This window comes from Crocodylus siamensis, chromosome 1 (assembly GCF_052110815.1).
Source record: "Crocodylus siamensis isolate JL-2025a chromosome 1, ASM5211081v1, whole genome shotgun sequence".
NCBI classification, from domain to species: domain Eukaryota; kingdom Metazoa; phylum Chordata; order Crocodylia; family Crocodylidae; genus Crocodylus; species Crocodylus siamensis.
In genome coordinates this window covers 134,662,809-135,239,524 of record NC_143395.1, presented here as the reverse complement: position 1 = coordinate 135,239,524, position 576,716 = coordinate 134,662,809, and the positions used below count along the sequence as shown (strand labels likewise).

Sequence of the window (576,716 nt, the reverse complement as noted above, 5' to 3'; positions counted from 1 at the left end):
CCCCTGTGAGAGCCTGAGGCACCAGTTGTGGTGTGAGGTAACCCCAGCTCCCCACATCCATGGAGGAGGACCCAGAGAGGGGTCATACATCAAGCCTGCCAGAGCTTTCCCTGACTGGCCCAGGAGGGTCAGAATGGCAAGGAGGCCCACCGAGAGGGGTGCCCAAGAGCCAGGGGCCTGGGGTCCTGATTGGCCTGGAGGTGGGCCAGGGCTAGTGTGAGCTGAAGGTCCCAGTGAGGAGACCACACCCAAAAGGGAACTGGTGGCAGGGAGATGTATGGCCTGGTATGATGGCGGCAGAGTCCACCTGAAGGGAGGAACTCAGCTGGGGGTCCTACAGCAGGATTCTGAGGCCCATCATGGGGACTGGCGCGTATGAGAACATCATGATGTCATCAGCAGGGCTTGGGCTGCAGTGTAGGGGAGGAATGGAGCTGCAGATAGCGCCCCCTAGCAGCGGGGTGGAAAATGGGCAACCTCCTGCCTAATTACATCTATTAATTAATCAATTAAGACCAAGGCCTGATGGGCAAGAAGGTGGGCGGTTTGCCCAAGAACAGGTGGGCGGGCAATGCAGAGATTGGCTCCGGTAGGCCCCCTGTTACACTGATCAACCTAGCATAGCCCAGATCACATGACCAGCTATATTTCAAAACCAGAAAGGTTGGCTGCATAAAGATCAGCCCTCATGTTCACCCAGCCCTATCCTTACCTGATGCTTTCAAATTGGGCCTCCATTTCAGTAGAAGTGTCTTGCAATCACTGTTTAAAGAAAACTCCTTGAATTTGCCCCCAAAACAGGAATTAATCACTAGATAATCACCAGCACTATGATTTCTGTATACGGTTGCTCAAAGAAAAAGTAGTGGTTACTTACCATACATTAACTGTGGTTCTTCAAAATGTGTTGACCCACACTCATTCCCTTCTAAAAAGTACTATAGTCTTGAAATTCTGTACTAGTGAAAAAACAAAGGAATGATTGAACCAATTTTGCTTTTCATGTCATCAGTTGGAGGAGGGTCTGTGGGACACTGCCAGTCAATATAATCTGATCTTCTAGGGTACATGTATCATCTACATGACTTCCACTTCTACTGCACGTCTCAAAGGGCCATAGTTCCTAGAGCATAAGTCACCATTCTATCCTAAATTTCATTTCATGACATAAATTGGGATCATCATGTACTGATCTTTATAAATATGCAGTAAGAATGTGGAAAGCTTCATTGGCAAAGGTAATTTTCCAAGTTACGTCCCATGAGCCTGATTTTTCCATCACGCTACACCTTTGTGTTATTAGGTACTTCTGGGCAAAGCCAGTGCACAATGTACATTTCACACCTACTTTGCACAGTTGTGAATAGTTACACAAGGGACAAAGCTGTGGAAAATCAGGGCTTTCTTTTAGTTGGGAAGTGTTCTGGTGCGTCTGCTTTTTACTTTCTGGACATATGTTTGTATATACATATACACTTATGTGCATGGGGATCTCCCAAATGCACAGCAACCTTCTTACTGATGTCAAGACATGTTAAAAGGCACATTGTTTCTGAGTAAAAAGCTTGTAACAAACATAGCACTCGGTTCAAAAATCTCATTTGTTTTATATCTGGTAAATTTGTCTTTGGGACAATTCCCAATATTATGCAAAGGTTAGAAAGAAAATGGAATTTTTAGTAGTGAAAAAGAGAAGCATTTCAGCTTTGATCAAACTGATGCTTACTCAAAAGTAAGTACATATTTTTCAGGATAGGAATACTTGAAATCCAAGACCAGTTAGCTTCCCATTTTTTCACATACCCACAAATGAATCAATTTGTTTAGGCAGGAAGAGCATCTAAGATAAGCTAAGTCTGACCACATGCCACAATTTTTTTAAAATGATTGTGATTAGGAATACTCTATCTTTACAAGTCACACTAAAAAACCATGCCTGTTTGCCCTAAGTTATGGGTGCAACTAAAATTTTGAAAAGGGGGGATGCAGATGGTGAGGTGCAGCATCATATATAAAACACCACCATATTTTTCTCCAGTTAAAAATAAACTAGAAGCTTTACTAATATGCTGGGGGTCTAGGGTTGTATTATTTTAAGGATGAAGCAGAAACAAATACAAGTTCATTGGAATGAGTTAAAAACAATTTGCAGGGCTGTGAAATGGGAGCTTCATGGCCAGGAGCAGCTAACAGAAAGCAGAATTGCAAAACAAAAGAAAGCTTGATTGGTGGAACATCAAGAACATTAAAAAGAGAAGAGGGTTATTAACACCTATGAAATAAGTTGAGAAGGGATCAGGTAGATTATAATGAGCCATTAAATCAAATGACTCCCTCAGCCCTGTCTGACTAGAAATACTGCTGCAACTGCCAGGCAGTTGGTTTTAAATGCTGGGTTGAGCAGGAATCAGCAGGGGGGTGGGGGAGCGCAAGTGTACCAGTACACCCCTCGCCCCTCCCCCAGACCACCCCTGCTCTAGGGCAATACAAAACCTTGTGGCTAACTTGTAAAAATGGGATGTAGCCAGTTGTCCAAGGCCAAGTGTCCTGGATAAACATTTTCAGGTAAATGTAACTGGTGTTTTCTGAAGTGGGGAACTTTGGTTTGGAAGCATAGCAAATCTTTCCTGTAATTATTGAATGCAGCTCACTCCCCTGTACACAAGGTCACTTATTCTTGCCTGAAGGCATAAAAGAAAGGTTCACTCTTTTGGAAGAGTCTGTCAGATCTGTCTGAGTTAGGATCTTGAGCAGCCCTCCTGTAATCAGAACAGGAAGTGCTTGGACATGAACTACACATGTCTCCAGCCACACATGTGCCTATAAAGCCTAAAAAGTTATGTATGTTTGGGAGTGAGGATTTCAAAATCATTCAACCCTGAATACATTGGTTTAGTTATCCTTTTTTTTTCAGCTTCTTCTACCCAAGCAAAAGAAACAGCTGATTGTATATAAAAAAGATAAATGCTACGTTACTGCACCATGTTTATTAATTCTCTACATTTGTAGGGAATTCCTTGGCATTGTTTGTCTGTGATATAAATATTTTAAGTCTCTGTTGGTAACTGAGACTTGTGTGTGTATATTATATAGTGTACTGTCTTATCCGGTTAGGAGTAGCAACAGATGCCAGTTGTCCAAACAAACATCTTGTTTTTTCCCCCAGCTGGCTTCTTTGTCATCATTACTTCTAGCTCCAGTCTCGTTCTGTAGTTTTTTTATACACATCATGGTTGCAGGTGACGATATGACTCTGAATTTCTACTACTTAGAGATTTTTCCCACATTCAACCAGCAGTTTCATTTAGTCAACAGGAATCCTTTCATTAAAAAAAAGCCCAGCTATGAAAGAAACTACTGTTTAAACGCATCTTATAATAATAAAAAAAAATGATCGCACTTTATATTAAAATTAAGGTTGCCAAGCCGGTCAGCTGGCCAGTTAATTGACTGCATATTTTTTGACTGGTTAAAGATTATAGCAATTTTTTAAAAAAAGCCCCCAAACAAACAAACAAACCAAAACCCAACTTTTTTTGTAGTTTTCTTGAAAGAAATATTTTTTTTTTTAAGATTTTTTTTGACACATTTCCTAAAGGAAAAATTGTGCTTTTCCTGTGTATTATTTGGACTTATTGGCAATTTTTTACAATTTTTGACTGATATTTCAGTGGTCAATAGCCAAACTTTATTTGACTGGTCAAATATCCAACTCAAATTAAAATTACATTTATATTTTACAAAGCATTATTAAACATAACACTAAAGCTACAGACAAAAGTGCAGCTCCCAGTTGTAGCTCAGAATGTGTTTTGCAAATCAAATGATTTTTGCAAAGCATTCTGGGTTACACAGTTACCCCAGACCAAACAAAAGCTCACTGTTGGTTGCGGGGGAGGGAATCTAGCTGTGGACTGGGAGCCTGCAGCCAGGTTCCCTTATCAATGCTCACTGTTTTCAGAATGGGAGGGGGTAAAGGCAGCAGAGGGAACTCATGCTTGGGGATCCCCAGCTGGTGTGAAGGGTGGGGTGGGTAAATTGGAGCCGCCCCTTCCCCCCGCTCCCACCACCACCTTAGAGGGGCTCCAATACACCTGTCCTACCCTCCAGAGGAGCTAAAAAAAAACAAACAACCCAGGCCCCTTCACTTCCTTTCCCCCTCCCATTTTGAGAACAGCAACAGGCTGGGAACTCCGCAAACACAAGTTACAGAAGTCACTACACTTTGAAATATTTTTATCTGATACCTCATGCAATGAGGGGGTAAACTTTCACTTGATCAGCCATTTTTAAGCTGTTTGCAGCTGTGCACTTGTGTTTGGTTACATCTATAAACTGTTTTCTGTGGTCAGATCAGGTGAAAATTGTCACTTCTGCCTGCACCCCAGATGTTTTAAGAATTAATCAGTCCTTTTGGATTGGAAAGTCCAGCCTGTTACCATGTTCCTGAAGACCCTGTCTCACCACTCCCTTGTAATCTTTCATAAATGGAAACCAGCAGCGTAACTGAGAGGGGCAATCAGAGCAGCAGCTCTGGGTGCTCTCTTTGGCAGTGGGAGGTGTGCACAAATAGCTGCAGCTGGTGACTTCATTGGCCCCAATGGCAGGAGGATAGCCTGTGTTGCACCACGCATTGCCATTGCCTAGGCCAAGGAGCTGCTCTGTTATACCTCTGATAGCAATAATAATACTCCATCCTTAAGAATTCAGAACAAAATGAAATGGGAAGCTATGGAAATAATGACTTGGCTTAAATGTTATGATGAAATTGGAACTTTACCTGCAGAAGTCCATCTGCACAACAAGACCATGATGAGTGACTTCATTTATAAAGGTAGGATGAAAAACCAACAATGAAGAAGTAACAATGAGTTCAGCATAAGGGAAAAAAATGACTGTGAACAGTGACTGGTGTGGTCTTCTTAGTAGAACAGCTGTAAGCAGTAGTGTAAAATGGGGCGGCCAAGCAGGGCACCTAACCTGTGCCCTAAGAGGAGGGGCACCAGGAGACGGGCACTCCTCAACGTCCCATCCCCAGCTCAATCTGCATGGAAGGCTCTAGGAAACAGCTAGCACAAACAGTGTGTGTAATAATAGAGGGCAAGGCGTTCTGGGATTTGTAGTTCTGTGGAGCAGCAGTGGAGTTTGGCTGCTATTGTTGGGGGAGAACTGAACCCCATCCTTTGTTGCTGAAATGAGCAGCTTTTTTTGCCCTCTGGACATGGGCTACAATAGCAAAAAAATGAGGAGAAAGTCATTCCCCTTCCCCCACCCACAGCAGTGAACTCTACTGCCACTAAAGAACTACAATTTCCAGACTGCCTTATATTCTATGACACATGATGCCCAGACATGCTCCTGCCTGCTACCCCATGCTGAAGCCAGAAGAAGGGACAGAGGGTGTCAGAGGACTGCTCAGGATATATTCCTTGGATGTTATTCCTCTGCTGTAAGTGATGATGACCTCCATATTCCAGCCACAGATCAACAGGAAGTGGACTTGAAGTCCAAAGGTCTGAACATTAATTTCATTCTGCCAAAGCATCTGATATCTTCATGGATGTCTCTTATCTCTTAGTTTAAGCAAAAAGTGATCATTATCAGGGCTTTGGAAAGGGTTCAGGGGTATTCAGAGGAAAAGATGGAAACGAGTCAAAGAGCAGTGACCGAAATGGAAAAAAATATGTATAATCATAGTTTTATCTGGCTCTGAAAAACAGATTCCAAGCCATCAGCAGAGGAAAAGAACATTTTGCATCAGCCACACCAAAGAAATGGTACTACATTGCAGTTACACAGTAAAAATAGGATTTAATATTTAAGTGCCAAAAATGGCACTTCTGCAGCTATGTACAAGGTCTGTTCAAAAAGTATCGAGATCGAAGGTATATTTGTGGTACAAAGTATTGAGTGGGGGCGTGGCTTTGCTAAACATGTCTGGGCTTGTTGGGACTCCTCTGATCAGGTTTGCAGCTCATGGTGTTTCCCCAGTTTTCTGTGATCAGGTGTTCAAGTAAAATCATTTGTGTCTCACGTCCCCTTTCATTATGTCAGAGTGTCCAAAACAACACATGTGCATTAAATTTTTGCAACAATTAAACAGCAATTAAAGCTTTTGAATTACTTAAAATAGCATTTGGGTGATGACACTATGAGCCATGCAAGAGTTTTTGAATGGTATCATCGGATTAAAGAAGGACAATCATTGGTGAAAAGTGGTGAGCATTCCAGGTGCCCTTCGACATCACAAAATGATGAAAAATGTGGCAGTTTGGTTTGAAAAGATAGGGGAATAACTGTCTGAGAGATAGCAGGAGAAGTTGGAATTTCTGTTGGTTCATGTCATTCAATTCTAACTGGTGATTTGGGAATGAAACAACTAGAAAAACCACAGAAAAGTGGGTGTCCGACTCTTGGATGCTTCACCTTGATAACACGCCTGCCCACTCAGGCAATTTTTAGCCAAATTTTAGCCAGATACCATATCCCACAAGTGCCACGGGCTCCATATTCACCTGATATGGCTCCATGCAACCTTTTTCTCTTCCCTCAGCTAAAGAAAACTTTAAAAGGAAGATTTTGTGATCTGGAAACCATAAAACAAAATGTGACTGAGCAGCTTTTAGCGATTCAAATTGCTTATCAGAGGTGCTTCCAACAATGGCAGAAACATTGTGAGAAGTGTGTGGCTGCAGAAGGAGCATACTTCAAAGGAGATTAAGCCAAAACCCCTGTAAATAAAGAATTTTGTTTCCTACAGCATCAGTCCTGATACTTTTTGAACAGCCTTCATATGTGGCTTCAAACTAGGCTAGTCTACTGTGAATCGCATGTTCTCAGCTCAAGGAGCAAACCAAAATTACCTCCTCAACCTCACCTTCATGAAGTATGAGAAAAAAACAACAGGGTGACATAATCATAATTGAAATTGTTTATGACTGTATTAGAAGTAGTCTTGACGGAGAGAGGATTAAATATTAATAAACAATGGCTAAATCCTCTTATTTACAGATGTTATACTTCTTGTCACAGAGAATACAAGAAGAAAACTTGGTCAGACATATCGCATGTACCTGATGCTCATATGATTGATTCTGGGCGCTGCACTTCAACAAGGATGTGGAAAAACTTGAAGGTCCAGAGAAGAGCCACCCGTATGATCAGGGACTTGTAAGACAAGCCATGTGAGGAGGGGTAGAGGGACTTGGGCCTCTTCAGCCTACAGAAGAGAAGGCTGAGAGGGGACTTGGTAGTGGCCTATAGCTACATCAGGGGAGTACATCAAGAACCCAGTGAAGAGCTGCCTGGGGAAGACCAGGAGCAATGGATACAAACTCCTGGAGGGCTGCTTTAGGCTCAATTCCAGGAAAAACTCCTTCACAATCGGGGTGTCCAGACTGTGGAATAAACTCCCTCCAGAGATGGTGCAGTCACCTACCCTGGAAATCTTCAAAGGAAACTGGACAGTCACCTTGCTGGGGTCACTTGACCTCAGTTGTCTTTTCCTGCCTAGTGCAGGGGGACTGGACCTGATGCTCTACAAGGTCCCTTCCTGCCCCTATGAATCTATGAATAGCCAGATTCCAGGTGATGTAGTTAAGGAAATGGAAGAGAACACCTTTCGGTATCAAATTCATCATAAAGACAGCAACCAAGAAAGTGAAAAAAATATAAGAATTAGCTGGGTTGCACACCATTCAGCATAATAAAGCCATTACAGGGGAAAATGTCTGGGGAAATTACCACAGAGAACAGCTGAAAGTGCTAAGTACAGTGATCTGGTCATGTCAGCTGCTGACAAGGTCAAACTGAGACCTACCTGCATAACTTCTTTGTCAGTTGTAAGGACCAATGGTTAACTCAGGCTATTTGTGCTTGAGAAAAAAGATAGGGCCCCTACAAACAGATGATGAAGTGGTGTTTTAAATTATTTATGTTTCCCACCCATACTTTTTAGGAGCAGGTGAAAAGGGAGCACAAAGGAACATAGGACTAGGAAGGGCCTCTTCACAGGAAACCATTTGTCCAAAGAATCTTAAAAAGTGTCCACTCCAGGCCCTTACAGAGGCCACAGTCACAGAGCACTTCATATAAACAGCATCAAGAACACTTTACAACACACCACAGGTAAAAATCAGAACAGGCACCACTGAGGCCTGTCACTGCAACGGCAGAATGCTCGATAGATGCTAAGATCCAAGTTCCTAAAATCCAAGGAAGAGGACCATGCCCCATGCTACAGAGAAATGTAAAAGCCCTCATAGTCCTTGCTTATCTAACATACACAAAAAATGATGCCTACTCCCAAACACAATCCTGCATGGAAGACTCTGCCTCCCATTTATTGCAATATTTATTGAACATGGAGGGAGGTAAGCTGGAGATACTGGCAGACAGAACGGAGCTCCATGACGGAGGGCAACAAGGAAATTGAATTGTGAGAATTTCTTTCTGAAGGGAGTTGGAGCTGAAGTGGGTGGCCAGCTTTTATCAAGGTGGATAGTTGCACCAGAATTTGTTTTTGTTTTGTCGTACTCCCCTGAACCCTTCATAGTGGTTATGTATATCTTTCAGCAACAGAGTAAGCCATAAAGAGGCTGGTGGGGCTTTATTATATGGATTTGTGAGGAAAAGAAAACTAGTTCTTCACTAGAAAGGGACTGGTGAGTAAAAGCAGCAGGAAGGTTTGGGAATTAAGTGTTCCTTGTTACTTCTTTGTAACAGGAGACCACTCACAGCCTGTTTCAAGGGTTAGACGAGAGTGGAAGAGTACTCACTTGGGGCAGGCTCATTCCACCACTCCTATGCCCAGTGACATCAGATGCCGTCAGGAAGGAGGAGGGGGTACTTCCAAAAGAGCAGCAGCTCACTGCAGGAGCTGATGCTGACTGGTTGACAATCTGGAATACCCTGCTGAAAAACAGCCAGAAGTGAGTATTCCCCAGAGACGGAAGAGAGAAGCAGCTGGTGCTAGCTGCTGTGCATCTGTGTGGAGGCATAGAGAAACAAAAACGAAGCAAGTGAGATGTTGGCTGAGCAAGGGAGACTCGGGCAGACTGAGGTACAGGTACGGCTGTGATAAGTCCCCGGGGGAAGGACAACCCGGGGAGTGACAGGCTAATCCAATATACCAGTGGGACAATGAGTTGCAGTGCAGAAGGACTGTGTAAGAGAAGGCTGAGACAATTGCAGACCAAAGAAGGGAGAAGTCCAGAGGGCCGAGCAGCTTCCCTAAGGACCCTGACTAAGAAGGACCAGGTCTCCTCCTGTGAGACTGTTACAGGTGGGCACGTGCCCCAAAGCATGGACAATTAGACAAAAAGGGGAGACCCTGGTAAGGTTGTTCCATATCACCTGAGAAGGCAGGGAGGAGGAGAAATCCAAGTCAGAGGAACTGAGGATTGTTGCATAGTACAAAAGGAGGGTGTGCCTGTAAATAAGTAAGTAAGGCCAATGACCCTCACATCTGAGGAAGAGGGAGTTGATAAGGGGAATTAACTGCAGCCAGTTGCAGGTCAGGTCCAGACAGGGTGTAGGGGAGGAAGAGCCCTGCGGTGGAGGCCAGAGCACTGGCCTTCTATGGCAGGCTGGGCATCAGGCTCAGTGGCAGCCCAGATTGTTAGCTTGAACCCAAAGGGCTTGAGTTCCCATTGGCGGAGGCAGTTTCTCTTTTTCACCAATCAGGGAATGGCAGCCCTTCCCTGACCCAGGATTGAGGTGAGAAAGAGGACCTGAAAGGGAACTAACCCCTTGAGCTCCCTGCTTGGTCCATTCTCAATCTGGACGCAGAGCCTCCAAAAGGAATAAAAGGCCAGTGTGACCAGCACACGGGTAGCTTCAACAAGGAACAACAAAGAGGGCTGACAAAGGGCTGGTGTAGTTGACCAGCAAGGCGGAGCTGTTGCTCCAGAAGTGCCCAAAAGATGTCTTTACTGTTTCCAGCCCTGCCACAAAGAGAGCCGCAATGACGGTGCACAGGTCAGTGCACAGAGAGTCCAGGCACAGACAGGACTGCAGCAGCTGCATGAGGCGGCTCAGGTCCCCAACTCTACATGGGGCAGGAGCAGAAGCCCTTGGTGCATGGATTGGTGCACAGGACAGGAGAGCCAGTGCACAGGCCAGTGCATACAGCATCCGGGAGTGGACAGGACCCCAGCAGCTGAATGAGGCAGTGTGGGTCCCCAACTCTGCATGGGGCAGGGGCAGAAGCCCTTGGTGCACAGACCAGTGCACATGGCTGGAGAGCCCAGCACACAGAATGGTGCATGGAGGATTCGGGAGCTGACGAGACTGCAGGAGTGCACAAGGCAGTGCGGGTCTCCAACCCTGGACGAGGCAGGACACAGAGCCATCAGTGCATGGGGCAGAGAGCAGAGCGGTGCATGGGACAGAGAGTGGTCTGACAGGTAGGGAGAGCTACACGAGGCAGCTGGGGCCTCCTCACAGAGGGAGGAGATGCCTCACCCTCTTGGCGATGAGTCTAGCCCTGTCAGACCCAGGGAGTCGTGAGTCTTCCCACAGGCAAAGGATCCCCACAGGGGAAGAGGGTTCACCACACCGTGGGTGACAGGGGAATCACCTGATGGGAGGGGGATAATTTGCTCTGGGGCAAAGGTAGGAGTCCAGGGCTCCAGCTTGCCAAGGGGAAATCTCTGGGCTAGGGTCCTGCCAGCTGAGTAGCCTGAGTGGAGTCAAGGGTGCTCTATAGGGTGACAGGGTTCCCTGCCAAGTTGTCATTTCTTTTTTGGGCATAGCTGTATGCCACAGTTGCATTGTGTTCTTTTCCCTTATCTATGTTGTTGGGATCCCTGGCGTAACCCTGTGCTTCTATTACTGTACTAGACAATTGCCCGTCAAGAATGATTGTGGGGGGGTGGGGCTGGGATAGAGTGCCTCCACCTAATGCCCCATGCTGCTGCTGTTCTGCCTCTTGCAGGGAGCAAGGTGGTGGAGCCAAGACCAGTGATGCTGGCTTCGGCTCTCCCACCCTCTGTCTGGTCCTCCACATGGCTTCGGAATCATGGCAGCGTTCCCCCAGACTTGGAGCACTCTGATTGGCTGTTTCCATAAGCCAATCAGAGTGTGAATAAAGATTACAGACAAACAGACAGACAGACTTAGGCTTTTATAATATTAGAATTGGGAGAGTGTTATAAGCTGCTTGGTATTGGTATTTATTATATGAAGTGTTTTATGCAAATATGTTGTATGTGATGTTGTAACCCCTTATGTGAATATTTCACTATTGACCCATTGCTGCCAGTGGTTTTGTTACTGCTCCGTCAACTAACCCCTGTTTTATCCTTGAGTGCCCTCTTCCCTTTGGGCCTGTAGGGCACTGAAGGAGGAGCAGGGCTGCAGTCAAACCCAAGGGCCATGGGGAACCAGGCCTATGCATGGGTTTAGAGTTAATTAGAGTGTGTTTGGGTGAGTTCATAACTGTGTGTGTATATATTTGTAGGTGTTTGTGTGTATATAAGTTGATGATTGTAAGTTGTAAATTCTTTATTCATTTTAAATCTGTACATAGTTAAGATTTGCTGAGTGTCCTGGCTCCCTGCTCTGTAGAAAGAGGAAGGGAGCTGCATACAGCTAAGCAGCCACGTCTCCCACAGCATACATGCACCTGCTAACCATCCCTTCATTTGGAGGGGGGGTACATTTCTTCATACCACCCTGATTATACTTCCATCACTGTACCATCAGCTGTACATCTTTTCTTTGTTATCTTTTTCCTAACAAAACATGGCAGGTGAGTGAGGAGGACAGCACCAAGAATGGAGAGCATCGAGAAGACATCCATTCACGTTCTTCTATCCACTTTTTTGCAAAAGTCACAACAGATTCCCAAAGCCTCAGTAGGTACAATAGTAGCCACTGTCGGTGCTTAAAGTTCTCTGAGTTACAAGGACTCAAAGATTCAGGAAAGGAAACTTCTAAGCAGTAAGAAAGTTTCTTCAGCATGCAAATTGTAGGTACTGCCCAGAAAAACATTTTGATTAGCTGCCTGCCTCAATACCATACTTCTTGGTCTGGATCAAAGTTTCAGCGGGAGAAAGGTTTTGCTTCCCACCACCACCAACACCATCACCTGTCCTCTGAAAATAGGAGAGTGCAGGAAAGAACAGAAAGTGTCTAGGAAGAAAGCAAAGAATAAAGTACATTTGGAGCTCTGACTAGCTTGGAAGGAGGAGATGGGACTCCATTGTACCTTCCCCAAGGCTTGGAAGGAAACGGTTATAGTGTTCACTGGGGTCAGTAATCATAGTCATGTGACTGAAAAGAACTAAACAATTAACTTGATTGTGGAGCAGTAGGCAACCTCTGTAACCCTTGGTCTGTCTCTCACTAAGTAGCTAGCTGCTCTCTGAGGGATCGTTTCCCAAGCCCCAACTCTGTCAGTCTTCTGTTAGGGAGTATCTGTAAATTATAACTTCTGTCAGTATAGAGGTGAAAAACCCTTTTATCTGCAAAAGGAGCAGAGTTGAGTCTGGGGTGGGTTGAGCTGATTGATGTCATCAGCAATCCCTCAATTTGAGGATGAACTCTACCATGGCTCATCGATCTGCTCTGATGTGACATAAGAGTTCAATCCTTGAGCCACAGAACCATCCAGAGAAGTTGCAGGTCTTTTCACAGGGGAGAATAGGCTGCAGGTTGGGATTCTTCTACTTTTCCCTCTTTTACTTTCTCTTCTCTGCTCCAAGGGCAGTTCCTTGCCATCAGCCTTGTAGATTTCAGTAGGTAGGGCATCCAGTCCAGTAGCCTTGTTGTTCTTGGTTTCCTTCATGTTCATCTTATCTATTTCTCTCCCTTATGTGCCCTATGTAGGACAGAGCAGTCTCGGCCTGGGTCAAGCTATATTGAAGCATGGCATAGGGTAAAAAAAAAGTAAAAAGTGGGTAAAAGGATGACAGGAGAATGTTAGTAAAGAAAAAAGGGAGAAAAATTAGGGAAAGCTCTAGATTAGCTAATGGGTCTTGAGGTGTATGATGGAAGGAAATATGTCAGGATATTTCCTGGCATATGTTCTAGCAGCCAGTGATGGAAAGACAAGTCTGAAACAAATAAGGTTTCCTATCCCAAGGCATTTTACATGGAATCTGAAGACAGTTGAACAACTGAAACTGTGGAGCACTGGGTATGTCTATATGGCACAATGCAGTGCTGCCAAGAGTTAGGTCTGGACATGCTAGCCTGGAGATCAGAAGCAGTATTGCCACCTTAACAAAAAAAAACAAAAGCAACTGATGTTTTTATTCAAATCTACATTTTTTGGAAAATGTGTTAATATCAACAACAGTCCATGTGGGGCGCACCCTGGTTTGACATTTTAGGAACAGAAAGCTTTGTTTTTCATTTCAAAATGACTTATTTGAAACAGAAAATATGTTTCTTTTTCTGTAAAAACATTTTTAAAAGTCAAATTAAAACATTTATTTTTTATAGGAAATTTTTTTTTCAGATTTTGTTGCACAGAAAATTTCTAGATTTGTTTTCATACCAGTTTTGGAACGAAACCAATTGAAATTATGGCATGTGCTACAAAGTAAAAAATCTGTTTTCTAATTAACTCTAGATTTGAGAGTCATTAGGGCTACTCAGGAACATATGAGCTCACAGTCAGAGACTGAGGCTTAAAGGGCTAATGTGACTCTTATTGTGATCACAAGTAAACAAGGTGCTACGTGTACTTGGTGTTGTACAGACATATAAGAAAACATATTTCTTGTCTTGAAGAGCATACCATACATGGGTATAGTCCTACAAACTTTGAAACTTGCAAGTAAGCCCTTACTTGCAGGAATAATCCCATTGAAGATAAGGAGAATCTTCTAGGACTGAGAGTCGTGGGATCAGGTGCTGAGACAGGTAGCACACTAGAAAGAGAATGAGGAAGTGACAGACATTGCAAAAGCAAGGGAAGTGTGTGGAGATGAGGGGACAGCCAGGTGGATTGTATAAGGAACAGGGTGGGACAGTATAGAAACCTACATAGAAACTGGAGGGAGGAACAGTTTGCAGGAAGGATGAGTCTAAAGAAGACACCAGAAAGTCAGTCTGTGCGCAAATGGCAGGAATGCTGGCAGGAAGGCCAGCTGTGGCTGCAGCACTTCTCTCAATAAGAAGGTAGTTTAGCATTAGAAATGCAAAGTCCCCTCATGTCGCTATCCAGGTCATGAACCAAACAGTCACACTCCTCCTATTAAAAATGAGTGCTGCCTCAGAAAACACTAGCTACTTCATTTACTTGTTCCTGTTATTCATTTGGTTCCACTGCTCTAGCACTTCAAAACAAGCATCTGCAGCAGTATGACAGCCAAGGGCTGCAGTCTGGGCAGCAGTTGGGCTGGGGCTGGGGCTGGGGCTGGGGCAGTGGCAGTGACAGTGGCCTGGCTGGCTGTGGCAGTTGTGGCAGCTGAGCCGACAGCAGAGAATGGTAGCTCCCATTCTCATGCCTCGCCACATGAATGCCTTGGGCTGTTGCCCCAGTCACCCACCACTTCTTACATTACTGGGCATGCAACGCTCAGAGCTAAAAGTGAATGACAAGTGGATAACTCAGTGGTACAAACTACACAGGGAGTGTACAAACAGGGCATCTGAACCTACCTCCACTGAACAAGAGAGAAGCTTTGGCATTGATTTCACTGGAAGCAGGACTTTGTCCTTTACAAAGCTAGAAGAAAAATACTGTGATCTAAATGTACCTAGCACTAGCTAGAAATCCAGGTGACCTAAGCTGTGTACCCAGCTTCACCCATGATCTGCAGTGTGACCTTGGACAATTCATTTCACCTCTCTGTGCCTCCGTTTCCCTTTCAACCTATGGTGTGTGTTTTTATCTTAAACCCTTGAAGGCAAGGACCAGCTTTCTCTGTGCTTGCACAAGCTAATAGTGGTTCAATCTCCACTGGAACCCTTAGAAATTAATGAATCACTTAAAATGTTTTTAACAGTTGTATATTTTGTACATGGTACATTATTTACTGATCCAGCATTCTTAAATGTAAATTAACATAGACTCTATGAAAAAGTGACAGATTTTAATTTAGCCAGACTAAATCTAACCGCCCCAAAACCATTCTTTATCTGTATCCCCTGGACTCATTAAAAAAATTAAAACTATAATACCAATGTGAAAATGGAAAAGTAAAATTCTTATGGGGAAATACACAAGTATGAAGTTTCCATTGTTAAGATATATAAATTATCTGCTTCAAATGGCCTTATACAAGCTACACAAACAATCAGTATTATTCAGACATGCCTTGTTTTTTTAAGATTATGTCTTTAGAAACAGTTTATGCAATAATCCATCTCACTGTATTCCCTTTCCTGGGATAGGTCTCTTGAATAGTGAGTTTCTGAGGGTTACAACTTGGAAAGGTGCATTTCCTGGACACTCACAGCTTTTGCCTCTTCTTAGGAAGGCTTAATGCCACAGCTATGTGCTCCAGGATGGCAAGTGCTGTACATTTTGCTTGGTGTTTTATAGAAATTATTACTACTGCCATGGGAAGATTTATTAAGAGGCAGCATGTAGGCTTACAAATTTTGCATTCACATACATTGACAAGGGATTGTAACAGATGGGGTTTGTTTAGGTTTGATGTTTTAACAACTATGGGGAAGGGTTCTCAGCTAAACTGCATTAGACTATCCATCAGCTAGGGGGTTCAGTCTAAAGGACTGAAAGAAAAAATACCTCCCATTCATTTACAGCTCTCACCATCCAAGTTAAAGCCCCTCTCACTTGACAGCAGCAAGTGGCAAACTTAAGGAAGCAATGGGTCATGGGAAAGGTCCTATTAGATCAGTGGGAGCACACACTAAACAAATACAGCCACATGGATGCACACATTTAAATACTGCCCAAGGGAATATGTGGACATATGTTCAGTGTGCCTGAGAAAGGCAGGCTTTAGGCCTCAAGAAAGCTATGTTTTAAAAAAAAAAAATCCATCAATCAGTCTCTGGCCCTGTGAAGTATGAAGATGAAAACTGCAAAGGAAACATGTGCTCAGCTCTCTTTACCAGCTGCCCCATTAAGCAACACTGCTCAGCAGCTCTGCCCTGGAGACACTGTGATTTCAATTCCAGGCCAGTGAGGCCACGGTGAGAAAGAACAAAAAAAAAGTAGCATCACTTCACTTTCCTGTGACCCATTCCTCGCCAATGCTAAAGTAGTTTGCTTCACATCAGCCTCATGCCTTTCCAGGGAGCGGGCTATGTATTTCAATGATAATGAAGATGCTACTAATGCTGCAGAGCAAAAGAGAGAGAGAGAGAGAAGAGTCTCAAACATGATAATCTGACTCTGCCAGCCCAGCTGGTGCCAGCACAGTCTTTGTGGTGCCATCTGCAGTGATGCTGTCAGGGGGCTTCCCCACCTAGGAAACTCAGCTAAAATCAAAGTTAAAGAAGTGTGTGTTCATCCCATCTCCGTACCACCCACAGATGTTAAATCAACAGTGTCATGTCCTTCCCCCTCCCTGATCACGCAGCCTTGCAAGCTGCTGTCCTGTGGCTTCCTCTGTATAAAGCAGGGGAGGGAGGTTAGGGGTTTTTTGCTGGTAGAAAGACAGAGGAGTAGTACAAAGGAAGTTTTCCCCCTGCATAGTGTTGAGCTTAACTACATAAAAATGAGATGTGGTAAGAATTGTGAGGAGTGAAATTGGAAGACTCCTTATTTCACAGATCTCTAGTCTTACACGCACCCTTGCATACAAAGCCAGACAAAGGGCCACAGAGGAAACATTATGGCTAGGTCCAGATGTTCAGGGAGGTTAGGTGGAGGTTAGATTGCATTAAAAAGGCAACCCAATCGAAGGTAGTTTGCCTAGGTATGAACCTTACACTAGTTAGAGTGATCTAAGTGCAAATTGTACAGAAGTTCAAGACAGGTCAGTCTAAAAATGGCCAACCCAATCAAAATTAATCCTGCTTCTGAGGTACACCTCACTTAGCTGGGCTTGGCCATTTTTAAACTGATCTAACTATCCTGAACTTCTGTACAGATCCCAGTGCACCTGGCTGCTGGCCCTAGGCCTGGGGCTGCACTTTTTCTACTTTCCCCTGGCACCAGGATATTTTTAGCCCCCCAACCCCTCCCTCCCCACAGATGGACAATCCCCCCTGCAAGGACCAGTCAATTGGACCCAGCCCACCAAACTCCCCAGCCCACAAGTTACTCCCAATGCTAGTTTTACCAACATTTGCCAGTGCCAGGAGCTAAGCAAGTAAGTCTCAACGTGGGGAGGGGCAAGCAGAATGGGGGCTTGGTTCACTGGACAGGGGGGAGTGTTGTTCATCTGGGAGTGGCAGTGTTCAGGGGGCTAAAAATATCTTCTGGTCCTGGCAGAGGAGAGAGCACTCCACCCCACCCCAAGCCCTCCCACAGACTCCATGAGCCCCCCCTGACCCTACCAAACCCTCCTGGACTCCCCGAAAACCCCTTGGAACTGTTGTCTCCCAATCTGCCCAACTACCCCCAATGATCCTGCCTACCCCCTGATCCTCCCATGAGCCTCGACCACCCCCCCATCCTCCCCCCACCCCACCAGAGCCTGCTTGCCCTCCCAATCCCCCAGTCCCCCAAAGCCCCCCCCAGCTAGCCCCCCATCCCAATTTACCTTAGATCAGGTGGCAATTTTTAACTCAATCTGACTTTCCGCTAACCTCCCCAAATGTCTGTATGCACCCTATCAGTCTGTAATAGCATCTATTGCATCCAATGGAATAATTTCTCTTTACCTGACTCAGCTATGCCAATTGGCCCCAAGATTTACCCAATAATGCCATTGCCAGTAAGGAGAACCAAAGGCACAACAGGACTTCAGGACTATTACTGCTAAGTATGTTTTCAGCTAAGGTGATTTACAACATCCAGGTAAAATTCTAACTGAGCCCTGGCCCTGCTGGCCTGTTGCTGGCCTGTTGCTGGCTTACTGCTGGCTCACAGCTGTCTGGCCTCTCCTGGTTTTTCCATGTGCAGTGATTGCCTGGCTAGGGCTGCCACAGCTGCACAGGTGCCACCTGGACCCCATCCGGCTGCCTGGGCCCCAGCAGGGACACCAGCAACAGGCTCCTGGATGCCACTACTAGGGCCACTCTTTCCTACTTGGGCCTCCAGCCCCGCCACCTCTGGGCCCGCCAAGCCAGCCAGGACTGGTAGCTGCACATTGTACAGACCTGGGATGACAAGCAGTGACTGGAAGCATTCTGAATGACCTTGGCCATCTTCTGGGACCTCCTGGAGCAGCTTCAGCCACACCTAGAGCAGCAGGACACTGCCATGCAGCCTCCCCTCCCCACAGACGCCAAGCTGGCCGTCACCCTGCCTACCATCCTCTGCTCCATGGGCCATTTCTTTGGGGTGGGCGAGGCCACTGCTGGGAAGGCCATCCTGGAGGTATGTGGCTCCCTCCAAGACATACTGGGGCACACAGTGCTCCATGTGCGTGACCCCCTGGTGGTGGTGGTGGAGTTCTGTGCCCTGGGATTCTCCCAGTGCATCGTGGCCCTGGATGAAATCCATAACCCCATCACCTGCCTGCCCCACAGTGACCAGCCCTACTACAACTGGAGGGGCTTTCACTCCATGGTGTTCCAGGCTGTCGTGGACCACCAAGGTGCCGTCATGCACACAAGTGCCAGCTGGGCAGGCAGTGCCCATGGTGCCCACATGTTCTGTAACTCTGCCCTGCCAGGCCTGGTGGAAAATGGGCATTTTGTTCCAGGGGTGCCAGACCTGCAGCTGGGCATAGAATCATAGAAGTCAGGTCAGAAGGGACCTTGTAGATCTTTAAGTCCGACCCCCTGCCTGGGCAGGAGAAAAACTGGGCTCAAATGACTCCAGTCAGGTAGGCATCAAGCCTCTTCTTAAAGACCCCCAGGGTAGCAGCCAGCACTACTTTCCTTGCAAGTTGGTTCCAGATCCTAGCTGCCCTAACTGTGAAGTAGTTCTTATGGATGTGTAATCTAAACCTACTCTCCAACAATTTATGGCCATTATTCCTTGTTATGCCAGGGAGTGGTAGGGGAAACAAGGGCACTGTGGTGGTCTCAGATTTCCTCATCGGGAAGCCTGCCTACCCACTCCTGCCCTGGCTCATGCAGCCCTACACCAGCCAACTGGACCCCTGCCAGGCCCACTTTAACTACTGCCTAGGCTTGACCCACACCGTGGTGGAGTGCATCTTCAGCCGTCTGAAGGGCCACTGGTGCACCCTTACCACCAGTCTCAAGTTCATCAAGGACAACCTCCACTAGGTCATCATTGCAGCCTGCAGGCTACATAACATCTGCAAGGCCTGGGGAGAGCTCTTCTACAAGGCCTGGGTGGAGGAGGTGTGGTGGGTGGAGGCCACCTGGCAGTGGGAGCATCACCTGCAGTGGCAGTGACAGCTGTGGGCACTCCCCACCAAGGCCCTGGGGAAGCCACACACGCCTGTGAGGAGGTACAGGACTGGGCAGACTGGGAGTTCTGGGCATAGCTTCTGGCCCTAGAGTGCAAATGGGTGGGGTGGGGGGGTCAGTGGGTGGTGGACCAAGCTGGCTACAGTGGGAAGTGAAGGAAGTAGTTGGCCAGTGCCTCTCATACCCGGTGCCCTGGCCCCTGGTGGCTGGTGTGTGGCTCACCCCCAGCACCATGTTCACTGTAGACATCTCACAAGAAAAAAAATGTATTCTCTGCTCCCTCCCCAAGAAACCAGCCCCTCCATGACCCACCCCACCCACCAACAATAAAATACCTTCTTCCCTGTGCAAGCTATTTACAAAGTGCTTTGTGTGCTGTCCCAGGGTCGGGGGCCATGGGGTGGTAGCAGCCAGGAGGCAGATCCCAGGAATGGGCAGCCATCACCCCAGCCTCTGGCTGTGTGCCCTGCAGATGCAGATGCCACAGCGAGCCTGGCAGGCAGGGGGCTTACCCAGGGCCAATGGTGATCGGTGGTCCCATGGAGCAGGCACCTTCCTCTCCAGCAGCTGGTGTCCAGGGCCAGCATGCAGTCCTGGCCCCGCTGCAGGTAGCTCCATCTCCATGTCCATGTGAAGCCAGGGTGAGTGGTGGGTGTGGTCTAGGTGGGGGGCCTGGGTGATGGGGCATCTGGGACAGGGGTGAGGTCAGGAGCTTCTGGCTCCAGGAGGTGGTGCATGACCTCCTCCCAGTCACATGGGGGGGGCCTGCTGCTGGGCAGCAGGTGGCTGCCAGGGGGACAGTAGGGCTAGGGTCAGCCTGAAGGTGACTGCCAGGGCCAGGACAGTGTCCAGCATGTAACAGTCATTGTCTGTGGCCTGTACTGCCTGGGCCAGGACGGTGTTCTGCTCCCACAGAGCCTCCATCCATTACACTCCAGGGCCAGGAGCTGTGCCCAGAACTCCCAGTCCGCCTGGTTCTGCACCTCCTCACAGGCTATGTTCTCTAGCTGCCAGACTTGTGAGTCTTCCAGCCAGTCCTCCAATGCCACCACCAACTGCTCCAGGAGGACAGTGTGGTCCTAGATCCACCTCTAATGGAGCCAGTGCAAATGCAGGGCTCCAGCTGTGGGTGGTGGAAGCCCTGAAGCCACATCCTGGTGACCAAATGCAGCCTCTCCACTGCGTGCAACTGCAGGACCTGCAGAGCCATGAGAAAGGATCCATTTGTAGGAATTTGCAACTTGTCTCTGTCCCAGGGGCCACGTGCTGCCGAGCCTGAGTTCAGGGGTTGGGTGTGCACAGGTGCCCAGGGACCACGGTAAGTTGGATAGGAAAGCCCGGGCCCAGGCGGCCACCAGCCAAGTCCCCTATTCTTGCTTGCACCCCTGGGGCTGGTGGGCTGCTGGGTGTTAGCCACGGGCAGCTTACCTCCTTTCCCCCTCCCCAGGGCAGCATGGACCAGTGCTCTGGCAGCATGTGCTGCTACAGCTAAGGATCCTGCTTCCCTCCTGCTTGCAGGCCAGCCACTCTCCTGTGCTGCCACCCAGCCCACGGTACCTAGGCTTGGGGGGGAATGGGGCTCCTGGATGACTGAAATGAGATGCTGCCCATGCCTCCACCCTCCCCTGCAGGGACCAACCCCCACCCTGCACTGGTGCTGTGCCTTGGACAGCGTGTGAGGAGCTGTTTTCGCAGCTTGCCCAGGGGGGTACAGGGCCCAGAGTGACCTCAGGCTGTTTGCTGGTGTGCCCCAGGACTCAAAATGCCTGCAGACTTTTAAGGGCCTGAGGCAGGGGCTGCCACAGAGGCAGGCTAACGGGGTAGGAGAGGCTACCCGCCCAGATCCCTGGGACAAGCCTCAGGCCATCCCCCTTGGCAGGGCTACATGTGTGTTAACTGTGCAGTAAATAATCATGAACGTATTTTCTACCTGCATTTTCAGGTAGCAAATTTACTTACAATTAGCCATTTTTACTGTGCACTAGGTGTGCGCACAAGTAGTCATGTGTACTTACTGTGCAGTAAACTAGGCTACTGCACAGCTAAGCGTCTCATGTAGCCATGCTCAGTACCTCCAGAAGCAGCCACTGCAGGAGTGCTCCACTTGGCACAATGCCTTAACACGACAACTGCTGAGGTGCCACACTCTGTGTGTGTTCTGTCAATCATTTGCCACCTGTAGACCAGAGGTGTAACTACTAGGGTCTGCATGGTGGGTGGCAGGGGCAGCAGAATGGGTAGGTCAGCTGAGGCTGGGTGATAGTGATGATACCTACAATTCTGGTGGTGCCCTGTAAGTTGGCACAGCCCCAGTCTCCTGCTTTTCATTACGCTACTGCTATAGGCAACCACTGGCCTGAACCCTTAAAGTGTAGTTTATGGCTACAGAAGTGATGGTGTAAAAATGCACTCTTTTTTCCCCTCAGATCTGCTCCCAGGGGACAGTCATACTGCTAATTTGAATTACTTCAAATATGTTTTTACCACTCTATGACTGCAGAGCAAACACAATTATGGGAGTGCGTGAGTGTTTCTACTGTAAGTCATGTATCAGGAACAAAATTATAAACTAAGTTCTAGCTACAGAAACTTTTCAGCAGCATGGTGGTACAAGACAGAAAAACTCACATTTGGCTTTCTGATCCCAGACTGAGTTTGCAGGGCGGGGGATAGAAAAGTATCCTTCTGTTTGTATTTGGAGCACATGTGATACAGAGCTTTCGAGAGACAGGCCTCGAATGTCAATTTGTGCACACCAAATGCTGTTTTTAGTGTCAGTCTCTGGATGCCTACCATACATTAGTCTCAGCCAAGATGCATGAGCAGAAGGTTGTCCCACAATTGAGCAACATCCTTCAGATCTGATTTCAGACAAGCATGTCAGTACTAGAAATCTGATAAAACCACTCTATTGTGTTTTTTCTCCTAATTCTACAGCCTTCTCTTCTGAATCCAACAACCAACATTCACTTCACCTCTGCTTAGAACATAATGTTCTTTGCCCCTAGCTCTGGTGAAGTGCAATTGCTTACCTATGCTATACAGTCGGACCCTGAGTTACACGGGGGATATGTTCCTGAAAAATACCAGGTTAATTGAAACTGTGTAACTCGAGGCATTAAGTCAATGGAAAAGGGGGATAGGGACCTGGGGCCAAGATTTGATAACATTATTTCATAATAAAAGGATATTTAAAATACAGAATAATGGAATTAATAACCTTATTAAAACCTTTACTCAGGTTTTACTCCTACTAGGCTTGAAAAAGGAGGTGATCCTCTGCTGCTTCGCATACAGAGACAAAGCTTTAGCCCTAATTGCCAGGCCGTTGACAACTGCTCCTTTTGTATTGGCAATGTCACTGAGCCAAAGATTAAGGAGTTTCATCTAAACGAGGAATTCTAGTCACCGACACTCTCAAACTCACAGGGGTTGTTGTTTTCACCCAGTCTCTAATTTTTTGCCCACTTTTTTTAATGGTACGCACAGTCGATTCACTTAAACTGTATTGGCAAGCAATTGATGCAGCACTATTGCCTTCTCTTAATTTACCAAGGATTTCTGTTTTCTGGGCCAGGGTGATAGACTTACATGCTCTTTTGGGCACAACATCAAAGGCCATATTCACAAATATTCTGGGGTTAACATAACCAAAAATGATGGACAATCTTGGAGGAGACAACAAGTGATGCTAACACTATGTAAGCAGCCTCCAAACTGACAACTGCTCTACCGCAAACAGTGTAAACATGAAGCAGGGCATTGCGTGAGTTGAAACATGGTCATGTTGTATAAAGCGTGTATAAGTAAATCAGTGTCACTTGAAACCACGTAACTGGGATGTGACTCTATAAGGTTTCCCTTGATTTATGCGGGTTCTTTACATGCAAATTCGATCTTATGCGATGGGCATATTTAGACCCATAATTTGTTATATGTAAGGTAAATTCACTCTTATGCGATCAGCATAGATGCCCCCACACACCCAAGGAGGTAAGTCTGTAGGGGGTGGGGAAAGGTCTGTAGCCCCACTCACCCTAGCCCCAGTTGCAGTGGCCCCAGAAGCAGCCGACACCAGCTGCCTGCACCAGGGCATGGCACAGCCCAGGAGCAGAGGTGAGTGGGGACAGGCAGCACCCAGGTGTGGGGGGACAGACAGAGCACAGTACAGCCCGGCGGCTCAAGCAGCTGGTGCCTGCTGTTCCTGGGGCTGTTGCAGCTGGGGCTGGGGTGAGTGCCTCTCTGTTCCCTCTCCTTTGCTGCCTTGTGCAGCCCTGGGAGCAGCACCCCTTCTGGCCATGGGACCCTATCCCTATTTGTTACATTGTAAAGTCAGTTCGCTTTATGTGAATTTGATTTATGTGCCATTCTCTGGGAACCCATGTACAGCATAAATTGAGGGAAAACTGTATCTAGACCCTGCAGACATAGGAACATAAGGAAAAAAAAATGTCTGTTACCAGCCAGACATTACCAGTCTGTTTGCTCATCTTACTTTCCATCTTGCATTACTATATTTGTATTAGATAAACCAATTTTATGTCAGGTAGGAAGAGAAAAAAATGACTGATTTAGACAGCCATTAAAAACCTCTCAGAAGTTTAAATAAGCTGCTGCTTTGTTTTTCCCCAAGCTCAGTCCAGTGCACAGAACGCTGATGTGAGAGCTAAGGTTGGATCTGATGCAGTAAAATGTGAGAGGTAACTGAAGTTGTACTAACCCTGAACAGGACTTGAGTTTGCTGAGAAAACATAGGCTGTAATTTGTGATCACTAAATACAAAGGGCAGCTTTGTAGCTCTGCGAGGCAACGGCTTGCAAGGAACTTGGAGGAAAACCAGAAGATTGAAATGGCAAAATAAAAAGAGAGATGATGGAAAACAATGAAAAATTCCTACTAGCATATGTTCTGTGATCTCTTGTGATCACAACACAGCTCTCACAGCTCCCTCCAGTGAATAGAGCTTGAGATAGGTAAGAGGACAAGCAACAATGGGACATTGTTGGGATATGATGAGGAGTTTTGAACTCGGTGTCCCAGTCAACCCTGCCTCTGGTCATGACTTCACCCCAACAAGTTATACACAGTAAAGGAAGACACGTTTTTAAATAAAATCAGGATTTATGCCTCCCTACAATCTGTCTGCTAAAGGACATAAAGGTCTGATTGTAGTTTTTTTTCTGTACATGTTGCAATGTTATGCAAATTTCCTATTCAGTGTTAAATCCCCAAGCAACATTGAAAATGTAGGTATTTGTGCTATTTGTCATTCTCCCACTGGAAGATGAGGATTTTTGAAAAATGGGGAAAGGAATTTTTCAAATTTACAACCTACAATAGTACAGAGATTACATACATATATTTATTTTGACAAAATTTGAATAAAAATATTCTTAAAAAGTGAAAAAACTGAGCTCAGGTAATTATTACCCTCCAATACATACAACACAAGCACTCCTACTACCATCCTACCATCTTTCTCTCTCTCTCACACAAACACACACATGCGCGCGCACACACACGCAGACCACAGCCCTTCAAGCAAAACAAAGAGAGCAGGAAAGAAGCCGGCATGTTATGTCTCTTTTGACCTACAATATGGATTTGTTCCAATCTGCCAGGTAATTGAGTGATGAAGCATCTTTTTAATCCACATTTTATGTTCACAGTCAGGTCTTTGGGGTATTTATATAATTAAATCATGTGATCTCCTGTAATGAAAACCTTAATTAGTGAAACTATAATTAAACTGGGTTTCCTAAAAAAAAAAATGTCACAGTGCTTTCTAGGTGTGATTTTCTTTTAAATACCCACAGCAATTGAATGAAACCTTGTGCTGGTACTTTGTACAATTTGGCATTTACAATGCATTATGTTAATATTAATGTTAATGTTGTAAATGCACAATGTTAAACTTGCAGAAAAGAATCTGAAACAAGTTTTAAATTATGATCTAAGTAAACAACAGTACTTCTGTAATGCAAAATAAAAAAAAAAATCCAGCTTTTCAGCCTTTCTGATACAGAAGAGTTAATGACCAAGTAGAGATCTTTGTCCGGCAAGTTTCACTTCAGTGATTTTTTTACCTTCAAATTACAAACCAGTTTGGGAATTAAAATACTTTTTCTAAGTAATCTCATTAAAGCTGGTGGACAGGAACCCTACCTGGTGCAAGCACAGGGGAGCTTCCTTGATCCTGGTGTTAACACCTGCTACCTTCACAGGATTCTTTAAACTATTTTTTGATTATAACTATCCATCTGCCATTACCCCGTAGCTCTCACAACATCCTTTTCCCTCAACATAGCAGAACACCAAACAGAATTTCCTCCTTTCTCCCTTACTGGCTCCTTTTCTCTAACCTTGTTACCTCAATCTAGCCCCTCCCTACCTGATCTCCCTGCTCCTTCCACCAGCTCGAATCCAGGCCCCACACCTAAAACTTCTGTTTCCTCCTCACCCATTGTGTAAACCGACCCAGCACCCCAACTCCTTCACTCCCCATCCTCTTCAGCTCCCATATCCATTTCTACCACTATCTCTACCCTCCTGGCACCATTATTTCCAACCTCATTCCCTAACCCCAGGTCTCCTCCTCTTCTTGTCTGTGCGATGCCTGCTACATAATTAAACAGATTGCAGTCATCTACAGCCTCCTCCCATGATACCTGTGCTAGTTCCTGGCTCTTACAGACCAGGATCCCTTCTCCTGACATTGCTTCTGCAGCAGCCATCTTTTACAGAGACCCCTCTTTCTACGCATCCTCTTCTGGATTACCAGACAGTGGTGGAGGTATTGGACTTCTCTTCTTAGTCTCTTCTGTTCTTAGTCACTTGTAATTCCTCCCCCTTCTCCTTCCCTTTCTTTTCCTCTTTGATCAGCATTTCCATGTGACTCATTCTTCATCTCCCCCTCCATGTTGTCATCTACCATCTACCCAAATCCTCTTCATCATCCTTCATCTCTGATTTAAACTCCAAGCCTTGTCTGTTCCTCTCATAACCTCTTACGTTCATCCCTGATGACTTCAGCTTCCATGTTGAAAATGCATCTGACACCTCTGAAGCAGGTTTATTCACTCTTGTTTTCATCTAACTAGCAAGTATGGGTTTACTTCTCCCACTACCCAACAGAGGTGTTCACTTGGTCTTCATCATGCAACAGCCTTCTGCTTGGTTACTGAGTAGCTCTTCTCTGTCACCGTCACCCAGCAGATTCACATGCCTGTGCTCTGTAATTCAGCCTTTTCATGACTTCTAGTCCACCAGCCTGGGTGGCTTCCTATCTTCTCTCCGCTCTCGTCTCTCTACTCCGCTTTCACTAAGATGCTTTCTGATTCACTCAATGCTTCAGTTTCCTCTATTGTTACCTCTCTTGCCTTCTCCCTTTCTCCATTACAAGGGCTGTCTCACCAACCTCCAGCCCTGGCTTCCCCCAAACAGTCACCTTGTCTGCTCCTGCTCTTGCTCTGTGGTGCATCTCTGGTAGAAATGCTGTGACCAGCATGACTTTTTTTCTACCACAAATTCATTCTTTCTTCATTCAGTTCTGTCACCTTCTTAACTAAACCACTCTAGATATCCAGCTCAGATGAATTTCATATTCTCAATACCTGTCTTATTTTCACCACCTTTGACTCACTCATCAAATTTCCCCTCTCCCTAATCAGAATTCTGTCTTTCCACATAATCTCCCTTTTCTTCCAATAGAAAGCCATCAAAATACAATATGATTGCCTGCTTCTTTTTGGTATGCTTTCCCTTCCTCCTTCCCCTCCTACAAGCCTCTCCTTAGAAGTTTCTCTTCTTCATGCCTACTCCAATCCCTCCACTTCCCTCAGGAACCCCATCTTTGGATTTCCCTTACACCTAGTCTCATATCTTCCCTTACTCTTGCCTTTACCCTTTCAATCTCCTTGAATTTTCCCCCTTAGTCTCTCTGATCTACAAAACAAAAACATGAGCAAAAACAGCATATTGCATTTTCTTTCTTCTGGGAAGCAGGCTATATTAGCCCACACTCAGTCCATGCACTTTGCTGTTTATTGGTACGTTTATTGACTGTTTATTGGTATGTGAGATAACATGTTTAAAGCTATCTTGGGTAATTCAGCTCTATTTTGCAGTCTGGGGTATAGCACTGCTTTGGATTTGCTGGCAGCTCCTACTGATTATCATCCTCTAATGGCAATTGTATTCAAGCTAATCCATTTCCTCTTCTTTCACTCAACTAACCTGCCAGACATGAAGTATTTCTTTGTCTTTCAGTCCAGGTCACCTTTCCTGTCACTTTCCATATGATGGTCAAGCACCTTCCACTTGGTTGGATTTTTTTCCAGTGAACGCAAAGCATTTGTGGGCAGGGGCATTTCCTTAACCAAACAGACTTATATGTACTGTCCCTGAATTCAGACTTGAGGCAATGGTTAGTACCAGATGCTAAGAGGGTACAAACAGATGTCTCACTTGACCCAGGATTGACTGTCCTGGGGTTTGACCCAGGCCAAAACAGGGGCAGCACATGAATTTACACAAGTCACTCTTCCAAGCTGTACTGCATTCCTTGACCACTAGGTGGCCAGGAAGAGCATACAGCCTGGCCGGCTTGTCCCTGGAAGCAACTACAATGCAGACACAAAACAAAATACCCCAGGGAAAAGTGTCAGCACATTTTATCCAGCATACTTCAGAGGAACACAAAGTGGGACAGTGGAGGTACATCTTTGCAATCCTGGGACAAAAGGCTTTCTCCCGGGACAACTGTGACATCTGTTTACAACTGAGAAGTTAAATACTGGCTAGCTAGGTCGTCTCTTCAGATAAATAGGGCAGATGGGTGGAAGCAGGGGGAAGTATCAGGAACCTAATTAATTACTTTTGTGAAGCCAGCTATGAGCAGCTGAAACTGGGTACGAAAGGGAGGATCTTGGGGTAAAAGATGCTGGAGGAGATCCAGAGCTTTAATAATAAAATTAAATTTGGGCACTTAGAAATGGCATGGATTTCAAACATTAGTGAAATAGCTTTCGTAAGACATCTGTGAGTTAGCTTAGCCCCAGTACTGCTGTTTTCTCATGGAGAAAACAGAAGTTCAAAGAGATCAGTATGTGTCATGCCCAAGGTCACTTGGGGAGTTTAGAGCAGAGTTGGAGAAAGAAAATCTCACTTTCCTGACTCCTAGTCCTATACTTGAACAGCCAGACTCTAAACTCTGCCTCTGAATTCAGTTTTGGGACACATTAAAAGGACAAGGTTCAAATGGTGTTATTTTCTATTAGCATTGGTGTGCCCAGCTGAGCCAATGTGGCCCTTTTACCAAATTTAGCAGCCCTACTACCATGCTAACTCCATCTTACTGCTCACGGAGAAAAGCTTCATTCTTTCTACCCCAGCATCCACATACAAACACTAATCCCCTACCCTTACCTAGGATCTGTAACAGTGATATGGCACCTCAGAGACTACTATACATGTTGAACCCCAGCCAATGTTTCTTCACTTATCCTGAAGAACTATGCCACCACTGTAATAAAAACCCTTCCTGGGCAGCGTAACTATAGAAACTCCTGCACTAATTACAGAGATGGCATAAGGATGCACAAAAATAGAGAGCAAACCACATTTATGGTAGCCTGATAATAAATACCCAGGGAACTAGAGAGAAGGAGGGATATGCCACAAGCACATAGCATGAGGGGATAATCTCCTCCTCCTTGGCAAGTGTGGTATTTGCTGTAAAACCACTGGCAGCTGTAGTTTAGTCTTTGTACCACAGGAGAAAAATCAGTGTGGTTAAACATGCCTCTTACCACACCTCACCCTCTCCTGGGTGTAACAAAAGAGCAGTCTTGTTGACATAAAGGATACTTTTACCAATGTGAATACAGGCAGGTTACATTGACTTTGGTTTACGGTTTTGAAGAGTGAAGCAACACACAGCATGAGACAGCGAGGTCTGGGTGGGAGAGTCAGCGCAACTGTAAGAAAAGCAAGCTTTCCAAGCAGTTTTCCTGAGGCCCAGGCTGCCAGCCCTTACACTTCAGGACATAAGCTACCCCCAGCTGGCACCAGAAAGAAAGAGACATACTTATATCACACTTAATTAAGCTACTATCATATTATGGGCAGTATTGTAATACTGAGCTTTGACCAGTGTTAGAAAGAGATTATTAACTAAATGTCTCTGAAATGGGGTGGTATGAAGTACCTATATTTACAAAATGACCAGCTAATTTTTTATTCTGAAATCTTCAGTGCTGGGGATGTCAACACAAAGCAGGAAGAAAAGAGTTTTACTTGTAGACAGTAGGCAAAGGTCAGCATACAGTTTCAAAGGTAAATCTTGTTTTGCTTTGTAAAATCAAAAAATGAGCCCCCACAATGGTATTTTCAGGGCACATATACACTGCTTCCAACCATGCTAGGGAGCACCACTGGAAACATGTACCACCCACTTGTTCCTCTCTGTGTGCACTAAATGTTAAAAAAAATATAAAATAGCCACTGTTTGGTATGTGCTGAGGGCACCCTTTTCACTGTTTTCAGGCTCTTAATCTTGGGTGTGTTTATTAGCACTCACCTAGAGTTGCTCCAACAGTGGCTACGTTACACTGACATTTGGCATGACAGACATTTGGAGTGGGCAGAGCATGTGTTCCTGGCAACTCTCTCCAGCAGTACAGGCTTTTCTGGGTATAATTTTAATCTTCTCCTGACCTGTGGGGAAAGGTTTAAAAGATGAATCTTTCCCTATGACGACATTCTTCATATACAGTATTGTTATAAAGATGATGAGGATCAACTGGTCTTCATGTCCACCAAGGGTACAGCAAGATTGAACTTGCAGTGAGAGAAATTTAGACTAGACACTGGGGGGGAAAAGTCTAACCATGAGGAAAATTAAGCATTGGGACAGGTTACCTAGAGAGATCATGGAAGCCCCATCTTTAGATTTTTTTAAAGCATAAGCTAGGCAATCATTCATCACAGATTTGCAACGTATACTGGATCCTCCCTCAGAGAAGAGTGGTGAACAAGATTGTTGTCTGAGATCCTGTCTAGTCCTACATTTCTATGGTTCCATGTATGGCAGAATCAGGGGGACATGGTAAGCATTTGAAGGAAAAAAATGTTTTGCTACTGGCTATAAAAGCATCTACCTAGCATGCTAGGGGTACTAATAAGATCAAAAGAAAAAAGTCATTGCATGTAAATGAAGTGCTCCTTTTCATGGGATAGCTGGGACTCTCCCATCAGTGCCTTCACTCACCACTTCTGGTTTTTGTTTGGTTTGGTTTTTGTTTTTTTTAAATAAAAGCATTGCTGTTCCACTGTCATTACATTTTTACTTCTACTTATCTGTGTGGCATTACTCAGCACAAGGTTATTAGAGACCCCAAGGCAGCATGAGAAGTGGTATATACCCAACAAGTACACAGGAAAACACAGGAGAGGATAATGCCAGGTCTTTTCTGGCCTTGTAGGACAGGCCTGTACTGCCCCTGAGCAGGCACAGGAAGATGCACCACCCTAAATTTGCATGCAGTAGCCTCAGTACTGTGCTCCTTAATGTTGCACTGGGATGGTATAGGCATGCTGTTTATTCTTATGGAGAAATAATATTGCACCCATGTACCTAGGTTTTATCCCCTTATTGCATTCTCTGAAATCTGCCCCTTCCTGATGCTTGTCTTGCACCAGTCTCCTATCTGTCTTCTTGTGCAGAGCAAGCAATTCTGGCTAATTGGATGTATTCAGAGCTGTCAGCTCTAATGAGCCAGGCTCAGAAATTCCCTAATCTGTAAAGCTCTTATAAACTACTACTTTTCAAAATCCTGAAGAATATTCAGTATGCTTGACTACTTAGCAGGATTTAAAACCTTTTCCTCCTCCATTCCCTTCATCTTCTGCTCTGGAAAGACTATACTGCTTTACATGATTTTACAGCCTGCAGACCTCTCCAGTTATTACTGTTGGCCACACCTTGGGTTTTGCTGATTAGATGCAACACAGATAACACCAGAGATAAAACAATTGCTGCTTTACTTTGGCTGCAGCACTGATCCTCCTATTGCAGTATCCTCTCCAGTACAAATCCCTTCCAAAGCCAGTTCCTTTTTATGTACACCTGCTCAATTAGCACCTCATTAAGAAACACACCTGCACTGGCTATTCTTCTCCCCACTGTGCTACAGTCATTAACCCTCTATGATGCATTATGTTAATAGCATCCTTTTATCCAAATCTATTGTTTTAATGGTTTTAATTGTAAATGTTAATTTCATATCACCATCAGCATCTGGGGTAAGGACCATTTACACCTGACTTACTTCAGAGATTTAGCTGATATAATTGAGATGAGAAACCGGCACTGTGAGTCATGCTGTGATTCAGATATATTCAGATTGCCCCTATATCCCTTATTGTTAATGGTATGATTCATTCCAAATGAAAAAATAATATAAAAGTCTTTAATGCAGGTCAGGGCATTCTTTTTAAAACATTTTTCCCTTTCATTTTTTTTCTTGAAGAGGAAATGCCCAAGGACAACAGCCATATAATTATCATGACAGGACAAAGAGGGCACATCTACATAAGATGCTTTACTGCACATTAGACTAATATAAAGCCAAGTTAAGTGTCACTGTCTATACAGGTGCAGAAATTACTGCACAGTATATTAGTGTAATGCACCATTTTTCTAGTACCTGCAGATACAGGTACTAGAAAAATGATGCATTAACTAGTGTGCTGTACTGCACATGTAGACACTGACCAGGAGCAAATGGGTGGGGAGAGCTGCCCTGGCTCAAGGGGAGGCTATCTGCTAGCCAAATGGAGTTCAGGACCTGTTCCAGTCTCCACAAGGCTGGGAGAGCTGTCCCCTCCCAGCCATGTGGAGATCAGGACAGGTCTAGATCTTCACATGGCTGGGAGACAGCTGCCCGCACAGCTGAGACAGCTCCCTACCCAGCTCCAGGCCAGCCCAATCTTCCGCCTCTGGGATGGAGCTTTCCACCAAACTGAGACAGCTTTCTCCCTCCCCACACCCCTGGAGCTTGGGCCTAAACCCCTGTACCCGCTGCCAGCCTGGGGCTGGAACCTGAGGGAGCCTGGAGCTTCCCCTGGCTGCTGCAGGGGGAGAGCAGGGCAGGAGCAGCCCTGAACTGGCCTGCTCCTGTTGGGCTCAATTTGCTCCCAACGGGAAGACACATGTAGAAGAGTGCAGGGGAGCACTTTAATGAGCCTGAATTTTCTGTGCAGAAAATTAAGGTGCATTAATTGTACATGCAGATGCGCCCAGAGAGAGAGGTGTGATAAAAGAGGTTCTTTTATTATGAACTGCTGTAAGGCTCAAGTGGCCTCAAATTAAAGATACATTTGGGATCAGCTCTGATTTTTTGCTACCCTTTATGAAGTGATACAAAGAAATTTTTAATAGTGGAGCCTAGAAGTTGCTGTACTATGTCAACCCAAACTTGCTAACTTGCCGCCCCTCCCCCAGCAGTGGCCTGAGCTAAACCCTTTAGACAAAGGCAAACAAGGACCAAAAAAACAAATCTTCTACTGGGACAGATCCTAATGCCTTACTTGCACTAAGTTGTACCTGATTCTTGAATAATTGCAATCAAATCAATGGGACCACTCATAAAGGAATATTGCCTCTCATTGTACGCATATCAGGATTTGACCCACTGAAATTAACAAAAATTCTGATGTCTTTATGGAACAGGATTAAGCTGAATGAGCCCAACAAACTGCAATGTTTTACCTCTCCCCGTCTCTTGAGGCATTTATGGAACACATATCACTGTATCTAAGCTACTAGGGGCAGAGATTCCTTCCTAGCCCCTCTGGCAATCAGTTGATGCCCTGAAGCAAGTGATTTGAATACCTTATCTTATCGTGCAGAGATACAAAAGCTGTCATTTGTCATAAAATTCTTCCAGCTCTTTTTGTTTGGTTGGTTTTTTTAATCTTCTTGGACTCTCTGATCCCCTGCAGCAGCAGGTTTCTCTGGCTGACCATAGCGGGTGCAAAGGGGCACACCTTTATTGATTCTAAATTTGTCCATCTTGAATTTCAGTGAATAAAATTTAAACAAGGTTCTAAATGGTCTGAATGAGGACTAAGCACTATCAATTAGTAATTACTTTGCATTTAGTGTCACTGTTCACATAGTTCTCCATGCTACACCTTAGATTCAGCACTTACCCAGACCTAATGGCACCAAATGAGTAGACAGAGGACCTAAGTTCTGTTCTTTGCTGTGTAACTGATTAGTTGGGTGAATCCAGTCCCACAACAACTTACGCGTGGTTAATTAAAAATATGTGAATGATCCCCTTGAAGTTTCCGATGATGGGACTACTTATACATTTAAAGAAAGTTAAGCATGTGCATAAGTTTTCAGACTCTAAGCTACCATTTCATTCCTTGATGTGGCCTTTACTGGGGCAGGGGAAGGAAATTTGTATATGGCCATGGTTTCCCTATTCTGTAAAAGAACACTTTACTGCCTGAAATTGTCTAGCTAACACGTTCACACGCACATTTTTTAAAAGAAGGAAGGACTGACGGACAGATTGACAGATAAATGGTCATCCTATATTTATCATCTACCAGAATAAATGTTTTTTGCTCAGATTCTTTTATAGATTCATAGATTATAAATCCAGAAGGGGCCATGGTCATTATCTTGTCTGATCTCATACATAACACAGAGTATAAGGACGGTGCTGAACTAATGCCTGTTTTGACTAGAGTATATCTTTACAAAAACATTCACTTTGTACCTTATTTCTAGTCTGAATTTGTGCAGCTTCAGATTCCAGACATTGGATCTTGTTGTATCTGTGCTAAACAGAGGGAGCCTTCTATTATCAAATCTCTGTTCTCCTTGTAGGTACTTACAGATTGTGTTTGAATTACCTTTTAACCTTCCATTTGTTAACAATACAGACTTAGCTCCTGGAGTCTTTCAGTATAAGTCTTTCACTGTTTTCCAGTTCTCTAATCACTCTTGTAGCTCTTTGAACACTAACATTTTTCAGCATCTGTCTTGAATTGTGTACATCAGAACTGGACCTGATATTGCCATTATAGTTAGACATACAGAGAGATTATAGCCTGCCTTCCACTGCCTTACCTGTGGCAGGTTAGGGTATCAGGTCTATGTTGTGTCAGGGATGAGGGTAGTCTTATTTAGAGTTTAAGTTATGGTTGTATGGGATGGTTTAGATAGGGATGACCCTGCCTCAGGCAGGGTACTGGACTAGATGACCTCTGGAGGTCCTTTTCAGCCCTACTTCTCTATGCCTGTGACTTCTACTCAGAACTCCCATGTTTATACATCCAAAGATTTGTCCTCAGCTTTGTACTGGTAGCTCACATTCAGTTGTTTACTCGTGCTCCTTTAGATAGACTCTCCAGTCCTTTATATATGGCCTGCAGTCTTTCTTCCTAAATGTACAACTTTACATTTTGTTTTATTGAAGTGCATACTGTTAGCTTGCTCCCAGCCTAACAAGTGATGCAAATCAGAGACCTGGTCTTATTTTCCACTTTCTTAATCTTTGTGTCATCTGATAACTTTATCAGTAATTATTTTCTGTGTCCATTTAAATACTATAGAGCCAAAAATCAATAGTGCCCCATACATGTCAACTCAGTGATGATTCCCTGCTTACAGCAACATTTGCAGACCCATCACTTAGCCAGGTTTTAATCCATTTAACATGTGCCATGTTGATGTTGTATCATGTTAGTTTCTATAGCAAAATGTCTTGTGAAATTAGGTATATTTCATCCACACTAGGCTTTATCAGCCTAATTTGTAATCTTACTAAAAATAATTCAAGTTAGTTTGGCAAGATCTATTTTCCGGGAAACGTTTTTGATTGACATTCAATATATTACTGTTCTGTCCTTCTTTAGTAATTGAGCCTGGTTATCAGCTGTTGGCTTGTTGTTGTCATAAACAATCTGGAACAATGATAAAGGCAACTAAAGGTGGGATACTGCATTTTTAAACAGAATGGGAAGAATGATGTCTGTTGTTATGAAAGAGAACCCGGATTCTATTTTATATCACTAATACAAAATACTACAGCTTACTCTAATGATACTACAGTGTTGTGCAGCATGACTGGAGAATATTCTGATATTTTAAATTAGCATAAGGCTTTTAAATGATTGCAGGCCAAATAAAAATGCTCCTGTTTCTCTCTGTCCTATGCTTGTGTCTTCTTTTGAATAATCTTTCTCATCAATCATCTGGTATGTAAGGCAAGAGCAGTTTCTTCAGAAAATGAGCAGAAAATAAACCCTGTCCTAAAAATACCCAGCGCTGCTTTTTATTTTAAAAAGGGGAGGAGGCAAGGGCAGAGACAAATGATAAGAATTGTCTTCAAATAGCAGCACTTAAATGCTAAGCACTAACCATGGCAGGTGTTTCCAATCCTTGATGAGCAGGTGCAGTAAACTGGCTATTGGGACTTGCAATGCCCTCCAGCCAGATTAGAGCATTCATTCAGAGAAAGAAAAGGAATGTGCAAAGCCATCGGGGATCTGGCCAAGCGCTGGGTGACTCTCAAGAAGGCCACTGCCTGTAAAGAGCCCAAGGCCAAAATAATCAGAGCCTCCACTTTTGGTCCCTGCTTTGCATCTGTCACACTATCCCTCACAAAGAGTCAGTGTGCTCAAGCAGCATAAAACTATCCCCGCCTGGCTTGGGAATCTCTGCATGCAGTATAAATGCAACTCAGAGAAAGTTACAAGTACAATTCAAGCGATCAGTCCCACAAGTACTAACTCCCAAGCGCAGTGTTGATTGTGCATTGTGGGAAGTTACTGTAGTAGATGGGAAGCTACTGTAATTACTGTAATGTTCTGGAAGTCACAGAAAGTCATTCTTCTCTGTTCAGTGCTGGTGAAGCTTTACCTGGGTTTCTGTGTCTAGGTCTGGGCACTGCACATTAAGAAAGAGGTGGATACACTGAAGAGAGTCCAGAGAACAACAACAATTACTAGAGGTCTAGAAAACATAACAGATGAGGGAAGGTTGGAGGAACTGGGATTACTTTGTTCGGACAAGAGAAAACTGAGAGGGAGGGAGGGGGATTTGATTAAAATGTTTAGTTACAAAAAGCATTGTTATAAAGAGGATGGCAGTCAACCAGTCTCTATGCTAAGGGAGACAGGACAAGAAGTAATGGGCTTAAATTGCAACAAGAGAGATTTAGGTTGGACATTAGGAAAACCCTTCTAACCACAAAAGAAATTAAGTGCTGCCGGGAAAACTTGTGGAATTTGTCAGCAGAATTTTTTAAGTGCAAGTTAGACAAGTATTTGTCTGGGATAGTTTAGACAGTGATGGCCTTGCCTTTGAGCAGGGGGTTGAACTAGAAGAAGACAGACTTCTTTATTTTTTAATGATTTCTATTATTCTAAACACTACTCTCAATAGCAGTATTTCTAGGACTGGATCTAAGGTGGCAATAAATAATCCTCTTCTAGGTACTATAAAGGTATGATTAGACTGATAAAGTCTTGTGACTTCATCAGGAGTTTTGCATATTTGGGCATTTTTCATAAAGCTATGCTCTAATCTGCATTGAGAAACTGACCAGGTGTTGAGCTATCAGCAAGTCCTGAAGCATTTTTGTCTGCTTCTCCCTCCCTTTCCCAACTTGCATCCATGACTAGATCCATGGATCTGGCCCTGGTCATTGACTCAGTGAGCTGGAAGGTCAGTTTATGCATTATAACAGTCATATGGAAAATAGCATCTCGCAGTTATGTGTCTATGTGCAGTATCTGAGGACAAGAGAAGTGTGTTAGTGTGTGCGTTCCCCAAAATGCAGAGAAACTGAGTGTTGATTGAAAATAAAGTCCTGTTTTCAGCTCTCTGCTATACAGAATGTAGGTCCATTGAAGTGAGTGACAGTAAGCATATTTGCACGTGTTCCCTAGAGAGTAAGTTGACTTAGTACACACTCTGCAAATTACCAACTGAAAGCCTATTCATTAATGAACCGATCATTATTTTCCACATTCCCAGGTTACACCTCCTCATTCAGCTCCTTCACAACTGCTGTCTCAGCATCACCTTCCATTTCCTCCCACCTTACAAAGAGCCAGGCCAAGTGAAATGTGTGTGAGGCAGCTCTCCACTCTTGCGTTGCTGCCATTTGACATTAGTATATGTGATTGTGCAAAGAAATAAAATCCTTTGGCAGAAGGACTGGATCCTTCCACTTCCTGCCTGTCAGTTCCTTTGCTACTGTTAGAGGAGACACCTCATTAACAGCTTGTAATGAGTATCAATAAACCATGTGCTGGTAAATAATAAATATATGCAGTTATCGGATATGGGAATTACAAGGACAGCTGACTCTGGCCGGCCTTCGGATATTATCACTGAATAAGATCTGAGATGTAGTCCCATTTCAACGGTAGAACATCGCCTTTTATCCTTCATGGATAAGTCTATGCACAACTCTTTTATTCACCCATATACTTTAGTGTTTGATCTTAACATATGTAATTAATAGCACAATACACACTGAATTCTTTAGCAGGAAATATACCATGGTCTGTAATTTTGATGCTGCCTATATTATTGTTTCTCATCTATAGCTCAACTGGGCAAATGGTGAACACTCTGGCCCCAAGTCAGCAAAACTCTAACCTGCATATTTAATGTCAAGCATGTCCATAGTCCTAGTTCAATGTGTGGCAAAAGTGTGAAGTATGAAGGTCAAATTTCTAGAAGTGACCTGCAAATGCTAGTTAATTAAGCCCCATTATAGAGGCATGTGATAATCTTTCCTTTTCAGATTCTTGAGATAAGATATTTAGCAGAATTCATCGATTCACTGGAAACTGACTCGGCCATGCCACAAGTGCTTCTGTTGTGGCCCTGAACTTACTACTTCTAGGCTGTTAACCATGTGCCTGAGCATCCACACCATCCCAGCAGCCCTGTGTAATAATGATTCTACTAAATTTATAGAGGGGAAAACCCAGGTGGGGTGAAAGGAAGAAATGCCTAAGGGAGGGGCAGTGCTAGAAACTTAGAAGTCCTGTTCCTTATCCCACAGCTGAGGTTATCTATGACCATTCATTCTCTTAAAGAAAAGTTCAAACTGTGCTCTTATAAAACCCACAACAGGCTCAACTGATAATGAGCTTGAGTCTCAACTGTGAGTAGACAAAGCTTTGACATTTGAAGGGTGGTTGTTAAGCTTGTGAGAGTCCTTGTGAAATGCAAGATGTTGTATTGGCACTGTATTACATATGATTAATGTGTTATTCTTGGTCAAATCCAGATTCTGCTCCCAGGCCTATGTAGTTGGGATGATTGCTAAGCAAACACATGGGAGAAGGGGCTGCTCCACACTGGGCACATCTACATGTGCTCCCAGCTGTGCAATAACCACCACTACCGCACAGTCAAGTGGCGCACAGGTTGTTTCGGACCCTACCACACAGTGGCAACAACCTACTGGGCAGTAGCATCAGTGTCATGGTTTGTGCCTGCCAGTGCTACATTGCTGTAGTGACAATCTATGTTGCTGTAGCTCATTGCTACAGTGACGTAGCGTCTCATGTAGATGCGCCCACTGTGTCTGGAATAGGAGTTCTACCACATGGCTACAGGACAGCAGCATTGCTCTGTGAAAGCTGGAGTAGCCACTGCAGCCTTCTTATGTGCTCCCCCAGGAAAGGGCATGAGGCATACTGTAGCAGATCCTTCTGTCCCACTAATTTGCCCTCCAGTCCAGTCCTGCCTTCTCCTTTTCTGCTGCCCGGAGGGTCCCTTACAGCAGTAATGCACAACCTTCAGCTCATGAGGCCATGTCATCCAACCCATCATTTCCCCATGGGTCTGGAAATTTGGTGGCAGAGAAGTGGTGGCAGCATTAATTGCTGCTTCCCTGATGCCAAATTTCCAGACACATGAGGAGCCCCACAGGCCGGACGATGTAGCCTTGCATGCTAGATTGCACAAGCATTTGATAGGGCCAATGCATGGGGTCATTCTGTGGCTGGATCCAGTGCACAGAATCAGGCTGGTGTGCGGCCAGATTCAGCATATGGGATCAGGCCTTGCCTGGGGACAAATTGGCATGTGTGCCTGTTATCCGATGCATGGAACCAGCTCACTAGATTCCACGTACAGATACGGTAACCACCTTTTCAAAAGGGAAAGGTAGGACACATGCTTGCCTTTCTCTCCCCTCCTCCCCCGCTGGCAGCCACACAGCCAGACCAGGGCTGAGTGAAACAGAGCAGAACAGGGGTGGATGCACTCTGCTCGTTGTGGGCTCAGGACTCACTTCTCTGCTGCCTTTCCCTCAAGAGTGCCGTGCCAGCTGAGCACCTGTGTCTGCCTGGCAGCAGCAGGGGATACAATTCCATGCCACCGCTGGCCCCACTGCTGCCAGGTAGGCAGGGGGCACCTTGCCATGGTGGCACAGCCAGAACAGATTTCCCAGGGTCAGGGCAGCAGGCCAGGGAGCCCTGAGCCCACAGCAAGCAGCCTGCATCTGCCCCCGCCCCACACCCAAATCTGGGCAGGCACGTAACACCCCCCATTCCCCCTGGATGAGCCACCCATAGTTCTGTCCCACTCTACACCTTTGCCCCATATACCACCCCAGCTGAGTGACACCCTCAATCCCTGCCCCACTTGTTTCCTCACCATGGGGGCCGCTATTTACCCCCACTCCTACCCTCCTTATACCCACTCCCTCCCATAGACTTACCTGCAAGGAACTGCTCTCCAGGCTACCTGGCTGTGTTCCCAGCCATGTGCATGTATGTGGGCATGCATATGCACATGGTGCTCCCTGCTTCCTGCTCCCAGCAGCCCCTTGCAATCTGGAATGCTGTCAGCCTGCAAAGGAAAGCCTGCCATTTCCCACGGATCCCTGCATGATGTTGCAAATCCAGGAGAAATGCTATCTTGGAGTCACACAGCCCAAGACTGGGACTTGAGGTTCCCATTCTGGGCCTGTCCTACCCAACTGAGGGTGGGGGGGAGGTGTCATCCTAATTTGACCCTAAAAGCCACCATGAGAAAAGCAATTCTTGTAATATGTCTATCATCTTTAGAACTAGCAAGCCTGTTATGGAAATTCCCTAACAATGCCTGAACCCCTAAATTTTGTGAATTTGGCTCATAAAGGAGAAAGAGTTAAAAAATAAATACATTACAGGCAAAGTGAATTGCTCTTGCTCCCTGGCAGAGTCAGGGAATAAAGAAAAATGGTTATGTTTGCAGCTGTCCTATAGAACCAGCCCTGAAGAATGTCACTGAATTGGGGGAAATAGCATTTTAGATGTCATCATAAGGGACAGTAGTGATCCCACTCTGTAATCATAACACGTGTCTGTAGAAAAAATGAACAAGTATCACAGCGGGAATATCTCAGTTTTTCAGCAATATGTCACAGGCATCCCCTTTTTCTTTAACTCTTTGGGTGAGCACATTTACAACAGATACCACACACAGCACTAACAGGGGTGTGCTGAAAGGATGGCATCTGCAGTCAAGGGAAGTTTTGTTAGACATCCTGAGTTCATCAGGGCACTAGTTCATCAGGGCACTAGTAATTTTCAGATTCCCCTGCCACCATGTATCTTCAGCTGGGAAGTAAGTTTGGAGTCATGTGTCCCACAGACCTGTCAAGTCCTATATGTGACAGCTAGCTCTGGGCATGGAACCCTGAGCCAACCAGACATCCAGTCTTTTGTATTGTCTGATGTAGAATATAGTCTTGCACACATAAAATCATAGAAGATTAGGGTTGGAAGGGACCTCAAGAGGTCATCTAGTGCAACACCCTGCTCAAAGCAGGACCAGCTCCAACTAGATCATCCCAGCCAAAGATTTGTTTAGCTGGGCCTTGAAAACCTCCAAGGATGGAGCTTCCACTACCTCTCTAGGTAACCTGTTCCAGTGTTTTACTACCCTTCTAGTGAGAAAACTCTTCCTAATATCCAACCTAAACTTCCCTTGCTGCAACTTGAGACCATTGTTCCTTGTTCTGTCATCTGCCACCACTGAGAACAGTTTGGTTCCATCCTCTTTTGAACCCCTCTTCAGGTAGTTGAAAGCTGGTATTAAATATCCTCTCACTTTACTCTTTTCTAAACTAAATAAGCCAAGGTCCCTCAGCCTGTCTTCCCAAGTCATGTCCCCCAGCCGCCAAACCATTTTTGTTGCCCTCTGCTGGACTCTCTCCAATTTATCCATATACTTTCTGTAGTGGAGAGCCCAAAACTGAACATAATACTCCAGATGTGGCCTCACCAGTGCTGAATAGAGGGCAATAATCATTTCTCTTGACCTCCTAGTAACACACCTACTAATGCCCAGGATGTTGTTAGTCTTCCTGGCAACAAGGGCATGCTGCTGACTCATATTCAGCTGCCCAGTCAGTCAGCCCCCAGCTTGTACCGGTCCATGGAATTGTTCTGTCCTAAGTGCAGGACTTTGCACTTGTCCTTGTTGCACATCCTTCACAATAGTTTTCAAATCAGCCATTCTGTGCGTGCTGAAGTACACTAGTTGCTGAAGCAATATCGAAACCTACCAACTATTGCTTTTGGTCTCCGATCTCTCATATTCTATAAAACATCCTATCTTTGACTATCCAAAAGATTATCTGGATTTTTCCAAGGATCAAACCATTCCCCTACTCCTGAAATGCATACTCAGGCTCATTTCATGGTTCTTTTGAAGAGGTAGGGCAAGATTCTGTAATCCAGCCAATTTGCACTGAGAATTCAGCCCTTGTGGGGCAGGATTTGGGTGGCCCACTTTTCCAAATGACTGATCAGCACTAGTCTGCACAGCCAGGGACCCAGGATATCCCAGCATCTCTTCATCTGACTCATAAGAGGCTGGCCTCAGTGAGCTGAGTTTTCTACTGAAATGGCATGCATGGTTTTTAGGAAAAGGCCTACTTCCAAATTCCTGTGCCTAGAAAGTGGTACAAATGAAAAATAAATAAAGTAATAAATAAAGAGTCATATGGTTAACTTGGTTTCCAGTCGCCTTTGGCTCCCCAGCCTGAATGATCAGGTAGTCAAGTTGGTTCGACAGTGGACAACCTTCATCACCAATCCAGGGCAGCACTCAGATTCCTAAAACCATTAGAAGAAATTTGAAATGTTCTGCCACTACACCCCACCAACAAAACACAGTAGCAAACAAAGCCCAACAGGCTGCCATTTTGTTTTCCCATTTTACAGATATCTCCTATGATTCTTTCAGGAACTGTGATCTAATATTATTGAGGAATGAGTTAATATTTATTTATTTAATAGCACTCAAAAATGTGTGAACCGAACCTGCTGTAAGCATCCTGCTAGCAAGGCACCAGGAAGAGAAACATGCAATTCTGATATACAAGTATTTGTACAGACTGCTTGCATCACCTCTGGGCAGCAGAGCAGGCACAGAGCATGCTGCATGAGCTAACATCAGAAGGTATGCCAGGGTTTTGAATGTTAGCTCTCATTTTCTTTGTCCCGGTGAGTTAAAGGCTTTCATGTTCCTTAAAAGTCAATTTGATTTTTGATGACCCAAATTAGTGTACCTAGTTAGCCACCCATATTTACATTTGATTGCATCTTCTCAGCTGCATGCATTTTTACGGAGGACCCATGAATTATGTCCACTGGGTTATGTGGTCATTCCAAAAGCCTCAGCACTTTTAACAGTTGCTTATTGCCAAGAGCCTATAACTGATGATTTCCTTATCTTACATATTGCCCTCACTCCCTGTCGTTTTGTTGGCAGCTAGCTCCACAGACACAGGACTCATCCAAGTCCTCCTCCCAGCTCTCCCAGTAACCTTTACAGGAAGAAGTGGCCCATTAAATGCGAGGTGTTAACTGCTCTCCTGACTACATATTCCAAGATGTTTCCTGCTCATATTTCAGGAGCAGCCTGTAATGTTGCAACCCCCACTGGGACCATTCTGTCAGTCCAGGCATTTAATTAGCTAATTACAACCTGCTGACATGAATACACAGAATATGGTGTTCGAAGAGCAATTTTTTTTTCAATTCATTTATTATTAACCCCCAGTAAACATCTGATATGCTCTTCCCTGAGGGGACAGAGTGGTAATTGGTCCCTTGAACACTAAGTTCTCTTACTAATCTGCCTGAGCTGGAACCAAGAGTCACCATCTGTCAGTGTTTGCACATAGAGCCTACATGCATTTCATATTCAGGAGGGAAAAAGGAAGAAGAAAAGTCCCAGAGAGAGATTTTGAATTTTGTCGGACCAAACTCTTTTGTACAGCATTCATAATTCAAATATGTGCACCCTGCTCAGGAAAGGAGAGGGAGCAGTCAGTGGAAAAATCTCTTACAGGATGAAAAGCTGGTTGTTTTCCTTTCTTCCTTCCACATTCAATCATATGTCTGTATACCATTTGATGTAAGCATGGAAATTACTCCTTGCTCAAATACTTCAACTGCAGAGTCAGATAACACCAATAGTTTACATGGCATTTTCTGAGGGGAAAATACCAAGCAAAGCACAGAATGGAAACCAAGTGGAAAAAATTCAGGGATCTAATTCTGAATGAAATGCCTTATCGCTAAACATGATCTGCCTGCACAATATTTATCAAACTACACTTGATTTGCCTGTTTTTCAGGTAATTGCTACTGCTAGTGGAAGGTTATTTTATTTGGATTATGCTACCACTTAGAGGCTGTGACTCAGATGGTGGTGATAAGGGCTGTGTAAGAAATGATCACTGCAGAGTTTATAGTCCACTTATACCTGACAGATGAAGAATGGAAGGGAAAAAGAGGCACAGAGAAGGGAAGTGACTCAAATAAGGTCACACAGCTGGATAGTGGCAGAATCAGGAATAAAATGTCTCTCTCCTGCCTACAACTCTAATGCTCAACCTATTGGAGCATGCTGTCTCCCCAGAGATGCAAGTTTTGGAGATTGAAGTCCAATAAAGGCATAGCTGGGTAAATATTGCTGAAGGAAACCTTCCACCCCAATTGCTTCATGTGTTTGAAAGCATTCACTTCAGCTGCATTTGCAGTGCTTTGCTCTTTGCTTTCTAAAAGTATTCTAGCAAACAACTTTTTTGGAAGAAATGTTTGGGTGATACTAAATACTGGAACATATTTACAGAAAGCAAATGTTGAGTTATTAGTTTTGCAAATCACTATATTTCTGGTTAACTCTATGTGAGTTGCCCCATTAAGTTCAACAAGACTAATTTTACAGGTAACATTAAGCATGTACTTAATCTCAAACATGATTTAAAAGAATTAGCCAAGAAGCTCACTGAAGCATTGAAGCTGGTATTTAACAAATCTTGCAATACAAAGACATTTCAGTGAACTGGAAAAGAGCTAAAGTTGTGCCAAAATTTACAAAGGATAAATGAAATGACACAGGAAACTCTAGGCCACGTAGCTGACACTGATCCCAGGAAAATTCATGGAAAAGCTGATATGAAACACAGACAGTAAAGAATTACAGGATGGTAGTATAATTTGTGCTGATCAACATAATTTTATGGAAACCAGTTCTTGCCAAACAAACTCAATACATATCTGTAGAGGATTTGACTTAGTCTTGGGCAACATTCTGCTTAAAAAGGTAGCCCTAAAGAAAAATGAGGTAGCTCATTACATTAAATGGATTGAAAAGTGGCCCACCAATACATCTCAAAAAATATTTTCAATAGGCTGAGAACAGATGTTCAAAACTTTCATGAAGGGACAAAATGCAAGAGTATAGACATCCATTCCTTTTGTTGTGCCACAAATGCCCAAAAATGGTTGCACAACAATATCTATTAACAGTTTGTCATGCTTCATTGTAGGAGACGTCTATATGATTAGGGCACATTTGCTGAATACAACATCGAAGAGTGGTGATGCATCCTGCATCCCTGGCACACATGGATGTCTAAAATCTATGTGCGCTGGGCTTTTGAAGGTCCTGGTGCACCTGACAATCAGCTGATTGTTGGTCCCGGCCTGAGTGTGCCAGGACTTTTAAAAACCATGTATGCAGCCTGGCGGCACACAAAGATTTCATAGAAATCATATAAAATGAGGGTTGGAAGGGACCTCAAGAGGTCATCTCGTCCAATCTCCTGCTCAAAGCAGGACCATCCCCAACTAGATCATCCCAGTCAAAGCTTCATCTAGCCAGGTCTTGAAAACCTCCAAGGATGGAGCTTCCCCCACTTCTTTGGGTAACCTGTTCCAGTGTTTTACTACCCTCCTAGTGAGAAAACTCTTCCTAATATCTAACCTAAACTTCCCTTGCTTCAGCTTGAGACTGTTGCTCCTTGTTCTGTTATTGGCCACCACTGAGAGCAGTCTAGCTCCATCCTCTTTTGAACCCCCCTTCTGGTAGGTGAAGGCTGCTATTAAATCCTATCTCAGTCTTCTCTTCTGTAGACTAAATAAGCCCAGTTCCCTCAGCCTGTCTTCCTAAGTCATGTGGCCCAGCCCCCTAAGCATTTTGTTGGAGATATCAAAAAACCATGTGTGCAGCCAGTGCAGCCAGGGACATGTCACGGCACAACCAGTGTTGTGACAACTGTGACATCTGATTATAGCCATAGGGAATCATCAAGCAAAGAAGGTTTATCTAGTGGCTCATGCAGAGATTTGTTCTTGGCTCAGTGCTGTTCAATATCTTTAGTCATACTCTGGAAGAAAATACAAAACCATTGCTGGGAAAGTTGGCAGACAACAAAGGTTAGTTATACAGAGCAATGAGGATGACTTGATAAGATCAATATACTTTAACAACATCTGCTTTAATATAGTCAAAAGCAAAGTCACACAGAGAAAAAAATGTAGATCACACTTAAATATTTGAAGACTACACATGGAAATCAGTGACTTTTTAAAAGTTTTATTATAGTCCTTTCAGTTGATTAAACTGGATTTATGATCATCTGAGTTTGAGGTCCCAGTATGATGTTGCAGCTAAGAGAACATACATAATCCATGGATGGATGAGCAAAAGAATATTGAGTAGAACAGTGGTTCTCACTCTTTTTAGACTCAAGGCACCCCTAGATCAACTTAAGGAGCCCCTGGAGAGGCTTGCAGCACCACTCAGAAAATGCCAGCTTTTAGTTTTCATTCTTTTTCTGACTACAGGAAAAAAATAGAGCAGTTTTTCTGTTGCAAAGAACTCAGAAAGACCACAACTATGGAATTCTACTTGAAATCTCTGAATTTATTTTATGAATCATTTTGTAAACCTAACGCTCCCATGACATTCTTATTGAGAAGAGCCCTGGAATAGAAGTAGGGCATCAGTAAGACTACTATTGAGTTACTGGGATCATGGAATTCTGGTATCTACACTTTAAAAAAGGTGTTGACAAATTAGAAAGTGTTCAGAAAAGAGCTGTAACAGTGATTCAGAGGCTGGATTGGTTGCCCCCCTGTGTTTTAGCCCCAAGAGCTGGGCAGTTCAAGTTCAAGCCACCAAGAGGAGGTTTGAATTTGCATTTCTCCAGCTGAGCACTCTAACATTAGGCTATAGGTTAAGCATCATAAAATGTCTTTGCCATTTGCGAAACCTCTTTTTGAATCTGGTCCTCTGTATGGGCAACAGAGGGAGATACGTGGGCCAACAGGAAGGGTGCAGGAGAGAGGATGCGTAGTTCAGTGAGATGGCTGCGGCTCTTGAAAGAAGCAGACTCTGTGTTGTACCTTGGGCCTTTGTTCCCAATGAGGCAGAAACTTTCTCCTTACTCTCTGCCCATTTTATCCTATGAATATCAAATACAAGATGCAGTAGCTTAGCTCCAAGGGGAGGGCTGGGGACAGCACCAGATAATTTCTGACCTGTGGCTTGCTTGTTAAGTCACTGAGCTGAGAAGTCAGCAAGCTGGGTGAGTGCCCTGACCATTCAGCTAAAACATAGGTGGGTAACCAGCCGTGGGCTTTTGCAAGGTAGAACGTTGTGACTTACACACACCCAGAGCACACACATCTGTAGCTATGTATTGCCTGTACAGCACATAGTCTAACACCCCTGGTCAGTAGCTGTGCGGATGATTACACATCCCCACTGCATGTACAATAGGATTGCAAACTGTGCATACGTGCATATGAGTTCAGGGCTGCACTTCCGCTCTGCCCCAGGGATCCAAGCTTACAGCCAGCTCCTCCCCTTCCGGTCAGGCAGCAGGTGTGCCCCTCAGCCTCCAGGGTAGCTTACTACAAAGGTTTTGAGGCCTGAGAGGGCCAAACATTGTGGAGGGACTGGGTGGTCCTCCCATCCCTCCTGAAGTGATATCATATACAAGGCTGCAAGGCATGGGCATGGCTGTAGGGGTGGAAAGAGACCCCAAATTGCCCTCATGGTGACCACTGCACTGAGGCATTGATGGGACTATGGGGGGCCCCACTTAGGGCTGGAAGAACAAGCCCAGGGGCAGCTGGGTACAGGAAGGACCCACTGGCCAAATAAGCATGGTCACTCTGGGACCCTGGGGGCAGCCTCCCTTCTACAACAGAAAATAATTCCATCAAGGTATGCCAGGCAAGAGGAGAAGGGAGGGTACCTGTGGAGCCACAGTGGGGCAGGGGCCATGTGGCCCCCCAGGGTACATCACAACTGCCCCTAGAGCCAGTCTTGTCACGGGGGGACCATGTGCCACAAGTGCAGCCCACCTGGGGATGTCAGGGGGGAATCCATGTGCTACCAGTGCTGCCTGCATGGCAGAGATGGGATCCCAGGGACCCACCCCCACAAGTTATGGCTCCTATAATGGACAGCCCAGGGACTACATGCCACAAAGTTGGACATCCCTGTTCTATGCCAATAAAACTTACTTGATTCCTGGCTTCACTGGAGGACAGAAAAAAACAAGGGTAAAACTATATTGGTACAAGTTATAATGGCAAAAGTATTGCATGTGTATCCTGGGGTAGCTGTTTGCCTATGGCAAATGAACTATATTCATATACCAGGGAATAGCTGCCCATTTGTCCGTTCCAGGTCCTGTATTATTTACACCGATGTACAAAACCAATACAAACCTTCCCTGTGTAAATGTCCAGGCCCTCTGAGAAGTATCTGCCCCACTTTCTTACTACAGTATCACTGCACATTTTGTTCAGTACTTGGTGAGATAATATGGAGCCCCAGAACCAGATAGGCACAATACACAAACGTTTAAACCCAGATCCAAAGTTATTCCCGTAATAAGTGTTGGTGTGGGCCATTATTATTAATTAAGTAACAAACTTGCATGGAACTGGCTCCCAGAGCACTAGAAGGTCATTCAGATTTGGTTCCATTTTGGATCAGACCCATCTCAACCAAAAGAGGTAGATTCAGTGTTTATAAGCTATTCTGAACTTGGTAAGATAAAGCAGAGATGCCTGCAGTCCCTTCTCTAGAAAACTCTTTCTGAATCTTTGAAGATTGTTGGCCTGACATGATGAACATTTTGTGTATGCTTTTCTGAGGGGATGGGATCACAGTAAAATTCCTCCTCTCAATGTTTTAGGCAAACTATTCACACCCTCCTGCTTAGCAACACACAATATATGACAAGACTTCCTTAAAATCTAGCTGCAAAGCCTTTCCAGTGAAGGACATCAGTGGCTCTCTTCTATTAGGAAGCTGCCATTTGCAACTTAAATTTAGTTCTGTACCCAATACTCTACCCTTCACTTCAGCATCTCATTATTGTTAGCCAGTATAGCAATGTACTGCATGATTATTTAATATAGGCAAGGAATTTAGGGTGTTGATCCTGCAGCGCAAGTGGCATTCCCTAGCTATAAAGCAGAGAGCTAACTGGACTTTTGTAGCACACAGGGCAGGGATCCATTTCTTAGAGAACAGGAAATATGTGGTTATGGTTCAGGGCTGAATTTAGACAGGCCAGAGTTCTAGAGGTAACTAGGGAGTGGTAAGATGCTCACCTGGGGAATGCCCTCACCCAGCCTTGGTGCTATGGCTTCTCCTCTCGCTCTGGTTGGCAGAAGGCTTCAGAATTAAGATAAGCAGAATCATTCACATTTTTTCAAGCAAGCTGAGATAGGCTCAGGAGATAGGTGTTGCACTTGAATCATATTTTCCAGCTTTCCTTTGCATCTGTGATGGTTAGAAACCTATTTTTGTAAATCAAAACTCATTGTGCGACTTCAGGAGCTGGGGCCCTTCTTAAGGGCTTCTGGTACCTTTCTCCCTGTCACACCCCTGGAGGCTCCTAATACAATGAACTCTAAACAGCTGAGCTGCTCACTGGTTGTTTTCTGTCAGTTGCAACAATGGGACATGATCGTTCTTCTGAATGCTTCTCCATTTTGGGCTCCCCCCACATAATGCGGTGAACAGTCTAATTGAGCCAGTCATGGAAAAACAAAGTAATTTCTTTTTCCTGCTGTTGTCTTTTTTCTTTGGCATTATTCAAACAGGCTAGTTCCTGAAAACTGAGCTCATGATGGCAAAGACAGTTAAAAAAAAATCATGAATTAGTTATTTTCTACCACAGCCGACTGTATCACTTACCAGGCCTTCAATGGGAGAGTTGGCCCAGCTCTTTTACCATGTGCACACTAATAGCTTGCTACTCTATTATCCTCTTTGATCAGACACAGGTGGATGACAGACCTTCTTCTTGTCTGTTGAGAAAGGTGCACCATTGTTGTCAGGGTGATTATATCTAATTACATCCTGGTTAATTATCAGACATGATTAATTATAACAGAGCCACTCTTCTCTGGAGATTGGTGCATCTTCCAGATGTCACACTGCTGTCTGTATGGTGCAGTTTCCCAAGACCTACTTTCAGTGTGTGCTTAAAGAAGAAAGTCAGTGCTGAGAAACACAAGAACAAGAGATATGTGCTGAACAGTTTTGCTTTCTCAGCTTGCCCTCTTGACCTGAGAGCTAATCTGACTCATTCATTTCCTGTGTAACTTACACTGAAAATACAGGTATTTTACATTTCCCTAATTGAGCTACATTCAGTGTGATGATCACCCCCTCTGGATATGCCCCCGTCTTTTTATCTTGCAAATACCAGCTTTCTCTATCTTCCTTGTAGTCTCTCATCCTTGGTTAATCATCCTGTGCAGTAGATAAGAGGACAGAAAGGAGAAAGACACATCTTAAGATACCTAAGGAAAAAGTGATGCCCAAGTAAAGAAACTGTCACAAATGTACACATTTGAAAAAAGCAGGCAACCATTGCAATGGCATCTGGCACCTGCTGGTTACAAATGTCTATGGCAATCTTCTGGGACAATCATAATCATAGATGTGCTTTGATTTGCTATATAGCTGTCTTCTGAGCTGTAGCTCTATCAGTGAGGTACGGAAGATGATCATGACACTGTAAGGTAGCATAGTTGTCTTCTGTGTGTGCCCATATGACCATGCTAATGACATTAATGTCACTGTTTTCAATTAGGGTCAATTACTTGTACTAAAGGAGGCTTCCTTGTCATGCAAGCAGAAGTGCAGATATAGTGGGGGCTGGAAGAGTGATTGCCATGAATATTTTGGCTCCAGAGCCATAGAATGCCCAGTCTCCACCCTAATTTTACATAAGAGGTCCTTTCTGTTATTTTATTCAAGAAAGAGCTCCGTCTGCTGAAAGCCTTTGGAACTTGTCCAATGCTCTCACCACATATGAAATATTTTTCAGAGTCCACTGAGGTAATAGTATTGGCTGTGTGATCAGTATGCAGAGTAAAAGAGTATCACAAATGGCTATATCTCTACTTGCTGGATAATATGTGGCAGATGCACAGAAACTGACTTCACCTGCAAAGCTGAAGCATTGCAGACAGCACAGCCTCACCACTGTCATTACTAGTATGGTGGTATTATTATAGCTACTTCAACAAGCTAGGTGTTTTTCCAGGAAATCATACTGGGAATGTAAAAATACCATATTTAATTGCAAACAAGATGAGGTTTTCCCCCATCAGCATGGGGGGAAAAGCTCCTCACCTTCCTTTACTTTTCCACACAAGAAAACCTCATTAAATACAATATCTATCATTAAGCTGCTGCCAGAAGCAGCATGCCCTCAGTAATGGAAACCAACTTTTTCAAATCATGGTGAGCCACTACATTGCATACATTTTTACTTCCGCTTCACTCCCACAGCTGAGATGCACCTTTCTTTTCCATTTCCAGTGATTCCTGTTTCTTCACCATCCTTAAATGTCTGACAAATATCACTAAACAGAGCCCCAAACAATTCATCCAGAATCCCTGTCACACTTTCTCTCAGCCTGTTGTATATGATTAGTGTAGCCCTGGCTATGTGAGGTGAAGCCAGACCAGGTTGCCCTATACCTCATCTGTATGTTGGGGAGGGCAGGGTGAGGGGGCTCTATGTGTTAGGAGGGGGAGAAGTGGGGTGTGTGTTGTGAGGGGAATAAAGATTTTTTGTTTGAACATGTGCCTGGCATGAGAGTACTGCTGGGGGTGGGCAGAGGGCAGGGGGGGTGTGGGCAGTGGGGCAGGCAGGCTAGAAGTGGGTCTGCCAGAGCCTCCTGAACCTGGTGCCCTGGTCCCCTTGGCAGGTGTGTGGCTCATCTGGGGCCTTGCTGGGGGTACCTACCACTGCCATTGCTACTGCAGCTTGTACTCCCACCACCAGGCTCCCTCTGCCTGACATGCCGCCTCTGCCCAGGTTTCATAGAACAACTCTCCCTGGTCCTCACAGATATTGTGTAGCACTCAAGCTGTGATGATAACCCAGGGGAAGTTGTTCTCAACCACTTTGAGGTGGGTAGCGAGAGAGTGCCAGCAGCCTTTAACTTAGCCAAAGGTGTACTCAGTGAGGGCGTGGGTCCAGCTTAGGCACTGATTAAAGTGGGCCTGGTGGGGGTCCACGTGGCTTGTGTAGTGCCTCATCAGCCAGGGAAGAATCATGTACACTGGGTACCCGATGAGCAGGGATGGGATGATAACAGCACCCAGCTGCAGGTCCTCTGGTCCCAGCATGAAGCATTTGCTCTTCACTAGTGTGGCCAATCCAGAGTTCCTGAACACACGGGCGTTGTGTGCGCTGCCCACCCAGCCAACACTGATGTGCATGAACGTGCCTTAGTGGTCCACAGCTGCCACATGTTGCCTCTGTGTGTGCCAGGCTGCTCCTCTGAGCACAGGAATTGGCTGCTCAGAAAGCACAGAGCAAAGGAGTATTTTAAAGATGGTTGCCAAGTGCTGACAGCTGGGTCTGGCTTCAAACATGGCTGCCAAATGCTGGCAGCTAGGGCCAGAGGCTGGAGATTCTGCAGTGAACACTGGGGCACATGGCAGGGCTGGAGGGACCTGGCACTAAATTTCGTGGTAGGTCCCTGCACATGTAGACACCTACCCAAAATCGCTTACTATGCAGTAGCTTACTGTGCAGTAAATCTAGTTGTGACTAAATGCACGTGTAGACATGCCCACAGTGTCAACCTGTAGGGAATCAAAGCTTTTTCAAATTTTGTAAAAGCTTTATACCATATTTGTTACAAGCAAAAACCATGAAATGGGATTCTACCAGGCACATGCTTGTCTCAGACTTACCGAAGAGATGCCCAAGTCATTATAAGTCCATCCTCAGTATCAAGGACCAAAGTTCTGTACTGCGTAAGGAAAAATGTTGATGCCCACCCTGCTGCCATGGAAAATTTGCTTGCAAATGATTAACTGGATACATACAGTCCCACAGAAATTCATTGCTTGCGACATGGTATGCAATACTTTAAGTTCTGTGTGATGCTTTATTTAGGGTCTCATGTCTGGACAATCACTCAAGCCGTCACAAGTTCAAACTTCAGAGGCAACAAACTTCAAAACATACTTAGCCATAATACTAGTCAATGCAACAGTAAACCTGTTTGAGAGACTGAGGTGTAGCAATGAGTGCTTTTACTGTCTCCTGTAGCAAGCAAAGGTTATCTGTGAAGAATTTTACATTTAGCCAATGACTGAGAAAAAACACCTTTCAAAGAGAATGTTTGGGATCAAAAAGCTTCTCATGAATTGACTTCTGATAGGGAAAAAAAATTAAATTGAAGTGTTTAATGCCATCCTTAATGTCCAATATCCAATATGAAGACAAGATTAATTGATGAAGCAATGGAAATATTGCAAGATTTTGAGTGCTTAATTCCCAAAATCAGAGATTCAGGAGGACCATGTTTATTGACTATACCATCTCAAAATGAAATGGCAAAACTTGAGAAGATTTGTGAATTTCGTTCTTCTACTGTCAGAAGCCTGGGAGATATTAAAGTAAAGTTACGCAATGTAAATGTTGTCCTGAATTTTTGCAAGACTGAAGAAGGTAGCCTATTAATGAATAATATATTGGTTCTTCTCTAGCTCTCATTAACTTTGCCCATTACTTTGACTTGTTTGAAAAGAACGAAAACGTATTTTCATTCAACAGTACAGGAAGAATATTTATCAGATTTGGCAAGCATGCTCATGAACAGAAAATTTGTTTCTAGTTTGTCACTTGAACAGCTGCACAGGCCTTACTTTGAAGTCAAGGCCAGAATTATCAGTAACAATATTGATTGTGCGCTTGTTGCTCAGACATACTGTGAATGTTTCATAATTTGCAAAACTGCATTCAATATGAGAATATAGAGTGGTGCGGGTTGCCTTAAGATATTGCCCCACCTCTAGGAAAACCTATGTTCCTGTATGTAAAAACCAATATGCTGGCCATCATTACCACCATTTCAGATGCTGTACCTCTGGTCTACACTAAGCTAATCCTTACCAGGTCCACTGACACAGGGAGGGCCATCCCTAGTGGGGGATGAATTGGGGCAAACACCCCGGGCCGTGCTTTGGCGGGCCCTGTGGAGCTGGGTGAAGTGGCCACAGCCCCTCCTGCAGGGCCCACCTAGTGCTGGTGATTCCACATGGCTGCCCCGCCACTGGCTTCACATCTGGCTGCTTACCACCCCTCCTCCCCGCCGGTGGTAGTTTCTTTGCACCCAGGCCCCACACAGGCTGATTTGCCCTGGGCCACACCCTGTTAGGGTCATCTCTGGATGCAGGCCCATATCTATTTACATCAGGGATGTCAAATCATCCAGACCCATGGGCCCAAGGAAGGTTGCTGAGCCAGTCTGTGGGGTAGATCAGACAGCACTGGAGCCAGCACATGGGCCAGTCCAGCAGGGTACCACATGCAGCAGGTACCCCATGCCTTCTTTGGCAGAGCAAGCCTAAGAGCAAGGCTAGCATGTGCTGCATGCAATATGTGGGGCTGGACCAGCTGCATGTGCTGAACAGGGCACCGAAGACTGCCACAAGGCACATGCTGCACACAGTGCCCCACTGGACTGGCCTTACACCCTGGCTTCAGCACTGCCTAATCCAGACCAGCTCTGTAGCCAGCATGTAGGGCTGGTCCAGTGCAGGTGTTGCATGCAGAATGCACTCCAAACCAATCCCCTGTGTCACGTGAAGTGCCTGGGGTCCAGCCCGTGCATCAGACCAGCAAGCAGCACATGAGGTCAGTCTGAGATGCCATGAGCCAGATCCAGCATACAGGCTGTATTTGAATAAAGTCATTACTAAGCTAGTTGGTGTGAAGTTAATTAGAAGGCAAGAAAGCAATCAATACTTTAAAAAATGTCACTCTGGACGTGTGTTAGCATATAAGAAATGCCTGGTCGTGTACACATTTGATTAATTCAAGGTAGAGGTAAGTCAGAGTTTATACCTCTACTATTTTGCTGGTTCTGGTGATTCAGCTGGTGGCACTGCTCCCAATCAGTCACTCCTGAATCATTATCCCACTTTACTAGTGTGTTACAAATATACACATGTCAATGGGATGGATAAGTAGATACCAGTCATCCAGACATATTTTTTGGCTTCCAAATCATCTGTATGATCTTGTCTTTTGTCTTTTAAAGCAGCACAAACATCTAGGTTTAGGGTGTTGCATAAGTCCAGCACAGTCTACCTGGGCCTAGAAGGCCCATTAGACTATAATACTGCACCTCCCAGATCCACTATGCCAGGTAACAGGTTTCAGTCCAAAAGCTGTCCTAGGGCCCTCATTTGGACAAGCCTAAAGCAGGAATAGAAGCCTAAGAAGCATTCTACAAAGTCTTGTAAATAAATTCTTTAATGAAACAAGTATTTGAGATAGAAAAGCCAAGCAGTCATAGTCTCTATTTTTGATAAGTTTTAATTTTGTATTTATCCTTTTCCCCACATTGCCTTACTTCTCCTTCAAACTTTTTGCACCTATTTAAGTATCTTTAATGGAATACTTAAATTCATATGATCACTAGCCAGGTAGAAGTCAGAGATTTTTTTACCATGTCTCATCCATGGCTGGAGAGGCATCTGGCTGGGGTCATCTGACCCCAGCACTCTTTTCTGCCCAGGGCAGGGGTGTCAGACTTGATGATCTGTTGAAGTCCCTTCCAACCCTAGCATATATGAATCTATGTATTCTTCTCTCCCAACTCATGATTTCACTCTATTTTGCTCCCTTCTAGGGCTTTCCTCAATTAAACAATAAAGGCTGACCATCCTCCTCTAACCTATTGTATTTACTTACTAACTCCCATATTCGGTCTTGTTGCTCTCTGCTGGAGTCTCTGTATCTCTGTAGTATCCATACTATGAGGGAAGAAATACAGAAATATTTGAATTAATAGAAGAATATAAGCATTGCTATACTTGATCAGACCTGAAGCCCATCTGGTTTAGCATTGTGTCCTTGACAGTGGCTGGAACCAGATGCTGCAGAAGAGGGATATTCTGCCTCCTGCCGCTTAAAATCTTATCCTAATTTCTATCAAGTAGAACCTTGAAGTCTCTGTCCCATCTAAAACTCTCTGGTGGGATTGACTGTTAGAACTCTGGATACTCTTTTTATTTGTATGAACTGCACAGTCTCTTTATAATCTGGCAAGTTTCTTGAACTCAGTGACAGTCAACAGTAGTGAGTCTAATTACATGTTCTGTGAAAAAAATATTTCCTTTAATCAGTCTTGGATTTGCTACCTTTCAATATCATTCATATCATTCATGTGTTAGGAGACAGGATGAACAGAAGTTCCAATGTGCCTTCTATCTACTGTTCATTATGTTCTACATTTTTTCCTGCCACCTTTAATTCATTTCCCCCCAAAGGTAAGCAATCCAAACTATTCAATAGCTCTCCATATGAGAGTTTTCCCAGGCCTTCAATCTTTCTTGTTGCCTTTCTTTGAAACCTCTTCCATTTTACAATATTTTGAAGTAAACTGACTAATACTGCACACAGGCCACATCTACATGAGACATTGACTGCATAGTTGTTACTGCACAGTCATTTAGTACTTGCACATACAAATACTAAATGACTGCGCAGTAACCATAGCTACTGAACAGCTTTTTGGTGATGCTGACTGCACAGTAGCTTGTTAGTACTGCTCAGTGGCTTGTTAATGCTGTACAGTAGCATCATGCCACACTTCATGCCACGCAATGCTACAGCACAATAGTAATGAGCTACTGTGCAGTAGTAATGAGCTACTGCACAGTCAGCATCTCATGTAGACACAGCCACTATGCTCCTGAAGAGGCCATACAATTGATTTATATATTTAATAAATAAGTCATATGTTCTACATTACTCTTCATCCTGTTCCTTGTGCATCCTCATATCTTGTTTACTGTAGATACTGCAGCCGCACATTGAATAAAAATCATTACAGAGCTAGCCACATCCCTTTGCCAAGTCAATATGGTTAATTTAGACCACTGTCAGGTGCCTGAGTAGTTCAATTTTTTCCCTCCAACATGTAATACTTTCTCTTTATCACCACTAAATTTCCCCTGCCATCTGAAGTTCTTCAGACTCTTCTCTGAGCCTCTCTCTTCATCATCAGTAGCAATCCCTCACAGTTGAGGATGACTGTCTTCCATGGTTGCCTTATCTGTGAGTCTGAAGGTGGCTGCCAAAGCCAATCTGAGATCCACAGGTTCTACTGCAACCTGGGCATGTGTTTCCATGCAGTGCTGATGGCTCTGATTTCTTGGTTCAGTGTGCAACATGCTGTTTCTGCTGCTTCTGCTTTTCTGTCTCCTGTTGTGAGGTTTGAAAGAACTGAGATCCTTGCAGTGCACTCTTCCTCCATTTGGGCAGTCCTAGGTGATAGTCTCCCAGGAGTTCATGCTGATGTTATACTTTTTCAAGTTGGCCTTGAGGACATCCTTTAAGTGCTTTCTCTGCCCTCCTCTTGAGCATACACCTTGACTAAGCTGGGAGAATAAAACTTGTTTTGGGAGTTTGCAGTCAGACACCAGATGACATGGCTGGCCTAGCAAAGTTGATGTTGGACGATCATCACCTCGATGCTCATGGTGTTTGCTTGCAAGAGGATGCTAACATTGGTGCATCTGTCTTCCCACTGAATTTGAAGGATCTTCTGCAGGCAGCGTTGATGGTACTTCTCCAGCTGCTTGAGGTGTCTCTTGTATGTTGTCCGCATCTCTGCTCCATATAGGGAAGTAGGGATCACAACTGCTTGATAAACTATGAGGTCGGCTTCAAATCTGATGTTATGATCTTGGAACACCTCAGGTGCATCCAAAGGCTGCATTTGCACATTTGAGGCGTGTAACTATCTTATAGTTTTTAGCAAAGACTTTATATTATTTTCCCTTTTCTGTATAACTGCCGCGCGGCACTCTCACATTTATGTAACCTTGAAGTCGACTGTTAATCAAAATGAACGCTTTGTACTTTTCTCCACTGGCATTAAGCTACACATGTGCATTCCGTAAATTTCATTTCTTATCTAGAAGTGTCATTTCTGCAGAAATTAAACTTATGTAGAAAGTCTGCCTAGCAATAATTATGTAAAAGAAAATTATCCTATCTCTATATATGATAGTTAGTGTCATAGAGGCAGTCCAACAAACATCTATAAAAGAGGCAAAAAAGCAGGAAGCAGCAGAGACGACAACTGGAAAACTCTGTGGGCCTGATCACCCTGCAGACCAGTTCTCAGCCTCCCCACCTGGGCGTATCCCAGCAAAGATAAAGGCCTCAGAAATCCGACAACTGACAACGATTCACCGTGTTACAGTATTGCTTTGTATTTCCCATTCATGAGCTGTTGACCAGTTCTGGGACTACGGAGTCGGCAGCTGCTGGCTCTGGAACCCCGTGAACCAACAGACCCCTTTAGTATCCAGCATACTGTAACTGAAGAAACATCGGAGACTCCGCTTCTCGACTGCCTCTCATCGTAGCTTAGACAGCATACCTACGCTCGCTATACTTGTATTTACTGCAACTTCGTTCCAACCGGCCTCCCCTCTTACTCCTAAGAGGGTGAGGCCAGGTGAGTGAATAAATCTTTTTATTTTACTCTATATCTACTCCATAATAACTTTTATTACTAACATTCCATCTCAATGAGCCGTTGACCAGTTCTGGGACTTAAGGAGTCGGCAGCCGCACCTAGCTTTGGACTAGCTCCACTGTTGGAACGCAAGGGCTGGCTCTGGAACCTCGTGAACCAACGGACACCCTATAGATTAAGAGATACTAACTACTTACTCTAAGTCTTCTACTTGTGCCAACTCGGCGAACCTCGAGGGCGGCTAAGAGCTACCTCAATTCCGCCCCACAAGCCGCGCGCTCGCACAACTCTGCAAAGCCCGCAACTCCCCTAAGCGGTGCCGGAACCGCTAGCCCGGCATTTCACCACAAGGTGATGTTGGATTTCTTCACTGATGTCAGTTTTCTGTGAGAGATGGCTTCAGAGGTACGGGAAAGATTCAGTGTTCTCCACAGTCTTACCATAAATCTGAACTATTGGAGCTGGGGACAGCTTATTAAGAGCTTGTTGATGGAGAACTTTAGTCTTCTGAATGTTAAGTGTCAGTCCCATTTTTTTATATGCGTAGGTAAAGACATCAGTGATTGCCTGAAGTTCGTCTTCTAAGTGAGCGCACACACTACAGCATCATCAATGTACTGAAACTCAGTGATTGAGGTCGGGGTAGGTAGTCTTGGTTTTGGCTCATAGTTGGCTGAGATTAAACAGTTTACCATCCATTCTGTAGTTTAGGTTCACTCTGTGGTGGTCATGGGGGACCTAAACTACCCGGACATCTGCTGGGAGACACAGACAGCAAAGTCCCACCGCTCACGCAGGTTTCTAACCTGTGTACAGGACCTCCACCTGACGCAGGAGGTACATGGTCCCACTAGGGGGAATGCCTTACTGGAGCTGGTATTGGCAACGGGGGATGACATAGTAGGGGACCTACAGATCGGTAGCCATCTGGGGGACAGTGATCACCTAAAAGTACAATTCAACATAAGGCGTCGAGTGGGTAAGGTAACCAGTAGGGTGAACGTGCTGGACTTTAGGAAAGCTGATTTCAGCGAACTCAGGTGATTAGTGAAGGATGCACTGCAGAGTAGTAGTTTTGAAATGATGGGAGCCCAAGAAGGGTGGCTGTGCCTTAAGGAAGCTATCCTTCGAGCGCAAAGCGAGACGATCCCCGTGCGAGGTAAAAGAGGGAAAGGGGCCAGGAGGCTTCCCTGGCTGACCAGAGAAATCCAGGGCAGACTAAGGGCCAAAAGGGGAGCACATAAAAAGTGGAAACAGGGAGAGATCACCAAAGAGGAATATACCTCTTCTGCTCGTGCTTGTAGGGAGGCAGTTAGACAGGCCAAAGCTACCATGGAGCTGAGGATGGCAACCCAAGTAAAAGACAATAAGAAATTGTTTTTTAGATATATAGGGAGTAAAAGGAAGGCCCAGGGAGGAATAGGACCCCTGCTAAATGGGCAGAAACAATTGGTGACGGACAGAGGGGACAAGGCTGAACTCCTCAACGAGTTCTTCGCCTCAGTGTTCCTAAGCGAGAGGCATGACAAGTCTCTCACTGGGAGTGTAGGGAGGCAGCAGCAAGGCACCAGACTTCCATGCGTGGACCCTGAGGTGGTGCAGGGTCACTTGGAGGAACTGGATGCCTTTAAGTCGGCAGGCCCGGATGAGCTCCATCCGAGGGTACTGAAGGCACTGGCCGACATCATTGCAGAGCCACTGGCGGGAATATTTGAATGCTCGTGGCGCACGGGTCAAGTCCCGGAGGACTGGAAAAGGGCCAATGTGGTTCCCATTTTCAAGAAGGGGAGGAAGGAGGACCCGGGTAACTATAGGCCAGTCAGTCTCACCTCCATCCTTGGCAAAATCTTTGAGAAAATCATCAAGGCTCACATTTGTGAGAGCCCGGCAGGACAAATTATGCTGAGGGGAAACCAGCACGGGTTCGTGGCAGGTAGATCGTGCCTGACCAATCTAGTCTCTTTTTATGACCAGGTCACAAAACGCCTCGACGCAGGAGGAGGGGTGGATGTCGTATACTTGGACTTCAGGAAGGCCTTTGATATGGTATCCCACCCCATACTGGTGAACAAGTTAAGGGGCTGTGACTTGGATGACTGCACAGTCCGGTGGGTGGAGAATTGGCTGGAGGGTCGCACCCAGAGAGTTGTGGTGGATGGGTCGGTTTCGACCTGGAAGAGTGTGGGCAGTGGGGTCCCGCAGGGCTCGGTGCTTGGACCGATACTCTTTAATGTCTTCATCAGCGACTTGGACGAGGGGGTGAAATGTACTCTGTCCAAGTTTGCAGATGACACTAAGCTATGGGGCGAAGTGGACACGCCGGAGGGCAGGGAACAGCTGCAAGCAGACCTGGACAGGTTAGACAAGTGGGCAGAAAACAACAGAATGCAGTTCAACAAGGAGAAATGCAAAGTGCTGCATCTAGGGAGGAAAAATGTCCAGCACACCTACAGCCTAGGAAATGACCTGCTGGGTGGCACGGAAGTGGAAAGGGATCTTGGAGTCCTAGTGGACTCCAAGATGAACATGAGTCGGCAGTGTGACGAAACCATCAGAAAAGCCAATGGCACTTTATCGTGCATCAGCAGATGCATGACAAATAGGTCCAAGGAGGTGATACTTCCCCTCTATCAGGCGCTGGTCAGACCGCAGCTGGAGTACTGCGTGCAATTCTGGGCGCCGCACTTCAAGAAGGATGCGGATAACCTGGAGAGGGTCCAGAGAAGGGCCACTCGTATGGTTAAGGGCCTGCAGGCCAAGCCCTACGAGGAGAGATTAGAGACACTCGACCTTTTCAGCCTCCGCAAGAGAAGGTTGAGAGGTGACCTGGTGGCTGCCTATAAGTTCGTCAGGGGGGCACAGAAGGGAATTGGTGAGTATTTATTCACCAAGGCGCCCCCGGGGGTTACAAGAAATAATGGCCACAAGCTAGAGGAGAGCAGATTTAGATTGGATATTAGGAGGAACTTCTTCACAGTTCGAGTGGCCAAGGTCTGGAACGGGCTCCCAAGGGAGGTGGTGCTCTCCCCTACCCTGGGGGTATTCAAGAGAAGGTTGGATGTGTATCTAGCTGGGGTAATGTAGGCCCAGCACTCTTTCCTGCTTATGCAGGGGGTCGGACTCGATGATCTATTGAGGTCCCTTCCGACCCTAGCATCTATGAATCTATGAATCTATGAATCAAGGTACGGAATATCGAGAAGAGTGCTGGAGAGATGATGAAGTCTTGCTTAACTCCAGTCTTAACCTCAAAGGGATCTATGATAGATCTGTTTCTGGGTGTCTACGAGAAGCTAACTGCGCAGTACCCTAATAACACTGTGCAGTAGTGTGTCACAGCATAGACTGCTAATAAGCTACTGTGCAGTATTATTAAGCTACTGCGCAGTAGTGTCACTTTAAAAAGGTGTTCACTGGCACTACTATACAGTAACTCTGCTTACTGAACATTTATTTAGTACTTGATTATATAAGTACTAAGTTAAATGCACAGTAACCACTGTGCATTAATGAACGTGTAGGCTCCCCCACTGAGAACCACTGCTCATATATTGTCATGGAGCAGGTGAAGAATGGTGATGAATTTCAGTGGGCGTTGGTTGACAGAGTCATAGGCTTTTGTGAGGTCAAAGAAGGCCATGTAGAGAGGCTTATGTTGCTTCCAGAATTTTTCCTGCACCTGCTGAGCAGTAAAGGTCATGTTGGTTGTGCCTCTTGATGCCCTAAACCCACACTGAGATTCTAAGAAGAGCTCTTAAGCAGCGTTTTTCAACTCATGGTTTGCGACCCAAAAGATTTCAGAGGGTTGCAAGTTGAGAAATGCTGACCCCGGGAAAGCACGAAGACTGCAGCAGGGCAGAATGGTAGGGGGAAGGGAGTGTGGGAGAGCTGCAAGGTTGGGCTGGACTGGATGCTTGCAGGGGAGGGTGGCTGGGAGATGCTGCTCAGAGGGCAGAAAGGCTGCCTGGCATGGTGCGGCAGCCCCAGCTCAGGATGGGGGCTGCCAGACCTCCCCTACTCCTCCCTCCAGCTCACTCCACTGCCGCCTGCATGAGTTGGAGCCACCACAGCCACTGTGCTCTGGCTAGAGCCGGACGGAGGCAGCTGGGGGCCTCTCCAGCAGGAATATGGAGGGCAGGGAGCTGTGGGTCAGGAGTGAGGGGCACCACCATGGCCAGAGGGGTGGAAGTGGGGACTGTGGGTCATGGTACTAGCAGGGCCAGGGGGTGTGGGTCAGGATAGGTCATGAACCTTTGGAAATGGGTCCCAGTAGGAAACAGGTTGAGAACCACTGCTCTCAAGCACATGGAAAGGAATGATTCAGGAGGGTTCTTGCAATGATCTTTCCTGCAGTAGACAGCAAAGTGATCCTCCTGTAATTTTCAGTCAGACCTGTCTCCTTTCTTGAAGATTGTCACAGTCATGGTGTCCCTGAGGTCATCTGGGATTTCCTCATCATTCCAGATCCTTGAGATGAGGGCATGGAGCTGTGATGTGAGCTCCTCTCGCCCATGCTTGAAGATTTTGGCAGGGATTCCATCTGCACCAGATGCCTTGTCATTCTTCGTCTGCTTCATCTGCTAACTCTGTGTTATTTGCAGTTTGTGGATCAATCTTTCTCCCCAAACCTTCCCAGATTATTAATAAATATTATTGGATGGTGCCAGACAGAACCTTTAGGCACTCCACTCTTTTCCTGGGCAGCATAAGCAGCCATTCTTTCTTTTATTTGTTTCACATGACAACATTTGTTCATATATGTGGGACAGTTAACTGGAAGGTGGGAGTCAAAAATAATTTTGCTGGGCATCTTTAAAATGTTAAAGAAGATTCCATATGGGTGGTCTGACAGGAGGAGGGGCTGTTTTATAAGACCAGTCCAAAGTATTAAGGCTGGCACCCACTTTTAGCTTTTTTTTTTTAGTCAAACCCCATTCTGGGGGCAGAGGTTTCTTCAATTCCACTATATTTAAGCCACAAACATCTTCCTCTCTTACTCTATCTGGTTACATTTGCTGAGGTTCCATCTGCTCTGAGTGTTGATCCTATGTTTACTCCTTTTTATCTTAACGTAGGAATAGCATCTGATGTGGCATTGCCTGACTATCAGACTCGAATATGGCATTGCAGAGAAAAAGAGGAAAAGTGCCAAGCATGAATTAAGTCTGCATTCTGTCAGAACAATACGACATCATACAGACGTGTCCTGGAGCACATAGAGCCATAGTGATAATTTCACAGAATTAATTTTACCCAAATGAAAAAGGCAACAACACAGAAAGGATGAGGCAAATTACCAGCACTAATCAGTCTCCCTCTCTCTCTTCCCCTTCCCCTTGTATGATAATTATGATAATTAACACGCTAACAAGCTCTAGTAAAAACAGTTCCCAAATTTCAATGTATAATTAATATTTACATCCATAACAAGTTACCATTTATAGTGCACACTGATTTTTAAAAAATCAACACTTTATACTCAGGAAAGAAAACTCCTCATAGAATATGAGATAAAAAGGCATCCTAAATTCAGACGGCATTTTATTTATTATGCATTTATTCAGGAAATTTCCTTGCATGCCTAATGCTTTTGTATCTGTGTTTTTACAAAATATAAAAATATACCCATGTACACATTTACATATGTAAATACACTCAAATATACCATACAACCCACTGTACCACACAAAAATAAAGCCCCCAAATCTCTGATGATTCTTAGTCTGAAAACAACTGTATCCCAGTTGCCGTCAGGTTGTCAACCAGATAAATCCAATAAATGCACCTAACATCATTCTTTGGTGACCATTAAACCCAGAGGGAACAAATTATAAAGCTGAGGCCCTTCCACTAAAAACGCTCTGCTGCCCAGGCCAGTGGTCTCTCTAAGGAGGTAATAGTAATTGTGTTGTATCTGTGATGAGATAGTGGGTGAGAGGCAGGTCCTTTAAAAAATACAGCAAATTCTATGGCCTTTATTCAAGCAGGTGCTGCACTCCTGTGCTGTGATGAGGATAGATTGATGGATTAGATGGATTGTTGGAGGGATCAAACAATGATAGGGTATGGCCACTTCTTTAATGTATAAAAAATATCAATCCACAAACAGCTGAGAAAAAATATTCTGAAAGGGAATAGAAGCAATTTAGGCCCTTGCCTTAAAACGGGATATGAAGTACAGGTTGGATGCAAGGAGGTTTGCAGGGGCAAGAGGAGAATCATAGAGAAGTAGGGCTGGAAGGAACCTCCAGAGGTTATCTGGTCCAGCTCCCCTGTCTGTAGCAGGCTCATCTCTATCTAAACCATCTGATACAAATCCATAATCTAAACTAGTAGTGGTTGTCAAACTACTGTCAACCCCAACACAACACCCTAAACTTTCAGAGGTGAAGCAGGGGGACCACAGCAGCTAACATACTGCTTCTATTTTAATATTATAAAAGCCTTAGTCAGTCAGTCTGTCTGTAACGCTTTATTCACACTCTGATTGGCTGACTGAAACAGCCAGAGTGTTCCACAAGCGTTCTACAGGAGACGGTGTGGCGGAGCACTGCCTTGATGGCAAAGTGGCAGCAAGGACCATTTGGAGCATGGGGGAGGCAAGGCCAGCTGGCCTTGACTCCCCCACCCCACTCCCTGCAACCGGCGCCAAGGACAAGAAGTGGGGTTGGGTTTGGCTGTGAGGGTACACGAAGCCACTGGGCCCTGACAAAAGCAGGCAGAGAGGAAGAGAGAGGGAGGGGCATGGTGGCAGTGCCCTGCCACCACCACCATGCCCTGGCAACAGCCTGAAGGAGGGGAGGGAGTGGGCCTGTTCGTCCCCACCCCAACTGGACAAGAAGTGGGGGTAGGGCCATACGTGGGACTCCGTCCCCACATATCATGATGGTGGGGAGCATGCCGCTGCCACCCTGCCACCACCTGGCCCTGACAAGCTGGCAGGGTGGGGGGAAGGAGCATGGTGACAGTGCCCCACTGCCGCTAGGCCCTGCCAACAGCTGGGAAGGAGGGAGGGGGGCAAGGAGCAGGAAGGAGAGGCAGGTGGATGTGGGCTGGGCAGACCCAGAGCGTGGGGGTGGGGGGAAACAGGTCCAGACCCAAAGGGGAGGTAGGGTGGAAACGGGCCCATACTCAGGGGCAGGGGGGCAGGGGAGCAGGGCCACACCTCAAACATGGGGGGGGGGGCAGGGGCCAGACACAGGCCTCTGTCCATGCCCCTGCCCCCCCCCATCATTCTTGCTGGGCAGTTAGCTAGTAAAAACTATACACTCAAGAGATCCCAGGTAGAAGGCAATGCCCCTCACTACAGAAGGCAAAAACCACACAGTTCATGCCAACCTGACCATCGGGTCAAATTCCTTCCTGACCCCAAATATGGTGATTGGTCTGACCCTTAGCAGAGGGGCAAGACCCTGTAGGCACAAACCTCCAGCTTTAAGTCCCAGCAGAAGCACTGGCACACCCCAGTCTTGGCTGCAGCCAACACCCAAATCCTCTGAGGAAGACTTAAAAACACCCTGACACATATAATAGAAAGGGAGGGTGGGGGCAACCAGCAAAGCCCAGAATCATGTGAAATACCAATAGCAGAACATAGGCATAGCTGTGCCTAGATCACCCTCGACTAGTGGTTGTTCAACTTTTTCCTGAAGACCTCCAAAAATGGAGCCCACAACTTCCCTAGGCCTCACTGTTCCAACAGTAAAGGTTTTTCTGATACGCGGTCTAAATCCTGATATCCAATCTAGATCAGTACTGGTCCAGTGGCTTTAGGCACCTTGGTTTCACAGCCTCATTTCGCTGAAGGGATAACAGACAGAGAAGCTGTGACCATAAAGTATGTCTGAAAGCCTAGCTATACCACAGTGACCTCATGCTCTAACCACAACCCAGCTACCTTGAGAAATATCTCATTCCTTTTTGTCCTTGCTTGGGGCTTAGGTCTCCAGTGAACCTGAGAGCAGTCACCTGGGATGGTGAATCTCAGAGCAACCTCACTGGCATACTCCTGCCTTTGAAGTGCTTTAGCAGGTGCTGGTGGTCAGCCCATCCTTGCTTGGTGGGCTGTAGGCAGGATGTGCACTCCTTGTTCCTAGAGGTACATATATACTGTCACAGGGCACTGAAGTGCCTGCTCCTAAAGAAGGACAGGTGTGGGTTCCCGGGGCAACCACAGGGGTCAGCTGACTGGAAGGGGGCAGGGCTTGGCCTATATAAACAGCCTAGGCTGAGGGCAAGCAGGCAGTTCCCTTTTGGCAGCTGAGAAAGAGAGAGCTCTGCTGGGAGTAGGCATAGCGGAGAAACCTGATGGGCCAAGCATCATTCCGCGAGATGGTGTGGGGTGGAGGAAACCCTGGTAGGGAGAGGAATGATGGATAGCCAGTTTGGCATGGGGTTTATGTTGTAGCCCAGGAGTGGGAGCTTTCTGTTTTGTTATTACACCGGAGGACCGGGTGAGGCTGTAGGGGTTGGAGGAGGCCTCATAGGAGCTCCCCAGTAGCATGGGGGTTCCTGGTACTAGAGAGGGCACAGCAGTAAAAGGGGCACCGGCACCGGCCCCAACCCTGACGGGGGGGTTCGGTGGATTGTAGGCCAGGTAAGGCCGAGGCTGCCTGAGCCCAATTGTGGGAGGCCCCGGTGCGGGCTGCAAGAGCCACGGGGAGACAGGCCCTGGTGTGGTCTGCAAGGGTACAGACAGGCAACCAGACAGAGCCCAGATCCATCAAGGCGTCAAAGAGGTTAGAAAGGCAGCCTCCCTTTAACATATTAACATCAAAGATGTGGCAGGTGAGATAAAGAGGGTGCATTTAGACCCAATTTGGCACGGTAGGTAGGGGGCGCTAGGGGAGTTCACGGCACCCCTAGGTCACGCCCTGCCACAATACATATAGTGCATTTTCTACATCTCACTGCCAAAACGTCAGCACAAATCCTCTCTAGTGCTGTACCTCTGGTGCTGTTCTGGCATTGACAATGACAGACTGTCTCCCCCAGAACCATGGGAATGTGGATCAATTTCTCTCTCCTTAATTACTGCCTCATAGTTAGACACTAATCTCTCTTTCATATTTGGTCCTTTAAGACTATAACAAAATAACTCAGTGATATCCTTTAAGTGGGGGTTACACACACAAAGACTTAGTGAGGAAGAAGTGACCTTTGCTTCCTACTAACTAAATGCATTAACAGGTGCTTTAAAAGGTAAGGCCTTTTAAAACTAACCTTTTTATTTCTCTTCTACCACTGCTGACTGGTGATAGAAGGCATCTCTGGGTTGTATGCAAAAGTTTGCATTTCCACTTTTGATTCACCTGGCTTTTGGAAAGGTGATGTTATCAGTATCATGTGTCCCTTAAACCCTGAGATTCATTTTCTACAGGAGATTCTGTTCTATGCTGTTCCTGAGAAGTTCTCCTACTGTGCTCAGCACTGCAGAAGAATCTGAACAGCTTCCAGCAGTGCAGTACGCAACATGATTAACGTCTGTCATGCGTTTCATTCACTCTCTCGTGTCCCTAAAGTTAAGACTATGCACATGCAGGATTTGTTTTGCTAGTGTTTTGGTGTGGTGGATGTTTGTGAATGTATATGCCATTCTGCATTGATAGTAAAGAAGGCAAGACCAAAGGAGTGCACCTTGGACTTGGTGCAGAGGGCGTGAGTACAAGTTTGTCAGAAAATGCCAATTAGTTGGAGCCCCAAACACTTCATTCAAACCATCTCCGATTCAGTTAATGCTTGTCAAATCCAAGGAACCCTGGCTGTATATATACCCTAACAGGTCCTTTGTGCAGTCCTTGTCCTTTTTGGAAGTGGATTAAGTTAAACTGTCACAAGGCGCTCTTGGTACAGAACTCAAACGTACCCAACAGGACCTGGCGCAGAGATGTATTGTGCTTGAAGTTTACTCCTTAAGAACATAAGAGGTGCCATCTTGGGTCAGATCAATGGTCCATCTTACCAGTATCTTGTCTCCAACAATGATAGAAGTGAGAGCACTGCACTGGATATTTCTAGAATGATCTGTCCTCTATTCAATACCCTCCTTGCCATCCACCATTATAAGTTTAGAAATGCCAGAAGATACATCTCCAGCTATTCTGTTCAATAGCCATTAAAAGAACAGAATTTATTCAGTTCTTTTTTGAACCTGGATATGTCATCTGCTTCCTCCACCTCCTGTGACAATGAATCCCACAAGTTAACTATGCATTGTATAAAAAAGTACTTTCCCTTATTGGTTTGAAACCTGTCACCTACTAATTTCAGCAGGTGCCCCCTAGTTCTAGTATTCTGGGACTTGGTGAACAACAGTTCCCTGTCCACATCCTTCATGATTTTATACACCTCCATGGCCTATTGCTCCCTGAACATCCTGTGCAAGTAAGCCCGATTGTCCACAAAAACTTAAGGAATGTAAATCTGAGCTAGAATCCCTGAAATAAGCCAAATTAGTTATCAGCTCAATGAATGGGAACATGAAAAGTTCACAGGTGCCTTTTACCATGTTCTGTTACTAATGCCATTTTTGTGGATGTGTTGGGACCAGGCTTCATGATCTCATCAATGATATGTTATTTGGCTTCTCTTCATCCTCAGCACATCATTTTGCTTTATGATATTCTGTTAAAAAATCTCAGCCTATGGCAGCATTATGCTTCCCTCTGAGGCAAGAGGTAGAAAAGCAGCACAGTAGTACCTGAGAGGCGAGTCTCAGGGCCAATTTACCTGAATGGGACAGGATGGCTTAGAAGTTTCAAAGGAACTATATGCTCTGAAGCACTCACTTCACCCCCTGAAAAGGATTAGTGTAAACACCCAATATTACTTCTGCCAAAGACAGCAAATGACTGAGAGGCCAGACACTTTGACATAACTGCCCTGACACTTAATATGTCCCCTTAGGTCAGTGACCAGGCTTCCTGCCTAACTTTTAAATGACTTGTAGAGTCAGTACTGTGCTCGGTTTCTGCACAAGCACACTAAGAGGAGGCATTCACACAGGGCAGGTTAAAATATTGCCCGTGGTCAGTAGGAACCCGCAGTTAAATTGACAGAAGACCTGTTATTCTTCCCTTTATAAAATGTGCTTTTGTGAATAATAGAAGACCAGTCTCTTCTGTCTATTCATTTTTAGTTAGTTAAATCTGTGAGAAAATCCTCCTGGTAAAGCCAGTTAATAAGATTAGATAAATGTCTTTGAAACCAAAATGGTGATATAAAAATCAAAATAGCAGAGCGCCCAGAGTAGCAGCTGGCTTTCCTTTCACTCATTCAAATGCAACTGAACCTTCACAGTCTGCTAACATTAAAGCTGGGAATGATAATCAATAAGCAGTGAAACAAGAGCAAGATGCTTCTGGAGGCATTTTCCCTTGATGAGAAAGATGGATTAACTTTAATTCTCAAGGCAGCTAAACAAAAACATTTGCCTAAATTCAGTCATAATTTAAATACTGATCCAGAGGAACGTGACAGCCCAAAGTCACTGTGAAATAAGATCCTAAAGCCACCCATTTCATTTAACATTGGGATTAACATTTCTTTTCCTTTAATTAAGGTAACCGTTGTACTGTACAATACAGAGCACGTATTAATGATGTGTAATGATTAAAAGATGTTTATTTAAGGACGCCAGGTGAGGGAATGATATTGCAAGCTATTACAGCTTTATGCACACAGAGGCGCACAGTTCTTGGCAGCTTATCCAGCAGGGTGCTGTGTACACAGCGGGCTAAAGAGAGAAACATTAACTAAATCACAAGGCTTGGGTCATTTATCTTGTTGCATGGGGAAGAGTTTATCTTTCAAGCAGGCACACCTGCTCTCCTGGTAAAACTTTACTCGCGCCATCACTGAGCATGTTATTGTTTCTTGTTCAAACATTCCTGAGAGTGCTGTGTCAGTGCAGGGCAGGGCAGTTACTCAATGAGGGGCATCCACAACTGACTCAAGGGGCACCAGTGCAGATCTGGCACAGACAAGCTCTGTTATCCATTCAAATTACTCATATGGAAGATGTTCAGCTGGAATCAAACACATCTTAAACACTGCCAAAATGCTTTGCTACTTTGCAGGTCTTAGTGAGTGAGATAGGGATAGCACGCTTTGACAAAGCAAGGGCACTAGCAGTGGAGTAACAAGCAAAGTTGCTGCCCAGGGCAAACCCTGCAGGAGAGTACATGTGCCTGGACAGGGGGAAGATATGAGATGGAAGGGAAGAATGGGACCCAAGAGCAGGGGCAGAAAGATGAGATCTGAGATTTGGGGGTGCACACAGGTTCTGTGGACGGCAGCAGTCTAACCCATGCCAGAAACACCAGAGTCCTGGCTGAACTGCTCCTGTCACATGTGCTGCATCTGCCCTAGCTGTTGCTTTTAAAACAGCAGCAGCTGGGGCCTGTTTCAGAGCTCCCAGCATGACAGTGCTTATGGGGCACAGACTCCACTGGGAGAGGGGGTGATTTCAACACTTCTCTTAACTTGGCATCCAGGGCAGAAGCCTCTCACTCTCACCCCTAGTTATGCTATTGGGAGCTAGTGAGGTCAACTGGCCTGAAGAATTCATGGCTTTGAATGTGGAGGAGGCAGAGATCTTTAAGTCAAATGGGCAAAAACTATCTGGAGCTTTTCTATCTCATGCAAAACTATCTTATGCACGAGGAAAAAAAACTTGCAGAAAATAAATCCAGACCTAACCCAATGGATAACCACATCAAAAAGCATAGTTGGAGTAAGCAAAAAGCCTATACAACGTTAAAAAAAGGGATTGAACAGCAAAGGAAGCTGTAACTTAGGGTTTAGGAAGCGTACAAAGACAGAATTCAAACTAGGCTGGATTTTGTCATAGGTATTAAAACAAATATCTGAGGAGAACAAGAAGCAAGGCCAACTGTGCAGTGAGACTGGAAGAGGGATGAAAGATAATCTGTGTAGTCCAAGAACTAACTGAGAACTTTGCCTCAGATTGCACTGAGGAAGATGTTGAGTGCATGGGGAAAGGCAGGAAGGATAATGGGAAGTGGAAATGGCTACATCCAACATGGAAGGCAAACTCATAGAATATAATGCACTCAAGTCAAAGAGGACCATACTGTTCTCATCCCAGAACTCTGAAGGCACTGGCATGTGAAAGTCTCAAGTCCAGTGGCTGCCAGGCTATGGCCCTGAATCTGGGGTCTCAGCCTGTCTGACACAGGCACTCACTCTGGTCTGCCACTTCCTCTGCAGAGCACTGGGACAGACACAGGTGGCCAGAACCCTCTAGCTGGGCCTAGCCACACACCCAATTCCTGCCCACTGAGTGACCAGCAAGGGTCAACTGACCCTTCACCCCTGCCAATATAAACCCCTCACCAAGAAGAGAAAGTGCCTGAGCAACAAGGCACCATGTATCTAAGCTGTTGCACCCTTGGCTTGTGCCTCTCCTGACTCCCAGATCCTCTGGATTCCTGACCTGGCTTGCCTATGGACCCCAAGTTTGGCATGACCCTTTGGCTCCCTAACCCAACTCTGGTTTGATCTCCTGCATACCTGACCTGGCTAGCCTCCTGACCTTGCACTCTGCCTGGCCCGCTGGATCTGTCTCAGTTCCACAAACAGATCTCCCAGCTCCTGGCTTTCCTACACACAGACTCTGCACACGCCTCTTGTATCTTGGCTGCTTCTCCTAACTCTTGGTGACCCCTGAACCTTGGTGCACACAGCCCAATGTAACAGTGGCAAGGATTTTAATAGTGACAAGAGGGCTGGGGAAGTGATACCATCTCACTGGAGTATAACAAATCTTGTGCCTATGGTTCCAGAGAGAAATAAAGAGAAAGACCTTTGCATTCTTATGAACCATAGGTCAAGGTATTTCTAGCAGATGGGGAAGTGTTGATATTATTATACAAAACGCTTGTGAGAACTCATCTAAAATATGTACAATTCTGGTCACCCATGTTCAAGAAAGTTGAACTCAAGACTAGGACAGGTGCAGAGAAGGGCTACCAGGATAATCAAGAGAATGGAGAGCATGAGATTGGGGGGAGGGAGGGAGGGAAAGAAAGTTTGGGTTATTTTTATCAAAATCAATATATCAAAGGGGTAAACGCTAAGTAGGGAGAAGAACTGAGTTAAAAGCCAAGGTCAGCACAAAAACAAATGACAATAAACTAGATAGGAATAGAATGATTTTGGAAATGTAACAAAATCTGAGGGCTTCTTTCTAGCTGCCAGCAGGCTGAGGCTCTAGAACAGCCTTCCAATGAGTGGCTGGAGCAGAAAGCATAACTGGTTTAAACAACATTTTTATAAATATATTAAAGACGTAATATGATGTGGTTGCTTGCAGCGGCATGGGACTGGACATGGTGGCCCAGGAAGTCCCTTCCAACCCCAAGTTCCTAATTTTTTATTTCTTTTATTACATATTAGAGGTAAAATATTACAAGAAATATGTGGATACCAATCCAGATCTTCTAGATTCTGGTTCACAAGCCTGGGTAATTGTATTGTATTTGTATCAGGCAACTCTGGAAGGAACAAGAGGAAACAAAATCTTCCTTGTAATGGTAGCAGTTGCTGCACCATCTGCCAGGAATAGACATGGACTCACTGGTGTTCATGTCCAATGCAAAATGAGCCACTGGTGCTCATGTCACTTCAGATTACTATTTATTATGTCAGTTGGGGTTTCTAGATGTTACTATAATGTAAGCAATAGGTTATAATAATGCTTTCTCAACACTCACTTAGCTATTGGTCTCTCTCCTCACACTGTCAAAGTCTTTTTATTTTTTTGGGTCTAGTAGCTTAGTTCTAAATACAGGTCTGTCAGCTTCCCTATTTCAACCTGCTTTGATGCTGTCTAGCTTTACCTGCTACGTGCATCATTCTCGAAAACGTGCTTTGTGTATATGTAAATGACAAGAGGGAAACTTGAGCCAAAATAAAAAAAAGGAAGATTACAAATCAGGGTAAATAGGCCAGTGTTTCTAAACTCAAAGAATAGATAGTAAATAAATAAATAAATAATGGTGGGTGGCAAAGCTTTAAAGCTCACAATGTGATTCCCCATGTCAAGCAACCGTTGATTAATCTGAATGGAAATTAACAGCAAACTGCAAGATAATTGTGCAGCAGCTCTGTATATCATGCATCCAGAGTGCAGGTGCTGGGTCACATCTGCCATTGCATATAGTATATAGGCCATTATTCTTAGCCAGAAAACACCCTGTCCATTTTTACAGCGCAAGACTCAGGAGGACACAGAATTGCTATCAATTTAATAGCTATCAGTTCTACAATTGTCCCATAGCTGCCTCCCCAGGGAGAAATTTGTTATCAGATTCATTTTTTGAGACAAATAAATATTCCAAACTACAGTGTTAATATACCCATTAAAATGACACCTTCATGCCACACAGAATACCAGTAAATTACAGGCTGAATGTAATGCCCTGGATTGATTATTCCAAGAATTATTATGGTCTTTTCCATCCTGATAAGCCCTTTTACCCTCCAAAGAAAAATATTTTTGAAGGTATATAAGGATTGCCTCATTTTATTGTTCCATGCCTGCTCTATAGCTTTGCAATAAGATCCAAGTCCCTAATTACCAACAAAATCATAAAAGGCAGCAATGCTGTGGGCTCAATGGATGTTATTGAGTTAGAAAGTGATGCTGTTTCAGGAGGCGAGCTGGATGCGTTTTACTTTTCCTCGTTTCTTTTAATTCCCCCTTTTCCCTCACCTCATCTCTTTCTCTTTCTCTCTGTGGTACTATATAAATCAGAGGGCAGGGCATCCAGCTGCTTCCACAACAGAACAATGTTTGGGCAGAGTCCATGTTGACACAAGTGCATTATATCCAGAAGGGTCAGCTGCATCTCTCTCTTTTTTTGACTGCTTTTCTCTCTGCCAAGAGGGCATGAAGTAACCTTCCATCTCTGCCACCCCCTGTTGGTTGCAAATTCATGACCAAATTGTCACTTATTGTACTATCCAGCAGATTTTCAGGTATTATTATTCATCCTTTAAAACCAATTAGTCATCTCTCTGCTTTACTTAGGAGTTATACTTAGAATGTAAACTGAGGACCAGTGAAACATGGTAGTTACCTCCCTTTCCCATTTTGTATTCCGAACAAAAGATACTCGTTCAGACAAAGCTAAAATATAACGATTAAATGTCAAAAACTAGGGTCTTCTAGCTACAGAAGCCAGGGTAGAGATGCACTATTGTAACTACCCTGCTTTGAGTGACTTCAGCCTAACATGGCTAACTACACCTCCTCCTACCTACCGACACCAGTGAGGATGAAGCAAAAGACCAGCAGCATACCCAGAGCAAGCTCTTCCTAGTTACTCCTGCCTTCATCTGTGAATAAACAGCAAGCTGGGAGGAGCATTTGAGCCAAGCTTTAGGTGTAGGTTTTGCCTACACTTACCTGCCTCTGCAGGCAGATGTTCTGGTGGCAAAGAGCAGCTGCTACCTAAACGCACACATATCCCTGCAGGTCTGGCAGCACCTGTGCTACTGGTGTGCAAAGTGCACCCCAGGAAGCCACCACCTGCTGAAGGGGCCTTGGCAGATGGCAGAAGGTGCAGAAGTGTCTTACACACCCTTTCTACTGGCTGCCAGATGGCAGTAAAAGCTTTTCTCTGCTTGGCAGATGTGGTTTAACTTTGCCAGCACAAAGAAGGGTTGTGCCACTACAGAGGGGCTTCGCGTGTGGATGCAAAGTTTTGCCAGTAGAACAGGGGTGTAAAAAGATCACGCCTCCTAGCTAACACAGATATGCTGACAAAGCCTCCTGATGAGGAAGCTAGGCTGACAGAAGATTCTTGTTGCCTGGTTTATCTTACTCTCATTATAGAGGTAGTGTAGCTATGCCAGCAGGAAAACCCCTTCTGTCAGCAGTAGCTGTGTCTGCACTGGGTGGCTTTGCTGAAATAGCTCTGAAAGACTGTTGTGTACACGACCTTTCTGAGCAGCACCATTATACATATTAAGCCACCACATTGCACAGGGACCATAAAGGAGAAGATAGACATTTCCTATGCTGTGTGATTGTAACCCATTCAAAGTAGCTTTACAGGAGCTTTCAAGTGCTGATAGCAATGGAGCCACTTCACCACCATGTTTAGTTGTATGGGCTGCAAAATTCAGCAGGGACCCAAGATAAATATTCAAGCAGTTAGTCTGGACAGTGCTTTGTGCTGCTTCTATCTTAGGTATCTCTTTATAAGAATCTATCACATTTTTATTACGGTAACCACTGTTAACTCACTGAGATTAATGTAGGTGACAGACTGGTGGGTAGCTTAGGGTAACTGCCATTTTCATTCAGCTGCAGTTTGCTCGCTCAAAAAACCAAAATTAAAATGGCTTATCACATTATTAAATAAGGGTAACACTACAGAAATTTTCTCTACCCTTTTGCAGACACCAACTGAGCGCTGGAAAAGTCCTCTGTGAGAAAGTCTAAATCCTCTGTAGCAAACTGATACGCCCAAGAGTTTCCGCCTCCCGAGGCCTGGAAGGCTCCCAGCCTGTACCTGCTTCTCTGAAGCATAGAAATGAGAAAAATCTCCTTAGTGCCAGAAGCTTTCTTAGTACCTGTGGAGGGCTAGAAACCCCAACATTGAGAACAGATGGGAATAACTTGTGGCAATCCCACTCCTGTAGGACCCCATCATGAGTCCTTTAATAGGAATACAAGAACCCATGACTGGATCTGCCCGAAGAGATGGGGAGGGGTGTAATGACCTGAGGAAGGGCACTTTTGATCAAAATCTTGTCTAACATAACTCCCAACTATATTGTTGGCCCAATCAGAGACATCAAAACAAATCTTGCTTTTTGCATATTTCCTAGACCATCACTGCTACAATATTCCAATCCCACCATGACCAGAGTCAACTCCTTCCAATGGTCTCTCAGAAATGTGGGATGGGGGAAAACTACCTATCCAAATTCCTCAAATGTGACTCACATGCTATCCTTTCCATTATCTTTGCTTTGTGGGCAGGCATCCAAGGACTTGGTGTGCCAACCAGGCCACACCAGAGGGGCATCACTACTATTAGGCCCTGCAGTCTAAGCAGTGCTGAAGTTTGCATGATGAATCCCGTATTTGTGAAAGTTACCTGTCCTCTGCTCTGGATAAGGTACATCTTAGCAAATTCGTGAAAGAAGTGGTGACAGAAAAACCCACCCTCTATTGATTTGACTTTATCAAAGCACATTACCAAACTGCTGCTTCTGGAAAGGGGAAATGACCTTAAGATTTTCAACAGAGAAATGTTGGTGCCTGTCTCACCATAAAGCACTGGTAGGCTAGAAGTTGGATGGATGGATGGATGGGTTGCTTACATAAAGGGATACCAAACTTCCTGTTAGTAGAAAATCCATCTACTTACATAAAGGAGAACAAGGTTTTCCACAAAGCTGGGACTATGTTAAAGGGTACCACATGACAGGAACCTTTCAAACAGTTCAAGGTGTGCTACAAAGGCCCCATTTATTTCACGCAATGGTCTAGCTGTTTCTCACACAATACGACTTAAGTAATATTCAAAAGTGCCTTAATGCAATAGAGTACATATCCTTTTGCCTTATTGAGATGTGCTACATTATGTAGGCACCTTTACAATTCTCACCCTTTAAACTGCCCCTGCTTTATATTTTATTAATGGACAGGCATTTTGGTCAAATGCAAAAAACAAACAAAAAAAAAAAAGAACCACACAGAAGAAAGCTTCTTCATACTGACCATTTGACTATGAACTGCCTCAAAATATTAGCAGCTTCTTCAAAAATGCTTTTGTTTACTTTTTGTCTAAGCAAGTTTAGTGCAACTGATTTTATTTAACACTGTGCTCTTGCACCTTTGGGTTTCTAGAGAAACAGTGTAACTGTGCACTCTTATGATCCAACACTCTAGGGAACAGAACAGTTGTATGTTCTTTATAAACCATGTTTACACAGTACATTTTCTTTGTACCTACAGGAAGCAAAGTTAATGAATAATCATTCCAGCATTAATTTCGCAGTGCTGTGGACAGGATCAATGCATGAGAAAGAGGCAGTGTTAATGTTCACCCCTTCTCTAGCACTTGAAAATGTGAGACTGAAAATGAAGCCCTTGTATAGAAAAGAAAACATGGGCAACAAACTGGTATTGGCTAGTTTTATTTGGCTCAGCTGCAGAAAAGCTGGGGTGTATGAACATGGGAAAGAGCGAAACGAGAGATCCATGAAGGATTCCAGAAGTCTTGGTCTTTCATTGACAAACAGTTATAGGCACCTTACCTCTAAACCCCCCCCACAAAAACCACAAAAAACCCCAGCACAATGCAAAACTGGGGGCTAATTATGCAGAGCACTTATTATTAAACACAGTCCAAGCAACCAAAGTTATGAAAGCAGACTGCAGATATTTTCATTCCAGTCCTATCTGGAAGTTTGTATGCCAAGAACAGTTCTGTTTAATAACTCATTGTCTCCATGTATCCTTGAGGTTTTAAAAACAAAGATAGATGTTCTAACTCAGTGCAGTGCCTCTGTCAAAGCCGAAACACTGCAGAAAGGGAAGCTTGCTTGAAAGTAAAAACAAACCATTTAAAAATGACAAGAGTATTAAGAACTACGTGTTTTGTATTGTAACAGTGGAAGCACTACACATTAAGAAACACGGAAGTAAACCACTGGGTTAACTGGGCAGTTCTATTTGCTTGCCTTACCTAAAACACATAATGCCTTCTCTCCCAGTGCTCAAAAAATATGTACGGTCTAAAGGGAAGCACACAAGACCAATCTGATCTACGGGAAAATTAAGTAATTGTGGAGCAAATCCTCAGCTGGAGTAAGTCAATGGAGCTACAAAAAGTTTAGCCCAGTCAAGGATCTGCCTTAGTACCCCCCTGGTTTATAAAAATAGTTAGATCACATACAGGTAACAAGCAGAAAACAAGCTTTTTTGGGAATGGGCCAAGGTTTCTGAAAAGCGTATCACACTGTACAGGATTTGCATGAAGGCATTTCTGTCTTAACTGCAACCTCCCTGCATGCTCTAGAAGTAGCCCTCTGATTGTGGCTTTCAGAGGCCACACAGTGAGCAATGCTTCACCAGGTCTTCTTCACAGGGTGGTATATAGCATAACACATTTTAGTTCTTACTAACAGGTTGAAAAATCATTACACATAGCAATAAGATCCAGACACAAGAACAATTATCACAGTACAAAAATCCCCAGTGGTAAAAACAAAACAACCCCCTCACCCCAAAACCCATTTATTTTTAAACAAAGATGTATTTAGGTTTTTTGAGGCTGAAGAATTAGCTTGGCTCAAGATACAATTCTGAATGATGAAGGAAAAATTATGTGAGTGTCCTCTTTTTTAAATGACCTCATCCAGTGCAATTTTCTGATACCCTTCCAGTTGCCTGAACTGCAAGGTTTAGATGAAAGTAATAAAGTGCTCTCTCTCTGAAATTAATGTTTTCTCTGAAGATGTTAACTTCTGACAGGTTTATAAACTCTAGATCTGAAGTTGTGAGCTCAATATTAGAATACTGTTTATAAAGCATCCTCATAGACAGTTGTCAAATTAATTTAGAAGTATTTTGAATCAAAGAAATAAAAACAATTCATCTGAAGTGGTGAGCACAGCTCAGGACATCGGTTCTTGTAAATGTTAAGGTTAACTAGGTTTGAAGAGAACTCAGTTTCTTTACAAATATTCTAAAGGGGCAGCTGAGAAAGTTCAAGATGTAATATTTAAGTTACCAAATGCTGCCACCAAGTGTTTGCTATAGTGAATAGCAGATTATTTTATAAGTCAGGATAAATATTGAAGGTAAAGTTAAAATTATTTGTTGCTAATTACTGGAGAGAGATTTCTGTGTAATATAATGACTGTGCCAAGTTAAAAGAACTTGCAATCTAACTTCTAAAGCTATCTATTTGTCAGGTTTCCTTCTTCTGGTCTGTGTAACTGGTCAGGTGGCATGGTTCCTGTCCCGTGCTCCTTTTGAGAGTGGCAAGTGAAGTTTGATAAATAATAATGGCCAACAAAGGGAACTGTACTAAACATACTTTATTGTAACACAGCAGTAATGCATACATTTGAAAAAGAAAAAAAAGTCAATTGTGTCTCATTTAGTTGACTCCATCTTTCATTCTTAAAAAAAAAAAGGATTGGTGAAATTCAGTGGATGACTGAAGATTAAATTGATGCATCCCTCTATTCTCTTTTGGAGAGGTAAATAAGGGATTGCTGCTGAAAAATTCTTAAAAGAAGTTATCAAAAAGAATAGAGTATGCAACATGGGAATATAATATTTTTTTTATCAAGATGAATAGGAGACAGCATGTACTCTGATTTGCTGTCGATCACACTACCTTGCTGATAATTTATAGTTTTTCTTCTACTGTATCTGCTACTTTCCCCACGTTAAACTACTATCCAACAATGTGTACACAGTGAGCATATATTTAATATTTTAAAGCTGAGAACACTGAAAGAAAGTGTTGGGTACAGCTGTATTCCAATGTAGAAAATTAATAAATAAATAAAACAGGGACCACAGTTTTCCTGTTTCTATACTAATACAGCACCACAGAACTTTAGGAAGCACTCTCCATCATAAAAGTTTTAACAAGTGTTGAGTTTCTGATTATGTTTTCCAAAGTATGAGAGAGAACAGGTAGTGTTTGGGGTACTTTCAGTGTCCTTATATTTCACTTGCGAATGATATTCTTTTTTTCCACATACAAAGATTTTTCCAAGACTTTCATTCCAATTGTCTTTCCAGTCATTTTCAAGTACAATGTAAAAAATAAATTTAAAAAAAAAGCTTTAAATCACATAATACTCTCAAAAAAAGTCCATCTCAAATCATTTAGGAGAGATTTCAGTCCAATCCTCATTGCTGCCCTTGGCAAAGTGTTCCATTTCCAGAAAAGCGATCACTGAACTCTATTACCAGCAACATTGTTTCTATATTAAAATCCCAAATTCTGTTTTGAAAGGCTTTTGATAAGAGAAACGGGACAAAGGACCAGAATTTGTCCCAAGAATTTTAGCTTCATTAGATTTAGACATATATAACTTTAAAACCCAAGCATTTTCAAGGCATTTTCTTTTGTGTAGCTAATTGCATTAATGTTAGCTTTCTCTCATTGAATGCCTTCATTTTTATCAAGGCTCTGTAGGTAAGCTGCCCAGTTTCATCCCATTTGTTTTTCTCTGGGCTTGTATAAGTCACTAAGTTCTCAGTATACTGCAAGATCGATTTTAAAGACCTACAACAAATTAAAAAAAAAAAATCATAAAGAGACACTTTTTTCTTTTTTTTTTTTTTTAAGCGTGATAGACATTGACAATGCCCAATTTGGAGTTACTACCTTCCTCTCAATTTCCAAAACTCTAAACCACCCAGTGATCACTGCTACATCATTTTTCCTACTCTCTCTGGTAAGCATGGGTGCAAAGAAACAAAAAACAAAAACACAAGAGATCAGGAAGCAATAATTTTCAGAACTGCAGTTAAATCTCATTACCCACAATAATGTAGTACCATGGGAAAGTATTTGGTGGCATTTTTTGCCCTACAACTCCCTCTCTCTGGCAGCCAAAGATTTCATAATGTCTATGACCTCCATTAAATACCGGTGTGGAAATTATGACTTTTTACCCTAGTATCTTACACTGTGTATTAATATGCATTCATTTTGTAAAGGAATGCATGACAATAAGAAGTTTTGAGAATGCAAATACCTAAACTGTTTTAGAAACAGACATCTCTGAGTGAGCACTACCATCCACTCAAATTATGACCACAATCATGGGAGTAAAAGGTTGACCATCTGTTGAACCACATGCTAAATCTTAGCTTCAATAAGGATATAAAAAGGATCAAAGTTATTCAAAGGAGGGTGAAAGGAGTCTATGTCACTCCCTTATTTTAGTACAGAAAGCACCATATACTCACTTTAGATACTGCTGATATTCAAAAGGATTCTCCTGACAAATAGCATGGATGTTGTTTAGTTCCAGAGTAATCAACACTAAAATCAGCCGTAACACAGGAGACAGAAATTTAACACTAGAAATAGGGAACATTTCTTACTGTTAGTATTTTACAAATACAAAATTGTTCTTCAGATACCCCCTTTTTTGCCTTAAAAAATATAAAGGGGAATCTGGGAGAAGGAGAAAAAGTCTGAGAGGTTCATTAGGAAAGAACAGAGCCAAGATCATAGGTATAAACAATCTATAAAATAAAGAAAAATGAGCTAAATGGGTTTCCAGACAAAAAATATACTAAGATGGAGTTGAAGTTGAGAGTACATGATAGTTTGTTAGGTTAACATGTACATTTTTACATACAGGACAACCACTGAACATCCAAGAAACTCAAAGGACAAAAAAATCACCTAGAAAAAGCCAACTATGTTAAAGAATGGAAATGTAAAGTTACGGCACACAAATTACCTGCACTGTGCTCTGTGGCAGCACTGTGAAATAACCATGCATTTAGGCTTAATGTATTTAAGTGCTTTTAGTCCCAAAAGATTAAATGATTTTTCCAAAAATGTGGGGAGGTGGTGAGAGCTTAAGTTTTAATTAGAGGTGCACCAATACATCGGTCCAATATCGGCTTGGCACCGATATAAGGAAAACGTTCTGTATCTGCAATTGGCCTGATGTGGCTGATAATTTGTCTGATAAACGCCTGTTCATGTGTGTAGCCACAGCGCAGCACGTAGGCAGTGAGGAGCAGAGCCGGCAGCATGGAGTGCGGCATGCAGCTGGTAAGTCTGGTGTGGTAGAAGGGGAGGGGGAGTGGGAAAGGAGAGGGGCATGGGGAGGCAGATCAAGGCCCCCACAGTGGGGATGGGGTTGGGGCAGGGGCCAGGCTGGATGTGGGACGGAGGTGCAAGTCCCGCCGCAACACACTGCTCATCCGTTGCTCGTCTGGCAGCTCCTGCTGCTCGTCTGGGAGGGCACCGGGGGGGCAGGGCACATGCTCCTGGATCTGCATGAGGCGGGGAGGGCTGGGCTTCCCAGGGGCAACCTGACCTCCCACGTGCCCTCCTGGATGAATGGTGGGAACCACCAGATGAGCACTGGACAAGCCGTGCGTGAGCCGCCCCCCTCCGACAAGCTGCACCTCTGTCCTGTGCCCACCCCAGGCCAAGCCCACAGCTGCAGCCTGCCCTGCATCATGCACATCCAGGGGCCACACGACCCCCAGACGAGCCCCTTGTGGCTGTTCTGTGCCCTTCCCTGCCCCGGCTGTCAGCACCTTCCCCAGCCCCAGCCCCAGCCCCATTCCCTCCCTCACTGCAGTGGCCTTGATCTGCTGCCCCTCCCCGCCCCCCATGCCCTTCTCTCCCCTTCTACCACACCAGACTTACCAGCTGGATGCAGCTCTTCAAGTTAGAGCTGCACACTGGAAATTGGATTGGTATTGACCGATATGCCTCCTTAAAAATAGGATATTGATATCAGCCCCCAAAATGTCTATTGATGCACCCTAGTTTTAATAGCTTCTCTATATGAAACTCAAATGACAGATTTTGTTTTTAAACAGGGAAAGATCTGCAAAGCCACCAAATATTTAAATGACCTTTTTATCTGTGACTTTATTTTCCAAGGCCAGGCAGCAGACAATGTTAATAACGTCAGTAATCATTCTCACATGAGTTTTGTGTGCTACTCAAATATTAGTATACCATGAATGTTATTGGAAATCGTACACATAATACACAAATCTAACTGAAGATAAACTTTTTATAAAAAAAATAACAAAAGGACACACTGACGCAAAGGTAATATTCACAACTACCTCTCGCCTCCAAAAAAGAAAAAAGTAACCCACCTTTTTAACATTCGTAGATAGTTATGCCTCTGTCGAGAATGCAGCGTTTTGTTTACCCATTGTTTATATCTCATTTCAGTGCAAACAATAACTTGTTCAGACACCTGATGACACTGTGCACCTATCTGACGGAGGACCACCAATATTTCCAGGAGCGACCGTGGGCAGTACAGGGTGCGAATCTGCATGCCACAAAGCTCAGTCAGTAATCTGCAAAATGGAAAGTACTCCTCAGTGTTTCAATTTTTGTGAGCAGAATTTATAAATTAATGGACTTCACATTCATATTACCCAGCAGGAGCTACAGTATTGTAACTCGTACTCTGGAAAACATATTTACTCCACTTCCTAATGATCTGCCAAAACAAAGATTTGTTTAGTAGGAGGAGTGGCTGGCTGTGTTCTCTCTCACATAATGGAAATGAATTTCCATCTCCCAGTGATAGATAGTTCCCATCCCAAGCCAGAGAAATAACACCAACACACACAAACCTGGTTTAGAAGGTGTATTGTCCTCTAGTGAATAAGGGCAAGGCTGCCTCTTAGCCCTTATATTTCAGTTCTTGATAAACTAGGGTTTACCACAGAAAACGCCCCAGATTAAGAAACGGAAACAAGACCCCGGATAGAGTAGCCAAATGAAGACTAGACCTCACTTGCATAAAAATAAAGTCATAACAGTCACTGTTTACAATCCATAGTATGCTAGACTGGCCTTCACTAACACAGTAAAATGATAACTTTAGCATTCATAAAGAGTTCTGCATATTAGTAAGTACTAAATTACTTCATTAATCCAACTAGCTTGTTTTAAGAAAATGCCTTATTGAAACCCCCAAATACTGATATTTGACCATAGACAGTGGCTACAAGTGCCTAATGGAGTGCAGAAAACATTAAAGCTGTTTACAGATGCTTAAAAAAAAGGCATGTTACTGGAAGCAGCAGCATGCTAGTTTGACCTGGCTCTGCTGCATCTGCATAGGTTGGGTACTTCAGCAGGGCTTTTTGATGCTTTTATCTAAACCTTATTCAATCAGTTATTAAATAAAAGCACCAAAAAAGCCCCATGAAAGCACGTGATCTCTACAGATGTTGGGTGAGCCGGGTCCAACTAATGCAACGCCTCTTTTGGGCATGTGCTGGACTCAGCACAGGGGCGTACAGAGTTTAAGTGCCATTTTTTGTTTTGGTTTTTTTAACATCTGTAAGCAGCCTAAGAGTATTAAAGCATCAAGAGTATTAAAGCACTGAAACACTGAAGCTCTTCAAGATGCATCTTAATAGTTGTAGAAAGTGACAGATTGACAGCCAGAAGGCAGAGTGGCATCTTCAAGACCCTATCCTGCCCACATGCAGTAAGCCTGATGTGAATGAGAACAAAGAACAATTTTGTTTTATAGCACTATTCAACCACTTACCCCTTTAGCACCCTTGTTGGCTGCCTCAAATGTCAAATATACTTAGCATTATACCAAATTCAAAAGTTAAATCTTCCACAGACCCAATTAAAGCTGCCAGTTCATTTTAACAAGGCTACTGAAGACCCAGAAAGATACAAATTTTCTTTGTATGTCACTGGCTCAAAACAGGAAAGACATATTACCAACTACAGAGAGTGGGACTTTTAAACATATGAACTGGAATAAATTACATTAGTTATACTTAACAGCTTCAGAAATCTCTACCACAAACAACACAATCGCAGATAACTTTTATATTTAAATCTCATGAAATATAGGCTGGTTGCTCCATAACTGTACTAGCCATTTTCACTGAAGTGCCAACCACAATGATGGGACTAAAACTTCTGGTGCAGGATGTTATACATCAGCCCAACAGATTAAAGGAAATTAAGATAAATCATTGTATAAATGATATTAATACATGATAATACAATGATGTATTAATGATTAATAATTATGTGCATCTGTAACAATTTTACTTTCCCACTTCTAATACCAACAAATTTTCCACATTCCAAAACTACTGTCGTAATCATAGCAGTATTCTTCACCCCTCCCTTTCATTTTGGAGGGGATTCTTAGTGGAATCTCAAAAGACTTTTTGACTGAACTAGTGATAATACCATAAAGCTATGCAAGATACTGCTTACAACAATGATACTATATAGACAATTGAAGGAAGCACTTGTACAGCGAATGCTCATTATTGTCCCACATACCCCTTACTCTCAAAACTAGACTGTTTTCAGGAGTTGGCACAAGAGCAATAGAAACATTAAAACTTACTCCCCAGTTAGGAGATTATTTATTGGATCATCTAAAATGTAGCAACTTGGGGGCAAATGGTGCTGCAACTGAGAGAGAATCTCAGTAATCAGAGAAACTAGTTCTTGCATTTCTGTGCATCGCTCGCACCTTAAAAACAAAGAACAAAATTAGCTGCACAATTTTACATAAGAATAAAATAGTGTGTTCAATGTATGCTGAGTGCGATCGATACACACACACACACACACACACACACACACACACATATATTCAAATGACGAGAGAGAATTCATCTGGGTTCATTCTCCTGTAGAAAAAACTTAGTCTTAGATACCTGAACAGACTTTTAAATACTGAGCCCCTGAAGCGCAGAGCCTGCAGTGTTGCCACGGTGCAGCCAGAGGGCCCCCATGCACACATCTCAGCACGCTCTGTAGACTTTCTCGGTGTGTTTAAGACAATGCCAGCAGTGTACACGGCAGTTTTGACCGCCTGACTGAGACTGCTTAAAATCAGCCTGCATCCCCCTGCAGCACAATGTGAGATTGCGAAGCGGGCATGTTCTGCTCCCTGCTTGGTTGGAGCAGAGTCCAGTGAGTGACACTCTCTTGGTAGATGGGAGAGGAAGGGCAGGAACAAAGCATCAAGGGATGCTGAGGACTATGCCATGGGTTCCCTCAGAAGAGAATGTGTACAATCCTCCCACAGAATGATTTAACCCTAGTTGTTCCCGCGTTGTTTTTTTTTTTCTAGAACAGCCATTTTTGTTGCAGGAGAAAAATCCTGAACATCCTTGGAGTCCTGATTTCTCCTAGGAGAGTTACTGCTCTTCCAGGGAAAAACGAATGTCTGTATGTGGCCTTAGTTTGCGTTTTGTGTGTTAAACTGAATTTCTTGCCAGCACTTTATTCAAAAGCCTACTACCATCCTGCAATTAAATCTTCAGTTCCTTTTCCACAATGTCGTGCGCATTTTGGTGTTTTCTATCTAGAAAAGCAGCCTCCCCAAACTCTATAATAATCAGCTCCTTCTTTTCTTCTCCAGAATCCTAAAACATACCAAACACTGCCACTAAAGAGCCTCAGTTCTGATGTACCATCTTCTTGGATTCCTGTATAACTATTTTTTGTCCCCTCTACTGCACCAAAATGGTCATCTTTGAAATTATTAATGGCCTTTTCATGGTCAAATCACAGTATTTCTCAATCTCTCCATGTAGTGTGGTGGTAAGGTTCCAAATCATTATACATAAGCTTTTCCAACAAGAATGAATCTTTTGTTTTCACAGCTGATAATCTCAGCCCAACACCCTGACTGCATCTCTTCCTCTTTGCTCTCCTGTGGTCCCTTACTTTCCTCACATCTCCTTCTATGTCTGTTTGGAGAGATAATGAAGGGAGCCACTAATTTGATGGCAACCCTCAAACTCTTGTGCTCAGTTTCCTCCTTTGTTTACATAATATTCCATATTACATCAGGTGATCTTATCAAGATGCATAGTTTCAGCTTGCTTTTTTACACCAAATACTTCAGTCTTCCTTCTCCACTCACCAGGCTTGCTCACATGTTCCATACACTGAAACTATTCCTTCAAAATGGAACAGCTTGTTTTGTCTTCTCTCTCTACTACCTCCCATTCTCTGTCAAACTCCTCTCTATTAATGCTGAGTTCTCAAATGCTCAAAATTTTACCTTTTATACTTCTCTGTTCTCTCTCTACCTCAGCACACTGTTAAGTCCCATCATCTCATCAATGTTACCAAAATTAACCTTCAATGACCTATTAAAAATACTTTGTCTAGCACGATTCATCATTTCTCACCCAAAATTAATGTAAAACTCTTTCTAATTTCTTAATTTCTCTGGTTCCTGACATCCCTGTCCCCAAGCACTGTTCTCAAAAAAGCCATTGTTGGTTATTTTCCCAAAATTGTTTAACCAGAGCTGTAATGACTCCTATTTACCTTCCCCCATTTCTAACATGGCTTCTGTTCTGTAGTAGTTTACATAAGTTCTGCAAATATAAAATGCTTTTTCATCACAATACTGTAAGTTTAAGTAGAAGAGTTTATAAGGTCTACAAAAATAGTAAAATTACTACCATTCTCACTCTTTCTGCTACAATATCATCTACCTCTGAAGTGAGGTTACAAAGAATTTTCAAAGGAAAGGAAATTTCGTGCCCAGATCCAGGTCCAGCTATTACAGGAAAGCAGGAGTGAGTGTCTTACCCAAAGAACAAGAATATGGTGAAAAAAAAAATCAGCATTTTAAAAATTAAGCAAACTCAATTATTAAGAGAACCTCCAGTGATTTGTATATGCACCTGCCATTCAAAAAAGGTGTTTCCTAACCTTAATTAGCAACCAATAAATTTGAGATAAACATTAGGTTAGACAGATTCCCAAGAGCCAGGCTACTAACCTGTGGCCACTGAAAAAAACTGGACTATTCCTTTTAAAGTTTTAATTCAATAATTACTCCCATTCTAAACTTAAAAGCTGTTGCTAGAGAATTCCAGGCTAATTCAGGGTATAGGAAGCCTTGCTTCAAAATTTAGTGGGCAGCTGGTATGGGGTACACAAAGGCCCTTACAAAAAATATGGTTTTATACTACTACTACTACTATCTTAAAGTATCAGGTATACCCCGTAATTGCTTGAATTTGATCCTCAGACACTATAGGAAGCTCAGACCAGGAGTTAATGCTTTTCATACACTTCAGCACCTTTAAAAAAAAAACAAACACAAAAATGTAAAATTACATATTAACAAAGGGGCATTTTTTCACAGGATACCTTCATGTAAAATATCTTGAAACATCCATCACATTTTAGAGGGCTTTTTTACAGTAACTTCTCCACTGTCATTCTGGTTAGTCAGCAGTTCAGTTCTCACAATTAAGGCATGAATATTCAAGACAAGAGCGAAAAAAAAAAATTATGCAGAACAAAGGATTTGCTATTTCTTCCTTCTCCCCAGCTGTGTAAATATTAAGTCAGTAACATGAGGCTGCAATTCACATCCTCATTAATTTATAAGGTGCAATGAAGTCAGGAACTACTACTGACCAGATTTAATGAAGTTCTCAGACTTGTTTCCAAACTAATCAGCTAAGAACCCTGAAGAAACTGAGGAGCAGCTTCTGTCACAACGATGAAACATTAGTTGATCTTCATATGGTGATACCTCTTACTAGTCATAACCTAAACTCAAGATGTCTAGGGTTTCCAGAGACTTCAGATCCACTAAACCATCTCAAGACAGAAGTTAACTGCTTCATGCCTTTTATCAGAGGCTACTAACATAACTTACAGTTAATCAACACATTTATCTGAAGGTTTGTTAGTAGGTAGCAAATACCCAAGGGGGTGTCTACACAAGACATTTTCTGCAGAGCTGCTTAATAACTTCTGTAGTAAATGTCTCTGCATCTACACATACAGACCTATTTGATTGCAGTAAACAAATAAACTGCACCACAGGTTAGCACTTGTACATACAAATACTACCCTGCAGTGGAGTTTTTTAATGCACAGCAATGCACAGGCAGACACTGATAGGGCTGGCTGGGGGATGAGGGTGCTTCAGTGTGGGGGCTGACTGCTAACTAGCTCCACACTAGAGCACCCCTGTGCTCTGGCCACGCCCTCTGCAGCATGCTGAACTGGTTGAAGCAGCCCCAGGCTGGAAGGCTGACCCCAAAAGCCCCATACGAGTTGGGGCTGCTCCGACCTGGCATAACATGCTCTGATTACAGGCATACGTCCAAATGTGGTATCTAGGAGGTTTTTTGCTTTGAATTAAATTGCATATGTAGATGCACCTGAAGACCAATTGAAACTCCAAGGTGATCTGGAGAAGATGGGCCTCCCAATCACCAAAAGTAGTGCACTCATAAGCAATCTTAATATATAAAGAACTGTAGACTTAAAGAGATAATTAATCAATTAAATGGATTAAAATTTAATTTGCCTCAGAAGAGTAACAATCAAAAAAAGACAACAATAGTTGGACCAAATTTTAAACACTATAAAACGCACTCTCTTCAGGCAAATGGACAGACCTGTTTCTTAAGTCTGGCAATTGGATGAAAACGAGACGAGTAGCAATTTGCACAGGTGATCAGTGGTTTTATGGCTGCATGCTCCTGGATTACAAAAACAATACACAGCACAAATTTAAAAATACTAGGTCTCAAACCAGCCAAGACTTGTGTGTGCAGCTTAGGCTTGCTGACTTCAGTAGGACTAAGTTGGGTGCATAAAATTAAATGCGTGCAAAATGGGGAAGAGCCACACCATTAGTTAGCAGGGGTGCACTGAAAGAGATTTTGGGGGCCGATACTGACAGCTGATTTTTAAGGAGGCATATCAGCCAATATCAATCCAATTTCCGATACCAGCCCGGCAGCTTGAAGAGCTGCATGCAGGTGGTGAGTCTACTGTGGTGGAAGAGGAGAGGGGGAAGGGAAGGGAAGGGCCCCCACAGTGAGGGAGATGTAGGAATAGGGCTGGGGTAAGCATTGCCCAACCAGGGCAGAGTGGGTGGGGGGTGGAGCAGCGGCTCATCCCGGGGGCAGCTCCTGCCCCCCGTGCACTGCATTTTTTAAAGATCTTTAAAGCACAGTATAGATCAGGGCTGTCCAACTTCTGGGCTGCCAAGGACCATGTGCTTCATGGGCCATGTCCAGGAGCTGCAAACTACATGGGCAGCACCTCCCCATCCCACCCCAGCACCAGGCTCTCCTTCACCAAATGGGCAGCTCAGAACATGCCCCCACCCCATGCAGCATGTACAACCACAACCCCTTTCCACTGTTGCCATGCCTGTAGGGTGGGGACAGGAGGCAGAAGGAACAGGAACTCAAAGAACCCAGCTGCTGTGGCACAAACAATGGTGGAAGTGGGAGGGACCTCAGACAGTGGCAGGGAGACTGCAGGCCACATACAACCCACAGGCCATCAGTAGGACAGCCAGAGTTGACACGAGCAGGGTGCAGGGCCTGGGGCAAATCAGCCCATGAGGAGCCCCGCTCACGCTCCAATCCCACATGCCCCAGACCCAAAGAAGCTGCTGCCACCACTGGCAGCGGTAGCATTGGGGGCTGGCGGGGGGAGATAGTGAGCAGCTGGATGTGAAGCAAGCCATGACAGCACAGAGCTGTCACAGCCACTCCACCCAGCTCCGCAGGGCCTTGCGAAGTGCAGGGTCTGGGGCAGTCGCCCCAATTCACACCCCTCTAGGGCCAGCCCTGCAAACAGGCTCATGTCCACAAAAAGGTGCAGAGTTTAAACACTGTTGTTAAGACAGGTGTAGCCCAAGTGTGTTTTTTAAATCATGTTCGGCATCTAAAACAATTATCACTCACTCACCTGGCACGACATTAGCCCCTACCTTAAGGGTTACAAGCTCCTCTTCTCTTGAAAATCTGCATAAAAGTATAATGGCAAACCCAAGTATTTGGTTGGCTATTTCTCTAGGAAACTCATTTAAATTGATCTCTCCATGGCTTAAATGGTCTCTCACACGCGGACCCTCTTGATGGTTCAAAAAATCCCAAAGAAATTCCTAGGAAAATGCAGGTGAATAGAGCTATGCATACAAGAGCATGATTCTACCAAAGCCGAAACAAACAAGCAATTCCTGAATCATAAAAGACTTTTAGAATTACTTGAAATGGAGGAGAGGGGCAGGAGGAACACCTCAAGCCTTGCTTTAAAAAAAAAAGGCAGTTCTGCTCTCTTTGAAGAAGTCTGATCAGATCCAAAAAATAACTGAAAAGACTTACTGGTACTTTAAATATCATAGTTAACCGAATACAACACTACTCTGGCAGATAACTAAGAGCAATAAGTAAACAGTGAAATGTGTACAGCAGTATGATTAGCATTAGAGAGAAGGACTATAAATACAACAGCCCCTTTCAATAAAAACTACAAATGAAATGCAATCCTAAAGGCAGTCTGAGTCTCTTACAGCCAGGAGGTAGTGCCAGCTCCCTGAAAACAAATGATTCTTGCAAATCCCGATTCCTTTCCTTCCACACTATTTTATGCCATTCAAACCAATTTTACATTAATGTCTATTTTGCCCCTTTTGGATTGAAAAATCATGAACTTTAGATTACCAGCTCTGGGGAGTTGGACTCGCGTCCAAATGACATAGTAACCATTCAGCACCATCATAAATTTGCTAGTGTATAAAAAAAGAGCCATTTTTTTTTAATTGTAGCCAATTTTTTAAAATGAAATCTTCATATTTTCCCAAGCAGGAAGCAACTGTGACCACCTGAAACCTGAGATCCTGCTCCTGCCTTTGTTTCAAGGTAATCTGCATCATCACAGGAGGAGAGAGGCTCCATACCAGCTATGAACTGACTGCCCAGAGGAGTTTTCCATCTATTAACTCCTCTGTGAAATCCTGTGAAATATGAACTTTCATTTCTACCCAGGAGAACTTATACAATCTTTTCTCATGAAGGGTGCTTGTGCTTGAAAGCTTGCAATTAAAGAAATTTTTTCACAAAAAATCTTGTTGGTCTAATAAAAGATATCATCTCTACTAGGAGTCCTGATTGCCTACTGAATAAGAAGCATTTAACAGCAGCAGCAACACAAAGACAAACATACCACTGCTGGTTCTCCAAGAATTAGAGGAAGCTGATTGATCTCTTCATCCGTCAACTGTTTTGCCAACATCTTTAAAAAAACAACAAAATAAAACAAGGTCCTTTGAAACTGAAAAGCTTACTATAAAAGAAAGCTACAGTGAAAAAGCCAATGAAAAAATATGAACCTGCATCAAAGATACTGCCAAATCTCCAGCAGCAAATCCATTGATCATACTTAATGCTGATAGACAATGAGATTCAGTACAAGCCATTAATGACACCCTCAAGTAAAGCTGTCAGATGTTTAAATCATGCAGCTGGCACGAGTCATTTGTCAGATGCCATTGATTTCACCACTGCAGACTATTTAACCATGCAGGCTAATTTGTGGGGGAACAGCTCTCAGAGTTGTCTGCCCCTTATTAAGGCTCTTGACACCCTTGAAACTGAAAGGACCTCAAACAGACTGATGTAACTTCAAAAGGGGAGGGGTTGGCTGTCGCCTCCTAGGAGCTGCACCCTCACGCTTCTCCACAGATAAAGTGAACTAAACTGTAGTAACTTTGGGCACTTTTACCCATGCTCTGAGGGTGGGAGGTGGTGCTTTAATTAGAGCAGCTCTCAGAGCTGCTCTAAATAAAATGCCACAGCATCTCCTGCATCACCATTCCTGCACTTTAAAATGGCAGCAGGGGCGCTTGAACTAAAACTTGCTTGCCAAGCTTTAGTTCAAGCACCCGCGCTGCCATTTTTCAGCACAGGAATGGTGATGCACAAGACGCAGGAGACTGCAGGAGAACAGCAATTGGCATGCTTCAGCAGACTCAATTAAGCAGCTGGCTTTAGCCCCTGGGGCTTCCCTTCTGTGCTGTACCAATGTGGGGGCTGTGTTTGTGTGTGGTGGGGAGCGCTGGAGATGGACTATCTGGCAGAGGCCATGCCCCTGGCCACAATGTCCAGCACTGGACAGAGCTGCGCCCCACTGGGCACCAGCACCTGCACCGAGCACCCCTGCCTTCTGCTGCTGATGCCAACGCTTGCCGGGGCTGTGCGCCATGGGGGAAGCGTCAGGTGTGTCCCCATCCCCCACCCCCGCCACTCTCTCACACCCACAGGCTACCAATCCAAACTCCATGCTGTTGCATTGCTGCACCCCTGGGCACAGGCTCCATGCTGCCACCAGCCTCAACCCCATTCTCCTGCCCAGCTACAGCTTGGCCCCCGCCCCCATCACTTCCCTACCTCCTGCCCAGACCAGCTGGGAAGCAGGGGAAGCACAGCAGGCCCCAGTGGCTGCAGCAGCCCTGCCTGGAAGCTGCCCACTGGCCAGGCCAGGCCCTTCTACCCACGAGGGTGGGAGTGAGGTGCAACAGGCTATGTTGGGGGTGGGGGTTACATGTGGGCACCTCATTTCCACCCTTGTGGGCAGAAGGACTGAGCCTGGGGTACAATTCACTAGTGGGAGCCATGGGCAGGCCAAATCCAATGTGTGGGCTGTATTTTGCCCACCCTGATATAGATGCAAGAATTACAATATTACAGCTTATACCATTAACAGATACAGATACAAGTGTTATGACTGGCTACGCTTTTGTTTCAGGGCTGCAAAAGCACTGCACCAAGAACAACTGAAAGAAACTAACCCCCCCCCCCCAAAAAACAAAAACCAAAACCTAATAACCAACTCCACATATGAAGCCATTTTCTGACTGCCAAACAATCAGGTTATGTGCAGCATACAATGTCATGCACACATTCTGGATATTGGAGAGTTGGATTGAAGAGAAATGAGCAAACTCTCTGTAATTATATTTGCACTCACCTCAAAAATGAGAGCCTATGAGATGTGACAACATGTGTTTCAGCAACAGAGATACAAGTATACAAGATGAAAAGATTTAGGAAAAAAAATCTTGTTTATTCACCAATATACATTGACATAGAGGGTGCATCTACATGGGCACTTTACTTTGGAGCTAATTAGTTCCACACTAAAGCACCACTTTCTACACGTGTGCCCGGACTGGGATGCAGTAAATTAATTAACTCCACTGTAGGATAGTACTGTCCAGGACAAGTACTATCCGACAGCAGAGTAGTTACATGTGCGAAAATGCACGTGTAGACAGTGATGGAGGCTGGCTGGGGCATGAGGATACTACAATGCAGGGGGTGTGTGCTAGCTAGCCTCACACTTTAACACCCTCATGCCCCAGCTAGCCCCTCAACAGCATGTTGAGCCAGGGCAAAGCACCCTTGGGCTGACAAGCTGACCCCTGCTGCCCCCAACCTGGACCCCCTGCCAGCCAGGACTACTCCACTCCAGCTCAACATGCTGCAGTCCCAGGTCCACGTACAGAGATGACCCTAGCAGGGTGCGGAGCCCAGGACAAATCAGACTGTGTGGGGCCCCCTTTCCCATCCCACAACACACTCATGTAGGTAAATGAACATTGTGGCACACTGAACACTGGGGGAGTGTTGGCGGCTGGAATTTATATCTGGCACAGTTAAAGAAACTTCCAACCCATGGGGCGAGTGAATGGGCTACACCTCAAATGCAGCAGACACGCCAAATGTAGAAGGGGCCACAGCCTCTCCGCCTGGGGCTCTGAGGGGCCCCCAAAAGTGCGGGACCTGGGGCAGTTACCCCAATTTGCACCCACCCCAAAACAGCTCTGTCCATGTGTAAATGCTGCGCCCAGGAGCAGTAAACTCCGGCACAAACTGCAACTGAGTTTATTGTTATGTGCTAATTGCACATGTATATGAACCCACATATTGGACCAGTTTTTTTCTGAATACTCTCAAACCAAAATATTAGCATGGCAGGAGGTGTGAGTGGCAGGACTGAGGCATCAAATCCCATTGTGTCTTGAAATGAGTACATCAGGCACCTAACAAACACATTAAAAAACTATTTTCGGTTAAAGCAACTCTTAAGCTTCCAAACAACCTCGCTAACCTTGGATCAAAAAGCTAATGTGCTCTACAGCCTGATCACATCAAAGTGGCTCAGTATGGAATAGGATTTGCCAAAATATGCCCAATCCCATTTGCCCTCCGAGACAAGCAAGTCTCAAAATATTTAGCAAGAAAAATGATACTACAACTGAGGGAAAATCATCTTAATATTGGTCCAACATCATTGCAAAGGACTTAAAAATCAGTGGGAGTAAAAAGTGTGTGCTGTTTTTGGGAGCTAAAGATAAAGATGGAATACTAAAATTTTCATGCAAGTCATAACCAATTAAGCATCATCACTTACTGTTTGGAAATTAAGAAATAATACCCCTTCCTTGTACACTGATTTCAGCCACACTTGGAATACCGTACATAGCTTCAGGTACTTCAACTGGGCTCACAAACTAGATCTGGCTGACAGACCCACCCAGCATCACTTGACTGGCCCATGGAGCCAAAAGGTTGGGCATCACTGACTTAAGGCGACAAGACCTGTGTTTCATTTGTCATGGTCTTGAATTCTAAAGTTAACAATAACTCTGTGGAAAACAAAAAAGTTTGATAGTCCCCCAAAAAATCACAATTAACATACCTCATCAAGGGTGGTGTAAAGAGAAGAAGGCTACAACAGAAGACAACAGTATTATTCCATCTTCGAGAGGGAAAAAAAAGAGATAATGATATTAACTAACCTGACGCACTGAATTTATTCTTACTAAATTATTCGATAAATCAGGGGTTACAAATTGGAATTATCCCTTATAGATGAGGAGCAGATGAAGACCTGAGTAACTCAGGCTCAAAAGCTGCTTTAGTGGAAATGTTATATCAAGTGTTCCTGTAGTTCTGCACTATTGGGCAACTTCTGACAGTGGTTGGTGAATGCTGGCCATGAGAAAAAGTTACTTGGGTAAGCCTAATAATAAACTGTATTTTAAGACATCTTTTTTAAGCTTGTTAATCATAATCAAATGTATGCAAACACAAACCTACCTCAGCAGTGAGCAGTCTACTTGGACATTTATTAACTGTGGTAAAGAGTAATCTAAGGCTGGTTTCCAACTGAGGAAGTAATAAAGTAACACAGTCAGCATACCTGAAAAGTTAGAGGAATTCACATTAATTTATTTCTTCAAACACAAATCCTTATGGATATCAAGGGCATCTCAGAAATACTTAAAAAACAGTATTACAGCTGTATTATAGGCACCCAATCTAGATCACAATCTCATTGTGCTAGCTACTACATAAACATGCAGCAAACAGCTAGAAAAAACTAAAAATCTAAAGACAAAATATGCCAAGTCTGTGTAGCATTCAAAGAGATGGAAGGCTGAAGGAAAACAGAACTACAGTAACATGATTATATTGACCAGCAATATGCCAAGTTGGGAGGTTTAGATTTTTTTTTCTGAGGTTTATTAAAATACTTCTATTTCTTAGTTTCATTCTTTGGGCTTTCCTTCATACTCTTGTTCAGACTTCGAAGTCTAATTTACAGGTCCAGCCAAATGTCTCACACAGCTGTAAAGATACACAGTTCTCTCAGTGCAGTTCCACACACACAAAAGCAGAATAGTTTATTTTAAAATTATGCTGCATTCTAGTGAAAACTGGCCATTAAGCAGAAGGCTATGGGTTTGACTTGCTGGTTTTCCCTAAGTAATTGATGCCTGTGGTTTAAAAAAAAATCCCAAAATTGGTAAAAATGGAAAATGTAATGTAATGGTTCTGTTACCTGTGCTGCCTGAAAGCTGTTAGTGCAGAAATCCAAAAGGGTAACATGATTTTTAACACAAAACTGGATCTCTTTGCTAGTTCCTCAGTTAAAGAAAGCACTTCATAATTAATATCTGAAAATCAGCAAAAATAGACTTTAATGATAATAATGGACTGGCTATATACTGAAATGTAGATCAACCTGATGAAACAGAATTAGTCATAACAAAATTTTATTTTGGGGCAGATAATACATAAAAGTAGACTTCACCGTTATTTCAGTTATTTCAATCTGGTTAACTTCTCTTACCTAAGTGTTTCATAAATACCGTTTTATTAGCCATAGAGACTAAACACAAAACACAATTTAAAAAAATTGGTTACTGTCACATGGCAAGACTCATTTTCTCTCTAAAAAAAAAAACCTAAGAGTTCTGTGGCACTTTCATGGAAATTCTGCATCTGCTTCTGATGAACTTATATCTGTCGTTTTATTATTCACTTAATTCTATGAGTCAGTGCTGTAACCCTTGCAATATTTATTTTTATATTAAATTTAGTTTCATTTTGCTCCTACTTTGTGATTTTATGTCCCTCACAGTATCACCAAGATGTGTCACTAATGCTGTGAATGAAATTCACGTTGTAAAGCATTTCTTTGCCATTACAGAAGCAGAAACATTTCCTTTCTTAAGGAACTCTTCTATTCTGAAGGACAGTTCTCTGGCAAATGCAACAGCAGTAGAATTTCTTAACAAAGGAAGACCAGAATATTATACCTAATTTTGCCCCAGAGGCCCAGTCTCAGTTCCACAAGCAGAGCGGAAAGCAGCTCAAAAGAGTGTTGAGTGCTCACAATCTGAGTTAAGGTGAATGCTAAGGGCATCCTCTTGCTGATGCTCACAAAATAGTAAGACTCGACTGAATAAGATACAGATGGACAATTATTTTGGCTAGAGGACCACTTTAGGAATTTGGGCAAACTGTTGCAGGCCAGAGGGGCAGGGGGGGGAATTGATACTACTGATCCACTGCTGGGGCGTCAGATGGTTCTGGTGGACAGGGTCTCCACGGAGACTTGCTGGGGCCCCCACAGGCAAGGCATGCTCAAGCCGGGTAGATGGGATGGGGCTCTAGGCAAGCTGGGAGCAGCATTCAGGAGCAGGATGGGTGAGCAGAGGCTGCAATAACAGAGTGATGACCGCACAGGACCGGGGCCAGGGCCTGAGGCAGAGACATGATCCACCGTCTGCACATCCACGCCCACGGAACTGGCGCGCATTGCAGGGATATGTGGGAAGTAGATCATACCTCCGTCCCAGGCCTGGCCCTGCATTGTCACCACCCAGTGATCCTGGCCCTGGCCCCTGCCTGCCCATCCTGCTCCCAGATGCCACTCCCTGCCTACCTGTGGTCCCATCTCAACCGCCTGGCTGAGCTTGCTTTGCCCACAAGGGTCCTAGCCGGTTTCCATGGGGACCCTGCCCACCCACTCCATTCAACACCCCAGAAGTGGGTGCGGGGCAGACAGGCTGGGGTTGCCTGGACAGTGGGGCCAGGGCCAGGACCAGGTCTGGTGGCAGTGAAGTCACTAGCAGTGGTGGAGACATTAGAGGCAATAGCTGGAAGGAGCTGCATGCACCAGGATGGGCAGCAGAATTGGCTGCATGCACTATGGCCCAGGCTGCCCCTGCACCTAGGCTGGTTAAAATCCTTTGGCGGGCCAGATCTGGCCTGTGTCTTGCCCACCCCTAAAATAAGCCAAAAAGCTCACGTGAGTTCCCTTAGGCAGCCATCACCAAAATGATTCTGAAGAGTCCAAATGAGAGACAGGAGGGGGAAAAAAAAACCACGGTCTTCTCTGGCCAAAGGACCAGGATAAACTGAGATGGCCCTGCACCCGACCCTGTCTTAGGGTTGAATCCTCATCCAAGCAGACTGCACTGCCACTGGACCATGAAGATACACTGACCCTCAAAAGACAAAGATTTCCAAGAGGTAAACTAGATGATGGTTACAGGGTTCTCACCATCAACATCAGGAGACTAGAGAGTGTTTTATATCTTTTATGAACAGGGGTGCCAAACATCTGGCCCATGTGGCTTATCACTACAACTGTTGTAACTGCTGCGTCAGCCTGGCTCTGGAAGCCAGGGGCTTAACAGTGCTGGTGCTTTCCCCCCACCTTAACTTACCTGCCACTGTATTCAAGGCTTTTGTTGTTGCTGAGAACTTAAGAAAAAAAAAAAAGCATCCAGAGGGAAGGGGTGAGGATACGTGCATGCGCCCACAAATGTGCACACACTGAGCCACCCACACAACTACATTAACCCCCCTGGGTTCCAGAGCTGTGCCAATATTGCAGCTCTAGCAGCCATGGGAATTAAACATCACTTGTATAACATATGGGTCATTAGGCCTGCAAGAAGTCTCATGGTCCAGATCTGGCACACAGGACCAAAAATGTTGATATGCCTGCTTTATAAGAAAGCTTAGATGACAGATTTAAATGCCCATGCTTGATTCTGGAAAAAAATATCCCCCAAATGACAGAACTTACAACTGCATTAAAAATATTCCTGCATCTTTCACAAATTAATTTAACAGCTGCACACAGATATTTTAATTAAGGGACTGATCTTAGAGCTGTGGAAAACTAACTGTTTCCAGTGACAGTTTTGAGCTAACAAAGAACACAGGAGCCAATCTCAAGATGTCACAACTTCATGATTAGATACTTGCCTGGAAATATGTCCAGCTCCTCCAAGTTACTGAAAGTTATGCAAGGTCGGTGTACTAAACTGAATTTGTTTTGCACAAGGTATCTCTTTAGTAACTGCCCCAATCCTGCAGTTAAAAAAAGCAGCATAGAGCAATATCTAGGGAAAAACATCACTGTATATTAGAAGAGTTTATAAAACTGAATGAGTTTAAAAAAAGAGAGAGAGAGAGAAAGGTATTTGTGCACCAGGGGTATTATGAAGACATCTACATGCATGGGGAGTTGAGATTTATTGCTTTCTTCCCCCTTGCAAGTTCATTCCTTCCCCACTCGTAACAATGCAAGCACAAACATTTAACACCTGATCAAGTTCACAAGTAGAGGGAAACCAGGAATTTGGGAAAACCTATTTTCTATTTGGCTCTATTTGCTTTTTCTCTCTATCCCGTGTGTGTCTTTAGTTCTTGCTTATTCTTGCTGCTGCTCAAGTCATCTACTCAGAATAATTCTACTTTCCAACAGACAAGGCACCAAGTTTCCCACAAGAGCACAACTTGCTCACTTCCCAACTGATGCAATAAGATGGATATTAAAATATTTTAACTCAATTAAAAAGAGAGCAAAAGCAGCTACTGAGAGGACCTTCCCAGAAAACCCACCCACTGAGATGTGTCTGGAGGAGGGCTGGGAAAACTAATGGCCACAGTAATGCTATTGTTAAAAATTAAGTGAAATGTTGCCACATTTCTACTGTATTCTGCTCTGCTAACTTTACTAGCTCTTCCCCATGCCCACAAACACAACTCCAGTTAACCAGTTTCATATACAATCAAGATATTCTATAAGGAAAAGACAGGAGTGGACTTAGGAAACCTAGAGGTACCCAAAGGTTTGTAAGAAACAAAATTTCAATTAAAAATAAAATGAAAGCATACTAGAGTTTTTACTTACTTCTCCTCTTGCTCCTAGACCAACTAGTAAAAAAGGCATTTTGAAAAAAGAATTTCCAAATTCACTTGCAACTTACTTTACAGGAATTTCTTGAGGGGAGGCAAATCCATGCCACAAAATGTTACGAAGATTTAGACCACATGGCGATCCAACGAATACTCTTAGTACATTCATCTAATTAGGATAAAGATTACCACATAAGGAAATATATCATTTGCACTCTTGTATGCATTTCACTTTGAGACTATTTCACTTAATATTAGTATCTGCCAGGAGATGTTCCTTTGCAAACTCCTGACCATTTAGTTGATCAGTCACGGTTTATAACATAAGCCACAAAATTAATTTGCTATAATGTATGGCATTCCTTAAAAGGGAGGTTTGTCATCTTGACTGCACACTATCCAGCTTGCATATATAAAACGGGGTATACACTAGGAGCAATTAGTTGATAACAAAAGCTCCAAACTATGTGGATACAGAAAGACAAACAAACGGGGTGAAATTTTGTTCTCATTTGTAATCTAAAACCAGAACAGTTTAATTTAATTTGATAACTGTATTCTAATTTAACAAGGAAAAAAAAAGTGGCTTTCTAATCTGGGGAATCGGGGAAAAAAAATCCCTTCAACCTCTGCCAATTCTCTTTATCTGCAAGCTTGAACTACATGTATTATCAAAACCCTCAAATTAGATCGGGGTGGGCAAAATGTGGCCCACAGGCCACATGTGGCCTGCCAGGCCAGTCTACCTGACTGCAGGGCCCCTAAACAATTTAGAAAATTAATATTTATCTGCCCCTGGCTGCCTGTCATGCAGCCCTCGATGGCTTGCCAAAACTCAGTAAGCAGCCCTCCGTTAGAAATAACTGCCCGCCTCTGAATTAGATTCCTGAAGCAGCATACATTCTGAGGGCATCTACATGTGTGCTTTACTGCAGTTGACTAATTAGCTCTGCAGTAAAGTGTCACCGTCTACACATGCAGCACTATTAGGCCAGAGGAAACTACTTAACTCTGCTGTAGGATACTACTGACTGATACAAAAACTATTCTACCATGCAATTATTTACTCCACTGCAATGGATGTGTAAATAGTCACCCAGTCACATTTTCCCACAAAATTAGGCTCCCAAAATTGGAGTGTGCATCTCAAGTGGGGAAGCTGATTTTTCTGCCCAGAACAGAAACATGGAGATGCTACAAATTGACTGCTGCCTTGTTTCTTTCTCTTCCATTCAGCACCTGCAAGGAGGGAAGGGAAAATCCAGGGCTAGATCCAAAGGGAGTGCAGTGGTTACTTCACATCCTGCTTTTATTTCTTTTTAATTCTGCACTTACGGAGTCAATTGACTTCATGATTCATTATAGATCTACCCGATTCCTGCTTACTGCTCTTCACTCCACAGGTGTTAATGACTCTTCTCTTCTTTCACTAATCAAGTTATCCTTCTGTTGACAACTGTGCTGTCCTTAAGACTGTTTTTAGTTCTTTTAAAAAAATCCTAGCCCTGCCCATAGAGTCCAGTGCTCAGCAGTAGCTATAGTTTCATTGTTTGGCTGAAGGCCTGCCAGGAATTCAGCTATGAAAGTGCTGTAACTGTAGTTTTTGTTTGACCAGGAAAGATGAGTGAACTGTGCAGCCAAAACTCTGGAAAAATCTTTTCTTCTTCATTCTACCTTTTCCAAAAAAGAAGTGTGCACTTTATGTGGGGGGGTGTGGTATGAAAGAAAATACACTATTTACAAATTTGCTCGTTTTAAGTTACACTCAGCCATTTGGTAAAAGGAAAGCCTACCTTACAGGCAATAGGCTCTAACTTGAAAACTATACACTCACCACAGATTGTCCAAAGACTGCAGCAAGCTCTTGAGATGCAAGCAAGTCTCTCAGAAGAAAAGGACAGTCTTTCCCAATTAGCAAAAATACCTTAAAAGTCAAAGTAGGATAAATATGCTCAGAAAGAAATCTCTCAATGCACATTATCTGTAACCTTCAAGTACACAAAAACTTAACTATTTTATGCCAATAACTACAGTCAATAGATCAAACAAAATACATAAATAAAACCTCTACTATGGGCTTTATTGTGAAACAAAGGCAGCCCCATCTATCTTTTTGCCTGTCACCGAATTTCCAAATGTAGTGCTTGCTATTCCTTGGTTTTACAAAAAGACAATTCAGATGATTTAGAAAACAAAAAGCCCTGAATGCAATGCCTCTTGCTCAAGCTCACCTTCTCTTGAAATCAGTGAGGGTCTGTTGCCTCCTCTTCCCAATATTTTCTGTCTTCCTCTACAAGGATTTCCTTTTGTATTTATTCTCCTAACAGCTAGCTCTTATTACCAGAAGATGAACTCATTTTCTCCAAATACTGGCATTATGACAAGGAACCTGGACAGAGCAGTCTGTCTAGGTCTCAGCCAGCTCACTATTTCCACATTTTAAATGGCCAGCCATTAAGATTTAGCAGCCAACTAATGTTTCTAGTCTGAGTGGGACACAACTTCGGAGATGGATGCACACTGACACGGATTCAGAGTTCAACAATTTTTGCTGTATCAACCCTGGCATTAAAAATATATATATATATATATATATATATATATATATACACACAACCAGAATTCATTAACGCATATGTAGGTTTGCCACTTATAGCTGCACATTTATTTTTTTCCTATAAACTAGTATGGGACTCCTTCAATGGCAAGTTCTGAGGAATGGTGTGTTGAAGATATCCAGGGGTCAGCACTAAGCTCAGTGGGCACAGGGTAGTTAGACAATGGATTCCACCCCTCAGGAAAGGGTGATTCGTAGAGGATCTGCACCCCAAGACACTGATGATGCCTTGACTCTATTTCAACTGCAGACTTAGAGCACACGGGGGATCCAGCAGACACATCCTTGACAGCAGTCTGGAAAGTGTCTTAGTGATTCTCAACCAGGGTTCTGCAGCACCCTGGAGTGCCTTAAGATTCTTTCAAGGGTGTTGTAGGTTAGTACTGTTAAGGGTGCAAACATAATTCACAAGATAAACCCGTAGATTTCAAGTAGGAATTCACTGTATTAAAAACATTCTGGCCTTTTGTGGTCTTTCTGAATTCTTTGCAGGACAAAAAGTTCTCTTATTTTTCGTAGTGAAAAAACAGATGAAATCTAAGAGTTGGCATTTTCCAAAGGGTACCTTGAGTCTAATGAGGGGTGTGTGAGTCTAAGCAGGTTGAGAACCACTGGCTTAAGAGGAGTTCCTTAACAGGATTCTGTCACATTCATCATTTATGCAACTTCTCCCAGATGACTCCCAGGAAGAATCCAACACGTCTCCTTATTCATCTGAGGCAAGTCCTGGAAGACCTTTAATTCTTTCAGGTGGGCAGTAAATGGAGGACTGACAGCATCATCTGGGAAGGGGTGAAATGAATGGAGGCTAGTGCCTTTCTAGAAAGTGGTAGTCCTTGCTTATTTTCTCTCCTTCCCTATCTTGGGGTTGAATTAATCGTAGTGGTTTATTCAGTGAGACAGCTAAACTCATCTACAGTTTTCAGACCCAGGTCTGTCTTATGCAGGGGTTCACCCCTAGGGAACCAGTACAAATATGGCTCACATGGGTAGCAAAGAAGGTATGCTGGACACACTCATAGCAGCTAGCTGAGGTATGGTATCGACATTTATGGTCTTCCTACTCCCTGCAGAGATTCTTCAGTGAATTCTTCAAATTCTTGCTGTGCTATCCAATGGTAGTGAAGAGGGATACCTGGAGGAAGAAGTTCTGCTCTACTTCAATGGCAAGAAACTGATTTTTATGTAGAGTCTGATTTGTCCAGTGCTTTGTCTCAGTACTGTTATTATGGGATGTTTGCAATAATCTGTGGTAGCCTCTTAATGAGGAGAGTCTGGAGCCAGTCTTAGAGAAAGCTCTTTTGGTGCTACATACTTAAGTGGCATTGGTAGAATTTGCCATTCTACAGAATGAGACTCTTATGGTCCCAAAGATTTTAGTGCAGATGCATCCACTGCCATAGTATTCCTCACATTCAGTAGAGTTTGTTAGTTTTTGCAAATAATCACTCAAAGAACCTTAAAACTAAGTAACCTTTGTCATCAGAGACCACTTTAACCAAATACCATTCTAAAGCATGGACACTACAAAGAGCTACAAGAGGGAAGGCTGACAGAATAAGATGAAGCATTTCATACAGATATTGACTCTACTTGCAACCCCACATGCTGCAGTAATTTATAAGCAGGGAATTTTGAAACAAATAAGCTTAAAATATCTATAAGATTTTATGCACATATTTCTAAAAAGTTCATAATACAAGGAGACAAACTTGGGGGAGAAGGGTTAAATTACACAATTTTTTGAAGTTGCTCTTATTCTATTATTACCTCAACCTAAGTGGTCAAATGACTTACCTCCTCTAACTTTGCACTACATCAGAAACTGTAGTTAGCAGTTAGCTTCTAGATTTTAATGCACTGCATGGGGCTTGTACATTTAAGTGGCTGCCGTATTTAGTACCATATGCAATGCAATCCTAGTTTCTCAAGTATAGTAAGAGCTCAAAGTCCATTTTTAACCTATTAAACCAAAAATGCAACAAACTTAACAATTTGCACTTACATCACCCAAAGCTCGTTCCAGACAGGATGTTAGTTTCATTAAGCTAAGTACAATTGCTGTAACCTGCATACACTCCAGAACATCAAATACTTCAAGAAACAGCTGTGAAATTAAAAGAAAGAAAGTTGTTTCACACTGCCAGTGCACTGATATTAAAAAGGAGATTAAAATTATCAAAACACAAAGTTTTCTGAACCTGAAATAAGGCTGCAGAAGAAACAAAACTGAATAATCACCACTAGAGATTTGTTTAAACACTGGTCACACAATAGCTAGCCTACAACTTCCAGACCAGGTAATAGCCATAGAAGCACTATTCAGGAAGACCTTTATCCAGGAAGTGGACAAAGAAAAAGAAAGATCCTTGAAAAAAAAGCAAATACAATCCTGCAAGTATTTTGCTGGGACACGCCAAGACATTTTATTCACTTTTATAGTGGTAATACACATACATAAATTGTAATTCTAAGGTCAACACAAGCAGGAAATGAACACACTTCAATATTGTTATGTTGCTCCTACACACAATGTAGATTAATTTCAAATTCTGAAAACTAGAATGTGAAGATCAATGTACTTTGTTGTTTACTTGTGTGATCTGGTTCTAAACCTTCCACAGAGCACTGCATAAGACAAAATAATGATTGCCAATATTCTTCTTCCTACCTCGGTTGCATTTGTCCACTGGAACCACAATGCATACTGAACTTCAAACTGTTCCATGGTCAGGGATCGTAGGTGTAAGTGAACAGATTCGCATACAGGTCCTAGCAGTTGCACACTTTTGACATAGTCAATACTTTGATCTTAAAGTAAAAAACAGAAGTGTGACCACAGCAGCAAAAAGTCCCTCTCTCACAGGCTAGAAGAAATTAAATATTCTACGCATATATTTCATACAAGGAATTTTTTGGCCAACCCAGACTATTTTGCCAGTATTTTACTGGCAGTTTCCTGCTCTATAGGATGCAGATAAAAAATATTAAGGGAAGCTAAAATACAGCACAAAAGAAAATGCCCATCCCATATAAGGAAATTTATATTTAAAAAGGGCATGCAAACAATGGAAATTCAGTAAGTTAGAATTTAGTTTAGGGGCAGACAATTATTTTGGCCAGAAGGAAACTTAACGAGTTTTGGTCAGCTGTCGAGGGCTGGACACAGAAAATCTTTTAGAATATATCATTTTAACAAGCTATAGATAAAAACAAGTCATATCTGATAATATATGTTTGATTTTTAGTATATTTTAATTTTATTTCAAAAAAATATTTTGTCCTAATTTATGTTGTTTGAGTTGTATATATGGAGGCAATGGCAAAATAGCTCAAAATGCAGTCTTATTCTTGTACATTGTGTGTGTGTGTGGGGGGGGGGGGGCACTGCTTGTGCACTAGGTCCCAGGCGCTGCCTAGGGGTGCGGGGATGCGTGCAGCAGAGCTCACTTGGGTGGTACAGGTGAGGTCTGCACCCCCCACCCTGTCCAACCCACAGCTGCCCCCACAGCACTCTGCACGGGGCCAAGCCTACCTGCTCCCACTCAGGGCAGCTTGCCCTGGGCTTGGACAGCACACCGCTTCCCAGTGGAGCTGCTCCTGCTACTTGGGTGCTGCTCTGCTTCCCAAGCCTCCAGAAGCAGCTTCTTTTCCTCCTGCCTCTCTGGGAAGGGGTGGGAGCTACAGCAATGCAGTTCCTGCCCCAGCATGCAGGCTCCAGCTTTAGGCTACCTTCCATGCACTCAGTGCGATATGCAGACACTTGTGGGCAGCCGGGAGCTAAAGCCCTGCACGCTGGGGCAGAAACTGCCTGCCTGTAGCTCCCTCCATCATCCTGGAGGGGCAGGAGCTGCTGGAGGTGTGGGGAGCCAAGCAGCACCCAAAAGGTTGCAGCCCTGCAGGGAAGCTGTATATTAGGGCTGTGCGAAACTTAGGCAGCTGTTTCATTTTGGAGGTGTTTCGGCCTGTTTCAGTGTCTGAAACACTGAAAGTAAAATGAAACGGAAGGCTCTAAAACATCTCTGAAACTAAATGAAACCATCCAAAATGTTTTGGAAAATTTCAGAGTTTTAGAGCCAGGCTTGCAGGGAAACAGAAACTAAGAGGGAGAGGGGGTGAAGGACTGTTCTAATATTGACATCTGTAGCTGGCCAGTGTCTGTGATCTGGCCCTGAGGTCTCTCCTAATCCCTGTGTTCTGGGGGAGGGACAGCAACTTGCTGTCATCCCACGTGCAGATCCAGGAGCAGCTCCACAGCCCTCCCGGAGTGGGGTGGGTCCCCAGATCTGCATGTAGGGTGATAGCATGCTGCTGCTGCTGGCAAGTGGTTATGAGTTCTGATTTGAACTATTTGAGGTGCAGTTTCACAGAAACCCTTGCACCTATCTCCTTGAAACCTGGCAGGCATCATGCCCTCAGAATGGGCTACCATCCTTGCAATTTTCATCCAAATCAGGCAAGAAATAACAAAGTTATAGGTATTTTAGTGATTCCCCATTATAGCTTATGGCTGAATCACCAAAAAAGTGTTGAAACTCCAAAACAGATTCGGCCAAATCTAAACAGAACAGTGATCCAAAACACTGAAACAAATCACTGTCCCTCCAATATGGCCAAATCCAAAACCTAATCAAAACACCCATTGTCACATAGCCCTACTATGTACACTGGCTGGGGCACAGTGTCGACTGGCCAATGCAGAGCTCAGCCCACGTGGAGCCCCATGGGGGCAGCCATGGGCCACATCCAAAACAATTGGTGGGTGCTTGCCCACAGGCCAGATCCAGCTTGTAGGTTGTATTTTGCCCATACCTGGTTTAGTTCCATAGAGTCCAATATAGAAACACTGTTTACACCATCTGAAGATCTTGTCCTTTGTTCTAGTTCTTTTTTTTTTTTATAATATCACTCTTTGGCAAAAAGCAGTAAATCTTAGCGAGGGTGATGGGGTGCCCCACAACATCAATACTGTCAGGTATGCAAACTTGATTCACAATATAAAACCTCAGATTTCACAGAGGAATCCAGAGCATTTCAAACATTATGACCTATGGTGATCAGAGTTCTTTGCAACAGAAAGCTGGTCTATTATTTTTGTCTGCACTCCATTCACAGAAAAAAGTGAGTAAAATGTAAGGTCTGGCATTTTCCTAGGGATGCCTCCGGTCTAACAAGGTTGAAAACTACTGTCAAAGTTTGTAGCCAAGAGAATAGCTTCCAAGTTGATCTAACATTGTAGGCCCTCTTTTGAGGGTTAGGCCACCAAAAGTTAGCCCTGCACCTTCCCCAAGTGCCACTCCAATGCCCTTCTTCTACCTGATCTGCTGCTCTGCTTTCTGATCCCTGCTCAACCTGCTGCTCTGCTTTCTATTTCCTGGCCCATCTATCTGCTACATGCCATGCAGAGGCTGCTCATGGCACAGGCTGGCTACCACTGAACATCAGACCAATGTAGACAGCATCACACCTCTCTTTTCCTGCCTTTGGAAATGAGGGACAGCATTTGCCCTGAAGGAAACTTGTCAAATCAAAATTCACCAGATTTGTCCCGTCATGCCTTCCACAATGGTTGAAATGTTATAACACATTCTATTCTATAGACAAACACTCCACCATTATATAACTGATATTCCATTAATCACTAAATGAGAAACAGCAATGGAAAACAGCACATGTCAAAGCATTTTATCTTCTTGCAACAGGTGGCTAAGAAAGGATGTAAACCAATGGATGGGGAGAGGGAGAAGATGCCAAAAAGAAGGCTTTGTTTTGCTTTAAATATTCTCTCTCTTACAGTCACTTTTTCAAGCCACAATGAAGAATGCAACAAGTACTTAAAAGTATATATTTTGTGTTTTGGTTTTTACCATTTCAGGAAGGGGGTTTTAAGATTTAAAAATTCCTCTTGAAACTGAATTCTACAATATATAATGCAGTAATTGCTGTACCACAATTAAATATCCCAATTAGTCTGGGTTTACTTAAGCTCTGCTGTACTTTTGCTTTGTTTTCAGTCATAGCAAATACTAACCCGATTCAAAGTAACACACACGTTCCGAGATTGTTCTCCAACTTACTTCACCATGTTTAGACACAAAGTTATTAATATCATAGCTTTCTTTTATCTCAAATCCAAGTTTGCAAACCATATAATGCACAGCAGGAGAAAGACAGGTGGTGACCGGTTCAGGTAATGACATCTGGAACGTAAGACAAAAGACATTTACTGCAATGAGAAATGACTATGAAACAACTAATTTTAAGCAGAGACAATAACTGCTGGGGGTGGGGGGAAGGAACCAACCCTGTAACTTGGAGCTTGTCTGAAGTTGCATTCTACATGGTGATTCACTCTGCTTCATCTGACGCCATGCCCAGACTGTAAATTGACTATGCCCAGTGGTAGGACCCTTAAGCACTCTCCATGATTGTACAGTGTAGCTGCCTGAAGGCTAACTTGCAAAGCAAGCTACCTAGCTGGCACCATCAATCAGAATCAATAATCATCTCTCACACATTATGTTGATATACCCATACTGCTTCTAGTCAGGAGGTGAATAGTGTTAGAGGGCCCTGCTGCAAGGCACAAGTCTGTGGTCTAGATACAGCCCAGGGATATTTACAGGCAACAATATGGTGCTCTGCAAGGGTAACTAAACTGGATGGACCACCAGACTAACACTGCTGCACTGCTTCTGGTGGCACATGTATGGGTAGCTCAGGTATCTGCATACAACCCTGAACTGGACAATATAGCTATAACCTAGTCAAGCCAACATAAAGATGCAAGAATAGCAAATAGGGAACTTTGCAAGAAAGACCACCAGACCCACTAATTATTCTGAATTAAAACAAGATTTTTATGGGGTCAAAATGTTTCACATCTATTTAGAATGGATATCCACTTTCTTCCAAGGCATCTGGTATTGGCCATGGTCAATGGAGAGCACTAGCCTAGGCAGATGACAAATCTGATTCAATACAGCAATTCAAGGGCCACCTCTATAAACAGCAACTCATTCTGTTGACAAATTTAAATTAGTAAGTTAAAATTTCTTTTTTGGGGGTAAATGATTTTTCTCAAACCACTCTGAGTATGTATCTAGTTTGAGATCTGATTTATTAACAGTAAACACAAAAGGAAACAAACACTGTGATATAAGTTTATTAGGTTGACTCTATTGCTATTTTTTTCACTAGAGATCCAGAGAGCAAATTACCATGTAGAACTATTAAGTGCAGGCACTTAAACCAGTTAAGAGGCCACCTTAGTCCCAGCTCTGGGCTTTGGTCAGAACTCCAGGTAGTTAAAGTCCAGGGGTTAAAAAAAAATTGGGAAACTTGCCTATTGAATATGGCCAAAGGACACCCTAAATAAATTCCTAGCCAGACATGCCAAGCATCATTAAAAAAACCCAGCAACCCCCAAACCCTGCACGTTTGTCCATATCAGCAGCATTTCTAGCCAGGTAGCCACTAAGGGAGTCACTGACTTCACGGCTTATTAGAATCCACTGGATCTCTTCTAAACTCTTCATTCCACAAGTGCTAACCACCCTCTCTTCTTTTTAATGGTCTTGATGTTCCACCCATGATGCTAGCCTTCCTTCTGCCATGCTGCTGTCCGCTTGCTGCTCCTGGCCACAAAGCTCCCATTTCACAGCCCTGCAGACTGGTTTTTAACCCACAAAATGATACAAAATGAGAGCTGAAAGGGACCTCAGGAGGTCATCTAGTCCAGTGGTTCTCAACCTTTATTGTACCAGGGCACATTTGTAAACAGTGATGGCCAGTTCCAACCCAGTAAATAGTTTAGAAAACAGCCCCCCAGGCCCTCACTCCCAACCCACTGTCCCCCACGCCCATTCCCCCAGAATGTGGAGCAGAACCGGAAGGGGGAGGTGCAGAGCGTGGCCCCAAGCACCCCCTTGCAGGCTGAAACTTTGCCAATTCTGTTTTTCTCCTTTCAAAGAGAATCTATTTTTAAGGTTGGCTCACAACCCTTTCATGCAACCCACAGGTTAAGAAACACTGGACTACTTAAACCCCCTGTTCAAAGCAGATCCATCCCCAACTAGTTCATCCCACCCAGGGCTTTTCCCTTGCTGCAACTTGGGACCACTACTTCTTGTTCTGTCATCTGCCAACACTCAGAACAGTTTAGCTCCATCCTCTTTGGAACCCCGCTTCAAGTAGTTGACTCCTCAGTCTTTTCTTCTGCATCCTAATGAAGGTCTCTCTTTCTTACTTCCATCCGAACCAGAACCACGGCCTGCAAGTGAAACTTCTATTTTCCCTTTACTAGGGTTACCATACATCTGGGTTTTCCCAGACATGTCCTCTTTTTGGGTCCTCCCATCTCTGTCTGGACTGGGGGGGGAGGGAGGGGGGGCATTAAAAATATCAAGAAATGTTTTGGATTTTGCTTTGGTCAGCACTGAAGTTTTTTCTGGCCCTTCCCAGCTTGCCTTAGCAAGGAGCTGCATAAGGCCAGGGGAGTGGGGTGTACAACTATCATTAGAGGCAGGGGCATAATGTGCGTCTGTGCATGCAAACACATGTGGCCAGCATACAGACAGGTAGGGTGGTAGAATCATAGAATCACAGAAAATTAGGGTTGGAAGGGACCTCAGGAGGTCATCTAGTCCAACTCCCTGCTCAAAGCAGGACCAGCTCCAACTAGATCATCCCAGTCAAAGCTTTGCCTAGCCGGGTTTTGAAAGCCTCTAAGGATGGAGCTTCCACCACCACTCTGGGTAACCCATTGCAGTGTTTTACTACCCTCCTAGTGAGAAAGTTCTTCCTAATATCTAATTTAAGCTTCCCTTGCTGCAACTTGAGACAGTTGCTCCTTGTTCTATCATCTGCCACCACTGAGAAGAGCCTAGCTCCATTCTCTTTCAAACCCTCCTTTAGGTAGTTGAAGGCTGCTATTAAGTCCTCTCTCAGTCAACAAAACCAGCCCCAGGACTGACCCCTGGGGCACTACATTAGGTAATAGCTGCCAACTAGACATCAAATCATTGATTACTATCCTCTGAGCCCTGGCTTGCCCTGGTGAATCCATGCCGACTGCTCCTACTAACATTCTTTTCTTCCAGTTGCTTAGAAATTGATTCCGTGAGGATCTGCTCCATACTTTTTCCACGAACTAAGGTGAAGCTGACTAGTCTGTAGTCCCCTGGATCCTATTTTTTCCCTTTCTTAAATATGGGCACTATGTTTGCGCTTTTCCAATCATTTGGAGCATCTCCTGACCACCATGAGTTTTCAAAGATGACCAGTGGCTCTGCAATCGCATCAGCAACTCTCTCAGCATCCACAGGTGCATCCCATCAAGCCCAATGGACTTGTACTTGTCCAGTTTTTCTAAGTTGTCCCTAACCTGTTCTTTAACTAGTTGGCTACTTACCTCTTCCCCAAACAGTGCTGCCTGATGCAGCAGTTTGGAAGCTGACCTTGCCTGTGAAGATTGAGGCAAAAAAGGCATTGAGTACTTCAGCCTTTTCTATAGCCTCAGTCACAAGGTTGCCTCCCCCATTCAGTAAGGGACCCACACATTCCCTGATCCTCCTCTTGCTACCAACATACTTGTAGAAACCCTCCTTGTTACCCTTCATGTCCCTTGCTAGCCACAATTCCAATTGTGCTTTGGTCTTCTTGACTTCAACCCTGCATGCCTGAGCAATGCTCTTATATTCTTCCCTATTTATTTGTCTATGTTTCCACTTCCTATAACCTTTCTTTTTGTGATTGAGTTTGCCGAACAGTTCCCAGCTAAACCAAGCAAGTCTTCTGCCATATTTGCTAGTCTTCCTGTGCATTGGGATGGTTTGTTCCTGCACTCTCAGGACAGGTTCCTTAAAGTACATCGAGCTCTCCTGGACTCCTCTTCCCCTTCAAACTGGCTTCCCAGGGAATTCTGCCCATGACTTCCCTGAGCAAGTCAAAGTCTGCTTTTTTGAAGTCCAGGGTCCTTAGTCTGCTGCTCTCCATCCTTCCTTTCCTCAGGATCCTGAACTCAATCATCTCTGGTCACTGCTGGCAGCTGGATGCAGGTAAGTCTATATGGGGGTGGGGTTGGATGACCAGGGCTTAGAGAGTGTCAGGGTGCATGTGCATCTGTACAGAAAAGGGTGTGCGTGGTGGAGGGCAGGTGCCTGCCGGCACTGGGGAAAGCTGTCCAGGTGCTGGAGCTACAGCCTGTCCTTGCAGCACGGGAAAGGGATGGGGGGGCCTTCAGAGAGTTGCATGGCCCAACCTTGTATGCCCTTGCTTGGAGGGGTGGGGCAGCTGGGAGATGCTGCAGGGCTAGAGAGAGTAAAGCGATAAGGGGGCTGTGAGTCAGGAGTGCGGGGCTCCGGAAGGATAGGGAGGCTATGGTCGGGAGTGAGAGGCACAGCACTGCCCCCTCAATCATATTACCCTAGCCCCAGCTTGTCTTCAGGGATGGGAGGGTGGAACCAGAAGCCCCTCGCCCCCATCTACCTTCTACTTCCGGGTGCCTCTCTTTCCGGCGCACAATCAGTGACGTTTCACCGTCGCTGCTGCAGACGTCACGCCGTGGGCGGGAAAGCCTTGCTTTCGCTGCGCAGGGGAGCGGAGAGGCGAAGTCGGAGTCGGGCACTGGGGCTAGTCAATCCGCACAGCCGTTAGAGGGGAAGAGGGGGTGACGGGCACCCTCAACATCTCGCCGACCACATGGAGAAGCCAGGACAGAAGCTGAAGCAGCCGCCGCTCCCGGGGGGTGGGGCCAAGCGGCGCACCAGCATGTTCGAGAAAGAGAATGTGAGGCATGCGGGCTGCGCATGCGCCCGCACGCCCCACTCTTCCCAATTGTTGAAGGGAGGAGCCCCGTCGTGATTTTCTAGTGCGCATGCGCCCCTGTGGCAGACCCGTTCGGTGACGTGTGCTTTTTGTGCGTATGTGTGAATTGCCTCGTGGGCCCAGTTCGGTGCCTACCCATGGCAGGCGTGGGGCCGAGTGCCCAATCTCACCCTGTTCACCTGAGTTGGTTCCATCTGAAGGGGGCCTCTCTCCACAGCAGTGCTTTGGGCAGATAGTGCCTTTCTCACCCACTGAGGTCAAGAAAGCCATGCCTGTGAGGGGCTAGCTGGGCATAGGGCCTGGTGTTTTTGAGAGAGTTTGAAAAGGGGCCCAGTGGATACAAGGCAGCCGAAGGGAACAAAGGCTGAGAAACAGTCTGTTTGCCAGGCCAGATGCATGGCAGACATGATCAGTTTGTCAGGCCTGCCGCATGCCAGAAGCAACCACATGTCGAGAAAGGCATGACATGAAAGGCCTGCCTTTTCCCACCTAATGGCATCACAAAGGTCCTAGCATTGAACTCCCTGCCATGGTGCCATGACCTCAGGAAGATGAAACTTTGTAAATTGACAACTAGTCCTGCTTAGAGATCTGAGCTTGCATGACCAGAGCACAACTTCATAATGGAAAGTGAGCTGCAGTTCAGCTGGGGCTGGGATTCTCCAGAACCTGAGTGTGGATAGGGCTGGCGCACGCAGGTAGCTGCCCTCGGATGGATTTTCTATTCTTGAGCCTGTAAATTCCAGAGATACGTCCCTTCTCTGCAGGGATTGGAGTGCAAGGGGTTGGTTATAGCCTGGCGGTTTAAGGGCATAGGCAAACAAGGTTCTTTAGGTAAATGTGGCAACCTTTATTAGACCAACTCAGTAGTTGGAAAAATTGTTCTTTGCAAGCTTTCGGGCGCAAATACCCTTCTTCAGGCATAGGAAGAGTCTGCTGGTGTTATATGTTCTCTGTGGTAGAACAGAAGCCAGCATACAAAATGCAGGTCTGTGAAAATGCAAGTGTGGCAGTGAAGGTCAGAGGCCATGGGATACCATAGGTGTGAGACAGGTAGGTGGGGGGAAAGGGGAAATGTTGACCTGGTGTTAAAATGTAGAGAAGTTACCTGTGGTTACTGGATGTTAGGCAGCTTATAATGTGCCATAAATCTAATGTTTATATTTAGTCCATGAGCTTTTGTATCCAGGAGATTTATGAAGTGTAGTTCATAGGCTTGGTTATGAAAGGTATTTTGTAAAATCCTTTTGTGTATTAGAACTGAGAGATTGGAGAGAGAGTGGTTATCTTACCGGCTACATTCTATCACTAAGCCAACATTCCCCCTTCCTCCTCCCCACCTACCTGTCTCATATCTGTTGTCTCCCATCCCCTCTGATCCTCTCTGACAGACCTGCATTTTCACAGACCTGCATTTTGTGTGCTGGCTTTTATTCCACCATGGAGAAAGTATTATACCACCAGACTCCCTATGCTTGAAGAAGGGTGTTTATGCCCGAAAGCTTGCAAAGACCAATTTTTCTAACTTCTGGCAGGCAGCCAGAAGGCTGGAAGCGGCTGCACCAGTGTCCACAGAGCCCCAGCCTGGCTCGTTGCTGGGGACGGGTACATGTGCACCTCAAGGCTGGTGGTGGGAAAGGGGCCATGGCTGCCCTGCCACAAGGGTTGGGCCCCTTGCTGTTCTGCTGCCATCAGTCCCTGGCATGCCAGTGTCTTACAGATCAAAGTTGTGGGTGTTTTTTGTTCTCTGCTGAAAAACTTTGCCAATCCCTGAATTAAAATGCTTCTGTTTTATGTTACATTTCCATTTTTACCTTTCTTCATGCCAGGGTTCTTCCCATTTTAATTGATATAGGTCTGTGGAAGTGTTTGCTGTTGTTGAGAGTTTTTAATGGTTTCTCTTCTAGTACCCAACCCAAAACAGAAATGAACAATTTGCGGTGTAGTCTTTTCAGGTATCTCATAAAAATATCCCACACAAAATCCGCCTTTCTTTCTTTTGGTTCTTAAAAAACTTGATTCTCATATATTGAATTATGATTTCAAGCTTTACTCTTTTTTTTTTTTTTTTAAGTTTGCACAGCTGCTGAAAGAGAGAATCAGAAATTCAAGCCATGATGTTTGTGGTACAGAACCAGTGGAACAGGAGTCTATGGCAGAGTTTGGGAAAACTGAATTATTTGCACTGAAAGCAATGACAAAATTGAGATATGCCAATACGTACAGAATGGAGCCAAACAATAAATTCCAGGCTCATTTAGTAGGAAAGAAGATTCAGCAGATACTAACGGTAGCATAGTATTTTCATTTAAAGTGTCAGTGTATAAAATGCTTAATTTTACTACAAAGTTAAGTGCTAGTCCTGCAAAGACTAGATGGGGCCCTGTAAAGGTACATAACATTAAGCCTGTGCCTAGATCTTTGTAAGATTGGAGATTTAATATAGCAGTAAAGTTTAAACACTGTTATAAATCCATCCTTAACATCACAGTGGGTCCTATCCTGAAAGGCACAATCTCCAAGTTTTTTGCTGAGTGTGGAATGAAGGTGGGAGATGAAGGTTCTGACATTTTTATGTTACTGTATTAAGATGTTTCAGGGGTATAGGCTGTAGCTGTGTTGGTCTAAGGACATAGGCAGACAAGGTTTTTTGGGTGAATCTGATATCTTTTATTAGACCAACTTAAAGATGCTTCAGAGTACTTAAAACTCAATTGTGAATTTAGGAATTTTTTATTCTGGTATGCAATTTAAGAGTAAAGTGAAATACCTCTATAACATTGCCACGTGATTCATTGTCACATATGAAGGTCCCATTGTCAAATATGAAGGATTAAATAAATGAGGGATTTTTCTCCAGAGAATTTATAGAGACAGTCAACAGCTGCCAAATACTAGAAAAATTTCTAATAGTTGCCCTGAAAAATTATAACTAACCCCTGTAACCAGAGGGGTTTTCTGGAAAATTTTGAATGGGAAAATTTTCCAGAAAAATGTCCAATGCCCTAAATAAAGCGTGATCTGATTTAGAATGTTTTATGTTGACTTACATTTAGTAAACAAAACTAAAAAAGTACCTCCATGTTAATGTTATGTCCCAGTAGCCACAAGTATTTGAACTGAAATAATTAATTAGAAAAAAATTAAATACAGCTCACTTAATGTGGTTTAAATCTTATATTCAAACAAATTCAAAGCTTTATGTGGAAAGAAATTATTTTTATTGGGGTACTTGTAAAAATGTAAAGACAATACACAATAGCATGTATTTCCCTTACATTGTTTATTTAAATTTAAAAAAAAAAATGAAGGCACTGAAACCTGCTGACACTAATTTTAGTACACCCAAAGACCTGTGCATGATATACTGTGCTTTGGTTTTGATTTGACCTGCACAGCCAATTAGGTGAGTTCATAACTTGATTTTTGGTTTGGATTATTATGCAAGTGTATTTACCCTTCTGTTTAGAAATCCACGAAACATATATGTACTCTCTCACACAGTTCCTGGGGATAATCACCTGAAAAACATTAATTACAACTTTGAAACTGGCAAGCTTGGGTAATATTGTATTGGTATCCATTCATTTTTACTAATGAATTTATGAAACAATGAATTTTTAGAAATGGAAAATTTCCCATGGAAAAATAAAGCACTGGAAAATGTTCTGCCCCATGTCTGTCTGCCTGTAACACTACAGACATGCTGTAAATATGCAGACTAGCATGTTCATAGGCTCCTTTCCATTAGGCTGAGCCTGAAGAAAAGAGAAAATGCATATGTATTCATTATATAGAGAACTAAAAGGAGAATTGTTAAAAGTAATTAAAGGTCACATTATTATTATTATTATTAATACAATTATTTCACAGTAAAAAGGTTAGCTTATTTGTGTGGTGTGCATCATCTTCTGTGCTAGCACTCAAGCAATTTATATTTGTTTCTTTGTAGCTAAAATTACTGAAAGTTTTAGAGAAAAAACATTATGATGGAGATTTTTTTTAAACTTTTTTTTTTAACTCTTGATAGAATAGACTTCAGGAAGTTAATTATGATGGTGCAACTAGCAACTTCCTGTGTACTTCGATCTCAGAAGAAATAATAGCATCTGTCAAAGCAATGGGTTTTGATCGTTATAAGTATGTAGTAACAGTACTAACTGTGGAAAAGACAGGTCAGGCAATAAATGTGAGTACACGAATTAGTTTCCTCATGGTATTTCAAAGCTAAATTAAAAGTTTGGAATTATATCATGTCTCCTGGTACTCTGAACCACATTTGGGGTGGTTGAGCGCTACAGTGAATTAGTGGAAGGTGTCTCTTGTAATTCAAGCAAAGGTGCCATGTAGCAATAATCTATCAAATGCATATGTCAGCATATGGAGGATGTGGAGTTTTCCCACCTTTTGTTTCAGTAAATGTGGTAACTGAGAGAGAAAACCACTGAATTACAGTCTTTATCTTCCAGGTTTTGGAAGGTAAGATCTCTTAAATGAGATTTTCTTTGAAGGAAAAACATATTTCACTGTAACATAAAAATATGATATAAAAACATATATATAATACAAGTAATATAATGTAATATAAAGAATTTAGTCATGCCTCTTGTAATTTTGCAGTTTTATATCCATTCTTTATTTTTAATACAGTTATATAAACTAGCAGTATGTCTAATGCTGCATGTTCATTTTAAATTTCTAAAGTGAAAAAATATTTCTTTAAGACTTGTGCTATTTAATGAGTTTCTATGTACTTTGTTCTTTTCTCCCATATAGATTGCCAGCAGATGGCTCTGGGATGTTGCAAGGGATGACTGGGTTTCAGCTAAATGTGAAATGGAATCCTTTGTTGTATTGGCTTTGCTAGTTGCTTGTTATTTTGAGTAATTTTTCTAAAAGCTGCAACTATTAATGTATCTCACAGCATTCAGTTGGTCTAATAAAAGGTATCATTTTGGAACCAAGTGTTCTAGTTTTTTTGTATGTCTCACAGCATTGTGAATGTTTGTTCAAAAACTTTCAAAATATTATTATTGAATGCTTTCTTTTAAATTTTAAAATAACTGATTTGTTAAAAATCCACATACTGTACTTTAAAATTAATTTTTTCAAGTTTTATTTAAAAAGAAACTTTGGAAATGTATGTGTGTGTTGTGCATGTTATATGTCTACTACATTTCTGTGTCTAAAAATTAATGATACATTTAAGGACATATCTTGCAAGGTACCAGATGTCACTTCCGGCAGTTCCTAAGCAATGGATTTATTACAAACTGCAATTTAACAGTTTAATTCATTAAAGCAGAATGTTCTGCCTTTGGAGGTGGAATTTGCAACAGAAAAATAACATTGTATTTTCCCCTAGGTCTAGTCATATTCATCAAGCTCCACAGGAAGAGTTTGTACAGACCTAATATAATAAGCCACTGTAATGTAGCGTATATTTAAAAAACTTTGATTAGATTAAATATATTTTCTCTACTTTAGTCAACTGATACTCCTTATCCTTCTTGTTGAACAGGTTGGTATTTTGAAATTTGGAACATCCTGTGTAAATGTGTCTTTACCCAAATCTAAGATTATTCTGAATTTAAAATGACTTCCCAGTAATTAGATTCTGTATATGGAAAATTCATAAATTTGTAATTTTCCATGTACAACATTTAATTATTGGGATAGTGTCTTAAAGTCGTGGTCCCCACCACTTTAGCAGTGAAAGGATTGGTGAGGGGCAGGCAGCAGGGGGAATCGGATAGCCTTACCTCTGTCCCTTGCTCCCCTATACCTTTCCTCCCCACAACTTGCCCCCCTGCTGCCTGCACCCAACAGTGCCTGACTCCCCTTGCCCCTTGCTACTTGTTCCTCCCCATGCCTTCAACCCTTGGCACCTCCCCCCCAGTGCTTTTCCCCTTCCACTTGGTCCCCCCTGCTGCCTTCTCAGGCTTTGTCCCTGGGTCTTTCCCCCCACCTCTGCCATGCTTGGGGCCCCCCACAGCCTTTGTGCCCTTCTGCCACCTATGCTTCCCCCCCCAAGCCACTGCCCCCTACCCCAGCCCCAGTGGCTCTGGCAGGGCACCATCCCTGCTACAGCCCAAGGCAGGGGTCATGTCATTGTGTCAACCTGGTGGGGTAGCAGGCGGCTGCTGGTGAGTTGTCCTGGGCTGGTGCTGGAACAGCTATATGCTCCCTGCCCTAGGCTGGAGTAGGAATGGATCCAGTCTGAGCCAGAGAGTGTGAGGGGTCAGGGCAGGGGGCAGTAGTAGCTTCTGAGGGGATAGGTGAAGGGGTAGAGGCTGCAGGGGAGAGGGTAGGCAGCAGCTGCAGCTACAACCACAACTGTGGGTCAGAGCTGCAGCAATTGCCCCCTGACCCCCCAAACCAGCCACCTTGTAATTGAATCTAAGATGAGGAGCATTCCCTGCCCTATTTAATGGAAAGGGGCACCTCATCTTGGATTTGAGTAAATGCAGTAATTTTTTGTACAACCAAGCCCTTACCTTTAACACAAACAGATCTTCAGATTAGAAATGTCACTTAAGCAGTAATGTAAGTGAGGTGGGATGGTGGGGGCACCGACCTTGGGCTCCAATTTAGAGAGGTGAGGAAACCACTGCCCCATGTGCTGCAGAACTGCCTAGTTACATGTCTGCTTATAAGTGTTCACACATTGGGCCTCAATCCAATAAACACTTAAGCAAATGAAAGCTTTCATATTTGTACATTTAAATACACTTTTATGGTCCCGCTTCTGCAAATTCTTAAATATGCAAAGGCAGAGCAAGATGGCACCTAAGGGCTTCTATACATTTGTGTGGAGCCCCAGTGTGTATAGAAAGGCGTAAGCCGGCAGGGTGCTTCGAAATAAAACATGTTCGATGACCTTTATTTCAAAGTGCCCTGCCGCCATTTTTTCAGCACTGGGACGCTGATACACGTGACACATGGGTGCTTTTAAATAAAGTGCCTGGCTTGCTAACGAAAGTGCCTGGTACTGCATCCCTTAGCACATGTAAAAATGCCCTTAAAGACTTAAGAAAGGCATGAACTTCATAAGCTACAGCCTACTGCATACATTCATAGTATCTGATAAAGTAGGTTGTAGCCACCAAAAGGTTATGCCTTTCTGAGTGAGTTAGTCCATGAATGCTCAAGCCCTGGCCCACAGGCCACACCCAGCTCCCAAGCCCTGTCACAGCCTGTAGGGCTCCCCAGTATGCTGAAAAACCTGGGGCTGGGGGGAGCACTGGTAGCATTAAATGTCACTTGCCCGCTGCTCAGTGTCTGGACCTGTGGAAGCCCCAACACTGGCATAATTGGGAGGAGGATGATAGGGGTAACCACTGTGCCCCAACTTGTGGGGGATGTTGGGGAAATAGTTGCTTCTGGCAGCTGTGTATTCACAATTATTATTTCAACAGCAACCTGAAGTTGCCCTTTTCACTTTGCTGTGGGTGCCTGACTGCATCCCTACATTGCTGGCCTCTCAGGCTGGGCAGCATGGCACAGCACTGAAGCCCGATCCCAGCACACAAGGGTGGTGCAGGACCCAATCCTGCTGGGCATGGGTGGTGTAATTTGCTAGGGCCTGATCTCAGTGCATGAAGCCCAGTCCAGCTTGTGGACCAGGTCCCTGCCACTTATCTGGCCCACGGGGCCAAAAGTTTGAGCATCAGAGTTGTTTTATAACTTGTCTGCCTGACTTCAGACTGGTATGGTTAACTACCTCTCTTTAAATCTGTGTTTCTCAGCCTTTATAGGTTCAAGGGCCTTCTCAGAAAATGTCAGCTCTTAGTTTTCATTAATTTTTTGAGACAAGATTATGTTGGGTAAATCTTGTAAATCATGTTTGCACACCTGAGTGCTAACAATATGTGGTTTCCTACAGCATCTTTGAAAGGATCTCAAGGCACCTGAGGAGCCATATTCCCTTGGTTGAGAATCACTGTTTTAAATATATGAGTAACTGACTTCTCTAAGATCACACATAGTGAATGAAATGGTACTAGTCATGCAGGTAAAGACGCACATACTTAATCGTTCTCAGGATCAGACTCTTAACTTTTCTTTAAGGATATACATCTAATTTGTTCTGTCTTTAAATTACTTTAGTCTTGCTGGGAGACTTATGTGAACATGGGGAAGGAAATCCACACTTCAATGACTGAACAGATGTGAAGTTTGTCTCTCGGTGTTGTATATTTGCCATGGTGCTGCGTGTTTCACGTTCTTTCTATTAAGCACTGTAGAATGTTCGCCACAGACATTGCTCTAAAGAAGTATTCTTTTTCATGGTACATACAATTGTCCAGTATGTTGTGATACACACCTTATTTGGTTGGCTGTTTACTTACGTTTTCCACCTCCCTGGTATTTCCAAAGACTGCATATACTTGACAAAGAAGAATGGATCATTGCCAGTTTCCTTACTGTTTAAATCAAGACTGTTTACATCCAATGCAAGACTTTCTTCCTTAGGGCTCTGATCCCAAGGAGCCAGGCACAGCGACTAAACCCACGCAGCTGTGCTGTTCCTGGCTCCATGTCATCAGAGCCCTGAGGAAGAAGGGAAAGCTTGTCTAACTTGATCCCAACTGGTACCATAAAAGACAGCACCTTAAGAGATCCTTGCCTCTCACATTCATTTCTGGACCATCACGGCTACACCAGTGCTTTTGCACTACGGTAACATTTAAGTGTTACAACACCCCCCAGCTAGGAATGATTTCTTTTGTTACACCAGACATAGTGGAGTTATGTGTAGTAGTCAGAGCATGAACAACTCATGCCCCCAGCAGCTGGGAGGGCACAGTGGCAACTGGGATGCAGTGGTGGTGGTGAGTGCCTGGCGGTGGTGAGCAAGGAGCTTCCACAGACACGGCCAGTGTTGTGTGGTGAGTGCTGACCAAGGGTTGGCGACCACCTGCAGCCAGCAGGGATTGCAGACCGCCCACAGATGTTGCTGGCACCTGGTGGCAAGCAGCGAGCGCCTGCAGGGGTTGACAGTGTTGGCAGTGCCTTTTTGTAGGCGGTGTACCACCATGCTCGGGATGCATGTGCAGCTGCATGCACCCCCTGCACATCTCCCCTGATTCGGAGTATTGTAGATGTTCAGTCCTCTGGGAACAAGGCTGTGTTTCTTGCATAGGCTTAGGAAATATATGTCGCTGTTAAGTGTGGCCTCTTTCTTTTTCATATTGTGAAGTTTCCATTTCAAATAGCAAAATGTAGTATCTTCCATGTCTTCGGGCGTTGCTTACAGCCATGTTGATCTAAGGACATAAATCTCATAGGTTTCAGACATTAGGGCTGGAAGGGGCCTCATGAGATGATTAGGTCCAGCAAGGCCCTGGCACCAGCTCACGCGTGCTGATTTGATCACAATCCCCACTGAGAGACAATGGCTTTTTATTCCCATGTCACAGACCAGGGAGCAAAGTTCAGGGTGGTGTTGTGCCCCGCATAGCCACCACTTAGGCCTGCTGTATGGATAGGAGCAAAAACGCCTTCACTAGGAAGGCAGGCCTCCACATGCAGTCACTGAAATGACCGGGTGGTAAATACAGCACTTTTACACTGACTTGAGCATAAGTTTGATAGAAATGAAATGTACACCCAGTTAGGCTGCCCTCACGCACGTGTAGACACCAGCCTATTCCTGCTTAGCTCGCAGTAAGTGTGGACAGGCCCAGAGTGTTATCACAGTGCTGCGGCACAGACACGCGCTCCATCCTCGGAGGTGTTTCAGATGGGCGATGGGGCGGGTGCCGGTGCCGTGCCCCGTCCTGGGCGAGCGCGGCCCCGGGGGAGGGGGCCCAGGTGCGGGCGGCGCGAGGCGGAGCGAGCACAGGGGGCAGGCCCGCGGGGGTGCGGCGGCGGCGGGCAGGGGGATGCAGGAGGCGGGCGAGCGGCGCGGAGGCCGGACCCGGGGCCGAGGCCGAGGTCGCGGCCGGGGCCGCCCCCTCTCCCCGGCAGGGGCCGCTGCTCGCGCCGCCGCGGGGGCCGGGGGCGGGGCCGTGCGCAGCGCGGCGGCAGCAGCGCCTCCCTCCGCCCAGCCCGAGCCCGCGGCGGCGGCAGGGACGGGGGTGATGGCGGCCGTGCTCTCCCCCAGGGTGTGCGACAGCGACCCGGCCACGCCCGGCGCGCAGTCCCTCAAGGTGAGCGCGGGCCGAGGGGCGCGGGCGAGTCCGGAGCGCCGGCGGCAGCTGCGCAGGCCGGGCCCAGCCCCGCGGCCCAGCCCCTCCCCCACGGCCCCGGGGAGCCACCTCAGGACCAGCACCTTAGCTAGACTCCTGGCAGCCCCGGGTGAACTTGTAGTATCCGGCCACCCCTTTGCAAGAGATGATGATGATAATAATAATAACAATTGCCATTTTGGCCCCCCGCTCTCCCCCCTTTTTTCCAGATCCTGGGCGACCGCCCTTTCTGCCCGTGTCTGTGTCCGGCTCTGTTTGTGAGCCAAGCCCAGGGCTTTAGAACAGGAGTCCGTGGTCAGGGCCAGCCCGTCCTATCCTGCAAAACCTGTGGCCGCAGGGACCCCCTGCATCCGGACACTTGGTACCCCTTATGCCGCCGGCTTTACATCTGGTCGCTTGTTGCCCTCCTGCCGCCGGCTTCACATTGGGCTGTGTGCTATCCCACCCCACCACCACTGGCTTCTTCAGCTGCTCCCCCCTCCTTCTGGTGCTGGCTTCTTTGTGGTGAGGGGCCCCAAAATATTGTTGGTCAGCCCTGTCCATGGTGGTTCAAGCATGGCTGTGGACTTACAGAGCACTTTGATCCCCTCTTTTGTTGGGTCTTTCTCTTTCTCTCCCTCTCTTGGTCCTAGAATGGCTGGTGGGGCATGACAAAAAAGACTGGGCTGCAGGTGAGGTGGATCTGGACAGAGAAGGAAATGCTCTGGATTTCATGGAGGTGTGGAGTCACGTGTTTAGGAGATGAACCGCCCCCCCCCCCCCAAACAAGCCATCCTTTACAAGAAGGCTGGTCAGGCTCAGGTGTCTGTCCTGGAAAGCAAGGATTCCGGCAACAGCTGGGGAGGTTGCAGAGAATAATCAGCTGAGCAGGCCTCCAAGTGAGGTGCTGCAGTTAGGAGGTGACATAGACTTGCTCTAGTATTTTTCTGCAGTACAAAAAAAAAAAATGGAGAGAGAGAGAGAAAACCAAGAGCTGACAGTTTCTAAGGGAGCTTCCAGTCTAAGGAGTGGGGCCTCCAGGGGCCTTCTAAAATGGTAGAGAACCACTGTGCTACGCTGACGGACCCTCTCCTACTCTTTCTGTTTCCCATGCGTGAATTTAGAGGCTGGGATCAAGTTGTTTTTCAATCCTTTAAAAAAATTTTTTTTTTAAATTAAGATATGCAGCCAAACTTATTTTTTTTTCCTCTGGTTAGGAAACCTCTGTTCCATTCCTCTCATTATTCATATGGAGGGTTTGTAAGTCTTCTCCCATTTTTAACCTTCCTCCTTAAATTAAGAACACCAGAACCAGTTGTGGTATTCCAGTGGCAGAGAGGTGGTATAATCACACTGCTTCATGCTATCTCTATAATAAATCCAAGAATCCTGTAGCATCTTGTAGCATCTCGCTTTGAGTTTGTGCTCAACTAATTATTTTCCTGTGACCTTCCCTGCTGTCCTTGGAATTACTGCTTTCCAGGGCGGAGGCCTGAACCTTTCTTGTAAAGGTGGCTTTTTGCTCCTAAATTCATGACTTCAGACCTGGGTGAAATCCAGAACTTTTCATTCTCTATCCAGATCTGTGTCACCTGCAGCCAAATCTTTTTTTATGTTAGACAGGTGATTCTTGGAGTTGGTAAGAGAGTACTGTTAAAATAATTTCGGGATTAAAGATAATGAATTCAAGAGGTGTTCCTCCTTGGCAAGCCCTTGAGGAAAGTGCAGCTGTTTTGGGGGTAACACTACATCGAACTTTAGATTCAATCCAAAAATGGAAACTGTAGGTCTAAGATGATAGTTATTGGTCTTAGCATCTTTCCTGGCATCGTTTCAGGTATTGTTGGAATTGGTATGTTTGCTGATGGAGATGGGATAAAAATACTTCAGCAAAAATCACCAGAGTATTACGTCTGTGCGCTCATTGTATCTGCTTAATATGATATGATATGTGCATAGCCCCGTGGTTCTTTCAGCCTTCACTCTTAAGCGAAAGGCTTTCTCGTCTTCGTGCTTTCCATCTTTGAACTTTTATTTTAGTGTCAAGGCTGAGTGAATATATCGTATTGATACTTGTTTCCATAGTTTTAGGGCAAGGGTAGACAACCCCCAGCATGGTTGCCAGAGCATGGTACGTGTGCCTCAGGGTGGACAACAGGGAAGGAGCTGCCACAACAGGGATCAGGCCCCTAGCAGCTCTCCCACTGCGCACTCCAGTATGCCAACATCTTACAAGTCAGGGTTGCGGTGTTTTTGGCACTCTGCTCATAAATGTTGCCGACCCCTGTTTTAGGGTATCATAATAAAATTATTAAGATGTGGAGTTTCATCCACTTCTTTTCTGCTTCCCTGTTCCCTTTCCCTTTAAAACTTTTTTTCTGTTTTAAAAAGGATGCCATCAACTGAAGATCTGTTAACTTAAAAAAAAATCTATTTTCTCTGCCAGTTGTTGTGCAGAGTGGTCTGCAGTTAAGTTTTGCCAGTGTAACTGGATTGGTGAGGAGTGGGTATGTAGGGAGGACTTATACACCAGAAAGAAAGTAGTGCTGCTGTAAAATACCAGTGTTGCAGCCTTCAGAGTAAGGCAAGTATAGAGCATCTTAAAACCCTATCCTTCACTCCGTTGTGGCCCTGATAAAAACATGCCCTTAGGCAATCAGGAGCAGTTCTTATCTGTCACTTGGTGGCAGAAGCTACAACCATCGAGGTACTGAACGTCTGGACTAGGTCTGGCCTTTGGATTCTGTGTCAGTGGTCTAAAGGGGAGGTGGTGGGTCTTGGGCAGCCTCCACTTCCCTCCATACTCCTGCCCAGGTGTATGCATCAAAGGTCTTGGTGTGATGGTCACAGGACTCCATATAAGCAGATTCATGTGACACCTTATTAGACCTCTTACATGTACACCATGATCCAGAGGATCAATGGTTGCCTGTTACTCCTACTACCAGTCTAGCTGTACTGGTAAACCCTTTAAATGGAGAAAAGCCCTGTCTTTCCCTATGTTATATGTGCTTTTGTTTTCTTTGACTCTGTATGAAAGACCTATACAAATGAAAGGGGGAAATGGGCTGTAGATGAAGATCCATCAAACAAAGTAAACATTAGATTAGATGACATATTTTTGCTATGATTACATGCATTCCATTTTATTTCTACCTTTGAATGTCTGCCCCTGAGATCTCACCACAGCCTATATTCTAAACAACATCTCTTCTTTTGCCATAAGATCTCTTGCAGTCTGACTGGCAAGAAGTGCTATTGATGTTATCATTTGTATTCTGTGATAGCTCTGTTTTGAAAAGCAGGTTCCTACTACCTGTATTTTTCCAGCTGCTTTGCATCAGTTTCTTTCTCTACATTCTCTTCCTGAAAGGCACTTACTCTGTAGTGCTATGTTCAGAGCTTTATATAAATTATTCATGGTTCCTTTTCTACGTCTAAGAAAGTGAATTTTTCTGATACTTTAAGGGTGATTTTATATATATATATATATATATATATATATATATATACACACACACACACCATCATTTTGCTGCTGGTGCTATACCGTGTTCTTTGATTTATATCAGCCCTGAAGAAAGACTGGGCATCTCTGCATTGCCCCCAGGAATCCTGAGAGGGATATTTATATATCTGGGGGAGTTAACCATACTCCCTGTTTTCTCTGTGCTTTTCATAGAGTGCTGTCTCTGCTGATGGAGCTGTGCCATTGAGTGCATGGGAGATGAGCAGAATCAAACCTTTGTCTAGTCCCCACTCTTTTCTCACCTGATTTAAAGGGTTGGTTGAGGACATTAGAGTGGCTTGGCTTTCCTTCTTGTACTTTTACCCATTAGGCAAGTAGCCAGCCAGTGCAGGAGAGCAAAGTGCTGTGCAAACTAGAGCAGTTTGACTTACAGGAGACCGATTTGAAATAGTGTGGTAGTTCTAGGGGGTAAGTTTATTCTGACACAGAATGGCTGACCCCAGAGTTTATTGTATTATTCTTTAAAAGTGGTATTATAATATATTGAGTACTGGCTAGATTTTTCTTAATGCTTGTGCTCCATGTTTATTGCAGGATGACACAGAAGAAAATTCAAATGATGGCAGCCAGCCTTCAAAAAGACGACGTATGGGCTCAGGGGACAGTTCTCGAAGTTGTGAAACTTCCAGTCAAGATCTTGGGTAATATTGTTGTACTGAGGTTTTCAAACAGTGCTTCATTGCATCTTTCTATAATTTTAGCAAAGAATCAGTGTCTCTTTCTTTTCACGTGTTCAGACGTTTCTCTGACTTCAGTGACAGTAAATGAAATGAATTTGGGGCAACTTACATGCTCTTTCAGTAAAGTTTTATTTGGTGCAAGTTTAACTGAAATATCCTGAATGTAATTGTGTCTGATTGTACATCTCAGATCTTAAAATATTTTAAATATATCTCAGTAAGAACTTTTGGAAGTCCATGCCAGCATTTTCTTGTTACCTTGTCACAACTAATACATACCTTGATTTTTGTGTCCCTTAATACTATGAGGAATGCTAGCTTTGTGAAAGAAAGCCTAATGAAGTGGAGTATGCTTCATAGTTTTGAGACAAGGTAGGAGGAGGCTGTTTTCTGAAAGGTAGATCTAACTCGTCATGGTTTTTTATTGACTTAAAAAGAAATGAGATCAAATTGTAGAAATAAGGCGTTCATAATGATTGCTTTGACTTAAGTACATCCATGTATAAAGCAAACAATTATATAACAAGTCTATTGTCTTTTATGCCCAGCTTTAGCTACTTCCCTGCTGAAAATCTGATAGAATACAAATGGCCACCGGATGAAACAGGAGAATATTATATGCTTCAGGAGCAAGTCAGCGAATACTTGGGCGTGACCTCCTTTAAACGAAAGTATCCAGGTATCCATTTTATAAAGTCTGTATAAAAGTATCTACCAGCCTGTCCAGGTTTGAATTGCTATTTTTTTAGAGTACAGTACAATTAAGAGGCAGGCAGGGTTCTTTGAGTAGATGTGGTACCTTGTATAAGACCAACTGAGTAGTTGGAAAAGGTTCTTAGCAAACTTTCTGGCACAATCACCCTTCTTCAGGCATAGGAAGCCTCTGCTGTTCTGAGACTCCCAAGGAATGAGAGACGGTAAAGGTGTGACAGGATGTCAGTGAGAATGTAAATAGTAGGCCTGTGCGAAGTGCCTAATACTCGCTTTGGATTCGGCCGATTCAGGGGACAGTGATTCAATTCAGTAACTTGAATTACTGTCCCAAATCCATTCTGCCAAATTGGCTGAATCTCTGAATCGAACAGACCCCATCCCCTGTGCACTCTTGCTGCCCCACTCGGCCCCAGTGCCTGGGCTCGTAAAAAAAAAAAAAAAAAAAAAAAAAGCTGTGCACTCACCGACTTCTCCTGCAGGTGGGGGGGGTGATCCCCACTGTCCCGCGCCGTGTTGGGGGAGGTCTGCCACAAGCCCCCAGAGGCCCCCAACAGCTGATGCAGCATCCAGTGAGTGCAGGGCTTTTTTTTTAAGAGCTGGGATGCTAGGGCCAGGTGAGGCAGCCATGGGTGGTGGGGCTGGGAGAGTGGGCGGGGAATGAGGGCTGGTGGCAGAGCACCCCATACAGCACAGGGCAGTAGGGGGCAGCGAAGATCACCCCCCCTGCCTGGCAGTACCTGGTGAGTACAGAGCTTTTTTGTTTTGTTTTGTTTTTTTTTAAGCGTCGGGACATTGGGGCTGGGAGAGTGGACGGGGGTCAGGGAGCACTCAGAGGAGCTGGGGGAGCAGGCAGGGGATAGTGCCTGGTGGGGGTCCCCTCATGGTACCCTTTCCCGTTCTCCAGCCCCCCATTTGCCCCCACCCTGCCTCCTGCTTACCAGCATGGAGTCCGGGTCCCTGTGGTGGTGAGTGGGGACTGCCTGAATCTCCTTCGAATCTTTTTCCAAATTGGTTTGGAGGCTTCAGATCATTTTGCACCTTTTTATTGATCTCCCAATTCAATTTGGATTCGGAGATTGGGCCACTGAATCAGGCTGAATCTCTTCGAAATCGAATTGGCGACCAAAACTTCCCATAGTCGTAGTAAAGAGGTAGACATTAGGAAAACGGAAGTTTTGCTCATTCTCACTGATATCCTGTCACGCTTTTAGCTTCTCTCCTTTCTTGGAATCTCAGAACAGCAGAGACTTCCTAAGCCTGACGAAGGGTGATTGGGCCAGAAAGCTTGCTAGGATCTTTTTTCCAACCACTCAGTTGGTATAATAAGATATTACATCTACTCAAAGAACCTTGCCTGCCTATGTCCTTAGACCAACACAGCTACAAATGAAAACCCAACAGCATACAATTAAGAGAACACTAAACCCAGTGTATTTTTTTCTCATTTTTTAGTCCCAGTAGTTTTGTTACCCATCTCATTTTCAGCTAAGGTTTTCATTTTGAAATATTGTAGAGGAGTCTGATTTCCGTTGATGGATGCTTAACTTATTTTGTTAAAGTCATCCCTGATTTTATTTTCTAGAATTGATTATAATTGTTACTTTTGATTTTACTCAGCCTAGGCCATGTGACTGGATTTAGTTTATCATTCTAGGACTCGGACAATAGTGCATTACAGTACATCCACACTAGAAAAACGTTAAAATAATCGGGGCGTGTAGCCTTTACTTAAGTACCAATTGATTTTAATTTGGTTCTCTCTCATCATAAACTGTTCTGGTCCTTGTATTAGAATTGGGGAAGAAAAATCCATGTTAAAATTATTTTTGTCTTTTTTTATTAGTCAGTCACCTTTTTAATTCGAATTCATGGGAAAATTAATTATTAAAGCTGCCACTCTAAATGAACTGTTAACAGATTCATGTGTGCATTTGTGCACACAGGTGTCAGTCAAACTAATACACCCTTAGATTACATCCTTGTATATATTACTGTTTTCAGACTACTTCTGTATAATTGTAGGTACAAAACTTATAATTGTATAATTGGTACACTATTAATTAAAACAGTGTATAAAATCTGAAAGAATCTGTAAAAAACAAAACAAAACAAAAAAACCCCTTATTTGATTTAGCTATAGAATACCTTTTATGATGCATCTGGAAGTGGATAACAATACACTTTGCTTGGTGTTTTGTCTCCTGGAGATTTAGAGAGACGAGATCTATCTCACAAGGAGAAACTCTACCTCAGAGAACTAAATGTCATCACAGAGACTCAGTGCACATTAGGTAAGAAAAAAGGCAGCATGTTTGAGTTGCATATGAAAGCAGACAAAGATAAAATGACTTGGTTGCCTTATGTTATAATTTATTTGTGCTTTAAAAATGGTAGAATCAAGTAGTTCTTGACTCAGCACCTAAGTTCTGAAATTAGAATTGGTTTCAATGATACTTTAAGAACACGTAATCATTTGAGCGTAAGACCTCAAATAGACTACTAGTCTTTGTTTTTGACCCATTCAAATTACTTCATTTATAAAGGAAGAAGTTATTTTGCCAACATCTGCCTTTCTTCTCCACATGGAGAAGAAACTCTCCTTAAGAAGTCCCAGGGCTTTAAATGGAGCTCTGTGCAGGCAAGAAGTTCTGCTGAGACAGATGAGCTTACAGGTTTGAGGTCCTAGAAAAAACAAACTAAAGCACTGAAACACCTTTGTAACAGCATAAAATCCATAACACTGTTTGCATTTGATCTTTTCTTTAAGAGTTTTCTTCTTCCCCTTCTAATGAAATGACACTAGTTTGACTTACTGATTAAAGAGTATATTTCCTAATGGTTGTCTTTGATCCAAATCCACACAACCCTTTTGTTTTGCTTTATACAAAAAGCTGATTATTTTATAAACTTTGAAATTATTTCCCATATGTTTTATTTTTTGGAGGAGGGAGGGTTTAGGCATTTAATTGATATATATAACAGCATCTTAATCAGAATATCAGTAGGTGCTAATTTTGAACAGTGCTGACTTTTGTCTGTATTTTGTCTCTAAAATTGGGGGTTTTAGAGAGAGAACTTCCATTCATGTCAAAGGGAGATTTATAACCACACACATCCCTTAGGCTTAATGATTGAAAATAAAAAGGATTTTGATTTGCATGAGAAACTTTTGAGAGAAGGATTGTTACATAATTGCAAACATCAGAGAGAAATATTCTGTGTATGTTCAGCTGTCAGCTTTATCTGGATACTGTTACAATATGCCAGGGCTGTCTGGCTGGTGGCCTGTAGGCTGTATGCAGCATGCAAGGGTTAACACCTGGCCCTCAGTAGCTGCTACTCTTTCAGTGCTCCAGCTGCTGCTGCCACCAGGGTCTCTGGGCTGCTTCTTCCTCCAGCTTTTTGCCCCCATGCCTGGGAGTAGGGTGTCACACTGCCCACATCATGGGGAGAGGGATCTAGATAGCTCACATGGCATGCAACCCAGAGGGCTGTGACCTCAGTGGGGTGCAGCCCCTGGTCTCAGAAGCTGGACAGACCTGCTATAGGCCAGAATCAAAACAATAAATGGTTCACAGCTAGTTTTGCCAGGTACTGTCATTAGAGTTTTTGTTTTCTTTAGGTTTAACAGCTTTGCGCAGTGATGAAGTAATTGACCTGATGATTAAAGAGTACCCTGGAAAACATGCTGAGTACTCTGTTATACTGCAAGAGAAAGAACGTCAGCGAATAACAGATCATTATAAAGAATACTCTGTAAGTCAGTGCTACTAGTTTAATTCTATAACCCAGCGGTTTTCAACTTTTTTTAAGGAGTGTACCCCTTCTGTGGGTGCCTCTTCTGGACTGTACCCTCTTCTAGCTGGGCAGTGGGAGTTGGGGAGTTGATAACGTCAGCACCCACCCCCCCACCCAGCTGGCTGTGGGAAGATCTGCAGGGGAGGGGAAAGGGCCACCGGGCGTGGGGCAGGGCTGGGACCTGGCAGGGATAGGGAGGGAGCCGAGCCAGACCCAGGATCAGGCCAGGGTCTGCTGTGCTCATCCTTTCCCCTGCACCCGGGGCCATTGCCCGGCGCTGGCACCCCCCGCACCAAAAAATATGTTGCCCCCGGCCCAGCTGCCTCCCCGCCCCAGCGCCGGCCCCTCACCATCTGGGGCCTCCAGCCAGGAGACAAAGTGGGACCAGTCTTGGCTGTGCCACCGGGCTGAAGGGGACAGAGCCCATGGGACCCCCACCTCACCAGACCCTGCACAGCCGGGGCAGGACATGAGACAAATCAGCAGCTTATCCAGGAGGAGATAGTGGGAGCATGTGCCCCTGGATCAGTGTCGGGTAGGATAGGCTTCTGCTGTGGGCTGTGGCTGGGCCAGCACCAGGCTCTTCCTGGGCTGGGGGCGGGGTGTGCTGTGCTCCGGGTGGGTGGCAGGGGTGCCGGGGGTGGTGGTGTCAGGTGGGCTACAGTGAATCTTGGGGTGGCTGCAGCCCCCTGCCAGCACTGCTGCTGCCCTCCGCAGCGTAGTCCTCCCCCGTAACTGGGAAGAGTGGTGCAGCCCTGACCCCAGCCCGCAACAGGAGCCTGCTCTGCCCTGTACAGATCCGAGGGCATGGTTACAAACAGCCAGATGCGAAGCTGGCAGTGTGGGGAGCTCACACGTTGCTGCCCTCATTGATACACTCCATGTTGCTGCCAGATGCTGCCTTCCCGTGCCGCTGGCTTCATGTGCAGCTGGCTGTCAGCACTCCGTGCCCCCTCTGGCATGTGATGGTGGTATGGGGAGCTCAAATGCAGTGGCTGCCCCTATTGCCATCTATACACTCGGAGCCACACATGGGGGGGAGGGTGTGCTGACAGCCAGCTGCCACACGTGATGCTGGTAGCATGGAGAAGTGGGTATACTTGGGCATAAGAAAGCAACATTTGCACCCATCAGCAGCATGAAGTGATGGATGGTGGCAGCCCTGCCCCCCCGTGCTGTTGTTTCCCAAGTACCCTCACTTCTCTGCACTGCCAGCTTCCCATCCAGCTGGCCATCAGCACTCCCTACTTCCCCCTGGCCAGACGCACCACCACTTCCAAAGTACCACTGCTTCTCCATGCTGCCATTGCGTACCCCCCCGGGGCCTTCCCAAGTACCCCCAGGGGTACGCATACCCCCGGTTGGCAACCCCTGCTATAACCCATTAAGCAAGGGACGATGTTTTTTTTTTGGGGGGGGGGTTGCAATTTATAATTTTATAGGTATGTTCTGTGAATTAATAAACTTGTTTTTATTGCAGCAAATGCAGCAGCAGAACACACAGAAAGTAGAAGCCAGTAAAGTTCCAGAATATATTAAGAAAGCTGCCAAGAAAGCTGCAGAGTTTAACAGCAATCTGAACCGGGAACGAATGGAAGAAAGAAGAGCCTATTTTGATTTACAGACACATGTAGGGTGACTTAAATTTATTGTCAATGACAATAGGCAGCTTGTTTGTTTTAGTAAAAATGTCAGTGTTTTTGGTAATGTTCTAATTCTTATCATCCTATTCACTTGTCTTTTTTAGAAAAAATGCCATATTTACCTGAACCGAAGATGATCCTGAATTCAAGCCACTCCGCCCTCCCTCCCCCCCAATAGTTTGATTTTATACATGACAAATGTATATATGTGCTATAAATTTCCATGTATAGAGAGAGTCTCATTTTTGGTGGATTGTCTCAAACTTGTCCCCATCCAGATTGCTTTAAACTGCTGGCCCAGTGGGGAAAGCATGGTAGGAGGGGAAACAGTGTGGGGCATAGGCAGCTTGCTCTTGCCATCTGCCCCCCACATCCCCACATACACACTTCCACCTTTCCCCCTCCCCCACCAATCAAAACATCTCTGAAGAGACATTTTAATGTCAGTGTTATTTGGTTTAGAGATGAGGCATAAGTGACATAATAATAGAATGTAAAATAGCAAATAGAAGGTCAAGTTATTTATTGTTTCTATTACCATTCCTCCAAATACAAAAACTAGGGGACATCTAATGCAGTTAGAAGGCATCGCATTTAAAGCTGATAGATTTGGGGGGTTTTTTTTGACAAAATCGTTACCTTGTATAACTAATGGAGTGACAGTTTCCATGAAGCAATTTTACTTGTTGCTTGGTGAAAATAATGTCTACCAGGGATATTTGTCACAAGGTATTATTTAGATGTATTCTAAGAATGGTCACACATTTATATGAATACAAATATATTCCACATTTCTAGTGGAATGATACAAGTTTATATCAAGCTTGTATCAGAATGCAAGCCATTCTCTACTGTCTGTCACAGCTCAATAGCCTGAATACAGTTAAGCAGACATTTTTTTTCATAGGCAAATTTTTGCATAGTGAACCATTATGGAGATTTTAAGCTTTTCTGACATTGGTCTCTGTCAGAAGCAGAATAGTGGGTCACTGATCTGGTCTTGTTATGACTGTTCCTGTGCTTTTCTATTTGTTTCTCTTATATTAACCTAATGGCTTTGTATACAAGAGCGCTTTTAATGCTAGGTTTTCTTATCATCGTTACCATTCACCACCACACAGGAACAGCAAAATTTTGTTTTAAAGATGTCCCGCATAAAAACTAATTACATACCATTTGAGCTTCTAAGTAAAGTTATTTAAAATTGAATAGGAAGGAGTATTTTTTTTATTCTATCGCATTACACAGTCTTGGTGCTATACATAAGATTAGGGTTTTATATATACATCATACTTACTAGAAATTTATTATTTATATTTGATATAGAATTTCATTTTGTTAGTAAAGCTCTAAAATATTATATTCCATGAAGTGCTAGAAAGCATATGGGAAACTTAACTCGACTCCTGTAATATAATAAAAAGGAAGAGATTGTATGAGATGTGTAGAGAGAGAGAGAGGGATCTTATCCATATTTGAATATGGGAAAAAACACTATTTTAAGAGGAAAAAAAAAGTGTGGAAAATAAAATTGTGTTGTATCAATGCAGATTATCCAGGTGCCTCAAGGAAAATACAAAATCTTACCTACAGAGAGAACAAAGGTTAGTCCCTATCCTGTGGCTCTCATACCAGGCCAGTTCCAGGAGTACTACAAAAGGTACTTTGAAAGTCTAAAAGTATGACAGTATAAAAGCTTGTGTTTTATATTACATTAATCTACTTGCTGTATATTCTACAAAAAAAAGGAATGTTTATTTTAAAATATCTGAACTGATTTTATGCTCATATGTTCTAGTCTGACAGCCCAGGGAACTAAAGCCTCCTGTTGACAAAACTAATAGAGCAGTGGGGACTGAAGTGCAAGCTGCTTCATACTGTGGTATCAGTGTACCTCAGTATTGTCTTGGAAGGACCAACTGAACATGTAAAAGGAGTAATTTACTCTCCATGTCCAATAAGTCCTTAGCATCTATCTGCTAGTCCACAGGCCAGATCCCACAATTGGATCTGGCCCATAGACAATGGAGCTTCAGTGGTGGGTCTGCTTTCCCCCACAGTGCTGCAGCAGGGAGGTAAAATGCTTTCTTAACTGATGATCAAAACTGTTATGTAAGTACAAAGTGATCTCCAAAATGTTGTGTTTTCACCAAAAAGGTCATGGCCATACGTAGGAATATCTATTCTGTATTGTCCAGATTATAAATCGACCCCAGATTTTCAGATTCAGTTTTAGGAAAAACAGCTCTTTACCCATACTTATGGTTTTATATTCAGAGGAGGTCCTTGAACTGTAGCTATCCTTACAAAAATCCCACAGGAGAATCTGAAGACACTGAAAACATCCCACATTGAAAACGCTCCTGATTTAGTAATTTTATTCCTTGCACAAAAATGCTAGCAGTACCCAAGTCAAGATTGCTAGGGGCTTTATTAAGGTTGATTCAACATGTAAGTTGTGCAATTTTTATGTTCTTTTGGACAGAAAAATAAAATGCAACGTATAAATGAAATAATATGGTATATTTCCCATTCGTCCTTTTTAATATACACTAAAATTAACCCTTACTTAAAATAACACAGCTACGGAGGCAGTATCTGAAGGTTCTAATTTTTTTAAAATGTTTGATGCATTGGAATGTACTAATTCTATGCCTGTAAATTTCATGTGCATTTAAAATGAAAGGATCATTTTGCTGAAACAAGTGCACAGCCATTTCTACACGATCTTCCTTCCAAACAAAAATAATTTGAAATATGCATGGAAGTATAGTCAGCCCCTCAGAAACTAGAAACTTCGAAGAAAAAAGATAAAGTAATCCCCCCATGTGCAGATAAATCTTAAATCTTTCTATATGTTTTATAAAAGAATCCAAAATATTTGAAAATTCTCATCCTTAATTGTGGGGGTGGGGAGAGGAGGAGTGCAGCATTTATAGTATTGACAAATAAAAGATGTGTATTACATACCCTTTAAGCTGTCCCAGGTCATAAGCAAACCATGCCAGCAACATACCAAAGTCTATATCAAGTTGAAACCAAACAGATGCTTTAAAAAAAAATCAGATATTCAGGAACCTGGCTATACAGTGGTCTGGTCTTTACTGTTTAAGTTTGGAACTTAATTGAAAAAATTATAAAGAAAATTGTACATGTGTCTGTACAGAGACCAGGTATTTATAAAATAAACTACATAGCCTCTTGGTTATAATAACCCAGCTTGTATTGAACCCTCTAAGAGCTGTTAGTAAACATGTTGGTATGGAATGTCTAAATTTGGCTTTTGGTATGATCCGTTAAGTGAGTTCTTAATTAATTGTCATGATCCTCACCTTCCAGTACAAATATAAGTGTAGTTGGTATATCTGTTTTAATCAAGTTTCTGTTCTATATTAATTTTGATTGGGGTGGGAAAATCATTCTAAGTTTTGTGAGGTGGAACAGAACACTGAATGAAATGCACACTTAATCTGTCTCCAGGAATAGAGCAGACAGTTGCTTCTACTCTTTCTTCTGTACTCATCTAGTCCTTGGTCTGTATCTGATCCCTTTGTCTTCAGTGGGATTCTGCATGGACAAAGGGCTTCAAGGTCTCAGATTCTGATGGAGAGCTGGAGATCTAGAAAGTTATTTCATTCTGTTCCATATGACAAACAGAACACAAAATTGAAACTCTGGTTTCTGAAACTCTGCTTCTATGTTAATCTTTCTCAGATAGTTGGAAAGACCTACCAATAGATTGCTTAGACAGCAAAAACTAAAACTTGATCCAGGTTCACTAAAGACAAATGAAAGACTACCACAGTCTTTAGAGGAATTTGTATTGGACCTTCATTCTTAGTATGTTAGGGAACATGCAGTTCATGGGACTGGTGGTAATTTAAAAAAAAATATAGCAACATGTTATCTGAAATAGGGTGACAGTTATGACAGAAGGATGAGGTGTTTGCAGAACTGTTTGTATTCCTGAGTGTGCATGCAACTTTGGTGATCGTACTATTCTTAAAGGCTTTGAATTTATGCAGATTTAAATTATTTTTTAACTTGCACTTTGCTTCTATTCCCTTTACAACAGTTAATTTAATTATTTTTGGCTTCAGATACTCCCCAGATGAACTTCGTTATTTGCCATTAAACACTGCCCTTTATGAACCACCCTTGGATCCAGAGCTGCCTGCATTGGACAGTGATGGAGATTCAGATGATGCAGAAGATGGTAGAGGTGATGACAAACGGAAAACTAAAGGCAATTCGGTGAGATAAACTGAAAGGTGTTCTTCAGGAAAAAAATACCATTCTCTGTCTTCCACTTTGGTCAGTTTCTGTAGTTGCTTCCCTGACATCTTTAACATCTCTTTCCAGTAGAATTTAGGGTTTGTTTTTTTTGCTTCCAGCTCGCTCTGTTGTATCAAAATAAATCACATTTCATATTCCCACATTCATTTTATTGAATCATTGCTTATTGCCAGTTAAAAGAAATCTACATTACTTTTGGGTGATGTCGTTTTCTCAGTGTTTAAAGCAGGCTTACCACACACAAACTGAAATGTAGTTGAGCTCTCCCATTATTAAAGTGTCCATTTCTCTTGGCAGTCAACTTTCAGAAGCACATTTTTGTAATTCAGTGAGATCCCAGTGTAAAATCTATAATCCATTTAAAAATGGTGTAATTAGACATCTTTATATGTTGAGTAGCCAAAAGGCTGAGTATAGCCAAATACAAGAAAATTTTGTTTAAATATTCATAGTCATTTTTTTTTTATATAACTAAAGGGGAAAAACACTTTTATTTAATTCAGGCTATGTGTTTCCAGTTCCTTTTTTCTGCTCTTGGTTCCTTCCTGCCATTAGGGGTATAGGAAAGGATATGCGACTGGTCAAATGCTCTCTCCCAGGGCACAGTACTGCATGCAGCCTTCAACCAGGAGGTAGTTCTGAAATTAGAAGGAGCAGGGAAAGTTAGAGACAAGGCACTTGTTGGTCTATATGTGCCCTGCTTATGGCTATATTCTTTATTGGGATTAGACTGTGATTAGTAAAATTCTTTCTTTATGAAGACAGGTATATCTTTTGGAGTAGGGTGGAATCTCTATCTTTAGGAAGACCTGGTTGCTCCTCCCATGTTAATCAGGTCCAAGGAGAGAGTTTTGCATGTTTGTGCCCTGCTTCTTTCCCAGGGTTTTGGGGTGCCTATCAGCTTCCCATCTTTAAACCGGCTGACAGTTTCAGGAAACTCTGTCATGGCTTTCATTTCCAAACAGTTTCAACTGAGTTGTCTTATGTTACCTGCCCCTCTGAAAGAACTCAACAGTAGTCTTTAAAAAATGTGAGAGAAGATGCATCTCCTTCCCCTTCACTTTCTGTTCAGTATCTCCTACAAAACGTCCCTCAAAAAAACCCAAAAATAAAAATCACCCACCATGGGACATGTCATTTGCTATCATTATGTAGTTTGCTTTGCTTGTGTGCTGTATTCCTTCTGCCACCTTGTGTCTATCTTGTCTATTCAGATTGGAAGCTTTTCAGGGTATGTACTACCTACAACTGAGGTAAAATGGTGCCTATTACTATGGGGCTCCATTGTTGGTATATTGCAAGCACTTCTGTTATAAAGTATGATTAGGAATATTTCTGTGCTGAAGCATTTGGTAGGCCATGAGCATGTTCCCAAAGAACTTAAAATGACATCCATATTGATCTCTTGGTCTTCTGCCCCCTACCCTAAACATCCTTTAATGGCCGCAGCATAAATTATGGTGCGTAGTTGTGTGTAGATATTCACAATTACAGTGTTGGATGTATTTAATGGCATTTCTCTGCAATCAAAAGTAAATATTCAGATTGCACCTCAAGAGAATATGCAATGAGGGTGGAAGAAAAATCTCATGGATGACACAGTTTGGTACTGCATTTTTTAACAGGTAGACAGCACAATTTTTAGTTTTCTATTTTGTTATCTGCAAAAGACACCATAAAGGTGGAACAGTTAGCAAACTGGTAAAATTGTTTTGCTTTTGCCAAATTTTTAAATGAACATTTTTTTTTATAAAGAATAAATACTGTTGTACTCCCTGCTCTTACATCAGGTTCCTTTGGAGAATACAGGAGCCTTTCTGCTGGGAATACAAGGAGGAAGAACATTCTTTACTTAAATACCCTCCATGCTTTTATAGACAGTCTAGTCTTTTTTTTACCTAGTAGGTTTTATGGCTTAGAAAAGACTTGTGTGTCTATCCAAAAAAAAAAAAAAAAGATATCATGGTATTTTTATTATAGGACAATTCATCTGGCAATGTATCTGAAGGGGATTGCGCCACTGACAACCAGGAGGATACTTTTCAGGGAAGACAAAAAACAAGAGACAAAAGTGCTACTCCAAGAAAAGATGGTTCCAAACGTTCTGTACTGTCCAAATCAGTTCCTGGGTACAAGGTAGAAGAAAAAAGCCCCTGATTCAGCTTCTTTACTGACCAGCCTCTCTCCCTAAAATATTTAACTTCTGCTTTTCAAAAATATGGAACTTCTGCTTGCTGTACTTCACTAGCTGCTCTCCTGTTGTGTGCTCCATCTGTTTGTTTCCTTACTTCCTTTTTGCTTTATTTTATTAGGGGCTCTTCTGTTACCCTGGCTACAGAGTGGTTTCTATTTTTGTGTCTTAGCTGATTTCTGAGCAACTATAGCACCAAAATCCATTGCTGTTGCCAAAAAAAACACCTTTAACATAGGAGTCTGATTTACTTGTCAGTGTAAAACTGGCATTAAGTATTAGCTATTATTCTTACTAGTATGTATTATGGCAGCAGACAGTGAAATCAGTGCTGTAAAGTGCAGCTATGTGGCTTAAATCTGTATTATAATATACTCAAACAGTCTTTCATCCTGAAGACTGACCAAGTGATAACTATGTATAGGTATTATTTCATATAGCAACAAACATTGGCCTTTTTTAGGGTGGAATGCAAAAACTAATTACAGTTTAAGTAACACTACACAACCACTTAGGACAGGATATGGAGAATATCAATTTGTCCAGTTATGTTAAGGGAAGAATTTTGATAGGTAGAATGCTTTATACAAGCTAAAGCTTAGCTAGAACTTGAGGCATGTTAGCACCTACAAAACAATGGCTGTCAAACCCAGGATATAATCCTCAGCATTAAAAATTTAACACTAGGATTTAAACTATATTAGGAGAAATTCAAAATTATATGCATGATTTAAATATGTTATGGACTTGCATATAGACAAATGATTTGAGGTGTAATTTAATATGTTTAAATAACATCTTGCCCATCCCTGTTTGTTTTTAACTGTTAGCAAACTGATTTCCAGGAGAGCAGGTTCAGGCCCCTGGTGACAAAATATGTACCAGCAAGGAGAGGTGTAGATCATCAACTAAGTGTTTACTGGGGGGAAACTTAAGAAGCAAGGTTTTTTTCTGTGATAACAATATTATATAGTCTAGAAAATCTTGAAGCAGCAAAGGTAAGATGCTGGTAGTCTGAATTTTATATCCAGGATTGTTTGCTAACAACACAAATTTATCATTCTTTAATTAAAGTAACTTTACATTGTATTAAGAAGGTAGTCTCCAACACAGTTTGGACAGCTTCAATTAATTGGGAAAGATGTTGATTAAGCTGTTCTGTGATAAAATAAATGCATTTTCTGCATTTATAAAAACAAGCAAACTACAACTTTTTGTTTCCTCCTTTTAAGGATTTTACTAAGAATTATGGAAATTCTGGAGATTATAAGTGTTGTAGTAGACCTATATTTTTATATAAGTCATTTTGCTAGATAGTCATTGCAGATGCAAACTTCTGCCAATATTTGTAAAAACATGAAATCCAAAGATGAAGCCTGAAGAAGTTTTAGCTTTGTTTAATATTACATTAGAGATTGTGTGCTACTGATTGACGGAAGACGGTGCTTCACTTGGGTATGAGGGCCATGACATACTGCCTGTTTGATTAGTTTATTCTATTTAGTGGCCTTGAATGTTTAGAGAGGACTGATAAAACAACTGTTACTAAGGTTCTGAACTCCTAAATGTAGAACTGTACATACAGGTAAGCCAGTACTACAGTTTGAAAATGGACCCTAATGGCTATTACCTGCTAGTTAAAAACTACCAATTATGTTAATAATGGAACAATTAACGCGGCTAGCTTAAAAACTTACAACGCCAAAATATTTTTGTGATACATCGTCACAACTTCAGCATAACTTGTGTTACTGAAAAGTGATGCTTCATACTGATATCTTAGAGATGATAAATGTTGTGCATTGTTTTTTGTTGGGAGCGTTTAAATATTTCAATATACCCTATTTTATGAAGTAGCATAATTGATTTTTGAACATTCTTGTTAAAGAGTTTGTCTGGGAAACCCCCCCCCCCAAACAGGTATTAATATACCAGAATGTGCCTAAATGTAAAGGCACTTAAATTTAAAAGCTATAAACTGCTCTTAAATGCCCCTTTGATGTTTTTGGTAATATTTTGATCTGTATCATTCATTAATTTTGTCCTTATTTCTGATAGTCATTAGGTTACATTTCAAGTAAAAGTGAAGGATAATGGCTGTGAAATCAACATGCAAATACATAGTTATAGTCAATACGGTAGAAGTATTACAGTGGAATTCCCAAGATTACCATTTTAAGCAGGAAAATTCATGTATTTTGTATTAAGCCAACTGTATTAAGCATCATTTTAAACTGAGAATGGTTAGCATGTGGTTCACATTTCATATGTCACAAAGCCTTTGTGGCAGCAGTTAATTGTAGTAGCACGTCCTGCATTGCTCTTACAGGTTTCTGTTCTCAAAGTAGAAATATTTTTGTATAGTAAGCTGCAATGCATTGGGATACTAGGTTCCCCCAAACACTTCTGGTTTGTGTTCACTAAATATAAAAATGGGGAATGCCTTGTGTTGGGGCAGTAATGTTTCATAAAAAAACTCATGCTTATTTGACTTGTTGGAGTACATGACTTGAGACTGAGCTGCAGTGCAGAAATTAACATTACAGCAAAAATGATTTGGAAAGCAAAATGTAGAAAATAGTAACATGGAATATCATGATTTCCTGTTAGGTGTAGACTTTTTTCAGTATTCCCCAAATACCATTTAATTTCTTTAAGATGGTAAACTAACTTAAATTGCTTTGAAATGTGAATAGCTCTGTTTAGTTTTTGTTTGTTTTCACCTTTTATAAGAGAGTGCTTTCATGTGGAGCGCTGTCTGAGTTTTTAATATATTGTGATTTCTTCACTCTTTCTAGTGAACACAAGTTAGTGGAATGGGAATAGAGAGAAGTATTAATAATAAATACACTTATGTCAGCTTTTAATTTTAGGATTATATGTATTGGAGTATTAACTGCACATACACTAACACAGGTACAATAACCCAAAGTTAGTTCACTTTAGTTTTGGTGGAGTGAGAGGGAGTTTGCTGCTGTATATTATGGCAGCAGAATATGAATTCATAACAGAATTAGAATTTGGATTAGAGAAGTGCACTTGCTATTTTAGAGCAGCTTGTTTTTTTTTCTTAGATATGGGTAAAAAATACAACAAAAACCTTACTCTTAGAATGTAGCAGTACACAAGAGGGTAAACACTGCGAAACTGATAAGGTTTAAGCATGTGCTACTGTCCTTTTGTTGGGAAGAGCAGGGTATAAAAGGTATACATGTAGGACATGTAGAATAGTTAACAGTAAAGATTTTATATGTATGTTTTCACTTCCATGATATTTATTATTCTGTAGAGACATTTGTGAATGTTAGACTTCTCTTATCATTTTATTATATTTATGTATAAAACAGGTTGACTATGCTTTTTTAAAATAAATAAGCAAAAAAAGTCTTTATGAATGCCTCTGTCATCTTTTGAAAAGGAAGTTACTCTTTAAACACCTGTTGTGCTTTGTTTTTTGTTTTTAAATCTTCAGGCCAAACAAGTTAAAGGAGGCTCCAGCCACATTTTAAGATCTAAACGAGATTTAATAAATTTAAAAGAGTTCTGGCAAATTAAGATCGGTGAAATATATTGTATTGGCAAGCGTTAGAAAAGTGATGGCTGATAAAGTAAATGTATTCAGAAGATATTGTCCCTTTTTGAATAAGGCCTGTTGAGTGCTTTTCCCTTTTCAATAGTTGTGTTTTCTACTTCCATTGTTATTACTACCATCTTAGCTTGAAAAACACTACCTCTTTCTATTTGGCAACTTTTTCTCTTTATGAAACAAGTCCTGTTAAAAGTCTCTCTTTCCTCAATTCAGAAACACACAGACTTTAAAAATATCCAGCACTTACAGATATAAGACCAACAAGTGATATCAATTCAAACTTATTTCTCACTAATTAAAGTGTGCATTAAACTGCAGCTGGTCATAGTGGACACAACAACTTAGTGCGTCCTTGATAGTTTTGATGACTTATTACTGCTTTTCAACAAGGTTAAAATTAGTGTTTGGTCACAAACTTGTAACACAGTCCTGGTAATCTCCTAGGATTCAACCCCTTAGAATTGCTCTCTGGCTTTCAAATAGATCTGATGGATACAACCAGGCACTTCCTTTCTCACCTCATCTTAAGTGTAAAATTGTAGTTATAGGTACGTATAAGTGTTCTCCATAGCAACTACAACTATAACTTTGCTTATAGGATGTGGAAAAAAGAAACAAAGAGCCTGATTAACACAGCATGCATCTAACTTGTCAAAAACTTCAGAATTTAAAGCTATACAAATTAAGTGTGTGAAGTTCTTTTTGACAATTTAGTGTTAAGCTGCCGTGCACATGGATTAAGTATAAATTTTGCATTTTTAAAGGGTATTTGTTTCTCCGTACATATGGAATCTTATGAATTTGAAGACAGATACTATCTTTCATTCCTTCAACACTTCAATGATTTTTTTCTTAAAATATCATCAATGATCTATTGCATTTATTTACATTCACTATTAAATGAAAAGTTAGCTGATATTTTATAGAAGAAAACTTGCCTACGCTCTTGTTCTGCTTAGTTGCAAAATGATTTTACATATAGCTTATGGCACATCTGCTTTAAAACTAGTGTTATGCCTCTAAGATTTTAAAATAACCACTTTATGTTTTAAGATTTCCTTCAATCACATCAAACAGAAAGCTCATTTATTTGCAAGAGTTAAGAAGATGCATTACATTTCCTGTTAAATCCATTAAAAGTTCTTCTGGCAACAATTTATAGCCCTCTTCTACCCTTCCAGCCAAAGGTCATTCCAAATGCTATATGTGGAATTTGTCTGAAGGGTAAGGAGTCCAACAAGAAAGGAAAGACTGAAGCACTTATTCACTGCTCCCAATGCAACAATAGTGGTAAGTATCTATGTATGCTATAATGGGATATTAAGGGGTTTTACTTGACAAATCTTAGTAGAAATATTTTATATACTGTATTTGCATACAAACAATTGTCACCTTAAGAGTGATTTTCCTTAGTTTCCTTCAAATTATACTTAATACAGCATACTAGCACATATTGCACCTGAGTCTCTTAGGTGAGCTAACTTAATATTATGAAGTAGTGAATACAGCAGATTATACTAATTATTTTAGAATTGTATAAAAATACTAGTAATAATATTGATTTTAATTTAGGCCACCCTTCTTGCCTTGATATGACTCCGGAGCTTGTTGCCATGATTAAGACTTACCCTTGGCAATGTATGGAGTGTAAAACATGCATTATATGTGGACAGCCTCATCACGAAGAAGAAATGATGTTCTGTGATGTATGTGACCGCGGTTATCACACCTTTTGTGTGGGGCTTGGTGCTATTCCTTCAGGTAATGAAGAAAAACTAGTCTCTCTCCTTAAGTGCTGGGGCTTCCCTCTAAGGGTTGGGGGCATAGGGTAGATTAAAATGAGCATTATGTCAATGCCTAGTGTAATAGACATTCACTCCAAAGACATAACAGGTTTTTGTGGGGGGTAAAAGGGTTCTTTTTTATTTTTAAAAATTATTTATATATGTAATCTACATGAAACTTAGAAATTAACCTCAAGAAACAGAGGCAGAAGCATGTTGTTTACCTTAAAAGTATCTTTGCTTGGGCCTAATTTGCATACTTGCAGAACAGCTTTTCACAACTGAACTTTTCCAGCCAGGAGACCCACAACATCCTTTAGCTGTCCTGACCAATATGAAGTTTTGCTTCTACCTGGGAGAAATTTTACAATCGTTGACTTTTCCTTTGCCTAAAGAAAGGTGTTTGAGCCCAAAAGCTTGCAAGTAATAAAAAAAAAAATTGCAACTATCTAGTTGGTTTAAAAAAAGATACCACCTCTTTCTCAAGAGTTTTGGATGCCTTTGCCTCCAGACCAACATGGCTACAACCTATATACTCAAGAAACAGTATTTCTAGTTTCAGAATTTTATAAGAAATAAAACTGCTTCTCTCAGGGCTACACTTTTTTCAGGATATTGAAAATAGCTATTTCTTAAAAGAAAAAAAAGCCCATGTAAACTGTGTTCCTGCATATTGCTGGACCACCTTTAGCACTGTTTCAAAAGCTTAATAGGAACATAAATACTTTATTAAAAAGGAAAAGGAAAAAAAAGTTTGCATGGTCCTTGTAATGCATATGAATACTGTGACTTCCTCCACTCCCCCCAGCTTCTTTTTTTTTTAACATCATGTTATAGAGCTGAGACAGGATGTGTGCCATAAAGTGCATGCAGTAATTCACACCTCCTTTAAATGAGTACAAAAAATAGTGCCATTCCTGTTAGGTATTATTTCACCCATTTTATGCATATGGTGACATAACACAAGGCAGTGGTGAAATCACAGCTAAAGAACTAAACAATTGGAAGTACTCTCAGAATCTAATACTAAATACACAATCTAATTCTAAATAAATGATGCCAAATTTTAGGTTCATTAATAGTTAGCAGCTTTAAGTTCCGCAGTGCTGGCCCTCCCTGTATCTACAGTACTTTGAGTCCTAAAAATGTCTTCTTGCAGTTAATTAATTACCAGCTACTTTCAATGCTGCTGTATACTTCCAGATACCTTATGCGAGTAATTTAACTTCAGACTTGTCCCACAGCAGCGCTGTATGTTACACATACTAAACACAGTGCGTAAGTACCTGATACTGCTCTATAGCTATTAAGACAGTTATGCTGTGATTAAACACCACTTGTACTACTACCCTCTAGTAGTATTGAAGCTTCTACTGGCCTTTACATGAATTAATGTATTAATACTTTGATTGCTTAAGAGACTCTCTTTAAAAGAAAAAGGTTAACTGGTTTTTATTTTGAATGGAACCAGAAGAGTGCAAAAAGTATTCAAGCACCTTGTAACAGTGAATAGGTGTCATAGGAGCCATAAAACATTTTCTACTATAACTAATGACAACTTTGCTTTCTTAGGTCGCTGGATTTGTGACTGTTGTCAAAAAGACACCCCAGTACCCAGGAGAGGAGGAAGAAGGGGGAAAAACAGCAAAGAGGGATAAAAAAAAAAGTCTGCCTTCCAATACTGTTAACTGTATACATTAAAGCAATACATTTGGTGCTATTTAACCAGCCACTCTGTAAAAGGAACAATACCACTTTTTAAAAATGAAATAAAAGTTTAATTTTGACTATATAACAATTCTTTAATAGTAAGGTTATTGGCAATGTTCTGTCATAGCTGTTTAAAAGGAAACCTCACATTTCCATTGAAAATGGAACACTTTCAAGGAAAGTCTGAGTAATTGCATAATCTACTGTATAAACAAGCTTATAGCAACACTTAACAGATTCTGAAGAAGTTCTGAATAGCAGTAACTTCTACCTAAAGAGAATGCTATACAGCACTTAAGCTATTTGTACAGCAATCAATTTTATTCCAATAAAGCAAAACAAGTAAAACTTAAAAGATCAAAAAAGACCATTCAGATAAAAAATACTATTCAGATTACTGTTTGATATTCAATTGTCCTCTAACTAAAAAAAACACCAAAACATGATTTCAAAGTTAAGACTATCTTGAAGTCTTTTAGTGCATTGTAGGAAAAAGCCAGTCTGCTTTAGGAGCATTAAGTCCCAGCTGGAAAAAACAGTTGTTCCAGTTGTTCACTCCCCCAGGAGTCAGTGAATGGTTAAGCCAGAGATGTACAAATGACCATATAGAGTGAGACTATGGAAGTGGCAATACGTTCATGGTTAGTAAACGCTCCTGAAAGGGTTCCTCTCTGTGTAGACCCCTTTCCAAGCTTATGCTACAAATACAGGCTCAATTGTTTTTAGATGACAATGCCATTTACATACAACACAGAAAAACAGTTGAAGTGCTGCTTCCATCGTACTCCTTCACTGGAATATAAAAGTCAAGCTCCCTACACTAGAGGAAGGAAAGGATGAACATGAACTTTATTCAGGTCAGGATTCTCCAGAGCAGTTAATTTTAGGATCCTTAGTTTAAATACTCATTCTGATGCTGATGCTGTGAAGCAGTCTGCTGAAGTGTTAATCAAATCACCTGCCACCTGAAAAAGTCAGACTCTTCAAAAGCTGGTTCAGACTGGGCACCCCAAAAAACTCTAGTCACTTCTGAAAATCTTGATCTGCTACTTCACCTGGTTTGTTACACTCCTTCCAAGTTCCAACTTTTAAAGTGCCATTGCTCAAAGATTTGTTCACAGTGCAGACAGATTGGAAAATTAGTTCTTTATTTTAAATTGGGAGGGGATGTTAGAACTGCAGCTTCTCAAATTTTACAACTTTTCTTCATATAAAATAGTAATTTTAATAGAAAATACATTGAATTATCAAAGTCCATTTTTTTCTTAAGCACCTATTCAAAGTAATGGAGAATTTTTATGACGCTCCCTTTGTACATTCATTGTTCAACCCTGATCTATAAAGAAAACTATGAATACTGTGCTTGCTGTTCATTTTATGTATGGTAGGATTTACGATAGAAAGTTAGATATGGCTTTTCTTTTCCCCTCTCCAGCATAGAAAGGTTAACCCAAATACCTTTTCAGGAAACTTTACAAAAAGAAGTACCAATGCTCACAGCAAATTATTCATGTTCAATTTCACAGGTTGTAAGTGCACTAGTCCAGTGTGTATGTCCAGTTGGTTATTTTAAAAAAGAATTTCAAGTATTAGCTTCAAGATTCCAATAAATATAGTCCAAAAAACAGATTCTTCATCCTGAGTTTCATCCTCTGCTGAATGCGACTGTTTCTGGCTTGCCTCCATCTCCTCTGGGTTGTAGGAAGCCTCACCAAACGGATATTGTACAACTGTTCGATCATAATATACTTTCATTTCAAACTCACTCTCCTGATGAGAGGGGTGACCATAAATTCCTATTCCCACTGGGCGATGGAAGTGTGCTGGTATGTGAACAACATCTTGGCCACAAGTTACAGATTGTAACTCATACTCGTCAAAGCTGGGGTGAAGAGTCATATCAGATACATACAAATCTGCATCACCTTTTAAACTCTGCATCTGAAGCACTATCTTCCCCTCATGATTCAGTCTCAAGTAACTGTAATTTCCAGCTCCAATCTGCCCTTGAACGACATGAAGAAGAATCCATTCTGCAGGAACATCTTCATCCTCAAAACTATTTACCATAAGCAACGCCTGAGCTGCTAGAAGCATCACCAGCATTCTCATCCAATGTGCTGCCATAACTCCAAAGTTTGACATTAAACAAATTTTCACATCGTGTGTAAATATCCTGTTAACACAAAACATAATAATTCAGGTTCAGGATGTTCTAATTGTAGAAAAAGATCAGACCATTTTCCTGAAAAATAACCTCATTTCAAAATATCAGTCCAAGTAAAACTTAAGTGAAGTGTCTCTTACTGATGTTATTCAGAATTATTACCAGTGGAAGGGCATTGTGAAATTTGTATATTGCTATTAAGTTTGTGAAAAGTTAACTGCATGACTTTAAATGAGCATGTTCTCTAACAGATCAGCGACATCATAATGCCCACTTAACTGGGAGGAGGTTAAGTAAGGAGTAGAATACCTGTACATTACTTCAATTCCAAGGCGTTTTTCATAGCATGTGTACGGTAGCTGGATTCTATTACTGCCCTGTAGAGTACTGCACCACAAAATGCATGACTGCAAACAGGCATACATTTCAAGTGTAATTACTCTTGACTAATTTTCTGGTCTGAAAAAGAGCTGATCCTCTCTGCAGTTTCCAATACCCTAGCTACAGACAGACATTTTAATGTGTCAGCCTAGCCGTAATAGCAATGAATTTCTGGTCCGATCTAGAGACTTTTCATCCTGTTCTACAAGTGTGACAAGTTAGTTTCTGAATCCCAGTGCACAGTACACATTGCATTATGGTAACACCCTAAGCCTCCTTGCCACGTATTACACAATTCACTAGGCAATCATGCAATACATTTAGCCCCATGGGCAAAGTAAGATCTGGGGGGGTCACAAAATGAAACTAGGAGGGAAAGTTCAAAACAAACAAAAGGAAGTGTGAAATTAAAGTGTGGTATTCATTACCAGATGTGCTGGAAGCTGACAGTTTAGTCCGATTCAAAAGAGGCCTGGACCAATTATTGGAGGAAAGGGTAGGTAGAGAGTACAGGGATTAGGGACGCACTGAATCAACTTCTGGACCCAAGTGCTAGAGGCTGCAAGCCAGAGAGGGACAGTACAAAAAGATAACCCTGGTCAGATCCATTCACTCATCTTTTCTGCGTCCACTCTCGCCCCTGTGTAGCACAGGCCTATTGGACAAATATAAGGCAAATAGGGCAAAAGTTAACACCCTCCCTCTCCCATTAACAGAGGTGGCTACTGGATATGTGCCAAGTGAACAGAAAGCTGTAAAGGACAAAACAGGGAGGATGGCAGGTTAAGATGACTGCAGGAGTGGGGCACCAAGCACAGCACCTGCAAATCAGTCTGAAGTGTCAGCAGACGCTGCCCAGAGGCCGACAAAGGGCAGGGGCGCAGACCTGCAGTCCCTGGCACCCTCCCGCTCAGGCTTGGCTCAGGCCAGGAGGAGGCTGCATGGGACGTCCTGGGACAAGCCAAGACCAGACGCAGCTGTGGTCTGACCCGGGACATGGCAGCTCTTCGTTTTCAGACGGCTGCACGAGCACAGCAACAAGGACACCACGAAAACGCCCACCCACCTCCCTAGCCCGGGCGCCACGGGGGCGGGGTGGGGGGGCAGGCTGAGGGCGCAGCCCTATGAGGGGGGAGGGGCGCGGCGCCAGGGAGACGCGTGGGCCGTGGAACCCGCCAACCTCACAGAGAGCCCTGAGGTCCCCCCGCGGGGACCGTTGCACAGGCCCCGCCCCCACCGCCGGGAGGAGGGGCGGTGCGGGCTCGGGCCCTCGCTCACCGCCGTGCCGAGCCGCCGTCACCATAGAGCTCCGCGAGGCAGGCAGACAAGCAGGCAGGCAGAAGAGAGCCGCCCGCTTCCTGCTCTCGCGAGAGCGCCAGGCGGCTCCCGCCAGCCAATGGCAGCTCGTCCCGGAGGGAGGGGCTCCGACTGATACTCTGCCTCCCATGGCAACCAGATACGTACAGAGGGCCGCAGTTCCAGGGAGTGGACGCTCCCCTCCACTTGGCGGGCCCCACCCCTGGGCCCCTCTTCAGTGTAGGGTCACGTGATGTCACCTCAAGGCCTGCCCTGTCCTTTGCAGCGCGTAACTGCCCCCCGCATCGTGGGTGTGTCCTGGGTTGCTCTGATTTTGAAAAGTCCCAATTTTCAGTTAAAAAAAAGTAACGCCAAATCTACATTTCTAGGATTAAAATGAAACACCACTAATATATCTATATAGATAATATAATATATCTAACATATTATATATATATATATATATAGTTACAGTAGTGTTTCATTTTAATGCTTAAGCTCTGGGACAGGGATCGGCAATGTTTTTGTTCCAAGCACCCAAATCATGCCCACCTCCCCCACGGTGCTGGGGCAGAGGGCGGTGGAGCTACAAGGGGCCTGATCCTTGTTGCTGGCACGGGTGCCCGCCACCCTGCAGAGCTCTGTAGCAGCACCGCCTGCACACACACCTCTGGGCATATGGCAGGAGGGGCCCGGGTTGCGCTACCCCGGGCCCCTTCCTAGCTGGTATCCCGAGGCATGCTGCCACGTAGACCAATGCAGCTGTTTGCAGCCTCCTGCCCGCGTGCCACAGCTGGCCTGCGCTGTGGGCAGTAGGCAGGCTGCAAACAGCTGCACTTTGTAATGTATGCACTGTATGATGACCCTAATCCCTGGGACGTTCCATTTAAAGTGAGTAAATCCCTCATTGGCTGTAGTGACTGTGTCTGGCACTCCCGGGGGTTGCTACAACCAGGCTCCAAAGGTGCCTATATATCCAGGGAGGCTGTTCTGATGCACTGTAATTACAGCACATTGGTGCAGATTCGATTAATTAAGTGTTTTGGAGTGTGGTAATTACTACATTCCAGCAGACTCCAGCATCTCATGTATCAGTGTCCCCTCGCTGAAAAATGGTGGCAGGGGCACCTTAACTAAAGCTTGTAAACTGCATAGCTAGCTAAAGTAATGTATTAAAAGTTGGTCAGGCTATGGCCCGGGTGGCCCACCCCATTCCACAGCCTATGTTGTAGGGAGCATCACAGTGGTTCCCAGTCGCCTAACCTGTTACAGGGAGTTAGAGGAGTGCAGAGACTTCCCCAATCCCATCCCACAGAGAGGCAGAGAGAAGGGTTCAATCTCCTAGAGAATAACATGCACCTTCCATCACAATTCATTTTTCATATGGCTGGGGGAGAAGAGTGGGGAAGAGCTGTTCAGATACCCTCAAGGACACAGGGACTCCTAGATCCCAGCACAAGCATGAGAGGAGAGAAGATAAAGCTAACAGGTCATTGCCTCTCAACCCCTATTTCCTGTCCCACCCTTCCTCTTTCCTATAATTCCCCTTCCCTGACCTGAGCCTCTCCATTGCCCTAGCATCCATCCCCATTTATTCTTCTCTTCTCTTGCCTCCCTTTACCATAGCCTCCAAACCCTCTCTCCCATTTATTCCCAGTCTACATGGCCCTGTCCCCTCTTCTCTTCCAGCAAATAGTTCATAGATGTAACTTATTTTCAAGAGTCTTCTGAACATTTTGTTGGGCTTTGTTTTACATTTCCCCAGAATAAATGAAAATGTTGGACAAATGCTGTTTTTTCTTTTTTTAACTTAAAGTAATGTAATTGTGGGCCTTTTTTTCTGCCAAGGGTTGTAATCTATCTGACATGGGCTGGGCTGGGCTGGGCATAGATCAGGTTCAATGGTCCCTTGTGCCTTTTTAGTTCATGTGCAATCTGCTTAGCTGGAAACCCTTTGAGCTACACTGTCACTGCATGCACAGTGTAGTACTTTCCCTAGTGAGGGCTAGGCATGCATCTATGGAGCCAAATACTTTTCTTCATACTGTTTTCAGTATTTTCTTCCCTGGATGCAGTGCAGATGTTGTGAACTAGCTAGGGTAAATGTCAAGTGATTTAGACTATGTTGGGCCAAATCAGAGCTCAGATCAATTCCCAGGTGTTCAAAGAACATATTGGTAGAATCTGAAATATTACAAAATGATGCCTTATGTGGGGTAGCTGTATTTTGGGAAAACTTTATATAAAATTGTCCAGATTTGCTTCACTAATCCTAACTTGCACTCCCCACTCTCCCCCTCCCAGCCTTCATAAGGCACACCAGCTGCCAAGTCTAAGGAAACATGGATTTTAGAGCACCTAGATTCAGCCTTTAAAGCAGTGCTTCTCAAGCAGGGGTGTTACAGCACCATGGGTTGCCTTGAGATCCTTTCAAAGTATGTTGCAAAATGCAATGCAAGACTAGCACTGTTAGGCATGCAAACCCAGAGATTTCAAATAGTAATTAACAGTGTCATAAACATTCTGACCTGATGTGGTCTTTGAGTTCTGTGCAGCAGAAGAATTGCCCCATTTATTTTTCTGTCATCAAAATTAGAGTGAAAACTAAAAGCTGGCACTTTCTGAGGGCACCTCGAGTCTAAAAAGGCTGGTAAGAGTTCTCATTTTTAACTATAGCAGAGTTGGCTGTTTGCTACAATAAACCTAATATTACCGCACAAATAAATTTTAAATGCAATAAAACTAAACATTCTGATCCTCATGTCCTGTACTTTGAATACAAACAAACTTGACTCCATTGACTTCAACTGAAATACTCTTGATCTTGATTTACTTCCAACATAACTGTGAAGTATACAAAAACACAAAAATATAATTAAATCATTCATTGATGTTGCCTCATTCTGGCTGAGTAGCAGGCTTTATGTATTTGAAAGCACAAAAATGTGTTTTTGGCAGATCCTAATTCACATACTGTTTTTATTTGGCAGCATAATTTTACTTTTACAGAAATGGTCACATTCTTAGGTTTGAATACTATTTATTTGGTACAAGTGTTTTCAGTTTCAAAATATTTGTCCCTCGTTATTGCAATTTTTGTGTAGCTAATGAAATTTAGAAGATTAAACTAGACATGTAAGAAAATAATGCTTAGAACATGTGGCTGCTTCTTACTAGGTTCTAAGTGATCTGCTGAAAGAATTATTAATTTTGTTAAATAATTTGTACTTTCACAGTTCATCAAAGTGAGAGTCAGCTTGTTTACTCTCATCGTTTTGATGCCTCTTCAAGTTTCTTAAAACACACTATGTACAAAAAGCAGATGATGCCTAATGGAAGGTGTCAGAAAGTTTACTTTTTAGAAGACATTCTTTTAATATTTTCTGTATTTCTCTTCCTTGGTCTTCATTATTGGTGATATTTGCATGGCATATGGTAGTACTGCATATGAGTTTTAAAATGAAGAATAAAGAGCAAATAGAAGTTAAATCAGCATTCTGTAGATTTAAAAAGGCAACAGAAGTATCACTCAAGTATATGTGATAAGGCAGACATCTTTACTAAATAAAATATGTTAACTTTGTAAAGTGTAAATCACTTTCTAAAAATCAATGCTTGTTTAAATAAGGATATGAAGTCTCTCATCTGTGAGGTCTTGTTTGCTTCCAATTCACACTTCCATCTGGTGATATTTTGGTCATCTATGTAACACGAGTCAACGATCTCAGTTTCATTCCCAGTGACTGCTCCCACTTTGTAATAAGATGTCATGCCAAAGAGTGAATGGAAACTGACTGAATGATGCTTTAATACTGACACATGCTCCCTCTAGTTCAGGGCAGGACACACCGGGGGAGAAGCCTGGGGAAGCTTGTGCTGCCTTTTTGCATTGCACTCTTATTCTGGGCTGTTAATCAAGCATTTGCTCAGAATGCTAAACAAATGATGTGTGTTTTAACTGCAAATGCCTTTTCTCATTTGCCAAAATTAAATATATTAGACTGGGTTTTTGTCTTCAACAAATCTAACCATGACTGGTCCTATTAAAGGCAGTAAATATACATCAGCTTACACTAGCTGAAGATCTGGCTCATTATCTCAATACTTAAAATAAGTTCAGAGAATAATTGAATGCAGCGCTGTCCAGCTGGAGGCCTGAGGGCTGCATGCAGCCTGGGAAGGGTTAAGCTGTGGCTCCTGAGCTCTCACCAGCTGTTCTGCCAGCAAGAGTAGCTAGAGTCTCTGGGCTCCCCTTCCCTCTTCTGGCTGCTGCTTCCTACACGTGGGGGTGGTGCAGTATAGGGAGCTGAGAGTGAGTCTGGGCCATGTATGGGGCTGGGGTGAGGGATTGGAGTTGCAGGGGGCAGCCATGGGGGAGATGCACGGGAGGGCATGTAGGGGTGGGGAGGGCACACAGTGTAGTGATGGGAGCGGGTGCTGTTGTGGGCACGCAGAGCAGTGGCAGGGGAAAACGTGCATGACTCACCTGGTAAAGCCCTTGCATTGTGGCCCCTGGGGACCTAGGAGTTAGACAGTTCTGATCTAATTTTACACCACATTACTAGCTGCATTCTTTCTAACGTTTTCCAGTGTTCCTATATAAATTGCAGATCTGGAGAAGCATCACTGCCATAATGGCAGTCCTGTCAGTAGTTTTACACTCCATATTCTATGCAGGAATCAATTTGATGCACACACAATTTGTAGAAGAAACTTCTTTTATGACCAGGCTGTTGAGTCCAGCTCAACTTCTACTATTTTATCAACTCCAGTCACATCTTCTCTTTTTAGTTGCTGTTGATGGTGAGATAGGGAGAATTTAAAAAAAGAGTAGCTTCATCCAAAGTTAACAGTAATCTCTCTTTGCACAGTATCTTGCCTGCAATCACTATGACAATTGTGCTTTACATATGTTCCTGAATCAGGTCTTTACACACACATTCTTGCATAAACAACATATTTTAGATTAATATGGCCATTAGTTTGTAGTTGTTGATGGGCATGCCATAACACATTAATGGATGCAGCCCTTTTGAATGATATTTGGTATTTGTTGTTGATGCTTAAAGTGGTTCGTTTCTCTGGAGGCCACCAAAATCACAGACACACACTCATTAGATGGCACAAAAGGTGTATTTGCAAATAGGGTCAGAGCAGAGTCAAAAACTCAGATTACTCTGAACCCACCAAGGAATTTTGCAGGCTGTATTTATCTTTTCCCTCCTGGGCACGTGTGCAGAAACAGGAACTCTTACAGCTCACTTCCGTTTCATACATGTGGTTACATCACTACATACATCACATGTATAGTATAATTAACTACTTAAGTATGCAGGGCGGAGAGGTAAATATGCATCAGCTAATTAAGCATGCTCAGAGACTACTATAGGTCACCAAGAGTTCAACCCCCCCGCCCTTTCAAGGACACAGTCAGTTGAATTCCAGCTTCTGTAATCTGTATGAGAAAGGCTAGGGAGAAGCTGGGGGAGAGTCTGCGATTTAGTATAAGAAAAGCTGTGGCAAGGCTAGGAAAGGAACAAAGTCCTTGGCAGTGTTTCTTTCTTATCGGGTGCAAGATGCAAGCTGTGCATTTCTAACAATACTCCATTTCTAACAATATTCCATTTCTAACATTGTCATCACAATATTGAAATGAAAGGTTTAATACAGTACTACCAGTTTAAAAATAGAACTGCCTCACAGATGGTATGAGTTAGTTGTCACCTTTTCCTAAGAGAAAGAAGTCAAGGAGGAACAGTTTTTGGTGTAAATAAAAAGGGTATGTGCAGAGCTAGAGTGCACACACTTGCTCTCTAACACTTGAAATGGGCTTGATAGCTTTAAAAAGTGAATACTGTAATGGGTAATGACACAGGCCCTGATATGTAAATAAGTCAAGATAGACACATGGATTCATGAATCCCTAAGGACAGGGTCAAAGCCATAGAGATTGCTTCCATTTATTTAAGCAATAGTTTTCTTTGGAGACATTCAGTCTCAAAATGTAAAATGTTTATCAATTTTATTCTGAGACAGCTTCATCCATACATTTCATAAGCATAGCTAAGTTTAGTCATGTTAAATTTGTGTGTCATGTGTGATATTTTTTAATTTGTGACACATAAGAGTCCTCACCTGGCACTTTCAATTAACTATTTTCAAAACTTTCTGGCACCAGAGTATAATCCCTAGATGGAAAGCTGGTGAAAATGCACACAAAAATGTTATTTATCAATATGTTCATGTTAATAGCAAACCCATTATTGACTTGAAAAAAAGAACAGGTTTGAACTCAGGACCTACCAAGTCAACCATAGTTTTTTTCTATGTATTTCTTCCTCCATCTTTTTCTGTCTTAGGTCACAGTAATCACATAAGATATCATGCTAGGCGTATGTGTTGCATTAGACTAGTGGATTAAGTTTAAAATCCTATGAAGGAAATATGCTTTTTAATGTGTTTTATAGAGCAATGTGACCTAAGGCAATTGCCTAGTAGTTCTGAGGAATAAATCATCCAGATTTTCAGTGTGGAATCTAAAATAGAATTAACAGAAGTAGAGATATATGCAAAAAGATGGCAATCACAGAGAAAGTAAAAGTCTACCTTGATCTGGACTTTTGCCAACTTAAATTACAACAAGATTTTCATTATAACCTGCAGTTTTCACATGCATCTTTGCATATTTTTATCTGTTTGAACAGCATTTTTTCCATACCTGAAGGAGAAATTTTCATTTGGTCTAAAATATTTGACTAAAATTGTATCACGTAAGTGCAAAAACAATATTTTTTCCAAATGTCATAACAATGCTAACCACACTTTTTTGAACAGGAGGATGCATGAGTGTCTGAAGTTTGAAATTTGACATATACCTAATTGAGAACTAAAGCTATTGCCTGTTTCAGAAAGTGAATGGTTTTTAACTTAACAGTGAGTCACTATGATAAGTGCATGCTATTTAGTCATTAGATTTTGGATGTGGAAAAGCAAGGCAGCTATTCTGATAAGGGCATCTGCAGCAAGGGTGAGGAGGCAATTCAGAAGCATGAGAGTAAGAATTTTCCTGGCAACAAAGAGGAAGGCAATGCCTCGGTAGTTCCCGCACACTGACTTGTCCCCTTTCTTGAAGATGGTCACAATGTTGGCATTCTTTAAGTCAGGTGGAGCTTCCTCATTAACCCATATTTTGATGAGAAGTTGGTGAAGTTTTTGCGGCAGCTTTGAGGACCTCTGTGGAATTGCCATCTAGTCCTGGCACCTTATTGTTCTTGGTCATAGTGATGGCACACCAGACTTCTTTGAAGCATAGGGGATCAGCAAGACAGTCTATTACTTAGGGGTGGACCCACAGAAAATTTTGGGGCCGATACTGATAGCTGATTTTTAAGAAGGCATATTGGCCAATACCAATCCAATTTCTGATACAGCTGCGTGCAGCTGGTAAGTCTGTTGTGGCGGAAGGGGAGGGAAGGGGTGTGTGTGGGTTGGGGCAGATCAACACCCCCATGTTGAGGGAGGAGGCAGGGGCAGGTGTTACCCAGCTGGGAAGGGAAGGGATGCGGATCTCGAAAATCCTGAATTCTTGAAAATCCAGCACTACTCTTTTGTTCTAAACATCCCAAACCATAATTTAAGCATTTTCCTCCACAGCTGTAGCAAAGTTGCATAACTGAACTAATTGAAAACAAGATCTGGAAAGGGCTGACCGGTCTGAAGTGCTTCTGGATGGAGTAACTTTTATGGAAAGTGGAAAACCTCTATAGACATTTTGCACATTATACATATATTGTCACATTTGCCTCCAGATGAGAGTTGTAAGTATTTTGATAGATACGCCTGACAGGGAAGGGCAGTATTTTCAGCAGTATATTTAATTTTAGTCTTTCATATAGAGTATAACCTCATAAATCTGGATCTCGAAAATCCAGAATTCTCAAAAATCCAGCACTTTTTAAGCTTCCCTCTCCACTCCCTTGGATGTGGAGGGGGAATCTTGCATGTGGCAACTGCCACCACTGTCCACCATCCCGTGCCGCTGCTCCGCGTGCAGTCACTGCTCCAGGACTGGCTGCTGCTCCCCCCTGACCCAACGGATGAGGAGGGGGAAACTTGCACATGGCAGCTGCTGCTGCCATCCACCACCCCACTCCACGTGTGGCTGCTGCTCTGGGATTGGCTGCCACTACCCTACCCCTGCCCTTTCCTGCTACACCACCAGCCACTGCTTGTTTAAAAAAACTGGAATTTCAAATTTCTGGCAGGTGCTTGGTCCCGAGCATGCCAGATTTATGAGGTTATACTGTAGATGCTAATCTCTTATGCTGTGTTCCTGCAATGCCTTAAACTTTTGCTTATTGTTATGCAAGTGAGTGAGCTATGCTTACACGTGTAGCTACCACATAACCAAGTCTTATCAGGGTCTAAATTTAGACCCCCTGTTTTCTCATCTATTTTTGTTGGAGGATGGGAATGCAAAACAGGAGAACTAGGGAGAACAAGTTCCAATGGCTTCCTTCATCTCTGAAGTGGTGCTAGGCTAGAGCCATGTAAAATTCAAACTGTGCAGCCACGTGGCCAGATGCCACACTGCCAGCAGCTTCCATAATGTAAATTGGTGGGTTACTGGTGGTCGTTGAGTGGAGATACAGTTGCTGTAGGACAATGGAGCAGTTGAAACTTGGGTTAAACTGGCTAAAGTGGGTTCAGGTGGCTGGTAAGCGACCACTTGTGGGGGCGGCTTTGATTAGCTGGGCTGGGTGGTGGTGAAGGGGAGGGCTTGGAGCCTGGTCCTGAGTCCATGACAGAGCCTGAGGGAAGCTATGAAAGGGCCAGGTCTACCCTGGGCAGGTCTCTTCACAAGACCCAGAGGATGCAGCTGATAGAGTGCTGCCCAGGAGAAAGCGGGGTCTTGCAACAGCTCCTGAAGGAAGCAGCCCAGGGCAGCGGGGCAGGCAACAGCAGGCAGTGGGGCTTGTCTGCCCCCACAGCTCTACTGAGCTCTGGAGAAGTGAGTGGTGCGGCTACAAATCTCCCTGCCCAGGCTGGGCCTCATTATGTCCCCTCACAGGTGCCTTGGGTGGGGCTGCTGCATGTGTCGATGTCATTTGTGGACCTGGATAGGAATTCACATGCGTGCACATGCATGCAAGTGTGTCTGTGTGTGTGCACACAGGAACGTGCGTGCATGGGTGACGTGGGGGGGCACAGGGAAGCATGTGCCCCCCCCCCCGAGATTGGCTGCTGCTGAAGCCACTGCCAGCTTCTGTGAGAGGTCGCTGCCCCTGCTTGCTCCCAACTTGTGGATGGCTGGTCACCGTGCCCCCCAGCCTCAGGAGGCATGTGTCACTCATGCACGTGTGCATGCATGTGCGTGTGTACAGATGTGTGCATGTGTGTACAGGCGTGTGTGCATGCATGCACGTGTACAGGTGTGTGTAGAGACGTACACGTGTGCGCGTACAGACGTGTGTGAGCGCGCACAGGTGCGTAGGCAGGACGAAGGTGCTTCAGCGAGCGCGTTCAGGCGTGGGGGAGGCCGCCAGCGGGGCGGGACAGGGCGACGCCTGTTGCCCCCCTTCTGCCCGCGCGCAGCCCCGCCGCTCGCCGGCGGGCGGGGAAGCACAGCGACGTCACCGCGTTCCGAGCTGCCCCCCCCCGCCCAAGGCTGCCAGTCGGTATCTCCGCTGCCATGGCAACCACGCCGTGCGCCGGGGCGGGGCGCCTCTCCCCATTCGGGGGCAGGTGCGGAGGGGGCGGGGCCAGGAGGAGCCTCCAGTCGGGCGGCGGGCTGACTGACTGGAGGTGGGGGACATTCTGCCGGGCGGGGCTTTTCGCCCCTCGCTCTGAGTGGCCGGAGCCGAGGGGAGGCCTGCGGTGGGAGGAGAACCGCTTGCCTTTGCCGGATCGCACCAGAACGAGGTTGAGGGGCGAGGGGTCTGCGGCGGTGCGTTGTGACCACGTAGGCGAGCTCCCCAGGGTAATTGTCTCTGATATGTCCTTCATAGGAGGTCTATATTGAGCAGATTCTTTTTGGTATTGGGTGGTGGAACCGGAGCATGCTCCATCCACTCCATGCATTGACCTGGTATTGCAGTGCTTCCAGGACCGGTGCAAAAAAAACAGAAAAAAAAAAAAAAAAAAAAAGTCTACGGAAAATACGGTACCCCGCCTGGCAGCGGCGCCTCTGGGGCCGTGGCCCGGGCGGGGGCAGGGTCCGGGGGCGCGCGCCCTCCTGCGTCACCGGCGGGGCGGGGCGGGCTCTGCTGTGCTGCTTGTGTTGACGGGGTCGGCCCTTTGGTTTCTGCCCGTTCAGTCTTTTTCTTATTTGATTTGTATAATTTCATCATTTTATCATTTTCTCTTTACTTGTATCATTTCATTACTTTCTCACTTTTTAGTATTTCAGTATTTTATCTTTATCATTTTATAATTTTTTATTCTTGTGCTGTTACTTTTTATTATTTTGATTGTTTTATGACTTTTATCATTTAATTTCAGTTGTTTCATTTTTTATCACTTCAGCAGTTTTATCTTTTATCATTTTATAATCTTTTATTCTTATGTTGTTACTTTTATTTTACTTCAATCCTTTCATTATTTTTGCTCATTATTTTACTCTCATTTTTAGTTTATTTTGATCTCATTTTAGCTCATTTTATCTCTTTATAATTTCATTATTTTAATTCTATTGTTTTTATAATTTCATTGTTTGTTTCATTATTTCTATTTCATATTTTTCTTATTTTGTTACATTTATTATCTTTGTTTTATTTTTATCATTTTATTATTTTGTCAATATATTATTATTTTATAATTTTATTACTTTTGCTGTTTTATTACTTTTTATTTTATTATTGTTTTATTATTGTTTATTTTTTTATGCTTTTAATGATCCGAAGCAAAATTGTTGGATAAAGTACCATAGAATCACAGAGAAGCAGGACTGGAAGGGACCTTAAGAGCACATCCAGTCCAACCCCCTGCCTGAGGCAGGATCAGCCCTATCCAGTCATATACAACCCGTCATCTAAACTCTACATAAGACAGCTGTCAACCCTGACACAACACAGACCAAACACCCTCACCTGGCACAGGCAAAGCAAGGGAACCATGGCAGTTAATGTCCTGCCTCTGTGAGGCTGCTTGCAGACATTAAAAAAACCCCAAACAAGTGGCACATCAGTTTAAACTTGGCGCATTTCCAGGCTGAGCTCCGTGTGTACCCAGAAGTGGCAGCACCTGAGTTGGACCCCACTCACGCAATGAACGTAAAGATCAGGCACTTTAGTGGGGCTTTTTTGGTGCTTTTGTCTAATAGGTGACAGAATCAGCTTTAGCTAAAAGCGCCCAAAAGCCCAGCTGAAGTGCCTGATCTATATAAATGCTGCAGAGCGGGGTTGAAGTAATGTGCTGCTGCTTCTGCTCAAGTGCCTTTTTTTGGTTAGTTTTTTTTTAACATCTGCAAGCAGCCTGAAATGTCAGTATATGCTAAAGGGATCCCAGGTAGAAAGCCATGTTGCCCCACTGCAGAAGAAGACCAAAACTCCCACAGTCCATACCCATCTGACCATGGGGTAATATTTCCTTTCTGTCCTCAAGTAAAGCAGTAGAACTGACTGAGTGGAGGGGCACAACCCTCTAGCCAGGAACCTCTCTGGCTTTGGGCCCAGCAGGTGCATTGGCACACCACAGTCGTAGTCCCCAGCCTTGGCTGTAGCCAGCACCAAATGCTTCTGAGGGAGGCTTAAAAATACCCTGATACATGTAGCAGAAACGGAATGGGTGCAACCAGCAAAGCCCAGAAGTATGGGAAATACCTATAGCAGAGCATAGGCATAGCTATGCATAGATCATCTCCAGTCAGTGGCTGTCCAACCTCTTCTTGAACACCTTCAGTGATGGTGAGTTTACAGCTTTCCTAGTCAGTCTGTTCCACTGCTTCACTAGTCTAACAGTGAAGAAGTTTTTTCTGGATATCTGAGTATGTTGCCTCTTACCTACCTTAGGATGCATGCAGACCATGTCCTGTTTTGCAGGGGAATGCACCTGCTAGAAGGGAATGCCCCAGCATTTAGTTTTGTAAAATGCCTATTGCCTTCTTCATACAAAAATAGGGGTATAGGTTGTAGCTGTGTTGGCTTAAGTACATAAGCAAACACTGTTCTTTTGGTAAATCTGATATCTTTTAGTTGGTCTAATAAAAGATATCAGATTTACCAGAAGAGCCTTGTCTCATAAAAATTAGTGCCTTTACTATCCATTTATTTCATGTGGGTTTCCAGGCGTGTTGGAGTTTCAGCCTTCAGGACAATGTCTAGTAATTGGTCCCTGATGCTAGTCTGTACTGGATAATCTGGAAACAGATCAAATGAAAAACAAGAAAATGAATTTTGTGAGGACACTGTGATGACATTCTCATGCATTGTGTCCCTGACCAGTGGCTGAAATGCTTGTGATTTTTAGTTTATTCATCTTAATTTTTCTTCCATTTCATTTTTTATCTTTTACTTTTATTTATTATTTTAAATTATTTTAATATTTACTATTTATTTCAGCTCTATTATGGAAAGCCCTATGGACCGGTGTTTTGCTGAAGAAGGAAATAGCCAGGACATAGTTCTTGAAAAGCAAGTGTTTAGATCCAAAGTGCTAGAGTCTCATGTTCAGCTTGCATGCAGTTCACAGTACTGTGCTTTTCCTTTGAATGGGAATGAGCTGTGCATCTGCAATATTGGTATTAACCCTGTGCATCAGGTAAAAACAAAATGTTTGTAAACTTTAGCTGTAATATTAAAACAAAACAAATCCACAGACAACTAAAATGGATGAAATAATGGAAGAGTACTGGGTTTGGGTATATCAGCTTTGCAAGTCGAATACTGTTAACAATGTATGGCTTTGTTACTGTGGCAAGCAAGGCAGTAAACTATAATGTATTCCAGTGGATGTATTTTAAACACTAACGAAATCATATGAATAATTAGATAAGCTCAATTGTTCATTTAAGTATTGGCTGTATGTTTTCTCTCATTTTGCCATAATATTTTCATTCTCATTTGAAATGAAGTGTTTAACATTTCCTATATATGTTTGCCAGCCATTACACTTGATAGGACATCATCATTCAATTACTGCAGTATCATTTGGAAGTAAAATGAATCCACTTCTTGTCTGCTCTGCTTCCCATGACTATGTAATAGTGTGGAACTTGGATGAATGCACAAAGAAAGCACTGCAAGGTAGATTTTTATTAGAAAGGGGGTCAGAGTGCCATGCCTTTAATGTGACTACTTAGGGGTGGATTCTACTGTCTTCATGATGCCTTATTTCTTTATCAGTCCCATAGGAATTCCCATGGTGGATAGGACCAGTGGTCTGTCTAGTTCCTGGCCCCAAGTCCACTGTTACTGCACAGCAAATAGGTCTGTCTCCCATAGTGGCTAGAACCAGCAGCTTCTGAGGAAGTTGCAAGAAAATTGTAGTAAGTTTCTTCTTGGCCCTCTGAAGTTAGATGTTTGCTTTTGCTCTGAAGTGTAAGAGCCATCTTTTACCCCTTGTGTCTATTGAATTTGTAAACATTGTGAAGATTTTTCAGTGAATATTTACATTTAAATTGTTTTCACATTATATACCATGTATATAGATTAGGATCAAATGTAACAGAGAGGAGAGAGTGAGGAGACCGGAATCTTATGTATTGACTCAGTTGTCAGAGAAGATTTGAAGAAGGGGCATTGAGGGTTCTGACAGAAGTGACATTTGTTGTGCAGTCAGTGTCTTGAAAGCACTCCACAGCCATGCCCTGACAGAAGTGCATGGCTGCAGAGTGCTTTAAAAGTGCCTGATTGTGTGACAAATTAACCCTCATATAATAAGGCTTCAAATGAAGGCTGCTTCAAAATGAAGCACCTTCGTTAACTTCTGTTTGTCCCTGCATGCGATCGGGGCTGGGCTGATGCAGCCCAATCCTGCCCCCAGAGCTGTCTGCAGGAAGGGAGCTCTGGGTTGGGGTTTGCCCAGCCTAAGCTGGGGTAGGGGGGTGCGGGTGCATGGATTGGAGCCCTCTGCCTTGGGGAGGGGGCTCCCTTCCTCCCTGCTCCAGTTAAGGCTGGGCAGACTCCAGCCCAGAGCTCCCTTCCTTTCCCTTCTTCCCCTTCCTTCCTGTAGACAGCACTGGAGCTGGGAGTTGAAGGGGTGGGGCTAGAGGAGAGAGGCTACGGACAGGCAGCTCTGCCTGGATTGGCTCCAAAGTGGAACTTGATTTCCAACCTCCCTCCCCCACCCAACAGCGAAGTCTGGTGTGGGGCTTGCTCTAACTCATGGCGCTTTCTGTGAAGCGCCATGAGTTAGAGCGGGCAGCTGCACGTCTGTCAGCACCCTAAGTTGTGGGTAGTATGAAAGAAGGTGAGACGTATAATAATAGGTGAATTAGCAGTGTGTGGAGCTGGGGAGCCTGGAAGCATAAGTACTTAAGGAGCAATATTATCTGTAGCCAGTTTTCCTTCTCTCTCTCTCTCTCTCTCCCTCCCTGGTTGTATAACATGCAGGTCTCTCAGTGAACCCCCTATATTATTTCACAGATTACCTTCAGTGCAGTCCTTGCTTATTTCTTCTTACCTATTCAATTACAATATTTGTAGATAATGCTTTACTTTTTAATGCCGTTAATGTGTTTGAAGCTTTGTTTTTATAAAACAGTATTAACAATAATAATTTTAAATTATTTTAGGGATAGCACCTTGTGGAATTGTTATAGGAACTCTTTTGGGAATAGTGCTTTATGTAAGATTTAGTCCAGATGATCAGACAGTAGCAGTGTGTGCTGGAAATCGGATCTATATACTAAATGCAAAGGTGAGATGTCTTTCTTTGAAGATACAATGTTAAAGATTCTATATACATATTCACTTTCAAATAATATTAACTAAAATCAACACATTTTTCTGAAAACGTAATAATTGTTGAGCAGGAATAGTTAGTTGGTTATTGAGAGTATGTATAGCAGTAAATCTTACAGGCATGTTGTAATTATCTCCAGTTTGAATATTGTGGAAATTTAGATATGTCAAAGCAAGAAATGTTGCTTAAGGGACTCAAGTAAACATAACTGTCATCTAGTGAAGCGTGGGCCAATCTTTTTGGCCAGCATGTCACAAATCAGCCTTATACCCTCCCAGAGTGACATTTCTATCCTCTGTTGCTCTACTTTCTGCTTCCTGCTCAAACTACTGATTTGGTTGTTCGACTTAAAATATTTAGTTTTAAAATAATTTTACATCTAGTTAGTGGATTTACTTGTAAATTATCAGCACAAATATATTGTTTTGTACTTTGTAAATGCTCTGTATTTGGCAATGATATGCTGAATTTTCTGTACAAAACAAGGAGGCTGAAATATTTCTGTAAGTACAACATAGAACTCAATATTATAGAGTTAAAGAGCACTTCTCTTGTGACACATAACAACACAGGTAATATGTTGTAAACAGTTATTACATTTGAAAAAGTCTCAGTGGAGACTGTGGCAATGTTTGGGTTCCAGGGACGACCATGATGCCCCCTGGTGACCATGCAGCCCTTGCCCTGCCCTAACTCTAGGGTATACTCCCCTTCTCACATGTCATGTCTTGTAACTATTGAATGTTGGAAAGGGAGGCTGCCTAAGGGTCTTAGAGCAAGTCCTCAGTTCTTCTGACAACCAGCAGGTCCCGGCAGGTCTTAGTCCTACTTTGTGCCTGGTGGGACCACTCAGCCTGCTTGTGCCCCTCAGGGTACTTGTAGCCTTAAGGGCTATTCACAGCCTCCAAACCTCCCTTGCAACCATGCCCTTGCCTCACTGGTGTTACAGTACAATTGCTCTCTTGTTAGGACCTCGGCCTTCTTGGCCTCTGCCCCTTTTCTCTAGTTGGGCCTTCTAACCCAGGTCCACTGTACTGGACCTAGCTTCTGGGCACCAGTTCTTACCCTCTGCCCTGTCTCCACCCTGTTTTGGGCCCTGCGTTTCTGTCTGGGCTCCTGGCTCTGTCTCTGTCTTGTTAGGGGCACTGAGCCTGCTTCTGCTATCTGGGCCCCTGGCTCTATCTGGCTTGAGTGGTGCTCAGTTGCAGTTCTCCCCCAGACTGCCACCCTATAAGGCTCAAGTCTGGTCCGTGTCTTGAGCCCCTAGCTCCTCAGGCACGACTGGAACCTCCATACCACCTCTAGTCCCAGTCCAAAACCACTGGTAATCTATAAGGAATAAGCCCTCTGGCTATAATGCCAACTAACCTGCTCTGAGTCTGAACATAAACTGGCTATGTGTCTGTACAACAGGGCTTCCCTTTATCCTGAGTCACATTCCTCTGCAAGGCAACAGCATTCTGTTTGCCTCTCCCAAGTTAGCTTCGGTGCTAGCTAGGAGCTTTTTTGGCCCTTCCTGCTTTGGAGCTCCTTCCTCTGCAGCCTCTAGGGCTAGACTGCCCATGTAGGTTCATGCCCAGAGCTCATATACTCATTAAGCTCTGCCCTCTTCTAGTCTGGTGACTGCAGCCGTCACAGGTGTGTTCATTCTGACCCTAAGGACCTGCCTACTTGCCCTTGCAGCTGCTTAGCTACTGTTTGCAACTCTTAGGCTCTGGGTAGCCTTGCTTTCTGTCCTTTGTGCCTGCTACTGCTGGCTTTTGTAAGTCGGTTTTGGCTAGTAAGTAATTAGTTTCCTAGCTGCTAGCTTTCCCTGAGCCAGCTCCCTCTGCTGCAGTTTCCTCCAAGTAACAGGGGCCTTCTGGCTCCCTGTTACAGAGGCACAATATTGAGAGGAGGATTAGTACCAAAAATTAAAAAAGGAAAACAAAATATAGTAGTTATAGTCTTCAAGCAGTGGAAGTAAGAGGAAGAGTGAGATAAAGTTTGATTCAGCGGAGATTTATAAGTGCATCTGAAACATTTTTGGTGGTATCACTCTTAAAGGATACTGAAACAAGCTGTTACCACATTTGGATGATACAGTAGTGACACAATGGTAGTAAAACCCTTCTGACCATAACACTGCTTTATGCAGTGGTCAAACTTTGGTTGATTTAGCCAACTTGTGTCACTTCAGGCTCATACAGGTGTAACATTTAGATTGTAACGGTTGCTTTGCATGCCTGAGTAGCAGCTCTTCCTCTACTTTTTAAGTGGCTAAAGTGTATGTTTATCTAGACCTAGGGTGACCATATGTTCTGGATTGTCTGGGGCAATCCTGGATTTTGTAGGCCATCCAGGTGTCCTGGCCATTGATGTAAATTGAAGCAAAAGTCCCAGATTTGGCTGCTGCAGGCAAATGTAGAAGCTCCTGCTTTTTGCAGTGCCTAGCCAGGGTCCTGCTGAGCAGAGGCTGGAGGTAGGGTGGCAGAGTGGGGTTGAACACTTCTTGTCCTGCCTCGGGCAGAGATTGGCCCTGGCAGGGTGGGCCAGAGGAGGGAGCTGGGGCCAGGGCTCCAACACCTGCGTGGGTGAGCCGGGATGGCTGCTCACTACCAGCAGCCTTGTACCCTGGGGTTAGGGGGGCGGTGTATATATGTGTGTGTGTTTAAACATGTGCTGTCCCACTCTGCCCTCTTTCTGCGAGTTGTGGGTTCAGAGGTGTTTGTGTGCATGTGTGTGTCCGTGCATGTGCATGTTGTGCTTTCCCACTTGGGAGCCATGGTGGATGTGCATATGTGCAGCATTCCCTCCCGGCCCTCCCCCCACCCCCATCCCAGATTTCTCTAAAATTATTATGGTCACACAATTATTATTATCTATCCCCCTATCAGGAATCAGAAACTTTTATGAACAACAGACTGCAGCTTGTGACCTGGCTGCCCCCATGGGCTGCTAGTGTTTCGCTGCTGCCTCTGTGCTCCCTGATCTTTTGCCTTCTTGAGTCTTCCTGGAGTCTCTGCTTACCATTGCCACCAAGTTCCACAGATGCCTCTGTCCAGTGGTTATGTTGAGGGGAAGTTCAGCTGTGAGGGGTGAGAGCGGGTTGGGTTAGAGCATCAGCAGGGACTATGCTGGTGAGCAGCAGAAGAATACACTGGGAAAAATGGTGCTCATCACTCAGGCAGAAGGACCCTGAGGTGGTCCCAGTGTGGCATCTGCTGCTGTGGATGGGGTACAAATGCTTTGTGGGCTGAATCCAGCTTGCGTGCTATAGATTGCTAACCTCTGCCCCATGTTTTTAAATTTAGAGAAGATAAACCCAGTAAGCATAGTGATTTAGTCATTGATATGGTAACTATGGATGGACAAGGGTTTGAAGCAAGTATGTTTTTAAGATAGTGAAGTCCAATTTAACATTATTTTAAAGACTCTAGGATTTTTATGATCTGTTTTATTGGAACAGCTGTATATGGTGGGTTGGGCCAGGTTTGGGAGATGCAGTGTTACCAAAGGGTCTGATTGTAGATTATACCTTGCTTTCCACCCTGGCTTTAAGCCACCTCCAAACCTGTCCCAATTCATCATATACTGTTGGTTCAGTAAAAGGCATCACAGAATGTCTTAATGTCTCAGATGTTTCCTGGACTGCCACTACAAAACACTCCAACCCTGCTACATTATTTTTAGTATTGCTTATTAATTACTAGAAAGTTTAACTAATGACTTTTCTTTATAATTTTGATCTATTTTCTTCCTCCACTCAACTAATCTTAGAATGAGGCTGTATTAGCTGAGTTGGAAGGCCACCTGGCTCCAGTGACCGCAGCTGAATTTTGCACCTGGGAGAAAAACATGCTTATATCTGTCTCTGAAGACAGGAGCTTTAAGGTAAGGAAATTACAGGACTTGACGTTTAACAAATGTAATTGACAATATGGACTTTTTTTCCTTTAGAATATTTAAGCAACCTGAGCTAGAAATCTTCTTTGAGATCAGGTGCTGGGTTGAAGCAGACTTGGTTGGGAATTGTCTTTCATAATGATTTTTTGAGGTTAACATGCAGTTTTCACAAAATCAGAATTTGTCTTCAAGAACATTTCAATTTTGATTGAAACGTTTTGATTTTTAACAAGGAAATCAAAGTGAAACATTTTCATTTCGAGACAGGTTATCTTAAGTGAAAGAAACATTTTGCCTCACTAAACTGAACAAGAATGTTTTATTTTGAGTGAGTTGAAATTAAATGGCATGTTCCTGAGTTGTTTCAGTGTCTCTTGAGAATTTTAATTTGGATGCTTCATCCTCACGTTTCTCCTATGGGGCAAAGTTCCTTGGCCTGACTACATCTTCTGTGATACCTCTGTTCTGCTCTCTGATTTGAGCCATGCTGTATATCATGAAAGGTGAAAAATCATGCTTCGGTTTTATTTTTAGTCCTGAAAAGACAAATAGAAGGACTGGTAATTCTTGATGGTGATTCTGCTATTTTGCTCAGTTCTAAGTGCTTAGTTTGTAGGGGTTGGGAGGTGGGGGTGAAATCCAAGTCTTGTGGAACAAACTGTCAAAAAATAAACCTGCAGTAAAAAACCCAAAATGACAAACCAGGGTTTTTTAGGTTTTTTTAAAATAATGAGCAACTTGGTAAATTGAATGAAATGCTAGTGAATCTATTGCTTGATCTAGATAAAAGGTTCAAAATAAAAATGATGCTGAAGGAAAATTAAAATGGCAGTTTAATTAGAAAAGCAATTCAGTTGGCAATGGTTACGTGTTCTATGTGGCTAGCAATAACCACTCTGCCAAGAGTTCTGAATGGCAAAACCACAGTATTTAGTGTTTAGTTTCATTGCTTTAAATGTGTTTTCCTCACTGTAGGTCAAGAAGGGGTGAGAGTATATGTTTTGTGGCTAGGAGGAGCAACGAAGAACATATATAGTAAAAATATATATTCCTGTAGTAAGTGGGTGTGTATCTATCTATATGTGTATATATGTGTATATATACGCACACCCCTCAATACCTCTACCAACCTGTCCTGTGGCTGCTATGGCTTACTTGACAGTACAAAATACATCATTGCAATTACACAGTACACATTTGCTGTCACAATATCCGCACCATGCACCCACTCACCCATGCTCCAGCGTGTCCACACGCCTGTGTGTCTATCATCATGACATTTGCCTGTCACTGTGATGAAATGTTGCTTTTGGGAATCTTGTTATAGGTTAAGGTAGTGGTTCTCAACTTTTTTAGATTCCAGGCACCTCTCATTAGACCCTTGGGAAATGCCAACTCTTAGCTTTCACTCATTTTTGACTGGAAAAATAAAAGAGCAATTTTTCTGTTGCAAGTAACTCAGAAAGACCACAGCTGATCAGAATATGTTTGACACGTTGGGTTTCTACTTGAAAAGTCTTGGTTTATGTTGTGAATTGTATGTAGGTGTTTGTACCCCTAATGGTGCTAATATTGCGTGGTATCCTGTGGCACCCTTAAAAGGATCTCATGGCAACCCAAGGTGCTGTGGTACCCTGATTTAAGAATCAATGGTCTAAGATCATTCAAAGCCACATTTTTGCTTTTCCATTTCTTGGGAGATCTAAAAGGGCTAAATGATGGCAGTCCTTCTCAGCCTTATGAGCATCAGTGCTGCTGGAATTTTTAGAGTATTGTGTATGCCAGCTGTGTCTCAACACACCCTTCCTACTCTGGCCGGTTTCTGGTACTCCCCTTATATCACGCATTGTAAAATGGCTCTCTGAGGGTGTTCCTGCTGGGGTTTGCACAAGTAAACCCCTTTCCCAACCAGACATGGGGATTTTAAAACTCCTTTGTGCTGCTTTAGCCCTTTCACTCAGCAGAAAAGGGGCAGGAATAGAGGTGAAGAAACATTTGGAAACAACATTGTAAAATGCCCATTTTAAAAAAAGGTATGTTCTGGCCAGGAGGACAGAGAACATAACAAACAAGAGCTAACACCCAAAGACTAGCAACCTTGTCTAGTTATCTCCAGGGATCTGGTTCTTCTGTTTGCCATGGAAAAACATGGAAAAACACATTTGCTCCTTTAAAGAGGGGGGGAAAAAACCCACAGATTTCTCCTTTAAATGGAAAAAAAATATAGGTTTCCCCTTGCAGGCTGGCAGAGTTTCAGCCTGCAAGGGGCTGCTTGGGGCTGGGGGAGCTGGATGCAGGGGACACTATGTGTATGTGTATGCACATGTGCACGTGTATGTGGCAGCCAGGCAGCAGTGGAAAGCAGCTCTTGCAGCTCTGTCCAGGTAAGCCTATTGGGGGGGGGGGAGGGGGGGGAGGCACAGGTGTGGGGAGCATGTGTCCCACAGTTTTCTGCCCCCACAGTGGGGCATGCGGTTGCAGCTGAGCTGGACCAGGTCCTGGTAGGAGCTGTCTTCGCAGCCCAGTGGGCAGGATCTGACTTGGAAGGGAGCACTGTGCTGCCATGGCCGCCAAGGTGAGGCTCCCTCTGCCCACCTGGCAGAAGCAAGGGGCACAACTGTGTGCTGCTGTCGTGCCTCACCTTGGCAGCCACGGCGGTGCAGCACTCCCTCCCACACCGAGTCTTGCCTGCGGGGTCACAGAGGTGGCTCCTGGCTGGAGCTGGTTGGGCCTGGCTGCAGCCCCAGGCCTCACTGTGGGTGCAGAAATCTGGGGGGCACATGCCTCCCCCACTCCCCTGCCCCATCACCTGTGCCCCCCTAGCCTCCCCACACATTGCTTGTACCCATACCCCCCTTCCCCACACATCCACCGCCTTCTTCACACTGGGGTGGCTGGGGGGCCTGTGGGTCAAGAATGAGGGGCACCAGCAGGGCTGGGGGGTTGCAGGTTGGGAGTGAGGGGCACTGGCAGGGCCAGGGGATTGAGGGTTGGGAGTGCAGGGCAGTGACATGGGCAGGGCAGTGGCATATCAGGGCTGTTCAGCACCACAAAGCAGCGGGGGGTGGGGGAGTGGACAGTGGCAGCTGGACCTGTGTCCTGATGAGTGAAGGGATGGGGGTGCTCTGATTTTCCATGATAAAATCAAAATCAAACACCAAAATATATTGGTATTTAGAATTTATTTTATTATAATGATTGAGGCACTAGTAGGCTTCCAAATTGCTTTAAGATTGTAAATATATTAATAAAACATTGTGTTCAACTATTTTATTTATATATATATATTTTAGAGCTGTGCAAGGCTTCGGATCTGGGGCCGCTTCGGTGTCTGAAGCAGCATGCCCCGAGCGAAACGTGGGCTTAAGATGTCCGAAGCGATTCGGAGCTTCCAGAGTGCTTCGGAAATGCTTCGGATGCTTCAGACGCTGAAAGTGAAAGTTAGAAGAGGGAGAGGCAGGAGAGGAGGGAGGGAGAGTGGGAGTGGGGGCGGGGGGGGAAGCTGGGGGGAAGACTGACAGGTGTAGGTGGCCAGCGAGAAGGATTTCTCTCTGGCTGCCTTTCCAATGACAGCGTCCGGTGGGGGACCTAGAAACAGCATAAAAGCCTGTGTTTGGTGGTGTGCTGTACCTTTTCCTAGCTTGTTCCCTCTCAGGAACTGCGTGAAAAAGGAACTGTCAGACTCAAGCATTTCAGCTTGTTTTCTTTACTCAGTAGTTGAACTTGCTTGGTCCTTTTTGTTGTTAGAAAGGATTGGGTAGGATTTAGCTTATCTTAGCTTAGCTATTCAGTTACTATTACTGTGCAATTCATTTATTTGAATTTATATTTACTCTTTTTTTTTGCAAACTTTGAAAAAAGAAAGCTGTGTTTTCCCTTCCAGCGTGATCCATCACTGTGCAGGGAGGCACACAAATTGCACACACACACACTCATATAAAGAAGAAAAATCAGATATTCATAGGAGAAGAAGACAGACAAACAGACAGCACACACTTTTTACATAACGCTTAACACTGAAACAAACAATCAGAGAAGGTCAAGTGCAGGCATGCAACACAGGGAAAAAAACACAATACAAAAGGATTGACACACACACACACAGACCTTTTGCAGCACAAGAAAGATCAATAGGAAGCATGCTGGAAATCTAGGTGCCAGGTCTTCTGGCAGGGGAGGGAGAGGGGGTAGGGGGAGAGCTAGAGCTGCAAGCCCCCTGCCCCATGCCAACACAGATGCATTCTCTTTCCAAGCAGCCATGACATCAGTGCCACCAGTGGAAGCAAGAAGGTGGGAGCAGTGTCTGCACCTGATGTCCCTGCACCTGCACCACCTCTGCTCAGTCCAGAAGTGGGCACCAGCAGTGAAATCACTGTCTCTTCCACCCCAATTTCATCTCTCAGCATGAGCCTCCCACTGCCAGAGGAGGAGCTGGAGCTGAGTGCGCTGGCTCAAGCAATTCTGGGGACTGAGGGGGAATCAGAGTTTGTGCTCCACACCCCTCAAATTTCCCCTAGACCCAGGTCTCCTTCAGAAAGCAGCACCTCAGAGGAGGCTGAGGTTGTGGAGGCGAGTGGCTCGGCTGAGGCAGCTCTTCCTGCTGTTGAGCCTCAGCCTGCTGAGGAGGGGGATAAGGCAGGATCCTCACCCTCAGCCCAGAAGCAGAGGAGTAGTGTAGTGTGGGAGCATTTTCAGGTGGCAGATGATCCCAGGTTTGCCATCTGCCAGCACTGCTGAAGGCACATGGGCCATGAAAGAGGATGTGAGACACTTTTCCACCATGACGATGCTGCTGCATCTGAGGAGGCACCACCCTGTTGCCCTTCTTTCTGCTCAGCCTGGCACCAGTGCAAGTGTGCTAAAAGGGAAGTTCCCCACTTGCTCCAAAGCCCCCTTCCTTGCAAAGCAGAGGTAAGCCACCCTGGACCAGTGGGGGAAGGGTGGACAGAAAGCGGGGCGCATTCCTGAGGCAAGTGAGATCGCCCAGAGCATTAGAGAGATGCTTGCTCTGGATAGCCAGCCCTTCTCCCTAGTTGAGCGGCCAGGGTTCAGGCGGTTTGTAGCACTTCTGGCCCCATTTTACAAAGTGCCTGCACGCACCACCTTTAGCAGGGCAGTGGTGCCCTCCCTGTATCAGGCATGTAGGGAGTACTTGAGGGAGGAGCTGTGCAAGGCAGGGCCGCAGGTAGCCTTGCACTTCACCTCCGACATCTGGAGCCGCTGGGGTGGCGATCACACCTCCCTCTCCCTCACAGGGCACTGGTGCGATCAGTTAGGCTGTCGGTGGGCTCTACTGCAAGCCAAGGTGCTGGATGAGTCCCACACGGCAAGGGAGATCATGGGGGCCATGAACCGCATGGTGCAGGGGTGGCTTGGGCTAGCTGAGCTCAGCTGCGGGTTCATAGTCACTGACAACGGGGCCAATATGGTGAAGACTGTCTGTGATGCCAACTTTGTTGGCATCTGCTGTGTGGCACACAGGCTGCACGTAATAGTGAGGGATGCCTTGGAGAGGGACAGGGCTGCCAGTGACAGTGTCGCCACCAGTACTGCTACAAGTCAGCTGATTTTGAAATGCAGGAAGGTGGTGGGCTACTTTCACCACAGCATCAAGGGGGGCAAGATGCTGTGGGAGAAACGGGCAGAGCTGAACATCCCGCAGCACAAAATCACAAAATCATGCAGGATGTGGAGACTCGGTGGAACTCCACATACCTGATGCCCGAAAGGTTGGTGGAGCAACAGAAGGCTATCCATGAGATGGCCTTGCTTGGGGAGATTGGGATCAGTGGCCCCCCTTAACAGGACTGAGTGGGGTACCATTTCCCAGATCTTGGTGGTCCTCAAGCTCTTCCTCAAGGCCACCAAGACCCTTAGTTCTGGTGATGCTCTTCTCAGCCAGGTGATCCCCCTAGTGAGGGAACTGGGGAACCAAATGGAGAAATTCCAGGGGATCAGTGTTCCTGGCTGGGGCAGGCTGCTGTCACCAGACATGCAGGCACTGGTGAGGCGTCTGAAGGAGGGCATCGGGAGACAGCTGGATCCCTTGCAGTCCAGTATGGTCAACATGATGGCAGGCTTGTGCAACCCGAGGGTGAAGGGGAGCATGTGCACTGGCAGCCCCAAAACCCTCGATCACTGCAACCTGCTGGACATCTGACACACCAGGCACCTCTGCACTTTTACCTGCGGTGCTACATCCCCCTTTCTCCCCTACCCCACACCCCAGCCTGTCCCTCCCCACCTGACGCCTCCATTTCCATTTTCACTGACTGGCTTTATTGCCTGCAGTGTAGGCCAGGCCAGCCTCTGGCTTCTTTACTATTCCTTCCATCCAGGACCAACTACAGGTACTTCCTCAGCCTGACAAAGGGGTTTTCAACCCTAAAGCTTCCAAAGATACATTTTTTTGAGTACTCCTTTTTTTAAGCCATCACACACCATGAGTAATATCATATGCACAACACAACACAACACCTTTACTTCTTGCTGTCAATTCCTTTATAAAACGACAGGCTCTGTGTCAGTTCCGTGTGGGTACCTGTGATGCTGCTGCTGATGCTACTGGTGTTGAGCCAGCTAAGTTATTGTACCTGTTGTCATGTAAAGTGGTGGACTGTACATGAGGCTGTAGGAGAGGAGGGGGACTCAGTGGGGTACACTGCTATGTTGTGTAGAGGTCCCAGCGCCAGGAAAGGTGCATCTTAACACACAGTGTCACCCACCCACATCACAAGTTTTGCCTGTCAGCAGCTTGAGGTGCAGGGCCTCAGAAGACAGACTCCCACAGTGAGATGCACACACAGTTGACATGCTTCGTGGCCTGGCAGGGCCCAGCACTCAGGCCTGCACTATATTCCACCCCCCTGTGCCCCAAGACAGATGCAGTCACTCCAGCACCCACCTACATCATAAGTTTTGCCTGTCAGCAGCCAGAGATGCAGGGCCCCAGAAGACGGACTCCCCCAGTGAGACACACACGCAGCTGGCTGGCTTTGTGGCCTGAACAGGGGCCACCACCCCTGCAGTTTTCAGCCCACTGTGCCTTAAAACACACAGGGTCTTCTGTGTCATGAGTTTTGCCTGTCAGCAGCTTGAGGTGCAGTTCCCCTATCTTCCTGAAACGTGGCCTGCTTCGTGGCCTGATCAGGGGCCACCAGCCCTGGAGTTTTCGCCCCCCCTGTGGTGTAACACAGACGTTTGCTTTCAAGAATTTGGGGTGCAGTTGCCCCCAAGCCCCTGAACCAATCTTCTTGAAACTTGGTATGTTTCATGGCCTCAGCAGAGGCTACCACCCCTGCAAGATTCACCCAAATCAGAGACAAAACAACAAAGTTATAGATATTTCATTGATCCCCCATGATACCCTATGGCCAGATCTCTGAGGCGGCTCCGAAGCTTCGGAGACGCTTTGATTGGATCAAAGCGGCAAACTGATCTGGAGCTCCAGATCAGATTGCTGACATCTGAAGCGGCTGGATCCAAAGCTGAATACCTGCCTACTCACACAGGCCTAATATGTGTGTGTGTGTATGTGTAAATATATACATACATTTAGTGGCATTTCATTTTAATCATAGAAAAACTTGAATTTAGGGGGAGTTATTTTATCAGAGAATTTGAGATTTTTAAATAGAGAAAACTAGGGTCCCTGGCCATCTCAATCTCAGTCCTTACGGGTGCCTGTAGATGTGTGGAACGCCTGCTCTGACGTACTGTAGTTACAGTGTGTTGGAGCAGACTCGATCAAGTCTGCTGGAGCGTGCTAATTAGCACTCCAGCAGCCTTGGTATCTCATGTGTTCAGTGTTCCCACACTTCAGATAGTGGCAGGGCACTTGAACTAAAGCTCATTGAACGAGCTTTAGTTCAAGTGCCCCCACTGCCATTTTGAAGCACATGATGCTGAATACATGAGACTCTGTGGGTGCTTTAAAGTCCCCCCCCTCCCCCCGGGCACATGTAAAGATGCCCTTAGATGCTATGACTGAAGTTTTTGGAAAAGATGCAGAAAGGGAATTGTATAAGTAGCTGAGGGAGGGAGGAAAAGTTCATTTTGATTTGGCTGTTTGTGATTAACTGGTATTAAGTACCTGGAACTACAAGATGTTAGTCTAATAGTAAAAGCATTTTGAATGTATATACACAGATTTACAAGTGAAAATTAATATCATAGTTTGTAGTAAAGTTCTGTCTTGGGACCCAGTGTTCATGATTTGTAAACAGTTTCAAGTTTCTTGTGTGCGTGCAGCTTAAGTTCCTAAGGAATCACCTTAAGCTTAAATGATACAATGTTTTCTTTAAATCAGTTTAAATCTAGTGGGAAGGGTGGAGTGGGCAGGGTATACCTTTAATTAGCTTTTCAAGTGGAGAATTGCTCACTATGAATCTTGAGCCTATACTCTCCTAAGGTGCATATAGAATGAAAGCCTTTCCTAAGTTACTGCTTTCTTCTAATATCTGCTATTATCTAGATTTACCACTTGATGGAGATTTGTAATCTGCATCTGCTTGAGATTGTGCACCTTTTCATTTGACATAACTCTCTTGCATATAGTATTTTATTTAGCCCTTAATTTTTTTTCTTTTTCAGAATTATGTATGTAAACAATGTATTTTTCTTTCAAAGGTATGGAACTGTTGTACTGGAGTATTAATATACCAATCAGCAGTATTAACAGGTAAGGCTTTTGTATGACTTTTAAATGATGTCTTAATAATATTTTCAAAGGACAGTCATATTACATGAGTTTTCCCATTTTATTTAAGTTCAGTTTCTTTAACTGATCAGGAGGTGGGGTTGATAAAAATAGCTGCTTTTTACCCTAATTCAAGAAAACATTTAAGCACATGCTTAAGTATAACTGGCTCATTCAGGATCATACATTGTGATGCAAAGAATGATTTATGTATGGTATAATAATATTTGCAAAATAATGCAAAAATGTTTTTTATCTAGCCTTTCCTTTGTTAAGTCTTTTCATTGATGAGGAAAAGAAACAGATTATTACTGGATGTGCTGATGGGCAGGTAAGTTAAGCAAATATAGTAAAAAATTTAGTTCAAACACAAAATGTGTATTAAAGTATTCTGTGTATCAGGATGCTTTGTAAGCTGAGTTTTTTAATTGTTACAAAGATTAATTAGTCCACTTCACTGTTTTTTAACTTTAATTGAATTATTATAGAATACAACTTGAGCCTTATAACTAAATGGAAAATCTTGTACATGTACAGAGAAATTGTACATTTGTTTTTGTTTTAAAGAAGGCTGTGTGAAAATAGCAGTCTTTTTTTTTATTTGACAGTCTTCATGACTTGTAGCCTGACTTGAAAGTATGAAGGGGATACTGTAGTTTCACTTTGCTAGGAGTCCTTGCTATCCATATTTTAGTTAATCTTTAAACATACTACTTAAAAAAAATAACATTGTGCTATAATAGTAAAATGTTTTATTTAGCTGTTATTCAGTTCAGTGGAGAGTGAAGACAATGAAAGCCTTTCATGCTGACTAAGATCATGTCTACACTATACAGTTTTGCTGGCAGAGCTGTGAGTGTGTCCAAACTCTCAGCTCCCCTGTGGTAGCAGAACCTCTTTATTCTGCTGGCTGGACTATGTCTGCTCTGTGAGCGACAGAAGGTTATTGCTACCACCAAGCAGTAAACAGATGGCAGATATAGGCCAACCTGTGCTTTTTCCAGCTGCCACACCTCCCTCAGTGTCTGGTGCCTACAGGATGCACCATACATCCTGCCGGCACAGCTGTTGTAGTGGAGCCACATGGAGCTGTGAGAAGCCATGTGAGTGCATATGTGCTTTGGCAGTTTCCCTTTGGCAGCTGCCATGCAGAAGTCTTGTAATGTAGACAAGCCCTGTGAAAATACATTCTGTAATGGACATATATGACTTGATAAGATCCTGCTGCAGATTCCCAGAAGTTTCTGAAATACTTTTATAACTGAGAAAGTTAAAATGGAAGGCATTCAAAGTTACAAATGGGAGTGAAAAGTAAATCAATTTCCAAAGGTATGTCTAAGCAAGAAAATATGCCAATTTTGCAGTTAAGTTGTATTAATTTATATGAGTCACATTTGTTAAAATGTAGAATTTGTCCCCCAGTATAACTCTGAACTGTGCATAAGTATTATCTTTGGCAAAAAAAAGAAGAGGTTATTGTGACTGTTTTCATCTTTCTCTTTCAGCTTTGGATCTTCAGTTTGATCAGTGGGCATAACTACCGCTGTGTGGTCCATATCAACTTAAAGAAAGAGATAGAAAGATTCTATAGCAAAACAGGAAAATCTTTACAGCAGTTGGGTAATATAGTGCTTTCACAATGTTTTTCTGAACTGTTTTAAGCATAGTTGTAACTGTTTAGATGTTCAGACCTGTTTTAATATTTTAATGGATGCTATTGTATATTACTGAATGCATACTTTTCCGTGCTATGGAAGTTTTATAAATATAATCGACTGAATGCTAATCCTCAGATTTTTATCTGCCACTCTCTTTGGATGTGGTAAGAATTATACACATCTATCTGTCAGGACACTTTTAGTGGTACATGCGTATCAAATGTTGTATTTGCTGGGGATATTTGTTAAAGCTTCAAGAGAACTGAATTGGGCCTTGTAGCCTGCAAACAGAATATGACTTTGTGCGGCTATAAATTTTTTTATGGGGGCACAAGGCCCAATCAAACATACACCCATGCTCCTTGTCTTATCACAAATGCCCAGAGTTGTGGCCATGACAGTTGATAGTAATAATATGTGCTGCTTTTTTGTGGTGGACATCTATTTGCTTATGGCTGGAGAGCATGAGCAGCCTGGAGCTGTACTCCAAGACCTGTACTCTTGGGGCTTCAGGGGCCTGATCCTGTATGCCCCTGGAAGTCATCTATAGTTTTCTTTGCTTGTAGAGACATGCCCTGGGTCAGGATACACTAGTGTGATATGTGTGCTTGGGGTATCCCTGCTGGGAGATTCCTGAAATGCATGTCTATAAACAGTGGGAAACTCTGGGAGTGGCAGGGGCCAGACCTTAAAGGACAACAGGTAACAGCTGTGTTGATCAGTAAAGTAGATCAACTGTATATCAACAACCCTGGCATAGCTGATCCCACTCCAAGGACAATGTCTGTTTATACAGTTGTATATTTAGAAGGTGTGTTTCTTTGTTCCCTTCTAAAATTTTAAGGATCATTCTTTTTTGCTATGTATTTTTCCTCCTACATCAGTGTTTCGATAATGTTGCTCTGATGTTGACAGGACTGTGTGTCTGAGATCAATTGTTGCTAAAATAGCAATAACAAGTGGCAACATTTTAGAGGGAAATGAGCCAACATTCTAAAAAAACCTCATTTCATAAGGCTCTTAATATCTTCTGAAGCAAAGGGCCTACCTCCACAATCCCACTTTATACTAATGCATTGTGCTGCCTCTGATATGCCTCCAGTTCTAGATTCAGTTTATATAGTTTTTCTCTATTTCACTAGTTTCTGATAACTGGTGGTTAGTGTTTCTCCTCCCTAGGTGAGATACAGAATAATTTTAAACTTTCTGGCCTAAATGACATGAGAGTGGAAGAAACAGTGGAAACATCATTGCCCATCCTCAGAATTGAACACTATGACCAACCAACACAAAGAGACAAAGAAGAAAACTTGTAAGTGCTATAAAATGTCATTGAATATTTTGTTAAAAACCACATTTTATTCTCAAATTACTTTTACTGCAATTACAGCCTCGTGGTACAACAGTAATATTAATTTGTTAGTTGAAAACTTGAGTGGCTTATCCCTAATTTTGAATGAGGACAATATAAAGATACAATATACAGAGGATAATATACAACTTTGAACAGCAAGAGAAGAGATTTGCAGAAAGGAAGAGATTAGAAGGGAGAAAACTGAAGATTCACACTAATGCCAAGAAGAGGCAGACACATAATTTGGAGTTCCTTAACAAAAATTGACTGTTCTGTGAGCAGAAAATAGAATGGTGGGTTCTCTCTCAGAAGCAAGGATAAAAGTTTAAAAATGTTCTTGAAGGGAGCAGGGAAGAATCCACTGATCCATCCTTTGTTTTGGGACAAATGAACTGAAGATTCCTTTTGGAACAGATCAAGAATGACTATTCAAGACTAGGGAAGAGTTAAAAGAAGTGAAGGCTCAGGTAATCTTCAGTGGAATTTTTCCAGTTTCTAGCTAAGGAAGGCAAATGTGAGAGAAGATAAGATTAACACGTGGCCCAATGCTATAAGGAAGGTTTGGGAGGTGTTTGATCATTGAAGTGCATTTACTGAGAGAGCTCTTGAAGAGTGGACTTTACCTGAATATCTGGGGAAACAACTTTCTAGAAACATGGCTGGCATAACTTATTAAAAAGAGTTTTAAACTGTAATGAGAGGAGGATGTTGGGAGAGACTTGTATAATTTTCATGCCTTGTTTTAGTGCCCAGCAAGATTAAAATCAAGTAATAGGGTATGAGCAGTATGAAAGAACGAACATATTTAGATATTGGGAGACTAGACAACAAAACAGAGAAACTTGATCTGCTGGTGTTGGATGTGAAATCTTGTTGTTGTTGGTGGCAGTGGAAGCAGGCCCTCGTGGTCGAGGATGATTACTCCCACGGGTCAAGTAAAGGGTTGCAGATGAGTTTGTTAATGGCTAAGAAGGCTGATCTTAAAGCCATAGACTCTTTGGAAGATGCCAAAGGTGGTGGTTAAAGGGAGGGTTGGACTGCAGATTTTTCAATCTTGTTTCCTTCCTTTTTGTTTTCTTCATTTTTCTGCCTCCCAGGGTTAGACGGTTTTCCTCAAAGATGTACCTTTTCTCACAAGGCATCCTGGGCTAGTTTTTCCTAATTTGTGTTGTCAGTGCCACTTCTTAATGTTTGCCTTGAGGGTGTCCTTGAAGCATTTCCTCTGGCCCCTGTGTGTCCTTTGACTTCGGCGGAATTGGGAGTATAGCAGTTGTTTTGGTAAACATACATCAGACATGCACACATAATGTCCTGTCCACCGCAACTGATGTTGAATAATCAACGCTTCCATACTGGTGGTGTTAGAGTTGGTGAGGACATTGGCTTTTGTGCAGTGATCCTCCCACTCGATGCCAAGGATCTTTTGGAAGTAGCACTGGTAATGGCATTCCAGCCTTTTCAGGTGATCACTGAAGGTCACTGAAGCTTCACAGCCATAGAGAAGAGTTGGGATTACCACAGCTTTATATAGTAGGAGCTTTGTTTGAGTCCTGATGTTATGATAATTGAACACATGATTATTCAGTCTTTCAAAGGCAGAGCTGGAACATTGGATTCTGTACTGGATCTCTTTCTTGATGCTGGCCTTCTTTGAGAGATGGCTGCATAGCTATGCAAAGTGTTCAACATTCTCCAGCTCCTGTCCTTCAGTGAGGACCTTTGCCGGGGGAGGTTGATGGGACCAGAGAAAGCTGGTGAAGCACCTTTGTTTTTCCATTGTTAAGGGTCAGTCCCAAGCACTGATATGCTTGAGAGAAGCAGTTAAGGGTCTTTTGCAGGTCCTCCTCAGTATGTGCAACAACAGCACAATCATCGGTATACTGAAGTTCCACAATCAAGGCCAAAGTAACTTTGGTTTTGGCATGGAGGCAGGAGAAAACCTGTACTTGATGCCAGTGCCATGTGGCAGACTGTCACAGATGAGCATCTTGATGTCTGCAAGAAAAATAGAAAACAGAATTGGTGCGATCATGCAGCCCTGCTTGACACCAGTTTGAATGACAAAGGACTTTGTAGTGGAGCCACTGCATAGGATGGAGGCGGTCATCTGGTCATGAAAGAGTGGTGGTAAATTTTCCTGGGCAGCTAAACTTCAGTAAGAACTTCCATAGAGCCTCACAGTTAACAGAGTCAAAGGTTTTGGTTAAATCAGTAAAGGCCATACACAGTTCCCAGTGTGGTTCTTAGTATTTTTCCTGGATCTGCTGAACCACAAAAATCATGTTTATGGTGCCTCTTGATCATGGGCAATTGGTGCCTCTGGAGTCTGGGGGGGCACCTGCAGAAGCCGGCATTGGTGGCAGGGCCAGGGCTAGCAAGCACCCGCAGAAGCCTCCAGCGTCATTGGCAGCGGGGACAGCCCTGTCGGGGGGACATGTGCCCCCCCCCACCAGTCACTATGCTCTTGATGGTCTGAAGCTACACATGAGATTCAGGAAGGATTTCTTCAGTAAGAGTGAGCAGAATTCAAGCAAGGATCCTCCCAGCAACGGAGAGGAGGTTGATATCTCAATAGTTTCGACAGTCGGCCTTATCTCCCTTTTTAAAAATGGTGACAGTATTGGCATTTCTTAGGTCAGGAGGAATTTCCTCAGTGTTCCAGCTTTTGAGAAACTGCGTGCAGCTTGTTGGTCTTATTTTTCCCACCAGCTTTGAAAACATCAGCTGGTGTACCATCAGGGCCAAATGTCTTATTGTTCATCTGTTTTATCTCCTGGTGGACTTCTTCAGAGGTTGTTGGACTGGCAAGTGCTTCCCGTACTGGATGCAGTGGGATGGATTTGATGGTTTCATCAATCGCTGTCAATTCTCAGTTCATAAAGCTTTTGGTGGTGATCCTTCTAGTAGTGAGATCAATCACATCCATTAGGGTTGCGATGAAACATCAAAAGCAACCCAGACCAATCTGAAGACAGTGTACTACAACATCAAATGCCTTCAGACCCCTAGATAACTGCAAAGCCCTTCAAACACATTTTAGAAAGAAACTTGACAAGCTTAGGCTTGAAAGTTATAACACTTTTGTTGAGGAAGTTTGGCAAGCTGTAAAGGAGACTATCTATGAGGCTTGCACAGAATCAACTGCCTTTATCACCCCACTGGTCTATCAGGACTGGTTTGACAAAACAGTGCTGAGAACATAGCCATTTTCAATAGGAAAAGAAGAGATTTCTGTGATAGGCAAAACCATCCTACATCCAGTCAGAAGCAGGGAACTTTTTGACAGCTTAAACCATGTTGTGGAAACCGATGATGTAACTATAACAGCTAGAACATAAATATTGAAGGATATGCACTATTCAGGAACACAAGGAAATAAAAGGTAAAGGTGGTGTAGAAGCATTGTATGTTATGGCAAAAAGTAGTGATAAAATGGGTTTTTCTAAAAGTGTGCTGAGTTAGACCTTGGAAAGAATATTAAAAGCAAATTGTTCAGCTGCATAAATTGAGAGAGCAAGAGAAGAAGCATGGCTACTATGTAGTGAAGCTAGGGTAAAGATTAAGGATACTCTGGGTATAGTCAAAATCTAAATGAATAATTTGTTTCAGGTTTCATTGAGAAGGATATTGAATATAACAGAAAGGCAAAATAGATGGTGGGGATAAGGGTATGAGAATGGAAATTGCCACAACTGTTATAGAAGCAAACCTCGAGGATCTTAAAACATCCAAATTAGATTTCATAGACATTAGGGCTGGAAGGGACCTCGGGAGATCATCGAGTCCAGCCCCCTGCCCAAAGGGCAGGAAGTCAGCTGGGGTCATAGGATCCCAGCAAGATAAGCATCCAATTTACTCTTGAAGGTGTTCATTGGGCAGGGGGCTGGACTCGATGATCTCCCGAGGTCCCTTCCAGCCCTAATGTCTATGAAATCTATGAAATCTATGAAATCAATGTAGGTGCTTGAACCACCTCCGCTGGCAGGCTGTTCCAGACCTTGGGGGCTCGGACAGTAAAGAAATTCTTCCTTATGTCCAGCCTGAAACAGTCTTGCAGGAGTTTGTGACCGTTCAACCTCGTCATCCCTTGGGGCGCTCTGGTGAACAAACGTTCCCCCAGATCCTGGTGGTCACCCCTGATAAACTTATAGGTGGCCATCAGATCACCCCTGAGCCTATGCTTTTCTAGGCTAAAGAGTCCCATGGCTCTCAGCCTGTCATCGTAAGATCTGTTTTCCTGACCTCTGATCATGCGCGTGGCTCTCCTCTGGACTCTCTCAAGCTTCTCCACATCCTTTTTGAATTGTGGAGCCCAAAACTGGACGCAGTACTCCAGCTGCGGCCTCACCAAGGCCAAGTACAAGGAGAGAATGACGTCCCGGGATTTGCTCGAGAAGCATCTATGGATGCAAGCCAGCGTTTTGGTCACTTTACTAGCTGCAGCATCGCATTGCAGGCTCATGTTCATCTTGTGGTCAATGATGACCCCCAAGTCTCTTTCTTCTGTAGTGCTAACCAACGTAGCACTGCCGAGCCTATAAGGGTGCTGCAGGTTTTTCCTCCCAAGGTGGAGAACCTTGCATTTTTCGGTGTTAAACACCATCAGGTTCTCGTCTGCCCATTTGCTGAGCTTGTCCAGGTCAGCCTGGATCACCCGCCTATCTTCTGGCATGGATGCTTTGCCCCAAAGTTTGGTGTCATCGGCAAACTTGGCCAGTCCACTCCTGACTCCAATGTCCACATCATTAATGAAGATGTTGAACAGGATGGGTCCCAGGACAGAGCCTTGAGGGACCCCACTGGTCACAGGGCACCACGATGAGTGACTGCCATCGATTACAACCCTCTGGGTCCGACCACGGAGCCAGTTTCCCAGCCAGTGGATCGTGGTGGAGCCAAGACCACAACTGGCCAGTTTGGCCAAGAGGTGATCGTGGGATACCAGATCAAAGGCTTTTTTGAAGTCAAGATATATGACATCAATCTCTTCTCCCTTGTCCAGGTGATAGGTCACCTGGTCATAGAAGGAAATGAGATTGGTCAAACAAGACCTACCTGCAAGAAACCCATGCTGGCTAGCCCTTAGAATGTTAGACTGGGCCAGTCCATCAAGGATGGCCTCCTTAAAAAACTTTTCTAAGATCTTCCCCAGGATAGAAGTCAGGCTAATGGGCCTGTAGTTAGCCGGATCCACTCTCCTCCCTTTCTTGAAGATCGGCACCACATTGGCCTTCTTCCAGTCTTCAGGCACTACACCAGAGTGCCAAGAGTTTTCAAAGATCCGTGCCAGGGGCTGGGCTATGATGCTCGCCAGCTCCTTGAGTACCCTGGGGTGCAGATTGTCAGGGCCGGCTGACTTGAAGGTATCCAGCTTCTCAAGGTATTCCTTCACGAGGTCAGCATTGATGGAGGGTAGGGGATCCCCATCACCCGGATCTCCCTGTCCCATAGCAGGCATGGGCGTCCCATGGGACTGATGAAAGACTGATGCAAAGTACCTATTTAATAGGTTGGCTTTTTCCTGGGCGTCAGTTGTCAGTTGCCCCATCTGGTTTAGCAGGGGTCCAACATTGCCCTTGCTTTTCCTCCGGCTCCCCACATATCTGAAAAAGGACTTTTTGTTGTCCTTGATGCTTGAAGCTAGTTGGAGTTCAGTTGCAGCCTTGGCTTTCCTGGTTTGCTCCCTGCAGGACCGGACCAGCACAGAATAATTCTCCTTGGAGGTGAATCCTGTCCTCCATCCTTTGTAGGCTTTTCTTTTTAGCCGCAGGAGGTCCGCTAGGTCCCTGGAGAGCCAGAGGGCTGCTGTGCCTTCTTGCTGCCTTTCCTCTGTGTTGGAATAGATTTAGCTTGTGCATTGAGGATCGCTTCCTTGAGAAGCAAGCACTCTTCTCGAACTCCCATCTCCCTGGGGTCATGGTCCCTGAGGGCCTGACCAAGAAGCCTCTTGAGCTTGTCAAAGTCGGCTTTTCTGAAGTCAAGGACTTCTGTGTTGCTGACTGACTTGCCAGCTTTACAGTGGATGGTGAAGGTGATCAGCTCGTGGTCGCTGTCACCCAGCTTCCCATCGATCACTAGGTCGCTGATTAGGTCGTCCCCCGTAGCCAGTACCAGGTCGAGCAGCGCTTTACCTCTCGTTGGCCCATGGACTTCTTGAGTCAGGTAGAGGTCATCCACGCATGAGAGAAAGCTTTGCGACCGCTTGGATTTTGCTGAGTGATCTTCCCACGAGATGTCCGGGTAATTGAAGTCACCCATGACAACCAAGGTCCTGGAGCAAGCGGCCTCAGTCAGTTCCCAGGCGAACTCCTGGTCAAGCTCAGGACTTTGAGTGGGAGGTCTGTAGTAGACTCCCACCGTTCTGTCCCCTGCGCCGTATTCCCCATGAATTTTTACGCAGAGGGTCTCTAGCTGTCCATGCCGGTCGCCAACATCAGCTTGCAGGGACATGTAGCTTTCCTTCACATAGAGAGCTACACTCCCGCCCCTTTTGTCAATACGATCCCTCCTGTACAGGGTATAGCCCTCTATACCCGTGGTCCAGTCATGGGTGGAGTCCCACCAGGTCTCCGTTATCCCAATGACGTCATAATTCTTTGCACTGAGCAGGAGGATGAGCTCCTCCTGCTTGTTGCCCAGGCTCCTGGCATTAGTGTACAGGCAGGCAAGTGTGCCCTTGGGGGCTCTTGCCTTGCCCACAGATTGTGCCAGGGCTGGGGCAGGGGTGGGCTCCCTTAAGTGCCTCAGTCTGCTGGCTTTGCAAGGGTTGCTCGGCAGGCCAGCAGTGGCAGTAGTCCCCCCATCCCCCAGCGGGCTTAGTTTAAAGCCCGGTGGAGCAGGTCAGCCAGCCTGGCTGAGAAGAGCCTCCTCCTCGGGGAGAGAGGTGGAGGCCATCTTTTCCCAGCAGCTCGCTGCCTCTCTCGCCAAAGAGCGGGCTGTGGTCATGGAAGCCAAAGCCTTCCCGATGACACCAGCTCCACAGTCTTTGGTTCACTGCGTGGATCCTCCTCTCCCTCCTCAGCCCATAGCCCGAGACTGGGAGGATCGACGAAAACACCACCTGAGCTCCCTGACCCCTAAGCCCCGCTCCCAACGCCTTGTAGCGCCTCATGACCTGGCTGGGGGTGCTCCGAGCCGTGTCATTGGTGCCCACGTGAATAAGGAGCATGGGATAGTGGTCTGTGAGCCGGAGGAGCTGCGGGATCCTCTCCGCAATGTCTCGGATGTGGGCCCCCGGGAAGCAGCAGACTTCCCAAGCTGAGGGGTCGGGGCGGCAGATTGCCCCCTCACTGCCCCGCAGGATGGAGCCTCCCACAACAAACACCTTTGGCTTTGAGTTGGGGAGAGCGGGAGCAGTAGCTGTGGTTGAGCCTGGGTTGCCTGCGGGAGCTGGCAACTGAGCAGGCTCTGCTGGGGCTGCAAGAGGTGCAAACCTGTTGCTAAGCTCCGGCGAGGGAGGGGCCTTGGTGTGGCGGACCTTCGGGCCCTTGACCACCTTGGTCCATGCCCCTGACTGGGCAGAGCAGGAGGTCCCAGAGTCCTCCTTAGTCGTGGAGGGAGACGGTGCTCTACCCTGCAGCTCCCGGGGGAGAAGGGCCTGGCAGTAGGAGTCTATCTCCTGCTCGCAGTCCCTGATGGCACGCAGTCTCTGGACTGTGGCCTGGAGCTCCTCCAGCTGGCGCACTAGAGACCCCAGTAGTGAGCACACCCCGCAAGGGGAGGTGGCCATGCTCCCGGGCCCCAGAGCCTGAAAAAGGGACAGGCAGCCCCCGCAGCCAAGAGCCAGGGGCTCCGTGTGTGTGGAGCCCAGAACCATGGGCTCCGTCTGGGGGGCTGTCTCTGAGGTGCCCGATGGGGGGCCGCAGAGCCCGAGGGGACCCTCGGGGTGCGGTGCATGCCCATCCGTATCATGCCTCTGGTAGGCTGGCTACGGCTGGGGCTGACTACTCTGGCGGGGGGTCGCAGGCAGGGTCTCGTGCCCTCCCGCGCCCTCTCCTGCGCGAACTCCGCGCTAACTCGAGCGCCTGTTTACGCAGCCTGTTCGCGGGGCTCCCTAGGGGGCTGGGCCAAGTAGGGGCCCGGGTGGGGGCTTGACCCGGCCCGGCTCCACGCAGCTGCCTCCTCCGAGGGAGCGAGGAGTTAACCCCTTCCCACCACGAGCCTGCTTACCTCCGGCTGTGCTGGGGGTCGGCAGGGGGCTCTGCGGCTGCTGAGGGGGTGTCTGGGGGGCTTCGGGGGAGCGGGGACAAATAATCTGTATGTCAGAGTTCTGGAAGAACAGGCACATGAAACAAGAGGCCTGGTGGCAGGAATTTTTAAAACATTTATCAAGTTGGGAACGATATTATGTTGCAAGGTACTCGCAGGGCAATTTTTTCAGTCTTGCAGACTCAATCTTTCTATAGGCAGACTTCTGTTAGTCTGATTCCAGTAGCTGGAAAACTTTAGAATTTTTTTTAAAGGACAATTAAAGTCACGAAGAAAAATGGAAAATTAGATAAAATGCAAAGCGAATTCACTAACGGTACTTTTTAAGAGATTAACTACATATTTTTCTTCAATAAGATAATAGATTTTCAAGACAAAAAAGATGAGATCTGTTTCATTTATTTGGACATCATTTATAATATATGATGTACTATTTTATGGGAAATTATTAGTGAAGCTGAGAGAGAAGGGAATTAATAGACAAACGGTTAGATGGGTGAGGAACTGGTTTAGGGTGAGATGACAGCAGATAGTATGGAGAGTAGTAACTAACAGAGTTCCCCAACGATCTGTTTTGGGACCAGTCTTATTTCCTATTTTTATTAATGACTTCAGGACAAAAAGTGGAAGTATACTAATCAGTTTTGCCTGTGACAGCATTGGGAGTTACTGACAATAGAGAGGAGGATTGGAATACAGTGAACTGGAAGACCTTGAGGACTGGAATAACAAAAATGGGATGAAATGCAGTACTATGAAGTGCAAGGTCAAGCCTTTGGACAATAACAACAACAAGTTCAAGCTAGGAGTTCATCTGCTGAAAGTGACTGAGAAGAAGGACCTTGGGGTACTAATTGATTATAGGATGATTATGAGCCACCAAGGTGATACAATCATGGAAAAACAAAGGGAACACATCAGAAAAGGTGTTTCCAGCTAAGATAGGGAAGCATTAGTGCTGTTGTTCAAGGTACTGAAGAGACCCCATCTGAAACACTATACAGTTCTTGTCACCCAATTTCAAGCCAAATGAATACATATTGGAACGTATGCAGAGAGGGGCTACTAGATAATGATCAGGAGAATGAAGAACTTACTGTGTCTTATTTTGCCAAGAAAAATGAAAGCTGAGAGAAAAGTATATGATTCATGTAAATCAATCATGGAGGAAACACTAGTGAAAGAATTATTCAAGCTAAAGTTCAAAGTTGATGCAAGAAGTGGTTATAAATAGATGAGTGTTGTCCAACTGGTGGCCCACAGACTGCATATGTTCTTTGAAGAGTTAGTAGCATGCAGCCTAGGGACATCCATCACAGCTGCCCTATCCCTCTATAGCTCTTGCTGTGGCAGCTAGGTTTTTTGGACTCCCCCTCTCTCCTTAGGCATTTACTTCTGCCTCTGCTTCTGGGAGCAGGGAGGTGCAGTGAGAGAGAGCTGGGGTGCCTGGGCTGTGTTGTGGGGAGGGTAGGGTGCCCGTGCTATGCTTATGGCAGGGGAAGGGGCTAGGCTGTTTGTACTGTGCATGCAGGTAGGTATGTGGTTGGGAGGAGAGAGGGTGCTGCACATGTCAGGCGGAAGCTGGACTGCTTGTGCTGGGTGGAGGCGGGCTCCCCATGTGGCACATGTGGTTTGTGGGAGGAGGAGCCAGGTGGGCTACCCATCTGACATGTGGCTGGGAAAGGGGTCAGTAGGGAGTCAGGCTTGCCTGCAAAATGCATGGCTGGGGGGAGGGGGAGCTGGGCTGCACACATTGCTGGTACAGGGGGAAGTCAGGCTGCTCACCCTGTGCATGAGGCCATGTGGGGTGGGGGAGACGGTAGGTTATTTACATGGCCAGCATGTGCACCCCCCTGCCATCTGCCCAGAAGTTGGACAGCTCCAAAATAGGCCCATTAATTTAATTTAATTTTAAGGATTCTGAGCCATTAGAGGAGTGGGGTTCTAGAATAGCTTTCTGATAGGATTAGCGGGCTGCAACCTAAGCAGCTTTATGGTGCTGTTTGAGATGTTTATAATTATATAAGGTGATGCCTTTCAGATTAGAAGAATGAACTCGGGCTCCTAGGAAGTCACTTCTAGTCCTATGTTCTTATGATTGTATTTATCATCTTAGCTACTGCATCACAGTGAGAGCTCAAGTGCAATTGGTTATTGACTCTAATATCCTAAATCCTTATTACTTATCCATTATTCATCCAGTATTTTAGAATTTAGTCCTCCGTTTTGTGGCATAAATAATTTTTGTTTCTGTATGCATGACCTGACATATTTGGAATGCATGTCCATTTTACCAAACAATCAAAATTGATCTGCATAAATGACCCATCCCCTTTATTATTTGCCATTTCTCTGCTCTTTGTGTCATCTGCACACTTCACTGGGGGTAATTTTGTATTTTCTTTTGAATCATTAATAAAAATAATAAAGAGCCTTAGAGTAAGAATAGATTCCAGTGGTATTACTTAACGGTGGGCGACTCCATGTTTACAGCTACTTTCTGGATTCTGTCTGTAACTATTTCTTGCTCCATTAATGTGATCTGCACTTGTAACTTAGTTGGTGTTTTAAAAACAATTTTAAGTAGAAGTCCGTCACACAGTAAAGTCTAAGTAGCAGAAGCATTAAAGTATTACAAACCGCGATGAAACGATTTTCCTACTCTGTTACTTCAAAGAGGTTTGACTATTTTCCTGCTTTTTAGAAAAGGAGTATTGTATATCTGTGGTGAAAATGTGCATACTAAACTTTTTAGCTTTGTACTTTTCCATATCCTCACTTCAACTCCTATGACCTTATTTTACAAGCTGAACCCATAGGTCTACAGGTTGTATTTGGAATATACATCTTTGACCCCTCTGTGTGTTACAGGTATTGCACAGTTAGCTGGTTAATTGTGTAATTAACTTAAGAGCAGCTACACGTGCAAAGTACTTATCACATGATAAAAAGTTCCAACCATCTATAAAGTTAGACCTCAAAAATATGTACTAAATTTAGCTGGTTGCTATCGAACTTTAATTTGCATGCATAGCAGGGACTCCCCTGCATCTGGGAGCTGACAGGTTCCCAGCTTCAGGAGTGCACCATGCCCACGATGAAACCTCTGGGCTCTGGGGATTGAGGCAGCTGTAATCCATAGGGCTTGGAGGTGTATGAAACCCTTCAGTCCTAGGAATTGGGATTGCCTGCAATCCCCAGGGCCCTGGAGTTTCACACACCCCATAGCCTGGGAGATCATGGCTGCTGTGAACCCTCAGCCTTTGAGGTGTGAGGGACACCCCTGCCACTGGGAGCCATCTCAGTTGAGGGGGCTCTCACCTGTGGTAGCTTGCTTCTTTGCTAAGCAAGTAAGCACTCCCTACACCAGCAATAAAGCACAATAGGATCTAATGCACAATTCCACAATTGCATTTCCCGCAGATTAGATCCCATTGCACCTTTACCTGTGTGTGTGGCAGGGAACTTTTAAAACTTCAGTCCAGGTAACAACAAAACTTTGTCAGTATTTGTAAAAGCATGTTTTATGTTGTTGTAATAAACCCATTGCCCAATTTATAATTCTTTCAACCAAAATGGTGGCTGAAATTGTAACAGATCAGTCTGTTCCCTTCTGTTTTGAATTGCTGGATTCCCTTCTGTTTTTGAGTGCTTGATTTCATTATATAACTACATTATTATTTCCTTTACACAGACTTATTTGGATATTTCCAGATTTGTTCTGGCTTTGCTACCATGACTTTTTCCCTCAGTTGTGCCAGTTCTTCTCATATCCTTACTGTGTCCAAAAATATCTATATTTCAGTTGCTGTGGATGGTTCATATAACACACTCTTAATGTTAAAGATCATATGTGAATGTATGTATTGTTTTGCATATACATTTTGCATACATAGATTTTACAGTGCACTTTCCTTGGCTATTGCAAAATAATTTTTATGGGGAAAAATATTACTCTTATTTTAGTTTGGCACAGTTTAACAATGACATTTTAAAATCCATTTGGGTTAATTAAAAAAAAAGAACTGTACCAGCTGATTAAAAATGTTGCAGTAGGTCAAGGAAGGGAATGAAAAGCAAGCACAAATCCTGACTGATAGCAGTGGGCCAGACACAATCATTCCCTTAGTCAGATAATGTTTACTAAACAAGGGGTTTCAATGACTGGTTACCTTACATGTTAGAAACTTTAGAGTCCTTTTGCTTACTGCATTCTTAAAATGTCACTGACTCTCTTAATTTTTAACTTAACCTTTCTTCCCATGTAATTCTGGTTGTAGGTGAATAATAAGGTTTTTCTGTCCATGCTTAAGCCATCTCTATGGGTATGAACAGGCATTTAATCTCTAAATTTTGCAGCATTGGACATATGGTGAGAAGGGGAGCATACAAATGTTCCAGCCCCCTGGCTGCTCCTTTGCTTCCTTCCAGCCCCCGTGGTAGGCAGGCTATCTCTAGCTGCTGCTTTGTTGGCATCTGCCTCTGTCTCTTGCCCCTCCTTGCACAGGCCTGAGCCACCCCTGTGTGTGCAAGGGGTGGGAGGCAGAGGCAGTACATCTGGATCTTTCCTGGACTAGGACCCAACTGTAGGAGAATGCTTCTGCACTGTGCACAACTCCAGGTCACTCTAAAGCTTTGCATGGAGTGAGAGGCAGCAGAGCTATACCAGTGTAGTCAGGGATGGATCCTGCTGTGAGAGAATCCCTATCGCCTTGTGCACAGCTCTAGGGTGTTCCAGAGCTGTGTATGGGATGGGAGGCAGATGACCCTGTAGCTGGAAGAGGAATGCTTCCCCATTTGTTGCATAGACTGGGGGGGGTCTGGGTTTGTTCAGTGGCATCAGGGTCCCCATGTGGCTCTCTGACAGCCTGCACTGTGTCGGTTAATGGGGAGCCAGCAATTTCTCTTGGAGGGAGTGGTGGAGAGTGAAGCACTATGGGATACTGGGAAGTATCCCATTGCTGGGAGAAGTATACTGGTGTTCAAGCTGCTGTGGTAGAAGTGGAACTGGATGTGCTGTCATTTTTTTCATGAATGAGCCAGTTCTCTCCTGGGAAAAATTGGTTTAACAGCTATAGGCCCTATTTTTTAAATTTTTAATTTTTTGCTGGTAGAAAGGCTCGTCTCCCGGCATAAATATAAAACCCAGGGTACTCAAGGAGCTGGCGAGCGTCATAGCCCAGCCCCTGGCACGGATCTTTGAAAACTCCTGGCGCTCTGGTCTAGTGCCCGAACACTGGAAGAAGGCCAGTGTGGTGCCGATCTTCAAGAAAGGGAGGAGAGTGGATCCGGCTAACTACAGGCCCATTAGCCTGACTTCTATCCTGGGGAAGATCCTAGAAAAGTTTATTAAGGAGGCTATCCTTGAGGGACTGGCCCAGGCTAACATTCTAAGGGATAGCCAGCACGGGTTTCTTGCAGGTAGGTCTTGTTTGACCAATCTCATTTCCTTCTATGACCAGGTGACCTATCACCTGGACAAGGGAGAAGAGGTTGATGTCATATATCTTGACTTCAAAAAAGCTTTTGATCTGGTATCCCATGATCACCTCTTGGCCAAACTGGCCAGTTGTGGTCTTGGCTCCACCACGATCCGCTGGCTGGGAAATTGGCTCCGTGGTCGGACCCAGAGGGTTGTGAATGATGGCAGTCACTCATTGTGGTGCCCTGTGACCAGTGGGGTCCCTCAAGGCTCTGTCCTGGGACCCATCCTGTTCAACATCTTCATTAATGATGTGGACATTGGAGTCAGGAGTGGACTGGCCAAGTTCGCCGATGACACCAAACTTTGGGGCAAAGCATCCATGCCAGAGGACAGGCGGGTGATCCAGGCTGACCTGGACAAGCTCAGCAAATGGGCAGACGAGAACCTGATGGTGTTTAACACCGAAAAATGCAAGGTTCTCCACCTTGGGAGGAAAAACCTGCAGCACCCTTATAGGCTCGGCAGTGCTACGTTGGTTAGCACTACAGAAGAAAGAGACTTGGGGGTCATCATTGACCACAAGATGAACATGAGCCTGCAATGCGATGCTGCAGCTAGTAAAGCGACCAAAACGCTGGCTTGCATCCATAGATGCTTCTCGAGCAAATCCCGGGACATCATTCTCCCCTTGTACTCGGCCTTGGTGAGGCCGCAGCTGGAGTACTGCGTCCAGTTTTGGGCTCCACAATTCAAAAAGGATGTGGAGAAGCTTGAGAGAGTCCAGAGGAGAGCCATGATCAGAGGTCAGGAAAACAGATCTTACGATGACAGGCTGAGAGCCATGGGACTCTTTAGCCTGGAAAAGTGTAGGCTCAGGGATGATCTGATGGCCACCTATAAGGTTATGAAGGGTGACCACCAGGATCTGGGGGAACGTTTGTTCACCAGAGCGCCCCAAGGGATGACGAGGTTGAACGGTCACAAACTCCTGCAAGACCGTTTCAGGCTGGACATAAGGAAGAATTTCTTTACTGTCCGAGCCCCCAAGGTCTGGAACAGTCTGCCAGCGGAGGTGGTTCAAGCACCTACATTGAACACCTTCAAGAGTAAATTGGATGCTTATCTTGCTGGGATCCTATGACCCCAGCTGACTTCCTGCCCTTTGGGCAGGGGGCTGGACTCGATGATCTCCCGAGGTCCCTTCCAGCCCTAATGTCTATGAAATCTGTGAAACCTATCCATAGCCTCTGCCACCTCCCTTTTGGACCTGGGATTGCAGCCTAGGAAATAAGCCTTGCTCACTTGGTTCTATTCCAGATACACCCAAGCCTAGCAGTAAGGTAGTGTATATGGTAGTGTCTGTGGCTTGGAGCTGACCTGAATGGGTACTGTGGTCATTTTCTCAGGCTTTTCCTAGAAAGAGAGCCTGATAGCAGCCGGTTTATCAGCTAGGAAGTTTCAGGGCCTGAGTAGGTACGTAAGCTGCTAGGAAATAATGGAGGTTTCTTTTCAAGGTTTTGGCAGAATTGACAAATTCCAATAGAGCATTCAGATTCTGTCAAATCAGCATTTTCTAGTGGAAAATTGCTCAGCTGGAATATTTTTTTGACAGCTCCATCCCTAGGAAGTCATTCCACTGGATGACAATAATGCAATCATAATTATTGGGTTAAGAAAAAGTTTTAAAATTAGAGGTGCAGCGATACATAGGTCTGATATCGGATTAGTACTGATATAAAGAAAACTGGCTGTACTGGATATCGGCCCAATGGGGCCAGTAATTTGGCTGATAAATGCCTGTGCTGCGTGCAGCATCACTCAGGCAGCATGGAGAGCTGTCGGCAGCATGGAGAGCTGCCTCCAGCTGCTAAGTGTAGTGTGGTGGAAGGGGACAGGGGAGGAAAGGGGCATGGGGGGGACAGATCAACACCACCCATGGTGGGCGGGGGCAGGGGCAGGTGCTGCCCAGGCAGGGTGGAGGGGTGGAGCTACAGCTTGTGGTGGGGAGAAGCGGCTCCTGGCTCTGCTTGCAGCTCAGGAGGGCATGGAGCGGGGCGTGTGTCCCCTAGATTTGCATGGGGTGGGGTAGGCTGCAGCTGGGGCTGCACAGAGCTCTTCTGAGCAGGGGCTGGGCTCAGAGCAGGTGCCAGCAGCACCTGGTGCAGGCCTGGCTCATCCCAGTGTGTGGGTGGAGGTGGGGCATTGAGCTGGGGCAATGTTGGGTGCTCAGTGACGGCAGTGCTGGGAGCAGAGTGGCAGCAAAATTTGGGGTGGATGCAGCATCCTTCCAGCATTGCTGGTGCCCGCTCTGAGCCCAGCTCCCACTGAGAAGAGACCTGCGCAGCCCTGGCTGCAGCCCACCCTGCCCTGTGCAGATCTAGGGGGCATATGCCCCCACCTCCGGGGTGCAACAAGCAGCAGGAGCTGCTTCCCCACCATGAGCCATGGCTCTGCCCCCTTGCCCCACCTGGTATCTGCTCCTGGTTCTGCCGCTTCCCTCACTATGGGGCGGTGTTGATCTTCCTTCCCCCCACCCCTTCCACCATGCTGGACTTATCAGCTGGAGGCAGCTGTATTGGAAATTGGATCAGTATCAGCTGATATGCCTCCTTAAATATTGGCTTTTGGCCCCAAAATATTGGTATTGGCCCCAAAAATTGCTATCAGTGTGTCCCTATTTAAAATGGAAATATATTGATGAAAATTTAAAAAATTTAAAAAATCATATTATAACTGCTATATTTTGGGGATTATAAGAAATTATTTTAGGAATTATGGAAAACAACTTGGTAGTACAAAGGAAGAAAATATATAGCAGTAAAGTAGATTGGAATTACCATCTGCTCTATCCCATATTCTTCGGACATACTGATTAAATTGTACTGTTTCTTTTAAAACCCAAAGATTTTAACAATTACAGAAAAATCAAAGTTATAGCTCCTTTTTAAAGTTGTAATTCTTGTCTAATTATTTGATGAAAGTTTACATTTTTAAAATATCTTTTATTTAAAATTCAAGTATCCATTTCCATCTCTTTGTGATGAAAATTGATGTGGTTGTAGTGAGATGGGAAAGAGATTACTTACTCTGTCTCTTGAGTTAAAAAGATACTCTTTCTTTTTTATTACATTAGCTCTGCTGCTGTTAATGCCAGATATTTATGGATAGGAAGCTCTACTGGTTTGTTCATAATTAACTTGGCAAACTTTGAAATAGAAGCTGCTTTACATTATAAAGGTATGTTCCCATTGAATTTGACTAGTTTGATGAGATTTAAGTATTTGTTTTCCCCTTCACCTGATCTGATTTTGATCTGTTCTAAATAGTATGAGAAGAGTTGATATGCTAGCTAGTAGAGTAAGATGGAAAAATGTATAGTTCTGTTTTAAATATTTTAAATCATGTACCACTCCTTTTCATGGTAGTCTTTATTTGTTAAGGAAGTTGAATTAGCATACAGTATTATTTAATAGCAGTTAATTTACATTTTATTTGGGAATTCATTATTAATAAATTTAATGGTGAGATTGTAGTCCCAGTAACTCTGGTAATCTGGGAGCATCTTCATTGAAGATAGTGGAGTTCTGCTGGTTAAAGTTGGAGTGAAAAAATATTTAGGCCCCATATTTTCTCTGATTTTAAATAGTATTTTTCATTATAAAATACAATTTCACAATGTTGTCTTTTTTGGGTAAAGATTATAGCAACCTCAGCATTCAGTTTGCTGGATCATGTGCACTAACGAGGAAGGCTGTTGATGGCAAGGTGAGTACACTATTGGCATATTTGTTAAACACATGTTTAAATATGTAGTAACTTTCAGTAAGCAGATGATTGACAGGGATGGAGTGAAAGTACACCTTTTTTAAAACTCCAGTTTTTAATATTCTGGATGTCTTGTTATCCAAACGTTAGAAGCGTAATTTTTTTATTTGATATGAATTGCATAGTACTGAACATAGCTGATTCTACTGTATACAAGTTAAAAACCCCTCTCATAAATATATTGTACAAGCCTTTTTAAATAGCCTTTATCTAGCTTTTGGTATGAAACTTGGATAGTTATGTCCGGTACAGGAAATTAAGGAGGTGCAGGTGTTTTGGTGGGGAATAGTTAAAAACCTTCCTTCCCATTCTTCAAATAAGCAGTAGGACATTATCCTTTCCCATTCTTCTGAGAAAAATAGTCAAATATATTTGACTAGGGTGTCATGTTTATGGTATACAAGTGTTTGCCCACTTTTATGCTTTAGTCTTTGCTGTTCTGTTCATTTTGCCCAGAACTGTGAGTGGAACCCAGGCCTTTATTCCAATTTTAAGATCAGCAGTATGTTTTATTTAAATGATAGCTGCTCCTAGCTTACATACACTCATTCACTCACTCACTCATTGCATGTAGGACCCTTTTCATGTCATTCTCATTGGCAACAGCATGCTGTAAAGGTGAGCTGCCAGCAGGTGGAGCGGCTCCTGGGCTGAGAGGGAGGCTGGTGCTTCCCTCCGTGGCAGCGGTGGCTACCCCGCAGGCAGCACCTGCCTGCAGGCACCTGGCTTGGGTGGTCCTGGGGGTGCACCACAGCCACAGAGGGAAGCACTGAGCCCCTGCGCAGCTCAGACAGGCAGGCAGGCTCTGGGGGAAAAAAAAAGATCAGGCTTGCTTTTTTTTTTTTTAATGTCTTGGGCAGAGCCTGCCTTCCCAGGCTGCTGCCAGGCTGCCTGCAGGACTTCCTGCAGAGACCCTGACCTGCACGGAGCCCAGTGCTTTGCTCCACAGCTGGTAGGACAGCAAACTAAAACTCCTTGGGGGGGTTTAGTTTGCTGCACTCCAAGTCATTTAAGGTACATTCTGCCTAATTTGCTACAGTGGCTGTAATTAATGCACAACACGCCACCAAGGCATGCAAACACTGACACCATTAAACTGGTGCAAAAGCATTTAGCCCACTTTAAAGTGTTGTGCACACACACCCCTCATTTCGTCTACACATGCCTATGTAAGCCTGTTAAGGAAGGTCCTGAGAGTGCATAATTGTGTGCCTAGAAGGCTATATACTTACTTTAGTATTACTTAATTTTTTGCAGATTTAGATCCACCCAGATAGAATTAGTTACTGCTTTTCAGTCATTTTCATGTATGCCATTGAATGGCCTATCACTTTGTATCATTAATGTTTATTTGTTGTCATAGCTAGGCTTGGCAAGTTTCGATCTTTATCAATGAACTTTGATTCACCTGGCAGTCTGTTGGTAATCATCAAAATTAATAGAAAGGGAACATAAAAAAAGATCTGGGATGGGGTAAGGAAATCTGGAGTTGGGGGTACACACACACACACACACACACACGCACACATGCACACACACGCTGCTGCAGGCATGGTAGGGAGCTCCTGCTGCACTGCTCATACACTTCTCCTTTGGCAGTGGGTTTGGCAGCTGCTGCAGGAGCTGGGTGCTGTACTGACAGGGCTGTTGGGAGTGAGGGTTGGAGTGGCAGGGCTGTTGACAGTCTGGAGTCTGGTGCCACTGGCTGCTTGCTTTACCCAGGTCCCAGCTGGAGAGCAGTCATCCAGCTCCGAGCGAGGATGGGGCAGCCCCTGCATCATCAGGGCTCACCTGAAGTTTGGCCCCTGTTCCAGTCATGCAGGGGCTGGGCTCAGCAGGAATGGTGGGAACAAAGGGGGAGGCAATGGCTCCCCACCCCTTGGGCAGGAAGAAGCTCCCTGTGGCCTCCTATGGGGCAAGCCCTGTGTGATGAGCATCAGGGGAGGGGTGGCCTGGCTCCTTGATGGCCATGGCCTCCTGCCCCTCCAGGCAGCACAGGGAAAGCAGCTGGGCCCTGGGGGCACCCCCAACACTCTGGCCCAAGTACGTAGGGACTGGGCTGGGTAGGAACTCGAGAAACATGGGGAGAGGCAGCATGATCAGGGCAGGGCAGCTGCCCTGGACCTGGGCGTGTAACCCTGAAAAGTCTAAATCAATAAAAATCGATAAAACCAAAAGAAATGCTTAAAAATAAAAATTGATTTTAGCTGTTAAAATTATATATATATATAAATTTAATTCTGCTGGGGCGGGGGGAGGTAGGAGGAATATATATATATATCTCTCTCTCTCCTGAATTCTGCCAAACCTAGGTACAACTTAATTTTGAAGTGAGAGGAATATTACTTTCTTGTCCTGTCTTGTCCTTCAGGTTTTATGCTTGCTTACTTCAATGTTTGAAAGTGTGATTGCTTTGCTGGAGATTAGCCCCACTGCTTTGATGAAAGCTCAGAAGAATGAATTTCTCTCATATGGAAGGGAGAAATGTCTTTTAGTCATTGCCAGGTACCAAGTTATTTCATAGTTTCATAGTTGGTAGGTTCGGAAGGAACCTGAGCAGATCATCAAGTCCGACCCCCTGCCATGGGCAGGAAAGAGTACTGGGGTCAAACAACAACAGCCCTAACAAACAACCGCAACAAACAAATGCTTGTTTTTTTCTGTTATTAATTTTATTCTAAACCTGAAATACAGAATCAACCACATTATTAGACAGATAATGTTTTATGCTCACATTTTATTAAACTGTGTGTTTGTCTGTTACTTGAATGCTTTTGTTTCACACGGTGAAAACTAGGCTGTATGGAAATAAATGTCTTCTTATGTCTTCAGTGGAGTTAGGGTTTCTTACACATACTCAGAGACTCTTAAGTCAATATTCAAAATGAATAAATACCAAATAGGAGAAGAACTTGAAGTCCTAGTCCCAAACCAGGTTGTTTGTACTTCCGTCTGATCATTTGCAACTAATGGGGTAAACTAGTCAACTGTGTATCTATCCCTCAAAGTTTCACATAGGAAAGGGAAAGGTGGCATATGAATCCAGTAAGAGATAAAGCATATTATCTTTTATGAAAATAGTGCTTAACATAGTTTTGTTGCTTTTTTATCATTAGTTGCTCCCTGTTGCCTAATTCTCCACTGAATACTGAGTCTCTTAAGAAATCAAGCAGCAAATTAACCAATAAAAAAACTCTTGGTGAGTATTAACCACTTTTGAAAAACTAATCATTATCTCATATAAGTATGTACATTTTATTCAACTTCTAAGATGCATTATATTTTCTTGTCTGTGCTTTATATTGAAATACTTTTCTTCCTAAAAATGACACTTTGAAACAAAACAACAAAAACCTCAGAACTTTCTGTGGGTTTCCTTGAAATTGACTTAATTGCCTACCTGTCTGTCTTTCACCATTTGCTTTTGTGCTTATGGTCAATTTTTTTTTTCTGTTTGGTTCTTGAAAGAGGTGCTGTTGTCAATATTTTAATGATTCTAAACCTTCAAGGAGATTCAGTCATAGCTTTGTAGTATCATGTTGGAGCAAACCCCAAGGGTTATCTAAATAAATCCTCCTGCAAAAATGGGGATTAATTATTCTTAAGCCATTCCAGATAGATAACTTTCAGGTCTTTACTTGAGAAAGGGACTAAGGGAAGGCCATAGTAACAATTTTTAAATACTTGAAAGACTGCCATAAGGATTATGGAGAAAGTGTTCTTCCTTTCCATAGAGGGTGTAGTGTTTTATGAGGAGCATAAACTCAAGGAAAGTAGATTTAGAGAAACTTTCTGATTGCAAGAGCAGTAGGACAATAGAACCAGATGACTAGGAAAGTTGTGGGATCTCTTTCATTGACATCTTTCAAGAAAAGGTTGGATAGGCATTTATGTGGGTTGGTTTAGCTCAGAGGTTCTCAACCTTTTTACACTCCAGGCAGTCTTCAGAAAATGTGAGCTCTTAGCTTTCACTTGTTTTTTTTTTTTTTAACTACAAAAAATAATACAGCAAGTATTCTGTTACAAATTACTCAGACCACAACAGGTCAGTATGTTTTTTGACACTATAGAGTGGTATTTAAAATCTCTGACTTTATCTTCTGAATCCTGTATAGATGTTTGCACACCTAACAGTGATAATATTGGGCGGCTATACATGTGCTCTAATACATTCTAATTAGAATGCTTCAGCCTGCTGCAATGTCATATGTATTCAGTGTACTGCATTTCAAAATGGCAGTGAGGGTGCTTTAACTAAAACTTGTTAAATGAACTTTAAAGCATACCCATGGCCATTTTGAAATGTGGGACGCTGAATACATGTAATGTTGCAGCATTTTAATTAGAGCAGCTGTCTGGGAGCGGTCTAATTAAAACACACTCCCCCATCCCGGAGCACATGTATGGGGAGTCATTGTGTGTCATCCAGTGGCGCCCATTGTGTGTCACCCAGTGGCATTTTTAAAAGCATCTGACAGCACACCAGGGCACCCTGGTTGAGAATCACTGATGTAGGAACAGTAAATCTTGCTTGTGTTGATTTGGCAGGCTTCCATATGTTTCACTAACTGCAGAACTTGGTTCTTGATGTAAACTGTAAGTTAGAATACAGTAGTTGTTTTATGGTTATGTTGTAGTTAAGTTTCCAAGCCTTGACACACAAGGCTTGGAAACTTAACTAGGACATTAGAAGGATGTTAGACAAAACCATTCACTCTACTTCCTCACATGTAGGGACAGTGGTGCAATGATTAGTGATAGTACTAAATATAAGAGAAATTCAGAAAGACAAATATATGTAATGGGGAAAGAGTAAATTAAACCTGATGATATGCCAGCAGAAGGGAAAACTGTTGTGTCTTTAAAAAACAAGAAAAACACGTTTGCTACTGTTTTGGTGATGTCTTTGTTGAACCATGTGAAGACATGAAACAAAAGTGATTTTTTTTTAACCTCTTACCATCGTATAATTCTTTATTTCTCAGGTTTGTAGAGTAATAAAACCACCTGGAAAAAGCAAAACCGATTTTATTTATATGAATTGTTGATCACAAGCTCGATAAACACTGCATTCAGTAGAAAACTAAATCTGCATATGCGCCATATATTTAATTATTTGATTTTCAATCTGATGTTTGGCACATGCTGATTTGTCACATAAATAGCAATGTCTAAAACTTCAGTTTGTCTGCTTGTCTGTCTGTCCACTCTTCAGTTTATCATTATTTTAGATAATTGGTTTACCATAACTGTTTATCCCATTTTAAATTTTCAAAAAGTTTAACATGAGACAGGAAATGTTTAATTAACTTAAATATCTTTTTTGTTGAATTATAGAAATGTGATGTTAAAACTGCTTTATTAAAGGTTCAAACTATTTTAATGCAGGTACGAAGGGCACAATGAAAGACCAACCCCTGGTTTTCCACAATAAAATTAAGTCATCAGGTTATACAAGTGCACCACAGTGAGTAACATATACTGGTACAGATATTTCTATAGGTATTTAATATTGCTGTATGGCGCTTTCCTTTTATAGCATGTAAGAGTGATTCCATTTGGGAGCAGTGGAACTGAAGATAATATAATAATGTAGCTTACCAATATATAGTCTGTTTACTGTGTGTTAGAAGTTCAAATGTCAACAGTGTGTGACATATGTACTGCTATTTAGAAATACTGTTTGTACGTTGCCATTTTATTTGTAGTCGCCAGAAATTGTCAGTGATTCAGTTTGTAACATGAACCAGAATTCTTTTGGGGATTAAAATATGCCAGCTAGTATATTACTTTTATTTGGCTCTGTCACGGCGTGGAATCCTAGGAGCGGCCGTGATCTCTCCTAACACCCCTGCCGTGCCAAGTTTGAGATAAAGCACCCTTGTTCTCGCACGCCGCGTCTTTGATGTTAGGTATTTTATAAGGGAGGCTGCCTTTTGTGCCCTTGGACACGGTGCTCTGGTTTATCCTGGCCCCTGTTCTGTATTGTTTGACTTGGTGCACCTCAGCCTTATGGGCTATGCGTGGCTCCAACCACCCCTGTACCATGCCCCGAGCCTCGCAGATATACCAGACGTTGTTTGGTCAATTTCCTTTTCCGCGCCCCACAAGCGCTCTCTGGCTCGTCATGCAGCCCGCGCCCCTCACTGGCGCTCTCTGGCTTGTCACGCACTGCCCGCTCTGGGGCTTCTCACAAGTGCCCACTCTGGGGTTTCTCGCAATTGGGGCTCAGGTGGCCGTAGCCGTGCCTGGCCCCCAGATCCCTTCCTTGGGTCTTAAATTTCCTGTGGGGCTCAGGTGGCCTCAGCCTTACCTGGCCCCCAATCCTCTGCACCCCTTCTCAGTGGTGGGGTCAGTGCACCCCTGAATGTTGTTCCCTCTCTGGCACCGGGTTCCCCACACTACCGTGGAGCCCCTGTGAGGCCTCCTCCAACCCCTAATAGCTTCACCCGGTCCTCTGGACTTCTAAAACTACAAACAGAAAACTCAAACCCCTGTGCTATAACATAAAATCTAAGCCATATGGCTAACCATCATTCAAATCCCTACCAGGGCATTCTCCACCCGGTATCCTCGAACAGAAGCTGCTCAGGCCATCAGGCTTCTCTACTTTGCTTACTCCAGCAGAGCTCCTTCTCCCTTGGCTGCTAGTGGAGAACTGCCTCCCTGGCCTCAGCCTGGATTATATATATAGGTCAGGCCTTGCCCCCTTCCGGTCAGCTGACCAACTGCGGTTGCCTTGGCAACCAGCATCTGTACCTCTTTATAGGAGCAGAGCACTGAGGTGCCCTGTGACAGGCTTCTGTAGAGAAAAAAGTGAAGATATTGTGGGTAGGTGCCCAAGTGGATAGCCTTCAGCTGCAGGTGAAACTTGCTGAAATATAAACAAGACAGTTTTGAAGGCTTTGGCAACTAAGGAAAATAAATGCTACAAGGAAGGCCCTGATAACACCATTCAGCCAGCTCCTTTGTACTCATAATGGACTAATAACCTTTTTTTGCCCTGATAGCTTAAGCACAACCCATTATCATCTCCCTTCAAGGAGATTTGATTTAAATCAAATCAATTTAAATAATGATTTGAATCACATTTTAAATCACTCGTTAGGAAGCCTCGATTTAATAATTTTTTTTCTACAAAAAGTGCATTCTTGTTGTTTGATGTAACCTTAGTACATATTATTCACAACTCAGAGATAGATGTAGGTTTCATTTTTAGAAGGTGCACACTATATGTTTTAAAGCAGTGATTAATTTTGATATTTTTTCAGATTAATTTTGCAGCTACATTAGAAAACTGTATTATGATTTGGTTATTTTATTTACCAAAGCTAATTGAAGCTGATACTTGTGAAGTTATTAGGAAGTGAACTGTCTTCAAGTCACTAGATTAATCATGGTTATTTGGGAGATACTTTTGCCATCTTGTATTACGAGAACAACAAGAGCCATCACAAAAAACAACAGACATTTTAAATTCTTTTATTTAACTAAAACAGGAAGTCTGTGTATTTTGGATATTTTCCTTCAACAACAAATGTATAATTATTTTAACAAAACAAGCATATGTATTTTAAAATTTTTAACAATTTTAGTTACAAATGTCAAATGTGTTTTTAACAAAATTAAATAGATTATTTCAGTCAGATCAACACACGAAACTAAAACTACTGGGTTATGCAGCAAACTCAGTCTTTACCTTCCTCTTCCTGTTTATTCATAGACTGGAAAAGAAAGAAAAGTTTTCCTGTTTTTTTAATTCCCAAGCAATTTTTCAATTTAGAATGAATTAGTCCAAAGGTTTCTTCCTGTACCTGAAGAAGCTATTGCTGTTAAAAGATGGATTATCACTTCAATACTGTCTGATAGATCCAGGTGTTTAAGTGACTTCCATCAGTTCACTGGTGTGACTTTCTTTAAAACCTCATTGGCAAATATATATTTCTTGAATGGTTTACCCTTAGCCCTGAAATTTATGGCGTTATGGAGGGATGATTGCTAAATGCCCATGTCATAGCCAACTCCTCTTCTTCAGCAGTTAAGGATTGACCCTGGTACAGAGTACTGAGAATATTGGCAAGAAGATGAGCTGGAGATAGTGCTTAATCCATTCATTTTTTTAAAAGCCTGTAATTAAACTCTGTCATTGTGTATTTTTCTTTTCAAGGTCTCACTCAGTTCCTTTCAAATTTCAACAGCATCAGCAATAAAACAGCAATTTTCCTGTGCTTTGTTCAAGGCTACAGAAATAAGATTCAGGATAGTCAGCATACATTCTACAATTCTCTTTAGACCAACGTTGAGAACCTTGGCTATGACAGTTCCATCTGTTTTGTCATGATTTTGTTCACAAATTGTCATCAGATTGGGCCAGTTCTCAATATATTACTTGGAACAGTCCACTACTGAGTTCCATTCCATGTCTTGTGGGAGAGTTGGTTTGCTTCCTTCTGCTTTCTTCGGAGCAGCTGCTACAAAGTGGTTGTTATGGAAATGTTTTGCGATTTCAACAACATGAGCCTTTATTTCTGGAGCACTGAAGTATTTGGCTAAGAGGCATATCAAATGAGTGCAGCAGCCATGTTATTAGCTTGGGGCTTTTTTCACTTCCTTTTAGATTTCTTCTCGTCTTTGACACATTTGCAGCCTTGTCTGTGACAAAGCTGCGTACTAGATGTTTGCTTTTTTTCACAGATTGTTATAGTTTTTACTGCTACTTCTTGTAAGTATTCTGCTGTGTGGGCATTTTCTGATGTATAAGTTGTTTCTGCAAAGCAGACAGCCCTCTCTTCTGTTGTCACACAAGCACAAATTACTGGATCATTGTGGACATTGCTCCATTCATCAAGACTCAGGTTAACAGTTTTCCCCTCTAGACTTTTTGCACACTGTTCAGTTTCTTTCTCATACACTTTATCCAGCCATATTGTCTCAAATAGTATATAATTAGATGTTATAATCCCCATTCCATGATGATGTCTTTGAGCTTTAACATACTTTAAATAAAAACTACCTTTATATACATTTATTTTTTTTAAAAAAGCGTCTTAAAATACAATTAAATAAAAAAATCTGATTTTTTTGGATTAACAAAATCATTGTTTTTCATCCACCCTGTTTCCCTTTTAATCGGTTCCTTGCTTCTTTATAATTCACATACTGATTCCCATCTTTTCCATTTTAACTAGTTTCCCATGTGGCACTATTTAAAATGCTTTACTGAAATCCAGAGTAAATTTCCGTCATTTTTTAGTAGTGTGTGTCACACCACTGCCTAATCGGTGACCTACCTTGAGAGTACCCCAGAGCGAGCTCTCATCCCCTCAGCTTTCCTGCCATGACTTGGCGTTAATAGTATTCTTAAGGAGGGGTTCAGTGGGGTGCCCACCAGGATGCTTATGGTGTGGACATGGTTTGACGTTGGGGCTCCGCCTCCCCTACACCCCAGCCACCCACCATCATTGTTGTTGATGCTTTGAAGCTACTTGTGACACCTCCAGCCTTGTCCAGTCCTCCAGTGGCTGCCAGCTGTTGTCCTGGTGTCACACTCTCAGGGGTTTACTGCCCCCATCTATGCGGTCACTTTGGCCTTGCTTGGCCATTCTGCCTTCTCTCGGCACTCTGAGAGCCAGGCTCCGGACTGATCTGTACTTGGGGTCAAGGTTCCCTGACCTTGTGGCATTACCAAGTTCAATCAAAAGAAATAATACTAAGGACAAAAAAAAAAAAGCCTCCACTCTGGAAGGACTATCTACTGAGGGCTCAGTGAGCCCTTGTGAATAAGTGTCCCTTACTCCCTCCTTCAGGAGGTAGTCCCTGAACAGGGCCAAAGCCATTGTCTCTCTTTGGCCCTGGTTGGGCTTTCCTGCCTCAGGCTGCCAGAGTTCCTGTGGCTTGAGTGCCTCCCTGGCACAGAGCCCTGAGGCCACTCCTGCTCTGGCCTAAGCTGGCCCAGAAGCAGTTTCTCCCCCTTCCCTTATGGCACTCTGAGTGCCTTTTAAATTCCCTTCTGCAGCACCTGTGGCTGACATCATCAACCTGGCGCTGCCTAGGTTGATTGGCAGGGAGCTTTAAAATAGCTGCGGTGCCACCATGTATTGCTGCAGCTCTGGCTCTGCCCACCCAGAAAGTAAGTTTTCCTTTTCCCCCAGGACTCTTTGCTTTGTCCATTCTGGGTCAGCCAGGCATCCTGAGGTATCCAGGGGGCATATATGGTCCCCCTCATCACAGTGCACATTGTTGGCTCAGTATAGGATAGGGCCACAGGCTTCAACAGTCCTGCGCCTGGTAAGACTGAGCCATGAGGGTGTGGACTCACATAAGCCTAGCACTCAACAAAGGTCATCCAATTCTTTCCTGAATATCTTCTTTTTTTCAGGGGCAGGGGGTGTTCTATTTCACTATATACGGTCTAGGATGTGCCAGCCTGAGTCTTCTTTTAGGCTCCTACCTCCCCTATACCCTGTCCTAGCGCCACCATGTTATTACAGCATACATTGCACCCTTGGCTGTCAGTGGGTGATCTCCTGCTTGTCTTTCCTCTTTTGAGCCTGTGTTCCTCCCAAGCCTGACTTAAGGAAGTGTCGGCCTTGCCACTCTGTGGCTTGTTCGTTTGCAACTTGATAAATGAAAGGGAAATGAAAGACAACACAAAATGGGAAAACAGAACTTGCATAAGTCTCGGTCCCTATGGTTGTTGTTACTGCAGGCTGCAGCTACTACCTGCAGGGTAAGTTACTCCTTAGGGCTGCCGGCCAATACTCTATGTCTGGCCCTCATGCATAAAAGAGATACAAGCAGAAATATTTGAGCCTTCCTGGCCCCTTTTGCCTACTGCGTAGGCCCTTTTTAGCCTTAGACACTTTGGCGTCCATCATCAAGGCTTGTGTGGCACCTGCCAGCTCCCCTCGTGTGGCAGGCCAGCCTGCCTGCCCTTATCAGCTCACCTCTTTACAAGCAGAGGGTCAGTTGGCTCACCGATGTGCTGCCAACACAGGGTTGGAGCCAACTCTTTCTTTTCCCCTTCCTTTAGGTGGAAATAGCCCAGCCTCCCCACATCCATGCCAGACAGAAGCAAAACAGAAGTAACTGAAAATAGAAAGACCCTGTTCGGGAGCGTTGCCAGCTCCTGTGGCTGCCTGTCCTCCTGACACAACTACTTCCAGGCTTTCCCTGCAGTTCCTGCCACTTCAGGCTCTGCAGTGGCGTTTAAATTATCAGAGCCCCTCTGGGCTCTCGAGGGGAAGCTCTGCCTGCTTTCTTCTCCCTGCAGTTTCCCCACTGGTGTCTCGGCATTCCTGGGGCTGCTCCGTTGCCCAGCATCCATGCTCTCTCACCTCTGGCTCTGGCAATGAGCCAGAAATACTGGCACCATCATGGGCAGGGCCAATCCAGATTTAGCAGCTGCTGATAAAGTGGGGCCCCTGCGGTAGCTGCTGATCCCTCATTATCAGCTCTGGCTGGATTGGAAATGTCCTCCTTTCCCTGTCTGTGGGCTCAGGAGGGTTTTCTCTTGCCTCTTCATGCACACGTATGTGTAAATAAATGTGTGTGGGGTGTGTGTGTAGTATTTGTTTGAATATTCATAAAAATGAGCAATTCTGGATAAAGGAATGGAGTGGTGTTGGTACTGGATTTGTGACCCAGCTACCTTGTTCTAGGTGGCCCCAAACTCTCAGGCTGGCCATGACCTTTCCATTCAATAATGGGCAAGTTTTATTGAATGGAATGCTATCACACAGTGATAGCAAATAAGAATAATGCAAACAATTCTATATCTACCAATCCTAGAGCTGCACAGAGTCAAGGTACATGAGGCCAGTATGCAAACTTCATTCTGAGGTTCTCACTTGAATGCCAGATGTCAGCAGCCTGGAGGTTGGAGGCCAAGGCCTTCCCCACTCCCCCACCCATAGTGTGGTGAGTGAGATGGCTGGTGGTGTGCCCTCTGTCCATGTTGGCCTCAGGTTCCCCTCTTGGGGACACTTGCTGCTCTGAAATCCCTTCTTTTGTATTCTTTTCTCCTGCTGATGACTCTTCATTTTTGGCTATCACTGATTGGTCTGTCTGTGGTCATTATACTGTCCACGTTTTGTCAGCATATTCCTTTGTTTCACAGGCCCATCACATGCACACATCCTAATTTGGGCTTTACCAGTGTCCTCCTAATTTGGTCTGTTCCCCTAAAACCAGAAATCCCAAGGGCTCTGCACTTGGGCACTGTGACGTGGTGCCACCTTATCTCATTTTATGGAACACTGTGGTACATGTCTTTAATTTCCCAGCCTGTGTGTCTGCTCACTGCTTGGCTATCAGACACAGTGGGCCTTGAGGAAACTTTCAGAAACAGGCTCTTAAAAAATCAGTTAACCCTTGCTCTAGGCCTGGATCATTATTCTAATGCATATATATTTTACTTATAAGCCAATTCCCAAAAGCAGACCTCTAAATACCATTTTCTAGCCATCGGTGGGGCTGTCCTAGAATGTTTTGGGCCACCAGTTTGGGTCTTTGAAATAGACTGAAGAGAGAAGTAAAACTGGTTGGTTTAAGCTAGGAAGTTTTATGTTTTCAAGCAGTAATTTAATAGGAGGTGGAATCTTGAAAGATTATTAATGTAGTTGGAGTTGGAAAGATCATATGTGATAGAAACTGTCCTCCCTAATTAGTAAATCTTTCATGTTCTCTCCAAATTTGTAATATGAGTCTGTCCAGTTCATACTGTGAACTTATACTTGTGGCTTTTGTGAAGGTTACGGTTCAGAATTAGATATCAGGATTTTGTATTATAATTTGGTCTTTGAAGTGGAGTATCTATCACTCTGAAGACCAGATCAAAATTGCAAACAAAAGTGAAGAGTGAACTAAGTATGATGACTGCAATGATCTGATTTCCTATTGACATGTGTGCCATTTTCAATAAGATTAATGGAACAAGAGTACATATGAAAAGGAAAATGTTTGCCCATTATTTGAAATAAATTATATCCTTCTGAACAGTCATTAAATATCTTGGATAGCAAAGTCTGTTTTCTTTCCTGCAGAATGATCATGTTTTCTCCAAATACTAAAATGAAGAAAACTAACAAAGTATTGGAGTGGAAGAGCAGTTGTAAACGGTAGGTAATTCTCTAGGTGCATTAAGAAGAATGTATTGAGATAAGGGCTTCTAGACCTTCTGTTTCTGCAGAAGACAGTATGTAGATATGCATTGCCTTTGTTGGAGTTTAATAATGGATATGATTTGAATTTATATGTTTTTGGGGATGCTGAGAAATGCAGGATTGAGACAGCTGAAAAAATTGCTCAGTGTTGTGGTTTCATTGGTTAACTAAGATTTATTTACAAAAAAACAAAATAATAATATGTTTAGTTTTTATGAAGAAACATGTTAACAAAGACTTGGGGCTAATCCTGTTTGGAGGCATATTCTCAGAAAGTGTGTTTCAACATGCAGTTTGATACTGAGAGGTGACCAAATGTGGTATCTTGTTGCTCAGATCACATGCATTCATTTTTCAGTGAAAAGATACTCAGTCTGATCCATCACTGCATTACTCCAGTTTTATGTCTATATCATTCAGCTGAAGTAAAACCTTTTATCATCTGTTAAACCTGTGTGACACTATTGTAGATCATAGGGCTATACATATGTTTTCATTAGGGTAGAATTTGGCATGCTATATCATTCTTACTGATATACAAGCCACATTCTTGTGTAATCTCATAAAGCTAAAAATTTTATTTTATAGTGATAGAATGTGCAATTCTTATTCAGACTAGAGAGTACTTAAACGAGTAGTTCAACTTATTACAAGAAGACCTTGCACAATGAAGCATAATAAATGATGTTTAGCACTTAAAGAACTCTTTTTGGGAGTAGTGTTGAAAAATGATTTGTAAAGGAGGTTATTTTTATCTTCATTTTACAAATGGAGAAATGGTACAGAGAGGAGAAGTGACTTGCCCCTTGGTACCCAGCAAGCCATTGTCTGAATCAGAAATACATCTCAGGTCTTCTGAGTCCCAGTTCTGTCTGTTAGCCACACTGTGTATATTCCCACTCTGTATTGATTTGTTTTTGAAGTACTAATAAGTAAAATGAAACAATTCATGATAGTGGCTGAAATAAGCAAATATGACACAGAAAACACATCAGTAGTAGATAATTTCCACAAGAAAGTATATCCATGCTTTAAAACACTGTCTAATACATTTTTTTCTTTATCAGAAAGAAGAAATACAATAAATCTACTTAATTTTTATATACATTTTTGACAAAAGATTTGAACAGTTGAAACTAATTCATTTTTGGGTTAAATGACCAATGGTGGCATATGTTATATAATGAGCCTATCCAGCATACTGTCTGCACACCAGAAGATACTGGTATAATCTAAAAGAATTAGGGTTTGTTTTTAATTAGCAGGAAGGATAACATAAGAGGGCAGTATATAGAAGGCTTAATTCCTGCACAGATTGGTAAATTATGCATATCCTTTCCCTCTAATACCTGTTACATCCTGCAGTGGGATACACGCAGATGAGCTTTTGGATATGCCTGGAGTCTCTTTGGGATTTTAAGCAAGTACAGATATATGCCTGTCATAACTGGGGACTTGTAAGTGGGTCTTTTTACCTTCAGCAGGAGCCAGTGTTATGGAGATACTGTTTGTGGCACCACAGTTCAGCTAAGGCTGAGCTGAATTTTTATTTAAGGAAGAGTTCACCTTTGTTACATATGGAGAATGCAGCAGATTCTTTCTATATTTACATTAAGTGTAGAATGAAATTTTTTGAGAATTGATTAGTTTAAGTTACAATGTAATCATTTGCTCTTTTAGTATCAGATGTCAGACCTCTCTTAGTCTATCCTCATCTCAGTAATGGAATAACAGGACTAGATCACAAAGGGATGTTGGTCCCTAACTTCCACTTTTGGGTGCTGGATTCAAAATTTCAATCCTCAAAGCCTGATCTCTAACCTTTGCCTGAAGGTCCTCATCCAGTAGGTATTCTGAGGGCCACATACCAGAGAGGGCCTGGAACAGAACATGCCTTGAGGAAATTGTGCTCCTTTTATCCAATAGTTGAGCTGTTACAGCACTCACCAGGATGTATGAGACTTGAGCTCAGTTTCAGATTCAAGTTCAGGTTCCCTTTCTGGCTGAAGAGATTTGAACTGTATCTTCTATCACCATAACCAGGAGAGTGCCATAACCACCATTTCATAGGGCAGTGGAGGCCAACGTTTTCAGCAGGTGCGCCACAAATTAGCCCTGAACCTTCCCTGAGTGCTACTCTGATCCCCTTTCCCCTGCCCGATCTGCTCTTTTGCTTTCTGCTCCATGCCCTATCTGCCACTGTGCTCCCTGCCCCCTCCCCAGTCTGCTGTGTGCCACTTGTGACATGTGTGCCACAGGTTGACTATCCCTACTATAGGGCAGTTTGGGGTGGAATGCTCTCAATTTTTACAGTTCCAGCAGTTCCACTTTGCATAACACAATTAAATATGCATTGGGCCAGAGATAGAAAGAGTATGACCCTATACTTTGGTGGTTAGGGGATTCCTCTGGAAGAGTACAGATCTGTAATTCATTCTCTACTCTGATGAATATTTTAAGCAATTTTTTATTGAGTAATAATTGGAGAAGGAACAGAAGTTTGGTCTTCCCTCTCCCTTTTCAGAGGTATACACTGACTACCAAGTTGTAGCATCATGTCGCTTCAATCTCCATCTTTCTAGAAATATAAATTTCCAATTTAATAGTTAATGTTTCCAACCTATAATCCAAACAAATTCTGAATTAACATTAATTTAAAAAGAAATACAAATCTGTTAAGGCATGGAATATATATATAAGGTACCTAAAGGAACTTATCTCTGCCCAGTATTGACATTGTGAGGGGAGACATTTGAAGAAAAAAGAAGTCCTTTCAACTCAGTGTAAGTTGAAACTAGAAGCACTAGTATGGAAAAGTAATAATCATACAGTGGAACAGTTTTCAGTACAGGTGTTTGTGCAGAATATTTAAAGCAGAAGGGTCTGATGGATTGTTGCAGGTTGTTGTACCCCTTTGAAGTAGTACAGCAGAAGTAGAGGCATTTGGGACATCTTTTAAGCATACCTGATATCAAGCAACCTAAGCAAGCATTTCTTTGATAACACCACCTTAAGAAATGGAGAAGTAAAAATGGAGGCACACTTTATAGTCCAAAAATGACTGAAGCTTGAAGGATAAAACTTATAAGATTTGAAAAAGTGAGCTCAGGATAGGTTTAACTGGCATCAGTTGAATTATTTGCCTTATACACCCAGTTGCATTGGAAGAAAAAATGATTATGTTGTTTTTTGTCACTATAGGGCAGAGTTTATATTGGTCAAGGAATGTCTCTGTGCATGTGTGCAACATGCTTTGGTCTCATATATGTTAATTCAGAATTTTTTGTTGGGGTAAATAAACATGGCAGTTATATTTTCTAACTGTTACTGCTAAATACTCTCACCTTTATCTTTGTCTTAGAGTAGTTTGTCTGGAAATCTTAAAAAGGAAAGCTCAGATGAAATATAAACCATATCATTATACAACTAGAGTTAACATGTACTGTTTTTGTGATCTTTAATAACTTTTCCCCTATTATTTTGTTTTTCTTGAAGAAAAAATAAAGAATATCCATTGGAAAATTTTCCTCCAACTAAATCTGAGAGACAGATATCTGTGGCGGGCAAACCAACTTCTATAAGCTGTATTCAGTATTCAGGTATGTATAACCACATGTGAGACATGTTGTTGTCTCAAATATTTGGGACGGACGAACAAATGCAAATGATATTGTTTAATTAGGCTGGGACTTAACACCTTTCATAGTTTCATAGTTGGCAGGGTCGGAAGGGACCTGAGCAGTTCATCAAGTCCAACCCCCTGCCGTGGCAGGAAAAGTCAAATGACCCTGGCAAGGTGTACATCTAGCCTCCACTTAAAGACCCCCAGGGTAGGAGCCAGCACCACTTCTCTTGGAAGTTGGTCCCAGATCCTAACCAGCCTGACAGTGAAGTAGCGCCTCTTGATGTCTAGTATGAATCTACCCTCTGCTGGCTTGTGACCATTATTTCTAGTCACTCCTGGTAGTGCTTGGGGGAACAGGGACTCCCCCAGTGCCTGCTGGTCCCCTCTGACTAGTTTGTAACAGGCCACTAGATCCCCCCTCAGCCTTCTCTTGTGGAGGCTGAACAGGTTCAGGTTCCTTAGCCTCTCCTTGTAGGGCCTGCCCTGCTGCCCCCGATCATACAAGTGGCCCTCCTCTGGACCATGCTGTCCATATCCCTCTTGAAGTGCGGTGTCCAGAACTGGACGCAGTACTCTAGCTGTGGCCTGACCAGTGTCACATAGAGGGGGAGGATCACCTCCTTGCACCTGGTTGAGATGCATCTGTGGATGCATGACAAGGTACGGTTGGCTTTCCCGACTGCATCCCCACACTGTTGCCCCATGTTCATTTTGGCATCAGTAGTGATTCCAAGATCCTTTTCTGCCTCTAAACTGCCGAAAAGGTAGTTCCCCAGCCTTTAGGTATGCTGCTGGTTCTTCCTCCCCAGGTGTATCACCTTGCACTTGTCAGTGTTGAATCCTATCCTGTTCTCATCCCTTCTAGTGTGCCCACATCCCACCCACATCTTAGTGTTGTCAGCAAATGTGAACAGGGTGCTCCTTTGTCCAAGTCACTGATGAAGATGTTGAACAGTGCAGGCCTGAGGACTGAGCCCTGGGGGATCCCACTGCCTACATCCCTCCAGGTCAAAAATGACCCGTCCACTACCACTCTCTGGGTGCGGCCCTCCAGTCAGTTGGCGACCCATTTGACTGTGTGGGTATCGACACCACAGTCCCCCAGTTTTTTAATGAGAATGGGGTGAGAGACAGTGTCAAAGGCCTTCCAGAAGTCCAGAAAGACTATGTCCACTGCTACCCCTGCATCTAAGGATTTTGTGACCTGGTCATAGAAGGCCACCAGGTTGGTTTGACTTTGGAAACTTCCATATTGTAGGTCAATATTCCTTCCTCATTTTTTCCTGGTAGAGAGCTCCTCCAGACCTGGTCCCAGCCTGTTGCTAGCACCCATGCCCCTCCTCTGATTAATTGTAAGGAACTAGAAAAAGAGAATGTTCTCTGTGCTCTACCAGACACTAGGAGTCCAAAGTTCATTCTGCAGACATTTGAGAAGACATTTCCTATAAATATGCTTCCAGTTTTGAACTCCCAATTGAACAAGTTCCTATGCTGGACTCCTGTGAAATAGAAAACGGTGTTTTTTAGGATGAATTCCAAGTCGTTTTATCAAAACAATTTCTGAAACTTGTAAGTCTAGAACCCAGGTTCTCAACCATTTTAGACTCAAGGCATAGCTCATTAGACTCAAGGCACTCCTCAGATTTCACTCTTTTCTCGACTATAGAAAAATAATAGGACAGTTCTTCTTTTGCAGAGTACTTAGGAAGAGCACAACAGATTGCAGAATGTTTTTGACATTCTGGATTCCTGTTTGAAATATCTGGGTTTATCTTGTGAATCATGTATAGATAATTGCATGTCTAACAGTGCTAATTTCATGGCACCCCATGATGCCATTGCATCCTGATTGAGAATCACTGGTTTAGAGTAACAGGAAATGGTTACCAATTTATTGTTGTTGTTGTCCTGCTCTGCCCAGAAAGGCTCAGGGCAGTTTGCAATAAAATACAACCCATAAGATAAGAAACAACAATAGATTTCACAAACAACACCCCAAAACTTTTTAAATGTCACCCACCCACTCCCTCTTCTCTGCTTATCACACATGAGAGCAAATCCTCTGGCCTATCCCAATTGCACTTCCCAACTCCCATTCACATCTTTCTTTTCCCCTTGCTTCCATACTGTTCTACTCCTACCACCCTATCTCATACCCGTGGGAGATCTCTTAATTGTTATTTCTTTTTCTGCCAATTCAGGGATGACGACCCCACTGTGTTAGTGTCATGGGATACTTATAATAGCTTAGGAGTCATTGGGTGCAACTACATGAGACACTTTACAGAATAGCAGCCTATTTGCTTTTCAGTAAAGCGTCACTATCTATACATGCGTGGCAATTAGGGCACAGTAGACTAATTTATTGTGCTGCTGGATAGTCCTGTCAGATACAAGTGGTATCCAGCAGCTCAGTAAATTACTATGCTTAAACACACGTGTAGACAGTGATGTTGGTATTAGTTTACTCTGACTTAGATGAGACTGAATACATTCCAGCTCTATTAATTGTATGTGTAGTTGTGCCCACTGTGATTGAAGAAAAGCACTATAGTTAGAATTATTAACATCACCATTTTAATATCAAAGAAAGAGAAGAGAAAATTTAAAATAAACAGCAATCATAATACAGTAAACAATGGTTGCTTCAGCTAGTCTTTTTCTGTATGTTTAACAATCAGCAGAGATCACAACTGAGCAGTAGGTCTGCTGTGATGAGGACATATTGTTTACTAGATAAGATAAAACTAAAGTACATTATCCAAATCAGTGATGAGTCCTGTCTCAGTATATCATAGATTACTTTGTCATCTCTTGACTTCTTGTTATTTTAAGGTTGGTGAATCGTGCTCTATTTATCATGGATAATAAAATAGTTTATAAATGAGCTAAGTTGAATAATCTTAACTAAGCATTATGAAACCAAAGCCATTCAAAGAGTAGTCTTCAGACAGGCAAATTGACGAAGTCTAACACATGGAGGCACGTCCACAAATGGAGGCACATGCGTTTACAGCAGCTCAAATAGAAGTGGCACAAATTTGTGCCGGAGATTTTTGCCTCAGCACACATGCCTGAACATGCACTTTTGTGTGGGGCAAGTTGTACCACTTGAAGCAAACTGACCCTGCCCAGCTTCTCCTGGATCTTCAGCCAGGGGGAGCTAGAGGCTGGGGCCAGCAATATAAAAACTTGCCCACTGCTTTGTGGCTCTGAGAAGTGCCAGCCCTTGCTGTTTTACTCCCTGACCCATGCTGTTCCTGAGAAGCTCTCAACTGGGGTCAGGGACTAAGCTAAGCCCTTTCCTCCCAGGCCAACCTCCCCCTGCTCTAGAGGAGTGGGGGGCTCTAAACCTGGTTCCAGAGGCCTCTCCTGCCTGGAGTGCTCCCCCACCCCTGACCCCCATCTCTGTCTGACATACTGCTGCTGCCACCTGCACCCCTCCCCTCAGCCCATCACACCCCCCAAGTGGTTTCTGGGACCAGGAGTCCCTCCAGGCTGGGGCCACATGTCCCAGCATTGGTGTGGGCATGGGGCAGGGCTGCAGTGTGGCAGTTGCCCCTGCAGCTCCTGCCAGCAGGTCCCATCCCATCCCATCCTATCCCATGTGGCTGGCTGGGCACACAGGGTGTAAGATTTATGGTGTAGATGTGGGGTTTGTGGGGGGAAAGGGGTGTGGGAGGATTGGCGGGTTTGTGGGTGGGTGTAGGGTTTGTGGGGGTGAGGTTTGGGAGTGGGGCTTGTGCAGGTATTTGGAGCTTATGGCTGGGTATGTGGGTGAGGGGTTTGTGGGGGTATTTTGGGGTTGGAGGCTGCTCAGGAGGCATCAGTCCCTTGCCCCCTGAAGGGTGCAGCCCCTCCACACAGCTCACTGACAGCCCTCCCTGCATGGTGTACAGACCTCCACAGGGCACACAGGCTCCCCTGCAGCAGTAGCAGCCACTGGGGTGCTCAGGGCCCTCCTGGTACGGTCCCCTCCCCGCCTCCCCCCCGTGGCATGGGGCAGTGTGGCTCAGCCCCAGCTGCCTGGCACCCAGCACCGCCCTTGCCACATCGTGCAGGCCCAGCCTGGCGTGGGGCCGTAGGCCTTCAGGCAGAACCAGGCTGCCCTGGCTGTCACCTGGGGACTTGGTACCTCTCGTAAGGACTGCACATTGCACAGGGCCAGGTCCTGTCTGCACAGGCCCTGCACACTGTTGGAAGTCAGGAAGAAACACAAAATACTGTATTAGACAGACTATGCTTAGGGCATCTTTTCTAGCCCCCTCCCCATGTGGGGTGAGCAGAACAGGTCTTGAAGAGGGCTGCTCAGTCACAGTTACACTTGCTGATTTGCATTGCTTCTAATGGCAAATATCTGATCAAAACTGAGGTATTTCCATATAGCACTGTTATACTATATATCTTGAGCTGATTTCCATTGAAAGGGAAAAAGGTAAACAAGTTAGCTAAGTCTCAATTGCATATTTTCATGTACTGGTTGTATAGTCTAGCTATGATTTAAAAAATGCTGTGCTAGTAGACACACTCCTTGCAATCCATAAATCTGTGGGAAATCTTTTTACAGGGGATGGAGAACAGTTGGCATGTGGCTTAGCTGACAAATCTTTACTGGTATTCAATTCCAACCTGACTGGAACACCATCTGTTTTTTCAGGTACATTTTTGGTAATTATAGTTTATATGGAATAACATATAGTTCTGAGTTTAATGTAAAATGGTGAATTAACTAAAATATTTCCTTCTTGTCACTATATGAATAGTGAAAACAAAATGTTGCTGGTGATTCAGGATGTAATAAAATTGGTATGTCTAATTAGATATTATTATTTGAGACCTAAGCTGGCTTCTGTTACTTTTTCCAAAGAACCTCAAATCTCTGGAAGGTAAACAGTAGAAATATACTTGGCAAACTGGCCCAAAAGTTTAATATGATGATTCAGATACTAATGGACTGGTATATACCAAAGCAGGGTCAGGGTATTACATATTATATTATTAAACACACACACTTAATTTTATATACTGGAAACAAGCTATTTTAGGGTTGAAGCCTACAGGTTTGTAGGATAGAGGTTGAACATTGCAAAAAAATAGAGAACTTCATGATCTGTAGCATTCCATGTAGCTGGATTAGTATTTTGCTTTGGAACTGTATAATGGAAGCTGATCTAGCCACTTAAAATATATATTATCAGATCTAAGAAACTCTGTTAGAATGCTAGAAAATAATTTTTAGATAAAAATCTAAAAAATGTTAAATGGCTTTAATATAAGAAGTCTTTTGAAGTGTCTAAAATAGAAAAAAATCAAACTGGTTAGATTAAAAAGTATGAAATGCCTCCCTGGATATTACATATGTTTAGTTATAAAAATAATCTAAACTCTACATGCACTGTTCCTCTTAGGTTATTTTCAGATTTAAAAAAAAAAATAGAATATTATGTTTTTGTGGGATGTTTGTGTCTGAAGGCTTTTCAGCAATTGATTTTGCTTGTGTTTCCACTTTAGGGTAATGACAAGATTATTATAGCTCATAAGTATATCATTTCATTAAAGCATTTATTATGTTCTATAATATGCAGTTATCTGGAATAAAAGGTCAAGTTGTTTTCTTTTACGGCTATAGGTTGTATGTAGTAATCTCTGTGGTGGAATGGGAACAGAACCCGGATTAGGGTTGCTGCTAGAGTTTCATTTTCAAAAATAAGTTTGTGGTGGGTGACACTGCCGCTGGTGCTTGTGGTTGGTTGCCACTTGCTAGCCACCCCCCTCGCTGCTGACACCGCCAGCAGTGTCTGCAGGCGGTCTGCAATTGCTGGTGGTGTCTTTGGGTGGTTGCTCGCCACTCCCTTTCCCGCCTACCCGGCTGCCACAGCCACCTGCAGGAGCTTGCTGTGCCCCGCATGGGTGGCAGGAATTTGGTGAGTATGGTTTTATGCACAAAACATTTATATTGTATACAAGTTACTTGTCCCCACTTTTAAAGTACTTGCTGGCTTAACTCTGTCATTAAGGTGATAGAACATATATACTGTGTGGTTGATAGCTGTCTTCGCTTCATCAGCGTTCTCAGTTTTCACTGCTGGCTGGTTAATTTCTTTCACAGATGTCTTTTTCACTCTTTAACTCATGTCAACATTACATATGACACCTCTTTGAAAAGATCTGAAGAGTCTTGTTCTACTTTAAATTCTTCTTTTAAAATTAACGATGTATACAGAATATTGCTATTTGATAATGGCTAGATGGATCAAGTTACATTGGGGGTATGTGGCCAGTCTGCATAAAAATATGTTCATATGATTATAATCTCTTGCCTATCCCAACCTACAATTTTTATTCATCTCCACTTGTCATAATTCATGTAAATTGTAAGATCATTTGTGTGAGAACTGTTTCTTTAGTTCTTTCTGTAGCCTTTCCCTAAAATGGGACATGATATCATATTAGGGCATGGTTGGATCCAAGATTCACTGAAGGGTTGTGTAGCCCACTGTCTCCCATTCCTCAAGGAGTTGGAGTGAGGTGTGACTGGGAGAAGGGGCTGGAAGGAAGAACCTGCATGCTGCTGCCACCATCCACAGCATAGCTTAGGTCCCCACCCAGCTGCTTCTTGCCACCTGTGGCTGGAGTGGGGCATGGGTGGCTCTGGGGCTCTCCCCACACCTGTGGTTCCTTCTTCCAGTGCTTTCTTCCAGCCAGAGGGGACACTTGTGGGGGAAGAGGGAGGCAGACAGGGAGCAGGTGCAGGAAGAAGAAAACCAGCTGCTGCTGTCCCCTTCAGAGCCTGGTGTTACGCCCAAGATTCCTTGTATCAGAGACTCCCAAAGATTAACATGGCCCCTCATCTGATTCGGTATCAAGTGAACTTTTAATAGTAACCCCTAAGCGTATTGCAAGTTTTCTTCCTTGTAATACGACCTGGCAAGCAGTTCCTTCAGACGTTACAACAGCAACCTTCAGTGGTACCGGCCTCAGATCCTCTGTTGGGTGTGTGGGATGTTAGTTTCTAGATTCCTCGTTGTTCGAACAAGAAGTCCAAGATTGATCCCGTCTCCCCAGGGTGGCAACACAAACACACACAGTCTCTTTGTTTGTCCACTGCTTTTGCAACTTACTCATCTCAAACTGTCCAATACTTAAATTTCTTACCTCAACTTTTTAACTAAGATACTCCATCCTATTCTGTTTTTGGTTTCCTTTCCTTCTGGGGAAACTACTGTACCTGGTTAGTCCACTGTACCAGTCACAGCACTCACTTTTCCCAGTGCCTTATAAGGTACTCTGTACAATTTAATTGCTTAGTTCTGGGAAGGCCTACAGTTATGCTAAGAGCATGAGCATAACTCAGTTTGCCCATTACATATGGCACCCCACACAGCTGCAGCCCAAAGCTGGAATGAGGCAGGAGTTGCTCTGAGGCTCCCTTTGTACCTAGCAGAAGGGGAGTGTGACCACACTGCTGTACCAGCCTAGATCCACCCTTGGATTAGAGCAACTACAGGCTGTGGTAGTAACACAGTATAAGATCAATATGTAAAGTAAAGTGAGTATAACTGAGTTTATTTGGCATTGTAAACACCAAATCTGTTAATTTTCTTCATTCATAAAGCTCTGTCTACACATCTCAGAAAATCCTATATTGATTTTCTTATAGCTTGTAATTACTGTGTTTGTTGTTTGACAAGCCAGAGTAATATATTTACAGCTTCATTTTTGAATGTGTCAAAGGCATATGGGTCTAAATCATGGCAATTTTGAATCTTGCGATTTTGTTTTTAAGAAAAAAGCAACATCCAGTAAATAATTCAACTGCAGAGAAAGCATCTGGACTTTGACTCATTACTGAAAAACACCTTTTTATAGTGCATAATCACAGAGGAGCATTAAAATAAAAACAGTTCTATTACAACCCATTTTGCAAAACTTCAGTTAACTGAAGTTCTTGGTTTAAATGAAGGTTGGTTTGTCACCAGAGGGTTGTACTGCATTCCACTTCAGAGTTGGTTTTCAAGGTACCATGCCTGTTGTGAAATGAAGAGAATGCTGCCTAGGTTTTGAAGGGTTACAGCTAGCATGGAAGCCAGTCATTCTACAAAGCTAGCCATTCTTCCATTTGAAGTACTTCAGGATTCGGGAACCCTGAGTGAAAAATCTTTTGAAGCCAGCTGGCCTCCTCTTCATTGTGCTCTGGGATTGGGGGACCTGGAGTGCAAAAAGTTTAAGCTTCCTGAATGGGTTCTCCAATTTTCCAAGTCTCATATTTTCCTAAGGTTTCTCACGTTCCTTGCCATTATATATAGATAAAAGATGTTGTTTTTCAAATTTGAGATAAGTACCGGCTATGAAATTTCACCTGTAAGAACATGATCTTTTTGTATGTGAGGGTTATCTCCTGAAAATAGGGTTTTATAATAGAAGTGCCTTCTCAATCATGATTATAGTGTTGATATATTTTATTATTTGTGTAGCACTTAAATATAGTACAGTCTAAAATGGTAGGAACCCCCATCCTGAGAAGTGTATAGACAAAATACAATAATTATAAACTATTTTTTATTTCTGCTGTTGGAAAAACCCAAGTTACATTTTTTATGCTGCAGCTGTACAGTATCATAAGGGAGTCAGTTTGTTTAAACCTTTATAAATATATTTCATGGAAACAACAGCTGACCAAGTAAACTACAAAAATGTACACAAGAGGGCAGCATAAGAACTTGAAATATTTTATATTAAATGAAAATCATCAGGTTTCCTGGGAAAACTAGGAGATAAAAAATGATTGGCTTCTACTTACTTTTTTCATTTGAATTTGTACACAGTTAATAGTGTGATAAATCTATTTTAACTCAGAAAATAAGTAAATTGATTGATCTGTTTCTATATAGTATGTTTGTTCTTTGCAGTACTGTATTTAGAGTAGCTAACTTTTTTTTTCATTTTAGTAGCTTGATTCTCCCATAAATTGTGGGCTGTTGACAGGAGCTATACCCATCAAATTAGTTTGCAGCTATTTAAAAAAAATCTACAAAGAGATGGTTGTTATGTAGACATGGAGGCCAGGTACAGAAATTACACTTATTGTGCGGTAGGTGCACAGAAAGTGCTCTACAGCTATAACTGAACAAATGGTCAGTGCATGTAGAGCTCTGTAAAAATGGTGGATCCTGCTTTAAGATAACCCTGGATGGATGTGGTATCAGACTTCAGTGCTGTAGGTTAGAGCACTGTAATGCACATCTGTACCACATCCCATCCTGACTCATGGTAGGTCATATTCTACCAACATCCCATGGAGCATTGTGGCACCCTGCTCACCTCCCCTCTCTCCTTGTGGGGTGGTAGTCTAGCCTAGGCCAGAGCTTATCTCCTCTGCCCGAGTGCTGGGCTGGCACTGTCCTTGGACTGCCTCTCATAAAAGTGAGTGAAGGCTCTGTCCTCAGATCTGCCCATGTCTTCCCTCTGGGTAGCATAGATCCATCCATGCAAAGAGAACTGCTTATTGCTGAATTTCTCTTATTGCATATCATTGTGAGTTCAGTTGAGCAAGTGCTGAATGTGCTTCAGCTGGTATTTTGTCTTCAGTCACAGTTAACCTGTCTTAACTGATTCATCTGCGCTGACTTCTGGCAATGGGCAGATTTCCTAATGGAAGTCATACATGTACTTAAACATGCCCAAAATCTATGTCAGCACACCTACACATATGTACATCACTGCTTTCTGGCTTGTCTGGGGAAATTGAGTGCATGTGTAAAGTGTACATAGTGAGAAGCGCTTATACTGTCTGTGCTCAATACAGGATGCAGGACCAGAAATCCATGAGTCCAGCTCACTGACATGAAGTCCCAGAAACCTTGGATGCAGTCAGTGGCCTATAATGAAGCAGACCATGTTTCTCTCTTCTCATTTCTTAAAGCCAATTTCTAATTATCCCGGTCTCTTAAGTAATGATTTGGAACCATGTTCACCTGATAGAAAGCTGGTTGAGACAGTCTGTTACAAAGTTTGAAGTATGCTGCTGGGAGTCCCATAGATGTATATATAGGTCAACTAGCTTTTTTTGTCAAGCTCCCACATTGTTTTATTAGTTACCATTATTCAGTTTTCACTTTTCCAGGCTATATGAATAGTAATATTGTAATATCCAATGGTCTGGTGTTAATGTAGTGTTCTCTCCACCCCGCCCCCCCTTCTAAAAAAACAAAACAAAAGGAAAAAAACCCTTGGGGACACAGCACCTATTATGTTCCCCTTAGAAAAACCTCACGCTCTTCAGTGAGAGGAGTGGAAAATTTCCCTGCCTACCCAATCTGCTGCCTACAAAATAAGGAGTGATTTGATTTTTTTCCCTTCTGATCCCAGTATATTTCCTAAAATTTGTGCAGAATTTTGCAGGCCACCAGATAAACAGGGTTGCTGTCTTGAAATCCTAATGAATAGGTACTGGCTATTGTGTCAGTAGTCCATCAGTTCTTTTTTAAGTGCCTATTTAGCAGGAGCCCTAAGATTACCAGCCAATTGGAGGCATAGCTTGTTTGCAGGACAGGGAGTTGAGCCACAATCCCGTGGCCGTGGACAATCCATTATTTAGCAAGAAATTGTTAGGTTTTAAAAAGAATTGAATGATTTTCAAGTGTGTGTTTTCTGAAGTGGTCTAATGGATGGCGCAGTGATCTTTGGGTGGGTGGGGAGTTTTTATGATTTTTTTTTAAGTTTATCAGAAAATCCTTCTGTCACATGCAATTTTTTAAAATGTAAACCTGAAATTGTTTAAATCTGAAATCAGGGTAATTTTCCCTTGAGTTCAACTAGAGCAGGATTAGGTCTTTATACTATATTGTATATAGTATAAGGTACATCTGTAGGCTGCCCTTGTTTTGTTTTCTTGAAATGCATTAGAGAAATTGGCTGAGCTGGGTAAACATTAAGAGCAGTTAGAAGTATGAAAAAATTCTAAAGTTTGGGGGAAGGAGGACACAAAAGACAGAACGTTCAGGGACAAATGAAGCCAACTAAGGCTTAGCAGGTGAAGCTCTGTATCTGTAAAGAAAATAAGAATAAGAGCTACTTATGTGCATGGGTGTAAATTAGGAAGCAAAGTCTGGTCTAAAATACTTTGAGAGCACTCCACTTTCTTACTCCATATGGAGGCTTTTGCAGGGGTGGGGGCAAGGATATCCAAACAGCAAACTGCATTTCTTATTTTTGGTACCTACAATCCATAGAATTTACCTTTGCCGTCCTGCATTCTCCAAAGTGATTTCAGATGCATCTGATGCAACAATCAGCTGCTTACACACACAAGTATTTTGTAATGTCCCAATGCAAACAGTATCTTCTTCAAACCAAGTTTGTGTTTGCCTGAGACTTGGGTTAGTTCTCAACTTTGAACCAAAAACTCTATGTATTTGCCTAGTTCATTCAAAAACCACTTTCACATACAGAAGGGGTAAAGTCTTAAATATGAAATTTCAATTTAGGTGCATGGGGAGAGTTTGTATTAGAATCTTGGATCTGAACCTTGCATATGGTTTTAGTTCCAGAACTAGAATAGTTCTTACGTCTCCTCTTGAAGGGCTACAGCTCTAGATAGTGGAAAGTAATGAGAGGAGGTGATTCCTCCTTATCTCTGTCTCAGACTTTCTCTGTAATCATCTTCCTTTAAAATTACATGATTTTCTATACCATATCTGCCACCACAAGTCATCCCAACTTTCTGCCTTGTTCAGGTTTGTAAACTATATATCTAGATGTATTTATTTCCTTTTAAAATATCAAAACAGATTTGTAATAATGGAAAAAAACCACTTAACAGTGTGGTGCCTTGTGGCTCCTTACTTGTGACATCTATATATATATTGAAATTTCCTCAAAATAGGGATTTTATACAGTGCCAGTTATGGGATGGGTGAAGAAAAGGTGAAAGTGGAAAAAAAGAAATCTAATAAAATGTGGCAAGTGCTATTTGGGGTTGAAATTCATAACATGCCACTAACAGAATTCACTACACTAAAATCCATCATCTTATAAGGGTGTAAAGATGGGCCCTAAATATTTGAAATCCCCTTTTTGTTTATTTGTTTGGAGGAAATCCTTCTTCATTTTCATTCAGTGAAGATTGACTCCCTCTCTTTTTGACCACTAATCAGATAGCTAATAGATGATCAGCTAGGTAGTTCAGTGTGTGTGGGAGGATGTGGTTGTGGGGGCACTGAACCTCAAAGCCAGGGTGAGCTGACAGAAACCTCATGATCCTAAGGTACCATGTTGGGCTGTGGACCCTTGAATTTTACAGTTTGGATGAGGTGTGTCGTGTTGCCAGAATTGCACAGCATCAGCTGAAAGCCCTTGGACAATTTGAGATTCTGGAAGTGATCTGAGCAACCGAGTCCAGGTGATGTGGTAGCCTCTGAAGTGACAACAAGAACCACGCACCAGGAACTACATATACCCTTGTATGTCTACTTCCATCCATCCCCCTTTCTAGCTTTCCACCGACACATGGACACCAACTCCCTGATGGGCATCGCTGTGGACCATGCCAATACGTCCCCAACAGCTAAACATGGGGATGGGGACGCAAGTGGCATTTCAGGGAAATAAAGGATCTCATCACCATCTGGGGTGAGAAACACATCCAGCACCAGGTGCAGGTAGAGCATTGAATCAGAGAAGTCTTTAAATGCATTCCCTAGAAGATGCAGGTGAGGGGTCACAAGAGACTGGGAGCAGTGCCTTGCTAAAACCACACTGATGAGGCGGCATTATTAGTGTTTGATGCTAGAAAGCAGTCTGTCAGCCGAAGGCAGAACTTGTTGTTCTGTAAGTATCTGTGCTTTATCCTTGCCAAGAACAAGGCAGATGTCACCCCTCACACCCATAAAACCAGGGGTGTTCCAGAAGAGTCACCCACAGGGACCCAACTGGAGGAGAAGGTGGAGGGAAGGCCCCACAACACCGTTCCCCACACAGGGGCCACAGCTGTTCTGGACCAAGTCCTCTCTCTCATGTCTGTGCACCCCTCCTGTCCCCCACCTGCCATATTGGCCACTTAAAGGAGCATGTCCCATTCAGTGGGGTCATAAATTCACATAATTGACACATCCTTTCTATTAGAGCCATGCTGCGCTCTATGGGAGATTTGAACCTATGCACAGATACCCCAAGCACTTGCGCATAAACAGCTCCTACCACTCAGGGCAGTCATAAAAAGGCATCAGTATTGAGCTCAGCAGGCCAAAAAGAAAACAGCTTTTTTTTAAGAGAGCACCCCTCACATCAGGGACAGGAGATACCATGCAGCTATGTCTGACAAATGTCACAAGAATGAGAAAAAATTCTCCCCTTGCCAAAAATAAATAAATCCCTGACCTCCCTCCCTCCTTGTCACTCCTGGAAAGAGACACATTTGATGGAAGGATTCCCACATAGGAACTGTTATCTCGGCTGCTTGACTCTCGTTGCCAAGGTGACTCCCATGTTGCGCACCTGGGAAATCTGGCAAGCAGCCCAACAGCACTTTCCCCCTCTCCTCTCTAATTTCATCTGTGGGTGAGGTCCAGTGGACACTCGCCAATTTCTAATTCTCATGGTGCAGTCTGTATTATCCCCTTGGTAACCCCCAACCCTGTTCACATGATCATGGGCCCATCCTTGATAGTTTGAAAATGGTATTTAAAGGTTTCTGTTTTAGGAATTGGCTTATAGGTGCACGTGTGTATGTATGTGTGTGTATGTCTATACATGTATTTATGCATTTGAATGATTCAGAATGGGCAGCAGAGGTTAATTGATTTCTAAAAGCCTGGGTCTCACACACAAATTTTTCTTAGCCTTCACAAGCAGACAGGGTGTCTAACAGACAAGGCAAATGGATACACACACAGCCTGGGAAAGTGTGGGCATGTACCACACTGTTCCAGAACATGAGATAAGGTGGCACCAGCTTGTAAGGCTAAAGAGGGAGCATGAAATTCCTGTTTCCGGAGAGGTGTGCATGTGATGGGCTTGGAATGTGCTATGAAACAGAATGTGGACAGTATGACAACAATGGAGAGACCAATCAGTGACAGCCGTGGATGAAGGGTCATCAGGAGGGAAGGAGAATACAAAAGCAGAGATTTAAGAATAACAAAGGGTCTTTCTGCCCATCCTCCTCTGTGAGAGAGGTCCTTTCCCTGTCCCTGTCCCTTGAGAGGGGACCCTGAGGCCACCATGGACAGAGGGCATACCACCAGCCCATCTCATCCACTCCACTGGCAGGGAGTGGGCCTTAGCATCCCACCTTCAGGCTGGTGACATGCTGACATCTAACACCTAAGAGAGAGCCTTCAGAGTAAAGCCTGCGTCCTAGCCAGATGTTTCTTGATTCTGATGACAGCCCTGGAATTGGTAGATATATAGAATTGCTTAATTGTTTATATTGTTTCTTTTCTGTTATCATTGTGTATCAATAATTTTGCCTATTATCAAATGAAAAGGTCGTAGTCGGTCTGAGGTTTGTTGGGTCTCCCCCTGGAACAAGGCATCTGGGTCCTAAATCCAGAGCCAACAATCCTGGTCCCAGATCTGCCCCATGCCCCCCAACCCTCTCCCCACTCCTGGAAGCTAAGCAAGCCCTCCCTCTTGGCTTCAGGGTTTGCATCTGTGCTCAGGAGGCCAGCTTATGGTGGCAGGCATGCTGAAGCCAGGGCGGGTGGCTGAACACCTGCTGTGCAAATGACAGATATGTGTATGAGGTGCTGGTGAAATGAAGAGGAGACTTACAAGCCCAGGTCACAGCCTCTGAGCTAAAGCCATGCACTGCACACTTCTGTTGCCAGGGGCTGTGAGACCAACATGGGGAATGAACAGAGCAGTGTACAGGGGAAATGGACAGGCTGTGGTGCAGTGGAGCTGAGAGAGTTGCAGCATTAGGATAAGGACCTCTGCTAGTTGCCATGTAGTGCTCAAAATAGGTGGGAGAGTGCTGGCCAGCTGGGTTGCTGGGGCAGCTTCTGGCAGCAGTCTGCTGGCCCTGGTTTGTCAGCCCCCTCTCCGGGAGGCCCAGGAGGAGCTCTTCTGCTCTATGTGGCCCCACTCCTGGCCTGGGTCCTACTGCAGGGGAACAGGGCAGCCTTGGTGGGGATAGGCAGCCAGCAGCTTAGGCTGGCTACCTGACATGAGCCCCAGGCATTGGTGAGGGCTGTGTGTTTGTAGTCCTTGAAGGGAAAGACCTGGTCTCTGGGGCCAAGGGACTGAGGGGCCCGCATAGCAGGGCGAGGAGTCTTTGACGCCTGCTGCGGTAATGCCTCCTGTCCCACACCACTCTGAGAGACATTGGGCCTGAAATAACAGCTGTCCAGCTCCTACACAGAGAAGTCCCTGGTCTTGACTTTGGACCCCTGAAAGTAGGGTGTGCCTCCCCTCCAAGGTTTCATGTTTGTTGAGTTCAGGCTCTGCAGCATTCCTCCTGACCCCAAACTCCCTTCTGTGTTCTGTCACCTTGTTCTCAAATCCCCCCAACTCTGTTGCCACCAAATGTTTGCTGTTTTGTGTTAATTTTGAGGAGTGGGCAGTGTTCAACATGCTTTCTTTATTAACAGGAACAGTTTTGCAACTGCAACATTTTAAACTGATGCAGGTCTCTTCCTCTTGTCTCCATACCCTTGTGCGTGCTCCTGGGGGAGCATTGGGAAAGGAGAGGGGAAGAGGACTGTGCCTAGGCAGCCTGGGTTGTGTGTAGTGGTGCTTATGATGCAGGGCCAGAGGATCACAAGGCAGGAGACCTATGGCCTGGTGTCGGGTCATGGTGACTCAAAGATGTTTCCCACGTGGGTGAGGAGTCACTCAGCCAGGGCTTCACAGATCTGGATAGCTTGCTGTAGTGCTGCAGGCCACACACACTGGGGGACTGCCCTCTCTCACATGCCTGCACCGTGTGTCCTTGCAGTGCCAGGCCTAGTCCATAGTTGAAGTACTTCTTCCAGTGGTCCAGTTGCCACCCCTAGGGCCTCATGAGTCAGGACTGGAGGGGTAGGGTGGGTTTCCAACAAGGACTGGAGTGACAATTATATTACTGATGGCAAAATTTGGGACCCTGGGGGTGCCTATACATATGTAGAGAGGCTGCTCTGACATGCTGCAATTACAACATGTCAGAACAGACTTCATTAATTGAGTTTTTTAATGTGGTAATTACCACACTCCAGCAGACTTTAATGTTACTCATATCAGCAACCATGCATTGCAAAATGGTGGCAAGGATGCTTTAACTAAAGCTCATTCAACAATCTTTAGTTAAAGCACCCCCACCGCCATTTTTCAGTGCAGGGATGCTGATACATGCGACGCTCTGGGCGCTTTAATTATACTGACTTTCTGTCTAAAAGCATCCCCTCCCCCTCAATGCTTCCAGAGCATGTCTAAAAATGCCCTGGGAGTGTAGTCCCCACTCTCCATCACCCTGGGGAACAGGGATTTGTGCAAGAGGTGGGCATCGTCCTCATCAGTTATGTGAAAGTTGGTGGCCTAGTGCCCAAGATGCCTGGGGTCTTGTTTATCTGTGTGTGTGTGTCTCCAGGACACATGTGTGTGCATGCACAAATGCAGACACACACATACACACGGCAGGTGCAGGGCATGCTGAGTAGGCATGTGGGTGACATGTAGACATGAGGGCACATGCCATGATGAGCTGCTGCCGCATCAGGTCCAGGTGGGTGCATTTGGCTCTGGGAGTCTTCAGTAGCTCAAGGAGCCTGTGGGGCATACTGGAAGGCATGCAAGAGCACCCCCCTATTCGCTGTGTTCAGGCCACACAGGCAGGTTCAAAGCCCCTGAACTAGAGGGGAGGGGCCAGGCCAGACTAATCCCTACAGAGCTGGTGGCTTGCTTAGGGCACTGCCAAATGGTGATGCCCAAGGGTGTCCTTTGGCAGTGACAGAGTTGGGGGCAGAGGGACTTTCATTGTTTCCTGTTGTTGTTCCTGTGTAGTTGAGTGGTTTGTATATTGGGGTGAGGGGAAAGATTTGTGGGTTTGGGAAAGCAGTCACAGCCCCTCTAAGGGGAGGGGAGTGCAGGCGTGGGAGGATTTTGGGGGAGGGGGAGGAAAGTGGGAGTGGGTCTGCAATGGTGTATAGACAGAAGAGTGTTTTTGTCTGCACAGGACCTAGATGTGAGTGGAAGTTTGGAAACTTTGAAATCATGGACAGGACTGGACAGTGGGGGATGCTGTCTTGGGCTAGAGGTGGGGAAGCAGGAGTGGTTGGGGTGCTGTGGAGTTTCTGAGGTTGTTGGCTGTAATTTGGGAAGCATATTTTTTTCATACTTTATGGACTTAACTGCAAGATTCCCTTCTTTGGATAGTGCAGCATATAAATCTCCTGAATAAATGCATACATTTAAAGCTTCCAAGTTGCATTTTTGCTTTTTAGATGCATCACAGTGAAATATTGAAACAAAATGATAAACATTAGATAAATCTAAACAATTACTTTATAAGGCTTAGTGACACCCACATTTATATAGTCAGAGAGGACAGTGTATAAATGAACTAAAATCAAGAACCCAAACTTGAAAACCTAGTGAGTAAAAAGCATATTGACCATGTGGAATACATTTAATCAAACTACAGACAGTATGTCTTAGGAAAAAGTATATGCTTTTAAAAACTTTCAGTGACATTTTAGTTTAAATATGAAAGAACTCTTTACTTGTTTGATAGATAAATCACCAAATGGTACAACAACCAAGTCTTGCCTGAGGCTAGAACGTGCTTAGTCTATCTTGCCATCACCAATAAAGATTTTCCAAAATCTTCATTGGTGAGGGAAATATTTAAAACTTTTGTTAGTGAACATTAAAAATCATAGTTCTTCTCCATGGCTTTGTACAGTTGGAAGAGATAGGACCCTGTGCATGATAGCTATATGGACACAATTGGTATATGTGAATGAAATCTAGAACATACAGTTAATCATGTAGCCTGTGTTAGGCTGTGGTATAGAGCAGAGGGTTTCAACACTGACCCCAAAAGGTTGAAAACCCCTGGTACAGAGGATTAAGAAGTTCCAATGCCATAGTAGGAAAAGGTCGTAAAAAGGGGAGAAGTAAGACCCTATGCATGGTAACTGCATTGGTACAGAGCTATAGGTGGCAGGACATTCTGAGACAATGGTTTTAGCATGCAATATACAATTGCTGGGGCGGGGAAAAGTCAAAGGCATTAAACATCTTTGTTGGTTAATGGCATATGAGATTGGGGGGAGGGTTAGTTTGTCCTCTGCCTCTTGCTTCTTATTGGTGGTCTCAGGCAGCTGTCTTCATAATGATGGTGCCCTGTGATCTCTTGACCATTGTAGCCCTTCTCCCTTAGGGTATCAACCTGTATTTGGTCAGCGTTTGCTTCCAGACTTTGCCAAAAGCCTGCTAATGGTTCTCAAAACAGACCTTATGATGACAGGCTGAGAGCCATGGGGATCTTTAGCCTGGAAAAGCGCAGGCTCGGGGTGATGGGTGACCACCCGTATCTGGGGGAACGTTTGTTTGCCAGAGCACCCCGAAGGTCTGGAATAGCCTGCCATCGGAGGTGGTTCAAACACCTACATTGAACGCCTTCAAGAGTAAATTGGATGCTTATCTTGCTGGGATCCTATGACCCCAGCTGACTTCCTGCCCTTTGGGCAGGGGGCTGGACTCGATGATCTTCTGAGGTCCCTTCCAGCCCTGATGTCTATGAAATCTGTGAAATGGAATGGTCATGTCAATTGTTGGGACTTTTTGTTGTCTATACTTGATCTTAGAGGGACGAGGGGTACAACATGATGGTGGAGGTGCTCATCATTGGAGCACTTAGAGCATTGGGACCCAAGCAACAAGAGCATCTTGCAAGCCACTGCTACTTGAAACTGATTAGATGCTTCCATGATATACAGTTCCACCTGATGGTCAAGATACTTCTGTGTTGAGCACATTACAGGCCTTTGCAAATACAAAGACAAGATTCCCGGCCAGAAGCAAGACTGAAGGGACAGACTGAATCCTACCCCTCTTGCACCATTAAGTGACAAAAACTTTTAATGCCTTTGACTTTTCCTGACCCCGTAATTCTACACCTCATGCTAAAACTGTTGTCTCAGAATGTCTTACCATCTTACAGCTCTCTACCAATGCAGATACTATGAGCAGGGTCTTACCTTTTTTCCTATTGCACAATGGCACTGAAATGTCTTAACTTCATATGCCCTGGGCTAACATAGACTGCATGACTGACTAACTCATGCTTTAGATTGCTTTTACATGCACAAAATATGTACCTTTGTAACTACCATGCACAGGATCCTATATTTTCTTCCAACTGTACAAAGCCATGTAAAGAACTATGATTTTTAACAGTTCCTAATACATTTCTATATCTGTTCTTATCTTTCCTTCACCAATAAAGATTTTCAAGTATTTCATTGTTTCTAATTTATATAGGCTTGAAGGAACCTGTTTTTTTAATCTTTCATTATTTCTGATGCTTGTTTCAGGTTTTTTTTTTTTAAGTGTTCAATGAGTCAAGTTGATGTTTTAGGAACTTTAAAAATGCTCAAATGCTAACTTTTAGTGTTTTAAAATTTCACAGTAAAAGTTATGGTAGTGTAAGAGTGATGTTGTAGCTGTGATGCTTGAAGAAATTATGTGAGAGGCAATGATATTAGGGTGATATTTTTTTAGGACCAACTATGTAATTAGACAAGTTTTTGAAAGGAAGACATTTTTTGTGAGTGTAGCAGGGCACTAAGGTGCTTGCTACCTGGAAGGCAGAAGCATGGTCTCAGGTGCTGGTTGCTAGGGGCAACCAAGAGGAGCTAAGGGCCCACACCTGGTGAGTCAGCTGACCGGAAGGGGAAGGGCTGACCACTATAAGACCCAGGCAGGAGGGTGAGGGTTCTCTCTCTTTCTCAACTAGCAGCTAAGGAAGAAGGAGCTCTGCAGGAGTCGGCAGAGTAGAGAAGCCTGCATGAGCAGCTTCTGTTCACGGATACCAGATGGAGAATTTCCTGGTAGGAATTTGACTGATGGTTAGCCAGGTGGCTTAGATTTTATGTGATAGCCCAGGGGCTTGTGTTATTGTTTTGTTGTTGTTGTTACACCAGAGCATCGGGTGAGGCTATTAGGAGTTGGAGGAGGCCTCATAGGGGCTCCACGGTAGCGTGGGGACCCCGGTGCCAGAGAGGACACATCATTCAGGGATGCATTGACCCCAGCCCCAGTGCAGGCAGTGGCGAGTAGCCCCAAAAAGGTGAGACAAGCCAGAGAGCGCGCCAGTGAGGGTGCAGGCTGCAAGACAAGCCAGAGGGTGTCCGTGGGGTGCCGAGAGGGAAATTGGCCAGACAATGTCTGGTGCATCTGCGAGGCTTGGGGCGTGGTACAGGGGTGGTCGGAGCCATGCATAGCCCATAAGGCCGGGGTGCACCAAGTCATCCAAGATAGCACTAAGACTGAGACACATCAAAGCACCGTGTCAGACAGAACTAAGGGCAGCCTCCCTTAAACATTATTAATATCAAAGATGTGGCGGGCGAGCTTGTGAGGGTGCTTTCAATAACACCTTGGCACGGTAGGGGGCGCTAGGGGAGTTCACAGCCACCCCTAGGACCCCACTCTGCTACAGTGAGATCTGATGAAGAATAGTGTCTTGCATTTGAAAACTTATCTAACTTTCCCAACTATATAGTTGGTCCCATAGAAGATATCACCCTAAGAAATCCTTGCCACTCACTGTAAAAGGTGAGAGTTATAGGAAATATAAGAATAAATGCAATGATATTGTACATAATTTTCGTGTTAACTCCTTTATGTTAACAGCAACAAGAAGGTGTGCTTAAATGTATCCAGTGTAATCACTAAATACTTCTCTGGTGCCTTTTTAACCTCGTGGGTTTAAAATGTTTTTCTCATCAGTTTTTCAATGGGGGGGGTGGAATTCAACAGTGATTGACACTTGGTGGATTTAAATCTATTTGAATTTTCTCTATACAAGATGTATAATTATTGAAGAACAGTGCATGGTTATTCTGATTTTTACCTGAAAATCTAAGAAAAAGATTGGCATTTCTATTGTTTTATTAGGTCATGATGGTACAATTAATTCTGTTGGCTGGAGTCACAACAAAAAGTGGTTAGTTTCTGCATCTGAAGACAGAACAGTAAGGATCTGGTCAGTCTGCAATACAGAACCTGCCCTGCTTCTGGTAATGAAATATCCTGTCTGTTAAATACATTGTGGTGCATTTTATCTTTATCTGAGACTTCCAGTTTAGTAACTCTACTAGGAGTGTAAGGTCAGATTTTTTTTGTTTTCAGACTTGCTAAGTAGTTGCATCTCCAGCTGATGAATGTGGAGAACTATGGGTACTCAACATCTTGTCAGTCACATCTTATCTCTCTCAAGTTAGGCATCCAAAATAGAGGCATGAGGGACTAATGAATGCTTGTAAAGGTTTTGCCTTTATTATCTGTGATAATTGGTGCTTTATTTTTTCATTGACTAAAGCCAGTTTGACTTCATCCTGTTCCTCTTCCAATTCAACAACTAAAAGTTTAATACAAGAAGCCAGGTAATATTAGACTTAATTAAATACAGATGTTAATAACCTTAGTGCCAAAGAACTTAAACAACAAAAAATAGGCCTTGAGATGAATAGATATTGAGTATACAAAGGTCCTGGCTTTACTCTGAAGATTAACTTGCTAGCTTATGGTCAAGATGGTAGTTCCATATGGGTAACTATAATGTAATAGTAGAAATTTCATGGAGAAAAATTTAAAGTGTCTTAGAATCCATTCTTTACTTTGAATTTCAGGGCAAGGAGATGTTCCAGAAATCTGTACGCTGTGCACAGTTTTATTATATAGATAAGTTTATATTGCTGTGTTGCGGAGCTGAATTTCATCTTGTAAACTGCTACCTTGACATAAGCAAGGATGACCTAAAACGGTGGGTAAAAATTTCCTTTAATAGATCGCTAACAGTTAGTTGTATTACTAGGCAATTTGTGGAATAGTTTAACAAGCTTAATGCAGAGAAATGGACTATTATTTGAACAAACAGTAGTTGTTTATTTTACATTTATTTTTGTTTTGGCATCTCAGCATGAATTATGTCTACAAGTTTTTGATGGTGCATTGTTGATCCACTTCTAAGGCTAATGCTGCTATTACTGTTAGTAGCCTCCTTACTTTTACTCTGTCTCTGCTAAAAAAAAAATATGTATTAACGTTATAATTGCTTTTCAGTACTATTGCATGCTTTTCTTTATGGTCTGCTTCAGTATTTTTCTGAATGTCAGAGGGTCCAAAATGCTGTAGCCAGATTACTTTCTTGCTCTGGCAAATGGAACTGTATCGCTTCTGTTACTCTCACTGGCTTTCTGTTGTCAAATACGATTCAATATTGTTTTTTAGCTTTGAAACTTCTTCATGGATTTCCTCTATTCTGTGGTAGGTCTTACATTATACTCACCTACTAGTCTCCATTTACCTTGCTTCTCTAACTATAAGCCTCCTCTCAGCCATTTCCCAGTATACCTTGACTCTTGTGTCATTCTTTCCTGTTACATTTCTGAGTTCCCATTTTATATGGGAATGTGCCTGTCCCTCCAAGCCACTAAGTTGCTTCTTTTTTCAAATCTTTCTGTAAAACATTATTCTCTCAGCTCAGAGTTGGAACTAAACATCCTTCTGGTTTCCCTTTGCTACATAGTTCTGTTCTTCATTTGCTGTTGTTAGTGTGCAGCAATTATTTTGGATATCTTTCTAGTTTTAAAATTTCAGTTTTCAATGTCATCTTTGTGCTTCAGATACTTCCTATGGATTTTTTTTTATCCTAAAGTTTCAAAATATTGATATGACAGATTTAAGGAGAGGAAGAAATGGAAAGACTAATGAGCACAATTGTAAGGGTATATTGCTATTACTGCAGTATTAATAGTTCTATTAAATTATGTATGTAAACATTTTAGGGTCAGATCCTCAACTATGGACAATTGTGCTGTTGGGAAAAACAGGTTAAGCATGTAATTAAGTCCATCTTCTCATTTCAATGAGAATTAAGTGCATATTGAAGCCTTTAACTGAATAGGTATGTTTCCAGAATTTGCAGTATGAACAAAGCATGTTCCATAGATTCATAGATTGTTAGGGGCTGGAAGGGACTTGTAGACCATCAGGTCCAGCCCCCCATGCTCTAGGCAGGAAGACAACTGGGGTTAGGTCACCCTAGTGAGGTGACTGTCTAGTCTTCTCTTGAAAACCTCCAGGGTAGGTGACTGCACCACCTCTGGAGGGAGTTTATTCCACAGTCTGGACTGTTTATTCTATAATAAGGACACATTCAGGTCCTTAAACTAAAGGCAACAGTACCAAGTTAGAAAAACCCAAACAACCCCTCCCTCTGCCAAAAAAAAAAAAAGGAAAATTCCAATTAGATTTAAAATATTTTTATTTTAAATAAAAGTTCCTTTATATTTTAGATACCTATTTTTTATGATTATGATTTTAAAGTCAGTAGGACCGTAACTCATGCCTAGTTTAACTTTAAACTATAGGTTGTTCAACATGGAGATTTAATTTTCTAGGCATAGATGTCTGTTTAGTTCTACACTCATTCATAATTCTTGTGATTCCTTACTTCCCATTGTTTTTTGGTGTGGCCAGAATGATAATCTCTTTAATCTCTCCCATTTTCTGAAGGTTGCTATGACTCTTTTGGATATAGTTAGATTAATAGTTAGCTACTCCCTTTAGAAAGAGAATATAATACACATCTCTTGTAAATTCTGTAATTTAACACATTTTTATAGCTGGTTTGTATGGTACCTTAATTTAATGTGTGGCTAGGGGTGATAATCAGCTGATTGTAGGTCCTGGGGCCTGGACTGTACTGGGCTCTGGAACAATGCTGGGACCAATAATCAAAGCTGTGGTGCAGGAACTAAAGGGATTCCCCTGCTGGACACTTCAAACCCTGCCCCCAAACAGCTCTGGTTGGTTGCAGGGCACAGAAGATCAGAAACTCCCAGTGGGAGCCATCTCCCATGCCTTGCAACCTAGCCAGAGCTGCCAGGGGCAGGGTTTTGACAATCAGCTGATTGTTGCCCCCTACCCAGACAGTCCCAGATCTCAAAATCATGACTTTGGGTTGGGGCTGATAATCAGTTATTTGACCTGACAGCCCAGAATGAGCCGGACACAAGACTGCCTGGCACTGGTGTTTAATAATCAGCTGACAGTCAGTCCCTGGACATCCCTGGGTCTTGAATTGACTTGGGACTGTCTGGCTAGGGCTGACAGTCAGTTGATTGTCATCCCTATGTACAAAGCTTTAGCACCCTGCCAGTTCAGGGGAGGCACAGGATTATTATTCAGCAATGGTAAAACTTCCTCTTCGCAACATACATTACTGCTTACAAGAGCAGAAAAAATTAAATAATCAGTAACCTCAAAGAGTAAAGAAAGCTGTTGGGAGAAAGGATAGTCCTCACATAAAGCACAGATCCATAATTCAGAAGACATGAAATCTGTTCCTAGAATTTGAAATTTATAAAGGATATTCTCTCTGCCTTTGTTTCCCCTTTTATAAAATAAAACTCGTATTTAATCACTTCACAGTGACACTGTAACAATTTATTTATGCGCTTTCAGCCCTTTGAGACTCTAACATGGAAAGCTCAATAGAATAGCAATGCGCTAATGTTGTTGTTGTTTGCTCTGTTATTGTCTTTACCTCTAAACTATAGAGATAATAAATTATTTACCAGACTGTACTACCATGCTCTTCTAATTAAAGGATTAAAGCATTCCTTTTGGTTCAGTCGAGAGTCTTGTTGAATCTGTTCCATTCAAGCATTTTTCCAAACTTGACTCAGAGCAAAGAGTAAAAGAGCTATGAGAAACAAAAGAAATTACACAGTGGTTCATAAAATTAAGAAATGCTGGGAAATGGCCTGGAGAAAAGCCACAAGAAAATGTCAAACCAAATTAGCTTTTTTTAAAAACCTTTTGGTATAACTGGATCTCAGAATAACTTGTGGGTTTTTTGTAATAACTTCAGTTGCATGCTTGGTCTTTTGGCATTAAAATAATATCCAGAGAACCAAATGGGGTGGGTTTGAGAGTTTGCTGGCCTGTAAGTGATACAGAGAATGTTTACATGTGATAGCATGAAACTGTGACAGCATGAAGCTCAGTTGATTTACCCAACACCTTGTCTTGATTCTGCAGTCCATAATGAGTTCCATTTTACTGTCTGCTCTGCTAGCAGTACTTCAGTCACATGGTTTAAAGCAGGGGGTGCTTGTAGGCCAGATCCAGCCTCTGGCAATGTGGCCTCCAACCTACAGGCCCTCCCAATGCATCCATGGGATCCCTATGGGCCATGTGCATTAAATTAGTCATTCAATGCTTAATTCCAGCCCGTGGGGCTGGGTGGAGGTGGTGCTTGGCCCTGGGGCCCAATTCCTTTACACAGGATTGGGCAGGGGCAGCACAGAGCCCCTGGAACCTGATCCTAGCATTTGGGGTCAGGCAGGGGTGGTGCAGGACCCTGAGGCCCAATCCTGGCATGTGGGGTCCAATCTGACCTGTGGACATGCCCTCCGCCTCTCATCTGGCCCTCAGGGCCAAAAGGCTGTGTGCCACTAGTTTAAAGCTGTCTATCTCATGTATGTCTATGCACCCTGAGACATGCCCTTTAGTGGTATGATGGGATCTGAACCCAACAATCACACCTTCTGTCATGCCACATGTGCATGGCAGTAAAAGCAATTTTTGAATTGGGGAACAGATCCAAATCACTTGCTAGTGCAGGGAGAGCCCAGGATAATAATTGGCAGAGCATTTTAACTTCTGCCCAAAGCAACAAATGACCTGTGGGTAGTATCTTGATGAGGCTTGTGTTGTGGAAACAAAACTGTATTTGCAGAACAACTTGCAATTTGGAAGTAATAGTCTTGGTGCTAGCCTTTGCAAAGGTCTGGGACTTAACCTTATATAACATAAAGGCTTCTTCTAGGATGAGTGGCATTGCAGGAGACAGCCTGCTGTGCCAGCAAGTTCCTAATGCCAGACTTCCTGGACATTGTGGTTACTAACAAACATAGGGAACATCCCCCCACCTCCCCCAGCACTTTCCTGGAAAGCGCATTAGTCTGACCTGGCAGTTAGGTGCTTCAGCGGGGCTTTTGGCTCTTTTGTCTAAAGCTGATTCAGTCAGCTATTAGATAAAAGTGTCAAAAAGCCCTGCTGAAGCACCCAATCTACATAGACATTGGGCGAGCTGGGTCAAATTAACACACTGCATCTTCTGGGCATGCACTGTGCTTAGTACGGGGGCACACTGAGCTTAAAGCGCTGTTTAGTTTGGTTGGGTGTTTTTTTCATCTGTAAGCAGCCTGTGTTTCCAGAAGGGTTTACTCTGGCATAAAGTTATACCATGACTCTGGAAAAATCTCTTTGCCTACATTCTGCCTTCCAAATACAAAGTATGTGTTTATTTGTGGACATGTTGTATGCAAGAAAATACAGTATGATTTTTGCAGTTATAGTGAATTCTTTGTTTTGCTGAAAGTAAGATGGTTCACGCTTCTCCTCCTCTTTCAAGTTTCTTAATTTTTCATATTTTATCGGACTCAAAAAAAAATAAAAAAAACACCCTCCCTTCCCCCCCTTCATAATAAGATTGCCGTTTTCAGATTAATTTTCCTAGCACATACCACAAAATATTTGGTGTTCTCAAACCTTGTTATGTTTATAATGATGATGGCTTGCAGCCTTTCCCCTAGGCTTCCCTGTTGTGGGGAGCCATTTTCCCTTTTAACATTAATTTAAACCAGTTATATTTATCTTTGTTCTAATTTTTTTATAATTCTTTGCTTTTGAGCATGCTGGTAAATCTTTAGTTCTGTTATCAAAGTGTAATGCATTTGTCTGGATCACTTGAAAAATGCTTTTGTATTAAAAGAGAAAAGTTGTTTAGGCTGTTAGCAGTGATGTGAAGATTAGAAATACACATTAGTGAAAGACGGAATGGAAGACTTGATTATGCCAAAATAAATTTTGTCATTTGGGTTTGGGATTTCTTATATATTCGAGTGTGAGGTGAGATTCTGTATTGTGCCTTTAAGTGGGACAAGATACAGTGCTGCCTGGCATAGGGGATGTCATTAAAATGACTTGAAGCTAATTCTGGATTGTTTCAGGGGATAGAAAAGATTCTGGCATAATGTGGATGAGTCCCCAGGACTGCCTAAAAATTATGGCAGCCTGCCAGATTGAAGTATAATACACTGGAGTTTTTACTCTTCTGCCATCCTCAGTTACCAGTTCTGCAACAAACCTTACATCAGCTCTTTCAGCAGGGTCTTCAAAAGGCAGCATTTTCTCATAATGCTTTCACCAAGGGAGTCCTCCATTCATTTCAGTCAGGACATCTAGGGCCTCTTTATGTCACTTGGACCATTTTAGCACATGTTTAATTAAGAGCTAACTCAGTTGTGAGGTTCTTAGTCTTGTTTTATTTACTTTTTTACTTTTTTCTTTCCTCATTTCAGATGGGCAAACAGAAATAACTTTTTCTTTTTCTTATACACAATTCTTGCTTTGATTCTGTGGTCAATTATATTTAAAATTAAAACATAACACTCTTGCAAATAGCTTTTGTTAGAATACCGTCTACCGTATGTATTCTGTATGGGCGCATCTACACATCGCCCTATTGTGTTGCTACATTGCCATATGGCTTCATGGTGAGCTGTGGCAATGTAACAATCATGTGTGTCTACATGTAATAGATTCATAGATTTAGGGTCAGAAGGGACCTTGTAGATCTTCTAGTCCGACCCCCCTGCCCTGGGCAGGAGAGAAAACTGGGCTCAAAAGACCCCAGCCAGGTAAATGTCGAGCCTCCTCTTAAAGACCCCCAGGGTAGGAGCCATCACCGCTTCCCTTGGAAGTTGGCTCCAGATCCTAGCCTCCCTGACTGTGAAGTAGTGCCTTCTAATGTCTAGTCTAAACCTACTTGTCACAGGAGCACCAAGGTGTCCTGTGCCATGTAAGTGAAGGTAACAGAGCTGTCAGTCAGCAGGGCAGCTCAGCTGTCGGTTGCCATCACAACCAAGCAGGTCAGGTGGCCAGAAGGGGCAGGACCAGGCCTTTATAAACAGCCCAGGCCGGAGCCTACCCCTCTGGTAGCCGCAGGAGCTGGAGCTCTGCCTGAGAGCTGAGCAGCCGGAGTGGGGGGTCACGGCCTTACCATGCTTACCGGCTGCGATGATGCTACGGATGAGAACACCCTAAAGGGAGGTATGGTTGGGAGCCCTAGAGGGGGCTTGGAGTTTACATTGTGAGCAGGGAGGCTCTGTGTTGTTTGTGTTGTAGCCAGTTGGCTCGGGTTTCGGTTATAGTTACACCGGAGGACCAGGTGAGGCTGTAGGGGCGTGAGGAGGCCTCACGGGGGCTCCCCAGTAGCTTGGGGGTTCCCGGTGCCCTGTGAGGGGCACATTGTGACGAGTGCCGCAGAGGTGCTCGGCGTGGCTGCGAGAGGCGCGGCAAAGGCCCTTGAGAGGGCGAGAAGCGCGGGGAGCGCAGTAAAGGCCCTTGAGAGGGCAAGAAGTGCGGTAAAAGACCCAGAGGGGGCAACAGGCGCGGATGGCGCGGAAGGGCCCCAGGGGCGTCGGTAGCAAGTGTAGGCCGCAGCACCAGCCCAGAGGCACCGGTAACAGGGTGCTGGGGTTTAACCCGCCCGGAGGTGCGGGTAAAAGGGCAACAGGTGCGAGACCAACTCAGGGGATGCCGGTAAAGGGGTAGGCCCAGGTAGGATTGGAGAAGGGCGCAGGGGTGTGAAGAACCCCAAGGGCGCCAGGTTGGTGACAAGCCTGGGGTGCTAGAAAGAGGCACCAGGGGAGGACGAGCCCAAGGGGTGCCGGAGAGGGCGCCGAAGGGCCAGGGACCCAAACAACGTCCAGGGAACAACTGCGAGGCTTGGGGTGTGCTAAAGAGGAGGTAAGGAGGCATGCATAGCCCTTAAGGCAGGGGTGTGCAGAGGCACCCATAAGGAGTAGGGGTAGTAACATGCGCCGTTCACCAGGGGAAAAAGGCAGCCTCCCATCTGAAACAATTATCATCAAAGACGTGGCGGGCAAGAACCAGAGGGTGCTGAGTACACCTTAGGTGACGGTAGGGGGCGCTAGGGAGTTCACGGCCGCTCCTAGGCCCCACTCCTTCACACTACTCTCTAGCAACTTAATGGCCGTTATTCCTTGTTACTCTGGGAGGCGTTCAGTGGAACAAGGTCTCTTGCAAACCCCGCTGGTCCCCCCTGGTAAGTTTATAGATGGCCACCAAGTCCTCCCTCAGCCTTCTCTTGTGAAGGCTGGAGAGATTCAGGCCCCGTAGCCTCTCCTCGTAGGGCCTGCCCTGCTGTCCCTGGATTATGCAGGTGGCCCTCCTCTGGACCCTCTCAGTGCTGGCCACATCCCTTCTAAAGTGCAGCACCCAGAACTGGATGCAGTACTCCAACTGTGGCCTGACCAGTGTTGCATAGAGGGGGAGGATCACCTCCTTGGCCCTGCCTGTGATACATCTGTGGTTACATGACAAGATGCAGTTAGCCTTACTGACTGTGTCCTCACATTGGCGGCCCATGTTCATTTTTTAGAATCAATAATGACTCCGAGATCTCTTTTTGACACTGTGCTTTTGAGAAGGGAGTTCCCCAGCCTATAGGTATGCTGCTGGTTCATGCTGCATTTTAGGTATGTTGCTGGTTCTTTCTGCCCAAGTGCCATGGTCGTAGTGGTGCAGTCCCCAGGTGCACTGCACTGCTATGGTGTCATAGTGGTGAAATTTACTCATGTGCCATGCATTGGTGCAGTAACCACCTGTGCTGCACCGTGCTTTAGTACTTCCAAAAGGATGGTGCAGTACAGGTGGTTACTGCTAAGGAAGTACTAAAGCACTGTACCTTAGCAACGTAGCCATACAGTGACGTGTAGATGTGCCATATGTATAGAAATGTTAAGTGTCTTTGCATACTTTATACTGGGGCAGGCAATTATTTTGGGCAGAGGGCTGCTTACTGAGTTTTGGCAAACCATCAAGCACTGATAAATATTCATTTTCTAAATTTTTTAGGGGCCCTGAGGGCCAGAGAGAATGGCCTGGCAGGCTGTATCCGGCCCGTGGGCCGCATTGTGCCCACCCCTGCATTATTTAATTTTTGGAAATACCTATGTGATAAGCACATTGTAACAACTACAGAGTTACTACAGATGCTAGTTATATTCCTTAGATCAGCTCTGGTGCAGGAAAAAGGCTGTCCCATTTCCAATACATGCATTCTTTATGTACTCTTATATTTACAGACATTTTGAAGTGCCCTCTTGAATTGTATATGTTGCTCAGATGTGACCTGATCAAAAGCTTTGCTGCGTTTGGGTTTAAATTAACTTCACTGCATTTAGGATGGGGCCCATGGTACTGATGGTGATGCATTACAAAGTGCAAAAAGGTCTCTTAGCTTGTGTAAAAGTTTGCTTGTTTGCTTCCCTCCTTTAAATATCTTTACCACCATTAAGTCAATACATTGCAAAACAAACAAACAAACAAAACTTATATATATAAAAAGCAGGCAGGTTGCCATTCATAGGAAGAAATGATACCTCACTTCAATTTTCCACCACCTGTTGTTCATCATCTGGGGCAAATATCTTCCTACTCAAAGGGCCACGTCCTAAAAATAAAAGATAAAGTTAGTTTGGCTTGCAGTTCTAGAATTCTGTGGATTTCTTCCTAACTTTAAATTTACAATTTCTAATTGAATGTATAAAATCAAAACTTTTTATTGGTATGTCTGAAACTGATTTACAAAGGAGGTCAATAGCATGGAGATGGGGAAACTGAAACATACAGGTGAATTACTAATGTAGATGAAGAATCTTGTTTTTGCTATCTAGTAACATTTACTTCATATGTCCTGCAGATACAAACAGAAGAGTGTTTGCAATCTAGTACAGAAATTCCCCATGGCTTCTACAGTAGAGATTACCAGTCTTTCAGCAGTAAATGATTTCTACTCTTGTATCCTTGATCTAATTATTAGTTTTGTGTTGTATTTTAGACTAGCCAAGGGACAGAAATTACACATAAACCAGTATAAGTGATTGGAGAAGTGTTCAACTCTGTAACACAACAGCAGTTCAGGGCACAAACTACTTTCAAAATGATTGAAACCAGTTTAAGATAAACCTGGATGCATGTAATCTCAGACTAAACTGATTCAGGTTAAATATGTTTATTGAACTTCTATTCTAGCTCCTCTCCAGATTCAAGTTAACTCACAGTCCCCCAGTATCCCAAGATGGTTTACACCTCCCTCGCAAAACCCCCCTCGCAGGTGGGCGGGCTAGCCTTGGCCCAGTGTAGCTGCTCCAACTGAGCAGGGAGGTATGCTCTAGCACCCTCTAGCTTCTGGCTTGGTTCACTGCAGGCATGTGGCTGCATTTCTGGAATCAAAAGTGAATGTCTGTTTACTTGCTTATCAGTTTAATCTACACAGCTTAGACTAACCCACAAAGACTGAATCAATTCAGCCTCAGGCTTTTTGATTTTTCTATAGTTAACCAACAGCACTGGTATTTTTGAGTTAATGTAGTTCATTCTATAACTGGTATCTTCTTATATCTGTAGTACTACTATAGTTTGTCATGGGAATTGAATTGCAGCATATAAAACGAATATATTTTGACTGTAAACTTTAAGGCAGGGCCTGTCCTCTAACATCATGCTTTTATGTAGTATCTAGCATAACAAAGCCCTAATCCATAATAGACTTCAAAACAAATGATAAATAATACTTGGCTTGGAAAGTTAACTAAATATTTTTGAATGAATTGTGAACTAAATTTAGATGTAGACTGAAGAACATTTCAGTTATAATCTGATTTCTGACAATGATTTCGGTTCTCCCACTTATAAAATAGCAAGAATAGTACTTTAGTACCTCACTAGTGTATTATAAGCTTAAATGTGATAATGCTTTTAAAACAGTACTTGGGAGGGTCCCCAAAATGTATAAACATTGTCATTTTCAGTATGTTTATTAGATGGTGCAATAATTTTTAGCTTGCATTGACATTAATTTGTGATTAAGCATTAATGTATGGTGAAATCATGGTTGAATTATAAAATTATTCAGCTGTGGTATTATGATACATGTGATATTATGATTAAAAAATCAATTCTTTTTTAGGCTACTAGTTTACTTGGGCTATCTGCTAGTAAGAATTTTGATGTGAAATAAAGGTTTTTTTAAATGTACTTGTATATAGCTTACTTTTGAATAATTTAAGAGCTGCTCTTAGAAATTCTTCATGTATTTAGGAATCAGGCAGTTCATTATATAATGTTAATGAATATATCACTAGATACTTTTCCTTTTTACCCATTTGATCTATTCGTGTAAGTTCAACTTTAACTTGCAGAGGTTACAGATGTTGTACTTGCTGCTGGGAGCAACCGAGCATTAGAAGTTTTTGACCTCAATGCAGGCTGTAGTGCAGCAATGATACCAGATGTTCAATCGAGATCAGTCCACCAGATTTGCCAAAATAAGGTAAGGTGTTTTTTTTTCTTTTATTATTACTGTGCATAATGATTGGGACTTTATCAGCAAGGGGTTATAAACTGAAAATGTAATTAACACCAGTCAGCATAGTTTCAGGAAAAGTACATCTTGTTAGCTTTTTCACAAGATACAGGTCCCTTGACTGGGTAGACAAGGAGTTATTTTTCCTCCAGAAGAATGACTGAAATAATTAATTTCCAGTTTGCCTTTGAAGCGGTACGATTTTGTGCTTCCCCCTTTTCAGGGAAGCTCATGGCATTGCAGGCTTGGCTACTATTTTATAGGAACCACTTCAAATGTTTTTGACATTGCAGTAATTTTTATAGCTTTCCATTATCTGTCTTCTTGAATGTGTTGTTGTTGTTGTTTTTTTTTTTTGATTTATTTCTGGAGCATTTTATTCAATGCTGCTTCCTAATGTAAAGAACTCGCCATAGCTATTACTTTTTTTATATAGCTATATAGTTTTAAAACATTTTAAATTGGATTCTATATAATATATTTAAAGTGTTTTTGTGCAAGACCTTGATTAGATATTTTTGATAAGAGGAAGCAGGCTTCACTTAGTAGTACTTTTGTTTAGGGAAATGAGAGGCAGACCTGAAGTTCCCATCATTTTCTGGGTTATTTTACTGCCCATAAAAATCTGTGCTGCCTGGAACCAAAGATGTCACTGTGTTGTCATGAGAGATACTTCCTACCTCCAGAGAGATGTATCCTTCTAATTTTCTGCTGGGAGCAGAATGAGACTGACTCAGATTCCAGTTCTGAATGTATGGCTGTGTCCATACAGGCTTGGGTGTTTGGATCCCCAGGGCCAACCAGTGGCAGCACACCTTGTACTGCTGCTAATTGTCCCCAGGGAATGCCTGTGCCATGTGCCTTCTGGTGTGCAGCAGGTAACCCCAGGCTGAAGTAGGGGAGGCTGGAGCCAGCACTGGGCTGGCTTCAGTCGCCTTATGTGGGATCCTGGAGGCCTCCTGGGGCTGTAGTTTCTGAAATCCTTCTGCTCGTAGCTTGGCCAGTAGGGCTGTGTGAAACAGCACCATTTCGTTTTGACTTCCATTTTCGTCATTTTGAAGAGACAGTGTTTCATTTCATCGTTTTGTTTCAAAGCACTGTTTTGTTCAGTTTAGTTGAGACACTGTTTCTCTGTTTCAGCGTTTTGCTCATAGGCTATAATGAGGAATCATGAAAATGCCTGAACCTTTGTTATTTTTTGCCTGATTTAGATAAAAATTGCAGGGATGGTAACCCTTTCTGAGAGCATGAAGCCTGCCATGTGTGTGGCTCTGGCTGGCCAGGCTTCAATTTTGAGTGGCGCACACTGCCCCTGCGTGCACTGCTCCTCCTTTTATTTTTTTTTGCGTAGGTTTCTTTGACTCCTGGATATTCAGCAATGAATCCCCCCACACTTCTCCCTTGCAGCTCAGTGAACAGGTGAACATACAGTATATGGCTTTGCATACTGCATGGCCGCACTCACAGTCTGGACGCAGTACTATTCTGCTGTTGTGAATATGAACTGCTGCTGTTAAAAAATACGAACTAAAACCAATAGCAAATTATTACTTTTTACAAAGAATATTATTCAAGCTCTTTGCTATTTTGAAATGTTCATATACTAAACCATGACTAAATAATATGTACAAAAGTGATTAACTATCTGTGACTCTTGAACCAGAAACCAGCTCCAGAAACTCCAACAAAGCTAGAAGCAAATTGTTATCCATAAGACTTAGTAGGCTAATGGAACCAGTCACTAGAGAGATATTATCATGTGCAATAAATCAGTTTATTATATACATAACCCCAATGTTCTGTACATACTACTGGCTCCCTATATTATTTGGAATTCAGTTAAATTTGTGGTCCTCGTGTTTGATAGGATAATTTCAAGGATGATGCTTTGGGAATGCAGTTCCATAGCAAGTAGTCCATGAAAGTAGGACCTCATTGCTGCCAGAAGTCTGGATGTGCTTGGAATGTGGATATAACATATAATCCATCTTCTGTTGAAAACAATTATCTATTGTTGCAGAATGAAAGAGGGATCTGTCAATGGTACTTCTTGTGACCTTGTAACTTTCTGCTTAACAGTAGAAATGTAAAAACAAAATGTGAAACAAACCTCAAAAACTGCTTACTTTGTAATTAGTAATAGCGGTGAACTAAACTACAGAAGGAGAGCATGATGCCTGTTAGGGCCCCTGGTCAGTCAGACCCAGCCAGGCCGAGCTCTTGAGCAACTGCAGCTGACCTTGATCTCTGGCTAATATGACTGCCCCAGTTCTCTGGAGTGGCTTCTGTAACCACTCAGATGTTTTAAGCACACTTGCAGTCTCAGGCTATAGGAACACCTTGACAGAAGCCTCAGTTTGCTCTGGCAAACCTCATGTTCACTGCTCTCTCTGGTTCTCCTGGCTCCTGACTCAGCTTTGGCTTTCTCTGATCCTGCTTTTGGGTCTTTCCTGGAAGTCAGCACCCAGCTCCATGATTCTTCTGGCTTCTGATCTCAGCTTGCACCCTAGACTACATTTGAGGGTTCACAGTGTTGAGTGGACTTTCCAGACCTTCAAACAAGAGCACCCCCTGGTATCTAGCTGTGCCTCAGAGTTTAGATGGCTGGTCACTGGCACTGAGTGGAATGAGGCAGCTCAACACTTCCACTTCTGCTGGGGGCTCTAGGGCCACATTAAGGACAAGTCAGCTTGGGTGGAGATCCCAGCTTCCTTGCATGGCCTCATTGAACTCAGCCTTCATATTGATGCTTATCTGTATGAGTGACAACAGGAATATGAGGCTGTATCACAGTCACATGGGCAGGCTAGAACCCATGAAGAGCTGACACTGCCATGCAGATGGACATGAAGATGAAGAGGCTTACTGTCATTCTCAGGACCTCTGCCTATCCTGTAGGGAGTCAAAGTATTTTGCCCAGACCTGCCCAAGGAAGGAGACTCCCCACCCCAGTGTCAATGGACAGGAGTGGCCCTGACCCATCACCAATTGTGTAGCCTTCCCCTCCAGTCCATATTAGGCTCTTGAGCTCCATCAAGATCCAAGACTCACCCTTGCTAGTCACCCTTTGCCTACAGAACTGGACTGGGGTGGATGTCTTGATTCCAGCCTTGTTAGATACCAGAGCCTCCTGTAATGTCATTGATTTGGCCTTTTGTGGAACAGCATCATATACTGTCAGGCCAAAAAAAGATCCCCAAAGCCATGGATGGATCCCCTGGAAACTGTGGATGGATTCCCTGTCACCTCAGGCCCAATTACTAGTCAGACAGCTCTACCAGGGGTATCAATAGAGGATCACTGGGAGTCTTTGTTTTGACCTTATCCATTCCCCTCATTTTTTCAGTTATCCAGGAATTTCTTGGTTCTCTCCATGATACAAACACACTATAGGGCTTGAGGAAGCTGTTTTGTCCCTATTCCTAGAGATCTCCATAAACTGCGCTGGAAGTACCTCCTGCAGAAGCTTCTATAATGCTTTTCATTTCACTGCTTGCCTCCTCCCTCCGTGCCCCCCCCCCCGGTTTGGTAGAGGGGCCCTGTCAGCCAGGCCATTCACCACTGATTGCCAGTCACGGTCTTCACTTTCCTAGCTATCAACAGCAAACAGCCCGGCTGTCAGGGCCCTGCTGTCAATCAGGAGTTGGATGGTGGGGAGGGCAAGCAATAAAATGAAAAACATTAAATGGGCTGCTGTGGAGGACACTTCTGGCATGATTTATGGAGATTCCTATCTATTGTTCAAGCTCTTGTTTGGAGAAGGCTCCTCAAACTGGAACCCTGCTGCCCCTAATGAATGAATTACTCAGAAGCTGAGTCAATGATACTAGGCCCTTCACACTGATCATAGATGCCTTATAGCCAGCATTAGTGGGAGATACCTGCCTAATGGACCCTGACCCATCACTGCCTGCTAAATATTGTAACTGGCAGACATCTTCAATTAAAAAGGGGCAGACTAGCTTCTTCCACATTGCCCCTATTATTGCCCCATTGATCTTTTGCCAGGAGCATAGATTCTCTTCAGGTGTATTTATTCCCTTTCTAAACCAGAGCTCAAGCTTCAAAAAGAGTACATTGTGGAGAACCTCCATAAGGGGTTAATCAGACTCTCCATGTTCCTAGTTGGGGCTCCAATATTCTTTGTGCACTCTTCCTCTGTGTTGACTACAGGGCTTTAAACAGGGTAATGGTTCTTAACCACTACCTGCTGCCCCTAATGAATGAATTACTTGAGAAGTTTTGTCAGGCCAAGATTTTTTCAAAATTAGATTCATGAGGGGCCCACAATCTAGTCCATATATGGGAGGAGGATGACTGTGGAGGATTGTGTCTTGGTCCTACTATGGGCATCTTGAATACTTGGTCATGTCCTTTGGACGCTGCAATGCCCTCACCACCTTCCAACGCTTTGTTAATGAAGTGTTTCAGAACATTTTGGATTGATTCATTATAATTTACTTCAACAATATTTTGATTTTTCTAATGATCTGACAAAGCACTCAATGTGTGGCTTTCAAGCTTCAGCTACCAGAGACATTGAAGATAGACCCCATTTTCCATGTATCCCTACTTAAGCTCTACCCAAAAGCCCTTTTCCTGTCTGTACCCCACTCCCCCCAGTGGTGATAGTGGAAGGTCACAATAGTAGGGTTAGTTTCATGTCTGTCTGAGTGCCTTATCCCCTGAGATAAGGCCTTCTGCCCTTTTCTCTTTGGAGTTTTCGTACTTTTTTAGATTGGATCCTAGTCAACAGTACTTGTTTGTAAGAAGTGCCAGGCAAAAATGTTGAACAGAGTTTGCAAAACTCTGGAACTCTTGGTTCAGAGATGATACCTTTTATTAGACCAACTAAGGTTTAAACTTCATTACCAAACGAGAGATTTCTACCCCTCGCTGCCTTGCTGCCACCTGACACCACCAGGGAGGGAATCCTGTCTTAGCTGTACATCAAAGAGCAATTCACAAAGGCACTCTCATGGATCCAGAGGAACAGACTTGCATCTTCAGCTTCTGTGCAAAAAATTATTTTCTACCTGTGGGGATTTATTATCATCTTTAATTTTCCCTGAGCCTTAGGAAAGGTGTGGGTACCTGGAAGCTTACAGAAAAAAACATATTTTTTTTGTTATTTCTTAGTTGGTCTAATAAAAGGTATCATCTCTTAACCAAGAGTTCTAGAGTTTTGCATTTCTTTTTGTCTAAGACCAACACAGCTACCAAATACTTCCCTGGAACAGAGTTTGGGCACCTATCATTCTCCCCTTTGGGAGTTTGTAACCAGTGATGTCCATTGGCATAGCGACCCTTGTAAATTAAAGTGTTTATTTTTGAAGCGGTACACAACTTTTAGGGGAAAAAAGGACTTCCAAACAGTCTACATGAACCTACATTCACCGCTAATGTATCATCCCAGTGGTACTCTAGGTAACTTCTTCAGACATCTGCTCAGGGGCTTTATAATTGTCTGGCTCTATTTGTTTGGGGACATCTATTGAGAGAAGATTATTTGGTTCTTTTGTTCTTCTGTGCTCCTTGGCATTGATCCTTCTGGTCAAAACTAATCCTATAGGCTTATTCATAGATTCATAGATGCTAGGGTCGGAAGGGACCTCAATAGATCATCGAGTCCGACCCCCTGCATAAGCAGGAAAGAGTGCTGGGCCTACATTACCCCAGCTAGATACACATCCAACCTTCTCTTGAATACCCCCAGGGTAGGGGAGAGCACCACCTCCCTTGGGAGCCCGTTCCAGACCTTGGCCACTCGAACTGTGAAGAAGTTCCTCCTAATATCCAATCTAAATCTGCTCTCCTCTAGCTTGTGGCCATTATTTCTTGTAACCCCCGGGGGCGCCTTGGTGAATAAATACTCACCAATTCCCTTCTGTGCCCCCCTGACGAACTTATAGGCAGCCACCAGGTCGCCTCTCAACCTTCTCTTGCGGAGGCTGAAAAGGTCGAGTGTCTCTAATCTCTCCTCGTAGGGCTTGGCCTGCAGGCCCTTAACCATACGAGTGGCCCTTCTCTGGACCCTCTCCAGGTTATCCGCATCCTTCTTGAAGTGCGGCGCCCAGAATTGCACGCAGTACTCCAGCTGCGGTCTGACCAGCGCCTGATAGAGGGGAAGTATCACCTCCTTGGACCTATTTGTCATGCATCTGCTGATGCACGATAAAGTGCCATTGGCTTTTCTGATGGTTTTGTCACACTGCTTAGTAGGACATTGAACCAAATAGTCCTGTTATTGTACCTTTACAACTCTTGAGTATTTGTTGAGGCATAGCTTGTCTTGAGCCTTCCTTCTTTTTCCAGCCAGCATTTTAAGTAAACTTAAACTAGTTGAACAGTAATCATCACCCCGATAACAAACTCACATGTAGTGGCAGTAAAACACTAACACAGATCATCTTCAGTTCTGTCACAATCCTTCCCACATAAATTTTTCTTACATTAGGGATTCTGCAGGTTTAGGAAGATTTTACTAGATGGAGGAGGGGTCATAAGCAGATTTGGTGTGACAGATGCATTGTATCCTAACTTGACAGACCCACTAGTAGACATCAGTAAGAAGTTGTTCACATTCCACAGGAATTTGCAAATGAAGAAAGAGGATTAAGGGGAAGGAACTGTGCATCATAGAGAACCAGAGTGCCTAGGAATTACTGTGGAGGGACCACTATGCTTTGGATATACTCTTCAGTTCTTCATGTGTCCTCAGATTTGCCGGGACTTGCTATGGATTTTAAGGCAGTTGTAGGTCAGCAGGACAACATTCATTGTTCAGTCTGTAAGCAACCTGTCTGTAAGCAAGTACCCAGCATCCTTACTGGATGATTGGTTCACCAACTTTTGCACTTTTAGGGTATCTTTTGCAGAGAAAGGTGAAAGGGCTTGCTTTGAAGCCTGAATTATTCAATTTTAGGAAGGTATGCAATATCCATTGTTCAGATGCTTATGCAGGATCTGTTAGCGTGGTGGTGTTATTTGGAGACAGAAGCCATATTAAAGGAAATCTAATGCAACTAAATCCGCAAAAATATTTTTAGTTGACTTGAATGGTTGCACTGAATTCTTATATAAGTAATCATCAGATGTATGAAGGGTTGAATCAAGAGTAATTGTACTGAAACTTGAACAGTAAAAAACAAGCAAACCATAATTTATTTTATCAGTATGACAGGGTCTTATTTAACTCCACAAAAGTAAGAGAATTAAGGAAAATTTGTCCTTCTATTATGAAAAGGTTGTTAAATGTTGAGTTGCTGTGTAATGCCACACAGGCTGCAATGTCTTAACGTATTGGGGTAGTGTGAGGATGGCTTTACATCCCCATTTTGAATGCCTTTGCTTTTGTGGGTTTAAGCCAGTTCCTTTCTGTTACTTTCACATAAGTCTTAGTGGTTTTTTGAAAGACAGTCTGGTAAAACACTTAACTGTGCTAAACTCCTTCAGTATTATTTGCAGCATGGACATGGTTAGACTTTTTCTGGGTTTTCATTTTGCTCTGTCAGCGGAGTGACTTCAGGTTACTTACAAAGAGAGCACTTTAAAACTGTGGACAAATATTCACTTGGGAGAAAAATTAAAAGTGCAGTCAGATTGCGGTATAGCAAAGAAAATTGAGCTTTTTATGGAAAATTGTAGATTAAGCTTCTAAATTGACTTTTTTAGTTATATAAAATAAATTCATACCTTAAAGTAAACAACTCAGTGGAAAAAGAAGTCATGAAGGCAATTACTCTGTAAAGTCTCTAAAGATGTCAGAGAAATTAGACCATTATTAGCAATACGATAATCTTTTAAAATATTTCTGTCAAAAATATGAAGAGCAGTCTGATTGTCTTGTTAAAAATTAAAACAGTGACATGTATGCGAAACTGTAGATTTGTTTTCCAGAACATTGCAGCTTAAGTGTATATTTTTGGGTGCTGTGTCTCCAAATTTTTTTGAGTTTTGTAATCTAGTTTTACACAGTGTTTTTTGATGTTCATTGAAAATGGCTTCCCTTGCACTCCTTTTACAGGAGAACATCTCCTATGCCACTGTAATTTTATCTGTAATAATCATTCCTCTGAATGTTTGTTTTAAACTACTTACACTTAAATCAGGAAAGCAGTGGTATAACTGTGTTACTCTTTGAATGCATCTACACATTGCCATATGGTGATGTTGTTATGGCGCTGTGCTTTAGTACATCCTTTTGGAAGTACTAAAGCATGTCACAGTACAGGTGGTTACTGCACCGTGTGCATGGCGCATGGTTAAATTTTGCCACCACGTTGCTGCAGCAGTGCGTTATACCTGGGGAGTGCGTTGCTATGGCAACCTAGCTGGTGATTACGTGTAAACACACATAATCACTACATCACCATGGCACACTGTATGGTGACATAGTGCGTCACTATGTCGTTGTAGGGGGATGTGTAGTTACGCCCTTTGTATAGCATTACTTTAAGGTCATATTCCTGGAGGTGTCAAGGAGCAAAAATAACTCGTGTTTGGAGGTTGAATCAAGTGTAGAGGATCTAGCCCTACACAGAACTCATTCTCCAGTGCATGTCTTAGGACTTACCAGCTGGGGGCAGATTTGGCAGTGTGTTCCATTAGACCAGCAAACTTCACTGCCTAAATCAAATGTTTAGGAATGGGTTTGCGTTTGTTTCATGTCTTTTACTTCGTGTTTGTCTTCCGTGCCTTTTACGTTGGGGATAATCCAGTTCCATATATTTATAAAAGCACAAATGATTCTATTGCCTGCATTCTGAAATACATAGCACCTTATTCCCTAACAAGCTTTAAATTTTGAGCAGAAGCCAGTCATCTGTTAATCGTGCCATATCATTTTTGGACTGGTGCTCATCACCCACAATTAGAATCAGACTTTGTTTAAATGTTCAGCTTTAATTTAGACACCTAGACAAGAGCCAAGCTTTAAAAAATATTCTGTGCCAAACCATTCAGATTATGGCATTTATGGCCCAATTCACAAATATGCTCAGCATTCCAGGTACTGAACTTTTTTGCATAAAAATCTATTTCTGGGGTGTTTACTTAAGTACTGAGTATGTCTTGAAAATATACCCCTGAATGTAATTTTTTCTTTAATCATTCTCTCTAAAGCATAAACAGTACTTACACAGAAGCTTCCCTTAAAACATAATGGAGACATGGCCTGTGTGAGTAAGAAGAACAAGTAAACAACTAAAGGCACAGATAGACATGACAATGTTAACCCAATCTTGCCGCAGAAAGCAATCTACAGCCGTGGCCAAACAAGTGCATGGCTGTAGACCATTTTAAAACAGCCTGGTCCTGCAACAATCTGAACTTTTATTGCATGAGGGTTCAGATGAAGATGCTTCATAACAGACTAGCTTCATTAATTTGTGTCTGCATGCCAGGAGCAGGGCTTTACTGACTCATCCAAGCACTGTTACGGCAGTGTTTTCATAATGCGAGTGGGGAGAAGTTATAGTTTCATAGTTTCTAGGGTCGGAAGGGACCTGAGCAGATCATCTAATCCGACCCCCTGCCATGGCAGGAAAGAATACTGGGGTCAAATGACCCCAGCAAGATGTTCATCTAACCTCCTCTTAAACACCCCCAGGGTAGGAGCCTGCACCACTTCTCTTGGAAGTTGGTTCCAGACCCTAGCCACCCTGACTGTGAAGTAGCGCCTCCTGATATCTAACCTAAACCTACCTTCTGCCAGCTTGTGACCGTTATTCCTGGTCACTCCTGGCGGTGCTCGGAGGAACAGGGACTCCCCCAGTGCCTGCCGATCCCCCCTGGCTAGTTTATAACAGGCCACAAGTTCCCCCCTCAGCCTTCTCTTTTGGAGGCTGAACAGGTTCAGGTCCCGTAGCCTCTCATAGGGCCTGCCCTGTTGTCCCCTGATCATATGAGTGGCCCTCCTCTGGACCCTCTCCATGCTGTCCACATCCCTCTTGAAGTGTGGTGCCCAGAAATGGACGCAATACTCCAGCTGCGGCCTGACCAGTGCCGCATAGAGCAGGAGGATCACCTCTTTGGACCTGCTCGAGATGCATCTGTTGATGCATGCCAAGGTGCAGTTGGCCTTCCTAACTGCCTCTCCACACTGCCGGCCCATGTTTATCTTGGAGTCAGTGATGACCCCAAGATCCTTTTCTGCCTCCGTGCTGACAAGAGGGGAGTTCCCTAACCTGTAGGTATGGTGCTGGTTGTTCCTCCCGAGGTGCATCACCTTGCACTTGTCTGTGTTGAAACCCATCCTATTCACATCCGCCCACACTTGTAACCTGTCTAGGTCTGATTGTAGCCTGTTGCATCCTTCCAGTGTGCCCACGTCCCCCCACATCTTAGTATCATCAGCAAATTTGAACAGAGTGCTTTTTACCCCCTCATCCAAATCACTGATGAAGATGTTGAACAGTGCGGGCCCGAGGACCGAGCCCTGCGGAACCCCACTGCCCACGTCCTTCCAGGTTGAGAAGGACCCATCCACTACCAGCCAGTTGGCAACCCATTTGACTGTGTGGGTGTCTGCACCACAGCCCCCCAGTTTCTTACTGAGAATGGGGTGAGAGACGGTGTCAAAAGCCTTCCAGAAGTCCAGGAAGACTATATCCACTGCTACCCCTGCATCTAATGATCTGATCGTAAAAGGCCACCAGGTTGGTCTGACAGGACCTGCCACTGATGAACCCATGTTGGTTGCCCCTAAGCATGCAGTCCCCTGCTGGCCCCTTCTGGATGTGTGCCAGCATAATTTTCTCGAACGGCTTTCCTAGGATCGAGGTAAGACTAACCAGCCTATAGTTTCCCGGGTCCTCCTTCCTGCCTTTTTTGAAGATGGGAACCACGTTGGCCCTCTTCCAGTCCTCCGGTACCTCACCAGAGCACCACAAGTGCTTGTAAAGCTGTGCCAGGGGACTTGCAATGACCTCGGCCAGTTCCTTTAGAACTCTAGGGTGGAGATCATCCAGACCGGCTGACTTGAATACGTCCAACCCCTCCAGAAGCTCCCTAACTAAATCCTTGCTAACCCGTGGCCCAGGTGTGCCTCCCCCGGGGCCCAAGGGGGGCCCAGCAGGGAGGTGGCTGTTCTGGTCCCTACTTAGGAAGACGGAGGCAAAGAAATCGTTAGACATGTTAGCTTTGCCGTCTGGTGTGACGACCAAGTTTCCCATGGCGTTCTGCAAGGGCCCCACATTACCCGGGACCTTCTTTTTACCCCTTACATATTTAAAAAAGGACTTATTGTCCTTAATCTGGGAAGCTAGCCCCAGTTCCATCTCTGCCTTGGCCTTCCTAACTATCCCCTTACATCTCCGAGCAACTACAGAATAGTCCTCTCTGGTGATGACCCCTTCTTTTCACTGGGTGTAAGCCTCCTTTTTAGCAAGGAGACATTCCCGGATGCTTTTGGTGAGCCATGGAGGCTTGTGTGCTCTCCTGCTCCCTTTGATCCTCGTTGGGATTACCTTCCTTTGGGCTTGGAGGATCGCCTCCTTAAGGAGCGACCACTCTTCTTGGACACCTGGCTCCCCTCCCCTCCGGGACCTCAGCGCTTCTCCAACTATCCTCCTTAGCTCGTTGATTTTAGCTCCTAAAATCTAGGGCTGCTGCCTTACTGCATGCCTTTGCCACCTTGCGCTGGATGGTGAATTTCAGCAGGCGATTATCGCTGTCGCCCAGGTGGTCGAGCAGCTGCAGCCCCCTCACCAGGTCATCACCCGTGGCCAGCACTAGGTCCAACAAAGCATCTCCCCTGGTGGGGCTGTGCACCTTGTGAGTTAGATGCAGGTCCTGCACTCTGGCCAAGAACCTACGTGAGCGGTCAGACCTGGCTGACTTCTTCCTAGCAGATGTCCAGGAAATTCAGGTCCCCCATGACTACCACTTCCTTAGCCTTCACTACCTCTGTGAGCTGACCCAAGAATTCCTGGTCAAGCTCTTCTCCCTGGTTGGGAGGTCTGTAGTAGACTCCCACCGTTAAGTCCCTTTCCCCTCGACTGCCTTGTACTCTAACCCAAAGCACTTCAGAGTGCCCCTCCCCTGACTCCTTGCTAATTAATGAGGATGTGTATTCCTCCTTAATATAGAGCGCCATGTCCCCACCTCTTTTTCCTATCCTGTCCCTCCTGTACAGCCTATAGCCCTTGACATTGACTGCCCAATCATGCATTTCATCCCACCACGTTTCCATAATCCCCACTATGTCCGGGCTGGTGTCAGCCAGCAGGAGGGTAAGTTCCTCCTGCTTGTTGCCCAAACTACGAGCGTTTGTGTAGAGGCATTTGAGGCCTCCTGTGGGTGTGTGTACTGACCCCCTAGTCAAAGGAGGGAGGTCCATTCTGGGGCTTTTCATAGTTTTGTAGTAGGTAGGGTTGGAAGGAACCTGAGTAGAACATTAAGTTCGATCCCCTGCCATGGGCAGGAAAGAATGCTGGGGTCAAACGACCCTGGGTAGGTGATTAGCCTCCTTTTGAAGACCCCCAGAGTAGGGGCAAGTACCACTTTCCTTGGAAGTTGGTTCCAGGTCCTACCTGCCCTTACTATGAAATAGTGCTTCCATGCTGTGCTGGAATGGGGGGAGTGGTTTGGAGCCCTCCCCTGAGGCAGTGGGGGGGGGACTCCAATCCACCAGCCTCCCAGTCCAGTGCAGCTAGGGAACTCTCAGAACCAATCTCCCTCCTCCGGCTTCTCCCCACTCATCCTGAGACATGCAGCCTTTCTCCCTGGATCGGCTCCAAATTGGAGCTTATCCTCTAGCCTCCTGACCCAACAGCTAATATCTGTTGGCTCAGGAGGATGGGTTTAACTTATGGTGCTTTCTTTGAAGTGTCATGAGTTAGACTGAGGAGCTGCATTTCTGTCTCTGTGCCTCAAGATATTATAAGATATTTTGGAAATAAAAGGAAACATATTAGAGGAAAAATTTTGTAAGTTATTGCTGCTTTGCAGACTGTTCTTGTGGCTTACCTGCAAATAATAACAATTAGGTTTTTCTGACTGCAAGGAATTCATTTATATTATATGATGTAATTATCCCAATTATGATTTAATTGCAATAACTGAGACATGGCCTCTGACATTACATTACACTTAAAATGTAATTAACTAGATAGTTGTATCATAAATTGTTACCTGGCTACCAATTAATGCAATTAATGGCACAATAAAACAAGGAATATGCCACAAAGTTATTACAAAAAAAACATTAACTGGACAAGTGCCCTGGATGGGGATCGCAGCCATGGGGTATGCTCCCATGGCAGGGATCCCCATCAGCTGATGGAGCTTCCAGCTCCAGGAGTTTGTTACTTGCTGGTATAGGGGGAGCCCAGGATTGTGATCCTGAGTTCCCTTGCACTGGCAGTATTGCGCAATGGGAATCTGATGCAGGATCCCACAGTCATGTCTCCTATTATGCATGTGGCATGGCAGGACATGCAACTGTGGGATCCAGCATCAGATCCCATCACAGCTTCACTTGCACATCTGTCAGGGACCTTGGTGTGATAATTCACATGACTGGAATTAGGCAGGAGAGGTGCAGCTAATTGCTTCATTAACCGCCTGGCCTTTTAGTCCTTGGCTCAAGCCATAGGCACAGCTCCTAGGGCTGTACAAAACAGCACTGTTTCATTTCAACTGCCATTTTGCTGTTTCGATGGTACAGTGTTTTGTTGCAAGTTTCATTTAGTTTTGAAGCACTGTTGCATTGCGTTTTGTCGAAACTTTCACTGTTTTGACATTTTGCCCATAGGCTATAATGGGGAATCACAAAACTGCCTATAACTTCGTCATTTTTTGGCAGGTTAGGATGAAAGCAGTAGGGGTGGTAGCGCCTTCTGAGGGCATAAAGCCTGCCAAGTTTCAAGGAGATAGGTGCAGGGATTTCTGGGAAACTGCATCTTAAGCTGCTGACAAGGAAAACTCATGATTAGTATGACTGTGTGTGTGTGGGTGTGTGTGTGTTAAGGCACACCCTCACTGGCACTGAGGCCTCTACACAATACAGCCACCTCCTCCCCTACAGCCTCAGTCTGATCCACCACTTTAAATGACAACAGGTAATAACTTAATAAGCAGCACAGTAGCACTTGCAGCATCTTAGGCAGCCAAACTGTAACAGAGCTTTTTTCCTCTCCTGCAGGAGCTTCTTCTCCAGCAGCTGCCAGAGAACTCTCCCTGTCAGCCTCAGCCCGAATAAACTTGTGCATATCTGGCTGCGGCTTGCCTAGTAGGCCAAAGGGTTGCACAGCAGTGGCTCCACATCCTCGGTGAGATAGGCAGTCACCAAGGCCTGAGAACTACCTGCCTGATGGTGGATTCTGGTGCCTCTGAACCCCATCATGTAGGCCATGCCCTTGGCTCACATTGGCAGCACCTGTGGTGGAGGAGGAGACTGGCTGGTGGATGGCATGCTGGCATAGAACAGTGGACCCCCCCTTTTCCATGTCCCCCTGCCTCCACCGTTCTGCCTTCTGGTCTCTTCACCAGCACCTCTATCCACTGATTTAGTCTTTGGCTGCTGCATATGCTCCCCTTCACCTTTGGGTCACACATGGTGGCCAACACAGGGACTGTACTGTACCACAAGTCATCAAGCCATTTCCTGATGCCCTCCTTCAGCTGCCTCACCAGTGCCTACATATCTGGTGACAGTGGCTTGCTCCAGCCAGGAACAGTGATCACGTGGAAGCTGCCTATTTCACTCTGAAGTTCTCTCACTACAGGGATCACCTGGCTAAGGAGTGCATCAGCAGCGCTGAGGGTCTTGGTGACCTTGAGGATCACCATCTCCCAGATCTTGGTATCCCTCTCAGTTCTGTTAAGGGGACCGTTGATTCCAATCTTCCTGAGCAAGGCCATGTCATAGATGGCCTTCTGTTGCTCCACCAGCCTTTCCACTATCACATATGTGGAGTTCCACTGAGTCTCCACATCCTGCATGAGTTTGTGCTGCTGGATGTTTAGCTCTGCCTGTTTGTCCCTCAGCATCTTGCCCTCCTTGATGCTCCAGGGGAAGTAGCCTGCCACCTTCCTGCATTTTAAAATGTGTGCCAGCACCACCAGCAAGCCGTCACCAGGAGCTCTGTCCCTGTTCAAGGCGTCCCTGACAATGATGTAGAACTTGTGTGTCACACAGCAGATGCCAACAAAGTTGGCATCATGGACTATCTTGACCATATTGTCCCCATTGTTGGTGACCATGAACCTGTGGATGAGCTTGCCCTGCCCTGTGAGCCACCCCTACGCCAAGTGGTTCATGGTCCCCATGATCTCTGTTGCCGTTTGGGACTCATCCATCACCTCGGATTGAAGGAGAGCCCACCGACAGCCTGACTGCTCCAACAGTACCCTGTGAGGGAGAGGTGGGTGTGATCTCCACCCCGGCTGCTCCAGATTTCTGAGGTGAAGTGTAAGACCACCTGTGGACTTGCCTTGCACAGCTCCTCCCTCAAGTACTCCCTGCATGCCACATACAGGGAGGGCACCACCATCCTACTTAAGGTGGTGGTTGCGGGCACTTGGTTTGATGGGGCCATGAGCACCACGAGCTGCCTGAACCCTGGCTGCTCAAAGAAGGGCTGACCATCCACAGCAAGCATCTCCACAATGGTTTGGATGATCTTGCTTGCCTTTGCAATGCTCCCCACTTTGTCTGCCTTTCCCACACTATTCCTGGGTGGCCTGCCTCTGCTTTGAGGGGATAGGGGCTTTGGAGCAAGAGGGGGCTTCCCTTTGGGCATGCTCCTGCTGGTGCCAGGCTGAGGAGGAACAAGGGCAAGGGGGTGGTGCCTGTGGAGATGCATCAGCATTCCTGTGATGCGCATGTGTTTTGTTCCCTGGGCCTAGCTGGTTTTGGCTCAGAAGTGCAGGCAGATAGCATATGTGGGATCATCTGCCAGCTCAGAATGATCCTAGACCACACTACTCACTTGCTTCTGGGGTGTGGATGCTGCCTTTCCCCCTTCTCAGCAGGCAGAGGCACAGCAACAGGAGGAGTGGACTCAGCTGAGTCACTTGCCTCTACAACCTCTTTCTCAGCCTTCTCTGGGGAAGGAGACCTGGCCCTAGGGGAAACTTGAGGGGTGTGGAGCACAAACTCAGATGATTCCCCCTCCTTCCCCAAAATTTCCCTTGCTAAGGCACTCAGCTCCAGCTCTTCCTCTGGCACTTTTAAGGCTCAGGATATGAAGTGACACAGGTGGAGGAGACTGTCATGATGGTGCTGCTGCTTGTTGTCATGGTGGTAGTGGGGAGGGGTTATGGCTGGTGCTCTTGGAGGGGATACAGACTCAGGCACAGGCAGTGGTACTGGCACTGCTGCCTTCTCCTTGCTGCCTGTAGAACTAGTAGAAGCCTCATGCCAGCTTGTTGTAGCAAAGAGGCTGCATCTCAGTTTGCAGGGGGGAGGGGGGAAACTTACAGCTCTGCCTCTGCTGCCCCTCCCTGAAGGCTTGCCAGCTGCCTTTCCAGCATGCTTTGTGGTCTGTTATACAGTGTTTCATCTTTGCCTTGGTGTGCTGGAAAATCTGCGTTTTCTTCTATAATGTTATCCGATTTATGTAATATAGGTAAATAAAATAGTTGTATGTATGTGGATTTATGTAATGTATGTATATATGTATTTATGCAATACATATATTTACATATTTTATATTATTTGTGTGTTCCTATATACATTTTATATTATAATATGCAATATAATTATGCTGTGCTTCCCTGCACAGTGAATGGAATGCACACAGTGAGAGAAAACACAGATTTGAAAAGAATCAAAATAAACTAACAAAAAAAAAAAGAAGATTTTTGGGGGAGGAATAAATTGAAAGGAATCAATGAATATAATAATAAAATAAATGAGTATAGGAAGCAAAAGGCATTGATAAATCCCCACTTGCTAGGCTAGCAAGTAGGAAATTAATGATAGCCTTTGGTGTCCGACGCTGCTGACCCCAAAGCAGAAAGTAGCTTAGTTCAAACAATGCTGCTTTTTATGCTGTTTTTCCATCCATCCCCCAGACCACTGGAATTGGAAGGGACCTCAGGAAAGCATCACAGTCACTGGCCATCTACACAGTCAATATGAGCACTCCTTCCCACCTCTTCCTCCTTCCTTGCCTTACTTTCTGTTTCCCTGCAGGCAAGCCCAACTTCAAACTCGAAACTTTCGAAATGTTTCAACTGCCCTCCTTTCGTTTTGATTTTGCTGTTTTGAGCTCAAAACAAGTTGAAATGGTATCAAAACAAAACAGCTGGTGAAATTTCTCACAGCTCTAACAGCTACTACTTGCTGCTCTTCCTAGCCATGTGTTTCCTGTCCTTCTCCACTTTCCAAGTAACAGGGGCAGTGGTTCCCTTTACAGAAACAGTTTATGGGAAAAGGTGGGAACAGTTGTGTTTGTTTAGCGTGGAGAAGAGAAGGCTGAGACAGGGTTTGATAACTGTCTTCAAATACCTAAAGGGTGCTGTACCGAGTATAGTGAAAGACTTTTTGTGGCTGCTGGGGATGAGAAAGAACAGTGCTCAGCTGCAGAGGAAATTGTTGTTAGGAGAAACTCTCTCACTATCAGGGCAGTTAAACATTGGAACAGGTTCCCTAGAAAGAAACTGTGAAATTGTCACTGTAGAATCTCTATCCTTGGACATTTTTAAGAAACAAAACACTTGCTTGGTTGGTTTATACATGGATGATCTGGCCCAGAACAGAGTTGGACTAGATGACCTCCTGAGGTTCCTTGCAGTCATGAAGCAGAACCACAGAAAAATATATCTTATTTACTTGAATCCAGGACAAGGAGCTCCCTCCTCCCCCCCAACCCCATCAGTGGGAAGAACCGATTTTATAGTAGATTTCTGTGGATCTTATTTCTTCCCCATGTTTTTAACACTCTAAAAGGGAAAATACAATTAAAGAGTATTGGGTTTTGCGTTTTGAGTATTGGGTTTTTTTCCCTGCACATATGGCTAAATTGAGTAGGAAGGACGGAGTAGAACTGGAAGCAATAGTTTGTTATCCATCAAAATTCATGCACTAGAGGTAGTAAAATTCATGGGATACAATTTCCAAAAAGGCCTGTGTTAGGCTTGTAAGTCTCTCCAGCTTTTTTGAAAACTGTCTCACAAACTATTACACATTAATTTATTACTCTGCTTGGAATACACTACAGAAGAGATGTCCAGAGGCATATACACAAATTAAAGGTCCACTCCCTATGTATTTTCAATCAGAGATGGGTGCCTGACTGTCCTTTCCATCTTTGAAACCCCTCCCCTCTCCCTGTCAAATACACCACAGGTGAAAACCCTGCTATGTGTACTCTGTTGTAGTGCAGGCAGGAAAACAGGTGAAAGTGTACAGACACACAGCTAAGGAAGTCTGACCCTGCTAATTAGGTATTAATGCAAAAGAATGGGTGTAGAAACATGAAAAGTGACTTCTGTGATCCAAGAGGAAAGTTATAAAACATATAAACAATGGAGAACTAGAAGAACAGGAGGTCCACAGTGAAGGAGCAAAGGAATGAAAGGATTAAATCTAGGCTAGTATGTTTTTTCAAGGCAACAGTTATGTTTCCATTGGTAAAAAGAAAAAGGCTGTTCTTTGTTGGTAAATGGTTGTGAGATGAATGATGTTTCTTCTTTATGCCAATTATAATTCCTTTCTATCATCATGTAATAATGGAAACTTGCTTTTTTTAGAAATTACTGAAAGTCTGCATTTAATCTTTTACCCTTGCATGTATTTTGTCAGATGTAGGAATATCTAAATAAGAGTAACTATTGACAAATTTAATTTGAAAACCTTATTTAAATCATTTCAGTTGTTAAATACATTTAAGAAATACACTGGGATGGTTGGGTTTTTGTTAAACTTTTTCATGTGAGTTTTTCATTTTTGTTTGGTTCTTTCCTGAGTTGCAACTGCAACCAGCAAGACTTAGATTAGCAATGAAAAAGAAATTTCTAATGATGAGGATGGTTAAGTATTAGAACAAATTATCTAGAGAAGTTGTGGAATTGCTACCATGAAAGTTTAAGTGCAGGTTAGACAAACATTTGTCTTGGGTCAAAGCAAAAGGTTGGACTAGACAATTTTGAGCCTTTCAGGTCTGACTACCTGTGATTCTAGGATTCATTCCATCATGTGTAACAGGTTTTTTTTTTGTATAGAGAAGGTATGATCTTGCCAGTAATCAGAAAGGGGAAAGTGGTTCCACAGGATGAGAGAGAGATAGCATTAGGTACAAAATAGACTGTTTTAGAGCTACAGTTATTTGAATATGCCAAATATTCAGGGCTGGCTGGCTCTGGGAAAGCAGGATAGGGGTAAAAAAAAATCCTATAAGGGAATCCTGTGCTGGAGAAAATGGTAGAAATCAGAAGACTGCCAAGGAAGGTTTCTTATTGGTTTCGGACTTACTTCCATATATATATATTTATGCTATTTATATGTGCCAATAGAAAGAACAATATACTTCTCTGGTTCTGTTCCAGTTTACTGAACATTTATTTACATACAGATACTTTTATAAGGCCAGATAAAACTATAGCATAGGCGAAGTGGGGCTGGGTGCTACCAGACAGAAGGTAATGCTAAATTTGTGAGGCCAGAAAAACAAAAGGGAAATGGTAGGATTTTGGACTAGAGCTTAGGAGATCTGAACTCTACTCCTGACAGCCAGTGGCCTGCAGTTCTGGGTAGTATTGGACAAGTCACTTCACTTTTCTGTTGCTCAGTTTATCATCTGTGATAATGACACTGATCTTCATTGTAGTGTGCTTCTGAGATCTACTGAAACAGACAAATAGAAGTATTGTTTGCTACAATACTTCAGATTAGGGTATTTGTTTCAGACAGGCAGCATTTTGTTTTCAGAGCAGTTGTAGCTCTCTATAAGTGATTTAAGTTGAGATTTGTGTCCCACATGATTACTGTGATAATTCTGTATCTGCTGTCTTGGTACTTGAAAAAATTATGAAAAGAAGCAGTCCAAGGTTTTTAGAAAAAAAGATACCTAAAATTAAGTTCTTTGGTCATATTTAGATACTTAAAGTGCTGAGTACACAGCAACTTGTATTAAGCTCTTTTCGAGTTACCTCTGTACCTGTGATTTTTGTTTTTGTAATTTTTCTGCTGGCAGTAACATAAGTTCAGTGGTGAGTGGACTTGAGGTTATTGCATTTGTCTGTCTCAGGGGTACCAAAATCTCCCAGCTCCCCAGGCCAGATCTGGAAAGCAGAGCTCCTTATGGGCTAGATGTGGGTGTGATTGTGGCAACAGGGCAAACAGTGACCACAGGGGTTAACTCAGTCATCGCTTCCCTTCCACTGGTGACACGCATCTCTAATGGGACTCTGTGCCCCAGATTTTGTCAGTGGGTCCTACCCTTGAATTTCTGGCCCCTCTGGGAGCTATTTGGCCACACAACAGTTCTGCTGGCCAGATCTGGCCCATGGGCCTTTGACACTACTGGTCTACCTTATATCGAAGTTGACAAAGAAAAGATGACTGTAGAAATATTTTTGTAATGATGTTCTGAGACTTTTGTCTACTTAAGAGGCTTATCCTTCTGAAGTCCTTCCTAAGGAGTTGTTAAACTGTTTTGAATTATTTTTATCTTCAGAGTGGACTCTTACTTCTTTAGAAAGTCCACTTTGCTCTTTCCTAATGGTTTGTTTCTTTTGGCCAAATTTCAGTAAGCTGTCTTCACCAAGAGATCCATGTCTGAATGAGTATCTGCATGTCATACAAGAAGTATTGCAATTAGAAGGTCCCAGACTTCAAAGCAGTGTCACCCAGTGTTAAATTTTGATAAGAAAGCAGGTAGTTGACAGCTTACTTATTTTGCTAGATTAGATCAAGGTCATGCAAACTGATTTTTACAAATTGCCAAAGAACTATATGGTTTGTACCAGCCAGAAAAGTAGCTCCCAACTCTTGTTTTATCTACCACCTTATTAAAAAAATGTGGTCAAAGAAATTAATGGAATATCAAACCCACATACCACAAGTGATATGTGTACCACAGCTTGAGAATATCTGCATTAAAGAAATACATGTGATATAAAGATGGCAGTTTAAGTTCAACCTATATGTAATCAAAGCATTAGTTATGAGAGTACTTTATGTCTGCAGAACAAATTATGCAAACAGGAATTAAGTAGCCTAAACCACAAATATTTAATAAGAGTGTTCAGTAGTCAGGTATTAACCACAGTTGATTTATCCTTGGAGAATTAACAAAGGTTCTGTTGTCTTTGACATGATCTTTATTCCCAAAAATTGTTAGGCAGTTAGCTGGGAAGTATAAATGTTTCACAAGCTAGAAAACAGGGCATGAAATTAAGGAGAAGGCCTGCTATGCAGTGAGAGGGCAGTAAGCTTTTTTTCTTTAACCAAAAAGCAGAACAATATAGTGGGATGACAATTAGACTGTTCCAGCAAGAAACATGGTAAACATTTATCCCCTCTTATCCACTTTTTTGTTGGAAAATGAATAACTCAAAATATTGTTAATATCAAAAGCATCTGTTAAATAAAAGTTTAGATTTTTTTTCATTGCTATTTACAAATTCTTGTTAGCTAGAAAGCCAAATTAATTACCTATCAGAAGTAGGAGAGACATCCAATATTAGATTTCCAATTGTGTGTGTGAAGGGCCAGTCAGAAAAAGCTGCTTGATGGAATGAATCCTCAGAAACTTCATTGCAATTTGAAGAGCATTTGTGATGTAAAAAATAAAACTAATAGCTCCTCAGCAGGTGTTTTGTCCATGAAGCTTTTTGAGATAGGGTCGGAAAAATGTTCATAGGTCAAACATGACTCTTGCAAACAAATGTTCCTTCATGGAAAGATGCTCTCTACCACCTTTAAGTGAATACCAACCAAGGAGACTGCATAGTCAGTTTTATATCCTGCACACATACTTGATCACAGGTAACCTGTTTGAACAGTTAAACCAATAACAAAATGTGGACAAATAGAATCATAATTGCAGGAGATGGCTTGTTTGGTCTCCTTGGTCTTTTTCCTTTGTTTCCTATGCCAAGGTGAAAGCATTGGTAGTTCTTTTAGGAAAAAAACTGAACAGCTTATTCGTTGTGTAAGGTCTAATTGGGGAGTACCCTTTTAATTAAATGGGAAGCTGAGGATGCTTAACATCTTTCAGGAGACAGCAAAAAGAGCAGATGGCAAAAGGCTAAATTCTAGTTCACCTTACTGTGACTACACAATACTTACGTGACTAAAAGTAGCCACATTTGGTCCCTTTTTGGCACTTAGGCAAATTTTAGATTCTTTTTTCACCTGCACAGCCACACTTGCCCTCCTGGGCATGCTCAGAAATCTCTGCTAATGCCAGATATGCTCTGCTGTAGTATAGAGTTATATGCCTATCTGAACAATCCTAAGTTCTTGAAAATGTGGTTGGAAAGATAATTCTGATGTAGGACTGTAGGGTGGCATCCTTGGGGTTGCTGTGATCTTCCCTAGCGCCCCCTTACCATGCCAAGTTAGCTACAATGGCACCCTCAATTCTCACCGGCCACATCTTTGATTTTATATGTATAATAGGGAGGCTGCCTTTCTGTCCTCTTGGACATGGTTGTCCTATTGTACCCAGGCCCCATTCTATAATGGGTGCTTTGGGGCACCCTAGCCTTATGGGCTATGCATGGCTCCAACCACCCCTCTACCACACCCCAAGCCTCACAGATGTAACTGACATTGTTCAGTCTTGTGCTGCCCCTCTCTGGGGCTCCTTGCTGCCATGGGTCCCCTATGAGGCCTCCTCCAACCCCTAATAGCCTCATACAAACCTCCGGTCTAAGCTACAAACAAAACACAAGCCCCTAGGCTATAACATAAATTCTAGCCACTTAACCAAAACAGCATCCAAGTCACCCTAAGGGTGCTGTATCTTTTCCCCCTGTATCATGCTGCTCATACAATCCAGCCTCTCCTCTTTACTCACATAAGCAGAACTCCTTCCCCCTTAGCATCCAGTAACAAACTCTCCCCCCCCCGGCCTCAGGCTTGTCACTTATATAGGAACCAGGCCCTGCCCCTTCTGGTCAGCTGACCAGGTGCAGGTGCAGCCACTTCCCTCATTAACCGGTTGTCCCAGCAACCTGCACCTGGGTCTTCAGCTTTGCTCTCCAAGTAGCAGGCACCTTAATGCCCTGCTACAAGGATCCTCCCACCTTTTAGTCTAATAGCCTTGAGAAGTGTTGTCAAATTCACCCAGTGCTGGATCTAGAGCTCAGGCGGCTCCTCCCAGGCTGGATTTGTGGGACTGCATTTGGGTGGTGGCATGGGTCCTGGGGTGTATGGTTGTGTAGAACTGTATTCATGCAGTATAGAGCTGGGGAATTGCATCCATATGACCCCAGCTCCATGCCACTGTCTAGTAGCATGGAGCTGTGGCTGGTTGTCAGGGTCAGTCATCCAGCAGTGTGGAGTTGTGGGCTCTCATAGCTTACAGGACTATCATTGGGCTGAAAGCAGTGGTTCTGTTTGACCCCTGTGGCCTAGAACATTTGGCAATGTAGGGGGTAAACTAGGTCTTAGGGCCTCCTCTCATCTCCTACTTCCCAGCAGAGTTCTTCAGCAGCCAAGCCATGGGTCAGATATTGCTAAAAGCACTCTCCAGTCCTCTTCTTGAACTGTCCCACTAGGACTGGAAGGAAAACAAACCAAAGAAAAAAGTGTTCAGCAAAATGAATGTTATCCTGGAAGGGAGGGGACCCTACTGGTTTTTTTGTACCTTGCATTCAGTGTACGAGAAGCAGTGGGATGGCTCCTCACACACTGAGAATAGAGGCCCAGGCTGGAGACCAGGGTCTGTTTCCTTCCAGAGCTGTGCCTGTTTCACTGAAATACACTCCTAGGGTGATCACCCTTCCCTAATTTGGTGGGACAGTCCCAAAATGTAAAGATCAAGTCCCTGTCCTGGGCTGAATGACTTTAGGACAGCATATGTCCTGGATTCCCCTGGACACAGTTAACTGTTGTCCCGGTATCATGTGCAGGGATCTGTGTTTTCTGTTCACCATGGCAAAATGCAAAAAAACACAGGCTTCCTCTTGCAGGCTGGCAGAGTTCTAGCCTGCAAGGGGCTGAGGGGGAGTGGGATGCAGCGGGTGCTATGTGCATGGGTGCATGCACACACAGGGGGCTGGGAATATAGCCAGGCAGTGGTGGAGAGCATCTTTCCCACCTGCCTGCAGGTAAGTTTATGGGGAGGAGAGAAGGCATGGGGGGCAGAGTGAGGGCTGGAGGGAGGGAGTGGGGCAAGATTGGCGGCTGGGTGCACTGTGCGGCTTGTCTGGAGGGCAGTGGCAGAGCTGACTACACACTCTCCTAGGGAGGGGAGCATTGGGGTGGGGGGGGCATGTGTCCCTCAAGATTTGTGTATGAGGTAGGAGGGGCAGATGTGGGCTGCCCACTGCAGGCTTGGGGCTCCCCACCCTGCTTCCCTCCCCCCTGGGGGCCTCCACAGCCCAGTGGGTGGGACCCAGCACAGGAGGGCAGAGCAGAGCCAAGAGTCTTGGTGCTGCTGCCACTGGGAGCCCCACCATACCAGCCGCACTGCCATGGCAAGGGGGACGGCAGGGGCAGTGGCAGCAGCACGTAGTTGTGACCCCCGCTGCTGCTGGTCAAGTAGAGAGCACCCCACTATGGCGGCACAGCTCATGTGGGTCTCCTGGGGGGGGGGGGGGGGGCTCAGGCATATGCCCTGCTTTTCCATTTTCAAAAGGTCACCCTACACACTCCCCTCTGGCTTGCAGTGCTCCTGGCCCCATAGATCTTCCTCATCTTCCTCCTTCAGTTTCAAACAGATGCTCACTGTGTCTTTTTCCCCCCTCTGACTACATTTAGGGAGCATATGCAGAATTATACATGTACTTGGGCAATCAGGACATGGTTTTAATCCTCCAAATCAAGAATAAAGTTTTGCACTCCCTCTCTTAAGAGCACAGGATTAAAAAGGTGTGACAACAGGAATAAATAGGAAACAACATTTTAAGTACATTTTTTAGCATGCAAATTAAGCACTTACCTCTTCAGTCCCTTTTTGGTTTTATTCCTTATTAATAAGTTGGACCAACTTTATAACAACATAAAAGAGCTGACATGACACTACTAATAGAGTTTCCCCATACTCCTCTGTTCATATTGGCACTATTTATGTTGTGCAATATCCAGGACTTGGATTTTGATTTAACCAAATACTTTATTGCACGTGTGATTTTAAGACAGTGAGCAGTTGTCCCATTGAAGTCAGAAGGAATGCTTATATATTTAGATTTATAGGTGTGGTTTAGGATCTTATTGATTTGGAGACTATTAAACATGTAGTACCAGTTATACCCTGAATAGAAGAAACACATGAAAATCTTAGCTGAATACAGATTATAATAATATGCCAAAATGGAGTGTTTCCAGTAAATATAAAAGTTGGTCATTTTTAATTGCTCCTATATGCAGTAACCCATGTAGACATATTAGTCATATTTCAGTTAGTAATCACACTATTCTAACATCCAAGTGCTTTGTATGTGAAATGATCTTTGTAGTTTAGATCATTTGCAGTTTAGTCTGCAAAACTGCATCATTTGTGGTTTTAGATCTTTGCAGTTTAGTCTGCATCCTTAGACTTGTTCAGGCAGGATTTTTGTTTATTTTTATCTGCTGGACAACAAAACGCTATGCTTTTTGTTTCAAAACTTAAATGTTTCCATTTCTAAAGCATTAAATGAAGAAGGAATATAACATTCTATGTTAGCTTTAAAACAGCCTGATTCACAAAATATTATAGCTGTTGCTTTATGAGAGTTTCCATCTTAAACTTTCATCCTCTTTTCTCTGAAGACCCGGGTGGTTTCTTTCATAGAAACCATTTATAAGTACCCTAAGTTTCTTTCATTAGATACAGATGCTTATCTTTAGTGTTCTTTTATAAAATGGATTTCATGTAGTACAAATTATTTTTGTATACATAGCATATGAAAATTTAAGAGTTTATTCAGACATGGTAGCATCCATATATAATACAGAACATATAGGCAAACAGATGGATATCGTAGATCAGTCTCAGGTGTACCAGAACTTCAGGGAAATGGTTCAGAAAGGTAGAAGTTGGATTTAAAGGAATTGGAGGAAGCAAAATAGCTCATAAAGAAAAGAGAGGATTTAAAATCGGATGTGAAGATGGTCTGCTTGATAGTCCAGTGTCTGGTGCACTGTGAAGTCAGTGAAAACATTGCTGAATTATTACAAAAGATGTAAGGCAGTAAAAATAAACCAATTATACATGTTCAAAAATGGGGAAAAAAAGTTTATTAAATTGTCTAAAGAGTAGGACAATAAAGGAGTAGGAGATAAAACTAGAAAAAAGGACAAACAGTAGATTATAAAGGCTTTTAAAAAGAGTAGAAGGGACATTTTATAATGAGTACTGAAACCAGCAGGAAGTTTAGTAAAAATTTCTGAAGACTGGGTTTCAGGAAAGGGTGCGATTAAATTTTTCTGTTTCCAGGTATAAGTTTAGAGAGACTACTGCATTTTGGACATATTGCCATTTGGAGACATGCAGTAGTAATAAATAACATGTTGCAAAACCCAAGGCAGGAGTATTGGCTCCGTATTTGAGTACACTTCTGTAATGGTTGTGAAATCAGTATCTCAGTGCACTCTGGGGCATCCTAGGAAATAAAAATAAGGTAATGAGAGCTATTCTAGTCTGTTTTAAGGTTGGGGGGCCATCTTGCTCTTGCTGTTTGGGGCATTTAGCTTATATTTCTAAAGTTAAGAGTTATTGTAACTCCATTTGCAGGTCATTTTTATGGTGATACAGAATATTCATTGACTAAATTCTGGAGTATTTCCTACTTATACACCAGTTCTTGTAAAGAGTAGAAGATTCCTGGCAGTCAAGCAGTGATTACGGGAAATGACCCTAAGGTTTCTGTGATGTATCCAGGCAAATCAAGAATGTGTATTGGAGGTTGGGAAACATGGGGAAGCGGGGGCAGGATACAACTGCTTCATTTTAATTCCCTGGAGATTGAGGAGTCAGAGCCAGCAAGAAAGTTAAGGTTTGCCAACATTGCTGGTAGCAAATCAAGGAGTTAAAGATAGATAGATTGTTTAATTATTTAAAGATATGAAGCCAAATTCACTTATGGAATTAATCAAGTCTATGGAAATTATACCCACTTATGCCAGGGCTGAATTTGGTTCATTGTTCTGTGGTATATTGTCCATTATATAATCTGTATTATGTGTTTTAAATCTGTAGAGCTGATGAACTCCATAATATTTTACTACTTTTTCTTCTCTTTTTGCAATTTTTTGTAAGTTCTGTTTTTAATTCCCAACAAAAATAAATCTTAATATTGAAATCTGCTAAAATATCTCCTGCTTTTAAAAATGTGAATAAATTTAGTTAGTTTAATTTGTACATGTTTAGATTATGGAGGTTAGTCTTGCATAGATTATAAATTTACTGGTGACTTATAACACCCAAGTGAGGTCAAAATGCCATCTTATATTTACATAACTGACTCGTGTAGTGTTTGAGACGGAAGGTGAAATTTTCAAGCCCAGGGCTTGGCAGTATGATACTTCCTTGTAGTAAACAGATTGATGCTAATACCTAGAGCTCTTTTTCCCTTAATACTTTTAAAATCTTGACAGAGGGCACAAACTATGGTTTGAACCTCCCTAGAAGGCAGGTGTTCAAACATTCTCACTGTCAGCAGGTGAGAACACTAATCCTTTGCAGTTGCTAGAGCTAATTAGGGGTTCTCTTAATAGCTACATGCTTATTATATTGTCTTATCTCTCATGATCTATTGCTAAGGAACCGCAAGAGTTCCCTTGGGTTTAGATACAAACAGTCAAAAAGCTCAAGGCTGAATCAGTTCGGTCTTTGTAGGTTAGTCTAAGCTGCAGAGATTAAATTGAAACAAGAAAGTGAACAGACATTTGCCTTTGATTCAGGAAATGCAGCCACATGCCTACAGTGGCTCAGGCCAGAAGCTGGGGAGAGCTAGAGCACAGCTCTCTGGCTATGTGTTCACTTCCTCTTCCTGCTGCCCCCAGGTCTCTGGGATTTGCAGTCCAGAATTACAGCAGCAGGACTCTTCAGGGTTGCTCACCACTTTCTCTTCCTGCTTCCAGGTGTCTCTGGGATTTGTAGTCCACAGGTGCAGTGAGCAGTAAGTTTGAGCTGGGGAAGGGGTGTTTAACCCCCTCCCTGGCCCCAAATGCCAGCTGGGATTTGCCTGTGGGGGCAGTTCCCCCCGTGCAGACTGGGCTGCATCCCCAGCTGGGCTAACCCCCCCCCTTTATTAGCTAGCTTACACTGCACCAGCTAGGGAGAAGAGGGGTGGAGCAAGACTTGTTCTAAGGAACAGGCAGCCCAGCCCAGCCTGCTGGGAGATTGTGATTTAACTTGAACCAGGAAGGGGCCTGAGGCAGAAGTTTCATAAATTGGTTTGACCTAAATCAGTTAAGTCTGATACTACACTCAACCAAGTTAATCTTAAACTAGTTTTAGCCATTTTGAAACTGGTTTATGTGCACTGAGCTTCTGTTCTGTTACAAGTTTAAACCAGTTTCTGATCTCTTAAATTGGTTTATGTGTAATTTCTGTCCCTAGCTTTAATGACATTACTAAGTTTCTGTCCTTAAGATACCAGTTGTTATCAATAGGTGTAACTGTCTTTCCCTGCTCTCAGCTTCATTATTAGAGGCTGTTAGTCAGGCTGCAGTGGTACCCATTTTCTGCAGACCATGTAAGGACTGCAGTGTAGAGTTGCTCATAGCAGATGCTTTCCTCTAGAAATATATGTACATTTAGGGAAGAGCACAGTACTGGAAGAGGGTTTGGAGGGAGTGGTTCTTAAATCATCATGTGAAAAATCAAAAGAGTACGTGTGGCAAACCTGTTGTGAATAGGTCCATGATGTTCCTACAGAGTGAATGCTGTATATATAATGTAGTTTCATGTGCAAATTTGAGCTATTTTAAATATATGTATTTGTAGATTTTGTTTGAGTGGATTCAGTTTTTCAGTACTTGAAGTTCTATTATATAACAGTAATTTCTAATGTTACAGGGATCAGCTTTTAGCACTCAGCAGCCTGAAGCTTATAATCTCTTCATGACCACAGCAACTGGTGATGGTATTAAACTGTGGGACTTAAGAACATTAAGGTAAGGCCAGATTCATTGTGTGACCTTTGAAATAAAAAGTACTCCTATTCAGACTCTCTAGGGCAATTGAAATTAAATTAACTAGCATATGTAAAATGTTTTTTGAGGAGATAAGAATTAGCATGTACATATATTGTCTTATCAGTAAAAGAGGTACTATGCAGTAACTATACAGACAGTCCTCAGACTTAAGATGTGATTTTTCAGGAACCAATTCTGTCATAAGTAGAAACATTACAACTTGGAACCAATTTTCTCATAAGAAACAATGTTATAAATGGGGGAGTGGTTCCTGAACCAAGGCCCGATACCCTATTTTCACTAAAAATACCCCAGAATTTTGTACTAGATCAGTTATGGATGATTGATATAGCTACATTAATGTAGTTCTATTGTAAATAGCAATCACATTGATTTGGAAGGACTTCTTTGAGATAACTTTGCTGGACTTCTTGAAAGACTCTTGGTTGGACTTTTTGAAGGGTTCTTGGCTAGAGTCTTCTCAGGAGTCTTGACTGCAGGTTTTTCTGGAGTCTTGTCTGCTTCCTTGGATATTTTCTTTAAGAAAGTTTGGACAGATGTTCTCCAGGGAGATGCCATACCAGCAAACAAGTTCGCTGCATCGCTCATCGGATCAAGCGTTGTAAAGTCAAAACTGACGTCATAAAGTTGAAACGGTGTCAATTTATAGATGTTCTAAGTGTGAAACATTGTAACTCAAAACATTGTAAGTTGAGGACTGCCTGTATGTACCTAGGCAGCATTTTTTTTTTTTTTAAAGTTATGCAAAACCCAATACCTTCTTCCATGCCAAAAGTATTTTTTGACTAAAGTCAAACTCAGTGGGAGGATAGTAGTATAAAAATGGTGTTATGGAGTATGAAAGCAGCTCTGCTTGGTTTTTCGTTGTAGCTGTGCTGGTCTAAGGACATAGGCAGGCAAGATTCTTTGAGCAGATGTGATATCTTTTATTGGACCAACTGAGTGGTTGTAAAAAAGGTCTTAGCAAGCTTTCGGCTGCAAACACCCTTCATCTGGTATAAGAAGTCTGCTGTTCTGAGATTTTAAGGAAGCAAGTCTATAGTATTTAGGTTCTTTATTTTTTGGGATAATCTCAGTTTGAGAATGTTGACAGCTTACATAAAGCAAAAGCTGCATTTTAACTTTTGACTGGTCAGGAAAAACAAACACTAAAGCAGAAGCTAATAAACAGTCAGCAATTGTCAAACACTGCTTCATGTTTACTACTTATTCTGCCTATATAAGGATGTACCATACTGACCCATAATAGAGTTTTCTAAACCACATACTTGCTATAACAGATTGTCACAGAGTGGGTGCAGGGGCGGCTGTGATCCCACTAGCGCCCCCTGCCATGTCAACTTAGGTGATCCAGCACCCTCTTATCCTCGCCGCCACGTCTTTGATGGCAATTGGTTCAATTAGGGAGGCTGCCTTTATCTCCTAATACATGGTGTAAGTTGAACTACCCCTGCTCCATATGGGGTGCCTTGGTGCACCCCAGCCTTAAGGGCTAACGCATGCCTCCAAACTTCCCCTTCAGCACGCCCCAAACCTCGCAGTTATTCCTGGACGTTATCAAGCCCTTACACTTTAGCGCCCTACCTGGCACCCCCAAGCTGGTTTCACCACCAGTGCCCCCCGTCTGGGGCCTACGCCGCGCCTCTCGCGCCCGTTGCCCACTCTGGGGCCTACGCCACGCCTCAGGCTTTACTCCCAATACTGGCCCGCTGGGCTGGGGTCAGGATACCCCACTAGCTCCGAGGCTCTTCGCTGCCCCCTTTAGCTCTGGGGCTGGGCCAATGTGCCCCCAAACAAAGCTGAGCCCTCTCCGGCACCAATTGCCGTGCCCTCCCAGGGCACACTCTAAAATACAGTGCCCTCTGCACCACTGGGAACCCCCAGATTATTGGGGAGCTCCCATGAGGCCTCCTCACTCCCCTACAGCCTCACCCAGTCCTCCAGTTTAACCATAACTCAACCATGAGCCAAACAGCTGCAACACAAACATAAGAAGCTTCCTGCCATGTAACACAAAACCTGCACTCACTTGGGTCCTTACCATACCCCTTCTAAGGTTCTCTCCATACACCATACATCATTGCAGCTAGTCTGCATGGTTAGGCAGCAACCATCCACCCAGCCTGCAGCTGTCTGAAGGAAACTGCTAGCTAGGTTCCGCCCTGGGCTGTTTATAAACGCCTGGCCCTGCCTCCTCCTGGCCAGCTGACCAACATTAGTTGCCGTGGCAACCCTCACCTGAGCTGCCCTGGTGATTGGCAGCTCTCTTTATTACTATGGCTAGTAGCGAGCACCCTAGTGCTCTGCTACACAGACCTAAAATGTCATCCAGTATTTAAAGTAGAAAAACAGTTTTTAGGTAAGTAAATTATTATAAATCATGTATAAAGTGCCATAAATATACATGGTGCTTTGTGACACCCAGAATAAAACACTACTCCTCTTCTAAGAGGATATACTCTAACATTATAACAGAAAATCTAACAATCTAACAGAAGGAGGGAAGAAAGGGCAAAGGGTGACAGCTGTTTAGGACAGAAAAGATTTGGGAAGATGTTTATTGAGGCAGCAAAGATAGGGAATCTTTTTCAAAGTAAAGATTTACTGAGAACTGGTTTGAAAGCCTGAGATGCTTTAGCTTTAATTTTTATTTTTGGGCTTCTTTGTATATATATTTTTTTATTAAATGTAGTATGTTATGGTTTGGCCATTAGTTCCTTTTTCTTTTTGATTAGGAAACACTTGATGATGTTTTCACTTTTTTGTAAAACTGCGTTAAGCCTAGAGGGAGGCATATAATTTCTTGCCAAAATATGGTACTGTATTACCTGCCCCAAACATCAAAAAACAAAGAACCTGGAGACTTCTGGGGTTTGAATCTATTATGTTCTTATGTTTTTGCAATAAGGTGATCCAACTGCCATTCTAGAAGAGTAATGAGAAAATTGAGAACTTCTCACAGATCACTTATCTGACTCTTCCTTTAAATATTAACATGAGCAGGGCAGGTGAATGGTAAAGTAGTTGAAAGTGTAAAATCTGGGTAATCAATTAAATGCATATGTCTTGGGGAAGGAGAATAATTATTTAGCTTGGCAGGGTTAGTGCATTTTAATGTCTATTTTATTCAGATGGCTAAATTAAATTAAAGCAGGCCCTTGTAGCCTATATTTAAAGTGTGTATGTGTCTATATTTATACGTGTGTATGTATGTGTCTATATAGAAATATGTAATACAGTAACCTGGTAGTGGTCACTACTAGTGACCATTGTAGTAAAAATTTAAAAAATGGTCTGTGAATCCCTGTCTTTTCACTAGTTTATGACTCTCCAAAAAGTTATCCTGGCTCTGCCCAAAGGTAGAATTTACTGAATATATTTTCGAGTCCCCACAAGGAAGAAAATAGTTCACTCTTTCCTAATCTGTCCACCAGGTGTTTTTAACATACTTAATTTGAAAAATGGCTGAGTGTGAAAAGTTCTGATTTAGCTTGGAAAAAGTCTATATTCAAGTGTTGGAGTACTGAAGTGCTACACAGTTGGAAAATTTGTGGTTTTGTGTTCATAAAGCCCATTCAGTACAATCCAGTCTACTTTTTTGCATTGTCAGGTACTTCAGTTATTGCCAACCAATCCTATCCTGGACCAGTTCCTTTAATTTGTTCAAGTTGTTGATCTGTAAAGTTACTGCTTCAGGCATTATCATGCTGGGCCCTCTGGGTCAACTTCTCTGTTTTGCTTTGGGGTTTTTCAAAACAGGGATTTTTTTAAGGGATCCTGTTGTCTGATATTTTCAAAACATGGCTAAGGTAAGTCTGCCTTCTCATTTGTACTATTTATGTAGCTGTGGGTAACTGTCTTCACCAAAATCTCAGTATTTTTTTTATTTTGTCAAACCATTTTGCTTTGAATATCTGGTTTTCAGCATTCACCCTGAAAACTTTAACTTCTGTTTAAGAGACTTGTTGACCTTCCATGACTCTGACCCATGCTGGAAAATGTTTAGTATGCATTGCTTCTAAAAATTTGTATCTGAATGTGAATACTGATGGTTATTGGACTTCACTACTGAGAGAAACTTCCAAAAAGCAGTGTTTGCCTTAACAACTTGAGTCGTTATGTTATAAATTCATTTTCCAGATTTAGGAAAGATCCTGTCCTGTTAAGGAAACTTACCAAGAGTTCTCAAGGCTTCTCTTTCTTGAGTGATGGAGTTGTGAAAAGTTTACATTTGTTTTTGTAAACTTTATTGTTTGACTCACTGACTATAATACCTAAATGTCTTGCAGTTCAGATTAGATTATTGGTCATTTGCTTCATTTTATTTGTCAGTGTATTCAGGAGACTAATGTCATCAGCAAAATACTGCTATGCAAGCATGGTGGCTGTTCGTAGAGTTCCAGTATCCAGATTAGGGTTCTGTATCATGACAAAAGTCAGTGCCACACCAAATACCTCAGGGGAAAGAAGGGACAGCCTCTCTAATTCCAATGGTAATATTGAACCTCTCAAGGATCTCAGTATTGAAATGATGGAGAGGCATGTGTGCTACCAGTGACCTTGAGAGTGATGTCATCTGGAGTTTTGTATGCCTAGTAGGGATCATCTATAGTGACAAGGTCAGGAGCAAGGTTTCTAGACTAAGTTTTGTTTTTGGATCACTATTACTCCCAGTGGAACAGGTGCATGAAGAAGGAATACTTTCAATGGCTGCAAAGGTGGATGAAATCTGCAGTGGAACAGAAACCTCCAGTTGTCTAGGGTTTTCCTTGCCATCAGATTAAGGTTTACTTCCCACGAAGTTTCATGCCAGTGCTGATGCACAGTGACATCATTATGTTAAACAAAAACATGTGCAGGAATCTTCCATCAACAGCAAGTCTTATGATGATGGGTGAGTGGCAACAGGGGCAAATTATCAAAAGCTCCTAGTCAAGGACCTACATGGAGGAGATGACTGTGTGATGGTCATTTTGTACTTAGAATTGAGACAGGTATGAAATTCAGCAGCTGCCATCATGACTTAGTAGGTCTACTTAGGATCTGCTCTGTGTACCCCATAAATGCGGGGAGGGGCTAGAAAAGGTGTTGTAAACATAATCTGTCTCATTTCATTTGACTTGAAAACTGTATATATTGGGATCTATCTACAGTCTAAATCATATAATGAAGTTTGACACCTGAAATGTCTGCACCCCAGTGGACAACTCTAACAATGCCAGATGAAAGCAATCCGTAGTATTGGTTTTGCTATCAAGACCAAGATTGTTACTCAGATGCCAGAATGGCTGGTTGGCATTGAGCCTCTCATGACCCTTTGTCTTCTGCTAATCAACAAACAACAGTCAACAGCGCATATGCCCCGACTCCTGATGCAGATGATGAAACAAAGAAGAATTATATTCTAAACTTGGCCAAATCCTATCACCTGTCACCATACAGAAAAGATAATTCTTCTTGGTGATTTTCAGTGCTAGAGTGGGCAGAGACTCTGAGCTATAGAAAAGGTAGAGAAAGTCAATTCCAGTGGAATTCCCCTCTTGAGCAAGCATTCAGGACATGATCTCATCATTACAAACTCCCTATTCCATAGAAGCAAGAAATGGAAGACATTATGGGTGCTCTTCTGCTTAAAAGACTGGCACTTGATTGACTAGTTATAGTATGTGCCTGGGACTAGTGCAATATATCACCAATGCTAACCAGCCCAGGTGACTGCTGGACTGATCATCTTTTGATACATTGTGTCATGTTCGTTTGTATTCCCCCAATATGGCATAAGCAAAAGAAGTAACCAAGGAGGTTTAATATTGAGTGCTTAAAAGACCATGCTAAAAACAATAATCTCCAGCACTCTCTTAGTGAGAAATTCTCCAACCTTCCTGATGATCTTCCCAGTGACTGGAGAGATGCCAGAATTGTAACCATATTCAACAAAGGAGATGGATTGGATTGCTGCGATTACTGTGACATTGTACTCTTGTCCTTATGTGAGAAGATCCCTGCCTGCATTCTCCTTGGTAGACTCACTGAGGAGATTCTACCTGAGTGTCCATGTGGCTTCAAAATACTGAAAGGTATAATAGACATGATCTTTGTTGCTTGACAGCTTCAGAAGTGCCATGAACAACATAGAGCTCTTTGCATGGCCTTCATTGACCTGACTAAAGCCTTTGATTCAATCAACAGAGACCCAATGATCAGACTTCTTCATGATGACATGACGATAACTCTCTTAAGCAATGGCTTGGAAAAGAACCCCTTCACCATTATAACTGGAGTCAAGCAAGGATTCATGGACACAGCAACGCTCTTTATCATCTGTATCACAGCTATTCTGCATCTCATGGATATGTCCTGGGGCCAGTTTTGTTCAATATCTTCATTAATGATCTTGAAGATGGGATGGAGTGCTCCCTCAGCAAGTTTGCAGATGACACCAAGTTGGTGCGAGTAGTAAATATTCTGGAAGGTAGGACGAGGTTTCAGAATGGCCTAGATTAATTGGAGTATTGGGCCAAAAAAAATCTCATGAGGTTCAGTAAGGATAAGTGCAAAGTCCTGCACTTAAGATGGAAGAATCCCTTGACTGCTACAGATTTGGGACCAAATGGCTTAGCAGCAGCTCTGCAGAAAAGGATGTGGGGGTTATAGAATGAGTCAACAGTGTGCTTTTGTTGTGAAGAAGGCTGACGGCATACTGGGCTGCATTAGTAGGAACAGAGCCGCTGTTTGGGGGAGGCAAGTTGGGGCGACCGCCCTGGGCCCCATGCTTTGAGGGGCCCTGTGGATAGTGCCACACAGGTCCTACAAGCTGCTTCATGTGCCAACCACTCACCACCCCCCTGCACAGCGCCACACAACCTGATGTGTTCTGGGCCCTGCACACCTCTAGGTCAGCTCTGAGTAGGAGTGTTGCCAGCAGATCAAGAGAAGTAATTATTCCTCTCTCTTTGGTACTGGTGAAGCCACATCTGGAGTACTGTGTCCAGTTTTGGGCCCCACACTACAGAAAGGATGTGGACAAATTGGAGAGAGTTCAATGGAGGACAATGAAAATGGTTTGGGGGCTGGAGCACATGTCATATGAGGCTGAGGGAATTGGGCTTATTTAGGTTGGACAAGAGAAGACCCAGGGGAGGGGGATTTGATAGCAGCCTTGAACTATACCTGAAGAGTGGTTCCAAATAGGATGGAGCTAGACCAGGGGTGGGCAAAATACAGCCTGCAGGCCAGATGCGGCCTCTGAGGCCATTCTATCTGGTCCATGGGGCCCCTAAAAAATTTAAATTTAATCTGCCCTTGGTTCCTGTCAAAAATGCCAGGAACCAAGGGCAGTAGGACCTAGGGAAAGCCTGGCGGGCTCCCACAACAGCAGGGCTTTCCTGGCCCCGCCCCCCCCAGCCGGAAGCCCCAGTAGGGGCTTCTGGATTGGGGCCACGTGGCTGCCCTGGTGCTGGCACCTCAGATAAGGGGGAAGGGTAGGGGAGGACCCCAGGCAGGGAAGGAGCCTGGGGAAAAGCTGAGTGCGGGGAGAAGAAAAGCAGCCCTTCACCCATCCCATGGCTGGCGCCCCACAATGCAGCCACATGCAGCCCGCTTGCTGATGACTCGCCTGTTTACTGGAAGACTGTCATCCTCATATCGAGAAACTGCCAGTGATGATTGAAACAAATCACCCAATTCACAGCTAGAGATCACAGCATATTTATCACATCTAAATAAAGGTTCTGAAAGGTTGGTTAATTTTATAGGGGAGCCCACACATTTCCATTATCTGTCACAAATGATCTCTGTCTGTGTGGCAAATCTTTCTGACAGCCAGAAAATTTAAGATGATTGTAGTAGCCAGTTGCTTGTTGCCTTGTTCACTACTCAATTCTGAATACTCACTGATACTAAGTGGAAAAATATGATAAAAAGTGGAAAGTGACAGGGGATGGAGGAGGGATGAGAACCAGCATGATGATCTCAAAATTTGCTGTCACTGTACTTGTGGATTCTGTTCAGTGTCGTTGTGCAAAAGTGTTTCCTTCCTACTGAGAGCATTGTGATCCTATGTTTTTTACTTTTGCTCAAATCCTTCTTCTGTTACCCAGATTACAGGTAACATTGTGGGTAGGCTACTGATTAAAAAATGAGGCAGAAACAGGTCTACAGCCCAAACTTTTATTTGTTTGTACTTTAAAGCAGACTTTGGGATAAATGTTTGTTTTTTATATCTGGCTACTGGTGATTTTACCTATCTAAAATCTATTCAAGTGACCTGGAATGCTACTTGCACATCTAAAGTTAGCTGTGCAAATGCTGCTTACTCATCTCAAGGTAGAGTTGAATTCAGGCCATAGGTTCTGTACACTGTTTGTTATAGGCTTAGATATTTAATAGCATATTCTAAAAGCTTTATAATGATGAAAAGCATGTGCGTAGCCTGCAAAGAGTTAAGTTGAGCTCCTTGAGCTCCTGCCACTCCTCCCATTGCTTTAGCTGCAACAGCTACTGGAGGCTGAGATTTCCCTCCCTCCTCCAGCTTTTGTTGCCTGCATCCTGCTCCAGGGGGTATGGCAGGGCAGCGCTGTGGCTCAGGGAATTGAGGGTGAGCCTGGGGCCATGCAGGGATGTGCTTCATTGGTAAGAGGAGGGGTGGCATTGATGCAGGAGTGCAGTACATTAGGAGGATCTGTGGGGACGTGGTGCATTGTTGGGGGTGTGATTTGAGTAGTGCAGGAGTAGAGAGAGTATGGGTGTGAGGTGCAATGGTATGGGGAGTGTATTTGCAGCATGAGGTTCAGGGTTCCTATGGCTTACCTTGGTTCAGTCCACAGGTGTACAACCTCCTTTGGTATGGCCCATGGGATATTTGGCCATCAGCCACTTAGAAATTGGACAACTCTGGTCTAACTTTTTATATGGTTTTTAACATAGTCATTAGTTTTCCATATAACCTTCATTTTGTAGCATGTTGGCTCAAAAATGAGTAAGTACTCATTTAAGATTGGGTTTTAGTTCTTTTGTTGAATACAGGTCACTATGTGCCTTTATTATTTTGAAGAGAACTATATTACATTTCTCTAAATCTTTCTTAAAAATTAAAATTTTGTCATATAGAGATCCGAGAGCAACATCTAGCTCCATAGATAATTTTGGAAAAAGAAGTTGCTGAATCTGCCTTTTAAATCACGTCTGGAACTGAAACAGACTTAAGGGTCTTACAGCTTATTCAGACTGGATACATCATTCAATCCCAGACCACGGCTGTTCCTCACCAACCACTTTCAAAAGAGTTGCATGTTGAACTAGACAGTTATTACTTTAACTCAGTACAATAGAACTAGTGCCTTGAAAGTAAAAAAAAAAAAAAAGTTTTTAATGGCCCTTTCTTCCTTATTCCATAAAAGAAAGGAAGATGGCAACCTGTAATAGATTTCTGCTATTTCACTGTATACCTATGACTCATCACATTTCACTTGTTAATGCTTGCCTTTATCTTATTCACTCTGGATCTCTTCGATTGGTTAATTACTCTCAATTTACAGGATGCATACTTTGATTCATGATGCTGGGAAATTGCTTTCACTTCAAAACACTACCCTTTGGCTTGTTAGCTGAATCAAAGTTACTTGCAAAATGGTTATGGGTAGTAGCAACTCATTTTCACTGATGCAGGTTATATTTGTACTCCACCTCAGCAATTGATTATTTCAAAGGAAGTCAGATCTCCAAATTTCAACATTTGTAATTGTTTTCCTTGCTGGTTTCTTCTCATTGAAAGTGAACTGGTTGGTGAGGAACAGGCAAGAGAGGTTCAAATTTGCTCAGGGAATTTTGTGACTTCATTGAGTTGCGCACCTTCCTGGAGGAAGGAATAGCATGTAAAATCCATGCAGATGACCTGAAATGCTACTGATTTATCAAAAATTAGCTATGCAAATGCTGCCTACTCCTCTCAAGATGGAGTTGAATAGATTGTGCAAACTGTTTGTGAAGGGGTTAGATATTCAATAGCATATCCTACCAGCTTTATAATGATGAAAAGCAGCCAGTTTAACCTATCATACGGTTACTAGATGTTCGCTGTGCAAACCCTGGCAAAGCTGTCCCTGAAGAGGGCATACTTAAGGTCCTGGCAGACATTACATGTATTACATGATTAGCGTGTTATGATGCCTTAAACTGAACATGGGGCATGTGTCTCAGATTAAGCATGTAACATCCAAAAGGAGCTGGATTCACACGTATTGCTACTTATCAAACCAAAAAGCCCCATAGAAACAACTGATGTTAAAGGAACACCTAGAATACATATATATTGTGGATGTAAACTTGTACACATGTACAGTATTATCCTGTTGCCTATCATTGTTGCCTGTCACTAAGGTTTGAACACTGCAAGGTTAATAGATGGCATAGCAAAGTTCTAGGTAGATTTGTAGTTATTGGCTATACTTAGATTCTTAGAAGGTGTGAGGGGATGGGGTGTGTGACACCTGGTGTGAGTCCCCGTATCCCCTCGACGGCCCCTGGAGAGGAAGGGGTACTCGACTGTCCGTTCCCGCTTCCACCGATCTCACCTGCCACGACTTGATGTAATTTAGGGGGTTCACCCGTGCGGGGAAGCTGGGAGTCCGGAAGCGGTCCCTCGTCTCCAAAGTCCAGAGGTCCTGAGGGCTCCTCCTCCCCTACACCCTCGCCCGGTCCTCCGGGGTAGCCTCCGTCTGGGTGGCTCCCCTGCAGGGGGGGTTAACCCCTGCGAGGTAACAATATACAGTAACCGAAGTAGTATAATGGCCGTCCAACGTCGGCGTCCGCTTCTCAGGGGTGGAGGGTATTCTTCCTACTCTCAATAACCTCCAGCCCCGTCAGGTAGGGACACTTGGCCCCTTTGTCCGTCCACCAGTCTTGCAGTGGGGGTCTGTCCTCACGCTGCAGGACTCTGTAGGAATTCTCACGGTACCTGGCGCTGGCCAGGTGCCGCTAGCTCCAGCTGTTCTGGGGTCGCCGTACCCCTACTGCCCGCCTCTCGAGACCCGGGGCCGTGGGGCTTACCTCCACGCCGGCGGGTCCTCTTAAGCGGCCAAACGGCTTGCAGCTACCGGAGAAGGGTCCTTCCTTCGGTGCCCCTCTCCCCGGGCCCCTCCGGAGCTGCTGCTACTGGCTCCGCGGCTCCTGGCTCCACGGCTCTGGTCTCCGCCACCTCTGGCTCCGCGGCTTCCGGCTCCATTGTCTCCTGCCACGTGACTCCCGGCACCAGCTGCGTGGCTCTTGGCTCCGCGGCTCCCGGCTTCATTGCTCCCGGCTCCGCCTCCGCCGGCTCCAGCTGCGCGGCTCCTGGCTCCGCGTTTCCCGGCTCCGCAGACACCGATGTAGGCTCTGGCTGGAGCCTCTCCCCTTCCCTGTTTGGGGTAGGTGGGCTCCTTTTATTCTTCCGGGTCGGTCCCGGCCCGGCCCTGTCCGAGTTCCGGGAAAGGACCAGCTTCCGACCACACTTCCAGGTCGGCACCCGGAAGTTGGGCGGAATTCCGCCATTCTCCGCCCGACCCTGGACCCCCGGTGCCTTGACCCCTTCACATAAGGTATGTTAAGGATAGGTTTTTTGTGAGTGGTTATGGTTGTCATTGCAAATGCAATTCTGTTTGGGATGGAAATGTCTAATTTTGAGCTTCTTTTTCAATAAAACAAGGAAAAGAAGAAGGAAGTGATGCTATAGTTTTTCATTCATTAAGAAAAGTGGAACTAACATGGAATATATAAACTCCACAGTGGCAAAAAAGGATTAATGGGAGCCCAAGAGGTTAATTTGCTCTCCTGACTTCACCTGGAACTGTCTTGTAATTGAGTTACTGGGCATGCCTACGATCGCAGTGCACCTTCAAGATAAAGTTGCATTTTGGGGTTCACTGTGTGGCATGCATGAGTGTTCTCCCAAAACAGGTTTAGTTTTGTGGTGTTTGGTCTCCAATTGTAGCTATTGCAAAGCTGTGTTCAGTTCCATTGTCCTCATAATTGTACTTGATATAAATGTAATTTTTATGTACCTTTATATTTCGGCTAAAGTTATGTTAGTAAGATGGTGATTAAATTGGACAACCAACAACCATTCACACTTAGGACCTTAGGAGGTCATCTAGTTTGGTGATTCTCAAACATTTTTGTACCAGGACACATTTGTAAACATTGATGGCCAGTCCTAACACAGTAAATAGTTTAAGTAGAAAACAGCCCCCTGTCCCCAGGCTCCAGTCACCCAGTGTGTAGGGCAGGAGGTGGGTGTGGGGCATGGCAGGACATGTGTCCCTTCAGGGTTTATGCACCCACAGCAGGCATGGGACTACAGCCTTTTCTGGAGTGGCATAGGCAGAAGGTGTCTTTGTGACACAGTGGGAGTGAATTGGTGAGGGAGGGCAGAGTGGGGTGGCAACACTCATTTCTGCCACTGCTGCTGGAAGTCTGAAGAGTAATGGACAGGGGTGGGGGCTGCATTGCCCTTGTCTTCTCCCAACACCAGCTGCTTGTGCACTGGGCTGCAGCTCTAGCCTGCCACCATGGTGTGGCCACCACTGCCACTCCCCGCAGGCCCCCAGGTAGGAGGTGGGGTGATGGGGAATGTTACCTGTGCCCCCCCCGACATGTCATCTATGCTCCTCCTCTTCCCTAGTCCCATAAGCTTACCTGTGGGTAGCTCCAGGAGCTGCTCTCCATGTTCCTGGCTGCCATGTGCACGTATGAATGCCCACATGTATGTGGTGCTCCCTACCTGATCACCCTCCTCCCGCTCACCCCAGCTGCAAGCAGCTGCATGCAGACTGGAACTCTAGCAGGTGGTATTCCACGCTAACTTCCTCCATGAAGAAGGGGACTATAATTTATTTCATAACCCCAAAACAGGGGCCACTTCAGGTCTGCAGAAATTCCTCACTGCAGTCCAATGTAAGGGTAGAGAAACTGAGGTGCTAGGATAGGGAACTATCTCAAAGCAGACTCTGTTTGATCTTTGGGGCAAGTGGCAGCATAGTGGGGAGAAACTCAGAGCTCTGGGGGTTCCCAGTGGTCTAAATGCTTTTGCACTATTTTAGTGGTGTTGATGTTTGCATGCCTTGGTGGCATACTGTGCATTAATTTCAGCTGCTGTAGGAAATTCGGTGGCGTAATGCACCATAAATTACTTGGGATGCAGGTAACTAAAACTCCTTCAAGCACTGGGCTCCGTGCAGCTCGGGGGCTCTGTAGGAAGCCCTGCAGGCAGACTGGCAGCAGCCCAGGAAAGCAGGCTCTGCCCAAGAAAAGTGGCAAACCTGATCTCTTTTTCCCATCCACCACCAGAGCCTGCCTGCCTGAGCTGTGTGGGGGCCTGATGTTTCCCTCCACAGCTGCGGTGCCCCCCGCCCCCCAGGAATGCTTGAGCCGATTGCCTGCAGGTGGGTGCCACCTTGTGGGGGCATCAGTCCTCCTTGCATCCCAGGGACTGCTACACCCACTGGCAGCTCACCCTTCCCTCCTTGCCAAGAGGCAGGTAAGTCAGCGGGGTGTGTGCATGACACAGGGGTTTAATCAGCCTAAAATTGAAGCGGTGTTTTTTAAAACCCACCACTTCAATTTAGGGCCCCCAGTTCATCTACACATGCCTTAAAGGAATTGAAGAGCAGAAAGTGGTATATGGTACTGAGAAGTGGCATTGACAGGACTACCTCTGTTTTGGACTTTTTGTGTTGGGTTGGAATTTGGTGGGCAGTTAGTATCCTGGTGAGGGTGGGATAAAGTGGGACTTAAGCAGAAAGCTCAGTCATGGAGGAAGACTGCCACATGGCCTGGAGTGTCACTTGGCATGGAATCATCAAAATGAGGGCAAAATCCTATGGCACTACACCCAGCCCTGAAGAGGGTTTGCTGGGTGATGAATCTCCCTTCTTATTTCTATCTTGTTTTGCCATCTTAAACAGTAAACTATTGAGGACAGTGACCTTGTCTAAAGCTCCAAGCATACTTTTGTTACCATGCAAGTAATAAAAAGCCCAATCAGTTTTCCTTGGTCCACTCTTGGAGAGAAGAATTTGTCATGATAAACTGACTGTTTTTGATACACAGGGTTTTGTGAGCCATTATATAATGCCTGTGGCAGTCCTTTCTGCTGGAAAGGAATCAGAAATTGGAACACCAGCAAGACCTCTGCATCTAAGAGGCAGCTGGTGTGAAACATCTGCCCCTGGAACACTGTTAAGCCTGAGGGGTTTTCAGCTTGGCTGGATTCAGGAACAAGACTTATGATGTGTTCTGATGTATATCTTAAAAGAACAATTGTTTATGTGTGTGCACATGTGCATGTGGCAGAACAACATCGTAGAAGTCATTGAAAGATACCATATAATATCCTTTGAGTGCTTGTCCCTGTGTGCTTGAGGTGCAGCTGTACTTCATGCCCTTACATTGGACAGTTTTGGTTACCAAGTACCTCTGTTCCTTTCTACTTTCTCAGCTTGTGATGGAACTTTCTGTTGTCTGGGTATAGTCCTTTCTTGTTATCTCTGACAGTTTTTTGTAGGTTAGGTCTCTTTACAAGTTCTCTTTTTGCTATTAGTCATTTTAGTTTCCTTTGCTGCCAGTTGGTAGTTTTCTTTTTCTTTGTTTGCTTGTACAAATAAACCCATATTTATTCAGGACCTAATTGCTGTGCCACATTCCTGATATTAAAAGGTCTTTTGTTCACAAATAACCAAACCCTTCAGACCATTTCCTCTACTCATTATAGCCATAGTAGGTGCAGTGATCTCCATCCAGACATTCTCAAAAAGTGCATCTGTGATTGTGTGAGGATGGGTTAGGAAACATCCAAGGTATGTATCCTTGTGGTGGCTAGGGCCTGGAGATCTCTTTGTACCTTCAGTCAATATTGCATCATTACCAAAGGCTCTGGGATTCTGTTAATGAGGCCCATTTTATCCTCTTACTGTGAAGCCCAAGAAGAGTCTGAATGCAAGCACACTGTGCAGGTGCTGCTACACAAGTCTCTGAGCTTGATTGCATGAGGCATATGCAACCCTCACAGGGGAAATATGCATGTGAACAATACATCTCAAAGTCCTGTACTTACTGTAAGGTAAGTACCAGCAACTTCTCTCAGATCACATTAGTTTCTCAGATTTTAGTTCATAATGATCCCTGAGGTTATTTGGGTCCAAATATGCTCCCAAGATGCCTGTTGATGTTGATGGGAGTTCTGGTACACATGAAATCCAGGACTGAGCCCAATAAATTCTAGGGAAATATAGATGTCTTGCAGTTCATAGAGGTATTCTTTTTAAAATGTCAGTGATTGCTCCTGCCTTCAGAAGTGGTCTGTGCTTGCTTTTTTGAATGATGGATATTCACCACTAGGTCTGTCTCATCACAAAATAATGGAATTTTTTTAGGGTGTCTTTCAGCAGGCTGAGCGAGATCAACTTGTCATTCAGTATGTCCCAGCTGGCACACAGTGTAAATCTCTAAAACAGAGAAACCTGGTTTAACAATTTGGGGCCCATTGCAGGGGATTGTTCTTGCTGAAATAAATGTCTTGTGTCATTGCCTGTTGATGTGAATGGAGAAATTTGTTAGAGGCAAAGAAGTAAAAAAAGTGTCAAAGTTACTTTTTCAGATTTGTCCCAGATACTAGCATCAATATTAAAAAGGATTTAAAAGAAAAAAAAAATAGTTCTTTCAAAGGCTGAAACACACAGGTTTGTTTTCTTTTCTTTCTTTTACTTTCTATTTTTTCTGAAGGAAAATATTGAGCAGATATTAATATAATAATAGCATCCATAATAAAAGAAGTTTGCAACAAAGTAACACCGTCCATACTATGGATATAGAAATCTGCCTTTATGTAAAGTGCATTGTTAAAATTTGATTTGATTATAGTTTCATAGTTTCTAGGGTTGGAAGGGACCTGAGCAGATCATCTAATCCGACCCCCTGCCATGGCAGGAAAGAATACTGGGGTCAAACGACCCCAGCAAGATGTTCATCTAACCTCCTCTTAAACACCCCCAGGGTAGGAGCCTGCACCACTTCTCTTGGAAGCTGGTTCCAGACCTTAGCCGACCTGACCGTGAAGTAGCGCCTCCTGATAGCTAACCTAAACCTACCCTCTGCCAGCTTGTGACCGTTATTCCTGGTCACTTCTGGCAGTGCTCGGGGGAACAGTGACTCCCCCAATGCCTGCTGATCCCCCCTGACTAGTTTATAACAGGCCACAAGATCCCCCCTCAGCCTTCTCTTTTGGAGGCTGAACAGGTTCAGGTTCATGTCCCGCAGCCTCTCCTCATAGGGCCTGCGCTGTTGTCCCCTGATCATATGAGTGGCCCTCCTCTAGACCCTCTCCATGCTGTCGACATCCCTCTTGAAGTGTGGCGCCCAGAACTGGACGCAGTACTCCAACTGCAGCCTGACCAGTGCCGCATAGAGGGGGAGGATCACCTCTTTGGACCTGCTCGAGATGCATCTGTGGATGCATGCCAAGGTGCGGTTGGCCTTCCTAACTGCCTCTCCAGCATAATTTTCTCGAACAGCTTGCCTAGGATCGAGGTAAGACTAACCAGCCTATAGTTTCCCGGGTCCTCCTTCCTGCCTTTTTTGAAGATGGGGACCACGTTGGCCCTCTTCCAGGCCTCCGGTACCTCACCAGAGCACCACGAGTGCTTGTAAAGTTGTGCCAAGGGACTTGCCATGACCTCGGCCAGTTCCTTTAGAACTCTAGGGTGGAGCTCATCTGGGCTGGCTGACTTGAATACGTCCAACCCCTCCAGAAGCTCCCCAACTAAATCCTCGCTAACCCGTGGCCCAGGTGTGCCTCCCCCGGGGCCCGAGGGGGGCCCAGCAGGGAGGTGGCTGTTCTGGTCCCTACTTAGGAAGACGGAGGCAAAGAAATCATTAAACATGTTAGCTTTGCCGTCTGGTGTGTATGAATGCATGATTAGAATATATAAATATTTTTACCATTTGGGAGTGGTATTGTTTTGTGGGTTTTTTTTCTTATTGCGCTGGTTTACTTTATTGTTGCATATTATTTAATTTTATCTGTATTTCCTTGCATTATCATATATTGTGCTCTGTTTTAATTATGTTTAAATTGTTAGAATATGTGATTGTATTTTATGCTCTTAGCACAACTAATACTTCATATCATTTTATTATTATATATCATTTTATTGCCCATTTTAGTGAAAGCTGTAAACAAACTACTACTGCTACATGGGAACAGATTTTTTGAAAATAAAATGCTCAAACACTACTCCTTCCTTGTTAATTGATACTTATTTTTATAAGGATGACAAAAACCCCCCAGGGTTAATAAGACTGTTTATGTTGGGAATCTACTTGTAGTTCAACAGTCTTCTAATACTGAAATATTAAATTCTTTTTTTAAATAAGCCACCCTTGTACAAAAACAGTTCATTTGCTCTGCATGATCAGCTATAATTATTTTATCTACTCACACTCTGAGATTGGAAAGCCAAGAACCTCAGCACCTGCATGTTTGCTCCTGTTTATCTTTAAGTTAACCAGCCATTGGATTAAAAAGTAGAAATAATCTTGGCAGATGGGACAAACCAGGAGAGCATCATAATCACTATGCTTCAGCAACAGGCTTGCTCTTGCTCGCTCTCTCTCTCTCGCCACATGAATCTTCTTTGCCACAGTGGGACAGTTATGACAGAGGAATGGAGAATGCATCCATCTATTCTAGTGCATAGCCTACTCAAGGAATCACACCCCACAGTTCATTAGAATTACACTGTCCTGTAAAACTTTTAATAGGAAGCAATGGCATTAAGCAAATCTTGGATGCATTCAGTCCCACAGTGAAGAACAAACCACCTCTGAACTATGTTTAAAAAAAAAAGGAATCCTATAAAAATGGAAACCTTGTCATAGTATTAGAGAAGAGTATAAGAGTATCTCACACAGAGAAAAATTAGGAAGGCCAAAATTATTCAGAAAGAAAATTAGGAAGACCAAGTCATGATTTGAAATGCACCTGGCATGGGACATGAAAGGCAATGAAAAGGGATTCTATAAGTATTTCAAAAGCAAGAGGAAGACCAAAGAAACCATAGGTCCCTTTAAAGAATGCAGAAGTTAATTTAGTTACAAATGATGCAGAGAAGGCAGAAGTATTTAATGCCTTTTTACTTCAATCTTTACAAATTGGAGCAACTAGCAGATGACAAGCTCAGGTGGCAGCAAAGATGGGGAAGGAGACAAACAGCCTAGAACAGCAGAAGAACCCATTAGAGATTACTCGGAGAAACTAGATGCTTTCAAGTCAGCAGGGCCAGATGGGATGCATCCTAGGGTCCTGAAGGAATTGGCTGAGGTAATTTCAGAGCTGTTAGGTATTCTCTTTTGAGAATAGGTGAGATCCTAAATAATGAAAAAAGGGCAAATAGATGGCACATCTATACGAAAGGGAAGAAGGAGGATCTGGGGGATTACAGACCAGTCAGCGTGTCTTCAATACCTGGATAGGTCATGGAGAAGGTTCTCAAAGATCCTACGGTGAAGCACCTAGTGAAGAACAAGGTAATCAGGAACTGCCAGTATGGAGCAAGAGCAAGTCATGCCTGAACAACCTAATTTCCTTCTATGGTAAGGTGGCAGGTTCCTTAGATGTAGTAGACCTTGACTTTAGCAAGGTTTATGACACTTGTCTCTCATTCTTATTGGGCTCAACCTTAGTGAGGCTGCAGCTGGAGTACTGCATCCAATTCTGCGCTCCACACTTTAGAAAGGATGTGGAAAAGCTTGAGAGAGTCCAGAGGAGAGCCATGTGTGTGATGAGAGGTCAAGAGAACAGGTCTTATGAGGCGAGGCTGAGAAGCATGGGACTCTTCAGCACAGAGAAGCGAAGGCTCTGGGGTGACGTGGTGGTAGCCTGTAAGTATATAAGGGTGTGCATCAGGAACTAGGAGAACATTTGTTCAGTAGAGCACCCCCTGGGAAGATGAAGTCTTATGGTTACAAACTGCTGAAAGACTGTTTTAGGCTGGACAAAAGGAAACACTTTGTTACCGTCTGAATCTCCAGAGTCTGGAATAGACTCCCCCCAGAAGTAGTGCAAGCACCTACTCTGGATACCTTTTGAGAAATGCTTGGATGCTTATCTTGCTTGGTGATCTCAGCTGACTTCCTGCCCTTTGGGCGGGGGGGGGCCAGACCCAATGATTTCATGAGGTCCCTTCCAGCCCCAGTGCCTATGGAATCTGTTTGGCACTGATGAGGCCTCACTTGGAGTACTGTGTTCAGTTTTGGCCCCCACACTTCAAGAAGGACATAGACAAATTGGAAAGAGTCCAGTGAATAGCAGCAAAAATTGTTAGGGACCAGAGAAGCAAGACTTGTAAGGTAGGGCTGGAAGAACTAGGGATATTCAGTCTGGATAAGAGAAGACTGAGAGTAGATTTGATAACAGCCTTCAAATACCTTAAGGATGATTATAGAGGGGATGAAGATGGGATTTTCTCTGTGGCCTTAAAGGACAGGACTAGGGCTACCAGCAGGGGAAATCTAGTTTGGAGATTAGGAGGAACTTTCTGACTATGTGGGTGTCAAGCACTGGAACCTGCTACCCAGAAAAACTGTGGAACTGTGAATTTTCTAGAGCAGGTTGGATAGACACTGCTGGGAGGGTTTAGCTGGGGACAACCTAGCCTTGAGCAGGATCCTGGACTACAAGAAACTGTGAAGTGCCTTCAAGACTTACTTTCCTTTTTTTCCTATGACAGTATTCTATATTAATCTGAATTCTATGAAAGGTCATGAGTTTGTACAAAATGTGAGGAGAGAGAAGAGCCCTAGAGAAGTAAAATGGCCCCACCTGTATTGCAAAAAACTCCGCAGGGCTCCTTCTTCACCCGGTGTTTCAGGAGGGGAGGACAAGTCGGCCAGAACTCCAGGATAAAAGGAGATGTGGGGCAGGAAAAAGGGGGACACAGGAAACCGGAAGTGACTGACTCAGGCAGTGAGATGGCAGGGAGAGCTGGCGGCACTGAGGAAGCAAGGGAGACCAGGTTTAAAGGAAGCACTTCTGTGGAGGGAGCTGCCAGGGGCGAGAACTCTGAAGGAAACCTCGGAGAGAAGTTAGAAGGTACTGTAAAGACCCTAATAGCAGGGCTGAAGAAAAAGACTACCACAAAGTTGGGAATATAAGGGCAGAAAAAATGCCAGTTTGTTTTTGTTCTCCTTTTTGTTAGGGTGAGAGGAAAGTCACCCCAGATAGTTGCAAGCGCAATAGGCCAGGAAAAGTACTGGCTAGGATTAATGGCAGGTCTGTGCCAGGTTCAAGCCAGGTGAGACGCAACTGGGCCCATCAGGGATATTGATTGACCAGACCTAGAGACCCAAGGAGCATTTTGTACTGCTCAAAGGCAGATTGTGGAGATGACTGAATTACCACCCAGTGGAACGGGCAAGGGTGTAGGGGTTGGTGGAGCCCTCAGTACACTAAGACAAATTGCAAGAGTCAAAGCATCAAGGCCCCCATGCCCCAGCATTCTATTTTCTCCCGTAACAACAAGTTGTGTCAGGTGAGATCACGGACATGTGGGAGAGGCCAGCAAGATGTCGCAGTGGACTTCAGCTCATTAGCCAAGATGCTAAAACTGTCTTGGTGTAAAAGATAGAATAATAAAGGGAAAAAAAATGCTTAGGTGATGAGCTCCAGAGATTGACGACACTTAGAATGGTAGAGACAAACTCTACCACAGATACAGGCAGGACTTTGGGGTGAAAGCTGCCCATTGGACACAAAGGTCATGGCTGTGTACCAGTTAGTCCCTTATTGCTGCCAAATTATGTGGTATAATCAGTGACTACATAATGGGATAGTAGACACACAAATTTAGCAGTATACTGTTTAAATCGTCATCAGTATGACTAGACTGTTGGAGTACCGTCAATAAATACGATTGTACTGGAGCGATTTCAAGCTCACTTACTTTTGCTTTATCTGTTGGATTTTAAGCATGTGCAATATAACAAGTCCATAGAATCATCAAGGAGCAAGACCCTTTCTCTTCTATTAGACATTTTAAGTATAATCCTATTCCATGCTACTTGACTTCTTCCCCTTCGATTCACCTCAACTCAAGAGGCATCCTGCCTGTTTGTCCTGAAAGGTCCCTCAGTACCTGCAGTTCTGTTTCCTCACATCTCCATCACTTCCTTGGACTGAGCATCTGGCCTAGCTCTGGCCTAATCTCATTGTAATTCATAAAGTAGACAGAATGGTTCCTGTCATCTGAGGGATCCAAACAAGGAAGTGTACTCTGAGCATACTTAAATACCATCTGGACAGGGCCTCTTGCAAAGTGTGGTTGGGTTTACTTTCCTCTTATGGTAGACTGAAACAGGAGGAAGTGCCCGGCTTTTATATAATCTAGTTGTTAGACCAGTTGTCTAAGAAGGAAGAGACTTTGTTCAGTGCCCTCGTCAGTTATGGGGTGGGGTGGTGGAGAGTGTATTCAAATATACATCTTCTAGGAGAGTGTCCCTAGCAGTAGGCATATGTTAGGATAGAGGAGGGTACTCTCCATTCCTCTCTTGAAATTGTTCCATTGTGGGCATGCAGTGCAGTGTTGGGAGAAGAGGGGTGCATGGAGCAATGGTATGATGGAACATTTATCTGGTGGGCAACCTGGAGGGGGCCATGTCTTGTTCTGGTGGAGCTTGAGGGTGTGAGGCCTCTGCTTCTAGAAGTTGGATGATAAGAGTGTTGTCAAGTAGAAGTCTCCTCCATGCTTCTTGAGTGTTTGTATTCTAAATGAAAATGAATGAGTAGAAATTTTAATTAGGTTCGTTTATGCCAATCCTTTATTTCCCCATCCAATATGGTATGGGCCAAGGGATAATGGTAGTGGTTCTGTTCTTTCCCATTATTTTGCTTTTGAAAGTATCTGAACTATTCAGAAAAAGTACTTTTTCCTTCCTGCACAACTGTAGACAGAGCAGGCTGGCAGTAGATCAAAATGGTTGCTCATCACTGTTTTAGAAGTTGCTGTGAGGGAGTAGCCCAAAGGGAAAACAAAACACCTGCTAACTCAGTCCAGCCCTTCTTGGCTTCAATTAATTTGGAACCTTGTGTAGCTTTCGTCACTGTCACGGAGGCACTGGGGTGCTCTGTGCCTGAGAATGAGGTAAGGTGAGCTGCCAATCACCGGGGCAGCCCAGCTGCCAGTTGCTGGGGCAACCAGGCAGGTCATGTGGCCAGAAGGGGGCAGGGGCGGGCCTTTATAAACAGCTCAGGCCGGAGCCTGACTAGCAGTTCCCTTCCGGCAGCCACAGGAGCAGGAGCTCTGTGGCTGAGCTGAGCGGCCAGAGTTGGTGATTGCAGCCTTACCTTGCTGACCGGCCGCAATGATGCTAGGGAGGAGAGAACCCTGAAAGGAGGTAGGGTGGAAGCCCTGCTGGGGCTGGGAGTTTGCATTACGAGTGGGAAGGCTTTTTGTTGGTTTTGTTACAGCCGTTTGGGCTTGGCTTGTGTTATAGTTACACCGGAGGACCGGGTGAAGCTGTAAGGGAGTGAGGAGGCCTCACGGGAACTCCCCAGCAGCTTGGGGGTTCCCAGTGCCCAGCAGGGGCACAGTGCCAGTGGGGCACAACTGTTGGTGCTGGAGTGGCGTGGTGTACGGGGTTGGACCCCAGCCCGTAAGGGCGGTGTTTTGCCCAGTGGGGCAAAGGACCCAGAGAAGGGTCAAGGGGCCAGGCATGGCTGCGGCCACCTGAGCCCCAAGCGTGAAGAGCGCTGCATAGGCCCCAGAGAGGGCGAGGCCCCAGAAGGGCGGCGAGCGCATGCGAAGAGCACAGCGTAGGCCCAGAAGGGGGGCAACGGCCGTGGAGAGCGCGGCAAAAGACCCCGAGAGGGGGTGAGAGGCGCGGCAAAAGACCCCGAGAGGGGGTGAGAGGCACGGCAAAAGACCCCGAGAGGGGGTGAGAGGCACGGCAAAAGACCCCGAGAGGGGCGAGAAAGCCCAGAGGTGGGCAAAAGGCCCTGAGGGGGTGAGGCGTGGAAAGAGTACCTGGGCGAGAAAAGCCCATGGGCGCCAGGCTAGGGGCACTGGTGGGGACACAGGCCCAGAGGCACCAGACAGGGCATAGGGACACAGGCCCAGGGGCGCCAGGCAGGTGATGAGCCCAGGGTGCCAGAGGGAGAGCACCCGAGGGGCAGGGGACCGTACAACGTCCCACGGAACAGCTGCGAGGCTTGGGGCGTGCTAAAGGGGAGGTTTGGAGGCATGCATAGCCCTTAAGGCAGGGGTGCCCAGAGGTACCCCAGGTGGAGTAGGGGTAGGAACACACACACCCCGTCTGCTCGGGGATAAAGGCAGCCTCCCATACAAACCTATTTATTATCAAAGTCGTGGCGGGTGAGATTCTGAGGGTGCTGAGTCCACCATGAGTGACGGTAGGGGGCGCTAGGGAGTTCACGGCCGCTCCTAGGCCCCACTCCCTCACAGTCACCATCAGTGTAAAATTTAAGCACTGCTTTTGAAAAGCAAATTAGTTTGTATGCTGAGGCCAAAACAATCTATCACAGGTTATCACAAATTGAAATTTATGGATGTTACTTCCTAGGAGAAAAAATATCAAGGCACATACTTTACAACTTTGCATTCTAACTCCTAAAGTTTTTTCTCTTATTTTCAGTAGATCATTGCTTTCCTTTAATCAAAGTCTTATCAAAATGTTCCTGCCTCAGTGGTATTCGAAACTTAACCTTGAGCCTTGTCTGGATAGATTCTGATATTGATCAGAATTCAGTGAACCTTCACAAAAATTAATTATTACAACTGTCAGCTCTCAAGATGGTTTGGAGAGCTGCTATTCAGTCAACATTAATTGGGTTTCTTTTCATTTTACTGAAGGTGTGAGCGTCGTTTTGAAGGACATACTAATCGCTGCCACCCATGTGGAATTGCAGTCTCTCCCTGTGGACGATTCATTGCCAGTGGATCAGAAGATAAATGTGTATGTAATACTTTATCAACTTTTTTTGGCCAATGATACTTCTTTTATGCACAAACCTGCCTTTTTTTTTGCATTGTTGCTAGGCCTTAGATAAAAGCTGACAAAATTATGTCCAGTTCTTTTTGCTGTTACCAGTTTGGTCTTCAGATTTTGTTTGCACATGAGCTCCCATTTGGGCCGCCTTTGAACTTTGCTAAGTGTTCTGTTTGGAATAGTTGCAGCACATTGAGTGCCTTTGGAATGAACTTCCTAATCGTATTTATGTATATAGTGGGCATGGTTTGGAACCTGAGCAACTGAGTGCATTTAAATGTAACAAAATATTTGAATCTTGATGGTAGGTATGTATATGTTCACAATTGCATTTGATACAGCCCACTTTTTAACAGGAATATGAATCATTTTCCTTTAGGTATTTCACATTCCATGTTTTTTCCTGGAAATCTAACCAAATGGAACTCAGAACAATTTTAAGCAGACTTCAGTTAGTGAGTGCAATGTATGACTCTGAGTCAATAGCATAACAGCGATGGGTGCCTGAGGCATGCATGTGTGGGAGGCACAAAAGCAGCCATTGCCACAGCACTGGCTGATTGCACTGCCGCAGTCAGTGTGGCAGGAACCAGTGCTGCCCTGGGTGCCATGTGCCTGCCCTGGGTGAGGAGCTGTGCTGCTATGCCTCTGCTTTGAATTGTCAGTGCCAGCAGCACCGGGTGGTAGACGTGCCAAATGTTAAGCAGTACCCAAATCTCTATCTGATTAGTATAATCCCTTCTGCAGAATTATTTACCAAGGCTAGGTAACAGTTTTTATTGCTTGACTAAACATTAACCAGTCACCTAAATGTAAAATGAAAAAGTATTCCATTATAATTGGATTCCTTTAGAAAAGCATCATGATAGTAGAACCTTGAAGAAACAAAATACCCTCATTAAGAGATGGTTTCATTCCTTTCAGTGGCAGGTAACATCAGATGCTACAGACAGTGCTGAATTCTTCTGTTAAATGTGTATTTAGCAGTCTTGAAATACAGCCAAGTATTGTTTTTATAAGTATTTAAATATGATAAGCTTGGGTAGAGTACCCTCTTCATTGCTTCTGTGCTTTTGCCTCTATTCATGATAGCAGCGCTTTTACTCCATTTCTTTAAAAATTCCCTAGAGGGTACAGGGCTTGCCAGCTTTTGATATTCTGTAAGACCTGGAACTCTGGGCACTCAGCACCACAGGAAATCAGTTTCCAAGTAAACATATGTCTCTCCAGAACATATAGGTAGGAAATCTATTTTTCTTTCCTTTAAACTCTTTATATTTATCTCTTTAGGGATATGAAGTAGGATTTCCACACATCCACCTCAAATTCAGAGGCAATTGAGTCTGCTGTAGTAGTTAAGTCTTGAAATCCTGACTCCAGAACTTCATGAAGGAGAGAGATATTATTGGCATAGAAGCTTGGAAGTGTTTCAGTAGTAAAGGTTCTGTTGTCATTTCCATTATAAAATCCATTTTTCAGATAGTTGGCAATCTACTTTTCAAAACACTCTTTGAAGTGAAATCCATTTTCAGAAGATACATTTTTAATTTTGTTTTAAAAAAATCAGGTAAATGGTTGTTTTCAATTCTGTGGTCCTGATGTATTTATGATATTTAAAAATTAGTTGTGGCTATTTACTAAGACCCACATTTAGTGTAAAAGTAATACAGAAACAACTTGTAAGACTACCCTATTTGCCCTAAATATCTTGCTTGGGAATGCCATTTTCTGCCTCTCTCTGCATAGTTCTAGGATCAAGGAAGTACTATGGGTGAGCTGTTGCAGTCACCTTGGCTGATTTATGATCTTTTGGCAGGGGCTGAGGGGACAATGCCAGCTATCACACTCTAGTATGGCTCCTGGACTGCTATAACTTGTATCTGAGTCTGGACAAAGAATCAGGGACCTATAAGTGCTTAGCTTGCTGCCTTCATCTGATGCTCCTATTTACTGTATTTACTTGAATATAAGATGACCCTGATTATAAGATAACTCCCCAATAATTAGATTCTATATATGTAAAATTTAGAAATTTGATACAATTTTCCAGGTATAGAATCAAATTATGGGAAGTTTCTGTCCCCTTCCCACTGCTGCAGCAGGAAAAATAAGTCTGGGGGATCAGGTAACCCCTTTGCCCTCTGCTCCTCCTCCCCACATCTTCTTCCCAGTGCAACTCCTTCTCTCCTCTCTCTACTATCAGACCTGCTCTCCCTGAGAAGATGGAAGTAAGGAGCAAATTTGAAAACAATGACCTTGAAATCAACAAAGCTGTAGCATTTTGCATATAGTACCCATAGACTTAGTTCACACAGAATTGATGCATTTTATCTTTTTTGAAACTGCTGCAAGTTTTAGCACAGGTACTCCATAAACGCAAGTTTAAGTAGGTCTTTGGCACGTACTTATATACAGTATAAACTTTTTTGGCAAAAATACAAGCATACATATATGTGTGTGTGTGTGTGTGTGTGTGTGTATATATATAAATATTACAGTACTTCTGCCAACTTGCCCCATGGCTACTATGGCTCATTTGACAGTCCAAAGCACATCATTGCAATTACATCATACACACTCCCATCACAACATCTACACCATGTACTCATGGTCTTGCATGTCCATGTACCCTTTTCCTGTCATCTCTCCCCTATCTCTGTCCATTTTTTCTCAGTCCTGTTAGTCTAAAGCTCAGAGGCCCCTTATTTACCATATAGTTAATTGGGCTGGGCCCCAGCAGAGTCAACAGCATTTCAAACCATGGTGGACCCACAGCTCAGCACTGATCATTAGTATGTGTGTGTACTCCAGGTTACCACCCCCTTCCCCAAAAGGCCCCATGTGCTAAGTTTCTCCCCTCCCCTGACTCATGACTGGAACCAAGTTTTCTTGTCATGAGTCCTGGGATTCTCCAAAAATGTATATGCAGATGAGGTGCAGTGCAATCCGGTCCAGCTCTTCCTCGTGGTGGGGAGGGCCATACTAATCAAATGCAACAAGCTGAGAGAGGGGTAGCAGAGGCATTCTGGGTGAATTGCTTGGTGCCCAATATGGTGGTGTTTGCCAGACACTTTAAGGCTAGTGAAGAAACAGGAATCATTGGCAATGGGAAAGAAAGGTGCAGCTCTGTTATTAGAGTAAACAAGTCAAAGTGAATGCAGTGTAGTAGCTCACTGTGACTTGAAAAATGTTGGTGTTGTGGGGGACTGCACTTAATAGGCATTGCCCTAAATTTTTTTTGGATGGGTTTTTTGGCATGCTTGTTAATGGGCTGTACTAACTTATCTTTTGTAGTAGGTTCCTATCAATAGGGGAAATACCGTAACCACTAAGGTAGTTTTCCTAGTTGTTGGGAATAATCACTTCCTGGGTGGAGGTAATGTATAGTTAACTTCCCACTTTCATTTTCAGTGGGAGGGCCTTGGTTTTATGCCCACTTTATGGAAATGGGAGAGTTCTCCTTAACTTGTTTCTGTGGCCATAAGGCTGAGAGCAAGCTAAACTTGCGGGTATTTGAACCCCAAGCCTCCTGGGCATGTAGAATGCCCACCAAATGATTTGGAAGCATCTGAAACCCCAGGTGGGGGTCAAGGATGTTTGCAGGTAGTAGGGTCACATTTGGTTCTTGAATGATTCACAGATTTGGAACTGATTTGGCTTGAAACACGAAAAAATTTTCTTTAAAAAAAAAAAAAATTGTGGGTCATGTGTTTAATAGTCATGCTTAGTGTTGGATGCATTTAATTAGCTTCATAGATGGTTTTCATTACTGAACACATGTTGCTTTTAGTAGCAGTTCAGATAATGTGTGTTCCTTGTGTACTAATGTAAGATAAAGGGCTTTTTCCCTTGTGCTGATAAAGGAAAAATCATGTCTTATATTTTGTCAGTATGGTACCATTCTTCATTATTTAAGTGGACTTGCAACTTCAAATCCTAGGAAGTGGCATAGGCATGTTTTCTCAAGTGCGTTTTGATATTGGAAAGCCCTGAATTATTGTATCAGTTGTTAAAGGACCATCTCCCCCTGCACCCTGTAGGATTTGTATCTAGGTTTAATGTGTGTTTTATTCCTTAACCTTCCAACTCTTGCTTGCTGGATCTTGCATTGTTAATCACCATGATTCATAGGCTGGTGGCATATAAACAGTCTAATTTTTAATATGTCACATACCAGTATAAACTTGCTGAGATCATTTGTCCTTAAACTGAAATAATTTGGGATGAATGTATGAAAACACTCAAGTTCTTTGTCTGTTGTCAATAAAACTATACTACTTTGTTATACTTGGACTCAACTGAGTCCTGCAATTTTAGATATTAGTACTGCATTTTATGGCTTTAGATATCATTCATCTTTTTTTGTTGACCAATTCCAATGAAAGACTTTCAACAGTTCTGTCTCTTAAGACAGCATTTTATTTTTTTTGTTTCTTTCAGAAAGACTTTCTTTAACATTTTCAAACTGGATACACTATTAAGTTTCTCTTTAAAGAAAAATGAAACAACAATTGGTGTTCTGGTTATATTGTCAACCAAACAGCATCCAGGCAGCCTTCCTGAATTACAGCTTAATCTGTATTCTGTGCTTAAATGTTTCAAGATTTGTTTCCAAAATCCAGTGCTAGAAAAACAAAGATGCATCACTATTGGTCTCTTGTTGGAAAGAGGAAGCTTGCATAATACATTTAAGTAATCTCTGGGTCTATTAATCAAGCACAATATTTGAATCTTGTTTCAGGCCATATATTTGTTGTTTACATTTGGAGCCAAGAGACACTACTGGAATATAATTCAGCAGCATTAATCTTAAATTTCTTTGTAACCCACAATATATGAAGAGCTTGACAGGGAAGAAGCGTATGTGTTGGCTACATTGATTAAAATAAAATTAAAACCATATTTCAGCAGGGTACAGGAACAGATCACTGAAATATGTTGTAAACAGAGAGCCCCAAATGCCATACTCCTATTCTCCTACTTATGAAGTATGTTTTATCACATCTCTGTTTTGTTTAAACAACAGCCCTGTTTCTTTTTGACATACTTGATTAAAGAGGGTTCCTCTGAATTTGTACATACAGCAGGTCCTAGCAAGGGTGTGAGGATTCCTTTCACAATGTATACTTCCAGGCATGAGACATCAGTTGGGAATTAGGGTGGAATTAGCTCCCACATCAGTCCTTATAACAACAAATATGTGCCCTCACCTGGTACCTACAGCAAACTGATCTTGAGTTTGGCCAGAATTCCTTTCACTGCTTATAAGTAGAGCATTGTGAGTCTTAACATTTGTCACATCGATTCCCACATTACATTTAAAATAAGCTTTACTTTTATGGTAATTGGTGCATATGATTAATATTTTTAATGAAATTAATGGATATGATTGTATTTTTGCCTTCAGACCATTAACAAACAGACTGTTGGGAGTTGCTAAACCATAGTATTAACTATGTAAGACTGAAACTACAATGAAGATGAAGGTTCCATTTTGTGGAAATGTAGTTTGGTAGCATGGATATTCATGCCCACACAAAGGGTGAAATTCCAGTTCCCTTTGTGATCCCCACTCCTTCCTGATTGGGCTTTTGGTTGAAGGATTATGGTGATGGGTGGGGTGGAAGGGACGGCATTACCTCTGTTTCTGGTATCTTCAGGCATCATGCCTTCATCCATATAATGCACTTCTTATGGCCACTTAGTGGTAGTCTGGCTTTGAGAGTCATAACCAGACATTACCTAAAATCCTGCCTTTGGTATGACATAAAATATGTCAGTTTTCAAGAAACTATACATAAAAGTCTGTGATTTCTGGAGTTGCTATTTTTATAGAGCAATAGTGCTATTTACCTACACATTTTAATGAGGTGCTAGAAGATATTTATAATGCTGTCCTGGGAGAAAAGTGGAGAAAGAACCCCAGTCAGTAAACGGGGACCCCCTGGGGTGGGGAACACATGACAGAAAGAAAAAAGGTATAAAAATAACTTAAAGAGATCACTTACTGGCAGCAATAGGTCCTGCAACACAGCTGGAGGGAGACAGGAAATCCACGCTGATCATAAGCCGCTCTTTTGTCCAGCTGAAGCCGGCCAGTGACGTCACCAGCAATCACTGGCCAGGGAGGATAAAACAAACTGCCGGAGAAGACGGTGAGAAGGGCGGAGCAGGGACAGAGAGGTCTCTGCAACTGGGTGCTGCCCAGAGTGCTTGGAAGGGGAGAGAGCTGGCAGGAACTCTCTGCCACAATGAGGGATGGAGTCCTGAAGAAACAGAAGAGCTGAAAGAGACTCCCGGCACCGACAGAGGCAGGGTCAACAGAGGGACTGCAGAGCCGGAGGAGGCTTTTCTCGCTGACAGAGGTGGGAGCACCGGAGGGACACAGAAGGCAAGGGAAGTTTCCCTGCCAGCTGGAGATGGAGCAGGGCAGCGAGGGAGACTGAGGTATAGCCCAGTCAGAGGCTGGGTGCCAGCTCACAGCCTGAGGAGTGGCCAAATACAGAGGGAGACACCCCAGGATAACAGGAAAGGGATGCTCCCTACAGGGGAGAAGGGTGACAACAGCTCATGTCATATAGGGCGGAGGGAGAGCTGTTACGACCCGGGAGTGAAGGGCCATGGTCTACATTGACCCCGATGGGCCAGACTGCAGCAGGGTCAGGGGGCATGAAGGCTCGACAGTTGCCCTAGCATAAGAGTAGGGCAAAAGGACTGGTCAGGTCCTCTCATGCTAGGTTTTCATTGGTTTTACTTTTCTTTAGTTTCCCCTTTTTTGGAGGGGTTGAGAGACGGGGCGAGGTGATATACATAGGACACTGCACCATATTTTTTTTTGAGCCTCCATCTTTGGGGGAGCGTAGGGCGAAGTTTGGAGTCCCAGGTGGGGACTGTCCAAGCCAGGAGGGCTCGTTTTTCTGTAGCCCTACTTCAGTTTGAGTTGCTCGCCTTGGGAGGCAGGTCCTAGAGTGTGGTGAGGGACACGTGAGCCAGTGGGTCCCTGGGGAAGACAAACATCATTCGGGGTATGGCCAAGAAAACCTGATAACCTGCCAGAGGTTGGCGTGAGGTTGGGGTGTAGGGGAGGTGGAGCCCCACAGACTACCTCCAGGCGGTCACTGCGCTGCAACCGAATTCTGGGTGGCTGGCCCCCCCCAGTGGTGTAACACTCAGTCATGGCATGATAGGTTGGGGGGGCAGCCACTCGGGGATAGACATCAGCCCACGGCCCTACAAGAGATCGCAGGACGCCCTCTACTGGTCGCCCGGATGTTTGAGGCCTGGAGGGTACAAATGCATATGCCCAACTGTAGTTCTCATGATTGGAAGCTGGTAACATGTTTCTTACTGTTCTCATGCAGTATCATGTTTGCTATACCGTTGCCTTTTAGTAGAACTAAAAAATTTATATTTTGATATGTTCTTTCACCGCAAAGTACAGGTTTTTTATGTACTTCTACTTGTTTATAGTGACTCTGTCAAATAATGCAATGCTCCCTGACTGCTAAATTCATAGTCTTCTTAACTAAACCATATGGTAATTGTATTTTGGTTCTAAAAATACATACTGCAAGAACTCTACAACTTAGAATAATTTAAAATTCATTTTCAGTTATATTAACTAATTGTATTGGATTTCACGTTTTCCATAAGGAACACTTTTAATGCTTTATTCAACCTGGGAAACCTACTTTTAGCTGCAGTAGAGTGATGAGAGCTTGTACTTCACCAGTTTCCTGAAATGTCCTTCTGACAAGAATGATGGATCCAACTGGTTAGAGCAGTAACCTGGGCAGTGAGAATCTAGGTGATCTCCTGCTCTATCAAAAATTTCCTGAGTCTTGGCAAGTCACTAAGTTATGTCTGTACAACACAATACAGTACCAAATAGAGATGCCCTGAGATATTGCTGAACAAGGTAGCTTGTGTACTGAAACCTACACAACACAAGAAACTGCTGTGCAGAAGTACCAAGTTAGTTATGCTATACTGCTTTGGGGGCCAGAGCAGCAAGGCTAATTAGCTGAGTGCAGAACATTACTAAAGCAACTGTTCTCTTCTACTTCCAGAAGAAAGTTGTGCAAAGCTAGCTTGGATATCTGTATAGTTCAAGGAAGCACTACATAGAGGCAATACTTTCTGTCTCTGTTAGGGGTTGGAGAGGGGTGGAGGGAGTGTGTGATATCCTTATGCACCATCTTTTCTCTCCTCTTTCCTCACAATATCTTCATTCAACATTCATTGCTATTCTCTTTTGACCTACACCTCTCGGTGCCTTTCCTTCACTGTTGGCTCTCACTCATTTTTTCCATTTAGCTTATTCCCTCCTGTTAAATTTTCCAAAAATGGTGATGGCAGCAAATATAATTTTAGCTCCACACTGTTGACTCTATGTGCTTAAACTCTCTTTTCACCCTGCAGGTAGTGTCTATTTTGATATAGATTGCCACAAAAAGCCTATTATTTGCTACTCATGGGCATGTCTACACATGTGGCAGACTGCACAGTTGTTATTGTGCAGTCATTTAGTACTTGCTTAAGTAAGTTCCGTTCCCTAATGGTTATTTTTAGCTGCTACTGTGCAGTAGCATTGCCGTCATGGTTTGTGCCTGGCGATGCTACATCACTGTAGCAATGAGCTAGGATGCAGTAGCTTGCTGCTATGGCAAAAGTGTTTTGTGTAAATGCACCCTGTGTATGTAACAGTTTGGATTAATTTATATCACTGTTTTTAAATCAGCATTAAGGAAAACTTGATTTCAGTAATTTTTTATTTAGTTCTACATTTATCCTTTTTTTAGTTTCTTAAATAAAAACCTATTCTTATTTGGTTCTCTCATTGGTTAATAAATGTTAAAACATGATGATAAATATAGCTTTACATTAACCTTGAAACACATTTTTACTAATCAAGAGGCCACAGTGCTTCTATGCACATTTATTTAAGCCATTATATAGCTTAACATTTATTTAGGTCTTATTTTTATCTTTTATTACATTGGAAATTGGTAAACAAAACATTTCTGTTTTACTAGAAAATTTTTCTACTTGTAATGTGTGTTGAACTCTATTTAAATGGCAACTTGAATGCCATTCAGGGATCCCTCTGGCAGGGCTGGGGGGGCATTGGCAGGGCTGGAGGAGGAGCCAGGAACCGGCCCTGGCCCCACCTGAGCAGGCGGCAGCAGTGGGGGAAGCTAGCTCCATGCTGCTTCTGCTGCAGCTGCCTGCTATTGGGGGCAGGAAGCTGCAGACTTGGGGCCCTGGCTCCATAACCCTGGAAGCTGGGGGCCCCCTCCAGCAGGCCTGGAAGTTGGGGGCTCTGGGCAGGGGTGGCAAGAGGTATGAGTAAGGTGGGGAGGGGCTGTTGTGAGGGGCACCAGTAGTTTTGTGGGGGCTCTAGGGACAGTGAGAGGCACCAGCAGGGCTGGGGGAGGCATTGGGGGTGTGTGTGAGGGGCACCAGCAGGGTGGGGGGTGGTGCAGGGGGACTTTTAATTTCAAGAATGGATTTTGGGATTTTTGTCAGAGAATTTGTAATTTTTCGTTAGACAATGTGTGATTTCTTATCGGAGAAAACCAGGATCCCTTACTGTGTACTTTCTGTTTGCCTGTAAAGGTCAGGCACATCTATTGATATTTTAAATGAAAAATATGCCTCAAAGGACAATAAGTCCTTTTTTAAATACGTAGGGGGTAAAAAGAAGGTCCCGGGTAATGTGGGGCCCTTGCAGAACGCCATGGGAAACTTGGTCGTCACACCAGACGGCAAAGCTAACATGTCTAACGATTTCTTTGCCTCCGTCTTCCTAAGTAGGGACCAGAACAGCTACCTCCCTGCTGGGCCCCCCTCGGGCCCTGGGGGAGGCACACCTGGGCCACGGGTTAGCGAGGATTTAGTTGGGGAGCTTCTGGAGGGGTTGGACGTATTCAAGTCAGCTGGCCCGGATGATCTCCACCCTAGAGTTCTAAAGGAACTGGCCGAGGTCATTGCAAGTCCCTTGGCACAACTTTACGAGCACTCGTGGTGCTCTGGTGAGGTACCGGAGGACTGGAAGAGGGCCAACGTGGTCCCCATCTTCAAAAAAGGCAGGAAGGAGGACCCGGGAAACTATAGGCTGGTTAGTCTTACCTCGATCCTAGGCAAGCTGTTTGAGAAAATTATGCTGGCACACATCCAGGAGGGGCCAGCAGGGGACTGCATGCTTAGGGGCAACCAACATGGGTTCATCAGTGGCAGGTCCTGTCAGACCAACCTGGTGGCCTTTTACGATCAGATTACCAGATCATTAGATGAAGGGGTAGCAGTGGATATAATCTTCCTGGACTTCCGGAAGGCTTTTGACACTGTCTCTCACCCCGTTCTCATTAAGAAACTGGGGGGCTGTGGTATAGACACCCACACAGTCAAATGGGTCACCAACTGGCTGGAGGGCCGCACCCAGAGGGTGGTAGTGGATGGGTCCTTCTCAACCTTGAAGGACGTGGGCAGTGGGGTTCCACAGAGCTTGGTCCTCGGGCCCGCACTGTTCAGCATCTTCATCAGTGATTTGGATGAGGGAGTAAAAAGCACCCTGTTCAAATTTGCTGATGACACTAAGAGGTGGGGGGACGTGCGCACACTGGAAGGATGCAACAGGCTACAGTCAGACCTGGACAGGTTACAAGGGTGAGCGGATGTGAATAGGATGGGTTTCAACACAGACAAGTGCAAGGTGATGCACCTCGGGAGGAACAACCGGCACCATACCTACAGGTTAGGGAACTCCCCTCTTGTCAGCACGGAGGCGGAAAGGGATCTTGGGGTCATCACTGACTCCAAGATGAACATGGGTCGGCAGTGTGGAGAGGCAGTTAGGAAGGCCAACCGCACCTTGGCATGCATCCACAGATGCATCTCGAGCAGGTCCAAAGAGGTGATCCTCCCCCTCTATGCAGCACTGGTCAGGCCGCAGCTGGAGTATTGTGTCCAGTTCTGGGCGCCACACTTCAAGAGGGATGTGGACAGCATGGAGAGGGTCCAGAGGAGAGCCACTCGTATGATCAGGGGAAAACAGGGCAGGCCCTATGAGGAGAGGCTACGGGACCTGAACCTGTTCAGCCTCCACAGGAGAAGGTTGAGGGGGGATCTTGTGGCCTGTTATAAACTAGTCAGGGGGGATCGGCAGACATTAGGGGAGTCACTGTTCCCCTGAGCACCGCCAGGAGTGACCAGGAATAACGGTCACATGCTGGCAGAGGGTAGGTTTAGGTTAGATATCAGGAGGCGCTATTTCACAGTCAGGGCAGCTAGGGTCTGGAACCAACTTCCAAGAGAAGTGGTGCAGGCTCCTACCCTGGGGGTGTTTAAGAGGAGGTTAGATGAACATCTTGCTGGGGTCATTTGATCCCAGTATTCTTTCCTGCCATGGCAGGGGGTTGGACTAGATGATTTGCTCAGGTCCCTTCCGACCCTAGAAACTATGAAACTGTCTGCATTAATTGGAGGATGTATAGGTAAGTGTCCCTTATTTCTGCTTTCCTCCTCTGTGATCACATATGGCCTGATCTGACTCCCATTCAGTGTGAGGAAGATAAACTGCCGTTGACTTGAATGGGAATTCGACCAGGCCCAAACGCTTTGCCATTCTTCATCTTTCCTGCCACATTGTTTCTGTGTATTTTCAGTGCATCTTTATATGAAGGAAAAATTCCAGAATCTCTCATGTTTTATTCTCGGAGCAAAATCATATTCCTCCAGTAGTTGCTATAAATAGTTGGTTAGCTATGTTTCAACATTTTGCCTGCTTGTTTGTTTAAGATTTTCTGTAGCTTAATACCCTTCCATTACACTTACCATGAAAAGGATTTTAAATCTGTTTTTTTGCAACTTTACTTTCTAACTATAAATAGATTGACTATGCTCCTGTTCTTTGATGTTTGGTTGACTGAAATGACTCCCGCCATTCCAGAGAACTTTACCTGCTAAAAGTGGTCCTCTCAAATTCTCATAAATCCATAACAAACATTTAAAGTTAGTGTAAAGTGTGTTTGTTGTGTGCATGAGCCATCTTTTTTATGGAAGGGGGAAAGAAATCCCCCCCAAAATTTGCTAATAAAAATCTGATATTTCAAGGAAGCTTATTTATTCACTTAATTTTCATTAAACTCCAAGTTACCTTGTTTCTCATAATTAAACTTTTGCTATAGTTTGGATGGCATTTGACTATTACAAACAGCTGTCCTTAATCACAATCTCTTTGGTTCAAGACTTAAAGCTGTTTTTTGTAATTTGGAGTTTTGATGCATGAAGTAATCATTTAGATCATCATTTCAGCTATTTAGTGATGTAATATTACAGACACAGCCCCCTGTTCTGTCTTCTTGTTTTGCTTCTTTTTGGGGTTTTTTATTTATTTTTGTTTTTTTCACTTTTTCACCTAGAAATGGTCTTTGCTAAGCATAACCACTACCCTAAACACAGGTCCTGTCCAAGACCAGGCCTCCACTACCAACTCTATCATAATTCAAATTAAATAGCAAGTTGTTGATATTTTATTCATCTGTTAACGCAGTGATTTTTAGGCCTTGGCGAACATTACACTTATGGTGTAATTCTTGTATTAATCATTTCATATATGACAATATGCCACACGTTCAGCCAAATTATAGTGCCACAAAATGGCAAACAAGCTTCAGAGATATTCCACAGTTTATATAGATCATTTTGTGTAGCTAGTTTGTATGGTGCCTTTAAAACAAAGGTGTATCATGTGGTTGACTGAAAGACACCCAGTCTAGAACAGATGCTGACAGCCAGATGATTGTTTGAATCAGCTGGGGAGATCCCGAAGTTTGGAATACAACACATGGAACACAATCCTACTGGGAAGCTTTCAATGGGCTCATCTACACATGCAATTAATGTGCCTGAATTTTCTTCACAGAAAATTAAATATTATTAAATGCTATTAAATACTTCCCTCCTCTGGTCTTCTGTTCTCTGGGCTAAATAAACCCAGTTTCCTCAGCCTCTCATAAGTCATATGCTCCAGCCCACTAACAATTTTTGTTGCCCTCCATTGGATTCTAAAATCTTTCTGTAGTGGGGGGTGGATAACTGGACGCAGTACTCCAGATATGGTCTAATCAGTGCTGAATACAGGGGAATAATTGCTTCCGTTGGTCTGCTGGCATTGCTCCTGCCAGTGCCGCCCCGTATGCTGTTAGCCTTTTTGGAAACAAGGGCACACTGGCTCAAATTCAGCTTATTGTCCACTGTAATTCCCAGGTCCTTTTTTGCAGAGCTGCTACTTATCCAGTTGGTCTCTAGCCTGTACCAGTGCATGGGATTGTTCCGTCCTAAGTGCAGGACTTTGTACTTGTCCTTATTAAATCTCATGAGATTTCTTTTGGTCTAATCCTCCAATTTGTTGAAGTCTCTCTGAATCCTAGCCCTACCCCCAAGTGTATCTACTACTCCTTGCAGCATGGTGTCATCTGCAGACTTGCAGAAGGTTGCACTGTATCCCATCTTCCAGGTTGTTGATGAAGATATTGAACAAAACCAGCCCCAGGACTGACCCCTGGTGCACTCTACTTGATACTGCTGCAAACTGGACATCAATCCATTGATTATTACCCTTTGAGGCCGATGATACAGCCAGCTCTCTCTCCACTTTAAAGTACATTCATCCAAGCTGTACTTTCTTAGCATGCTTGGAAGAATGCTGTGGGAGACCGTATCAAGAGCCTTGCTAAAGTCAAGGTATACCATGTCTGCTGTTCTCTCCACATCCGTAGAGCCAGGCATCTCATCACAGAAGGCAATAAGGTTGGTCAGGGATGACTTGGGCTTGGTCAATCCATGCTGACTATTCCTAATCAACTTCTCCAAGTGCTTAGAAATGGGCTGAGGTGAGGCAGGCTGGTCTATATTTGCTTGAGTCCTACTTTTTCCCTTTCTTAAAGATGGGCTCTAGATTTGCCCTTTTCCAATCATTCGGGACCTCTTTCAGACACCACGAGTTTTCAAAGATAATAGCCAACATCTCTGTAATCACATCAGCCAGCTCCTTCAGCACTGTTGGGTGTGTTGCATCTGGCCCCATGGACTTGTACACATCCAGCTTTTCTAAATATCCCCTAACCTCTTCATTCACCACTGTTGGCTGCTCACCTCTTCACAAACTGTGCTTCCAGGTGTGCGAGGATCCGGAGCCGCGGCTGGCGAGCCAAGCTCATGGCCTCGGTCATGGTTGGTTTGGTCGAGTGGTGGCAAATTGGAAACGGACAGGTTGGGATTAGCGGCGGTCGAGTCTGAGTGGCACACACGCTTATGGTTCCAAATTAAATGGTTTATTACACTTATGCTTTGATGGCGTAGGTAGGATCTTCAGTTACAGTAACAGATGTAAACAATAAACAGCGGAGGGTTCTGTTGGCCCACGAGGTTCACAGAGAGCCCTTGCTTTCTACCCCTGGAACCAGTCCATGGATAGGTGCAGCTGCCCTCTGTTAGTCCCAGGGCTGGTCAACAGCTCATTAATTGGGAAAAACGAGCGAACAAATAACACAACTGTAACACAGTGCACAGGATGTGTCACGTGACACCAGTCCCGTAAGGACGACAAAGAGAAGCGGTGGTATTGGAAGCCGAGGTCAAAAACCAGGTTAAGGTGAGCCGAGGTTGCAGCCAAAGTCCAACGGGTGATCTGGAATCGTAGTCGATGAACAGTGCCAAGGTAATTCGAAAGCCAGAAGGGAACAGCAATGGAGCGCCAAACAACAGCAATGGAATGCCAAGTGAGGGAGGAGATCGATAGGCCCTTAAGCCTAACTGTGAGACAGTCCCTGCCAAGGCAGCCTCTGTCTCCAGCTAGTGCAATCTCCCCCCGAGGGAGGGGCTCACTGAACTTTTATTTGAATTTGGTAGCCAATCAGAACGCTCTCCACAGAGAAATTTCTAGCCAGATTACCTCATGTCAGGTTCTGACTGAGCATGCTCTCAGTCAGAAGCTGACACAGTCTGAGCATGCGTCTGTGGGGAAAGTAGGTCAACAATGATTGACAGCTCCGCAGGTCACCCAGGGGGCAAGGACTGGGTGAGCCTTGGAACTTTCCACTCACAGAGTCCAATATACATGTCAGTCTCCATCTTCTGTGTTGGCAGCATTTAATCAGAATTTTGCTCTGACACCAGGTACAGAAGTCTGGGAGCTGACTTTGCCTGTGAAGACAGGTAAAAAAAGACAGTGAGTGCTTCACCTTTTTCATAGGTTTATAGATGTAGGGTTGGAAGGGACCTGAGCAGATCATCAAGTCCAACCCCCTGCCTTGGGCAGGAATGAATACTGGGCTTATATGACCCCTGGTAAGTTTAAGTTCATATGACCCCAGCTAGGTAATTATAAAGCTCCCTTTTAAAGACCCCTAAGATAGGAGCCAGCACCACTTCCCTTGCAAGCTGGTTCCAAATCCTGGCCACCCTGACTGTGAAGTAGTGCCTCCTGATGTCTAGCTTGAACCTACTCTCAATTAACTTGTGGCTGTTATTCCTTGTTACTCCGGGGGGGTGCTCGGGGGAACAGGGTCTCTCCCATTCCCCTCTGGTCCCCCCTGGTAAGTTTATAGACAGCCACCAGGTCCTCTCTCAGTCTTCTCTTGTGAAGGCTGAACAGATTCAGGTCCTGTAGTCTCTCCTCTGTAGGGTCTGTCTTGCTGCCTCCTGATCATGCAAGTGGCCCTCCTCTGGACCCTCTCAATGCTGGCCACATCCCTCCTAAAGTGCAGCACCCAGAACTGGATGCAGTACTCCAACTGTGGCCTGACCAGTGTCGCAAAGAGGGGAAGGATCACCTCCTTGGATCTGCTCATGATGCATCCGTGGATACATGACAAGTTGCGGTTAACCTTACTGACCGTGACCTCACATTGGCGGCCCATGTTTATTTTAGAATTGATAATGACTCCAAGATCTTTTTCTGACACTGTGCTTTTGAGAAGGCAGTTCCCCAGCCTATAGGTATGCTGCTGGTTCTTTCTGTCCAAGTGCAGTACCCTGCATTTGTCAGTACATTTGCCCACCCCTGTAACCTGTCCATGTCCAGTTGTATCCTGTCCCTCCCTTCTAGCATGCCAACCTCGCCCCAAATCTTGGTGTTGGCAGCGAATTTGACCAGCGTGCTTTTCACCCCCTCATCCAAGTCGCTAATAAAGAAATTGAACAGTACGGGCCCAAGCCCTGGGGATCTCCACTACCCACATCCCTCCAGGTCAAATATGACCCATCCACCACCACTCTCTGGGTGTGGCCCCCTAGCCAATTTGTGACCCATCTGACTGTGTAGGCATCAATGCCACAGTCGCCTAGCTTTTTAATGAGAATGAGCTTTTTTACCCCACATCATCTGTCACTAGGTTGCCTTCTCCGTTCAGTAAGGGACACACACTTCATCTTCCTAGTGTTGCTGACATACTTGTAGAAGCACTTTTTGTTATCCTTCATGACCGTTGCTATAACAATAGCTGGTGAAATAATATAAATATCAAAATACCAATTTTGGCCTTAAATTCAGCTACATGTACAAACCAAAATCGGGAAAGAAAGTGAACCAGAAGCTTTGCAGAAGAGATCTTTACAGAATGAAATCAAACTTTAGTTTATTGGTTCTGCTTGCTGATTTTGCGTTGCTTTGGAAATTTGAAATACTGTAGCTATAAGTGTGTGCAGTGTTGCTGGCACTTTTAAAACTGCAGTTTAATTTCAGTTAGATTACTCGCTTGTTTCCCATATTAATGATAGAATGGGAGATGATTATTTCTATTGTGACTATACTAAAAGAGCTGAGGTAGGAATTAACATCCAGTTGTGGCAGGCATTTTATTAGCAGGCTCTAAACAGAGAAAGCTTGTAAACTAAGGAGAGAGCTTTTTGTCCTGAGTGACCTACAGCATACATATCCATTGCCCCTCTTCAACTATCTGGGAAGTATGTGGGATAATATATGCTAACATTTTTTCTCTCTGGGACATTGTAGTGTATAAGTTTTTTCTGACTCTTATTGCAGGACAATAAGGCTGTGAGAGTGTGCTCTCCTTCGCCATCCACTGGCAGAGGAACAACCATGTAGCTTAGACAGTTTCTGTGTATAAATGGCTGTGTCGCTCCTGTTTTGGTGTGGTTCAGAACCTGGGACAATCAGAACTGCCTCAAACGAAACATCTGTTTACAGCTGCAGATAACACACTCTACACTAATCATCTCTAAACAAGGAGGAAACTGGTAAAACATACCTTCTGGATAAGTTTGATAAGATTATGCACTTATTAAGTGCATAATCCCCCACATCACCAAAGTGTGGACAGGCACAGAGGATATCTGCAGACTACAGAAAGTGTAGCTATGTTTATAGGTATTAATGGCATTTGTTTTATTATTTGTGCAGCTGGCAGTGCTGCTGGTAGTTAAAGTTATCTAATACCTTCCACTAGAATCCTGGTTTCAGCTCAGACAACTTTTGTCAAATTTGAACAGTTTGGGCTGAAATTGTCCATGCTAGATGTCTGCCTCAGGCTAATTATTTTGTAAAGCTTCAGCAAAAATGATTTAGCTGTTTCTGAGAATGTAGTTAGAGAAAAAATAATTGTTTGCTGACACTACACAATTCTTAGAGTTCCCTTTGTGTAGCCCTAGCTCTTTAATTCTCTGGAGTAGAGTTGAAATTTGATGGAGTGTTGCCCTAGGTTGAAAAAGATATTTATGACTATCCTATTAAAATCCATCGACTTATGAGCCTCTGAAAAATCTCCTTTTGCATTTGGTCAATCAGGTTTGTTAAAATGCTGGCAGCTATTTTTTTTTCCTTTGTCTGTTTGCAAAGAGTATGCTTCAGCTTTGGGCTGCAGGGGCTGAACATGACTTTATCTGCAGTTCCTGTTTTTGCTGTGTGGCACCAGACACAAGAAGTGACCAAAAGGAAAGCTTCTGTTGTGCTTTCAGTACTTTTATTACTGACATCCAGTCAGCAGGGAGGAAAAAAGGAATTAGCATGATTCAAATGCAGGAGAGTGAACACTGGGGCAGAGGTAAGGACCAGGGGTAGCAGTGGGAAGAGATGGGGACAGAGTTCCTTTGAAAGCAGGCTGTAAGAAAACACAGGTAAGTGTATTGAAGCTCTTTGCAAATGCAAGTTCAACCTATTCAGGGTGTTCATTAGCCCTGCAAATGCAGTTGTATTAAAGAGTTTTCTCCATTTGTATGCAAAGTATTTTCAAGGAAGCTCCTTTACCCTTGTCCTCCTTTCTCTTGCAACATATGTAGCCTTAGGAAGAGAGTTGATATGTGTATAAGTTGCACACATACCCTTGCACAAATCAGTTTACTGACAGCTCAATACCCAAAATGTTCTCCAAACTTCATGTGAAAGGAAACACAAGTAAGTGTGTGGTTATGGGTGCAGGAAATTTGTTTTGAAACTAATGGTGCAGGTAAATGATTTTTACTTTTGGCTGACCCTTGGATAAAAATGGAAAGGAAATATCAATATATACTGAATCAGTATTTTTATTGCAAGAAATTGGTCGTAACATAAAGGAAGGGAATTGACTTTGGCTAGTCTATAGCAAATTGTATCCACACATGCATCTTGGGTATTTTTGAATACTTCCTTGACTGCTCCACTTTTTGTTTTATTACTTTGGTTTGCAGAAAATCCTTTCTATAGTTTAATTCATATTTTTAACACTTCACAGTTTTTGCCATTATGGTATCAATTACTCTTCATTTACTATTGATTTTTTTTTAAAAGTATGCTAAAATTGCTTAATAATAAGTGTAGAGTATTAAAACAGTTTGAATAACTTTGAAAAATCTAGTAAAACTAGAATGATGGTGAACCCAAGTAGGAATGTATTTGCATTGGATTTACTCCATGTCTTTCTAATACCTAAATGTAGTTTAAGCTAAAATATTTTTTTAAATAACTAAAGTTAAAAATAACTTTCAGTGAAAGGTGCCTGTTCAATCATATACCAAGTTGACTTTTATATTCTTAGGTTACAGACTGACTAGATAACTTAAATATAATCGACTGACATTTCACTGAACAATTAGAATCTGTTACTGAATATTGACTGTTCCTTGGTGATGTTTTCCTTAAAGCGTACTATTGATTCACATACCATCATGTTCCTGATAAATATACCAAAATACTTACTACTAGAAACATGGTCACAGTTTGTAGAAAACTGCATACCGTATTGGCTTCCCTTTTGGAATAATCGCAGCTTGCTTTGAAATCTGCTCTGAAATTTTAAGCAAGGACTAAAAACCTGCCAGAAAAAATGTATAGCACAATAATTGTCTCAAGTACAAACTCCAGCAGTAATCTCCAGACATGAAAGATAGGGGATATTTTTTATAGATGTACAAGTGGAGTCATACAAATTACTGCATATGTTACCCTAAGAAAGTAAATCGTATTACTATTGAAACCAACTGATACCTTAGGAAGATTAATTTACTGTCAGCCAGTCTGTGTTATGTTTTGTTAAAACAGAACTGTTTTGAGGATGTTTAAGCATTAAAGCATAGTGGTCATTTTGCAGTTGATGTGTATGTGTTTTGATGGAGTGTTGCCATGAACCTATATTAGATTCAGCCTGATGCAGCAGTATGATGTCCAAATCCTTTTGCATAGCAGTTGATCAGAATTTCCCCATGGAAAAACCCCTCAATAGGAGACTTAAAAACAGAAAACCTTCATAAGGTTCTGTGTTCTTTAGATTTATTCCTATTCTCGTAAGACCTGCATAGGATTTTCACTATGCTGCAGTTCACAGGAGTGGATCCAAAACTCTTGGCCTTCAGCTGCAGTATTTCCATATTCCAAAATAGGAGTAGGATATACTATGCCTGTGACCAGGGTTGTCTCAGACGCACTGGGAATATCTTGATCCAGTCCCATCTCTGATCTTTAACCTTTCTTCTTCCCTTTTGTAAAGTCAGGTTATTATTGTAAAGTGATTTGTGATTTATTCTGGGAAAGACCATGCTAAATAAATATTTTATTATCCTATTAGTTCTGCATGAACAGGAGACCAAGTTCTATACCAGTGATTCTCAACCTTTTTAGACTCAAGGCACCCTAAGGAAAATAATGTTTCTTAGTTTTCACTTGTGTTTTGACCATGGAAAAAAATAATATAGCTGTTCAGCTGTTGCAAAGAACTCAGAAAGATCACAAGTCAGAATGTTTTTAATAATACGGATTCCTATTTGATATCTCTAGGTTTATCTTGTGAATCTTCATATTTGCACACCTAACAGTGCTAACATAGTATAGCACCTTGTGGGACTCTTGAAAGGTTCTGAAGACACTCCAGGGTGCCTTGTCACCCTGGTTGATAATCACTTCTATGTTGATGTATATGATTGTTCTTTTTAATGCTCCTGGTTGACAGCTCTGCCAGCAGAGAAGGGCTATAACTGGGCATATCTGATTTTTTTTTTTTTTTTTTGTTAACAACAAATGCGTGCCGTATGTGAAAGAAATTCATAACCCTTCAATTACAAATGTATTTTAATCTGATGGCAGCATTTGCCATGTACATGGAGGTCAACCTGCAACTCTTATTTTATATTTCTATAATATTTAGAAATAAAATAAACTTGATAGCTTCACATTATAGCTAAGTTCCAAATCCTAAAAAAAACACTTAGTCTTCTGAAGTGCAACTTAGCATCTAAATTTCACTTGAGTCTAAGAGTTCCACAAAATACTTGCCTGATTGCTTAAACATCTGAAAGTACATAGATATTTGAAATTCTGCTACTGCACATATGGAGAAGTGCTGCTTGAGCTCTGTGTCTCTGGTACCTCTTTATTGTATAGATCCATTTGGGAATCCCAAATTAGGTGTTCCTTGGTTTGAGTCATTTGAGGAGCCTGAACTGGTAAGCATTCTCTGAGCATACCAAGTGGGGAGAGAAACTTTTCAGTTCAGCATGAAACACAACAATCTTGGCCATGTTTATTCAAAAAGTACATCTGGAGGAAAAGATGATATCCATTTTTTCTTTAATAGTCTAGTAGACAAAGTACTTGACCAAGAAGGGGGATACCTTAGATATAGGCCTTTCTTAGCCTGAGGAAGTTCAAGCCAACTTCTCCCACTTCCCAGGTGTTCTAACAGACCCCAGGAGGCCAGAAAAAGAGAGCAAACAAGGAGGAGCATGATTGTAGCCAAATAGTAAAGGTATTCAGCAAAAATGAGGGGAGCCCTGAGTTCTGGTCCCTGCTACAGGTGTATCTTATATATTTTACATTAAAGGTCATTGGATAAAATGTACAAACAGCACTGGGAGCAGAGTCTGGAATCATTATTCCCAATTCTTGGGCAAGTTCTCTTATCTCTGGACTATTATGTGAAAGGTGGTGCATTTTAGGGGTGTGCGAAACGGGCTGTATTCAATTTGGATTCAGCCTGAATTGAGGACAGTGATTTGATTTGTTGATTTGGATCACTGTCCCCAGTTCAATTTTGGCTGAATCCAAACCTGAAGATTCGATGCTAATTCGGTGAATTAGTGATTCGACCATAGACACAGTTTTAAATATTTTTTTCTACGTACCTCAAGGTACCAGGCACAGCTTGTGAATGCTGTGATGGTGGAGTGGACAGAGCGTCCCACAGGAGCATGGGGGGAGAGACATGCCGACCTGGCTCAGTGATTGGCTGCAGGGGTACCCTGGGTACCCTCCCAGACCCAGGAGGCACCAGTCACCAAGCCGGAGCAGGGAAGGCATGTGGGGGCCCCCTGCTGTGCTCCCTGTGGACCTGGAAGTGGAGCAGAAGTACTTCTGGTCCACTTCCGGGTCTGCTGCTGAGCATGCTACATCTGCCCCAGCATCTTGGCATTCACGAGCCACCTGGTACTTTGAGGTATGTAGAAAAAAAATTTAAAGCTGTGTCTATTTTTGATTCATTGAATCTCTCTGAATCGAATTGAAGGGTTCTGATTCCAATTTGGAGAAATTAAAGGGTCTCCTGATTTGATTTGGAGATTCAACCACTGAATCGGGCTGAATTTCTGCTGAATCGAATCAGGGACCAAAGCTTTGCACAGCCCTAGTGCATTAGCACCACCCTAGCCGTGTATTAAAGGTGAGGCAGTCATCTATATCTAACAGGATAATTTGAGGGGCCAAGTTGAGGATGGTGTTTTAGTCTGAGAATCCTAGTCTTCTGTAGGTGCCTATCTCTATGTTACAGTTAGTCACAAAAGTGCATAAAAAGGTAGGAGCCCAAAACCCCTCTCCTCTCTAGGTGTTTTGTACTCTCTGGTTTAAGCATTCCTCCACTCAGTGTGCTGTCTGTTGTAACTCTTATTTTTAGATGGCCTCTTTCCCCATTTACTATATATGGAACTTAGGCACCAGACTCACCCTTATGAATTCCACTTTGTAGCTGGACACCTGAAAGTTTATAAGTTTCTTTGTGCATTTGGACCCAAAGTTCTGTTTCTAGGTAGGCACAGTTAATGGTAATTAACTGTGAAATGCTTCTCTGGGTTCATGGTTCATAGACATAGACTTCAAACCAGAACACTGTAAAGCTCATGTTACTGTTTTGCACTCAGAAAGTGGTTTTTTACATGACAATTTATTTGTTAGGATTAGTGGAATTAACATTAGGAAATGTACAGCCCAATCTAAATCCTGCTGAGCTTGATGGCAGCTCTACTATTGACTTCAGTTATGTTTGGGCCCTTAGTACATTTCTGCTTTGGCACCAGTTCATCAAATAGAAGTTTGATTTAATAACAATAATAATAGTGTTTCTACAAAATCTGCTTTGTCATACATGGCTAACGTATTCTCTTGTCCTACGCTTTCCTCCCTCTCATGAAACAGACCCATGGCAGTTTCTGAACATGTCCTTATAAATTCATCTGTATTGTCAATAATATTTAGGAATATCTACATTATTGACAATATTTCCATTTAGGCAGCTAAAAAAACCACGAGTAGACTGAGTCAGTGTTATCTGAATGTGGGTGGCAAACAAATAACAGCTTCTTTTTAGACAAAGCAGTAGGCTGTTGAAATTTCATTGCCCTAGAATTGTATTTATGTTCTGAAGTATATTGTTGTAGAACACATTTTAAGAAAATTCATATTTTGAAATATTTGCTTGTGTAATTGCAACATATCCATGGAACTATTTTTTTTCTGGGAAAAAGGAAGAGCTAGTCTTTCTTAATTGTTCTTTCCCCATTAGGGCACTTCAAGGGTTGTTATACTTGCTAAATCATTCTTGATATTTTATGGGTCTTGACATTTGTCTGCCTGGCTAATAAAAAGTTTTAAATATCACATTACCCAGAATTCTTATTTCTACCTGGTTTGTCATTTACAATGTACTATAAATGCCTCTAAAATGAAAGTTTGAACTCTCTTTGTCTTTTAGGCTTACATATATGAAATGCATTCAAGTACGTTTTCCCATAAATTGACAGGACACACAGAATCGGTCATCAACGTGGCTTTTAATCCTGCATCTGCACAGGTACATTTTCTCCTAATTTATTGTTTGTAATGTAAGTATACGTGTTCTTCTTGGTACATGCCTTTGGTACCAAACAAGCATAATCTCTTTCCCTTTCCTTCCCTAACTCTCTAGTGCCTGGGTGTAATTGGCACACCATGTAGTAGTAGTAGTCTGTTATAAGCAGTCAGACCTCACCATTGGGTTGACCTGAAGTGGTTTGGCTAAACAGAACCTGTATATGTTGCATGTAGTGTACCTTCCACTGGCAGATTATATAGTTTTAAACTACCCTGACTGAATGCAGACATACCACTATGGTGTAGGGGTCTGAAAAAATAACAGAAGAGAAAAGAGTGAGACCACTGCTATTGATGATCTATAGTTTGCTTACCTTACAGCACTGTGTCACGGAGTGGGTGCAGGGGCGGCTATGATCCTGCTAGCACCCCCTGCCGTGTCCAGTTAAGTGATTCAGCACCCTCAACTCGCCTGCCACATCTTTGATGTTCTAAGTTCAGTAAGGGAGGCTGCCTTGTCTCGCCTTGGACACTACTCCGCACTATGCCCCATTCTGATTGAGGTGCCCCAGTGCACCCCTGCCTTACGGGTGCACTGGGGCAATGCATGCTTCCAACCTCCTCTTTAGCATGCCCCAAGCCTCGCAGTTCTTCGTGGACGATATCTGGTCCTGTTGTCTCCCTGCACCCTGCCTGGCGCCTCTGGGTTAGCCTCACAACCAGCGCCCCTTTGTCTTGCGCCTCTGGGTTTGTCTCGCCCAGGCTACACCCCACTGGAAACTGTCTTACTCTTTCTACGCACCTCGCCCCCTCAGGGGGCCTCTCGCCCACCTCTGGGCTTTCCTGCCCCTCTCGGGGTCTCTGCCGCGCCTCTCGCCCCCCTCTCGGGGTCTCTGCCGCGCTCTCTGGGGCCTCGCCCACTCTGGGGCCTACACCGCACTCCTCGCACTTGCCGCCCTCTCTGGGGCTCTACCCCTGAGCTTCCCATGGTCGTTGCCCCCTCTGGGGCCTATGCCATGCCTCTCGCGCTCGTTGCCCACTCTGGGGTCTTGCTCGCGCTTTTCCCGTGCTTGCGGTTCAGGTGGCCGCAGCCGTGCCTGGCCCCTTGACCCTTTCCTGGGTCGCTTGCCCCACCGGGCAAAATACTGCCCTCACGGGCTGGGGTCTGAAACTCTGCACACCGCGCCTCTCCAGCGCCAACAGCTGTGCCCCACTGGCACCACTCGCTGTGCCACTACGGGGCACCTGGGACCCCCAGGTTATTGGGGAGCTCCCATGAGGCCTCCTCACACCCCTACAGCCTCACCCGGTCCTCCGGTATAATGATAACTGAATTGGGAGCCAAACGGCTATAACTCAAACACCAGAAGCCTACCGGCTTACAACTCAATCATAAACCCCGAGCTTATAAACCCAGCTCCGCTCAATGCTGGCTCTCTCTCATACCTCTGTCCGGGTTCTCTCTCTCCCCTCGCATCATTGCAGCTGGTCAGACTGCCACCATTGACTCTGCTGCTCAGCTCTCCGGCAGAGCTCCTGCTCCTGCGGCTGCCAGAGGGGAACTGCTAGCCAGGCTCCGGCCTGGGCTGTTTATAAAGGCCCGGCCCTGCCCCCTCCTGGCCACATGACCTGCCTGGTTGCCCTAGCAACCGGCACCTCGGCTGCCCTGGCAATTGATAGCTAAGTGTGCATCGCCCTCATTAGTAGCGAGCACCCTAGTGCTCCGCTACACACTGATTCTGTTTCTCACTGTCATTATGTTTCTATCAGGAGAATCTCCAGTCTTTCAGTAGAAATGTGGAGCTGTATAAGTGTTCATTTAGTTTTTTCCATTCAGAGGGAACATGCCCCCTCTAGGAGAAAGATCTTCCAGGTAAACATTTGGAAGATCTCCCTTGCGAGAGAGAGAGAGAGACTCTCACAAGAATGAATGTTTATATGCCACTCCACCGCCATCCTTGGCTAGGAGAGGAGTAGAGCACCTGCCTGCTGCTCTCCACCTCCTTCCCCAGACTGGGGACTGCCAGCTGGGAAGCATGGGTGGAAATGGGAGGAGAGCCTCTCTGAATCCAGGTCCCAGTCCCTCTGGCTTTGAAATTGCTGCCTATGCCACCCAGCTGGGCAATGTAGGTGGCAACAGAAAGCTAGGGGAACAGGGACCTGGGCCCAAGCTCCTCGACTATTTTTCTCTAATTCTTACCAGTAGAAATGAACACCTGTCTATGGGCACTGTCTTCTACCTGTGTCTGTTGATTGTGATGTAAGTGAAGGTAAGCCATTAAAAAATTTTCTGCTTCCCAAGTACTGTTGCTCCTGCATGTTTTAGGAGGGAGACGATAGTTTTTGAAAAAGAAGTTTAACTAAACTGGTGGCTCTTTATGAACTTTAGAGAACATACTCACATGAACAGTGATAGTAGAACTCCTTTAAAAAACTTTTTATAAAGTTTTTATTTAATGTTTTATAATGGTTTCTGCATAGGTAAATGATACTGAAAAAATGTAAATGGTAATACTAATGAAAATGTCATTTTAAAGAAATGCTGTATCATTCCCTTTTACTTTTTTTCATAAATATACTGCAGTTAACTTACTGATGCACTTAGTCAACTAAGATTTAACTAAGATGGATTATCGTGTTAAGTGTTGTGTCTTCCTGGAATCTTTATTTTACAAGTTTACATTTTATATTCCTTGCCCTACCCCTTTATTTTATAAGAACAGAATTACTTAACATAGTGGGGGGGGATTGGGGGGAAAGATATAAGTTGGTTTTGGATGGTTCTAAAACAAGCAGAGGCAAAAGAAACACCCTGGGGTTCTTGAAACATTTAATTCTATTAGTTAACTGAAGTATTAGGAGAGGGTGAGAGGACTGCCCAGAAATAATGCTATGTGCTGCAGAAATCCTTAAAATGGGTTCTAATCATGGTTAACACACTACACACCCAAACGTCCTCTGTCATAATCTATAGCTCCTCACCTATCTCTATCCAGAATTATTTTTATTAGTAAAAAACCTACAACAGTAATCTTTATCCTGTTACAGTTTATCTGTGCATTAAAAAACATGGATATATATCCTTTGGTCATGAGGAACCTAAAGCTTGCTTATAGAAAGCTCAGATTCCAAGAAAAGATGGTATGACAAGTTTAGGGTATTCTCAGGATTCAACACTTAACGATTTAAATAATACTGAATTTGAATAATAATTAATATAAATACTATTGGTAGTGTCCCAGGGGAACAGGACCAGAAAAGGTGGAAGCCTCATTCAGAGGCAAACCCCAGAACTAAGTAAAAAGAAAAGAAAACAATATACCTGTTGCAGGGGCTGAGAGGAGCGAGGAAACATGCAGCAGGAAACTGCCCATGTGGTTTGTCAGCTGCGCCCATATCCAGCTGGGGCCGGGTGACATCGTGATGAGACGCCACCTGTCGAAGATGAAAAGCAGCCACGAAAGTGCTGGCAACGGAACACCGAGGCCAGGAGGAGCAGCAGGAGACCACGAGGTGGAAGGTGTCTGGCCACTGCGGTCTGCAGTGGTGACAGCAGTGGCGGCGACAGCTGGACCTGTGAAGAGTCCCTGAGCCGGGGAAGACCAGCAGGGATCAGAAGACCTGGCAGGGAGACCAGCGGTGGCAGCCGGAGGTGTGGAGGATTCCTGAGCCGGGGAAGAGCGGCAGGGATCGGAACTGTTGTCAGGGAGACCAGCAAGGGCAGCAGGAGCTGCGAGGGATCCATGTGCTAGAGGAAACCAACGGAGGATCAGTTGAACCACCGGAGGAGCCAGCAGCGGCTCCAGCAAGAGCCGGTTGTGGAGCTCCGGGGTGGAGGTGGGTCCTAGAGGAAGGGAGAGAGAGACCCCGGCTGAGGTGAAAGCACAGACCCTGACCCAGAGGGCATGTTAGCCTAGGGGTGTTAGGGGCTAGCACAGCACAGGATTTTCCGCCCCCCCCGTGGGCATTCCCCTTCCTTTGGTTCTCCCTATTATCGTGCCCCTTAGTAGTCACATGGTTGATTCATTAATTTGTCGGGTCACTACAGGGAAAGGGGCTATGGTGAAGGTATTGTTTGTGTTCTTCCTTCAGGGTTTTCTATTTTAGTTCCCTGGCGAGAGTAGAGTGGCAGTGCTCTTAGCACCAAGCTAGGGTAACCAGGACGTTGCCCAAGGGGAAGAAGGAACCACGGGAGAATGCAGCAAGGGCCAACAGCATCAGGCATAGAAGGCCCAGGGCGCTCGTCTACAGGAGGAGATGTGAGGAATGGGGAGGATATCAGCAGGGGATTGCCGTGAAAGATTTGGAGGCCTACCTCAAAGGATGGCACGTGGCTGGGGTGTAGGGGAGGTTGGAGCCCTGTGAATGTCCACCGTGACGAGTGACAGCTCTGGAGGCATCCTCACAGGGGATCCCCTCCACTGAAGGATCATTCAAAGTCATGGCAGGAGAGCCTGGGGGTCACCCTGGGGGTAGCTGAGAAACCCTCTGGGGTCTGCATGAAGGTCCCTGGCAAGCAAGGTCAGCAGCTCGGGCAAAGGCGGCATGAGAGTGAACCGTCGCAAGGAGGTGGGCACAGGTAGCATGTAACTTCTGCCACTCTGCCAGTTTTTGTCTACAGAATCATAGGAAAATGGAAGTGACCTTAAGAGTAGAATTTGTGCCAGAAGTGCACTGCAGCTTCTTTAATCTTGGAGTTTCCCTCATATACCTGCTGCCACTGATTATTGCAAGGGCCCTGTCACTTGCCGCCCATGCCTGAGGGCCAGGAGGTGAAAACCATGGCATGTTTAAAATCATGTTTTTTGCTTCTTGGCCATCAGGCACAAGTGGTGAGCAATGGGGCCCCTCCACTAATCAGTGGCAGGGAGGCATGGGGGGGAAACTCCCAAATTAAAGAAGCCACCGTGCTGCACATTTCCAGCATGAATTCTGGAGATCCCTGCTCATAAGTTCATCTAGTCCAACCTCTTGCTCAAGGCAGAATTATCCCTGACTAAATCATCCCAGCTAAGTGTTTATGCAACCTGCTCTAGAAAATTTCCAAGGATGGGGATTTCACAGTTTCTCTTGGTAGCCTGTCCCTGTGCTTGACCACCCTCACAGTCAAAAAGATCCTCCTAATCTCCAACCCTATTCCCCCTGCTGCTGCTCCTAATCCTGTCCCCTTTGACCACAGAGAATTGTATCTCCATCTTCTCTACAATCATCCTTCAGGTATTTGAAGATTATCAAATTTGCACTCAGTCTTCTCTCCTCCAGATGAAATAATCCTAGCTCTTCCAGTTTTTCCTTATAAGTCTTGCTTTCCAGGCTCCTAATAATTTTTGTTGCTATCCACCGGATTCTTTCCTATCTCTCACATCCTTCTTGAAGCGTGGGGCCCAAAACTTGATATAATACTCCAGGTGAGGCATCACCAGTGCTGAATAGAGTAGAAGAATGACTTCCTTTGGTTTGCAAGTGACACTCCTGTGAATACAACCCTGTATGCTGTTGGTGTTTTTGCATCAAAAGCACATTGTTGGCTCATTCAGGTTATGGTCTACTATAAATCCCAGGTTTTTCTCTACACTACAGCAACTTAGCCAACCATTCTGCAGTCTCTATTTGTGCATGCAGTTATTCTGTTCTAAGTGCAAGACTTTGCCCTTGTTCTTGCTGAATATCATCTGGTTGACTGCAGACCATTTCTCCAGTCTTTCCAGGTCATTCTGGATCCTAGACCTGCTCTCCCTCGTATCTGCCACTCTGTCCAGCTTGGTGCCATCCACTAATGTTAAGTGTGTTCTCAATCCTATCACTGAAAACGTTAATCAGGCTGTTGAACAATACTAAACCCCCTGTGATACCTCCTCCCATCTACACATTGATTCATTGCTGAATACTTGTTGAGCACAGTGATCCAACCAGTCCCATATCCATCTTATAGTGCTTTCACCTAGTTTACATGTCCTTATCTTGTTAATAAGAATATCATGGATACACATACGAAAAGTTTTGCTAAAGTCTAAATTTGTCACATCCACTTCTCTCCCTCCTTCACACAGCCTGTCAGCTTATTATAAAAGGAAGTCAGGTTGCTTAGACATTACCTGCTCTTGGTGAATCCATTCTGGCTGTTCCTGATCACTTTGCTCTTTTCTATGTGCTTTTAAATAGATTCCTTTGAAGACCTGCTATGATTATTGCTTGTGCAATACTAGTAATTAAAAGTTTGTTTGTAAATGCTCTTCTGGGCTGGAATTATTCCAGTGACTGGTACAATGGAATTTTAATACTGCTTGGATCCTTTAAATGACATCTTAGTACATACAATGAAGTTGAAGGTCATCCTACCCAAAAGCACACTCCAGGAACAAGAGAATCAAAGAAATGTAGGGTTGGAAGGGAATTCAGAAAGTTATCTAGTCCAAGTCCCCTGCACCAGTGTTTGTCTAGCTTGCTCTTTAAAAGCTTCCAAGGATGGAGATTCAACAACCTATCTAGGTTCCAAGGTGTAACCACTAGGCCTGTGCGAATATGGAACTATTTGATTTGGATTCAGATTTGACCAATTTGGATGCCAGAGATTCAGTTCGGAGATCTGAATTGTTTTTCTGATTTGATTCGGCCAAATCACTTCAGAAGATTCAGAGCCGATTTGGCCATTGAGTATAAAGGGGAATCAATGAAATATCTATAACTTTGTTGTCTTTTGACTGATTTGGATGAAACTTGCAGGGGTAGTAGCCACTGCTAAGAGCATGACACAAGCCCAGTTTCAAGGTAATAGGTGCAGGGGTTTCTGGGAACCTACACCTCAAATTCCTGAAAGCAAAACTCATGTCACATGTGTGTGGTAGGCCACAATGGGGGGCACTGGTGCTTATGCCTGCCCCACAATGGGGTGAAAACTGCAGAGATGGTAGCTCTTACTGAGGCTACAAAGCCTGCCAAGTTCCAAGGAGATGGGTGTAGGGGTTTCTGGGAAACTGCACCTCAAACTGCTGACTTGGTGCAGGGTTGGCACATGGAATCAGTCTTTGGGTGCAGTCCAGTATACCAGCTTGACCATGCATGCTGACCCAACCCTGTGCACTGGATTTGGATTATGGAAGGGACCTTGTAGATCTTCAACTCTGACCCCCTGCCTGGGCAGGAGAAAAAACTGGGCTCAAATGATCCCAGCTAGGTAGGTATCAAGCCTCTTCTTAAAGATCCCCAGGGTAGAAGCTAGCACCATTTCCCTTGGAAGCTGGTTCCAGATTCTAGCTGCCCTGACTGTGAAGTAATTCTTACAGCTGTCTAATCTAAACTTACTCTCCAACAACTTATGGCCATTATTTCTTGTTATGCTAGGGGAAACAAGGTCTCTCCCAAACCCTTCTGGTCCCCCCTAGTGAGTTTATAGACAGTCACCAGGTCCCCCCTCAGCCTTCTCTTGTGAAGGCTGAACAGGTTCAGGTCCTGCAGTCTCTCATTGTAGGGTCTACCCTGTTGTCCCCGGATCATGTGGGTGGCCCTCCTCTGGACCCTCTCAATGTTGTCCACATCCCTCCTGAAGTGGGGCGCACAGAACTGGACACAGTACTCCAGCTGTGGCCTGACCAGTGTTGCATAGAGGGGGAGGATCACCTCCTTGGCCCTGCTTGAGATGCACCTGTGGATGCATGACAAGGTCTGGTTAGCCCTGCCAACTGTGACCTCGCATTGTCGGCCCATGTTCATCTTGGAATCAATAATGACTCCAAGATCCCTTTCTGCCTTTGTGCTCTCACAAAGGGAGTTTTCCTTCTTATAAGTGTGCTGCTGGTTACTACTGCCCAAGTGCAGCACGCTGCACTTGTCAGTATTGAAACGCATCCTGTTTTTGTTAGCCCACCCCTGTAACCTATCCAGGTCTTGCTGCAGTCTTTCCCTCCCTACTAGCATGCTCACCTCACCCCATCGTCAGCAGACTTAAGCGGGTTGCTTTTCACCCCATCGTCCAAATTTCTGATAAAGAAATTGAACAACGCAGGCCCAAGAACCAAGCCCTGGGGGACTCTGCTGCCCACTTCTCCCCAGGTCGAATATGACCCATCCACCACCACCCTCTGAGTACGACCCTTCAGCCAATCTGCAATCCATCTGACTGTGTAGGTATCAATGCCACAGTCACCCAATTTTTTAATGAGGATGGGGCGGGAGATGGTGTCAAAGGCGTTGCTGAAGTCCAGAAAGACTACATCCACGGCAGCGCCTGCATCCAGTGCTTTTGTGACCTGATCATAAAAGGCAATCAGATTGGTCTGACATGATTTGCCCCTAATGAAACCATGCTGGTTGCCCTTGAGCATCATCCCTGAGGTCAGCCCATCACAGATGTGCTCCATGATGATCTTCTCAGAGTTTCCCTAGGATTGAGGTAAGACTGATGGGCCTATAGTTGCCCGGGTCCTCCCTCCTCCTTTTTTTAAAGATGGGGACCACGCTGGCTATCTTCCAATCATCCAGCACCTGGCCCGAGCACCACAAGCACTCATAAAGCCGTGCCAAGGGCCCTGCAATAACCCCGTCTAGCTCCCTCAACACCCTGGGGTGGAGAGCATCTGGACCCGCCGATTTGAACACGTCCAGCCCCTCCAGAATCTCTCTAACCCAGTCCTTCCCAACCTGAGGAATGACCATGTGCTCTGGTCCTACCATGTGCTAGCGCAGTCTAGCATGCAGGTCTGTGTTATCTGACTTGCAGAGCTCCTCATGGTCTGGAAATTTGGTAGGGGACTGGTGATTAATGCTGCCACTGTTTCCTTGCTACCAAATTTCCAGATCCTTAGGGAGCCCCATGGGCGACAGAGGCCAGAGGCAGAGTGCCACTGCTCTAGTTGGCATGTCACTGTTTTAAATTGCTTTGACTTTTGCAAGAATTATACTAAGTTCTGATGCCCTTCCTTTCTTTGGAATTTTGATTTTGATGCCAAAAAATATAAACAAGCAGAGGAAACTTGTCACTGGAATTTAAATTATCAATATTTTTGCAACTCATGGCTACTTGGAAAAATGTCGTTTGGGGTTTTCTTCAGTGGAACAATCTTCTGAATTATCTGGTATGACTGCTCTGGCAAAACCATGATTTTATTTTAAATAATGTTAATTTTGATTAGAATTATATCCTGTGACACTGTTTGGTTATTATCTATCCTATCAGTGTAATACTTGGCAGCTGGGGAAAAAAAGTGAACAAACTATATAGATCAGTGCTTCCCAACCCTCCACTTACCCTAGGTGCCCCCCCACCCCAACCCACAGCCCTCTGGCCCTGCCGGTGCCTCTCACTCACAAACAATGGTGACATGTAGGTGGTGCACATGCACCCCCTGACTGGCTGCACTCACTGCTTAGGCAATGGGCAGAGGGGGCAGGCAGAAGCACCAGTGCCCCCCCTGCAAGTGCTAGCTGATCTCCACAGTTGCTCCCAGAAGTGGCCACAGCCACTCCCGGAAGCAGCTGCAGCAATCGACCACGGGAGAACTCCCCCCGGGAAGTGAGATCTGCTGTGGGGGGCCTCCCCCCCCAAGTCGGTGGGATTGGTTGTGAGGGGACCCCCTGGTTGGTGGGACTGGTCACAGGGGGCACATGGCCCCCCTGAGTAAGGTGGCATCAGTCACCCATGCTCCCAACCCACAGTTTCCTGGCCTTGCCAGTGCCTCTCTCTCCCAACCTGAAGCCTGCATCTCCCCCCTCCCCACCAGCAGTGCCCAAGCCCCAGCTGCCACTCACAGGAGGTGGCAGCTGCTGCAGCCAGAGCAGAGTGTGGAGCCCATCTCCTGTCTTCTGTCCACCCCTCTCCTCATTCCCTCCTCTGTGGGGGAGGCTGTGTGGTGGGAGGATGCAGGCTCCCTGCAATGGGCTTGGGGCTCCCTGCCCTGATGCCCTCCTGCAGGGGACTCCATGGCTCAGTGGGCAGGACCTGTTGCAGGAGGGAGCACTGTGTCGCCATGGCCACCAAGCTGAGACACCCCCTGCCAACTCGGCAGCACTGGGGGAAAAGTATTCACCGCTGCCACACCTCACCTTGGTAGCTGTGATGGTGTGGCCTGGTCCTGCCCTGGGTTCCACCCGCTGGACTGCAGAGGCAGCTCCTGCCTGGAGCTGGTCCAGTGTGTGCCTCACTGTGGGTACAGAAATCTCACAACTCCAACCACTGATGTTGCGATCCCATATGAGGTCACAAGTCACAGTTTGGGAACCACTAATATAGATCTTTTACACTTAGATCTGCATTGGAGCCATGGAAAGATTTGTATTGATTTTTGACTATTTTTGTAATTATTTTTCAATTTTATTTTTTTTTTTGAAGTATCAGCACAGTAATTACAAAGTTGTACTGAGTGAGGCATAGTGAGTAGGAGTTGGCTGCTCAAAAGAACATGGAGGCAACTATATCTTCTTCTGGAAGGGTAAAGAGGAAAGAAAACACACACTTAATTGAGTTGGTTCTGCCATGAAGAATGAATTCAAACTAACTCAGTGAGTTTCCTGTCTGAATTAATAAGAGCCTCATGACTCTGTCTTTAAACTGGCAGGGAGCCAATATGCCACTGTTCTCAGTGCATATACCCTGACTTATGACGCCACTAATGAAACCAAGGAGGAATTCTACACTAATCTTGGTCGAGCCCTTTTTGATCTTCTGGAGGTAGACAGACTAATTGTTTTTGATGATTTCAACTCCAGAGTTGGAAGGGACTCTAACCTCTGGAACAGAACCATTGGCAAGGAAGGAATAGGAAAGGCCAGCTCCCAACAGCATCCTCCTCTTGACCAAATGCATGGAACACAGACTTACCAGCACCGTATTCCACCAGAAAAACAGGCATAGTCCGTGCTTGGGATCTCAAAGCTGTCCACATCACCAGAGCTATGCTGGGAGCTGATGATTGCTGGATTGATCATTGACTTACCCAATCAGTTATGTCACTCAAACTGGCTCCCAAATGGCTGCAGCAGAAACAATGCTGATAGATGATCAGTGTTGAAGGACTCAAGGAACCAAGCATGTGACACCTCTTCCACCAGTGCCTCAACAAAAAATTTGTGAATTCCAGTCAACAGTAGGAGAACGTCAGCAGCCTGTGGGGTTCCTTGAAAGTCACCATTATTACCTCGTCTAAAGAGACACTTGGATTTTCTGCCAGGAAACATCAAGACTGGTTTGATGAGAACGACTGGAAGATCCAAGAGTTGACTGATAGCAAATGCAAGCGGTGCAGATGAAGTGCTCTTCAGCCTCTGGGAGGAACACGAACATGGCACATCCCACACACGTTATAGCTGCTGACGCAACCTCTATTTGTGCCTCATTTGCTCCACCTATGCCAAGAAAGGAAAAAAAAAAAAGAGGGGGAGAGAGAAGAAAACCACACTACAAGAATCCACATACCATACATCCAGACCTGGATCTTATACATATGTGTACTCACATATGTGCATATGCACAGTTTCCTCCTTCCTCCTAGGGCAAACTCCCTAGGCAAACTCCCCCTGTTTGCTGCTTCTTACAAAATCTTGGATTTGTCTAATTCCCAATCATTAAGTGGCTTCAGGTATCTTTTCAAAGCAGAATATATAAATATACCTTGTGCAGTCTCCTGAATCTTCTCACATGTGGTCTAAAATCTTACAAAAATAATTGAATGAGTTTGGGGGGGGGTCCCCCTTGTCTTCAGAGGGGTCTGATTTTTTCCCCCCCCCCAAGTGAAGCTGGTTCTGTATTTTCTGAAAATTGACAACTGAAAGGAGCCTTATGTAGGTGTGCAAAAGTCTAGGCTCTCAAAATAACTAGTCACTTTAAAAAATGTTGGTCTGTATTTTTCCCTCTTACTCTAGAAGAAGATGTCTTAAGGAGTATGTGCCCTACTCTGCCACCAAACCCCTTAATTGACCCATATATTTTTCTATGTATATCAGGCATTAGAAGAATTTAAACATCTCTCACCAATTGTAAGAGAAACTACTAACACTAAGGCTCAGTTAGTGAAGGACTTTCCACTGTTGAGAAGAGACTCTTGTTTAGGCCAGGGATATTATTCTAAGTATATGTGACAGCTACAAAAATAGAGGGTTGGATTAAAAAATAAGTGGACACACTATACAAAGACAGTTTCATTCAGTCATGGACACACTAAGATTCTAAGTCTGTTGCCAGCAAACCACAGCTGTCCACCACATGAGTACTCCCAAATGTGATTGCAGTAGTGAGATTCTTCATTCCCAGCACATTCATAACAAAATACTTCAGTATATTTCTTTTGAAGTGAGATGCATTTTATTTAAGAAGTCCTTTAATTTTGGAGATATTTCCATGACTGGGAATACTGTTCCATTGTACAGAGGGTCTGCTTGACTGTACAAAGCTTGTGTTTTGTTGTACAAATGGTCAAAAATCTTGTCAGGGAGAAGAAGGTTGATTGTAGATTGGAGAAGGACAAGATTGACTGGAAAATAGGGAAGACACTATAAGGAACTGGAGGTACAGGGATGGGATCAGTTGGGATCTTTGGAGAGAAGGCAGCTGTGGGGAGTCAACATGGGAAGACAAGCACAGAAGAGAGATGGAAGCAGTCACATTATAAAATGCTGGAGACAGGACCACCTAAAGAAACTAGGTAGAAGTAGTAATATTGAGTGGAGGATGTAGTACAAGCACCACAGAGATTGGGAAGAAGATGACTACCTGGAGGAGGAATGGAAGATTGCAGCAGAAAGAATGTTAAAGGCTTTGCTGAGCATCTTCTTCAGAAGAAGCAGGCTTGCGGGGCTGATTTTTCAGAGCTGCTAAATACCTGCAGCACTTGCTAACATTACACAGAACTGTAGAGTACTTGGGGAAACTAGAAATTTGGTCCACAGAAAGCAAGAAAATACGATGACGGATATGGCAAAGAAACCTTTCACAAATATTGCAGAACCCCATCTCAAGAAACACCAACCCCACTAGCAGAACACTGAGACGGGTACGTGCATTAGCATTTCTACTCCAACCCCAGTAAGAGGGAATGTAAAAAACATCTGTGATGTAGAAAAATATTTTTTCCATGCTGAAATGCAGAAAGCTACCTGCTGGGACTGAAATTTTTCCTTTAAATTGACAATTGTTTGTACAGAACTCCATGTCATTCCTGGTCCAGGAATCTTCCATTGTTATTTTTTGAGAGTTCCCTATTTCCTTTTGTAGCCAGTTCCTGATGCCCTTTTCCCATAACCTTTTATATAATTTTATTATGATTAAGATGTACTGGAAATCCTTAAAATGTGGTTGTCAAAACAACTCCCTTTCTTACCTTTTATATATGTTTGATATATTTCAAGCTTTAGAGGCATACTGGCAGAGTAGTTATGGAATCTTGCTGTAGCTTCAGAGATGCATTCAAATCCTGCTTTGGACTTGTCGTAAAAGCTGCTCCTAGTCAACACAGCTGTGAATTAGTATCAAGCCATGTGGGCTGGGGTGTCAAAAGCATGTGGAAGTGATGCTAGTTTTTCTTGTGTGCTGTTGGGTAGAAAAACTGATGTGCCTTTACCATGGTAGCCTTATGGTCTAGTGGATCAGGTATGCTTCTTGACCTTAACATCCTAGACTTTATTCTGATCTCTCTCATGATGCTACAGTCGAAAGGATTGAACAAACTTAAACACTTAAGCCACTTCTTTAATAAATATCTCCACATGTAACATAGTTTTCACTCCAGATCTGACTAGGGGAAAAAGTCAAGCAATATGCAAATTAAAAACTGAACTGAGAAGGCTTAGGCAAACAGGAAAAGCAAGAGGATTAACCATCACGCATTCCTCCAATCCCTAACAGAAAGATATTTTACTCTGTATACAAGAAACGTTGGAATTAGCATTTTAATTGTCCTGCACAGTCATCAGAGAAGGCATTCTGTGAACATCTCATGCTTTCTCCTTTTGACCAGTTCAGGGAGAGTGTCATCCTGGGCAGATGTAGAATTTTGAAAACGGGGGTGCACATGGTGAGATGCATCATCAAATATAAACAACTCATGTTTTTCTCCAGTTTAAAAAGAAACTAGAAGCTTTACTAATATGCTAGGAGCCTATGGCTTTATTATTCAATTTAAGATGGATGTAAAAACAAATATAAATTGGAATGAATTTGCAACAGGGCACCAGTTTTAGGCCCTGTTACAGTCTGTGCTGGTCCATTGCACTAGGGTCCACAGGGAAACTTACCTCTGGATCTGGGGGTTGTAGCATGGCTGCTGGAGGTGCACAGCCAGCCATCTGAAGATGGGCTGCATTAGCCTGAGTGGCACATTGTCATGTATGGCTGGAGTGGGCTCCCATTGGTTGTTGGGAGTTCTGCTGGAAGTCCAGAGGGGCTACTGGCACACTTAGTGATCCATGGAGAGGGGGAAACTGCCTGGAGGTGCAGAGATGGTGCTGGGAGCCAGAGACGCAGCCGGAGCCAGAGGCAGGAGCCAGGGACCAAGCCAGAGCCAGGCCTGAAAACCAGAGCTGAGACAGGAAGTCAGAGTTATGGACAAAGCCAGGTGGTGAGAGGAAAACCCTCTGTTGGAGGGTGGCAGAGAGTTGTGGCAGAAAGGTGGATAACGGGGTGAATCTGAAAAAGAAGGGCCCAGCAGTGGTGTCAGGATAATCATGATTATTGTATCAGGAGGCATCAAGGAAGTGACTTACAAACTGACCAAACCTAAATTTAGTAAGGAGGATGGGCAGGTGCCTCAAGCATGCCTCAATTCATGGAATGAGTAAGGGTTGAGTAAAGATGAACTTAGTAATTTAATGAGGCATAGAAAAAGATTAATTGTGCTATTTGATGGAATATAAATAAGGATCGAGTGAGGATGAACTTGGTCAATTAATGAAGTACGAGGAGAGATTAAATTGAATGATGGAAAACTCATTAAATTGATTAAATATAGGTTCAGTTGAGTGATGGCAACTCATGGATTGAAGAAATATAAATCAGCACTGAGAGCCTCACCAGCAGGTGAACTATAAAACAGCTCATTCTCTAGATAAGTCAACGGAAGTGGGATTGTTAGCCAGTGATTCCCACAGACAGGTGTGTCACGGAGTCGCAGAGGTGCTCCGTGATTGAGAGGGTGATTGGCAGGGCTGTCAATCACCCAGGCAGCCCAGGTGCCTGGTTGCCAGGGGCAACCAGGTGGTCACATGACCAGAAGGGGGCAGGGCCTGGCCTTTATAACCAGCGTAGGCCAGAGCCTGAGACACAGTTCCCTTCTGGCTGCCGCAGGAGCAGGAGCTCTGCGGCTGAGCTGAGCGGCCTGGGTTAGTGGCTGCTACTTCATCGCGCTAACCGGCTGCAATGATGCAGGGAACAGCATCGCCCTGACTGGAGGTAGGATTGCGGGCCCTGGTGGGGCTTGGAGTTATTAGGCGTGTGGAGCCTTTGCTTATGTTATAGCCAGATGGCTTGAGTATTAAGTTACAGCTTATCCGGAGGACCGGGGAGGCTGTAGGGGAGCGAGGAGGCCTCAAGGGGAGCTCCCCAACAGCTTGGGGGTTCCCAGTGCCCAGTTGAGGCACAGTGCCAGGGGCACTAGTGTCGATGCGGCTGGGCATTATATTGCGCCAGGGAGGTGCAGTGTGCGGGGTTATAGACCCCAGCCCATAAGGGGTGTTTAGCCCCGGAGCGGGGCAGGGACAGGGCGCCGGGGGCGCGGAGTCAGCCCCGAGAGGGCAAGGCCCCGGAGCGGGGCAGAGACAGGGCGCCGGGGGCGCGGAGTCAGCCCCGAGAGGGCAAGGCCCCGGAGCGGGGCAGAGACAGGGTGCGGGGCGCGTGACGTGTCGGCCCCGGAGGGGGGAAGCCCAAAGGGGCAACGCGCAGGGAGCGCAGTAGCGGCCCCTGAGGGGCAAGGCTCCAGAGAGGGGCCGAATAGCCAGGCCTAGCTAGCCACCCGAGGGCGCCGAGACTAGGGCGGCGATAGCGCCGGCCCAAGGGCGCCGAGGCTAGGGCGGCGATAGAGCTAAGGCTAGCGCGCCAGGCGAGGAGAGAGCCGGCCCGAGGGCGCCGAGACTAGGGCGGCGGGAGAGAGCCGGCCCGAGGGCGCCGAGACTAGGGCGGCGGGAGAGAGCCGGCCCGAGGGCGCCGAGACTAGGGCGGCGGGAGAGAGCCGGCCCGAGGGCGCCGAGACTAGGGCGGCGGGAGAGAGCCGGCCCGAGGGCGCCGAGACTAGGGCGGCGGGAGAGAGCCGGCCCGAGGGCGCCGAGACTAGGGCGGCGGGAGAGAGCCGGCCCGAGGGCGCCGAGACTAGGGCGGCGGGAGAGAGCCGGCCCGAGGGCGCCGAGACTAGGGCGGCGGGAGAGAGCCGGCCCGAGGGCGCCGAGACTAGGGCGGCGGGAGAGAGCCGGCCCGAGGGCGCCGAGACTAGGGCGGCGGGAGAGAGCCGGCCCGAGGGCGCCGAGACTAGGGCGGCGGGAGAGCTGAGATCCGGGCAGAGTGAGTGAGCCGGCCCGAAGGCGCCGAGGCTAGGGCGGCGAGAGTGAGCCGGCCCGAAGGCGCCGAGGCTAGGGCGGCGAGAGTGAGCCGGCCCGAAGGCGCCGAGGCTAGGGCGGCGAGAGTGAGCCGGCCCGAAGGCGCCGAGGCTAGGGCGGCGAGAGTGAGCCGGCCCGAAGGCGCCGAGGCTAGGGCGGCGAGAGTGAGCCGGCCCGAAGGCGCCGAGGCTAGGGCGGCGAGAGTGAGCCGGCCCGAAGGCGCCGAGGCTAGGGCGGCGAGAGTGAGCCGGCCCGAAGGCGCCGAGGCTAGGGCGGCGAGAGTGAGCCGGCCCGAAGGCGCCGAGGCTAGGGCGGCGAGAGTGTGCCGGCCCAAGGGCGCCGAGGCTAGGGCGGCGAGAGTGCTCCAGACTCAGGCAAAGCCGGCGATTAGCCGGCGATTAGCTAGGCGCCGGCTAGAACCCGGCCCAGGGGGGGCCGGTAGTGAGCGGCGCTGGTGGAGCCGACCCAGGAGGCTTCAGCAAGTAGCTGGGCGCCAGCGTGAAAAGCCCAGGGCCAGAGATTGGGGCCTGACCCAAGGAGGCGCCAGGTGGGCGAAGAGCCCCGGTGCCCGAGAGTGAGAACAAGGGCACCTGAGGGGCGAGGGACCATACAAGCGTCCCCGGAATAGCTGCGAGGCTTGGGGCGTGCTAAGGGGGAGGCTTGGAGGCACGCATTGCCCTTAAGGCAGGACGCTTATTAAATCCCCAGTCTGGAATAGGGACGTACAACAAGACCGTCTATTAGGGAAACTGGCAGCCTCCACATTATATCTTTTACCATCAAAGTCGTGGCCGGCGAGGTTCTGAGGGTGCTACGTCACCCTAACGTGACGGTAGGCGGCGCTAGGGGGTTCACGGCCGCCCCTAGTCGCCGCTCCCTCACAGGGTGATTAAAAAGGACTGATTGGTAGGTTGGCAAGCCAGGTAGAACAAGATGTCCAGGAAGATCTCAGGTCTGAGCTCACAGGCAGGGTGTAGGGGAAGTGGAGCCCTGTGAAGAAAGAGCTTACCATCACTATGTGGTGGGTGAGTAACCAGGGAGACTTCAAAGTGGGGGAGTAAGTGAGCGAGTGAGAAGTTTCCAGGATACACACTCCCATAGAGTTAAAAACAATCTCTGGGTCTGTGACATAAACCCAAACCCAAAATCTCTGGTCTCACATATACAGTAGCGTGCAAAACACTTTCACTCAGTTGGATAAAAATCAGGCATGCATTCCAGGAATTCATTTCCCTTCACATATGCTATTCAAAATAGCACTGGGCAGCATCTATTTAAAATTGTAATACTAACTTCTGCGGAATTTATTGCAAAAGAGTCTCCTGCAATTAAAATAGGGTTAGACAAAATACTAGGAGGACATGATAGGGAATAAATCATTTTCTAAAGAAGCCCTTGGAAAATCTTAGGGAAAGCTGAGTCTTAGCAAACCGATTAAATGTTAGAAGAAAAACAGACACAACTTCTGTCTCAAATTATAATATCAGCACAAAATAATTCCAGCCATCCAGTGAAGTATGATATAGCCACACCAAACATCTTGGCCCAGATCCTAGGCTGTGTCTGACTTGTGGTCAGTACTGTGTAGACACTTGGGGGAAGCAAATAGCTTGTCAAACTACCTTATATACCACCTCCTATAAAATCTTTCAGTCCCTGACATAAATCTTAACATTTTCAGAACTATTTTTCTTTGTCACGAGCACCGTCTGCCCTTAAGATTTTACCACCTCTTTTGGGGTGCTTCTGTGATGGTCCTTCCTTCCAGATTATGCGTCCTGTGTTGTGGGATACAGAAAGATGCCAGTGCTGATATTGTGATTCTATTGCTTAATGATTTTCTTGTGCTTAGTAGGATAGATTCACCATTTTTAGCTTTGTTTTGTGCATAGTGAAAGCAGACATGTCCGTTCTCCATGCTTACTCATGAATAATGTGCCATACCAAGCTTGAGAGATTGACTCATCTGTTGATTTGCTGTGCTAACAGTTTATTTACCAATAACCATCTTGATTTTTTTTTTTCTACCACTGTGAATATCAGAGTATTTGTAATATACTATTTGCCATCATTTTTTCATAGAACTGCAGATGTATTTCTGAGGAGCTAATGTCTTACTCATTCTCTAGACATGCCCTAAAACTAAAAAATACCTCACTTGTACCAAACGCAAGCCATAAAACTTTAATCTAGACTTATCCCAATACTTGTGTTGCCTGTTCCTGTGCTTGGGCTGCTGAGAACCTGAGGAAAGTTCTATGACCATAGACATTTCTGCCATTAATTCCCCTGCCCCCCCCCATTTCTGTTACGTTCTTCACCTATTTATGCCAACGCTAGTTCCCTTTTTATTCCCTCTTTGAAGCATCCACCCTTCCTGTATTGTAATCTCTCTTGATGTGGAATCTTGCCTATTTTTTCAAAGAGAAAATTGACCTCATCCAGGGTCATTTCATTCTTCCTTTCCCCGCCTCTTAACATCTCATCTTTCTCGCCTGACACACTGTAGTTTCCACTTTAGTTTTCCATTTGTTTTCTTTTTTTCCTCTCCCTCCCTTGCCCCTTGATCTCTTGCCTCCAATATAATTCCCAGAGTAGCTGGGATACCAGGGGTTTGTCCTGGACAAAACCCTGTCAAAAAGTTCTGGCAGAGGAAAGAGGGGGAAAGGGGCAGGGGCTCAGCACCAGAAAGCAGGAGGTGGTCAGTCATACCTTTTCCCAGAAACTCAAAAACCCTAGCTGCTGCTGCTGATAATCCCAAATTGTTGCTACTGCGGTGGTATGATATTCCTGTCCCCAACTGCCACTGCTGCAGTAAAGACTACTTCAGAGCCACCATCCAGCACAGCTTCTAAGTAGGAGGCTAGGGCTGCTGGCCCTCCCCCTAGTTAAGCTGCTGTTCATCCCTCCCCAACCATTCTCAGCTTCTGGTTCTCTGATTTCTTGACAGAACAAGTATCTAGGCCATGTCAAAATCCTGCTGGTGCTACTTCCATAACACAGGAAGGCTTAATTTAATATTCTTACATCACAATATTAATAGATTTTTTAGTGGGCCTTTTCTGAAGTGCACATTTTCCAATTTTAACTCTTAGGTTCACAGTGCATTTTCATTTAATGGTGCAATGGGATCTGATCTCTGAACCCAACAATCACACTGCCTGCCATGCCACATAGACATGGCAGGAGGTACAGTTTTGGGATTTAGGATTGCATCCTAATGGTACCATTACTACTTGTCCAGATTCCATGGCTCCCCCTGAACCAGCACATTGAAAGCCAGGTGCTCACAGGTGGGCTGAATCTGCGTGGTCCTGGGATTGAACTGGGCCTCTTTGAGACTCCCATGTGATCCCTGTGTTATGACTGACAACCAGGTATCGGTTCCAGCCTCAGGACTAGACTAGAACCATGAGCCAGCACTGGTTATCCTGCCACATGTTCAATTTAAGGCATGATGGAAACCAGCCCACAGAAGTGTTACACATTTTTTGTGGAATATTTTTGTAGCTGGTTTCCTATTTTGTTGAGCCATTAATTCCTTGAATGTATGGTAGGGTTACTATTTATGGCAGGATTAACAGGGTAATTGCATCTGAATTGTAACATCTGCCAGGGGCCTTAGTCTCACTTTGGTCCTCTTATGCTCCTCTTCAGTGAACCAAGTTGAGGCAGATCTATGCCATAGTGTGTGTAAATTTTATGTCAGGTGAGTGTGAGTTTAAAGGTATGCCTATACTGCACAAGGCAGTGTAGTGTAGAGATGCCTAAAGTAGTTTTAGATAGTTAAGTAGTTACCTAGTTTGGTAACCACAACAGGGTACATCTATATGTGCAACTAATGTGGCATGATAAATTCTGGCTCCTTTTTAGCTGGAGTCAGCTGCTCCCAGGTTCAGAATCTGCACATGTACCCAGGACTGCCACAGTTTGAGCTGGGGCAGAACAGCCCTCAGTGGGCAGGGGGCCCAGGGGGTCAGCCCTGAGCCTGGGTGGCTGCATTGGACAGCAGAGGGGCTGGCTGGGACACGAGAGTGCTAAAGTGCAGGGCTAGGCAGCAGGCAGCTGCTGCACTTTAGCATTCTCATGCCTCAGCCAGCCCCTGTCACTATCTACACGTGCATTTCAGTGCATGTAATGACTCTGCTGTAGGATAGTGCTGTTCCTGACAGTACTATCCTATGGCAGAGTTAATTTACTGCACAGTAATGCAAGTGCACATGTAGTGACATTTTACTGCGGAGCTAATTACTTAACTCCACAGTAAAGCACGTGTGTAGATGCACCCACTGTCTAGTCATAGGACTGTGGAGTGCTGTATAAACTCAGCAGGGTAAATTTGCTTGTGTAGTTCTCCATGCTACTGTGACTTGGTGGCGTCTTGTACCTCAGCCTAGTTCATACGGTATGGACATACCGTAGGCGTTTTATCTTAGACCCTGAGTAAGCTAGAAGAAGCTCCTCTAACTTCAGTTTCTATATGACATTGTTGAATTTATCTTACTCCTTTCTGCTTTTATACAAGTTTACTTAAATGAGAGTTGAACTGAGTTTACTATCCAGATAAAATTAAAGCAGAATTTGGCCTATGCAATCTAAGTTAGGCAGGAAACACAGTTCAGGTATCTTATAATAGTTTCCTTCTTTAATTTCTTGGTAAACTGAAAGATTTCAAATCTGTATTAAGTTGCTCCAAAAAAGTGACTTAGGATCACACACGAAGACTGTGTCAAAACATAAGTCTCCTGACTATACTCTTAAGTTCAGCTAGTGACTAATAGGCTTTATTCAACTAGAAGACTATCTTTATACCGATGATACCAAATTTAATCTTACATAATGCTTTTCACAGCATAAGTTCAAAATACTATTAAAAACAGATGTATAGATTGAATCACCTGCCAGGGAGCCAGATCTATTAGGGAGGAGGCTGGATCAGTAGAACTGCATTCTGGTAGGAATTGATGGGGTTTAATGGCTCTTGGGTGAAATTCTGGTTGCATTAAAGTAAATTTCAGAACTCCTGTTGACTTCATTGAGGCTTAGGTTTCACTCCTGATTTCCAGCAGAAGCAATGTTACAGACTGGCTCATGGGCCATGGCTTATTAACATAACAGGTGTAACAAAATTAAGTGGGGAGAGATTAGGGAAATAGGCAAATGGTGTGAGGTAACTTCTGACTGTGAGGCCAAATACAAGCAACAAGCTACATTTTGCACAAAATCATAATGCAAATTGCAGGATTTTTATTATTATTTAAGGTAATGAGAGTACCTGTGATCTGTCATTATCATTAGTTACTTTATCTTATTGTTCCTGTTTTTATCATAGAAAATTAGGGTTGGAAAGAACCTGAGGAGGTCACCCAGTCCAACCCCCTGCTTAAAGCAGGACCATTCCCAGCTAGATCATTCCAGCCAGGGCTTTGACAAGCCAGGCCTTAAAAATCTTCAAGGATGGAGAGTCTACCACCTCTTTAGGTAACTTGTTCCAGTGAGAGTTACTAGAAACTGTCTCCTAGTGAGAGAGTTTTTCCTAATATCCAGCTGAAACCTCTCTTGCTGCATCTTGCCTACTGCCAGTCTGCCAAAACAGGAAATGATAGCTACATTTTAATAAACACTTTTTTTGTTTAGACTGGACAATATCTGTCATAGAATAGCTCTAAAAAAAATAAGATTTGGAAAATTAAAGATGGTGGAAGTTGAAGCTTCCCTTTTTTCTTCCTCAAATACTGTTCACAGTTTGTTTCAAGTGTTTTTTTTTTTTTCTCCCAGTGCTTAATTGCTGTCTGTTTATACTATTGTTCCCTTAACTAAGCAGAAGAAATCAAGGGAATATGGCAGATAGTTGCTTATTTTAGTCAAATTATGAAATACACTTACAGGATTGGATTAGATTCTTATACTGTTACTCAAATTGAATAATACTTTGTTAACAAAGGCCCACTGGTTTTAATAACATTATCCATGAAGAAAGATGTAATTAATTGTGTGGACAGGTGAAAGAATCAACCTATATATCTATTATTTTTCAGTGTGTTGATTATGGAGATGGACCATTGTGACAGGGAACATTAAAGGGAAATGCTTGATGTTCAGTATTTCTCAGCGTTTGAGTGCTTTATATTTCAGGCCAGACTTGGTTTCTGCTGTAGCCATCTGTGCTGTTCAGGCAGTGCGAAGCAGTTGGATTTTGGCTGGTAAGTGGGGAAGCAGAGAGCTCCCTTGATGCAGTGAAACTACCTGCTGTTATGAAGGTAGGGCCACCATTCTGGAAATCCTTTTCTTGCATGTCCCAATCCTTTTCTTGGCATGTGCCAACTGTCCATCCCAAACTCCAGAGTAAGGGTGCATTAGAGAGCAGGTGTGTTGTGTGGGAAAATGATAAGAGTTTAGTGGAACATTGCACTACTGCATTGATCCTCCACTAGTACAAGGTCCCAAAGAGACCGAGGTATCCATAGCATAAGCTAGACTACTGTGATTTACACTCTGAATGGCCAAGGCTCGTATAAATCACCCCACTACATCAGAGTACTTCTTTTAGTGCCCAGAGCCCCGTGATATTGAGTAGACCTTGGACTCAGCAGAATATTTTTTGCTTCCATTGTAATGATATAGTCATACTAGCTTTTTGTGTTAAACTTGATATTTGCACATTCAACTACATTGTTTCTGTCTCATGGCAGTTAAGTATTTTTGTCAGCAGAAGTTACTGTCTGAAATCAGCTGAACTACAAGAATAACAAGTCACTGGTTTGAGCAAGGAGATCACAGACTGGCACAGAGATGCTCAACCAGGGTTCTACAAGATCCTTTTAAGGGTGACAGTATCACATAATATAGCAATGTTAAGTATTCAGAAACCCACATGATTCGCAAAATAAACCCAGCTATTTGAAAAAGAAATCTGTAGCATTAAAAACATTCTGATCTACTGTGGTCTTTCTGAGTTTTTTGCAACAAAAGAATTACCATGTGTTTTTATTTATTTATTTATTTATTTACTAGTAAAATAAATAAGTGAAAAGTAAGAGCTGGTATTTTCCAAAGGGGCCTTGAGTCTAAAAAGGTTGGGAACTATGGGACTAGCTCATTATCCATTAGTAGTATTGTAGATGCTACATGCTATTAATGGTGACAAATTCTCCCTCTGTGTCAAGTAACAGGATGAAATTCACCAATAACAAATGCATTTAACAGTACCAAAATTAATGACACAACACTTTAGTGATTTCCTTTCTAAGGACCTGGACACAAATTGCAGTGATACAAATGTTTGTAAGCCAGTGTAAATTAGGTGTACAGTAGGAGGAGACAGGTGGGAGATGTCCCAGGAGCCGGAGTAGACAGATGATCAACTATTCCATGGTAGTTGCTTATAGTAGGTACTATTTTAACACATTGCCATTTAGTGTGTGTGTGTGTGTGTGTGTGTTGGGGGGAAGCATGTACTGTATAGTCTGTTTATATATAGTTAAAAAAATGGCTGGGTGAATATGGACGCATGACACTTAGTAGTATAAATTATACTGCTGTAGTTTCACCCCTGATTTTTTTTCTGGCATAATTTTACACTTGATTCAAATGTTTGCAGTCTTATTTCCCAGATGCTTATTTACTCCCCCTGAAAATCTGGAAATCCTTTTCTTGCATGTCCATCCTGGAACCATTAGTCATATTACATTTGTTTAAGACTACAAAATTTCTTGGTTTTCATCTGCTTCTAGCTAACCTAATTTCAATAGTGTATGGGTTGCAGCAAGCCAGGTACAATAACAAGCCTCAACTGTGGAACATTTCTTGTAATCTTAGCCATTTAAGAAAACTTTAGAGACTGGCTTATATTTTTAACACTTATAATTAAAGTGCTATATGCATGCATGTACACATACACAATTACACATACACACACATTCTTTTAATAGTTTTTCCCAGAAAATACACTATTTACACTCCATATTGAAAGTTAAACTCTAAAAATAATTGCTAATCTTTACTCATTAATAATGCATTGTAAATCTAAGTTAACTTCAGTGACAGCACAATTTAATTAACTTGGAAGTGCCAGTGTGGTTTTGGAACACTGACAGTTAAAAGGAATATTGCCAGATTTTGCCACATTAGGGAGGAAAAGCAGAATCTGCAAAGCTGTAGAAAGGAAACTGTATGCATGTGTGAGTGTGCATGTGTATGCATGTTGTGTGAAATGAAGACAATGAAGTAAGTAAAGAATGTATTATACTAGTTGGACCTGTATACTTCTCAGTCCAAGTATGTGAAACTGCAATGCATTACTATGCAGTATAGCTAGAAGACCCATTTTATGTTAATAGAATCCAGAAGGTTAAAATAACCAAAGTAATGGGTTACTGTTTGTTGTTAAAGCCTTGCTAATGAAGAATGACAATTTTGATCTTAATGAAACTACTCCATTTTTCTACACCAGAATCTGGTATTCTGTTTTTTGAACTCAACTCCACCACCACAACATGATGAATTCAACACAAAGTTGTCACTAATGTCCACACTATTCAACCATGAAAAAGCTTAGAAAAACAAAGACACAAAAAGTATTTGGTTTATTATTTTGGGTTTGAGAGATAAGAACTAAAAGTTTCTAGGATATTTTATGTTCTCGATTGCTTACAGTTAAAAAAAAAAAAAATCCAATTACTTCGCTCCCCTTGTCTTTTAGAACTATTAGTAAAACAGATATAACTTTGTATTTTTATTTATAAAAACACAGCTGTAATAGGAATTTGGGCTAGAGTCACTGTGTCCTTGAGAAAAATAGAATGAACTAAAGTTTAGGTTAGTATACTAATACTATTTATTTTATCATTTGTGTACACATACTGTGGTCAAAAACCCTGTTGTACATCTGTAATTGTATGTGTATTTATATAGGTATATATTGCCCATAAATTTGATAAAGCTGAGACAATTGCAGGTGTCCAGCAAATTCAAGATCTGGTGCTTAGTTTGACGATCAAGCATTTTGTTCTTTTAAAATCAGTGAAGTCAGATTAATATATAGTTTTGTAATCCGCAGCATTCTTTTCAGCTAAACAGATGCACATACATGCTGTAGCACTGTAATTGAAGGTAAAGTTTAAATCCAGCTGGAACAACAAGCTGTATTCCTTTGAGACTTTGGATACATAGACAGGAAGTTGTGGATAAGGCTTTGGTCTCCTGTTGTCAGGAAACACTGAGCATTTTTTACGTATCTGGAAAAATCATTTTCCATTAGATGAGGTAAAATCTGAACTAGCTTGCTAGTAGTATCTCACCAGATTGGGTCAAGAATAGCAGATGATGTATGAATTTTGTTTAGGTATGCTGAGCATAATGGTGTCAATAAAAAAAAAAAATCGTATTTACTTGCTACTGTAGGTAATGAAGAGATGTTACTCATGCCTACTTTAAAAATGCTGTTATCCCTTTTCACCTTCGGTTACCCCCTTTGACTGGTTAGCCAGTAGTCAGACTTGCAACTTGTTTCTGTTAGGAAAAAAAATTGATTTAGCTACTTTTGTAATACAATTCTGTTTCTTTACAAACAAATGTATGTAAGTTCCTGTTTGTCTCAAACTGTATAGAGAAGACCTATCAAATTGCATAGCTGAACTCCTACTCCAGTTTGTATCAAGTGCTTTTGATGTTGGCTCCTTGTTGATTCCTGTTGCTTCAGCTATCACATCAATAAAAGGAGCTTAATTACTTTTACATTAAGCCTGAATAAATGATAGCTCTTATATTTGTCACTTTAAGTGAAGTTTTACTTAATCCCCAGCCTAACACCTAACTGTACTGTAATGCCGCCAACTGGTACTTTGCTAGTAAGGAAATATGGCTTAGTTTCCTAATTAAAAAAAGGTCCAAGCATTTGTGGTTTACTTGTAAATAATTGCTACACCTTATGTAAAAGCAGGAAATATTCTAAATAAGACCATTATCAATTAAAATAACATAATTTAAAATGCACAGTACTTCTTTTTTGAGAGACTGCTGTGTCCCCAAAAAGCATTTTAATTCATTAATATTCAGGTAGCTGTACACTCAGTGACAATTCTATCAAATATTAAAATCATACAAATTGACAAAAATCAATTAATGACCTCAGCTCTTAATTTAGAGAATAGGAAAGAACTACATTACCTCCCAAAGGCAAAGGAATATTTTGCTTATCAATTTACTAAAACCTTCTTTTTTTTTTTACAGTTGAGTATTACTGATCAAATAAAATAAATGTGCTGGAATACTGAATATGGTTGTATTCTGATTACGACACAAAGAAACCAGCTTAAGGTTCATTCTTGTCCTTATAATTTCATTGAAAGTTGCTCGTATAACCAGTATCTCACAATCACTTCTTTTCCTCCAGTTTCCCCATTCCACTGCCTCCTACCTCTCCACCCAAGGGGCCAAAATTGATTACTGTGAAACCCTTCCCAAAATCTGAACTCTTGTGAGCCATGACTGTGTACCACTATCAACCACTTTCAGTGAAGACTGTAGTTTTGATCTTTATGTGTAAACTGGGTATCACTGAGAACCAGCCCAGTCCAGTTTCAGGGTTTCCATTCTTCTCCCTATAAGTTTTACAAAAACTAGTGTATTCTCCTGGATTTTGTAAATCACTACAGGCTAATCAGCTGAGCTAGCAAAATTGGAAAACGTTTGAATGAACCATCACACAATGGTGCCAGCATCCGGCCCTCTCTGGAGCTTTCTGCTGAGCACACACTCACACTGTGACAGATGCCTTCCTATCATTGTTCCCCCCACTGAGAGACATTATGAGAATATTAATGTACACAAAGTTCTAGTCAGCTATTGGTGTGTTCAAGCCCTGCTTAAAGAGGATATAGATGTCATAGCAGTGTACCCATAAACACCATATATATAATAGTACTCCCAGTGTTGTTATCACTGGTGCTAATGTTTAAGGGAAAATCTATGGTGAAGAAAAAAGCACCAAAAACTAGTTTATATAGGGAGATGACACTCACTGTTTTCTTAAGGTATGCGTTAAAAGTTCAGATGCTAATGCTACTGTGGGAACTCTGAATCATGGGTCTTTGCATTTTTGGAAGCAAAGAAGCTGGAGGCTTTTTTTGGCTTGCTTTATACATACAATTCATTTCAAATGAACAAAGTCTCCCTGTGTCAGTACAATTTAAGTCATACGTTTTATGGTGCACTATAATTTTGTTATACTGAATGCAATACTTCTTTGTGGGTTTTATAGAACTTTTTAGGAAGAGAATCATCAATATTTTTGAACTAGACTATCATTACAGCATCCAAATGCACTACAGTAGGTCTTAAGAATCTACTAAAACCCACAAGCATTAGATGTGTGTGTGTAGACATTTTTAGGAATTTGTTGTTACTCATTTTCTTCCATGTTTATAGTCCAGTGAAGAAAAATCAGCTTCCCCACTTAAAATTATACGTCTCAGTTTTAGAGGGCTGATTTTTGGGGAAAAGGTGCGTGTGATATGTGAGCATATGCAGTGTTGAGGTGCTTTAAGGTTTTCCAGTTTGGCCTGGAAAGATCCCTAGATGACCAGACTTGGCTGGCTGCTCACTACTCTGAATTCAGTTGATTTATTTTGCATTAAATAGTCATTGTCTAACATTCATAAAAAGTATTGTGAAGCAGAAGCCAGAACCCAGGACTCCCTCCCACTTAGGGGAGTATTTTCCTAACTAGAGTCAGGCTCCAACTGGCATGCTGTCCTCCTGGCCTCATGATTCTTTCATTCTTTCTGCCCAGTGGGTCAGCTTTAATGGCAGAAATGGAGAATATCCTCAATCCTGTGTAGACATAGGTTGGTAGCTGGAGCACTTTCTTCAGAAGTAGAATATGTGGTTTTAGACTTCCTCAGGGTGAGTGAGGCCTGGAAGCCAGTTACCTTGCTTCTTTGGCAAGTGCCCCGACCAGTAGTTTACTGGGCAAAAGGTGGTGGGTAGTTCATTTTCTTCCTCCTCTTCATTTGACACTGAATTCAAGAGTGTCTATTAAAAGGATGGCAGTGTTGTGTGTTCGTGAGTTGAGGTATGGCCGCTCTCCTGAGGTGAGAGGCATTCTTTTTGTGTTAGTGGCAGCAATGATATAGTTTAGTTTGAAAAAAGGCTATTTGTAGTTTTTTTTTTAAGTTCATATCAGGATCAACCAGAAAATACAGCTAATGCTTTATTGCAAAAATCTTAGCTTACATGATAATGCTCTAAAACAGTTAGCTTGTTGGTTGGATACAGAACTAAGGTATTTCATGTTGTATCCTCCAAGTTTTACTTCGTGGACAATACTTTTGAAACACACACCTTCACTTTGAGATATTCCTTATGTTCACTGAATGAAATGAATGGGTTATTTAGAACTCTCCTCTATTTGCACAGGTTTGAAAAAAATATAGAAGAGGTTTTTAGGGGTTTTTTTGTTTTTAAAAGGCCCTTTAAACATCTTTATTTGTATTATATCATTCTTATAAAGCTCAAATCCCTCATAGTTTGGTTGTAAACTATTAATACTACAGTTGAGGCTTTTTGATTAAAACAACAACAACAACAAAAATCACTTTAGCTGGACTTCCATAATAATTTTAAATTAAATACACAAATTGAAATGGATGCATTGGAACATTACCACCTTAATATTATTTATCTTTCCAAGAAGGACCAAACATAACATCACTTCATCAGTAGTTCTTTAGTGACTATTTCGGTTGAACCATCCTTGTTTGAAATAATTAACCCACAAGGCCCCCTCTACATGTGCAGGTAAAGACTCATTGGGATCTAATACATGATCCACACAAGCATACCTCCTGCCATGCCACATGTGCCTCACTCACTGGCAAGAACCAAGCTTCTGGCTGGAGGGACCTACCATGCACCCCCCGGGTCCGGGGGATAATGGCAACTACGACCTCCCAAGCTCAGGTGTGTGTGAAACCCTCAGGTGTGGGAGATTATGACATCTGCAGCCTTCCAGGCTCATGAGTTTTGAGCTTTCCTGAGCCTGGGAGATCACAGCAGTCAAGATCCCCAAGGCCCAAAGGTTTTATGCACACCCAAGCCTAGGGGATTGCAGCTGCTGCAATCCCCCAGGCCCCAGGGGTTTAATTCTGGGCTTGGTGCACCTCTGCAGCTGATGGAGCTCCCAGCCACAGTGGAGACCCTGCTACACATGCAAATTAAGGCTTTATGGCAACCTGCTATAAAATTAATACATACTTTCAAGGTGCAACTTTATAGCTGGTTGAAGCTTATTATGGCATGATAGCTACTATGCATGTGTAGCTGGTCTTACGGTAACTGCACAATTAACCAGTTAATTATGTGATACCTGTAAGGTGTAGTGGGGGCCCAAGTATTGTATGTATGAAATCATTAGATTCTATATGTGGAAAATTTATAAATTTGTTATAATTTTCCAGGTATACAATCTAATTATTGGAGTTTTGCCTTGAATTTGTCCCCCTCACACTGCTACAGCAGGGAAAATAAATCTGCCCCCCATGGCCTCTGCCCCACCAGCATCTCCCCCCTGCAGCTCCTTCCTGCCCCTCCTTACTATCAGATCTTTCTCACCCTGAACATATGAAGTTGAGGGACACATTTGAAAATACTGACTTAGAAAGAAACACACGTGTAGTAATTTGTAGATAGGCAAATTACTAAGGGTACCTGTCACTGTGTGTTGCAACGAGGCTCCCACGTTCCCTGGGAGATACCCCAATCACAGCCCCTGGTCAACAGCGATTATGGCCCAGAAAGGGCTGAAGGTCAGCTCTGCTTACCTGCAGGCAGCCAAGACTCAGAAGCAGAGGTGCATGCATCTTTGCCACTCCATTTTAAAAGCATGCTGTCTCTGCATTTGGGAGGGTGCTTGGGGAGTGACATCATAAAAAGGTGTCTGGAGTCCCACTGTGGGGCAGCAGCTGTGGAGGAGGGAGCAGTAGCAGAAGCAGAGAGGCTCTTCCATTGATCCAGTGGGGTCTGATGTAGATGCTAGGAAGCTGCCATCAACCCATGCCAGAGGGAACCTGGAGGACAAGGACCATGAGGTCCTCTGGCAACTGATGGGATCCACCTCGGGACTAAAGCCCAGACGCCAGAAGCATGAGTCCATTACCCTGTGCTGTGCCACAGCTGAAGTGCTCCAGGGCTTATTTTGTTTTGATTTCTGGAAAAGGGAGAGCTGACATGTGAGAATCCTGGTGCAGCTCATGGAGGCTCAGGCACAAAGGCCACTTGATTTGGGTTTTATTTGAGTAATAGAGCCAACGTGGGAGAGCCCCACTTCGCTATTCTCAGCCCAACCAAAGGGACAATAGTTTAGTTTTAGTGCGCCTAGGGGAACACCCAGGTAGAAAGGACTCTGAAAGTACTCGGACATAGGCACTGTCCTTCAGGCAGTCTAGAAAATGAATGAGTACCTTTCATTCAGAGGTGATGGAAGCTGCATCCTTGGGGGTTTTCAAAACCCAGCTAGACAGCTTTGGCTGGGGGGAACTAGATGGGGCTGGTCCTGCTTTGAGCAGGGGGTTGGACTAGATGACCTCCTGAGGCCCCTTCGAGCTGTAACTTTCTATGATTCTAAGTATGTGTGTGTATATGTATATAGGACCAGCCCCATTTAGATCACCCCAGCCAAAGCTGTCTAGCTGGGTTTTGAAAACCCCCAAGGATGCAGCTTCCATCACCTTTGTGGCTAACCTGTTCTAGTGTTTTTCCTCCCCTACTGCTGAGAAAATTCATCCTACTGTCTAACCTGAACTTCTTTTGATGCAACTTGAGACTGTTGATCCTTGTTCTGTCATCTGCCACCACTGAGAATAGCTTAGCTCCATCTTCTTTCAAACCTGCTTCAGGTAGCTGAAGACTGATATTAAGTCCCTTCTTAGCCTCCTCTTTTTGAGACTAAATAAGTCCAGTTCCCCCAGTCTTTCCTCATAACTTGTGTCCTCTAGCCATTTTTATTGCCCTCTGCTGGACTCTCTCCAATTTGTCCACTTCCTTTTTGTAGTGGGGTGGCCCCAAATTAAATACAGTACTCCAGATGTGGCCTCATCAGTGCTGAATAGAGCAGAATAATTACTTCCCTTGACCTACTGGCAACACACCTACCAGTGTAGGCCATTACGTTGCTAGGCTTCTGGGGAATTAGAGTACACTGCTGGCTCATATTCAGCTTATTGTCCACTGTAACCCCCAGGTCTTTTTCTGCAGACCTGCTGCCCAGCCAGTCAGCCCCCAGCCTGTACTGGTACATGGGATTGTTTCATCAAGTGCAGGTCTTTGCACTTTTCCTTGCTGAATCTCATGAGATTCCCTTTGGCCCAATTCTGCAATTTCTCTAGGTCACTCTGAATCCTAGCCCTACCCTCCAGCATATCTACTATTCCCCCCAGCTTGGGGTCATTTACAAACTTTCTGAGGGTGCACTCTGTGCCATCTTCTAGGTCATTGATGGAGACATTGAACAAAACCAGCCCCAGGACCGAGGGACTCCACTTGATACTGGCTGCCAACTAGACATTGAGCCATTGATTACTACCCTCTGAACCTGATGCTCCAGCCAGTTTTCCATCCACCTTACAGTCCATTCATCCAGCCCATACTTCTTTAGCTTTCCTGTGAGAATGCTGTGGGAGACTGTATCAAAAGCCTTGCTAAAATTAAAGTACATCACATCCACCAATCTTCCCACATCCATAGAGCCAGTCATCTTGTCATAGAAGGCAGTCAGGTTGGTCAGGTATGATTTGCCCTTGGTGAATCCATGCTGACTGTTCCTAATTACCCTTTTATTAGCCAAGTGCTTACAAATGGGTTCCTTGAGGGTCTGCTCCATGATTTTTCTGGGGACTGAGGTGAGGCTGACGGGTCTGTAGTTCCCTGGATTCTCCTTCCCTTTCTTAAATATGGGCACTATGTTTTCCCTTTTCCAGTTGTCTGGCACCTCTCCTGATTGCCATGAGTTTCCAAGTATGATTGTCAATGGCTGTGCAATCACATCAGACAATTCCCTCAATATCCTCAGTTGCATCCCATCCAGTCCCATGGACTTGTACACATCCAGCTTTTCTAAGTAGTCCCTAACTTCTTCTTTCAGCACTGAGGGCTGATCACGTCCTCTCCAAACTGTGCTGCCCAGTGCAGTAGTCTGGGTTCTGCCCTTGCCTGTGAAGATGGAAGCAAAAAAGGCACTGAGGACTTCAGCCTTTTCTGCATCCTCTGTCACAAAGTTGCCTCTCCCATTCAGTAGGGGACCCATACTTTCCCTGATCCTCCTCTTGCTACCGACATACTTATAGAAACCCTTGTTGTTACCTTTCAGATCCCTTGCTAGCTGCAACTCCAGTTGTGCTTTGGCCTTCCTGACTTCATCACTACATTCCCAAGCAATGCTTTTATATTCTTCCCTAGTTATTTCTTCAAGTTTCCACTTACAAGCTTGCTTTTTGTGATTTAGTTTACTGAAGAGTTCTGTGTCAAGCTAAGCTGGTTTTTCTGCCATACTTGCTAGTTTTCCTGCACTCTCAGGAAGGCTTTCTTAAAGTACAGCCAGCTCTCCTGGACTCCTGTTCCCCTCAGTCTGGCTTCCCAGGGGATCCTGCCCATGAGTTCCCTGAGCAAGTTGAAGTCTTAGGTGCCTAAAGATTCAGACAGGCACAGAGTGGGATTTATAAAAATACCTACATGGATTAGACACTTTTGTAAATATTACTAGACTCCTATATATATCTTTAGGCTCCTGAATACCTTTGTTAATCTGGACAGTTGTCCTTATGCATATATGTATCAATAGAATATGGAATAACTCTGCTTTATTGGATACATGAGTCAATATACAACAGTTGTATTTACAATATGAGGAAAATATTGTCTTAACAGAGTCTGTATCACTGAATTTTGGTAATAGAAATTGCACGTCTATCACAACATATAATTCTTGGTATTATTAATTCCTTAAAAACAAACTTTTAATCTTATGAAATACTTCTGAATATTTGATACAACATTTGGAACAAAATGCACAAACTAAGTAATATTCCCTCTAAATTTATGGTAGGTGTCATCCTAGCTCATGTAGTAAATTAGAAAAACTACTTGGACTGAGTTTAGTAAAAGTAAATGATAAAATAATCTGAAAGCTTGTCCAATAGCCCAAAAGCTTGCCCAGCAGTTGTCCCAACTATATAGTTGATCCAGTAAACGATATCACAAAAAGACTTGCCTCTCAAAAAATAATCAGACTAATAGAAACTGCATGAACAAGTTGAGAAAAGGGAAAGTCAGATTGTCTGATTTGGCAATATCCAGTCAAAATCTTCTTGCCAGATATAATACGGGCATTATATCAAAACAAATTTGTTGGCTCAACATCACTTTCTAACACGAGACATTACTATCTGTTTGTGGAGGCAGTAGCCTTATGGAAACTAACTCTTCCATTTTTGTTTAATGCACAACAATATACATATTTCTGCAGTCGGTTGTAATTAGAAGGATATACTCTTTATGAAGTTATGACATAGTTTTACCAGACTTGGGGAACATGCCAGATATCGTAAATATTTTGGAAACAAATTCAGTGTTTCAGAAAAGAGATCACCAGACTAGATTTGTTCCAAAATCTAAAGATTTTCCTATTCAGGGTTTTTGCAAATACTCACATACAATTATGCTCCCACCTGCTTATGGCCACCATGAATGTTCATTGCCAAGTGGAAATGGTCAGAATATCCCACAGTTGAAGCATGAGTTTAGGATATATAGGCAGAATCTCATTACAGAGAAACTATCCAAATGTCTGGAAGAGAGATTTTAGGATGAGATGGCCATCTGGTTCTTTTTACAATGCATAATGCAGCTAACTTTACCCATACTTAAACACTTGAGTACAAAAAAATAAAGAGACTGACTGCACTAAATTTTATTCATGAAGCCCATAAGAAATAAAAATAATCACTCAAGACCTAAGCATCAGGAGTTATAGCCCACCAGAAATCACTATTTGGATGCTCTTAAGATCATGCCGAAAGCTCACTTTTTTTTTTCTTTTATGTTGTGTTTATTTACAGCATGAGGAAGAAGTAGCCAATATTTCAACTGCTAAAGATATATGCAATAAGATACCCACAATTATCCAAAGTAGCTGCTATCACCATAACATCTGGTTATTTATTTTACTAATATTGTGCATCTATTCTATTTAGACTCTGCAGTCTAAAATGTCCCTCTCATATGCACAGGCACTATATTTGAAATGCAAGTTGAAGTTAAGTAATGTGAGGGTTTGTCCATATGGTACAATGCAGCATTGTGTAGTCCTTACAGAGATAGTTCTGGAATCAGAAACAGTATAAACTTACCAGTCAATAAGCATGGCTGATTAGCCCAAGTGGAGCCATGCACTGATGCAGATATACTGGTTTCAGAATAGCTGATGTCTATGTGGCTTTGCACCATGCTATTTAGACATAGCAACTTGCTTAGAGCTAGCATGCCTCTCATTAGGGATGGCTGCATTGTGCTGTGTAGACATAATCCTTGTGTCTGAGGAGCTGAGATGATCACAGTAAAGAAACTATAAAAGAGTGATCTGAATGTAATTACCTAATTTGAACGTGGACAGAACAATGGTAGCAAGTGATCTGCAACTGTGAAAAGTGCCATGTGATTTCAGTGCCCAGAATTTAGGTAATTTTCCAAATGCAATATTTTTCTGTGAATATATTGTATCAAATATAAAATGGGTTGATAAAATACTTGAAAGAATTAAGAGCTCACTATACTAAGGCCCTAATAAATATTTAAAATGAGACTATCATTCATATGCACTTCTGGAGAATATGGGATTAAACATTATTCTTTCACCTGAGCATGTTTGCATTAAGGATTCCATAGGTATTCATAGATGTTAGGGTCGGAAAGGACCTCAATAGATCATCGAGCCCGACCCACTGCATGGGCAGGAAAATGTGCTGGGTTCAGATGACCCCAGTCAGATGCCTATCCTCTTGAAGACCCCCATGGTAGGGGAGAGCACCACTTCCCCCGGGAGCCTGTTCCAGATTTTGGCCACTCTAACTGTGAAGAAATTCCTCCTAATGTCCAGTCTAAATCTGCTGTCTGCTAGCTTATGGCCATTATTTCTTGTAACCCCCAGGGGTGCCTTGCCAATTCCCTTCTGTGCCCCCATGATGAATTTATCATGGCAGCCACAAGGTCGCCTCTCAACTTTTTCCTGTGGAGGCTGGAGAGGTCCAGGTGCCCTAGTCTCTCCACGTAGGGCTGGGCCTGCAAGCCCTTAACCGTACAAGTGGCCCTTCTCTGGACTCTCTCCAGGTTATCCATATCCCTCTTGAAGCGTGGTGCCCAAAACTGGAGGCAGTACTCCAACTGCGGCCTGACCAGTGCCCGATAGAGGGGAAGTATCACCTCCTTGGTTCTGTTTGTCATGCATCTGCTGATGCATGATAAAGTGCAGTTAGCTCTGCTGATGACTTCGTCACACTGACATCTCATGTTCATCTTGGAGTCCACTAGGACTCTGAGATCCCTTTCCGCTTCCGTGCTGCCGAGCAGGTCATTTCCTAGGCAGTAGGTGTGCTGGACATTTTTCCTCCCTAGGTGCAGCACTCTGCATTTGTCCTTGTTAAATAGCATTCTGTTGTTTTCTGCCCCTTTGTCCAACCTGTCCAGGTCTGCCTGTAGTTGTTCCCTGCCCTCCGGTGTGTCCACGTCTCCCCACAGTTTTGTATCATCTGCAAACTTGGACGAGGGAGTGACGTGTACTCTTCACTCCCTCGTCCAAGTCACTAATGAAGACATTGAAGAGTATCGGTCCAAGGACTGAGTCCTGCGGGACCCCACTGCTCATGTCCTTCCAGGTTGATACCAACCCATCCACCACCACCCTCTGGGCACCACCCTCTAGCCAATTTGCCATCCACCGGACTGTGTAATCATCCAAGTCACAGCCTCTTAATTTGTTCACCAGTATGGGGTGGGATACCATATCGAAGGCCTTCCTGAAGTCTAAGTAAATGATATCTACCCCTTCTCCTGCGTCCAGGTGTATTGGTATCATTAATACAATGCTAGCAGATGAAACTTTAGAATTTCCAAGAAGTTATGCTATAAATGAAGTGTCATACCGAGTCTGGCAACATTTTGTTATATCTGGATCATATAATCAATTCTTCTTGTGATTCTAAGTAAAAATAATAGTCCTTTCTTTTACCTTTTGAAGGCTGATATACCAGGAAGTTTCAATTGAATATAAAATTTATAAATACAGGTTTTTATATTAAGGAAATGACCTACATGCCAGGGTGAAAACATATTAAAATATATATTAGTTCTGGTAAAAAAACCTACAAGTCTCAGTCAGCTACCATTTGCTGACAGACAAATGATACCAAAATAAGTCTGGTGTTGTTTAAGTGAAAATATATTTTTCATTGGCAGTACTGCCTGGTTTAGGTAAGCATCTTTTAAGTTGCAGGATAAAATGAAGGACAGCCCATCTCTGACTTGCATAAAAAATTCCTAAGGCTTTCCAACATCCCTTTCTTTTTTGCTGTACTGTGTTGGTGTTTTTTAGTGTGAAATATAAATATGAACTATTGGGGTTTTTCTTCCACCTGAAGTATACAATTATCTAAAGACTTTGGAGAAAAACCAGTAAGCATCTGAAATTTTCTCATCTTCTCCAAAATGAAAATGTTGAGGTTCTACCATCAGTAACATATATATGCAGATCTATTACAATGGTTTACTCAATGAATTATTTTCCCCTGCTAAGTGCATTCTCATTCCAAATTTTGGATCTAGTCTGTCTTTGAAGACTGGAACAAATTCTGTCTAGCAGTGACTCAACTTCTAAATGTTTTGTTTGCACTGCAGAATATGATATAGTCTTTATTGGAAAGCTGCTAGCCTGGCAGGCATAGCTAGTTTTCCCACTGATTAACCAAGTGTTATGCAAGCAGTACTAATCCCATGACTTGCACCCTCCTGTTACTCTTCCTTGAAATGCACAGTTCTTTAAAAGATCTGTGAATAATATTAAAAAATGTGCTCATAAAAGTTAGGTTCACTACTTAAAGATTCCAATGAGATATCCAATAAGAAATTTGTAATACAAACCTCTTCGTAGAATAAATATAACTCTGATGTATTTAACAGAGTTATATGAATTTTTAAAGTAGAATAGAGCATTCTTTCTTCTTGAAAGTTTTAAAAATACTCAGCGTGTCATTTTGACTGTTGACTTCGCTGTGATTTGCAGATAAGTTCCTTAAGAGGAGGCAAGTTCTTTCGTGGTAAAATAAACTTTCATGCAATCAGCAACATTAAATGGACAGAAAGAATCTAGAGATAAGGACAAGCCTATTGTTTCTGGACACACAATACTTCAAATCACAGAGCTGCAGAAAATTAGTAGCACCCAAAATTACAATAATCATAATCATAATCAGGGCCAGATTAACTGCTACTTGGACAAACGCTCATAAATGTCAACCCTGACAAAAGATACTATGCTAATTTTGTAATCAATGAAACCTGAATAGAGCTGTGATGTTGTCATGCAGTGAAATGGAACCATCTAACCATCTGCCTGCCTGAAGTGAGAGCTAAAGTAACTCCTAGAGTTATGTTAATATTTTTTACTTCCTCTAAGAGGGCATGCAAATGAGAGAGAGTGTGATGCAGGGGAAGCTGCTGCTCTTTTGCTTTCAAGGAATGAAAGTAGCTTCCAGCTAAAGAAACCTATACTCCAGATTTGGATTAGGAAAGAGAGAAGCATTTACCTTAGTGCTTTATATGAAGAAATCTTAACAAGGTTAGATATTTTCCCTTGTTTTGTCATTTTAAAGTCTTTGGAGATGAGTGAGCTACCAGAGGACTGGAAAAGTTCCAGTCTTTTCCCTCTTTACAAAAGGCAAAAAGGAGGGCCTAGGGAACTACAGACTGGTTAGCCTCACCTCTGTACCCAGGAAATAAATAGAGAATATCCTAAGGAACACCATTTGCGAGCACCTGGTGGAGGAAAAGCTGCTCAAAAGCAATCAGCATGGATTATCAATAAAGTCGATCTCCTTTTTTGACAAAGTAACAGATTGGGTGGTTGAAGGAAATGTTGTAGATATTAGTGTATCTGGACTTCAGCAAGGCTTTTAACAAACTATCTGGGCTAGAGCTAACAGGTTGATTTTTCAGTGGTAACAAAAGTATTACAACTTGGGAAGAAGAATAAAAAATACAAATGCAAATTGGTGACACCTGATTGGATGGCAGAAGTATGGAGAAGGGTCCAGGAGTCTTGGTAGTTCATAGACTTAATATGAGTCTGCAGTGTGATGTAGCTGCACAAAAGGAGAAAGTGGTTTTGTGATTCATTAACGTTAGGTACAAAGCCAAGGAGGTGGTAGGGACTCTTTACTTGGGTACTGGTTAGGTCCCATCTAGCATACTGTGCAGTTTTGAGCTCCACATTTTAAAAAGGACATGGAAAAGTTAGAGATGGTCCAGAAATGGGCTACAAAAATAAATAGCTTGGAAGGCACACTCTTTGAGGAGAGGTTGAAGGAAATAGGCATGTTCAGCTTGCAGAAAAGGCACTTAAGTGGGAATATGATAGTACTCTTCCAATATCTGAAAGGCTGCCATAAAAAAGAGGGGAAACACCTCTTCTCTCTTGCTGCAGAGAGGAGGACATGAACCGATGGTTCTAAGAGGCAGTAAGTTTAGATTGGGTATCAAGGAAAACTTCTTCATTGTTATAATGGTGAGGCAGTAGAAGAGACTGCCTAGGGAAGCTGTGATATCTCTGTTGTTAGAAGTGTTCAAGAAGAGGGAAGTTTGATCAGCCTTGACCAGGGATGATCTAAGACTAGCATGCCCATGCCCTACTATGGGTATTTCCTATCCTTCAGAGCTTTGCATTTTTCCACGTTGAGGTAGGTAGTAATTCCCCCCTCCTCCCCACTTCTATGGTACATGTCTCAGGGTTGGTTTGTTTGTTTTTTTTCACCTTCCTCAGTAGGATTGGGTGATGGCTGCAGCCAAGAATGGGGTTTTGGGCTGTGGCGTGCCAGTACTCCTGCTGGAACTAAAACATGGAGATTCATGACTAGAAGATCATCCCCTCTGCTTTGGGTTACACCAGTCTCCATATTTGGAGTTAGGGTGGAATTGTACCCCACAGTGAGATTGGTATGGTCTATGGAGAATTTTCTTTCCTTTGTAGCAGAGGTTGATGGGGTGGCATTGCCCTCTTCTTTGGATCAGAAGCATATTTTAACAAGTTTCGAAGCAGCAGAATGTTGGCCACCACAATCCTCCTGCTTTACCAATGGCAAGTTAGGGTGTTATGTCTTATGCTTGAATCAGGATTGACTATGCTTTTCCCCAGAGGTTAGACAGTGGATTTTTATAGGATGTATTGGATAGGTATGATCCTACCTGAGGTGGAGGGTTGGACTAGTCCAGCCCTACTTCTCAATGATTCTGTGACTTGCTTTTGTCTATAAACAATATAGTGTCGGGTCAGAAACCTATCTAGGCTGGCTGGCCTTTCATAATGTCTTTTGGCTGAAATGAAAAACAGCAGTAGGCTTCAAGCTTCCCCTTCTGCAAGCTTTGTCCACTCCATTGAGTTATTTTGGGAGTTGAAGGCCATGTCTACATAGCTTTGGTGGCATGCCCAGGACCACTTGAGAAGCACATCCCATCCATTTGTTCCTGTTTAGTGTGTGCCACACCTAGAAGCTGGGCAACAAAGCAGGATTAAAGCAGCTGTGAAACACACCTGAAATGGAGAACCTTAGAGCAGCTCTAGAGCAGCCAGCCACACTACCTAAATTCCAGGTTTTGGCATACATCAAGCAGCAGAGAATGGGCAGAGTGTTCTGGGTAGAGCTCTCAGGCTGACCATAGAGGCAGAATGGATGTGCCCTTAATTTACAGTGCTCCCAAAGGAGGGGTGCCAATAAATAGAATACAAAAAGCAATATTGAAAATATTTTACTTTCTATTAGTAGAATAAAAATAGAATCCGTTGGTAAAATAACTTTCAAGATAACTTTTTTCCTCATTGAATTTATTAGATATTTCTAATGGTACTCATGATGAGTAAGATGTTTAAAAGTACACAAAGGCTTTGAAGTCATAGGGAAATTGTGCACAATTCCCTGAATAAAGTTTGTATTATAGTTTGAATTTTGCAGTATTTTGACTCGTACTTAAAAATGCAGATGCCTCAGCAAATATTGAGGACTTGGTACCTTTTCTTGAAGATGCAGATTTAGTGGGGATTATATTTTGTTATGTATGAAAATTCATTTGTGGCAAATCAAACTTGCATTATTATATACAGCCTAATTTCCAGGCAAGTTAGAAGTAAAACTATTTATTAGTTTCAATATTGACAGCAGTACTTTTGTTTCTCTCTTGATTAGAGGTAAACCAGTTTCCACTAACTATAAATCTGACTGATATAACTGTCTAAAAGGGAGGGAACTGGGTGAATATGGAAGACCGGGAGGAGAGGGACTGTGATAGGTGCAGATTTAAATTAAAGAGCTAAGATGAAGGGCTAGCTAACAATAGATCCTAGTTTACTTCCACATGCTCTGTTTTTTCTGTCCTCCTGCCTCAGCCGTTCTACAACTGGATACCATTGTCAGTGTCCATGCCGCACACAGTATTCCTTGATCTCTGCCCTATTCCTTTGTAGATGTATAGATTTTTAAACCTTTAAAAGTATATAGAGGAAAAGTGGTTATAGAACTGGAGAACGAAAATGAGCTCGGGTTAAAAGGGTTACAAATTACTAGGGTTCAGGATCAAAAGACAAAGGATTCTGCAGTGAGGTAATGAAGTCCTGGAATATGGGTGTGGAGTAGATCATGAGATCAGCCATTCTGAGTAGAAGGGGCACTTAGTGCTTGAGCATGGCATATTATGATGGTAGTGCCATAGTCCAGGGAGATACAGGTGGGCTCTGGGAATGGGCATGAAAACCCATGTTAGCATGGTATCTTTCTGCCCTCTGGTATCAGCCTGTTGCATGAGAAAGGCAAGTCTGTTAGATTTTCAAAAACACCTGACTTCTGTTTTCAAGTGCCTTTTTGAAAATGGTATTTAGGCTCTTAATTATTTAAGTGTTGTAGAGCTTTTATCCTTAGTCCTTTATATCAGGCAGTAGAGGGTCCTACTTTTTATGTGCTACTTTTTATGTGAAGGGTCCTGACTTCCATCTGTGCTGACAGTGTCCTGATTTCCATCTGTCCTAATATCCATTTGTGCTGATGCTCTTTGTGTGAAGGGTCCTGATTTCTGTCCTGACATCTGTGCTAATTTATGGTAAGCATTTATAATAAGTTGGCAGGCAAGGCAGGAAGTAGTGGAAGAGGAAGGTGGCTAGGAAGAGGGGAGCAGTCTCCTACTCTGTTTAGTGTGGCCATTCTTAGGACAGCCATTCCACTAGGAGGGAGGAAGAAAGAAAAGACATAACACAAATATAGGATTATGTCTTCAAACCCTGAATATAAAATGGTCTCCTGGGCCACCATCTCATTTTAAGACATATTTTAGTTAACTGTGTCCTGTGTTGTTTCTGTATGCAGAATTGGTATTTGCAGCTATAAGTTTATATCTGCAGTTAGACAAAGGCAGGTATTGTTGTCAGTGGGATGGTATGAACCACTGAGAAATCAGAATGGTTGATCTCATGTCCTTGTACATCTCCTTTTTGAATCAATAAATTCCTTGTTTTAATTAGTATATTCACATTCTTTTAAAATAAATCATAAAGCTTTGCTTTATAATACTGTATACAGTTTCACCCATGTGCTGCTCTCCACTGCCAAACCACAAAGTTCTTCCAGACCTTGCGGTTTGAGAGGAACATGTGCACTAAAGTGTTGTAAGGAGACTATGCATTTCAAGCTATATTTGCTTAGTATAAAATGAATCACTTCGATTATGTTACTGCAGCAGCAGATTTCCATCCTGTTGGTAGATTTCTTAAGATGACACTGCTTCCATTGGCTATATATATTTGTTTATTTAAAATATTTTTAGTGACACCAATAGTGGTTACAATTACTTTCATGTCTTTCTTGGTCAGTCAGTACATTTAGCCATTCTTGATGTTTAAATGCATTCTCTACGTTAGAGGTTTTGAACTGTGTGGATCATACCCTTAATAAAACTGAGCCTAGCAGCCATTTTTGTTTCATGATTCCAGTGGTCTGGAGCATGTGTGGTGTTTGTTTATGCATGGAATGTACTTTTGTGTTCCCATTTTTGTAAAATGCAAACATCTCTGTAGTAAATAGAGTTACGCTAATGTAGGATATAGACGGATAAACAAAGCTATGAATAATAATGCAGAATTTATTTCAGAGGATTATTGGAGCCATTAGATGTCAAAACTGTTGTTAACCTTGAGGGTTTCCATTTTAAAGTATCTTTTTTCTTTGCTCAATACTTTTTTCAAAACTTTCTTCATTTAGGCTGAAATTTTCCATGTCTACTTAAGTGATACTTTTCTTTCCAGGTATTTTAAAGTAATATTTATTTATCTTCAAGTAGCAAGTGAGTGAAGAGAGGCACTTTAGTTTTATTAATTTACGTTTGATTCTCTTACCTTGAATATCACAAGTACCTCATCAGCAGGGATCCTGGTTTTCTCTGATAAAAAACATCCCCAATTTGTGGATTAAAAGAAGTAACCCCAAATCTACATTTTTACATGATTACAATGAAATACTCCTAATATATAGTATCTAATATAATAATATAATGTATATATTAGTGGTGTTTCATTGTAATCATGGAAAAATGTGGATTTGGGGTTACATTTTTAAATTAAAAAATTGGGGATGTTATATCAGAAAAAAACAGGATCCCTGCTTATCAGGCACTAAACATTTAGCAGGGACATAGTCACTGGGGTTACAGATATGCCTTTCATTGATCCATTAACAAATGATTTGATCTACTGAATCATAGCACATTATGTGTACAGGAACTGAGATAAGGTTTTAAAAGCAAACCTAGGTTTAGGGGTAAAGAGGTCACACAGAAAAAAGAATGGCCAGTTGCTAACTTAAGTATAGCTTGGCACCAAAAATCTGATGTCCAGTTAGAACTGAGCTTCTTTTAATTTTCTTTTCAGTCATGCAGCCATGTGAGATATTTGGGGATTGAAAAGTGAAATATATTTAAAAATTGTTCTTAGGCAATGTCTATGCTGCCTCCCTGCCAAGCTGGGATCCCTGCCATATATCAAGCTCCACTTAACTCTCTCCTGCACAAGTCTAGCAATATGGCAGAGTTGGGTGACTTAGGGGGGTCCCGAGTGCACATCCCAGCTCCACTGTCAGGCTCTCTCTCTTTGGGGAATATGAAAGTAGTACTGAGATGTATACTCAAGATCCCATCTAAGTCACCTCTTTTGCCTAATTGTCAAGCTTAGGCACAGGCAGAGCCGGAGTGAGTGAACCAGGCTTGTTTCTTGGCAGTAATCTGGAGGCTTGGCACAGAGCTGTTTATAGATGTGGCCTTAGGGCACTTTTACATGTGCCCCAACACATTCTGGTTAGTGGTACCAGATAGAACATGAGAATATCGTGGTTCTGATTAGACTATGTTGGAGCAGACTCAACTAATCAAGTCTGCTGGGGCATTCTAATCAGAACACTCCAGCATGCAGCGGTCTCATGTATTCATCATCCCCATGTTTCAAAATGCAATGAGCTTTTGTTAAATAAAACCCCGCTGGCATTTTGAAATGTGAGATGTTGAATGAAACAAGACGCTGTAGGCATTTTAATTAGAGCTGCTCCCCAGAGCCATTCTAATTAAAACATCTCTCCCCCTACAACCCAGAGCACATGTGTAGGTGTCCTTAGTTCCTTATTTTTCCTACTGCTATAGAGGGAATATTAGTACCATGTTTCTTCTAGCTATGGATGTGGAAATGGTCTTTCATAAATCCATCATCCATGTTAGTGGGCAAGACAGCAGAGGTTTCTCCAAAATCAAAAGTAAATAGCATTCACTTTGTTGATTTTTTTGTTTTGTTTTGTTTTGCAAGTGTGTGGCAAAATTCTGTTGTAATTTTCAAGTTATTTGCTTAATTAAGATTTGCTTGATTAAGTATCTAGTGGATGTAGCTATTGGTCTCTCTTGGGCCTTTAAGTCCTTGAGGGTATAGACAGCTGAACAAAATATACTGGTAGGGGAAAATACTGTGTCAAATATTCCACACCTATCCCATGGTAACTGGGAGTTAAACTGGAGCTTGTTACCCCTGAATAAAAAACAGCTGAGTTGGTTTAGCTTCCACTTTCTGAGGGGAAGGAATGAACATATAAAACAGTTACTTCAGAGCAGACAATTCTACCCTTTACCCCAAACTCTGCCACGTAGCAGTCTTTTTTCTAATGCAGTGCTGCTTGCTGATATTTTATAAGTCCTTGGAATAGAATATATCATCCCTTTTCAGAATTAATTCAGGTTATTGTGGTTTGGTACAGAAATAAGACTTTCTCTAGGTAAACATCATTCAAAGATTTCTTTCATTAAATTATTTTTAAAATCCAAGTATTTGTCATACTTTTCTGAATATAGTTTCAGGTTTAATTAATACTGCTAAATACAAGTATGGTGATTAATGCCAAATATCAGTGGCATTTCCAAGCATGTTCAAAAGCAGTTAGATGCCTTTATGATAAAATGTTTCTGTTAAGCAGGGATTTTTGCCATCAGTTGAAATTGTCAGACTTCATAAAGGTAGGGAAGTGGGATCATAGAATCATCGAAAATTAGGGTTGGAAGGGACCTCAGGAGGTCGTCTAGTCCAGTGGTTCTCAAACTTTTTTGTACCAGGCCCATTTGTAAACACTGATGGCCAGTCCCAACTGAGTGCCCCTTACTCCCAACCCACTATCTCCCACCCCTAGGTCCCAGCCTCCCAGTATGTGGGGTAGTGGGTGGATGTGTAGGGCAGGGGGGGCCCCAAGCAGCCTGTTGCAGGCTGGAAGTCTGCCAGCCTGCAAGGGAAAAGCCACAGTTTTCTATGTTTTTCTCCTTTAAAAGAGAATCCAATTTTAAAGTTTGTTGATCCATTTTTAAAGTTTGTTCACAACCCTTTCATATATTCTTGTGACCCACTTTTGGGTTGTGACCCATAGTTTAAGAAATGCTGATCTAGTCCAATCCCTGGTCAAAGCAAGAACATCTCCAACTATATCATCCAGCATAAGGCTTTGTCTAGGTGGGTCATAAAAACCTTCAAGGATGGAGTTTCAGCAACCTCTCTGGGTAACCTATTCCAGTGAGAGAGCTCTACTAGTGAGAAAGTTTTACCTAATATCTAACCTAAACTTCCCTTGATGCAACTCGACTTGCTCCTTGTTCAGTCATCTGCCACCACTGAGAACAATGTAGCTCCATCATTTTTGGAACCCCCCTTCAGGTAGCTCAAGGCTATCAAATTTGCCTTCCCCTCCCCCCCGGTTTTCTCTTCTCCAAACAGGAGAATAAATAAGCCCAGTTCCCTCAGCCTGTCCTCATATGACATGTCCCCCAGCCCCTGAACCATTTTTATTGCCCTCCTCTATTGGACTCTCTCCAATTTGTCCACGTCCTTTCTGTAGTGGGGGGCTGAAAACTGAACATAGTACTCCAGATGTGGCCTCACCACTGCTGAATAGAGGAAAATAATCGCTTCCCTTGATCTGCTGTCAACATTCCTGCCAGTGCAGTCCAGTGTGCCATTAGCCTTCTTGGCAACAAGGGCACACAGTTGGCTCATATTCAGCTTATTGTCCACTGTAGCCTCCAGGTCCTTTTCTGCAGAGCTGCTGCTCAGCCAGTCAACCCCCACCCTGTACCAGTGCATAAGGTTGTTCCATCCTAAGTGCAGGACTTTACACTTGTCCTTACTGAATCTCCAATTCTCCAGTTTGTCTAGCTGTCTCTGAAGAGACTAGTACATTCCCCACCAGTTCTTTCCTTTAGTTGGCTGCTCCAGGACTTGCACCAGGAAGTTGTCTCCAACACTCTCCAGAAACTTCCTGGATTGCCTGTACACTGCTATATTGCCCTCCCAGCAGATATCAGGGTGATTGAAGTACCCCATGAGAAACTGGGCCTATGATTGGGAAACTTTTGCTAGTTTTTTGAAGAAATACTCATCTACTACATCCTCCTGGTCTGGTGGTCTATAGCAGACCTCCACCACAACGTCACTCTTGTTGCTCTCTCCTCTGACCCTAACCCAGAGACTTTCAGGATATAGTCTGAAAGTCAGACTTTCAGGATATAGTCGAACATCTGAAATTAGCTGCTATATTCAAATAAATAACATTTTAAATGTGAGAGAGATCACTGAAATGAGAGGAAAATGCAGTGGTTTCTCAAATATGGCTTAGAAAACTCACCAAGATTTGGTTTCTCGTTACTTTCTAAACAAGAAAGGATGCTGTATGATGAAATGTGCCTAATGGAATTCAGTGTGTTGAGCAATGTAGAGGTAGTATTTCATTTCTTTAGCTTTTGCTGCTTATCCTTTTGTATTTGCATGCATTATAAGTGCAGTGTTCTTATGTTCTATCCGATACCACTTTTAACTGATGGTTTACCCATGGTGCCATTCCAGGAACACCAGTGTTTGTAGAACATAAATTGAATTAGTTCTCCTGCATTAATAAGAAAGGAGGGGAAGGGGAACCTTAGGCCAGGTACAGAAGTTACACTTATTGTGTGGTAAGCATGCAGAAAGCGTTCTATAGCCGTAACTAAACAGACAATCTAGGCACATAGAGTGCTGTAAAAATGGCAGATCCTGCTCTGAGGTACCCGTGAATGGATGTGGTATTAGACTTCAGCACTGAAGGTTTGAGTGCCATAATGTACCAGTTCCCATTGTGACTTAACATTAGGTTGCATTCTGCTGGCAACCCATGGGGCTTTGTGGCACCCCATTTTCCCCCCTCCCCAGGTGGCACTCTAACCTCAGCCAGAGCTCATCTCTGCCTGAGCACTGGACCAGCCCTGCTCTTGGGCTGTCACTGACAAGAAGGAGCAAAGCTGTTTCCAACTCCCCTCTGCCCATCCTTTTTTCCCTCTGGCCAGCTGTGAGCCACAGTTTGGTATTATCACTCAGTGTGCAGATTCCATCTACCCCATTTGGGCATTTGTAAAGATTGCAGCTTTTGATTAAGTGTTGTGCTGTTTGGTGGACACTGCATTCACACGGGGCTGTCCAAGATGTTCTTCTTGTACACTGTTGTTTTGAAGTGTCCATATCCAGATCTCAGTCTATTCAGCTTGACCTATGCTTCTCTGTCATGGTCATGCCCAACGTGGAAATTCTGTGATATTGGTATAAAATGCTGTAGAAATAGATTTCTGACCAGATTACTCTGAATAATCATATCATTTCCACTTACCCCACCCCTTATCTAAATTTAGCACAACATACAAGGCCAGAGTACCCAGTCTCCATGGGCCCAGAAACCTGGGAGCAGTTAGGGTTGTTTTCTTATGTCGCTTGGTCTAATGCCATGGAATGCAGGGAATACATTTGTATGTATGTAAGTTTTGCAGCCTGTTATGAGTCGGCACACTGTAAAGTACAGTGTTGAGTTTTTGAGTACTACAGTTTCTGGACCATACTGGAGCACAGTAATCTGCTGAGGCATATACTATTGCAAGTGCAGTAGTTCTGAGCACTTGGAAGTTGGCATACTATGTCATGCTGGCTAAACATCTTAATGCTGCAGAAACTTTACTGCTGGCCTTCTGAATGTGATGAGGGAACAGTCTCATGCAGGGGCAGGCGAAGTCTGGCCTACGGGCCAGGTTGGGCCCATGGTAGACTCCATTTCCCAGCAGCCCCTACCCTCATCACTGTGGCTGGTTTCCTTGGAGACCCCAACAGCAGTGGCACCGTGACAGTGGAGGGCTAAGGTTTCCATGGAAACCATCCCCAGCAGTGCTGGCAGGGTGCATGGCTGGGCAGGGAGCTGCTGTGGGGCTGGGATCTTGCAAGGATGACAGCATGGTCCAGAGCCAGGACCGAGCTGAGATTCACTGCCTTCATGCCGTAGACAGGGGCACGCAGGTAGATCGTGGTTCTGCCCTAGCTCCAGAGCACACTGTCACCATTGCAAGATCCCAGCCCCGGCTGCGGGGCTGCCACAGACACTGGCCACAGCGATGCAGGCAGGAGCTGCTGGGAAATGAAGTCCACCATTTTGCCCACCCCGGTCTAATGCAACTCTTTGGTAAGTTGGGGTATGCTCATGGGGAAGTATATAGTTGCCCCCTCTGATGTTCAGTGTGCTTTTGCCTTCATGATTGTCCACATGGAAGACTGATGATACTGATTTATTGATGCTCCCCACTGACCTTGTGCCTCTCAAACACCCCCTGCCCAGCCTCCATGTCACTGGCCTGGAATGAAGCACAGGTGCCAGGGTCAGTATCTCTTCCAGTTTCTGGCAGCTTATCAGTCTGTGTTAGCATTGAGTGGGACCATAGATCTGATAAATTGACAGTTGACCATCCCATCCCTGAAGGTCACGTTGCTTTCCTGAGAGAGGCCAGTGTGTTGAGCTGGAACCACCTCACATAAACTGGCACCCAAACAGACTCATGGTGGAGGAATGCTCCACACTGTTCATTGATTGGAAGATGCTGGGGGATGGGAGAACCCCAGAACAGGAGATCTGGTGTGTGGGAGCCACTGACCCATGGTCCAAGAAGCCAGGAAGGCATCTGATGGGACCCACTCTAGGAAGCAGCATTGGGGAACCAGGCTGCCTGAGACCCACTGCCAGGGCTGCCATTGCCTCCACCCACCTTCCAGGGCCAACTTGCTACCCCTGGCCACTGGCACAGGGTCCCAAAGAGGTTCCAGGCCAGTCCTGGAAGGGCATCGGAGTGTTCAGAACGGCTTGGGGGAGTGACCAGCCAGTCCGCTGGGCCAGACCACTCCAGGCTGGGGTCCTACGGCAAGGCAGTGGCGCAGCCTTTGTGAAGATAAGCAGCCCCCTGGGCTCAGGTCCAAGTTCTAGAACAGATAACATTACACAGGTTATTTTTATTACTTACATGAAAAGTTAGGCATCTGCAATATTTAATTAAATTGAGGGGCATCAGTTTTGTGCGTGATATTCATCCTGCTGCCCCAAGTTTTGTGTTTAAGTTGAGTCCTAACCATACAATATCCATTTGAAACAATAAAAATCAATACAAAAATGATAATAATACAATATACAGCAGTAAAAATCAATACAAACCTAATAATACAATATAAAACAGTGGATATCCGAAACCAAAAACTTGCTACCAAAACCAAAAATGTTAAAGCTTATCCTACATCTTAGCTTACTTATACTTATCTATAGGGAATAGAGAGGGAGAGAAAATGTCAGAAATGGTTGGGGAAGGGGAGGGAATGCATTTTAAAATAAATTAAAAAAAAAAAGAAAAACTGGGGGTTTTGCTACACAGGTGGGTGACTGCAATGTCCCTGGCAGCCAGTCAGGGGTGGCCTGGCCTTTTGGCTCCACTCAGAAAGCTTCAGCAGCCCAGGGAGCCCAGAGGGTATGCTGGGAGGTGAGCAAGAGCCCCCCGTTTCCTGCTGGGCTTGGCTCATGTATGCAGGGTCTGAGCCAACCCTGCCCCCCCTGCTTCCACAAGGGTTAATGTGGTTCTGCTTGCTCCCAACCTAACCTTGGTGCTCAGAGTAAAGCTTGAAAGTTAGAGCGTGTCCGTCATGGGCTTCTTGAATGCCTGTACATAGCCTTAGAGATTAACTGGTTCAGATAGACATATGCTTTTGTAGGTGATGAAAGAGACCTCTCTATCAGTTAATCTGTAAGGGAGGAAGTAACCATAGCCTTTGTGCTGCCATAGAAACATTTAGAGCAGGACAAAGGCCAAGCAAACAGACATTAGTACTTCTTGTTGTACCAGAGATGCCCAACATTTTTGGCAGCAGCATGGTGGTCTCAATTTGTGCTGTTTTTTGTGACAGAAGTGCTTTATGGTGGAAGAGCAGGCAGTTGCCTACAGTCTCCCGCCATCCTGGGCAGGTGCTTCTGAGGCTTTCAGAGGCCCAATCCAGCATGTCTTGGGAAATCCTGGAGGAGAATTTCTGGAGTGGGCAGGATTAAGCCCCTGAAGGCCCAAGAATGTCTGCCTGGGTTCCCCATTAGCAGAGGCATGCCTGGGGTTTCACAAGGACTTGGCGGTGCAGGTCCTGGTGTAGTGGCATGGTGCAGCACAGGTCCCAGCACAGTGGCTCTGTGGGTGGCCAAAGGTAGTGAGGGACTCAGGTTATCCCTGGACCTGCCTCTTCAAGAAAGGAAACCTGACATTCCTCTGTTTGCAGTGGCACTCTCAAGTGTGGTCACATAGGATTGGGCCCCTGCTGCTTGTGGGACAGTGGGTGACATCTGTTTCTCCAGTTAAAGCAGATCAGCTGTGCCGGGACGCAGCCCAGCACAGCTGATCCTTTTAATTTGGAATTGTCTGAGTAACAGGCTGCATGGTGGTGGGACTGCAGCACAGCTGCAGACACTGGAGGATGATTACAGGCCTGCCTAAAGAGGACTGGGCCAGCTGATTTGAATAATTGGCTGTCCAAAGGACATTAAAAGCAGGCAGGAAGAGGAAGTAGGGAGAGAGAGAGGGCCTGAAAACAGCAGTATCAGCCAAGGTTCTCTCCAGGCCTAGAGACCACAAGGATGGTTTAACTCTTTATGGACTATTGTAAGGCTTATTATTAAGGACTAATTGGTGTTTAAGAAGACTCTGGAGGGGCAGATGGGCCCAAGAGATAAAGACTATATATAGTTCAAACATTCAAGAAGCAGGGTGAACTCTGAACCTTTTAGAGTCTGTTTATATCCTAAGAAGCTATTGTGGCCTGTTTTCTTCCTGACTTCAGGGTAACACACAAGCTACCTCTTTTTCTGCCTTAATAAGAACACTTTTCTGTCTAGCTGTATGACAGATTAAGATATAGGACACTACAACAAATTAAATGGAAATTTCTGCACATGCATTAACATCTTATTGCCTGATGATAAGTTAATTTAGCTCAGAATCTTTTTTTGTCAATACAGCTGAGTAAGCCCCTTTTACACCCAAATCCCATGTATGATTCTGTATCAGGGAGGGCAAGTCAGAGATGCAGATATTGCACAACACTCAGCAGTGAAGTGCATTGGCATGGCTCCCAGTCCCCACCTTAGTCACAAATGTTAAACAGCTTCCAATTGCAGATCATAGCCAGCTCGGCATTATTTTGGTGGGGCTTGAATAGGTCCTGGTTTAAATTGCATACCCAGCTCACAAATATTGTGGCCTGATCACGGTGGGGGACGTTGTTTTGGCATGCAGATTGTGGTGCCCCTCCCCCCCACCACACCCTATGCCACCTGATTGCCTGAGGGGGCAAGTTTAGAACCATCTGGCTGGCTGAGCCCAGCTTTCAGTGCCAGGCTGGAGGCAGGTATCGGGAGTGTCCAGTGGCGGGGTGGAGGAGAGAGGGGAATAAAACTTCCAACTCACCTGGCATTTATAGCAGATTAACCCAGTGCTGAGCAGCAAGGGGCTTGGGAGGGTGTTGGAAGCCGCTTCAGTGCTGCCTTTCTCTGCTCACCTCCTCCCCACACTAATGACAGTGGCTATGATGGTGGCAATGGAGCAGGACCTCTTGACAGGCAGCAGCAGGTGGAACCCTGGTGGTGGGCAGTGGGTGAAAGGCAAGCTGTGTGCCAGCCTGGTGAGGGGGCAGGGTCTGGGTATTGCACAGTAGCACAGATGCTCCCACAGTTCCCAGGGAGCAGGCTGTGACATGAGGGGACCTGCCATTGCTGGGTGCCCCCACCCAGGTGTCTTTCAGCATGCACCTACTTGAGCCTCGAGAGGCAGAGCCCCTAAGCTTCCTGTCAAGCAGCCCCTCTCACAATGCTGTCTTGTTGGCATTGGGTAGGGAAGGGACTGTTTGAGGCAAAGCTCAGGGACTCAGCCCCCTGAGGCTCAGGCAGGCCCATGTGCAAATCGCATTTTTCATGAAAATCAGTTAATTTCATGATTTTCACCAAAAATGCAAAATGGCAATTTAAACCAGGGTTTAATACCAAACAAATATCAAACTGTTTTATGTATGTTAACAGAGGATGTTTCAAAGACTTGGATGCTCAGATACTAATGGTCACCACCCTTTTTGCAAACTTTTCAGTGACTTCTGTAGAGCCTACAAAGCTGATGATCTACAGACTGACTCTTGTACAAATTTTTGGTTACACCTATAAGCCATGGGTGCTGAGAAGGGCTGAGGAACAGTGAATGGTCTGTTGTTTTTAATACTAACTGGCTTCATCTGCTGCTTTATGTTAAGTGGCAAGACCAGATCAGTGATAAAGGTATTCATACCCAAACCAGGCAGCTGTCTGTATTGGTGGTGGTTCAGTTTCAATGACTCTTGGTATGTATTATTGAAATGGAAGACTAAAAAAAGGATCAGTTTATTTATCAAGGGATTTGTTACAGTTAGCTACCTCATGGTCACCAAAATCCCTAGGGGCATGATAATATTACCAGCATCAAACAGTTTGAATGTCCATCTAGACTGTCTTAACCTAGCTAGAGATTTATCTGCATGAGATTTGATCAGCAAGAAGGGTCTGTCCCTTTGGGATTTCCCATCATGTTGATTCAGCAGTGGAATTGGGACGTTCAACAGAAAGAGATGCTCTAATGGCAGGGATGGCTTCTGAAAGTATGTGCATGGGTGTGCAGTAGGGGAGCTGGAGAGGAATTCTTGCTAAGGGAAAGAAAGCGGGGGAAATGAGAGTTTATTACTCTTGCTGCCATAAAGGCTAAGTACAGACAATCAAAAAGCCCAAGGCTGCATAGATTCAGTCTTTGCAGGTTAGTTTAAGATGCAGAGATTAACCTGAGAAACAACTAGACAGACACTCACATTTGATTCAGGAAATGCAACCACGTGCCTGCAGTGGCTCAGGTCAGAAGCCAGGGGGTATTAGAGCATGGCTCTCTGGCAGGTAGCCAGCATGGACTGTGTGATTGATTTGTTTTCCTGCTGCCCCCGAGGTCTTTGGGATTTCCAGTTCAGACTCACAACAGTAGGACTCTGCAGGGTTGCTCATCACTTGCTCTCCCTGCTTCCAGGTGCCTCTGGGATCTGTAGTCCACAGTTGCAGACAGCAGTAAGTTTTTAGTGGGGCAGGGCAGCACTGTACTTGGGGGAAGGGAAGTTTAACTCCCCTCCCTGGCCCCAGACCGCAGCTGGGGTTTGCTTGGGGAGGACAGCCCCCCACCTCTTCCCCCTACCCTTCTCTGCTAGAGAAGACAGCACAGCCCAGCTTAGCCCAGGGGTGGAAAGCATGCTGGGGGACTGTAATTTAACTTGAACCAGGAAAGGGTCTGGGACGGAAGTTTCATACATCAGTTTGATCCAAATCAGTTAAGTCTGATACATTCAATCAGATTGATCTTAAACCAATTTTGGCCTTTTTGAAGCTGCTGTATGTGTATTGAACTTCTGTTCTGTTACAGGTTTAAACCAGTTTCTGATTACTTAAACCAGTTTATGTGTAACTTCTGTCCCTAGCCAAAGGGGCCGTGAATCAGGTTTTTTATAACTACTTTGGCACATTTGAGCTGACACTATTGTTGTTTTTCTCCTAACCCCACTGGGGCCTTTGCAAAACAGTATGGGACTTTCTAAAGCCAAAGTAATTCCCCATACATCCGTTGAGAGTCTGCTGGGTTCATGAATTTCTCTGAGATATTAAGTGTTACAAACTTTGTAAAACCACAACATATAGTTAAACAAAATGTTAAAATCTCATTCACCCTGGTTCCTTATAGAATAGCTTTATGCTGTAAAATGATTCTGTGGTTGGTTTGTGGTCAACTGCATAATGAGTGTTCAGATGTCACTTCAGAGATGCGGCCAGCAAATCCTGGGCAAGGCCAAATGTCTCTTGTCTCAAGCAAAATAAATCTATAATTTAATGACAATTCACTGAATGCCCATTTTAGGCTATGTATTGGAGGTATGCAAAGCATATTACTGCAGCTGATGTCATCTGATCAAAATGATTTATATTTTACTGGTCATTTGAAAAATAATACAATGATAAATTTATAGGACAGCTTCTTTAATATGCCATTTACAGTTATTTTGCCCACAGTTCCTGGTACCAGCACTATCAGCCAGAAAATGGTCTGGGGCCATAGAGCATTGCATATTTAGTGGGAAGCTCCTGCTTTTACTTGCTACTAGGAAGATGGGATCAAGGTATTGCTTACTCTGTGCTCCACTGTTGCAGGAAGTGGTCAGCTCATAGAACTTATTTTGGATCACTTTTATTGCTCTGGAAAATAATTGCCCAGGTAGAAGACTGCTAGGTAGAGAGCAGTCCTTGTGCATATCCTTTGGTGAACCTTCACTCTTTTTTTTATGCTTTCACTCAGAGAGAGAAGTGGAGTTTGGGATAGAATTGAGGGGCTTTTAAAAAGTATCAAGCCACAGAAAGTTTCCCCCTCAGTTGCACTATTAAACTAACATTTTATGATTGTCTTTTAAATCACATAACTGTGTAGGAAATGATAACATTCCCTAGAAATTAAACTTTACAGAAACGATGGCAATTCCAGAATTTGCTGTCACATAGTGACATAAGATTGATCTATCTTATGATTGCTTCAGTTTTTAATTATTTAAATAAGAGACTTGAAAGAATTTAATTGTAATAAAGAACGTTATCCAAAAAACATAAAAACAAGGCTAACATCATCATCATAATTAACCCTTTATTAGCATTATGTGTTGGTTGAATCAAATATCTAAAAGAAATAACTAAGCTTATTCTGATTATTTGAAATATAGAAGATTTGCAAAAATCTATTTGCTCTATTTCACAAGCTCCTATTTGGAATAAATTTTGGATGGAGTTGCTTGCATTTATTCATACATCACATTTTAACAGGGTAGGAATTTACATGGAATTTGTAATCGTGTGGCTTAGTATAACATTGAGAATTAAATAAGAGTCAATAGGCACTAGCACATTTTTGAAAATTCAGGTTAATTGTTGCCATTAGCAAAAGACTCATGTTCTTAAATAAAGCAATATAAAATAATGACAAAATACTAAGGAAAAACAGAAAGGAAAAAGAAAATCACTCTTTATGTAACCTTGAGGAGGGTGGGTGAAAGAGTGAGAGATTAGCAAAAGAATGAATTAACATTATTTATACTTTACCAAGTAAGATTAAAAAAAAATTGAACAGCAAGGATATTTCCTATATTAGACATAGGACCATAGGCAGGCAAGGCTGAAAGGGAACTCTTAAGTTCCTCTAGGCAGGATCAGCCCAGCTGCCCAAGTATCTGTAAACCATCCCGCCCAAGTATCTGTTTCACCTGGTATTGAAAACTTCCAAAAATGGAGATTTCACAATTTCTCTACATAGCCTGTTCCAATGCTTGACCATCCTCCCAATCAGAAAATTCCTCATATTCTTCAACCTAAATTTGTCCTGCTGCAGCTTGGGGTCATTGCTCCTAGTCTACAGCCACAGAGAAAGCCCATCTCCATCCTCTCTATAATTAAGGAATTTGAAGACTGTTGTCAAATGCCACCTGAGTCTTCTCTTCTCCAGACATATTGGAGAATGTTTACACTTACTGAAGTATGCATTCCTGTTTTGGTACTTATGAAGTACCAGTGTATAGTTTGGATTACCATGTCAAAGGCTAGAATAAAAATATCATAATGTCAGATATATTTTGGGATTTGTTAAATGTTACTCTAAAGCTTAGAGCGCTGAGTGGGATGTTTTAATAACTTATCTACTAAATTTAAAAATAAATAGCATGTTATTGATGTGCAATAGAATTATGTTATAATAAGAGTTATAGTTTAGAGAAAAAAACCTGATGCAGTTAATTATACGAGAACTTTTAGTCCTTTAAAATAGCAAATGCTCTTGCAAGAATGAAAGCTCACGCTTCGAGAAATTGGTTCACTGAATGTTTATAACAAACTGTGAGGACTGTTAAGTTTGGCCCTGGTGCCTGCTTTTCTGGCCAGGAATTTGTGGTTTGATAGTTCTGAATACAAGATTGTACAATATGTATTGTGAAGAAACCCTGATAGCTGGAATGGGGATCTCCTTCTAAATGTAGAATTAAAACAAAAGAAACAAAAACCTTCAGTCCTTTCAGTTATGCGCAATTTGATAGAGAATTATTAATGTCTTGGTAGAAGCACAGGTTTCCTCCAACTCAGTTGATAATAGGAACACAACCAGGGAGCTTAACCTTGCTTTGACTGAAGTTCATGGCAATTTGCCAACCAGTTTGAAGGAAACAATATTGGGCCCAGGATTGAGTATCATTGGGTTAGGTTCTGTAAAAATATACACTTGTTTTCTTAGTTTCTTGAAGAAAATGTTACAAACAAATATGATACCACAAATAGAAAAGCACGAAGAGTTTGTCAGTTGGGTCCCATTCCTGCAACTTTTTTTTTTTTTTTTTTGTAGATAAGACTCCTACTTTAATTTGCAGTCCTAATGATTTGAATAGGTACGTGGACCTACCTGTTCACTTCTTGGCAGAACTAGAGGGTTGGAAACAAAACTGGATCCTTACTTGAGCAAAACTTTGCTTATCAGTAAGGACTGAAAGATTGTGGACCTCAAGTCTCATGCCTTGAGATTCTTGGGGGGTATTTTGTTGACTCATCAGAAAACAGTGTTTTGTATTCTACATTATATTTTTAAGAATTGTAGTCATCTTAAGTAAAATGTTATTCATACTTTTCAATCCAGCAACTTAGAAAAAGCTTTGTAATGTAAAGTTTTCTGTATATGTACCCAGTTCATCGCATGAATGAGCTTGACATGTGACACATTGCATTTACATTTTTCATCTGGCAGCACAAATAGTGAACTTTTCAGGAAAAATGCATTTTAAGAAGGGAATCAATCTAATTTTTCTGTCTAAGAAGTTCCAGGAAAAGGAGATTGTTGATCTTATATTGATATTCACCTCTGAGTATTTTGTGAATGTATAGAATTACTGTCTAAAAAATAGCTTCCCTTAACCCCAGTAAAACAATTTGTTTCTAGCAGAATATTTTCCATTCTTACAATTTTGACTAGTAAACAGAGAAATAAGTAAAAGTTTCATTACATTCAAGCCTCTCAATATTAGTATGAATGTGGTAAGATATAAATGGTGAGGGCTGCGGGACATGTTAAAAGAACAGTGTTTTAGCAGTTGAGCATGATCTGAGGTATATGATAATAGTCATAATAATAGCAACATATAAGCTTGTGTCAGGCATTGTTGATAGGAAGAACTATGTGACAACTTAATGCATCTTCTTTGTGGTCTCCCTCAGTTTCCCCACAGGCTTGCTATGGATATAGTAATTTTAACTTCTTGACAAGATAATTGTGTATTAATTTTATTTCCTGTATTACTTATGTCAGGGCTGTCCAATTGGGCACCTCTGCTGTAGGCGCCACTCCAGTGGCGACATCAGAAGATGCAGCAGTTCGTGGAGTCTGAGGGGTCCCTCTCCGCCCTCTAGCTTCTGCTTCCCCTCCTCACCTCGGGGTGGGGGTTGGCATGACATGGTTCAGAGTGGTCAAATGAGCTTGCAACTGGAAGACTCAGGAGACCTAGGGACTCCATGCAGCACAGGGGGCAGGGGCACTGGCATGGTGTAGCGGGAGGTGCAGTGTTCCTCTAGTGCAGTGCAGCATGGCATGCAGACTATGGTATGCAGTCCAGGGGGTATACAGCCCATATGGGGTGTGATATTGGCTATAGTGAATCACGTTAATTGTTTAAGTAACGGCCGTCTTCAGGGGCATTATACCAGAGATTAACTTAGTGTACTGTGTTAAATAACTATTTTCCAAGTATTGAATATCAGCATATTCTTTTAAAATTAAGAACCAAAGTACATTCTCCAGTAAGTTCTTATATATCCTTTATAAATAAGCCAATCTGATATTAGATTCTCAATAATACTTCTGCAACTGTTTTTATTTGAATCTCTTGTGCCTTGGCCATGGAAGATGGTTCAGATTATACTCTGACTTGATCTAATATCTGGCTAGTGAAAGCTGTTTGTTCCTAACACTGGCAATTCACTCAGTTCCTATGCGCACTGCTGAGATCTCCAGCACTGTGCACATTGCGGTCACATTTAAGGAATGTGTAAGTTTGGTTTAGAGAGCTGAGTAGCGAATTTTGTTCTGCTCCTTTTCTTTTTGAGTGATTTATAAATCCTACACCTGGGATCTCACCTACTAGATGCTCAGCATCCCACTTTTCTAAGTTCATGACTTTGAATGCACTCACTGAACTTTCATAATTTATAGCAAATGTATTATATATCCTGTCCAAGAAACTGTCAAGTCAATGACAGACTGTGAGACAATCAAACATCATAGTCATCATAACAATATAATGCATATTGAGTCAATTCTAAAACAATGTATCACCCCCATGAAAAAATGTATTTTAGAATATATTCAAAGTAGTTATCAAAACTGGATAATTTGATTTTAAGACCTTATTGATTTTTTCAGAATGTGTGTTGTCTATGGGCCCTGCTACATGTTTAGTCTAAAGCTGGATAAAAACCAGCTATTTTCAAACTAACTTTGTAGTTGCTTGGTTCTTTTAATAGCTGGATAGTCATTTTTATCAGTGCATCTACATGAGAGGTGTTAATGCACATTACTTGAATGTAATGTGCATCATGGGCAGGCATCTACACGAGCATGCTTTTAATGTGCATTAAAAATGGTAAAATTAGGCTAATCGTGCCTAAATTTGATACCTGCAAATGCAGTTAATTAAAGTGTGTTAATACATATATAGACACAACCCAGCACTAACTTTCGTGTGGGGTCTGCCCAGTCATTAGGAGCACATGACATGGCAGGGTGGCAGGGACTTGGCACTTACTTTAGTGCCAAGTCTCTACACATGTAGACACTTGCCAAATGCACAGCTTAATGCATATAAATTTAGTCATACTTAAATGCACATATAGACACGCCGATCATGTGATAATAACTTTTATTTATAACCGGTCTAAATTTATTGTGTGATTAACCAGTTAATTGCATGATAATTACTTTGCATTTGTGGCTGGCCTGACATTGCACATGTGGCCTGTCTAAATTTATTAAGTGGTTAATCAGTTAATTTGTAATATATATGTGCTTCTAGCTATGCATCAGCTACTTGCTGTACCTGAGCAATCTGAGGGGTTGGATCCCCCCACAAGATGGAAAACAAAATCTCTTGGGGGATGCAGTACAACAACTGGTGAGGAAGCTAGTCCTCCTGGCACATTGGTAGGGGGTGATGAGAACAGAAAACTTCTAATGGACTGCCTCAGTCATTGTACCCACTTCCCTGTGATCTCAAGCAACCCATGTAATACATGTTTGTCTAAAAGTGTCCCCAAGAACATTCACTGCAGTCACTCCTGCTCAGTAGAGCAAAAAAGAATCCCATAAGAAATTTAGTACAAACTCCACCCCCCAAACCCTAGACTTTATTCTTTTTTCTGAATAAGATTTGTGTTTGTGTGGAGGGGTGGTATATGAAGAGTGTTTTATACTCTCCAATTCTGTGTGCCTCCAGGATACATGTACCCGTGCATATATGGTTTTCCATTTGTGTGTAATGCAAATCAGTTAGAGGCTGAAAGTTAACATCAGCATCTACTAGAAAATCTACAGGCAGCAAATGGAGACTAATGTGTATGGACATTCTGTGAATTCTTTGCCTGATGAAAAAAAAAAGCCACTTAATGTACCAATTTCAATTATTGAATCATCTTAAATTATAATACTCTAGTAATATAGCCCTGGAGTCGTAATGACATGATTAATGGTAGTATGGTTCACACCCAAAGACTTTAGTTACACTCATTTTGCTAGGCATGAATGGAAAAACAATGAGATATTACCTCAGAGCCTTGTAGGGGCTTTCCTAGTGTTCTGCAGGGTAAGATGGGTCAAAATTTCAGTTCTGTGCCTTCAGTGGCTGTCACTAAGTCTTAGAGCAGCGGTTTTCAAACTTTCTTGATTCAGGGCACCCCTTATTAGACTCAAGGTATCCCTCAGAAAATGCCAGCTCTTAGCTTTTGCTTGCTTTATGACTACAGAAGTATAATAGAACAATTCTTCTGGTGTGAAAAACTCAGGAAGACCACAGTAGATCACAATATTTTTGACCCAATGGATTCCTATTTGAAATTTATGCATTTATCTTGTGAATCATGTGTAGGTATTTGTATGCCTAACATTACTAATATTGAGCAGCACCCTTGAAAGAATGATACCTGTGGGACCCTGGTTGAGAATCACTGGGTGCATCTACACATGCAGTTAGCATGTAGTAATAAACTCCAGAGTAGTTTACACTGGAGTTTATTGCTCTTGGGTGCAGCATTTATCCTTGCACCTGAGACCATGTGTCATGTTAGAGCTGCCCCAACTGGCAGGGGGTCCAGGGCTTCAGCCTGCCAGCCCAAAGCTGCTCCACTCCAGCTCAAAGTGCTGCGACGGGGCTGACTGGAGTTCATGGGTGCTATAGTGTAGGACCAGCCATAAAGCAGCCTCCTCACTGTAGTGCCCTCATGCTCCAGCCAGCCCGAGTCACCATCTACCTGTGCATTTTGGTGCATGTAACTACTCTGCTGTAGGGTAGTACTTGTATTCTTGGACAGTACTGTTCTATAGCAAAGTTAATTAATTTACTGTGCCCTAATATGGGCACACATGTAGACATTGACACTTTACTGCAGAGCTAATTAGTCAGCTCCGTAGTAAAGCACACGTGTAGATGCACCCACTGTCTTAGAGGCAGAAAAAGAACCCAGGTATTCACAAAGCTGATCTATTCTTCACACATCGGATTCCACGTGCAGGTGTCAGGATACTACCAGAGTGTGAATTCATGTAGGCACTAGAGAAATAACCACAACTACTGTCAAGCAGAATAGCTCCACTGTTTCAAATTCAAACTTCTGTAATGTTTTTATTTAGACCTCAACTTTTAATAGTATTCATTGGTCCCTCTGCACAGGGCAATAGGAAAATGGTTGTTGTGATACTTGTTTCTATTTAAAATTCAGAATGAAAGAAATTTTTGACTCATAAGATCAAATTAATCTGCCTTCAATTCTGTAATTCTACTGGTACACAATTTCATGTTTTTGTTTTGTTTTGTTGGTTTTTGTAGCTTAAGAGTTGATGCCTCAATTGTATTGTGCTTAAGCTTTTACTTACTGCCAGCTACTATACTTCATTATGTATGGAAAAATATTTGGCAAGTTATTCTTAAATATCATATAATATTTATTTCAAAATGAACAGTCCAGCAGTACTTGTAACAGAATAGAATCACCCTTAACTTACTGCTTCTTAAAAAAGTGTGGCTATATAATAACCATGCAATAATTTTTTATGAAATTACATTTCCATTACTTCTTTCATGCAGTTCCAGTAGCAGTTCCCTAATTAAGGTTGTAAGGTTTTTATTTTTTTTTTACTTGACACATTTGGTTGTACACATACATATGGGAAAAATTATATGCACTTCTGAATGTTTACAGGATTATTCTTATGATAGGAAAATGTTTTGAGAAAATATGAAATTAGATTGCAATTTTTAAAACTTTTTTGTCTTGGAGTAAATAGATACATTTTAAAAGGGAAAATATACTGTTTGAAATGTCAGTTGGAAATATCTTCCAAGGTCTAATCAATCTAAGTTATACAAATTGGTTAGGGGGCATTGTAGAGCACAGTTAATCTTGTTCAACACTTTTATGACACTTCCCTACCTTTCCAAATGATTGCTTTGTGTCCTATTCGTAAACTTTATAGTAGACATTACTGATGTATCTTTACAATCATACCAGTGTCTTAGAGATGTGTTTGGCGGAGATTATATAGGAGTTTTTCACTGGTCATTAGTAGATTTTTATCTCCCAACTCTGCTAGTGGTATTTTTTCTTTTTATCTCCTCCTTTTCGTGAATAATCACTCCATTACCCTTATTTTATTGTGTAGAATTTAGATTTTATATATAGCATTCAGTCTTTTTACTAGCTGAAAAACCCCCCAGAATTAATTGATATCTTGGTCCAAATGTAAATATAAATCCAAAAGTTTATTATACACTCTCTCCCTTATCAGCTTACCATTTGGTGTCAGTTAGTATTCTAAAGATACAACTCTTTATTTTCAAGAGCTGTAGACTTGTCAGATATGTTTGCAACTATAAGTCTGTTATAGGCATAAGTGAGCATGGTTTTGCTTTATTTCCACATCTTTGGCTAGTATAAAATCTAATTTCTAAATTAGATTTTTCATTTCATTCTCTGCAAAATACTTTAGTTTGTATATTGCTTAGTTGTAGCTTATCCTTTAGAAACATAAGTATCACATGAGTAGGGATTATTTATTTTTGTTAACAAAAACTCTCTTCCCAGTATAATATATAAACCGTATGTTGTATTACTGCTGTTTTACTTTTAAATTTAAAATACCAAAAAATGGTTATAATTCGTTTACAACAAATATTCAATTAATCCATCTGCAGTTGTCTAATTCTGCTTATACATGATTTCATGATAAAGCAACTATTTTAAATTCAAAAGTAGTATTAAAGTGCTGTATAAAATTTTTTCTATAGGTAAAGATTAGAGCAAAAAAGTTGTTGGGTGATTAAAATACATCATAATAAAAAAAGAAACATTAAAACAGGATATAAAAATAATTTTGTAGGAAAATAATTCACTTCCTGTTAGATGTACCCCTCTAAATCCATCAGCTTTCTAAATGGGATGATGTAGCAGCTTTCCCAGGGAACTGAGTGCTTTATCCTCTTATGTTTGGACTTGGGTGAAAATACCTCACCTTAGAATTAGCTCTATCCAAGTTTTGAAAGACAGTGTATTTGTGAAGCTCTGAAATTATTTACAAATAAAACACCAGTAAAAATGTGCGTTTCCTGTTTCCCTCAGTTTTTCTCATTATTGAATGAGAAGACAGAATCTGTGTTATAATGAAGTAATGCAAATATTATGAGCATGAGAGACCAAGAATGCTTTCCGAAGAGGGGCTGAGATAACATTTAAGTTGTTTTAAACCCATCATTAAAAATATATTATGCCTCGAAACTATCCCTGGGTATTTATTCAATTCCACGAGTTTTAAATATACTTGACAGACTTTATGAAATTGCTGTTTTGAAAAATATGTGGTATAAAATTCATATTTTAAAGTTTGGTTTATCAGTCAAGTGTATTTTTATTCTCTCCGTTTTCATTGACAGGGTTGTTTATTTTTCCTTGGTATGCCTAAAAGTCAGCTAGGGTAAGATCGACATCCTCCTTTGTCCTTCCATAGTTGAGCAATCAAGTGTTGGGACCAGTCAAGAGCTGGAGTCTTGTCTTATTCTGCTCTGTCTTGTGTTTTTGGCATGTAGTTTGGTGCATATAACTCTGTGCTAAACCATTTTGTTATGTTGTATATCTACTTCAAGACTTATAAAATTATAGTCTATTAGAAAGATGCAAACCCTTTATTTGATTTCTTAAGTTTAAACCCATATTTGGGTGAGAGAAATGTGTGGGTATATGGCAAAATTCATTAGCTTATTTGGGAAGAAGCTTCTCTTTGCCCTGAGGCATAGTGAGGAGTATATCTGCGTTAATCATGTGGAACTTGAGCTACATAATGAAATAGAAGGAAAAAGCTGTTATGCATAATTCCAATACACTTTTCAGCAAGTCTTTTTCAGAAGCACTGGCCATGAATACTCTTACTTTTGAAGTTAGAAGAAGGTTTCTAGCCATCACAGGAATGAAATTCTGTAATGGCCTTCCAAAAAAAGTAGTAGCACAGAAAGCCTAATTAAATTTCAAGATAGAGCTCTTATGTAAGGGATTTCATTACTTCGCTTCATGAAATGGCAGAGGACTAGACTCGATAACCTAAGAGATTGTTTCCTATCTTGTGTCCTATATTTCCTAAGCAGAAACAAGGAAATAGTAGTGCAAGTGTAAATTAACATGTGGTGTCTGTTGCCTCTTGGAAATGGGTGGAATCAGAGCTGCTATTGTGAACTATTCTACCCCTACAAAATGCCATATCTTATGTAACAGGTTTTCCCAGAAGCATTACATTCCCTTATACAGATTCAGCTGCTGAGAGGCATCACATAAGGAGGCCAGAGGTTTTAGTAATAGTCCATATAGCTTGAAGAAAGAACTGGGAAAGTTATTTACCATACTAGACTTGATTCTTATCTTGCTTAGACCAATGTAAATTAGGGACAACAATACAGAAACCAGTGAAGTTAAACCACATATGTTGGCAGATCAGAATCAAATTCAATGGGTTTCATTGAATTCAAATGGTTTTTGTAGCATGCATATTCCACTTGCACATCAACTTTTCAGTAGAGGACAATTTACCATTCTGTACCAGGATCCTGTAAAGCTCTGACAGACTTGCTGTGCTTGAAAAATGTAGGCTGTGGCAATAGGATAACAAAGCAGGAGTGGTAGCCCTTGTAAGTAGGATAAACCACAAAAATCTGGAGATAACATTTGGGTCCCATTACAGTTATTATGAAACTTCCCATTGATTTCAGCAGGTCTAGGATTTCACTCGTGAATTCTGATAGATTCCAGTTTTTTATGAAAAGTAAGTTGAAACAGCCAAGTTATTATGAACCATATATGGAGTTTCAGCTATAAATGCTGATAGGCAGTTAAGTATACTGACTTTTATAAGCAGTTCTATAATTAAAGTAGTATTATTCAAACAATAGAAAGCTGCAGCAGTTAAAATTGATGAAACAAAAGCAAGACATTTTTAGTTTAAAGATGGTAATATCCTGAGGCATGACAGCTGTATTTAACTTGTTAGTTATGTTATTATATCATTCAATTGACAAATATTTTGTGAGGAAAAATTAATATTTATCTAGCATTCTTGGTTGTAGTACAAACTGTTGAGCCAGTTTGAATTAAATAAGAATGAACCTGAGCCTTTCTTCAAACCAAACATAACCTTAACCCATCTGTGCTGTTTGAGGAAGCTTTGTTTTATTGCCTTTGAAAAAAAAGTCATGACTCTGTCCTTTGGCTTGGGTTGGGACTAAAAGGAAAACTATGATGAAAGAAGATATTTTCAAAATATATTCTGTCCTGTCAAAATCGGGAAGTACTGTACATTTCATGTGAAAACTTGTTTTTTCTGGATTTCCATATCAAGCAAAATAAATGCAAAACCAAATTCTCAAGCATTCGGAAGTTTTGAACACTACTAGCCATTTAGAATTTTATGCAACTAGTCTTGTCTGATGTCTACAAAGTAATCTATTTAAAGTATGTATGTCAGCAAAGTGATCATTACATTTATATATTGGTGGGGCGGGAGTTTCTAAATCTAAAGGTAAGTCATGCATTGTCATGGCCAAATAGAACCAAGATAACAGAGCAGACCAAGTTACTTAGGTCCAGATGCTGATACTTTTTATTCTATGGTAACTGTGACCTGGACTGGTAAAATAGTGATACATTCTTCTATGAGCTCTCATCCATATATATTTTCACTGTTGGTATGCAAATACCTCCTTCACTCCAATTTAATTTCTTTTGGCTAACACTATCCATTGGGGGCAGTACTTCCATCTCATGCCTTTAGCCAGTGACATAAAGGGAAGGGGGAGCAACCCAGTTGCCCCTCAGTCCCTTTTCGTTGTATATGGCTCCAAGTCACAACTTTCCATGAGCAAGCTTCTGTACTCACTATGCTGTCGACACATTGCTTTATGACGAGATAATACCTAGGGATCAGTTAATTCTTACTGTTAATTTTAGAAGCTTAAATAGCATTTCCTTTCTTCTTCTAAAGAAGAAAACTTCAGGATTTCTTGGTTTGTTTTTTATTGGGGGAGGGGGAGAGGAATTTTTTCAATACTAGGACTATTCATTATGAAATAATCATAATTTTTTAGGCTTTAAAAGCTGCCCTCTGTGTGAAGTTAGTAGTACTTCTTAATGATGCATACAAAAGATGCTTATCATGTCTGCGTAAGGAGCACATAACAGATGAGCCATTTTTAAATCTTACTTCGCAGTAAGCTTCATCCACAGACTCTAAAATGGTGGGGGAACTAGTGTTTTATCATTGAAGACATTTTTGAGAATTACATGAACAATTTTGAAGTCAAATGCACTGAAGGGGAACATCCAGATGAGTGTGCATGTGAGGTTTGCAGTGCCTCAAAGCTGTTTGAAGTGCTGCAGACTGCACGTGGTGCACGTGCAGTGCACACTGGGCAATCCCAGTGTCAAAAAAAAGGGGCAGCAAAAAAAGGGCAGCACAGCGCACACTCCAGGAGTGTGTGCCACCAGACACAGGCTGGGTCCTCCAGAGAGACTCTCTGACTGCTGGCCAGAGCATCTCCCCTCCTCTAGTTGTCCCCTGGCTTCTTCAGCACACCAGGAGCCCAGAGGAGCAGGGAAATGGCAGTTTCACTGAAGTGGGGCATTTTGTCCCATACCAAACTCCATATGCAGGGGCATGCACAGTGGCAAAAAGCAGCAGCAAAATTTGGGCCATTGCTATTTTCGCCATGGCAAATGGACGTGTGTGCTTATCTGGATATGCCCAAGAGGTCAGGACTTAAGTATTAATGAGGTTTGGACTTTTTTAAAGCTAAAGTTGCATAAAATTCTCTGGAATTACCATGTCAAGCAAGAGAGGAAACTTCTAAAAAATGGCTTCAGAACTAACTGTATAAGTAGCTGCGTCAAATTAATATTAGGAGTAATTGGTGGATTTACACAGAATGGAAACAAATATACCATATTTACTTGAATAGAAAACTAAGTTCCCCCCCCCCAGTTGGCATGAGGAAAAGCTCCTCGTTTTCTAATCGCATACAAGGAAATCTCACTAAATACATTGTCTTTCATTAAACTGATGCCAAAAGCAGCTTGTACTCAGCAATGGAAACCAATTATGAAGTTGATTAAATGCAGCCAACACTGAGTGTGACTATAAAACACATGGCCCACATTGGGCAAGCCTGTTGAATGGAACCTTTTCTTTTAGTTACAGATTTATTAAAAACACACTTATCGCCCTGCATTGACAAAGCTTCACATATTGAGCAACCTTGTTTGACCAAAGCTTCATATTGCAAAAAACAACTACATACCCCAAAACATACAACTGCATATACCAAACCCTTAAACAACATCAACTTTCCACAAAAAACCCTTACAGAACTCTTTTTCTTCATGCAGAACTCCATGAAAAACTGTTACTTCAGTAACCACCTGAAAACTCTCTGGCCCTCCCATCAGTCTTTTCTGTTGGTCCAGTGAAACAAGAGTTTTCATTCCTTTTTCCTCCACGTCTTCTCCAATCTCTTCCTTGTCCTGATTGATGTATTCATTCAGTTCATGCAGCCCCAGCTTCAGGCACTCTTTCAACGAAAGCCAACTCCTTAAAAATCATGAGGTTTTTTACTTTCCATAAACTAGTTTGAACACATGCTAATAAAACCCGTAATAATGTTTTCTCCGGCCCATTTGGTATGAGTCCGTATAATACAATCTCCCATGCTCACAACAGGTTTATTTTGGTGACACTCAGAAAATGGTAAGCCCCTCCCCACACCCCCTTTGCATAAGTACACTTCCAAAACCCATGTCCTATTGTTTCTCTTTTCCCGCACTTCTCTGGGGACCTTGATGAGCTCGTCAAACTCCATCTGTGTTGTACGTCCCTCACCATCAAGAGATTCTTTACAACCATCCAGACTAGGTCTGCATGTTTCCCTTTCAGTTGTTTACCAAACACTACTCCTCAAACCTTCTTTGTTGGTCCTGTGAAGTTTGTCGCTGGTGCCATCCTGTCTCTCTCCCTTACCATTTTCATCAATTTCTTACGATCTGTCAGGACACCGAATCCTACCTTTCCTGCTTTAAAATTCTGCATGAAATCTTCCATCCTGATGTAATGAATCAGAAGCTGCCATACCCATGGACTCTTTAAAGAGGTCTGATATACTCCTGATTTCCTCAAAATGGCAGCTGCATGAAATCAGGTGATACACACTGCTGTTCCCTCTCCCTCCATCATCTCCTTGCATATTGTGTTTACATATTTCACATAGACAAACAATCCCAAGTCTGGCCCCATCCCCTCATCTCTGTTGCTTTGTATACTTCAGCTTTTGCTAACCTTTCTCTTTTGGCATTCCAGAAAAACACACATATTTCCCTTCTTACTTTTGCTATCTGCCACCACATTGGTGGGAATACAATTTCTGTATATAGAATAATCAGCAGTAGTACAGCCTTAAGCACTGCTACTTTCCTGGCAAAAGGACAGTGTCCTTTCAGACCATTGATATTTGCCATAGGATTGTGGTCACCTTTTCCCATGCTGTATTACCTTTTTCTTTAGCATCCATTGGGATCCCTAGCACTCTGATTTTTCTCTCTCTTATTTGAAAGCCTAATTTCTCCCAAGTTTCTTCAGTTCCCCACACCCATTACAGTGCTTTTCAGTCTATTTAATGTCACCCCTGTTGCTTCTCCACACTCTGATATATACTCTAGCACCTTTTCCATCAAAAGTCTATCTCTAGAGCATTTATATTATGCAAGTATAGTATGAATTTTACCCCTCCTCCTCCTGGTATCTTTATTCTGACTATAACTTTGTCTTTTCCTATTTGTGCTAACAGTTCAATGCCACACACAAATAGCAGTGTTGGTGGGGAGAACCTTGTCTTACCCCTGTATGGATCTTTAAGGCCCCACTTAGGTGCCTATTCATTTGGATGTGACTCTCCACTTCTCTGTACAATAACCTTATCCAACATACAAATTTATTTGGGAACCCCATTTTTTCTAGCACCGTGAAAATGTAATCATTATCCACTCTGTCATATGCTTTTTTTAAATCTAGGTTTGCTATAACCTTGTGTTTGTTTTCCACTCTTGGACATGGGACAATGGATCTCTGATCACTCTGATTGCTTCAGAAAACCTTTTACCTGGTATTGTGCATACTTGGTCTTCATGTATTATGTTCTGGAGGTGTTTCCTCATCCTCAAACCCAGAATATTGGCCATTAACTTATAGTCCATTTTAAGGAGTGTAATCAGTGTCCAGGTTTTCAGAAATTCCTTCTCCCCTTTCTTGAAGAGTAAGATCACAGTGCCTTTTGTAAAATCTTTCCCTGCCTCTCCTGTTTCCACTGTTTCCTCAAAAACATCCACTATACCCCTCCCTACCCATGCCCAAAACTTCTCTTAAAATTCCATAGACAGCCCATCTGCTCCTGGTGATTTCCCTCTTATAAAAGTTTTTAAACACTCCTCCACTTCCTTTTAAACTTATCTTTTCTTCCATCTTTGCTTCTTCCTACTCTGCTTTCTCATCAGTCTTTTCCAGCATGACCTTCATCTTCTTTGTGTCTATATCCTTCTTCTGATGTAGCTCTTCATAAAAATGTTCTTATTGCCTCCAACACCTCCTGCTTTTCCACCCGGGTACCATGTTCTTCCTGCACTGACTGCTTTTAGCTCTCCTTTTGCTGTCTTCACTCTAACCAAAAATATCAGGACCACTCTTTATTTTCTCCTTTCCCCACCCCCAAATGCTGCTTGTGCTAAAAACATCTTTGTTTCTCATCTTCAGCTTTCTATCTCTTGCCTAGTTTCTTCTAGCTCATTTTGTACTTGTCTCCCTTCAGCAGCTTCCCTTAGCAGCTCCTGCATCTTTCTTTGCATCTCTCTCAGCTCTTTCTTTTCCCCATGTTTTTTCAACCTTCCTTCCTGAAGAATTCTCCCATCCTCTTCTTCACCAGCATCCACAATTCTCTGGTTCTCTTAAAATATGCTTGATATTGCCTCGTTTTGTAGCAGATTAACTTCCACATTAACGTCTCTGCATTTAACTTCCACACTGACCTTCCTGTTATGGGGCTCTAACCAAAACTTCTAATTTTCCTCCCTCGACTGATAGTATCATTCGCTCTAGACTGCTATTGATACTGTCTTCCACCTGCTTTGCTCTCACCTCTGGATTCTTGGGGTGTATGTAGACGAAATGGGGGCCCTAAATTGAAGCGGTGGGTTTTTAAAAACACTGCTTCAGTTTAGGGCCCTTTAAACCCCGTATCATGTACACACCACACTGACTTACCTGCCTCTCTGGCACTGAGGAGGGGAGGGTGAGCTGCCAGTGACTGGAGTGGTCCCTGGGCTGGAGTGGGGGCTGATGCTTCCCTCCACAGCAGTGGTGCCCCCCCCAGATGACTGCAGGCACCTGGCTCGGGCAGTCCTGGGGGGCACTGCAGCTACAGAGGGAAGCACCAGGCCCCCGCGCAGCACGCAGGCAGGCTCCAGGGCTGGGGGGAGATCAGGCTTGCTGCTTTTCTTGGGCAGAGCCTGCCTTCCGAGGCTGCTGCCAGGCTGCCTGCAGGGCTTCCTGCACAGCCCCTGAGCTGCTGCTGCTGCTCCCTGTGGTTGACTCCTCCTCCTCCCCCAGTGTCATGCCTGTGGCTTTTACAAGATGCCTCACTGGATTCTGGAAGGCTTCCATTTTTCCACCTCTCTGCTGCTTCCCACCTCCTGCTTGCCACTCTGGGCTGGGGAGTTAATGGCAGGAAGCGGCTCTCTGGCTCTGACTCAGGCTCATTCCCCTCATTTTCAGGTTTCTTTTTCCTGATTTTCTTTCTCTGTGCTTTCTTCCCTTTTCCTCTCTGACTCTAGTCTCATCTGCCCACTTTTGTAGTGTCTAAATCTAGTTGCAGCCTTTCTCTCCCTTCAAGTGTGCCCACCTCGCCCCACAGCTTAGTGTCATCAGCAAACTAGGACAATGGGCTTTCAACCCCCTCATCCAAGTCGCTGATGAAGATGTTAGTGTGGGCCCGAGGAGTCCACCCTAGGGGACCCCACTGCTCACATCTTGCCAGGCTGAGCATGACCTGTCCACTACTACTCTCTGGGTGCTCCCCATCAGCCAGTTTTTTACCCATCCAACTGTGTGTAGGAATCAATGCCATAGTCATTTAATTTATTAATGAGAATGGGGTAAAAGACAATGTCAAATGCCTTCTTAAAGTCTAGAAAGACTATGTCCATGGTGACACCATCATCCAAGGATTTAGTTACCTGGTCTTAAAAGGCAATCAGGTTGGTCAGGCAGGACCTGCCTTTGATGAACCCATGCTGGTTGCGACTGAGCATGATCTCCCCTCCTGGCCCCCCACAGATGTGCTCCTTGATGATTTTCTCCAAGATCTTCCCAAGGACTGAGGTGAGGCTTATGGACCTATAGTTACTTGGGTCCTTCTTCCTCTCTTTCTTAAAAATGGGGACCACATTAGCTGGTTTCTAATCCCTTGGCACCTGGCCAGATGACCACGAATGCTCATACGGCTGGGCCAAGGGCTCCGCGATGACTGCTGCCAGCTCCCTCAACACCCTTGGGTGGAGGGCATGTGGACCTGCAGATTTAAAAATGTCCAGCCCTCCCAGAAGATCCCTAACTACATCTGTGCTGACCCAAGACCTGACAGAGCTATCCCCAAGATTGTCCGTACCTCTGGTAGGTGGGATATTCCGGTCCCTGTTCAAGAAAACAGAAGCAAAGAAACTGTTAAAAATATCAGCTTTCTCATCTGGCATAGCCACAAGGTTACCATTTGAGTCTTGCAGGGGCCCTACATTGCCTGGTGCCGCCTTCTTGCTCCCAATGTACTTGAAAAAGGACTTTTTGTTGTCCTTAATCCTGGATGCTAGCCTGAGTTCCATCTCTGCCTTGCCCTTCCTAATACCCCTTCTACACTCATGGGCTGAGGAGGAGTACTCTTCCTTGGTGATAGCTCCTCCCTTCCACTGGTTGTGGTTCCACTCTTTTAGTCCTCAGGCATTCCTGAATGCCTTTGCTGAGCCAAGGGGGTTTCTGAACAACTCTTACCCACCTTGCTTCTCTCAGGGACTGTTACCTTTTGGGCCTGGAGGATCGCCCCCTTAAGGTACGTCCATCCCTCATGGACTTCCATCTCCTCTACCTTCTGGGCCCTCAGTGCCTCCCCCACTAAGCTCCTAAATTCATTGAAGTTGGCCCTTCTAAAGTCAGGGACTTTAGTCCTGGTATAAGCCCTCAACACCCTGCGCTGGATGGTGAATTCCAGCAGGCGATGATCACTGTCACCCAGGTGGTCAAGGACCTGCAGTCCCCTTACCAGGTCATCCCCAGTGGCCAGGACCAGTTTCATCAAGGCATTACCCCTAGTGGGGCTGTGTACTTCCTGGATAAGATGAAGGTCCTGTAATACAGTCAGGAACCTACGCGACCAGTCAGACCTGGCTGTCTGCTCCTCCCAGCAAATGTCTGGGTAGTTTAGGTCACCCATGACAATGACATCCTTTGACCTAACCATCTCCATAAGCTGACCGGAGAAGTCCTGGTCCAGCTCTTCCCCCTGGTTGGGTGGTCTGTAGTAGACAACCACCATAAGGTCCCTTTTGCCACGCCCCCCCTTGTAGTTTGATCCACAGTGTCTCTGCCCAACCCTCCTCTAACCCGAAGCTAATCCTTGATGATGTGAGTTGCTCTTTGACATAGAGTGCGACCCCGCCTCCCGCCTTTCCTCTCTGTCCTGTCCCTTCTATATAGGGTGTATCCCCAAATGCCTACTGCCCAGTCATGGGTAGGATCCCACCAGGTTTCTACGAGCCCTATAAGTCTGGATTCTTACAGTCAGGAGGCACAGTTCCTCCTGCTTGCTTCCCATACTACGAGCATTGGTGTAGAGGCACTTGAGGCCTCCTGAAGGTGCACATGCCTCCCCCCTACTCCCAGGACTGTTGTGGCCCCTACTCCCAGGACTGTTGTGGCCCCCTACTCCCAGGACGTTGCACTTGCACCTCCTCAATTCTGGAGGAACTAAGTCTATGGGTACTATATGGAAATTGCTATGGCCATATTTAATTTCAAGGTTATTGTTTTCAGATTTGTTCCTCATCTCTACGTGCTCAGATAGAATAGGGTGTGACTGTAAGGAAGTGGGCAAGGGGCTGCTGGGGGGGGAAAGTTAGAAGAAAGTAGAGAGCAAAGGGCTACCTAACCCCCTCAGATTTAGTTTTCCTGCTGTGCCAGTGGGAGAGGGACAAATTCAAGGCAGACCTCCAATAATTAGATTCTGTACTTGGAACATTGTAACAAATTTATACATTTTCCAAATATATAATCTAATTATTGAGTGTGTGGGGGGGGTCATCTTATAATTAGGGTCATCTTCTATTCAAGTAAATGGAGAAAGGCTTTTATGCAAAATCAGATGTGCTTAAGTCATTTTCTTTGTGCACTTTTTATTATTTCAGATATGTGGGACATTGAAGTAACCTCCCACAGTCCAAGTTTTCTGCTTGATGTTGTTGAGAGCTCAGTAATAAAAATAATAACTTTTGACATAATAGTCTGTTCTCCCCTTAAAAGGGCTATAATATCACAAAGAAAATATGATGATTTCACTGGAGGGCAACAGTTGAAAGAAAGAATCTATAATTGGTAAATATCATACATGGAAAGGAAAATAGAAAGTAAGAGAAAATTAAATAGGTTCATGATACAACATGTGAACATTTCCCTTAGTAGTTTGTCTATCAAATATATTTCATACATGCATGTGCTAAAAAATATGAATTCAAGATTCCTGAACCATTCTCCAACTTCCCACTGCTCACCCCCTGCTACAAGCATACATTTTTTATTAGCTCTGGTTTCTTTTTGTTTTTAGCTGTCTCTCTTCATTTGTATTTTAAAAGCTGTACTTTAATGCACTAATATATTCTTGGTCATAGCAATGTTTTACTGTTGTTTGTTCTAGTGCACCCTTCACATCAACTTATGATGCAATGACATTCTTTCTGGCATGGCAGTATTTAACGTAATTTGTTAAGAGAAAACAGTAACGTAACTAACATTTTGTATAGTGCATTGTAATGTTTTTATTGGGGTTTTTGTTTGTTTTGTGTCATTTTTTATATACACGTTGCCTTCTATTTATGATAGAGAAGGCAAAGTCAAGCAGACGTGTTCACATTATTTATTTATGTGTTTATTTATTTCTTTATTAGCATGAGTTTACAGTTATTTGATAGGCCATTTTTTTCCAGATTTCTCATATATAAACAATATTTGAATTAAACAAACACAGGTCTGAATTTTAGCATAACATCAGGAAATTAGGCCCACATTTTTTTCTGTGTTTTTATGCTTGGCTTGTTTGGCTGTAGTTTCAAAGATTTCAGTCTACTTTCATGTTCTATTTCCATGTGTAAATTTTACATATACAGACCTCACAGTGTGATTAATCAATTAGAGTTTTATTTGCTTGTACAAATATGGTTTGGGGCATATCCTGTTTGTCATTTGTGCATAGAAGTGTTCTAAAATATTTCATAGGGGATAGACTTTGGATGTTGAAAATATGATAATTAAATTAGTAAATCTATACTTTCATTTTAAAAAATGTTTTGAAAATTCTACAACTGAAATGATAGGAGATGGATTACCATTATACATTAATTTAATTTTCTTGGTACTAGTGTCAGAAAAGCTTTACAGTATTTTGCTTCTAGTTGTTGCTATTTGTACATCTAGGGAATTTTTTGAAGATTCATGTCACAACATAGTTAAAGTTATCCCATCTTACAGCTCCATAAATTAGAAATAAACAGAAATTTTGAAAATGGATCTACTGAGAAACATACTTTACATTTTTACTAAACATACTCATAATCTGATGTTGATGAAATGTATATTCAGTGAAGCAATTTGTAAGAACATAGGAGTAAGGCCATGTAAGGTCATGAATGTAAGATTATTGCTTGCAAATCCGTGTTTCCCACATATTTCACTTGGACTAAGAATTGAGTTAAAAAAAGGGTATAAAAATAGTTTTGCTATGAAGCCACATGCATGATACATAGCAATAGTTATGGTGTGATAGCACAATGTAAGATGAAAGTATAAATATGTGATTAGTAAGATATGCTGAACTGTTAGATGGGAGAAAGAACAATAAAATCACAGGATAATTGAAGGGAGGCTTACATTTATTATGTGGATATATTGAACTATGCCTAAGTTCCACTTAGCTACTCATATCTGGGAGTTGTCTTGATTAAATATTGCAAATATGTACAAATGCTATATACAGTGGATTGGTTATATTTTTTGCATCTTAAATTTTTTTCTTGATGTTTGAGGACTTTATTACACTTTGCATTTTTTGTTGCTCAAATGTTGACTGGTGTTAGTGATAGCTCAAGTTTGGAATAGTCAAATCTTAAGGCCAGAAACCTTCTCTGACCGTCCCCCACCTGTGCAGCTGTGACTTGCCACTAGAGGGCTGGCAAGCAGAGGGCTGACTAGGTGCTACAGTTATGAGTTTTTGCTACAGGATGGGTGAGCCAGGACAGGCTTTTCTTCCTGCTTTAGGTTGGGGTATGACAGAGGGGTTGTTGGGAAGGGGGTGGCAGCAACATGAAGCTGGGAAGTAGAGGGTTAATAGGATGTTCATGGGTAATGAAATGGGAGCTGAAAAGGAAATAGGGGTGGAGGAAGCGTAGTGAAATGAAGGAAGCCAGCCACCAAAAGATAAAATAAAAAGAAGTAAAAAAAATGATTTTAAAAAGAAATAAAGAGGAGGTAAATTAAAGAAAGTCTCATGTTTACATAAATTGGGATTGGGGTATAGGCAGGGTGCTGGTTTTGCTTTCTGGGGTGGCTGGGAGGTAGGAACAGTGAGGGAAGTCTCTTTTGGAGGAGCCTACTGCCCCTGCCCCAGGAAGGAAGCCTCAGCTCATAGGGACCTGATCCAGCCCCCTACCTTTTTCCCTCCCCACTCCTGCTAGATCTCACTCCTGAACCCATCTGTATCCTGCAAACTGGATAGCTGGCATGTGCTCTGGAAGCTGTTTGTACTGGGTTGCACCCCTAGGGACAGACATTACACATAAACTGGTTTAAGTGATCAGAAACTGGTTTAAACCTATAACAGAACACACATTCAGTGCACATAAACCAGTTTCAAAATGGCTGAAACCAGTTTGACATGCACCTGGTTGAATGTAGTATCAGACTTAACTGATTTGGCTCAAACTGGTTTATGCAATGTCTGTCTCAGACCCTTTGCTGGTTTGAGTTAAATCAGAGACCCACAGCATCCCGGCATGATCTCTGTGCGAGACTCTCTGCTCCAGCCCAGCCAGGCTGGCCCCGCCCCTCTGCTCTGCAGCCTAAGAAGGGACCACCGGGAGCAGGGGTTTGGCCAGAGAGGGGTTTATTTCCTCCTCTCTGTGCTACCAGCTGGGACCCAAGACAGGTCTTCCCACACTCCCCCCTCGCTGCTGCAGCAGGGGGGCACCATGGCATCTGAGGCAGAGGGGATCAGAGAGCAGAGTTAGTTTCCCCTCTATACCACAGGCAGCTGGATGGCTCCCTGCCTGGAATAGGCCCCCAGCTGTCCCCTCCGCTGGAGGGAGGAGGAATAACCTTGCACCTGCTCCACTCCCCCTGAGGCCCTGACTGGATGTAACCTGTCCCCGCCACTGCAGCGGGAGGGGACAGTGCCCTTACTGGGGGCAGCAGCCTGTCACACTGTGGGAGAGAACAAGCCCCATCCCAGCGAGGGCCTGAGCTGTGGGCTCGGGCTGTGTGCGGCAGCGGCAGCACCAGGGTGTGGAGCGGGTCAGAGCCTTGCAAGCCCCCAAACACCGCCGCACTCTACAACAGCTCTGTCAGCCCCACAGCACAGCCCCACTGCAAAGCCATGACAGGCTCCTGTCTGTCAGGCACTTACCGCTTGCCCCCTCTGAGCCCAGAGCAGCAGCTGCTGGGCCAGCAGACCCTGCTGCAGTGCAAGCAGTGGAATAAGCCCCTTCCTGTTGGGATGGGTCTTGTCCCAAGCATAGAAGTCACTTGCACCATAGTGGGGTCAGCCCAGCCCAGCCTGACCACCACTTTGTGCTTTCTGCCCAGCCTGGTCACCACTGGCCCAGAGCACAGCGGCCCGGCAGCCCCTGCTCTGTGCTCAGAGCTGACTCTCTCCTGGCAAGAGGGGGCTTATTCAGCCACTGGCCACTGGGGTTGCAGTGGGGGTCTGCCCAGCCTGGCCACAGCTGACACTCAGTGGGGAATAATGAAGGCAGGGCATCTACTGATTGGGAGCCCTGGGGCTGCAAGGTAGCCCTTCCAGGAGTGCAAGTCTTGGGGCCAGTGGCTGAATAAGCCCCTTCAGTGGCTTGCCCGAGTGTAGAACAAGTGGCAGGGGCCAGGCCCTGCCCTCACCCAGCAGCTGGAGTGGCGAGTGGTGAGTGTCCACTTGACAGGAGCCTGTCACAGCTTCCCATGCACATAGCACCCCCTGCCTGACCACCCTTCTCCCACTCCCTCCCAGCTCCCTGCAGGCTGGAACTCTGCCAGCCTGCAGAGGGCTCATTGCAAAACTGCAAAATCCTTGGGTTTCTCTGCTAAAATAAGAAATCCCCAATTTCCTCCAGTAAAGGGGGAAATCCATGTTTTACTCCATTTTTCTGTGGGAAATGGAAAACCTGGGTCCCCACTTAGTACCCTCTCCTGAAATTGTAGTTTGTAGTATTGTCAACCTCAAACATTCAAAACTCATGAATCAGGCCCCTAAAAATAAGATATAGTTGCATATCTTGAGATTTTAAAAGTTCAGTACATTTAGGAACTTCTCAGTTTTTGAGTCTTTAGAGTGCACTGAGATCATATTTCAAGCTTTTTTCCCTGTAAGCAACAAAGCCAGGAACTTATAAAAGAATATGAAACTGAGATTTGTGTTTATCAGAACTACAAGAATTACAGCATTACGAGAAATCCCAAATGTTCTAAGACTCACAATAAATTATGAGATAGTGACACTGGGACAATACATCAATACTGCACCAAAGAGTGCCTAGGCCACATCTACACAAGATGCTACATCGCTGTAATAATGCCCTACAGCGACATAACATCAGTGGGCAAAAGCTGTGTTGCCACAGCTATGTTGCCATAGCAATGCGGTCCCTCGCTATAGCTTGTTGCTACAGCGACATCGTGGCCAAAAATAACCATGTGCTGCCTGCACGGCGTAGTAATGACTGTTACTACATCGTCATTTAGTACTTGCTAAACGACGTAACAGTGGCACAATAGGGACATGTGTAGATGTGTTCCCAGTGAAGCATACCATGGCCACCCCATGCATGTTACCTCCTTAAACAGGAGTAATGTAGTAGCTTCTCTATATTATAATCATTGGCAATAACAGCAATGAACTATGATAGCCAGTTTAGTGACTCCCACACACCTTGTACTTAGGGACTATATGGATTGGAGCCATGGCTCTTCATTATGCAGATACACAGAGTGTCTTTTATATATTTTCTTTCTAATCTATTATTTCTTTATGGGCCAGCTGTAGTTTGGCCCTTAGGAACTTTTAAGTCTGTCTTGCACATGTGAAAAAGCATGTGGTTTTGATCTACCCTTAACAAAACGCACTGGGGTATCTGTCAGGTTCTACTGTCATCTTCCAAGAAAAATATATCTTTTTAAAGTGCTACTTACAGTTCTCATGTTCTTGGGTTAAACCACAAAACCAAAACTTGTAAAGCCCTCACACACTACAGACCTCAAAGATAGACATGGTGAATGTTGCACTCTAGTGTAAATATTTTCCCAAACAAGAAGAAAATCAGTTTCATGTTTGTCTTCTTTTTCCATCACATTTGACTGGGCTATCAATTTTCAAACATGATGCAAGTTCGAGTGAATAATAATAACAATCTGCCTATCTCTTATTCTGTAGTGGACACCTTCCCAAAGCCCAACTAAAATGACACGGCTCGGAGCACCCCCAGCCAGGTCATGAGGCGCTACAGAGATTTGGGAGCGGGGCTTAGGGGTCTGGGAGCTCAGGTGGTGTTTTCGTCGATCCTCCCAGTCTCGGGCTATGGGCTGAGGAGGGAGAGGAGGATCCACGCAGTGAACCAAAGACTGCGGAGCTGGTGTCATCGGGAAGGCTTTGGCTTCCATGACCACAGCCCGCTCTTTGGCGAGAGAGGCAGCGAGCTGCTGGGAAGAAATGGCCTCCACCTCTCTCCCCTGGAGGAGGCTCTTCTCAGCCAGGCTGGCTGGCCTGCTCCACTGGGCTTTAAACTAAGCCCGCTGGGGGATGGGGGGACTACTGCCACTGCTGGCCCACCGAGCAACCCTTGCAAAGCCAGCAGACCGAGGCACTTAAGGGAGCCCACCCCTGCCCCAGCCCTGGCACAATCTGTGGGCAAGGCAAGAGCCCCTAAGGGCACACTTGCCTGCCTGTACACTAATACCAGGAGCCTGGGTAACAAGCAGGAGGAGCTTGTCCTCCTGCTCAGTACAAAGAATTATGACGTCATTGGGATAATGGAGACCTGGTGGGACTCCACCCATGACTGGACCACGGGTATAGAGGGCTATACCCTGTACAGGAGGGATCGTGTTGACAAAAGGGACGGGGGTGTAGCTCTCTATGTGAAGGAAAGCTACATGTCCCTGCAAGCTGATGTTGGCGACCGGCTGGGACAGCTAGAAACCCTCTGGGTAAAAATTCGTGGGAAAAACGGCACAGGGGACACAACGGTGGGAGTCTACTACAGACCTCCCACTCAAAGTCCTGAGCTTGACCAGGAGTTCGCCCGGGAACTGACTGAGGCCTCTTGCTCCAGGACCTTGGTTGTCATGGGTGACTTCAATTACCCGGACATCTCGTGGGAAGATCACTCAGCAAAATCCGAGAGGTCGCAAAGCTTTCTCTCGTGCGTGGATGACCTCTACCTGACTCAAGAAGTCTATGGGCCAACGAGAGGCAAAGCGCTGCTTGACCTGGTACTGGCTACGGGGGACGACCTAATCGGTGACCTAGTGATCGATGGGAAGCTGGGTGACAGCAACCACGAGCTGATCACCTTCACCATCCACCGTAAAGCTGGCAAGTCAGTCAGCAACACAGAAGTCCTTGACTTCAGAAAAGCCGACTTTGACAAGCTCAGGAGGCTTGTTGGTCAGGCCCTTAGGGACCATGACCCCAGGGAGATGGGAGTTCGAGACGAGTGGTTGCTTCTCAAGGAAGCGATCCTCAATGCACAAGCTAAATCTATTCCAACACGGAGAAAAGGCAGCAAGAAGGCACAGCAGCCCTCCTGGCTCTCCAGGGACCTAGCGGACCTCCTGCGGCTAAAAAGGAAAGCCTACAAAGGATGGGGGACAGGATTCACCTCCAAGGAGATTATTCTGCGCTGGTCCGGTCCTGCAGGGAGCAAACCAGGAAAGCCAAGGCTGCAACTGAACTCCAACTAGCTTCAAGCATCAAGGACAACAAAAAGTCCTTTTTCAGATATGTGGGGAGCCGGAGGAAAAGCAAGGGCAAAGTTGGACCCCTGCTAAACCAGATGGGGCAACTGACAACTGACGCCCAGGAAAAAGCCAACCTATTAAATAGGAACTTTGCATCAGTCTTTCATCAGTCCCATGGGACGCCCATGCCTGCTATGGGACAGGGAGATCCGGGTGATGGGGATCCCCTACCCTCCATAAATGCTGACCTCGTGAAGGAACACCTTGAGAAGCTGGATACCTTCAAGTCAGCTGGCCCTGACAACCTGCACCCCAGGGTACTCAAGGAGCTGGCGAGCGTCATAGCCCAGCCCCTGGCACGGATCTTTGAAAACTCCTGGCGCTCTGGTCTAGTGCCCGAAGACTGGAAGAAGGCCAATGTGGTGCCGATCTTCAAGAAAGGGAGGAGAGTGGATCCGGCTAACTACAGGCCCATTAGCCTGACTTCTATCCTGGGGAAGATCTTAGAAAAGTTTATTAAGGAGGCCATCCTTGATGGACTGGCCCAGGCTAACATTCTAAGGGATAGCCAGCACGGGTTTGTTGCGGGTAGGTCTTGTTTGACCAATCTCATTTCCTTCTACGACCAGGTGACCTATCACCTGGACAAAGGAGAAGAGATTGATGTCATATATCTTGACTTCAAAAAAGCTTTTGATCTGATATCCCATGATCACCTCTTGGCCAAACTGGCCAGTTGTGGCCTTGGCTCCACCACAATCCGCAGGCTGGGAAACTGGCTCCGTGGTCGGACCCAGAGGGTTGTAATTGATGGCAGTCACTCATCGTGGTGCCCTGTGACCAGTGGGGTCCCTCAAGGCTCTGTCCTTGGACCCATCCTGTTCAACATCTTCATTAATGATGTGGACATTGGAGTCAGGAGTGGACTGGCCAAGTTCGCCGATGACACCAAACTTTGGGGCAAAGCATCCACGCCAGAAGATAGGCAGGTGATCCAGGCTGACCTGGACAAGCTCAGCAAATGGGCAAATGAGAACCTGATGGTGTTTAACACCAATAAATGCAAGGTTCTCCACCTTGGGAGGAAAAACCTGCAGCTTCCTTATGGGCTCGGCAGTGCTACGTTGGATAGCACTACAGAAGAAAGAGTCTTGGGGGTCATCATTGACCACAAGATGAACATGAGCCTGCAATGCGATGCTGCGGCTAGTAAAGCGACCAAAACGCTGGCGTGCATCCATAGATGCTTCTCGAGCAAATCCCAGGACGTCATTCTCCCCTTGTACTCGGCCTTGGTGAGGCCGCAGCTGGAGTACTGCGTCCAGTTTTGGGCTCCACAATTCAAAAAGGATGTGGAAAAGCTTGAGAGAGTCCTGAGGAGAGCCACGCGCATGATCAGAGGTCAGGAAAACAGATCTTACGATGACAGGCTGAGAGACATGGGACTCTTTAGCCTGGAAAAGCGTAGGCTCAGGGGTGATCGGATGGCCACCTATAAGCTTATGAAGGGTGACCACCAGGATCTGGGGGAATGTTTGTTCACCAGAGCGCCCCAAGGGATGACGAGGTCGAACAGTCACAAACTCCTGCAAGACCGTTTCAGGCTGGACATAAGGAAGAATTTCTTTACTGTCCGAGCCCCCAAGGTCTGGAACAGTCTGCCAGCCGAGGTGGTTCAAGCACCTACATTGAACACCTTCAAGAGTAAATTGGATGCTTATCTTGCCGGGATCCTATGACCCCAGCTGACTTCCTGTCCTTTGGGCAGGGGGCTGGATTTGATGATCTCCCGAGGTCCCTTCCAGCCCTAATGTCTATGAAATCTATGAAATCTTTGAAATCAAATGAGTGTTGAACAAGGGATTACTGTAGGTATTTAGGAGAATCGAGCTCTCCCCAACATATTATTTCAGCAGAACTTTTCTGTAACTGTCAGAAGATTGTGAACTTATACTCACTTACAGTAAAGTCCCTTCATATCTCTCCAGCAATTTTAAAGCAGCTTTCAGGGTGTGTAGGTGTAACTAAGGCCCAGTGGAAAAAGAGATGTAGAATTGATGAGAATTGAGTCCAGTCTCCCCTCTGTTTTATTTGGGCTGCATTCTCCCCCAGGCTGTCTATCCTGGGACAGCAGGCAGGGAAGAGTTAACCTGGCTGCTGCCACCACCGTGGGACTGTTGCTCTTCAGGCTGAGCCGGGCCCAGAGAGCAGCAGTGGTAGACAGGGTAATCCTTCCCTACTTGTTCCCCTGGGCAGACAGTGGAGGTGGCTACAAGTAAGTGGGGGGAGGACAGTGAATAGGAATCTGGGGTGAGCAGCAGTGGGCCTGACTTGGGCCAGCAGGGGGAAGGGGGGCAGGAGGCATTGAGACTAAAATGTAGCCTAGAGTGACTACACCTTTGTGTAACATAAGCTGGGTAACACATACCACTCTAGGGCAGGATTATCTCTGATCTAACTTTGAGCCCCCTAACAAATGCTTAAAACTTGTTTAAGGTGTTAATGTGTGGACAATCCAGGTGTTAGGAGCTCCAGGAGCTGCCCAGAGTTACTGTGTAAAAAGGCCCTAAGTTTGATTTCAGGCAAACTCAGAGGATATATAGTTATTCACACTTGTGGACTTTGAATCTAGAAGCCACACTGAAGCTATATTTAGTGTTCTGACATTCAGAGATTCATTCATAGATTTTAAGGCCAGAAGGGACCTTGGAAGATCATCGGGTCTAGCCCCCTTCACCAAATAGGAAAGATAACTGGGGTTCAGGTGACCCCAGCAAGGTGACTGTCTAGTCTCCTCTTGAAGATTTCCAGTGTAGGTGATTGCACTAGCTCTGGAGGGAGCTTATTCCACAGTTTGGACACCCTGACTGTGAAGAAGTTTTTCTTAATGTTGAGCCTGAATCGATCTTCTAGGGGTTTGTGGCCATTAATCCTGGTTTTCCCCTTGGGTGCCCGGGTTAACAGTTGCTCACCAAGCCCTTGATGTACTCCTGTAGTGTGGCGGTAAGCTGCTACCAGGTCCCCTCTCAGCCTTCTTTTCCTCAGGCTGAAGAGTCCCAGATCCCTCAGCCTTTCCTCGCATCGCTTGCCATGTAAGAGTCTGATCATATGGGTGGCTCTTCTTTGGACTCTCTCAAGCTTGTGCATGTTCTTGTTAAAGTGTGGTGCCCAGAACTGGATTCAGTACTCCAACTGCAGTTTCACCAGTGCTGAGTAGAGCAGAAGAATCACCTCTTGGTTTTGCTAGAGATGCATCAATTGATGCATGTCAGAGTATAATTTGTCCTACTGGCTACAGCACGACACTGCTGGCTCATATACATATGGTGGTCTGTTATTACCCCCAGGTCTCTTTCATTTTTGGTGCTAGTCAGTTTGGTACCACCAAGCCTGTAGGTGTGTTGGGGTTTGCTCCTGAGGTGGAGCACTGTACATTTCTCAACATTGAACTTCATCAGGTTCTGATCTGCTGAGCTTGCTAACCTGTCTAGGTCCACCTGTTTTTGTAGCATATCTTCAAAGCATGACCACACTCCCCCATAACTTGGTGTCGTATGTGAACTTGGCCAGTGAGCTCTTCGCTCCCACATCAAAATCATTAATAAAGATGTTGAAAAGTACTGAGCAGTGACCCCTGCTGGACTCCACTGCCCACTTCTCGCCAGGATGACACATCCGTTCATTATGACTCTCTGGGTCCTATCCTGCAGCCAGTTTCTCTCCCACCTGACTGTCTCAGAGTTAAACCCACAATCCTCCAATTTTCTTGCAAGGACATTGTGGACTACTAGATCAAAGACCTTGTGGAGGTCAATGTATACAATGTCAACCTCATGTCCAGGTGGCGAGTTACCTGGTCATAAAAGGAGATGAGGTTGGTAAGGCAAGACCTGCCTATGATGAAGCCATGCTAGCTGTCATTCAGAATCTTACCTTCTGCAAGCTTATCACAGATAGATTCCTTGATGAACTTTTCTAGGATTTTACCTAGAATGGAAGTTAGGCTGATTGGCCTATAGTTACCAAGGTCCTTCCTCCTGGCCTTCTTGTGGATGGGCACAACATTGGCCCTCTTCCAGTCCTCAGGGACTTCTCCAGAGTGCCACGAGTTGTGAAAGAGTTTTGCCAGGAGTTCCACTATGACTTTGGCCAGCTCCTTCAGCACTCTCTGATGAAGATCATTTGGTTCTGCTGACTTGTATATGTCTAATTTTTTAATTGGTCGTACACCAATTCTATGGCAATAGTAGGAAGGTGATAATTCCTACCATGCTCATCCTCTGCTCTACTTGGCATGGTTTTCCCTTTGGTCCAGTGAAAGACTGAGGTGAAGTAGACATTCAGGAGTTCAGCTTTGTCCTGGGTACTGGTAACCAGCTCTCTTGAGTTGTTGAGCAATTGCCCACATTCCCATTTGTTTCCTCCTGTTCCCTATGTACCTAAAGAAGGACTTCTTGTCCTTGATTCCCGTTGCTAATCTAAGTTTGGTTGCTGCTTTAGCCTATCTTATCTGTTCCCTGCAAATGTGGGTTGTTGTGGAATAGTCTTCCTTGAGGCCCGCCCCGAGCTTCCATTGTCTATATGCCTCTTTCCTCCTTCTTAAGAGGACCATGATTTCCCTGTTTAGCCAAGAGAGATTCCCAGCCCTTCTGTTACTTTTTCTCTGCATGGACTTCTTTTGTGTTTCAAGGATCATGTCCTTAAGGAACAACCACTCTCTGTGCACATCTTTCGCCTTTGGTCCCGGGTCCTGCAGCACTTGCACTACTAGTGGCCTAAGCTTGTTGAAATTTTCATTTTTGAAGTCCAAGACTTCAGTCCTGCCATCTGATTTGTCTGTCTTATGTCGGACAGTGAACATGATGGTTTCATGGTCACTGCTGCCCAGACTTCCCTCTATATTTAAGTCAGTCACAAGGTCATCTCCTTTGGCCAGGACCAAGTCTAGCATAGCGTCCTCTCTGGTTGGCCCATGTACCTCCTGAGTCAGGAAGAGCACCTCAACATAGGTCAGGAAGGATCGCAACTGATCCAGCTTGGCCAAGTGTTCCTCCCAGGATATGTCTGGATAATTAAAATTGCCCATGGTGACCATGTCACATGCACGTGCAGCCTCAGTCAATTCTTGGGTGAACTCCAGATCAAGTTCCTCCCCCCTGGTTTGGTGGTCTGTAGTATACAGCTACAGTTATGTCTCTCTCACAGTGCTACCAAGGAAGATGGATGCATTGCTGTCTATGTGAAGGAGCAGTACACCTCCTTGGAGGCCAGCATTGGCTCCAAAAATGGACAGTTTCTTTCGCATAGAGGGCATAGCCCTGTATAACTATATTCCAGTAATGTGAGGAGTCCCCCCAGGTCTCTGTAATCCCTACTAGATCATAATGTACACTGGAGAGTAGGAGGGCAGGCTTCTGCTTGTTCCCCATGCCCCTGGTGTTAGTATATAGGCACCTGAGCCCTCCTACTGAAGCCCTTGTCTTCCTGTCCCACTGTCCCTCAGCTCCTGCAAAAGTGCAGGGTATGTCTATGTGAGATGTCACTGTGCAGTGGTTACTGCACATTTATTTAGTACTTGTATAAATAAATAAACAGTAGTGCAGATTAACGCTGTTTTTGTGATGCTACTGCACAGTAGCATCACGTTGCAGTTTCTGCCACACAACGCTACTGTGCAGTAGTATCAGGCTACTACTTAGTTAGAGTCTTGTGTGGATGTGCCGGCTGAGTAGTTAAAGGGATAAATAAGGGGATGCTGTGGTATTCTGAATAGTCTAAGGAAGACTGGGTTTTTTAAACCTCTTTCATAAAGTAGCTGAAAAATATAGAGAGAAGCTGTGAATTTTACTTTTAAGAGTCTGAAAAGACACCCAAAGGCATAAGTGACAGGCTGTTCATCATATTTCTTGGCTTTAAATAAGAACCAGTTATTCTAGTATAATGTCTTTTTTGAATAATGCCACTTTAGAGTTTAGGAATAGGAACAAAAGGAAAAATCTAATTATTTACATTGTTTAATTGAAAGGACAAAACAGTTAGGTTTGTAGCATTTTATATTGTTCTGTAATTATCCCTCCTATGCTAGCTGTTCATAAATTGAAATAAAAATTAAGCAGGCATGGAAGCATATGACCTACATCAAAACATTTTCCTTCAATAACCTGAAATAATCATGGAGACCTGAACATTGTCCGTATGCAAAACAAATGCCATGCCACCAATGAAATCCATTAAAATTCCCTTTGAAATGTAAGATGTATTTTTTCTTGCTACTCCAAGCTCTTGGGTCTAATGTTTTGGCTATAGCAAACTTCTGAAGCACTGGAGCCTGACCTAAAAGAATCTTAATAAAAAAGTCAGGCTGAAGTAAAGGGGCAACTGTCCGCGGGCCCACCCGCAGTGGCGCAAGTTTGGGCACCCGCGGATCGCTGTGGGGCTTGCCCTCCTGATCCAGGGGTGGCTCCCGCTCCTGGTATGCTCTCGCCAAGTCCGCCTGCCACGACTTTGCTGTTATTAGGTCCAGTGAATTCCCTGGTGCGCGCACGTCCAAAAGCGGTACCTCCTGTCCAGTCCGGTCCGGGGTCCTTGAGGGCTCCTGCCTCCCCTACACCTTCGCCCAGGCCTCCATAATGAGTCAAAAGGGGGGCCCCCCTTTCCTCAGCTGTAGTCCCTCGAAAGAAAATTGTCCCGTTAGCGACACACGAGCCGTTCAGCCAGCTCCCCGCCGGGGCTGGCTCAGGTTTCTTGGTGAGTCCCGTCCGCCTCCTGGCGGAGGCCTGTGTTCCCCGATTGGGGTTCCCTCTGGGCGGCGAGAGCACGCTGCTCCTGCCTGGGCTCTGTTTTCTGCCCAGTACCGCACGGGCCGGCCCGCCTCCGCCGCTTCCAGCTACGGGCCGTGCTGCTTGGGGCTGGGATGGGGAGCTCCCCCACCCCAGCCTTCACAATCCGGTCAATGGCCCACAGGGCCCTCCGTCCCTCGTGTCCCGCCCCTACGGGGCCCTACCCAGCTCCAGAAGACCCTCGCCGGGTGCTGATCTGCTGTCCTCCCTCGTGCCGCTTCCCCGCTGGGAAGCTCCTCCTCCTCCTCCGGCTCTTCCGGTCCCCCAAAGCTCTGCGCCGGCGCCGCTTTTGAGCCGCCCGGCTCCTTGCCGCGCCTGGGGAAGTTAATTAAGGCATGGGCCGCCAAGCACCACGTGGGGTTCGCCTCCCAGGCTCTTGTCCCTGCTGCGGCTGCGCCACCAGTCTCGCGCCCCGCGCTCCCACGTTGCCAGCCCCGGCCAGGTGTGCTCTGACTGGCCTCGTCAGCCCTGGGGCTCTCTGGGGTCAGGGCTCTTCCACAGCAACACATAGGAGTTTTAAAGAACGGATGCCAATCACAAAGGTAAAGTTCATAAACAGTGACCTCAATCTCATTCTGTGCACATGTTTATGTTTTGTGTGTACACAATGGAATTCATGAGAAATCTAGATTTCAGACCTCGGCGAGGGCCGCGGGGTGACAGACCCCGGCTAGGGCTGTGAGGGCCGCGGGGAGACAGACTCTGGCGCGGGCTGCGATGGCCACGGGGTGACAGACCCCGGCTAGGGCTGTGAGGGCCGCAGGGTGAGACAGGCCCTGGTGCGGACAGTGTGAGCCACGAGGCCCGGTGCAGGGCGGTGGTACAGAGGCAGGGCCCTGGTGCAGGGCAGCAGTACAAAGGCAAGGCCCCGGTGTGGGTGAGAGCACGCGTGACAGGCCCCATGCCACAAGGGAAGCGAGGGGGCACCTGTGAGGGCGAGACAGGTGGGCACGGGGACAAGTCCGAGGACCTGTAAGGGCACGGGCGACGGTGGGACTCACGTGCAGCCCCAAAGGTCAGAGTGCACTGGGCGATTAGACTGAGCCAGGATACATCCAGGCACCATGCCAAAGAGGGTAGAAAGGCAGCCTCCCCTGAACATATTAACATCAAAGACGTGGCGGGCGAGATAAAGAGGGTGCATTTAAACCAGATTTGGCACGGTAGGTAGGGGCGCTAGGGGAGGTTACGGCACCCCTAGAGGTCATCTCTGCCACAGGGTTCCTCTTAATGCAACAAATTCAGAACATGTAATATATGTCCCACACATTTGACACTAGTGGTTTTAACTGTAACTTTCAAGGTAAACCTGGTATCTGTCTGTCTTGGGTACATGTATGGCCCTCAGCATCATAGCATCTGAATGTCTCTCAGTATTTCATGTGTGTCCTCCCAATGTTGTTATCATCATTTATAGATCAGGAACTGAAGCACAGGGACACTGAGCCAGATCCAGCAAGACAAACCTAGGTACCCAAGTCCAAGAAAGTCATCCATAAAAAATGTGCTTGTTTAGGTACCTGAGAGGCCATAGGCACCTAAGTTGTCACCAGTCCAAGTTACTCTGGTTAGTTCTACAGTACACAATTCTGCTGGTATGCCAGTTAGTTATGTGAAAAGATCATGCCTCCTAACTGGAATAGCCATGCCAGCAAAATCCCTGGTTGACATTACCTATGCCAGCAAAAGAGCATTTCTGCTGGGGTAACTTATGTTGTTCAGGTTGGGGTCTAGGTTTGCCAACAGATAACCTCCCTTTTTGCTGGCACACTGCATCTGCACTAGGAGATTCTGCCAATACAGGCAATCCTCAACTTACAATGTTGTGAGTTACAATTTTTCGCTCTTACAGTGTTTATAAATTGACACCCTGTTTCAACTTTCTGACATTAGTTTCAACTTTTCAATACTTGATCTGATGCCACGCTATGCCAGTGAACAAGTTCACTGCATCACCCATCTCTCTGGAGAACATCTGTACAAACTTCCTTGGACACTTTCTTTAAGAAAGCAGACAAGGTTTCAGAAAAGCCTCCAGCCAAGAACCTTTCAAAAAGTCCAACCAAGAGCCCTTCAAAAAGTCCAGCAAAGTCATGTCAAAGAAGTCCTTCCAAATCGTTATGATTGCTATTTACAATATAAATACATTAATGTAGCTATATTACTCATCTATAATTGGTTGAAGTCATTTAAATGAGTTCTATTGGTTGGAAAATCCTTTGTGTATACTGGGGAGTATCTCCATCTGTGGGTTTAGGGGTGCAGTACCTAACCATCTGGGCTGTAACAGAAGATCTTAGAGAAATAAAAAGTGAAAATAGAGAAATTATCCAGTTTATTTCTTCCAGGCTTCTAGAACAGCAAACATCTGTGAATATGAAGGAAATTGAGGGTAACACAGATTATTCATGCACCTTTGCCACCTGGAAGGGTATCTGCTTATCTTCCCCTGTCGATTTGAATTGGTCACTTGGAACAACAACTGTGATGATGCATGCTAAGAAGCTAATCACTTGTCTGGAATTTCTTCTTTGAACAAATGCAAAAAGAATTTAATAAAGTACTGGAGTAAATCTGGCATGCAAACAGGAGAGTTTAACAGGGGAATTTCCTTGAAGTTGCCTGTTGACTGAAGTGAATGGAGAAAAGAAAACAAATTCTAAGAATTTCAAACTATTAATCTCACACATGTTCCTGATGTTGGTGAGGTATTATTTGGATACAATGTATAGTTTGTGCACCTGCACTGTGAAAAGATTTTTTTAAAATCTGGAGATGGTTCAGAAGAAAATGAGAATGATAAAAGATTTGGAAATATGATCTATGAGGTGAGGTTGAAAGAATGGGATTGGTTGTACAAAGAGGATGACGATGAATAGTTTTCCATGGAAAAAGCAGGGAGGGCAAGAAGAAACCACCTTAACTTGCAGCAAAGAAGATTTAGATTAGATATTAGCATTTATCTTAAAGTTTTCAGGCGACAGAAATAGTGGTGGATTGTAAATAACTGTGAGAACAGTTCGGTTATACAGAATAACCTAGCTCTCTCGGTAAAGGGGGCTTGTCTGAAATACTTATATGTTAATGCAGATAAATGAAAGGTTTAGAATCAAATAAGGTAAGCAACATAGGTTGGAGGAAAGTATCCGGGAATAGAGAATGAATGAAAGACTTATGTTTCTTGGTAACTGGCCAGTTGAACATGGGCTCCCAGTGGAGTTCTGTACATATGAAGGTTAATGCAGTTCTTGTATGTGTGAACAGGAAAGTATCTAGGGGGAGCAGAGAGCTCCTATTGCAGCTGTGTACAGCATTAATGGAACATCAGTATCATTAGATCTGGTTGAGGTATATCCTTGAGATCAGTGGTCAAAAATGGCTGTGGTTATTACGTAGTCAGATCTTCCTGGACAAAACATTTTCTCTCTCCCTTCTGGGGTTTGGAGAAACTCTTGCTTATTTTTTCAGCAGTATTTGTCCAACAATGAGGACAATTTCAGTTCCAAGTCAGTGGAACCTCTCTATGCACCAGTCTTTCTCCCATGAGAAGGCAGGTGACCATTAGCAGAAGAACCTGGGGGCTTCTAAGATTTATAGAGGCACCTGGCCAGAGAGCTCCAGCTTTTTTCTTGGTGTTTTTGAACCAGCCTAGAGAATAAACTTTTTCTCATTATTTTTAGGCAGAGGGCTATTTTTAAAGAACAATGGAAGTCATAAAAATTGAATTTCCTCACATTTTGTTGAACACAATCTTTTTTTTTTTTACTTAATTGACTCTGCCTCTGTTCTGCATGGACAAATTTTCTACCCCTTAAACTCTACTGCCCATGGGGGTGACACAGACAAACCATCTTCTCCTCCCACCCCCAGGGTTGTGGCCTGGTTGGGAAGCTCACAGGGGCACATACCAGTTTGGGAAGGAGGTGGAGGGGAAAGAAAGGTCAGGGGCCGGATTGGGGTTCCTGTGAACTGGAATTTCCCAATCCCAATCCAAATTTATTCAAACATGAGACTTTCTTAAATTTACTTACTCTTGGTGTATTTAAAGTCTTTTAAAATTACTTTTTAATTTTTTTTTTTTTAGTTTTTTCTAAGGTGCATTGTGTTAGAAGTATGAATGAGGGGCTGGAGTGGATAATTTTGGGACCATATGGATGGTTCTGTATGAATAGTTACCTTCTTGCAACATAAGGGACTGGACTCTGGCCCAGGAGGCCTCTTCTAGCCCTATGGTCTTATGTGTTTAGATGGTAGCTCAGAACCAGTTGGAACATGGCTCTAAGTTACGTACAGTTTCTGTACTGACTGAACATGTTGATGTCAGCCTTCTGCTGACACTGATGAAGAAATGCAGCATTGCCTCAGATATGCAAGTGCAGCCTTTGGATGCCTGAGGAAACAGGTCTTTGAAGATTGTGACATCAAGTTTGAAAACAAGCTCATGGTTTATCATGCAGTCATGATCCTTACCTTGCTGTACAGAGCTGAGATGTGGACAACGTACAGGAGAGATCTCAAGTCATTGGAAAAATACCATCAACGCTGCCTGCAGAAGATCCTTCGAATCCAGTGGGGAAACAGATGCATCAACATCAGCATCCTTTCACAAGCAAACACCACAAGCATTGAGGTGATGATCATCCAACATCAACTTTGTTGGGCCGGCCATATAGAATCATAAAAAGTTAGGGTTGGAAAGGACCTCAGGAGGTCATTTTGTCCAACCCCCTGCTCAAAGCAGGACCCAACCCCAACTAGATCATCCCAGGCAAAGCTTTGCCTAGCCAGGGTTTGAAAACCCCCAAGGCTGGCGTTTCAGTAAATCATCTGGATGTCAGACTCCAGACTCCCAAAGCAAGTTTTATTCTCACAGTTCAGTCAACTTGTATGCTCAAGAAGATGGCAGAGAAAATGTTTCAAGGATGTCCTTCAGGCCAGCTTGAAAAAATGCAACATCAACATCAATTCTTGGGAGACTATTGTCCAGGACTACCCCAAATGGAGGAAAAATCTACTGCAAGGACCTGAGTACTTAGAAAGCTTATGATGACAACAAGAGATGGAAGAGTGGGAACGGCAAGAACAACGTGTTGCAGACTGGACCAATAATCCAGTTGCACCCACCCCACACACAAACAGGTGCCTGAGTTGCTGTAGGACCTGTTGATCCTGGATTGGCCTTGTCAGTCATCTTTAGACCCAAAGATAAAGCAATCATGGAAGATAGATAATCATCCTCAATTGTGAGGGTCTGCCAATGATAATGAACATGTTGAACTAGGTGGAAGCACTTTCTGTTATCTCTGTCTCCTGTGATTTCTCTTGCTAAAGTGGTTTAATTGTTTTTGGAAACCAAGGATGAGTATAAATTAAACTGTTTTGTTTTGGCAGAATGTTTTGTTCAAAATTGGTAGTAGACTGTAAATATACTTGAGCACATTTTCAGATTCCTAATATGATAGCTGGCAGTGTCTGAATTCAGAGATACTGTGGGTTGGACAGTGGATAGCTTCCCTAATCTGTTTCAGAACAAATGGCAATTTGCTTTACCAAAAATTAATGAGGTATTGTGTTAATTAAAATGTTTATACTTTGCAAAAAGTAACATGCTGTGTAAAAATGTCATCATGAAATTCCACGTTTGTCTTTCAATGTCTTTTAAGCACAAATGTGTTTTTTTTAATGAGCAAAACAGTGTTTTATTCTCCTGAGTTATACAAGCTTACTCTGAAATCCAAATGTCTGGCTGTGTTCACACAATTCTACAAAGGTTCTAAAGCTGAAACTTAACAATTCTTTTGATGATGTGTTTTAGTACACACATTATCATAATCTGTGTTGTCTGGCTATGCTACACTAGCATGAGTAAAATGTGTATGACAATTAGCAACATTTGTAAGTAAAATTCTTAACACTTGCATGGAGCAGGTTTGTTGTATAAGGTGTCATTTTAATAAACTCACTTTTCAGGTTTTTTTTTAAATACATCTTCATTTCTGGGTACACCTGCACTTATGCATTTCCTGGTTCGGGGTGCAACAAGTGCAAATGTTCAAGTTTTGCATAGTGTTCTTCTGGTGGCATTTGTGGCCAAGAATAAAGCAGGGAAATGATGGAAATATACAAAATCCATGTATTGTGAGATTTCTGGAAAAAAATAGTTATCTAACTTAGTGCATTTCACTTTCTTCTTTCCCATACTTCCACATCGGTGCTACATGTAAGTTACTGCTGTTATAAGGTGAATTGACATGAAACAGCGATGATGAAATCCTCTGTGGAGCTACAGACATCGGAGAAAACACACAAAGCAGTTCTGAAAACACGAGTGTAACTCCTGTCCCAGCTGTGCTGCGGCACCTGTGAATCTGCAGAGCTCTGCAAGATCTACAGGTGGAAATATCAGACTGTAAAGATTGCCCCTTTTTCTGTTGGCCTGTGGAAGTAAAGGGTGAAACAGTAGGGAATGCTGAAGAAAAGAGCAAAGGACCATAGAGTCAGCGAAGTATGCTAAACATGCATCTTAATTTCAGGAAGCTCCATAGGCTCCTACTGGCTTCTTTTGAAGTATCTTGTCTGCCCCTTTCCCTCCCCACCCTGTCCCCCTAATCTGGCTACAAACTGTGCCCCTTAAAACATTCAGGATTCTGGGAATATTCAGATATATCTGCAATAAATGCAGAAAGATAACTTCCTTGAGAGCAGGTCACAAAAGTTGATGGGAGCCTTTTATCCACCCCAAAATAAATGGGTTGACAAAATAGTTGACTAGCAAGGAGAGGACAAGAGCTCTCAAGGACTTGTCAATGTTAGTGGTGAGTAGAAGAAGCAGTATTGCCAGAAGTATGGGAAAGAAGGAGAAATGAGTTAGGGAGGGAATTTATGATGACTGATAAAAAAAACAAAAAACTAGGACATAAAAAGAGGAGGAAAGGTCTGTGTAATATAAGGGGCACATTACATTTAGTGTTTGGGAGTATATGAACAATATTACATCACCCAACACAAGTTTCCCATTACCTTCAACTGATCTAGGTGGCTCACCATAAAGTCCAAGGATAGTTCAGTCTTCAAACAAATGTCCTTCTTGGCCCCTCTCTTGAGATGTGCACTGTGGTTTCCAGTTGTGCTGTGGATTTTTGTCTCTGCTGGTAATTGGAGTGGGATTACTCTGCTCAATTTATGTAGGATGCAGTTGGAAAAATATACACAAGCATCTTGTGATTTCTGTCAGTTTGGATTGGGTTCAAGTAATGATCTTTGAGTAGAAAGCTCCGTACCTTTTTTCCAAAGCCTCTGCTATCCCAGCTGTCAGATGTCTTCATGCAAATTGGCTGAGTAGAATTGCCATTTACAATGCCAACTTTGTTGTGGTTTCTAGATTCTTACAAGAATCAAACAAAACCTCAGTCAAGTTTGGTGCAAGCTCCTCAGCTCTCTCCAACACAGTCCAAAGCGCCGTTCAGTTGCTGGCTCAACGCTTGGCATTTCTACAGTAAATAATGTTGCATTTTAGTTACTGTTTCTGAAATGTTAAGGATTCCATGGTATGGTGAGGAGAAAGGATGCACGTGGAAAAATATTTTTCTTGATGTGTGGACATGCCTTCAGAAGCATGGACCAATATGCTGTCCAAACAGATTAGTCTCAGTGGAAATTTTTAGAACTAGTCTCTAATTCATTAAAGATATTTCACTAAATTCTCCATCACTGGCTTGTCAGTCTTCAACAATGGAATGTGAAACTGGAAAATGACTTGGATGCATAGCAACTTATGTGATGCTTCTTTTGTATGTTGGGTTACAAGTACATTTTGCTGCATTAGTAAACGCCAATGGTGACTGAAATTGCAACAGTTTCTTTCAAAATCCATTTAATCTCAAGAATTCTAAGTGCCTGTTTTTGTTGATGAAAGTGAAAAGGTTTATAGAATCAGTGTCAGCTCATTGAAAAAATGAAGGAATGACTAAAACTGAATGATGGGGTTTGTTGTTTAATGCCATTTAATAACTGAGTATCAGATTCAATCAGGTGGCTGATTCTTTTTTTCTAACTGCTTGCCTAGTAAATCAAATTGAGTTATTTCTGATTCATATGCTGTCATCAGTAACAAGGAAACTTCAGTTAGAACTTAGCTAATAATTCAGTAGAACAGAATCCATCTCAGACTCCCAGGGCTGTGTAGGCTTTGGGGAGTTGACAGGAATGCATTTTAATATAAGCATGTTTAATTATCCTATAGCTTATAGCACCACAGGTATACTTGGCAGTTATCAAAAAAATCAAATGAAAGATCCTTGCCTTAGGATCTTACAATTTATATTAGATAAAATAGAACTAGAGAGGAGCATTAAAGGAAAGGTAAATGATAGGTAGGGGGAGCATTAGAACAGAAAAATCATTAGGTCATTAGAAAAGAGCATAGAGTAGTGGGTTTCTTCAGCCTGTGGTGAGCATAGAGCAGTGGGTTTCAGTCTGTCATCTATAGACCCCTGGAGGTCTGCAGACTATGTCTAGGAGTCCATAAAATATGACTAAGGTCAATCAAAGGTATGTAAATACCCATACGTACAGTTCAAAGGGGTTTGCACCTCCATTCAGATTTTTTTAGGGGTCTGCAAATGAAAAAAGGTTGAAAACCACTGGCAAAAGGCCACTTTACCTGAAGGTAGAGAATAGTGGGGTGAGTTATCAAAGCCAGAGCACAGACCCAAAAGAATAAGCATGAGAAGAAGCAGCTCTAGGAAAAAAATTGACAATGAGAGCTGTCTTGAACTGTTTAGAGTAAAAGCTATGGCACAGATTTCAGATGATCAGATTTGTCACTCAAGTCACTAATTATATGACTCATGCTACTCACATGGTATATCTTTTTAATAAAAGGTACTGTTTGTAAATCAGCGCTTTTTATCATGGTAGGCTTTTAGGGCTAATTCCTATTTCCCTTTAGGCCCCTAAAGGGGACATATACAGATGTATAACTGCAGTTTTTGGCACCTAAATCCAATGTGTGATTGAGCTCTGGGTACTGAAGTGTGAGTGCTTTAGTTGCAGAAGAATCATGACTAGCAGGTGTTTGGTACAAGAAGGAAAAGAAGGTCAAGCATTTAACTTCTTGGTTAGGACACTTGCCTAGGGAGCAGGAGGCCCAGAATCTAGGCTTGCCTCATCCAGACCAAATTTGAACATGTATGTTTTGTTTTAATAGCAGTTTATTGTTGTTGTTCTTTTTAAATACCTGTCACATGGAAGAATTTACTTTATGGAATTCAATACCAGTAAAAGTTAATGGCACATAGCGGGTATGTCTACATGTTGCCATATGGTGAAGTTGTTACTCCACTGTGCTTTAGTACTTCCTTTTGGACATAATAAACACAGTGCAGTAACTCCTGTACTGTGCCATAGGGGTGGTACATGCTTAAACTTCCCCGCTACGTTGCCATAGCAGCATGCTGTAAGCAGGGAGAGCACTGCTATGGCAACATAGCTACCAATCATATAGATCTGCATGATGGCTATGTTGCTGTCGCACACCATACATTGATGTAGTATGTCAGTATGTTTGTTGCCATAGGGCAACATGTGGACATGCCCAGGAAGTACATATGCTAATATTCCTGGTATAATTCAAAATTTTTTCCTTCATAATTTGTCTTAATTGGCTTTCTCTTGACCCAGAAGTTGAGTCAAATATGCTCAGATCTGTTTGAGTATATACTGAAGATTTAGTTTTTAAAACTGTTCATGAGGTAACAGATCTTCAAAAATGGCCAACTGGAGAAGAAACACTAAATAAAGTGGAATTTTCAGATTAATTTGAATTAATTGGATTAATTTAACTGATTTTTTTTGTTTTTAGAATGAATTCTGAAACTCTTAACCTTGGAGTATTTTAAATACCTTGTTAATGAGGTTTATTCAACTAGGTGCTCATCTAAGCAAAGTTCACTTGCTGCAAAAAGAAATCTCTGTTGAAACTACATGTTCTTTTCTTTCTGACCTACAGCTCACCACAGCCACCTTGGATGGCAAACTCCAGTTATTTCTGCACTGATAAGTCATGGAATTTTGACACTCAAGAATAATGGCTTGCTGAGAACAAGATAATCAATAACTGGTCAAACAGCACAATATTACTTTTTGAACTACATTTTTAAAACCTGGTTCTGTAAGTTCAAACTGTGTTCACAGGTTACTACTGTGTAGAAACAATCTGTCACTTTTATTGGAAAAGTAAAGCCAAAAGACCATGAGATACAGAAGCACCCATGCTGACCTCATACAACCAAGCACTGTAGTAATAACTTTAATGGACTGTTTGCATGGTTAAAATGTCATGTGCTATAATGCTTTGCTAGACTAGGCTTGTCTTCTGTAGGTTGGTGACACAATTAAAATAGCAGTTCTTCCACATTTTAAACAGGAAGTCTGCCTGTAACCAGTGACTTGAAATAGTCTCAAAGACTGGAAAGTTTCTCTTCATTCATTATACTACAGCCATGCTGGAGCAATCCATACCATTGCAAAACTAATGCAGTTACTGGAAGCAGCAGAATTTTGCCTTCATTTATTAAGAGCCAGTGTGATTCACAGCCGTTTGTATTGTTGTACTCATTAAGTGCTTCTGTTATTTCTTAGAAAATATGTGAAAAGGGCTTAATTTTGAAGGATTTGTCTTTGTTACAAAGTTAACTTGTTGCTTTGTTTTCATAATATACTTAGGTTTAACTTTGTTGTGACACTAGACATGCCCCTTCTGCTACTCTTTAGAAAAAAAATGAAAGAAGGAGAAGATTTGTCTAGTTGTTCAAGTAGCGGTTAGGTTTTTTCTGTAGAAAAGTGCTGATTCTTTTTGTACCATTCCTAGCTATGCCACTTTACATGCCCTAATCTTTGAAAAGTATGCTAAATGCTGTTTTAAATAATAAACTGATGTTCCAATTAGTCATTGTCTCTGACTCTTCAAGGCTGGGCAACATATGCATGGGTCAACTTCTTATGAATTATGCTGCCAAACCAACTGAATTTAACAGGACCAAGGATCACAAAAGTCTTATAATAATCCTCTACTGTAGTCAGCTCACTTGTGCCTGAATGACTAGGAAATTCACAGCTGAATTTACTTCTCATGCCGTTTACTCCCTTTTTAAAAAGCCGCTATGAGAGATAAATATGGTATTCCTACCCTAACTGAACAAATTAATAGACAACAGCGTTGCAGTGATCTTTTCAATACTATTATAGAAATTATAACAAGGTGGGGGTCCCAGGGGTGGCCATGATGCGCCCAGCAGGTTCTGTGACCATGCCCTGCTCTGCCCCTAGGGCACCTTCCCATCTCGCTTGCCACGCCTTGATGCAATGATAGCTAGGAAGGCTGCCCCCAGACCTTTGCATAGCCCTGGTTCCACTGAAACCCCACTAGAGGCCCAGAAATGGGCCTGGGACTGCAGAGGCCCAGCAAGGAACTAAGGATCAGTGAAGACTAGTAGGGTGCCAGGAACATCCAGGCTGGCCCTCTGTGCTCCTGCCAGCCAGGGCTGCTCTGACCTGGCTGAATGTGCTATGGTCCTAGGAGCACGTGCAAATGGCTGCCCAGAGCAATAAACTCTGGTTTGACGAGCACCGGAGTTTATTCCATTTCATTAATATGCATGAGTAGACACACCCGTGGTCAGGATAGGTAAGGTATCTATTAACTCTTTGGGTTCGACTAACAAAAAGTGTTTTCTATGGAATTCTGCTGGTACTTAAAAGCTAATTCACTTGACGTACCCTGCAAGTTGTGCCTTCATTACCATCTTCAGCACCAGAATTCATCTGCCTGAAGTGTAAAGAGTCACATTAACATGGGTTTAGCTCTAGGGTTAAATTAGAGAAAAAATAAGTGTTTTTTCTGTCCCAGATCCTTTGGTAAATTTTATAAGCCTATTCTGAAATGTGTACTTAAGTCAGTGGCAAATTCCTGATTTTAATGGGTGCATGATCAGCTGCATAGTAAGTATAGCATGAATAGTGCCCATGTAAGTTTTCCCACAGAGTGCCCTGTATTGTGACACTATATGGAAAGGACCCCCCTCTGTGAGCGAAGACAGTTTCAATGCTCATTCAGTGCTGGACATCTCATTGGAGATTGTTGCTAAGGGCACTAATAAGAGATTATTATTACAGTTGTGTTTCATACCTTGATTGGAATTTGAACATACTGCCAGCTCGTTTCATGAGGCCTACTCAACAACTGTCAGTAAGTACTCAAGTTCAATTATTACCAATCTGTAGCATGACTTAGGAGTAAAATGACCTGAGAACTCAGGACCTAGGAAATATTTTGTATTTCTAGTCCTCCATGCTGTTCAGCTACTTGCCTGTTATGCTACAAGGAAAAGAGTGAATAAGATTAGCAATGACATTTGGAACACAAAGTTTTCCAGAGCTCTGATGTAATTTTCTCACGCGTTTCATCAACACTCTTTAGTCTCTTGCCCTGCCTCATTGGCAACATTCTGTCGCCACTATTTCATAAAGGACTTGGCAAAAAAAAACTGTCTCAAAAATAATGGAAGCAACATGCCTGCATCAAAAAGTCTCCTGATGACTAAAAGTCTGCACTGGATCTTGCCTATACTACATTATTACTATGTACATAACCTGGCACTTACAATTGCCTTATCTATAGAAAAGAATGACCTATTGGCCAGGCTTCAGATTGTCTATTTCCCTTGATTTAGGCATTGCCCTGCCTAACCTTTTAAGCAGCTCTCCAAAAGACCCAGTTAGGCACCAAGGATCCCCACAGATGTTGTCCTAGAGAGAGTTTTGAGGCACCTAAGAGTGTTTAGGTATTCTGTTCAGAGAATGGGGAGAATTAAGAGAATGGGGAGCATAAGGTTCCTTTCCTGGTTGTCCAAGTAGGCAATTTTTGGTCATTTCCAGGGTATTCTTGACACTTGCAAGCCCAGAGGAATTCTATTCCTGGACTTATCTCTTTGCATACATGGACAACTAGTTGTGACTGCATAATTGTGCAGACTGGCAGCAGAATATAAGAGACAATGAAATCCACATCTTTTCTCCAAATACCTCACCAGTTAGGTCACTCATTTGCGAACCTGGAGATCCCTGGGTTCTGGGCTTCCCTGGCAGAGAAGGTTTGTACCTGAGTCTCACTTCTCAGCATAATATACAAGCCACCCCAGCACAGATCATACAATATCCAGGCCCTTCTGTGACACTTCTTTTGAAGCTACTTTCATCACAAGAAGCACAGGATTTTCATTAGAAATGCTCCCAAATCAGGAAAGTAGTTGCAGAGGAAGACGTTGGGCATAAGCCCAAGTCTGGGAGCTGACAAGATGAAGAGTATGATGGGAAAGAGGGGCAAAAGAGATAAAGATGGAGACAAGTAAATCATTTCTGATCTGGGGAAACATAAAAGGAGAGGACTGCATACCTCCATACAGGAGCTATGGAGGCAATGTCAGATGAAGATATCCAGGTGCCTGTGACAGCAAGGAGTTGGGAGGAGCAGGATCGAGAAGGAAACAGAAGTAGGTGGAGTTAGTGGGAACTCTAGATGGGTGACAGTAACAAGGAGCTGGTTGGGACAGGGGGAGGAGGAAAAGTGGGGCAGTGCTTCAGACAAGAGGTGTGGTGAGAACCATGGGGCAGTGGCAGGTGCACACCACTGCAAAAAACCAGTCAACTTGCAGCACCCAAAAGTGTGTGAAGAATGCTATCCAGGTACTAGAGAGAGATACCAGCAAAGGAGCAACTCCTCGGTGTTTGTAGCAAGACCCCTGGCAGATACCTTAATGGTATCGCCCAGGGCAGAGGAAGAACATTGCTGACCATATAATGGGGCAGCAGGCATACAGATAATGTCTCTCTTCCTCCAGCCTGGTCACTCAGAATGCTGCTTCCACACTGGCTCTCTTGTTTCCTCACAGTAGAAGTCATCTATGAATTTATACCACAGGAGCCCATTGCCTTCCATTGTGCATGACCAATCACAGTGGCATGCAGTTCACATTTTCATATGCTGGTGAGTTTACCGTGGCAAGTGTTACCACAGTATCCAGATACACTAAATGTCACTTGTCCTTGTCATCCCTCTCCCATTTCTTTATTTATTGCTTTCACTTATTGTATATTCTCTGGAATTTAATTGTGAATCAAGTTTTCTCTGTCCTCTTGCTTTTATTTTTTAAAAATAAAATGATCAATAACAACAATTGAAAATTCCCCAAATTATCTATGCCTTTACTAAAATAGATGACAAATGAAAAAGGAGAGATGGTATGAAATAAAAAGTTACTAATGTCATTTACGGCAGTCCGCTTGGAGACAGTAATCGCAGTCATAAAATTCAAGCCAATCACAACAGGAAACTGTCAGCACATATTGGGACAAAAAGTTCCTGTCTTGAAGACCTTATGGTTAAGAAATACTAATTTTACCCAAGGAATGTGTTTAACTGCTCATCCCCCAAGGAAAATCAATCCTTATTTTATCATTAATTGGATTTTAGGCACTCAAATTCTTATGACCATGTCAACCAGATTCTGCTCTCATTTACACCACCCTAAAACAAAAATACTTGTATTTACTTCCATGAAGTAATGCTAATGTAACTGAGGATGGAACATGGCTCAGTGAACCTAACTCCTTTTAGAGGGTAATGAACAACAGAGATTTCTGTGGGTGCTTCTAAACCAGATTTGGCCTAGAGTTGTTATTTCAGTGATTCTCAATGATGGTGCCATATCCTGGGGTGCCTTGAGATGCTTTCAAGGGTGCCAGAAGGTGGCACACAATGTTCACATTCCTAGGTGGGCAAGTATGATTCACAAAGTAAACCCAGAAGTTTTGAATAGGAATTTGCACTGTTAACAACTTTATGACCAGCTGTGGTCTTTCTGAGGGCTTTGTTATACCTTACACTCTGAGCTGCACAAAATATTGATGGGCATTAGTGCTAGCTCAAATTTGGAGCAGTCACACGTCCAGGTCAGCAGCAGCCTGGAGGACTGAAAGGTAAGAATCCCTCCCCTTCTATTCTGGGTTTCCCCTGGATCCTGGGGCTCCCTCCCTGGCCCTCAAGGTTCCCCCCTTCCTCCCACCCCTTCACCTTCACCCTCTCTCTCCCCCTGCCCTGCTTGCTTGTGGCTGTCAGAGCTGTCAGGGAAGGGTTAACCTGCCTGCTTCACCGCTGTTGCTGTTCTCCAAGTTGAGCCTGCCCAGACAGCAGCAATGACAGTGGCTGTGGGAGAGCAGGCAGGTGAACCCTTCTCTTCCTGCTCCCCCAGGACAGATAATGCAGGTAGCCACAAGAAGAGAGGGGTAGGGGCAGTGAGTGGGCCCAGTTCAGTAGTGGAGGGGGGATTGAATGTGAACTAGGTAGCTTGGATTAGAGATAATCTTCTGCCCTGGAGTGGCATAACTTTATGCATCATAATGAGTGCTTAAAACCAATTTTAAGCACTCATTATGTGTAGACAATCCAGAGGTTAAGAGATCTAGGAGCTACCCAAAATTACCATGTATTTAGGCCCTGAATTCTTTGCAACAGAAGACTCGCTCTATGGTTTTTCTGTAGTCAAAAATTGAGTGACACCTAAGAGCGTATAATTTCTGAAGGGGGCCTTGAGTCTAAAAAAGTTTAGAACCACTGGGTTAATTTATTACAACAAAGTGCCATGCAAGCATCAGCACACTAGTAGTAAATCATTAAACATGAGATATTAATATTTTTTTTATTTCTTTAAATAGATATTTCAGTCCACAAGATTAAGTTTATGATGTCCCATGAAAGCCATGTATTGCTAAGAAGAAGGATTCAGATAATATGGATAGGCCAAACACATCCTTGTTCTAATTCCAGTGACATCAGTGAATGGAATTACACCAAGGATTAATTTGGTTTAATATATGTGAATAATATGGAATGCACTCCGGTCCTATGTGACTTTACACATCCAGAGTGATTTTGTGTCAGCCAAAGTTAAATGAGCCAAAACATACATGGGAGTTTTTAGTCTGCCCTGAGAAATGGTTGCACATCACTTATTAATGTTAATACCTAAGTCCACACTTGCTCTTTCTTCTGAATGAGGGAGGGCAGGTTTGTGCCTGGTTGTTATTTTGTGAAGTGCACCCTTGTCCTTTGAATGCAAGGGAGTTGGGAGACCATCCCAGAATCAGGAGCATCTTACTGAGGTAATGGATCAGGAGACTGGACAAGCACCTGGCTGGGGTAATCTGGCCCCGGTGCTCTTTCTTGCCCAGGGCAGATGGTCAGACACGATCTACTGAGGTCCCTTCCCACCCTAACAATCTATGAAATCTAAAAGTGGGGCAGATGGTTCCCATACCAAGTTAGCTTTTAATGTCACCACTAAAAACAGGTGTTTCTTTTCTACAGTGACAGTTAATGGATTCGGCTTTCTTGGTGGAGACAAGGCACCATTGTTATTTCTGAGATGTAGCTATATGAGGACAGCAGCAAGTGAGCAAGGTTATAATATTGCCATTGCTTAGGTAGATTATGGTAAATACTATCTGTGCTGTGTCTCTGGTATTGCATGAAGGTGCATTAGTTATTCTACTGTAAGAAACAAGAAAACAAATATGCATCCTCTTTTGTTGTGAAGATAAAGTTTTAGAAACAAAAACCGCTTTCCTGCCTCACATCTTAATTTCAGTCTGGGAAGTGAAGCAAGATTTGACCATTAAACTGAGCATATTACATAAGTATATGTGGCCTGATCTCTGATTAGTTTCATACCCATAGCACTCCACTGACTTTAAAAGAATTATTCCTGATTTATGCTGATAAAAGGAAAGAGAAACAAGTCTCTGATTCTTTTTCCAAAGGACAAAGCAGTCCTGAACCCACACAGTTTGGCTGTGTTTTTTTCACACCAACAGGATTTGCAGCTTTTGGAAAGGCATAAGAAAGAATTGGATTACTGTTTTCATCTCAGCGGTGGTACTTTCACCATCTCTGAATATTTATGAGGCTTCCATAAAAAAGACACCAATCCTGCACCACCCAGACTGACAAAATTTCAGCAAAGCTACTTCTGTTCCTCTGTTGCTGCTTCTGTCATTAGCTGCATCAAATACCAGAAGCTAGCAATATTCTTGCATAACATGTTTCAGAACAGTTGAATTAACAGAAGAAAAGAATTATACTTTCTTCTTTTTTAAGGAAATGCTACATTCCTGTGTGTAAGAACATCTAAGCTGAACATAGCTTCCATTGTTCCAGGCTGCTGAAAAGGCATTTAATAACAATGAAATGGAAGGGTAAGAATGAACCTGATTTTTCTGTGACTTATTTTAATTTTAAAACAATAATACTTTTTTATGTTCTTAACCGTAATTGTCTCCTGTCCCTATTCATCCCACTATGTTCTTCTTTGGCAGTCAGGCTCTTCAGTGGAAAAAAGTCTCCAGGTTAGCTTAATCCAAACACCTGCTACTGAAGTTAGTAGGAGCTTTGCATCTCTAGGCCTATTGGGTCAGGCTGTCTGGGCCCAGTTCTGCCCTTAGTTAAGTGGAAGAAATCATCACCAAGTCAGAACCAAGTTGTGCATTCTGCCTTTCTAACCCACATTGGGGCACCATGAATGAAGAAGGGGAAGCAGCTTAAATATACCCCCAGGTGTAGAGTGAACTAGACCATTTGTTGAATATTTTCCATTTCTTTCCGGAGTCCGAATCTGCAAGCCCTCTCCCCTCCTTCCCCTAAGAGCCTATTGCAGCTAGACCTGTGAGAATTGAAGGTGCATAATAATATGGTTGAAGTTTTGCTTCCATGATATCATGCAGAGATCTGCCAAAGTGTTTGGATTAAGCACTTTTTCTTTTCCAGGGCAGCACCTGCCCCTAAGTCTGCCATTTAAGCTCTCGTGGTGGAGAAGAAACATGATTACATGTAGTTTTCTTTCCCACAATGCCCAGGGGAGTCTCATTTTACCAGTGTGTAGACAGGACTCACAGGCAGCTACCAATCACTGGGCAGAAACTGTTGCCTTATGTCTATGCATGCTGACTAGCTGACTAAAAAGCCCTGTCTCATGGGAGGATGCTGGTTTCAGGTGGTAATGGTTCTAGAAAGAAAGAGACAAGGAGCTGACCGTATTCCTGGCATAGCTCCATATACTTAGAGTTACACTGGGGGGGAGTTTGGCCTACTGAATATAAAATGCATTCTCCATAACCGCAGATAAAAAAGACAACTCGAGGAAAGGAAATAGAAGCTGAATGAATGAATGAAATGCATTCCAGCATATGACATTTTGGACTATGAAAAACACAGTTGGAAAACCTCTAAGGTTCCCCCTCCCACTAGTTGGAGCTGCTTTCAATAGTCATCTACTTGGTGGTATGTTTTTCTACTCCACCCTTCACATCTCCTCACACCCATGAAGTCATAATAGTGATTGTATCTCACAGGGGTTAAATAAATGTAATAAATGTAACAAGCACAGTGTAGCCCTTGTAACTGGAGAATAGTTAATACAAATTACCTGCTTCTGCTCCAACAAAATATAATATTCAAAGGATTTAAGGTTTCTGTCTTTCTTTGTTTTTCCTCTTTTAGTTTTCAACACTATTTTTTCAGCCTCTTAAACAGCATTTTGGCTTCATGATATTAAGGTAAATTGAGCTAGAGAGAAGAAAGGATGGTGGGTAGGAAGAAGTTTGTAAACAGGTCATTTTCAGCTTCATTCATTTGACACTCTGGCAAATTCTTTACATTAATATGCTTTTAAACTCTTGCATTTCCCAGACTGCCAGCCAACATCTTAATAAATAATGATAAAATTTATTTCACTTCTAAGTTCCCCTTGACATGCTTTGCACACTGTGAACTGTTATTGAAAACAGGTTAAGAACATTTTATGATTAATATGGTTCCCAAAGGAATGATGTCAAAATATATATTTTGGGTGGAGGTGACTGGAGATTTAATGCATTTCTTTTAAAAGCGTGGAGAGGGACTTAGATATTTGTCAAGCCTGACAAAGTTGTACACCCTATAAATGTATAACAGTAATGCATGCACACGTCATCATAATTCCATCATCATTCTACATGTTCATCTGGCAGGCAGGCTGGAAAATGTTTAACATTTAGTAAAAACTAGTGAAGACTAGAGCAAATATACTGACATTACTGGGTGAATGTTATATTTAATGTAACTTATTATTCTATTACATAACATAGCCCCTATAAAAAGCAATTAGGATGGGGAATATGTTCCTCCCATAGGAAAAGCTACAATAGGGGTTGGGAAATCCTTCTTAAGCAATAGGGGTTGGGAAATCCTTCAAAAATCTTCTCTTACAGGTTGCTGAGTCCTTTGCAAGAAGAAAGAGGTTCACTCCTCAAGCTCTCCAATCCTCACATGGTTGCTATCTCCTCATTACAGTGAATACAACTGTGGATGCCCACAACCTTTAAAATTCTGACACCTACTTGACATCTCTAATTTTAGGAACCTCTTTTGATCTAAATGGTTGTCATGTACCATAAGAGAAGTGGAGCTTAGGCTAGGATTCTGGAGTCCAGAGTCATATTGCTGTACAATAACAACTGGAAGCTCTCATCCTGCTTTGGGGCACTATCCTACTGGGTCACATAGCTTGAATGTTAGGGATGATAAAGTTGTTTGTAAAGAAAGTATAATTGAGAGAGGATGAAGTGTTATAAGGAGCCAAAAAGTTTCCTAAAGCTCTTCTTTACAGTTTTGTGGGAGATAGCTTCCTAAAATGCAAGTCTGTATTTTAAATATTGTTTCAAAAGAAAAAATATTGTTACCCCAGGGTCTCTCATCCTACCTCTGTTTCCTTCTCAGTCTCTCAGGCATTCTGCTTAGTGACCGCTGCCTTGTACTTTGGGAATTTGCTACTGGAAGAAGAGACACTTCTGTTCTTCATCTTGGATATGAAACCACAATGTGAGGTCTGGGTGCCAGAATTCCTCCCTGGCTCACATCCCCTCATGTGAGGTTACCTTCATGGGGCTGTTTTCAGAGATTCTCCAAAAAAACCCTTTATGAAACTTTATAAGTTAGGCAAATTCTCTGTAAAACAAGATTTATCTGAAGACAGAGGGGAAAATTATTTGGGGCAAAATTAAACATAATTTTCTGATTATATCTAGATTCTACTTCTCTTGAAAGTATATCAGTGGGGTAAGCTGACTTACAGTTGCATAAAAGAACAATTAAGCAAGCATACCTTCAGAAACCAAATTCTGGAACCAGCCCGCTTCCAGTATCATGGCAGCATCCACTGTCTTTTGTTCAGTGCCCCAGTGACTACTTGGAATGGGCTGGAAAATATTTCTTCTTTTCTATCTATGCCCATTTTTAAAAGGGTTCTTTCCAAAAAAGCAAGTGAAAATCCACTAATGTATGGCTTCTGTGCATTTCAGAGATGTTTTCTGGCAGCAGAGAGAAAAAATGCACTTCCTTTTTAACATAATTCCTGATAACTCAAAATGAACCTGACCTAGAGATCAGGTTGGACAACCAAAAATGAATGGCCTAAATAATAATTTGAGTGTTTGGGTCATTGTGTCTAAATGCTCATATCTTTCATGTCCAGAAAAGGGATTTGCTTTCCTCTTAGTGGGCATGTCTACATGTGATGTTAGTGTGATGCAAGAAACTCCAGCACAGTCTGTGCCGGAGTTTATTGTTCCTGGGTGCTCTGTTTACACATAAGCCCAGGATCACAGCATGTTGAGCTGGGTCAGAGCAGTCCTGACTGGCAGGGGGCCTGGGGGCTAAGCATATCAGCTTGGGGCTGCTCCCCCCAGCTCAACATGCTGTGGAGGTGCAGGTTGGGGCACGAGGGTGCTCTAGTGTGGGGCTAGCCACCAGGCAGCCCCTGCACTGAAGCCCCCTTATGCCCCAGGCAGGCCCATCAGCATGTACACGTGCATTGTAGTGCACTAAATAACAGTCCTGTAGGATTCTACTTGTGTTTACAAGTACTAACCTATGGTGGTGTTTATTAGTTTATGGCCTAATAGGGCTGCATGCATAGAGATGCTGAGACTTTAATTAAGCAGCTCTGCCGAAAGCCTCTCATGTAGACACACGCAGTGGTATTTCTTTGAGAGCAGTTCTATTCCTTTTACGTCTTCATACATTAGAACAGGAATGTGTAGCTGTCACAATCAAAAATCAAAATTACTAAAGGGATGTGCAAGAACAGGCTAGAGAAATGGAGATCCTTTCAGATGAAAAATTTAAAATGGCTTAATGTTACTTTATCCTGAATTGGGACAAAATATCAAAATCAAAGGGATATTTGTTTTTGGTTTCGTCCCAGAGGAAGGGAGTATAGAAAAAAAAATTTCAGACAACAGAAATGGAATTGTTCAGTTTGCTGTCTGGTAGGCAGGCTGTCTTCTTCCCCAACTGGTTAGCTTTTTGTGATGCCTGGGAGCCTGTGGGGGACAGCTAGGTAGCAACTGGACAATTCTGAGAAACTACTTTGGGAGCCAAATAGCTACTCAGGGAGCAGGTTGCTGGAGAGCCTGGAAACCCTGCAAGTCTGGGACCTGGGGAACCAGCCTGCCAGAAAACCTAAAAAGCTGACCATGTGGCTAGGGAAACCAGCCAATCAGTGACCTAGTTGTTTAATTCCATACATAGTACAAGCATGCAAGAAGCAAGGAAATCCAAGAAGCTGATCAGTTAGGAAACAGGTCACTCAGATTTTGGAGGAATCTGTGGAGCTTGGAAGCCCCAAGACCTCATGTTTCATAGCACCATGCCAAGCAGGTGGGCTGCAAAGGAGTCCAGGGATAAGGGGTGAATGAGCTGGCAAGCAAACAGGAAGATTTCCATAAGAAACTTGTTTATTCTCTATTGAAAGTATTCCATCAGCACATCTGCAATCATAGTCAGTCATACATCACATTTCAAAAAGCATAAGACATAGATAAACCTCAATTCAAAAGTGCTAAGCCTCCAGAAGATCCATTCATTTTAATGAGCTATACTTGCTCATCACCTCTGTGGGTTGGGTCCAGAAGCCAGTCATGTAACTTGATACCTTAAAAAGCAGTAAGTGACTGGTCAACACAGATAGTCTTATAAGCAAATTATTACCTTCCTTTCCATTTGAGAGATCATATAACATTTGTAAAACTGGTCAGTCATAGGTTGGGATCCAGTCAGTCCATTTTCACTTAACTGCTATATTTTGAAGGCAAAAAAAAGTACATTTTCCACATTTTTTGCTGCATAAATCATTGCCTGTTAAATGGTTTTCCATTAAACCAGTGCTTCAATCAGAAGATGAGGTTATGACTAGACTTGTTGGCATGAAACCAACACAACTAGTATACTTAGATTGCTTCCTGGTGCACAATCATCATACGCTATCTAAGCGTGAATTCAGAAACAGTATGTGAAAAGTAGATTTGCTCAATAGAAACAACTGTAGAGCATCCAGATCACTTTATCAGGGCTGCTTAAGTTTAATAGCATATTCACATCTTCAAATCTTATTTACTTTGCTGTGCTAACTAAACCAGAAAGTGGAAGAGTTTTTCCTTGATTCCAACGAAATTTTTATAGTCAGTGGCTCATCCTTTATTACATGTCATACTATAGTTAGGTCACTTCCCTTCTGAAAGTACATTCTACTTGTGAAATAAGTAAAATATTTTCTTTTAGACAGGGAAACAAAATTAAGTTATTGAAGGCCGAAAATCTATCATACTATGCACTGGTATGAGCTGGCACGACATATTTTTTCCTTATTATAGTGAGGCCGTGATGTTAACATTGTGAAATGTTTTCCATTTTAAACAGAGTTAGAGGTTCCTTTAGAGAGGCTAAATTTTGACACAGTACTATTGGATTTAGGTGACGCAGGTTTAAGAACCCATGCTAAGTCTTTGTTTGGTAGATGGTTAAAAGACTACATGCATAATTACTTGTCTTAGCTAGGGTCCATCATTTTGTTCTACTAGAGCAGCAGTATTTGCAGAAGTGAATCAGTACTGATGAACATGCAGTATGGAAATGGTTATTCAGTGCACAAAAGCAGCCTATGTTTCCTGCATACCATAATGAATTACTCACTGATTCATTTCTGCTTCTGGGTAATACAGTGGGTGGGTGATAATAATTTTGTTTATATGCTAGAAAAGAGAATTAAGTTATGCTTGATGATCAATGTTTTGTTTTTGTGTCAGTAGCATTTTTTTGTTTCTTGGGTCCAAAGCCAAACTTCTTGCTAACCAAGACATTCCAACAGAGTGACTATTTCCTTATCTTTAGCCATGCTAAAGATAAACAATATTTCCATTCTACTGATTTATACCACTTTCTCCTGGCCTCCTTAAATATGCAGCATTACAACTACAGGATCTTTTAAAGACATAACAGTGGCCATGAATTAACATTTTACTTCTTATAGAAAAGTACTGTAGAATTTAAAAGGAGTCATAACAATAAGTTTTCACAGAAATTATTCTAATATTGCACCATTGAACAGAAAATAACAACATTATTGATCATTTTCTTTAAAACCTTCCTATTGAATTCAGTAGCAGGCATATAAGTATTTATCATCTATAAGAGGATGAATTTTTAAAAAGCTATAGAAAGGACATCTCATTAACTTACATAGAACTTTTCCATATGGGTCATTCATGGGACAGAGTTACACATTTAAATGATGTAATGGCTGAGAGCAGTACAATATAAATGCAGAGCTATGTAGATGGTAAAACCCAGGTGCTATTGAAAACGGTGGTAAAAGTCCCATAGACTTCAGTGGGGTCAGGTTTTTACCCAGAGACTAGTGTTTGGTGTTCCCACATACAACATCTGTATTGATTTTTGCATGCTGTCATGTTGAATGTTCCCAGTCTTTTACCTCTGAATTAATCCAAGTCTCTTTCCCAGCCAGTTTCAAGTTGTAAAAAGCCAAATCTTTAAAGAATAATTTTCAATGAATAAACAGAGGTTTCAGAACAGAGAGTTTTAGAATGGCTTCACATTTGTATACATTGCTTTTATGTGCTGCCAAATCACCTCCCTCATTGACTAGAAAAGAATTAGGAACCAAACTAATTTAATGGCACAATCAAAAAGTGTGCTTGCTTTACTATATAAACCTGCAAGGTTATTAATCAAACACCAGTCCTTCATCCATTCTTCATCCCATTTTTGTCCTTTGGTCACCATCAGTATGGCATCATGCACAATTTACAAAGCAAGCATATTGGGGCAGGGATAATTGTTTCTATCAGGCCCAGACTACAGCTTTGGGGATTCAGAGTGACAATAACAGTTATAATGTACTAAAGTAAAATTCACCACTGGTGTATTCAGCTCATGCAAGGCAGATGGCTGCTCTGATGGTGCAAAAATCCTGCAAAAATGCTGTAAAAGCCCTAATGCCAGCTTGGTGTTCCATAAAATCATTCTTATGCTTGGTGATCACACTGGTAGTAGGGCTTGAATATGCCTGTGGTACAAGCTTTGAAGGGGAGTATGATTCACTTAGTCATATAGTACATACTCAGACTGCTACCAGTGGACGATTGCCCCACATTCCTGTCAGCACATTATTGAATTGCTTATCACTAGAACAATACTGCGCATTCAAAGAGCTCTGCTCTCAAAGGGTGGAGAAAGGAGCATTTGTCCTCATTTTTGGCAAGTATAAAATGTTGAAGATGTTAATATAAATACCAGAAAGCAATGCATGCAACAAAGAATGTCACTTTCAGCTCCACATGTGAAGGGCAATAATGAAGTTCATATCACATACGGTAAATAATAAGGGTTTGTTTAGCCATTTGGCTTGCAGCATAAATTCTATGGTGCTTGCTATGCAAACAATACTTGGTTGATCCATCAAAATTATGGCCATATATAATAGTAATAATGATTAAACACTTAGTCTCCATGATCGCATAACATATGGCTTTGTGTCTGCACATACATAATCCCAGAGGATATTATCTGAACAGAAAGGATTGTTGACTCATGATTTCCTTGTTCAAGCTCTCTGGCAAGATCAAGAGCAGATGAACAGACACAAAAATTAGGACTCTGCTGTCTGTTACTTTCTCTCCAGCCTGATTCGTTACTGACAGCAGCATTTGAAAATCTTTATTATTGCTAAAAATAAACACATTATTAGCTCTGAGTGAAAGGACTAAAACCAAAAAAAGAACCACCCCTATCAAATGTCCTTTTGATTTTTTTTTAATGTAACAGGCAGATTAAGGGGCATTTACCTTCTAAGTGTTCTACATCTGCCTGAACACTCGAGGGAGACTGTCCCAACAGGGACATCATACTTGTAGTTTCATATTATCCCCATCAAGGGGATGCAAGATTGTCCCAACAACTTGGATGGCACTGCTCGGAGCAGTCCCAGCTGGGTTATGAATGACTACAGGACTCTGGGAGCAGGGTCAGAGGATTGGGGGCTCAGGTGGTTTTCTCCTCAATCCTTCTAGTTATGGGTCATGGGCATACAAATCAAAGGGAGAGACAAATCAAAGAAGTAAACAGAAGACTGAAGTGGTGGTGCCATTGTGAAAGCTTCAGGTTCTATGACCACAGTCCACACTTCAGAAAAAGGTATCAATTTGTTGGGAAGTGACAGCGTCCACTTCACTTATAGATTCATAGAAGTAAGGTCCGAAGGGACCTTGTAAATCTTCTAGTCTGACCGTCTGCCCTGGGCAGGAGAGAAAACTGGGCTCAAATGACCCCAGCCGGGTAGACATCAAGCCTGCTCTTAAAGACCCCCAGGGTAGGAGCCAGCACCACTTCCCTAGGAAGTTGGTTCCAGATCCTAGCCGCCCTGACTGTGAAGTAGTGCCTTCGGATGTCTAGTCTAAACCTACTGTCTAACAACTTGTGGCCATTATTCTTTGTTACCCTGGGGGGTGTTAGGGGGAACAAGGTCTTTCACAAACCTTGCTGGTCCCCTCTAGTGAGTTTATAGATGACCACCAGGTCCCCCGTCAGCTTTCTCTTGCAAAGGCTGACTAGGTTAAGGTCCTGTAGCCTCTCTTCATAGGGTCTGTCCTGCTGTCCCCGGAACATGCGGGTGGCCCTCCTTTGGACCCTCTCAATGCTGTCCACAACCCTCCTGAAGTGCGGGCCCCAGAACTGGACACAGTACTCCAGCTGTGGCCTGACCAGTGTTGCATAAATGGGGAGGATCACCTCCTTGGCCCTGCTTGAGATGCATCTGTGGATGCACGACAAGGTATGGTTAGCCCTACTGCCCGTGACCTCGCATTGTTGGCCCATGTTCATCTTAGAGTCAGTAATGACTCCAAGATCTCTTTCTGCCACTGTGCTCTCGAGGAAGGAGTTTCCCAGCTTATAAGTGTGCTGCTGGTTCCTACTGCCCAAGTGCAGCACCCTGCACTTGTCTGTATTGAAACCCATCCCATTTTCGTTAGCCTACCCCTGTAACCTGTCCAGGTCCTGCTGTAATCTGTCCTTCTCTACTAGTGTGCCCACCTCACCTCTAATCTTGGTGTCATCAGTGAATTTGAATAGGCTGCTTTTGACCCTGTTGTCCAAGTCACTAATAAAGAAATTGAACAGTGTGAGCCCAAGGACTGAGCCCTGGGGGACTCCACTGCCCGCTTCCCTCCAGGTCGAAAATGACCCATCCACTTGAACGGGGAAGACGCTCTTCTCAGCCAGCATGGCTGACCTGCTTGACCAGGCTTTAAATTAAGTTTGCCAGGGGATGGGTGGATAACCGCCAGTGCAAGCCTACCAAGTGTCAACCATAAAATCAGCAGGTCAGGCTACAAAAGGGAACTCAGTCCTACCCCAGTCAAGAGACAGGGCTCTTCTAGGAGTACAGGGAAGCCTAGGGCCTCTGATGGCAGGCTTACTTGCCTGTACACAATGCCAGGAGCCTGGGGAACAAACAGGAGGAACTGGCCCTTCTGCTAAACAAAATGACTATAATCTCATAGAGATAGTGGAGACCTGGTGGGACTCCACCTATGACTGGACCACAGGTAGAGATGGCTATACCTTATACAGGAGAGATCATGTTGCAAGAAAGGGTGGGGATGTAGTTCTCTATATGAAGGAACAGTACACTTCCCTACAAGTGTAGATTGGCACCCAAGAAGAGTGACTTGAGACTCTCTGGGTTAGAATACGGGGGGGAACATGGTGAAGGGGATATAATAGTAGGAGTCTACTACAGACCTGCTAATCAGGAGCAAGAGCTTGACCATGAATTTGCTAGGGAGATGGCAGAAGCTGCACACTTTCTGCACTTCAACTACCCTGACATCTCATGGGAAGATCACTCAGTCAAATCTGATCAGTAGCACAGCTTCCTCACATGCATTTGTTGAGCTCTACTTGTCTCAAGAAGTCTATGGGCCAACCAGAGGTAAGGCACTGGTGGGCATGGTACTAGCTAAAGGGGAAGATTTAGTGAATGACCTGAAAATGAAAAGGAAGCTGGGAGAAAGTAACCATGACTTGATCACTTTCTCTGCCCACTGTAAAGCTAGCAAGTCAGTCAGCAATGCAGAAGTCCTCGACTTTAGGAAAACCGATTTTCACAAGCTCAAGAGGCTAGTTGTTGAGGCCCTGAGAGGCCACAATCTGACAGGGAGGGGAGTCCACAATAAGTGGTTACTCCTTAACGATGTGATACTTGAAGCACAACAGAAGTCCATTTCAACCCATAGAAAAAAACAGTAGCAAAACAGCTGAGCAACTCCCTTGGCTCAATAGGGACCTCATGGACCTCTTGTATCTAAAAAGAGAAGTTTTTAAAAGACAGAAAACAGCACTAAGAAGATGTATTCAGTAGGGCTGTGTGAAATGGCTATGTTTCGATTTGATTTGGTTTGGAATTCAGCCATTTCAGAGGGACAGTGATTTGTTTCAGTGTTTCAGATCACTGTTGTGTTTCAATTTGGCCTAATCTGTTTTGGAGTTTTGATGCTGTTTTAGTGATTTGACCATAGGTCATAATGGGGAATCACTAAAATGCCTATAACTTTGTCATTTCTTGCCTGATTCAGATGCAAATTGTAGGAATGGTAGCCCCTTCCAAGGGCATGAAGTCTGCTAAGCTTCAAGGAGATAGGTGCAGGGGTTTCTTTGAAACTGTACTTCACACTGTTCAAAGCAAAACTCATGACATGTGTGGCTTTGTGTGTGTGTGTTAAGGTGCAGTGGGATGAAAACAGCAGGCATGGTAGCCCCTTCTGAGGCTATGAAGATCTGCCTGGCTTCAAGGAGATAGGTGCAGGGGTTTCTATGAAATTGCACCTCAAGCTTCTGAAAGCAAAACTTGTGTCACTTGTGTGTGTGTGTGTAGGCAGAGCAGGATGAAACCAGCAGGGATGGTAGCCTGTAACAGGGAGCCTTCTTGGTGCTGGTTAGATATCTGTCTGCCCACCTGTTTCTGGGCCAACTGCCCACCCCACCCCTCTTTTCCTGCCATGCCTTAATGGAAAACTGATTCAGATGTTTTCCAGGTGGGAGGCTACCTATTTAGGTCCCTTGTGGTGTCATCCATTCTGCATCTCCATATCTCCCCTACACTGTGGTCCATACCGGTCAGATTGCATCCTTCACCGCCTTCAGCTGTGGTCCCCTCTCTGGGACCTTTGGCTTCTCCTTAGGCCCTGGCCCTGCCTTCAGGCCAGTTGGAATCTCGAGCCACTTGCTCTGGGCTTTCCTCGTGGTGGGCCTCTGGCCCTTTGACCCCCCTTTGGGTCCTGGCCCCATCATGGACCATGTACCTCTGATATCTTTTATTAGACCAACTGAATAGTTGGCGAAATATATCTTAGCAAGCTTTCAGGTTTAAAAACTCTTCATCAGGCTGAGGCGGCATCTGCAGTTGGTGTGTGTGTGTGCTCTTCGTGGATGGAATGAATAGTGAAGGAGCCAGAGTTTGGTATGCATGCAAGAAAGCCAGTCAGTGAAAACGTAAATTGAGGTGTCAGAGGGCGAGGGACAGGCTGGGGGTGGGAGGCTGGGAGGAGGATGTAACAGGTAAAAGTAGAGAAGTACCTGGGAACTCAGATGTCGGGTAGGTTATAGGCTGTCATAAATCCAATGTCTATATTGAGTCCATGAATTTTTGTATCCAGGATGTTGATGACGTGAAGTTCATAGGCTTATCTGTGAAAAGTGGTTTATAAATTCAAACAAGCACCGAACCTCGCTAACCTCATCATCAGAAGCAAACTTCCTACAGTCCAAAACACACTGAATGAACCCAGGCCATGCCAAAACAAGAAATACAAAACCTGCCAACATACCTCCAGTACTCCCACAATTACTACACCCCACAACAGAACCATCACCACTGCTGAATCTTACAGCTGCACCTCCAGAAACATTATATATCTCATCCAGTGCACTAAATGCCCTCATGGAAAATATGTAAGAGATGCCAAGCAACAACTGTGCACCAGAATGAATGTACACTGGAAATCTATTACAGACAAAATACTCAACTACCTGTGGGGGCACATTTCTCACAAGAAAGCCACTCTGTCTCCAGTCTCTCAGGCCTGATCCTCAAAGGGAATTTACAACCCACTTTTCCAAGATGAGCCTATCAACTTCACTTCATCAACCTCCTAGATACAGAAACTCATGGACTCAATATAGACATTGGATTTATGACACACTATAACCTGCCCAACATCTGGCTCCCCAGGTACCTCGCCACTTTTACCTGCTACATCCCCCTTCCTCCCCCGACCCCAGTCTGTCCCTCACCCCATGACTCCTCAATTTACATTATCATTGACTGGTTTTCTTTCCTGCATTACATGTCAGCCTCTGGCTTCTTTGCTATTCCTTCCATCCAGGAACAGCACACACACCAACTGCAGATGCTTCCTCAGCCTGATGAAGTGTTTTAAACCCCAAACCTTGCTGAGATATATTTCTCCAACTATTCACTTGGTCTAATAAAAGATATCAGATTGACCCAAAGACCCTTGTCTGCCTTGTGTGTTAAAGCAGAACAGGATGAATGTAGCAGTCAGTAGCCTGTAACAGAGGGTTTTCCCAGTGTGGGTGAGATCTTGCCCTGCCCACCTGTTTCTGAGCCAACCACCTGCTCCTCTTTCTCCTGCCATGCCTGATGAAAAATCAATTCTGCCATGCCTTGATGAAAAATCAATTCAGCTGTTACCCAGATGGGAGGCTGCCCATTTAGGCCCTTGATGTCATCCATTCTGCAGCTCCATACCTTCCCTACACTGTGGCCCATGCCTTACAGATGGCTTCCCAGGTAGTTAAGCTCACCTGGAGCCTTACAACTCCACTTCAGCCAGTAAGCTTTAGGTGTCTCAAAGATCTTACAGGTCTAGGCTTTTCCCACTAGGACTGTGTGTGTGTAGTGGCAGGAGGTAATAAGGTACCTCCTACCCACCTTTCACCAGAGAGGTTTGTGGTCCTGGCAGTTCTTGGGGGCTGCCATGCCATGGGAAGTCCCACCAACCCTGGCAAGGTGCACTTTTAGGTCATGCCCAGGACCTGGGGCCTCCTTTTTCCCCATAGCCCCACCCCATACCTCCAAGTTTATCTTGGCATGGGAACTCAGGACATTAAATGGTTTTTAAAAATATTAAAGAGGAAATAGGTACAGAGGGAGTGAGGAGGATGGCACTCACTCTGTCTGCACATAGAACTTGAGGAACCCCAGCAGCAGAAGGTTCACCTTCAGGAACACCAGCTGCTCCACCAAACCAGGGTCCCAGTGTGTCACAGCATCTCCAGTAATGCTGAACACCCTCTCACTCAGAACATTGGTCAGTGGACAGAACAGGTATTCCCGGGCAACTGTGGCCAGATCCTGCCACATCTGGCTGCAGCTTGCCCAATAGGCCAAAAGGTTGCAAAGCAGTGGCTCCTTGTCCTTGGCGAGATAGGTAGCCACTGAGGCCTCAGCGCTACCTGCCTGATGCTAGGGTCTGGTGCCTCTGGACCCCAACATGGAAGCCTTGCCCTTGACTCATATTGGCAGCACCTGTGGTAGAGGAGACTAGCTGATGGATTGAATGCTGGCACAGGACGGTGGTTCCCCTTCTTCCACATCCCCCCTGTCTCTGCCCTTCTGCCTCCCTGTCTCTGTTCACCCACCAGCACCTCTGTTCAGTGATTCAGGGTTTTTCTGGCACACACTCCCCTTCACTCTCAGGTTGCACATGGCTGCCAGCACATGGAATGTACTGGACTGCAACAGAACCAGCCATTTCTTGCTGACTTCCTTCAGCTGCTTCACCAGTGCCTGCACCTCTGGTGACAGCAACTTGCCCCAGCCAGGAACATTGATCCCCTTGAATTTTTCCATTTGGTTCTGAAGTTCCCTCACTAGGGGGATTACCTGGCTAAGGAGTGCAGTCCCAGCACTGAGGCTTTCAGTGGCCTTGAGGAATGGCTTGAGTACCACCAAGATCTGGGAGATTGGTATCCCACTCTGTTTTGTTAAGGCGGCCACTGATCCCTGACCTGGACAGGCTCAGCAAATGGGTGGATGAGAACCTGATGGTGTTTAACACTGAAAAATGCAAGGTTCTTCACCTTGGGAGGAAAAACCTGCAGCATCCTTGTAAGCTTGGCAGTGCTATGCTGGCTAGCACTATGGAAGAAAGAGACTTGGGGGTCATCATTGACCACAAGATGAACATGAGCCTGCAATGCAATGCTGCAGCTAGTAAAGCATCCAAAACGCTGGCTTGCATCCATAGATGCTTCTCAAGCAAATCCCAGGACATCATTCTCCCCTTGTACTCGGCCCTGGTGAGGCCGCAGCTGGAGTACTGCGTCCAGTTTTGAGCTCCACAATTAAAAAAGGATGTGGAGAAGCTTGAGAGAGTCCAGAGAACAGCCACGCACATGATCAGAGGTCAGGAAAACAGACCTTACAATGACAGGCTGAGAGCCATGGGGCTCTTTAGCCTAAAAAAACACAGGCTCGGGGTGATCTGATGGCCACCTATAAGTTTATCAGGGGTGACCACCAGTATCTGGGGGAATGTTAATTCACCAGAGCGCCCCAAGGGATGACGAGGTCAAGGTGTCATCAACTACTACAAGACTGTTTCAGGCTGGACATAAGGAAGAATTTCTTTACTGTCCAAGCCCCCAAGGTCTGGAACAGCCTGCCAGCGGAGGTGGTTCAAGCACCTACATTGAACATGTTCAAGAGCAAATTGGATGCTTATCTTGCTGGGATCCTATGACCACAGCTGACTTCCTGCCCTTTGGGTCGGGGGCTGGACTCGTTCTTCCGAGGTCCCTTCCAGCCCTAATGTCCATGAAATCTATGAAATCCCAATCTCCCTGAACAAGGCCATCTGCTGGATGTCCTTCTGTTGCTCCACCAGCTTTTTGAGCATCAAGTATGTGCAGTTCCACTAAGTCTCCACATCCTGCATGATTTTGTGCTGTGGGATGCTCAGCTCTGCCTCTTTGTCCCGCAGCATGTTGCTCCCCTTGATGCTCTGGTGGAAGTAGCCTACCACCTTCCTCTATTTTGAAATGAGCTGGCTAGTTGTGACAGTATCCTTACTGGGAGCCCTGTCCCCCTCCAAGGCATCCCTGACAATGAGGTGTAACTTGTGTGCCACATGGCAGATGCACCGCCTTGACCATATTGGCCTCATTGTCAGTGACTATGAACCCATGGGTGAGCACACCCTGCCCAATGAGCCACCCCTGCACCATGCTGTTCATGACCTTTGCTTAAAAGAGAACCCACCAACGGCCTGACTGATTGCACCAGTGTCCTGTGAGGGAGAGTTAGGCAAGATCTCCACCCCAGCTGCTCCAGACATCCAAGGTGAAGTGTAAGGCCACCTGCAGACCTGCCTTGCACAGCTCATTCCTCAAGTACTCCCTGAATGCTTCATACAGGGAGGGTACCACCATGCGGCTGAAGGTGGTATGTATGCAGGTACGCGGTATGATGGGGCCATGAGTGCCATGAGTTTTCTGAACCCTGGATGCTCAACAAAGGAGAAGGGTTGTCCATCCAGATGAGAGGCTGAGATCCATGGGACTCTTCAACCTGGAAAAGCACAGGCTCAGGGGGGACCTGGTGGCTGCTTGTAAGAATTTAAGGGGTGTACACTAGGATCTGTGGGAACATCTGTTCACCAGAGTGCCCCAAGGAAAAACAAGAACCAATGGTCATAAACTCTTCCAAGACTGTTTTAGGCTGGACATAAGGACAAAATGTATTTACTGTCCGAGCCCCCCAAGACCTGGAATAGACTCCCTCCAGAAGTGGTGCAGGCACCTACTCTGGACTCCTTCAAGAAGTGTTTGGATGCTTACCTTGCTGGGATCCTTTGACCCCAGCTGACTTCCTGTCCCTGGTGCAGGGGGCTGAATTTGATGATCTTCAAGGTCCCTTCCAGCCCTACCATCTATGAAATCTATGAAATCTATCTTCAAGAAAGGGAGGAAGGAAGATCCATGGAACTACAGGGCAATCAGTTTGACCTCAATCCCTAGAAGGATCTTGGAAAAAATCATCAAAGAAACCATTAACAACAGGCTAACAAAACATAACATTCTGAGAGACAGCCAACATGGCTTTGCTGTGGGTAGGTGTTGCCTGTCCATAGATTCATAGATTGTAAGGCTAGAAGGGAACTCAGAAGATCATTGGGTCTGGCCCCCTGCACCAGGCAGGAAAGACAACTGGGGTCAAGTGATCCCAGCAAGGTGACCGTCCAGTCTCCTCCCTTTCATGAAGAGGCACTTTTATGAAGAGTTTAGTGTATGGATTTGTATGGGATGGTTTGGATGGGGATGATCCTGCCTCAGGCAGAGAATTGCACTAGGTGACCTGGCACAGCTTTACGAGTACTCATGGTGTTCTGGCAAGGTGCTGGAGGACTGGAAAAGGGCCAGTGTGGTCCCCATTTTCAAAAAGGGAGGAAAGAGGACCCAGGAAACTATAGGCCCATTAGTTTTACCTCAGTCCTGGAGAAGCTTTTTGAGAAAATTATCCAGGAGCACATCTGCAAGGGACCAGCAGGGAAGATTATGCTTAGGGGCAATCAACATGGGTTCATTACAGGCAGGTCCTGTCAGACCAACCTGGTGGCCTTTTATGACCAGGTCACAAAAGCCTTGGATGCAGGTGTTGCTGTGGATGTAGTCTTTCTGGACTTCAGGAGGGCCTTCGACACTGTCTCTCACTTCATCCTCATTAAAAAATTAGGTGACTGTGGTGTCAACGCCTACACAGTCAGATGGGTCGCAAATTGGCTGGAGGGCTGCACCCAGAGAGTGGTGGTGGATGGGTCATTTTCAACTTGGAGGGATGTGGGCAGTGGGGCTCCCCAGGGCTCGGTCTTCAGGCCTGCACTGTTCAATATCTTCATCGGCTACTTGGACGAGGGGGTGAAAAGCACCTTTGTTCAAGTTCACAGATGACACAAAGATGTGGGGAGAAGTGGGTATGCTAAAAGAGATGGACAGGCTATAACTACATCTGGACAGGCTACAGGGATGGGCGGATGAGACTGGGATGGGTTCAATATGGACAAGTGCAAGGTGTTGAACCTGGGGAGAAAGAACCAGCAGCATACCTACAGGCTGGGCAACTCCCTTCTCGTCAGCACAGAGGCAGAAAAGGATCTTGGAGTTGCTATTGATTCCAAGATGAACATGGACCACCAATGTGGGGATGCGATCAGGAAATCTAAGTGCACCTTGTCATACATACATAGATGCATCACAAACAGGTCCAAGGAGGTGATCCTCCTCCTCTATGTGACATTGGTTAGGCCACAGTTGGAATAGTGTGTCCAGTTGTAGGCGTTGCAATTCAGGAGGGATGTGGATAGCATCAAAAGGGTCCAGAGGAGGGCCACTCGCATGAGGGTAGGCCCTATGAGGAGAGGCTACGGGACCTGAACCTGTTCAGCCTCCACAAAAGAAGGCTGAGGAGGGATCTGGTGGCTGCCTTTAAACTTGCCAAGGGGGACCAGCAGGCAATGGGAGAGTCCCTGTTCCCCCAAACACAACCGGGAGTAACAAGGAACACCGGCTATAAGTTGACCGAGAGTAGATTCAGGCTAGACATCCGTAGGAACTACTTCACAGTTAAGGCAGCTAGGATCTGGAACCAACTTCCAAGGGCAATGGTGCTCACCTCTACCCTGGGGGTCTTCAAAAGAAGGCTAGACAATCACCTAGCCAGGGTCATTTGACCCCAGCATCCTTTCCTGCCCATGGCAGGGAGGTCTGACTTGATGATCTGCTTAGGTCCCTTCTGACCCTACCAACTATGAAACCTCTGGAGGTCCCTTCCAGCCCTACTTCTCTATGATTTTATGATGTTCTGCTACCTCTGATCACAAGGGAGACTCAGGTAATGCAGTGATGGATGCCAATATAAGACAACTTCGGGTTTGATTGGCTACAGGAAGAGAGCAGCAAGAGAGAAACATATTAAGCTAATTAGTTTGCTTATCAAGCTACTTGAACTACATCTGGTTTCAAAAGGGATAATATAGTGAACAGCCTTTTTTGGATGGTGGAAGTAACCTGCTGAATGGCCAAACTATACTTCCTAGGTACCCATCTGCACTATGTTAGTGGTGATGTAACTTCAGAATTTACCTTCCTACTTTCTACAGATAATTGTTCTCACTCCTATTATATTTGATGTTGGTTTTTAGAAACAGATTACACAAACATGAATAAAATGGTTTAGACAGGGGTGATGCTGCCTTGACTATGCTTTGGACTAAATGATCTCCTGAAAGTCCTGCACTTACGGCAGAATAATTGCATTCACAAATACTGACTGGTAAATAAGTGGCTATGCTGCAGAATTGCAGAAAAGGACTTAGGGTTATAGTGGATGTGAGATAATGTAGTCAATGTACTTATTAAAATCCAAGCTACATTGTTTTGTGCTGAATCTACTGATGGCAACTAATGCATAACTTTACTTTATGTTCCAGATATATTCAGTGCTGACCAGTAGTGCAGCACTCTTACCCACGTTTGTGGCTGGAATAATTTTATTTCTGAATGCCTTTGGATGAATCCAGCAGTGGACAATAAACTGAATATAAGCCAACAGTGTGCTCTTTTTGTAAAAAAAAACTCCAGCAGCATACTTGGTTGTATTACCAGGAGTGTCACTTTTAAATAAAAGGCATTAATTATTCTACTCTATTCAGCACTGGGGTGGCCTTACTTGAAGTATTGTGTCCCATTTTGGGCCTCAAATTTCAAGAAAGATGTGGACAGCTTGGAAAGCATTCTGCAGAAAGCGACAAAAATTATTAGAAGTCTGGAGAACATGACTTTTGAGGAAAGAATGAAAACACTAGCATTATTTAGTCAGGAGAAGAGAGGACTTAGTGGGAGATTTAATAACAATCTTCAATTACCTGAAGGACAATTATAAAGAGGATGGAAATAGTCTATTCTTTGTGCCCAAAGCAGACACAACTAGGAGCAATGGTCTCCAATTGCAGCAGAGGAAATTTAGGTTGGAAATTAGGAAGAACTTCCACACTTGGCTGAATGTGGATACCCAGGCTGGCCTGAGGGCAAAGAAAAAAAGTGTACTGGCGGTGAAAGCAGGGGGCAGGGACAAAGGAGGGAGTACACCTCCCTGACCCAAGCTTGTAGGGATTTGATGAGGAAGGCTAATGCAGCACTGGAGCTTAGATTAGCTTCTGGGATTAAGGATAACAAAAAGTCCTTCTTCAAGTATATAGGTAGCAAGAAGAAGTCTCGGGGTAACATTGCACCCCTACGGGGCAGGGCAGGGCAGGGCAGGGCAGTTGGTGATGGACACGAGAGAGAAGGCAGAACTCTTCAACAAGTTCTTTCCCTCCATGTTCCTGTCTGCTGACAACGGGGTGCTCTCAGGTGACAGTGTAGAGAGGCCCAGGAAGGATGCGAGTCCCCCAACTGTTAGTTCAGCCCTAGTTAAGGATTACCTGGAGGGCTTAGATGTGTCCAAATCTGTGGGCCTGGATACTTGCATCCGCAGGTGCTGATGGAATTGGCTGGTGTCATCGCGGAGCCATTGGCACGGCTGTTCGAGGACTCCTGGTGCTCAGGCCAAATCCCTGAGGACTGGAAAAGGGCCAATGTGGTCCCTATTTTCAAGAAGGGGAGGAAGGAAGAGCCTGGCAACTACAGGCCAGTCAGCCTCACTTCTATCCTGGGGAAGGTCTTTGAAAAAATTATCAAGGGCCACATTTGTGAGGGCCCTGCAGGGGAAGTGATGTTGAGGGGTAACCAGCATGGGTTCATGCCAGGCCGAACTAACCTGGTCTCTTTCTATGACCAGGTAACAAAGAGCTTAGATGTGAAGGAGGAAGTCGATGTCATCTTCTTGGACTTCCAGAAGGCCTTCGACACAGTGTCCCACCCAATTCTGGTGGGCAAGCTGAGGGACTGCAGCATTGACAAATGCACAGTCACATGGGTGTCAAACTTGCTTCAGAGGTGCACCCAGAGGGTGGTGGTAGATGGGTCGATGTCGACCTGGGAGGGTGTGGGCAGCGGAGTCCCCCAGGGCTCGGTCCTTGGGCTGGTGCTGTTCAACGTCTTCATTAGCGACCTGGACGAGGGTGTGGAGAGCACCCTTTTCAAGTTCGCTGATGACACCAAGCTGTGGGGTAAAGTGAATACACCGGCAGGCAGGGACCGCATCCAGGCAGACCTGGATAGGTTAGAGAAGTGGGTGGATCTGAACAGGATGCGGTTCAACAAGGACAAGTGCAGCGTGCTGCACCTGGGGAGAGGGAACCAGCATTATGGTTATAGGTTAGGGGCTGACCCTCTCAGCAGCACAGAGGCAGAGAGGGATCTTGGAGTCAGGATTGACTCCAGCATGAATATGAGTCGCCAATGCGACGCAGCAACAGGCAGAGCCAACCACACCCTGTCCTGCATCAACAGGGGCATCACTAACAGGTCCAGAGAGGTCTTCCTCCCCCTCTATGTGGCGCTGGTCAGGCCGCAGCTGGAGTACTCTGTCCAGTTCTGGGTGCTGCACTTCAAGAGGGACGTGGGGAATCTGGAGAGGGTCCAGAGGAGGCCACTCATATGGTTGGGGGCCTTCATGGCCAGCCCTATGAGGAGAGACTGAGGGACCTGAATCTCTTCAGTCTCCGCAAGAGAAGACTGAGGGGGGATCTTGTGGCTGCCTACAACCTTATCAGGGGCCAGCAGCAGGGACTCGGGGAAAGTCTGTTCACCAGGGCCCCCTTGGAGTCACCAGGAACAATGGCAACAAGCTGAGGGAGGACAGGTTTAGGTTAGATATTAGGAAGAACTACTTCACAGTAAGGGTGGCCAGAGCCTGGAATAGGCTTCCCGGAGAGGTGGTGCTCTCACCTTCCCTGGAAATCTTCAAAAGGAGACTGGATGGGCACCTGGCTGGGGTCTTATGGCCCCTGCCACCCCCAGTGCTCCTTCCTGCCTATGGCAGGGGGTCGGACTAGATGATCTGTCTAGATCCCTCCCAACTCATTGATTCTATGACTCTGTGACTTTGATGATAGTTAAGCATTGGAACAAGCACCCTGCAGAGGGAATAGAATCTCCACCCTCGGACGTTTTCAAGAGCAGGTTAGGTAGATGCTTGGCTAAGATGGTTTAGTCAGGAGTGATCCTGCCTTGAGCAGGGCCCTGGACTAGATGATTCCCTGAGGACCCTTCAGGCCCTATTTTCCCTACAATCCTAGGAAGTACCTTCCCACCCTATTTTATTATGTTCTTATGATTTCAGAATTTGCTACAAGCATCAGTTGACCTTTGTTCTATACCTGTGAAGGATGTATAGTGATAGCTGTTTTAGTGATGGTTGAAGTAAGGTACAGAGAGGTTAAGGGCACACAGAAAGCAGTAGGGTCTGAAGTAGAACCCCATATTCCTGACTCTTTCTCCAACTGCTATAAAAACTGTTTCAGTTTAGCAATATGCAAGAAGCATGGTTATGGAATATGAAATAACCGTGTCATTGGCGAACCCTCCCCCCCAATAACATTTTGTCCAAGAACTAAAAATCCAACAATCCACAGCTGTGACTATTATACTTCATGGCCTAGGTTTAAGCAACAGGTCAGTTGTTCACAAAAAATCCATCTTCTTGTCTTTCTTTTCTGAATTTATCTAAAGCTCTAAATACAACATGCTGTGCAATGTCTGCAAGTATTTGGACCTGGCCACAGTTGTGAATCAAACTCTATACACATTTGATTGTCTGAAAAAATGGCACAGGCAACTTCACTTCCTCTTCAAAACATCACTGCTGCTGAAGCCCAGGAAGGCTATACTTTGTTTACTATGCCTGGTCTTGATTTATAGTTATCAGATAAGCAGAAATCCAAGCTTAGTATTTAGTTCTGGCATTAAAATCAAGCCAAGAGGTGATGCAGCTGATTAATTTGCCCAGAACTTTCCAGTTCACTGAGGAAAATATGGAGGTTCCCATTTCAATGTCAAGTGTGTAAGCACCAAGATGTAAAGGTATAGATAAATTGTAGACATCTAACTGGCAGACTACAGTAATTGCCATGCCAGGCCAGAGATTTATAGTAGTCTGCACAATGATTAGGTCACTGATAATTTAAAGAAACAAAGGTTAGACTATAAAATAACTGAATAGCTTTCCAAGTCCCAAAGAGAGCTGCAGTTTGCCAAGCCAAGATATTAAAATCTTCTATTAGCCAATGGGAGATTAACATAAGAGCACTTTTGCTAAGATAATATATCTTGTTCTCTACCAAGTTCTTAGATCTTAAAACAAAGAAACTTTGTCTTTTTCATAGTCAGGATTGTATCCGACACTCTCCTACTACAGGAGCTAAATGCTGCTTTTACCTGCTCGAGCTGTATGCTAGTAGAATGAAGTGATGGGTTACAGTGAGATCTAGAGCCAGCCTGCTGGCACACTCTAGGAGACAAAGTAAGGATTATTGGAGATACCTCTTTTGGATTTTATATAATGTGAGACAGCAGTACATGAGGGTGCAATGAGGTATAAAGTCAGATGAGTTTTTTACTGTTGACAAGTGGTTTTGTTGATGATTGCTTTGAAAAAAAATTAGCAAGATTTCACATGGGGAGAAAGTGTGGGAGAAAGGGAGGGTTTAAGAAGGAAATGAGAGGTGGCAAATGAATACAGGCATGAAAGTCAAAGAGAGTGGAAAAAGCTATTTGGGAAAGAATGCAGCAGACAAGCTTGTGGAATAAAAGCCTGTGACGTCACAGCTCATACCTGAGTCATTTGGGGACAGGAGAGCAGGCATGCAGAAGCTGGATATTAGAAGTAAACTATGATTAAGAGGTATCTGATCTACTGAAACTACATGTACCTACACTGAGACACTATCTGCTGAAGATCTTGCCTCTTTTACAAGCATTCAGTTATGCCTACTTTAGCTTCAAAGAGATATGTGTATCCTGGAGGTGACTGGTTTTATGGTCAAGTTGGTGGCCATTTCCTCCAGGGATGATTGGTGCCATTCCAGAGAAATGAGGCCACATGGAGTGGCTTCTGGGAGGCCTCTGATACAGCATACCTTTTATTATGGCAGCCTCATTTCTCACCACTGTGCAGTATTGCAACTTGTTGAGCATGTCATGGATTATAGCAGTTTACTGTATTGGGGAATTTTTCTCATAGATTCATAGATTGTAGAGTCAAAAGGGACCACAAAGGATCTTTGTGTCCGACCCCCTGCCCCAGGCAGGAAAGAGGACCGAGGTCAGATGACCCCAGCCAGCTGCCTGTCTAGCCTCCTCTTGAAGACCTCCAAGTTAGGTGGTAGTACTACCTCTTTTGGCAGCCCGTTCCAGATTCTGACCACCCTTACTGTGAAAAATTTCTTCCTAATGTCTAACCTGAATGTACTCTCCACTAGTTTGTACCCATTATTCCTAGTTACTCCTAGGGGTGCTCTGGTAAGTAGCACACCTCCAATTGCCTGTTGTCATCCTTTGATAAACTTATAGGCAGCTACAAGGTCTCCGCTCAGATGTCTCTTGTGCAGGCGAAGAGATCCAGATCCCTCAACCTCCCCTCGTAGGGTCTTGCACGGAGGCCACTAATCATATGAGTAGCCCTCCTCTGAACCCTCCCTGGCTTATAACTCTTTGCCATAATTATTTGTTTTTTTTCTAGTTGGCTTCTTTCACTCCTTTCTTTGAAGTGGGTTTCAGTTATGTTGTTGACAGTATTGTTGTGATTCAACATGCTCAGTAATTTTTATATTTCCTTAGCAGTTAGCAACTCCATTACAGGGATGCAGTTGGCATCACTTTGTGTGGTTGTCAGTCCTGCATAGATTAAATGATTACACTGTCTTTGGAATTTTTCTTTCCATTCTGAGTTGTCTTTTGCTGAATTCCTTTCCAAGTTTGCAAATACATGTTTGCTTTAAAAAGGAAAATGCCCTCTCCTCTCCTCTCCTCTCCTCTCCTCTCCAAATTATTAAAACAAACTAAAGCCCTCCAAAGTTAAAGGTTCTTCAAAAATTGATTTCTATGGAGGGTTAGGCTCAAGTATCTTAGGTTTAAGTCCTCTAAATAGTTAAGTCAAAGACTCACTGTTAACCCATTAAGCTAGCATGGTTAAGACACAACAGGTTCTTTAGCCAGTGGTACACAATGAATGATGTGGTTGTAATATCACATCTGTCTATTTCTGACTGTTCACCCTGAATGACCAGGAGCCCATGTACAGCTGAGTCACTTTCAAGGGGCACAGGGAAAGGGAGCGCCTTCATTACAAGCCTGGAATAAGGCTCGAAATCATGCTTCTGGGTCCACAACAAGCCAATGTATTCACTCTGCCACCATGTCCTGGCAGATCTACTCAGGAACAGTCCTTGTTATTTGGTTAATCAGGTTAGCTACCAAATGCAACAATGCCTGCAACAAAAAGATTGGCTAGTAGTGCCAGCTTCCTATTCAGTTACCCAGAGTGCTGAGTAGATAAATGCAAATTGCAGACAGCAAGTAAAGTGTATGGTACTGTTTGTGGTATTTAAGTCATCTCATTATGCACTGGCCATTCATGGGTTGCATGCCAAAACATTAAATTTATATTTATCATCACATTTATTTACTTTTTCTTTGGGGCAAAATACCTTTCTTTCTTTCTTATTCGACCTGGAGGGATGTGGGCAGTGGGGTTCCGCAGGGCTCGGTCGTCGGGCCCGCACTGTTCAACATCTTCATCAGTGACTTGGACGAGGGGGTGAAAAGCACCCTGTTCAGATTTGCTGATGATGCTAAGAGATGGGGGGATGTGGGTACGCTAGAAGGGAGGAATAGGCTGCAATTGGACCTAGACAGGTTACAGGGGTGGGCGGATGAGAACAGGATGGGTTTCAACACCGACAAGTGCAAGGTACTTGGCCTGCGGGGGAAGAACCAGCAGCATACCTACAAGCTGGGGAACTCCCTTCTCTTCAGCACAGAGGCAGAAAAGGATCTCGGAGTCATTATTGATGCCAAAATGAACATGGGCCGACTGTGGGGACGTGGTCAGGAAGGCCAACCGCACCTTGTCGTGCATCCACAGATGCATCTCAAGCAGGTCCAAGGAGGTGATCCTCCCCCTCTATGCAGCACTGGTCAGGCCGCAGTTGGAGTACTGCGTCCAGTTCTGGGCGCCGCACTTCAGGAGGGATGTGGACAACATGGAGAGGGTCCAGAGGAGGGTCACTCGCATGATCAAGGAGCAGCAGGGCAGGCCTTATGAGGAGAGGCTCAGGGACCTGAACCTGTTCAGCCTCCACAAGAGAAGGCTGAGGGGGGATCTAGTGGCTGTTTACAAACTTGTCAATGGGGACCAGCAGGCATTGGGGGAGTCCCCGTTCCCCCGAACAGTACCAGGAGTGACTAGAAATAATGGTCACAAGCTGGCAGAGGGTAGATTCAGACTAGACATCAGGAGGCGCTACTTCGCAGTCAGGGTGGCTAGGATCTGGAACCAACTTCCAAGAGAAGTGGTGCAGGCTCCTACCCTGGGGGTCTTTAAGAGGAGGCTAAAAGAACACCTCGCCGGGATCATTTGACCCCAGTACTCTTTCCTGCCATGGCAGGGGGTCGGACTTGATGATCTGCTCAGGTCCCTTCCAACCCTACCAACTATGAAACTATGAAAAACTAATGTCCTAAGGGTGATGAAATCGATGAGTGAAATTTAATATAAGAACAATTGGAATAAGTGAGAGAAAACTGGGAGTTCTTTAAAAAAGGGGCTTATTAGATAACCAGAAGTTGCAATTTCAGAATAAATATTTGGCTGACTTTGTCTAAATGCTTATCATGGTTCAGTGACAATTTCATGCAGGAGTTAAAAAACCCCCCCCATATAATAAATGGAAAAGGATAGCAATTGATATAAAGGATAAGTTATAAAGGAAAAACAATTGCTAAGGGACTCTAATAACATTAAGCAAAGATCTAGGCCTGGCAGAGATAATGCATTTCATCACATTGGGATAAAAGAAATTGTAGCAATGAGATACACTCACTTCCACATATACATGCTAAAACTCTTAATAATTCTGTAGAAAAGGTAAAATGTTCAATACATATTTTTGTTCTGTGTTTAGAAAGGAGAAGTCTGATATTATTATATCATATGAAGATGAGGAAATTATTTCTAGTCCATTAATAGTTCGAGAAGGATACTGGCCCAGATAACTTGTACCCAGGAGTCCTGAACAAGTGGGCTGAGGAAATTCCTGGCCCTTTGATGTTAATTTTTACTACATCTTGAAATACTGGGGAAATTATAGAAGACTGGAAGAGTGCTAATATTCTTCCAACACTCAAAAAGTGTTGAGGGGATAGCATGGGTAACTAAATAATGGGGGAAATGATGGAAAATCTGATTCAGGTTTCGATTTATAGTTAAAGATAAGGAGATAATTAATGGAATTCAATATGGTTATATAAAAATACCGCTGGTAAAGAAAAATGTATTTATTTCATTGATGGGATTATAAATTTAGCGAATAAAGATAACTGTTCAGCTTTAATATAGCAGGACCATAAGGCACTTTACTTTGTATTGACATGACATTCTGATGAAAACTTGGTGGCATAAAATGTCCATAGAATACACATTAAATGGATTACGGGATTTTTTTTTTGGTAGATCCCAAAAATTAGTTTTCACTAGAAGATCCTGATCAAACAGCTCTGTTTCTAAGAGGATTCACAGGGTTCAGTAATACATCTAGTGCTTTTCAACATTTTTGCTAAGGATGTGGAGATAAACATAAAATTACTGCTGATAACATTTTGCTGATAGCATAAGCATTACCAGAACTGTAGACTCTGAGGATGACAGAGTGGTTACACATTGGGTGCATCTACATATGTTTTTACTCTGGTCTGGATTAACTGTGGTGTAAACTAAGCCAGAGTAAGGGGTTTTGGGGAGGTGTCTACACATGTGAGGATTAGGGAGAAAATTTGCTCCCAGTTCCCTGCAGCCTTACAATGGGAATGTGCTGCCACCAGGGGATCTCCGGGCTCTCCCTCGGTGTTAGCCCAGGAGCTGGAAGAGAGCACCAGGACAGGTGTCTCCTGGCCCCAGAGGGCTGCCTGCTGCTGGGGTGGGGACAATGCCTTCCTGCCCCAGCAGCAGGGAGCTCCCAACCCTGGCTCCCTGATCAGAGTCACAGGGCATGGAAAGAGCTGCAGGGAAGGGGCAGGTCTCAGCCTCCTGCACCCCACTGGCAGATCAGAGCAGGGGGATGGGACCTACCCCACCCCTGCAGCTCTTTCCAAACCCCATGCCTCAATCACCCAATTGGGGCATGGGGCTGGGACCTGCCCCTGACTGGGACAGTTCCTGGCCAGCCCTGCATGTGCAGCCTGGAGCTGGCTGGGGACTGCATGAAACAGGAGAGTTCTCGGCCCCCTACAGGCTGCATATGCTTCCCTGTGTAACCTGGGGCTGCATGGGAACTGTCCTAGTCAGGGGAAGGTCCCAGACCATTCCAGTCTGGGCAGGGAACTGTCTTCATGCACGGAGCTCTCAGCCCCTCCTTGTGGAGTGGGGCTTGGGGTGTTTGTTCCCAGCCCAGCTCCATGACTGCAGAATGGAGGCATGAGAACAAGCCTCCAGTCCCTGCTCCACAATTGTGGTCAAAAAGCAGGGGGACATTGTCTCTACCTGGGTATGTAGGGTAGATGTTTGGGAGCTTGTTCCCCTCCCCGTTCCCCCCCCCAGCCATGCACTCACAGAGCTGGGCAGGGAACAAGATCCTCAGCCCCTGCCAGCAGGGAGCTCCCAGCATGGTCTCCGTGACTATGGGGCCACTGCTGGGAGATAATCAGCCCCCCACTCCCTGATCATGATCTGGTAGCAGGGGGCTTGGAGCTCCCTGCTGCTGAGGCTGGGGGATCTAGTTCCCACCCAGGCTCCTGTGGTGAACCCATCCCAGCAGCAGGTAGCTTTCTGAGGCAGGGAGCTATCTTCTGCCCCCGGTGGGTGTAGGTCAGATGTCTACATGCATGCTATGGCACTATTAATAATGCTGAGTAAATTTACTACTTGCTTCTTCATAAGAAATTATTTGTTTATTTATAAGAAATGCAAATTTGCATTTGCAAGCAGCAAATTTACTCGGTATTAGGGAGGTTTACTTTGACATGTAGACACATATGCTTACTTCACAGTATACTATGCTAATGCAAAGTTAAGCATCTTATGTAGACGCACCCAGTGAGAAGTGGATTGTTTGGTAAGCTAGATTTATTCAAACAATATATGAGTGATCCAGCGAAATGCAATGCTATATGAAGGTACATAGAATGCAGGATGTCAGGTAGTACCCTTTAAATGGGTATCTTGCACTTGGCAGTCAGTTTCCTCCTTAGTCTTAGCCAAACCCAGCTTATTATTAAGGGCAAATCAAGAAATGGAGGATTTATTGAGTGTTGGACAGTTTCTGAATCAGTGCCACAGGGTTTCTTTTGAAGGGAGGATTGGATGCCAGAATTGTATCTCACAGCTAATTTGGATTCACTGGTGAATACTGGGTCTGGGGTTTCCACCAGGGCAAACAGTGATGATTGGATCTGGGAGGGGATATTAAAAGAAATAACCCTGTAGGAGCTCTTTCTCATCCTCCTGGCAGTAACTACCTTTAGGGATGAGGTCAGAAGCAAGGCATGCAGTTCTGAATTAAAAGCCAGGCACTGGTCCATGCTGGGAACTGTTAGTCCTTGAAGTCAGTGCATGAGGTGGTTGGAATTTGAGAGCTGGTGCTGGGAGCCAGAGAGGACTTATTCAGGTGCAGCTAGACATATTTGGAACTTTGGCCTTGGATCAGGTTTGTCTCAGTGTAAAGCATCCTGCCCTTTGAACCGTCAGGCGTCTGCTAGAGATGTTGAGAAATTTATGCTTCTCTTGCTGAGGGCAGGGCAAGCCCTCTCAGAATTTGACCTATTTCCAAATAGAATGATACAATTCATGGTACGATCGCTACGCTGTCGGGTTGGTGCTAGGGTATTTTTGGTGTTGTTTATTGAACAGTACACTGCACAGAGGCATACTGGGCCATCACACCTCTGGTACTATGTTTGAGTTAAGTCACTGGAGGAATGCCCTTGATCAGAACTGTTAAATGGTCAGCAAGAGAGGACTTTGGAAGTTTTGGGGGTTTAAGGATCTCCAGTTGAAGAATAGAAGGGAAGGCATCTGACATTATAACACTTGATGCCAAGCAATTAGAGACGACAAGGTGAATCAATGGTACAGCAAATGTATGGGGAGACTAGGCATTTGCCCTCTCAAAGCTGCATGGATTGGTCTAATACAGAGTCCTGCTGCTGTCAGGTCACTGTTTCTTCATAAGAAAGTGGTTATCACAGAAAAGAAAACTCTAGTTCATGGTGATGTCAAAAAGTACATCCCTTGGTGAAGTGGCAGTCCCGTCACTCAGGACTGAAATGCCTAGCTCAAAAACACACTGTGTATAAATGATGGACTCTAGGTACATAAACATTTACAGCAGCCCTTGTCATGGAGGGGAATTTCATGCTATAAGTGGGCTAAAGAGACCCCACTTATCTGTTCTTTCAGGGTTAAGAGAGTGTCTATGGAGTTATTGTCTGAATGCAGGGTCACAACATTGTGCCTTCAGCACATGGGTGTGTGACTGATTTTCTCTGGAAGTTCACAGCAGGATCTCAGCAGTAAGGCTATGCTGAGATGGATGGAGGGACATACTGTGGAGTCAGAAGTTGCTCTTTTGACACTGATTTTTCAGGAAGGGAACATAGAAATGGAACAATGTGCATTGTAAAGACTTCAGGACTCAGTAAAGGAGCTGACTGAAGGATTAAGACGAAGATTAGTTATGGACCCAAGTCCTTTTTCTGTGATGACTATAACGTGCCCTGAGCCTGCTGCCCAGCAGAGGTACTGCAATCGCCATTGTGAATGGGGAAGGCCAGGAGATGGATAAATGATCTGGTGGCTACTTTTTCTGAGTAAGACATTACCAATCACAAACAGGAGTTACTCAAGGAAATGGTATTGTACTTTGCTACTGAGAAGCAGATATAAAATATAAAACCACTATGATAAAATTTTCAGGTGACACAAGGATTGGGAGAGTGGCAAATAATGAAAGGGATACATCTCTGATGCACAGAAATCTGAATCACTTGCTAGGCTGGGCACAAGCACTTATACAGCAAAAATCTGAAGTCATGGTTCAGGAATAAAGAACATTGGGCCATACTTGCAATACAGGCAGCACATCTACACAGTCATTAATGTGCTTTTGCTACTTCACATTAAGTTTAGTACCTTTATAGATTCATAGATTCATTGATTCATAGATGTAGGCTCAGAAGGGACCTCAGTAGATCTTCAAGTCTGACCCCTGCCCTGGGCAGGAAAGAATACTGGGGTCATATGGCCCCAGCTAGGTAATTATCAAGCCTCCTCTTAAAGACCCCCATGGTAGGAGCCAGCACCACTTCCCTTGGAAGTTTGTTCCAGATCCTAGCTGCCCTGACTGTGATGCCCTAGTGCCATCTAATGTCCAGCCTGAATCTACTTTAAAACAACTTATGGCCATTATTTCTTATAACTCCAGGAGGTGCTCGGGGGAACAGGGTCTCTCCCATTTCCCAGTGGTCCACCTTGGTAAGTTTAGAGATGGCCACCAGGTCCCCTTCTCTTGTGAAGGCTGAACAGGTTCAGTTCCCGTAGCCTACCTTCTAACGTGCCCACCTCACCCCAAATCTTGGTGTCATCAGCAAATTTGACCAGGGTGCTTTTCACCCCCTCATCCAACTCGCTAATAAAGAAATTGAACAGCGCAGGCCTGAGGACAAAGCCCTGGGGGACTGCACTGCCCACATCCCTCCAGGTCGTATATGACCCATCTATCACCACTCTCTGGGTGTGGCCCTCCAGCCAATTTGTGACCCATCTTACTGTGTAGGCATCAAAACCACAGTTGCCTAGCTTTTTAATGAGAATGGGGTAGGAGACAATGTCAAAGGCCTTCCTAAAGTCCAGGAAGACTATATCCACCACGACACCTGCATCCAATTTTGTGACCTGATCATAGAAGGAAATCAGGTAGGTCTGACAGGACCTGCCCTAATGAACCCATGCTGGTTGCCCCTAGCATCATCCCCTCTGCTGTGCCTTTACAGATGTGCTCCTGGATAATATTCTCAAGGAGCTTCCCCAGGATTGAAGTAAGAATAACGGGCCTATAGTCTTCTGGGTTCTCCCTCCTCCTTTTTTTGAAAATGGGGACAACAGTGCCCTTCTTCCAGTCATCTGGCACCTGGCCAGAGCACTGCAAGTGCTTGTAAAGCTGTGCCAGGGGCCTCGTGATAACCCCTGAAAATTCCCTGGGATGGAGAGCATCTGGACCTGCTGACTTGAGTACGTCCAGCCCCTCCAGAAGTTCCCTAACTCAGTCCTCTCTGACCCTAGGCCTGGTGGAGTCTCTCCTGAGTCCATCCTGAACCTCAGTGGGGGAGTCCCGGTCCCTGCACAAAAAAATGAAGGCAAAGAAATTGTTAAAAAGTCCTGACTTTTCCTTTGGTGCAACCACTAGATTGCCTAGCGTATCCTGCAGGGGCCCCACATTACCTGGTGCCTTCTTCATACTCCCTATGTATTTAAAAATGGACTTTTTGTTGTCCTTGATGCTAGCCCTAGTTCCGTATCTGCCTTAGCTTTCCTAACAGCCCCCCTACAGACCCAAGCGATGGAGGTATACTTATCTTTGGTGATAGTGATGATCACTGTCACCCAGGTAGTCAAGAACTGGAGTCCCCTCACCAGGTCATCCCTGTGGCCAGGACTAGGTCCAGCAGGGCATCCCCCCGGTGGAACTGTGCACCTCCTAGGTTAAGTGGAGGTCCTGTATCTCAGCAAGGAACCTTTGTGAGCGGTCCAGCCTGGCTGACTGCTCCTCCCAGCAGATGTTTGCGTAATTTAGATCACCCCTGACGACTACATCCCTTGCCTTAAGTGCCTCCACAAGCTGACCCAAGAATTCGCGGTCCAGCTCTTCCCCTTGGTTGGGTGGTCTGTAGTAGACCCTCACTGTTAAGTCCCTTTCCCCATGACCCCCCCGTATTCTGACCCAGAGCACTTCAGCCTGTCCCTCCTCTGACCCCATCCTGTTAGTTGAGGATGTGTATTGTTCTTCGACATAGAGCACCACACCCCTGCCTTTCCTTCCCATTCTATCCCACCTGTATAGTCTGTAGCCCCTAATGTTTATTGCCCAGTCATGGGATGAATCCCACCAGGTTTCTGTGAGCCATTTAATATGAGAGAAAAGGAGAATGACATAGCTACCACCATATTTGGTCACTGCTGACACCCCAACCCAAATAATTAGGTTTTTTTTTAAAAGTTCTTGTCAACTGGGGGCAGCTGTTGGCACAGTGGCAGAGTGATGATGCCTTCTGGAGATATCTAAGGGCCCTTTAACAAATCTATCACCCTACCCCAGGCTAGTGCCACATCTAGGAGATACAATATTAATTTCAACATGCTGTAGACCTATACTGAAATGAATGCAAAAGGTTTCATCTATTTGATGCAACACAATGTAATATAATGGCAACATGCCCATGACTTGCACCAAATTGCTCAGTAGTAATACTATGTATTCTGAAAGTAAAGCTTGCTTAGCAGCATCTGTTTACACATCTGCAGGAGTCCAACTGATTCAATGAGTCCTTTCTCCATGTATAGACTTCCAAATGTTCTTGTCCATTTGCCCATGGTCTGTGTTTTGCTATACATGTCTTGAAAAGGCATATTCATTTGATTTAAACAACTTTAAAGATCTCTGCCAAACAGATTGGCATTAGCTTGGATACTTTCAAACTGGTCTAGAAAACTCATTCCTCATTTCCTATTCCAATTTTTTTTTTTTTGAATCACAAAACTGAGATCCAAGCCTTTTGCAAATGTCATGTTTTAAAAATACAAATTGAAGTCTCTTTTTTCTTCTTCCTGTTGTTTTTACAAACACATTTCTATAACATGGTTTATAATAAGTGACCTTCATAAAAGTTCTGCATAGATGTGCTATTCCCAAAATATATCACTGCTGCCAATACAAGTCACATATTGTGACCACGTGTCTGACAGAAACGTGTGGAACACAATGCAGGAACAATTAATCAATATGGAGCATTGGTGGTGAGGGGAGGAGAATTGGATGGCTCAAGGGATTGGTAATGGAACAAATAACTTTTCACTGCTAGATCATTGGTTTAAATCTGGCACTGGTTTGTAGTAACCAAGTGTTACATCCATCTGTTGGTTATGCAGTGGCCTGTGTGAAGAATTTGTAAGGCAATGCAGTCAACAATGCATCTGACTCAGTCAAGGGGAAATACTATTATTTAGGAACACAGCCTGGGTAATCAGGGTAATTTACCTAGGTTTTTATGGATTTAGAAGAACAGGCTTGTTTGGGAGCTTTCCAGAATGTTTTGTTTTGGGGATGGCTATTCTTACTGTATTTCCATGGTATTTTGGCACTTGCACAACAGGTCATAGCTGGAAAATGTATAACCACTCTTCACACAGACTTCCGTACAAAACTGATGGCAGAAGCATCTCCTGGATGTTGAATAACTAATACACAAATTCCCCACCTTAATTTCCTTTTCAAAGAAGACCTAATTGTCGTAAAATAAAGGAATGAAGAGTATTTGGGGCTTCTTAACAGAGTTCTATGTTTACGTCGCCTTAGTTTTATGGGCATGATACAACATGTTATTTTGCCAGTTTTATACTAGTGCAAATCCTTTGCAATCAAATAGGGGTTATGCACTGTTGAATCTGATCTTTTGCTAGTAGACTCATTAGAAGTGCCAAGTGCTTAATGATAATCATTACAAAATCATATTCTAGAGGGCTTCCTCCCTTTTGACTAAACTCCCATTGATTCAATGTTAGGCTGATCAGACGCTAATTCGTCACTTTGTATATTTTAAGGCTGGAAGGGACTGTTGCGATTTTCTTAGTCTGACTTATATAGTAGGGCTGTGCAAAATGTTGCCAGCTGTTTTGATTTGACACTGTTTCAACATATTTTGAGCTCAAAACAGTGAAATCGAATCAAAATGAAGGGCTTCAAAACAGCCTCAAAACAAAACGAGGCTAGTCAAAACATTTTGAGTTTCAAAGCCAGCAGCGAGGTGGTGAGAGCAGCGAGGTGGTGAGACCCCATGTCCCACTGTCGGGCTGTGGGAAGCCAATAACAACGCAAGGAAAGGAAACTTCGCCCAGGCTCAGTTTCTGTCCCCAGCACTGCGATTGGGCAGGGGGGTGTGGAAAGTCAGCCAAGCTGGGCTGACTTCCCACCCCGGTGCTGCCATTGAGCGGGGGGTGGAGAATCAGCTCAGCTGAGCTGCCACCCCACCTGATGGCAGCCCAGGGAGTGGGGAGTTGACCCAGCTGGGCTGACTCTCTGCCCTGCCACCCCATTGCAGCGCTGGGTGTGGAGTCGACCCTAGCTGGGCTGACTTCCCGTCCCAACGAAACATTGAAACAGTGTTGAAATAGCCTTTCTGTTTTGACAGAATGGAACAGAACAGCTGTTTCAAATCGAAATGAAATTCGAAACGGAACGCTGTTCCATTGAACGGTCAAAACTCAAGGTGAAATGGAAGGTGCCATTTTGCACTGCCCTACACAGCACAGGCTGTAGACTTTCATCTCCCAATCACTGCAATTACACAGTCACTTTTGGTACAAGTACAATGTATCATCCTAGAAAGTGATCCAGTCTTGAATTAAAGATTCAAGTGATGGAAAATTCACATCTTCTGGTAGACAAGGTTCTTTAGGTAGATGTGATATCTTTTATTAGACCAACTAAATAGTTGCAAGAATTGTTCTTTGCAAGCTTTCGGGCACAAATACCCTTCTTTGGGTGTAGAAAGAATCTGCTGGTGAATTGTGTGCTCTCCTAGGTAGAAGGGAAGCCAATAAGCAAAATGCAGATCTGTGAAAATGCAAATGTGTGGCAGTGAGAATCAGAAGGATAACGGACAATAGGTCTGAGACAGGTGTGTGGTGGGGAGGGGAATGTTGAACGGATGATGGACGAATGTAGCTGGTCTCTGGGAATGATGTTGTGTTTCTTGCATAGGCTTACAAAATATATGTCGCCGCTTAGTTTGGTTTCTTCTTCATGTTATGAAGTTTCCATTTCAGTCATTTATTGCTGTCACTATTTAATTTGTATCCTGTTTCCTGTTTGGATTTTTCTGAGCTTCAATTTCCAGTCATTTCTTCTTGCCTAGACTAAGAAATACGTTTGGTACTTCATACTTATACTACTCTGTGGAATCTTCAGGGAAATATTGGCTTTTGATAGCAGTGTAAGTGGACAGATGCTTAGAAACATGAAAACAAATGATAACCAAGTGTTTCCTGATTTTCGAGAGAAACTGCTTTGGGTTTGTTCTAAAAATGGGCAAAACTCTCAGGGAAATCTCCCTCCCTCCCCAAACTGTTTGCCCAACTCTATTTTCATTTAGTTAACTAGGAGAGCATATCTTGAAACAAAAGCTATTCCAATAGATAGTCTTACCCAAAGCAGTGCGTACTTATATTTCCACCCACAAATTTCTAAGTCTATAAATCCTTTCTACAAACAATAACTTAAACTCAAATTCAAGCATATGAAAAATCACATTCAGTTTACACAAGTTATATTTTTCAGCAGCATAGGAATTAATTCTTGACTCAATCTCCCATTTGTACCAACCTCTTTATTTAAATCCTTCCATAGTGAATTAATGTTTATGGAGCCAAGTAAGTTAGTGAATGACTTGTTGCCAAATTCTTAAGAGCACTGAATGGCAACAGCTTTGAGATCTTAACTTTATATCCATTTTCAGTTGTTTTACAAGTGATTTTTATACAAATTGGAAAGAGACTAGAAAATACCTCATACAACCCCCACAAGTGCTGTAGTTTCAAGCCAGTATTTCAACTGGTAAATATTCAAGGAGATCCAATTCATTATTTTATAAAGAGTAAAATGACGTGTCACTGGATTAACATTCAAAGCAGATGGGCTTTTATCACAGAATGGTTTCATTGCAACCTTTTTAGGTTGGTTTCATTTGAAATATCATTTCTGAAATGTTCTGTTCTTGCACAGATGGCTTCCTCAAATTTCAACAGTGATAAAATTCAGTTGTTAATAAGTGTAACCAGTCTCTGCCTAGACAAGCATCCTCTATCCTGGCATTAAAACCATCCTTCTCTTTCCATCTTGCATGCATTTAAATAATTATAAACTAGCCTTTTCACCCAGACTGAAGCAAAGCCTTGGAAGCCAGGTTGAAATAATGTGACCCACAAAGTTCATCCAAATACCAGAATGAAACAAAGAGGTACAACAAAAAATGCAAAATTAATAGCAGAAAATGAAGTGAATTGTAAAACTTAAAAATAACCCAATTAAACCCTGAGAATACTAATGAATAACATAGCTTCACTCAACTAACACCCCAACAATAACAGCAGCATCTTTCATAGATTCTATGCAAGCAAAATCCAAGCCAGCAAAATACTTTCCAGTTTATAAAAGTTTTAAATACTGCCAGGAGAGATGTCCTGGCTTTCCCAGCAATGGAGCAAGAATTAGCTGCAGTGAATCACATGGAAAAAGCAGAAGGGGAGCAGATTTTTCCAGGCACTTATTCAGGGCAAGAGGGGTCTTCCTTCCAATATCACAGAATGCTGATGTGTTAGCAGTCTCCTTCCTTGTATCACTGAACCCTGTTGGAGGGATTGCAGGGGGTATTTTTCCAAATACCATTAAGCCCAAAGAAAAAGAAAGGTCTCCCTTCTCTATTATCAATCAATTGAGCGCAAGTTAATGGACATAAAATGGTCATTTTTTCTTTGTTCAGGAAGATGCTGGAATAGTTGATATGAGCACTTCTGCACGTAGCCCTGATGGAAAAACTCTGACAGAATTTAATAGAGTGATGGTCTTTCTATAGAATTTTAAAACCGATTTCTACAAACGTGTAATGGGGTTATAATTCTCTATTGCATGAAATAATTTCTGTTGGACCCAGTTGGTTTCATTCTTATTACATTCCATAGGATTTTTCCTTAAAGACATAAAATTGAAACCCCTGAAAACTAAAAACTTAGATTACCTTTTGAAATGATACTGAGTGTATTAAACACATGTTTAAATGATCCGTACTTTTAATTATTGCCACGACTTTGGTGTGTGTTCAGTTTTACTTATTTCTAGGATCCTGAGATTCACATAATGGCATATTTCTTGCTGAATTGTTGTGGCATAAGTTTGCAATCCGTTTGGAAAAAGTCTTACAAATCAATGGATTGCTTGTTTTCCATTCTGCTTTTGTTTTTCCCCTCCTGCTCCTTTCTTCTTTCTTATGCATTCTGTCCCGTGCCTTCCCATGCATTTCTCTCTGAAGCATTCATGCTGAATAGCACTTAATAAAGAAGAACGTGCCATTTCGCTTAAGTGAGTGAAAGTTTCAGAATCTGGTAAGAGGTTTTCAGAACCACCAAGAAGAGTTAACTCCCTAATTCCAACTATATTTAAGGGGATATAGGCACCTGACTCCCTTGGTAACATAAAAATCTCCCCTGATATTGACCCATCATTGATCCCTCTTTGTTTTTGCCTCTACTATTTCCAATGAAGGAATGGTTGGTAGTGACGTAATTAAATGATGTGAGGTGTCCTGGGAAACATGATTCCACTGAAATGCACTGCTACGGTACTCTGTGACTGATGAGAACCTGTTTGAAAGGACTTTAGGGCATGAACCATCTTCTACTACTTGTTAGTACAGTGCTTGCATAATACAATAATATTATATTTATAATATAAAGAAATATTGATGCTGTTAGAAAATGTTATAGTATGAAGGTGTCCATACTAATATGAAAAATAACTTTACAGTATGGGACCTAAGAACAACTCAGTATCATCAGTAAAACAAGAACAAGTCTAGTCTGTGCCAGGCATTACTCATTCTGTCCTGTTAGACTGACTAAATGGCCATGCATATAACTCACACTTCCACTTGTGGCATCAACTGTCAAAATGCCACTTGAAAAAAAGGAAGTTACAAAAACAGTGCTCTTATATTAATCCGCGTTGGCCTAATAGTTTTTGAAGCCCACAGAGAAATGATGTTGAGAAGAGCCACGCTCTTGCAGATACATTATGTCACAACATGTGTATTCAGAGTAACCTGCCCCAATTATATCTAAATGTATTAGTTTTTGCCTCCAACCTACCTGCTGTAGCAGAGACAGTAGGGCTTCCAGGCGCCCTTCTCCATGGAGTGGGAAACATAGCGACTTTGAAAGCTGTGACTGGAAGCCCAGCGAATCCCATCTCTATATCTCTTGCTGACCTATATCCAGAGAGCCCTGACAACAGCTGAGGCTCTGAGAGCTCCACCATGAGGTTCTGTAGAGCCGGGATCCTGGAAATCCCAATAGTTTCAGCCCTATGTCAGTACATGTGGCAGAACTATTGCAGAGCTGTGTTTCCCACCTGAGAAGAAATCAGGTGGGTTTTTGATAAAAACCTGCCTGTGTTTTGGTAGAAATTAATCAAAACTGACGCACTTCTATGAAACGTTTATGTTTTGATGTATCAGCCTTTTTCCAAAGGATAAAAAAATGTAAAATTTCACATCAGCTTTACTAATTAACCTCAGTAAATAAGACAATAGCTTATAATGCCAAAAGTTGACATTCTGTTAAGTTTCACTTAAAATAAATCTGGAAACAAAGGGTAGGCAAGTCAACGTTATGCTGCCACTGATTTTAAAACAATTCTCCATCATATCTGCACTTTGGCTAAGCAAGTAGACCAATGTCGTTCCCATTTACGATGAGTTAACCTGAACTTATGTCTCCTTCATTTACTTTGCATATGCTTTGCATTATTGAAAGCCATGAGCCTTTACTCTTCTTTCTGACATAGCAAAAATGTCTGTCAATTAAAGTTTTTCTTTCCTTTTGTCGTTTTTATGTTTCCTTCCTCTTTGGCATTTTCTACTATTAAAAGTGTTATAATGAGCCCATTGACTACAATCATGTTCTAGATAGCACTTGGTAGCTGCAGGCTTCCAGCTGTTGAACTTCATGCTAGCAGCCAGCTGCATGTCATGACAGCAGGAAAATGTGTTTATCTTTTCCATGCCACTGAACAAATGAGAGAAAAGTTCACTGTTCAGGGTTGTCACTGTTTATGCCTTATCTCCTGCTATTGAGTGACAGACTCTTCTGGTTTTGAGGGATGATATATAAGCTTGAGGGGTGAGGGTGGAGAATTTGAGCTGAAATTCTAGTCTGAACCATATGGACCTCGATCCTCCCTGATGACAAGGAGAAATACTCTTTTTCAGGAGGACCTCAGGATGAGGTCCATTGAGCTTGGGTAGAAAGGCTGGAACCCTCATTTTCTCTGTGAAGAGTTAGAAACCGTCTAGGATAAGCACTATAACATCTGATCCTGGAAGGGTGGCTCCTTAGGTCCCCAGAATGTGAAAGTATAAGGCAGGGAGGAGTGGGCAGCCAAAGCACTTGCCAAAGCAAGTGCAAAATCAGAACAAGTTCACAAAATCAGTAAGACAAGCATAAGGTCTGCCTAAGTACAGTGAACCAGAGCCCATGACTGCTTTCAGTCAGACATCAAATAAATGTTTTCTTCTTTGTTTTGGTGAAAGCATGACTAGCAGGTTGCAAGAGGTTTCAGGTTGTAGAACGTTCTGCCTATGAGAACCCCTGAATTCCCTGGCTACTTCCGGGGGCCACGGAAGATCACGCTGGTTAGACGGATTGGGAAGGACTCCTGAATGCTATCAGTAAGGACTGGTCCATGTTGTCTGTAAAAGTAGGGGAGAATCAACAGGGGACTGTGCACTTTTCCTATTTTACTTTATTTAGGATTGACGTCTTGCTCTTTTGGGGGAAGTTACTATTTTAGTTCTGTTTTAAAGGTTCTTTGAAAGGCCTGGGCACTGCATGTGAGTCATGCATCTTCCCTCAACTTGGGCTAGGGGACAAGTTCTCTTCTGCACTAGTTACAGCATGTTAAAATTATTCATCATTCTCTTTTTCCAGTTTGAGTATGGATAAAATTCAATTCTCCCCTCTACCCTACTGCTTAACTCCAAACTAGCAACCCAGTTTAGCTAGATTTGGTTGCATAAGACATTTTAAAAGTATTCTTTAAGAAGCTGAAATTTTATTTTGGGGTGTCTTTCCAACAAAAAAACAAATGATTTTAAAACAGCTGTTCCATGAAAACTTGCTTGTCAGAAAAAAAGGTTTTTTCAAAAAAACCTTTTGAATAAGAATTTATATCATGTCTAGTTGAAACCTGATTTGTATAGCTCCAAGTGCAAATAACTCCATTGTACTGAGGTAAAGAGACACGGCAATCAAAAAATATTACCTTCCTGTTTCATAATTTTATGGTGTGGTCAACCTCAAAAGATTGGGATGGTGTACTATAGGGGGACCCTTCCCTCATTACTGAGAAGGGAGAGCAAGCCCCAGGGCCTGCCAGACAAACCCCAGGTGCAGACTTTAGGGTACAAAAGACCTAGGTGAACACTTACCCCAGAGCCAGCAGCGACAGCAATATCAGGAGCTGGGGGCTTGCACAAAATCCCCACAGATCTGAGCAGCAAGAGATCTCCCTGGGCGCATCCAGATGAGTGCAGCCATGCAGTGTGCGGCACCGCAAACACATCTGCAGCACCACGTACCGCACAGTCAGGTGTTCTCCACACTGCAAGGGTGTATTGCACATGTGTGCACTGCTCCAGTATTTTTTCCATGGGTTTTTTTGACCCCCAGGGAAAAAAAAACCTGGAGCAGCACATGCATGGTTAGCGCTGCTGAAGAGCAGAGCCGGGTGGCCCAGAGTCATGCTGCAGCTGACAGCTACGCTCCACCTGGCAGGATCACTGTGGCTGCAGCCCCGGGAGGCCCCCAGGTAAGGCTGCTGGGGCCAGCACAGTGCTGGCCCCAGCCTTCCCTGCTGCCCCTGGGGTACCTCGTTGAGCACCGAAGCATGTGTGCCACAGGTTTTCCTAGGGGACAGGTAGCTGTGGTGCAAGGTGTGCCACTGCCACTCGTCTCCGGGCAATGAAACATCCACACTCGTCTGAGGCTGCCCCAACAAGCCAAATCAGAAACCAGCTGCAGCATCTCTGAGAAGCAGGTGACCATCAGGGGGTAGGGCCAGAGAACCACATAAACAGAGGCCCTGAGCCAGAGGGAGGCAAGTTGCCAGGGAAGGACCTCCTGATTAGGAAAGCTGCCAGGGAGGGCCTGGCGGACTGCTCTGCTGCCTAGAAGCTACCAGTAAGATTGTGATCCTGCCCACAGGAGGACATAACCCAGAGCTGGGTGTTAGTTTGGCACCCAGGGAGAGCTGCCTTGGGTGTTTACTTACCTACCCTGGTGGGGATGGAAGGTTTTCCTAAGTTTTAAATAGCATCGTTTTTTTTTCCATTTGTTGTTCAGTTGCCCAGAGGGAGAGTTTGTGTCATAGCCTGGGGGGCTTCTCTTTTGGTTGTAGTTTAGACTAGTGACTTGGGTTTGGGACTCAAGGGATGGCTTGGAGGTGCTACTACTATCATAGGGACAGGCGCTCAGCTCGAGCCCTGCTGGGGGTAGGCTCAAGGCATTCTGACAGAGCAGCAAGCCCAGAGCACGGCACAGTGTGGGAGGCCAGCAAGCCCCGAGCAGAGCAACAGAGGCCCATGGAGGGCTGGAATAAGGCTGGGACTCAGGAGCCAGATCCAGTGCAGTGAGCCTAGGCTATGGGAACCACCCAAGAGAAAAAGGGGCTGGGGCCGGAAAGACCAAGCTCCAATAAGCATATTACAGGCATCCCAAGACACATCGATAGCCCATGAACCAGAGGGTGAGTCCTGGCTTGGAAGGCCCTGGGGCAGCCTCAATTCTTTCAGGACTTCACCTCAATACTACCACTTTATTCATCACTTTAAATTCCAAAGTTACCTACAGTTCAGTCAAGTATCACCAAAAATGTACTAGTATTAAACTCAATGCCATCTTTCAATTCATTAACGAGGTTATTGAACAGTACTGGACCCAGGACAGACCCCAGGGAACTGCACTTGATACCTCGTTTCACTCTGACATTAAGCCACTGGCGATTGGTCTTTGAGCATGGTTAGCCAACCAGCTATGTCCTCACCTTTAAGGACATTCATTTAGATTGTATTTTATTAGCTTACTTGACAGAACCTTAGTTTATGCTTACTTCCTTTTTAGTTTAATAGTGGGACAACTCATTTTTATGACAACCTAGAAAGCTAAGTTTTGGTGTTTTGCATATTTTTAGGAGTGGACTGTTGAAAATTGGATCAAGTGTTATTCAACATTAAACAGTGAAATGTCCTTCTCCTACTATATTCAGCACAAAATGACCTTGTGGGGACTTTGGCATTGTCAGCCTCAGTTTCTTGAGCTCTTCCACAATGTGGACTTTATTGTCCTAGACACACTGCCCCACAATCACTTCTCTCCTGCATACTAATTCTATTTGATGGCACAACCATGATCCCTTAAGCCCTGGGGTTCAAACAATATCCTTGTGAAAAAACAATTTCTAATGTGGAAAACTAATATTGGAATGACATTTAATGCATTTCTAGCTTCTGTTTATTAGATGTAAGAGTGTGGAATAGGGAGGTGATCCAGAACAATAGAATCATAGACAAGTATGACTGGGACCACATGATGTCATCTAATCTAGCCCCCTGCTCAAAGCAGGATCATCCCTGACTAAACCATCCCAGCCAAGTGTCTGTCCATCCTCCTCTTCCAAATTTCTAGCAATGGAGATTCCACAACCTCTAGATAGCCTGTTCCAATGCCTGACCACCTTCATAGTCAGAAAGTTCTTCCTAATCTGCAACCTAAATTTCCTCTGCTACAGTTTGAGGCCATTGCTTCTGGAACTGTCGCTACAGATACAGAGACAAGGTCATCTCCATCCTTTTTAGGTACTTGAAGACTGTTATCAAGTCCCCACATGATTTTTTATCCTCTAGACTAGTTCTTTCAGCTGATGATGTGATCAGCCAACTTAATATGGACCTCCAGTGAAATCTCTGCAGATAAGTGGTTGTCCATGGACCACTGTTTAGGAACCATTTCACAATCACCCCAGGAATAATATTCTTCCAATACCAACCTCCCCTTTGCCTTGTCACCTTCCCACATAGACAGCCTAATCAGATGCAATCAGCAAAAGGGTGGAGTAGGCTGGAAAAGATAGGTTTTGGCTACCAAAAAGGGATAGTACTTTACTTGGCTACAGAATATTAGAATAATTTCCAAATAGAGGTCTTTTTATTTCACCTTTGGCCTCAAAATCTATCATTATTTATGAAGACAAGAGAAGCTCTGCTGTATAAATAAGAAAAAAAATTGAAGCTCTGCTGAATTTATGAACCCAGTGAGAAATGCAAGGGCTAAGACGATTTGTTGTGCAACAGTGATAATCTCCCTATGAAAGCAGATCTATTGCACTTATTTGTATCACTGAGTAATATCAACAGGAATTGTTTATGGTCAGTGGAATGAAACAGAAGGAAAGCAAGAACTACCTTGGCTGGCCTTTCACAGAGAGTCTGATGCATTTATGACTCAGAAAGGAAAAACACGTTGAAGTTCTCGGTCCAGTATTTGTTTTGAAGATTGCGTAACCAAATCACCACTATAACCAATATACTCTCTGAGCTTAATTTGCTTCTATTTCAGTTAATCTTATCTGCCTGATTCTGTGATGTATTTCGCTTTGTCTGTTTTCCGCTCCCTCTTCCCCCGGCACCCCTGCCACCACCACTGCTTGTCACTTACTTACTTTTAATCTTAAAAGTCTGAAGACCATTTGAGCAAAGATGTGAAAGAAAATCTCTGTAATTCCCACATGGTACCATTTAGGAAATCTGAGGGAAAGACCAAGATGCCAACACTCATGATTTGTATAAACTCAATGTTAAAAATCAAAGAGGAAAGTCTTAGAAACTGATTTACTGCAATGTGAGGGAAAAGAGTCCTTTCCATTATTACTTGTGTTTTTTAGGGTCTGCAACAGGTATTGTACTTGCATGATATGTAGGAAAGGATAGCCGTTTCAGGGAGGGAAAACAGACATGCTGTAGAAATGCTCTTGAGCTCAAGATCTGATAACTACATTTTAACATCTGGCCACACTGTGCCATGATTCCCTTGGGATGAATAAAACAAATGCTGCACGAGTGGGGATGGTAAAATGATTGAGTCTTTGTAAGCCAGTACCTAGCTTAAGAGTTTAGGAGAATCATCATTGCTCTTTCTGATGTCTGCAGTTTTTGTAGCAAACTAGCATGGATTCATTTTATATATTTGGTTCCTTCCACAAATGAACAAGGTCCCTGATTCAAAGGCAATTGTGCTGTGCAATGCAAAAGAACTTTTCTGTAATGTCTTGGTACTGCTTTGATTTCTTGTATGATTATGATCTAGTGGCAGCAGGTTGAGTTTTAAAACCGCTTCTCTGGCCTTGTCTACACTAACTTGGTTCTCCTGGAAGAAATTTTGGTGAAAGCCAGCAGCTGCCACTGCCAAGCTACCAAAACACCTGCACCTCTGTGCTCTTCTGACAGCTCTGCACAGCTCCACTACAGTGCTGTGTTGCCAGTGTATCAAGTGCTGCTGACTTGTCTGCTCAAAGTAGCAGAAAGTCTGGGAATGATTACTGTTAAACCCCAACTCCATGCGTTGCCCAACAACTAGGGAGATGACGGTCCAAGTACCCGTGGATCCTGTTACTTATTAGCCAGAGCAGAGCAGGGAGCAAACACCAGCACCCGTTGCTCGCAACAGCTTTTTATTAAAATGGAGACAGCTTCAGACTAGCTCCCACACCGATAGAATATGGGGAGCCACAATGAACAATAGTTTTTCCCACATTTATACACTTTGGTTTATATTCATTAACATTCATTCTACCTCTGTCCCTCCTCCTGTTCTACCCATTTCTCCTCCCATCTCAAGCTGTTTACTGTTTACTTCATTAACATGGAATTGCCTATGCATTTTCTTTATTTACATGCCTCTGTGCTAAGACCACATGCCTAATACCAGGAACTCGGGTACTCTCGGTCACTTGCTGGTTCTTTCTTGTTCTTTGCTGATTTCAGCACCATCTCCAAGGTTTGGCTTCTGTCTTATCTTCTGACGATAGCTGGTGGGCTGCATTTTGTTCTTCTTACACAATGGGCTCTAAAACTACTTTGTTTAGAAAACCGCTCGCCTAAGTATTTGCAAAGTTACTTTTAATATATCATCCAGCCTTGTGGCCAGCAGCTTTTTGCTGAGTCACAGGAAAAAGCCTTCATTCAGCTGCACACTCAGCACCCCCAGATTCCATATTGTTACCCCAACATCCAAAGTCCATATCATTACCCTAACAATTACATACATCTTAGCTGATTACTGGGTGGCAGTAGGAGCCTTTTGCTCAGGAAATGTATTCCAACTCTTCTGGGAAAAAGGTAAGTTCTGCCACCAGAGAGGAGCTTTCAGTTTAGAAGGATTCAAAGTGCTGGCAGTCGAAGTTGAGTTCTGCAGGCAGAACACTGTAGTGCACACCAGGCCTACCTCAAGGCTCAACCTCCAGATGTGAAGCATACTAGCAGCCAAAAGAATTGTGTTACAGCTGACAACTATTATTCCAGGATTCATTTCCAACACTTTGGCATAAATGCATTCGTTATTGTCTCTAAGAGGGTCTCCTGATGACTTCCAGTCATTTTTACACCCATTTTTTCTAAACAAAACCCCAAAACTCTCACATTCACAATTAACTTGGATTTGGAACTTTTTCTCAACAAATACTTTGTACAGTAGCCCTACAGGAAGAATGGATACTTTATGGTTAAAGCCAGCAGAATGGGGCTCTGTGAGAACTTTGGAAACTTTCTCCTCTCTAAAATGGAGGCAATGCTTCTTTGTTCATTTAGATTTTAAACTCTACTGAGGGAAGGACTATCTGCCTGTAGATGTGCGAGATGTCTGCTCCAATGCTCTGTAATTACATGTTAATTACATGCCCCTAATTACATGTAATTACAGTGTGTTAGAGCAGACTCGATTAACTGAGTCTGCTGGAGCATGCAAATTAGCACACTTCAGTAGCCTTGGTGTCTCATGTATTGAGTATCTCCACACTTCAAAATGGTGGTGGAGGCACTTTAACTAAAGCTTGTTAAATGAGCGTTACGTAAAGCACCTCTTCCACCATTTTGAAACATGGGACGCTGAGTACATAAGATGCTGTGGGTGTTTTAATTAGAGCAGCTCCCAAAAGCAGCTCTAATTAAAGCATGCCCCACCCCAGGCACATGTAAAGATGCCCCTAGATTATTCTGTAATACAATAATACTGATTTTATAAGCAGTATTCATAAATTTATTCCCTAAAATGGATTTACTCCCTGCTAACATAAGGGGCATATTATAAATAGAACAGACTGTCCCTTTAAGGAGGAACAGTCAGCCCTGTTAAGAGAGCTCAGCTGTGGGCCAATTGACTAAGGAGGGAATGACCTACAGAGAGTCTAAAGTAAGGAGGAAGTAAGCTGCGAGGGAACAACTTGCTGCAAGAAGAGAGGTTGCTGTGCTGGGCCCAGAGCATAAAAGGGCTTTTCTCTTAGTATATGGGGCAGAACAGTAGATTTTATTTTCTTTGTTTGTTTACTTAAAAGACTGAATTTTGCTTTAGATCACTGATAAAGGAGTGAATTCTCCTGCAGAAGCCAACAGGATAAATGACCTCTTTGGGACACAATGACTGTAACTATCTCTATTCCCTGCCTGATCACTAGGCAGAAAAAAGAAGGTATTTCCATTGTTTTTGCATTGAAAGCAGAACATGATGGATTCATAATTTCTGATTCCAGCAAATTGTCTGTGATTAAGCCTTGAACATTGCTCTATTTTCCATTCAAATTTCAGTGTGTACTTTACTGAGGAATAGACTAATTAGCTCTGCAGAAAAGCGTTACTGACTATGTGTGGTTGTGTGTGGTGTTAGGCTGCAGTAAAGTAATTAACTCTGCAGTAAGAAAGTAATGTAATTTACTATGACTAAATGCATGTGTAGACAGTGACCTTGGGTGCAGATTGCACGCAGTCAGCTCAGTCAGACTCTTGGCTGCTGCCTAGCCACACGGCTGTGCATGTGAAACACCCTTATGCCCCAGCCAGCTCTGATGCTGCCCAACTCTGCCACCCGGACCTCACAGCTGAACACTTATGCCCCCTGTCAGCCCCTCGCTGCTCCACCCTGGCTCAAATTGCTGTGATCCCAGGTGCACATGTCGATGCTGCACCCAGGAGCAGTTTACTTCAGCATTAATTGCACATGTAGACATACCCAGTATGTGTGTAACTTAGGTTTAACAAATGTAACTTCCAGGATTTTGCAGGGACTTTCTTATTCCTGGAAGAAAATAAGGTTTTAAATTTCCAGTGGCAACTTGAAACTTTACTTGATCTGTATCTCTTTGAAATATATAATTCCTTGAGAACAAGTAAAGAAAAATGTTACATCTTATAATAATGGCTTTCTGAGATAGGTCCACAGTTTGAGTCTCTCTAATGTCTTTACAGTACCTTATACACCTAAGACTGTAAATTAAAAATTGTAATAATATATCAATCCCAACACATTGCTATAGACAATGTTACTCCATTGGAGCATTCTGATATAGTATAGCATCTTATAAGTTTTATTTAAAGCCCAGGCCTGACTTAATGAGCAAGTCATTAAAACTATTTTAGATTTAGTAAAAACTGAAGAACGGAACAAAATAATATCTTGTGTCGAAGCATTTTCTGTGGTGTATGTGCCTTGCTGTTGTCAGAAGCCATGAGACCAGGGATGCATGATTTGCCATAGCTGACTTTAAGAGCAAATATAAGGGGGTTCTTCACCGATGCTATTGAACTGATTTTGGATTCATACTGTGCATAAGAGATAAGACTATTCACCATTCTAATGATCTCTGTATGTTGGTTTCCTGCCCTCAGCAGTTTCTTTGGAATAAACTATAAAAATCCTGAACAAAACATGGTATAATGGCATGTAGATGAGAAATTCCTTCTGGCTCCCTGACTTACAAGTACTTTACACCCAGAAGCCATAGAGTTACTTATGCTTTCAAAGTTTCCAACGTTCGAGTCAGAGGGTTTCAGAGCAATTGTGCAGGATGCTGTGGATAGCTATCTTCTCCATCCTCCTTCCTTCCCTGTTTCTCAGCTCTGTCTTTCTTGTCCCATCCTAACTCGTCCATCTTTCCAGTTTCTCACCTTTTTGCAATGCTGCAGGTAGCATGGGAACAATAAACAGCCACTGATCAGATATTTCTGTGTTGACTAATATTCATAACCAAAGGAGGCTGAGTAGTGACAGGGGGAGCACTGATGTCTTAAACTGCATGGAGCATTCAGAGAAATAAGAGAATAGTCTCAAATGCAGGATGCTCCTTAAGGCAGACCCATTTCATTTGTAGCTGAAAATATTACTACCTGTAATAAAGCTGTCCGCCCTTTCAGACATCCAGCCACCGAGCCTTTACTCACCTGTATTAAAAAAGATGTGGAAGGGCTACCGTCCTCCAAACACCATTGTACAAGTGAACTGCATAAACTCATATGTACCAGTCATAAGAGAGGAATGTTTGTAGTCATTAGCCATGGGTGTAGCTGAAAACGCCTATTGAACAGATAAAACCTCCCAGACACAAAAAGTGGCTGTTGTGGGTCAGCCTGTGATGTCATTAATAGCCAGCAAATCTGAAGCAACTTCCCTGGAGTTACTTCATACTGTCCAGCTGTGCGCAACTGGGATCAGAACTTGGTCAGTGCTGGGGGGGGAGTTGGATAGTCTGCAACACTAACCACATAGTAAAATCTGCACTGCAAGGCCTCATTTTAAGGAAACTAGCTGTAAACTTCTTGCAGCCTTTTGCAGTCTGACATGTGCTGTCTCCTAACCACTGTTTGCAGATAGCTCAGATGCTGAAGTATCCACTGAAAACTTTATATCATGTCACGTTATGCTGCTGATTGGGCTCTGATAATTTAGTGCAGCTTCAGCTTCCTTTCTGGATTCTGATTGACTCTGTGATGATAGGGCACAGTGTGCTCTGGCTTTACCTTTGCTTCTCTCCTGTTTCTATAGACTGGGCAAATCTACACGAGACGTTACTGTGCAGTACGTTTTTGCTACCACGCAGTAGCATTGCCAGGCACTAACTGTGCAGTGATGATCCTGCACAGTAGCAGCAAGCTACTTGCACAGTAGCATTGGGAAAAAATCATGTGTCAACAGTACTGCACAGTAACCAACGTTACTGTGCAGTCATTTGGTACTTGGTTATGTGCAAGTACAACTGTGAAGTCCGCCACTCATGTAGATGGGGTCACTGCATTGGTTCTGAGCCCCTGTTCCGGATTCTGGGATAAGTTTGAAAGCTGCTATGCCCGCCAGTCTGCAAACCATATTATGGCATGTGTTCTCTTGCTATTCTGAATCCCCCCAAAAGGGAATAGCAAAGCTTTATGAAAGAAAATCCCCAGCACAGGAAAAAAAATATGCTAAGAGTTACAGAAAACAATAGTTATGTTTCAAAAATTGATGGTTTAAGGGCAATGGTAGGAGAATGACTAGGTGCTGCCCCAGCTCACAGGCTGATTCAACTGTTCCTTCAGCCTGAGTTGGGGCAGCACCTGCCCACTAGCAGTCTGCCCAGGTGGCCGCAGGGGACGCTGCCACTGTGAAAGGAAGGACTGGGGCCCTCTGCAGCTCAGGGGCTGCTCAGCCCACTGGCAGCTCACCCCCCGCTGTGGGCTCTGTGGAAAAAAAAAAAGAGAGAAAAAAAAGAGTGGGTCCCTCACTGCTTCTGCTTTCAGCTTACTTCTCCTATGGCAGGGGGAGGAGCTGTCAGAGGCTGCAATGTTACAAATAGCTACCTTGCAAACTAAACTACATGGGGGTGTGGTTTAGTTTGCAATATAGCAAACTGATTTAAATCATGAACACCCCCCCCCACCACATGTGTACAGCCTGATGCAATCAAACTGCAAAAATGGCCAGTTTTTATCATGTGTACAAGCGCCCTACTGCTGTATATCACATTGAAAGAATCACCTTCTGGGTCCTGCTCAAGCAGTGTAAAGCTAATGAAAAGCCATTTATTTTCTGTATTTCCATGGCCTTGTAGGAGTATCCTTGTTTTAAAGGGAGCCTACAGAAGGTGTAGAGCCATCAGACTTCCCCAAATTATGCCAGGAATGGAACTAGCCCTAGGAGGTTCCAAGGGACATGAAGTAGTATATAGATATCTTCCTGCACTGTGCATATAAGAATTGGACTTATACCATACGTATTTGAAACTAAGCTGACCCTATATTTAAGATGACCCCCCAATAATGAGATTCTATGTATGGGCAGTTCCCCCCTCCCCCCCAATGCAAACCTAAGGTGAGGGACTTTTATCCTCGTGGTGAACTGGGGAGGATGGGGGAGAACCTCATCTTACATTTGAGCAAATATGTCAATATTACATTTTATTTACCACTTGAGGAATATATCCAGCATAAACTTATTATATCATGTCTCATCCTCCTGTCTTCCTTTTGTACAGTGTATAATACGAAAACTGTGCGGAAAGAACGTTACATGGGTTGCAGAATCAAACACTTGACACCTGTGTTATTGCTGCCCACTCCAATTTAGTTCTTCCTGTGTGGAATAGGCTGCGGGTACCACGAGTTGTTTTTTAAGAGGTGGTCAGGGACGGCCCTGTCTGTCTCACACACTTCCTTCTGTGAAAGAAGTGGGTGGCTTCTGTTCCATTTGCTACTGCAATAGAAGGTGAGCTGGGTTTGGGGGATTTAAGAGGAAGGCCAGCCCAGACTAGCATTCTGCCTCTTGCCTTCTCCCTTTTTCCTGACACCAAGGGCCTGGAAAGTTTCTGCCATGTCATTATCTCCAGAGGGGAAACTGGAGTTCTGGGGCACCTAGGCCAAGTCCTAGTGTGTATGGTTGGGTAGGAGAGGTTTAATCTGCCCTGGCTGGTTCCCTTCCCCTAACCTTGCTACCATAGCTGCTGTGGGGGTTCTCCGATGTTTCCAGTTCAGCCTGTACAGACATAACCACTTTGGCAGTGGCATGAGCCCTGGCCTTCATTCCTATTTGCTATTTGGCAAATTTAGGCCACCTGCATGGAGATAATGAGCAAGAAAAGGGAAGGAGTGATTTTGAAGAGTTTATATTTTGGTCAAATCTGAGCAGAACATCACAGGGCTGGAGAAAGGCACTGGAGCTTCAACCCTGCTGAACCTCAAAGGCTTGCTAAAACTATGGGAACGCTTGAAGCTCTTCTGATAAAAGCCACAAGAATCTTCATAATGAAAAGTTTGCGGTAACTAAAATTAGGAGTCGCAAGAAATATTCCTTGTAGCCTTGTGATGCAATGTTGCCATGTATTCTTGTAGAAATGCCTTCACTTTTCTGTTCTCTCCCTTCCTCCCAGCTTTTGAATGTGTTATCTGTTACTTCATTGAGGCAAGAATTCTTATTATTTGTACAGTACTAACAAAATAGACCATTTTTCTGGCTAAGCTCTCTTAGTGCATGTATAAAAACTATTAGCTATTTTTATTATGAAAAATAACTTGGAGCCCAAACAGATTGATGGTCTCCCTTCATGGCAAGTTCATCATAATTATATCCTCTGAGTTCAGTTCATGTTATTGGTTCAATCAGCTGTGCTGATTGAATTGGAAAATGTGAGTATTAGAATCAGCTCTACTAAACTGTTCACCAGTGAGAGACAAAGTCCTGGTCTGAAGTGTTATAGCAAGCAAATGATAGCACTTTCTTATGTAAGGAGGCAAGAAATCTATTGTCAAATTTAAAGTTAGAAAAACAACAATTACTTGTTGCGACAGGAATGTCAAGGAACCTTGCCTGGTTTTGTCCATTTGGCGCAAGACGCCTTTGTTTATGCCAGGCTGAGAGAAATGACTGAATTTCTGTCTTCCAACTAAACATGTTGCACACTAGTTTTATTCAGGCTACATAAATCACCAAGAAGCTAGAACTGTGGACACAAAGAACCAACTTTTAAGCTACTAGAAATACTGTCTTGTACAAGTGTTTCTTCTTTTAGCATATTCCAGGAAATTCTGAACCTGGAAGTACATCTACTGTGGACCCGCTTCCTACCTATTACTACTCTTGTTTTTCCATGACAGTAGATTAAGAATTTATGCCTGGTTATGAAAAAAAAAAAATCCCAGTGAAATTATTAGAATTAATTATGGGACAGCATCACAATGGTCCTTTATGATCAACTCTTTTATTCTTTAAAATCCTATCATAAATATGAAATTACAAGGATTGGAGAATTTCTGGTCTCTCTCCTCAATTCTTCCCTCATTTAGAAAGTCTGTTGGCAGTAAGCACTTCTCTCTTCTCTTTACTCCTTTTCTTTTCTACAGTGGATGTTTCAATGAGAAGCAAGCACTTACTGGTGCTCTACATTTGCTAGACCACTATCTTTTAGCCTCGGTGATGAAGACGTTTTGCCAGACCTTGTATAGAGGATATTGTTACATGTGCAGTTCTACCACCCTCATATCGAAGGACTCTGCTGCTGCTGCATCTGCACTCTCTCTAAGGAATCTTCACAACTAGTATGCAGAAAAAATGATCTGTAGTTCTCATTTGCCACCTGCCAAACTCCACCAACATTATCATATCACTAAACGTGCAAGAAAATGCAGTAGAGGTCCAAGCTGTGTTGTGACACTCAGAATGGCTTGATCTTGCAGATTTCAAATGATTGGCTTGAGAAATAAGACATGAACTACTGTTTAGGCTGAAAGTTATGGGAAAATGTTAGTAATTGTTTTTCTTGCGTTATTGCTCCCCTTGGAAAAATTCTTTACAATCTTAGGGTATTAACTTGCACATTTCAGGGTGGTCCCCAAATGACAGTACAGTTGTTTTTAAGACTTCAAGGCCTTTTATGGAACTGTCTTGCAGAGTGATATCTACAGAGTTAGTCATTTGGTCTGCCTTTTTAACAAGCTTGTACAGACTCCAATCCCCCCATTAGTGGTTAGTCTTCATTGACCTTGGTAGCCTATTGCTGCTGTTAGACAATGAAGATATTTCTGTAGCTTCAATAAGAAAGGCTGCTTTTGGTCCTGGGTTAAAACCTTACAAAAAAGTTTCCCTGAATTAAGTTGTCTCCTCCTATACTAGTGTTTTCCAAGTGGCCAATGAACAGAGTTTAGAACCTCTCTAAATAGATGTCCCAAGTGCCTCCTTATGGCAAACTGTCTAATCTCATAGTGGATGGCGTCCAGAGACAGGGATTGTCTTTGGGTGGACACTACACATTGGGTGACATGATTTGCATCAGTGATAATCTAGAGAGTTGGCTACATGATAGCGAGTTCTTTAGAAAACCATACTTTTTCTGCCTGTGACCAGTAGTTCTTTAACAGCTTGTCACGTGCCACAGCCTCCTTATAAGAATCAAAATTGCAGGAAACGTCATGCAGAGATAAATTAACCAAGTTTTGACTTTTACCAGGAAAAACCTTCATCAAAATTCAAGACTATATCCTTTTACCTGCTGTGATTTTTATTTTTCAGTTTTGTCTTTAGTAAAAGTAGTTATTGATTAAAATGTCTTGCTTTTAACTCTGCAAACATGAAATTTGCATAGAATCTCACACTAAAAATCAGGGACAGGGAAGTCCTCACTATTAAGAGAAAACTACTTAGGGTCTTGTTACATGTGGTGGCTCCTGGACCAGACCTGTGCCAGGGGGTTTGAATTTCCAGCAGTTGGCGGTTCACGAATTGGTGGATCTTGGCTCTTCCCCTGAGTCCCCACCCACCACAGCCAGCCACGCCAGACAAAAGAATGCCCAAACAAAGAGCATGTGGCACTTACATACATGTGGGGAGCCTGCTCCAACGTGCTGGAAATCTAGCTCATTGGAGCAGACACAATTAGTTGAGTCTGTTGGAGCACATAAAGTGACACACTCTGGCAGCCTCGTGCATCACATGTATCAGTGGCACAGCACAACTCTGTCCTAAGAAAATGGCAGAGGTGTGCTTTGAACTAAAACACATTCGATGTTCAAGGTGCACCAGTGCCATTTTCTCAGTGCAAAGATGCCCTGTGCTGCTGATACATGTGATGCATGGGTGCTTTTAATTAGCGAGGCTTGCTAATTAAAAGCACTGGGTGCCGCATCGGGAGCATGTGTAAAAATGACCCTGGTGTCTGTTTCCCTCCAGCAGCGAGGACTGCTCCAACCCAGCTCAATGTGCTGTAGTTCTGGGTGCTGTAGTTTATTGCATCAAATTAATTTCATGTGTAGATGTGCCCAGTGAGGAGTTAAACCACTGGGGCCCAAAGCAGGAAAGGATTTAATACCATGTACAGTTTACTTACACTTCTTTTCCTTAAATTGTGTTATCACCAGAGATCCTGGTATTCTCTGTTTAAAAATCCCAAATTCTCTGATAAAAACCCCAAGCCCTCATTTTTTCATGATTAAAATGAAACACTGTTATATATATATAGGTATCAGCTGAACACAATGTTTTATTGATATATTTAAAATTTTAAACCATTTTGGAAATAAGTTTTAAATACCTATATATTTTGGCATTTGATTTTGGGTTTTTTTAATCATGGAAATTCAGAGCTCTCCCTGCCTCCTTGTGTGGGTCCAGCTGCGGCTTTCCCACACAGCTGCTTTGTGGTGCTGAGCAGCTCTAATGTGCCATGCCTTGCCCCTGCCTATGCCTTCTCCCCTCACTCCCAAGCCACGGGTTGCCCAGCCCTGCCAGTGCCCCCCCACTTCTGACCCACAGTCCTTTCCCCCCATCAGCTGCCCCCACTCGGCCCCTTGTGGACTCACAGGATTGTGGTCTGTGGGGACACAGTGGGAATGGCCTCCAGCATGAGATGCAAGCAGTGAACCTCGTGCAAAAGTACAGGCAGTGGCTGGGGCACCACTAGCTGGGGTTGGGGCTGGGACTGTGGTGTGGCAGGGAGGACCAGCACCATGCTCCACACCAGCAGCATGAAGTGGAGTGTGGCTCGTGCTGGGCCATGCTGCAGGCAGCAGGAGGAGGGCGAGGGGCCAGAGTCTCATTCAGGGCAGAGCATGATGGCTGCAGCTGTGGTGGCTCTGGTTCCTATGGGTGCCAGAGGAGTGAGTCCAGCCCTGGCACAGGCTGGAGGAAGGAGGAGGGGATGCCTGTGGCACCTCCCAGCCTGGGCAGGAAATCTCGCACTGCACCAGGTGGCCTAGCCACAGCCCTCCCTCCTACCTGGACAGTGTCTCCTGGTCATCCTGCCCTTGAGAGCATGGACACCAGACCTGGCACCACTGGTCCAGCTTACACTACTTCCCACTGCCCCCGAAGGACCCCCTCCACTCCCTTCCCCCACTGGTGGGGCAGGTGCCTCTGGGCAGGCCCCCACTGGCAACAGCACAGAGCTGGGCTCACCAGTGGCACTGAGTGCTGCCTCAGCCCCCCCTGCCCCACCACAGCCCCAGTGCCTGGGCTGCCTCCACTCACCCTCTCACCTCTCCTTCCTACCTCAAGCAGCTCCTTGCAGGCTGGAAGACTGCCATCCTGCAAGGGGAAACCTGCAGTTTCCTGCAGTTTTCTTCTTTAAAGGAGAAAAACCATGTTTTTCTGCAGGAAACAGCAAACCTGGATCCCTGGTCATTACTCCATTTTCTCTCTTCTATACTGTCTGCTTTATGGTGCCTGCTAGCCCTCCTCCAACACAAGACTTCATGCCATTTCTCCCTCCTTTGGTTCATTTTCCTACTGCAGCTTTCCCCTCTGTCAGCTCTCCTGAGTAGTTGAAAAATTGGGGTCCTTCCATGGAGAATGAAATTGTTGTTAGAAGGAAAGAGAACACCCTAAAAACTCAAAATATTTGTTTTTCTGAAGAATGATTGTTTACTTTTCCAATGAATAATAGAGCAAAAACTTTCAAAGGAAACAGATGGGTGCTGTGAAAACATCCATTTTTTAAACAAATCACCATTTTCCCCCCCTGAAAACATTGACAAAAGAGCTCCAACCATCACTACTTGGTATCAAGTAGGAGAAAAGTGATGTGATCAAACAAGGGAAATAATTGAATAGGTGAAGTAGTGATATAGAGGAACAACACTATTCAAAAGGGGAGTAGATAGTTCCATTGGTCTGAAGTCAGGCAGAAGGCAGGGTAGAGATGCACCATATAGACTAAGTGAATCAGAGGTGCATAAACTTTCATGATCTCTAGCTCACCTCATCAAATGCTGAGAAAAAGGAAAAAAAGATTATTATTACCTGTGAGATGAAGAGAGATTAGCAGAGATAGCAGGGCTATTATAGTAAGTCATAAAGCAATTGTCTGTGGTTAGTTTGTGGTTTTTAGTGTTTTTGTTCCCTGTTTTTTGCTCCAAGGCCTGTAAATTTCCCTTGAGTATAAGGATTTTGAGGTCAGAAGGGGAGTAGCTCTTCTGTGACAAGTGTTCTACTGGCAATTTTGTGTCTCTGTTCTTTATATTTTTACGTGATTGTTCATTCTGGAGCATAATCTTCATCTAGTTTTACCCAGGCATTCGGTGCATGGGATAAGACATACCAAATTCTGTGACAGACAAAAGTTGAATCCATGGCTTCTGAGAATGTACCTATGTAGTGCTCACCCTTAACCTTTCCTCTTCACAGCTTTAAATTGTAGAGCTAAGACTGTTCCCAACATACAGCAGTCAGGAATTTGGAAGCTGCACGATGCTGACTAGACCCATATACACATGCAGATATGAGAGAGGAGCCAGCAAGAAAGAAATATAGCTGGACTATGTCAAGCAAAAATAGCTATTAAACTTGAACTCACATTCTTGTGGTGAATTATGTTTTGTAGCTAAAGATTTAAAGATGTCTGCATGTTGCATGGGCCAATTCTTAGCTGCCACACGTGGCTGCAGGCAGCCAAACTCCGTTAGTGCCAGGTCCCCTGTGCAGCCGGAAGTCAACTTCAAGCAATGGGCTCCCATATTTCCTGGAAAGTCCTGGATGTCTCTTCTGCTTTAGTGGAAAGAGACTGAAAGCAAATCAGGAACCCACAGGCAATAATCAAAGAGCCACTGATATTATGCCTTGTAGGCTAGGGACAGATAATCAAAAAGTCTGAGTTGATGTTAGTCTAACCTGCAGAGAATGAACCAGTTTGCAAGTGGACAGACATTCAGCACCTGCCTGCGGTGGCTCAAGCCAGAAGCCCAGGGGCACGAGAGCAGTCTTTCTGTCCACAGTGAAGCTCAGCTGAAGAGTGGGGGCACGGCCAGGCCCTAGCTGACCTGCCCCAACAGCTCCCTGAGAGCCAGGAGCAATCTGAGCACACAGGGCTGCCCAGCCCCAGAGGGGAACTCTTCCACCTCCTCCCTCTCCCCCAACACTGCGGGGCTGGAAGGGGGGCCTTATTCGGTGGGGGGGGACTCTTCTCCCTCCTCCTTCCCTGCTGCCATTGTGGGGTGGGGAGGGGGGCTCTGTGAGGCTGCCTTGCCCCAGAGGGGGACGCTTCCACCCACTCTTCCCTGACCAGGGCAGATGACACTCTGTTCCATGCTGGGGGGAACTCTTATCCCTCCTCCTCCCCACAGAGGGGAAATGGGAGCGCAGACCTGATATGGGCAGGGTACAGGTAGGGTGTGTAGGGACTCCCACACATTCCCCCCCGGATGCCACCCCACTGCCTGGCAGCAGCATCAGGTGGGGATGTTAGGGCACTCGTGCCTGATGCAGGTGTGGCTCCAGCCAGCACTATGCAGAGGAGGGAGTAGAGTTTACCTTATCCCTGTGACTCTGCTCCCCATGCCTTAGCTCCAGCCCTCGCAGCAGGGGAAGCCCCACATTGGGGCCTGTGATCTCCTGCACTCCTGGCTGTGCAGTCCCTACATCTTGTGGGAGTGGAGGGAGCCCCGCCTCTGCTTTCCCACAGAGTCCAGCACAGGGCTTCCCCCTGTGAGTTCAGAGCTGCAGGCACACAGCATGGAGCCTCAGGGATAGGGGCAGTGAGTGCTGCACTGGGGGTGAGGTGTGCAGCCCCATGCAGCCTGTCTGGCCACTTACATCCCCTGGGCTCTGAACCACGTGCCTGAAGCTCCACACTTGCACGGGGAAGCCCCGCACTGGACTATGCAGAGAAGCAGGGGCTGGGGTGCCCTCCACTCCCGACAGAGTGTGGGGACTGCGCAGCTGGGAGCAAGGAAGACAGCGGGTTCCAGTGTAGGGCTTCCCCTGCTGCAAGGGCTGGAGCTACAGGCACAGGGAGCAGAGCCATGGGGATAAGACATCCTGCCCAGCTGATCTCTGTAATCCCACTGCCCCTCTGCAAGGAGGAAGAGGAAGGGGAAGAGTTCCCCCCAGCATGGAACAGAGCCTCCCCCTACCCCCCCATCCCAACTCTGGGGCTGGGCAGCATCACATGGAACCACCCCCCCGCCCCATGGTGGGGGGGAGGAGGAAGAATCCCCATCCAGCACTTCACAGAGTTGCCCTCCCCACCCTGGGAGGACGAGGAGGGGGGAAAAATTCCACCTAGCATGGAACAGAGTCCCTCCTCCCCACCCTGTGGGACAATCAACCCAGCATGACCCTGCTAAGGTGAAGGGGGCAGGGAGCAATGTTCCCTCTATGGAGCAGCGGTCCATGAGCACGCTGGCTCATTCCGTGAGCTTGCCATCTCAGTCCGTGAGTGCACTGCCTTGGTCTGGTGTGGGACACTTACTGAAGGGGGCTGGGGGCTGGAGCTGGGAGCCGGGAGCCGGGGGCTAGAAGCCAGGGGCTGGAGCTGGAGGGCCGGGGCTGAAGCCAGGGGCCAGTGGCTGGAGGCTGGAGCTGGGGGCTAGAGGCTGGAGCCAGGGGCTGGAGTTGGGAGCTGAGGACGAGGGGCTGGAGGCTGGGGCCGGGGGCTGGAGGCCAGGGGCTGGAGCTGAGGGCCAGGGGCTGGAGGCTGGGGGCTGGGGCCAGGGGCTGGAGCTGGGAGCTGAGGGCCAGGGGCTGGAGCTGGGAGCTGAGGGCCAGGGGCTGGAGCTGGGAGCTGGGGGCCAGGGGCTGGTGGCTGGAGGCTGGGGCCAGGGGCTGGAGGCTGGGGGCTGGGGCCAGGGGCTGGAGCTGGGAGCTGAGGGCCAGGGGCTGGAGCTGGGAGCTGGGGGCCAGGGGCTGGTGGCTGGAGGCTGGGGCCAGGGGCCAGGGGCTAGAGCTGGGAGCTGAGGGCCAGGGGCTGGTGGCTGGGGCTGGGGGCCGGAGGCCAGGGGCTGGAGCTGGGAGCTGGGGGCCAGGGGCTGGTGGCTGGGGCTGGTGGCCGGAGGCCAGGGGCTGGTGGCTGGTGGCTGGGGCCGGGGGCCAGGGGCTGGAGCTGGGAGCTGAGGGCCAGGGGCTGGAGGCTGGGGCCAGGGGCCAGGGGCAGGAGCTGGGGGCCAGGGGCTGGCGGCTGGAGGCTGGGGCCAGGGGCCAGGGGCCAGGAGCTGGGAGCTGGGGGCCAGGGGCTGGAGGCTGGGGCTGGGGGCTGGAGGCCAGGGGCTGGAGCTGAGAGCTGAGGGCCAGGGGCTGGAGGCTGGGGCCGGGGGCCAGGGGCTGGAGCTGGGAGCTGGGAGCTGGGGGCTGGGGGCTGGGGCCAGGGGCTGGAGCTGGGAGCTGAGGGCCAGGGACTGGAGCTGGGAGCCGGGGGCCAGGGGCTGGAGCTGGGAGCTGAGGGCCAGGGGCTGGAGGCTGGGGCCAGGGGCCAGGGGCAGGGGATGGCGGCTGGAGGCTGGCGCCAGGGGCTGGTGGCTGGAGGCTGGGGCCAGGGGCCAGGGGCTGGAGCTGGGAGCTGGGGGCCAAGGGCTGGTGGCTGGGGCTGGTGGCCGGAGGCCAGGGGCTGGTGGCTGGTGGCTGGTGGCTGGGGCCGGGGGCCGGAGGCCAGGGGATGGAGCTGAGGGCCAGGGGCTGGAGGCTGGGGCTGGGGGCCGGAGGCCAGGGGATGGAGCTGAGGGCCAGGGGCTGGAGGCTGGGGCCGGGGGCCAGGGGCGGGAGCTGGGGGCCAGGGGCTGGCGGCTGGAGGCTGGGGCCAGGGGCCAAGGGCCAGGAGCTGGGAGCTGAGGGCCAGGGGCTGGAGGCTGGGGCTGGGGGCTGGAGCCAGGGGCTGGAGCTGAGAGCTGAGGGCCAGGGGCTGGAGGCTGGGGCCGGGGGCCAGGGGCTGGAGCTGGGAGCTGGGGGCCAGGGGCTGGAGGCTGGGGCCAGGGGCCAGGAGCCGGGAGCTGAGGGCCAGGGGCTGGAGGCTGGGGCCAGGGGCCAGGGGCTGGAGGCTGGGGTTGGGGGCCGGAGGCCAGGGGCTGGTGGCTTGTGGCTGGGGCCTGGGGCCAGGGGCTGGAGCTGGGAGCTGGGGCCAGGGGCTGGAGGCTGGGGCCGGGGGCCAGGGGCGGGACCTGGGGGCCAGGGGCTGGCGGCTGGAGGCTGGGGCCAGGGGCCAGGAGCTGGGAGCTGCGGGCCAGGGGCTGGAGGCTGGGGCTGGGGGCCGGAGGCCAGGGGCTGGTGGCTGGTGGCTGGGGCCGGGGGCCAGGGGCTGGAGGCTGGGGCCAGGGGCCAGGGGCGGGAGCTGGGGGCCAGGGGCTGGCGGCTGGAGGCTGGGGCCAGGGGCCAGGAGCTGGGAGCTGAGGGCCAGGGGCTGGAGGCTGGGGCTGGGGGCTGGAGCCAGGGGCTGGAGCTGAGAGCTGAGGGCCAGGGGCTGGTGGCTGGGGCCGGGGGCCAGGGGCTGGAGCTGGGAGCTGAGGGCCAGGGGCTGGAGCTGGGAGCTGGGGGCTGGGGGCTGGGGCCAGGGGCTGGAGCTGGGAGCTGAGGGCCAGGGACTGGAGGCTGGGGGCTGGGGCCAGAGACCAGGGGCTGGAGCTGGGAGCTGAGGGCAGTGGCTGAAGGCTGGGGCAGGGGGCCTGGGACTGGGGCCAGGGGCTGGGAGTTGGGGGTCAGGGGCTGGAGGCTGAGGTTGGGGCTGGGGGCCAGGGGCTGAGGCTGGGGACAAGGGGCTGGGGCCGGAGCCTGACACAGGCTCTTCCCACTCTGAGGAAGTGCTCCGGTCCCCCGCATCAGGGCCAGGGAGTGGAGCACTTTCCCAGAGCCGGCAGAGCCTGTGCCAGCTGCCCACCCCAGCCTCCATCCCTGCCTTGCCTCACCTCGGTAGGAGCCGCTGCCTGCCCCAGTGAGGCTTCACCAGCTCTGGGACACTGTGGGACACACCCCGGAGGCCATGCCAGGGAGTGGAGCAGTGTCCTGGAGCCAGTGGAGCCTCATCAATGTGAGGCAAGGCAGGGATAGAGGCTGGGGTGGGTGGCTGGTGTGGGCTCTGCTGGCTCTGGGGAAGTGCTCCACTCCCTGGCCCTGATGCGGGGGAGCAGAGCACTTCCCCAGAGCCAGGGAGCCCGTGCCAGGCTCCGGCTTCAGCTCTCCTGGTGCGTGGCCTTGAAAAGGCTGTGCACAGCCACACTTTTAGTTGTGTGCGGCCATGCACGTGTGCACCTTAGAGGGAACCTTGGCAGGGAAGACTCCTCCCTCCTTCCCTTCCCTGCACCTGGGGTTTGCCAAGCACAGACCCCTGAGGGACACCATTGGCCACGTTGCACCAGGACAACACAGATCCATTCATGAGAACTGTCTGGGTCCTACCCTGTAGCCAGTTTCACCCACTGAACCATTAAGCAGCTGAGCTCACAATCTTCCAGTTCTCCCGCAAGGATATCGTGGGATACTAGATCAAAAGCCTTTGGAAGTCTAGGTATATAACATCTACCTTGTCTCATGTCCAGGTGGTGAGAGACCTGGTCATAGAAGGAGATGATATTGGTAAGGCAAGACCTGCCTGTGACAAAGCCATGCTGACTGTCGTTCAGAATCTTACCTTCCACAAGCATATCACACACAGATTTTTTAAATGAGCTTTTCCATGATTTCCCCTGAGATAGAGGTTAGGCTGATTGGCCTATAGTTGCCTGGGTCCTCCCTCTTCCCCTTATTGAAGATGGGCACAATGTTGGCCCTCTTCCAATCCTCAGGGATCTCCCCCTTGCACCACGAATTCTGAAAAAGCTCTGCCAGGGGTTCTGTGATGACCTCAGCCAGCTCCTTCAGCACTCTCAGATGGAGTCCATCCGGTTCCGCTGACTTATAAATGTCTAGCTTTTCTAGTTGGTTTTGCTTAGCATTTTCAAAAACAGTTGTGTTAATGTCCTCCACAAGGGAGCTTTCCTGTGTGTCAGTACCCCGGCATGCTCCGCTTGGAGTTTCCCTGTCCCACAGGAAAGTCCTGATTTGGGGGACAATGATTTGATTAGTTGATTCAGATCACTGTCCCGATTCAATTCAGCTGAATTCAAATCTGAAGTGTCAATGCTAATTCAGAGAATCAGTGATTGAGTCATAGAATCATAGAACCATAGAAGTTGGGTTGGGAGGGACCTTGTAGATCTTCAAGTCTGACCCCCTGCCTGGGCAGGAGAAAAACTGGGCTCAAATGAGTCCAGCCAGGTCAAGAGTCAAGCCTCTTCTTAAAGACCCCCAGGGCAGGAGCCAGCACCACTTCCCTTGGAAGTTGGTTCCAGATCCTAGCCACCCTGACTGTGAAGTAGTTCTTCCGGATGTCTAATCTAAACCTACTCTCCAACAACTCAGTAATGACTCCAAGATCTCTTTCTGCTTCTGTGCTCTTAAGAAGGGAGTTTCCCAGCTTATAAGTGTGCTGCTGGTTTCTACTGCGTAAGTGCAGCACCCTGTACTTGTCAGTATTGAAACATCCTGTTTTTGTTAGCCCACCCCTGTAACCTATCCAGGTCTTGCTGCAGTCTTTCCCTCCCTACTAGTGTGCTCACCTCACCCCAAATTTTGCTATCATCAGCGAATTTAAACAGGGTGCTTTTCACCCCATTGTCCAAATTGCTGATAAAGAAATTGAACAGCACGGGCCCAAGGACTGAGCCCTGGGGGACTCCGCTGCCCACTTCCCCCCAGGTCGAATATGACCTGTCCACCACCACCCCCTGAGTACAACCCTTGAGCCAATCTGCAATCCATCTGACTGTGCCACAGTTGCCCAATTTTTTAATGAGGATGGGGTGGGAGACAGTGTTAAAGGCCTTGCTGAAGTCCAGAAAGACTACATCCACGGCAACGCCTGCATCCAATGCTTTTGTGACCTGATCATAAAAGGCAATCAGGTTGGTATGACATGACCTGCCCCTAATGAAACCGTGCTGGTTGCCCTTAAGCATCACCTCTGAGGCTGACCCATTGCAGATGTGCCCCATGATGATCTCCAAGAGTTTCCCTAGGATTGAGGTAAGACTGATGGGCCTATAGTTGCCCGGGTCCTCCCTCCTCCCTTTTTTAAAGATAGGGACCATGTTGGCTATCTTCCAATCATCCAGCACCTGGCCCGAGCACCATGAGCGGTCATAAAGCTGTGCCAGGGGCCCTGCAATAACCCCTGCTAGCTCCCTCAACACCCTGGGGTGGAGAGCATCTGGACCCGCTGATTTGAATGCATTGAGCCCCTCCAGAAGCTCTCTAACCTGGTCCTCCCCAACCTGAGGTCTGGAGGCATTCCCCTTGAGTCCATTTTGCATCATGGTGGGGAAATCCCGGTCCCTGCCCAAGAAAACAGAGGTGAAGAACTGGTTAAAGAGGTCTGCTTTCTCCTCTGGTGCAACTACCAGATTGCCCAGAGAATTTTGCAGGGGCCCCACATTTCCCAGTGCTTTCTTCATCCTCCCTATATATTTGAAAAAGGACTTTCTGTTATCTTTGATTTTGGATGCTAGTCCTAGCTCTATGTCCGCCTTAGCTTTCCTGACAGCCCCCCTACAGGCCCGAGCAGAGGAGGTATACTCCTCTTTGGAGATAGCACCCCCCTTCCACCTGGTGTATGCTGCCTTTTTGGCAATCAGGCATTCCCATACACCCTTGGTGAGCCAGGGGGGCTTTTGCACACTCTTGCCCCCCTTGCTTCTTGTTGGGATGGTCACTCTTTGGGCCCTGAGTATCGTCTCCTTAAGGAACGACCATTCATCTTGGGCACTGAGTTTCCCTGCCCTCAAGAACCCCACCGCCTCTTTCACAGACTTTTGTACCAAGGAGGTCTCCTGCTCTAGTGCCAAGATATTGGGCTTCTGAACTCCATCTCCATCAAGAGCTGCATGGTTCTGGTAATTTGGAAGTTGGCAAATTCTGAAAGCCTCCATTCCATCACTAACCAGTTGGCATGGGACAGACAATGGCCATGATAGTTATGCATGAAGTGTGTGACACCATACTTGAGGAGATGAGGTCTTGGCTCATTCAGCTCAGGGACCTGAAGAAAAATCATTGCTGGGTTTGTACACATGGACTTCCTAAACTGTGTCTAAGCCATCTTTGGGACCCACATCCCATTCTGTGGTCGCCTCGCTGTGTCTTGGATCACATAAATTGTAAAGGGTTCTTTTCAGCTATACTCCAAGGAGTTGTGGACCACCATGGGAGGGTAGATAGATTGGCCCTTCTACTGGGACTGGGGAGTGGGGACTGGGATGCTGTGGGACCACAAATTGCTTGTATTAGCTCTGTGGAGCAGGCTGATGACAGGTAAACATACATTACTTAATATAATCTGGAGATACTCCTTGTGTGAAAAGTCATAAGTTTGCTATGATACAAGCACACTTAGCAAGTATTTTACTGATTGCTAAGACACTCACGTTTCAAGTTCATTTAACTCATGCTAAGTGTCCCATGTGACATTGCCCTTCACTTCTCCTCTATTTGCATTGCTCATTTCCTTAGGACTTGTCTCTGTGTAGCAAGCTCTCTAGAATGTTTTCCTGCCATGATAGCATTCCTTTCCAATGCTCCCAACCTCCTCCAAACCAAAACCACTCAATAGTCTCAGAGAGCTTTCGTAAACAAACCTGACAAGCTGACTCTTCAGAGGGAGGAATGCTAATGTGTGATAGATACACGTGCCCTTGGGTAGACTCAACTTTTATACTAATAGCTAACATTTAAAATGAGGGGGTTAGCATCCATTTGTTTCCACTGAACTTGGTTTCCGGAAGCTTCAAACACAGTAATTCTAGGAACTGTATATTATGTAATGTAAATACTGAAAACCAGCCGTGCAAGATGGAAAATGCCTCATGGGTTTGTGGCTTTTCACTCTTTGTCATACAGTTTTCTTTTGTAACTTCTATGCATAGCTGGTTCCCAGGTTTATTGGATACCAAACAAAATAATTGTTCTGTTCTTTCAGGTGGTGATAATTAAGGACTATAAAACTGCCTGCTGCCCCTCTGTGGTCACCATCCATTTCCCATTCCTGTCCAAGAAAAATGGAAAATGAACTTTAGAATATTTTGAAAGGCCATTTTCCCAATAACTGGATTTTTAAAATTAAAATGGGCTTAAATGGAATGAGTTTTACTGGCACTTTAATTCCTTGATCTATTAAATATCCTGAAGAATCACACTGGATTAGATTGCAGTCAAACTCCAGATATTTACTGGGGCACAGTTGTGCAAGGAACAATAGAAATGTATCAGAAAGGTCAGACATCTACATAGTGCAGATTTATTTGGTTTTTAGGTGCTCTCTGAACAGACTGGTTATATTATCCAGCACTGACCATGTCTACATGAGATGCTTACTGTGCAGTCATTTAGTACTTGGTATAGCAAGTTTAGTACTTGTTATAGCAAATTTAGTACTTGTTATAGTACTTGTTATAGCACTTATACAAGTACCAAATGACTGTGTGGTAACCAGAGCTAGTGTGCTATAGCTTTGCCAAAGGCTTTAGGTGACACTGACTGTGCAATAGCTTGTTACTACTGCACAGTAGCATCATGTCACACCTTCTGTCATGAGATGCTACTGCACAGTAATAACGAACTACTGTGCAGTCAGCATCTCATGTATATGCGGCCCCTGTGTAGTAATTGAAGGGAAGTATCAAACATCTTGTCACTTAAGGACTTTTGGACTTTGTTAATAAAATGTATTTCTGAGTGATTGATGTCAGTTGTTACTGTTCAGTGTTTCTGCCAATCTCAAGGCTGGCATCCAGAAAAATAGGTAAAGTGACCATCTGTGATGTCTGGTTTCAGTGACTTGCTCAGTATCACATGGGAACTGTATGACAGAGACAGGATTGAAATTCATTTCTCCAAGGCAGTGTGCAGCTGCCTTAATCATGACACTGTCCTTACTCTTTGTGAAATTCCCTATCTCAGTAACAACACACTGTTCAAACTGCAGTGAGGCAGGGGATCCCTACAGACAAAGCTCATTCACTACACAATCCTTAATAAGTGCTATCTTGTGCTCTGTTTAAGGAGGATTTATGTGAGAAGGGGAAAATATGTGATTATGTGATTCAAGAGAGGTAGTTAGCTGTTAGTTTGAAGCTAGGCAGGGCTTGCAGACTATCTAATTTGGAAAGGCGTGAGCTTTTGTGAGCTACCACCTACTTTGTTAAATGCTGTGATTGGACTTGCAGAGTGAAGGGATACTAAATAGAAAGGAATAAAGTAGTTTGAATACAACGGCTATGGGAAGGGGAAGGTGAGGAAGGGGCACTGCCAAGAGAGGCAACAATGAGTTAGAAAGATTAAATGGGATCAACAAACCAGATGATGCACTGAAGGATGTTCTAATATTATAAAAGTCTAAGTAAGTCTGTCTGTCTGTCTGTCTGTCTGTCCATTACACGTTATTCATGCTCTGATTGGCTGACAAACAGCCAGTCAGAGTGCAAAGAAGCATTCTGACAGTCGGCAGCTCGCTGCCATGATGGTGGGGAGACAGGCAACAGAGCAGAGGGGTGGCGAGGCCAGCACAACTGGCTTTGTCCCCCCCTCCCTCCTGGAGGCAGCAGCAACAGAGCAGGTAACATGGAGAGGAATGAGCCCAGGTGCAATGTGGTGGAGGGGAACAGGCCTGGGCCCAATGTGGGTGGAGGGAGTGGGCCCAGGCTGAACAAAGGGGAAGGGGAGCAGGTGTGGACCCAATGTGGGGGGGGGAGGGGGGCAGGAGTGGGCCCAAGTGGGGGGAAAAACCAGCCCCCCCACAGCGGTAGGGAGAGGGAGCAGAACAGTGGGCCTGGCCTGATGTGGTTACAGTAGTGGCTGGGGGAGGGAAGGAGTGGACCTCCTCCTGCCCTCAGGCCCGGGCCCACTTTTCCCCCCTCCCTCTCCTCCGTGTCGGCCCTGACCCCACTCCTCGTGTCCCCAAGCGGGTTCGATGGCAGCCTGGCTTCTCCCCACCCTCGGGCCTGGTCCTCCCCTGCATCAGGCCTGGGCCTGCTCCTCCCTTCCCCCTGCCACTGTGGCAGGGAGGGGGAAGTGGGCCTGGACCGGGGGATCAGGGCTCTGTCTCCACCCACTCCTCCCCCATCATTCTTGATGGGCAGTTGGCTAGTAGGGTTATAAAAGCTAATCTATGGAATGGGATAAGCTTCCATAGTGTCTGTTGAGACCATACTTGACACAATTCAATCCGCAGATGACTTTTTGTTTCACAGTTTCATGTTCAAGTTGGTTTGAAAGTGTTGTTGTTTAAGAACAGCTACTCTGAGTGCAGTGATAGAATATTTAGTGCATCCAAGTGTCCAGAAAGACATAAAAGCCAGGGAAGGATGGTATGTCATCTGAATTAACATGCTTCAGTAGCATCTGGGCATCCTATTGATGGACCAGCACTAGGAGGAGAAGAAGGCTGGCAGCAGGGACATGAGGAAACTCAGGGACTTTAGGTTCAATTTCAAGCTCTGGCTTAAATTGTGCTCTTGTGAGCACAGATTCTACTTATCATTTATTCTCCAAAATGTAACCCATTCTTCCTCATCCCAACCAACAGTCTCTTTTCCACTCATGTCTCTTCATCACTCTGAGCAGTTTGTCTTATTCTTATTTTCTTCACTTAGCCATTCCCAGTGCTCATTCTTTAGGTTTCTCATCACACTCCTGCTAACCTTGCCAAATAAGTCCAAGCCTTGCCTTATTGAACAACGGATTCCTGTCTCAGTCTTTCCCCAATCGCAGTCTCCTGGCTCAGCCATTCCTAGTTTAGAGCCTAGATCCTTGCCTATTTTAGCCTCCACCCCTCCCATGTTCTCATGTGATGGGCTTTACCAGAATTTTAGCATGCACAAAATAGATTTTTCCCTGGTTGGAGCCATGGATGTGGCTGAATTTTTTTAGCTGATTTTTTCCAAAATTATTCAGCCTGAAATAAATACCATTCATGGAAAATACCATGCCAAACAGTTAAGTTTGGCAAAGTTATTGCAAATCAAATCAGGGTCTCTTTATATGAAAAGTCAAAATTAGAAATAGGCAATGCAACCAGCCCCAGATATAATTTTTTAAGGAGCTGATGATGGTATGTATGCACATGATTTCTGAGTGGCCCTGTCTCCCAGGTAAGCTGTGGCCAAGTACCTTTCAAGTTCCTTTCCCTGCCTCTGTGCGTGTGATCTGGAATCATAGTTTCATAGTTTCTAGGGTCGGAAAGGACCTGAGCAGACATCCACCCCGACACCCTTGTCCAGGGACTTTGTAACCTGATCATAAAAATAAACCAGGTTAGTCAGGTAGGACCTGCCCTCAATGAACCCATGTTGGTTGCCTCTGAGCATGACCTCCCTTGCTGGGCCCTTGGAGATGTGCTCCTTGATAATTTTCTCAAAGGTCTTCCCAAGGACTGAGGTAAGACTGACTGGCCTATAATTGCTGGGGTCCTCTTTTCTCCCCTTCTTGTAAATGGGGACCACATTGGTTCTTTTCCAATCCTCTGGTAGAGCTTTTTAGATACAAAGAAATGTGGAGAATATTTTTAAAACCAAGCTAATTTATTGACAAAAAATGTTAATGCAGAATTTGGGATTTCTGTGAATGTAAAGCTATCTAGCATTATATTTTCTTTTATCTATTATTAGCACTTCATATATTGGTGTCATATTTTGCTGTGCTTCTGGCAATATCTATGGTTAAAAAACTACTAAGGACAGCTACTGGCACATACTACAGATATTATTACTGAAATGGAGTGTGCTTTGTCTATCAAGGTACACACATTTTTATTTCCTTTGATAACATATGGGAGGATAGTAGAGATCTAAAAATATGAAGAAGGGCTCAGATCCCTTCCTTAGGGTCAGTCCCCCTAGCACTTCATATTACAGTTATGCTCAGGTACATTTCTCCACTCAGTTCCACCACCATTCAGTAGCCCTATACCTAACACAGTAAACACAGCTGGGTTGGCATACAGAAAATTTCTATCAGATCCCCAGGGCCAGATCCAGGATTTTGTTGAGGAGCATGTGAGAGCAGCACCCAGTGCTGCAGGGGTGATGGCACCCCTGCTTCCAGCTTCAGTGATGGGTGGGTTCCTGCTCTCTGAGGCTTCTGGGGAACACATGGGGGATAGGGCAGGGAGGAAAAACTCATCTGCTGTCACTGTCCCTGGCTGAGCCTGGCTCTCCAAGGAGTCCTGCTGGAGGAGGGCAAGTGCAGCTTTGGAGCTGCCCTGCCAGGGAGGCAGCTATGGATGACAGCAGCAGCAGGTAGGGGTGGTGAGAATAGAAGGGAAGGGAGGGTAGACTTCTTACTTGCTTGAGGGACTTAAAAAAGTCTTCTGTATTGCTTCTGCAGCATTGGCTGAAAGTGTGGGGGGGGTATGTCTGTGTCTCTCTGCCCCCCTCTCCCCCCTGGATCTGCCCCTCCAGCTTCCCTACCTCTGGGGTCAGGTAAAATTAAGGCACATACTAATGTAACTTGCATGTCCTGGTTTTCAGAAACTCAAGCATTTTTTAACTCAACATTTGGGAAGGACATGTGACAGAACTGGCCAACTTGCCTGTCAATTACACTGGCTAGTAAATGTGCAGAGATATTCAACTACCAATAATGCCACAATGAGTCACTGAGGAAAGGTCACAAACAAAACTCTGATTTTACCTGGGAGGGAAACTGGAACTGCTGCATTCTCAATTCAAATAATGTTTCATTCAAATAATTTAATGTCTGTGAAAGAGGGAATATCTGCCCTGTTTCCTTTTCCTGTTACATACAAGACTATGGAAAACTGTGAAAAACATCAGCTACTATTCCGCTTTTACACAGTCAGAATAGGCAAAGTATTTTCTACTGTTTAGTGGAGGATCTTTATTAAAATGTTACCACACCATCACTAGATGGCGCTGCTGAACAGTTTGGCTTTGATTTAAAAATACTGATACTTTTATAATGCTTTTTTGGTGATGTGTTATAGATAAATGAAAGACATTTCAGTATAAAATTTGTGTGGCTTAAGCATGAGCAAAACGAACAGCATATTTCATGGGTCAAGGAACGCATCTTGACCTAAGAGGAAGATTAGAAAGAGAACTTCTCAATAGTTCATGAAATATTAAGAGCTGATAATCTCACCATTAGTGAACAGGGTAGGAAGTGTGTTGTGTTTGGGCCTGAAGCATGAGTACTAAGCATCCTCTGACTATAAGATTCAGGACTTCCGCATGCTTGTTTCAAGGAAAACCTGAAATAGGGTCTGGGAATAGGCCCAGTGGCTGCGCTGTAGCCTCTGAGCTTTTGCTCCTAAGGATTTGCCATGTTGCTGTTTATGACAGTAAGGATGCTGGAGGAGGCAGTGCATCTTCATAGTATCTGGCATTAGGCTCTTTTCCCCAGGCAACTGAAAGCTGGGGAAATAGTTAATTGGATGATTTGCTCCCTTCCTGAAGAGCTAGTTGATAACTCTGCAATGGAGCTATCAGGTACAGACTCATTGGACCAAAGATATGCCCCTTCCTAGAGTACTCCAGGGGGTTGGGGAAGTGGTAGAGTACTCATGACTATTTTTACATTATTCTATTTTTGGATTTATCCCCTAGTCAATGGGGAGCCCTTGGTCTGCAGTAGCCTGGGTGGGTCTTGGGAATAGAGGGAGCAGAGTATGTGGTGGGTCAGCTGGGATGGGGTTTATACTCTTTTTATTGCTCTTTGCCCTAACTGTGGAGTTACTGTGTAGCCACCAGTTTCTCACTCCATGATGACCTGATCATCCTGAGGTTCTGTCAGGATGCTGTGAAGTTTCTATACACAGAAATATTCAGATAAAGTGCTTCTTGTTCCCAAGAAAGAGGTCAAATTTTACTTCTGTGGTTTGTCCATTAATCTGCTTGCAATGCATTTATATGCAGGGCTATATAGAGTAATCTGTATTTTACTGGTGACTTCCTTTTTTGTGGCCTCACAGAATGAAGCGATCTGAATTAATGCTTACAGTGAGCCAGGCACCAGATTAATCAGCTGCTTTCAACTCCTACAGGCAGAGGAAGTGGGTTCTGCCGCAATAGAAACCAGGTGAAAGCTACTTGAAGACATCTCATTCCTCATCTTATTTGTTTGCTACTTGGAACTCCTTCTATTGTAGTCCAGATGAGCAGCCTGTTTAGATACCATCTTTTCTCACATAAAACACACCTCTAATATAACACACAACCTAGTTTTGGAAAGCCCCAAGGAGGAAAAAAGATCTTACCTTGGAGTACAGATAAATGCATGAGGTCTGGGGTCTCTGAGGCTGGAGGCCCTGTGCCAAGGCTGAGGGCCACATACTGGACCCAGTCTGACACACTGGTTCTGGGGCCATGCAGTGAGGCCTGATTTGGCAGGGCCCAACCTAGTACATAGTCCCAGGCTTGGTGTGTGGTACCTGACTTGGCATGCTTAGTCTGATCTTGCAGGTGGCTCTGGAGCCAGTGCACATAGACAAACTCAACATGCTGGGTCCAGGGCCATGCCCTGGATTAGACCCTGTGCCTTAGCCATGGACCAGTCCCACACACCAGTCCAATCTGGCATGCAGTTGTGGAGAGGGACTCCTCATAGGTAAAGACATTTGGCAATGGGGGTTCAGCGGGTGCAGAGCAGTAGCAGTGTTGATTTCTGCCTGAAAAATTTTCTGGACCTGCAAGGAGCCCTTTTCCTTACATATAATGCTTACCTGAATTTTCCCCAGCTGGTTTTGGGGGAAGAAGTATGGTTATATGCAAGAAAATCTGGTATATCCTACAGCTGAGAACACTTTGGGAGAGAGGATAGAGGGTACAGGGGGAATAATAAATTTACCATTAAACATTACACCCATAAAACTGACTGCCATGCACTTAACTTGCTACAGTAAACTTATTACCAATCCAATCAGGAAGTTCAAATTCGCTAAAGCCGCACACCTCTCCCTGAAAAGAGCGAGGCAGAGTAAAGACTGTATGGCGTTTGCAGGAATAGCCCAGTAGCCTCATTCATAAATGCATTGCTGATTTACGCAACCATTTTCATAGGACTTGCCATATGTTGCTGGAAAACTTGTCTTGTTGAGCAGCACAGTTGTGGGTAGGGTGGCCATCACAGAGGACAGTCCAGTTGTCTTCTGTCTTCTATTGATATGAAACCGTATGCCTTTGTATCCTTTATTTTTCTCTTGAAGAGAAGGTGTCAGGTTTTGTATCAATAGAGGAGAGAGTAGCAGAAAACCAGTATGTTCTCTGTGATGGCCACCCTAGCTAATGTGGTCCCCATTTATAAGAAAGGGAGAAAGGAGGACCCAGGAAACTATAGGCCCATAAGCCTCACATCGGTCTTGGGGAAAAAATTATCAAGGATCACATCTGTGAGAGGCCAGCAGGGGAGATCATGCCCAGGGGAAATCAACATGGGTTCATCAAAGGCAGGTCCTGCCTGACCAACCTGATGGCCTTTTATGACCAGGTAACTAAATCCCTGGATGATGGTGTCGCCGTGGACATAGTCTTTCTGGACTTTAAGAAGGCCTTTGACACTGTCTCTCACCCCATTCTCATTAATAAATTGAGCGACTGTGGCATTGATGCCTACACAGTTGGATGGGTCAAAAATTGGGTAATGGGGTGCACCCAGAGAGTGGTGGTGGATGGGTTGTACTCGACCTATTGCGATGCAAATAGTGGGGTCCCCCAGGGCTCGGTTCTGGGGCCTGCACTGTTCAACATCTTCATCAGTGACTTGGATGAGGGGGTGGAAAACACGTTGTCCAATTTTGCCGATGACACCAAGATGTGGGGAGAGGTAGGCATGCTCAAATGGAGAGAGAGGCTGCAATTAGATTTAGACAGACCACAGAAGTAGTCAAATGGTAGCAGGATGGGGCCAGGGGTTCAGTGTAGATAAATGCAGGGTGCTGCACCTGGGGAGCAGGAATCCACAGTATACATACAAGCTGGGGAGCTCCCCCTTGTGAGCACAGAGATGGACAGGGATCTTGGGAGTCATTATTGACTCCAAGATGAACATGAGCCGCCAATGCCAGACTGCAGCCAGCAAAGCCAACTGCACCTTGTCATGCATCCAAAGATGCATCTCAAGCCAGTCCAGAGGGTGATACTCCCCCTCTACTCTACACTGGTCAGGCCGCAGTTGAAGTGCTGTGTCCAATTCTGGGCACTGCACTTTAAGAAGGATGTGGCCAGCCTGGAGAGGGTTCAGAGGAGGGCCACCCGCTTGGTTGGAGGGCAACAGGGCAGGCCCTATGAGGAGAGGCTGAGGGACCTGAACCTGTTCAGCATGGGGGATTTGGTGGCTGCCTACAAACTCGTTAAGGGAGATCAGCAGCGAATGGGAAGGGCCCTATTCCCCACAGCAGCACCTGGGGTGATGAGGAACAATGGCCAGAAGCTGCTGGAGAATAGGTTCAAGTTAGAGATTAGGAGGCACTATTTCACTGTTAGGGTGGCTCGGATCTGGAACCAACTTCCTAGGGAAGTGGTCCTCACTCCTACCTTGGGTAAATTCAAAAGGAGGTTGGACGAACACCTGTCTGGGGTCATGTGATCCCAGCGTTTGCTCTGGCCAGTGGCAGGGGGTTAGATTAGATGATCTGTTCAGGTCCCTTCTGACCCCAAACTACTATGAAACTATGAAACTATGAAATGCACAGTAGCAAAGATGTACGGGCTTTTTTATGATAGCATGTTTTTTGCCCTAACACACTAATGCACAATAGAATAAGCTACTATGCATTACAGTGTCTGGTGTAGACATGCCCATGGGGTAATACCTTCTTCCTTAACTAATCTAATTTAAGTGAGGTATTACCCTGTATGAGTTAGGGTGAAAGATTCAGACCTTTGGTACTCTCTCAGGGCTTATACTAAACTTTAACCCCTGTACTGTGTCAACCTCATCCTGTACTGAGCACATAGTCCTCTTCACTGAAGTGGTACTACTCATGTAATAAGATAAAATCCAGCATGAGTATGCATGGCACAACTGGGCCTTGTGTTTATGCCTATGGTTTCATAATAGTTTAAGCAATTATGAAAGTCACTGGGTGCATCTACACAAGATGCTAACAGCACAGAAGCCTAATTCTACTGTGCAGTTTCGTGCAGGGCAAAAACTGCTCATATGATACTGCACAGTATCAGGCTATTGTGCAGTTAGCATCACTAAAAAGCCATGCACTGGTGCTACTGTGCAGTAGCACCAGATACTGCACATTGATTTAGTACTTGCTTATACAAGTACTAAACTTAATGCACAGTAACTACTGTATATTAATGAATGTGTAGACACATCCACTGTTATGCATTTTCACTGTGCTCATCTCCTACACAATGAAGTAGGGAACCGAAATAGGAAAAAGGTGGAGAGGCAGCATTTTCTAATGGGTAGTGTGACAGACCATGCAGTAATGAGGTTCTGGTATGAACTTCCCTGGTTATTTGCTGTGTGGTTGTGGATAAATCACTTATCCTCTCTCTGGCTCAGATTTTCTGTCTGTAAACTTGATATAATGCTTAACCACCACACAGGCCTTAAGACTTATTTCATTGTTCAATGTTTGCAAAGTGTTTTGATCTCTAAGATGGGTTTTCATTTAAATCATTCAGAATTGGCCTAGTTCTGCTCCCACTGAAATCTGTGGTAGTTCTGAATGCCTACTAACGCATCCCTTCCCTTCCTCTGGCTTTCATACTCACAGAAGAGGGGCACGATCTCACTCCTTTAATTTATGCACAACTCTTGCACTTGGAACACCCAGATGAATTGCTGGTGGGTAGGGGGTATGGAGGATTTCCTTTGAGCATGAGATTAGATGGTGCAACCTGGTGCATATGTTGATTTTAGCATAGAAGTGCTATGAAGTAGAGTGCAGTTGCACTAACCATAGGAAATTGCTTTAGTAAAATACAACAAAATGAGGCTGGTTCAGGTAGAGCCATGATGTCAAAGTCTTTGATCCATTTGCAGTTATTCACAGAAGTTGCAACTGATTCCTTGGGTACATCTATACAGCACAGTGCAGCTCTATGCAAAGTTACCTGACCTAGGTGTGAATGAGTGCTTTGATCCAATCCTAAGTACTGGTGTGGACTGTGATATACTATGAAAAAATGGTATATTAAGCTGGGTGGAGTACCTCTACTGATTCTGGTTCCTGATCTAGTTCATTTACAGCTGGCTGGGGTATACCTGCACAGCACTGTATTGTGCAATAGAGACATACTCCATGTGGGAAGTCTCTTGTGCCCAGGCAGATTTCTGCCCCTCCCCTCCCCTGAAAGTCAGTGGAATTTGCCCATGAAGAATTAACTGCAGTATGAAATCCAACGAGAATGCCTGAGCCAGCAGAGCAGAAAACCCTTCATTGCTTTTCTACTGCAAAGATAGTCAGGACGGTTGCTACTATACCCTGCTAAGGTGGACTTATACTATGTAAGCCACCCAAAGCATCAGGAATCATAGAATCAATGAGTCGGAAGGGACCTAGACAGATCATCTAGTCCGACCCCCCGCCATGGGCAGGAAGGAGCACTGGGGGTGGCAGGGGCCATAAGACCCCAGCCAGTTGCCTGTCCAGTCTCCTCTTGAAGATTTCCAGGGAAGGTGAGAGCACCACCTCTCCGGGAAGCCTATTCCAGGCTCTGGCCACTCTTACAGTGAAGTAGTTCTTCCTAATATCTAACCTAAACCTGTCCTCCCTCAGCTTGTGGCCATTGTTCCTGGTGACTCCAAGGGGGGCACCTGGTGAACAGACTTTCCCCAAGTCCCTGCTGGTGGCCCTGATAAAGTTGTAGGCAGCCACAAGATCCCTCCTCAGTCTCCTCTTGCAGAGACTGAAGAGATTCAGTTCCCTCAGCCTCTCCTCATAGGGCTGGCCATGGAGGCCCCCAACCATACGAGTGGCCTCCTCTGGACCCTCTCCAGGTTCCCCGTGGAGATTAGTCCTGATTTGGTGGCCAAATCTCCAAATCTGAATTGAATCAGAGGACCCTTTAATCTCTCCAAATCGAATCGGAACCCTTCAAATTGAGTCGGAGAGATTTGGAAAGATTCAGTGATTTAGATGTAGACACAGCTTTAAATGTTTTTTCTACATACCTCTAGGTAGCAGATGCCTCATGAATGCTGCAATGCCGGGGCACATGGAGCGTTCTACAGGAGCATGGGGGGCTCCTCAGTGCCCTTGGCAGCAGACCTGGAAGTGGACCAGAAGCACTTCCGGTCCACTTCCAGGTCCTCTGGAGAGCGCACTGGGGTGTTCCCCTGCACCCCCACAAGCTCAGCGACTGGTGCCTCCTGGGTCTGGGGGGGCACCCGGGGTCCCCCCGTGGCCAATCACTGAGCCGGGGGGGAGGTGGTCTGCATGCTTCCCGGTGGACCTGAAGTGGACTGGAAGTACTTTCGGTTCACTTCTGGGTTCGCTGCTGAGCATGTGGGGGGCCCCCTGTGCTCCTGTGGGATGCTCCATGTGCCCCAGCATTGCAGCATTCATGAGCCACCAGCTACCTAGAGGTATGTAGAAAAAACATTTAAAGCTGCGTCTATGTCTGAATTGCTGATTCTCTGAATCAGCATTGAATCTTCAGATTTGGATTGGACCAAATCAAATCAGGGACAGTGATCTGAATCAACGAATTGAATCACTGTGCCCAATTCAGGCCAAATCCAAATCCAAATCCAAATCCAAATTGAATAGGGCCCACTTTGCACACCCCTATTCTATATCACTTACAGTTATTGATGAAGTCAAAACAATTTAAATCAGTCTCAAACAAAAGAGCTAGAGTTACATTTTTTTTTCTGGGGAATAAGCGATAGTGGTGTGATGTGCAAAAACTAGACTTTCACATTTGTGTAAGATTTATTAATCTGTGGCTCCTAATTGCTAAGGCAAACTGACTCCCTTAAGTTAAGCACTGCCTAACTGGGCCCCAGCACTGATGTCACTAGAGCTGCTAGTAGAGTGAGATTCAGTGTGCTGGGAGGAAGAACAGCACAATCTACGGAAGTACTTAGATGTGTATACTTCAATAGCAGAGATCAGTTTTAAAGCCATTGCAGTAGGGTGTAACATTGTTTACTGGTTTTTCCTCTCACAGTTATGCAGCAGAGTGGACCAGACAATGTGTTACAAAAGTAACCAACTAGAAACATCTAGTCTTATAATACAGACTTACAGATGAAGGAAGGTGAAGGAGTTCCTTTCAATGGATGAGGCTTGATAAGTCTCTAAATTTATGTACTAGGCACCCTGGTACTCAGACTTTAGAGTGGTGGATATTCTAGAAATGCTTATTGCCTACAGACTGTGCTAACTGTAGCAAGTTGAATTTATCTTGGGTCAAACTGAGGTCTCCCATATAAAACTAGAGTTAAAAAAAAGTGCATAGTAATGTCTGAGAGCTGGCGTAATGCAATTGTTCTATGCCAAGATCTAGAGTATTAATGCATTTTCTACTGTGTATTGTAATACAGGTTGCTGTCCCTGCCCTGCTTCTAAAAATTGTTTGAGTTTGGCTCACAAACTAGAGAATCATAAGTGTAATGGCTCCATCCCCTTACCCTGCCCTTTGTCTTCTGCCATGGGAGATCCCTTTCTGTAGTTTCTTTAGATGCCTTACCCTCTATCTAAGATCTGTAACTGAGCCTTGCCACTGTAGTTTCTTAGACTCACAGTTATTAATGTATTTATATCAACAACTCTATTAGGCAGGGAAGTTGCTATTTTCACCCTATTATGAATGAGGACCTAGAGGTCTCTGGGCCACACTGAGATGTGTGGTCACTATACTGACAAAAGAATATAGGTCTTTGTTGGCTGGCTAATGTTAACACAGCACACATTCAAATGCATTAATTCCTATATTACATAGGAAAGACAAATAAGCCCTTGAGGCAGAAGAGCAGATAGTAACAGGGCTGTGAATAGTGGGTGAGCAACTTACGGTTTGCTCTTGCCATGACTTTGGCTAGGAGCTGGCTTATGGGTAGCTTTTATACATGTGAGTCATGTCGTTGAATGCAGTTATTCCTGTGACAGGATTTGGACGTTATTTTTAAACTACTTCATGGGGAACTAAAACCGAGGGGAAGTTTCATTTGTTTAAACAAATGTGTTTACAAAGAACAAATTTATTGTCAGAATGAATAAAAGAACTTTTAAAAATATGCCAGACTATTTTCAGTAATGACATAGCTCAGAGCTGAGAACAGACATGCTGGATCTTGAAGGCAAGGGGTTAAATGAAAAGTGCCTTCCCTCATAACCATGGAATGATGTTTCTAACATGAAGTGGTAGTGGATGGCAACACTCCATTAAAACATTGGGACTTTGGCTTGAGCTGGTTTGGGGGAAGCTATGTAAGGCTCTTGGGACTGTATCTTGGGCACAGCCTTTCAGAGCAGTAGGACTGTGTGCTGGGGATCCCTGAGGGGAGAGATGCTCATCACTGGGCAGGCGTTCCCAGGGCTCCCGTAGCTTTTGTGCATGTCTGACCAGTCTACTGAAGTAGGGCTTTTGCCACCTCTTTCTCCTCCCTCAGACTGCTCCCAAAATCTCTGTGCTTTGGGGCTTAGTGAGTCCCTGTGATCCACAGAGGGCACTGACAGATGTGCAGCTCCCTGGTCTAACTCATGGCACTTCACAGAAAGTGCCTTGAGTTAGACTGACATTCCCAACCCAACACACATTCACTGTTGGATTGGGAGGGTGGATGACCAAGCTCTACTTTGGAACTGATCTGAGGAGAGAGGCTGTGTGTCTCGAGGTGGGGGACTCTAATCGACCTGCCCTATCCTCCAGTGCTGGCTGGGCAACCCGCAGACTGAACTCACTCCCCTCCCTTCTGCCCCTCCCATTCTGAAGAAAGCACCTGGAGCAGGGCTGGGCTGTGTCAGCACAGCCTTGCTCCCAGTGTGCGCTGACAGATGTTAATGAAGGCTCTTTGCTTTGGAGCACCTTCATCTGAATGCTTATGCAATGAGGGCTCACATTGTCGCATGATCAGGCATTTTTAAAGCTCTCTGCAGCTGTCAGCGCACAGCTGTAAAGTACTTTCAGTGACCGATTGTGCGACAAAGCATCACATCTGTCAGTCTCCAGAGGGTGTTTTCCCTTGTTTTGGATTCCAGGATCCTGATCTTCATTTGTGGTTTGCTGTTATATGGGTGGAATCTGCTCCGCTACTCCCTGTAAGAAGTGAGCCTAGCTGGCGAGAGAAATGTATGCAGGTGATATCTGGCAAAAACTCTGAGGTTTGCTGTATGTTCCAAACTACTGATAGTCTGAAACAGACCATTTTCCTTTAGAGCACTGTAGGAAAGTGGGCAGACGGTATCTAAGCCCATGTGTTGAATATCGCCTTTGGTTTTATTATGCTGAAATCAGGGGGTGCTTTGTTTTTGCGTGTGAGATCATTATGTCAACAGGACGAACAGGCAACTCAATGCAAAACAAAGCATGGGAATCTTATCACTTAGCTCACAAACCAGACAGAACGGAGTCCCTCGAAGGGGAATTAGCTGCACTGGCAAAACAAGCGCTTGTGTTCTTACATACTGTCTTGACTTTCAAATGTAAATGGGTTGTGCAGAAGAATGAAAGCAAATTAACTCCACTGCTGCTGCGAGCTTGAACTCTCACCCACACTGTCTGTATCCAGCATCCGTCTTTCAGCTGTAATGCTGCAGAACAGAGCTAACAAAAATCACCCTTTGTACCCAGGGACCCCAAGCCAAGGCTCCTCCTCCAAGAACTCTTCTAAGCTGGAAACTGAACGCTTTCCTGACTGCAGCGGCTAAGCTGAAATGCAGGGATTCATTTATGTATAGCATACCTGCTGCCCAAAGGTTTGGTCCAAACAGTAACTTTCATTTGCTCTGTAATAGTCAATGTTCTGGAGAAGCTGCAGTGGAAAGTATTCCTTCTTTTCACCCTGCCCTGTCAAAATGCAGCCAGGCTTCTGAGTTAATTTCTGTCTGCATGCATCCAGCGAGATCCTGATCTCCCTTTTATTGGTGGTGTCTCCACTGATATAAACGGAGCTACATCACGTAAAACTGGTCTGAAGTTAGAATCAAGTCATGAGTCCAGTTCTGTCTTTCCTACTTAAAGCAAGACAGCAAAGAGTATTGCTAGTCTGATTTTTCACTTATTTGTAACCAATGAGACAACAGAAGCAGCCCAGTGATAGTTAATATCGACAGAATCAGGCTAATAGTTAGCGGTTCATTTATTGCCAGTTGGGTATGGACCACATTAGTGGATGTGGAGCTGCAGTTCTGCAGACAGAGCCTCAGAGGACTTGCCAGATGCCTTTTATGCCTGTGTATGGGGTACAGCAGAGCTCACTGGGTGATCAAAGGCATGACCTCCTGCCTGCTGTGCTGTGCATATTCAGGTGATAGTGAGACACAGCAGCCCCTGTACTGAAGAGAATTCTTGCTGGCGCTTATGCAGCTCAGGCGAGGCATGTGAAGGGGAGGAGGGAAGGAGAGCATCCTTGCACCACTTCCAGCACACACTCTGCACTTCCTTAAAACCTGGGCAGAGTCTGGCCCTCATTAAATGGGTTCCTTGGGGATGAACGGTGCTATGTAAAGGAGACAGCAATATGTGAAACTCTTATTTTCTTCTTCCCCCCCTCCCCAGCCTTCCCTTCCCTTCCCTTCCCTCGATTCTTTGTGGATTTGGCCAGTTGGATTTTTGCTGTGACTACGTCAGAATTCAGAGCCCTAACAGCAATGAATTTCTCGCTGCTACTGCTATGGCCATAATAGCAAACATCTGAGTGAAGAATGAGGTCCCGGCTGAAAAACAAACAGAGCTTTCCCTCCCTTTCTTAAGCTGCTGGAGCTCCAGTGTTATTGTAAGCCCCTGATGTTAGAAGCCAGTACTGGGGTTGTAAGCGTGATTATATTTAGACTGCCTCCTTTTCCAGCATTGGAGAATGGCCTATTCTGTGCTCCCTGTCTTTTGGAAGGGTGAAGTCTGAGACCCAAGCAGGGGCACTCAAACTCCAGTTTAGCAGTTTCTGCCACCCCAGACCCTGTGGCATAAACAAGAAGAAATAGGTCCATGCTCAGATCTGATTTGTATTTATTATAACTGGTGGGTATCTGAATAAGCAAGGGAGTTTTTTGAACAGTCAAACATTTTACCACGACTTACCTTATTTAAACAGAGCGAGAGCTGGCAGGGCTGCTTTAAACTCCCAGCCTCATCATCGTTTGGGCTGCTATACAGCAGTTGAAGTTGTGCCAGCCTTTCCATTATAACATCCCCTTTCTTCTCATTTTCAGGGGTTTCAAACTTGGCTGTAAAAATTCACTCCAGGCTGAAATTTTGGCACCCAAAGTCTGGACTCAGGTGTGACTTTTTAAAATCATCTTGGGCCAAATCTTCAAGTTGGGTTTTACTTAGCCTTTAATCATTCAGACAAAACATACATTTGCTTCACTCAGAGTTTTGCTGGGGTAAAGGTCTGGGTGGAGACTGAGGAAGAACTTCAGGATTTGGCAAACTAAACAAAACTAACATGCAAGTATGTGTGAGATGTATGTGCCTTTAACTGAGACTGTATATATTTCGATTTCTTGGGAGCATTTTGCTGCTTTACTTTTTTGAGTTATTTCAGACAGAACACCTCAAATTAGTGGCCATTTCTGGGCCATAAAATGTGTTTATATGTAGCCAAGATTTTTAAAAATATGCACTTGAGATTTTCAAAGCAAGCTGGAGGACCTAGCCATATGGATCCCATTGAAGTATTAATCAAAATGATTTGAATCCCTCCACCTGAATGAACAGTTACATGTCTAGATGTGGGCTTTTAAACCTCTATCAGTGGCTGCATTTTTCAAAAGTGCTAAGCACGTAGAAGCTACTAGTAAACTTACGAGCTCAGTTCTAGGTGCTCAGGGTACAAGCATGGCTTTGTTTAAATCCATAGAGATTTTACTCTTTGTTTCATGGGGAATAAAAGTTGTTCTCTGCTATTCAAAACCTGGGCTGCTCTTTATTTGTGTACGAGTAATGTACTTCCATTTGGTATTTTTGATTCCTTTAAAAAAAGCTTTTAAGGACTTCCTATATACTTAAAATTAATTCAGTTTGCAAAATTTTGGTCCAAAAAATTCTGAGGTGCTTACTCTGAGATACTGAAAAGCTTAAAACTCTGATAACTTGCTCCAGGAGGACAATCTTACTTGACCAGGTTAGGCACATAGGTGTTTTATACAGAGTATGAGGGGGAGGCAGGCACCTCAAAAAAGCAATTTGGAAAGTATAGGGATATGTTTGAAGTCCTGCCCCTCTCAGGAGCTTGTTTCTGGTCCATGCTGCTGAGCCCAGACACTTTTAGTTGTGATGATACTGCCCATATTTGCCTTGTGTTCAGAGCACCTAGCCTGATCAACCTGATTGACTTCTATGATGAGGTGACTGGCTCTGTGGATGCAAGGAGACTGGTCGATGTGGTGTGCCTTGCTTTTAGCAAGACTTTCGATATGGTCTCCTACAGCATTCTTGCAGGCAAGCTAAGGAAGTACGGGCTGGATGAATGGACTGTAAGGTGGATAGAAAACTGGCTGGAGCATCGGGCTTAGAAGGTAGTAATCAATGGCTCGATTTCTAGTTGCCAGCCGGTATCAAGTGGACTGCACCAGGGGTGCATCCTGAGGCTAGTTTTGTTCAATGTCTTCTTCAGTGACCTGAAAAATGGCATAAAGTGCACCCTCAGTAAGTTTGAAAATGACACCAAGCTGGGGGGAGTAGTAGATACACTGGAGGGTAGGGCTAGGATTCAGAGTGACCTAGACAAATTGAAAGATTGGACCAAAAGGAATCACATGAGGTTCAACAAGGAAAAGTGCAAAGACCTGCACTTAGGGCAGAACAATCCCATGCACCAGCACAGGCTGGGGGCTGACGGGCTGGGCAGCAGCTCTGCAGAAAAGGACCTGGGGTTATAGTGGACATTAAATTGAATATGAGACAGCAGTGTGCCCTAGTTGCCAAGAAGGCTAATGGCATACTGGGCTGCATCGGTAGGTGTGTTGCCAGTAGATCAAGGGAAGTGATTATTCCCCTCTACTCAGCACTGGTGAAGCCACATCTGGAGTACTGTATTCAGTTTTGGGCACCACACTACAGAAAGGATGTGGACAAATTGGAGAGTCCAGTGGAGGGCAATGAAAATAGAGGGGGGACCAGGGACATGACTTATGAGGAAAGACTGAGGGAACTGGGCTTATTTAGTCTAGAGAAGAGAAGACTGAGAGGGGATTTAATAGCAGCCTTCAATTACCTGAATGAGGTTTGAAGGAGGTTGGAGCTAGATTGTTCTTAGTGGTGATATTCTAAAGATCAACTGTTTTTTTTTTCCCAGCCCCAGATTCCTAGATGTTTGTAGGACACATGGTCTCTTTCCCCTTTAGCTATTGAATTTCTTTTCATTTACAGCTTTCAGTGAGCTGCTGTTGGGAATATAACATATGGAATGGAATGAAGCAGGAAAGCCTGTGCTATGGTCAAAAATATTTTAAAATAAGCAAGTGCTATTTCCAAAAATATTCATGTTTTGAGGGAAAAAAAAGAAAAAAGCAAGGAACATAATTACAAGGTAGAGATGGAGAACCAGGCTCTTACTGCTTCTGTGCTGCTGATTCAAATAATCACTCTGGAATATGTCAGAGGAAGAAGTGTTAGTTGCTGTAGCCTGAAATTGTTTGCCAAACATATTCCCTTGGGGAGTATAACTCCAGTGAACATATTCTTTTGTTCCACTAATTGCAATTGTGGCTATCAAACTTTAGGGCTTTAAAGATGCTGTAACTGGAATGACTTTGGCTCCATGGTGTACAGCCTACGTAAAGCATCAGAGATGTTTATATCACCTGCTAGAGCTTCTCCATAGCTTCACGCTACTCACAGTTACCTCTTTCTCACAAGGAAAACTAAATCTCTTCTTCCACCCACACTACCTCAACATGTACCAGCCAGCATCAGGCAACAGCTGTTTCTAGTTTCAAAGAAGAATATCATAAAAAAGCCGAAGTCTAATATGGTATGCCAAAAAGTGTTCCAGATTACCCATAAGTATGAATATTGTTAGAGGGAAAAACCTCCTTTTCTAGTCATCTCTCTGAAGCATTCATTCACATTCACTTTTTGCTTCTGAGTGGGTATTAGTCATTTCTCAGCTTCAGTAGGAGGAAAGGCTCTGACAGCGGGAAGTGAGGGGCTATGTCTCCATCTGCATGGCACCTTGCAAATTTTTAGATGCTCAGTGAAAGCATAATATGAACAGGAATATTTCAAGCTGTGACAGTTTGCACTGCAAGTAGGGAGAGGCTTTAAAGAATGGGATGGGAGTACAAGCCTCTTGCAGCGTCTCTGTACCTCACTGCAATTTAAAAGAGGTGGCTTTGTCGCCACCGTCATTCATAGTAATGCAATTCTCGTCTCATTTGAGATTAGCCAGTAGCTCTCCAGTGATCATAGCAACTGCGTTCATGGAAAAATGAATATGGGAAGGAGCTCAGCTGGTGGCTCCAGGGATGACTTCTCTTTTAGTGGCTGTTAGTAGAGGTTGCTGGAATCCATCTTCTCCGCATTTGCATCTGTTTTTTGTGGGGTTCCAAGATCGTCGGCTCTGGTCTGCTTTAAATTAATCTTGCTGCCTACATCTCCAAGGGGCTGTTCCAGCCGATCTGGCACGCAGGGGCCTAGAGAGTCCCTGGCTACTATGGCAGTTGACTTTTTTACTGTCAAGGACAAGTGATAGAGAAGCTGCTTCACTGGCACTTTGCCAGCCCTGGGTTTTCCTCTGCTGAGGGAAATCCTCCTTCTGGCTTTATAGTCAAAAGTCTGCCAGTCTAGTAGGATGAAGAACACACATAGGTCCTGTAATAGGATAAAGAGTTGCCTTATTAGACATGATCTTCATACCTAAGTTCCTCAACTGAACTGAAGCAACTTGCTTGTGTGGACACTTTCTGTTCATCTGGCAGTATTATTTAGCTTTACCCATGAAATCAGGACAAGCTAAGCACAATAGGCTTCAAGTCCAGGAGGGACCTTTATGATCAATTCTCTGGCCTCCTGGATAACAGGTCAGAAAACCTCATCCAGTAATTTCTGCACTAAGCCCCACAACATCTGCTTAAACTACCTCACGCCATTTACAAATTATCCAGCTTTGATTTAGAGGCTTAAACTGATGGGGACTGCAGCAGATCCTGTGGTAAGTATGAGTATGTGGCTTTAAATCTCTTCTGCCTATGGGTGTGAGCCTGGAGAGAGCAGAACACACGATAAATACCAAACCTTTGATCCTACTTTAAGTGTGTCAAAAAGTGTTGTCATGATCGGTAGAACTGGATAAGTATTTAAACAAGAACTATATATTTTGACCCAATACAGTAGAACTGCTATCTTTTCAGTAAAAAATGTCCTGGAGCTGAGTTCTGATCCAGATTTCCAGATCCTTAGCAGTTATTTGGACCCAGAGTTTTCATAGTTTCATAAATGTTAGGGTAAGAAGGGACCTATTAGATCATCAAGTCTGACCCCTGCCCCAGGCAGGAAAGAGTGCTGGAGTCAGAAGACCCCAGCCAGGTGTCTGTCCAGTCGCCTTTTAAAATACTCCAAGGAAAGGGACAGCACCACCTCCCTTGGAAGTGTATTCCGTATTTTGGCAGCCCTCACTGTAAAGAATTTTTTCCCTATGTCCAGTCTAATACTGTAGGTGATGGTGCCAGAGTATAGTAGTATTTTGGAACATTTCTATGATCACAGGGCATGCCTCAGTTCCCTCACCTTATTGTACATCCTGGGAAGAAATAGTTTAACTTTTAGCTTGGTTTAGGGAGAAGGCAGGCTTTGGTTTCTACATATTGCCGTCAATCAGAAAATGAACGATCAATAAGTGAATTAAGGAATCTCCCCCCACAGAAGATGCCTTTTGGGCAAATACAAGAGCAGCCACAACTGGAGACTGCTTTGCAAATACTTCCATCCAGAAGGGGGATAAAAGAAATCCAATGCAACAAACTGATTTGAAAAGGGAATGCAGACTGCACCCCAGAAACACAAAAAGCATTGGACCCCAAAGAGATATTGCTATTTACGTCTGTCCCGTTTGTTGATATGCACTCCACTTAGGTATGACTTGGCATTTTAATCCAAGGACTCTGATGTATTGCAGTTGTCCAGTAAATGATGATTATACTTTAGAAAGGCTGCCTGCTTTGCTGTATTTTACTTCAGCTGTGCTGCTTCCCTTAGAGATGTAAAGTCTCCATCTAGAGCTGAACCAGCTGCAGCTCACTGGTGTGCCCATGGAGACAAAAGCTGCTGTGACTTAAAGGTCTGGTCTTCAGAAGCTATGCTTGAGCTGGCTTCAAGGAGTATGCAGAGAGAGATATACGGTGTTAGCAAAACGAAAAAAGACCAAGGTCCACATCAAATGTAACTCTGCTTTTAGCTGAGTCATCCTAGTCTGAGACATGGCTCCATATGCTGTCTAATTCATGCCATAGCTGGAATCTGACATGTTGCATTTCCTTAACTTCTATGCAGCGCTCAGTGGATAAGCTGAACTCAAGGGCCTGTCTGGCATCTTATTTATATACATTTGAACAAGAGGACGGACATCCAAGTTGCCTAGCCTAACCCCTCCACCCTGAGGGAAGTGATAGGATTTCAAGCCTGAAAGTCCCACCTTTTCTTTAGCTTCTTGCCTTCCTCCTTGGAGGCTGGTAGGATCATGGCCAGGTATGGTCCATCCACTTTAAGGAAGATGCTGTTCTCTGATCAGGTGGCATAGGTGAGTGAGGTTGGATCCACAAGCTCTTGGTACTGATCATTTGTGAAGCCTTCATTCACTAGGATGTTGCTTTGTCCAATTACACAGAAAGGTATTTTGATTAGATTCTAAACAAATGAGAAAGAGAGAGAGAGAGGTACGTGAACTACAAATAATATTCTGATTCAGGAAGGATCTCTTTTTCAAGACATTCATTGGTCAGAAAAAAGTCTGTGTAAGTCCTCCACCGAAGCCAGTGCTTGTAGCCAAACCAGAATGAGCTGCTATCTTGTCAGACCATAAACTATGTGGAAATTCCTAAGGGCTGAACAACTGCTAAAGTTGTGCCAGCATTCAAACAGGGCAAATGGACAATCTGGGTAACCACAAGCTGATTAACTTGACATCAGTTGCAGGAAGAAAAGCTGGGCGAGGATTCAACTGATAATGAATTCAAGGATAGGCCTATAATGAATGCTGATCAATGTGGGTTTGTGGACAATAAGTCTTGTTAAACAAATCCAATTTCATTTTTTGATATTTTAAATGTCAGTGATTAAAGGTAATTATGTAGATGTTATTTAGATGTTCTATTCCAGATGTTATTTAGGTCTTGCAACTTCTTCACTTAAACTGTAAAATGTTCTGGTTTAATAAGTAACAACTATTATAAAGCACATGTTAAATAAGTTAAGAATAGATCTAATAAGTCCTTGTCAATCATTGTATGTGCTGTTTTGAGTGGGATTTCACAGTATTAAGTTCCTTGCTCTTTAAATTTTTCAGTAATGATCTGGAAGCAAATAGAAAATAGCTGCTGAGGAAGGTTTTCCACACTGCAAATTTCAGGAGAGTGCTAAGTAATGAGGGGGACTAGGCAGTTATACAGTGTGAACTAGACTGTCTGCATTTTGATATGACTACTTGCCAAGTAATTCTTTTAGGAAAATGTTACAAGGCAAACTTCCTGTGCCAACCTTCATCATTCTCAGACATGCTGAGCTCTTTGTGTGGGTTACCTGTGCAAACACAGTAGAGCCACATTTGTGTAGAAGTGCGAAGTGCTGAGGCTAATAAGTACATGCAAACCATGCATACATGGCTCATCAGCAGGTAGCCCACATAGGCAGCATCCACACAAGGAGGGGTGTGGGTTTGCAGCAGCACAAAAAGGAGCTTCCACTGCTCCATGTGCTGCAGGAGGGGCTGGCTGGGGCACAGGGTGCCTCGATGTGGGGCTAGCCAGCAGGCAGCCCCCGCACTGAGGCACCTGTGCTCCAGCCAGCTGGGGAGTGGCACAGAGAGATGGGGGAGGAGGCAGCACAGGGCTGCCTGCTCACCCATCTTCATGTGCTGAGACACCCTATGCCTCAGCCAGCTATTCTCAGGGTGTCTGGGGCACAGAGCGCTTTGAGACAGGGGATCAGGCAACCCTGGGCTGGCTGATCCCCTTTCTCCATATGCCTCAGTGGATGGGCCATGCGCAGTGTGCCTCGAGATGGTGGCTCCACGTGCCTCGGCAAGGCGGCCCTGCAGCAGAGCCCCTGTGCTGAGATGCACAGAGATAGGGGAGCAGACAGCTCAGGGCTGCCTGCTCCCCCTCTCTGGGCACTCTGCACCCCAGCCAGGCCAGGAGCAGTTGGCTGGGCCACAGGGTGTCTCACCGTGGGGGATCCACAGTGTGTAGAAACAGGGCAGCCTACTCCTCCATCTCTATGTTCATCCTGGCACACGCCACTTTGGTGTGCTTTGTGCCACTTTTTTATTCCGGGGGATTTTTTGCTCCTGGGAAATCCTGGTAGGATTCAAGGTGTGCCTTGATTCAAGGTGTGTCTTGATTCAAATTAGCAGTGCTGTGCATGGTTTAAAGTGCAAAACGTGTGTGGTTTGTGGTGGTGCAAAGAGGTTTGAGGAACCACAAACCATACCTGCCTGCACATCTAGGTCTGACCATGTAGTCAGTGCGGTATTTGAGGGCACAATTGCCTCGTGCAGTAAGCTTATAGTGCGCCCATAACTTTGGGTGCAGGGAATGGAGACTGTGTCTATCAATCATGAACTGTATTCATATTTAAAAAAATGATCTATGAACCTCAGAAAGGATGCAAAAAGGAACCACAGAAGTGATGGAGAAGGGATAAAATGTAGGGCTATGCAAAGCTTTGATCCCTAATTCGATTCAGTGGAGATTCGGCCCAATTTGGTGGCTGAATCTCTGAATCTGAATCAAATCAGAGGACCCTTTAATCTCTCCGAATTGAACTGGAATCCTCCAAATCGATTCAGAAAGATTCATACATAAACACAGCTTTAAATGTTTTTTCTACATACCTCTAGGTAGCAGGGGCTCATGAATACTGCAATGCCGGGGCACATGGAGCATTCCAAAGGAGTGCAGGGGGCTCCCCAGCACACTCGGCAGCAGACCCGGAAGTGGACCAGAAGCACTTCTGGGTCCGCAAGGGAGCATGCTGGCCCCCCCTCCGCACCTTCCCCAGCTCGGTGACTAGTGCTTCTTGGGTCTGGGGGGGAACCCAGGGTCCCCCCATGGCCAATCACCAAGCTGAGTGGGGGTCATGGGGGGAGGAGGGGCCCACAAGTGGATCAGAAGTACTTCCAGTCCACTTCCAGGTTCACTGCCAGGCACGTGGAGGGACCTCCAACACTCCTGTGGGATGCTCCATCTGCCCCAGCATTGCAGAATTCATAAGCCATGCTCGAGGTATGTAGAAAAAACATTTAAAGCTGTGTTTATGTATGAATAGCTGATTCTCCAAATCAGCATTGAATCTTCAGATTTGGATTCGGCCGAATTGAATCGGGGACAGTGATCCGAATCAACAAATGGAATCACTGTCCCTGATTTGGGCTGAATCTAAATCCAAATCGAATAGGGCCCACTTCTTACACCCCTAATAAAATGATCTCCAACAAGAGACATAGAGAGAGAGCTCAAGCTGTTTTATAATCAAGCCGCTTAGTGTTCTTTGGATAGTGTACTAATTTTCTAACATGAAGAAAATACCAGGTATGAAAGGACTGTTCATTCTAGTTGAGAAGGAACCTCAAATGGCTTGAAGCTCAAGCCACGTAACTTTAAAATAGTTAGATGGCACATTTTTAAAATGCTCTTATCCACTGAAAGAAAAATTACCAAGGGAAGTGGTGGATTCTCCTTCTCTTGATGACTTCAAATCAAGATGATGCTTTTCTGAAAAAATAATCTTTAGCCAAACAAGGTCTGGGCTTCACCTGAGAAGTAAAGGGATGGAAAGTTATGGCTTTGGTAATATAGGAGGTCGGTCTAGATCAGTGATACTAAACCAGGTATGCCTTCATCCTCGCAAGTGTGCTGCACGGTACCACACAATGTTAGCACTATTAACTGTGCAGAAATGATTTACAAGATAAACCCAGAGATTTCAAATAAGAATTCATAGTGTTAAAAACATTCTAACCTGTTACAGTCTTGAGCTGTTTGCAAAAGAAACATTCCTCTATTATGTTTCTGTAGTAAAAAAACAAGTGAAAATTAAGAGCTTGCATCTTCTGAGGTGGTGTGTTGAATATAACAAGGAGTGCCTTGATTCTCGAATGGTTGAGAACCTCTGGACTAGATAATATAATGGTCCTTCTGGCCTCAAATTCTCTGCATCTGTAAGTTTTGTTACACATGGTCAAAAGAGTTCATTTAAAACATCCAACAAATAAACAGGTGCTTTCAGAAACTGTTGCTGAGGCACTTTGATGTACTTTATGTTTATTTTAGGTCCTGTTTTACCTGAAGGTGCAATCTTGAACACAGTATTTAAAAAAAATCTGAAGACTTGATTTCTTCCTATCAGTTACAGGCCTTCTTGTCATGGTTACACGTTTTTATATCAATATCCTACTTAAATTCTAATGGGGATAAATACATTCTACCTCTCTGTATTACACTAAAGTGTTTACTGGAAATTATCTTCACTTCTTGTCATATACTGTGTGATGTTATGGTAGTGAATGCATTCTACCTTGATATTAGGTGAAGTGCTTTGGAATAACTTCAGACAATTGCTTAACTAGAAGTAGTTGCTTTGTTATTATTTTATAATAATATACAATATAATATTATTTTATCATATAATACTTTAAATTATAACATATATATATATATATTTTAAAAAACCCAAAAATGTGTCTCTGGGCAAGGCAAGTCAGTTCTATTTACTGTTCTAAGCAGGAACGATGGCATCATGGCTGTAAAGTGTTCCATAAACACACCCCGCCGAACACATAAGTGAACTTTACAGGCCAAAGCAAATGATCGATAAAATCAAATAGCAAGACTCCCATTAATTTCAATGTAGCCTGAGTTGGCAATAGAGTGATCTATACATGATTCCCCCATGGATGGATATTTTGTGCTTTGTTTTCATATATCTAGAGCAGTGGTGCTCAACCTCTGGCCTACAGGCTAGATCTGACCTGCTGTGGCATCTGGCCTGTGGGGCTTTCCCTTGGGTCCAGAAATTTGGCAGCAAGGGAGCTTCAATTAACACTGCCACCACTTTCCTGCTATCCAAATTTCCAGGTGGATAACATGGCCCTCTGAACAAGATTAAGACAGCATGCAGAATCCAGCTACATGCAAGGTTGGGCTGTATGTGAAAAACTGAATGGACTGAAATACAGCATCATTAATTTTGGATTCTGATTTGGAAATCTCTAGTTTCATAGTTTCATAGTTGGTAGGGTCAGAAGGGACCTAAGCAGATCATCAAGTTTGACCCCCTGCTTTGGCAGGAAAGAGTACTGGGGTCAAACGACCCCAGCAAGGATCCAGCCTCCTCTTAAACACCCCCAGGTAGGAGCCTGCACCACTTCTCTTAGAAGTTGGTCCCAGATCCTAGCTGCCCTGACTCTGAAGTAGCGCCTCCTGATGTCTAGTCTGAATTTACCCTCTGCCAGCTTGTGACTGTTATTTCTAGTCACTCCTGGTGGTGCTCGAGGAAACAGGGACTTCCCCAGTGCCTGCTGATCCCCCCGACTAGTTTGTAACAGGCCACAAGATCCCCCCTCAGCCTTCTCTTGTGGAGGCTGAACAGGTTCAGGTCCCGCAGCCTGTCCTCATAGGGCCTGCCCTGCTGTCCCCTGATCATACAAGTGGCCCTTCTCTGGACCCTCTCCATGTTGTCCACATCCCTCTTGAAGTGTGGTGCCCAGAACTGGATGCAGTACTCCAGCATAGAGCAGGGAGTATCACCTCCTTGGACCTGCTTGAGGTGCATCTGTGGATGCATGACAAGGTATGGTTTGGCCTTTCTGACTGCATCCCCACACTGCCGGCCCATGTTCATCTTGGCATCAGTGATGACTCCAAGATCCTTTTCTGCCTCTAGTTTACATAGAAGGAAATCATGTTTCCACTTTTTCATCTGAAAGGTCACTCCTTTGGGTGACTGTGTTTCCTGAATCTCAAAGTGCGACTGGTTTCCATCCCTTTACCCCCAAATCTCTGGTACACTCAGCTGTTTCTAAGTTTAGAGTTAAGGGTAAAGAGTGCATCTGGATAAACTAAAGCATATGCCAGTAATTTAACTACCTTTATGCAATTTAGCAGACTTCTGGTATTGGTTTGTTAACTGTTTGACAGTGAAGAGTACTGTGTTATATTTTCCCAAAGCTTTTTCCTCTGCTTATTGTAATGGTTTGTCAACATTTTAAAATTTCTCAAAATCAAAACCAGTTGAAGCAACCTGAGAGAAAAGGTTCTTGTTGCCAGAACTACTCTTATAAGGGGCGTAGTTTGCATTAGCTGTCAGAGACTTGCCTATAGAGTGGCTCTAACCAGGTATAAAATGGTTTTGGATCTCGGTAAAATTTTCCCAGTGCACTCCAGGCTTTTTAACCTATATGATACCCAGATGGGGGTGATTACTGGCATACCCCCTTGCTGACAAGGCTAAGATTACTTGAGGATGGAACAACTGGGCACAGGGTGCTTTCAAGAGGGCTGTCCCAAGCGGTGAAATTTGCTCTCTTTGGCTCACTGTTGAGTTTCTAAGACTGCAGAACACTGCGTAAGCCAGATCTTTTCCACCAAGAATTTGAAAGGGAAGTTTGTTATTGCTATCTATTTCAGTCTTTTGTATAGTAGCATTTTATTTTTTAGGAAAGGTATCCAAATGTCAATGTACTAAGTGCATAATCAACTCTTAAATAGAATTTAATTGTACAATGGGCTATAGAGCAGGTTCTAAAGCTGGGAACTCCACACAGAGCTACATGAATGTCCTTTTTTTCTTTACAGATAGACAGAAAAATGCTCCCAAAACTTTTCCTTCTGATACAATTGAAGTATGAAAAACTCTGAGAGCCACTGGGATGCAAGAAGAGGAGGAAAAGAGGGAGAGACTTTGAATCTTCAAACTCCTTAGGTCAGACAGCAGTTCTCTCTTTGAATCACAGTTGACATGCAGTTTTTTTCAACTTCAAATATAGTGTGATGGACTAACTGGCAGTGACTTAGCCCAGGGATTTTGAAGGGGTAAAAGATGATCGGAGGACTTGGGATTCCCTTTCCTCACCAATCAGGCCCCAGAGACTCACCCTCCATGTACTCTGATTGGCCCTTTGGGTCACCTGGAGGGGGATAAAAGGGACAGTGTGGGCTGACTCAGGAGAGACCAGTGGGGGATCACAAGGAAGGAGATTCAAAGAGCTGGCAAGAGCTGGGCCAGCAGGGTGGGAGCAGTGCCCCAGAAGCACCTGAAGGAGTGGGACCTGTAGGCAGCAGTTAGACCCTCAGCAGTGTGACATACAGCCGGCAGGAGAGGCTCCTCGCTGGGCTCCAGGATCCCCTACGAGAAGCTGTGGCCAGCAGGAGAGGCTCCCCCGCTCCAGCAAGGATCTGAGCAGCGACCTGAGAGGTACCAGCTCTGCTTCCAGCTCCTCCAGTAAGAGGCCAGGCAGCTCAACGTGCGGTCAGGGTTCCTGGAAGGCCAAGGCCCCTAGCAACTTAGCCTAGTACTAGCACTGTGGCTGTGTGGTAGAGTTTCTACCTGCCATGTGGGAGATTTAAGTTTAAGTCCCAGTTCTGGTGACTTGGGGTGAGTGAAGTAACAGGGAGAAATTCTTGTTGCAGTGGAAAGGGGTCATTGTGTTTTTCCCCTTTCTCTCCCTCTAGGTATCTAGGTCCTATTTTCCTTGTTATTTGACGTTTTGTATTTTGTGCCTTTTATATTTCACCAACCCGTATTGCTTGTTCTGTTGTTTGTGTTTTATATTTTGTTAACCCTGTCTTTTGTCAACTGGCTGAATATGTCTATAATCCTGTCCCCTCGGGGCATTGTAGTGTCCCCTATACCCCTGGTTTATACTGGTTATGTTCCCAGTATTGTTCTCTCATTAAAAGGTATATGGTTAAGTCCCCACTGGTGGTCTGGCTCTGCTCTATAGGGGGAGGAGAGTGCCTACACCTCCTACAGTGCTTGTGCACCTGCTTTGATCCCTTCAATTGGAGAGGGGGTACCTCTTGGAGTACCACCTGGGTTATAATAGCTAAATGAAAATATATTTTTTTAATTTAGTGTAGTACTAGGGGTGGTGGAGATTTTGGTCAGGCATAGACATTACACTTTTTAGGTATAAGTGATGGGAAACTGGTCTATACCTGTAACAGAAGTTTGGCACACAGGGCACATCTACACTTGCATTTACCCCAGTCTAGATTTACTGTGGAGTAAGATACTCCTGAGTAAGGGTTTTTGGGCAGGCATCTACACATTTGGGGATTAGGGAACAGATTTGCTGTGGGAGGAAACTGGGGCCAGGAGGGTGTGGGAAGGCCAGGAAGGAAGTGGGGGTGGAGGCCAGGGCCAGGGCCAGGACCAGGACCAGGGGCAGGGTTGGGAACTGGGGTGGGGTGGGGAGGGCCCTTCCATCAGTGTGGGGATTACCACATGTCCGGGGCTGGTGTGGCTGGTAGCTTGGTGGAGTCCTCCCAGCTGGCAATGGCATGCAGCTGCTCCTGGTGTCCTCGGCCTGCAGGAGGCACCATTCAGGATCCTGGCTGGGTCCCACCGACAGAGAAGCTAGCACTGCTGGTGGTCAGCAGTTTCATGGCTGGTCATTCCTCGTGGCTGGCCCAGGAGATGTGCTGCTGGCGAGGCAGGTTCTGGCCAGCACTCCCAAAGCTGCTGGTGGAGGCTGCAGCTGGGGAGTTGGGTGGAACGGGGTGCCATGGCAGTTGGGTGGACTCTCTACATGTCTGAGAGTGCCTTCTTTCATGATGTCACCAGAGGTGTGAGGGTGGGGTGGGGGCTCAGGCAGGCTGCCTATATCCATTACACCACACGGTTACCGCCTGGGACCTGGGGTGCCAAAATATTGGTCAGCTGCTGCATAAAGGGCACAGTCTTGTGGGCATGGCCAGACCAATGATTGTGGTTGGTCATGGTGACCCACTGTGCCCACAAGGGGTAAGCGGCACTGCTGCGCTGACTGGCTGTGCCCTCACTATCACACCCAGCCTGACAGGGCCTCATAAATGTGGGCATTGGAGAGCCAGAACAGGGAGGATGACACCATGCTATGTACCATGCCAAGTCTCTGGGCCCCTGCGCATTTGTCTCGGTGTTGCTGGCCTTGGACAGCTTCCAGAAGCACCCAGATCAGGGGCACAGCATGGGACTGTCAGACACGCAGCAGAGACTATGCCCCACAGCACCTGCAGGTGCAGGGCAGGCTGCTGAGGGTGTGCTGCAGGCAGGTGGCACTGGCCCTGCTGCCCAGAAGCTGCTTGCATGTGACCTTGGGGGACTGATAGATAGGAGTCCAAGATGGGTGGTTGTTCCAAAAGGAGATGAAGTTCCAAGCAAAAAGGGAATGAGTCCCAATGTGCACCAAGGGGAACAGAAGTGCTAATAAGCTCCTATGGCTTGGCAAAGGCATCCAGGGACATCTCCCCCACTAGAACTGTGGACAGACCCAGGGGAGGCATATTCATGTCTGGAGTCAGGGATGACCTAGTTAGGGAAATTTTGGAGGGGCTGGACATGTTTAAATCAGTAGGTCCAGATGCTCTTCACCCAAGGATGCTGAGGGAATTGGCAGGGGTCATAGTGGGGCCCCTGGCACAGCTCTGTGAGCACCCGTGAGGCACTGGTCAGGTACTAGAGGATTGGAAAAGGGCCAATGTGGTCCCCATGTACAAGAAGGGGAGAAAAGAGGACCCCAGCAATTATAGGCCAGTCAGTCTTACCTCGGTTCTTGGAAAGACCTTTGTGAAAATTATCAAGGAGCACATCTCCAAGGGCCCAGCAGGGGAAGTAATGCTCAGGGGCAACCAACATGGGTTCATTGAGGGCAGGTCCTGCCTGACTAACCTGGTTTATTTTTATGATCAGGTCACAAAGTCCCTGGACAAGGATGTTGGGATGGATGTCATCTTCCTAGACTTTAAGAAGGCCTTTGACAGTTTCCTACCACATTCTATTAAAAAAACTTGGAGACTGTGGCATTGATGCCTACATAGTCAGATGGGTGGCAAACTGGCTAGATGGTCACACCCAGAGAGTGGTGGTGGATGGGTCATTTTCAGCCTGGAGGGATGTGGGCAGTGGAGTCCCCTAGAGCTTGGTCCTGGGGTCCTGTTCAACATCTTTATCAGTGATCTGGATGCAGGTGTGGAAAGCATGCTGTCCAAATTCTCTGATGACACCAAGTTGTGGGGTGAGGTGGGCATGCTGGAGGGTAGGGACAGAATCCAGCTAGATGTAGACGGGTTACAGAGGTGGATGGATGAGAACAGGATGCAATTCAACACAGACAAGTGAAGGGTACTGCATCTAGGGAGAAGGAACCAGCAACACACCTATAGGCAAAAGAACACCCTTCTTGTCAACATGGTGACAGAAAGGGATCTTGGAGTCATTGCTGACTGCAGGATGAACATGAGCCACCAATGCGAGGAAGCTGTCAGTAAGGCTAGCTGAACCTTGTCGTGCATCTACAGATGCATCACAAGCCGGACTAGGGGGGTGATCCTTCCCCTCCATGTGGCATTGATCAGGCTTCAGTTGGAGTACTGTGTCCAGTTCTGGGCGCTGCACTTCAAGAGGGATGTGGCTAGGATTGAGAGGGTCCAGAGGAGGCCACTTGCATGGTCAAGGGGCAGCAGGGCAGGCCCTACAAAGAGAAGCTAAAGGGCCTGAACCTATTCAGCCTCCAGAAGAGAAGGCTGAGAGGAGATCTGGTGGCTGTTTACAAACTCACCAGGGGGGACCAGCAGGGATTAGGGGAGGCTTTGTTCCCCAGACACCACCTGGGGTTACTAGGAATAATGGCCACAAATTGTTAGAGAGAGGGTTCAGGCTGGACATCAGGAGACATTACTTTACAGTTAGGGCTGCCAGGCTCTGAAATGGGCTGCCAAGTGAGGTGGTGCTCTCTCCTGCTTTGGGGGTCTTCAAGAGGAGGCTGACAGATATGTGGCTGGGGTGATATAATCCCAGCACCCGTTCCTGCCTGGGGCAGGGGGTCAGACCTGATGATCTGTTTAGGTCCCTTCCGACTCTAAGTACTATGATAGCATGATACTATGACAAGGCTGGCCAGGGGCTGCAGCAGCCTGCAGCATCCAGCTGGCCCTGATGGTACTGCCCTGGCATTCACATGGTAGTCCAGTGTCAGGCAGCAGTGCTGGGGTGCTAGTAGGCAGATACGGAAGATCTGTAGCCTGCCCAGGGGGACACACAGGGCCGGCAGTGCCTTTAGGCTGTTTGTATTGTGTGCCCAAGGGCACAAAAAATCTGAAGACTTTTATAGCCTGCAGACATAGGCTGCCATAGAGGCAGCTCAGCCCTGAAACAGCAGAGGCTCCTAGCCTGCAGCCCTGGGGCCCAGGGTGGCTGGGCAGACCCAGGAGAAAATTTGCTTCTGGATTGCGTTACACATGTATTACTATGCATTAACTAATTGCAGTTAAATTTGTAAATGCAGGTAGCAAATGTAATCACAGTTAAGGGTTTTTATTTCATAGTAAGTGCATGCATATGTAGATGCATATACTTACTGTACAGTAAACTCAGCTACTGTGTAGTAACATGTCTCGTGTAGATGTGTCCAAAGACTAGCTTAAAAAATGGTAGAAGCTGGTGTAAGATTTGCCAACCGCTATCAAAGAGCAAATGTGTGTTCTGTTTGCTACTGATCTAAACTATGCTACTTATAGAAAACCATACAACTTTGAAATTTTCTGCCTCGGCCTTTTTTAATTTCTGTGCCTAGCCTTAAAGTTCTTGAAATTTAAAAGCTGATGAATCTCCACAGATCAGGCAAGAGCCATTCAAACTTTCCCAGCATGCCACTTAGCCATGCCACCTCCATCCTGACCTATACAAAACTCTGTTAATTTTACTCCACGGTCATTTTTGAAGAGACTGCCAGTCTGGCCAATTTACAGGTTCTCTGAGGCACTAGCTCAGGCGTAGGCAAAATGGCTGATCCACCCAGCAGCCAGACTCTATTTCCTAGCATCCCGTCTTCACGGCTGAGGCCAGTCACCATGGAGACCCCAGCTGCAGCTGCACAGGAAAGCTCAAGGCTGGAGTTGCCTTGGAGACCAGCCATACCCTCCCTGGCAGCATGGGTGGCAGGCGCAAGCAAGCAGGAGATTGCGGCTCTGCCCCAGCTCCTCACAGCAGTGACAGCCTGGTCTGGAGCAGGGGCAGAACCATGATCTCCTTCTTGCATGCCCCTGCCCAGAGTCTGCGGGCTGCAGATCATGGCTTTGCTCTGGCTCCAGAGCAAGCACCCCCCATCACAAGTTCTCAGCAGTTCTGCAGCAGCCCCCTGCCCTGCTCTGCTGTGCATACTGCCAGCATGGCCGGGGCTGGTGTCCATGGCAACCCTAGCCTGAACTTTTCCATGTAGTTGCAGCTGGGGTCTCCATGGAGACCAGCCCTAGCCATGAGCAGGGGAGGCTGGAAAATGGAGTCCACTGCCAAATGGATCCAGCCCATGGGCCAGACTTTGCCGTTCCCTGTACTAAATTGATGAGACCAAAGGAATGTTCCCTTTCCTAACTTTCACAACTGATTCTCTGTTCTTTCTTAAGTTATTTTTATAGCATTATTCTTAGTATTAGCATTTACTGAATGTTCTGAATGTATGATTGTAACAGACCTGAGGGTGCTCTGTTACTTGCAGGGGCCTGAACAGCAGCAGCAGGCAGCCTGCATTTGGCTGTTATCCCAATCAGGAATGCTGCCTGATTGGGGAACAGGACCCAGCTGTATTATAAGGACCGGCACCTGAACAACAGGGCAGTAGTTTGCTGCCAGTAGTGGAGTCAACACCACCTGGCTGAGCTGTTGCTCATGGAGTATCTTGGCGGTAAGAGCTGGGGCTGTGGGTAAGGAGGTGGCTCCCCTTGGTTCTGGGCATGACCAGAAACTGCACCCTGTCAGGGATGGGTGGTCTGGTAGGGCTGTCTGTGTCAGGACAGCCCCCTAGAAGTACCAGGCCAGTTACTTCCCCTATGGAAGGCAAGTATGGGATGCTTTCTAACCCCAGCCCCATATCCCTGGTGGCTATGGAGATCTGTATGGGGGAGCCCAGATTCACTGTGAGTGCTGAGACAGGGCCCAGGCCAGGTAGAGGGATCTGTGGCAGTGCCCAGGCTTGTAGATGAGCCTGAGGTCACAAGGGAGCTTAAGCAAGGCTCCTGGAGGGTGGGGCCCTGAGCCTTGATAAGCTATTAAGGAAGCTCTTGGACTTGGGGATAAGGGGAATCCCAGGGGGGCTCAGGGCAGGGCTTGGAGGTCCATTTTTTTTTTTCTTTTCAAACCTTCATTATCAAGCATAAAGCAGCCAGAAACACACTCAACCTCCTCCTTCAATTTTAATATTAATATGTTTATTAAGCTCCTTAGTGTAGTGGCCATACGTTTTCCATGTTCTGTGCACTTTCTAGTAAATGTAAGCGCTTAAATTCCACAAAAACCCTATAACAAAACCCCCACAGTAACCAAATTAAAACCATGTCACAGCATAACCCAGATTTTAAAATATCTGGCTAATATTTCTTCTTATGAATTCATTACACCAATTAATTTAAAACTGGTGTTTTAAGTCATATTGGTATAATTAATTTTATTGCCCAGATTCTCAGAGTCCATGCTAGCTTCAGGTGAGGAGGACCAGAAGGAAAACAGACTCGGAGCCATCTTTCCACTACCCTGATCCTAGTCTGGGCCAGCTGGAGGATGAAATAGGCCTCTAACATAATTTAAAGAGCTCTAAATGCTTTTTAAAGTTACTTTGGCTACAGTGCTGAGGTAGCACAAGGCAGACTGAGTTGGGGCCAAAATTCTTGCCTTTCCTTTCTTGTGTATTTTTCCTAATGTGAAAACTTAGCCAACTGTATAATTTGTTTCCTTTTATTTTCTATTTAAGTTTTAGAAATTTTCTACTGATAGTTGATAATACAGAATAGTGGATTCACAGATGCCACAGCAAAACTGACATCTTCCAGAGAATTAACACTGATGTTGCAGCTTTCAAACATGTATTGGGCACTAACTACCAGCCTCAAGCAATATGCTATATTTGAATTCTCTCATCATAATAAGGAAGATGTTTTTTAAGAATAACTAAGCCAACTTGAAGCCTAAAGGCCTTATTTGCTCTGCTCAGGCCCAGCAGTGTGGGAACATGCCTGGGGGGTGGGTACAGGGATGGGACTTCCTGCACTTGTTGGACTTGGGAAGCAGCTGTGAGTGGCACAGCCTCCCCACCTGCTCTGTGCAGCCCCGGTCCAATGGCGGCATCAAGCCCCACGTTCCATTCCGGGAGCTGCTACAAGGGGGTTCAGGGACATCAGGTGCCTGCCGGCCATGTATGCTGCTGGGTGAGCGAGGCAGGGGGAGCTAGCGGCTAGACCCTGCACATCCTGGAGGAGTGTGGGATCAGTGGGAACCAGCTTTGGCCTCCTGCACTGAAGCCACTGAGCTCTGCCCTGCTCCAGCCACCAGACCTACAGACTCTATCAAACCTATAGGCTAGGGGATGACATTAGCAGCACAGCAGCAGAAAGGGATCTCAGTCATAGCTGACTCCAAGATGAATATGAGCTGTCAATGTGATGAAGTTATCAGTAAAGCTAACTGCACTCTATCATGCATTAGCAGGTGTATCACAAATAGGTCCAGGGAGGTGATATTTACCCTCTATGCAGCACTGGTAGTAGTCTCCTGCCTCCTCTACCATACTGCAAGGTGGGAGGAGCAGGGAAAGACCAGTTTCCCCAAAGTAGGGCAATTTGCCCAACAACGAAGTGCACATGCGGGGACATGCACTGTGGCAAAAAGTAGTGGCACAAATTTGCCACTGTAAGCACATGGCCCTGCATGTGGGGATGTGCCAAAAGAGGTGAATATTTTTTTGCCTCCAATGATTTGGAAAATTTTGGGGTGGCTGAAGGCCTTCTGGATGTAAGCAGGACTTCCAGCTCTTCAGCATTAGATGGGATGGTCCTTGCTGCTGCCCTGGCAGTCCTTCTGTTTCTCCTTGCAGTTCTTGGTTACAAGGGATCCTTTTGCCTGGCCTCTTACCTTCTTCAGCTTCCTCATCTCCTACTCTGCTTTATAGGATCATATGAAAGTAGGTCCGGAAGGGACGTCAGTAGGTCATCTAATCCAGTCTTCTGCCCAAGGCAGGAGTAAACCATCCCAACCGTTTGTCTGTCTAACCTGCTTCTGAAAGTTCCCAAGGATGGAGATGCTACAATTTCTCTAGGAAGCCTGTTCCAGTGCCTGACCACCCTCAGAGTCAGAAAGTTCCTCCTAATCTCCACAATATATATCCCCTCTTGCAACTTGAGGCTGTATGCTGCTTTATAAACTTTTATTTATTTATTTATTTTTGGTACTGCTTTTCCCTTTTGTAGCTCAACAGTTGGGGACCCTGTAAATCTCCACATTATCTTATTAGCCTACTGTTTTTCAGACAAGTTTAGAAAAATATGTAGAAAATGTATGTGATTCAGTTAATTTTTTTTTTCATGGCTTCTAACATTTTTTCTATCTGATTTTGATACTTGGCTCATATTATGCCATGACCAATGGCCTGAGTTCTGATAATTCCTTCCTTTTCAGTAAAGTTTTTCAACACTGTGGTGAATAATATTTCCTCGATGACTTACAAAATACATAGCCTCCAGCCAAACAAATTGACAGGCTTGGAGAGAGGAATCTTTGATGGAGAAAGTATCTGTGTCTTATTAAGTGTTAAAGTGATATTGTAGGTGGTCCAGGAAATATGCAAAAAGCAAGAATTTTTGTGGGTGGTATTTTTTTTTATTGGACTAATTGCGTGTTTGGGATGGACTTAGTCTTTTGGGCATCATGATACTCTTTCTCTTCCCAAAACCTTGTTTAAGTCTATCCCAACCATTCATCTGGTCCAATGAAAGATGTCACTCACAAGAAGGTCTTATTAAGAATGAATTACAAAATGAATTACAGTGTAGAAACAGTTGAACTGGAGCTGTGCATAACCTGCCTAGGGTTAGTAGCACAAACTGTCTGTTCTCAGTACTCTGAATTTCTTTGCAAGTCTCTTTCTCAGTGAGCACATCTACATGTGCAATTAATTCTCAGCACTAAACTCTGTCACAGTTCACATCAGAGCTTAGTGCTTCCAGGCACTGCATTTGAATGTGGACCCAGGAACACGGCACTTTGAGCTGGGTCAGAGCAGCCCCAGCTAGGAGGGGGCCCAGAGTTTTTACAGGTAACATCCTCCAGCAGAATTGATTAATTTACTCCATCTTTATAGCACCACATGTGATGTTTTAAGTAGGCAACTCCTCGGTAAATATCTTGTGTAGACGCATCTAGTGTCTTCTATCACTTAAAAAGGACCCTTGTTTCACTGTGATTTCAAGACCTTTTTACTCCAGTCCTAGTCTTTCAGGCACTAACAACCTCACTAGCATTTCTTTCATTGAGATCCTTGTTACATATTAATTTTAAGAGGCTCCTGAAACACAACTTCTTGACTGTCCACACACAAACACCTGAAACTAGTTTTAAGCACACTTTAGGTGGCTTAATTATGCCACTCCAGAGCAGGGTTATCTCTGACCCATGTTACCCAGCTCATCTTCCATTAATGCTCCCCATACATGAGCCACCCAAGAGGCAGGCCTCCATCATTCTAGGATGCAGTGTCCCCTCCCCCCTCCTGTTATGTGGGCAAACTTTTTGTCCCCTGAACTCCTACTGCCCAAGGGATAGTTTTGGCACCAAGCCAACTCCTCCTCCTGCCTGTGGGGGTGTGACCTTTCCACCTAGTGGTTCAACCTCATGCAAACAAAGCTGCAGAGTACATGCTAGCTAGCTAGGTTGCAGGGCATGGATGGGTCCAGGAGTGAAGTCTAGGGAGGAAGTGGGAGGGGAACAAGTTAGGGGGACAGATTGTATCCTCATGAGCTGGGGCTTCCTTCCCAGGCCTGGGACAGTAGCTTCCCCAAAAGTGACTTCTCTTACTGCTCCCACCTTCCAGCCACCCCAAGAAGCACAACCAACATCTCCCATATTCCAATCCCAAATAAAAATCCCAATCCCAATTTATTAAAGCAAGAAATCGTCTTTAATTTACTTCCTCTTTATTTCTTTTAAAGTTGTTTTTATGTTATCCTTCAGTGGCTGACTTGCTTTATTTCACCATCCTTCCCCCATCCACATTTAATTTTCCACCTCCCATTTTACTACCCACCCCCATCCTACTAACTCTCTGCCTTCCAGCTTCATGTTCCTGCCCCCTCAACCCGACTCTGTAACACACCCTCAGCTAGAGCAGGGATAGAAGCCTGTCCTGGCTTGCCCAGCCCTCTAGCGGCAACTCACTGCTGTAGCTCTTTGTCTATCCCATTCTCACCAGTCCTCTCATGGCAAGTCATAGCCATGCTGTTTTCAGATGGTCAGAGATGATTTTCAGTCTTAAGGTGTGGAGCTCCATCTTAAGAGCTTATTGTTCTGAAGTTAATTGCTCCCAGGTGTACATTTAAATGATGCACCTGGGAGCAATTGACTTTAGAACAATAAGTGCCACAGTTTATTCATGTGCCATAATTGCATGTGTAGACATGCCCAAATGGATCAATGTTTGAGCAGCTCAAAGTTCAATGTGTAACATGGCCTTTAGAAAACTAAGGGACACCTATACCATCTCAGTAGCGATCCCCAAACCACTTTTGAGAAACAAGCCCTGCCCACTCATCCTACTCTGCAGATGGTGCATACTGGTGGGAGAAAAATGCATTGTCAGCAGTAGAACAAAGTCAGGTGTGCCCAATACCACCTCAGGATCATGCCCAAGACTGAGATCAATTCTAAGTGTCCCTTGGAGCACTCTTAACAGTGACTATATACAAAGCCATTTGCTCAGCCTGGGGCACATACAGAGCATGAGTATGTGGATGGGGTTTATTTTTCATTGTCAGTCTTGGGATTGCCATGGGAACTGAATAGATTTACACATTAATGACGTGTGTCCCCAGCGGCTGGGGGTGGTCACGGCAGCAGTGGGAGCACAGTGGCAGTAAGTGGGAGCTCCTGCAGACACTGCTGGCACTGTTGGTGGTGAGCGGGGAACGGGAACCAACCAGGGGTTAGCGACCACCCTTAGGTGCTGGACAAAGTGCAGCCCAGTGGTGGGAGGTGGACAGAGCCAGTGTTGCACTCCGTGGGGCTGATGGAGCTGATTAGAGTGTGGTGCTGGCTCTGTCCATGTCTCGCTTCTGGGCTGTGCTCCATGCGGCTGGCAGAGCTAATCGGAGCGCATCGCGGAGGTAAGAGATGAGCACAGCTGGAGCTGTACTCCACCTCACACTGCTGGGCTGAGCTCCATGGTGCCTGGCACTGGGCACAAGCTGAGCCTAGCACCAGTCGCAGGTAGCAGTGGCAGCCTCCTGTCATCTGGCTCGCAGATCCAGGGGCTTGTACCCCCAGGAGGACTTCGGCACAGCCCTCCCTGGGGTGTGGGCCCCTGGATCTGCACCTGGATGACAGGAGCTTGCTGCTGCTGCCTGGGGCTAGTGACAGCATCTGTCTCCCCCAGTGCTGGGTGCAGGCTGAGCCCAGCGCCGGTCCCAGGCGGCAGCAGCAGCCTCCTGTCATCTGGCACAGATCTGGGAGCCTGTACCTCCAACCAGGAGGAGTCCAGAACAGCCCTGCAGCCCTCCGGGGAGGCGCAGTTCCCCAGATCTGCGTGATGGATGACAGGAGGCTGCCGCTGCTGGTTAATTTTGCTTTCAAGAATTTGAGGAGCAGTTTCTGAGAAACCTCTGCACCTATCTCCTTGAAACTTGGCAGGCTTCATGCCCTTAGAGGGGACTACCATATGTGCGACTTGCATTTGAATCAGCCAAAAAATGACAAAGTTGTAGGTATTTTCATGATTCCCCATTATAGCTCATGAGCAAAACATTGAAACAAGTCGAAACAGGAAAGCCGTTTCAACTAAACAAAATGGGACAGTGCTTCAAAACAAAGGAAAACAATGAAACAAAATACTGTCCCTTCAAAATGGACATCAGTCAAAATGAAACAATGGTGTTTCACACAGCCCTAGCGTCCATTGATGCACACCATGTTAATAAGTGTTAGTGCACCTACACATGCGCTAATACGACTTAGCTATTTGTACCTAAATTTGATACCTGCTTTATGCAGATATCATATTTAGACTGACATAGCCTTTAATCACCATTTTAAAAGTACATTGAGGGCATGCATGTAGACACATGCCCTTAATTCACCTTAAAAATAGCAATTTAAGGCTAAGCCTGCTTAAAAGAAGCACATATAGATGTGCCCGCTAAGTATCATGATCTGCAAGATTGCCATCTGTGCTGTGATTAACTGGTTGATCTGTTCAAAATGCACAAATGTCTCAGGTTTCTGTTTATCAAACATGCCTCAATGTGTCTTCTAATGTCTTCTCAGGCCACTAGTCAGGCCCTTCCCTGAGAGAAGGAGAGGTAGGCACCAGAGAACACTGGAGGGAAAGCAAAGTGTATGTTACCTTCTGCTCATGAGACCCCAGGAACATGTGCACAATACAGAATACATCTGGTTTCTGATTCCTGCAGTGATATTTTGCTGGAAGGGAAGCCATCTGTAATCAAAAGATGCAGAGCCAGAGAGAGGCCAGAATTCTCGAGTGGGAACTTATTATGTAAGTGGGAGGTGGCTAGATTTGGCACACAGTAACAATGGCAGTATCATAGCCCGTGAGGCTGAACTGATGTGCAACCATTGCTATAATAATATTTCCTTAAATTTCCTGCAAAACTTCGCTCCTTTTGCTCATGTCTACTTTAATGGAACTATTCTTTTTCTAAGTTGTTTTTCATTTGGTAGGAGGAGACGATGAATGGGAGACCGAAGAAATAGGCAGAGGGAGCCCTGAATGGAAGGAACTATAATTATACCGAAGACTTTAAGCAAGCAAAATTGTCTTTTAGTTTCTTGCAGATAAGCTTTGCCCTATATTCTATGGGTCTATGATGAATAAGAAAAGCTAGCTGTATCCTATCCAGTGGCAACGCGTAGTGAGTGCACAGGGGTGCATGTGCATCCCCTGAGAGTGCTGGGCACCCCCTCAGGTGATGGACAGGACAGGTGGGGCAGGCGGGAGCACTGGTTCACCCCCTAAAAATGCCAGATGGAGAGTGGGGGTGCCAGGAGAAGTGCTGCTGGCATTTCTGGATGTGCCCTTGGCCCTTCCGGGCATGCTGCTGGCACTTATGGGTTGGTGCGATCGGCTGTGGGGGAGCAAGAGCTCTTGCCCCCCTGGTCACTGACTGGCCACTGGCGGGGGGGAGGGGGCAAGAGCCCCCCTGGCTCAGGAGGCACCAGTCACCCATGGTCCTATTTTAAGGAAATGGCTCTATGCCCCAAATGCATCCATCTCCAATAAACCACGTAACTATCTTGTCTCTAAAATGAAATGCGTTTTCTGTCAGATTTGGATGCTTCTTTATGGAAATGATGTTTAGATAGATAGATGGCCAGTAATGTTAAAGCAGTAGAAAAAAACTCCAGTCTGATAAATTACTCCTAACAGTGAATGGTCCCTGTTTGAAGCAGTTCTGTCACAGGGCAGCGATTCTTATCATAAAAGAATCTATCTGAGAAGGCTGTCCAATTTTGCTTTAAGGCTGCATTCTGATTTCAGTCACATGCATATAAATCTGAAGTGACACATTACTTGAAGGCTAAGTACAGATAGTTAAAAAGCCTGAGGCTGAATCAGTTCAATCTTTGCAGGTTAGTCTAAGCTGCATAGATTGAACCAATAAGCAAGTGAACAGAAATTCACTTTTGATTTAAAAAAAATTCAGTGTCGTGCCTGCAGTGGCCCTGGCCAGGAGCCTGTTGGGCAGGAGGGAGGGAGGTGCTAGAACTTGCCTTCCTGCTTGGCTGGAGCAGACAGCTTAGGCCAAGGCTAGCTTGCCCAACTGGGCAGGGGGAGGAGGAGGGGAGTTGCGAAGTATCCTGGGATGCTGAGGGACTATGAGTTAACCTGAATCTGGAGGAGATTTGGGACAAAAGTTCAATAAACCTGTTTAACCTAAATCAGTTAAGTCTGATGCTATATCCATCCAGGTTTATCTTAAACTGGTTTTGGGCATTTTGGAAGTGATTTATGCGCACTGAACTTCTGTTATATTATGTATTTGAATGGGTTCCTGATAATTTATATTGGTTTATGTGTAATGTCTATCCCTAGCCAAAGTGACACATTACTCCGCCATTTACACCAGTTTAATGAAAGTAAAACATGACCTGTTAGGAGTAAAATAATAAACAACTACACTTATTTGACCTAAACTTCACAACTACATTCTGAACAGCAAAGAACATATGGTAAGCATTAAGGTTGGTGGGTTTTTTTCTTGAATTGTTTAAAGCTATTTCTGCTTTAAAACATTTACATAAATCAAGTCTTAAAAATATGCATAATATGGCATTTTCCAACACTCCTTTTTCCTTGTTAGTGCTGCTGATTTGCATTAGTACTGCTGGGCATTCAGGAAAGGACTTTTATACAAAAACCTACAGAATTGGCATTGACAGAGCTTCTTTAGTCCCAGGAGCAGTGGCAGTAAGACTATCCCTGCATGGTCCTGATAATGTACCTTGACCCAACTATTGAGAGACCAGCTCAAAGAGTGTAAGGGTAGTTTCAGCTTTCCATTCTTCAGCTTCTTTTCTGAGACTGCTAAAAAGATGCTTGTGGTGTTGGTGAAGGTATTTTGTATTCCCCTTTGGTATGTTACATACACAGATCTATAGATTCATAGATGCTAGGGTTGGAAGGGACCTCAATGGGTCATTGAGTCCAACCCCCTGCCCATTGCAGGAAAAAGTGCTGGGGTCATGTGACCTCAGCCAGGTGTTTGTTCAGTCTCTTCTTAAAGACCTCCAAAGTAGGGGAGAGCACCACCTCCCTTGGAAGCCCACTCCAGATTCTGGCAACCCTAACTGTGAAGAAGTTGTTTTTTCTGATGTCCAACCTTCCAAATCTGGAAGGTCAGTAAATACTGTATTGACAGATCTGCAATAACCTCAGTTCCCAGATGCTCTCAACAATCCAGAAGGATGTGTTGTCTATATCTGGTAAGCTGAAGGCACGTATTTTTCTTGGATGTGGGTCTTACCACAGCCATCCACACATTTTAACTTTACTCTAATGGGGCTGCCTGTTTGAACTTTACCTGATACACACATGACAGCTGGCTCACAGTTTCATAGTTGGTAGGGTTGGAAGGGACCTGAGCAGATCATCAAATCCAACCCCCTGCCATGGGCAGGAAAGAATGACCCGGCTAGGTGATTATCCAGCCTCCTTTTGAAGACCCCCAGGGTAGGAGCAAGCACCACTTCCCTTGGAAGTTGGTTCCAGATCCCAGCCAGCCTGACTGAACTAGTGCTTCCTGATGTCTAGCCTGAACCTACTCTCAGTCAACTTGTGGCCATTATTCCTAGGTACTCCTGGTAGTGCTTGGGGGAGCAGGGACTCTCCTGTTCCCCGCTAGTCCCCCCTGGTAAGTTTATAGACAGCCACCAGATCCCCTCTCAGCCTTCTCTTGTGGAGGCTGAACAGGTTCAGGTCCCGTAGCTATTCCTCATTGGCCCTGCCCTGCTGCCCCCTGACCATGTGAGTGGCCCTCCTTTTGACCCTCTCAATGCTGTCCACATCCCTTCTGAAGTCCGGTGCCCAGAACTGGATGCAGTACTCCAACTGCAGCCTGACCAATGTCGCATAGAGGGGGAGGATCGCCTCCTTGGACCTGCTCATGATGCGTCTATGGATGCATGACAAGGTGTGGTTAGCCTTACTGACTATGTCCTTGCATTGGTGGCCCATGTTCATCTTAGAATAAATAGTGACTCCAAGATCCTTTTCTGCCTCTGTGCTGATGAGCCTATAGGTATGCTGCTGGTTCTATATTCAAAGGTGCAGTACTTTGCACTTATCAGTATTGAATCCCATCCAATTCTCATCTGTCCAGATCTAGTTGTAGCCTGACCCTCCCTTCTAGGGTGCCCACCTCTCCCCACATCTTAGTGTCATCTGTGAATTTGAACAATGTGTTTTTCACCCCCTTGTCCAAGTCGCTGATGAAGATATTAAAGACAAAGGGTCCGAGGACCTAGCCCTGGGGAACTTCACTTCCCATGTCCCTCCAGGTCAAAAATGACCTGTCCACCACCACTCTCTCTGGGTGCAGCCCTCCAGCCAATTTGCAACCCATCTAACTGTGTAGGCATTGATGCCACAGTCACCTAATTTTTTTTAATGAGAATGAGGTAAGAGACAGTGTCAAAGGCCTTCCTAAAGTCCAAAAAGACTATGTCCACTGCAACACCTGCATCCAAGGATTTTGTGACCTGATTGTAGAAGGCCACCAGGTTGGTCTGACAGGAGCTGCCCCTAATGACCCCATGCTGGTTACCCCTAAGCATCATCTCCCCTGCTGGTCCCTCGCAGATGTGCTCCTGGATAATATTCTCAAAGAGCTTCCCCAGGACTGAGGTAAGACTAACAGGCCTATAGTTTCCCGGGTCCTCCTTTCTCCCCTTTTTGAAAATGGGGACCAGGATGGACCTTTTCCGGCCCTCTGGGACCTGGCCAGAGAATCAAGAGTGCTCAAAGTCATGCCAGGGGTTCCGCAATGACTTTTGCCAATTCCCTCAGCACCCTGGGGTGGATATCATCTGGACCTGCTGATTTAAACACATCCAGCTCCAACAGAAGTTCCCTAACTCAGTCCTCTTTGACCCTAGGCCTGGCTGTGCCTCTGCTGAATCCACCTGGAATCCCGGTGAGGGGGATGTCCCGGTCCCTGCTCAGAAAAATGAAGGCAAAGGATTTGTTAAGGAGGTCAGCTTTGTCATCTGGTGCAACCACCAGATTGCCAAGCATGTTCTTCAGGGGCCCCACACTACCCGGTGCTTTCTTTTTACTCCTTATGTATTTTAAAAAGGACTTCTTGTTATCTTTGATCCTGGTCGCTAGTCCTAGTTCTGTCTACACCTTAACTTTCCTAGCAGCCCTTCTACAGTCTCGGGCAATATAACCCTCTTTAGTGATGGCCCTTCCCTTCCATTGGGTGTAAGTCTCCTTTTTAGCTTTCAGACATTCCTGAATGCATTTGAGCCATGGGGAATTCTGAGCACTCTTGCCCCCTTTGATTAGCATTGGGACTTTTGATTACCTTTGGGCTTGGAGAATCATCTCCTTAAGGAACAACTACTCATCTTGGACTCCCAACTTCCTTGCCCTCCGGGACCTCAGTGCCTCCCTGACTAATCTCCTTAGCTCATTGAAATTGGACCTTCTGAAGTCAAGGACTGCTGCCTTGCTGTAGGCCTTTGACACCCTGCACTGGATAGTGAATTCCAGTAGGCAATGATCACTATCACCCAGGTGGTCGAGAACCTGCAGTTCCCTCACCAGGTCATATCCTGTGGCCAGGACCAGGTCCAGCAAGGCATTTCACCTGCTGGGACTGTGCACCTCCTGGGTTAGGTGGAGGTCCTGTATCTCGGCTAGGAAATTGTGAGTGGTCAGACCTGGCTGACTGCTCCTCCCAACAAATGTGCGGGTAGTTTAGGTCACTCATGATGACCCCGTCCTTTGACCTCACTGCCTCCACAAGCTGACCTGAGAATTTCCAGTCCACCTCTTCCCCCTGGTTGGGTGGTTGATAGTAGGGACCCACCATTAAGTCCCTTTCCCTCTGACCCCCTTGTATTCTAACCCAGAGCACTTGAGTCTGCCCTTCCTCTGACCCCATGCAGTTTCTTGAGGGCATGTATTGCTCTTTGATGTAGAGCGCCACACCCCAAACTTTCCTCCCCATCCTATCCTGCCTGAACAGTCTGTAGCCCTTGACGTTTACCACCCAATCGTGGGTTGAATCCCACCAGGTTGTAGTGAGCCCTACTATGTCTGGGTTTGTGTTATCAAGCAGGAGGAACTTTCCCTCCTGCTAGTTCCCCAAACTATGAGCATTAGTGTAGAGGCATTTAAGGCCTCCTATGGGTGCTTGCACCACCCCCTTGATCCTAGGACTGTCCAGACCCCTGTCACTTACCTGGGTACTTCTTGTGCTCGTCACCTGTCTTGGCTGGGAAGTGTCCTCATGTCCCCCTTGGCCCCATCCCCTGGTGAAGCTAGTTTAAAGCATGCCATATGAGATCAGGCAACCTGGAAGAGAAGACACACTTGCCATTAGGGGAGAGGTGAAGCCCATCCCACCTGAGCATGCCCCCTGCGCGAAAATGCAGGTTGTAGTTAAGGAACCCAAGGCCTGCCTGGTGGCATCAACTCTGAAGCTGCTGGTTGACCACTCCAATGCAGGCCTCATGGTGCTGACCACGTCTGCTTACTGCATCCCCATCTCCTTAAGCTTGGCCCCCAGTGCCTCGTAGTTCTTCTTGATGCAGTCTGGACTGCTCCCTGCCGCATCATTTGTTACGTATTGTATTCCACATGGGAACAAAGGTCCTTGGTTTTATCCAAGGCTTAAGACCGTGGTCTTCTGTTTTTTTTGCTTTCAAGCTTTTTGTTCCATTATTTTCTCAGCCATATATGCAAATGAAACATAAATCCACCCTCAGAAGAACAGCTGGATTAAGGAGTAAAATGATTTAACAAGCCTGTCAACAGCAATAAATGTTCAAGAAACCAACTCTAGGTTGGACTTGTGATATTTATTGTGAAAAAAACCCCCTCTGCTTAACTACACTAACATCTGCAATTCGGGGAACTACAGTCTAATGAAAGACTCCTACTGGACAGGTTCCGACTTTGGTTCAAGTCAGCCAGATAATTCATTCCAGAGTGATTTACAAACCCTCCATTTTAATGATTTTGTGTGTGTTTGTGTGTAAACAGACACATGTATGGACAGTTACGTGGGGCCTGTAGACTCTGTCCATTCATCCAGTGAACATCTCACTTTTCACTAGACTGCATAGGTTTGTTATGTTGAGTCTGGGTCCCCTCCCTACACTCTTCATGTGAGTAGAGACTTTTAAAAATAAATCTTGGGCTTTGCTCTCAGTTAGGTGAAGCCTCCTGTGTTTGACAGCACTTGAACTTCTTCAAATATGATCTTTCTTGGAAAGACTTGTAATCTGCATGCTACAGCAGAGAAGTTGCAAAGCAATCCCAGGGATGTCCCATTAGATAGAAGGCATCTTTGATAAGATAATGAAAATAGCCAGCTGTACAAATCCACTGTTCCCTTCATTAATTTTACATGTCAATAAAAATCCTACCGAGATCCACAAAAGGTTTTATGCTCTTGTCTTGCTCTTTGGCTTGGCAGTTGAAGTGCTAACAAATCCCAGGCATCCCTGTAAAATGATCATTTGAGAGGCATGGTATAGGGTAAAGATATATCCTGATATTTCTAAAAAGAAAATTCATAAAATTCCTTTTCTTGGAGGAAACCCGAGAATGCAGCATGTGTTTAAAGATGCCATTGTCTAGACCACTAAGGATTAGGTGTTCTTTTTTGGTTGTTTAAAGCAATGCTGTTTGCCCAATAAGATGAAAATCTGTCCTTTTAAGACAGTCAGTAGCTGTAAACAAAACAGCCTCTCATGGTGTTCATTATTCAAACATTTTTACTAAAACTAAAAAGAACATGGGGTAGAGACATTTTAGAATTGAGAGACCTCAACAGCATTTTTGTGTTTGACTGACTTTGATTCTCATTATGTTTGTAATTTTGTATCCTAAATTTAGAGTTTCTGGCAGTTTGTGCATATACTTTATGTTAATTAAAGAAACCATTCATAAGAAATACCAGGAAAAAAGAAAGCTCTACATTAAGCTGTTCTGTTTTAGAATTATGCAAAAGTCTTATGAAGAAGACCCTGGGCTAATCTGTTAGCAGGTCCAACACGTCCAATACTGGGAGTTTTAGGAAAGATGCAATTATAATTTTCAGAAGCCAAATTAAGAGAGAAAAGCAGCCTTTTTCCCATACATTTTTTTTCAGATTCTAAGTTCTTAAAAATCTCATCTATTTCCTTTACAGTCATGGTCTGTGTCTAAACTTACATCTGCTGAATCTTGTCACTCTGCTTCTCCTTTTCTAATTTGCAAAAGATGTTTCTACTTTTTCTTCTTCCATTCAAGCACAGTATCTCATTGAAAGGCTTATATTATCCTAACTGTGGAGCTACTGAGGTCTCCACTGACATTGTCATCATTATCATCATAATTATTTAACTAGAATAATGTGAACCCTTTGAGACCATAATGTGGGGTTTTTTTGTTTTTTTTTTCAAACTATTTACTAAGCTCCCATTGGAAATGTAATGCAGGTGCATGTTTTGTAGGTGGCACATAATTACATGGAAAATATAATCTTAGATACTTAATACAAATTTATGCAAAGTTGAATGCAAGACAGATTTTGAAACGATAGATAATCTTCCATGTATATTAAGTTGCAGATGGTTCCTTTCTGCCTCTGGAATAACATTTAAAAATATTAGGAAGTGGAAGAGATATTGGAATGTTTTCCTTTGTGAAACAGACACTGGTAGATTCTAATTATTTAGGAATTTAGATCTAGTCTATCAACAGATTATAAATTTGCTTAATTTTTGCTATTAATTGTAAACTTTCCTGATGCAATAGGAAGGAAAGTTGCTTCAAACGTTGAAAAGCTGAATGATACTTTAAGCTTATGTAGATATTTAGCAACCTGATATCTACTGGGATTCAGAACATGAATGGGGATGTATTAATTTTGCAAATACCATTCTGTATTAGCTCCACTCGCACGTTAAATTATCCTGTAGACTTAACCCTTTCAAAAGTGGAAAATAATAACTTCATTTGCAGAAAATGCAGAACAGTAAAGCAACCAGATGTTAAAGTGTTCTGGATTACTGAGCATGTCTACACATGGTCATTTAATGAAGATTAGCCCAATTTATACCACATTAGGCATGCATGTCTACAAGTGTACGCCCTTAACACAGCTTTAAAATGGTGATTCTAGCTATTTGGAAATTTATACACATACTTTTTTGCCCTGCAATGTGCCGGAGATCTGCTTCAGAGCAGACTTGATTAACTGAGTCTGCTCTACATGCAAGCTGAGGCAAACTGCGCTGCGCTGTGTGCAGTTGTATATGTGGAGAAATGCAGATCAACACACAGAAAATGGCAGCAGTGCGCTTTTGAACTAAAGTTCTTCCAATATGTTTTAGTTCAAAAGCATGCCACTGTCATTTTCTCAGCATTGAGGTGCATTTCGCCACTTATACAACTCCAAACCTATAAAATTACATGTACATCTGTGGCAGTAGTTTTCTGTTGTCTACGTGTGTCTACATGAGATGCTACTGTGCAGTGGTTACTGTGCATTTATTTCATATTTGTATAAACAACTACTAAATAAATGTGCAGTAATTGGAGTTACTGTGCAGTGGCACCAGTGAACATCTTTTAAGTGATGCTACTGCACAGTAGTCTTACACTACTGCACGCTATTATATTAGCACTGTTTGTGCTATGATGCGCTACTGTGCAGTCAGTATCTCATGTAAACACATCCTTTGTCTTGAAACTTAGCTCCCAAAAGAAATGGTAATAGAGGATTTTCCTGTACGTGTGCACTGACTCAACTCTAATCTTAGCATGACTGTTCATTGTCAGTTATGTTAAGCTTCGTGTTAGTCTGCATCTGTCAAATCTGACATGGATTAGTTCCGATGGGCCTGTCGCAGGACACTTGCGTGCCCCGCTCCTAGTGAGTTATGAACTTAAGGGGGGGAGGTGTGTTGCAGGGCACTGAAGTGCCTGCTCCTAGGGAAAAGTTACAGGTGCTGGTTGCCGGGGCAACCACAGTTCGGTCAGCTGACCGGAAGGGGGCAGGACCTGGCCTATATGAACAGCCTAGGCTGAGGCCAAGTGGGCAGTTTCTCACTAACATCCCAGGGAGAAGGAGTTCTGCTAGAGTATGCAGCCTAGAGCAGCTTGAGGGCCTGAGCAGCTTCAACTCGAGGATACTGGGAAGAGAAAGCCCTGGTAGGGATCCGATTGATGATTAGCCAGGTGGCATAGGGGTTTACATTTAGCCAGGAGGCTTAGTTTGAGTTATAGCCAACTGGCTTAATGGTTTTGCTTTGTTGTTACACCAGAGGACCAGGTGAGGCTGTAGGGGTTGGAGGAGGCCTCATGGGAGCTCCCCAGTAGCATGGGGTTTCCTGGTGCCAGAGAGGGTGCTGTGTTTTGGGGGTGTATCAACCCCGGCCCCAGTGGGGCGGTGTTGTGCGGGAAAAGCCCCAGCGCGGGCGAGCATGCAGGAAAAGGCGCCCCAGGGAGGGGATTTAGGAGTCAGGCACGGCTATGGCCACCTGAGCCCCAATTGTGAGACTAGGACCCAGTGCGGGCAGGGAGTGCAGAGAAAGGCCCCAGTGTGGGCCACAAAAGTGGGACGAGCCCAGGGAGTGCCCGTGAGGGTGCGGGCAATCGAGACAAACCCAGGGAACCACGAGGGTGTGGGCATGGCTGTGAGGAAGGCCGGAGAGCGTCCGCGGGGAGCGTGGTGAAAGGCCCCAGGGAGGGCGATTGAGACGAGCCCAAAGGGCATTTGCAAGGGCGCAGGTGATTAGTAGGCAAGCAAGGGGGTGCCATGAGGGCGTGGCAAGGGATTTTGACAAGACAACTTCCAGTATATCTGAGAGGCTTGGGGCATGGTATTAGGGGTGGTAGGAGCCACGCGTAGCCCTTGAGGCTTTAATTCACGGGGTCCGCTAAGACAGGACACAAACTGGGATACATCAGTGGACACAAACTTGGACACAGGTCCAAGGGGGAAAAGGGCAGCCTCCCTTAATACTTTTGTCATCAAAGACATGGCGGGTGAGAACAAGGGTGCATAGACACCCACTTAGCACCGTAGGGGGTGCTAGGAGAGATCATGGCCACTCCTAGACCCCACCCTGTGACAGGGCCGTATCTCCTTTTTGCCAGGAATAAGAATTCCTGGTGTCTTGCCCAGGGATGGCCAACCTGTAGCATGGGTGCTACAAGTGGTATGGGCTGCCTCTGGCATGCAGCATACACAGAGCAGAAAGCAGAGCACCAGATCAGGCAGGGAACACAGGGCAGGGAGCAGAAAGCAGAGCAATAAATTGGGCAGGGAAGGGGGTCAGAGTGGCACTTAGGGAGGATACAGGGCTTAATTTGTGGCAACATGCATCAGAAAGGTTGCCCCTGCTTCAGTCCAATCTGCTACTGGCAAAATGACATGGATCATAACTACTTACACCAAAGGTTAAAATTTGTTAAAATCTTTTAAATTACATTTTGAATATTTAACACTTAACATTTGTTCATTGTTGGGTCTAGAATTCTAGCTGTTGAGAAAGTTACATAGGATACAAAAAGATATGGAAGATAATATCTACTGTATAGTGCAGCTTTGTATTCTGAGCAATTGTATAGAGTATTATGTTTATTATATGTACAGGCAGTCCTTGGATTTATGACACAATTGGTTCCTGAAAACCGTGTCTTGAGTTGAAACGTTGCAACTCAGAACCGATTTCCTCCCCCCCCCCCAAATAGAAAACAATGTTATAAATAAGGGATTGGTTCCTGAACCAAGGCCCAGTACCCTATTTTCACCAAAAATAACCTAGGATTTTCTACTCAATCAATTATAGATGAGTAATATAGCTACATTAATGTATTTATCTTGTAAATAGCAGTCATATTGATTTGGAAGGACTTCTTTGAGGTGACTTTGCTGGACTTTTTGAAGGGGTCTTGGTTGGACATTTTGAAGGGTTCTTGGCTGGAGTCTTTTCAGGAATCTTGGCTGCAGTTTTTTCGGGAGTCTTGTCTGCTTTCTTAAATGGAGTGTCCAAGGAAGATTGTACAGATGTTCTCCAGGGAGATGAGCAATGCAGCGAACTTGTTTGCTGCCATGGTGTCACATTGGATCAAGTGTTGTAAAGTTGAAACTGATGTCAGAAAGTTGAAACAGGGTGTCAATTTATAAATGTTGTAAGTGCAAAATGTTGTTGTAATTTGAAACGTTGTAAGTCAAGGACTGCCTGTACCTTGCAATGATACCTCTGATTTCTGCTGGAGTATTACTAGCATGGCATCAGCCCTATAGGGTTTGGTTTGAATGCAGCCCCAAAATTAAGTAAGAGAAATGAATTTGACTTTCTTTAGAGGGGAGAGTTTTGCCTGTTTTAGCACATTTCCCAACCTTATCTACATTTTCAGCTTGGCTAAATATAAAAGGGCACAGTATGCCTTTGAACTGTAACTGATAGATTAAGAGAGTTTTCCCAAAATACTATTTTTTCCTGTGAAGAATGTATCCTTTCATCCTGGTATATGTAGCATTGTAAACTAAACTTTGAAAAGTATATTAGGCTAATTGCTTTGGTGTGTGCTGTCTTATCTTTGTCTAGGGAATTCAACTGTTCTTGCTTAAGGGGACCAGTTGAGATTAGGTTTTAGCCCCTGGGTACTATAATACCTTGAATCAGCTTCCAAAGCAGATGTATAATACTTTCCCATTCTGCACTCTCCAGCATGCAGGATTGCAAATTAGTTGGTCTGTTATGATTCTCTAGATCTTTCATTGGAGATATACTATGGAAAAAGCAAAAGAAAAAACCATGTAGCTTTTTGATCACTGTGGTTTTGAAAAATTGTTGTGAATGTACTAAAGTGAGAAGTGTTTTGCGGGCTCAGAAATCTGCTGTTGTTTAAAACTACGGAAGGATGTAGGTTTGTTTTATTAAAACAGTTGAGGGGGGTAGGGAGGCACTTGGCAATTCTGCAGCATTTTTTTTTTTTTTTAATCCTTGACCACTAGTGCCATAGCAAAAATTGTTCTCTCATGCTAGAATCTGGCAGCTATCATGAATCTCCCATGTTGACTTCTGACCTTTAAAAACTATGCAGATATCATTGGTATACTCTAAGATGGGCCCTTTATTTTTAAAAAAAATCTTTAACACCATTGGAGTTGGGGCCTGCTGGAGGGATGAAGATCTTATGTGTATGAGCCTACCACTTCACTGGCTGGATGTGCAATGGATCCTGACCCTTGGCTTTCTATCCTACAGGAATTTCAGGGCTATTGCCCTGAAGTATACAAGATGGAAAGAGAATGGTCTCAAAATGGTGGTTCAGAATGGTGGGGGACTGGAAGGGCAACGTTTTTTCAGTTGCACAACAAATCAGAAGTTCAAACATTTGGGGATTCCCCAGGGAAGAGAGGCTAAAATCAGTGGATCATTAGGAAACAAATTCTGGAGAACTAACAAAGAATAGCTGCTATATAGGACTGTTTCATTTCCCATTTCAAGCTGGTTGGAAATGTTCTGACAGAACTTCATTTAATCAGAAAAGTGTGCTTCTGTTAGCTCAGAGCAACTATACTACTATACTGTAAGAAACATCTTGGGGCTTGATGATTTTTTCCTGAATCCAGGCCAGGGCTCATGGCAAACTTACCTGGACTTGTCATGAAGTCCCCCAGACCCAGGGGCATAGTTCTTCCATTTCCAGCTGTTGGACAGATCTGGCAGGCAGCTCTGGGGCATATGTGCGGGCAGCCTGCGCCAGAGAGGGGACCCAGGATTCCAGGGTCCACATTTCTGGGCCAGGCAGGCTCTCTCTTGTGGTGGAACCAGGTGTCTGAAGGCCCTGTGTTCTCTTGCTCTGCACTAAGCCATGTACCCTGGGATCCCAGGCAGCTGCTCAATGACACTGGCATTATGAAGGACTTGTACCCTTAGGTATTCAACCTACTGAGTATCTGAGTTTCATAGCTTCATAGATACTAGGGGCTGGAAGGGACCTTCCAGATCATCAGATCCACCCCCCCTGCACTTGGGCAGGAAAGACTGCTGGGATCTGTCCAATAGTTGGAAATGGAAGAACTATGCATCTGCTTTTGTTGCCAGCTATCATCTGACATTTGAGACTGTGTCACAAAAAAGCAGTGAAGAGGAGGAGAATCCATCTTTAGGCATGTATGTGCATGAGTGGATTTAGGCATGTAAGTGCAATTATATCCACTCATGCACATAATAAATGGAATAGAATCTGTCCCTTAGTCCTTAAATACAACTTAGCATCAGTGATTTTTACCTTGACTGCAACAGCTGTAAAAATTCTCAACAGTACGACAAGAAATATAACACTGGACCCTGAATTCCAGAGTCTGTTCAGATGCTCTTGTTGCCGTTCCTTGGCTTGTAAACAATTGTGATTTATAGTTGAAATTAAAAGCTGCTGCTAACATATGCATCCTATCCTTGTGAATGGCAAATGGCTTTACGATTTATATGAACAAGCCAAAGCCACAGAGTTTGTGTCTGGAGTTTTGCTATGGCCCATTTCAAAGCGAAGGGCCTGATGTGAAATTCTGTTCTAGACCCAAATCCAAATCCCTTCAAAGTTTTTATGAGTGTTCATTCCCAGGATTTTGCCTTGATTTCCTCTTGATGCTGTACTCCCGTGTTCTGAGAGAAGGGCTCTTCTGAAATGCAGTAGTAACAACAAAGGCATGTGGCATTTCCATGTGCACAGAGAAGGATGTTTTGGGAACATTGTGGGATTGCTGGAGAGCTGTCAGAACTTTTTTTTTCCCCCAATCCTATTTTCATTAGCCGATTTACTGGAGTTAATAGAGCAAAAGATTAATGACTTTGCAATTATTAAAGGAAGCAAATTAAATTGTCTTTTTTTCCTTTATGCTCATAAACATCTGCATGTGTTTTACAAAACCTTTGCAGAAAAGCAGTTCCAGTACAGCGCACACCATAACTGGCTACAAACCTACCTGCAAATCTTCAGTATTTAGAATGAAAATGTCTGAACACTGTATGTGTTATACAAATCCCTGTTTCTTTCCATCATCTTTGAAATCTAAAATTTTGGTGTAGTAAACAATGTAAAACTCTTTAAAATACTGAAAGGAAAAAGATCGGTCGTGAGTCGATGGTGATTCCATCTTTTCCTGGTTCTATCCTCTTTAATGATACCTTCAGTGTGCCTTTTTCATTCCTTGCTGTGGGGTAACAGCCCCTGTCCTCCTTTGACTCCACAACTTATTTTTTTGTTTATACGTTTATCTGAATGTGGCGGACTTACAGATACAGCCCAGTGTGTCTCGGGCTTGGAGAATCTTCTTTGTGGGAGCTGCATGAGGCGGCTCCGGCGGCAGCTCAGGTCCTCAACCCCCAGCACGAGGCTGGGAGCTCAGTGCAGGGGCGTTGCATGGAGGGTGAGAGACCCTGGGAGCTGCTTGAGGTGGCTTGGGTCTACAGCTGCTGGCAGTGGGCTAGCAGCTCAGTGCAGATGATGCAGCGCAGAAGGTCTGGGAGCGGACTGAACCCTGGCGCTGCACGATGCATCCCGGGCCTGCAACCCTTTAGCAGAAGGCAGAGCCTGGGGTCCATGTGAGGGTGCATGGGGCCCCACACTGGCTGGTGGGCCAGAAGGAGCAGAGGCAGCTGGGTCTCAGCAGGAGTGGCGCTAACTTACCAGCGAGGAGACCCACCCAGGATCCTGGAGCTGTGAGTTACCTGTGAAAGGGGAGGAGAAAGTTGCCCTGAGTGGTGAGGCTGCAGGGGAAGCCAAGCGAGGGAAGGCTGCCTGGGTCTAAAGTGTCTCCCTCTGTGTCTGTCCCTGAAGGTCACAGTGGAACCTGGAGAGAGCTGAGGATGTCCCCTCCCACTGGGTACTGGAATGCAGCCAATGCCCCAGTGGGCCACTTGAAGGGTTTTGGGGAAGGGGCTTAAGGGGTTAAAGTTAACCTGATGTTGATGTGCCTTATATTTTGAAGGTGAGTGACTTTTATGCTGTAATATTTTTGCCTTATATTTTGTGCACTTCTATATTTGTGTATTATTATTTTAATAGAGTCTATAATCTTGCTCATGGAATCTGCCGAGACCCCTTGCTGTTGCTTACCTGTGTTTACCTGTCACTTACCTGAAACCCCGGTGGTGGTGGCCCATTGTAGAGAATAAGGTGTGTGCATGCACGCATGGACACACACACACACACACTCTGTTATACATATATCTGTACATATGTTTATATTTGTGTGTCTTTGTATTAATTTATGTAAATAATAATAAATTTGTATATAGTTAGGTTCCAGATTGGCCTGGCCTGGCTCCTTTGGGGCAGAGGGAAACTGAGTAGTCTGAAGTTTCACTCACAGCTTCCCTGCCAGCTAACAATTCCCTTCAATTGGAGAACAGAGTACATGCCTGTGTACACCCAGGCTACATGAAAATAGAAATTTGATTGCTACCTACTCACAGATCTACCTCTCTGCTCCTGCCTTCTGACCAGACTAAAATATTGGTATCTTTGCCTGAAATCTCTTCATGGATAGCCAGCCATCAGCTCAAACTCAGCATGACTTCAGTATAGCTCCTTGTCCTTCTTTCCAAATCCTCCCTAATTTTTTTTCTTGAATATGTTGTAGACAGCCCTGCATGTCTCTGAGGCCTGTAACTTGGATATAATGTTTGACTCACTAGGTCTCATCTTCATGCTGTGTCTAAGTTTTAGGGATTACTTATATATGTCATTTCTAGAATACAGGCATACAAGTTCTTTGGGTAAATGTGATATGTTTTATTAGACCAACTCAGTAGTTGGAAAAAATTGTTCTTTCCAAGCTTTAGAGCACAAACACCCTTCTTTAGGAATGTAGAGAGTCTGCTAGTGAATTTCTTGGATACAGCCTTTTTTACCCATCCAAACAGCTAAATTTTTCATCATTTACTATTATAATAACTACAACTTTCTGATCTCAGTCCTTATCAAATGCAATCCTGTCCAACTTATCCCTCCAGAAGGTTCCTGCAGGAATCAGTTTCCCGGTCCATCACTTTGTTCTTGTCATCCCTCTTTGAATCCCTCCAATGACTCCTGCTGCCCTGATGAATCAAATTTCTGCTATGTGCTTTCACTATCAAATATGAGCCAATAGTGTGCTATTGTTGCAAAAAAACTGACAGCATACTGGGTTGTATTGACAGGAGTGTCACTTACAAATCAAGAAAAGTGATTCTTCCACTGTAGTCAGTTCTGGGGAGGCCTCACTTGGAGTACAGTGTCTAGTTTTTGGCTTTAAATTTCAAGAAAGAGGTGAATAGCTTGGAAAGAGTGCAGCAGAAAGGGAAAAAAGTTAGTTATTAGAAACATGACTTTTTTGAGGAAAGGCTGAATGATGTAGGATTACTTAGCTTGAAGAAGAGAAGACTGAAGGGGATTTGGGAAGTCTCCAAACATCTGAAGTGTGATTATAGATAGGATGGAGATGGGTTTTTCTCTATGGTTGTAGGAGACAGGACTAAGGAGCAACTTCCCTGAGCTGCAGCAGGGGAAATTTAGGCTGGAGATGAGGAGGAAATTTCTGACTATGAGAGTGGTTGGCGTTGGAAAAGGCTACGTAGAAAAGTTGTGGAATGTCCATGCATGGAAGCTATCAAAAGTAGGTTAGACAGACGCTAAGAATCACAGAATCACAGAAAATTAGGGTTGAAAGGGACCTCAGGAGGTCTAGTCCAACTCCCTCAAAGCAAGACCAATCCCAACTAGATCATCTTAGCCGAGGCTTTGTCTAACCAGGTGGTAGAAACCTCTAAGCTTCCACTACCTCTCTAAGTAACCTGTTTCAGTGTTTTACTACCCTCCTAGTGAGAGAATTCTTTCTCATATCTAACCTAAACATCCCTTGCTCCATGTTTTGTCATCTGCCACCACTGAGAACAGCCTAGCTCCATCCTGTTTTGAACCCTGCTTTAGGTAGTTGAAGGCTGCTATTAAATCCTCTCAGTCTTCTCTTCTTTAGACTGAATAAGCCCAGTTCCCTCAGCTTCTCCTCATAAGTCATGTCTCAGCCCCCTCACCATTTTTCTTGCCCTCCACTGGGTTCTCTCCAATGTCTCCACATCCTTTCTGTAGTGGGGTGCCCAAAACTGAATACAGTACTCCAGATGTGGCCTTACCAGTGACAAATAGAGGTGAATAATCACATCCCTTGACTTGCTGGCAACACATCTACCAATGCAGCCCAGTATGTCATTAGCCTTTTTGGCAACAAGGGCACTCTGTTGGCTCATATTCAGCTTATTGTCCACTGTAACACCAGTCAGCCCCCAGCCTGTGCTGGTGCATGGGATTGTTCCGTCTGTAAGGGGGCCAAGGCCCCAGGGGGCGAGGAACACCGGAGTTCCGCCTAACTTCCGGGGCCCGACCTGGAAGTTCGGCCGGGGGCTCAGCGCTTCCCGGAACTCGGACCGGGACCGGCCCGGGAGAATAAAAGGAGCCCACCTACCCCAAGCAGGAGAAGACTGAGGCTCCAGCCGGAGCCTGCACCGGGAGCCACAGGGCAGGAGCCGGCGGCAGCGAAGCTGGGAGCCGCGGAGCCGGGAGCCACGCGGCAGGAGCCGGCGGCAGCGAAGCTGGGAGCCGCGGAGCCGGGAGCCACGCGGCAGGAGCCGGCGGCAGCGAAGCTGGGAGCCGCGGAGCCGGGAGCCACGCGGCAGGAGCCGGCGGCAGCGAAGCTGGGAGCCGCGGAGCCGGGAGCCACGCGGCAGGAGCTGGCGGCGGCGCAGGGAGCTGCGGAGCCCAGGATTGCACCGCAGGAGCCGGCGGCGGCGCAGGGAGCTGCGGAGCCCAGGATTGCACCGCAGGAGCCAGCGGGGCCGGGAGCTGTGGAGCCAGAGGCGGTAGCGACGCTAGACGACGAACTGGTAACAAGGGGGCCGGCGACAGCCGCGCCGGAGGAGACCGGAACGGGAGGTTCTGACGGAGGGACCCTTCTCCGGCGGCTGTGGGCAGTTTGGCCGCGGAAGAAGACCCGCGGGCAGGGAGGTAAGCCTCGCAACCCCTCCGGGTCTTGAGAGACAGTCAATAGGGGTAAGGACACCCCAGACCCATAGGAGCTACCTGCACCTGGATAGACCAGGTGCCGTAAGGACTCCTGAAGAGGGTCCGGCAGTGTGAGGGCGGTACCCCACCGCAGGACTAGGACATGGAGAAGGGAGCCCCTGACTGAGGCTAACCCCGGAGGACCGGGCGAGGGTGTAGGGGAGGAGGAGCCCTCAGGACCCCTGGACCTTGGAGAAGAGGTACCCCATCCGGACCGCCAGCTTCCCCGTACGGGTGAACCCCCATATTACATCAAGTCGTGGCAGGCGAGGTTGGCGGAAGCAGGAACAGCCCGTCGCGTACCCCCTCCTCTCCAGGGGCCGTCCGGGGATAGGGGGACTCACGGCAGGTGACGCACCCCATCCCCTCACACCGTCCTAAGTGCAGCACTTTGCACTTGTCCTTGTTGGACCCCATGAGATTCCTTTTGGCCCAATCCTCCAATTTTTCTAGGTCACTTGAAATCCTAGCCCTACCCTCCAGCATATCTACTACTCCCCTCAACTTGGTGTTATCTACAGAATTGCTGAGGGTGTACTCCATGCCATCTTCTAGGCCGTTGATGAAGATATTGAACAAACTTGGCCCAAGGACCAATCCCATGGGCACCCCACTTTATACTGGCTACCATCTAGACATTGAGCCATTGATTACTTCCCTCTGAGTCCAGTGCTCCAGCCAGTTTTATGTCCACCTTACAGTACATTCATCCAGCCCATACTTCCTTAGTGTGCGTGCAATATTATTTTGGGAGAGAATATCAAAAGCCTTGCTAGAATCAAGGTATACCCACATTCACAGAGCCAGGTGTCTCATCACAGAAGGCAGTCAGGTTGGTCAGGCATGATTTGCCCCTGGTGAATCCATGCTGACTGTTCCTAATCACCTTCTTCTCCTCTAAGTGCTTAGAAATGGATTCCTTGAGGATCTGCTCCATGATTTTTCTATGGACTGCGGTGAGGCTGTTTGGACTGCAGTTCTCTGCATCCTCCTTTTTCCCTTTCTTAAATATGGGCACCATGTTTGCCCTTTTCCAATAATCTGAGACATCTCCTGAAAGCTGTGAGTTTTCAAAGATGATGGCTAGTGGCTCTGCAGTCACATTAGCCAACTCCTTCAGCACCCTTGGGTGCATCCCATCTAGCCCCATGGGCTTGTATATGTCCAGCTCTTCTAAAATGGTCACTAACGCATTCTTTCAGCACTGTTGGCTGCTCACCTCCTCCCCAAACTGTGCTGCTTGGTGTAGGAGTTTGAAACCTGACCTTGCCTGCTGTAAAGAATGAGGTGAAAAAGGCATTGAGTACTTCAGCCTTTACTGCATCCTCAGTCACTAAGTTGCCTCCTGCATTCAGTAAAGGACCCACACTTTCCCTGGTCCTCCTCATGTTACTGACTTACTTGTTAACCTTCACATCCCTTTTCTAGCTGCAACTCCAGTTGTGCTTTGGCCTTCATGACTTCATCACTACACACCTGAGCAATACTCTTATACTGCTCCCTAGTTGTTTGTCCAAGTCTCCACTTTTTATAAGTTTTTCCTTTTTTTTTTAAGGAATATACTTATACTTATACTTGCTAGTCCTAGTCTTTCTGCATGTTGGGCTGGCTTGTTCCTGCACTCTCAGTAAGGCTATTTAAAGTACAACCAACTCTCCTGGACTCCTCTCCCTCTCAGACTGGATTCCCAGGGAATCCTACCCATGAATTCCTTGAGTAAATCACTTGGATGATTTAGTCAGGGATGATCCTACCTTGAGCAGGGGGCTGGATTAGATGACTTTATGAGGTCCCTTCTAGCCCTGTTTTCTATGATTCTATGATCCAGACCCTTCTTGGCCTGTCCCTACTCTATCTTTTATTCACTATTGAGAAGTCTATTCCTACTTCTGATTATTCCAGAATTCCAGCCTCTACTACCTTCTTGTAAAATTTTCAGTCACCTTTATGCTTTCTTCTATGCTGTCACTTACGTTTGCATTCAAAAACTGCTCTAACTGCTCCAACCATGTAGTTTGTCCACTGAAATATATTACCTTAAGAAATCCTTGCCTCTTACAAAACACTTGTCAAATGTCATGATTTATTTATTAGATTTATATGCTGTCCTCCCCAGAAAGGCCCAGGGTAGTTTATAATAAAAAACAAGATAGTTTATAGAAAAAGCTAAAATATTAGAATGGAATAGTGCACACTAATGCTAGTCTCCCCAGTGTCCCCAAATGTTACCCCTCTTGCTAAAAGCCTACTGCTAGTTGGTTATATAAGTTCCCAACAGTCTAATACTGGTTCATTCTTTCCTTTTGCTCTTTTCTGCTATTTTCTTGTCTTATACCTACATTGCATGCTTTTTGGGTCATACATCATCCTTTGTTTGGCTTTTGTAGAGCGCCTAATACAATGGGATATGGGTCTATAATCAGGGTTCCTAGACACTATGGTAGTACACATTTATTATAATAATAATAATCAACAAACTAAACCCTGATATACCTTGCAATGAATAACCAATTTCTTTTACTTGGCCATGTATGCTATGCTTAGCAAGACTCAAAGTTTCTTTTGGTTTGATTTGGAATAAGTATCTAAAATATATGGTTGCTGATGCAGAACATATCCAGATGACTTAGTTTTGCAAAGCTGTTATGGCACATACAAAGTTTAATTGTATGCATTCTGAGTATTTGCACGTGCTGTTTCCATTACAACTTACAGTACAGAAGCATGGGAAAGGGAAAAAAAAATTTAAAATATGGTAACAGACAAACAGAGATTGGGTAAGTCTTTACATTAACCAAACCTGATTTCTTATCCCTTGCTTCTTATCAGGAAAGGAACAGGATAAATCACCATTATTTCTGCTTACTACTGGGCTGTCACACATGGCATGAAGCAGCTTCTCCAAAGAGTAGTCATATGTGTAGGCAGATCAAAAGGTAAGCAAATGCACCCGGGTGCTATAACATTCACCCTTGCAAACAATACAGTCCAAGTTCTTCTATGATGTAATCAACAGCAGCCCCAGAGAGCCAAAGAAAATAGATGATATGTCAACTGATACTTTTGGGCCAAATTTTAGTCCAGAAAAGCTATTTCAGGCCAGAGCGGTAATGTAAAATGTATTTATTATTTATAACATGTCAACCAAATATTTGTTTTGTGTCATCACTCATGTTAACTGTAGACCTACACGTTATCAGTATCTTCCCAGTTTCCATTGACTGTTACGTTACTTTGAAAATATGTTTATTTTAGATTTGTCTGTCTTGTGAAAATCTTTGTTTTAATGTAGTGTACCAGAACAAGTGTGCTGTCAATTACACCTGTAACAATCTGAGAGCAGAATTTGGCAATATATAAAAGTTGATGTGACATCCACAATATATATATTTTCCACTAGAAGATTGGGTTTCATCATTAACATGCATACCAATATAAAATAAAAATAGAAAATAGAAGTTGCCAGGGACCTCAACAGTACTAAATTACATTAGAAAAGAAAGTTTGCAGTAGCAGCTGGGAACAATGAGTGGAAATTCTTTATAGGGTGGTGGCAAAGACAAAGTTTGTTTGGGGACTTGACTAGGAACATTGGGCTGTAACTATTGTCATGGTGCAACTATACAAGTAATATTGATGCAGTCACTGTAAGGAGCTAGATGAAGCTTTACCTATGAAGGTAAATGTGCAGTAACCAGTGCACAGCAGCATCTCTTGTAGACACTCCCAGACAACAGAAAACTACTGTCACAGATGTACCTGTACTATTATAGATTTCATAGAATCAATAAGTGGGAAGAGACTTAGACAGATCATCTAGTCCGACCTCCTGCCATGGGCAGGAATGACACTGGGGGTGGCAGGGGTCATAAGACCCCAGCCAGGTGCCCATCCAGTCTCCTCTTGAAGATTTCCAAGGAAGGTGAGAGCACCACCTCTCTGGGAAGCCTATTCCAGGCTCTGGCCACCCTTACTGTGAAGTAGTTCTTCCTAATATCTAACCTAAACCTATTGTCCCTCAGCTTGTGGCCATTGTTCCTAGTGACTCCAAGGGGGCCCTGGTGAACAGACTTTCCCTGAGTCCCTCGTGCTGGCCCCTGATAAAGTTGTAGGCAGCCACAAAATCCCGCCCCCCCAGTCTCCTCTTGCAGAGACTGAAGAGATTCAGGTCCCTCAGCCTCTCATAAGGCTGGCCACGGAGGCCCTCAACTATATGAGTGGCCTCCTCCTGGACCCTCTCCAGGTTCTCTACATCCCTGTTTTGAAGTGCGGCACCCAGAACTGGACAGAGTACTCCAGCTGCAGCCTGACCAGTGCCACGTAGAAGGGGAGCAAGACCTCTCTGGACCTGTTAGTGATGCCCCTGTTGATGTATGACAGGGTGCGGTTGGCTCTGCCTATTGCTTCATCACATTGGCGACTCCTATTCATCCTGGAGTCTGTCATGACTCCAAGACCCCTCTCTGCCTCTGTGCTGCTGATAGGGTCAGCCCCTAACCTATAACCATAATGCTGGTTCCCTCTCCCCAGGTGCAGCACACTGCACTTGTCCTTGTTGAACCGCACCCTGTTCAGATCTGCCCACTTCTCCAATCTATCCAGGTCTGCCTGGATGCGGTCCCTGCCTGCCGGTGTATTCACTTTACTCCACAGCTTGGTGTCATCAGCGAACTTGAACAGGGTGTTCTCCACACCCTCGTCCAGGTTGCTAATAAAGACATTGAACAGCACCGGCCCAAGGAATGAGCCCTGGGGGACTCCGCTGCCCACACCCTCCCAGGTCGACATTGACCCATCCACCACCACCCTCTGGGTTCAACCCTGAAGCCAGTTTGCCACCCATGTGCCTGTGTGCATTCATCAGTGCTGCAGTCCCTCAGCTTGCCCACCAGAATTGGGTGGGACACTGTGTCGAAGGCCTTCTGGAAGTCCAAGAAGATGACATCGACTTCCTCCTTCCCATCTAAGCTCTTTGTTACCTGGTCATAGAAAGAGACCAGGTTAGTTCGGCCTGGCATGAACCCATGCTGGTTACCCCTCAACATCACTTCCCCTGCAGGGCTCTCACAAATGTGGCCCTTGATAATTTTTTCAAAGACCTTCCCCAGGATAGAAGTGAGGCTGACTGGCCTGTAGTTGCCAGGCTCTCCCTTCCTCCCCTTCTTGAAAATAGGGACCACACTGGCCCTTTTCCAGTCCTCAGGGACTTAGCCCAAGCACCAGGAGTCCTCGAACAGCCGTGCCAATGGCTCCGTGATTGACACCAGCCAATTCCCTCAGCACCCGCGGATGAAGGTCATCTGGGCCTGCTGACTTGGACACATCTAAGCCCTCCAGGTAATCCTTAACTAGGGCTGAACTAACAGTCGGGGGACTCGCATCCTTCCTGGGCCTCTCTACACTATCACCCAAGATAGGGAAGACACAGTTGAGTGATGTGATACATTTAGCATGGAATAAAGAAGTTGGCATGAGAAAACCAGTGGGTATGTCTACATATGAATTTAAGCAGGCTTAAATTGAACATGCATTAACTAATGTGGATTAAGTGGGTTTTGGCAGGTTTCTACACATGATGGAACTTTAGTCCCAGGTTGCTCCAGTCCTGCTATGTGCCTCTGTGGCCAGCGGGAGGGGGCTCCAGTCTCCAGACACATGGCTGCCAGCACATCTATTGTCACAATGCAACTATATAAGTAATATTGGTGCAATTGCTGTAAGGAGCTGGATGAAGCTTTACCTATGAAGGTAATGCCCTCCTCCTTCATGTTCTACAAATGGATTTTGGGGGTGGCATGCACAAGCCAGGCATAGGTAGTATGTTCACCAATATGTGTGTGGGCAAGTCTTGAAATAATGTTTTGAAATAACATCTTGAAATCATGTGAAAATGAAATGGAGGAGGAAGTTCCAGTAAGACAGTGCATGAAAGGATTTGGGGTAGAGGCAAATTTGGCAGCAAAGGATTTGCTAGAGGCAAATTATCTGAGAATTAGATGTCCATTATGTCAGAAAGGGCAATTTTAATTCCCCATTTATGGAATCCTTATGAAATCCTTACTGGATTTATGGAATCCAGTATGAAGGCTATCTAGGGAGTGGTGGTAGATGGGTCATTTTCGACTTGGAGGGATGCGGGCAGTGGGGTCCCCCAGGGCTCAGTCCTCGGGCCCGTACTGTTCAACATTTTCATCAGCAACTTTGTACGAGAGCATGAAAAACACCTTGTTCATATTCATGGATGACACTGAATGGTGGGGAGAAGCAGCATGCTGGAAAGGAGGGACAGGCTGCAATTGGATCTGGACAGGTTACAGGGGTGGGCGGATGGGAATTAGATGGGATTCAATACTGACAAGTGCAGGGTACTGCACCTAGGGAGAAAGGAATCGGCAGCATACCTACAAGCTGGGGAACTCCCTTCTTTTCAGCACAGAGGTAGAAAAGGATCTTGGAGTCATTATAGACTCCAAGATGAACATGGGCCGGCAGTGTGGGGATGCAATTAGCCTTCCTGACTAATAGTTGCACCTTGTCATGCATCCACAGATGCATCATGAGCAGGTCCAAGGAGGTGATCCTTCCCCTCTATGCGACACTGGTCAGACCGTGGTTGGAGTACTGCGTCCAGTTCTAGGTGCTGCACTTCAGGTGGGATGTGAACAACACTGAGAGGGTCCAGAGGAGGGCCACTTGCATGATCGGGGTCAGCAGGGCAGGCCCTATGGGGAGAAGCTATGAGACCTGAACCTGTTCAGCCTCCACAAGAGAAGGCTGAGAGGGGATCTGGTGGCCATCTATAAACTGGCGAAGGGAGACCAGCAGGCATTTGGAGAGTCCCTGTTCCCCCAAGCACTGCTGGGAGTAACAAGGAATAATGGCCATAAGTTGATTGAGAGTAGATTCAGGCTAGATATCAGGAGGCGCTACTTCAGTCAGGGCAGCTAGGATCTGGAATCAACTTCCAAGGGAAATGTTGCTCACTCCTACCCTGGGGGTCTTTAAAAGGAAGCTAGATAGACACGTTTCCAGGGTCGTTTGACCCCAGCATTCTTTCCTGCCTATGGCAGGGGGTTGGACTTGATGATCTGCTCAGGTCTCTTCTGACTCTACCAACTATGAAACTAGGGTGGAGGAGAGCACTGTCTTCTCTCACTGTCATTCACAGAAAAGATCACTGTCCAACTTGAATGTCACAGTGGACTAATGGGAGGTATACCCTGATACCAGGGTTCAGAACTTATAGTGCTCCTGCTAACATCCTGGGCCTAAATCCATGTATTTATTTATTATTTAGATTTATCTCCCACCAACCCAGAAAAGCTCATGGCAGCTGATGAGTAAATAGCATTCATATGGCAACCTTACCCACCTAAGTGGTATTTTAAGCACTATATGTAGATATTAGATCCTATATGACTATTGGAAGGTGCGTAACTTGATGTAATTTGCAAATGGAGGATCAGGAGAGTCTAGTCCTGTTAGCCTGTTGTTTATCTTTCCTAGCATTGCTAAGACTTACACATTATTCAATCATCCTTTGCTTCTAGTGTCACAATATTCATTTGCAATCAATTTCCTTATCTCCTGCTCTAAAGAGCTCTGCTCCCAAATAGATAGTTTTGCCATGAACCAAAAATCTATCATGGCTAACGTTAATTACTGGATAGTGCATTTATAAGAAATAGGCAGGTAAGGTGCTTCGAGTAGATATGATATCTTTTATTAGATCAACTGAGTAGTTGGGGAAAAAAAGTTCTTGGCAAGCTTTTGGGCGCAGTCACCCTTCAGGCATAGGGAGTCGTTGCTGTTCTGAGACTCCAAGAAAAGCGAGAAGCTAAATGTGCGGGATGTCAGTGGGAATGTAAATAAGTGGAAATTAAAAAGACAAAAGGTAAAGCAGGTAGGGGAGGGGGAAGACAGCATGGGGGAAAAGGGCTCAACAGAGACATTACAGTGATAGAATACAAAGTAAAAAAGAGGCTGTCAGTGAAAAAGGAACTAGCTGGAGATCAGGAAAACAGGAATGAGAGAAGCACAAAGTGTAAGAGGCTGTAATGAAAATATAAATAAACAAAAAAGGAAAAACAAGAAGCAAAGCAGGGGAGGGAGGGGGAAGAAAGTCGGGGGGAAAGGCCAAAGGAAAACACTATATTGGTAATAATACAAAGTAAGAAAGAGAGGCTCTCGGTGAAGAAGGAAATAGTAGGAAATCAGGCAGACAAAGGGCAGAAAAGTAGAGGAGGGGAGGGGAGAAAAGTTTTGGGGAAAGAAGAATGTAAAAGGTCAGGCAGGTACCTGGTGAACTGGATGTCAGGCAGGCTGTAATGTGTCATAAACCCAGTGTCTATATTAAGTCTGATTTTTTTGTATCCAGTAGATTTATGCAGTGAAGCTTGTAGTCTCATCCACGGAAGGTGTTTTGTAAATTTCCTTTCAGGATTAGAACTGAGAGATTGGGATTGTCTTGTGAGAAGTGTGCCTCCACAGGTAGTTGGTCTTTGATAGTTTTTCAGTGTGCATTCATTGTGGTGCACAGCTGTTGTTTGGTTTCTCCTACATATTTTCCATCAGGGCATTTGGTGCACTGGATGAGAGAGAACATTTCTGGAGGTACAACTGTAAGATCCAGGAATGGCGATGGTTCTTTTGTGGGGTGTAGTTATTGTGGGGGGAGATGGAGATGTGTTGGAAGGTTTTGCATTTCTTGTCCTGGCATGGTCTGGATCTATTCAGTGTGGTCTGGGTCATAGGGAGTTTGCTTCTGGTGATGAGGTTACTGAGGTGTAGTGCTTGTTTAAAGGCTAGGATGGGTTGTTCTGGAAAGATCTCTTTAAGCGAGGGGTCTTTTTCTAGTATGGGTTGCAATTGTTTGATGATTTGCCATGTAGGTTCCAGGGAAGGGTGATATGTCATAACTAATAGTGTGCAATTTGTGAGGATTTTCTTTTTGTATTGCAGCAAGTCTTCACATGGCATCCAGGTGGCTCTTTCAAAAGGGCAATCGATCTCTCTGGAGGAGAGTCCTTGTTGGCTGAAGCCCTTTTGAGATTTGTAAGAACTTTTATAAGAAATAGATGTTTGTGTTGTGGCTGGAGTCAGAGGTGATCCAAGCAGGGTGTGGGGGGGCCAGGGCAAATCAGCCCATGTGGGGGCCCACCCCCACCCCATCCCCATTCCCAGAGAAGCTGCTGCCACCACTGGCATCAGTTGGTGGGGGGAGTGAGCAGCTGGATGCAGAGCTGCTGCTCTTCCCAGCTTTGCGCTGCCACTGTTCCATCTGGCTTCATGGGGCCCCTGAAGTGTGGGGCCCGAGGCAGTCACTCCGATTTGCTTCCCCCAGGGATGACCCTGGCTGGAATAGTATGCTGTGAAAAGCATGGCAGTACACTCTCACTTTTTTCTTGAGACACTAGGGGTATGTCCCAATGAGCACCCACATACTGGGGCATGTTTCCTTTGGGACAAATAGCAGTAGCACATATTTGTGTTGCTGCTATTTGTCCCTTGGCATGCCCCTGCACATGCTCATGCGGCATGCAGCGAAGTGGTTCGGGGAAGGTAGGGAAGGTTGGGGCCAGTACAACTGCTGGCCCTAGCAGTTGGTTCTGGGGGTCTGCCAGGGCAGCAGTGGCACAAAGATGGTGCTTAGAGCCTATGTGGCATCTAGAGCATGACTCTCTGGCTGGCCAGGCTCCAATTTCAAAGTCATAATCAAATCAAAACTGATGAACTATTCCTCTGGGATAATATTCCCTCCCTCAAAAAAAAAAAAAAAATACAAAAAACCTTGTATTGTGGTTGTACTTGGAGATCTCGCAGAGACCAGGATACCATTATGCTTAACAAGAAAGACTATGATCTCATAGGCATACCAGAGACCTAGTGGGACTCCACCTATGACTGGACCAGAGGTATAGATGGCTATAGTTGGCTATATCCTGTACAGAAGAGATTGTGCAGATAAAAGGGGTGGGAGTGTAGCTCTCCATGTCAAGGAAAGCTACATGTCCCTGAAAATTGACATTGGCACTCAGACAGGACATCTGGAGTCCCTCTGGGTTAAAATGTGGGGAACATGGCACAGAGGACATCACGGTAGGAGTCTATTACGGACCTCCTAACCAGAAACAAGACCTAGACCAGGAATTCGCCAGGGAATGGGCTGAGGCTGCACACTCTCGGTGCGTGGTTGTCATGGGAGACTTTAATTTCCTGGACATCTCATGGGGAGAGCACTCAGCCAAATGCGATTGGTCATCAAAGCTTCCTCGTGTGTGGATGAGCTCTGCCTGACTCAAGAAGTCCATGGGTTGACAAGAGGTAAAGTATTGCTGGAGCTTGTACTGGCCAAAGGGGATGAGCTAGTCAGTGACCTAAAAATTAATGAAAAACTGGGTGGTAGTGACCGTGAGCTGATCATCTTTACTATCCATCACAAAGCTGGCAAGTCAGTCAGCAATGCAGAAGTCCTTCACTTTAGGAAAGCTGACTTTGTCAAGCTCAGGAGGCTTGCTGTTGAGGCCCTAAGGGACAATGACTCAACAGGAAGAGGAGTCGAAGAGGAGTGGTTGCTCCTCAAGGGAGCAATCCTGACAGCACAAGGGCTGTCCATCTCATCTCAGAGGAAGGGTAGCAAAAGGGCACCCTTGGCTCAGCAGGGAACTTGAGGACCTCCTTTGCCTAAAAAGAGACTTATAAAGGATGGAAAGCTGGAACCACTCCCAAGGAGGAGTACTCAGCACTGGTCTGTACCTTCAGGGAGCAGATCAGGAAGGCCACGGCTGCAACCAAACTCCATCTGGCTTCACATATCAAGGATAATGAAAAGTCCTTTTTCAGATATGTAAGCAGTTGGAAAAAAAGCAAGGGTAACATTGGACCCCTGCTGAACCAAATGAGACAACTGATAACTGACACCCAGGAAAACGCCAACCCCCTTAATGCGTACTTTGCATCTGTCTTTCATCAACTCAAAGGGAGCATCCTGCCTAGCATGACATGGGACAACCAGGGTGAGGATGTATTTATATGCAGCATTAGTGTAGACCTTGTAAAGAAACACCTTGAGAGGCTGGACATCTTTAAGTCAGCTGGTCCTGACAGATTATACCCTAGAGTATTTGAGGAGCTGGCAGGTGTCATAGCCCAAACATTGGCAAAAATATTTGAAAACTCGTGGCGCTCAGGTGTACTACCTGAAGACTGGGAGAAGGCCAATGTGGTACCCATCTTCAAGAAAGGGTGGAAAGTAGATCCTGGGAATTACAGGCCAATTAGCTTGACCTCAATCCCTGGTAAGATTCTTCAGGAAATTATCAGAGACCCTTCTTGATAAGCTGGCTGATGGCAACATCCTGAGGGACATCCAGCATGGGTATGTTGCAGGTAGGTCTTGCCTGACCAATCTCATCTCCTTCTATGACCAGGTGACATCACCTGGACAAGGGAGAAGAAATTGACATCATATATCTGGACTTTAAAAAAGCCTTTGATCTGGTGTCCCATGATCTCCTCATAGAAAAATTGGCCAGCTGTGGCCTCGGCTACATCACAGTCTGATGGCTAGGAAATTGGCTCTGAGGTCGGACCCAGAGAGTGGTAGTCGATGGAAGCAAATCATTATGGCGCTCCGTAACCAGTGGTGTCCCCCAAAGCTCTGTCCTTGAACCAGTTCTTTTTAACATCTTTATCAATGATGTGGACATTGGTGTCAGAAGCGTACTGGCCAAGTTCACCGATGAGACTAAACTTTGGGGCATAGTGTCCACACCTGAGGATATGCTAGTGATCCAGGCTGATTTGGATAAGTTTAGTAAGTGGGCGGATATATACCTGATGATGTTCAATACTGAAAAATGCAAGGTTGGGGGGGGGGTACTCACAGCACACTTATAGGCTTGTCAGTGCTACACTAGCTAGCATCATGGCTGGAAGAGACTTGGAGGTCATGATTGACCCCAAGATGAACATGAGCCACCAATATGATGTTGCAGGTGGTAAGGCAAACAAAACTTTGGCTTGCATCCATAGATGCTTCTCTAGTAAATCTCAGGATGTCATCTTCCTGCTGTACTTGGCCTTGGTGAGGCTGCAGCTAAGAGTACTGCATCCAATTCTGGGCTCCAAAATTCAAGGATGTCATGAAGCTTGAGAGAGTCCAGAGGAGAGCCACATGCTTGATCAGAGGGCAAGAGAATATGCCTTATGATGAGAGATTGAGAGCCATGGGACTCTTCAGCCTGGAAAGTGCAGGCTCAGGGGTGACCTGGTGGCTGGCTATAAGTATGTAAGGGGTGTGCATAAGGATCTGGGGGAATGTCTGTTCACCAGAGCACCCAAAGGGATAACAAGGACCAATGGTCATAAACCGCTCCATGACCATTTTAGGCTGGACATAAGGAAAAACTTCTTTTCTGTCCAAGCCCCCAAGGCCTGGAATAGACTCCCTCCGGAAGTGGTGCAGGCACCTACTCTGGACTCATTCAGGAAACCATTAGATGCTTATCTTGCTGGAATCCTGTGACCCCAGCTGACTTCCTGCCCTTGGGGCAGGGGGTTGGACTTGATGATCTTCAAGGTCCCTTCCGTCCCTAATGTCTACAAAATCTATGAAAGTACTGAACAGCAAGAGTGATGGAGACAGTTCCTGCTTCAAAGAACTTTAATTTAAGGGCCTGATCTTGCAAATACTCTTGCACTACTTATGTTCATGCATGGAAAGGGTCCTACTGGAGTCAATGGTATTACTCATGTAAAAAATTAAGCATGCACATAAACATGTGCAGGGTTGGGACCTAAATAGATTAGACTTCCTTCCTTTCCTCCCTAACTCTTCATACTCCATATTTTATAAAGGTAGGAGAGGGAAAGCCAGAAACATTCCCCCCTTTTCAGTTCCCTTTATGGGAAATTTTTTTTTATTAAAAATGAAAAATTTCCCAAAAACAAAGAAATGGAAAGGAAGAAAATCTGAAGAAATGCAGCACCTCATCAAAGGGCTGTTTTCGCGCTTTTACTCAGTCACTTCAATGGGTTACTGGTGGAAAGTAGGTTCACTAGTTTTATGGATGCATAATATAATTAAATAATATTGATTAGTCATAAATATATACAGTGAAAGCTTTGTTATCTAGCATGAGTGGGGTAAGGGCATGCTGTGGTTATCTAAAAATTTTGGTTATCTGAGAGTTATATGGAAAACAGTGTCATACTTGTAGTGCAAATATTTGATGCACATGTGCATGTCTGATAGACTTGGCAAAGATTCTGGTTGCTAAAATGAGGATTACAGGATGTTGAATAATAGTACTATGGTTTAAAATCCTTGCTGAAAGGAAAGAGGAGGAACAGGAAGATGAGGGGAAAAATTAAATAAAAGTGGAGGTCATGGTGGAAATGAGCACAGAGTGGGGGGGGGGGGAAAACGTATAAAAAATCAGACTCTGGGTGGATAGAGAAGGACTGGGGTTAAAAGGCACTTCAAAGAACCAAACAGCACATGGGAAAATGTTCTGAGTTAAGCCCACAAAAGTCAATAGACTCCCATTGACTTCAAGGGGCTTTGAATGAGGCTTATAATAAATAATGAGCTGGTATAGAAGAAGAAATCCATTTATATTTTATTTTGGATGCAGAGAAAATCTAGTTCATACTAAACTTATATATTGTTATGTGGGCAAAAGTTTGGAATTCTCCTGTACTAATGTGACCATAGACAAGTCCCAGATATAATGGATAGATATGATCAACCTGTATTCATTCAACTCCTTATATCAAGCATCTATATCTGTTGAAGATATTTGTGTTGTTTATAGTATATTGCTATGTAGTTGTTATGACAATTCAGCAAGCACAATGCAACACTTCTAAATGAATTGTTAGGATCTAAATGAGACCAACTTGAATGTGGGGTTTGGGAAACTATTCAACAAGCTGCTGGTTTCATTACAAGTTACTTGCATAACAATGCCAGATAATTAGAACAAGTAGAATTGTCTTGCACAATGTCCTTGTTTGTACAGTTTCTGGAAGTCAACACGGGAAGTCCACAGTCTCCTGTTTTCATCTATTAACCTGACAATTTTAATTATTTTGTTGGTGTGAAATTACACATAACAATCTAGCACTATACTGTGTTGTTCTGAAAAGCAAGTACAGTCTTACCCTCCCATGCTCCTGGACATCTGCTTTCTGGATTGTTTCAGCTGCTTTAGTTTCCTTTTTGTTTTTGTTCTTTTTTTTTTCTCAGAAGAACCACCCTATTGCTAGCACTGATACAAAAGTAGCCATCAACCTATTTGTTCCATTTATTATTTATGGTTGTTTACTCTATTAATGTGGGTTATATGCTCTTCAAGGGTGTGTACAAATGGTACATTTAGACCAACAGAATTGAATTTAGCATGGTAGAAATGCTAGGTGTGCAAGTGTTCACGATGCTTAGTTTGGTCTAAAAATGGGGTGTTCAATTTAAAGTTAGACCTTGTCAGATGAAATCTTATGCTGGACCAATAGGGATTTGATTGGTTTAATGAATGCTTATACAGTCCCCCTATCTATAGAAGTTGCCCCTCTGTCCTTTGGCATCTTGATCTGTATTAGTCCCACCCTTCCTCCTTCCCATGCAGGGTGAGTATCTGGCACTCAGGTTGCAATCCACTGTTCCAGCTAAAAGTGGAGAAAACCCTTTTCTTTGGCTCCACTGGGGCTAAGAAAGCCCAACCTCTCTCCCCAGCCCTGCTCTGTTTTCTGAGCTGCAGGAAGGTATGTGTGCGTAGGGGTGAGGAAAGGGAGGAGGTGTCAAGGCACCAGTGTCCCCAGTCCATGACCCAGACTTCTAGACACACAAAACTTTAGACCAAACCCCTGTGTGCCCAAGACCCTAAGAAACTATTCCAAAGCACTCCAAGGCTCACACAGACCCAAAGATCTTGGATTCCAAAATTTGGACACAAATCAAAGACTGTACAACCAAAGTTCCAAAATCCACAACCCAAAACCTGGCACAGACCTATTCCCAGTGTGCAGGAGCTGGTACTGATACTTTGGGTCTGGATTGAATGAAGGATGGAAGGGAATGGGCCACCAGAGAGATGGCCCTGCCAAAATTGGGGTTTAGAGGGGTACGACCAGCTGAGCTGGTGCTGGTAGGTAAAGTTTGTGGCTAAGAGATGTGACTAGATGAATTGGCAGGTGGATATCCCTGGACAAAGCATATGGCACAAGGAGCTATTTGATCAACTATTCACTCAGAAATGGGCAGATCACACCCCCATCCCTCCCTTTTCCTTTAATATCAACCTGAGGCCCACAGCCCATGTCTTTAGGCATTTTGCACCTCATCAGTTAACAAGTGTTAAAATATAAATCTGACTTTGTCACATCTCCCCGAGTATCCTTCAAGAGAATCTTCTCTTGCTGAGAAGTGCTGACCAGTCCCTCCCCAAATGCTGGAATAACACCTCTCCTAAACTACCTCCCCATGAACTACAGTGTTAACCATTGGAACTGATCCCAAACTCCAGCAAAGATATTAAACAACCTCTCTGCTTCCCCTAGACCTCCTGTGCAACCTGCTGTTGGTCACTCCAAGGCTGGACCTTAATTACAAGTCTGGTCCAAGCACCTTTTGCTGCAGGCAGGCAACTGCCAAGCCCTGCATCCCACCCCCCACCCCACAAAAGTCATCAAAAGGGTTTATTTAATTGGAAGGAAAACACTAAGAAGCAGTGACAGTGTTCCGTGTGTCACAGCATGCCACCCTACAAGGACAGGCATCAGATAGGAAGCTCGAGTTGGGCTCATGTGAAACAACACACAGTGGCCATGGCTACACATGCAGTGGATTGTGCAGCAGGTACTGCACTGTCATTTAGTGCTTGCATAGTTACTGTGCAGTACCGCCATCACACTTTTTTCCTGGTGCTACTATACAGTAGCAATGAGCTATGGTGCAGTAGCTCATTGCTACTGTGCCATAATGTGTCATGTAGATGTGTCCAGTGGGCATGTCTAAATGTGAAATTAATTTGATACAATAAACTCTGGCACAGTACGCCAGGATCAGCCTGCCAGCCTGGTGCTATTCCGACCCAGCTCAATGTACTGCAGAGGGACTGGCTGGGTCATGAGGGTGTTTCAGTGCAGGGCTAGTTAGCAGACAGCCCTGCAGTGCAGTGCATGCCTCAGCCACCTCTGGTTAGTGTCTCCATGTGCGTTGCAGTGAAGTAAATAAGTCCACCATAGGATAGTACTTGTGTTGGGCAGTACTATCCTATGGCAGAGTTAATTAGTTTACTTTGGCCTAATAATGCTGCACATATAGACGCTAATGCTTTACTGTGGCGCTAATTAGTAGGGCTGTGCAAATCTTCGACATATTCGACCTTGAAAAGTGAAAGTCGAGTCGAATAGCAGCTGGCCGAATAGCTGTCAAATCAAATGCTGGAAGTTGAGTATTAACAGCGGGGGTTGAATATTTAACAAGGGGATTCCCTGTGGGGGGAGGAAAAAAAGGAAAATAAGGGGAGGGAGGGGGAGAGGGGGAAGGAGTGCTTTCATGGCTGACGTGTGGCTGGCCAGTGACCTGTCAGCATTCTCTGAGGTCCCTTGCAATCCCGGTGCTCTGGGGGACGGCCAGAGAAAATGCATAAAAGGCAGCAGTTTTTCAGCTCCCCTGCGTTCTGCCTTGGGGTCAGTTTCTGAGCTGCTGGTGTTCTCCAGCACCTCTGCATCAGATCACGATGGCTGGAAGTCCTGATCTTCAACAGATTCCCTGATTGCAACACGAGCAACAGGGATTTCTGGGAACGTATGCTTTTATTTTATAACTACTTTTCATATGAGTTTACGCTTATATTGGATAGGGTTAGTAGTAGCCTAGGATCTATTCTATATATAGGAATTTAGTTTATATTTTTTATACATCATTCATTCTTTCTACCACACCAACACTTCTCAATATATTATCCACACACACAAACACATTTACATAACATCCAGAAATCTAATCTGCGGTGCACAGCACACTTAGAGGCTCCAGTTTACATATGAAGGAGCACATTATGAAGTGGGGTGGAAAGGCAGGTGGCCACACTGGCCAGCCTGCATGAAGTTGCAAGTGGGGGGTTGCAAGCGGGAGAGCTGCATTTTCTCCCCCCCAGCAAACTCAGACGCAGCCTCTTTCCTCCCATTGCAAGGGATGAGGCTGCTACAAGCAGTAAAGAGAGGGGAGCAGCAGTGCCACCAGAGCCACTGCCTGTGCTTGAGACTCTCTCATGTCCAGACACAGCAGCCACAACCTCTCCCACAATAACTGCAACCAGCACAGCAGTGCACTCCACCCGTGTCACTGCCTATGCTGAGCCTTCCTGTGCCAAAAGAAGAGCTGGCGCTGGATCTGGATCTCAGTGCCCTGGCAAGGGAAGTTCTGGGGAAGGAGGGGGAATCAGATGAGTTTGTGCTTGACACACCTCAGGTTTTTTCCTTTCAAGCCATGAGGTTTTTCCCAGAAGGCGCTTCAGAAGGTGCCTCTGTACAGGTGAAAGCAAGCGGCTCAGCTGAGTCTGCTCTTTCTCTTGCTGTGCCTCTGACTGCTGAAGAGGGGGAGAGTTCAGCAGCATCCACAGATGCACCCGCATGCCAGAGGGAAAGGCCTAGTACTAGTATGGTCTGGGATCATTATGAGCTGGCAGGTGATCCCGCGTGTGCTATCTGCATGCACTGCTGAGCCAAAATCAGCCAGGGCAAGGGAACAAAGTGCATGACCACCTCGGGCATGCTGAATCATCTTCGCAGGTACCACCCCTTTGCCACAGAAATAGCCCCCACTCACTCCACAGCCCCTGCCCCTCCCACCCCCCCCCCCCCCAGCAGAGGCAGGGCACCCTGGAACATTGGGGGCAAAAGGGACTAGTTGCAAATGCGAGCAAGATCACCCAGACCACTGGGGACATACTTACTCTAGATGGCCAGCTCTTCATCTTTGTTGAGTGGCCAGGGTTCAGGCGGCTCCTGGCACTGCTGGCACCATCCTACCAGGTGCCCGCATGCACCCTTTCAGCAGGACGGTGGTGCCCTCCCTATATGAAGCATGCAGGGAGCACTTGAGGGAGGAGCTGCACAAGGCAGATCCGCAGGTGACCGTACACTTCACCTTGGACATCTGGAGTAGCCGGGGTGGAGATCATGTGTACCTCTCCCTCACAGGGCACTGGTGTGGCCAGTCAGGCCATCGGGCTCTCCTTCATGCCAAGGTGATGGATGAGTCCCACATAGCAGCAGAGATAAGGAGGGCCATGAACCACATGGTGCAGGGGTGGCTGGTCATTGGGCAGGCTGAGCTCACCCATGGGTTCATGGTCACCGACAATGGGATCAATATGGTCAAAGCAGTCTGTGATGCCAACTTTGCTGGTATTCACTGTGTGGCACACAATGTACATCTGATTGTGAGGTATGCATTGGAGGGGGACAGGGCTGCCGGTGATGGCTCCAGCAACACCAGCAGGCTTATTTCCAGATGCAAGAAGGTGGCAGGCTACTTCCACCGGAGCATCAAGGGGGGCAAGATGCTGCAGGACAAACCAGCAGAGCTAAATGTCCCGCAGCACAGAATCGTCCAGGACGTAGAGACTCGGTAGAGCTCCACATACCTGATGCTCGAGAGGCTGGTGGAGCAACAGAAGGCCATCCGTGAGCTGGCCTTGCTTGGGGAGATTGGGATCAGTGGCCTCCTGACCAAAGCTGAGTGGGATGCCATCTCCCAGATCTTGCTGGTCCTCAAGCCCTTCCTTGAGGCCACTGAGACCCTCAGTGATGCTGATGCCTTCCTCAGCCAGGTGGTCCCCATAGTGAAGGAGCTCCGCAGCCAAATGGAGACCTTCCTGGGGGCCAGTGTTCCTGGCTGGGGCAGGCCGCTTTCACCAGATGAGCAGGCACTGGTGAGGCAGCTGAAGGAGGGCCTTAGGAAAAGGTTTGAACCCGTGGGGTCCAACACAGTGCATATGCTGGCCACCATCTGTGACCCAAGGGTGAAGGGCACTGTATGTGGCAGCGAGACACTGAGTCACTGGCGGGAGGTACTTATTAAGAAAGTGACGGAGGCGGAACGGCGGAGGCGGCGGGAAGTGGGACGGGGGGATCCACTGCCTGAGCCCAGCCTTCCATCCACGAGCCAGTCTTCCCCCCACCACAGGCGCTGCCAGTATGGGCTAAGGCCATGGCAAACATTAAGGGGTCCAGATCCACCAGACCCCAGGATCAGGCAGCAGCCCTCACACCGTGGTGTCTGCCTATCTTGCTGAGCCTGTGGAGCCCCTGGACTCCAACCCCTTGACCTACTGGGCAACCTGCAGCCCTATGTGGCTGGATCTGGCCAAGCGGACCCGCTTTGACTGGAAGCGGACAGCAAATCGAAGTGGGACCCGGTTTAATATTTGACATGGCTGTCGAATCGAATATTACCTGCTCTGCACAGCCCTAGAAATTAGTCAGCTCTGCAGTAAACGTTTCATGCGGATGTATCCAGTGATAGAAACCACTGGCATTACGTTACATCAGAGACCAGCAACCTCTGGCAGTGTATTACATCAGGGACGGGAAAAGTTTTTTCTTCCTCCCCCCGTTTCTCACCAAGACATGCAGAGTTGGGAAGGCAGAAATCCCTTAGGAGAAGGCAAGTGCAGCCAGCTGGGGCTAGAGCGATGGCTCTTCCTAGGCCAAGGTCCT

The 576,716-nt window shown here is 44.2% G+C and overlaps 5 protein-coding genes and 1 pseudogene across 26 annotated transcripts; 4 read left to right on the top strand and 2 right to left on the bottom strand.

Moving 5' to 3' along the window:
* Positions 1 to 79,903: 79,903 nt before the first annotated feature.
* Positions 79,904 to 114,154, bottom strand: ERMARD (ER membrane associated RNA degradation). 4 transcript variants are annotated; one of them, XM_090043504.1, is made up of 18 exons: positions 114,015 to 114,154; positions 109,558 to 109,726; positions 106,198 to 106,337; positions 105,532 to 105,633; positions 102,744 to 102,833; positions 100,981 to 101,078; positions 99,974 to 100,110; positions 97,251 to 97,365; positions 96,506 to 96,608; positions 96,105 to 96,134; positions 92,568 to 92,636; positions 91,333 to 91,506; positions 90,002 to 90,085; positions 88,584 to 88,663; positions 85,954 to 86,082; positions 83,702 to 83,911; positions 81,809 to 81,922; positions 79,904 to 81,119 (listed from the first exon to the last, which is right to left on the bottom strand). In XM_090043504.1, exons 2-18 carry the CDS (start codon positions 109,724 to 109,726, stop codon positions 80,945 to 80,947), a joined length of 2,019 nt encoding a protein of 672 aa, XP_089899630.1. In that variant the 5' UTR covers positions 114,015 to 114,154; the 3' UTR covers positions 79,904 to 80,944. The 4 variants fall into 4 exon arrangements, with proteins under 4 accessions (XP_089899630.1, XP_089899649.1, XP_089899640.1 ...); XM_090043533.1 differs by having other exon boundaries at positions 80,980 to 81,119; positions 81,809 to 81,884; XM_090043523.1 differs by lacking the exon at positions 90,002 to 90,085.
* Positions 114,155 to 114,183: 29 nt separating this feature from the next.
* DYNLT2 (dynein light chain Tctex-type 2) lies at positions 114,184 to 119,796 on the top strand. Its single transcript, XM_090043547.1, has 4 exons — positions 114,184 to 114,314; positions 116,428 to 116,643; positions 118,384 to 118,542; positions 119,130 to 119,796. The coding sequence occupies exons 1-4, from the start codon at positions 114,228 to 114,230 to the stop codon at positions 119,238 to 119,240; spliced, it is 573 nt and encodes a 190-aa protein (XP_089899673.1). The 5' UTR covers positions 114,184 to 114,227; the 3' UTR covers positions 119,241 to 119,796.
* Positions 119,797 to 124,208: 4,412 nt separating this feature from the next.
* PHF10 (PHD finger protein 10) lies at positions 124,209 to 148,552 on the top strand. Of its 3 annotated transcripts, XM_090043428.1 has the most exons (12): positions 124,209 to 124,507; positions 128,589 to 128,695; positions 129,283 to 129,413; positions 131,656 to 131,739; positions 133,071 to 133,204; positions 134,727 to 134,876; positions 136,440 to 136,549; positions 138,990 to 139,143; positions 141,166 to 141,321; positions 146,147 to 146,255; positions 146,538 to 146,726; positions 148,322 to 148,552. In XM_090043428.1, the coding sequence occupies exons 1-12, from the start codon at positions 124,241 to 124,243 to the stop codon at positions 148,405 to 148,407; spliced, it is 1,677 nt and encodes a 558-aa protein (XP_089899554.1). In that variant the 5' UTR covers positions 124,209 to 124,240; the 3' UTR covers positions 148,408 to 148,552. The 3 variants fall into 3 exon arrangements, with proteins under 3 accessions (XP_089899554.1, XP_089899563.1, XP_089899573.1); XM_090043437.1 differs by lacking the exon at positions 131,656 to 131,739; XM_090043447.1 differs by lacking the exon at positions 141,166 to 141,321.
* A 300-nt stretch (positions 148,553 to 148,852) lies between these two features.
* Positions 148,853 to 152,385, bottom strand: C1H6orf120 (chromosome 1 C6orf120 homolog). 4 transcript variants are annotated; one of them, XM_090043490.1, is made up of 2 exons: positions 152,188 to 152,209; positions 148,853 to 150,635 (listed from the first exon to the last, which is right to left on the bottom strand). In XM_090043490.1, exon 2 carries the CDS (start codon positions 150,602 to 150,604, stop codon positions 150,029 to 150,031), a length of 576 nt encoding a protein of 191 aa, XP_089899616.1. In that variant the 5' UTR covers positions 150,605 to 150,635; positions 152,188 to 152,209; the 3' UTR covers positions 148,853 to 150,028. The 4 variants fall into 4 exon arrangements, with proteins under 4 accessions (XP_089899616.1, XP_089899605.1, XP_089899595.1 ...); XM_090043479.1 differs by lacking the exon at positions 152,188 to 152,209 and adding an exon at positions 151,829 to 152,167 and having other exon boundaries at positions 148,856 to 150,635; XM_090043469.1 differs by lacking the exon at positions 152,188 to 152,209 and adding an exon at positions 151,436 to 151,794 and having other exon boundaries at positions 148,856 to 150,635.
* Positions 152,386 to 162,142: 9,757 nt separating this feature from the next.
* Positions 162,143 to 526,719, top strand: WDR27 (WD repeat domain 27). 14 transcript variants are annotated; one of them, XR_016441857.1, is made up of 26 exons: positions 162,143 to 162,282; positions 164,861 to 165,059; positions 165,403 to 165,544; positions 167,035 to 167,159; positions 170,964 to 171,077; positions 179,718 to 179,769; positions 180,048 to 180,118; positions 181,293 to 181,407; positions 182,625 to 182,757; positions 199,566 to 199,669; positions 200,130 to 200,197; positions 202,629 to 202,762; positions 203,374 to 203,456; positions 205,646 to 205,724; positions 213,301 to 213,375; positions 216,916 to 217,019; positions 221,613 to 221,702; positions 238,148 to 238,269; positions 238,882 to 239,015; positions 248,055 to 248,152; positions 249,565 to 249,686; positions 278,849 to 278,946; positions 302,883 to 302,985; positions 326,469 to 326,567; positions 431,741 to 431,838; positions 525,751 to 525,787. XR_016441857.1 is itself a non-coding variant. In XM_090043328.1 (26 exons), exons 2-26 carry the CDS (start codon positions 164,868 to 164,870, stop codon positions 424,614 to 424,616), a joined length of 2,604 nt encoding a protein of 867 aa, XP_089899454.1. In that variant the 5' UTR covers positions 162,143 to 162,282; positions 164,861 to 164,867; the 3' UTR covers positions 424,617 to 425,475. The 14 variants fall into 14 exon arrangements, 7 of the variants coding, with proteins under 7 accessions (XP_089899454.1, XP_089899473.1, XP_089899485.1 ...); XR_016441854.1 differs by lacking the exons at positions 431,741 to 431,838; positions 525,751 to 525,787 and adding exons at positions 349,211 to 349,335; positions 424,538 to 425,475; XM_090043328.1 differs by lacking the exons at positions 431,741 to 431,838; positions 525,751 to 525,787 and adding exons at positions 349,211 to 349,278; positions 424,538 to 425,475.
* Positions 162,270 to 162,424, top strand: LOC149873360 (U2 spliceosomal RNA; annotated as a pseudogene).
* Positions 526,720 to 576,716: the final 49,997 nt, after the last annotated feature.

Excerpts from the sequence above, each read along its gene's own strand:
- DYNLT2 (XM_090043547.1), top strand. The coding sequence starts at position 114,228 with ATGGAGAAGCCAGGACAGAAGCTGAAGCAGCCGCCGCTCCCGGGGGGT. Across the intron at positions 114,315-116,427 it reads GCATGTTCGAGAAAGAGAAT|TTTGCACAGCTGCTGAAAGA; the intron begins GTGAGGCATGCG and ends TTTTTTTTTAAG. Across the intron at positions 118,543-119,129 it reads AGACAGGTCAGGCAATAAAT|ATTGCCAGCAGATGGCTCTG; the intron begins GTGAGTACACGA and ends TCTCCCATATAG.
- C1H6orf120 (XM_090043460.1), bottom strand. The coding sequence starts at position 150,604 with ATGTCAAACTTTGGAGTTATGGCAGCACATTGGATGAGAATGCTGGTG.
- ERMARD (XM_090043504.1), bottom strand. The coding sequence starts at position 109,726 with ATGTCATTACCTGAACCGGTCACCACCTGTCTTTCTCCTGCTGTGCAT. Across the intron at positions 96,135-96,505 it reads GTAGACTGCTCACTGCTGAG|CCTTCTTCTCTTTACACCAC; the intron begins GTAGGTTTGTGT and ends CTTCTGTTGTAG. Across the intron at positions 86,083-88,583 it reads CAAATTCAAGCAATTACGGG|GTGCGAGCGATGCACAGAAA; the intron begins GTATACCTGATA and ends TTTGTTTTTAAG.
- PHF10 (XM_090043428.1), top strand. The coding sequence starts at position 124,241 with ATGCAGGAGGCGGGCGAGCGGCGCGGAGGCCGGACCCGGGGCCGAGGC. Across the intron at positions 139,144-141,165 it reads GGAAAACTAAAGGCAATTCG|GACAATTCATCTGGCAATGT; the intron begins GTGAGATAAACT and ends TTTTTATTATAG. Across the intron at positions 146,256-146,537 it reads CTCCCAATGCAACAATAGTG|GCCACCCTTCTTGCCTTGAT; the intron begins GTAAGTATCTAT and ends ATTTTAATTTAG.
- WDR27 (XM_090043328.1), top strand. The coding sequence starts at position 164,868 with ATGGAAAGCCCTATGGACCGGTGTTTTGCTGAAGAAGGAAATAGCCAG. Across the intron at positions 181,408-182,624 it reads AAAATCTTTACAGCAGTTGG|GTGAGATACAGAATAATTTT; the intron begins GTAATATAGTGC and ends TCTCCTCCCTAG. Across the intron at positions 213,376-216,915 it reads TGGAAGAGCAGTTGTAAACG|AAAAAATAAAGAATATCCAT; the intron begins GTAGGTAATTCT and ends TTTTTCTTGAAG.